The sequence below is a fragment of the Homo sapiens genome, chromosome 11 (assembly GCF_000001405.40).
Source record: "Homo sapiens chromosome 11, GRCh38.p14 Primary Assembly".
NCBI classification, from domain to species: domain Eukaryota; kingdom Metazoa; phylum Chordata; class Mammalia; order Primates; family Hominidae; genus Homo; species Homo sapiens.
In genome coordinates this window covers 10,315,763-10,883,412 of record NC_000011.10, presented here as the reverse complement: position 1 = coordinate 10,883,412, position 567,650 = coordinate 10,315,763, and the positions used below count along the sequence as shown (strand labels likewise).

The 567,650-nt window shown below is 43.3% G+C and overlaps 7 protein-coding genes, 4 long non-coding RNA genes, 2 other non-coding genes and 2 pseudogenes across 29 annotated transcripts in view, besides 66 other annotated features; 9 read left to right on the top strand and 6 right to left on the bottom strand.

Annotated features, from left to right (window-relative positions):
• Window positions 1–4,136: 4,136 nt before the first annotated feature.
• Window positions 4,137–25,196, bottom strand: ZBED5-AS1 (ZBED5 antisense RNA 1). The gene is made up of 3 exons (NR_034137.1): window positions 25,047–25,196; window positions 18,086–18,152; window positions 4,137–5,032 (listed from the first exon to the last, which is right to left on the bottom strand). It is a non-coding gene; the product is annotated as a ZBED5 antisense RNA 1 (long non-coding RNA).
• Window positions 23,888–24,523: an enhancer, noted in NCBI's record as "H3K27ac hESC enhancer chr11:10880437-10881072 (GRCh37/hg19 assembly coordinates)". NCBI's record gives its function as "activates a minimal SCP1, AML or CMV promoter by ChIP-STARR-seq in primed H9 embryonic stem cells {active_cell/tissue: H9 hESC(primed)}" and the evidence as "EXISTENCE:reporter gene assay evidence [ECO:0000049][PMID:30033119]".
• Window positions 24,524–25,161: an enhancer, noted in NCBI's record as "H3K27ac hESC enhancer chr11:10879799-10880436 (GRCh37/hg19 assembly coordinates)". NCBI's record gives its function as "activates a minimal SCP1, AML or CMV promoter by ChIP-STARR-seq in primed H9 embryonic stem cells {active_cell/tissue: H9 hESC(primed)}" and the evidence as "EXISTENCE:reporter gene assay evidence [ECO:0000049][PMID:30033119]".
• Window positions 24,925–25,014: an enhancer, noted in NCBI's record as "active region_4452". NCBI's record gives its function as "activates an Ori minimal core promoter by ATAC-STARR-seq in GM12878 lymphoblastoid cells {active_cell/tissue: GM12878}" and the evidence as "EXISTENCE:reporter gene assay evidence [ECO:0000049][PMID:35858748]".
• Window positions 25,315–25,694: an enhancer, noted in NCBI's record as "active region_4451". NCBI's record gives its function as "activates an Ori minimal core promoter by ATAC-STARR-seq in GM12878 lymphoblastoid cells {active_cell/tissue: GM12878}" and the evidence as "EXISTENCE:reporter gene assay evidence [ECO:0000049][PMID:35858748]".
• On the top strand, window positions 25,360–30,707 carry ZBED5 (zinc finger BED-type containing 5). 2 transcript variants are annotated; one of them, NM_001143667.2, is made up of 3 exons: window positions 25,360–25,551; window positions 27,156–27,269; window positions 28,327–30,707. In NM_001143667.2, the coding sequence occupies exon 3, from the start codon at window positions 28,468–28,470 to the stop codon at window positions 30,547–30,549; it is 2,082 nt and encodes a 693-aa protein (NP_001137139.1). In that variant the 5' UTR covers window positions 25,360–25,551; window positions 27,156–27,269; window positions 28,327–28,467; the 3' UTR covers window positions 30,550–30,707. The 2 variants fall into 2 exon arrangements, with proteins under 2 accessions (NP_001137139.1, NP_067034.2); NM_021211.4 differs by having other exon boundaries at window positions 28,295–30,707.
• Window positions 33,344–33,544: a silencer, noted in NCBI's record as "peak1197 fragment used in MPRA reporter construct". NCBI's record gives its function as "represses an SCP1 promoter by STARR-seq MPRAs in K562 erythroleukemia cells {active_cell/tissue: K562}" and the evidence as "EXISTENCE:reporter gene assay evidence [ECO:0000049][PMID:32103011]".
• Window positions 34,188–34,388: a silencer, noted in NCBI's record as "fragment chr11:10870572-10870772 (GRCh37/hg19 assembly coordinates)". NCBI's record gives its function as "represses an EF-1alpha promoter that drives an FKBP-Casp9 reporter gene in an ReSE screen in HepG2 liver carcinoma cells {active_cell/tissue: HepG2}" and the evidence as "EXISTENCE:reporter gene assay evidence [ECO:0000049][PMID:32094911]".
• Window positions 44,117–44,411: a silencer, noted in NCBI's record as "tiled region #5180; K562 Repressive DNase matched - State 8:EnhW". NCBI's record gives its function as "represses a minimal TATA promoter and a strong SV40 promoter by Sharpr-MPRA in K562 cells {active_cell/tissue: K562}" and the evidence as "EXISTENCE:reporter gene assay evidence [ECO:0000049][PMID:27701403]".
• Window positions 60,482–74,116, bottom strand: LOC101928053 (uncharacterized). Its single transcript, NR_120540.1, has 3 exons — window positions 74,047–74,116; window positions 73,492–73,556; window positions 60,482–62,681 (listed from the first exon to the last, which is right to left on the bottom strand). It is a non-coding gene; the product is annotated as an uncharacterized LOC101928053 (long non-coding RNA).
• Window positions 73,403–74,009: an enhancer, noted in NCBI's record as "NANOG-H3K27ac-H3K4me1 hESC enhancer chr11:10830951-10831557 (GRCh37/hg19 assembly coordinates)". NCBI's record gives its function as "activates a minimal SCP1, AML or CMV promoter by ChIP-STARR-seq in primed H9 embryonic stem cells {active_cell/tissue: H9 hESC(primed)}" and the evidence as "EXISTENCE:reporter gene assay evidence [ECO:0000049][PMID:30033119]".
• Window positions 74,085–74,134: an enhancer, noted in NCBI's record as "active region_4450". NCBI's record gives its function as "activates an Ori minimal core promoter by ATAC-STARR-seq in GM12878 lymphoblastoid cells {active_cell/tissue: GM12878}" and the evidence as "EXISTENCE:reporter gene assay evidence [ECO:0000049][PMID:35858748]".
• Window positions 74,315–74,364: a silencer, noted in NCBI's record as "silent region_3154". NCBI's record gives its function as "represses an Ori minimal core promoter by ATAC-STARR-seq in GM12878 lymphoblastoid cells {active_cell/tissue: GM12878}" and the evidence as "EXISTENCE:reporter gene assay evidence [ECO:0000049][PMID:35858748]".
• On the top strand, window positions 74,487–86,367 carry EIF4G2 (eukaryotic translation initiation factor 4 gamma 2). Of its 3 annotated transcripts, none has more exons than NM_001418.4 (22): window positions 74,487–74,708; window positions 76,032–76,158; window positions 76,528–76,593; window positions 77,366–77,506; window positions 78,398–78,500; window positions 78,995–79,126; window positions 79,210–79,276; window positions 79,363–79,514; window positions 79,823–79,933; window positions 80,119–80,202; window positions 80,285–80,383; window positions 80,978–81,119; window positions 81,204–81,364; window positions 81,639–81,752; window positions 82,326–82,451; window positions 82,578–82,682; window positions 82,766–82,981; window positions 83,065–83,323; window positions 83,657–83,861; window positions 83,989–84,200; window positions 84,300–84,421; window positions 85,532–86,359. In NM_001418.4, the coding sequence occupies exons 2-22, from the start codon at window positions 76,118–76,120 to the stop codon at window positions 85,595–85,597; spliced, it is 2,724 nt and encodes a 907-aa protein (NP_001409.3). In that variant the 5' UTR covers window positions 74,487–74,708; window positions 76,032–76,117; the 3' UTR covers window positions 85,598–86,359. The 3 variants fall into 3 exon arrangements, with proteins under 3 accessions (NP_001409.3, NP_001036024.3, NP_001166176.1); NM_001172705.1 differs by lacking the exon at window positions 74,487–74,708 and adding an exon at window positions 75,417–75,864 and having other exon boundaries at window positions 85,532–86,367; NM_001042559.3 differs by lacking the exon at window positions 81,639–81,752.
• Window positions 74,645–74,904: an enhancer, noted in NCBI's record as "active region_4449". NCBI's record gives its function as "activates an Ori minimal core promoter by ATAC-STARR-seq in GM12878 lymphoblastoid cells {active_cell/tissue: GM12878}" and the evidence as "EXISTENCE:reporter gene assay evidence [ECO:0000049][PMID:35858748]".
• Window positions 75,635–75,714: an enhancer, noted in NCBI's record as "active region_4448". NCBI's record gives its function as "activates an Ori minimal core promoter by ATAC-STARR-seq in GM12878 lymphoblastoid cells {active_cell/tissue: GM12878}" and the evidence as "EXISTENCE:reporter gene assay evidence [ECO:0000049][PMID:35858748]".
• On the top strand, window positions 81,805–81,946 carry SNORD97 (small nucleolar RNA, C/D box 97). The gene has a single exon (NR_004403.1). It is a non-coding gene; the product is annotated as a small nucleolar RNA, C/D box 97 (small nucleolar RNA).
• Window positions 90,456–91,005: an enhancer, noted in NCBI's record as "H3K4me1 hESC enhancer chr11:10813955-10814504 (GRCh37/hg19 assembly coordinates)". NCBI's record gives its function as "activates a minimal SCP1, AML or CMV promoter by ChIP-STARR-seq in naive H9 embryonic stem cells {active_cell/tissue: H9 hESC(naive)}" and the evidence as "EXISTENCE:reporter gene assay evidence [ECO:0000049][PMID:30033119]".
• Window positions 90,656–90,795: a silencer, noted in NCBI's record as "silent region_3153". NCBI's record gives its function as "represses an Ori minimal core promoter by ATAC-STARR-seq in GM12878 lymphoblastoid cells {active_cell/tissue: GM12878}" and the evidence as "EXISTENCE:reporter gene assay evidence [ECO:0000049][PMID:35858748]".
• Window positions 91,006–91,555: an enhancer, noted in NCBI's record as "H3K4me1 hESC enhancer chr11:10813405-10813954 (GRCh37/hg19 assembly coordinates)". NCBI's record gives its function as "activates a minimal SCP1, AML or CMV promoter by ChIP-STARR-seq in naive H9 embryonic stem cells {active_cell/tissue: H9 hESC(naive)}" and the evidence as "EXISTENCE:reporter gene assay evidence [ECO:0000049][PMID:30033119]".
• Window positions 103,667–132,167, bottom strand: CTR9 (CTR9 component of Paf1/RNA polymerase II complex). Of its 2 annotated transcripts, NM_014633.5 has the most exons (25): window positions 131,956–132,167; window positions 130,643–130,741; window positions 128,216–128,455; window positions 127,618–127,735; window positions 126,575–126,664; window positions 123,092–123,240; window positions 121,359–121,466; window positions 119,875–119,982; window positions 119,534–119,770; window positions 119,212–119,301; window positions 118,977–119,105; window positions 118,682–118,865; window positions 116,923–117,011; window positions 115,422–115,607; window positions 115,252–115,339; window positions 114,922–115,070; window positions 113,087–113,203; window positions 112,781–112,926; window positions 111,797–111,868; window positions 110,758–110,893; window positions 110,140–110,286; window positions 109,244–109,401; window positions 108,110–108,206; window positions 107,780–107,892; window positions 103,667–104,734 (listed from the first exon to the last, which is right to left on the bottom strand). In NM_014633.5, the coding sequence occupies exons 1-25, from the start codon at window positions 131,998–132,000 to the stop codon at window positions 104,308–104,310; spliced, it is 3,522 nt and encodes a 1,173-aa protein (NP_055448.1). In that variant the 5' UTR covers window positions 132,001–132,167; the 3' UTR covers window positions 103,667–104,307. The 2 variants fall into 2 exon arrangements, with proteins under 2 accessions (NP_055448.1, NP_001333208.1); NM_001346279.2 differs by lacking the exon at window positions 111,797–111,868.
• Window positions 118,428–119,627: an enhancer, noted in NCBI's record as "CDK7 strongly-dependent group 2 enhancer chr11:10785333-10786532 (GRCh37/hg19 assembly coordinates)". NCBI's record gives its function as "activates an origin of replication core promoter dependent on BRD2, BRD4, P300/CBP, MED14 and CDK7 cofactors, with strong dependence on CDK7, by STARR-seq in HCT116 cells {active_cell/tissue: HCT116}" and the evidence as "EXISTENCE:reporter gene assay evidence [ECO:0000049][PMID:35650434]".
• Window positions 121,023–121,072: an enhancer, noted in NCBI's record as "active region_4447". NCBI's record gives its function as "activates an Ori minimal core promoter by ATAC-STARR-seq in GM12878 lymphoblastoid cells {active_cell/tissue: GM12878}" and the evidence as "EXISTENCE:reporter gene assay evidence [ECO:0000049][PMID:35858748]".
• Window positions 132,280–132,329: an enhancer, noted in NCBI's record as "active region_4446". NCBI's record gives its function as "activates an Ori minimal core promoter by ATAC-STARR-seq in GM12878 lymphoblastoid cells {active_cell/tissue: GM12878}" and the evidence as "EXISTENCE:reporter gene assay evidence [ECO:0000049][PMID:35858748]".
• Window positions 132,280–132,798: a biological region, named in NCBI's record as "H3K27ac hESC enhancer GRCh37_chr11:10772162-10772662".
• Window positions 132,298–132,798: an enhancer, noted in NCBI's record as "H3K27ac hESC enhancer chr11:10772162-10772662 (GRCh37/hg19 assembly coordinates)". NCBI's record gives its function as "activates a minimal SCP1, AML or CMV promoter by ChIP-STARR-seq in naive H9 embryonic stem cells {active_cell/tissue: H9 hESC(naive)}" and the evidence as "EXISTENCE:reporter gene assay evidence [ECO:0000049][PMID:30033119]".
• Window positions 132,350–132,499: an enhancer, noted in NCBI's record as "active region_4445". NCBI's record gives its function as "activates an Ori minimal core promoter by ATAC-STARR-seq in GM12878 lymphoblastoid cells {active_cell/tissue: GM12878}" and the evidence as "EXISTENCE:reporter gene assay evidence [ECO:0000049][PMID:35858748]".
• Window positions 139,727–139,796: an enhancer, noted in NCBI's record as "active region_4444". NCBI's record gives its function as "activates an Ori minimal core promoter by ATAC-STARR-seq in GM12878 lymphoblastoid cells {active_cell/tissue: GM12878}" and the evidence as "EXISTENCE:reporter gene assay evidence [ECO:0000049][PMID:35858748]".
• Window positions 189,658–310,318, top strand: IRAG1 (inositol 1,4,5-triphosphate receptor associated 1). Of its 6 annotated transcripts, none has more exons than NM_130385.4 (21): window positions 189,658–189,877; window positions 231,231–231,388; window positions 249,342–249,445; window positions 251,352–251,422; window positions 253,702–253,875; window positions 254,585–254,662; window positions 255,388–255,440; window positions 255,653–255,697; window positions 256,830–257,447; window positions 259,557–259,635; window positions 273,562–273,685; window positions 276,641–276,671; window positions 278,868–279,008; window positions 280,162–280,293; window positions 282,354–282,495; window positions 289,218–289,267; window positions 289,814–289,921; window positions 291,801–291,865; window positions 301,427–301,546; window positions 302,824–302,958; window positions 306,838–310,318. In NM_130385.4, the coding sequence occupies exons 1-21, from the start codon at window positions 189,811–189,813 to the stop codon at window positions 307,079–307,081; spliced, it is 2,739 nt and encodes a 912-aa protein (NP_569056.4). In that variant the 5' UTR covers window positions 189,658–189,810; the 3' UTR covers window positions 307,082–310,318. The 6 variants fall into 6 exon arrangements, with proteins under 6 accessions (NP_569056.4, NP_001093633.1, NP_001193809.1 ...); NM_001100163.3 differs by lacking the exon at window positions 231,231–231,388 and adding an exon at window positions 193,044–193,148; NM_001100167.3 differs by lacking the exon at window positions 249,342–249,445 and adding an exon at window positions 193,044–193,148 and having other exon boundaries at window positions 189,870–189,951; window positions 255,650–255,697.
• Window positions 194,952–195,001: an enhancer, noted in NCBI's record as "active region_4443". NCBI's record gives its function as "activates an Ori minimal core promoter by ATAC-STARR-seq in GM12878 lymphoblastoid cells {active_cell/tissue: GM12878}" and the evidence as "EXISTENCE:reporter gene assay evidence [ECO:0000049][PMID:35858748]".
• Window positions 206,976–207,477: an enhancer, noted in NCBI's record as "H3K27ac hESC enhancer chr11:10697483-10697984 (GRCh37/hg19 assembly coordinates)". NCBI's record gives its function as "activates a minimal SCP1, AML or CMV promoter by ChIP-STARR-seq in naive H9 embryonic stem cells {active_cell/tissue: H9 hESC(naive)}" and the evidence as "EXISTENCE:reporter gene assay evidence [ECO:0000049][PMID:30033119]".
• Window positions 208,252–208,839: an enhancer, noted in NCBI's record as "H3K27ac-H3K4me1 hESC enhancer chr11:10696121-10696708 (GRCh37/hg19 assembly coordinates)". NCBI's record gives its function as "activates a minimal SCP1, AML or CMV promoter by ChIP-STARR-seq in primed H9 embryonic stem cells {active_cell/tissue: H9 hESC(primed)}" and the evidence as "EXISTENCE:reporter gene assay evidence [ECO:0000049][PMID:30033119]".
• Window positions 223,045–224,244: an enhancer, noted in NCBI's record as "P300/CBP strongly-dependent group 1 enhancer chr11:10680716-10681915 (GRCh37/hg19 assembly coordinates)". NCBI's record gives its function as "activates an origin of replication core promoter dependent on BRD2, BRD4, P300/CBP, MED14 and CDK7 cofactors, with strong dependence on P300/CBP, by STARR-seq in HCT116 cells {active_cell/tissue: HCT116}" and the evidence as "EXISTENCE:reporter gene assay evidence [ECO:0000049][PMID:35650434]".
• Window positions 223,697–223,991: a silencer, noted in NCBI's record as "tiled region #9334; HepG2 Repressive non-DNase unmatched - State 4:PromP, and K562 Repressive non-DNase unmatched - State 5:Enh". NCBI's record gives its function as "represses a minimal TATA promoter and a strong SV40 promoter by Sharpr-MPRA in HepG2 and K562 cells {active_cell/tissue: HepG2 | K562}" and the evidence as "EXISTENCE:reporter gene assay evidence [ECO:0000049][PMID:27701403]".
• Window positions 225,367–226,566: an enhancer, noted in NCBI's record as "CDK7 strongly-dependent group 2 enhancer chr11:10678394-10679593 (GRCh37/hg19 assembly coordinates)". NCBI's record gives its function as "activates an origin of replication core promoter dependent on BRD2, BRD4, P300/CBP, MED14 and CDK7 cofactors, with strong dependence on CDK7, by STARR-seq in HCT116 cells {active_cell/tissue: HCT116}" and the evidence as "EXISTENCE:reporter gene assay evidence [ECO:0000049][PMID:35650434]".
• Window positions 225,613–225,762: an enhancer, noted in NCBI's record as "active region_4442". NCBI's record gives its function as "activates an Ori minimal core promoter by ATAC-STARR-seq in GM12878 lymphoblastoid cells {active_cell/tissue: GM12878}" and the evidence as "EXISTENCE:reporter gene assay evidence [ECO:0000049][PMID:35858748]".
• Window positions 241,230–241,409: an enhancer, noted in NCBI's record as "active region_4441". NCBI's record gives its function as "activates an Ori minimal core promoter by ATAC-STARR-seq in GM12878 lymphoblastoid cells {active_cell/tissue: GM12878}" and the evidence as "EXISTENCE:reporter gene assay evidence [ECO:0000049][PMID:35858748]".
• Window positions 241,430–241,479: an enhancer, noted in NCBI's record as "active region_4440". NCBI's record gives its function as "activates an Ori minimal core promoter by ATAC-STARR-seq in GM12878 lymphoblastoid cells {active_cell/tissue: GM12878}" and the evidence as "EXISTENCE:reporter gene assay evidence [ECO:0000049][PMID:35858748]".
• Window positions 259,829–259,958: an enhancer, noted in NCBI's record as "active region_4439". NCBI's record gives its function as "activates an Ori minimal core promoter by ATAC-STARR-seq in GM12878 lymphoblastoid cells {active_cell/tissue: GM12878}" and the evidence as "EXISTENCE:reporter gene assay evidence [ECO:0000049][PMID:35858748]".
• Window positions 265,695–265,895: a silencer, noted in NCBI's record as "peak1195 fragment used in MPRA reporter construct". NCBI's record gives its function as "represses an SCP1 promoter by STARR-seq MPRAs in K562 erythroleukemia cells {active_cell/tissue: K562}" and the evidence as "EXISTENCE:reporter gene assay evidence [ECO:0000049][PMID:32103011]".
• Window positions 276,977–277,271: an enhancer, noted in NCBI's record as "tiled region #14430; HepG2 Activating non-DNase unmatched - State 4:PromP, and K562 Activating DNase unmatched - State 8:EnhW". NCBI's record gives its function as "activates a minimal TATA promoter and a strong SV40 promoter by Sharpr-MPRA in HepG2 and K562 cells {active_cell/tissue: HepG2 | K562}" and the evidence as "EXISTENCE:reporter gene assay evidence [ECO:0000049][PMID:27701403]".
• Window positions 276,977–277,291: a biological region, named in NCBI's record as "Sharpr-MPRA regulatory regions 8950 and 14430".
• Window positions 276,997–277,291: an enhancer, noted in NCBI's record as "tiled region #8950; HepG2 Activating non-DNase unmatched - State 4:PromP, and K562 Activating DNase unmatched - State 8:EnhW". NCBI's record gives its function as "activates a minimal TATA promoter and a strong SV40 promoter by Sharpr-MPRA in HepG2 and K562 cells {active_cell/tissue: HepG2 | K562}" and the evidence as "EXISTENCE:reporter gene assay evidence [ECO:0000049][PMID:27701403]".
• IRAG1-AS1 (IRAG1 antisense RNA 1) lies at window positions 283,481–342,177 on the bottom strand. 4 transcript variants are annotated; one of them, NR_046374.1, is made up of 5 exons: window positions 341,871–342,177; window positions 297,287–297,386; window positions 294,263–294,401; window positions 289,185–289,296; window positions 283,481–283,722 (listed from the first exon to the last, which is right to left on the bottom strand). It is a non-coding gene; the product is annotated as an IRAG1 antisense RNA 1 (long non-coding RNA). The 4 variants fall into 4 exon arrangements; NR_046375.1 differs by lacking the exon at window positions 297,287–297,386; NR_034093.2 differs by lacking the exons at window positions 294,263–294,401; window positions 297,287–297,386.
• Window positions 288,615–289,814: an enhancer, noted in NCBI's record as "MED14-independent group 3 enhancer chr11:10615146-10616345 (GRCh37/hg19 assembly coordinates)". NCBI's record gives its function as "activates an origin of replication core promoter dependent on BRD2, BRD4, P300/CBP and CDK7 cofactors, and independent of MED14, by STARR-seq in HCT116 cells {active_cell/tissue: HCT116}" and the evidence as "EXISTENCE:reporter gene assay evidence [ECO:0000049][PMID:35650434]".
• LYVE1 (lymphatic vessel endothelial hyaluronan receptor 1) lies at window positions 314,748–326,447 on the top strand. Its single transcript, NM_006691.4, has 6 exons — window positions 314,748–314,965; window positions 319,039–319,210; window positions 319,334–319,473; window positions 322,613–322,918; window positions 323,519–323,597; window positions 324,116–326,447. The coding sequence occupies exons 1-6, from the start codon at window positions 314,881–314,883 to the stop codon at window positions 324,300–324,302; spliced, it is 969 nt and encodes a 322-aa protein (NP_006682.2). The 5' UTR covers window positions 314,748–314,880; the 3' UTR covers window positions 324,303–326,447.
• Window positions 342,041–342,150: an enhancer, noted in NCBI's record as "active region_4438". NCBI's record gives its function as "activates an Ori minimal core promoter by ATAC-STARR-seq in GM12878 lymphoblastoid cells {active_cell/tissue: GM12878}" and the evidence as "EXISTENCE:reporter gene assay evidence [ECO:0000049][PMID:35858748]".
• RNF141 (ring finger protein 141) lies at window positions 342,226–371,740 on the top strand. Its single transcript, NM_016422.4, has 6 exons — window positions 342,226–342,291; window positions 349,208–349,397; window positions 352,662–352,770; window positions 358,040–358,221; window positions 364,272–364,379; window positions 368,347–371,740. The coding sequence occupies exons 2-6, from the start codon at window positions 349,255–349,257 to the stop codon at window positions 368,495–368,497; spliced, it is 693 nt and encodes a 230-aa protein (NP_057506.2). The 5' UTR covers window positions 342,226–342,291; window positions 349,208–349,254; the 3' UTR covers window positions 368,498–371,740.
• Window positions 356,059–356,118: an enhancer, noted in NCBI's record as "active region_4437". NCBI's record gives its function as "activates an Ori minimal core promoter by ATAC-STARR-seq in GM12878 lymphoblastoid cells {active_cell/tissue: GM12878}" and the evidence as "EXISTENCE:reporter gene assay evidence [ECO:0000049][PMID:35858748]".
• Window positions 371,524–372,434: an enhancer, noted in NCBI's record as "OCT4-NANOG hESC enhancer chr11:10532526-10533436 (GRCh37/hg19 assembly coordinates)". NCBI's record gives its function as "activates a minimal SCP1, AML or CMV promoter by ChIP-STARR-seq in naive and primed H9 embryonic stem cells {active_cell/tissue: H9 hESC(naive and primed)}" and the evidence as "EXISTENCE:reporter gene assay evidence [ECO:0000049][PMID:30033119]".
• Window positions 373,997–374,291: a silencer, noted in NCBI's record as "tiled region #11145; HepG2 Repressive DNase matched - State 9:DNaseU, and K562 Repressive DNase unmatched - State 11:FaireW". NCBI's record gives its function as "represses a minimal TATA promoter and a strong SV40 promoter by Sharpr-MPRA in HepG2 and K562 cells {active_cell/tissue: HepG2 | K562}" and the evidence as "EXISTENCE:reporter gene assay evidence [ECO:0000049][PMID:27701403]".
• Window positions 374,237–375,526, top strand: MTRNR2L8 (MT-RNR2 like 8 (pseudogene); annotated as a pseudogene).
• On the top strand, window positions 375,087–375,143 carry MIR4485 (microRNA 4485). Its single transcript, NR_039705.1, has one exon. It is a non-coding gene; the product is annotated as a microRNA 4485 (primary transcript).
• On the bottom strand, window positions 375,834–433,025 carry AMPD3 (adenosine monophosphate deaminase 3). 5 transcript variants are annotated; one of them, NM_000480.3, is made up of 15 exons: window positions 432,370–432,722; window positions 421,673–421,898; window positions 404,683–404,887; window positions 401,188–401,350; window positions 398,374–398,593; window positions 396,049–396,178; window positions 389,870–390,064; window positions 388,383–388,514; window positions 387,680–387,843; window positions 386,475–386,601; window positions 383,164–383,327; window positions 381,823–381,943; window positions 380,519–380,692; window positions 378,754–378,864; window positions 375,834–377,705 (listed from the first exon to the last, which is right to left on the bottom strand). In NM_000480.3, exons 1-15 carry the CDS (start codon window positions 432,389–432,391, stop codon window positions 377,529–377,531), a joined length of 2,331 nt encoding a protein of 776 aa, NP_000471.1. In that variant the 5' UTR covers window positions 432,392–432,722; the 3' UTR covers window positions 375,834–377,528. The 5 variants fall into 5 exon arrangements, with proteins under 5 accessions (NP_000471.1, NP_001020560.1, NP_001020561.1 ...); NM_001025389.2 differs by lacking the exon at window positions 432,370–432,722 and adding an exon at window positions 427,965–428,149; NM_001025390.2 differs by lacking the exon at window positions 432,370–432,722 and adding an exon at window positions 427,011–427,357.
• Window positions 382,751–383,344: an enhancer, noted in NCBI's record as "H3K27ac-H3K4me1 hESC enhancer chr11:10521616-10522209 (GRCh37/hg19 assembly coordinates)". NCBI's record gives its function as "activates a minimal SCP1, AML or CMV promoter by ChIP-STARR-seq in primed H9 embryonic stem cells {active_cell/tissue: H9 hESC(primed)}" and the evidence as "EXISTENCE:reporter gene assay evidence [ECO:0000049][PMID:30033119]".
• Window positions 394,470–395,374: an enhancer, noted in NCBI's record as "H3K27ac-H3K4me1 hESC enhancer chr11:10509586-10510490 (GRCh37/hg19 assembly coordinates)". NCBI's record gives its function as "activates a minimal SCP1, AML or CMV promoter by ChIP-STARR-seq in naive H9 embryonic stem cells {active_cell/tissue: H9 hESC(naive)}" and the evidence as "EXISTENCE:reporter gene assay evidence [ECO:0000049][PMID:30033119]".
• Window positions 404,168–404,667: an enhancer, noted in NCBI's record as "H3K4me1 hESC enhancer chr11:10500293-10500792 (GRCh37/hg19 assembly coordinates)". NCBI's record gives its function as "activates a minimal SCP1, AML or CMV promoter by ChIP-STARR-seq in naive H9 embryonic stem cells {active_cell/tissue: H9 hESC(naive)}" and the evidence as "EXISTENCE:reporter gene assay evidence [ECO:0000049][PMID:30033119]".
• Window positions 424,296–424,425: an enhancer, noted in NCBI's record as "active region_4436". NCBI's record gives its function as "activates an Ori minimal core promoter by ATAC-STARR-seq in GM12878 lymphoblastoid cells {active_cell/tissue: GM12878}" and the evidence as "EXISTENCE:reporter gene assay evidence [ECO:0000049][PMID:35858748]".
• Window positions 427,225–427,274: an enhancer, noted in NCBI's record as "active region_4435". NCBI's record gives its function as "activates an Ori minimal core promoter by ATAC-STARR-seq in GM12878 lymphoblastoid cells {active_cell/tissue: GM12878}" and the evidence as "EXISTENCE:reporter gene assay evidence [ECO:0000049][PMID:35858748]".
• Window positions 431,543–431,672: an enhancer, noted in NCBI's record as "active region_4434". NCBI's record gives its function as "activates an Ori minimal core promoter by ATAC-STARR-seq in GM12878 lymphoblastoid cells {active_cell/tissue: GM12878}" and the evidence as "EXISTENCE:reporter gene assay evidence [ECO:0000049][PMID:35858748]".
• Window positions 432,103–432,232: a silencer, noted in NCBI's record as "silent region_3152". NCBI's record gives its function as "represses an Ori minimal core promoter by ATAC-STARR-seq in GM12878 lymphoblastoid cells {active_cell/tissue: GM12878}" and the evidence as "EXISTENCE:reporter gene assay evidence [ECO:0000049][PMID:35858748]".
• Window positions 432,383–432,572: a silencer, noted in NCBI's record as "silent region_3151". NCBI's record gives its function as "represses an Ori minimal core promoter by ATAC-STARR-seq in GM12878 lymphoblastoid cells {active_cell/tissue: GM12878}" and the evidence as "EXISTENCE:reporter gene assay evidence [ECO:0000049][PMID:35858748]".
• Window positions 432,673–432,832: a silencer, noted in NCBI's record as "silent region_3150". NCBI's record gives its function as "represses an Ori minimal core promoter by ATAC-STARR-seq in GM12878 lymphoblastoid cells {active_cell/tissue: GM12878}" and the evidence as "EXISTENCE:reporter gene assay evidence [ECO:0000049][PMID:35858748]".
• Window positions 438,106–438,165: an enhancer, noted in NCBI's record as "active region_4433". NCBI's record gives its function as "activates an Ori minimal core promoter by ATAC-STARR-seq in GM12878 lymphoblastoid cells {active_cell/tissue: GM12878}" and the evidence as "EXISTENCE:reporter gene assay evidence [ECO:0000049][PMID:35858748]".
• Window positions 438,186–438,465: an enhancer, noted in NCBI's record as "active region_4432". NCBI's record gives its function as "activates an Ori minimal core promoter by ATAC-STARR-seq in GM12878 lymphoblastoid cells {active_cell/tissue: GM12878}" and the evidence as "EXISTENCE:reporter gene assay evidence [ECO:0000049][PMID:35858748]".
• The window catches only part of CAND1.11 (uncharacterized LOC100130460), a 122,361-nt gene continuing 7,450 nt past the window's right edge, over window positions 452,740–567,650 (bottom strand). Inside the window, exons 2-4 of the long non-coding RNA NR_103765.1 lie at window positions 552,704–552,843; window positions 472,437–472,656; window positions 452,740–453,037 (exon numbers count right to left, since the gene is read on the bottom strand). This is a non-coding gene — a long non-coding RNA (uncharacterized LOC100130460). The remainder of the gene's footprint in view (window positions 453,038–472,436; window positions 472,657–552,703; window positions 552,844–567,650) is intronic.
• Window positions 467,139–467,352: a silencer, noted in NCBI's record as "fragment chr11:10437608-10437821 (GRCh37/hg19 assembly coordinates)". NCBI's record gives its function as "represses an EF-1alpha promoter that drives an FKBP-Casp9 reporter gene in an ReSE screen in K562 erythroleukemia cells {active_cell/tissue: K562}" and the evidence as "EXISTENCE:reporter gene assay evidence [ECO:0000049][PMID:32094911]".
• Window positions 473,595–474,095: an enhancer, noted in NCBI's record as "H3K27ac hESC enhancer chr11:10430865-10431365 (GRCh37/hg19 assembly coordinates)". NCBI's record gives its function as "activates a minimal SCP1, AML or CMV promoter by ChIP-STARR-seq in naive H9 embryonic stem cells {active_cell/tissue: H9 hESC(naive)}" and the evidence as "EXISTENCE:reporter gene assay evidence [ECO:0000049][PMID:30033119]".
• Window positions 474,096–474,596: an enhancer, noted in NCBI's record as "H3K27ac hESC enhancer chr11:10430364-10430864 (GRCh37/hg19 assembly coordinates)". NCBI's record gives its function as "activates a minimal SCP1, AML or CMV promoter by ChIP-STARR-seq in naive H9 embryonic stem cells {active_cell/tissue: H9 hESC(naive)}" and the evidence as "EXISTENCE:reporter gene assay evidence [ECO:0000049][PMID:30033119]".
• Window positions 484,096–484,221, top strand: RNU6ATAC33P (RNA, U6atac small nuclear 33, pseudogene; annotated as a pseudogene).
• Window positions 490,220–491,099: an enhancer, noted in NCBI's record as "H3K27ac hESC enhancer chr11:10413861-10414740 (GRCh37/hg19 assembly coordinates)". NCBI's record gives its function as "activates a minimal SCP1, AML or CMV promoter by ChIP-STARR-seq in primed H9 embryonic stem cells {active_cell/tissue: H9 hESC(primed)}" and the evidence as "EXISTENCE:reporter gene assay evidence [ECO:0000049][PMID:30033119]".
• Window positions 495,697–495,991: a silencer, noted in NCBI's record as "tiled region #7754; HepG2 Repressive non-DNase unmatched - State 22:ReprW". NCBI's record gives its function as "represses a minimal TATA promoter and a strong SV40 promoter by Sharpr-MPRA in HepG2 cells {active_cell/tissue: HepG2}" and the evidence as "EXISTENCE:reporter gene assay evidence [ECO:0000049][PMID:27701403]".
• Window positions 516,352–516,851: an enhancer, noted in NCBI's record as "OCT4-NANOG-H3K27ac hESC enhancer chr11:10388109-10388608 (GRCh37/hg19 assembly coordinates)". NCBI's record gives its function as "activates a minimal SCP1, AML or CMV promoter by ChIP-STARR-seq in primed H9 embryonic stem cells {active_cell/tissue: H9 hESC(primed)}" and the evidence as "EXISTENCE:reporter gene assay evidence [ECO:0000049][PMID:30033119]".
• Window positions 528,893–529,423: an enhancer, noted in NCBI's record as "NANOG-H3K27ac-H3K4me1 hESC enhancer chr11:10375537-10376067 (GRCh37/hg19 assembly coordinates)". NCBI's record gives its function as "activates a minimal SCP1, AML or CMV promoter by ChIP-STARR-seq in primed H9 embryonic stem cells {active_cell/tissue: H9 hESC(primed)}" and the evidence as "EXISTENCE:reporter gene assay evidence [ECO:0000049][PMID:30033119]".
• Window positions 529,424–529,955: an enhancer, noted in NCBI's record as "NANOG-H3K27ac-H3K4me1 hESC enhancer chr11:10375005-10375536 (GRCh37/hg19 assembly coordinates)". NCBI's record gives its function as "activates a minimal SCP1, AML or CMV promoter by ChIP-STARR-seq in naive H9 embryonic stem cells {active_cell/tissue: H9 hESC(naive)}" and the evidence as "EXISTENCE:reporter gene assay evidence [ECO:0000049][PMID:30033119]".
• Window positions 530,260–532,216: an enhancer, noted in NCBI's record as "VISTA enhancer hs2289". NCBI's record gives its function as "enhancer in: forebrain[5/5]" and the evidence as "EXISTENCE:transgenic organism evidence [ECO:0001131][PMID:17130149]".
• Window positions 530,487–531,018: an enhancer, noted in NCBI's record as "OCT4-NANOG-H3K27ac hESC enhancer chr11:10373942-10374473 (GRCh37/hg19 assembly coordinates)". NCBI's record gives its function as "activates a minimal SCP1, AML or CMV promoter by ChIP-STARR-seq in naive and primed H9 embryonic stem cells {active_cell/tissue: H9 hESC(naive and primed)}" and the evidence as "EXISTENCE:reporter gene assay evidence [ECO:0000049][PMID:30033119]".
• Window positions 531,019–531,549: an enhancer, noted in NCBI's record as "OCT4-NANOG-H3K27ac-H3K4me1 hESC enhancer chr11:10373411-10373941 (GRCh37/hg19 assembly coordinates)". NCBI's record gives its function as "activates a minimal SCP1, AML or CMV promoter by ChIP-STARR-seq in naive and primed H9 embryonic stem cells {active_cell/tissue: H9 hESC(naive and primed)}" and the evidence as "EXISTENCE:reporter gene assay evidence [ECO:0000049][PMID:30033119]".
• Window positions 542,921–543,421: an enhancer, noted in NCBI's record as "H3K27ac hESC enhancer chr11:10361539-10362039 (GRCh37/hg19 assembly coordinates)". NCBI's record gives its function as "activates a minimal SCP1, AML or CMV promoter by ChIP-STARR-seq in naive H9 embryonic stem cells {active_cell/tissue: H9 hESC(naive)}" and the evidence as "EXISTENCE:reporter gene assay evidence [ECO:0000049][PMID:30033119]".
• Window positions 543,422–543,922: an enhancer, noted in NCBI's record as "H3K27ac hESC enhancer chr11:10361038-10361538 (GRCh37/hg19 assembly coordinates)". NCBI's record gives its function as "activates a minimal SCP1, AML or CMV promoter by ChIP-STARR-seq in naive H9 embryonic stem cells {active_cell/tissue: H9 hESC(naive)}" and the evidence as "EXISTENCE:reporter gene assay evidence [ECO:0000049][PMID:30033119]".
• Window positions 554,397–554,691: a silencer, noted in NCBI's record as "tiled region #6386; K562 Repressive non-DNase unmatched - State 22:ReprW". NCBI's record gives its function as "represses a minimal TATA promoter and a strong SV40 promoter by Sharpr-MPRA in K562 cells {active_cell/tissue: K562}" and the evidence as "EXISTENCE:reporter gene assay evidence [ECO:0000049][PMID:27701403]".

The following is a 567,650-nucleotide window of genomic DNA, read 5'->3' as shown; positions in this document are numbered from 1 at the left end:
ATTTTTTTCTTGAAAGAACAAGACATCAAACTACAGTAATTCAGACTTGGTTATCTGTCAGACATTTTCTCAAAAATGAATGAAGTGAGTCTGCAAGAAAAACAACTGGCAGTATTTGTATCCAATGATAACATTCTAGCTTTCAAGCAAAAATTGGAATTTTGGGAAACTTGTATATGCCACTATAAGCTTGACATCATCACAATACTATGACTTTTTTTAATGAAATCAGTGGTAATATTAATGAATGTGGTTTTTGATGCTGTACAAAGAAATGTGTCAACATTTGAAAGATATGCATAATTCAATGAACCAATATTTTCCAAATGGCCAGTGCATCATGGTACAAAATCATGCATGGGTAATAGAAATTTTCAAGGTACAAAATAGGGCACTAGATTTTAACATAATAGACTACATAACTTTCACTGCTGTGGTTTCAGATTCCACATTGGAACCATCCTTTAAGAAACTAGCTAGGACTTGTCCAGTTTTGGTGTAGTATCAAAGAAGATTATCCCCACTTATCTGAAAAAGTTATTATAATACTCCTCCTTTTTTCAAGTACATATCTGTGTAATGCTGGATTTTATTCATATACTTCAACCAAAGCCATATATTGCAATAGACCCATTGCAGAAGCAGATCTGAGAATCCAACTGTTTTCTGTTAAGCAGTCATTAGGGAAATTTGTAAAAATGTAAAACAGTGCTACTCTTTAATTTTCTTGTGTTGAAAAACAGTACTTTTTCATAAAATATGTTATTTATATTTACATGTAGTAGGTTTATTATTGTGTTTTAGGATGTATCAATTCTTAAAAATTTCTCTCATTTCAATTTCTAATACAGCAACTCACAAACAAAAGCCCTTTGAATCTTCAATTTTTAAGCGTGCAAAGTGGTCTTGAGATAAAAAATGTGGAGAATCGGTGCTGTATTTATTCCATGTTTGCCATGGCTAGGGGTAAAAAGGAGATGGGAGGGGTGGAAAAGTGAATATTGATAGTGTCCCAGCTGCAACCCTAGTGGGAGAGTTGCACATCATGGAAGTGACATCCCTTAACTTTATCTGCTACTTGGGTAAATCTCTTCATACCTTTTATGGGGCTAAATTTCTTAGGAAACATGAACATCCCTAAGATCCATCAGTAGATGCTAGAAAGTGATAATTTGAGAGCAGGTTTAGCAGAGAAAATGAAAGCATTCCCATACAACCCACTCAAATGCAGAGCTGCTGGCCCGGCCCCATACAAATTTGAGAAAAGTAGGGAGATCAAATGCATGACCTATAATAAAAAGAAAAGAAAATCGCCTGCTGCCAGTTTTATGGCTCCCTACCCTTAGGCAAACATACCATGAGTTTGTATACCCTGGCAGGTACTTTCTTCCCCTAGCGCCCTAGGATTTACAAGACCTGAGCTGTAAAGATGGTAAAGTACTAATATGTAGGATTTTAAGGCACAGGCAAAGCCTCAGGACAAGCATTTGGATTCTTACAGATGATGATGGTTAAGCATTTAATCACCAAGAGTTCTATGTATTAACCAAGGTTTGGTGCATTTATGGACAAGTTGGTATTGAATTTTTTAAATTTAGATATATATGAATCTGCTACAAGATACATTCTCCTTCAGACTATCACAAATTTTCTTTTCCTTTTAAAAGTGACTTCTTATTTTCAGTGAAGGAAACAAATTATTACTATGTCAGTGATAAGGCCCTTCAGTAAATCAATAATGTTTCAATAAAATTCTGAGAACATGCAAATCATTCTACTAAAATTATCAGTGAAATGGCTTGGCTCTCCAGAAAAATCCAATGTAGTTTCTTTGAAGAGTGATAAAATTACTTTCTCTATCTCAATTCTGGTGACTTAATTTGAAATTTTTAAAAGGGTGTCATTGGTAGAGTTACAGGTCCTAGGAGAATTGGAAAAATGGCAGTCCTAACTGATAACACATTATCTTAGTTTCTTGTATAACTGCCCTCATTTTTCATCTTCATTTTAGTAACTAAGAGTTAGGATTTGAGAACACTTGGGCCAGGTCTGCTATTATCTTCAGCAATCTTTGAAATTCCCACCTCTCCCTAGAGTAGCTAGACAAAATTTTTCAGCAGTCAATGGCAAAAATAAGAGAGATCTGAAATGCAAACACTTTTCACTTCCTCTAGCAATTCCTCTTGCTCCAGAAGAATAGGACTTCACGTGTGTTTATGAAAGAAAAGCGGGCAGAGAAATATTATTAAGGTGAATAAACGGTGGTATTATGTCCATTTCAATGCCAGTATCTTCCATGATCATTCCTGGGCTATAAAGAACACACACCACAGAGCTTGTCAAGGATCCTCGTATCTTCCTCACTAATGTTTTTCTTTTTGCTTTAGGGAAGGAAATCTCCTCTGAGACTTCTTGAAAGATGTAGGAGAGAGAAATGGGTACACTGGTCTCATATGAAAATCTATTCCAACATTCCTATCTCTTTAGCTTTTGGAGTCCTTTCAAATATTATGCAAGAGAAGTTATGGCACCAAACTTCATCGAATGTAGGCCATCAATGAGGCAAAAATTTAGTCATTCCAGAAAGCTATTAGAGCCATTTCTAGCTTTATCTAAAACATTAAATCTAGACTATCTGGTAAATGTTCTTATATCAATATGTTAATCCTGAGACAAAATTATATTCTGTTCCTTTTAGCCTAACACCCTTGTATACTATTCTCACACATATTTTCTTGGTTTTTTCTATATGAATTATCAAAATCCTGCTTTTTTTTTTTTTTTTTTTTTTTTTTTTAGGTATAGGCAATTTATCCCCAGGTCTGAATCTCCATTCTGTTTGAGTATGCTGAGATCTAACTCAAGTTTAGGTCTAGACTAAAAAATAATCAGCAATGGGGATGGGTCTTGAGGATAATAAGTATCCCTTGTAAGGCAGCTGCTTCAGATGAATTGATTATAGAGTTTTCAAGAAGGAAAGGTCAATCTTCTCTGTTGTTTTTGTTTTTGTTTTTTGAGACGGAGTTTCGCTCTTGTTGCCCAGGCTGGAGTGCAATGGCGCAATCTCGGCTCACCGCAACCCGCCTCGGCCTCCCAAAGTGCTGGGATTACAGGCGTGAGCCACCACACCCAGCCTTTTTTTTTTTTTTTTTTTTTCCCGAGACGGAGTTTCGCTCTTGTTGCCCAGCCTGGAGTACAATGGCGTGATCTCGGCTCACCGCAACCTCAGCCTCCCGGGTTCAAGCAATTCTCCTGCGTCAGCCTCCTGAGTAGCTGGGATTGCAGGCATGCACCACCACGTCTGGTTAATTTTGTATTTTTTTAGTAGAGACAAGGTTTCTCCGTGTTGGTCAGGCTGGTCTTGAACTCCCGACCTCAGGTGATCCGCCCTCCCCGGCCTCCCAAAGTGCTAGATGACAGGCGTGAGCCACCGCGCCTGGCAATCTTCTCTGTTATAAGAGGGACTGCTTCTGCTTATTCAGAGGGACCTGGGCATTTAGCTTCATCCAAGTCCAACGCAAGTCTTAGAATCCCGCTTGCTCCCAGTGCCCTGATTGTCACATAAATGACTTGATGAGTCTCTAAATTTAATTTCCATTTTAATTCTGCAACCCACCTAGTTATATTTTTAATAATGTTGATCTTATAGCTATAAGAAATCAGAAACTTTTTTCAAAGTTGCTATAGAAGTTCTCTGTCTCAATTTGACTTGAACTTAGACTTCAAAGTCTTCAATTTGTCACTTTCTGCCTGTAAGGTTTCCAGTGCATAGATGTCATCCCACTCACAGTCCTTGTTGTCATCTGTACTACCACAATGGTAAAATGCAGCAGCCACTTGATCCCTGAAGGCAACTACTTCAATAGGTATTTTTTCCCAAGAAACCATAGATGATACTTTAATTAATCATGATCCTACTTATGTTATAGATTACCAGAATCTTGTTTTCCATTGGCAAGGAACTAAGCATTTCATTCAAGGCCGGCGACATCTACAAATTAATCTCAGAATTTTTGGAGGAGTGGAGACAATGAATATACTATTTTCATAATTAAGTGGTTCTGAGCTGGCATATAATGAGCAGTCCTCTTTATGTCAGTCCAGTCAGAAAAACAAACAAAAAAAAAGCCATACTAGGTATTTCAATGGAGGAAATTTATTTATTACAGGGAAATTGGTTATACAGGCATTAGAGGGCTGAAAAGCAAAATACAAAGGCTGAAAAACCAAAAGTCATCTAGAAATAATAACTTCAGAAAGCAGCTACCACCTCTAGGGCTGGAGGAACAAAAGGAAAAATATGAAGTAACCAGAACTTAGAAGCCCAGAATTGCAACCACAATCTTTGTGGAAGGTAGAACCATCTGGCTGCTGTGGATAATCTCTGAGCGGGTACAGGGGGAATCACTGAGGCTGATTCCAGTAGTGCTGAAAGAAGCTGAAGTGGCACTGCCACTGCTGGGAGAAGTGTCTCTAGGTGAAGAAGCATTGCTGGTCCTGTAAGCAACATTAACAAGAACAGAAAAAACAGGAAGCATATTCTCTCCTTCTGCCTCCCAGTCTCTCTCTAGTGACCCCTATTGGCAGAACTGAACAGGAAGCAAGCTTAAAAAGAAGTCTGAGAAACAGTTTGAGGACAACTAGCCCCATCATTACAGGGAAGAAGAGTACAGAAGGTAGATTTAGAGGTGAGGGGCAATAAGTAAATGACTCGCACAGATGGTGTTCATGCTCAATGTTTCTCTTCTGAACAATTTTCAGATTTGGTGTTAAAGCACCTTCTGGCCAGGCGTGGTGGTTTATGCCTGTAATCCCATCACTTCGAGAGGCGGAGTCGGGTGGGGATTGCTTGAGGCCAGGAGTTCAAGACTACCCTAGGCAACATAGTGAGATGCTCGTCTCTATTAAAAAAAAAAAAAAGAAAAAAAAAGGGGACCCAAGGCCATATATCTGTTTCATTCCTAGAAACTCTCCACAGTGTCAGATGAAGACTGCAAATCCAGTGGTCCTACATTCACAGATAATTCCTAGCCTAGTAAAAACAGAGAGAAACAGAAATAAACAACAATATTAGTTTGAGTAGCTGGAGAGGATCACAGGAGTAATAATTCTTTGCCCTCCTCTCAACCCCAGAAATTAAAAGAATAATTGTAGTATTTTCATAAATAAGAAGTAGTTTGCTAGTCACTGACTTATATCATAAACGTTAGACACTATAATTCTCAATGTGCCTCAGTTACCACATCTGAAAAAAAATGATGATAATAATATCTACCTCACACCAATCTCTTCAGAAATCTTACAGGGAGACATTACTGTGGATTACATCAAGTTGGCAGGCTAAGTGTCTGTTAAAGATTAGCATAAACCTGATGTCAAAGCTGGAGGACAATAGACCATGAAAACAAAAGAAGAAATCTCTGGCAAGTCTCAATTACAAATATGAATTTTAAAATTATAAATATGTATTACCTAATTAAATCTAACATTATAATATTTTTAAAAATCAATTCATCATGACCCAGTAGGATTTATTCTAAGAACGTCAGGATGCCTCAACATTGGGAAATGTATAATGTAATTAATTACATAAACTCAGATTGAAGGAGAAAATCATGTGTTCATCTTGGTAAATGCTAAAAACAGCATTGTAAAGATTAAATACTTATTTCTAAATTTAAAAAGAGAAACTCCTTAACGAAGAATTATTAGAAGCCTACCTAAAATATCATGCTTTCATGATGAAACACTGGAAGTATTCTTACTAAAGTCAGGAACAAGACAAGGATACCTGCTGTGTCATCTCCAAGTTTAGACTATAAGTTGTAGACAATGAGATTTGATAAGAAAAGTAATTAAGAGGTACCAACATGAGAAAGGGAAATATTATTTACAGCTGAAATTTTAGAACTAATAAGATATTTAGTAAAGAATGGGCAAATACAAGATCAACACACAAATTTGTGGAAATATACAACCCTCCTAGATTCAATCAGGAAGAAATAGAAACCTGGAACAGACCAATAACAAGCAGTAACAATGAATCAGTAATTTTTAAAAATTGCAACAAAAATAAGTCCAGGACCAGATGGATTCACAATTGAATTCTATCAGACATTCAAAGAAGAATTGGTACCAATCCTACTGAAACTATTCCAAAAGTGGAGAAAAAGGGAATCCTCCCTAAGTCATTCTGTGAAGCCAGTATCATCCAAATACCAAAACCAGGAGACGACTTAACAAAAGAAAACTACAGACCAGTATCCCTGATAGACATAGATGCAAAAATCCTAAAAAACAAAAACAAAAAACTAGCTAACTAAATCCAATCACATATCAAAAGATAATACATCATGATCAAGTGGGTTTCATACCAGAGATGCAGGAATGATTTAATGTATACAAGTCAGTAAATGTGATATACTACAGAAACAGAATTAAAAACAAAAAAGCAGAAAAAGCATTTTAGAAAATCCAGTATCACTTTATGATAAAAACTCTCAACATAGAAGGGACATAACTCAAAGCAATAAAAGCCATAGACGACAAACTCACACTGAACATAATACTGAATGGGGAAAAGTTGAAAGCATTCCCCCGAGAACTGGAACAAGACAAAGATGCCATTTTCACTGCTTCTATTCAACATACTACTGGAAGGCCTGGCTAAAGAAATCAGACAAGAGAAAGAAATAAAGGGCATCCAAATAGAAATACAGGAAATCAAACTGTTGCTGTTCACTGACAGTATGATCATATAACTAGAAAACCCTAAAGACTCATCCAAAAATCTCCTAGATCTGATAAACGAATTCAGTACACTCTTTGGATACAAAATCAATGTACACAAATCAGTAGCACTGCTATACACCAACAACCAAGCTGAGAATCAAATCAAGAACTCAATCCCTGTTACAACAGCTGCAAAATACAATACAATACTCAGGAATATACTTAACCAAGGAGGTGAAAGATCTGTACAAGGAAAACTATAAAACATTGCTGAAGGAAGTCATAGATAACACAAACAAATGGAAACACATGCCATACTCATGAATGAGTAGAATCAATATTGTGAAAATGACCATACTGCCTAAGGCAATTTACAGATTCAATGCAATTCCCACCAAAATGCCATCATCATTCTTCACAAAACTAGAAAAAACAATTCTTAAATTCATATGGCACCAAAAAAGAGCCCATACAGGCAAAGCAATACTAAGCAAAAAGAACAAATCTGGAGGCATCACACTGCCTGACTTCAAATTATACTATGAGACTACAGTTACCAAAACAGCATGTTACTGGTATAAAAATAGGCATGTAGACCAATGGAACAGAACAGAGAATCCAAAAATAAGACCAAATGCTTACAGCCAACTGATCTTTGACAAAGCATACAAAAACACAAACTGGGGAAAGGATACTCTATTCAATAAATGGAGCTGGGGAAACTGGCAAGCCACCTATAGAGAATGAAACTGGATCCTCATCTCTCAGCTTACACAAAAATCAATTCAAGATGGATCAAAGACTTAAATCTAAGATCTGAATAAAAATTCTAGAGGATAACATCAGAAAAACCCTTCTAGACATTGGCTTAGGCAAGGAATTCATGACTAAGAACCCAAAAGCAAATGCAACAAAACAAGAATAAATAAATGGGACCTAATTAAACAAAGAGCTTCTGCATAGCAAAAGAAATAATCAACATAGTAAGCAGACAACTCACAGAGTGGGAGAAAATATTTGCAAACTATGCATCCAACAAAGGACTAATAACCAGAATCTATAAGGAACTCAAACAAAGAAAAAAAAATAAGCCTATTGAAAAATGGGCAAGGAACACGAATAGAAAATTCTCAAAAGAGGATATACAGGCTGGGCGTGGTAGCCTGTAATCCCAGCACTTTTGGAGGCTGAGGTAGGTGAGTCACTTTGAGCTCAGGAGTTCAAGACCAGCCTGGGCAACAAGGTGAAAACCTATCTGTACAAAAATTAGCCAGGTATGGTGGCTCATACGTGTAGTCCCAACTACTCAGGAGGCTGAGGCTAGAGGATCACTTGAGCCCAGAAAGCAGAGGTTGCACTGAGCTGAGATCACACCACTGCACTCCAGCTTGAGTAACAGAGCAAAACCCTGTCTCAAAAAAAAAAAAAAAGGAGGCAATAAACATATGAGAAAATGTTCAACATCACTAATTATCAGGAAAACACAAATTAAAACCACAATGAGATACCACTTTAATCCTGCAAGAATGGGCATAATTTAAAAGTTAAAAATCAATAGATGTTGGTGTGGGTATGGTCAAAAGGGAACACTTTTACACTGCTGGTGGTAATGTAAACTCGTACAACCATTAAGGAAAACAGTATGGAGATTCCTTAAAGAACTAAAAATAGAACTACCATTCAATCCAGCAATCCCACTACTGGGTATCTACCCAAAGGAAAACAAGTCATTATATGAAAAAGACACATGTACACACATTTATAGCAGCACAACTCGCAACTGCAAAAATGTGGAACCAACCTAAGTACCCATCAACCAACCAGTGGATAAAGAAATATGGTGTATATATACACCATGGAATACTACTCAACCATAAAAAAAAAATGAAATAATGTCTTTTGTAGCAACTCAGATGAAGCTGGAGGCCATTATTCTAAGGTAGGTAACTCAGGAATGGAAAACTAAATATCACATGTTCTCACTTATAAGTGGGGAGGAGCTAAGCTAGGAGGATACAAAGGCATAAGAATGAATTAACAGAATTTTGAGACTTGGGGTGGGGGAAGGGTGGGAGGGAGATAAAAGACTACATATTTGTTACAATGTACACTGCTCAGGTGGCAGATGCACCAAATCCCAGAAATCACCACTAAAGAACTTGTCCTGTACTCCAAAAACTATTTAAATGTTTTAAAATTAAAACTTTTAAAAAAAGATCAACACACAAAATTCAGTAACTAGGGACTTTCATCTGCCCATACTGGCAGAGTACCTTGGTTATACTAACCCTCATTTAGATAACAATAATAAAATCTGGAAAAAAAATTAAAATTACTTAAAGGCACTGGAGGCTGGGTGTGGTGGCTCACACCTGTAATCCCAGCACTTTGGGAGTCTGAGGGGGGCAGATCACCTGAGGTCAGGAGTTCAAGATCAACATGGTGAAACACTGTCTCTACTAAAAACACAAAAAATTAGCCGAGCATGGTGATGCATGCCTGTAATCCCAGCTACTCGGGAGACTGAGGCATGAGAATTGCTTGAACCCAGAAGGCAGGGTTACAGTGAGCCAAGATCATGCCACTATACTCCAAACTAGGCGACGGAGCGAGACTTCATCTCAAAAATTAATAATAAAATAAAATAAAGTGCCTGACAGATAAGTAAGTGCTTAATAAGGCAACAAGGGGAATTGCTTACGGCCAGGAGTTGGAGACCAGCCTGGGCAACATAGCAAGACCCTATCACTATGAAAAATAAAAACGTAGCCAGGCCTGGTAGTGTATGCCCATAGTCCTAGCTACTTGGGGGACTGAGGCAGATGGATCCCTTGAGCCCAAGACTTTGAGGCTGCAGCGAACTATGCACTCTAGCCTGGGTGATAAAGATAGACCCTGTCTCAAACCACACACACAAACACAAAACATGACACCTCCAAAGGAACACAATAATTCTCTGATAACAGATCTGAAAGAAAAGGAAATTTATGAAATGCTTGAAAAGAACAGAGAAACTCAGTGAGTTACAAAAGAACACAGGTAAAAAATAGAAATCAAAGAAACAATTTATGATCTGAATGAAAAATTCAACAATGCAATAGATATCATTTAATAAAAAACAAACAGGTGGCCGGGTGCGGTGGCTCACGCCAAAGTAATCCCAGCACTTTGGCAGGCCGAGGCGGACGGATCACGAGGTCAGGAGATCAAGACCACCCTGGCTAACATGGTGAAACCCCGTCTCTACTAAAAAATACAAAAAAATTAGCCAGGTGTGGTGGCGGGCGCCTGTAGTCCCAGCTACTCAGGAGGCTGAGGCAGGAGAATGGCATGAACCCGGGAGACGGAGCTTGCAGTGAGCCGAGATCGCGCCACTGCACTCCAGCCTGGGCGACAGAGCGAGACTCCGTCTCAAAAAAAAAGAAAAAAGAAAAAACAAACAGAAATCCTGGAACTGAAGAATTTGATGAATAAAATAAAAAATACTATAGACAACTTCAACAATAGACTAGATTAGGCGTAAGAAATAATTTCTGGCTGGGCACATTGGCTCATGCCTGTAGTCCTAACACTTTGGGAGACCGAGGTGAGCAGATCACTTGAGGTAAGGAATTCGAGACCAGCTGGGCCAACATGGTGAAACCATGTCTCTACTAAAAATACAAAAATTAGCTGGGCGTGGTGGCACACACCTGTAGTCCCAGCTACTCAGGAGGCTGAGGCAGGAGAATCACTTGAACCCAGGAGGCGGGGGTTGCAGTGAGCTGAGATTGCACCACTGCACTCTAGCCTGGGTGATAAAGTAAGACTCCATCTCAGAAAAAAAGAAAGGAAGGAAGGAAGGAAAGAGAGAAAGAGAGAGAAAGAAAGAAAGAACGAAAGAAAGAGGAAGGGGAGGGGTAAGGGGAAGGGGAAGGGGAGGGAATTTCTGAACTTGAAGACAACTCGGAAAAAAAAAATGAAGAAAGCCTACATAACATATAGAACACCACAAAGTGACCAAATGTTCAAATTCTGGGAGTTTCAGAAGGAAGAGAAACGAGCAAAGGCATAGGAAATCTATTTAACAAAATAATAGCTGACAACTTCCCAAGTCTGGCAAGAGATTTAGACATCCCAGATACAGCTCAGAGATCCTCAAATAGATTCAACCCAAAAAGGTCTTCTTCAAGACATATTATAGTCAAACTATCAAAAGTCAAAGACAAAGAGAATTCTAAAAAGAGCAAGATAAAAGCATCAAGTCATGTATACGGGAATCCCCATCAGACAAACAGCAGATTTCTCAGCAGAAACTTTACAGGCCAGAAGAGAATACAATGGTATGTTTAAAGTGCTGAGAGAAAAACACTACCAGCCAAAAATACTAAACCTAGCAAAGATATCCTTCGAAAATGAAGAGAAATAAAATGCCAGACAAGCAAAAACTGAGGGAATTCATCACCACTAGACTGGTCCTACAAGACAGGCTTAAGTCAGTCCTATATCTGAAAGCAAAAGGACAATATTTGCCAACAAGCAAACCCATGCAAATGTAAAACTGGTACAGTAGATATATAAATAAGAAAGAGAAAGAAGTCAAACATTACTGCTACAGAAATCCACTAAACCTCAATGGTAAACAGTAAAAGAGGAAGAAAGGGACCAAGGATATACAGACAAGCAGAAAACAACAAAATGACAGAAATAAGTTCTCACATATCAATAATAACTTTTGTTTTTTGTTTGTTTGTTTGTTTGTTTGTTTTTAGACAATCTCACTCTGTTGCCCAGGCTGGAGTGCAGCAGCCTGTTCTCGGCTCACTGCAACCTCTGCCTCCCAGGCTCAAGCAATCCTCCCGCCTCAGCCACCTGGGTAGCTGGGACTACAGGCACACACCACCATGCCTGGCTAATTTTTGTATTTTTTGTAGAGATGAGGTTTTGCTAAGACATCCAGGCTGGTCTCAAACTCGTGGACTCAAGCAATCTTCCCACCTCAGATAAAGAATAATGTTATCTCCATTATCTGGCAAAAGGCATTACTAAATTGGATGCCCAATTAAAAAAAGAAATGTTGATGAAAGTGAACAAATAAAATGGAATAGGGAGTTTCCTACCACTCATTGATTGTTATGGTACCAGTTGAATTAATATATTACATTAACAGTTGCATTACATCAAAAAAACTATATGATTATCTCAACAGATGTAGATAAGTATTTGATCCCCTCACAATAAAAACTCTCAACAAATTAGGCACAGGAGGAACATACCAAAACATACTAAAGGCCATATATGACAAACCCACAGCTAATCTACTCAATGAGAAAAGCTGAAAGCCTTTCCTCTAGGAACTAGAAGACAAAAATTCTCACTTTCACCACACTTATTCAACATAGTACCGGAAGTCCTACCCAAGCAATCATGCAAAAGAGAGAAATAAAAGGCATCCAAATTGAAAAAGAGGAAGTGTGGCCAGGACCATGGCTCACACCTATAATCCCAACACTTTGGGAGGCCAAGGTGGGCAGATCAGCCGAAGTCAGGAGTTCGAGACCAGCCTGGCCAACATGGCAAAACCCCGTCTCTACTAAAAATACAAAAATTAGCCAGGTGTGGTGGCATGTGCCTGTAATCCCAGCTACTCAGGAGGCTGAGGCAGTAGAATCACTTGAACCTGGGAGGCAGAGGTTGCAGTGAGCAGAGATCGCGCCATTGCACTCCAGGCTGGGCAACAAGAGTGAAACTCTCTCTCAGGAAAAAAAAAAAAAAAAGTAAAAGAGGAAGTCAAATTGTCCTTCTTTGTAGACAACATGATCTTATATATAGAAAAACCTAAAGATGCCACCAAAAAACTTTTAGGACCAATAAATGAAATCAGTAAAGTTGCAGAATACAAAATCAACATACAAACATCAGTAGCATTTTTATATACCAATAACAAACTAGCTGAAAAACAAATCAATAAAATAATCCCATTTACAATAGCTACAAACAAAATGCCTAGGCATAAATTTAGCCAAGGAAGTGAAAGACCTCTACAAGGGAATCTATAAATCACCAATGAAAGAAATTGAAAAGGACACAAAAAAATGGAAAGACATCTCATCCTTATGAATTGGAAGGATTAATATTGTTAAAATGGCCATACTACTCAAAGCAATTTACAGATTCAATGCAAGCCCTACAAAAATACCAATTACATTCTTTACAGAAATAGAAAAAAAAAATCCTGGGCTGGGCGCGGTGGCTCATGCCTATAATCCCAGCACTTTGAGAGGCTGAGGCAGGTGGATCACAAGGTCAAGAGATAGAGACCATCCTGGGCAACATGGTAAAACCCCATTTCTACTAAAAATACAAAAATTAGCCGGGCGTGATGGCAGGTGCCTGTAGTCCCAGCTACTCAGGAGGCTGAGGCAGGAAAATCACTTGAACCTAGGAGGCAGAGATTGCAGCGAGCCAAGATTGCACCACTGCACTCCAGCCTGGTGACAGAGCGAGACTCTGTCTCAAAAAAAAAAAAAAAAAAAAATCCTAAAATGCGTATGGAACCAAAAGAGATCCTGAATAGACAAAGCAATCCTAAGCAAGAAGAACAAAGCTGGAGGCATCATACATACAAAAATCAATTCAAAATGAATTAAAAACATAAACTTAAGACCCAAAATTATAAAAAATACTAGAAGATAATATAGAGGAAATGCTTCAGGAACATTAGTCCAGGCAAAGATTTATGGCTAAAACTTCAAAAACACAGGCAACAAAAACCAAAATAGACAAATAGAAAATATTAAACTTCAACAAAGGACTAGCATCTAGAATATGTAAAGAATTCTCACGCCTATAATCCCGGCACTTTAGGAGGCCAAAAAGGGAGGACTGCTTGAGACCAGAAGTTCGAGACCAGCCTGGGCAACATAGTGAGACTCTGTCTCTAAAAAAATACAAAATTAGCCAGGCATCCTAGCTACTTGGGAGGCCGAAGCCACAGGATCATTTGATCCCAGGAGTTTAAGGTTCCAGTAAGCTATTATTGCACCACTGTACACCGGCCTGGGTGGCAGAGCACGATCCTGTGCCCCCACCAAAACAAAAAAAAATCCTAAAACACAACAGTAAAAAAAAAAAAAAATCCAATCAGAAAATAAACAAAAAGACATGAAGAGACATTTTATCAATTAAGATATACAGATGGCAAATAACACATTAAGAGATGTTCAAACATATTAGCCATGGGAAAAACGCAAATTAATACTACAGTGAGATATCACTATGCACCTATTAGGATGGCTAAAACATAAATCGTAACAATGCCAAATATTGGCAAGAATGTGGAAACACCTGATCATTCATACATAGCTAATGGAAATGTAAAATGGTACAGCCAAACTGGAAAATAGTTTTTCAATTTTTTAAAAAGTTAGACATGCAATTACCATCCATTATACCATGCATATAATTGCACTCTTAGGCCTATATCCTGGAAAATGAAAACTCATGTTCACACAAAACCTGTACCCAAAAGTTTATAGCACCTTTATTCATAATAGCCAAAAATTGGAAATAACCAAGATGTCCTTCAACATGTAACGGGTTAAACAAATTGTGGTATACCCATACCATGGAATACTGATCAGCAATAAAAAGGAATGAACTATTGTTATACTATCTGGGTGAATCTCCAAAGAATTATGCTAAGTGAAAAAACTTCAATCTCATAAAGTTATCTAATAATGTATGATTCCATTTATATAACACTCTCTGTCGCCCAGGTTGCAATGCAATGGCATGATCTCAGCTCACTGCAACCTCTGCCTCCAGGGTTCAAGCAATTCTCCACCCTCAGCCTCCTGAGTAGCTGGGACTACAGGCGCTGGCTAATTTTTTATATTTTAGTAGAGATGGGGGTTTCACCATGTTGCCCAGGCTGGTCTCAAACTCCTGAGCTCACGCAATCCGCCTGCCTCGGCCTCCCAATGTACTGGGAATACAGGCATGAGCCACTGTACCTGGCCTATATAACATTCTTGAAATGGCAAAACTACAGAAACAGAGAACAGATTAGTGGTTGCCAGGGGTTAAGTGGGAGTGGCAGAGAAATGAGTGTAACTATAAATGGACAACACCAGAGATTCTTGAGGTGATGGAAATTCTCTTTATCTTGATTGTATCAATGTCAACATCCTTGTTGTGATATTGTACTGGAGTTGTGTAAGACTTTACTACTGGGGAAAAGTGAGTAAAGGGTACATGAGATCTCTCTGTATTATTTCTCCCAACTGCATGTGAATCCACAGTTATCTCAAAATAAACTTTAAATTTTTTTAATCTAAGAGGTAAAAAAGAACTGTAAAAAGTAAGAGCAATTTTGGGAGTGGAAAGTAGGAAGGGAGTCAAAACAAGAATGGCAGAATGTTGATCATTGTTGAAACTTTGGGGTGGGTACGTGGCAGTTCATAACTATTCTGTTTACTTTGTATATATTTGAAATCTTCCATAATAAAAGAAAAATTAAATTATCAGGTAGGATACAGAAAAAATATTAATAATAAATAACTTCTCTCATCAATAATTAAGTATTAGAAAATAGAATTTTACAACTGTATTCATGATAAAAACCATAACTATAAAATAACAGAGAATTAACTTTGTAATAAACTCAGATAAAGAAAATTACACAAATATACTGAAAATCCTAAAAAAAAAAAAAAGACAAAAGCAGACCTAAATGGTGGCCTAAATAAATGGAAAAACACATGATGATCCAGACTGAAAAGACTCACTACTATAAAAATGCCAACTCTCCTACATTTAATCTATAATTCCTAACCAAAATCCCAGTGTTATTATTTATAGAGTCTAAAAAGCTCATTCTAATGTTACTACTGAAGAAAAAATGCACAAGATTTTGCCCTGCAATTCTGGGGGGAAAAAAAGAATGAGGGAAAACATTGTATATCAGATATCAAGATAGATTATGCAGTTGCAGAAAATAGTAAAAATTAAATAATGCAATATTAATACTGAATTAGGCAAATGGCTCTGTCTAGAAACAGAATCAAGAATTACAAATGTTTGATATTTTTGAAAGATGGCATTTCAAATTACTGGGATTAAAATGAACTAATTAGCACATTTGAAGCAACTGGCTAAACATTTGGTAAAATAATAAAATAGGTTCCTTTCTCACAGCTATTCAGAATGCACCTCACAAGGATTAAAGAGCACCTGATGCTTTTAAAAATAGCAGAAATATAAGGACACTATTTTATAATCTTAGGGTAGGGGTAGTTGAAGAGTGTCCTTCTTAAGAAGACACAAATCCCAAAAGTCATAAATGTGTGAGGCAAAGTAGCAAACATCTGCCTCTGGCTAGCCACACCGTCTGCCCTTGCTGTGAAGAACCACGTTTGCTCATTCTGCTTGTCAGCATAAACCTCCCAAACCCCTGACTCAGTGACTGAGCTCAGCTCTCTGTAAAAATGCTTGAAGACCATAAGCAGGATAGAGCACAGTTTCCCATGTCTGAATCACTGCATTTTTGGAAAAGATAAGTTCAATGAGCCGTTGCCTTTTCCTATCCATAAGATAACATCTGACAGGATTAATGAATATACCTCTGTAATCTATAACCAGACGTACTCTCGCTCCTGGACTTTGATGAGATTTTGCTCTAATGTAACCTCTGAGCACCTTTAGGTAACTTCCGAGCACATGCAGAACCTCCACCGCCTGTATAGAAGCGAGGGCTGAAACGCTGCTTTGAAGCAGTCTAACAGAGACTCTCTGAAAGACTCTCCCGGGTTGCAGTGCTCAGTAAGACTCTGAATAAAACTAACATTGTAACTTCTGAGAATTAACTAACGTTAATTCTTTAAAAGCCTGACTTTTTAAAAATTATTTAAAAGCCTGACAAATGAAAAGACTGATTTCATAATTTTATTTATTTTTTTTGAGACAGGGTCTTGCTCTGTCACCCAAGCTGGAGTGCAGTGGTGCCATCATGGCTCACAGCAGTCTCAACTTCCTGGGCTCAAGCAACCCTCCCCCCTCAGCCTCCCAAGCAGCTGAGACTATGGGTGTGCACCACCACACCAGACTTGATTTCATAAATATTAAAAACTTTTTCTTCAGCAAGAAAAAAGATAACAATGTAACAGCAAGGTGGGAAACATACCTAACCCAGTATTCATAATCAAAATATTTTAAGAGATTTTACAATCAATAAGACACAGACCAGCCTGGGCAACTTAGTGAGACCTCGTTTCTACAGAAAAATGGAAGTAATAAATAAATAAAAATCAGCCAGACATGGTGGCATGCGCCTGTAATCCCAGCTACTTGGGAGGCTGAGGCAAGAGGATCACTGGAGCCCAGGAGATTGAGGTTGTAGTTAGTCATGACTGCACCACTGCACTCCAGCCTGGGTGACAGAGTGAGACCCTGTCAAGAAAGAAAGAAGGAAGGAAGGAAGGAAGGAAGGAAGGAAGGAAGGAAGGAAGGAAGGAAGGAAGGAAGTGGGGAGGGAAAGAAAGGAGAAGGAAAGGAAAGGAAAGGAAAGGAAAGGAAAGGAAAGGAAAGGAAAGGAAAGGAAAGCAAAGGAAAAGGAAAGGAAAGGAAAGGAAAAGGAAAGGAAAGGAAAGGAAAGAGAAAAAGAGAGAAGGAAAGAAACAAAAAAGAAGGAAAGAAAGAAAGAGAGAAAAGGGAGAGAAAGAAAGAATGAAAGAGAAACAGAAACAGAAACTCACCCCACAGGGAAAATGGGAAAGCCTCTGAACAGGCAGTTCACAGAAGAATAAATGTAAATGGTTGATAAACTTACAAAAAGATGCTCAACCTCATTAGTAGTTAAGAAAATTAAAATGAGTTTTTAATCTTCATGGCAAAATTTAGAAAGACTGATACTATACAAAGCAACGTTGACCATAGGAGAAAGATACTGTTGTGTACTATTTATGGAAGTGTACATTGGTAAGGCTTTCTGGGGTACAATTTAATACATATCCTTTCAGCCTGAAAGTTTAAGCCATGTTAGAAATCTAACCTACAGAAGTACACACATAGATGTGCAAAGATGATGTATATACAGGACATTCATTGTAGCATTGTTTCTAATGTTGAAAAATTAGAAACAACTCAAGAATCTTTTCATAAGGGAATGATTAAATAAATCAACTGGGAAACTATGCACCTATTAAAAAGAAAGATTTACATGCTGACATGAAAATTTCTTCAAGGCATATTGATAAGGCCAAAATATTATAAATATTTTATAAATTGTGGAATAATTTATAAAATATATCAGTCATATACACTAATATATATACATATACATCTGGATATATAAAAAACAATTAACTGTGGTTACCTTTGGTTAGTGAGGAGAATGGGATGGGAGGACACAAAATGAGAACTTTTTTGTGGTATGCTCAATTCTGCAAGTAATAAAAATATCACAATAAGAATGATTTCTTGTGAAATGTTTGTAATTACAGTTTTTTGTTATAGACTACATACTACATAGGAGGCACGCAAAGCCCCGAAGTAATGATACTGCATAAATCCAAGGCACTGATATTATCGTACTCATTATTATTGTCAGCGTTCTTATCCTCCACAGCTATCAACACTGATATGCCTTTCATCAGAGAAATTTAAACAAGATTTACAAATAGAAGTTCATTTAATCACAGAGCACACCTTTGAGGCAAGGCTATAATTCCAAAATACAGACATAATAAATGACTTGCTTAGAGTCTCAAACAAGTCAGGAAATGATCCAGAGCCAGGATTCCACTCTCGTACAAATAAATATATATACTGGCTCTCAGCACAGTGCTATAAATAACCCCATCTGCTGGCATTTCAGTTTCTCCCCAAGTAATTGAGTGTTTAAATGACCTGTAAACCTTCACTTTGGCTTTAAAAATTGTCTATATCTAGCATTCTTTTTAAAGGGATGGCTTTTAAAAGTTTAACATCAACCTTCCCGAGAAAGTTAAGGGAGTAAGATTAATTTTCACCTTCTGTAAGAGGGCAACTCTGGAAGAACATACTATTTTTCCAAATGACAGTTCTGACTATATTATTTAGCCCAAGATCAATAACTTAGCAGAAGTACTTTGTAACTGCATTATCCCAATCCTGAAAACTTTCTTAAGAAAAGGAAGTATAAAAGACACTGATCTGAATCAGGAAAACTGATCCAAGCACTGTCTATTCCAAAAACTGTATGTTGCATATAGTTTTGCATAAACCCATCAACTTCTCTAAACCTGAGATTCCTCATTCCTTGTAAATAGGGATAAGAATACCTCCCTGCTTAATTAAATAAGTTGTCTCAAGTTTCAAATGAGAGAGAGATTGTGAAGGTACTCTGTATGTTCCAGACAAATGATTATTAATGGACCAGGTGCAGTGGCTCACACCTGTAATCCCAGTACTTTGGGAGGCCAAGGTGAGCAGATCACTTGAGCTCAGGAGTTTGAGCCCAGCCTGGGCAACACGGTGAAACCCCATCTTTACCAAAAATACAAAAAAAAAGCTGGGAGTGGGGGTGGGCACCTGTAGTCCCAGCTACCAGGGAGGCTGAGGTGGGAGAATCACTGGAGCCCAGGAGGCGGAGGTGGCAGTGAGCCAAGATTGTGCCACTGCACTTCAGCCTGGGCGACAGAGTGAGACCCCATCTCAAAAAAATTATTTTAATTAAATTATTATTATTTGAAACTTGGGTTCTCAATACAAGTAAACCTGTCCTTCTCCCCGAAAATATGAGAAAGTGTCTGATTTGTAATATTCAAGCCTCTCAATTTGGGGCCCAATAATTAGTTTATTTTCTAGACCAATAGTTTCAACTACAGGGTTTAGAAAAGGAGTATATGACATTTATTTGTGAGGTGTGTCATGATTTCATGATTTAAAGTAACAAAGTAATTAGCCTTTTATAAATCAAAGAGAATTACACTAGAGATGTTGCAATATCTGCCACAGTTCTTTTCTGAGTGAACTGCCCTCCTTCACCTTCTGCTGTACCTGCTGTACACACCAATCCTGACTTTTTCTTTTTTTTGAGACGGAGTCTCACTCTGTTGCCCAGGCTGGAGTGCAATGGTTCAATCTCAGCTCACTGCAACCTCTGCCTCCTGGGTTCAAGTGATTCACCTGTCTCAGCCTCCTGAGTAGCTGGGACTACAGGCGTGCACCACCACACCCAGCTAATTTTTGTATTTTTAGTAGAGACGGGGTTTCACTATGTTGGCCAGGCTGGTGTCAAACTCCTGACCTCAGGTGATCTGCCTGCCTCGGCCTCCCATAGTGCTGGGATTACAGGCATGAACCACTGCGCCTGGCCTTTTTTTTTTTTTTTTGAGACAGTCTCGCTCTGTCACCCAGGCTGGAGTGCAACAGTGTGATCTCAGCTCATTGCAACCTCCACTTCCTGGGTTCAAGCAATTCTCCTGCTTCAGCTTCCGGAGCAGCTGGGATTATAGGCTTGCACCCCATCATGCCCAGTTAATTTTTGTATATTCCTGCTCTTTTTTTTAACCACAACCAGATCTGGATTAAAAGGTAAGCAGTTGGGGCGTTGCCCAAATCATTTATCTGAAAGGGGCACTGAAATATCACTGGAATAATCAGTAACTATAGAGCCAATTAACATTTGCATAGGCAAATTCTTACACAAGTAGAGGAATATAAATTTTTTCCTGCTTCAGGGAAGTGGAAACTAAAAACAGTAGTATTAATCTTTCAATCTAAATAACAGAGGGAGGCTCTCTAGAAGAAAACGATGTTTATTTGGGAATACAGCATTCCAGTGGGAATATGTGTGCCATAGTAAACTATGTGCACATTCAGGGAGGTAAGGGAAGACAAAGGTTTTTAAAGGAAAAAATGTGGAGGATTATAATAATTATTTTGAGATAATTATCTTTGGCTACAAAGATCAGTAACAAGGGTGACAGCAGCCCAAGACTGCACAGGGAGTTGCTGGGGAGATGTCCTTGAAGAACTATTTTTTGTCTAAGATTTTGACAGCGTTTGTGCAAGGTTGTGGTTTTGCAGTGTTTTGTGACAGTTTTTGTTAGCAGGCATCTGTGCATGAGAATCCTCTTAATGGCCTTCCTGGGTTCTATTTGTCTGGGTTTTTTTGTTTGTTTGTTTTTTTCCCCCACACTAGTGACTCTATCTTGATTCTGACAATTTTCACAAACCTAAGAGTTACTGGATTTGTTTTTGTTGTTGTTTGAGACAGGGTCTTGCTATGTTTCCCAGGCTGGTCTGGAACTCCTGAATGGCATAAAATGTTACAAGGGATTGCATCTGAAGAAGGAGCCAAGAAATGTTTTTTTGTTATTGTCTATAATATTTTTAGTTCTACTTGAATTTTTAAACTCTATGCTTGCATTGCTTGGATAAAAATTAAAATCAAAACAAAACAACAAAAAGAATACCTCAAACTTGGGCCTTTAAGCCAGAACAAGTAAACTACACATCACAAGATCACTAGCTAAGGAGAGGGAGCTCCAGACATTCCTGTCCATAGTTGCCTTACTTCCCACCTAGCACTGTCACTGTGTAACATTGAAAACAAATTTTAAAAGCAAAAACAGTTTTGGGTCAGTGTGGTGGCTGGCTCATGCCTGCCACCCCAGCACTTTGGGAGGCAGAGGCGGACAGATTGCCTGAGCCCATGAGTTTGAGAGCAGCCTGGGCAGCATAGCAAGACCCTGTCTCTGTAAAAAGTAAAAAAGAAAAGCAAAACCAGTTTAATGAAAACCTTAAATGCCCAGTTAAAGAGTTGATCATGCCAAAAAGGGGATAACTTTGAGTAAAAAAATGACTTTAGGCTGGGTACAGTAGCTCATACCTGTAATCCTAACACTTTGGGAGGCTGAGGCAGGAGGATCACTTGAGCCCAGGAGTTCAAGACTACCCTGGGCAACATGACGAGACCTCATCTCTACAAAAAATACAAAAATTAGCCTGGTGTGGTGGTGGTGGTGCGTGCCTGTAGTCCTAGCCACTCGGGAGGCTGAGGTGGGAGGATCACCTGAACCCAGGAGGTTGAGGCTGCAGTGAGCCATGATGGCATCACTGCACTCCAGCCTGAGCAACAGTGAAACCTCATCTCAAAAAAAAAAAAAAAAGACTTTAATGTCTGTATTTTAGATAAAGTGCTTTTCTGTGTGTAGGATAAATTTGATAGAGATTGTCTGGTAGCTAAGAGATTGGTTAAGGAAATTGATAGTAAGCCCAGAGTGATGGCAGAAGAATTGGAGAGAAAAGTTGGTCTTAGAGATTAGAACAATGGAGGACTTTTTCTTGTTATTATTATTTTATGTATTATTTATGCATTTATTATTTTTATAGAGATGGGGTCTTGCTATGGTGCCCTGGTGTCAAACTCCTGGGCTCAGGCAATCCTCCTGCCCTGTCCTCCCAAAGTGCTAGGATTACAGGCATTGGCCACCATGCCTGGCCAAGGACTTCTTGGTGGCTGATCAGGGTCCTTTTTAATGGTAAGGCTCAGCCTCCTTACCTAATACATTACTGTAATATTATTCACAATAGTTTTCTGCCTAATATAAATCAAGTATGCACATAAACACAGTTTGTAGTTCCCACAACCAGCATCACACCTAATCCAGGTTCTGCCACTAATTAGTTCTTGGAACTGGGGCAAGTTATTTACCTCTTTGTGCTTAATTTCCTTATCTGTAAAATAAGGTTAATCAACTGATAAAATTGTTGTGAACAGTAAAAGACTTAATAAATTTACAAGTGTATAGGCCAGGCCTGGTGGCTCATACCCGTAATCCCAGCACTTTGGGAGGCCAATGCGGGTGACTCGTTTGAGGCCAGGAGTTTGAGATCAGCCTAGCTAACATGGCAAAACCCCATCGCTATAAAAAAATACAAAAATTAGCCAGACACGGTGGCATGCACCTGTAGTCCCAGCTACTCAGGAGGCTGAGGTGGAAAGATCATTTGAGCCCGGGAGGTTGAGGTTGCACAGAGCTAAGATCGTGCCACTGCACTCCAGCCTAGGCAACAGAGTGAGACCCTGACTCAAAAAAACAAAAACAAAAACAAAAAAAGCGTATACAATAGCTCCCCGGCCTACATTATGTATTCAATAAATGCTAGCTATGTATTACTGGTCTGAGTTCTACATTGTCTGTATTTTTTCTTATCTGTCCCATCAACATTCTGTAATAATTTGACAAAACGATTACAAAAAAAGTTAAGTTTCATGAACTTTAATTATGAGACACTTCAGATTTGGGGCCCTATATTAATCCATTCTCACACTGCTATAAAGAAATACCGAGACTGGGTAATTTATAAAGGAAAGAGGTTTAATTGACTCAGCTGCACATGCCTGGGCGGCCTCACAAAATTTTCCAATCATGGAGGAAGGGGAAGCAGGCACGTCTTACAGGGCAGGTCTTACATGACGGCAGGTGAGAGAGAGCATGTGAGACCACAGGAAAAACTACCATTTATAAAACCATCAGATCGTGTGAGAATTCACTTAACTATCAGAACAGCATGGGAGAAAACGTCCTCATAATCCAATCACTTTAATCCTTCCATACGTGGGGATTAAAATTCGATATAAGATTTGGGTAGGGACACAGAGTCAAATCATATCAGGACCTAATTCCTAAACTTTAGATGTACTTATTTAAACACTATTCTGCCTAACAGTTTAATATTTTGGGTTTTCCCTCTTCATGAAGATGTAAACAAGATGTGTAAAGATTGGTTTGGGAGCCCATGGCAAGGACAGGAAAATCAAACACATGTTCTCACTCATAGGTGGGAATAGAACAATGAGAACACCTGGACACAGGGTGGGGAACATCACACACCAGGGCCTGTCGTGGGGTGGGGGGAGGGGGGAGGGATAGCCCTAGGAGATATACCTAATGTAAATGACGAGTTAACGAGTGCAGCACACCAACATGGCACATGTATACATATGTAACAAACCTGCAAGTTGTGCACCCTAGAACTTAAAGTATAATAATAAAAAAAATAAAAAATAAAAAAAGATTGGTTTGGGAGCACATATGTAAAAGGTTTTTCTAAAATATGAAACACGAAAATATATTATTCCAATATTATTCTGAAGCCAGACAACTCCCGCAATGACAAAATCCCTTGCTCTTCAAGCGCGACTGTACCCCCTTCCCAAAAACGATTTATGCATTTATGGTTAAAGTTCAAATGAAGCTGATTTAATAGAAATAATTTAAAAATAATAATGAGAATATATGGACAGCTTACTATAGGGTGAGATGATGTTGTAATTGACTTTAAAACATTTGGAACTAAATGTCAGTCCTAGGAAATTATGCACTCCTGTAAATTGTGCTATTAAGGGTTAGGTTTCTTTCAACACTTTAGATATTTGATCAGAAGCATATTTAAGAAAAACGAAAGCTGCCCTTGCTTTTGACCCCAAGTTGAGAATTTTCTATCATTGGTGCAGTGCCTGAAAATACGATCCAATCTTCATTTAGTCATTTGTACGGAGTCTGGAAAGGCTAAAACATTGCAAATAATAGGACCTACTCGTACTTTCCCCGCTTAAGAAGCGTATCTATTTCAAGGTGCCTATTTGGAAAAACAGACTCCAGGTCTCCACCACAGAACTTAACACAAAATGAAAGCACACAACCCGCAGCCTTTGGCTGTGGTGTTTTTGAAAACAAGGAAGGGCACAGAACCATGGCTTAAAATACCCGAAAGCTGCAGCCCACAAAAAGAGTATTTCAGGGCGGGTTGGCCGTTCCCTGCAGGCAAACGTTCGGTGCAGGCGGCCGGGCGTTCCTGCGGGGAGGGCGCCACTGTGATGCAAAGACATCAAGCGGACTTTCAGCTTGCCCGTGGACGCTGCGGTGCCGCTTTCCCTATCCAGTCCTGTTCCCGCGGCTCCCCAGCCTACCCCGGGCCGACCAAGAGGTCCGGCGGGGTCTGCGCCGCATCAGCGCCCGCTCGTCAGGCCTAGCCCTCCGCACAGCCAAGGCCGACCAGACCTCTAGACACTCCGTCGTCGGGTGTGGGGCGGAGAAGTAAAGGGCGAGTTTTCTTCCTAGATTCCAGTGGGAACCAAGAAAAGGAGTTGGCAGCTGTGTAAACTGGACCTGGGGTGCGGCCTCCGGGAACAAAAGAGGTGATAAATGCACAGCAGCCGAGGTTCTGCGTGCTCCTTTGGGGCCACTACGAATCCCCGTGAATCACCCCAGCCCGGGCAGAGGGCCAGAAATGATGAAAATGCAGATTCATGGCTTCCACTCCAGCCCTACAAGATCACCAACCGTATCTGGCAGTACCCAGGAATCTGCATTCTCGACAAGCGTCCGCGCCGACGGGGCTAGTGAAGTTTGAGAACAATTGCTTCCTACCCAGCCGCTCCGCTATCACCTAGGTAGCACGGCCGCTGCGGCTGAGGCTGTGACTGCGGCTGCGGCTGGGCCGCGCCTCAACCGAGCTTGGTCCTTTCCTTTGGTCCCGCCCCGCTGCTCAGCGCGGATTGGTGGCGGGACGCAAATCTGGCGCTGATTGGGCGGCGGCAGAGTCGCTCGTGAAGATTGTAGGGTTCGGGTGCTCTAGAGTGCTAAATTTATCTTCAGACCGGCGACCGCGCCAGCCGCGAATCGGATCTCTATGGAGATGGCCTAGGCGATATCCCTGAGCTGAGAGCATCACCCTGTCCCCGAATCCTTCTTTCCTCTCTGTTTTGTTTTTCATTCCCCTCCCTCTCTCCCCTCCCCCTCCAGTCCACGACGACTGGCTGTTGACCCTGTTCAGGCCTCGGTGAAGGTGAGAAGCAGAGCCGCCGCCGCGGCTAAGCGGTGCGCTCTGAAATGGCCGCTTCCTGGAACTGCCTAAGATGGCGGTCGCGGGCTCTGCTGTGGACCGCGGCGCTGCTGTGCAGCCCAGCCGCGGCAAAATCCGTTCTCTCCATCGCTGATGGAGATGAAATAGAGAGATGGTGTTGGGTGCTGAGACGTTTTCATGTGGTCGTTAGCGCAGGCGGCCGCCCGGGGACGCGAGAGAAGACCTGAGGCGAGGGTGGGCTGCGACTGGTAGGGAGCCCCCCAGTCGTGGCAATCTGTGGGCAGCGCGCACCTGTGACAGGGAGGAGCTGAGGGATAGTTGGCCCTGGCTGCACATCCAGGTGACCGTTTAAAAAAGCATTTAGGTGTTGGAAGGAGCATCTGTTCCCACCTTTTTGGCTGGCCTGCACTCAGATCCTGTCCTCCTGACCCTGAGGGTATTGTTCCCAGCCGGAACCGCCCGAAGATAGGGGAGAAAGGATTGTGATACTTGTCAGTTTAACCGGAAGGAGACTAAAGACGGAAGTTTTCCCCGCTCTTCAGGGAGTGGAAAGGAAACTTTACTCTCAAAGGAGTCCAGATTCTTTGTCCTCGAGAAATTCGGGGAAACACCTTCGAAGAGGTGGGGTTGAGGACCTTCTTTCTGAAAACAAAAGCTTCCTACTCTTCTGTGTCCTCTGGCAACGAGAGGGATCCTGATCTTTTACGTGAACCAGCAGCTCCACAGAGTTCTCCGTTGCAAAATCCAAAAGGAGACTGTGGAAGGAGAATCTGCTTTTTTGCTCCCAATAAGAAGCAGGGCTTTATGCTGTTGCTAGTATGAGACCCTCGACTTTCTGGCAGTTATAATCCATTGTTCATCCGTTTCGCTGCATAACCCAACTCCTAGTAACGAGATTTTTTAGTAGTTGGGGAATTAAAAGTATTCAGGAACACCCAAGTAATGGCTAGACACATGGGCTATGCAGTCAAACTTTTTGGGCTCTGAACTTGGTTTTTCACTTACAAGAGGTGTTAGCGAGATGTGTTAACCTGTGTCTGTTTATCTCTAAAGTGGGGTTATTAATAATCCTTGTGTCTTCATAGATGAGATAATCTATATGAGGGATTTAGCAGTAATTGGCATACAGTAAACAATCATCAGTCATTAGACATTGTTTACCTGAGGAGATTGGTCACTGGGGGGCTAAAAATGATTGTAGTGAAAGAACTGCTTCATGTAATAGTTCTATGTATAATTCCATTTTAGATTCAAGACCTAGTTTTAGAGACATTGATGAGGTTGTACTTTTAAAAATTAGGCTTAGTTTCAAGTTCTAGAAAGTGTGGTGGTGGTGTTGTTTTAACATGTTTCTATGAAGTCAGTAGGTGGGGGAACATCTCAAAGCATCTAAATTGCCAAGATATTGAACAGGATGAAAATGTTAGAATTTTTACTATGCTAGGCGTCTTCTCTTTCAGTCCAAGATCTGCATTGCAGTAAAGAATCATTTTCACTGCTTAGATCCAGAAAGAATAAACCCATCTTACGGGTTTATAGTTAGTTCTGCTTGTTACTGTATCTAATTTTAATTTTTCTCATTCTAGGCTTTTGGTTACTCCCCTTCCCACCCCATCCCTTAATTTTATTCTTTTGAAGAGTGCATTTCAAGCTGCCAAGGTGGAGAGAGGGATTACAGAAAGGAGAACACCTTATTTCAGGTATCTTATCCTCTACCCCTTAATAGGAGAACCATTTTGACTCAAGATCTAACATGAGAATACAAAACTTACTCTATAGCCAGGTTATAAAGTTTAAATCAAAAGTAGCTATATTTGGACAGACATAATTTGTATGCCTTGATTTATAGAGTTAATAGTATTCTTTAGCAATCCTTAGATTGCATTATCCTTTTAATTTTGATTTGTTTTATTATATGAGAAATAAACCTCTTAAATGAGAGTTTATTTTTTTTTTTTAGGTCCTGGTTAAGTCGTCACCTGTTGTATAAATAGAATGCAGAGTTATCTGTAAAAATATACATTACTTTCATTGAGTCTTAATTTGGATAATATAAACGTTTATATAATTTAAGTCCAGAGAAACAGTACCTAACTTTTGATATACAATTTATTCTTCATTGTTAACGCATAACATTTAGGATACAGTAGAATTATGTATCTCGCAAAACTTGGAACTGTGTGTGTGTTTAATTCACTTCTTCAGAATTGTTGCTAGCCCTGAAGGGACTTCAGATATATAATAGTATCAACAACTAATACATCTAATGACAGTAGGCATCAAAAGCTAAAAGAGATTTCACAATACTACATACCATGAGACAGGGCTGATAAATTATGGCCCATGCTGTCTGGTTTTGTACGTAAAGTTTTATTGGAACACACCTGTGTCCATTCTTTCATGTATTGTCTATGGCTGCTGTCATGTTACAACTACAGAGTTGAGTAGTTGCAACAGAGACTATATGGCCCTTGACCAAAAAAAGCCTGCCAACCCCTGCCATGGGACATATTCTTCAGGGTCCCTTTCTTAAAAATATGTATAACAACTCTTAATAATTTATTGGCTCAGTGATTCCCAAATTATGTTTTATAGAATATTAATATTCTCTAAGTTAATAAATGTTTTGAGAAAATGATTGATGCTAATATTGGTTTTTCTTTATGGTTGATTTTAATATGTTTATTTAAATATGAGATTAAGACTGCTAAACTCATTTCTATAGCTTTTATTTTTATGTGATAATCTACCTTTAAGAAAAGGTGTACCATACCTGAGAGCACCAGGAAGTCGCATGAGAGATCACCTGATACATGAACGTATGATGTTCCATCTGCGCATTGATGAATAGGCAGCATTTACAAATTAACTGATGTGTTGCTGTATATCATCTCTTTGATGATTGCTCCTCTTCTTTGTATCCTGTCTTATAATTTCAACACATTTGCGATACTCAATGTCTATTCTAAATTAACCATGTTTTGTACCACAAACTCATTGCCCATGGATCTGTTGCTGAAACAAGGAAGTCTTAAACAAGAAGTGGAATCTTTCTGTTATCAGATTGTGTCTGAATCAAATGATCAGAAGGTTGGAATATTACAAAGTGAAGATAAGCAGTTGCAACCTTCAGTTTCTAAAAAATCAGAAGGTGAGCTTTCCAGGGTCAAATTTATATCCAATTCCAACAAAATAACATTTAGTAAAAAACCAAAAAGAAGAAAATATGATGAAAGTTATTTGTCTTTTGGATTTACTTACTTCGGAAATAGAGATGCACCTCATGCTCAGTGTGTATTATGTAAGAAAATTTTATCAAATAGCTCTTTAGCCCCTAGTAAGCTTCGAAGACATTTGGAAACTAAACATGCTGCATATAAAGACAAAGACATAAGCTTTTTCAAGCAACATCTCGATTCACCTGAAAATAATAAACCCCCAACACCTAAAATTGTGAATACAGATAATGAAAGTGCTACAGAAGCATCATACAATGTAAGTTACCATATAGCGCTGAGTGGAGAGGCTCATACTATTGGAGAATTGCTTATCAAACCTTGTGCAAAAGATGTAGTGATGCGGATGTTTGATGAACAATATAGTAAAAAAATAGATGCAGTACAGCTATCAAACAGTACTGTTGCACGTCGAATTAAGGATCTAGCTGCTGACATTGAAGAAGAGCTTGTTTGTAGACTGAAAATTTGCGATGGGTTTTCACTGCAACTAGATGAATCAGCTGATGTTTCAGGACTTGCTGTGCTGCTTGTGTTTGTTCGTTATAGGTTTAATAAGTCTATTGAGGAAGACCTACTCCTGTGTGAATCTTTGCAAAGTAATGCTACCGGTGAAGAAATATTCAACTGTATCAACAGTTTTATGCAGAAACATGAAATTGAATGGGAAAAATGTGTTGATGTTTGTAGTGATGCTTCTAGGGCAGTGGATGGGAAAATTGCCGAAGCTGTCACCTTAATAAAATATGTGGCTCCCGAAAGCACCAGTAGTCACTGCCTATTATACAGACATGCACTGGCAGTTAAAATAATGCCTACATCTCTAAAAAATGTGCTAGACCAGGCAGTACAAATCATCAATTATATTAAAGCTCGACCACATCAATCCAGACTATTAAAAATTTTATGTGAGGAAATGGGTGCTCAGCACACAGCACTTCTTCTAAATACAGAGGTGAGGTGGCTTTCTCGAGGTAAAGTTCTTGTAAGACTTTTTGAACTTCGTCGTGAACTTTTGGTTTTCATGGATTCTGCTTTTCGACTATCTGATTGTTTAACAAATTCATCTTGGCTGCTAAGACTTGCATATCTTGCAGATATTTTTACTAAATTAAATGAAGTTAATTTGTCAATGCAAGGAAAAAATGTGACCGTTTTTACAGTATTTGATAAAATGTCGTCATTGTTAAGAAAATTGGAATTTTGGGCCTCATCTGTAGAAGAAGAAAACTTTGATTGTTTTCCTACACTCAGTGATTTTTTGACTGAAATTAATTCTACAGTTGATAAAGATATTTGCAGTGCCATTGTGCAGCACCTAAGGGGTTTGCGCGCTACTCTGTTAAAATACTTTCCTGTAACAAATGACAATAATGCTTGGGTTAGAAATCCATTTACAGTTACTGTTAAACCAGCTTCATTAGTAGCACGGGACTATGAGAGCCTGATTGATTTAACATCTGATTCTCAAGTGAAGCAAAATTTTAGTGAACTTTCACTAAATGATTTTTGGAGTAGCCTAATTCAGGAATACCCAAGCATTGCAAGGCGTGCAGTGCGTGTACTTCTTCCTTTTGCTACAATGCACCTGTGTGAAACGGGGTTTTCATATTACGCTGCAACAAAAACAAAATATAGGAAAAGACTTGATGCTGCACCTCATATGCGAATCCGACTTAGCAATATTACACCTAATATTAAGCGGATATGTGATAAAAAGACACAAAAACACTGTTCTCATTAAAATTGGAGGAGTTTGCATGTCTCATGATAACCAAATGTAAGATGAAAATAAAAGATGATTTACTTCATCTCTGGTATTTGGGGGATTTAAATAAAATGATTCCATTTTTTTATACTATTTAGATTTTAAGAAGGCTAAAGAATCAAACGTTTTAAACATATTGTGTTATTATTGGTATTTCTTTACATTGTAATTTTAAAGAGTTCCATGATCATAACTGGGAAATAATGATCCCCAAGATAAAGTCCCAGTCCCTTAACATATCTCTTCAGGATCTAATCCCTACCAATCTTTCCGTGTCTACTCTGCAGCTCTCCAATCCCATGGAACTTCTTGCCATTCCCTAAACATATCACACTGTTTTATCGTTTCAGGTCTCAAAAAGCGATTCTGTCCCCATCTTACTTTCTGGTAGGCTCCTATTTGCTTCAACACTTTGACTTGTAGGTACTTTCATTCTCTGTATCTTCCTATTTTGATGCTGTTTCACACTTGTATTTAATGTTTGTGTCTGTCTCAACTGTGAACTCCTTGATGGTCTCACGGTTCCCAATGTTTTCAGACTAAGCTCTTAGAGAGTCTTATTGAGTCTTATCCAAATCTGTGTCTCCATAATCTGGAAAAAGGCTTTACTAAATTAGATGCTCAGTAAAGGAAAAACATGTTGGTGAAAGTGAACCAACAAAAAATGGAATGGGGGATTTCCTACATTCATTGATTGGTATGGTAGCAGGTGTACACACTGCTACCCTTTGGGTTTTTTGGCTCACTTACTCTATTAACTAGAGTTCAGTGTGGCCATTATGCAGAGGTCATCGAGGAATGTCATAGTTTTATGATTCAGGCTGAACTATTGAGGGAGAGGGGATGAAGTGTGAAGAGTATTTTCAGATACTTTGTTTTTTTCTCAGTTCCTATATAGATTATTGTAAATTCCACATGCAGTATAAATTAATGAGACTTTACTGTAGTCAGAGATGCTTAGACCAGAAATCAGTTTGTTCTTATAATACTGTAAAAATTTCCTGACTGAATTTCCTGTCTCTGGGCTACTTTTCCTACATCACGTCATGCAACACAGTTCACCAACTCAGTGTTAAATATTTGTTACTCCTGTAGTCAAGAACTACTGTAGATAACCATTATTTAATCTCATTTATTGAAACTTCCATTTTAGGGAGTAAAGGTACCACCCCCCACCATTAAGGCAGAATGTGGTAAAATGACTAGGTTCAAGTACCTACTTTACTTTGTAATGTACGGTAATCTGAACTTGAACCTCAGTTGTTTCATCTATAAAATTACAATTACGCCTCCTTTGAAGGGTTGTTATCAAGATTAAATGTGAATGTATAAATATAAAGCTCCTAACAGTTGATGATCAGGAGTAGGTGTACAGCATATATTAGTTCTCTGCCATATCCAACTATGTTCCAGTTAAAGTTGAGTCTACACTTCACACTTCTAATCTGGATTTTTATTCTCTGGAGACTCAACAGTTTACTAGACCATGGGACATTTCCTGATCCAAGGCAACAAGATTACATACTTCTAGCCCAGGTTTTTCCTCCTTGTTGCCTTATTAAGCACTTATTTGTCTGTGAGGAACTTTATTTTATTTATTTATTTTTTGAGACAGAGTCTTGCTCTGTCACCCAGGCTGGATTACAGTGGCGCGATCTTGGCTCACTGCAACCTCTGCCTCCCAAGTTCAACCAATTCTCATGCCTCAGCCTCCGAAGTAGCTGGGATTACAAGTGTGCACCACCACCCCCAGCTAATTTTGTTTGTGCTGGAGTAAAGTGGCGTGATCTCACCTCACTGCAACTTCAGTCCCCACCCCCCGCCCGCCCCCCATCCCCCAGCGATTCTCCTGCCTCATCCTCCCGAGTAGCTGGAATTACAGGCACGTGCCACCACACCCAGCTAATTTTTGTATTTTTAGTAGAGACGGGGTTTCTGCATGTTGGCCAGGCTGGTCCCGAACTCTTGATCTCAGGTGATCCACCCGCCTCGGCCTCTCAAAGTGCTAAGATTGCAGGCATGAGCCACCACAGCTGGCCTAATTTTTGTATTTTTAGTAGAGACGGGGTTTCACCATGTTGGCCAGGCTGACCTTGAACTCCTGACCTCAGGTGATCCGCCCACCTAGGCCTCCCAAAGCACTGGGATTACCGATGTGAGCCACTGCGCCCAGCCTGTCAGGCACTTTAATAGTTGCTTTGTATTTATCTATAATCTTTACAACAATCTTATGGGATTCAGTCATTTTTGGACTTGACCTAGGTCATAGGTAATTAGCAGGATTTAGTTTAAAGTAAGTCTTTCCCAAATACAGAGCTTTTTCCCATCATTGCCTTCTGAACTTTTCTAAGACAAACAGTGACTTGGAAGTACAGCCTGAAACTGCCTACTAGAATCTGGACATTTCTTTGAAGTCTTGTGTTTACTTCTAAATTCACCGAAATTGGCTAATTTAAAATATGACTAATTTTCATGTAAAATATAGAGTAAATTGCTGTCAACTACTAATTCCTTAGAAGATGTATCATAATTTCTTATATATGCAATGCTTTTTATTTACTAGTCCCAGAATTATACCCTAGTTTGAGAAGGATGTGCAGTTCCTTAATATCTGTGTCCAGCATATACCTCAAGCCTGGTAACTAGACTCCTGCGATTGCTGAGTTCGAGCCCTTCATTAGATTATTTGTCCAAGATGTCAGCCTCTTAAAATATAAAACCATTCTTGTTTTCCAGTCCTTTTCCCCTAACCTCCTTGGAGACTAGATTCCTGCTCTTAAGTCCAAGTCCATTATCTGAGACCCTGCTGTCTGCTACTAGACCTTTTTAATGCTGACCGTACCCATTTTGGTTCTTGATGCCAGCTGTTCACCTCATCTGTAACGTATCAGGACTAAATTATGGATACCATGCACAGCTAGTGAGAATGGACTTTTAGTACGTGAAGGTGGGTCTGGTGGACAACAGACAAGTCGAGTTCCAGATAGCAACTAGTTCTAGATTACCCTAACCTAAATGTAGTTACCGTGACTGAATCCCAAAGAGAAGATTCTTTTCCTTTGTATTTAAACCCTACCTACCCTTCAGAATTGGCTTTTTTTTCTCTAAATAAAACCAAAGGAAACCAAGTAACAAGCACTGCCAGCCTCCCTTTCTTCCATACTTCCAAAGCCCTTTGGTTACCCTTCTGCCACTGTAATGTCCCTGAGACTGTAATAATGAAGCACTCTCTGGAGCTGGAGGGAAACCTCTGACAAACCCTTTCACATAAAAGAGAGAACAACTCTTAGAGGAAGAAATGAATGGCATTCCATTTAATAAATGGAAGAGCTATTTGGGGACTAAATTACATTCTCATGGCACCCTCAAATGATAGCTACTCTTCCAACTCATGCATAAAACAGTAAAATGCCCCTCTTGTGTCCAACGCAAAAGGACTTTCCCACTTTTAATCCCTATATTTACAATAATTGAAATTGCCTTGATTTCTTAATTATGATTATTTCATAAGTTAGACTTGCCCTACCACCCCACATACAAAAATACACCATAAGCTTTTTGTGGGTATGATGTGTCATTCATAAATCTTGGTAAATTTCTAATAATATAAAAAGTAAACAGTGAATTGAGTTTCCTAGCTTAAAAAGTGAAGTATTAAGGTAAAACACAATTCCTACTATATGTAACATTACGAAAATTAACTTTGGCCCAGTGCAGTGGCTCACGCCTCTAATCTCAGCATTTTGGGAAGCCAACATGGGCAGATCACTTGAGCTCACGGGTTCGAGACCAGCCTGCGCAACATGGCGAAGTCCTATCTCTACAAAAAAATACAAAAATTAGCTGTGTGTGGTGATGCATGCTGGTTGCCTTAACCTCACTTAAACAGATAAGGCAGTAACTAGTCTTTGCCCTTCAAACACTTCAAAAGCAATATTTCTTTTTTTAGAGACAGGATCTCTTATCCCAGCTGCAGTGCAGTGGCACAATCATAGCTCACTGTAACCTCACTCCTGGGCTCAAGGTGTCCTCCCACCTCAACCTCCTGAGCAGCTAGGACTGCAGGTATGGACCACCATGCCTAGCTTTTTTATTATTATTTTTGCAGAGACTGGGTCTTGGTATGTTACCTGGACTGGCCTGGAACTCCTAGCCTCAAGCCATTCTCCTGCCTCAGCCTTTCAAAGTGTTGGGATTACAGGCATGAGCCACCAGCCAGCAGCATTTCTTTAATAAATTCCCCTGTTGCCTTAAAAATGCAGCTTTGCTGCCCCAAATATAAGTCACCTACAATTCTTGAAAGAATTTGTTAGCTATGTAAACCTAGCTGCCTCTGGAACTTACATGTTTGTTTACCTTTATTTTTAAAAGTTGGCATAAGTATACTGTTAATTAGTACAATGGAAAGAATTCTTAAGTGGGTGTCAAGAGACGTGTTCTGCTACTAATTAACTGCCTTAGGTAAGTTCACTCCCCTTTCTAGGCCTTAGTTTCTTAAGTGAAAGATGTTGAACTAGAATGAGCTCTCGGCTTGGCGTGGTTGTTCACACCTGTAATCCCAACACTTTGAGAGGCCAAAGGAGGATTCTTTGAGGCCAAAAATAATTCAAGACCAGCCTGGGCAACATAGCAAGATCCCATCTCTACAAAAAAAATGATCATTAGTTGAGCATGGTGGCTTGCACCTGTAGTCCTAGCTATTCAGGAGGCTGAGGTGGGAGGATTCCTTGAGGCCAGAAATTCAAGACCAGCCTGGGCAACATAGCAAGACCCCATCTCTAAAAAAAAAATTGATAATTAGCTGAGCATGGTGGCTTGCACCTGTATTCCTAGCTATTCAGGTGGCTGAGGTAGGAAGATTGCTTGAGCCCAGGAGTTCAAGACCAGCCTGGGCAACATGGCGAGACCTTGTCTCTACAAAAATAAAAAAATTAGCCAGGAGTGGTGGTGCATGCCTGTGGTTCTAGCAACTCAGGAGTTGAGGCGGGAGAGTCACTTGAGCCCAAGAGATAGAGAATGCAGTGAGCTGTGATTGCATCACTGCACTCCAGCCTGGGTGACCGAATGAGACCCTGTCTCAAAAAAATAAATAAATAAATGGGCTGAGTTCTAAAGTTCCTATCACATAAGATCAAAATTTAAACATAAGTAAAGATTAGGGTGATAAGATGTACACTTTCCACCAACCAAATGATAAAATTTATGAGTTGCCCCATCATGGATACTTGTTGGATGGAAAGAATGAAGTGCTTTTTTGGAATGGATAAATACTTTGAAATTTAGAAGACATTGGAGGGGAAATGAAAATGTTTGGTTATGACTGTATTGGAATACAGTAACTAAAGTATCAAGCAGGCTGTAGCGGAAATTGTTAGCTATCTCCTCAGCATGTATTTTCCTCTTCTAAATCATACCCTGATTTTATTTCAGGTGTCCATTCTTTCCCTACATAATCTGAAGCTGACCCTACTCCAGCTTTAGGAGTCAACCTGTTTTGTCCAAGATGGTAGCTTTCAAGCTTTTTTTGACTCCAATCCACAAGTAGATTTTATATGGTGATCCAGGTGTGTTTGTGTGTATACACCAAAGTTTCATAAAACAGTATTAACTCGTCATATATGTTATGCAGTTTCAAATTTAATAGTCTAATTTTTTAAGTAATGGTTATAACCCAAGAGTTAATTTCCTAATTCATTCTCAGGTTATGGACCACTGTTTGAAAGACACTGATGAGTGTAATGCAATTTCCCTTAGAAAAATTGTTGAGAAACCTGGATAAAAGCCTACTGGAGGTATGGTATTACTCTGACCACAGAATTGGTCCAGGAATACTATGTGACTCAATACAAACCAGAGAAAAGCAAGGGCAATAGTATGGGGGCTTTAAAAAAAGATGCTTCCTCACTCTTAAGGAAGAGATAAGTGTCCTGTGTATGTGAGAGCAAGAATAATGCCACTCTAGCTACCCAGCTAGTGGTTAAAGCCACAACACAACAAAGAGGGCAGAGGCCTTATATGGTAACCTGAGTGCCTACATTTGTCTCTAACTTGCTAAAATTTCAGGCATGCTGAAAGAAATATCAAACTTAGACTAAATCTATAGCAACACCAAGAAGCAAAAAAGTTATGTTTGCTCTCAAAGAATTTACATTCTAGTGGGAGAGACAGACAATAATAAGTGCTACAAGGAAATTTTTTCAAAAGAGAGTAAATGAAGGAGGGTCCTTACTGCGAGTGATCTAAGAAGGTATTTCCAAGGAAATGACATTTGAGCTGAGACCTCAGTAATAAGAAGGAGCCAATCAAATGAAGATTGGGGAAAGAATATTCCAGAGGGAAAGAAAGCAAGTACAAATACCCTGATGCAGGAAAGAGTGAGGTGTGTCTGAGGAATGCATCATAGAAATTGTCAGTAGGTAGGAAGGAGGCAGGGCACTGAGGGTCTTACAGGCCAGTGTAAGGGGTTTGGATTTTATTTCAACTGTGTTGGGAAGCCACTGTGGTTCTTAAACACGGGGAAGGGGTGAGGGTTAGGTTACCTCCTTTAGGGAGTATTTAGAAATGTATAAGGGAATTGAGGGAAGAGCTATTGTAACGAGTATTGTAGACCTATTAGTATCATATACTCTTTCTTTTGAGAAACTCAAAGCTTGGATGATATTGGGACCCTCAAAAGACTTCTGAGGAGATCCAGCAGTTTAAGGACTCCACTTTAGAAAATATACATATTAATTGGAAGATTCTGTATCTTAATTTTAAGACAGGGATCATACTTTGAACCTCTTTTCATCCCACACAGCACCATGTTAGGCTCCTTGAGACTGTTAAATTGGACAACTATCCAAATTTGGGAATATGCAAAATCATTGTCGTTACCTTTTGTCATAAAGAAATGTAGTGCATTGATCAAACAAAAGCCTGTGATCTATAAAAAATGCCCAAATTTGACTTGTTTTGTTTTTGTTTTAGTTGAGTAAAGGCATGAATATTTGCTAAGCCATCTCCAGTAACTCTTCCAAGTTGGCTTGCTACACCATGTCCTTTTGGCTGTCACAAATCTTTCCCCACTCTTCTGTTCTTTTGGGAAGAGGAAGCCGGAATTCTTAGTGGGTAGAAGAGCAAAGACTCACCCTTAGGAATTTCACTGTTGGAATTATTTTTTTAATTTTTAAATTCCCTCCACCTTGAATCACCTTGAATCATATGATTTCAAGACTTCATATAGAGAAGTAGCCCCTATCATCCTGCCCAAAGTGTGTAAGGGGAACCCTGATCTGAATAATATAGCACTGAGTAAGCTTGGAATAACAGAATAAGATTTTATTTTTCAAGGCTTTTCTCAATGCTACTAAAATAATATTTTAAGGATCACTCTGGATGTCCATTTCCAGAGCACTTGCTAGTTGTTAGGCAATTAACAACCATTTTATAGCTATGGAAGAATCACCTAACCGTCCGGAAGCACTTTGGGACTTTATAGGAGGCCTTTAAAGTGCAAAGTGTTTTTGCTATTCTTAGATGTATAAATGCAAAGGTTAGACATCACTTCTTATACTCTAAGATGTAAAAAATGGTGTATTGTCAGTCTCAAAGTTTTTGGAATTCTTGACAGATTTTCCCAGGTTCATTCAGCAACATTTATGCATCTTTTTTTTTCCTCAACCAACTGCCTGTTTTGAAAGGCAGGAGTGAAGATGGCTGTAGAATACATGTACCTTAACAGAAACTCACTTTGCAAATACCCATCTCAGCTTTTTAAAATATTTATGGTCTATTAAAGCACCATAATTTGGCCACTCAGCTGTCATCAGGAACTAAGCCAACATTCCTTTTCAGAAAAAGACTTTGGAGAGGGGCAAACACTTCTGACAGTCATACTGTGTACTTATTTTAGAAAATAAGCTGCTCTCAGGCTTCAGTATCCAGTCAAATATAATATAGAACTCTAGTCTGTTTTGAGTCCTACTACAATAATATTTTCACAATAGACTACCAGTTATGAAGTTCTCACATTTTTCCTGCATGCATCAAGTAATTCCAGCAATTCCTAAATAGTGCAGCACCCTAAACTCTACCTATTCTATTTCTGCTTAATTTTGTACTCTAGGAAAAAAGGCAGAATTTCACCAACTAAACTTTATGCAAGAAGATGAGAGATGAATAGTGCTTATCAAACCTTTGTTAAGGCTTGAAGTTCAAGACACAAACTCTATTGTGAAAATCAATGAACAATTGTTTGGTGTATGTATGGAGCATTTACTTGGTATTTAGCCAGTCAAACACTGAAACATACAACCATGCCTCTGCCTTGTATTACATCACTGCTAGTGAAATGGACTTAGGAATCTGGACAAAGTTAGTGTAGCATTTCCAAGTCATAAAATATTTTAAAACATGCTAATTCAGACTAAAGAAATGTTTAATGAAAAGTTTAAATTGTTATTTCCAATTCTATAGAGTAGAACAGGGAATGTAAGATCTATGAGGGCAGGAACCTTGACTTTCTTATCTACCTCTGTATTCTCAGGGCCTAAAATAATGCCTGATGCCTAATAGTTCATTAAATGGGTGTTTAGTATCGATATGTTAGTGGTGGGAAAAGGACTAGGTTTGACTCTGAACTCTTTGACACTTTCTAGTCTGGACCATTGTTCAAGTCACTTAAGTTCTCTCACCCTCAGTTTCTTCCTCTCTTTTAAGAGGAATAATATTTTATTCTGTGTTTTACAGCCCTGCTCTGAGAATCAAATAATGTAATACATGTAAAATCCCTATGTAAAATGTTATAGCATTATCAAATATCATTATTTTAATACTAACAATGTTATAACACAATATTACCTGGTAGAGATTTTTAGTAGACTTGAGTTAATAATAGTTACCTTTTTTGTTTTGTTCTTTTTGATCACATATTGGATGCCAGATGCTTTATATATGTATTTCATTTAATCATGATAACAACTCTGTGAGGTAAGCTATCAATCCCATTTTAGAGATGAAGAAACAAAGGCTATGTGTTAGTTACCTATTGCTTAACAAATTGCTCCAAAACATAGTGGCTTAAAACATCAACATTTATTACCTCACAGTTGCTATACGTCAGGAATCAGGTGGAGCTTAGCTTCAGAGTCTCTCACTGGCTGCGATGAAGGTGTTAGCAAGAGCTGCAGTCATTTCAAGACTCCACTAGAGCCGCGCGCGGTGGCTCACGCCTGTAATCCCAGCACTTTGAGAGGCTGAGGTGGGAGGATCACGGGGTCAGTAGATCGAGACCATCCTGGCTAACACGGTGAAACCCCGTCTCTACTAAAAATACAAAAAATTAGCCGGGCATGGTGGCAGGTACCTGTAGTCCCAGCTACTTGGGAGGCTGAGGCAGGAGAATGGCATGAACCCAGGAGGCGGAGCTTGCAGTGAGCCGTGATTGCACCACTGCACTCTAGCCTGGGCGACAGAGCGAGACTCCGTCTCAAAAAAAAAAAAAAAAGACTCCACTAGTGAAGGATCCACTTCCAAGCTTACTCCTGTTGGCAGGATTCAGTTTTTTGCAGGCTGTTGGAAGTTCCTTGACACATGGACCTCTACAGGGCAGCTCACAACATTCCAGCAGGTTTCATCAAAGTGAACAAGTGAGAAAGCACCAGTAAGACCAAAATCATAATTTTTTGTAACCTAGTTTTGGAGGTGACATCCCATCATTTTTGTTATGTTCTATTCATTAAAAGCAAGTCACTAGGTCCAGCCCATATTCAAGGGGAAGGTATTATGCAAGAGTGTGAATACCAGGAGGCGGAAATCACAGTGAGCCACTTTAGAAGGCGTCTCCCTCAGGATCAGGGTGCTCAAGTTGTTTATCCAGTTTTACAAAGCTAATGAGTAACAAACCTGAGATTCCAGGTTACATCTGTCTGACTTCAAAGCACACAGTATTTCCATTTGTTGCTCTTCTCTCAGTGAATACATAGAATTGTATGTAATTTTTATATTATGTTTATGGTTAGCATAAACTTGACTAGAGATGAATTTTTCTAAAGCATTAAAAATGTTTGGCCAGGCACGGTGGCACATGCTTGTAATCCCAGCACTTTGGGAGGCCGAGACAGGCAGATTACGAGGTCAGGAGTTCAAGACCAGCCTGACCACCATGGTGAAACTCTGTCTCTACTAAAAATACAAAAATTAGCCAGGTGCAGTGCTGCGCACCTGTAATCCTAGCTACTCAGGAGGCTGAGGCAGGAGAATTGCTTGAACCCGGGAGGCAGAGGTTGCAGTGAGCAGAGATGACACCACTGCACTCCAGCCTGGGCAACAGAGCAAGACTCTCTCAAAAAAAAGTTTGTTTTGTGTCATAGAATAAGTTACCTTCATTCTAATGTTTTTTAGGATTGTTCATCCTAATCAATTTTCTTAATAGATAGGGACAGTTAAATCTTTTTCATTCTTGGTCTGTGATAATAAATTCCAAGTTTTAGTTCATATTTTTAAAAACACACAAAGTAGAAGTTACCTGTCAGCAAGACCATCTAAGGAAAATAATCTGGTGGATATGCTAGTATTACTAATAGACCTGTGGAGAGCATTTTTTTCATTTGTTAATTTATTCACAGTTTAATGGGGTACAGGGACAGACATTTATAAATAACAATAAAGATTTATACAAGGATCTATGTAAGTTCAGAGAAAAATATGATGAAGTATGAGTCAAAGACAAATTCATAGAGATAAATGCTGTATTTGAGTCTTGAACCATGAATCTGAATTTATCAGGTGGCCAAGGCACTGTGTTTTTTTTTTTTTAAAGCCCTCCCTTTTTTTTAAGAGACAGGATCTCACTCCAGGCTGGAGTGCAGTGATGCCTTCATAGCTCACTGCCACCTCAAACTCTTGGCCTCAAGTAATCCTCCCACCTCAGCCCCCTGAGTAACTAGGACTATAGGTGTGCATCACGATGCTCAGCTAATTATCAACTTTTTGTAGAGATAGGGTCTTGCTATTTTGCCCAGGCTAGTCTCAAATTCCTGGCCTCAAGGAATTCTGCCTCGGCCTCCTAGAATGCTGGGATTATAGACTTGAGCCACCACGCCCAGTCTGTTCAAGATTATTAAAGATTATCAGAGTCCAAATTACCAGCAGACTTGGAATTTTGAGAAGTCTCTGAAAGAAGGGAGATGGGATCAAATTGGCAGTGTAATAATTCAGGCTCAGAAGTGATAGATTAAAGAAAAGAGATAGATGGAGTAGGGGAGTAGAAGGCAGGGGTGGGGATGGCATAGCGTCCTAGAGCAACTATAAAGGATAACTTTTGGGGAATGGAATTTGAAACCTCTGGTTGGGTTGGCTCCTTCCCTCATTCATTCTTCAAAGCCAAGGGTACCTCAGAATGGTATTTGCCCCTAGCTAGCACAGTGACTTTGGAAACTTGGGGCCAATAAGCCAGGCAGTACCCCAGTGGCTACACTGTGTCCAGGAAAGGAAGCCTCATTTCACACTCAGAATGTTAGCTACTGGCATACCCTGTCCAGGATTACATTTTATCCCCTCACAATCACTAGAGCAAACTATGATAAACAGAAATGGCCTCATACACAGAGAACAGGAAATAACAAGATGAGAACAAAATTAGGAACAACCAAATGCCGGAGGAAGACCAGTACCATGAAAGCATGACAGCAGTCAACAAACAAAAAGCAAGTAGTTTTCAGAGTAAACAGAAGAGGATCTGTGAAATGATAATTATTAATAATTAGTGCATCCTGGTGTGGTGTCAGGCATTCTTCTAAGCACCTCACATGTTTTTTTTAAATTTAGTTTGTATACAGAATATCCCCAGAGGAATAGGAGAGAATATTGTAATGATGAAAAAGAACCAGTTAAATAGATTGTTACCATTTTAAAAAATTATGCGAGGTGTGGTGGCTCACACCTGTAATCCCAACAATTTGGGAGGCTGAGGTGGGTGGATTGCTTGAGCTCATGAGTTTGAGACCAGCCTGGGAAACATGACGAAACCTCGTCTCTACAAAAAATACAAAAATTAGCTGGGGGTAGTGGTGCATGCCTGTAGTCCCAGCTACTCAGGAGGCTGAGGTGGGAGGATGGCTTCAGCCCAGGAGGCAGATGTTGCAGTGAGCTGAGATGGTGCCACTGCACTCCAGCCTGGGCATAGACCCAGACCTTGTCTCCAAAAAATAAATAAATAAAATACAATATAATTTTTAAAAATTAAAAGGTGGACTAAACAGTGAATGGACTTCTTCAATGAAGAGCAAACTAGCAAAACTGGAACAGTAAGCTAAAGAGTTACTCCAAAAGAACAAAGATAATGGTGGAGGGTGATTTCAGAGACATGTAAAATAAATGCAGGGATTCCAGTAACTCATAGTTCCAAAGAGAGACACATGAAATAATTTTACGGAGGAAATATTAAAGAAGTGATAGAAGAAAAGTCCATGTCTGGGTGCAGCGGTTTACACCTGTAATCCCAGCACTTTGGGAAGCTGAGGCAGCAGGATCGCTTGAGCCCAGGAGTTTAAGACTAGCTTGGGCAACACAGTGAGACCCTGTCTCTATTTTTAAATATATATGTATTTTTAAAATGTTATAAAGAAAAATTCCTGGCATTACTTTAGTGTAATTTATAAGATTTATTTAATGTCATTTGCATCTAAAAAAGGAGCAAACATTATTTTAGTGCATCTTATTTTTTATTCCACATTGCATCAAAAATTTCATCACTTCATGTGTTTCTAAATCATATATTTATGTTTGCATAATTGTGCTCATTTTTAAACTTTATATATATATATATATATATATATTTAATAGAGATGGGGTCTCACTATGATGGGGTCTCACTGTGTTCAAGACTGGTCAGTCTTGAACTCCTGGCTTCAAGCAGCCCTCCCACCTTGGCCTCCCAAAGTGCCAGGATTATAGGTGTGAGCTACCATGCCCAGCGTAAACTTTTTATTTTGAAATAAAGTTAGACTGGCTGGGTGTGGTGACTCATGCCTGTAATCTTAGCACTTTGGGAGGCTGAGGCGGGCAGATCACCTGAGGTCAGGAGTTTGAGACCAATCTGGCCAACATGGCAAAACCCCATCTCTACTAAAAATACAAAAATTAGCCAGGTGTGGTGGCGGGCTACTCAAGAGGCTGAGGCAGGAGAATCACTTGAACCCGGGAGGCAGAGGTTGCAGTGAGCCGAGATCACACCATTGCACTCCAGCCTGGGAGACAGAGCAAAACTCCATCTCAAAAATAAATAAATAAAGTTACACTTACAGAAAAGTTGCAAAAATAGTACCAATACCTTCACATAGCTTCCCCTAATATCAACGTATTATATAATTATAGCATAATTATCAAAATTAATAAACATAAGTACAATACCATTAGCTAAATTACAAATACACCTTATATAAATGAGGAGAGAAAACAAGTCAATGGGAATGATTAACCTATATAGATACATACAAAATAGAATAAAGTAGATGGGTAGCTACTACATCTTTATTTCTACAACTGGTCTCGTAAACTAGAATATCCTTCCTTCATTATCTATTCCATCTTCATACTGCCAGCATCTGCAGCTGGTTAATAAACTTCCAGTTAAGAGGAACCATTCTTGGATTTTCTGGGTTAGAGCATGTCTCCCTTAGATAAAGAGTTCTACATAGGCAAAGCTCAAAGTTGTGAAAATAGAAAGCAAAACATTTTGAGTGCATCAGTGGGTATCGTAGTGGGAAGTGTTTATCTCAAGCCTGGGTTTCCCAGCAGATATAGATAAGGGAAAAACCGCGCTTTATGTTGGTTGCTGGTTCACAGCACATTGCTGTAGCACAGGAGTTGGCATGCTTTTTTCTGTAAAGGACCAGATAATAAATATTCCAAGCTTTAAAGACCACACATGATTGATATCTGTCATGTATTCTTTTTTGTTGTTACTGTTACAACCCTTAAAAAGTGTAAAAAAAAAATTCTTAAAATCTGTCCAAAAATAGGATTTAGGGCATATTTGCCCTCAGACTATAATTTGCTAATCTCTGCTATAGGGCGACATCCTAACTTTGCAAAGCATTCCTTCCCTGCTGGGAAACAAAAGACACATACACACAAATGTTCATTGCAGCACTGTTCACAATAGCAAAGACATGGAATCAACTTAAATGCCCATCAATGACAGACTGGGTAAAGAAAATGTGGTACATATACACCATGGAATACTAAATGGCCATAAAAAAGAACGAGATCATGTCTTTTGCAGGAACGTGGATGGAGCTGGTGGCCATTATTCTTAGTAAACTCATGCAGGAACAAAACCAGATACTGCATGTTCCCACTTACAGGTGAGAGCTAAATGTTGAGAACACATGGACACACAGAGAGGAACAACAGACACTGGTGCCTACTTGAGGATGGAAGGTGGAAGGAGGGAGATGAGCAGAAAAAATAACTGTTGGCTTAGTACCTGAGTCACAAAATGGAACAGCTGGAACTGAGTCTTCAAAAAGCTGTTCAAGAGTTCTGAAGACCAGCTGCTTCTGGATGATGGAATGTACAGTAAGACCAGTGAGTCTGTGAGCATAGTATTCTGGGTCACCAAGGATTAACACTTGTGTCTGATAATCCCTTAAAGGTCAAGATATTTCCTCCTGTGCACAATTTTACCCTAGCAAATAGCTATATGTCCTTTTGATTGAAGGCTGAGAGAAAGATACTTTTGATGTAATCACACAGTTCTTTCTCAAAGGTACATAGTATACTCTGTATTCTGAGTCTCTGAACTTCCCAGGAATAGAAATAGATGTGGGCTCTGACTTTTAGTGGTGTCTGTAGTCAGGCCTGTGTTTTCCTAATCTAGAGTTTGTTCATTTGCACAAATCTTTAAGTCCTTAGTGAGCTACACATCTGTTTCAGTATTAAAAACTATGATCAATTAGCAACCGTCAAAGATCTCTGTAGGTCAAACCTTTCAATTACCACTCTTGGTAATTGTGCATAATGTTACTATGGCAGTTATGTTCTCCTGTCTGGCCTCTACCACCTCAGGATCCCTCACCATCACTGAAAGTGGAAAGCCCATTTCAAAGAAAAGAAAAAAGAACAAGAAAGGGGGAGGGGGGAAGGCCATTTCAGTGCCAACATATGCAACCTTTATCCCCAGAGGACAGCCATTATAGTAATGTTCAGGGGCACTTGCACTATACTCACCAGTCTATTTATTTATGCTATGGTGTGAAGATAATGTGCTCTAGGTCCTTTGGGGGACACGGGGGTTGATGATCCAATGCAAATAACAACCCATTTCAGGCTGGGCACAGTGGCTCACACCTGTAATCCAAGAGCTTTGGGGAGGCCTAGGCAGGAGGATTGCTTGAGCCTAAGAGTTCAAGGTTGCAGTGAGCTATGATTGTGCCACTGCACTTCGGCCTGAGCAACAGAGCAAGGCTCTGTCGTAAAAAACAAAAAACCCACTTTGAGTTTGCTTTCTTCTTTCTTCCTAAGCCTTTGGAGCTTATCTTCAGCATTATATCAAGACATTTATTCAACCCAGCAATCCCATTACTGGGTAGATACCCAGAAGAATATAAATCATTCTACCATAAAGATACATACACACAAATGTTCACTGCAACACTGTTCACAATAGCAAAGACACGGAATCAACCTAAATGCCCATCAGTGACAGACTGGATAAAGAAAATGTGGTACATATACACCATGGAATACTATGTGGCCATGAAAAAGAACGAGATCATGTCTTTTGCAGGAACGTAGATGGAGCTGGTGGCCATTATTCTTAGTAAACTCATGCAGGAACAGAAAACCAAATACTGCACGTTCCCACTTACAGGTGAGAGCTAAATGATGAGAACACATGGACACACAGAGGAACAACAGACACTGGGGCCTACTTGAGGATGGAAGGTGGGAGGAGGGAGATGAGCAGAAAAAATAACTATTGGCTTAGTACCTGGGTGACAAAATAATCTGCACAACAAACCCGTGACATGAATGTACCTATATAACAAACCTCACATGTACCCCTGGATCTAAAATAAAAGTTAAGCAAAATTTTGGGGCATGCCAGGCGCAGTGGCTCATGCCTGTAATCCCAGCATTTTGGGAGGTCGAGGTGGGCAGATCACCTGAGGTTGGGAGTTTGAGACCAGTCTGGCCAACATGGAGAAACCCCATCTCTACTAAAAATACAGAAATTAGCTGAGTTTAGTGGTGCATGCCTATAATCCCAGCTGCTTGGGAGGCGAGGCAGGAGAATCACTCAAACCCAAGAGGCAGAGGTTGCAGTAAGCTGAGACCAGCCCCTGCACGCCAGCCTGGGTGACAAAGTGAGACTGTCTCAAGAAAAAAAAAAAAAAAATTATTGCCAACCCAATCCTATTTGGTTTCAGTCACCAGTTGAGTCTAGTTTTTAATTAATCAACCGAGCATAACTAGAACACTCAAAGCTACCTGAACTAGTACCAGAATCTTAGACAAATGTTCTCATATCAATACATTCAGCCCAATCCAAAATTATGTTCCTTTTTCCTTGATCTTGCATCTTCAAGAGTCTATTTCTACATATATTCTCCAGCTTTTTGCCAATGCAGTTTAGCAAAATCTTACCATTCTTCTGACATGTAATCTTTCTCTTCCCAAACTTACTTTATTGTTGGTCCTTTAGAGCAGCGGTCCCCAACATTTTCCAGGGACTGGTTTCATGGAAGACAGTTTTTCCATGGACCAGTATGGGGGATTGGTGGGGAGGGGTAGGGGTAGGATGATTCAAGCTCATTACATTTTTTGTACACTTTATATTATTATTACATTGTAATATGTAATGAAATAATTATGCAACTCACCATAATGTAGAATCAGTGGAAGCCCTGAGCTTGTTTTCTTGCAACTAGATGGTCTCATCTGGGAGTAATGGGAGACAGTGAAGATCATCAGGCATTAGATTCTCATAAGGAGCATGCAACCTAGATCCCTCACATGTGCAGTCCACAATAGGGTTTGTGCTCCTATGAGAATCTAATGCTGCTGCTGTTCTGACAGAAGGCAGAGTTCAGGCGGTCATGCAAGCAATGGGGAATGGCTATAAATACAGATGAAGCTTCACTCACTCACCTGCCCCTCACCTCCTGCTGTGCAGCCTGATCCTAACAGGCTGGGGACCTCTGCCTTACAGCATGTGAGGATCTGACTCAATATATGAATCTGGAGTTAGTTATAGGAGATAGGATAGAGAAGAGGAAAATTGCCATCCCTGTGCAAGATGAGACCTTTATTATCTGTATTGTGTGACACATTACCCAAAATTTAGCAACTGAAAATAACAAGCATTATCTCACACAGTTTCTTTAGGTCAGGAATCTAGAATTGGCTTAGGGGGGTGATTCTGGCTCAGGTTATCTCATAACGTTGGTGTCAAGATGTCATTTGGGGCTTGACTGGGGCTGGCGGATCTGCTTTCAATATGGTTCACTCACATACTTGGCAAGTTTGTGCTGGGTCTTTGTAGCAGGCCTCAGTTCCATGCCATTTGAACTTCTCTGTAGTGTCTTTACAATATGGCATCTGGCTTTCTCCAGATGTAAGGCAGAAATGACAATACCTATTATGATATCTATAGCCTCAGAAGTCACACACCATCATGTCTGCAATATTCTATAGGTTACACAGGTCAACCCTAATGAGTATGGGAGGAGGCTACATAAGGTCATTTAATACTAGAAAGTGGAGATCACTGGGGCCTTCTTGGAGACTGGTTACTGAAGGATCACAATATGGTTTTTGATATGGCTTTTCTGTGTCCCCACCCATATCTCATCTTGAATTGTAGGGACCAGGTGGAGATAATTGAATCATGGGGGCAGTTTCCTACATGCTGTTCTTGTGATGGTAAGTAAATTGTCACGAGATCATGATGGTTTTATAAGGGGCTTCCCCCTTCGCTTGGCTCTCATTCTTCTCTCTCCTGCTGCCTGTGAAGAAGGACATGTTTGCTTCCACTTCCACCATGATTGTAAGTTTCCTGAGGTGTCCCCAGCCCTGCAGAACTGTGAGTCAATTAAACCTCTTTTTTTTTTTAATAAATTACCTAGTCTCGGGTATGTCTTTATAGCAGCATGAGAATGGACTAATACAGTTTTCAGCAAAGGCAAGACCAGCCTCATCAGAGGAGTAAACAGGCTGCTTCTGTAGGCATGGGACATTCAGTAGATTTCGGGAGCACAGGATACCATTTTTATAGCCCTACTCTTTTTCAGTCGCTGCCCTAACTTCCACAATCAGAGATCAAGTAAAATCATTAATTCTACTTTGGTCATAATTCAGCATTCTACTGAATCAGATTCTGCTTCTAATTTTTGATGTGTTAGACTTGTGGCTTTACGGGATTTTTTAGGGCAATCATGGAAAATCCCTGGTTTTCTGAAGTGCTGAGTTAAAAATTTGAAATCTTGGGCCTATAATTTTCTTTAACGTTTCTAGCATAGTTAGAAGCAACCAGCACAACCCCTGCCCTTATATTCCTTGTACCTTCCATAATAGTCCCTCCCAGCAGCCAGCTGGTCCACCAAAACCTTGCCTTTTCCTTTTCAAATTAAAAAAAAATTTTTTTTTCTTTTTTTTTTTCAGATACAGTCTTGCTCTGTCACCCAGGCTGGAGAGCACTGGTGTGGTCATAGCTCACTGCAGCCTCCATCTCCTGTGCTTAAGCGATTCTCTTACCTCAGCCTCCTAAGTAGCTAAGACTACAGGCACATGCCACCACACCTGGCTAATTTTATTATTATTGTTTTGAGACAGAGTCTTGCTCTGTTGCCCAGACTGGAATACAGTGGCACAATCTCAGCTCACTGCAGCCTCCGCCTCCTGGGTTCAAGCAATTCTCTTGCCTTAGCTTCCCAAGTAGCTGGGATTACAGGTGCATGCCACCATGCCCAGCTAATTTTTGTATTTTCAGTAGAGACGGGGTTTCACCATGTTGGCCAGGCTGGTCTTGAACTCCTGGTTTCAAGCAGTCCACCTGTCTCGGCCTCCCAAAGTGCTGGGATTACAGGCATGAGCCACCACACCAGGCCTATTATTATTTTTTCATGCAGATGGGGGTCTCACTATGTTGCCCAAGATGGTCTCAAACGTCTGGCCTCAAGCACTTCTCCCACCTCAGCTTCCCAAAGCCCTGGACTACAGATATGAACCACTTCACCCAGCCCCAAAGCCTTGACTTTAATAGACACTTCATTCCAGATGACCAGAGATGATCCTTTCTTTAAAAAATATATATTTATTTATTTATTTATTTTGAGATGGAGTTTCGCTCTTGTCGCCCAGGCCGGAGTGCAATGGTGCAATCCCGGCTCACTGCAACCTCCATATCCCGGTTTCAAGCTATTCTCCTGCCTCAGCTGGGATTACAGGCGCATGCCACCATGCCCAGCTAATTTTTGTATTTTTAGTAGAGATGGGGTTTTGCCATGTTGGCCAGGCTGGTCTTAAACTCCTGACCTCATACAATCCATCTGCCTTGGCCTCCCAAAGTGCTGGGATTACAGGTGTGAGCCACCATACCCAGCCAAGTTTTCTCTAATAGTAACAAGCTCCTCACTGCCTTCAGATACAAGTGGAAAGTTTATTGCTTACAACTTTTCTTATTTCTGCATCAATCCGTGTTCAGTTGCATAACAGAGAATCTGGTCAAGTTTAAGCATAAAGGGATTTAAAGCAAGGAATTGAATGTGTACAAAACTACTGAAAGGACTAGAGGAGCAAAGCTGTAGGTCCAACTCCTTGGAACACCTTCCACCACTTACAACTACTCACAACTTCCACCACTCACAACTCTTTCTACCATGATTAGAAAAGCTCCCACTGGACTAGCACGGTGGCTTATACCTGTAATCCCAAAACTTTGGGAGGCTGAGGCAGGAGGACCGCTTGGGCCCAGGAGTTTGAGACCAGCCTGGGCAACATAGTGAAATCCCATCTCTAAAAAAAAAAAAAAAGCCAGGAGTGTTGGGGCACACCTGTTGTCCCAGCTACTCCAGTGGCTGAGGGGTAAGGACCACTTGAGCCTGGGTGGTTGAAGTTACAGTGCACTGTGATTGTGCTACTGCACTCCAGCCTGAGCCACAGAGTGAGACCCTGTCTTGAAAGAAAGAGAGAGAAAAGAATAGCTCATGCCACCATTGCTGTAGGAATCTGCTGCCATTTTTGCTCACCACACAACTTATTACCTCTTCTGCTGCTGCTATTATAGGAAACTACTTGCTCCAGAATCATACAAATCACCTCTGCCAATCCACATGGCAAATTAGAGTCCATGCATCTTTCCTCTCTCCTGACATGACTCGGTTCTGAATTCATTTCTCACAAGATGTACTGAACCAAATCATGGCAGGAATGCTCACTGAAAGGGATTCTGGTAAATGTCACTTGTTAGCTTTCCAGCTTTTGCAGATTAGAAATGGATTGAGCATCAGTCCATAGCTCTCAAAACATTTTGTTCAGATCAAATATTGTACTATAGAATTGGTTAGTAGAATTGATTCTATCAGATTGAGAGTTCTTTTAAAACAGAGATAAAATTTTATTCATATTTAGAATACCCAGCATTTACCAGTGCCTCCCTCAAATGCAATGCCACAAACAAAATACTATTTTTTTTTTTTTTTTTGAGACAGAATCTTGCTCTGTCACCCAGGCTGGAGTGCAGTGGCATGATCTTGGCTCACTGCAAGCTCTGCCTCCTGGGTTCACGCTATTCTCCTGCCTCAGCCTCCCGAGTAGCTGGGACCACAGGCGCCTGCCACCATGCCTGGCTAATTTTTTGTAGTTTTAGTAGAGACGGGGTTTCACCGTGTTAGCCAGGATGGTCTCGATCTCCTGACCTTGTGATCCGCCCGCCTCGGCCTCCCAAAGTGCTGGGATTACAGGCGTGAGCCACCGCGCCCGGCCAACACAATACTATTTTATGAATTTGTATTAATACTTACTAAGAACCTTTATGTATGTAAGTAAAGACTCATCCTTGCATGATTCCCTTTTTCTGCCAGATGCAACTCGTTGCCTTCACTCAACCCCTGGCTGAAACTGAAATTTCCTCCACATCATTTCTTATCACATCTTAGAAAATACCATGGTGATTGGAAAGATTAAGGATTTGGGTATCAGACAAATTTGTGTTTGAATTTTGGCTTATCTACTTGCTAGCTATATAATCATGAGTAAGTTATTAATGCCTCTAAACCTTAGCTATACTATTAGGATAGTAATAATTAACCTCACAAAGTTGTGAGGATAATGTGAGATAGTGTATGAAAGTACCTGGCACATAGTAGACACTTTATGCGATTATTAAAATGTCTTCCTCCACCTCATAAATATAATTTTGGAATTGTAAAGAACATAAGAGTTTATCTAGTCCAGCTGCATAATACTAATAAGCTGAAAGCCAAAGGAGGTGAAGCTTCACGTCTCCTGTTTCTACCTACTCCAGCTTATCTGGCTCATCTCCTATACATGTTGATACACTATGTCCTATATATTGACACAGTTGCACCTCAGATCCCTGATAGAAGCTTATTTGAGATTTTCTTATCTTCCCTTGCATGAGACTAAATGTGTATCTTTCCTGTTCCACTGGCCCAGAATAGCTTTCTTGTCTTGATCATTGTCTCAAGGACAAGTCATTCCTATATGCCTTCTGCTGAAAGGGAAGTTTTCATCCCAACATTCTGGAATCCAAGTGATATGGTTAGGCTTTGTGTTCCCACCTAAATCTCATCTTGAACTGTAATCTCCATAATCCCCACATGTCAAGGGAGGAACCCAATGGGAGGTGATTGGATCATGAGGGCAATTTTCCCCATGCTGTTCTTGTGATAGTGAGGAAGTTCTCAAGAGATCTGATGGTTTTGTAAACATCTGGCCTTTCCCCTGCTCACTCTTCTCTCTCCTGCTGCCATGCGAAGAAGGTCCTTGTTTTCTCTTCACCTTCCGCTGTGATTGTAAATCCTGAGGCCTCCCCAGCCATGTGGAACTGTGAGTCAATTAAACTTTTTCCTTTATAAATTACCCAGTCTTGGGTAATATCCTTTTTTTTTTTTTTTTTTTTTTTTTGAGACGGAGTCTGGCTCTGTCTCCCGGGCTGGAGTGCAGTGGCACAATCTCAGCTCACTGCAACCTCCGCCTCACAGGTTCACGCCATTCTCCTGCCTCAGCCTCCCCAGCAGCTGGGACTATAGGCGCAAGCTGCCACGCCCAGCTAATTTTTGTATTTTTAGTAGAGACGGGGTTTCATCGTGTTAGCCAGGATGGTCTCGATCTCCTGACCTTGTGATCCACCCACCTCGGCCTCCCAAAGTGCTGGGATTACAGGTGTGAGCCCCCGTGCCCGTCCGGGTAATATTCTTAATAGCAGTGTGAGAGAATGGACTAATACAGTAAATTGGCACCAAGAGTTTGGGGCACTGCTATAAAGATACTTGAAAATTTGGAAGCGACTTTGGGACTGGGTGACAGGCAGATGTTGGAACAGTTTGGAGGGCTCAGAAGAAGACAGGAAGATGTGGGAAAGTTTGAACCTTCCTAGAGACTTGTTGAATGGTTTTGACCAAAATGCTGATAATGATGTGGACAATGTAGTCCAGGCTGAGGTGGTCTCAAATGGAGATGAGGAACTTCTTGGGAACTGGAGCAAAGGGTCACTCTTGCTATGCTTTAGCAAAGAGACTGCTGGCATTTTGCCACTGCCCTAGAGATCTGTGAAACTTTGAACTTGAGAGAGATGATTTAAGGCATCTGGCAGAAGAAATTTCTAAGTAGCAAAGCATTCAAGAGGTGACCTGGTTGATTTTGAAAGTGTTCAGTCTTATACATTCACAAAGAGATAATTTGAAATTGGAACTTATTTTTAAAAGGGGGTCAGGCGCAGTGGCTCATGCCTGTAATCCCAGCCCTTTGGGAGGCCAATTGCAGGTGGGTCACTTGAGGTCAGGGGTTGGAGACCAGCCTGGCCTACATGGCAAAACCTTGTCTCTATGAAAAATACAAAAATTAGCCAGGCATGGTGGTGGGTGCCTGTAATCCCAGCTACTACTCTGGAGGCTGAGGTGCAAGAATCACTTGAACCTGGGAGGCGGAGGTTGCAGTGAGCTGAGATCACGCCACTGCACTCTAGCTTGGGTGACAGAGTGAGACTCCATCTCAAAAAAAAAAAAGGGGGGGGACAACAGAGTGTAAAAATGTGGAAAATTTGCAGCTGACCATGTAGTAGACAAGAAAAAACCATTTATGGGGAGGAATTTAAGCCAGCTGCAGAAATTTGCATGAGTAACCAGCAGCCAAACGTTAATAGCCAGGACGATGGGGCAAATGTCTCCAGGGCATGTCAGAGACCTTCATGGCAGCCCCTCCCATCACAGACCTGGAGGCCTAGTAGGAAAAAATGGTTTTGTGGGCCAGGCCCCGCTGCTGCTCTGTTTGTAGCCTTGGGACTTGGCACCCTTCATCCTAGCTGTGGCTGAAAGGGTCCAAGGTACAGCTTGGGTCATGGCTTCAGAGGATGCAAGCCCCAAGTCTTGGCAGCTTCCATGTGGTGTTGGGCCTGCGGGTGCACAGAAAAACAAGAAGTGAGGTTTGGGCACCTCTGCCTAGATTTCAGAGGATACATGGAAATGCCCAGGTGTCCAGGCAGAAGTCTTCTGCAGGGGCAGAGCTCTCACAGAGAACCTCTGCTAGTGCAGTGTGGAAGGGAAATGTGAAGTTGGATTTCTCATGCAGAGTCCCCACTGGGGCACTGCCTAATTGGAGCTATGAGAAGAGGGCCACCATCCTCCAAACAGGTTGCACCATTAGCCTGGAAAAGCCGCAGATACTCAATGCCAGCCATGAAAGCAGCCAGGGCGGGGGCTATACCCTGCAAAGCCACAGGGGCAGGGCTGCCCAAGGCCATGGGAGCCCACCTTTTTCATCAGCATGACCTGGATATGAGACATGGAGTCACAGGAGATCCTTTTGGAGCTTAAAGATTTAATGACTGCCCTGCTGGATTTCAGACTTGCGTGGGGCCTGTATCCCCTTTGTTTTGGCCAATTTCTTCCATTTGGAATGGGAGTATTTATCCAATGCCTATACCCCCATAGTATCTTGGAAGTAATTAACTTGCTTTTGATTTTATAGGCTACTAGACAGAAGTGGCATGCCTTGTCTCAGATGGGACTTTGAACTTGGACTTTTGGTTTAATGCTGGAATGAGTTAAGACTTTGAGGTACTGTTGGGAAGGCATGATTATGTTTTGAAATGAGAGAAAAAGACTTGGGAGGGGCCAGGGGCGGAATGATATGGAGGCTTTGTGTTCCCACCCAAATCTCATCTTGAATTGTAATCCCCATAATCCCCATGTGTCAAGGGAGGGACCTGGTGGGAGGTGAGTGGATCATAGGGGTCGTTCCCCCGATGCTGTTCTTGTGATAGTGAATGAGTTCTCACAAGATCTGATGGTTCTATAAGCATCTGGCATTTCCCCTGCTCACCCTTCTCTCTCTTATTGCCATGTGAAGAAGGTCCTTGTTTTTTCTTCACCTTCCACCATGATTGTAAGTCTCCTGAAGACTCGCCAGCCATGTAGAACTGTGAGTCAATTAACCTCTTTTCTTTATAAATTACTTAGTCTCAGGTAGTATCTTTATAGCAGTGTGAGAATGGATGAATACACGAAGATCCCCCTTCTAGACACCAGAATGTATAATCTTGGTGTAAACTGTTTATCTCATCATAGCTATAGATGAACCCATCTTTGGCTACTGAATCTCCCCTGTATTTCTGAACCTTCCTCTGCCATCAGCCAGGCCAAACAGGGAGGCAGTTTCTAATGCCTAATTTTAGACCTAAGTCTTGTACACTTAGGCCTATCTTAGAATGTCATAATTCACCAATAAGTTCTAAAATAGGACATCTCTAGCAAGACATCATTACTTATTATTTGTGCCCATAGAAACTTCTTCCTCTGCCTTCATTAAGGCTTTAATCATTTATAGTCTCCTAAGAGACCTCTTTTATTTTTTTCTATGTTTATATGTTGTCTCTCCAACAAGGCTATGACCTCTTTTGGGGACAGTTACCCCATCTCCTACATTCTGTAGTCCTGTTGTGCATAACAATATTAATCAATCCATAAAAATAATTTTTAAAACCTGGATTCAGACCAAATCTTTCAAACTTTTCCCACTCTCTGGACAAAGGCCGAGAAAGAAAAAGAATAGAGTCCTTACCTTACTGAAATATTCAACCTATTTGAAGTCAAGTAATTCAAATCTCTTTGGCTTTATGGATTTCAATCTATTCCCACCCATCCAGAGTGTTACTGGTTTTTATCTTAGCTTTTGATTTCTTTCCACTGAGAGCTGCTCCTCTGCTCACCTTTAACTGCTCTTTCCACTCATACTCATGGCACTTTATACTTCCTCTTTCATAACACATCGCATTTGGATTTATTTTTCACTATCTTTCTTCTCCCAAGGACTTTTAGTTACATGTAGGCAGAGACAATTTCTTCCTTCTTCATTACTAGGTATATCCCCAGCATCTTAGCATAATGCCTGGCACATAGTAGGCATTCAGTAAATATTTATTGAATAAATGAATAACTCTGTGCCTGGCCCCAAGTTACACTGTCTCACATTTCTCCCTGGCCCATATTTGTAAATAACAAAATGTATTTCCCTTGTTAGTGTATTTGAGATTTTTTTCAAAGTGAGTTTTATTAAAACATTATGGATTCCAAAAGGAAGTTAAACAAACTACAAAAAAGAAAATTCAAATTTCAAAAATACAGATTTATTTAATAAAATTTATTTTTTTCAGTATAGCTTTCTGTTCTGACACATACTGATTAATGCCCAGGCTCATGATGTCTGTTCCACATCCTGCTCGATGCTGCCACTCACCTAGTGTGCTCTTCCCTTGTCCCCTTTCTTCCCTGAGGTCTCAGGTATGTAAGTCCTGGGAGAAATTGCACAGGAATGGGATGATGGGCCTTTTTTTTTTTTTTTTTTTTTTTTTTTGGATGAACTGTTGTTCTTACTCTTCTCCTTGTGCCTATTAGCAGTTTATCTTTCTGTGCATCTATCTGTAGTAGTGGGACCAGTGAAAATGGCAAGCATCTTTAGTCAGTGAGGAAAAAATTGTGTACTACTTTTGTCTAATCAGTACCATTTCTTCCTAATAATCTCCCTTGGAGAGATTATTATGCCAAATTAAAAATTTTTAATTAAAGTCAAGCTAAATTTCATATATCAATATATCACTCCACCTGCTAGTCTAGTCTCTGTTATAAAGGATTGGTTTGAAAGTGCATTAGTCTGTGCAGGCTGCTATAACAAAATACCATAAAACAGGTAGCTTTTAAGCTGCAGTAATTTAGTTTTGGCAGTTTTGGAGGCTGGAAAATCCAAAATAAAAACACCAACAGGCTGGGCGTGTGGCTCACACCTATATCCCAGCACTTTGGGAAGCTGAGGTGGGTGGATCACTTGAGGTCAAGAGTTGAGACCAGCCTGGCCAACATGGTGAAACCCCATCTCTACAAAAAATACAAAACAAATTAGCTGGGCATGGTGGTGGGCGCCTGTAATGCCAGCTGCTCAGGAGACTGAAGCAGGAGAATCGCTTGAACCTGGGAGGTAGAGGTTGCAGTGAGCCAAGATCATGCCACTGCACTCCAGCCTGGGCTACAGAGTGAGACTCCATCTCAAAGAAAAAAAAAAAAAAACACCAACAGATTCAGTGTCTGATGAGGGCCCTTGTTCTGATACATAAATTGTGCCTTCTTGATGTACCCTCACATGGCAGAAGGAGCAAACAAGCACCTCGGGCCTCTTTCATGAGATAATTAATCCCATTGATGAGGGTTCTGTCCTCAGGATTTAATTACCTCCCACTAAGGGCCCCCATTTCTTAATACAGTCAGCTTGGGGGTTAGAATTTCAACGTATGAATTTAGGGGAGACACAAGCTTTCAGACCGTAACAGAGAGGTGTTTTTCTTGTTTTTTTTGGTTTTTTTTTTTGTTTTTTTTAAGGCATATTCTCAGTTTGGGTGTGGTGGCGTGTACCTGTGGCCCTGGCTACTCAGAAGGCTGAGGAAGGAGGATCCCTTGAGCCTGAGAGTTTGAAGGTATAGTGAACTATGAACATGCCATTGCACTCCAACCTGAGCAACAGAGAAAGATGCTGTCTCTAAAAAAAATGATAAATGAAAAATAAAAATAATAGGCCACGTTTATTGTTACTTGTCAGTATTTATATTATTCCTTTGATCAAAAGGAACAGGCTTTTTAGGAGCAGGATTTGATGGGTGGAGTTAGGGGGAAGTTTTAAAATTCTCTTGATTGAAGCATGGTGTGACCACAATTGATTTATCAATTTCTGAACTTGGCCTTCTGGATCCATCTGTTCCTCACCCCCATCTCCCTCCCATGCCTATTTTTGTCCTTGGCTTTTAATCTTTCTCTTCCTCCTTCTCTTCTTGGTCTCGCTCTTGCTTACACTCTCTGCAATTTTTGCATAGCATAAAGGCACCCAGTGAAGGGTTTAAGATCTTCTGAAATCTACTGTACCATATCCACTAAACAAGCTTTGGGTATTGGTGAGTGAGTTTGCCCCAGTCTACAGGCTAGCAGAGGCCCTACCTGATTCCTGGCTTACTATTAGCCCACTGCCAATTTATACGTGTATAGTGACTCTCCAGCCTAGTGTGACACTTCCTGTTTTTGGTTCTTGGGTCGGGCAGATATCTAGCTCTGGTTTAATGTATTGTGGAGTTATCCTGGGGCATTTTTCTGATTGACTTGAGATCGTATGAGTGCTAGTATAGCATATAGGCTCTATAACCCATACTGCCTAGTCTCAAATCCCAACTCTGTCATGTACTCATTTCTCTGTGCCTCAGCTTCCTTGTCTGTAAAGAGAGAATAGTAATATCAACCATCTCCTGTGGTGGTGTATACATGTAAAACACTTAGAAAAGTATAAAAGATGGTAAGCACTTAGTGTTTATTGATTATGAGTTCACCCATGATCTTGTTGGAGAGAGACCCACGTCACTTCTACCACCCTAATAATTTAACAAATGTTTATTGAATGACCATAATGTATCACACACTATGCTGGGAAGAACATAGAGATGAAGCAAAAACTAATGCTAACTTCAATGAGCAACATTTGGTTTATAGATAGTAATGATGGCAAAGGAGTAGCTTTTTATTTAAATAATCATTTATAGGCCAGATGAGGTGGCTCACGTCTGTAATCCCAGCACTTTGGGATGTTGAAGTGAGGGGATTGCTTGAGCCCTGGAGTTCAAGACCAGGCTGGGCAATATCGCCAGACCCCATCTCTTAAAAAAAGTAGTTCTTTACTGTTGCCTCTATTGACTCTTGAATGCAAGAAAGAACATTTGCCCTTTGACTTCTAATATTATCTTATATTCTCTCTTCTTCAAAAGATCAGAAGCACATGCTGTAAACATCAATCATGATCATCTTTGTCTCCCTTATCAGATTGTCAAAATTATATCTTTTCCTATTTTCCTGCATACCTTATCTTTTTCCTAAATTCTCAGTTCTCCAAGTTCTCAGAAATCATAACTTCAGACCTTGAAATGATGACTCTGTTCCACCCCCATCCGGCTTTTATATGAAATACATGTGTATATATAGGTAAAGACGGAGTCTTGCTATGTTACCCAGGCTGGCCTCAAATTCCTGGGCTCAAGCCTTCCTCCAATCTTGGTATCCCTTTGAGTACAGGCGTGAGCCCCTGCCCCCTGCCCCTACTCTGGTTTTGTTTTGGTGGTTTGTCAGTATATATGTGTTTGCCTTTGGGCTACACATAAATGTAGAAAGGTGAGCTGTAACCAGAAAGACATCACCGAATTTACCATTGAAATGTCTTCATTTAAGTCCGTTTCTCAACAGTTGTTAGCCAGATCCAGCTGGATTTTATATCTGACTTGTGATCACGGTGAAAGAATGCAAAAAGGAGACACAGACTTTTAAAATGTTCTGTCCAGAAAAGAATAAGAACACTATCTAAAAAAACATGAAGTTCTAGTAAAAATGATGCTTGAGACAGAAAAAAGAATTTAAAAAGATACAGTGAATTAACTAAAAATAAAAGACAGTTCTTTGTTTGGTTTACCATTCTCCCCCCAAAATGGAGGGATATTTGTATATTTGTATATTCTGACAGGCACTTTCTCTTCTAAGGGAGGGAAGTAGTTAGAGGCCCTAGGCTCCACTGTAGAAATGTGATAATGGAGATGTGCAGTGCTCTAGGGCCAAGATTAGTCTCCGAGACAGCATTGGGTGACATTGTTTTACCGTAGTATTTTTGCTTTCTGTTTTGAGTTCCTTGTTGGTTCACAAATGTTCTCTTTTTCTCCACCTTTTATCTAATCAGTCACAATAAAATGTAACTGTCAACCAGAACAGTGTGTTTTTATAGCCAAGTGTTTTGGAAAAACCCTCAAACTGATTTTTCTCTGCTCTCATGCCAGCACAAGAACCATCAATCAGCACAGAAGACTTCTGTGACCCCAAACTATGTGGGGATTTCTCCCTAGCAACAAGCAAGCAATCAGTTTGGCAACAAACACTGACTGGATGTCTTCCAATTCAATTCCAACACTATCTACCTGGAAATAGTGTCTGATCCCACAGGGTAAGGGCTCAGCCCCCCAAAGATTGTCCTCTTTCCCTCTCCCAACACTGCTAGACACCAGTCACAGGTCTGGGGCCTCTGGAACTTCTGACAACTGGCTTCAAGTTGGGGTTCCCACAATCCCTCTTGGGGTTCAATTAATTGGCTATAGTGACTCACAGAACTCAGGGAAACATGTTTACCAATTTATTTTATTACAAAGGATACAGATGAAGAGATGCTCAGGGTGAGGTATGGGGGAAGGGGCACAGAACTCCCATGCCCTCCCTGGGCGAGCTGCCCTCCAGGAACTTGCATGTGTTCAGCTATCCAGAAGCTCTCTAAATCCAGTCATCCTGGCTTTTTATAGAAGCTTCGTGACGTTAGCATTCCTTCCCCCAGGGTATGGGATGGGACCCTCTCTGGAATGGTGGTCTTATGACCCACAATCAGATTACAGACCTGCCTTGGGGCAGGTGAAAGGAACACTGGAGAAAGTCAGAGAGGCCTAACATACCAACATTGTAACAAAAGACTGTAACAAGGACTCTGGGAGTTATGAGCCAGGAATCATAGATGGAAACCTATACATATGTGTGTATTTATATCTATTACTACATCAAGGAAAGGTTTCACACACTGGTATGAAACTGGAAATAATTAACAGGAGAAAACTTGGAAAATTTGCAAGTATGTGGAATTAACACTCCTGAACAACCAATGGGTCAAAGAAGAAATCAGAAATATCTTAAGACAAATGAAAATGGAAACACAACATACCGAAATTTATGGGATGTGGCTAGGTGCAGTGGCTCATGCCTGTAATCTCAGCATTTTGGGAGGCCAAGGCTGGCACATCACTCGAGGTCAGGAGTTCAAGACTAGCCTGGCCAACATGGTGAAACCCCCATCTCTACTAAAAATACAAAAAGTAGCCGGGCGTGATGGCAGGCACCTGTAGTCCCAGCTACTTGGGAGGCTGAGGTGGGAGAATTGCTTGAACCTGGGAGGCGGAGGTTGCAGTGAGCCAAGATCACACCACTGCACTCAAGCCTGGGCAAAAGAGTGAGATCTATCACACACACACACACACACACACACACACACACACACACACACACACATTTATGAGATGCAGCAAAAGGAGTTCAAGAGGGAAAGTGACAGCAATAAATACCTAATTAAGAAAAAGAAAGATCTTAAATAAATAACTTTCCATCTGAAGGAACTAGATAAACAAGAACAAACTAAGTTTGCAGAGGTAAGGAAATAATACAGATTAGAGCACAAGTGAAATAGAGACTAGAAAAACAAAAGAAAAGATCAGTGAACTAAATTTTTTTTAAAAAACGAAAATTGACAAAGCATTATCTAGGCTAAGAAAGACAGGAGACTCAAATAACTATAAATGAAAGAGGAGACATTACAATGGGTACCACAGAAACACAAAGGATCTTAAGAGACTACTATGAACAATTACATGCCAGCAAACTGGATAACCTAGAAGAAATGGTTAAGTTCCTAGACACATACAACCTAGGAAGACTGAACCATGAAAAATAGAAAATCTGAATAGACCAATAATGAGTAAGCAGTTTGAATCACTAATCAAAAATATTCAAACAAGGAATATTCTCTAAATGTTTGGTAGCATTCACCAGTGCAACCATGTGGTCCTGGGCTTTTCTTTGATGAGAGACTTTTTACTACTGATTCAGTCTCCTACCTGTTATTGGTCAATTCAGATTTTCTTTCTCTCCATAATTCAATTTTGGTAGGTTTTATGTGTCAAGGAAATTATCCATTTCTTCTAGTTAATCCAATTTGTTGGTTATAATTGTTCAGAGTAGCCTCATGATCTTTTCTATTTCTGTTGTATCAATTGTAATGTCTCCTTTCTCATTTCTGATTTTATTCACGTCTTCTCTTTTTCTCTGCTAGTCTAGTTAAAGGTTTATTGATTTTTTTAGCTTTTATAAAAGCCACCACTTAGTTTCATTGATCTTTTCTGTGTTTTTCTAGTGTCTATTTTGTTTACTTCTGCTCACTCTGTGCTCTATTAAGAGAGAAAGTATAAAGTCAAGGAAAGATCACTGGAAAAAAAGTTTAAAAAACAGATATGGGGCTGGGTGTGGTGGGATTACACCTGTAATCCCAGCACTTTGGGAGGCTGAGGTGAGGAGTTCAAGACTAACCTGGGCAACATAGCTAGACCCTATCTCTTAGGAAAAAAAAAGTTTTAAAAGTAGTCAGGCATGGTAATATGTGCCTGTAGTCCTAGCTACTTGGGAGGCTGAGGCCGGAGGATTCTTTGAGCCCAGGAGTTCAAGGTTGTAGTGAGCTATGATCACACCACTGCACTCCAGCCTGTGTAACAGAGCAAGGCCTTGTCTCTAAAAAAAAAAAAAAAAAAAAAGGGAAAGAAAAAGATAGAGGTAAGTTAGTTTCTCCAAACCTCAGTCATAAAATGGAAATAAAGATATTTCCCCTGCATATGGAAGCATCCTTTAAAATGTAAACTTGATCATTCTATAAACAATTGTTAATGAATTAAACCTGTGCTCTGGACATGTGCTTTCTGCCCCTTGAAACAAGATGAAAAACTTGGTTTATTGCACTTACATTTCTCTATTCCAGGTAAATAATTTGCATTTTCTAGAACAGTGATTCTTTAACTGTGTTGTTTTAGCATTTTGATTACATTTGTTTATAAATTATTATTATTATTATTATTATTATTATTTTGAGACAGGGTCTCGCTCTGTTACCCAGGCTGGAGTGCAGTGGTGCGATCTCGGCTCACTGAAACCTCCACCTCCTGGGTTCAAGCAGTTCTTGTGCCTCAGCTTCCTGAGTAGCTGGACTACACATTTTTTATTTCTAGTAGAGACAGGGTTTCACCATGTTGGCCAGGCTGGTCTCAAACTCCTGACCTCAAGTGATCCAGCCGCCTCAGCCTCTGAAAGTGCTGGGATTACAGGTATGATGAGCCACCATGGGGTTATATTATAAATAAATATTGTCACTAATAAAAATTATGAATAAACAAAATTTGCAAATGATTTTATTAATAAATTAAAGTGGCCAGGCACAGTGGCTCACACCTTTAATCCCAGCTCTTTGGGAGGCTGAGGCGGGCAGATCACTTGAGCCCAGGAGTTCCAGATCAGCCTGGCCAACATAATGAAACCCCATCTGTACTAAAAATATAAAACAATTAGCTGGGCGTGGTGGCGTATGTCTGTAATCTCAGCTACTCAGGAGGCTGAGACAGGAGGATTGCTTGAAACCGGGAGGCAGAGGTTGCAGTGTGCCAAGATCGCGCCTCTCCACTCCAGGCTGGGCGACAAAGCAAGACGTCGTCTCAATCAATCAATCAATCAATGAGAGTGGATGCAATATTATCCCTATAATAATATTCTCAGTACCTTGCATTCATATATGCTTTTATTACTTTAGCAAGCAAGGAACACTGGGTATTGCACATAACTTGAAGCCTGTTTATCTCAGTTAAGTTGCTGCCAGTAATCTTGGTCACCTTTCAGGAGTGTTACAGATGAACATCACCCATTCTCTAACTTTAATTTTTCTAAATTAAATGAATTATGAAATATAGTTGGCCCTTGAACAATGTGGAGGTTAGGGGTCATCAACACATCCCTCACCGCACAGTCAAAAATCCACGTATAACTTTTGGCTTCCCAAACACTTAACTACTAATAGCCTACTGTTGACTTTACTGATAAACCATCTATTAACACATATTTTGTATGTTATATGTATTATATGCTGTATTTTTTAACAATAAAGCAAGAAAAAAGGAAATGGGCCGAGTGTGATGGCTCACACCTGTTACCCCAACACTTTGGGAGGCTAAGGCGGGAGGATTGCTTTAGGCCAGGAGTTCGAGAACAGCCTGGGCAAAATAGTAAGAGTCCGTCTCTTAAAAAAAAGGTAAAAAAAAAATTTTTGTTTTTTTTGAAACAAGGTCTCGCTCTGTCACCCAGGCTGGAGTACAGTGGCACGATCTCACCACATGGCTCACCACAGCCTCAACCTCCTGGACTCAAGTGATCCTCCCACCTCAGCCTCCCAAGTAGCTGGGACTACAGATGCACGCCACTACACCCAGCTAATTTTTATTTTATTTTATTTTTTTCGTAGAGACAGGGTCTCACTATGTTACTCAGGCTAGTCTTGAATTCCTGAGCTCAAGTGATCTTCCTGCCTTGGCTTTCCAAAGTGCTAGGATTATAGGTGTGAGTCACTGCTCCCAGCCAAAAAAAAATTTAAGAAAATGTTAACAAGAAAGTCATAAGAGAAATGTATTTACTGTTTGCTAAGTGGAAGTGGATCATCATAAAAATCTTTATCCTTGTAGTCATCACACTGAGTAGGCTACAGTGGAGAAAGAAGAGGAGGGGTTGGTTTTGCTGTCAAAGACCTCATTGGAGCTGTCTCAAGAGTAGCAGATGTGGAAGAAAATCCACTTATTAGTGTACTCATGCAGTTCAAACCCATGTTGTTCAAGAGTCAACTGTACAGTGAACTAAAAGCACCAGTTGTCCTCCCCTGCTTAAGGCTCAAGTGTGTCTCTAGCCTATCTAGTATAGAAAATTTTGCTCTGGAATGGGCCTTCTACTCCCAGGTTACAAGTCCAATATCCAAAGGTAAAACTGATCTACATATTGATGAAGTCCAGTAAAATCACTTCAATCATGCTACTATGCAGGCTATTCATTTAAAAACTTTAAAAACTAAACACTATGTTTGACTTAGAAAAGAAAAATGGCAAAGGGAGAAATACTAGCAGGCAAGGTCTTGGTCTAGTTCATTATCCTGGCCTAACAACATGCATCATAAGTAAGGTGGTCACAGGACCTGGTTTGCCTGGTATAGTCCTGGTTTATGTCAGCTATCCCAATGTAATTATTAGTAACACCCTCTTTCACCCCACACATAAAGTGCTTACTATTGTTTATCAATATATACCCTATTTCTAGCAGTGCACAGCATGTATTAGGTGCTCACTAAATATTTGTTAAATGAATGAATGAATGATGAGCCATATAAAGAGACTGGCCCATTAGACAGAGTTCTGAGAATTTAGTTCTGCAGTAAAACAGTAAAGAGACTGGCCCATTAGATAGAGTTCTGAGAATTTAGTACTGCAGTAAAATAGTATGAGCACTGTAGTGGGTTGAATTGATGAGTACCCCCGAAAAGATATGCCCATGTCATAATCCCTGTAATGTGGGAATACTACTTTATATGGCAAATAATGTAATTAAATTAAGGGTCTTAAGAGGAGATGCTTAGCTTGGATTATCTGGGTACAATCACATGTATCCTTAGAGAGGCAGAGGGGTTTTGGGGATGCACAACACACACACAGACACACACAGAGAAAGGCAATGTGAAGACAGCAGAGATGTGGCCACAGCCAAGGAATGTACACAACACACACACACACAGAAAGGCAATGTGAAGACAGAGCAGAGAGATGTGGCCACAAGCCAAGCATGCCAACAGCCACCAGAAGCTAGAAGAGGCAAGAGTTGGATTCTCCCCTAGCGCCTCCCTAGAAAGTGCACCCTTGCCAATGCCTTGATTTGACTTCTGACCTCCAGAACTGTGAGAAAATTAATTTGGGTTGTTTTAAGCCACCAAGTTTGTGGCAATTTGTTATGGCAGCCAAAGGAAACTAATGCAAGCACCTTATTCATGCAAAAGTGATAAGAAAGGAATATTCCCATTATGGCTATTCATGTTGCTGTGGGGTGGGGGAGCTTGATGTACCTGGGAAAGTATGAGATGCTGCCACATATTAACGAATTGCATTAGAAAAGTCACCAAACTTTCCATTTCCCAATATATATAGTGGGGGAAATAATACATCTCTACTTCCTCCAAATAGTTTGTAGTGAGCCTCAATTGAGATAATGTATATTCCTGTATTCAATAAATATTTAATGATGCCTAGTATATGCTAGGAACTATTCTAAGCTCTTTATCTCTTGCTGTCCAATACATTCCCTATCCAGAATCTAGTCATCTTTTTAATGTGAAGTTTTTTGTGTGTGTTTTTGTTTTGTTTTGTTTTTGAGACACAGCTTTGCTCTATTGCCCAGACTGGAGTGCAGCTGTGCAACCTTGGCTCACTGCAACCTCCACCTCCCGCACTCAAGCAATTCTCATGCCTCAGCCTCCCAAGTAGCTTGGATTACAGGTGTGTGCCACCACACCCAGCTAATTTTTGTATTTTTTAGTATAGATGGGGTTTTGCCATGTTGGCCAAGCTGGTCTCAAACTCCTGGTCTCAAGTGAGCCACCTGCCGCAGCCTCCCAAACTGCTGGGATTACAAGCATGAGCTACTGTGCCCTGCCAGAAGCCAGTCATCTTTTTAAAAAATCTGTGGAATACAACATGACAGATAAAGTTCCTGCTGCCATTCAGCTTAACATCCTAATGCAGTGAGCAGACAAGACACAAGAATGAATGCAAAAAATCATTTCAGATAGTAAGAAGGACTATGGAAAAGACAAAAACAAAAAAAAACTAAGAGGGGAAATGTAATAGAGTATCTAGAAGAGGAAACAACATTACATGGGATGATCAGGGAAGGCTTTTCTAGAGAGGTGGCCATTCAAGCTGAAATCTAAATTATACACACACAAAAAGCCATTCTGTAAAAAATTGGGATAAGAGCTTTTGGGCAGTGGAACTTAAAAAAAAGAAATAGCCATAGTTTTTGCATACTTGAGGAATAGAAAGCTTTGCATGAGCTTAACATATTTGTAGAAAGGGGCCAGTGTGACTGAATAGAGATCAAAGGGAACATAGTAGGAGTTGAAGTCAGAGTGATAGTCAAGGGCCAGATCATGTAAGGTCATATAGGCCACGCTAAGGAGTTTGGATTTTATTGTGGATATTATGTATATCCATGATTAGAGGGTTTTAGGCATGGAAGTGGCATTATCTGATTTACATTTTTTAAAGATTACTGGTTCTGGGTAGAGAATGTATTGGACAGCAAGAGATGAAGTTGAGGGATGAATTCTAGGAGGCTATTGCAGTAATCCAGGCTAGGGAGAATGGTGGTTAGATTAAAGTGATAGAAATGTAGATCAAGAGAAGTGGACCAGTTTAAGATATATTTTGGAGATAGAGCCAACAGAACTTCTGATGGATTGAATATAGAAGGGACAGAAGAATCAAAAACGATTCATAGGTTTTTGACCTTAGTAACTGACCGTGGTGAACAATGGAGAAAAACTATTCTGAACATGTTAAACTTGAAATGCCTATTAGATATTCAGGGGGAAATTTCAGTAGGCAATTCAATACAGATGATATACATCTATAGCTTGCATGGGGGGAAAGGTAGATAAGAGATAGAGACATGAATTTGGAAATTTTTATCATATAAATGGGATTTAAAGTCATAGGATTGATGAATTACCTCGGAGAAAAGTATTCAGAGGGAAGAAAAGACCCAGAATAAATCCTTGGTGGTACTTCAATATTTATAGGTCAAACAGAGTAGGAGAACCCAGCAAAGACTGAGCTGAATTGGTAAAGGCAGTAGGAAATTCTAGAGAAAAAATAAATAAAATGGCAGCAAGATAATATGCACAAATATTTTCTCAGCTCTTGTGTATGTAAATAATTCTATTGGTAATACAAGAGAAGTACTTGATATCAAGAACCTTATGATTTTGGAAGGGAGATAAAAATAAGCCCATAAAAATAATAAATTATTTAGCCTTCTAACTAATGATCTCCCTATCTCCAAGTTTGCCCTCCTTTTCTTTTCTTTTTTTTTTTTTTTTTTGAGACAGGGTGTAACTCTGTTGCCCAGACTGTAGTGTAGTGGCGTAATCACAGCTCACTGCAACTTCCTCCTCCTGGGCTCAAGCGATCCTCCCATCTCAGCCTTCTGAGTGGCTGGGACCACAGGTGCACCACCACACCCTGACTTATTTTTGTATTTTTTTATAGAAACGGGGTTTCACCATATTATCCAGGCTGGTCTTGAACTCCTGGGCTGAAGAAATCCACACACCTCGTCCTCCCAAAGTGTTGGGATTACAGGCGTGAACCACCACACCCCAGTTCAATCCATTCTACACAAACTGTAAGGATAGTTTTTCTAAAACAGTACATGGATCAATTAAAACTGATCAGCTTTACACTAAAACTGATCAGAGTTCTGATCAGTTCAAGAACTTTGTCTGTGTAGTCAAGTCCCAAATCATCATTCTGGCACTTAAGGAAGAATGGCCACAGCCTCATCTCCCTATTATTCCCTTTATGAAAGCTTATGGTATCTTTGGTTTAGCACTGATTCCACCCTTCCCTGCCTTTTATATAATTGGTGTATTTATCTTTTGTCTAGATTGTGAGATCCTTGGAAACAGGTATTATGCATATAAACTCAATAACTTTATTTCTTTTTCTGCCAAGTGAACAAAGACCTCCAAATTGTAGTCACATGTAATACAGAACACTGGTATTGGTCATATCTCCATCTCTGATCCACCCTTCCTCCCATGCAAGCTATAGATGCATATCATCTATTTTGAATTGCCTATTGAAATGTCCCTTTGAATATCTAATAGGCATTTCAAGTTTAATATATTCAGAATAGTTTTTCCTCCATTGTTTACTACCTGCCAGTTGCTTAAGGCCAAAATCTATGAATCATTCTTGATTCTTCTCTCATTTTCCATATTCAATCCATCAGAAGTTTTAATGGCTTTATCTCCAAAATATATCTTAACAATGGAGCAAAATTTGAGTACCATAGAACCAGATTAGGGATAACTGTAGGAATGAAGGAGTGATACACCTAGGAATAGGAAAGTAGTCTGAAGCCAGATGATAAAGGTCCTTTTATGCCAAACTAAGAAGTTCAGATATTATTGTTAGAGGAGAGCTATTGAGGTTTTTGAGTAGGGCACTTATATATTCATTTTGTACTTCAGGAATGAATCAGTAGAGGGGATAAATGAGGGTACCCTCAAAATTGCAAGCAATGAAGTATTAGAACTGAATTTTTAGGGACAGCAATACCAGCCTAACTGGCTGCATAAGAGAAGACTGGGTGTTTGGGAGAGGCAAAAAATAAGGCCAACAGAAAAGGTAGGGTAGGGACAGAATATAAAGGGCTTGAAAGCCAGGTAAAAGCATATAAACTGGGATGCCTGGGTTCTAATAACTGTTTCCCTACTTGGAGAAACTCCCCTTATCTTTTTTAAACCCCAGTTTCCTTTTCCTGGGATTTGCTTCAGCTATAAATGTTGTAATTTTCTATAATGCTCTGACCTGCTACAGTGGCTCTGAAACCTTGACTGCACACTGGAATCACCTAGAGAGCTTTAAAAGCTACTGATGGCTAGATCTCACTACCAAAGATTCAGATTTATCTGGTCTTAGGTGCAGCCTGGACACTGAGATATTTAAAAGTTCTCCAGGTGATTCTAATGTGCAGCCAAGGTTGAGATCAACTCATGTAGAAAATAGTGAAGCACTAAGATTCTTAAGCATGGTAATAATATGTTAAAATTTAGTTTAGTTTTTTTGTTTTTTTTGTTTTTTCCAAGACGGAGTCTTGCTCTGTCGCCCAGGCTGGAGTACAATGGCATGATTTCAACTCACTGCAACCTCCACCTCCTGGGTTCAAGCGATTCTCCTGCCTCAGCCTCCCGAGTAGCTAGGATTACAGGTGCGCACCACAACGTCTGGCCAATTTTTTGTATTTTTAGTAGAGACAGGGTTTCACCATGTTGGCCAGGGTGGTCTATAACTCCTGACCTTGTAATCTGCCTGCCTCAGCCTCCCAAAGTGCTGGGATTACAGGCATGAGCCACCGCGCCTGGCTGAAAAAAGGTATTTTAAGAAAGACTAACAGGAATATACAGACTAGTAGGGAAAGACTACAGAAGATCAACTAGAATTTTGCAATAATCCAGGAGAAAAGTTTAGTAAGGGCTGGATTAGCATACATGCAATGATGTTGTAGGGAGGAAGATGAATGCAAGAAACATTTGGAGAGAAGGAGCACCAGGATTCAGTAAGTGATTGAATGTTAAATCTGAGCAAAAGGAAAAAAAATATGGTCAAGTTTCTAGCATAGAAGAATAATAGACTCCTTAACAAAATTAAAGTAGTTGTGAAACAGCTGGTTAATCAATATTATTGAGAATATGGAAACTAACATTAAATTCTAAGTCGGGGTCTAACCTACGTGCCTTACATACATTATCTCATTTAATCTTTACAACCACCATATAAATACTACTATCATTCCGATTTTACAGTTTTAGAAACTGAGTAAGAGTAATTAAATTATTTGCCCAAAGTTACACAGTAAATGGTAGAGAAGACATTTGACCTCAACTGGTCTAACTACTTTTCCTCATAGGAAGATGACCAGTTTACATATGGAATCTGTTGAATTTGAGCAAACAACTCAAAAAAGCAAAATGGCTATAGAGGCCAGATGGGAACATAAATGAGTGAATCAAGTCAGATGCAACTGTGGAGAAATCAAAACATCGAGAGAAGGTAGTTCTACTTAGTTATGCTTGAATGTTGCCCTATGAGAATTTCAGGCCCAGTATTGCCATATTTTAAGATTTTTCATGAAAAGATGGAAATCTGGATTTGTATGCAAAAATTTGTGTGAATATCAAATTCAAGTGTTTAAAACTACTGTGGCTCAAACTATGGCTTCAAGTTTGCATCTCTGAGCAAAAGGCTGTTGGAAATTCAGAACTGGATGTAAAGTGAGAGATCTGGGCTGAAGGTAAATGATTAGGGAATTCATAAGCACAGAGAGGATGGTAGATGCTTCCAAAACAGTATGTGTTAGAATAGTAACCAGCACTTGACATGATTAGTTAAAATAAGGCAAAAATATATGAGTTAACAAGTTAGTCAGGACTTAGAGAAAACTGATAAAACTAGCAGTGGAAAACTAGCAGACTTAAGTGGGTATATTTAAAATTCAATTTTCAATGAACTAAAAGCTAAATTCCAGACAATGACTCTGTGTGTGTGTGTGTGTTTAAGATAGGATTTCGCTCTGTTACCCAGGCTGGAGTGCAGTGACATGATCATGGCTCACTTCAGCCTCGACCTCCAGGGCTCAAGCCATCCTACTGCCTCAGCCTCCCAAGTAGCTGGTACTACAGGCATGTGGGACACAGGCTAATTTTTGTATTTTTTGTAGAGACAGGTTTTCACCACGTTGCCCAGGCTAGTCTCAAACTCCTGAGCTCAAGCTACCCACCTGCTTCAGTCTCCAAAAGAGCTGGGATTGCAGGCATCAGCCACCATGCCTAGCATTTTATTTTTTTTGAGACAGGATCTCACTCTACTGCCCTGGCTGGAGTGCAGTGGCGTGACCATGGCTTAGTGCAGCCTCAAAGTCCTGGGCTTAAGGGATTCGCCCATGTCAGCCTCCCAAGTAGCTGGGACTACAGATGCATGTCACCACATCTGGATTAATTTTTAATTTTAGAGATGGGGGGGTCTCCCTATGTTGCCCAGATTGGTCTCCAACTCCTGGGCTCAAAGAATCCTCCCAGCTTGGCCTCCAAAAGTGCTGCTGAATTTTCATATATCCATGACGTGATGGAAACATTTAGAAAGTTTCAATGTTTATTTCCCTCACTTAAATATATTTCGATTTGAAAAAAAACTATTGTCTAGACTTCAAAGAGTATATTCATCTAGCCCTAAAAGCTAGATGTTCTTATAATTAAGACACTTAAAATTCAATAATTAAAAATTTTTTACACTGGGCACAGTGGCTCACACCTGTAATCCCAGTATTTTGGGAGGCCCAGACGGGTGGATCACTTGAGGTCAGGAGTTTGAGACCAGTCTGGGCAACATGGTGAAACCCCATCTCAAGTAGAAATACAAAAATTAGCTGGGCGTGGTGGCACATGCTTGTAATCCCAGCTACTCAGGAGGCTGAGGCACGAGAACTGCTTGAACCCAGGAGGTGGAGGCTGCAGTGTGCAGAGATCACACCACTACACTCCAGCCTGAGTGACAAAGTGAGACTCTGTCTCAAAAAAAAATTTTTTTTTCTAAAGGTTTTACTTAATGTTTTTATTTAATCTTTGCTAATTGTGAACCCTTCTGCAATGGGCTTTGCAGGTACGATTTCAACTTCAAATCTTTCTATTTAAGTGAGAGAAAGGTAATTGAAAGATTGTTTTATCAATATTTTTACTTTTTCTACCTTAGGTTATTCCCTTCCAGGTCAATTTCTCACATAAACTCATATCTGCAAAGCCCATACCAAAAGGGTTCCCAATTAGCAAAGATTAAATAAAATATTAAGTAAAACCTTTTTTAAATTTTTAATTACTGAATTTTAAGTGTCTTAATTATAAGAACATCCGACTTTTACGGCTAGGTGAATATTCTCTTTGAAGTCTAGACAATAGTTTTTGAATACTACTCTTCTTAGTAAACTAATGTATTCGTTCATTATCAGATAAATGGAATGTAAACCAGTTATGTAAAAATATCACATATACTAATGCATTTTTCCAAACCTTAAAGCCCTACAGAAATTATAAAGAAACATTATTCTCGTGTTATCATGAAGCTAGAAGGGTCCAAAGAAATACAAAGTGAAACCTCTTGTATTTAAAACAAAACTTGCACCACCACCACCACCCCAAAATAGTTTTTTTTTTTTTTTAGAATATCTCTTCCAAGTTTTAAAGTTCAAGTAAAATTGATGTAATAGCAATAAGTGTAGTAACAGTAAAGTAGGGAATGGTGACTATTCTATAGCAAAGATCTACAGATGTTGGAATTGTGTTAAAAACCTTCAGAGCCACACCACAGCCTTCTATTACATTTAAATGTCGTAGGAAAAACTGCAATTTTCCGGAAAATTGTATTAAGGACCAGGTGCTCTAATACCAAGAGCTGTTTTGACACATCAAAGGTTAAGTTTGGGTCTTTGAAAATCCTGCCTCTTACTGAACACTTTAAAAGTCATTCATGTTAAAACACACACATTCTTGCCTTTGACTATACACTGTAAAAGTACTACATGTTAAAATGGAGATGGGGACATTTTTGTTGTTTAAGTTTATGGAAGTATGACTCCATTTTAGTATAGCTACAATGTCGCAAACGATGGAATAAGGTACTCATCAATACATTACCTGGTAAGTATAAATAGTTCAACTTGCCGGCTTTGAAAAGCTTAATCCTATTTCTTATGGTGAACCTTAAATAAAATGAAAATACACAACTGACAATGTTTAACGTGCACTTAAACAAACAAAAAACAAAAAAAAACAGGAGCTAGCAATTCGAAATCCTCCAAACACCCGCGGAAGTCTGACACACAGGGTGTTTTCCTCGGTGACCGCCAGCCGGACATTCCTATGGGAAAAGCAGCTTCTTCTGTGCGGTTCGAAGAAAATCAACCCCTTCCTTTCATCACTTTCTCATTCACTCTGCAGGGGGTGGGCCAATAAGGAGCTGAATGAAGCTCCCCTTTGGCATCCGGGCGCACGTCTCGCCTCCTCCCCACTACTTTCTGGGTTCCCTAAGGCTGCCGAAGCCGAGGACCTGGAGCCGGGTAGTGTCCCGGCGCTGCGCCCGGGGGCTCCAGGCCTCAACCCGAAGGGCTCAGCCCCGGGAGAGGCCAGGCACGCGAGGGCAGCCACAGCTCCAAGGGGCGCCAAGAAAAGCAATGCTCACTCGCCACGCACAGGGTTCGGGGGAGGTAAGGGTGCGTTTTCTTCCCATATTCCCGGTGAGAAAACGAGGTCGAGGGAAAAGGGGATGATACAACTGGAGCATGGCATATGGACTCAGTGAACAAAGGGACTGGAGCAAGAAGCAGCAGCCACGCCAACGCAGACTCAAAAGGGCTCTCCGGCTTTACGCACGCAACCCTCATCTCGACAGCGCTCGGCGCCCCTTACGCCACTGGCTCAGCCTCAGAGACTTCGCGAATATGGCTTTGCGCACTGCGGCGGGGCTGCGCCGCAACCGAGCTCAGCCCTGTGGCTCCTCCTCGCTGCCCTGCGCGGATTGGTGGCAGACGGCAACCGGGCCGCTGATTGGGCGGCGAAGGAGCCATTCGGGGAGACTCTGGTGGGTTCGGCTGCCCCAAGAGTGATAAGTTCGGCTTCAGACACGCCTTAGCGCCAGCAGTGAGTCGGAGCTCTATGGAGGTGGCAGCGGGTACCGAGTGGCGGCTGCAGCAGCGACTCCTCTGAGCTGAGTTTGAGGCCGTCCCCGACTCCTTCCTCCCCCTTCCCTCCCCCTTTTTTTTGTTTTCCGTTCCCCTTTCCCCTCCCTTCCCTATCCCCGACGACCGGATCCTGAGGAGGCAGCTGCGGTGGCAGCTGCTGAGTTCTCGGTGAAGGTGAGTTGAGCCGCTGCCGCCGCCGAGTGGAGCGCTCTAAAATGGCCGCCGTCCCTGGTCGCTTCTTCTCGAGTGGTACAAAATGGCGGCCGCAGGCGGAGCCGGGTGGGGCGACCCTTTTTTAGCATTTCCTCTGCGCTTCAGATACCTGGAAAGTCTTGGCTTTTGTTCTCTCTTCCTGTTGCTGACGGAGTAGAAGGAAAACGTCAGTGTTGGCCAGGCCGCCGTGCGGTCATGGCCGGATGGCCGACGCCTGCAGGGACGAGGCCGTGGCGGACCGAGGCACGGCTGTGCTCGGACGGCGAGGGAGCGTGGCTCGGACCGCTAGCGCCGTGGCGGGAGGCACGCGGGCCGGCAGGGAAGGCCAGGCCGTTGGCGCGGGACCAGGGAACCGCAGGCGTCCCGGAGCCTGGCCTCCCGGCGGGGAGGTGTGTAGGACCTGGAGTCGGCAGGGGCTGCCCTTCGTCGGGGAGGAAAGAGAGAGTGATGATTTCTGCCCCTTTTGTCAGCAGAGGAGGCCGTGGCGAGGCGGTTGTCAGTCCCGGGGGGATTTATGGTGCAGGAGGGGGCCCGCTTGGAGGCGGCGGGTGGGCAGGAGGCCGCCTTCCTGCTTGGAGAACAAAGAGCTGGGCGCCGGGCTGGCGGGGGTGGCCTCAGCTGCTCCTCCCCGTCGAGCGACCCGGGCCTCGCGGGGAGGTTGTCGGAAGCACTTCCCTAACTTGCGCCTGGGTGGGAGGAATGCTCCGCTCTTTTGTTCCCAGGAAGGGAAAAACGGGGCGGAGGTTCCTGCTGCCATGTTGTGGCCCTGGTCTTCCGCCTGCAAGTGCTAGTCCTGTACACCCGGCCCCCTCTCGCGCGTCTTTCCACGAGCTCTCCACGGGGAGGAGGCGAAAGGGTGGACAGGGGAAAACTGCTGAAGAGCTTTCGGAGAGACCTCATCTAGTCGCTGGCCTCGTCAAGGCAGTAAAAATTCCTAGGGCAGACATTTTCCACGTGATGTTGCTCGTGTCTGTAGTTAGACTTTTCTATTGATCTCAGTGCTCAGTTTTAAAGATAGTAGAATGTGGCTTTTTCAAAAGATTCGTTCTGAGCCGTTTAAAATGCTCTTGTGTTCTACGAAGTCTCTTTGCATCCTTGAACACCGGGGAATTTCCAGGTGGCTAAACAAAATGTAATTGTCAGTGTTTTGAGTACATTTTAGGTTAGTCTTACAGATCTGCAATGCAGTGACAGTGCCAGGATCTGAAATACGTTGTAATTGAATGAAGGCTTATAGATCTGTATGTTAGCAGTGTCTAATTTTGGTGCTCTTTCTCGTTCCAGGTATTTCATTTCTCCTGTCCCCTCCCCTCCCCACCCCATCTATTAATATTATTCTTTTGAAGATTCTTCGTTGTCAAGCCGCCAAAGTGGAGAGTGCGATTGCAGAAGGGGGTGCTTCTCGTTTCAGGTACTTGTAGATTTATTTTGGGGAATCCTTTTGAAAAGGCCAGTCTCAAAAAGTAGTTAACACAGCAAATAAGTCCGACTTAATGGGCTGCAATTTTCATTTGAAAAGTTCTTAAGTTTTCATTGACAGCCTTCTAAGAACTGCCATCTGAAGAATAAATAAAATCAATTATTTGCCTTTCCTTTGGGTCCGAGTTCAGTCTTCATTTGTAGCATAATATACAAGCACTAAAATACAGGCCTGGCTCCAGTCTGGGCAAAATAGCGAGACCCCCATCTCTACAAGCAAAGCAAAACACAAAATAGATGCTTATTCTTTTTGAGTGAGACATAGTTGGGATACAGTAAACAATTTTTTTCTTTTAAATAGTGCTTCTTCGGGCGGAGGAGGAAGTAGGGGTGCACCTCAGCACTATCCCAAGACTGCTGGCAACAGGTGTGGTAAACATGTAAAAAAACAGTGAGCTTTATTTAACAGATTAAAAGTCTTTCCCATGTGACGGTATAATTAAGGCAATAGCCATCAAGACTCCTAATCTTAAGGGGCGTGGTTTCTGTTGGGTATCCTAAATACAGAATATCAGTTCCTGATTATTCCTTAGCCAAATTTTCTAAGTGAGTTGAGACTCTCAAGCTGTTATTTTTTTCCTTATTCTTTGGGTTATTTTTACTAATGTGTTTTTCTGAAATCAGTAGCTATTATTCCTACTGATTGTTATTAGTAAAGTAGTACGCACTCAACATGGTCAATAAAACATTAGAAAGTGTTTATTGGCAGCCGGTACAGTGGCTCACACCTGTAATCCCAACAACAACTTTGGGAGGCAAAGGTGGGAGGGTCGCTTGAACCCAAGAGTTTGAGATCAGCCTGGGCAAGACAGCAAGACCCCATCTCTTAAAAAAAATGTTAATTTTCAAAATGTGGTTCCACAGCGTTGATACTGGGAATATTTACTAGACATGCAAATTCTTAGGCCCCACCCCAAACCAGTGAAAGCAGAAACTGGGTGGGCCCAGCAATCTGTATTAACAAGCCCTTCAGGTGATTCTGATGCACACTACTGTTCCAGAAGCACTAATTTCCAGAGTTGGCTTTCTTGGAGGGGAAGTCGAGAAAGCCTAAATTACTTTTTTCTATGTAAGAGAATTTATGATGTTTAACATTTGGTGTGTGACAATAAGTGTTTTTGCTGATTTTTATTAATCAGCGAGTTCCTGGGGAAAACCCCAGGGCAAAACGCTCAGAAATGGATTCCTGCACGAAGCACTAGACGAGATGACAACTCCGCAGCAAACAACTCCGCAAACGAAAAAGAACGACATGATGCAATCTTCAGGAAAGTAAGAGGGTAAGTTTCAAGGTCTGTTTTACTAAAAGATGGGAAGTGTGGATTAGCTGTGTTTGGTGTGTGTGCTGTATTACTAAGAAGGCAAGGTTCATGCCCAGAGTATGTATGTTTTAATGAATCCTCATGGTAGCAATTTTTAAAAATATCTTGAACTGGCCAGGCACTGTGGCTCACGCCTGTAATCCCAGCACTTTGGGAGGCCGAGGTGGGCAGATCACTTGAGGTCAGGAGTTTGAGACCAGCCTGGCCAACATGTTGAAACCCCATCTCTACTAAAAATACAAAAATTAGCCGGACGTAGTGGCAGGCGCCTGTAGTCCCAGCTACTAGAGAGGCTGAGGCAGGAGAATCACTTGAATACCCCACAGGTGGAGGTTGCAGTGAGCCGAGATCACGCCACTGCACTCCAGCCTGGGTGCAGAGCAAGACTGTGTCTCAAAAAAAAAAAATGTATCTTGAACTGAAGAACAGCACGTCATATTTTGGGGCTTCCCGTTGCTTTCAGCCATTGGATTGCAATCCATAATCCTGTCATGCTAGCATTTCCCTTGACTAAGGGAAGTGCTATGTTATTTAAGCCAGTGAGGCAGGGAATATAATGGTCTTAGTTCATGGTCTAGCCTTGATAATGAGATCTTTGCGCTCTAACCTTGAGAAAGTGAGAAAGGATTCTTGTCAAACAGCTGGGGACCCCCCAGTCCAATTCAAATCATTGTAATTAAAATAACAGGTTTATTTCAGCATCCCTTTGGTTTTAGATGAGTAAGAAAACATGTCTTGATTTTTTAAAGGGAGCAAGTTAGAAGAAAAATCAGTATAATTTAAAAGCAGTTTTTCAATTCAAATTCTGTGTATTAGCTAACACTTAAAATGTAATTCCTTTTTCTCCAGCATACTAAATAAGCTTACTCCTGAAAAGTTTGACAAGCTATGCCTTGAGCTCCTCAATGTGGGTGTAGAGTCTAAACTCATCCTTAAAGGGGTCATACTGCTGGTAAGTTTTAAATATTGGCTTAACTCAAAAGGGAGAGGGAACTGTTTAACAAACTCAAGTTGTGTTTTTTTACACTTGGATTACTACTTAAAACCCTTAGGTGTGAGTTAGATAGGTATGTATTTTTGAATACTGATGGTGATTAAAAAGAACCACTGACTTTAGTAGCATTAGATTGAAGAGGTAAATGTTAAGTTCATGGTATGGTTGAAGAGGTAAATGGGAGTGCTTAGCAAGCTGTTCTTTTTCTTTTGTGGAAAACACCGTATTTAGGTCTTGGAAATGCATTGTATGACAGTTTATGTAGACTTGAAAGTTTTGATATCCATGGCATTTTCTGACTCCCAGGAGATGGATGTGACTAGATGAAATCTGTATAACTGGACATTTTTGGTAGACTGTAATAGCTAACATTTAGGTGGTTGTATTTTTCCTAAAGGAAGGGTTCTTGGAGAAGTTTTCATATTTAGTTTAAGCAATGACATTTTCTGTAGATTGTGGACAAAGCCCTAGAAGAGCCAAAGTATAGCTCACTGTATGCTCAGCTATGTCTGCGATTGGCAGAAGATGCACCAAACTTTGATGGCCCAGCAGCAGAGGGTCAACCAGGACAGAAGCAAAGCACCGTAAGTGGTAGTTTTTGTTTGCTTGTTTTAAAGTTGACTTGAAAAATTTCCTTAATAAAGCATGACAATGTCTTCTTTTCCAGACATTCAGACGCCTCCTAATTTCCAAATTACAAGATGAATTTGAAAACCGAACTAGAAATGTTGATGGTAAGACTTATAGCTGATAATAAGTACTACTGTATATTTTCAGCTTAATTCTGAATGTTGGCTTACTTCATTGGTATCTTTTTCAGTCTATGATAAGCGTGAAAATCCCCTCCTCCCCGAGGAGGAGGAACAGAGAGCCATTGCTAAGATCAAGATGTTGGGAAACATCAAATTCATTGGAGAGCTTGGCAAGCTTGATCTTATTCACGAATCTATCCTTCATAAGTGCATCAAAACAGTAAGTGTGACAGGGAAGTTAGGCGAATGTAGTCAGTCGTTTGGAGGAAATGAGTCAATTATTCATCTAAGAGGGAGGTTGACTAGTTAAATACAGATGTGCAACAAAATTTACTAAACAGAATAATTTGAAATACGTGGTGTGTTTGACAAAGTAGAGTTAGAACTGATCAACCAGACTGGTAGAAAGCCCTATACTAGATTCTGTAGGAACTGTGAATGAGTCAGTGCAAACATAAAGGGAAAGAAAGTACTACGCCTAAACCAGAGTAACTAAAACTTTGTCACCATGGCCTTTTATTCTTGTAGCTTTTGGAAAAGAAGAAGAGAGTCCAACTCAAAGATATGGGAGAGGATTTGGAGTGCCTCTGTCAGATAATGAGGACAGTGGGACCTAGATTAGACCATGAACGAGCCAAGGTACGTGTGTAGCTGATGAAAGTAGTACAAGTAGTTTGTCTTTAAATCAAGCTATTGATTTTTGTGACATCATAAGGGATTGCCATATTTAGCCATTAACTGGGTTATAATTTTAGAAGTCTTAAAGCTGTAAATTGAACACATTTGCTTTAGCTCTTCCAATGAATGTATTCTTCTCTTATCAGTCCTTAATGGATCAGTACTTTGCCCGAATGTGCTCCTTGATGTTAAGTAAGGAATTGCCAGCAAGGATTCGTTTCCTGCTGCAGGTAATACTGGTTTCTTTAAATTTGTTGGTAAGCTGAGTTTTTGGTTTAGGAATATTAAAATAAAATTATTTTTCAATTAAAGGATACCGTAGAGTTGCGAGAACACCATTGGGTTCCTCGCAAGGCTTTTCTTGACAATGGACCAAAGACGATCAATCAAATTCGTCAAGATGCAGTAAAAGTAAGATTGGGTTTTGTTTTGTTTGTCACATAGACTCTGTGTGTGTAGAATAGAATGGGTTTCCTCCTCACCCACCCCAAACGCTTGAGGGGTCTGTCTCATCTTAGTGGTGGAGCTTAATGTTTTTAGTGTCTCGTCTTCCACTTTTATTTTTTTATTTTTTGAGACGGAGTTTCGCACTGTCACCCAGGCTGGAGTGCAGTGGCGCATTCTCGATTCACTGCAGCCTCTGCCTCCCAGGTTCAAGTGATTCTCCTGCTTCAGCCTCCCCAGTAGCTGGGACTATAGGCGTGCGCCACCACACCCCGCTAATTTTTTGTATTTTTAGTAGAGACAGGGTTCCACCATGTTGGCCAGGCTTGTCTTGAACTCCTGACCTCATGCAAACCAAGGCTTGGGCCTCCCAAAGTCGGGGGATTACAGATGTGAGCCATCATGCCCAGCCTTGTCTGCCATTTTTGGAAGAAGTTATTTACAGAAATAACATAAATTATGGTTTAATATTCTAGGTTTCCCCCCCTAGTTGCAAGAATTTTAGTTTTAAGTGAAATAGTGTCCAGAGACAAAAAGTGCATATTCACTTCATTTCTAAAGGATCTAGGGGTGTTTATTCCTGCTCCTATGGCTCAAGGGATGAGAAGTGACTTCTTTCTGGAGGGACCGTTCATGCCACCCAGGATGAAAATGGATAGGGACCCACTTGGAGGACTTGCTGATATGTTTGGACAAATGCCAGGTAATTTTGAAAAAACAATGGTTGCGTTAAGCTGAAAAATCAGTTAACTTTAGTTTTGAGAGTTGTCCGTATATGTATTTTAAGGTAGCGGAATTGGTACTGGTCCAGGAGTTATCCAGGATAGATTTTCACCCACCATGGGACGTCATCGTTCAAATCAACTCTTCAATGGCCATGGGGGACACATCATGCCTCCCACACAATCGCAGTTTGGAGAGATGGGAGGCAAGTTTATGAAAAGCCAGGTAAGTAATATTTGAGTGTGCATGTTTTCTAAACCTTATCTGCAACATTTATTTCAAACTGAAATGTTTATCCTTAAGATTAGTAAAGTATTAGTAAAATCACATCACTTTATTTGATAGGTTAGATTTTTATTCTTCCCTGTTTCATCTTTTACTTTCTCTGGGCAAATTCAGTTAAACTAACTTTATGGCTTGGCTCATCCCTTTGGTACTTGATTACCATAATTTGTGGACCCCTTTTTATCTAGACTTTCTTTCTCCTTTTCTGAAATAGGGGCTAAGCCAGCTCTACCATAACCAGAGTCAGGGACTCTTATCCCAGCTGCAAGGACAGTCGAAGGATATGCCACCTCGGTTTTCTAAGAAAGGACAGCTTAATGCAGATGAGGTACATTTGCCTATGTTACTTATATACCATAGTTTGTCCATTCAGAAATTTATTGCCCGATGATTATAAAAAGACGCGTTATTAAGAGGACTTTATGCTGGAGTTCTTGACGTTTTTCTCTCTTTTCTATACTTCTTTTTCTTTCTTTGAATGTCCAGCGTCCTGTGAGCGAAGATTATGAGATATGAGGGCAAGTCTCCTAAAGTCTGTTAGAGCAAGAAAACTGGTTGTCAAAATATTGTGGTTTCTTTCTTTGTAAGGGTGATTTAACTAAGGATAAAACAGGGCATTTTCTAAACTGTAGTTAAATTTGCAGTTTTTTATTTGAATATTTTAGTCATGCTAATTCTAAGAGAATGTAAGATTTATAATAGTATCTTACTACTGTATGCATCAGATCTTTAAATTTTTTGCCAAAAATTAAACCTGTTAATGTGGAGTACCTTCTTTAGTTTTTCAAAAAGCTTAATGTTTCCCTAGATTCTGTCACTGTATAGGATTTTAGAATGTTGTATTTAATATGTTCGCCAACTGCATGTTGTTAATTTAGATATATTTTGTTTTCAATTCCAGATTAGCCTGAGGCCTGCTCAGTCGTTCCTAATGAATAAAAATCAAGTGCCAAAGCTTCAGCCCCAGATAACTATGATTCCTCCTAGTGCACAACCACCACGCACTCAAACACCACCTCTGGGACAGGTACAGACCATAGTAGGACAGCATTTTCTAAAGATATCTGAAGACTTTTTTCTAAATTTAGTGTGTTCTTCCCCCTAATTTCATAGTCCTCTTTTTAAAAAAAGTCTGTCATTGCTTGTTTTTTAGACACCTCAGCTTGGTCTCAAAACTAATCCACCGCTTATCCAGGAAAAGCCTGCCAAGACCAGCAAAAAGCCACCACCGTCAAAGGAAGAACTCCTTAAACTAACTGTAAGTTTCAAATATCCCATTTTAGTGTAATTAGCCTGTATTTGAGATAGAGAATACATTAAAGATACTTGTGTTCTTCACAGGAAACTGTTGTGACTGAATATCTAAATAGTGGAAATGCAAATGAGGCTGTCAATGGTGTAAGAGAAATGAGGGCTCCTAAACACTTTCTTCCTGAGATGTTAAGCAAAGTAATCATCCTGTCACTAGATAGAAGCGATGAAGATAAAGAAAAAGCAAGTTCTTTGATCAGTTTACTCAAACAGGAAGGGATAGCCACAAGTGACAACTTCATGCAGGTAGGACACTTTACTGATTGTGTGGTAAGAACTCTTACCACTCAAATTCGAAAACTGATAAACTGTTGTATATTTCTTTCAAGGCTTTCCTGAATGTATTGGACCAGTGTCCCAAACTGGAGGTTGACATCCCTTTGGTGAAATCCTATTTAGCACAGTTTGCAGCTCGTGCCATCATTTCAGAGCTGGTGAGCATTTCAGAACTAGCTCAACCACTAGAAAGTGGCACCCATTTTCCTCTCTTCCTACTTTGTCTTCAGCAGTTAGCTAAATTACAAGATCGAGAATGGTTAACAGAACTTTTTCAACAAAGCAAGGTCAATATGCAGAAAATGCTCCCAGGTAAGAGAATGCTGACTTGTTTGTTTTGTTTTTTTAATATTATATCTAGAGATTTCAGGTACCTTGAGTGGATTTATGTAGGTCAGACAGTCTGATTGTCCTGCTCAGATAATGATAAACATTACCACAGATCTCACCTATAAAGAGAGATTTATAATTTAACTACTTTCATTTGATCCGTATGTTGAGTTTTTTTCATTTGCTGGGTTGGTTCTCTATTCTGCTACATGGATCTTACATACTTGGGGACATCATTTGTGAAGCTCTGCTCTCTGGACAGGACAACTTGGTAAAATGAACTATTAGATGATGCAGGTGGCTTTGTCTCTTCAGAAATTGATCAGAATAAGGACCGCATGTTGGAGATTTTGGAAGGAAAGGGACTGAGTTTCTTATTCCCACTCCTCAAATTGGAGAAGGAACTGTTGAAGCAAATAAAGTTGGATCCATCCCCTCAAACCATATATAAATGGATTAAAGATAACATCTCTCCCAAACTTCATGTAGATAAAGGATTTGTGAACATCTTAATGACTAGGTAAGACGAATGGTTTTCTGCATATGGTAATGTTTCATGTACTGGAAAAGAAGCGTAGGAGACTAAGAGTTGTCTCTTGAGCAAGAAAACTCACTGTTGGGTTCTAACAAGACCTCTTTCTGTCCAGCTTCTTACAGTACATTTCTAGTGAAGTAAACCCCCCCAGCGATGAAACAGATTCATCCTCTGCTCCTTCCAAAGAACAGTTAGAGCAGGAAAAACAACTACTACTATCTTTCAAGCCAGTAATGCAGAAATTTCTTCATGATCACGTTGATCTACAAGTCAGTGCCCTGTATGCTCTCCAGGTGCACTGCTATAACAGCAACTTCCCAAAAGGTGAGAGGACTTGTATCAGAAGAACGGCGTGAGGAAGTTCTTAAACAGAACACTAAATAATGGGCTTATTACTTTTTTCTTTTTTTTTTTTTTTTTAAGGCATGTTACTTCGCTTTTTTGTGCACTTCTATGACATGGAAATTATTGAAGAAGAAGCTTTCTTGGCTTGGAAAGAAGATATAACCCAAGAGTTTCCGGGAAAAGGCAAGGCTTTGTTCCAGGTAAGTCTTTTGTTAAAAATTTGGTCTGCTTACTTCAGTTTGCTTGGTATTAACTTCAAGTTAAGAGCCTTTTTCAACTGAAATACAGGCAAGGTAGTCCTAGTTAGTAGTTTGTCTTCACCTGTACATTTCATTCTGCACTATTTGAAGCTATTATTAAGTAAAGCTACACAATGAATCAATTCTAGTGGTGTATAAGATGTTAGAGGTAGCTAACTTTTCAAGGAGTATAGCTACTTATATACATGGGAGTGACTGTACAAGTTTCGATTTAAGCTTTTTTAAAAACATCAGTAAAGAGGAAATTGTAGCTGGGCACGTGGCTCATGCCTGTAATCCTAGCACTTTAAGAGGCTGAGGTGGGAGGATCACTTGAGCTCAGGAGTTCAAGACCAGCCTGGGCAGCATAGTGAAACCCTGTCTCTAAAAAATACAAAAAATTAGCCAGACGTGGTGACATGTTCTGTGGTCCTGGTCCCAGCTACTCGGGAGGATGTCTTGAGCCCAGGAGGCAGAGGTTGCAGTGAGCTGAGATCACACCACTGCACTCTAGTCTGGGCAACAGAGTGAGACTGTGTCTCAAAAAAAGAAAAAAAGTTTAAATACTATATATTTTTCTAAAAAGAGGAGATGTTTCTGATTTCTCACAATTTGATTTTTTCTTATTGAATGAACTTGTAGCCCTAGGGGAAGAACATCAGGGCATTCTCTCAAATCACCTGAAGAGCAGTTTAAAAAGCAGGTTCCAGGCCTATTCCTAGAGATTCTGGTTTAGTAGGTCTGTGGTACAAAATCCAGGTGATTCTTTCTCATGCTACTAGTTTTCCAGGGGGCCCAGGCTTGAGAAACATTGGTCCTGCAGCATCTTCCTACCTTTTTATTGCTGATGATAAACAAGATTCACGAGGATCATCCTTGCAGGATTAAATCTTTAGCTCTGTGTTGTCCCAAATCTGGATAATATACCACTGTTCGTTAACTTAATATACAAATTGTTGGTAGGGATATCCTTGTTTCATATTCTAAAACTGTGTAGTACCACCTAAAACTTTTTGGATGGATTTCTGTTTATATCATGAACTATTTTAATTTACAAATCTTAATTTATAGGTGAATCAGTGGCTAACCTGGTTAGAAACTGCTGAAGAAGAAGAATCAGAGGAAGAAGCTGACTAAAGAACCAGCCAAAGCCTTAAATTGTGCAAAACATACTGTTGCTATGATGTAACTGCATTTGACCTAACCACTGCGAAAATTCATTCCGCTGTAATGTTTTCACAATATTTAAAGCAGAAGCACGTCAGTTAGGATTTCCTTCTGCATAAGGTTTTTTTGTAGTGTAATGTCTTAATCATAGTCTACCATCAAATATTTTAGGAGTATCTTTAATGTTTAGATAGTATATTAGCAGCATGCAATAATTACATCATAAGTTCTCAAGCAGAGGCAGTCTATTGCAAGGACCTTCTTTGCTGCCAGTTATCATAGGCTGTTTTAAGTTAGAAAACTGAATAGCAACACTGAATACTGTAGAAATGCACTTTGCTCAGTAATACTTGAGTTGTTGCAATATTTGATTATCCATTTGGTTGTTACAGAAAAATTCTTAACTGTAATTGATGGTTGTTGCCGTAATAGTATATTGCCTGTATTTCTACCTCTAGTAATGGGCTTTATGTGCTAGATTTTAATATCCTTGAGCCTGGGCAAGTGCACAAGTCTTTTTAAAAGAAACATGGTTTACTTGCACAAAACTGATCAGTTTTGAGAGATCGTTAATGCCCTTGAAGTGGTTTTTGTGGGTGTGAAACAAATGGTGAGAATTTGAATTGGTCCCTCCTATTATAGTATTGAAATTAAGTCTACTTAATTTATCAAGTCATGTTCATGCCCTGATTTTATATACTTGTATCTATCAATAAACATTGTGATACTTGATGTAGTGATGTGTGGCTGTAAATGGCATCCATAGTCTGGGAGAATTGTCAGCTTTGTTTTTGAGGTATAGGAGACCCACCTTAGTTTGACTTAAGGACTTCCCAATTTTTGTTTTTCTGCTGTACAAGCCTGGGTTCCAGAAGGAATTTTTAGACTCTTCAAGATGAGACACAAGATTTAAGGTGTTTATTTCCTTTGAGTTACTGAAACTAACCAATATAAACGATTTTTATGATCAAAGATCACAAGTCTTATGAATTTGGAGGAACATAGCTACACATAGCAACTAAAATTTGGTGACAATTTATCTTTTGTCAGACTGAAATACATGGTGATCTCTGGATAAGCTTAGCTGTCCTGCAAGCATCATTCCCAGTAGCTGCCCCAAATGTCCAGGAAGATCCCTGCTTCCTCTGGAAAAATTCCAGTGTCCCAGTAAAATTGACTTCATTCAACTAAACCTCTGCATGTTTTCCAAAAACACACACGAAGGATTTGTCTCCAGCCCTGGAACATTCTGACAATCCTAGGATTACTTCTAACATTGGCATGGATGGGGACTCTTGAAGTGTGCTACTGGAGTCCTGGTTGATGTCAACACCTAAGAACCTGTTCTTGGTGATTGGGGAGACCCTCAAGGCAGACTATCATACTGCCGAACCCATTAGAACCTTGAAGTCAGAAGAGGCTGCCTGCACATGCTCCAGTGGGTGGGAGGCAGAACCAATCAATGTTTTTGTGTCTGTCTTATTTGGGCCAGGGAAGCTAAATCTTGCATTATGGCACTCATCTTCCCCTGAAGTTTTAACAAGTCATAAGCTTTTGGGTACTTTGAGTACAGCAAAATTTAAAGCTAAACAGATTTGTATGAACCTACCTAAATTTTAAAGGGGCTGTAAATTGTTTCTCTGCCCAACCCTCCCCACGAAGGGGAGGAAACTAATTTTTAACCTAGCAAAAGGAGCAACTGGTTAGGTGGATCAGCTAGTCAATTCTTATTGCCAGAATTTGCCTAATTCAGCCAGGGTATCAGGCTAAAGGAAGTTTTAGAACTAAACCTGGGCCTGGGTGCAGTGGCTCACGCCTGTAATCCCAGCACTTTGGGAGGCCTAAGGCGGGCGGATCACCTGAGGTCGGAGTTCAAGACCAGGCTGACCAACATGGAGAAACCCTATTTTCTTCTAGAAAAATACAAAGCTGAGTGTGGTGGTGCATGTCTACAATCCCAGTGACTCGGGAGGCTGAGGCAGGAGAATGGCTTGAACCTGGGAGGCGGAGGTTGCAGTGAGCCGAGATGGCACCATTGCACTCCAGCCTAGGCAACAAGAGCGAAACTCCGTCTCAATAAAAAATGAACTAAACCCGGTACGCAGTGGTTTGTCATTGCTTACAGAATCATGCTTTAATCTTCCCACCCCAAACATGTCAAGAGCTACTCAAAATATTCAACCCATAGAGAATGTATAATACTGCTGCTACCTTGTTCTAAAGACACCTAACAGTGTACTTTATAATCTACCATACTGTGGAATGGCAGTATCTGGGTATAACTGGGATGTACCTTGCATGATTGCCAATTTCTTTAGTATCAGCATGTAGTGACTAATCTTCATTCACTTCATGGTGACTTCAAAATAAGATTGCATGTCTTTACTGCCCCCAATTTTTTTTTCCTTTACTGCAAAATTGAAAGAGTTGTCTAATTTTCCCCATTCTGAAGCCTCAGTAGGGCTTCACTCCCCTGGTTCCCCACACCAAAACTTTCTTAGGGTCACCAGTAACTCCAATGCTATATCCAGTAGGTTTTGATCCTCCTGTAGGCAGCATTTGACAAGTTACTCATTCCTTGAAAGTGTTAACTTGTTCCCAGGACATCTTTTTCTTCTCAGTTTCCAATGGGAGATGCCTGATCTCAACACTTTTTCAGTTGTTGTCATACTCTGCATCCATTCTAGCATCAAATCATGTTGATTGCATTCCAAACATTTTAGAAATTGAAGAACTCATTTCTTCAACCACCACCCTCATTTCTTACCTAGGTACCACAGTAGCCTTAACTGGCCTCCCTGCCTAGCCCTCATCTCCATTTTGTCGTCTCAACACAGCACCACTTGGCTCAAAACCCGCCAAATGGCTTCCCACCTAGTGGGATTTTTATGTCAAAATACTTAATTTGGTCTACATCACCCCACATCTGATTTTCTTAGCCCTCTCCCCATCCTTGCCCCACAACCTGTTTCTCTGATCTAATTTCCTACTGCTGGCACTTAATCCTTCTGCTCCCACCACACTGGATTTGCTGCTCCTGGGACATGCCAAGCATCTTCTTACTTTGGAGGTTTTATGTTCCTCCTTTCTTCTGGATAACTGGATGACTGGCTTTCTCCCCCTCCTCAGGTCTTGGCTCAAATGTCACTTTTTTTTTTTTTTTTTTTTTTTTTTTTGAGACGGAGTCTCGCTTTGTTGCCCAGGCTAGAGTGCAGTGGCGCGATCTTGGCTCACTGCAAGCTCCACCTACTGGGTTCACGCCATTCTCCTGCCTCAGCCTCCTGAGTAGCTGGGACTACAGGCGCCCGCCACCATGCCCGGCTAACTTTTTGTATTTTTAGTAGACACGGGGTTTCACCGTGTTAGCCAGGATGGTCTCGATCTCCTGACCTCGTGATCCGCCCTCCTCGGCCTCCCAAAGTGCTGGAATTACAGGCGTGAGCTACCGCGCCCAGCTTCAAATGTCACTTTTATTAGTAAAGTCCTCATTGTCAATTCTGATAACCTCCTGCAGATCTTAAGGGGCAGGAAAGAAATTCATATATATATTTAAAAACTCTAAACACATCCTCATCCCTCTTTCCTTTTTGTATCTCCATGTCTCATTACATGACATACTGCATGGTTATATCTGATTCCTGCTAGAATGTGAAGAGCATGAAGTATTTGACAGTTTTTTTCACTGCTGTATTCCCAGCATCTAGAACAGTGCCCAGTGCCCGGTAAACTCAAATATTTGTTCAACCAAATCATGAATTAATAAAATTACCCTACATGGCAGGATGTGGACATAGAGGAAGGAAGTAGTGGGAAGACCTCAGACTCGAGTTGTAGATCGATCTAGGGTTAATCTCTAACACAAGCAGGGTGATCTTAGGTAAGATATTTTTTATCTGAGTCTTGATTATTTTAGAAATTATTTTAGAAAATTTAGCTTGGGCAACGTGGGGAAACCCTGTGTCTACAAAAAAAAAAAAAAAAAAGTAGAAAAATTTGCTGAGTGTGATGATGCACACCTGTAGTCTCAGCTACTCAGGAGGCTGAGGTGGGAGGATCACCTGAGCCGAGGAGGTCGAGGCTGCAGTGAGCCATGATCACGTCACTGCACTCCAGCCTGGGCAACAGAGTGAGACCCTGTCTCGAATGAATGAATGAAAATGTGGCTAACGTGCAGCTGTAGTTCCAGCTACTCTGAAGGCTGAGGTGGGAGGATTGCTTGAGCCCAAGAGTTTGAGGCTGCAGTGAACTATGATCGTGCCACTGCACTCCGGCCTGGGAGACAGAGCAAGACCCTGTCTCAAAAATTTAAAAAAAAAAAAAAAAAGAAAGAAAGAAAACAGGGTTAATACTTAAGGATTGTCATGAGAGCTAAACAAGCTAATATGTAAAAGTCACTAGGGAAAGCATCCCACATAGCAGCCCAATAGATATGAATGTCACCCTCCTTTCTAAGATTCCTCCCCAGGAGAACTGCTTCCATCTTCTGAACTAACAAGATCATTGGCTAGATATAACTAAAGGGTATAGCTCAGTCTTATTTGATCAATCAAAAGCACTTGCCAGTTGACTTTCCTCTTTCCCACTTTGTTTTTCTCCCAGCTTCTCCTCAGTCTCCTTTAAAAGCCCTCTTTTTTCACCTGGCCCCTGAATGTTGCTGTTTTGCCTCCCTCCTTCAACACTGTCACTCACTTCTGTGGATCCGATTACCAGCTATCTGCTGATGACATCTGTATCTTGAGTCCAAACCCCTTTCCAGAATGTCTAACTCGCACATCCAACCAGCCCCTGGACATATTTCTGAATGTGCCACAGCACTTCAAACTCAATATTCATCCCTAAACTTTTTGCCGCAAACCAACACTCCCTCCCTTTCTAACTCTGCAACCATAGCCTCATGCAAACCAAAAACGAATCACTTTCTCACTAGACAATTTTCCAAGCAAAGTCCTACAAGAATATGCAAGAGCCCTGGACGAGGAGACACCTGAGCACAGGGCAGAGAGTAGCGGACACAGGACATTCAAGTCCCACAGCCTGCCCTGCCCCGCCCCGCAGCCCTGCCCTTGCCCGTCCTGACCCAGGGGGAGCGCAGGAGGCTGAGCTGGACCCAGGTCCCCGACCGATCAGCAACGCTGTCCCACAGCGCCCTCTGCCGGGATGCTGGGAGACCACCCCTGGCAGGTGGGTCGGGTTGCAAGGCTCTGGCCCTTGTCCTGTACGGCCCACGCGGAGGCAAGACCGAGACCCACTGGTCACGCTCATGGAGAGGGGGAAGTGAGAATGTTGCCCTGGGCTTGGTCTCCTGTCAACGGTGCATGACACGACGATGTGACTGGTAAATGAGCAGTGACTCCTCAAGAGCTGCTCAGGTCAGCTGCACAGCATGCCGAGCCACAGAGCAGAGCGCAGGCCCCAGCTTCCCGGGTCATCAGTCTCGGAGCCTAGGCCAATCGCTGCACCTCCCCAGGCTCTATCTGACTTACCTGTGAAATTATCCTTGGTCTGCCCAGCTCTCCAGTGCGTTTCGAGGGGCCGCATCGCTAGGTATGGAACATCAGTGATGGACAGCTGTGGAACTGTTCTACAAGTCCATGCGTCTCGCAAACATGTACTGAGTACATATTTGCCAGGGGCTACTCCAGGGCCAGAGATGTAACAGTAATGAGACAGTCTTCTTCTGGAAGCAACGTTCTGGGTGATAGCAGAGAGACAGTAAATCAACAAACGTACAGTGCCAGGCAGTAAAAAGTGCTGTATGCAGGGATGCGAGTAAGGGCTAGGGAGTGGAGTGAGTGCTGCTTGAAAGAGGGGGTTCTGGGATGGCCTCAGGAGGAGGTGGCCTTTGAGCAAAGATCTAAGAGATGCCAGGGGGTGAACTCCACAGCCATCTGGAGGAACAGCATTCCTGGCAGAGGGGAGGCCAAGCTGGAGGCCCTGAGATTGGGAACGCACCTGGCCTGTCTGAGGAACAATCTGGCCAAGCAGAGGGCAAGGGGGTTTGAGGCTGAGGAGAAGGGCGCCGGCCAGTGCAGAGAACTAGTCAGACCCAGTAAGGACTTTGGCTTTTATGCTGAGTGAGATGGGCTGCCTTTGGAGGATTGCTTTTTATCATTTGTTAATATCAATCCCTCATTAAGACCAGTGCAGTGCCTGCACTGCATCCTGAGCTCTGCTAGGACATATTATGATTATTGTAGCTAATGTTTGCCGAGGAGTTAGCATATGCCAGGCTGGACCAAATGCATCAAGGTAGTCATCCCTTGTAATCATCCCAACATCCTTGAGGCAGGTGCTTCACTATCCCCCTTCACTATCCCCATGTCTGAGCCCCAAACTGAGGCTCAGAGAAGCAAAGCACCTGCCCAAGATCTTTCATGTATTTGGCAAGTAGCTATGAACGCCTTTTCTGCATTGTATTAGGCTGTTTTCACACTGCTATAAAGAAATACCTGAGACTTGGTAATTTATTAAAAAAAAAAAAGAGGTTTAATTGACTTACAGTTCCACATGTTTGGGGAGAATTCAGGAAACTTGCAATCACGGGAGAAAGTGAAGGGCAAGTAGGCGCCTTCCTCACAAGGCAACGAGAGAGAGAGTGTGAAGGAGGAACTGTCAAGCACTTATAAAACCATCAGATCTCCTTGTGAGAACTCCCTCACTATCATGAGAACAGCATGGGGGAGACCGCCCCCAAGATCGAATCACCTCCCACCAGGTCCCTCCCTTGACACATGGGGATTATGGGGATTACAATTTGAGATGACATGAGATTTGGGTGAGGACACAGAGCCACATCATATCATGCATGCTCTTTTGAAGTACTGGGCCACACATCTATTAAGTCATGGGGTGGTGATTCAAGCCCTACACTGTAACTCAGGAGCCGGTGCTCATACCAGATACACCAAAATGCATGTTGGGGTAGGGGACAGAAACTGAAGAGAGAAAGTAAAGGACCCTTTGCAGAGGCAATGAGCTCCTCATGCTTGGAAGTGTAACCAGGGCGGAATGAGTGTAGGGAGGGGCAGGTGCTTCTGAGGGTTGGGGTGTAGGACCGGAGGTGAGGAAGAATCAGCCCCCTAATCCTTCTGTCATGGGTTGAATTATGTCCCCAGCCCCCAAAGATATATGCTGATGTCCTAACTCCAGGTACCAGTGAATGTGATCTTCCTATTTGGAAATAGGGTCTTTGCAGATGTAAGCAAGTCATTAGAGGAGGCCCTAATCTGATATAATGGTGTCCTTATAATAAGAGAAGTGGCACACAGACATGCAGGGTGAGTGCCATTTGATGACAGGGGCAGAGATTGGAGTGACGTCTCTACAAGCCAAGGACTGCGAAGGTTTGCCAGCAATGCTAGCAGCTAGGAGAGAGACATGGACAGATTATCTCTAGAGCCTTCCCATGCCCTGCTGACACCTTGATTTTGGACTTCTAGTCTCCAGAACAATGAGAGAATATGTTTTTGTTGTTCAAGACACCCTGTTTGTGCTACTTCATTACGGTAGTCCTAGAAACTAATACATTGCCCCCAACCCCAGTACCATCACTTCCATCCAGGGCCACCGTGCCCTCTAGCTCTGTCCCTTCCTCTCTCCTCCCCTGAACCCACCAGCTGCTTCACAACTCAGCTAGGTACAGAAAGGTGAGGGAAGAGCTTGGACGAACCAGTAAATAAAATGAGTGAATGAATGAGCAGTGGAGCTCTATTTTGTTCTGAGAAAAATTCTTTGAAGAAAATTAGTAATCTACTTTAGTACTAAAAAATTAGAAAATAAGCCAAAAGAAAAGATATAAAGCTAAGCCTATTAAAATTTTTCATAATTTGGGGTGAGGTGACTTTTCTTTTCTTTGCTTTGCTTCTTTTTTTTTTTTTTTTTTTTTTTTTTTTTTTTAGAGTCTCCCTCTTTCTTCTAGGCTGGAGTGCAATGGCATGATCTCGGCTCACTGCAACCTCCACCTCCCGGGTTCAAGCAATTCTCCCTGCCTCAGCCTCCCGAGTAGCTGGGATTACAGGCGCCTGCCACAACGCCCGGCCAATTTTTGTATTTTTTAGTAGAGACAGGGTTTTGCCATGTTGGTCAGGCTGGTCTTGAACTCCTGACCTCAGGTGATCTGCCCGCCTCAGCCTCCCAAAGTGCTGGGATTACAGGCGTGAGTCACCGTGCCCGGCCTAGGGTGACGTGACTTTTCTAAGCACGTTACTCGGGAAAGTTCCAGATTCTGTAGGGCCTGAAGTTTACATAATTTGGCAGGGGTGGTGGAGGTCTCTTTAGGAAAAAGAAAACAAAATCACAAATGAAAAATTAGGTGCAGCCTTGGAAGAGGCCCAGGCAAGTGAGGGACCCTGATGCCTAAGCTTTAACTTCATGGAACATCTATCTCTTTGTGAAAAAAATATACATATCCAGAAACGATGAAGGGAAATGTTGACAGATTTGCCTATTAATCTGTCCCAAAATGTTATAAAGGATAAATTAAAATATTTGCATGTGCACAATCAAGGGTTAACCACAAAAAGCTCTTTAAAAAATCAGTGGGAAAAAAAGACTAACCTTTTTGAACTCTGACTATATTATTCTCAGAATAGTCCTGGGATGTAGACATTGTTATCCCAATTTAAACAGTAGGAAATTGAAGCTGAGGGGGATGGAGCCATTGTTCAAAGTCACATCATTTGTCAGAGGAAGAGCTAGGATTTAGAGTTCGAATAACTCTAAAGTCCGCATGTTTTCTATTACACGGCAGTCAAAATTGGAGCTGATTTCCAAAGATGGGGAAAATAAAACAAAATGTGGCAAACTATAAATACCTGCAGGTTTTGTTTTGTTTTGCTTTTGTTTTGTTTGAAGACAGGGTCTCATTCTGTCGCTCAGGCTGGAGAGCAGTGGCACAATCTCAGCTTACTGAAGCCTCAACCTCTTGGGGTCAAATGATTCTCCTACCTCAGCCTCTCAAGTTGCTGGGACTACAGGTGGGCCACCATGCCCGGCTAATTTTTTGTAGAGACAGGGTTTCACCATGTTGCCTAGGGTGGTCTGGAACTCCTGGGCTCAAGTGATCCACCTCCCTCAGATTCCCAAAGTGCTGGGATTAGAGGCGTGTTTCACTGTGCCTAGCCAATACCTGCAGTTTTTATCCTCTTGAAAAAAAGCCTGACATTTTCGCTCTAACAATTTTTTCTTCTTCTTTTTTTTTTTTGTAGAGAAACATCTTCACTATGTTGAGTCTTCCAGTCCATGAACATGATATATCTCTTAATTTAAGACTTTCTTTTTTTTTTTTTTTTTTGAGACAGGGTCTCACTTTGTCACCCAGGCTGTAGTGCAGTGGTGCCATCTCAGCTCACCGCAACCTCTGCTTCCCAGGCTCAAGTGATCCTCCTGCCTCAGCCCCCAAGTAGCTGGGACTACAGGCACACGCCACCACATCTGGCTAACTTTTTGTATTCTTTGTAGAGATGGGATTTCGCCATGTTACCCAGGCTGGTCTTGAACTCCTGAGCTCAAGCGATCCTCCCACCTCGACCTCCCAAAATGCTGGGATTACAGGTGTGAGCCACTGTGCCCAGCCTGAGTCTTCTTTGATATTGTTTTCATCATTGTGTAATTTTTAGAATACATATCTTATACATGTGTTGTTAGTTTTGTTTATGTTTTTTACTTTTATTACTTTTAATTGACACACGATAATTGCCTGACAATTTCCAATTACATGAGGCCCTGTCAATTACATTTGTTTGGACAATAATCTACAGTTTGGGGATGACACATTAACCTGAAGTGATCCCAATCAATAGCTAGTTTTTGATGTTTATGGAGGCCTTCGAGAGGCTTGGTGTCAAAGAAATTGAATACAGACTTAATTGTTATTCCTGGGGACACGGTTGTAAAATCTCAAGAGTTTGCAAAAGTTATAAACAAGCATTTTAAAGATTGCTTTAAAAAGTGGTACATTAGCCTGGGCACAGTGGCTCAAGCCTGAAATCTCACTGCTTTGGGAGGCTGAGGCAGGAGATCACTTGAAGCCAGGGGTTTGAGACCAGCCTGGGCAACACGGTGAGACCCTGTCTCTCCAAAAATTTTAAAAATTAGCCAGGCACAATGCTGTATTCCTGTAGTCCTAGCTGGTAGGGAGGGGAGGCAGGAGGATTGCTTGAGCCCAGGAGGTCGAAGCTGCAGTAAGCAATGATCTGACTATTGCACCCCAGCCTGGCTGACAGAGCGAGAACCTCTCTCACACAAAAAAGAAAGAGCAGTACATCAAATGAAGATGGGAAAAGCCACCTACGGGACAAATGGGAAGGCCAGTTGTTGTTCTAATGCGATGCAGAGGAGTGCTGGCAGCTCAGGACAACACATTCAGCCACAGGGCCATGGACTCTCAAGCCTGGACCTCAAACAACACGATGGGTGGGAAGGCAACGTTCTCCTGAAAACTGTTAGATGATTCCGAAAGTGGCTCAAGTACAATGGACAAAGATTCTGTGATAAATTTGAGTGAAATTATTGTATGGAATATGAATGGAGGAAAGCACTTGTTCTCAACATTTTATGAATGTGTGATTTAAACACATTTTAAATTTAATAAGTATTATTAGTAGACATTGAACTATTTCATCTACATCCCCAAAGTTTGTAAGTTTAAGTTAGTGAAAAATCTTTTGGGCAGACAGAGAACCTTTACAGTGGGCATGGGGTCACGTTATATTCAGGACACCTTATACTCAGGCATCTATGATATTTGAAGCTCAAGACACAGCTATTGGCCAGGCGTGGTGGCTCACACCTGTAATCCCAGCACTTTGGGAGGCCGAGGCAGGTGGATCACCTGAGGTCAGGAGTCTGAGACTAGCCTGGCCAACATGGTGAAATCCCGTTTCTACTAAAAATACAAAAAATTAGCTGGGCATTGTGGCGTGTGCCTGTAATCCCAGCTACTCAGGAGGCTGAGGCAGGAGGATCGCTTGAACCCAGGAGGCAGAGGTTGAGTGAGCCAAGAGCATGCCATTGCACTCCAGCCTGGGCAACAGAGTGAGACTCTGTCTCAAAAAACAAACAAACAAAAAAACCCACAACTATTGCTTTATCTTTGGAAATGCTGAGCTGTAACCACCAAGTCACCAGTGCGTGGGGACAGCATTGTCTGACCACATTGCTCTAAAAAGGCAGCATCCATAACAACATGCCCTGGAGAGACAAGGTCGCGTGCATGGGGCTTCCACTCCATGGCTGAGACACCTGGGCCCTGGAGTGGGGCACCCCAGCTTCCTGTCCCAGGAGTGACGCCTCTCCTGAAGTTCTACTGCCCCTCCCTCATGCCTCCAAAAACAGGATCAGTGCATCACCCGAGTGCAGGAAAGAGCATCCCCAAAGGCCCTACTCTGTGCAGTTGGAACTGGTTACCTGTTTTCCCAGCCTGCTTCAGCCCTGCCTCGCCCACGGGAAGTCCAAGGGCCCCAGTATGGACCTGGACCTCACGCTGAACTTCTCCATACACCTGCTAATGTGCCCCCAATTCTCCCTCCCTCTCCTCCCCTCTCCCCGCTCCCCAACCCTTCCTCCACACCCTCTGGGCCTCACGGTCTATCAGCAGCAAATTTCCCACATCCTCAATATCTTCTCTGGACAGTTCTGTCATCTTCTTGCTCTAAAGGAAACCTGGCTGTCCTGTGACATCATCACTTCCCCTGCTGCCTTGCGTCTCATGCCCAGTGGCCTTGGCGTGGCCAGTGTCCACTCTGCTTTCTGTCCACCTCTTTCTTCTGAAGGCCCAGGTCCTTTAAAATTTGTGCCGTCGGACCTCACCACCTCCCCGGTGTGCTCACCTGCCCACTCTTCACAAGAGCTGTTTCACATCGTCTCCTCCCTGAGCCTCCTCTCACTCATTCCTCCTGCCCCTGGTAATATCCGCTTCTCCACACCCCACCCCTACCTGCTGAAATTGCTTTGTCAGGCTTTTAAGCCTCAAGGAAAGAAAAGTTGAGGGTGTTCTCCCAGAAAGGGCACATTTGTAATGCTATACAACCTCCCGGGCTCAAAGTGTAGTCTTTGGATTCGTTTCACCTGAAAGCCGGTTAGAACTGCAGAATGTCTGGTCTCACTCCTGACCCACTGAATCAGAATCTGTAGGTGATTAGCCCATTAAAATCTGATGAGCCCTGATATCCACCCTAATCCGCCCAGGCCCCATTGCTGACCACCAAGGACTGTACTGCCTTCCCAGCCACGGTGACTCTGGGCCTCAGCTTCTACCTCATTGAGAAGCAACTCCATCCCCTAAATCTTCCTACCATCTAAGCTACTGACTTGCTAATAATTGCACTGACACATGATTTCCTTTTTTGTGGATGAAGGGACTCAGCTCTTTGCAAAGGCCAACCCTTTCCTCATGCTCCAACCCCATTGCCTAGAGTCAAATAACTATAAGGCATTTGTCATCCCTGCCACAGGGACAAGGACCTACCAGCCACACCACAGCTGTCAAGGGGAGCACACCGTCAGCTCATGTGACTACTGAGAACTTCCGAGCTGCCTTGAATAGGGGTTTAGAACAAGATCAGCTGTTTGCAATGTGAGATTCCAGAAGGGAGGGTCCCGAGGCTTCCTGGAGGATCAAAAGGGTGGGAACCCGAGTTCTGAAATTTCTATAAACCATGAAAAAGAAGGAGGTGCATGGTTCCCATGCCAGAGTTCAGCTAGAACCAACAAGAAGGTTGCAGGCTGTGGAAGCAAGGTTTTAAATCCATGAAACTAGCCCCAGCGTTTGCCCCTCACAGTTGCTTCTGGCCAAGGAATATATTGATGCTCCCTTCTCCCACCTCCTTGGCCTAATTGCTTTAGCTGCCACTCCAAGCTGGAAGCAGCAGGAAGTGAGATAAGTAAGGAGCGTGTCTGCACCTAGGCACAGGCACACACACGCAGACCAGGACAATCCGCAGCGGGCTAAGGCAGGAATTGAAGTCGCCACTTCTTTTCAGTTAAGGAAATCGGAGCAGCAGCTCCCATGGGAGATCAAAACAGTATTGTTTCAAAGAACAAAGCAGTTCAGAAGAGAACAAAGGTTTTGGCATTGATCCCCCTCTGGAGAAGATAATATCACAGACATTCCACCCTGTCTGGGACTAAAGACAAACCTACATGTTCATTTATTGAGATTATGCTCAAGAGTAGTGATCTTTGAGTAGTTTGACGGACATTCAATGCCTTCACAATTGTCAATATGAGAAGAAAAGCTGGTGGGCATAAGGACAGTTTGTAAGAAACAGCAGCCTGACCATTTCCAGCCACGTGGAGAGTCTGGCAGTGCATCTGCTGTGGCTGCGTTTGTGAAGGGGACCTGGACTTATGCCACATGCTACCACTGAGTTCAAGTGGAAACCTGACTCCCACAAAATGCATTTGCTAAAACACATTCTAGAAGAGCAGGATGGAGCTGCAGAGGCCTCAGAGCAGAGTCCAATCCTTGCCACAACCTCCATGTTTAGTTAATTCAGTTTTAAATTTATATTCAAAATATAAATTAGCATCTACTTCTTGCCAGGCTTTATGATTGGCCCCTGGAAATAGATGGAAACACTATAAGCTCTGTCCTCAAGTTCATGGTCTGGTGGGGATAAATAGATCATTTCAATCAACACTAAGGGGTCACGCAGGGCAGAGGCAAGGAGCCTGACACCTCACTTTCTACGGTAAAGCACAATGATAGCAATGTTCAAATTATGACCTACATCCTCAGAAGGGGCTAAACTCCCAGACAGGTTTAAACACTTTGCTCGAACATAGCATATATGGGAAAGGAGAGGGGTGCAACTGGGAAAGGGCACACAAGAGGCACACAGGAAAGGGCTCTAGAAGGGATATAGAGGTATTAGTTTGTATTTATCACATCATATACTCTTCTATATGCATGATAAAAAGAATGAATAAAACTGAGTCTTTCATAATACTGAAACTTCTGATTGAACTGTAGCTTCCTTTCGGCAATCCCCCCAGATGTCCAGTTATAGGATACAATTATCTTTCCTTTTTTTTTTTTTTTTTGAGACAGAATCTCACTCTGTTGCCCAGGGTAGAGAACAGTGGTGCAATCTCGGCTCATTGCAACCTGTCCCCTGGGTTCAAGTGATTCTCATGCCTCAGCCTCCCGAGTAGCTGGGATTACAGGGGTGTGCCACCACGCCCTGCTAATTTTTGTATTTTTAGTAGAGATGGAGTTTCACCATGTTGGCCAGGCTGGTCTCGAACTCCTGAGATCAGGTGATCCACCTGCTTCAGCCTCCCAAAGTGCTGGGATTACAGGCGTGAGCCACTGTGCCCAGTCTTTCCTTCTTGCTAAATCAGTTTGAAACAGAGTTTTCTGTGAATTGTCACCAAAACTTCCTAATTGCTATAGCATTTTCATAACTTACTTGACTATCGAACTCTTTTTTAAGGAGTATCTTTTGGAACTAGCATGTCCTGGAAAACACTCTGGGGAACCCACTGGATCGAGGTCTGTTTAGGAGACAGAATTAAAAAGAAGGTAAATTCACAACTTGAGTGACTTCTGCAGAAGATACCTGAAAAGCCAGCCCCACATGCCTTGCTAATAAGTGTTCTCTTCACTATTTAGCTGTGGACTTCATGAACAAATATACTTGCCCTCAGAGTGTTAGAGTAGTGGCAATCCAGAATTGATCAGCTATATCAAGGCATATGCACAAAAATTGAGATATTTTCCAAAACTCACTGTTTTAAAAATGAAAAAATGTTATCAAAATACCTCTGCCATAAAGCAGAATAAAGAACAGCAAAAGGGGATGGGCATAGTGGCTCACGTCTGTAATCCCAGCACTATGGGAGGCCGAGACAGGTGGATTACATGAGGTCAGGAGTTCAAGACCAGCTTGGTCAACATGGTGAAATCCCGTCTCTACTAAAAACACAAAAATCAGCTGGGCATGGTGGCATGTGCCTGTAGTCCCAGCTACTCAGGAGGCTGCGGCAGGAGAATCACTTTAACCCGGGAGGTGGAGGTTGGTGAGCCAAGATCGTGCCACTGCACTCCAGCCTGGGCGACAGAGCGAGACTCTGTCTCAAAAAAACAAAAACAAAAACAAAAACAAAACAAAACAAAACAAAACAAAAAGCAGCAAAAGACAAGAGCCAAATAAATATACTTCCTTAAAACAAATTTTTTAAATTGTTTTTGCTGGGTGCGGTGGCTCACGCCTGTAATCCCAGCACTTTGGGAGGCCGAGGCAGGCGGATCACCTGAGGTCGGGAGTTCGAGACCAACCTGACCAACATGGAGAAACCCTGTCTCTACTAAAAATACAAAATTAGCCAGGAGTGGTGGCACATGCCTGTAATCCCAGCTATTTGGGAAGCTGAGGCAGGAGAATCACTTGAACCCGGGAGAGGGAGGTTGCGGTGAGCCGAGATAGCGCCATTGCACTCCAGCCTGGGCAACAAGAGTAAAACTAAGTCTCAAAAAAAAAAATTTTTTTTTTTTAATGAGACAGGGTCTCACTCTATTGCCCAGGCTGGTCTTGAACCCCTGGCCTCGAGTAATCCTCCTACCTCAGCCTCCCAAAGTGCTAGGATTACTGGCACGAGCCACCACACCTGGCCCAAATAAATATATTTCGTAAGCAAATATATCTGTATCTATAAGAAATTAGGCTTAAAATAGCAGACAAGATTTTCAATTACTAGAAACACCTCAAGTTAAAAATGCAGTTGAGGTAGAGACACTGTATTTAAAATCATTTTGGCTGGGCACGGTGGCTCACGTCTGCAATCCCGGCACTTTGTGAGGCCGAGCTGGGCGGATCGCCTGAGGTCAGGAGTTCAAAACCGGCCTGGCCTGCATGGAGAAACCCTGTCTCTACTAAAAATACAGAAATTAGCCAGGTATGGTGACCAGCGCCTGTAATCCCAGCTACTCGGGAGGCTGAGGCAGGAGAATGGCTTGAACCCAGTTAGGTGGAGGTTGCAGTGAGCCAAGCTCATACCACTCAACTCCAGCCTGGGCATCAGAGCAAGACTCCGTCTCAAAAATAAATACATAAATAAATAAATGAATAAAATAATCTAGAAAGCCCCCAGAATGTTAAAAGGATCATAAACAACCTTATTTTATAGATAGGGATACTGAGGCTGAAAAGTGAAGCATTTTGTCACATCGAGTGTCAGAGTCAAACTAGGAGCCAGGGCAGCCTTCCTATCATTAGAGGCTGATCCAAAGTGAGAATCTCTGACTCTAGCTGCAGTCTGATTTGCCCGGCCCCAAATCGGAGGATACACTGAGGTCTAGACGCATTTGATTTGCCTGTAGCATATACCCTTTCCTGGGCCCATAATGCCATTACAGGAAGCATTGCCACCAACCCATACTTCCTAGCATACCCAAAAGACCAGAGCATCAGAAACTACCCCTACGACAAAAGTTGCACTGATCATAGGCTCCAAATTCCAGTTCGAGATGATATTATTATCCTTTAAAAGGTCTTTCTTGCCTCTTTTGGCTAATGACACTCCCAGGGATGGAAATTGTTCATTAGTGGAACCAAAACAAGGGATACTTTAAAAGCTCCAGGAAAGTCACATTTCCTGGAGATTCAAAATATTTTTCTCAAAGGGAACTAGGAAGAATTTTTTAAAGGATGACCTGTGAAAGAGTAACTGACCTAGTCCCCACTTAGGTTAAACGAGCCAAGCTTGAAGAACAGTGCCAAACATTCAGAGCCAATTCAATCACATGCATAATTTTATTGGGAATTTACAATGCATTCATCACTTAACCTACCTTAACTCATCATCCTCACAACATTCCTGAGTTGGGTATATAGTCTTGCTATAACGGGATAGTCTGCTTAAAAAGACTGTTAAGTAATTTCAGTGGGGAAGGGGTTTAAAGCTTCAGATTCAGAATGGTTTTTCTTGTGTAAATTTCAACAAAATTTATTTTTTAATTAAATAGCTCTAATTTTATGGTTGTGGTGCTTGGTCTAGTTCCAAATGAACATCAAAGACAATGCAAGTCTTATTCTCTAATTGTGACATTGAATTGAGGCTTTCAAAGATTAACAGTGGAGAAATGGTTTGATTTAGATGAGGCACGTGGCCTATATAGGGGAAGTAACTTGCCCAAAGTCACATGGTTGGTTAGGGTCATGAAGTGAGATTCCAGTCCTGGACTCCTGGGTTCCAGTATCTCTGCTCTCAGCTCTGTTGCCCAGGCTGGAGTGCAGTGGTACAATCACGGCTCACTGTAACCTAGAGCTCCTTGGCTCAAGCAGTCCTCTTGCCTCAGCCTCCCAAGTAGCTGGGACTATAGGTGTGTACCACGGCGCCTGGCTAATTTTTAAATTTTTCTGTAGAGATGGGGCCTTGCTAGGTTGCTCAGGGAGGGTCTCAAACTCCTGGCCTCAAGCGATCCTCCTGCCTTAGCCTCCCAAAATGTTGGGATTACAGGCACGAGCCACTGCACTAGGCCCATTATCTATGCTGCCTGTTCCTGCTGACACCAACTCCACTAAGAAATGGGAGGCTGATCCTGAGGTATAGGCAGGAGCCCTGGCTCAGGCTGAGTCATCTCAGGACTCCTGTCCTTCAAGAAACCTTGTCTTCACTGCTTCTTCCAACCTCCTTTTTGCTCCCACAACCTGTGCAAACATCATCACCCTATTTCTCACACCACAGGAACAACAAATTTATCTTTACTCAATTTTTGAAGACAAGAAGGGAACTTTATCTCTGCATTCTCACCTCAATGGCTAATATAGCACATTTAATAATACTTGTTGACTACAATAATTAAAGCTCTTACAAACCACTACATAAAAATATTAGTGTTAATTACTGAATTACTGAAAATAAAAATACATGCTGGTACCTTAGTTTTCTTGCATCTTTAAAATAAACACTCCACGAATCTGTAAGAATTATAAAAGTCTTGAGGCTTAATGTAGGATTTTTCAAATATTTGCATAATTTATGCTACACTGCCATGCACAAATATATCGAACAAAAAAAGACACGAAGTTACCCATAAAAGTTGGTAAAAGAATTTTATTATTATGTGGCTTAGGTAGGTTTTTGCATTCTACTAACAGAAAAGCATTTTCCACACCTTATTCAACCTAACACATTATACATTTGTGATTTTATCTACATCGCTGCAGTATTACACTATTGAAAACCTTCCTTTCAAATGTACTTTGGTGCAATTATACAGTAGATATCTCTGCCTTCAGAAAATAAAAATATTCTCAATCTAAACTCAAAATGGAATAAAGACATCAATACCAAGTTTGTGCACCACTTGGTAAAAGATTGCAATAAAAATCAGAAGAGTATGCTGCTTAACATATAAAGAAGATGAGACATCTGCCACAGTTTCAGTCAAACCTTTGTAGGAATGATTTAGCATCTGGGTTTATTTTTACTGCAGTTTTCACATATGATAGGTGGAATTGTACCACAAAGAATAGTCTCATTTGCACGAGAGACTCAAATATTGGACTCTAGCACAGGAAATGTCTCTTGGGGCTTAGTAATATACAAACTGATAGAAAAGAAAATTGCCTTAAGAAAAATTTCACAATTGACTAAACATCTGAAACATTTTTATCACAGCTTTCATATATTAAAAAAGTTTCCTCCAGAGATGAAGCTTATTGATGAAATAAAACCTAGTCACTATCATCTGACCCATGTTCTGAGCCTCTATCTGAGGCCTCATTGTTGGATCCCTCTGGTTCCGATTCATTTCCAGAGCCTTGGCCAGAACCCTCATTATCAGATCCTCTCTCCGATTCGTGATCTGATTCGGCACTTGGAGAAGCTGGGCGAGAGTCGTTCTCAGAAACTCCTGAGTGGCTTCTCCCTGACTGCACAGATTCATTGTCAGACTGCTCAGAACCGGAGGGCCTTCTCTTTCTGGATGGCTGGTCACTGTCTGAGTCCTGATCTGACCGCTGTCTTCGTGGCCTCCGGGGACTGCCGGCCTCGCTGCCAGACTTGTTCTGGTTCTCATCGGAATCACTCTCTGATGAGGCACATTTCTTTCGTTGTTCGTCCTCGTCTGAGTCACTGTTGCTGTTGCTGTTCCTGGGATGTCTGGCAAAGATGATCATTGGTTAGAAGCTGAGGATTCTGGCTAACTGGGGCCTTGATGAGCAGACAATGTGCTTTTAAAACAGAAGGGCATTTAATATTCTATTTCTTGACCTAAATAGTGGTTACACAGGTATCATTCTGTGATACTTGTTTTGTGTACTATTCTGTAAATGTGATATATTTCACAACTCAAAAAGGTTTAAAAAGGAAAAAAAGATAAGGCACTTTAGCTATAAGTCAAAATATAAACAGGGATGGTGACTCACTGGACACTTTTCATCAGAATGAAGCATTTCCCAATTTCATATATAAAATTATGAAAAGGAAGGGATACATTTGTTTATCTCTGTACACAAATTAACAGCAACAAAGGTGAAATCCAGGATCTCAACTGGCTTGAAGACTTTGAAGAATTAACCCTTTTCCAAAGGCAGAAAAGGGTTTCAAAGGACATTTCCCTGTCCTATTGCCATCGGTGCTAACAGGTACCTGAAGAGTGAGGTCATTATTCCTGTCCTAAGATTTGCTACTGCACTAGGTCCCCTCCACCATGACCAGACTTGCTCAAGATAGGGAACTGGGGCTAAAGGGGCCCTTTGGTTTATTTCCCTTTGCTCCCAAGCTCTCCCCTCTACTTGTCAGTTGATAAGTGAAAGGAAAGGGGAAGTCATGCTTATGCTTAGAATGGTGGCAGCACCCTCAGAGTCTTGGCTTCCTGGAGGCTCTGAGGAAAGAACATTCCCTTAACCACGGTGACCGCTCCTTTGGAGCAGGCACACTTCTCTGGCACGTTCCTTAGTTCTGGTTTTCATGACAGATATTCCAATAAAGGAATACTGAATCCCACAGAGTTCGGTCTAGGAACGGTGAGGGAGGTGAAATATATTACTCTCTTTCTGTATACATATTAAAGACCTGTGGGTCTTCCCTGGGATCCAATTCACTCCATTCCATCTTGCCAAATAAGCAAACACACTTTATGATGGTCAGGACAAAGCTTAACTGATGCAAGTGGCTCAAACAAACTTGGCCTTGACCTCAGGTACAGATTTGGCAGCAGCTCAGCCTCTCACAATGGACCTTTCTGCCAACACATTTAATAGTGCTCAGTCTTTGAAAACCACGTATTTCATTACACTGATCATGCATGTCTCTAAACAGACCTGGGTAACACTATGGGGACAAGGGCTAAACAGTGCTTTACGGAAAAACAATCCAGATGTGTCAGCCGGTGCCTTCAGAGGAAAAGGGAACTGCAAATCTTTTTTTGTTTGTTTATTTTGCTTTTATAAAATTTCTGTCTCACTTGCTGCCCAGGCTAGTCTCACTGTGCTGCCCAGGCTAGTCTCAAACTTCTGGCCTCAAGTGATCCTCCTGCCTCAGCCTCCCAAAGTGCTGGGATTATAGGCGTGAGCCACCTCACCTGGCCAGAACTGCAAATCTGGTTCTTTATAGATTACCTCCCTATGAGTCCAATCCCCACCAGAAGCCTTAGCCTCCTCAACATGCTAACCTCTGCCTCAGGAATCCCAATTCTTCTAAGACTCAACTCAAACACCCTTTCTTTTAGAAAAAAACATCTCTTACAACTCCTACCACCACCCAAACTCAAGACTAGGTATGGTTCCTGGAGAACAATAATGCAAATTTACATGATACATTAATCCAACTATAATGTGAGCTTTTTTTTTTTTTTTTTTTTTTTTTCACAAGAGTCTCATTCTGTTGCCCAGACTGGAGTGCAGTGGTACCATCTCAGCTCACTTCAACCTCTGCCTCCTCGTTTCAAGTGATTCTTGTCCCTCAGCCTCCCTAGTAGCTGGGATTACAGGCACACGCCACCATGCCTGGTTAATTTTTGTATTTTTAGTAGGGATGGGGTTTTGCCATGTTAGCCAGGCTGGTCTCAAACTCCTGGCCTCAAGTGATCCGCCCACGTTGGCCTCTCAAAGTGCTGGGATTACAGGTGTGAGCCACTGCGCCCAGCCTACAACATGGTTTTGGTTTATCTGTTCTTTTCCACTGCCTCTGAAGCAGAAATTCCTTGGAGAATTTATGGGCCTATCTTTTCTCTCTGTATTCCCAGCACTTACACTGTCTCACACACTCGATGTTCAAATGTCTGTTGAATGAATAAATGAAAATGATGGCTACAGAAGAACACAGTGTAGTACAGTATTAAGAGACCTGGTTGAGAAATCCAAATGGGGGACAACTTGAGCTTGAGGAGCAAGTTTAGGACAAATAAAATCAAGTATTGCTTCACTGGGTGGGCCATGAACTAAAGGAGTCTTGTGGAAGGAGTCTAGGATAAGTCCTCCACGGAGCAGGTACTGTTGACTTACCACCGCACAACGGGGGAGAAAACAGTCAAGAAATAGCCTCTCTCAACACGGAGAAACCCCGTCTCTACTAAAAATACAAAATTAGCTGGGCATGGTGGCACATGCCTGTAATCCCAGCTACTTGGGAGACTGAGGCAGGAGAATCGCTTGAACCCGGAAGGTGGAGGTTGCGGTAAGCCAAGATTGCCATTGCACTCCAGCCTGGGCAACAAGAGCGAAACTCCGTCTCAAAAATAGATAAATAGATAAATAAATAAATAAATAATAAAAAGAAATAGCCTATCTCCATATGACCAGGACCTGGCTATCTGTAACACTTTTAGTGTGTCAACAGTAGGGCAGCAAAATGATACATTTCATTTAGAAGGATGTCATCTAGGAAATTTCAGCTAACATCCATGAAGAAATGAGACTTCAAAAAAGCTTTTCTTATTTGAGAGAAAAGATGTAGTAGGACAAAATGACAGGGTCAAGTTTCTTCCAGCTCTCAGATTCTAAGAAGCTGGGGAGAAGCCATTTCGGCACAGCAACACTCCCAGTTATCTATTTCCTCCAATTTTCAAGTCTGTCCCCACCCCTCTTATTATTTATAAAGAAAAAGAAAGAAAAGTATATTTTTCTTAGTACAGACAGGCTGATTAGTAATCACTTTTGATTTATCTACATCATGAGAAGAATTTACAAAGAGAAAATATCCTACCCTTCATCAGCAATTTTAAGTTTATCCTCATCCGAAGAGTCATCACTTGATGAAATTATGGCTTTGGATTTTATTTTTCCCTTCATTGATGGAGGCAGACGTTCTGGCTTGGGCTAAAGAATGTCAAACATAATAGATTAGTCAAGACTCTTACATTAGGCCATCTTGTTAAATTGGGTTTGCATTACAATGATACAATCAAACAGCCACTGATGAACTTTGAAAACAAGCATTTGTGCTTGAGAAAGCTGCAAGGAAAGAATGTATTCTAGTGTACTGCAATCTTTCACATCTACTAGGGGACAGAAAAACACAGTACTATAAACTTACAGCCTTTTTCTTCTCTGCTTTTGGTGGACGTCGTTTTTTTGGTTTGGGGCCATTTTCTGTTTCATCATCATCAGATCCTTCTTCTCCCTTTGGATGTCTTAAATAGTGAACACCAAGAGAGAGTTTGTCAAGAGCCTACCTATAAAGTTCCAGACTACTTTGCCATTAAATTATTATTCATTCTGAATCCTCTTCTATATGGGTGCTGTCCTCAATCATACTGTACACTCCTCAAGGGCAGGGGACATAACTTACTCTTGCTGCACGTGGCTCAGAAATGTAAAAACTATGTATTTATGCAATGTCTGCTGATTAGTCACTGCTGAGCTCTCATTAATTTGCATTTGAATCTTGCACTTGGTAGAGTGACAGAGAAGATGAGAAAAGACCCAGGCTCCAGACTTCAACGTCTTTCCCTTCCTCTTCCTTCTTTCCCAACTATTGATTCCAGGGCTGCTACTAATATCCTCACCACAGCTTCAATTCCACAAGTCTGTGTCTTAATGTAGTAGCAGGTTCTTTCCCAAATATAGTCGGCCAAGGGTTGGGAAGGGCAGTCTAGGTAAGATAACTGAATGGAGGTTCCTGGGGACAGGATAGCACAACAAGAGAGGGCCAAAGTAGCTTAGGAGGCACCTCCGCATGAGAAATGGGTAGGGCATCCTTGATCTTAACAGCAGAGAACACTGGGTGGTTTTAAAGGCACTTTTACACACATTCACATCTTATGCATTGAGCAAAAACCATGAGGTAGGCATTGCTGTTACCAACGACAGAGAGGAAACTGAGGCTTAGTGATTTTTCCAAGATTGCACATGCACAGTTAGTGTGGACACAATCCAGGTCTTATTCTAAATCACATGTTTTCCAATAAATATTTAGAGACACAAGAAAGGCAATTATGACTAACTTGCAGCGCTTAGAAGGAAAGCTGTGGAGACGTATGGAAATCCCAGGTACTCAGTGGATTTTGTACTGGGGTCTATCTTAGGATTAAAGTAGGAAGTGGGGGCACAAAAAGCTTCACTGTTTGGATCAAGTGTTCATCAATTCTAAACATCAAAAGATTCAGAAGGTAAAAGGTCTTTCACCACTTTTATGAGGTTACTTAAAGCACATTAATGATGACATTACCTTCTCCTCTTTTTCTTCTTTCTCTCACCACCCTCCTCATCTTCACCTTCTTGTTCACTGCCACTACCCTTTCTTCTCTTCTTCTTTTTGGATATAGGTAGGTCATCATCAGTGTCATCATTGACAAATTCATCAAACTCTCCTCCCTTCTTAGAACGCTAAAATCCAAACAACACTATAGTCAGTTATTTCCTGGTTGGTGGAATGTGGTTAGAATGCTAAGGTACAGAAAGGGGCCATATCCATTGTCATTTGACAATGAAGGATTTTTTTTTTTTTTTTTTTGAGATGAAGTCTCACTCTTTTGCCCAGGCGAGAGTGCAGTGGGGCAATCTCGGCTCACTGCAACCTCTGCCTCTTGGGTTCAAGTGATTCTCGTGCCTCAGCCTCCCAAGTAGCTGGGACTACAGGCATGCATCACTACACCTGGCTAATTTCTGTACTTTTTAGTAGAGACATGGACCATGTTGGCCAAACTGGTCTCAGACTCCTGACCTCAAGTGATCTGCCCACCTCGGCCTCCCAAAGTGCTAGGATTATAAGCATGAGCCACTGTGCCCGGCCCAAATGAAGGATCTTTTACTAAGCCACGTGGAAGAGGTTCTTGGCTAGGCCCAATTAGACTTCTAATTGAGACGAAAGTCTCAACTGGTTAAAACTGCAAAAATCAACTATTTAAAAGATAACTACAAGGTAAAATACACTTAGCAAACCTTGGAATGCATTGCTAAATACTGGATACCATTTAAATCATTCTCTGTGTTAGAAGACTGTCTCTTAACAAAAGAGGAAGTCAAAACTAGTAAGTACAGAAGGAATTTAACCAATTATCCTCATTTCTCAAAGCCAAAAGACAGAGAATGAGGTCACTTGTGCTAGCAGGAATTATATCTTACCCGTCCACCACCACCACCTCTTTTCTTCTCTTTTGTTGCTTCAGTCTCACCAGTAAACATAAGAATATTTTTGGTCTTCTCCACATACTGGGCCCGCTGTTCCAAAAGTTTCTTTTGCTCTTCCTTTTCTCTGAGACGTTTCTCTTCCTATGAGGAAAAATGGTAGAAAAGAAACCCCACTGCAAATTTTCTTATGATGAAAAATTAATGGCTACCATCCTAAGCAGAGGATTTTTTTTTTTCTTTTGAGATGGAGTCTCACTCTGTTGCCTAGACTGGAGTACAGTGGTGCAATCTCGGCTCACTACAACCTTGGCCTCCCAGGTTCAAGTGATTCTCCTGCCTCAGCTCCCCGAGTAGCTGGGATTACAGGTGCATGCCACCACTCCTGGCTAATTTTTGTATTTTTAGTAGAGACGGGGTTCCACCATGTTGGCCAGGCTGGTCTCGAACTCCTGACCTCAAGTGATCCGCCCTCCACCCACCTCATCCTCCCAAAGTGTTGGAATTAGAGGTGTCAGCCACCACGCCTGGCAGAGGACTTTTTTTTTTAAACATACAAAGTGTATGCATGCACACAATTCATTAATTCCAGTATAACTGGAAAATACAAGATACCTGTTCTTTAAGAAGTTTCTGCCTTAACAGCTCCTTTTCTTGCTCTTGCTTGGCCCGCAGCTCCCGCTCTTCTTCATCTTGTTTGCGTGCCCGGGCCACATGGTACTGGGCCTGGCTCAGTAAGTCAGAACACTGCCTAGAACATTTCAGGTTTAGAGAAACATGAATGTAACTACTATATTAAAAAACTCAGCACATCTATTTTCCTTATACAAATTAAAAAATCTGAAGCAGGACCATTAGCTGATCTATGTGAAGTCTTTTTTTAAAAAAATGTTTTTTTTCTTCCTTTTTTGTTTAAGAGACAGAGTTTTGCTCTTGTTGCCTAGGTTAGAGTGTAATGGTGCCATCTCGGCTCACCGCAACCTCCGCCTCCGGGTTTAAGTGATTATCCTGCCTCAGCCTCCCGAGTAGCTGGGATTACAGGTGTGCACCACCATACCTGGCTAATTTTGTATTTTTAGTAGAGACGGAGTTTCTCCATGTTGGTCAGGCTGCTCTTGAACTCCTGACCTCAGCTGATCCGCCCACCTAGGCCTCCAAAAGTGCCAGGATTACAGGTGTGAGCCACTGCGCCCAGCCAAAAAAAATTTTTTTTTTTGCATTACACTTGCCATACCATACCAATGTATGGAGTCTTAATTAGCAAAATTAACTTAGTTTATCATAAGCCAATACTGCCAACTATGTTAAGTTTCCAAACTATAAATGTCCTCTCAAAGCACAGCTAAAAAGATTTCCAACATTATCTTTACATATAACTCAGAGTCATGAATTTTATCTTGACTAGGCTGACATAGCTGACATAAGTAAAATAGAAAAGTATTTTCCCCCAGAACTCAAGTACTTGTACTAAGGCAATTTTGTCCAATTCCCTGAAAGGAAAAAGTCCTGGCAAAGATTAGAGAGTCCCCAAGAGAAGTGTGAAAGACTGACCTGTGGAAGGTCAGGAACCTCTGTTCCCTACTGTGGCACTTTCCCAGCCCATGTAAATATCACTGCCTCACCCAAAGTCACCTTCCATAAATAGTAACATTACCTGGCTTCTGTAGCAGCAAGGGCCAAATCAAATCTCATTTTATCTCCCACTTTACTCAAATAACTGAAGTATCTAAATGAAACGAGAAAATACTTCACTTTTAAAAAAAGAGATTCTAATGAAATAAAGCTCTTAAAAAATTTAATCTGTGCTACAAAGTCTGAGAAAAGGTTTGCATATTGACTGATTTACACAAATTTATGCCACTCATTACATTTAATAGACACGTTCATCAAGATGGTCTAAGTTATATTTAATATTATCAGTAAATTCACAAATAACCACAAAGCAATTCAAGCAACAAGTATTTACTAAACATGAAATTTACTAAATATGTCAGGATGGAGGTTACGGGGCTCAGGCCATGAAAGCACTTATAATTTACCAGGCAAGGCAAGAATTGTTAAACAAGAATAAAAATATTAAGTTGGACAAAACCTGAAGAGATGACAGGTTTTAATTTCACCACACACTGACTCACCATATAAATACTATATGGCTAAATAAATTTTGAGCTGAACTGAATAAAACTATTAAGCATTATTTAAGAAGTAAAACCTTAATCCTAGTTCAATGAAAATCAACATCCCATTAAAAGACACATTGGTGTAAAATGGAAGACCAACGTAAGTGTCCAAAAAATTTCACATGTGTAAAATGCTGGGTCACATTACTGTCAGATTAATAAAAAATCTATGGCAAGTTTGCAAAGCTAGCCAGCCAGTTCTAGAGGTCAAGCTACAAGATCCAAATCTGGCAGGATCCTGACTATAGTTTGGCACCACCTGGTGGCAGCTGCTATCTGCTTTGGCTTAACTATTGCTGGAATGATTCTAATAGACCACCTTTAGAAGGAAGTGATTTTCAGCAGCTTGAGACAAATAGCTTTAAACAAAGCATTTCAGACAAAATCGGGAGAGTTCAAGATGGTATGGTCATAGACCAAATAAAGCATTTCATAGGTTGTTTCTACAAAATCTTTACCTATGTGCAAGCTCCAGTTCTTTCACAGCATTAAGTACTTCCTTCAGATTACTTTTTTCATCTTTCAGGACAGAGGTAGCTAATCTTTGCAGGACCAAGGCCACATTAAACATAAGAACTGTATCACTGGGTGCCACATGTCTAGCCTGTGAATAAAAAATAAATATTTCATATGTTCAAATGACATGAAAAGGATCTTAGACAGCAGAGTATTATTAAGTAGTAGGTATGTGAACACGCATCACGAAGAATTAAAAAATACAATGTAGCACAGAAATGGATGGGAATAACATCTCTCCTTTTTACCTTCAGCAAAGTCTGTTTGCATTCCTGTAACTTGCCACACTTGAAGAGGGCCCGGGCCAAATAGAGTACAACTTCAGTGTTTTGGTGCTTATAGAACTTTCGGAGGCAGTTTTCATACTACAGTAAAAGAAAAAAGTTAATTAAAACACAACAAAGAATAAATGACATTTTCATTTTGTAGCAAAATGGCATTGCAATTTTAAAGCTCTGTAAAAAGGTGTTTTACCCTTTGAATGGTTAATTTCAGAGAATAATTTGGGGAATGATTTTTGACATTCATCAGGATACATTTTCACAACATAAAAAATCTGACCATTAGAAAAACTAGATGCTTGAAATGGTTTCTTTCCATTTGAAATTTGGACCAACATTGAAAGAAAGGGTAAACAGACTGGAAAGCCTTTTTCATACTTTTAGCAATACTATCTAGAATCAGCTTATTGACCACTGATGAGAAGTCATACACCGTTGTCCTTTGCGTTTTACCATCTACACCTTTCTTAACAATGGGCAGAACCTACTGGCAATGAGCATGAGGAGTCTTACAGTTCTGGTTGTTAACTTCTTGGTAAAACCAATACAATACTAGTGTTAATTGTGACATGAACATAGCACTTTTTGACCATGGAATACCTCTTGTCATAGGTAAGACCTTTTTCATGAAAAATGGTTAAGACCATTTTTTCCTGAATATCCCTAGTAGTTAATTTGCATTTATAAAAGACAACATTATCATTCAGCAGATCAGGAAGGCCAGCCTCACAAAACACAACCTCTGAAGCTCCATATGCAATCTAGGTTCTGTGAGTTTCTGTGATTATTGACTTTCCAGTACTCTGAATATTGGTAATAACCCACCCATTTTAGAAAAAGGTAAACCACTTCTCAGGAGCCTGGACTGCTCTTTTTGTCTACTTTTTGTAAGCTTTTCCTTTCTGACCATAATATATCCCACAGAGCCGAAGATCCTTTTTACTTTTTAATTTTATGGATGCTGAGTATGACTTTTATTTCGAGCTCAAGCACTCAACAAATGTAAGCATAAAAAAATTCTACAGTCATTAAATCTTATCGCTGTTTTGTTTTCTTTTTTCTTTTTTTTCCCGAGACAGAGTCTGGCTTTGTCGCCCAGGCTAGAGTGCAGTGGCAGGATCTTGGCTTACTGCAACCTCTGCCTCCCAGGTTCAAGCAATTCTCCTGTTTCAGCTTCCTGAGTAAGCTGGGATTACAGGCACGTGCTACCATGCCCAGCTAATTTTTGTATTTTTAGTAGAGACAGGGTTTCACCATGTTGGCCAGGCTGGTCTCGAACTCCTGACCTCGTGATCCATCCGCCTCAGCCGCCTCAGCCTCCCAAAGTGCTGGGATTACAGGAGTAAGCCACCATGCCTGGCCTGTTTTCTTTTAAATAAGTCATTTAACCTTTCTAAAACTCACAGTTCAGTTTCAGAAACTGAATACACAAATAAATATTCAATCCTACTACTTACTGGGTATTACTAATATGCTAGGCATGCTAGTGCCAAGTAGTTTTCATACGGGATCCTCACAAAATTCTATGAAGTTAAGGTACAATTATCTCCATTTTATAGATAGGAAAACTGGCTCAGAAAGGATGTCCTTTGCCTGAGGCATGTAATTAGTGGTGGAACCAGGACTCACATCTCTGTCTGGATACCAAAGCCTGGCCTTAGCATTATATAATTATAAATCTCTAAATAGACACAGTATCACAAGAGATAGCATGCAGCTCCATGACAGGGCCAGAATGGCTAAGAAAACATCTGCTTAACAATGAACAAGATATAAAAATATCTTGAAAGAGAAGCTATTACCATCTGAACGGCGCTGATGTACTGCTTTTGCTCCACATAGATGTGTGCTAAGTTCAGCCACACATCACTAATATCTGCTGTTGCTTCTCTTACTTGGGCAAATACATCACGAGCTTCACGAAAATATCCTTTGTGGGCCAAAACAGCTCCTAAAGATATAAAAAGGTTCACACTTAACAATTTTCTAATTGGAGTCAGAAAAACAACTAAAAATTCTATTTTAAAACAACTACATTGATCACATTTTAAGAAAAATTCTGATTTACAAACATTCCTCTGAAAGTATTCATTTGAAACAAATTGTTATGGGTACTCAAGTCTTATAATCACCTATGCCATTGGCAGCATACAGATTCTTTGCATCATTTCTGAGTACTTGTTTGTAGATGGCCAGAGCACGATCTTGATGACGCTTTTCCTATAGAAACAAGTGCTCTTAAAAAAGATTCAAACGAGAATGTAGAGTATCAGTTTTGTTTAAAAGGACAAAAAGAGATTACCTTTTCTCGATCTCGGGTGGGCTGATGTAAAGTTTGGAGCCACACGTTGCCAAGGGCTAGCATAGAATAGGTATCACTCTGTGTGGATGGCTGTTTTAATATCCTCTCAAACTTCTTCTGCCCAGGACCCCATTCTTGTTTTGCCAAATGAAGATTGCCAATCAAAGACCAAGCATCTGGATGATCCTGAAACATACATACATGAAGAAGGAAAATCTGCAGTTTAGTTTGACAGAGATCAATCATCTTCCCACAATAGCTGATTACTGAAGAGGTTTACAAACTATATTACAACAGTGGTTTTCTTTCTTTTCTTTCTTTCTTTTTTTTTTTGCATGGCAATCCAAATTTATCGAACTACTAATGCTAAAGCTAAGTTATACAAAATTGCACCACTTTAATTAATGCTTTCAGTTTACATTTGGCCACCTCAAAGTAGTTGTAACATTAGGTTGGTCAATTTAAATACTGTGGCTCCCTGTTGGATAGACACACAATCTTTACATCCAGACATAAATGCATACAAAGCAACAAGGCACTGTTAAATAAAACAGCAATAGTTACTGCAAATTAGGCCTTGTGACCAATTACATATGATTAAAATTAGTTCCCCACATTCACATCCACAGTACTTGTCCACCATTTAAAATCTCAACCAAAACGTTACAAACGTGGAACCATCACTAACAGGCAAAAATACTAAACTATATTTGGTATTGCAAATACCCTTAGGCATGAGCAAGCATGGGATTCACAGTGAGAATCTACAGCTGCAGAAGCCTGAAAATGATTTACAAAAATTGTTAAATCATTAAAAAATTGTTTGAAAATATACACTTCTTGTTGTAGACCCCCACATGAGTGGTTTTCAAACTGAGTTGATACCCATTAGTAAGTTGTAAAATCCATTTAGTTAGTCTTTAGTTATCTGCATAGTAAATGCAACAGAATGGAATAAAGTAAAAATATCAGTGTATCGCCCATTGGCAAAAGCAAATAATGATTTGTGAAACTTTCATTTCAGTTGTTTGTCTATATATACATTTGTGTGTACTAGGCTATGATGTGAAATCTATTTCTTTTTGTGGGCCCTCAAAACGTTTAGATGACCATAGCTATGGTTCCATACAAAATCCTAAGATACTATGCTATAAAGTTCTCTCATATGGTACTAACTAAACTGAAAGTGAAGTAAACTAGTGAGAGTAAAAAACACAGGAGTCAGGTCACATTTGTTGAAGTGGAGTGAAAGGATGGGATGGGGGAAGGGAAGAAGGAAAAAGGAAGACAATAGGAAAGATTTACATAAAAAAACATGGTCCCTATTTATAACATGATTAATAATGCAACCTAGTACATTTTTAGTATCTAACAAGTAAATGAAAACAAAACAAAAAATGACAAAACCAGGAAGATGTAGCCATTAAAAGGAAAAACTGATTTATGGGGAAGGAAAAGTGAAAATAATTATTTCTCAAACCTAAGAGTTAATATTACCAACCTGATTAATCTGAAGAGCTTCCTTAAACCAATCTGAAGCCTCATAAAAGTTTCCCTTATCTCTAGCCATGGCTCCTAGGCGCAAATAGCCTGAAAACATATTTAAAAGTTTTTATATCCCAAATATTAGCTATAAAGGATCATAATTTTAAAGTCATACTTTTGAAACAATTTTTTTTCATTAATACCGCCATAAAAGGAACAGAAAAGTCCCAAAGGTGAAAAAATATCAATCATCCATCCAACAAGTTAAAGAATAATTTTGTCACCATCTAGACTTACTGTTTGAAATCTAAGACTTACCTCTGCCACTCCACTCCCAATGCTAGTTCCCTGGTCCAAGTCCTTATCTCAAGCTAAGTTATTTTAAAAGCTTGGAACCGGCCTGTTTCTAATTTCTCTCCAATGCACACCATTGTCAGTTACCTTTTTTTAAAAAAAGCTGCTTGTAATACGGCAAAACAGTGAAAGTCTGATGAATAGGTATTACTACTTAGAAGATCTGGGCTCTAACTGGGGTTCTTCCATTAATTAATAGTGAAGTGCTACACAAATGTAAGTTGTTGTTTTCTCTAGGAAATGTCACTTCTCTCAGGAAACCAATAATGGTTCACTACTGCCTATCAAATCAATTCAAATTCAGTCTGGCATTCAACTGAAATCTTGCTTATTTTAAATCACTTTTGCATCCATAACAGCATGATAGGCACCAAGTTAATAGCTCCTGATATGCCGGGCACGGTGGCTCACGCCTATAATCCCAGCACTTTGGGAGGCCATGGTGGATGGATCACCTGAAGTCAGGAGTTCTAGACCAGTCTGACCAACGTAGCAAAACCCCACCTCTACTAAAAACACAAAAATTAGTCGGACGTAGTCGTGGGCCCCTGTAATCCCAATTACTCGGGAGGCTGAGGCAGGAGAATCACTCCAACCCGGGAGGCAGAGGTTGCAGTGAGCCGAGATTGTGCCACTGCACTCCAGCCTGGGTGACAGAGCAAGACTCCATCTTAAAAACAAAACAAAACAAAAAAACAAAAAACCTCCTGATTTACTAGAGTCAAAACATCATGCTTTAGGTTCTTTTTAAAGAAAGTACAAAAACAAACAAAAAAACCCTCATACACACAAATAAAATTAAGTACACTATGTATATTATTATTATTTAAAATATAAAGATGGGGTCTTGCTACTGGGGTTGTTTAGGTTGGTCTTGAACTCCTGGACTCAAGCGATCCCGCTGCAGTGGCCTCCCAAAGTACTGGGATTCCAGGCATGAGCCACCATGCCAGGCCTAAATTATTTTTTAATTAAAAACTTTCCTTATTTTATAACGTATAGGTTGCGAAACTCAAATTAGGACATTTTAGCAATAATTGTTTAAAGGAAAAGCACTTTTCTTCCTCACTATTATAAACATTGTAAGAATGTTCATATGAAATCAAAGAAGGATGTTTCAAAGGTAAATGCATTATCAGATATGCCAAGGAGTTGTTAAAAGCCTAACAAAGGTAGCTGACCCACTGAAGATAACCTAGTCATTGAAATACGGTCCAATTGGTTTTAGTTGCTTATTTCTAGCACAAATGTAAGTAAAGCTGCACCTTTGTTTTAAGGCCACAAATTTGCCCTGGAGAAATGGGGACATTAGAACCTTAAACAATTTTTACTATCAATTCTAAATTTTTTTCAGGCTAAATTTTTGCTGCTCTTGTGGGAATGAACGGATTTCATTACATAAAGAAGTTTAAAATCCTTACAGTCAACATAATTAGGATGTTCGCGTAAGATGTTTTTATACAGTTTTTCTGCTTCATGGAATTCACACATCGCCTCATATAGCCTGGCGAGATTATATGACGTGGTAACGGAAATGGCGTTATAGTAATGCTCATCGTGTTCCGCTTCTGCTTTTGCACGGTCCAATGACGCCAAAAAATATTTCTATGAGAAAGAAAAATCACACTGTTAAAAGATTTAGTTTATACACTTTTTAAAAAGGTGTGCATGCAACTTGATTCAGTATAAAAGAAGGAAATATTTCTATTTTCCTACCTTAGCCTCCCCTAGGTTTCCAAGTCTAAAATGGAGGGCACCCACATTATTGAGAATCTCTGGAGGAACATCGGCCTGCACTTTCTCCTGAAGGATTCGTGTTGCTGTTCCATAGGCTGAAAGGGCACCCTGTATTTTCATGATTGACAGAAAAAGGTGTAAGTGGAAGAGAGACACTACACCAGGCTTACAAAAAACACATCATATGAGAGATTAAAAAACATTACTAAAATACCTGTATATCAGTCTGTTCTAAGATTTGTGCCAATTCAATCCAAGCTTCAACATCATCGGGATACTGTTCTGTGACCTTCTTCAAATGGCCCTGGGATAAAAGAGATTGTTAAGCTGAAGTATTCCATCTATAGGTTGTCAAAATAAAAAGTGGGGGCTATGTAAGTCTGTTTAATAAATCCATTGTTTGTTATCTAAACTGGAACAAGCTCAGCTAACAAAACTGTTTCTATCATATTTCTACTAGCAATAACAGGAAATGAGAAATGGGAGTTTTGGGACAGCTAACAGAAAACAGCTAAGACTTTAAAAAAAAGATGTACCTTGGCAATATCTCGTTTTTCTTGATCTTCTGAGGCAGCATAGAGAGAGCCGAGAATTTTCATAGTTTCGTAATTATTAGGATAAGCTTTCAAAACCTTCTCAAAGCACTGAGATGCATTTTCTTTGTCACCTCGATAAATATACATTTGTCCCAAACCAAAAAATGGGAGCACAAAAGAGGATGAGGCAAACTGTGTGGCTTGATAATAGTACTGAAAAGCTTGGTCATAATCTTCCTAAAGAATGAAAATTAAAAAAGACCAATATGTACAAAAGTATTGGAAAGACTTAAAACACTATAAGTAAAAAGATTAGACATTTAGAGAAGTTATAAAATTACCTGAACATGGAATGATCTAGCTAGCTGATAGCAGCTCTCTGCTTGCATAGCTTCCACTTCTGTATTATGGAATGCATGGAGGGCCAGATGCTGGACTTTACTATAATCCTGAACAAAGATCAGAAAGTCAACTGAGTGAATTCATAAGACTAGCTTGCATAGCTGTTTTATCTTAGACTAACACTTCGTTTACCTGTAAGATACATTTCCATCTTCTTCATAAATAGTTGCCTTTCAGTGCTATAACAGTTATAACCTAATCAATAATTCACTATGAAAGGGGAGTATGTTTCTACAGCCAGAAAGAGTAAAGCACTGTGGTTAGTCTAAGGTCACATAACTATTAACCACAGTGCTTTACTCTCTCTGGCTGTAGAAACATACTCCCCTTTCATAGTGAATTACTGACTTTAGACTATTAACTCTTCCTCAACTTATCCACCCACAAAATGGGAATAAGATTACCTACATCATAGAATTATTGTGAAGATTACATAAGTAAATACATAAAGCGCACTTTTTTTTTTTTTTGAGACAGGGTCTCACTCTGTTGCATGGGCTGGAGTGCAGTGGCGCCATCATGGCTCACCACTGCAGCCTCGACCTCCCAGGCTCAAGTGATCCTCCCACCTCAGCCTTCTGAGTAACTGAGACTACAGGTATGTGCCACCATGTCCAGCTAATTTTTAAAAATTTCTGTAGAGATGAGGTCTCACTATGTTGCCAGTGTTGGTCCTGAACTCCTGGGCTCAAGCAATCCTCCCACCTAGGCCCCTCAAAATGCTGGGATTACAGGCATGAGCCACTACTCCCAGTAGATTTAGTATTTTAAGAAACCTAAAATACCACTGCTTCTACAGAATTAGTGGCAACTTAAAAAATACAACATGATTAACATGCAAAATAAAAATGTCAGTGACTCCTTGTTCCCTACATAGCATGTCCAAATTCTGGTATTACAAAAATGCTCCACTATCTGAATCCAAAGCATTGCCTACCATAAGTATATTATACACTATTTCATAGATTTGTGTGTCTTTCCCTTTTCAACTCTCTAGTGACCTCTTCCTAAAAACCTAGTTCAAAAGCTCTGCAGCCTTGGTGAAAATTCACCTAAGCCATCTGACCACTTCCTCATTTCTCTACCATAAATGAGTAGATACCTTTATTTTTACACTTACATTTGTTTACATGGCTGCTCTTTCTATGAAATTGAACTCCTTGAGTACAGACACCATGTTTTACTAATCTTCACATCACTACCACAGTGTTGGGTACAGTATATAGGGGTCAATAAATATTAAGCAAATAAATGAATAAACAAATGTAGGTACCCCCAGGTAACTAATACAACAAACTCTATAATTTGGAGGGGGGAAAAAATCTGACATTTTCAAATTTCTTTCCAAGTTTAAAAAAGAAATAAAATATCAATTGCAGTACAGAAAAACAAAAATCAGAATTTAAAAATAAATGACTTCTACCTTTTTGAAGAAAAAGTGATTTGCCAAATGGTTCAATACCATAGGGTTGCTAGGATCAATAGTATAGGCTCTGGAAAGAAGCTGGACACCATTTTTAATGGAATCAGCCTAAAAGAAAACATTGCAACAAGGTGGAGTGAAAACAATACTAAATTAGCACTTTTCAAGAAGTTTTCTTTAGTCACAAGAAATAAGTTATAAATCCTAAGATCAGACACTAAAACGGATTAGAAGCTTCTTATGATTTTAAATATCTATATTGCATTTGTAATTAAATCTCTCTTTTAATCCTTAATTTTTTTGTGTGTCACTTTTTTCCCCTTTTTATTTTCTTGTTCAGTTCTTGCTTGAGACTTATCTCATCTACTTTATTAGTCCCTGCCCCTACTTCTCCCACAAAGAGCCACCTTTGTTTTTATTTATTTATATTAATTTTTATTTTTTTCAGACAGGATCTCACTGTGTTGCCCAGGATGGAGTACACTGGCATGAACACAGCTCACTGCAGCCTTGACCTCCTGGGCTCAAACAATCCTCCCACTTTGATCTCCCAAAGTGTTGGGATTATAGGTGAGAGCCACCATGCCTGGCCTCTACCACCTTTGGTTTTATTGATCCGAGCTGTTTTCTTCGTGTGACTGATACTGGTGGATTACCCAACAGCCATTTGGGTTGGTAACATCCTGCTAACAGAATCCAGATTTTGTAGCCTGTGAAAATCTTTTGAGTTTAGGAAGGAAAGTTCCCTTCCCCCCTTCCCCAGGCCCGGGGGATGAATCATGATTGATCTACACCAGTCCAGATAATCTTTTCCTCTGGCCTAAGGTAGTGGTTCTCAACTGGGGATGAAGTCATGTTTGGTTATCACAATTGGAGGAACGCTATCGGCATTTAGTGGGTAGAGGCCCGGGATGCTGTTAAAACATTCTATAATGGAAGGGACAGTTCCCCACAACAAAGAATTATCCAGCCCAAAACATCAATAGTACTGAGGCTGAGAAACCCAGGTATCCCTGTTTTGGACAATTATACATAAGGGGAAGCATGATGGAGAGCTTCCTTCTCAATATAAGACAGGGCTTCTCTAAGAGAAAGCCTTTTTATCCTTTCTCTTTCCTCCCTCTTTATAAGACCGATGTAATAATGAGAAGCTGGAGATGCTGCAGCCATCTTGTGACTATAAGGTGACAGACATGATGAAGAAAGGCTGCACATTAAGGAAGGGAGGACGGAATTATATAAAATCATAGGTTTGACGACAAGGACCTATCAAATTTGAGACCTTTGACAACTGGTTTAGTAAACACTAAAAGCCCTTATGTTTAAGGCACTGGGATGTGTTTTTTGTTACGTGCAATGAAAGCATTCCAAACTGATATACAAGTCTACGACCCCTTATCTGAGATTCTGAAATCTAAATGCCTTAAAAAACAAGTTTTGTTTTCTGTTTTTTTTTTTTTGGTAATCTTGGAGCAAACTTATTTGGTGGCAATACTACCTGAATTGTAACCCTATCCTACTAGTGTAAACAGTCTATCATTTTGCCACAGAAATATAAGTTTGCTTTTGGGGTAGTGCCCCAATAACTAGGTGTTATACATTACAAAGTACAGGTACCCTTCTGTAATCTGTAATCTTAATTTCTAAGACACATCTGGCTCCAAGAGTTTTAGATAAGAGGCTGTGGGCCTGACAAAGCAGTTAGGAGCTAGATACTTTTTTCATTTACATACCTCTTTATTGTTGAGTTCTAGAACAGCCAGTCCAACCAATGCTCCCACGCATTTGGAATTGAGTTCCAGGGCTCTGCTGAATGCCAGACGAGCTTTTTCCAGTTTGTTAAGTTTCACAAAGCAATGACCCATTCCTAAACGAACTTCCGCTATAAAATGAAGTCATTCAATCTATCAAACTAGGGCATTTTTTAGAGTTCAATTACAAAAATGCTTAAACATTCTCTATTTATGAGTTGCAAAATCCCCAAAATTAACCTCAGTATAACTACACTACAGAATCTTTTGACCTATCACAAACTTGGTTTCCTTGGAGGCTACATCATACCATATTCCAACCCTCTCCTCTATCACTGACACATTTCTCACTATAGAACAGAACACCTATAATACTGGTATTCTTCTTGTCTTCTAACATCGCTGCTAACCATACCTTCAATTTCTCATTATTGAAGAACAATTTTTAAACAGAGAACAAAAGTTCCACTAAGACCTTAAATAATATGACTGATTATGGGCACATACCATTGTTCCTTTCAAAGCTATGCTCATATGTGCTACCTCATTTAAGGCCATGCCAAAACACAAACAAGTTCCCATCTAAAGCCAATCACCATACTGGTCACTAGATGCCCTCTTATCTATTTAAGAATACTGCTCCAGCAACCCTCCCCTATTTTTTCTCTCTACTGGATCATTCATTCTCATCTACACATAAACGTTCTGCCATCTTATACAAATCCTCTCTTGATTCTATATCCCTTTCCAGTTGTCGATCATGTCTGTTCTTCAATAGCAAAACTCCCAGAATGATCTAGCTACGCTTGCTATGTCTAATTCCCTTCCTTCCATTTTCTCTTGAATACACTCCAGTGAAGCTCTCACCCCACCATTCCAGTAAAACTGCTTTTATCAAGGTCACTATGGATTTGTATGGTGCTAAATCCAATGATCAATTCTGTGTCCCTATTTTACTTGACCTAACAACAGAATTTGACACTGTTGGTCATCATCTTCTTCTGGAAACATTTTACATTTGCCTTTAAAGACAATGCACTTACCCTATTTTCCTCCTATACCTCTGGCTATTATCTTCTCAGTCTCCTTTGCTGATTCTTCCTCATTTCCCTAATCTCTTAATATCAGAGTGCTCTAGGGCTCCACCTCTAGACCTCTTTTCTATTTGCACTCATTCACAGCTTTATACACTATCTATATGTTGATGACTTCAGCCCAGACCTCTTTCCTGAATTCCAGCCTTTCTGCTGTCTTCACTTTGTCAATTTTAAATAACGGGATTTGGAAAATATGATTAAGTATAGAGTGTATTGGAGTGCAAGGTGTAAGAATGGCCACCAGAAAAGTACTGACTCCAAATGAATGATATCAGCATTTTCCAAAGTGAAAAAGTTAAGGTTTTAATTATTTGGGGGAAATAGAGAAGTTCTAGTAGGATTGTAACATTCTAAAATATAACACCAGGTGCCTATGTCACAGCAATTTGATTGGTTACAAATTGCTATATTCTAAAAAGATTATTTTATTGCTCCATGTGAGGGGGATCTTATTTCTGGCACCATTTGATCTTAATTGTTTACAGAAAAAAAAAGGCAGAAATTGCAACTGCATGCCACGTGACTCAGGTTGTATAGCCACATTCTTCTCAAGGCTCAGGATAAAGCTCTAAAAGCTTTAAGGCTGAACTGCTTAATTTGACAACTTATATGTCTAAAAGGTATTTCAAACTTTTCAGGTCTAAAACTAGTTCCACTTAAACTATTTCCCAAATATAGTAAAATATAACTCTACTTTTCCAATTGCTTGTGCAAGGGAGTTATCTTTGACTCTTCCTCTCTGTCTTATACATCATAGGTACTCCATCAGCTCTCCTTTCAAAATACATGTAGAATCTGACCACTTGTACCAACTCCACTATTACCTCCCTAGTGTGAGCCACAATCACCTCTGACCTGCCTGTCTGCAGATGCCTTCTCCCTGCTCTCCCTACTTCTGTCCTTGACCCCCTCCCCTTGAGCCCCACTCTAGTCTCAACCCCAAAGCTCAAACGAACCTTTTAAATATAGGTCAGATCACGTCACTCTGCTGCCCAAGGCCCTCCAATGGCTTCCCATCTCTGTCGATGTAAAAACTAAAGTCCTTACAATAATCTGTGATGCCCTACGTGATTAGTCAGTCCCTGGTTATAGCTTTGACCCCATTTCTTACTACTTTCCCCCCAACTCTTTCTCTCTCTATTCCAGAAACAATGGCCTCCTTACTCTTCCTTAAACTTACCAGGCACTCTCTTTCCTCTGGACCTTTGTACCTTCTATGCTCTCTCTCTAGGAGTGGTCTTCTCCTATATATCTGCATGGCTGCTAGTTGTTTTTTAGGTCTTCACACAAATGTCACTATCTCTGATGAGTTTCCTTGGTCATCCTTTCTAAGCAATTCCTGATGCTTCTCATACCCTTTTTCTGCTTTATTCTTCTCCTTGGCTCTTACTGGTAGCTTACACATCATACATACTTTACTATTTATCTTGCCCACTGAAAACTGGACTCCATGAGGGCAGGAACTTTTGTCTCTTTGGTTAATTGCTACATTCTCAGGGTTTAGAACACTGCCTGCCACATAGTTGGTACTCAGTAAAAATTTGCTACATGAATGACATTTTGGAAAGAAAAATAGTATAGGGCAAAAAGATTATATTATAATCTACTATCCAGACTTTTTTTTTCTTGAGACAGGGTCTTGGCTCTGTTGCCCAGGCTGGAGTGCCGTGGCATGAACATGGCTCACTGCAGCCTCAAATGCCTAGGCTCAAGTGATCTTCCTGCCTAGCCTCTTGTGTAGGTGCGACCACAAGCACTACCATGTGCGGCTGATTTTCTGTAGAGATGGGGGTCTCCCTTTGTTGCAAAGGCTAGTCTCAAATTCCTGGGCTCAAGCAATCCTTCTACCTCACCCTCCCAAAGTGCTGAGATTACAGGTGTGAACCAGTGCAGCCAGACCCTATCTATTTTTTTTTCCCCTTGAGACAAGGTCTTGTTCTGTTGCCCAGGCTGGAATGCAATGGCACAATGATGGCTCACTGCAGCCTCAACCTCCCAGACTCAAGCGATCCTCCAGCCTGAGCCTCCTAAGGAGCTGGGACCACAGGTGTGTGCCACCATGCTCATGTAACTTTTTTATTTTTTGTAGAGACAGGGTCTTACTACGTTGCCCAGGCTGGTCTCAAACTCCTGGGCTCAAGTAGTCCTGCCTCTGCCTACCAAAGTGCTGGGATTATTGGCATGAGCCATTGCACCTGGCCTTACTATCCAGCTTTTGACTCAAACATAGCATCAAAAAAAAAACTTGATTCTGACATTTCTATAATCCAACAATATCTTTTCATAACTTCATAAGCAACTGACAAATCCTCAATGCTTTAAGCTGGGTAATACACAGTTTAGACATAAAATAAAATTTTTCTCTTACCTGGACATCCTGGGTTAGTACGCAATGCTTTCTTATAGTAAGCAAGAGCTCCTCTGTAATCCTTCTTGTTGAAGGAAATGCAAGCTTTACCTGTAATGATTTTTAAAAATAAACACAGTGTCTGATTAAAGGCTACAAGTCTATTATGTTTTACACTAACTTATCTAAGTTAAATACATCTCTGAGTGAGAAATACTTGAAAACACAGAACAAAATTTCATATTAAAAATTTGTTTTTCATAAAAGTATACTAATTTATGTCTAAAAATAAAACTTCCTATTTTTATGTTAAATGTTATAAAGTTAGCAAACTAACATAGGAACAGAAAACTGAATACTGCCTGTTCTCACTTATAAGTGGGAGCTAAATGATGAGAACACATGGACACAGAGGGGAACATCACATACTGGGGCCTTTTGGAGGGTGGAGGGTGGGAGGAGGAAGAGGATCAGGAAAAATAACTAATAGGTACTAGGCTTAATACCTAAGTGATGAAATAACCTGCACAACAAACCCCCATGACCAAGTTTACCTATGTAACAAACCTGCACTTGTACCACTGAACTTCAATAAAAGTTTAAAAAATGTTATAAAGTAATAATTGAAATAACTTTAAGTTGTCTAAGTAGAGATTGTTTATTGGCTCTTCAGAAGTGTATAACCAATTACTCTTTTTTGAAAAAATTATTTTTTGTAGAGATGGGGTCTTGCTATGTTGCCCCAGCTCGTCTTGAACTCCTGGCCTCAAGTGATCCTCCTGCCTCAGTCTCTCAAAGCGCTGGGATTACAGGTATAACGAGACAGGGTCTCAAAGTGCTGAGATTATACCATGCCTGGCCTAAATAATAAATTATTCTTAACTGGTATATATTTTATTTCTACAATTTCAACAATATTTGTTGTAGGTAATTTCATTTGTAACAACATAAAGCTCTTCTACTTTGCTGTCTAGCTGAGTTATTAAGGAGCTATTACCAAGAGATATATTCTAGGCATATGCTGAAAACAACTGTTTCCTAACATGTTGCCAAAGACCACTTACCAAGAAGGGCTGGAATATTATTTGGAGACTGATTGAGTACAAAATGAAACTGTGCATCAGCTTGATCCATTTTGTCACCCTCAAGTAGGCAGAAGCAGGCTCTTCCCAACAAATGGTTCTATGAAGTAATGTATTATCTTAGATTTTACCCCTATATACCATGAACATGTAACACTAAAGTGAAAACCAAATAGGAAGGAGGTGGAGCACAGTGCAAATTCCCCTATCAAATGTAACGTGCTTAAGCTACTAACAAGCAATTCTTAATTACAAAATAAGAAATTATCCTGAAATGTAAGTCTTCTGTGCCAATAACAACAACCAAAAGAAAAATTTAAATTCCTTAAAATATCCTTGAAATTCACCTGGAGATAATAAAATTACTGGAGCAAGTTTTATGTACTACATTTGTCCATATTACTTAAACAGTACAAAAACCAAAGCATTCCGATTTTAATGAGGAACCTTTCTTCTTTTTGACTCTATCAACCATGTTACTTGAAGAAAAACTCTTTCAAAAAATCTGCTATCACACACATTTTGCTTTCATGTGCTTTTCTCCCTTCATAAATGGAAAGAAATTTGACTTTATTTTTACCTGATCATACATAATAATTTTATCGGCCATTGTATACAACAAGGTGGCCTGTGTAATAAGATCCTTTTTATTGTCCTTATTCTTTTCTTTCCGAGCCTGTTGTACATAATACGCTGCCAATGTATCCAAGCAAGTCATCTGGTCTTTTTCATGGTCTCTATAGTCCAAATTGCCATCTATACGTGCTGCTTCCAACAATTTTACAAACTCTTCTGTTTTTCCTTGCTTGTAGTATTCCAGCTATAAGGTAATGAAACAAATTAGAATCACTAAAGCATATGTCCATATAAAAAGTTGTACACAAATGTTTACAGCAGCTTTATTTGTAATAACAAAAAACTGGAAACAATCAAAATGTTGATTAACAGGTGAATGGATAAACAAGCTGTGGTGTATCCATAAAATGGATACTATCCTACAATGAAAAGGAATGAACTACTGATACATGCTACAACATGGATAAATCTCAAAATAATTATGCTGAATGAAAGAAATCAGACCAAAAAAAGAGTACATATTGTGTGATTCCATTTATATAAAACTCTAGAAAATGTAAAACAATCTCTAGTGTCAAAAAGCAGACCAGTGGTTGTCTGGCACAGGGATTAGGGGTGGGGTGGGGGACTTGTGGGGAGTGGTACAGAGGACACTTTCAGAAGGTGATGAATGTATTCATTAATCTTGATTGTGGTGATGGTTTCACAGGTATATACAGATGATAAAACTTATCAAATGGTAAATGTCAAATATGTGCAGTTTATTATAAATCCATTAGACTTTAATAAAACTGTTTAAAAAACTGGAATCATTCACAATGTTCCCAATCTGCTGCTTATCTAGTTGATTTCTAACTAAAATTTTCAGATAAGTAGAGCCTAAGAGAGAAAACAATAGTGAAAGATATGAAGAATTCTAAATAGAAAACTTGGGTTCTGGTTCTAGATCTACCAAAAATTATCTGTGATTTGGGCCTGTTTAACAACTTCTCTAGGCATCTGTTTGACTTATAAATAATAAAAGAAATATCCACTAGGTGTGGTGGTATGTACCTGTAATCTACTACTTGGGATGCTGTAGTGGCAGGATGGCTTGAGCCCAGGAGTTTGAGTCTAGCCTGGGCAAAATAGAGAGACTCTGTCTCTATGTGGAATATCCACCACTTATTAACCACTGACTATTGGTCACATACCATGAAAGGAATTTCATACACATATTCTCTAATCTGTACAACCACTCTATGAGGTAGATGCTAACATCTCTATATTTTAAATGAGGACATATGCTCAGAAGTTAGATCATTTGTCTAAGGTCACATAGCTAGTTAGCAGCCATGCCGGGACTTGATCTAACCCCAAAGCCTACATTCTTTTCCCTGTAAAAATCTATATCCCACAATGTGTCATTAATTTATTCTACTACAGGTGCCATGCTAATCCTCCAATATTCTAATTTTTGTTTAAGTGCTGTTAAGGAGGGCATATGTACTTAAAAATATATATATATATAATATATATTATATATACATCTAAATTACCATCTGGTTTTAAAAAAAATGTGTGTGACAAGGAGGCTTGGTCTCCATGGAATAAGAAAAGTTGGCACTTCAAGTCAAGAAGGCACTGCTTGTCACTGAAAATACTTCTCTGTAAATCCACATCTAAAAGGAAGAAACTCTTAGAGCAGTCTTGAGCACTGGATATAAGCCCAATTCCAGACCTATTTCTCTGACTCTTCAAGACAATATTAGGAGCCTCTTCTGTATGTTTGTATGAAAGCAATGTGGCATATCTACTTAGGAATAATGACTGTAACATTTATATTACCTATTCCTATAAAAAGAAAACATCATTATGCAGCTGATGCTGGCAAGTAGAGGATATAGAATTTTAGGGTTTCTGATTGGATTTTCTTGAGAATCTCCAGTAAGATTCACATTGAAGGAGACTAAATAGGACAAAAAACATAAGTCTGAGATAAACTTCACCCAAAAGAACTTTTGTGATTTTGGGTGAAGTGATTTTCCCAGAACCTAATCACATTCTAGAATATTTTAAGGGAAGTGTTTTGTTGTTATAGGAAACAATGTTAAGCAGCAATGTTCACACAGAAGCACTTCGCTTCTTTTCAGCTTATCTATAAACCATAAGCCAGCCTTCACTGAACAAGCACTAAATAATAAAATATTCAATATAGAGTACTACTTAAATGAATTTTGCCTTTACCAACATATACTAATTCACCAGTAGAGCAGCATATCATTTAGGAAAACGGCCTTATTGTTCCATAAATTATTAACACAATTAACTTCCATACACATGGTATAACTAATCTACCATGCAGCCAAGCTGGCTATTACTATATCTGAAAACAGAAACTACATATTTTCCTAGTCAACAAATAAAAAATATTTGCTACATGAATACTGACCGCCAAAGCAATCCATATGTGCAGTTGTGTGTGTTCCTGTTTCAGAATACTGATAACTTCATCTCCCTCCGGTAACTGATCGAAGTCAAGTTCAATGACCTAAAATACAAAAGGTAGGTCTTAACTCTTATTCCACTTTAAAATTCACATTTCATCTTTGCTGCTTTTCGTGAATATAATCAACATGCATATACATAGAGTACGTGTTCACTTTCAATACGGTTGAGCTAATCCATGTTAATGTTTAAGGAGCACATGACGAATAGGTTATACTATAATAAAGTTAAAGCACAGAGAAGCAAACAAACCCTGCTACTTGTCCCCAGATCACTGGAACTATAAAATACTAGAAATGGTCTGCTTACTAAAAAATAACAAAACAAAATCCTACTTAACATAGAATCCAAGTAAAGTGCAGATAAGCACCCTAGAGACTATTATGCCATAGGTCTGACTCCTTGAGATGCATGACCCTACAAGCCATGCAAAGTTGAATGCCACTGCACACATTAATCATGGAGGTGGCACCTGCGTGTAACAGACAGTCCTGACTGTAAGCACAAAAATAATAATAGGAAAATGTCCTGGAATTAGAGGTAATGACTATACAACTTTGCGAATACACTAAAAACCACTGAATTTTATACCTCAATATTATATCTCAAACAAAAAAAATAAAAATAAAAGATATACAAGAAGACTGAACATCAAAGCTGAGAGCTTTACTCAGACAAGCCACAGGCCACCCATGAATGAGACATAGGTAAGCGAGAGGAGGTTAAATTTTATCAGCACACAGGGGCGGCTAAATCTTGGGATATCTCGTTGAAGGAGAGTTGGTGTAGAGAACACAGCGCACCATGACAGACTCGAGTTTCTAAGGGAGAAGAGGCGACCTCCTATATATTCCCAGGGAAAGATCTCGAGTTTGAGCAGCAAGCATATAAACCCCGGAAACATCAGCGCCCACCTCTGTAATCTGCGAGGTGTTTTACAGTTTATCGGGTACTCTCACACCTCTGCTCCCGTGGGTTGGTTAGGAAAAGAGTAGCGCACTGTCAAATTCGAACAGGCTGGAGAGGAACTTTCAAGAACTCCTTCTCCGAGTGGCCCTGAGGCTGCAGAGACGCGGTGCCCCCAGCCTGAGAGGGCACAGGGGCTGAAGAAGATGATGATCAGACCTTGGCCAGGTATTTCGATCAGGGCTCTTAGGGAAGGAGGATGCTCTCGCTTCAGAAACGAAGTCGAGCGAAGTCGGTGGGGGCGATCGTACAAGTTCATGGCCCCCACCCGCCTCCATACACGACACTTACCTCGTCAGTGTCCCGGAGGGGAATCTCGATGGAGCCCCGCGACATGATGGGGTCAAAAGGCGAGCAAGTGTCTCGCCCCGCCGCTCCGCAGCCGGTAGTCTCCGCTTCAGGCTAATCCAGAGGTGAGTGACGGCTCCGGCTCTGGTCTTGACTGCCGCCCCGCGGCGCCGCTGGAGCTCTGGCTTCTCCTTCCCGTCAGCCGCTTAAACAACGAGCAGCGGACGGCGGACGGCCACTTCCGGCGACCCCGCCCCCTGTCCCGGAAGCACTCCCGGGGGAGCGTGCCCTACGCGAGCTCAGCTTGTGGCTCCGGTGTTTCCGTTTTGGGGTTGGCGGCTCCGAAGCTTTTGTTGGCGTGTCGGCTGTAGGGTGCCCCGAGAGCCTGCAGGACCTTCGGAACCATCTGGCGTCTGACTCTCCTCAGCGCTGGCGCGGCCCCGAATGAAAACTTGGAAGGCGTAGCCGCTTGGTCCCGCGGTGGGCGGGGCCCCTGCCTGACGTGGACCTCTCGGGATGGGCCTGGCCAATCCTGTTTTCTTCCCAAGATTGTTAGGGATAATTCAGTCATTCGTTTCGCAACCCATCTTTTGGCCCCCGTTAGGTGTAAGTCATACCTGTGATACCTTTGTGACTAGTTTAAATAAAAAAATTTACAATTAATTCGGTAATCATTGTGATAATTCATGTCTTATTTTTTTTAGTTCTTCGAAGCATGTAAGAAGATCTAGTATATTTGTGATTTAAGTAAAATTGCAGATGAGGCCAGGCGCGGTGGCTCACGCCTGTAATCCCAGCACTTTGGGAGGCCAAGGCGGGCGGATCATCTGAGGTCAGGAGTTCGAGACCAGCCTGACCAACATGGTGAAAACCCGTCTATACTAAAAATACAAAAATTAGCCCGGCGCGGTGGTGGGCGCCTGTAATCCCAGCTACCAGGGAGACTGAAACAGGAGACTCGCTTGAACCCGGGAGACGGAGGTTGCGCTGAGCCGAGATCAGCCACTGCGCTCCAGACTGGGGATCGATCGAGACTCCACCTCAAAAAAAAAAAAAAGAGGAAATTAATTTTAGTAATATATTTTATTTAACGTAATATATCCAAAATCTCATTTCAACATGTAGTCAATATAAAAATTCAGATAATTTTTACATTTTTTTATACTGAGTCTTGAAAATTCGATATGTATTTCACATGCATACACTGATCTCAGTTGCCTGATTTTAATTGGAAATATTGGATCTGTGTTTAGATTTTATAAAGTTTGCAGTTGAAAAAATAGGTTCACACACTTTAGTTTTTCCAAAATTTAAATTAAAAAAATTCCTAATTAAATTCCTTAATTGGATTAGTCATATTTCAAGTGTTCAATAGCCACATGTGGTTAGTGAATACTGCATTGGATGGCATCAGACAGTATTTCCCAGAAATACTGTTTAATATATTTTAAAGTTTATAAAGTAAGCATTAAACAAAAGTACACATAGTGGTGATTGTTATTCTCCATGCCCAAAAGCCTCCCTGATATTAAAAACTCTATTGATAGGTTTGGTTTTTCAGTTATTCGCATCCAAAGGCATCATACCTGATAATGCAGAGTGCTATGATTGAATAGTTGGGGCACTCAGTTTAGAGTGGGATTTGGAGGAAGTGACATTTAAGTTGCATCTGGGAAAATGAGTAAGGTTTGGCAGGTAAAGTATGTAGGGGAATGTGTACCAGACAGAGGGGACGGCATGTTGGGGAAGAGCTTTGAGAACCTGCAAGAAGGTCATGTGACTAGAATGTAGAAAATGAGGGGGAGAGTGGCATGAGTTGAAGCTGATATAAGAAGTACCCAGACATGCTGGGGTTTATGCTTATAAAGCAAAACTGACATCTTGTCCTGTTTCCAAAATGAGTGAGTGTACATATTACTTCCCACAGGAAAAACAAAATACTTTGTGTTCTGAAATAAACCGTGAAACAACAGTATCACACTCTGTAGTCTCCAAAGTGAACAAAACTTTCAGCATTTCCCATATATTACTGACTCTCTTACAGTTTAATTGCTGACTTTTGTACTGCTACAGTCTGAAGATATGTGGGAGCTTGGGGTCATATGGCAATCATATGAGAAAATTGCTCTTTTCTCACCATGAAGCAACTAACTGTAAACCTTGGTGTGTGTTCATTTGATGTATCAGTCCTTCTAAAGCGTAAATTCACCTGTATACTTTTGCAAGTGTTTTTGTAAGTAAACTTTTTTTCTAAATGCTTTTGTCCTTCAGAATTTCTTTTGACTTAGTATATATTAATGATTTGGGGTTTTATCTTACATGCAAAGTGATTGAAATGCTTTAAGTGATGTGTATGTGTCAATGAGAGGGAGAAAGAATAAAAGAGAATTGGTTTTGGCCAGGCACGGTGGCTCATGCCTGTAATCCCAGTACTTTGGGTGGCCGAGGTGGCCTATCACATGAGTTTAAGAATTCAAGACCAGTCTGGGCAACATGGTGAAATTTGTCTCTACTAAAGATACAAAAATTAGCTGGGTGTGGTGGTGCACGCCTGTTATCCCAGCTACTCAGGAGGCTGAGGCATGAGAATCACTTGAGCCCCAGAGGCGGAGGTGAAGGTTGCAGTGAGCCAAGATCATGCCGGTGCACTCCAGCCTGGGCGACAGAGTGAGACTCTGTCTGAAAAAAAAAAAAAAGAATTGGTTTTAAAAGATTGTTCTGGCTATGTTGTGAAAGATGGATTGGAAAGTGTCTCGAGAGGATGTGGGCAGACCACTTAGGAAACTGCTGTCTAGGTCACAGATGATAAATAGGAATAGGTTTAAGACAGTGGAGGTGGAGAGAAGTGGATGGATTTAAGATTATCATCTATCTATCTGTCTATCAATCATCTGTTGATACCTTAGTCACTAGGACTTGCCAATGTATTGGATATAGGCCGGGGTCACTGAAAAAGTAGTGTCAAGAAGGACGTCCAGTTTCTGGCATGAACAACTGGGTGAATGATGTGTCATTTCCTAAAATAGGAAAGATTAGTGGAGGAGCACATTTGGGCAAGGGTAGACCACTAGTTGGATTTCACATGTGTTGTTTGTAGTTTGTACTGTCTCTGCGACAGCCAGATGCAGATTTCAGATAGTCTAAATTACAGATCTGTAATTTAGAAGACAGTTTCTAACCTGGAGAAATAGGTCTGAGAGCTATTGGCATAAAGATGAATTTTAAAACTATGGGATTAAATTAGATTAGATAACCTAGGGAGAGAATGGAGAGTGACAAGAGAAGGGCCTAGTTCCCAGCCTGAGGAATTCTAGCACACAGAGGGTGTGAAGAGGAAGGTGGCCTGCAAGGAATCAGCAAGGACAATGAAGAGAGAATCACCTATCAGGGGCCTGGCAACAATTGAGACTTAAACTACACTCTTGGTACCAGGTTGCTACAAGCAGCCTTTTGTTTTTCCCTAAATGTAGCAGGCACTGATGAAATTAGATGTTTTAAAGCTGTAGAACCAGTTTTGGAGCAATTTCAAAGATTTTATTTCAACTGGCATGATTGCATAATGTCCATTCACAAAACACCATGCCCCATGTTGGGCCTGAGTGCACCAGATCAAGGCAAAGCAGTTAGTGTATTTGGCCAGTGTGGGTTTTGTTGAGTACATGTTCTAAATAGATTGTTAAGATTCTTACTTTTATGTTGTTGGTATTGCAGTTGTCTGTAATGTTGGTAAATATATACATTTAGCCAATCTGAAGAGTAAGTTATTTTATATGTTGATAAAATATGCTAATAATTAATTTATTATTTTTGAGGCAGGGTCTCACTCTGTCATGCAGGATGGAGTACGGTGGCACCATCACAGCTCATTGCAGCCTCAAACTCCTGGGCTCAAGCAATTTCCTGCTTCAGCCTCCCAAGCAGCTGGGATTATAAGCAGACACTACCACATCTGGCGAAATATGCTAATTATTAAAAAGGAGTGAAGAAAGTTGATCTTAACAAATTAAATATACATATAATTTGTTATATATAATTATGTGTGTATATATTATATATATATTATATATAATATAAATATTATATTTTATATATAATATAAATATATTTTATATAATATATATTATATATAATATATAATATATATTATATAAATATATAAATATATTATATATAATATATAAAATATTATATATAATTATATAAATATATAATATATATTATATATAATTATATAAATATATAATATACTATATAAATATATAATTATATAAATATAATTAATTATATAAATATATAATATATTATATATATATATATTTTTTTTAGACAGGGTCTCACTCTGTCACCCAGGCTGGAGGGCAGTGATGTGGTCATGACTCATTGCAGGCTTGACCTCCCTGGGCTCAGGTGATCCTCCAGCCTCTGCCTCCCAAAGTGCTGGAATTACAGGCATGAGCCACCACGCTCAACCTAAATAATATTTTAGATCTTAAGTTAGATATCTTTTAAATAGCAGGACACAAATTGAAGTGTTTTAAGTGTTTTAAGTAGTTTGTATAAATTATTAAGAAACAATACGAAGCTATGTTAGTTTGCTGGGGCTAGGGCTCCCATAACAAAGTACACAGACTGGATGACTTAAACAATAGAAATGTATTTTCTGACAATTCTGTAGGCTGGAAGTGAGAGTCCAAGGCATTGGCAGGTTTGGTTTCTCCTGAGGCCTCTTTCCCTGGCTCGTATATGGCCGTCTTCTCTCTGTGGCTTCCCATGTTCTTCACTCTCTCTGAGTTTAAATCCTAATCTCCTCTTCCTATAAAAACTTCAGTCATTGAATTAGGGCTCACCCTAATGACTTTATTTTAATTTAATGACCTCTCTAAAGATCCTGTCTCTAAATATAGTCACATTCTGAGGTACTGGGAGTTAGGACTTCCATAAATGAATTTTGAGGGGAACACAGTACGGCCTGTAGCAGAGGCCTATCAGCAGGACACATCTCTGCAGCTGAATTATTTTTATTATTTTCCTTTTTAAAAAAAGTTCAATAGTTTTGGGGGAACAGGTGTTTTTTGTTATGTGGATAAATTTTTTAGTGTTGATTCTGGAGATTTTGGTGCAACTGTCACCCAAGCAGTGTACACTGTACCCAATGTGTAGTCTTTTGTCTCTCACCCCTCCACCCTACTCCCACCCCCGAGTCCCCAAAGCCCATCATATCATTCTTAGGCCTTTGTGTCCTCATAGCTTAGCTCCCACTTATAAGTGAGAACATATGACGTTTGGTTTTCCATTCCTGAGTTACTTCACTTAGAATAATGGTCTCTAACTCCATCCAGGTTGCTGTGAATGCCATTATTTCATTCCTTTTTATGGCTGAGTATCCCCTGTTGTTGCAGCTGAATTTTTAAATTATACTTTTCCCCATTAATTATTAAAATAAGGCTTGTTTATGAAATATTAGGATAAATCATCATTAGGCAAAAGTTTTAGGGTTATAATTTATCATTACAGTTGCCTGGGCAGTTGTCTTAGAATACTCTGTGTCATAGTTTCCTCTGGGGTTTCAATAAATATTCATCTCCAAAACATCACTATAGTTTCAGGAATTTAAAATTACATAAAATGCTCCTTTAGGTAAGAACTGGGAATAAAGGTCAACACACCTAATTTGACTGTCAGTAAAACACTCTGATAGAAATCTTAGTTCTGGCAGATTTGAATAACCAGAAAACCCTCCTGCTAAAAACACCTAGATTTGCAGGTCTGAAAACACACACACACACACACACACACACACACACACACAGTAAATGTCCTCATAAATGAATAGCTGAGCTATCTAATAATCTGAAGAACAGGCATTTAAGCCCATGCTAAGACTACCCAGGTAGTGGTGGCTGATATATTCCAGTGAATTGTGTCTTAATGTTCACACAGAAACAGGATTAGAGGCTTTGGGCCCACATTGGAACCCTTAAAAGATTACACCCTAAGTAAAAGTGGGGGAACTAAAAAAAAATCCCACCAACACAGATGTTCTGGGTGTAAAAGGTATAGATGGTGCAATGGGGGAATAGTCTCTCCTAAGCACTTATAACCACAGGTCTGTATCTCAGATGGGTTTGGTGTTTAACATTGTCTACTTGGTCTGTGAATCCCCAAGGCAAGATATTAGCATGGAAATTATCCCTAAGTATGTCATATCTTTGGGATGCCTGAGCAAATTACTTTTTTGATTGATTTTACTTCCCCTAGTAGTAATTAAACAGAAAGTTAACATCTACACTTAATACACCTAACAGGTATTGAATATTTACTTGTGTCAGAATTTTACATACAGAAACTCATTTAATCCTCAGAACAACCCTATAACAGGGGCACAGTAATCTGTCAATAGTGTAGACGACAAGGGTGGGAGTGAGGTTGGGGTGGGGTAGTCATATTTGTCTCTGAGGATTGGTGTAGAAAATAAGACGGGGTGTCAGGTGTTAGGTCAATGTGTATGTGTCATTGCTTTAGATGCAGTCACTGCTTTGGAAGCAGTCACTACTCTATCCCTTGGAGTTTTCTCACTTCAGGTGGAACACAGACTCTCCAACTCTTCTCGTCCTCTCTTTCTTGTCCCCAATGACAAGAAGCACATGATCTCTCCCTTCTTGTGTGTATATATATATATACATATTTGGTAGAGACAGGGTCTTACTATGTTGCCCTGGCTGGCCTCGAACTCCTGATTTCAAGAAAAACTCTTGCCTTGGCCTCCCAAAGTGCTGGGATTACAGGTGTGAGCCATTACACCCAGCCCCTCCCTCCTGAAGGACTTTATTATTGATCCTTATTGAAGGAAGGAAGGAAAGAAGATAGAACTTCAGGTAGGCCTTGAAAGATGGGTAGGATTTGAATAAGCAGAATTGTGGGAAGGATGTTTTATGCAGAAAGGGTATCATGAGCAAAATCTTGACAAGAACACTCTTTAAGGCTAGCAACAAGAGCACAAGTCATAACATTAAAATTTACTGATTATCTGACATCCGTTGTGTGTTCCATCTCCAGGAAGTCTTCCTTGTTATCATCCTTCCACAAGGGACTCTCGCCTTTATATTTTTCTTATCATCTCCAAAGATAGCTTGGCATTGAACTATATTCAGCTTCGGAGAACAGTATATCACAGGATATTTATCCTTTTCTCTTTAAAATACATTGTTCTGTATGTAGTCTTGTCTTCCCTCTGCCTCTGTCCTTCTTGAAGAGATACTTTCCAAACACCCCCTCTCCCAGGGTAAGGATGCTGGAAATGCTCATTACATAAATTTTGAGTTTTCTTGTGTATAAAAAAATGGAAACATAGTAAAGAACTTTGTTTCTAAAAGCAAATGTTGTGTGGAACCCCTATTAACCTCAATAGGGAAAGCACCAGGTTCAAGAGGCCAAAGAAGAGACCCAGAGCCAGCAAAGGAGACATGAGGTTTTATTAGGGGCTCACATACAGGGGAGAGAGTCTAGTGGCGGTGGGCTGGGCAGGAGACCCGCCTCACCTACAGAAGCGGTCCAGCGGCGGGATGGACCGCATAACCACATGACCTAGCGGAGGCAGCGGGCTGGGCAGGAAAACCACAACTGCTTGCAAACAGCATGCAGTTTATACAGCATTTTCACTTAACACTTTCCTGCTAACAACCTCCATCTGGCAACCTTCATTTAACACAGAACTCAGGGCCTCAATCTCCCGTGCAGCCTGTGTTCCACTGGTTGGGCCAGGGGCTCAGATGTTCCTCATTGACAAGGAAAGACTCTCCAGGTTGGTCACACACGGATTGCCTAGCTCGGAAACACACACATTTCAGGTGTATCTACCATACAAAGTCATTCTAAGGTATGCTTAAGTTATTGCTACAGGTGCATTTACCCTACAAATGTACACACAGACTTTGCACGTTACTGCTTTGTGTAGATGAAACTTTATGCCTCAGTGTTAAGTAAATATTTTGAAGATATTTTCAGGACCTTGAAGAGATTATTCTTCACATTCATTCCTAAAAGTTGTAAGAAATATTTCAAATTAAAAAATAGATGGGTCATTTTGACCGAATGATCTTGGATTTTGTATATTAAAAGATCTTTATAAAATGGGTTTAGAACTGTTTTAAAATATTATTTTCCTCTTTCTCTATCTTTATGTGTGTTATAAACATACTGTGTTCTGGGACCTGTCAGGGCAGAGAAAAAAATTAACCTGCACTCCAATGAGAATTCTTTTTACTTACCCCTGGGGTGCTTTTATGCCTAAAGAAGTATGCTAAACCATTTAAGAAATTCTTTCCCAAATGTCCTACCCACTTGCTCCCTCAGTTAGTGTGGAAAATAAATTTGACTGTGTAGTTTATGGTTGGCCACATTAGTGGCTAACACAGCGTAACCAAACTTAGTCAACTTATCAGTGCTGTTGATCTGAGGATGTGTCAAAGCCAGGTCATACTGACTTATCTACGCCAGAGTGCAGACAGCTGGCGCATGTGAGGCCTATTTACAAAGGCAATTTAAAAAAGGAAAAAAAGGCATTGGGATCAGCACTATTTTTAATTCCTTTTGTTTTATTTGAAAAAATTATGTTCCAGTGGTAATAGCATTTTAAAATAACTTTATTTTACAGTGGAATAAAGGGAGAGCTTTTCAAGTTTTGGAGAGACTTCCCATGTTTTTGATTTCAGCGATAGGACAGTCCCTTCAGGCAGTGCTTCTCAAATGTTTGGGTAACAAGGATCACCTGGAGAGCCGACTCAAACTGAGATTTCTGGGCCCCGCTCACAGTTTCTGATTCAGTAGGTATGGGGTGGAGTGGATAATTTGCACTTCTAATGAGTACCCAGGTGCTGCCCATGCTGCTGGTTTGAGAACCACGGCTTAGAGAACCTGGCGATTAGAATCCTAGAGTTGGACCTTGGAGGGAGAAGTTATAACTTCTTGGATGCTTACATTGCGCCAGGCACTGTGCAAGTCACCCCCCATACATTATGTCTAATCCATACAATAGCCTTACAAGTTGGGAATGATTATTCCTATTTTATGGATCAAGGAACTGAAGCTCAAAAAATTAAGTTATCCAAGATCACAAAGCTAGTAAGTGGCAGAGACAGAATTTGAAGTGGGGTTTTTTCTCTCTACAGATCCAAGTTGTTTCCATAAAAATGCGCTTTATCTGGATTAAATCTTATCCAGTCCCAGTTCCTTCCTCATGCAGGGAAAGCTGCTCTACCAACCCTGAACCACGATTCCTCAGCTTCTGCTCAGATCCATCAGCTACAGGTACTCTCTGCTTCATGAAGGACATCTTGCTGGGGGACAGCTAGAGTGACCAACCATCTGTTGGCCCCATCTGCCTGGGTCCTAGCAGTTTTCCGAGATGGCACTTTCAGTTTTAATACCGGGACAGTCCTGGGCACACTGGGAATGTTTGGTCACTCTAGGGCAGCTCAAACCATTTCCGATTCTTTATGAAGAGCCAAGCCTCCACTTCTGTTAGTTTTCTGTAAAAGGGTCTTGTACATGACAGTCCTTCAGATGTTTGAAAATGGTACTCATTCCACCAGACTCTGGACTGCTTTTTTTTTTTTTTTTTGAGACAGAGTCTCACTCCATCACCCAGGCTGGAGTGCAGTGGTGCAATCTCAGCTCACTGCAACCTCCGCCTCCTGGGTTCAAGTGATTCTTTTGCCTCACCCTCCCACGTAGCTGGGACTACAGGTGTGTGCCACCATGCCTAGCTAATTTTTATATTTTTAGTAGAGACAGGGTTTCACCTTATTGGCCAGGCTGATCTCAAACTCCTGACCTCAGGTGATCCACCTGCCTCAGCTGCCCAAAGTGCTGGGATTACAGGCATGAACTACAGCACCCAACCTCTAGACTGTTTTTATTCCCCTTGGCCTTTCCTCACACAACATCATTTATACAGTACTTATGATGTGTCAGGAACTCTTCTAAATGCTTTATATATATATTAACTAATTTAATCCTCACAAGAGTCCTGTGATGTGGGTACTGTTATAGTCCGCATTTTACAGATAAAGAAATGGAGGCACATGGTAGGTCAAACAGGGAAAGGTTTTTTTATTTTTTTGTTTTTTTAATTTTAACTTTTAGGTTCATGGGTACCTGTGCAGATTTGTTACATAGGTAAACTCGTGTTACAGGAGTTTGTTGTACACTTATTTCGTCACCTAGGTACTAAGCCTAGTACCCAATACTTTTCTGCTCCTCTCCCTCCTCCCACCCTCAACCCTCAAGTAGGCACCAGTGTGTGTTGGTCCCTTCTTTGTGCCCATGTGTTCTCATCATTTAGCTCCTACTTATAAGTGAGAACATGGGATATTTGTTTTTTTTATTCCTGTGCTAGTTGGCTAAGGATAATATAAGGAATTATTAACTGCGCTGAAAGGATTACTAAACTATGTAAAGAAACTCTGCTCGGTACCCTAGGGCTGAGGCAGGGCACCGAAAGAAGCCAACCTTGGGAGTAATTTGGATCTCACTGGAGAAGGTGTGCTTTAGCCACCAAGAGCAGTGTCTGGCTAGGTCAGGCTAGAGCTGGCTGGAGTTGCTGGACAAGCAGTTGGCCACCCCTAGAATGCAGGAAGATGTGCAGGCCATCAGCATGTGGTGGCCTGGGTGGTCAGGGCACTGGTTTGGGCAGGAGGCCTTCAGAGCATGTGAGCCACACAGGGGCTTCACAGGGGCTCTGGTTTTTGCCGAGAGGGCTCTGGAAAGGTTGTGGGTAGGTCGAGCTGCAGGGTTGCAGAGACATAGTGCTCTGAGTGCCTGACTGGGGCAAAGACACCATGCATCCTCATGCTCACCCCACCAACCCTCGACCTTGGCAAAATGGCAGGAAGGCCTTTTCCTCCTGCAACATCCCTCCAGCCTCCAACTGAGAAAGCATAACATCGTGCCCACTTTAAGGGAGAGACACTTAGAGGAAATCTGTTGCCTAGGGCAGAGCATACATTGAAAGGCTCATTCCATGAGCTGAGAGGCAATAAATTGATACTGAACAATTGAGCACCAGGTTTTTAAAAAATTCAAGCCAAAAAATAATATAAACCCAAGGTAAAAATTTTCAAATCCTTTAACTTTACTTTAGAAAGATAGAAAATGAAAACAGAGACTCAATTTTCTTCCCTCTCATCCAATTTTCTCTCCCTAAAAGCATACTTTCCTGTGATTCTTTCCAGAAAAAAAAATTGCATCTACCTACATTATGTGTCAGTGTTATAATTTATACAAAGGGGATAATTTGTCCTCTACACCATGCTTTTTTTTTTCACTTAACATATCTTAAAAATCTTTCCACATCACATATCCAGAACTACTTTTTTTTTTTTTTTTTGGACAGTGTCTCACTCTCATCCAGGCTGGAGTGCAGTGGTGCAATCATAACTCACTGCAGTCTTGAACTCCTGGGCTCAAGCAATCCTCCTGACTTGGCTTCTCAAGTAGCTGGGACTACAGGCATGTGCTACCATACCTGGCTAATTTTTTTGTGGAGAGGAAGGTGGGCAGAGTCTTGCTCTGTCATCCAGGCTGGAGTGCAGTGACGCAATCTCAGTTCCCTGCAACCTCCACCTCCCGGGTTCAAGATTCTTGTGTCTCAGCCTCCGGAGTAGCTGGGATAACAGGCGTGTGCCACCACACCTGGCTAATTTTTTGTATTTTTAGTAGAGATGGGGTTTCATCATGTTGGCCAGGCTGGTCTCAAACTTCTCGCTTCAAGTGGTCAACTCGCCTCGGCCTCCCAAAGTGCTGGGTTTACAGGTGTGAGCCACCATGCCCAGCCTGGCTAATTTTAAAAAATAATTTTTTGTAGGGATGGGAGTTTCACTATGTTGCCCAGGCTGGTCTTGAACTTCTGGCCTCAAGGAATCTTCCCACCTTGGCCTCTCAAAGTGCTGGGATTACAGATGTGAGCCACCATGCCTGGCCTAGTTTATTCTCTTTAATCACTGTATGGTATTGTGTCATGTGGATGATGGATGATGGATCATTTAGGTACTTTTGATGAACACTTTGGGTTTGGCTTTTATAAAAATTCTGCCATGAAGATTCCTGTACATATATATGGCTCAGTTTTGTAGCTATAATAAACTATTTCTAAATTCTTTGCTATGTGAAAGGATATGTGCCTTTTACATTTTGATAGATTTTGTCAAAGTAACGTGCAATAAGATCGCATCAGTTGTACTACCCTCTCATTAAAAGTGGGTGGCGGTATTCCTTCCCTCATATTCCTGCCAGCACTCGGGAAGACTTTCACCAGTTTAAGTGGAAAGAAAACGTTTTCTCACTATTTTGATTTGCATTTCTTCTACTATACCTCAAGTAGAGCATCTCTCCATATGTTTACAGTCTTTGGAATTTGTTTTTCTATAAACCATTTCTATCCTTTGCACAACTTTCTATTAGTTTGTTCTTTTTTGTTGTTGTTGCATTCATGTGTGTCAGTTCTATTTATGTTAAGAAAAAAAGCTCTTTTACAAATATGTTTTCAATATTTTCCCTGTTTTTGTTTTTGTAGAGATAGGGGGTCTCACTGTGTTGTACAGGCTGTTCTCAAACTCCTGGCTCAAGCAATCCACCTGCCTGGGCCTTCCAAGGTGCTGGGACTGTTTTCCTTATTTTTGAACTGAGTCTTTTGATTTAGTTGTTTTATTTTTCCTTCTTTTTTTGTACCAAAGTTAGATTGCTACTTAGACAAACTTATTAATTTTTTGCCTTATTGCTTCGAGTTTTGGGCTTTTCAAACAAAGTCCTCACCTTTCTTAGATTTGTAATAAATTGATCCACATTCTAAGATATTTTATGATTTTTTTTACAAGTATTTGATTCACTAACACTGTTAGGCTAAGGAGTCAGAGAGGAACTCGCCCTTGTCATCTTAACAGGTACTGACCAGCTGTACTATCACCATTTGTTTACTAATCTCTCTTTTCCCAGGTAATTAGAAATCTCACCTTTACTTTACACTAAATTCCCTGTACATTTGAGTCTACTTCTGATTTTTCTTTGGTTCCACTGATTTCTTCTCTTATATCAAATTGGTTTACTTAATGGAGTTTCAAAATATGTTTTGATATCAGGGTAGACCTGGAAGTGGACATACTTTGGATGGGGCAAATGGAGAAGATCTTGTTGACTAGGTGACAGGTAGGCTGACGTTTGAAGAGTAGGAAGTAACCAGCTTTACAGAGATGAGGCAGGAGCATTCCAGGTAGAGGAAGCTGCATGTACAAGAGCTGGAGGAAGAAAACAGCTTGGCATGCATACAGGAGGTTAAACGAAAAAAAGGCCAGTGGTGAGCACATTAAACGAGGGAGAGAAGGATGTGAAATGGGATGGGGAAGCTAGGCCAGATTTTGTAGGACTTCGTAGACCATGGTAAGGAGCTTGGTTTTGTCCTAAGCACAAAGGGAAGCAGTTAATGAATTTGAAGTAGGAAACTGACATACTCCAATTTCCCAGAGGATGACATCGTCACTCTGGCTGTTATGTGGAGGTGGAGGGGACAGATGTGGAACTTTAAAAAATATCATCGGCTGGATGCAGTGGGTCACACCCACAATCCTAGCACTCTGGGAGGCAGAGGCAGGAGGATGATCTGAGCTGAGGAGTTTGAGAACAGCCTGGACAACTTAGCAAGACCTTGTCTCCACAAAAAAACGTGTGTGTGTGCGTAAATGTGTAAATATTTGGGCTTATCTATATTATAAAGTCTCAGCAAGTGAGCAAGTGATACATTTGCTGAGATGGGGAAGGCAGGTTTGGGAGTGACAGAGCCAGGATTAAATCAGGGTTGAGACACTAAGTTTGACAGATCTGGGAAATCCAAAAGCTGAGAGTGGGCAGGTGGTTCTTTGATATGTGTGGATCTGGAGCCAGAAGGAGGGGTCTAGGTGGAGACACCAATCCAAATAGGAATGTTATTCAAAATCACAGGAATGCAGGAGATGATGGAGGAGAAGTAGAGTGTGGAGAGAGAAGAAAAGAGGGCCCAGGACCAGGCCCAGAGGAGCATCAGCATTTCGAGATGGGTGGAGGTGAAGAAGTCTGCAGGACACTGGTGAGCTGGTGTGGTACGGAGAGCTGGAGGGCATGATCTCCAAATCCCACTTCTTCTTTTTTTAAATTTTTATTTTTATTTTTTTGAGATTGAGTCTCACACTGTCACTCAGGCTGGAGTGCAATGGCATGATCTCTGCTCACTGCAACCTCCACCTCCCGGGTTCTAGCGATTCTCCTGCTTCAGCCTCCTGAGTAGCTGGAATTACAGGTGTCTGCCACCACGCCTGGCTAATTTTTTATATTTTTAGTAGAGTCGGGGTTTCACTATGTTGGCTAGGCTTATCTCAAACTCCTGACCTCATGATCTGCCTGACTTGGCCTCCCAAAGTGCTGGGATTACAGGTGTGAGTTACCATGCCGGGCCTTTTTTTTTTTTTTTTTTTTTTTGAGACGGAGTCTCCCTCTGTCACTCAGTGATGTGAAGTGATCTTGGCTTACTGCAACCTCCCCATCCTGGGTTCAAGCAATTCTCCTGCCTCAGCCTCCTGAGTAGCTGGGACTACAGGCACATGCCACCATGCCCAGCTAATTTTTTAATTTTTTTGGTGGAGACGGGGGTTTCACCATATTGGCCAGGCTGGTCTCGAACTCCTGACCTCAGGTGATCTGCCCACCTCGGCCTACCAAGCTGCTGGGATAACAGGTGTGAGCCAACGCCTCACAACCCCACTTCTCAACCCTTCCATGGCTCCCACAGCACTTAGAATAGAGTCCAAATCCCTTTCCATTCTCATCGAGGCCCTGCCCCCTCTGGCTAACCTCCAGCTATAGCTACTCCCTACCTCTATCACCTTTTCTGGGACCTTCACGACAGCCTTCTTGTGCCTCTCCCTGGAATACCCACCCCAAACCCCTTATCCCTTGGATGTGACTCGTGTTCATGCTTAAGTTGCCTCCTTATCTTCCCTGAAGCTTCCCCTTGTCTTAGTCTATCCCAGCATCTTACTGAGTTCCTTTATCATGATTCACAACTGTGTATTTGTGTATACAGAACAGTGAGCGCCATTTGGGCAAGGATAGTTTCTTTTTGTATCCTTAGTACCAACCCAGTGCCTAGCAAATAGTAGAGGTGCAATAAACATATGACTCATAAATGAATGAATAAGCCCTTTTAATCTTCACCCTGGTCCTGTGAGGTAGGGATTATAACCTCTGTTTTGCTTTAAAAAAAAATCGAGGACATGAGACTCTGAACGACTAGGAAACCGTTCACAGGTTCCAGCACACTGAGAAGTGATGGGTGGGTGAAAGTATTGGTGAACCTGTTCCAGCCTCCAGATCACAGAGGAACATGAAAAGGTTGGCCAAGAGCCCCCGGTGTTCTTGGTGGCTGGTGAGCCCCGGGGCTGTGTAGGCAAGGGCCCAGCAGAGGGCAGCAGAGGGCTGCACTGGACTGGGATCACCGGAGGGAGCAGGCCCTGGGCGGAGCAAGGGGTGGGCGGCCAGGCACTGGGCTGGGACTCGGGGAGATGACCTTGTTTTGTCTAATCCTTTGTAGGACTCTAGAGTGCGCTGATGGAGCGCTTGAGGCAACGTTCCTATTTGTGTTTACATGTGCTGATCCTCACCACAGAGTATAAGGAAGCCGTCTTTCTTACCGTGGGGCCCTTGTTGGAAATGTCACTAAGTTTCTCCAAGGAGGCGGGAGGAGAGGACAGAGGACGGGGGTGGGGGTGACGGAGGGCCCTGAGGTGGAATGGTGAGTACAAATGTGCAAATGAGATTTTTGGCCTTGGCTGCTAGGGGACAAACGTCCTAGGGTGGCCTCCAGCAGTTAGCGCCAGGCAGGGAGCTGGGAAGGCTCTGAGACAGCTGAGTGGGGGAAATAGGAGGTCATAATTGGTTCAGGGACATACATTGTCAGAAATGATTTTCTAGGTTTCTTATGCTCTCTGAATGGATTTCCTTTCTCTTCTCCTTTTTCGTTAGGAAAGTTGTTAAAATTTCCACCCTATCATCTATGCTTAGGGGAAAAGGGATTTTGCTCATAAACGGGGGCGAGGGTTGGGGGATGGGGGAGACCCTTGGGGGCCAGCAAGGTGGTAGCAGCAGAGTCAGAATGGAAGGCCCCAACAAGAATTATATAATGGACAATGGGGACTGGTGGGGGTGGAGGGAAGGTTGGGAGGGGAGTAGGGATAAAAGACTACATATTGGGTACAGTGTACATTGCTGGGGTGACGGGTGCAATACAATGTCAGAAATCACCACTGATGGACTTATCCATGTAACCAAAAACCGCCTATACCCCAAAAACTATTGAAATAAAATAAAATAAAATAAAATTTTAAAAAATAATGCAAGGCACACTTAGTCCAGCATATGGTCTTCTCAACTAATACAAACATACACACACACTTATATGCACAATCACAACATACATGCTTACACAGTCACATCATGTGTACAATACACTCTCATACCCACAAACACACACCTCACACACTGACACATCACACATACACACTGACACAACACAATACACCCACACCCACACCCACACTGAAGAAGGGTCTTTGGGGTGAATATCTGCAGTTGCCATTGCAGGTTCCCCCATCCTATTGTGGTTTAAGTCTAGGATCAAACCAACTCTTAGTTTCAGGGGTCAGTTCCAATTGGCCTAAACCCATCAACATAATCCCTGCCCCCTTGGCATTCCCTTGGCCACTGCGATTGTTTTAGGGGTGGGCATACAACCACACTGATCCCCCAGACATGAGTGAGGAAGCGCTGAGCCCTGGACGCTGTCAGCTGCCTTGTGCTACCTCAAGGAAAGGCTGGTTTAGAAAAAGCTGACTGGGAGGCAGAGGTGAGAAACTTTCAGACAAGCAGAGTTGCAGCCCCCAAAACACTGGGAGCTCTCAACAGCCCGTGCCAGAAGCCCACGTTACCTCTAAACTTTAGATTTTGTAAACCAATACATTGTTTTGGTTGTTTAAGGCATTCAAGTTGGATTTTCTTTCCCTTCCTCCCTTCCTTCCTTCCTTTCTTTCATCTCACTGTGTCACCCAGACTGGAGTGCAGTGGTATGATCATAGCTCACTATAGGCTCAAACTCATGGGCTCAAGCAATCCTCCCACCTCAGCCTCCTGAATAGCTAGGATTACAGGTGGGTGCCACTGCGCCCGGCCATTTTCTGTTTCTTATACCTGAAAATCTCAGAATGGATCTACTGCTCCCAGAACTTTTTTATGGGAAAGCCCAGGAGGGGTCCAGCCTCCTCTTTAAGGAGGACTGCTCCTTCCTCCCCCTCCTTTGTCCTCTTGGTCCTCAAAGTAACCGCATGCACCTGACACAGTTCTTGGAGCCTTATGCATATAACAGAGAAGAAGAAAATAGTATTTAAAACCATGGCCCACTGTAGCCGCTTTGCCTTAAAAAGGAAAGTGACACAATTGAAATCTGTAACAAATCTCTAAATAGATCTTGTTCCTTGCAGAGGCCAAGATGAGATTCCAGCCAATGTTTGGAAATTTCAAAGAGCAGGAAACCTAGGCTGACATGGTGGCTCTCAGGGCACAGGATTATTATTTATATATATAATATATTCAATTATATCAGTATATATTATATATATTTAAATGTATTCATTTAATGAGTGAATTAAGCACCCTAAAAAGTGAGCATTGCTTTCCCCATTTTACAGATTATGAATGAGGCTCAGAGACAGAATCACCCACTCAGCTACAAAGGGGTGGAACTGGGCTTCCAAGCCAGGGCTTCTTGGCTCTAAAGTTTGTGGTTGCCCTTCCAGAACAGAATGCCATTTGCCACCCCCATAGCGGCCTCCTGCCTGTGATTTGGTCTAGGTGGGCTTCTCGGGAAGGGACATGTTAAAGAGGTAGAAGGCAAGTTTTATTTGTATGTTTACTTAACTTCTCATGTTTAGTTAAACTTTCATGGGAGTGACAGAGGGGGGATGGGGAGAATAGAGAAACTCTTTTTTTTCTGAGACAGAGTCTCACTGTGTTGCCCAGGCTGGAGTGCAGTGGCACGATCTTGGCTCACTGCAACCTCCACCTCTGGGGTTCAGGTGATTCTTGTGCTTCAGCCTCCCGAGTAGCTGAGACTACAGGTGCAAGCCGCCACCCAGCTAATTTTGTATTTAGTAGAGATGGGGTTTTGCCATGTTGGCCAGGCTGGTCTGGAACTCCTGGGCTCAGGTCATCTGCCCACCTCTGCCTCCCAAAGTGCTGGGATTACAGGCGTGAGCCACTGCACCTGGCAGAGAAACTCTTATACCAGGATTCTGATCATGGTAGGAAGGAGAAGCCCAGTGGGCCTTGGAAAGTCAAACTCTGCTGGGGAGGCAGTGTGGCATAGTGCTGGGCACACAGGCTTAGAGCCCAGCTAGACTGAATTCAAGTCCCAGGGCCACGGTGTATTAACCGTGATCTCACACAAGTTAATAAACCTATTAAGACTTGAGTTTCTATTAACCTATTAACTTAATAGGTTAATAAACCTATTAAGACCTTAAAAATGAGACCTACCTCCTAAGGTCTTTGAGGAAATCAAACCAAAAACCACAAGTAAAGCACTTAGCATAGTGCCTAGCATCCCTCAAATGATAGCTGTCATCATACACATTAAAATACATAGTGCTTGGAAGATTCGGAGGCATTCTAAAATCCCCTCCTGGTAAACGTTGCCATGCTCATATACTACGCCATACTGAGAGGGCACGGGAAAGCAGCTCATGCACAGTGCTTTTTTCTGTTTTTGGCGCTTGGGAGCAAGCTGGTGGGAAGTGCGGTGGGCTTCGACTCGGACTACCTCTGTCATTGTCTATTGGTATGAAAGGAGAAGGACCTGCTGACTATACAAAAGACCAGTATCCATCATGGAGACATGAGGACAGAGGGATTGAAATATATTTGGTTTTTCGGTGCCAGGAAGCCTGGCACAGAAGAGCTGGTTCTCAGAGATCCGGGTGCCCCCTATCTCTGACATCTGGCCCAGAAATCAAGCTGGAGGAGGTAGGAAATCTGATCACCATGCTTGGCCAGGACCTGTTCAGAGATTGTCAAGGCTGGGATAGGGGTGCAGGTCAGGTCTGCCCTGGGAGCTGGCTAGAAGGAAGGTGAGGCAGGCAAGGCACTCGGGGCACAGCATTTGAAGAGACACTCACTCTCAGGTGCTGACCCTGCACTTGCATGGGCCAGAGAAGGAGTGTCTTCTTCAATTCTGTGTCCTGGGTACCCCCCCTTGACTCCCTAGCTAGCAGGGAGAGAGAGAGAGAGAAAGAGAGAGAGAGAGAGAAGATGCAAGGAAGATGAAAGTCATAGTCCTTTATAGCCTAATCTCAGAAGTGACACCCCATCACTTTAGTCCTATTATGTTAGAAGCAACTCACTCTGTACAGTACACACACACACACACACACACACACACACACACACATGAGGGGACACACCAAGATGTGACTGTAACTGCCTATTGGGTTCTCCTTGCCTGCTGCCTAGACAGAGCCAATTTATCAAGACAGGGAAATTGCAATAGAGAAAGAGTTTAATTCACACAGAGTCAGCTGTGTGGGAGACCAGAGTTTTATTATTACTCAAAGCTGTCTCCCTGAAAACTCGAGGATTGGGGTTCTTAATGATAATTTGCCGAGTAGGGTGTCGGGAAGTGGGGAGTGCTGATTGGTCAGGTGGGATATGAAGTCATAGGGAGTTGAAGCTGTCCTCTTGCACTGAGTCAGTTCCTGGGTAGGGGCCACATGACTGGATGAGCCAGTTTATCAATCTGGGTGGTACCAGCTCATCCTTTGAGGGCAGGGTCTGCAAAATATCTCAAACACTGATCTTAGGCTTTACAATAGTGATGTTAGCCCCAGGATGCAATTTGGGAAGGTTCAGAATCTTACAGCCTCCAGCTGCATGACTCCTAAACCACAATTTCTAATCTTGTGGCAAATTTGTTAGTCCTGCAAAGGCAGTCTAGTTCCCAGGCAGGAAGGGGGTTTGTTTTGGGAAAGGGCTGTTATCATCTTTATTTCAAAGTTAAACTATAAACTGACTTCCTCCCAAAGTTAGTTCGGCCTGTGCCCAGGAATGAACACGGACAGCTTGGAGGTTAGAAGCAAGATGGAGTCAGTTAGGTCAGATCTCTTTCACTGTCATAAATTTCTCAGTTAAAATTTTTGCAAAGGCGGTTTCATGACTATCCAGATCATCAAGACCATTTCAGAAGTGGCCTACCACAGGAAGGGAGTAGAGGCAAACAATTGGGATTTACTGAGGTCTAAACATGTATGAGGGCATCTCATAATTATCCCATTAGGTTCTTTTTTTTTTTCGAGGTGTTTTACTCTTGTTGCCCAGGCTGGAGTGCAGTGGGAAGATCTCAGCTCTCTGCATCCTCCACCTCCCCACCTCCTGGGTTGGGCTCAAGCGATTCTCCTGCCTCAGCCTCACAAGTAGCTGGGATTACAGGTGTCCGCCACCACACCTGGCTAATTTTTGTATTTTTAGTAGAGATGGGGTTTCACCATATTGGCCAGGTTGGTCTCGAACTCCTGACCTCAAATAATCTGCCCACCTTGGCTTCCCAAAGTGCTGGGATTACAGGCATGAGCCACCGCGCCTGGCCCCATTAGGTTCTCATGTTAGGCTTGTGAAGAGACCGGCCTCTGTTATTCTCTGCACAAAAGAACATCGAGGAAGGTTCTGAGGAATTGAAGCCCACTTGGGAGGCCCATATACGTCTGAGGAAGACAAGTCTGACTTCTCTGAGAAACTACAAGTGGGGGCCCTGAGGTTGGAGCTCAGAGATTAGTCAAGTTTGTAGCATGGTTGGCAACTGACAGACAAGCCGACTTCAAACCCAAAGCCACTGCTTGAGTGGGGAAGGTGGAGACTACTCTCTTGTGATGAAATGTGTGGGGGACAAAAATGAGGCTGCAGGACAGCTCTGCAGAGGCTGAGGTTGGGATTGGAGTTATGAAGCCACTGCACACCCATGTTCCTGAATCATCCATGATGTTGTAAGAAACAGCCACAAGCTCCTACCAGAAGAAGTCCTCTGAGAAGCTGCCTCTATGCTTCTGGAAGGGTGTCAGTGGGCATGCCAGCCCAGCAGAGTGTCACCCTGATGGCTGCCTCAGACAGAAGCTGGAAGACGAGGTGGGTCCTGAGACGATCAGGATGGTCAGAATAGGAGGAACTTGTGCACAGAGGACAGCAAAGTGGGGACCGTGTGGAACTTTTGGAATTCCTAATAGATGGATCTATAAGCTAAGCTACCTTTCCTTAGCTTGTACGATTTTTGGAGTTTCCCCTACTGTCCTGGGATGCAGCTGTATTGATGTGACTGGAGGAAAGGTGACATCCTCTGTATGGGCTGGGTGTGGTGGCTCATGTTTGTAATCCCAGTGCTTTAGGGGGGCCAAGGTGGGAGGATCACTTAAGCCCAGGAGTTTCAGACCAGCCTGAGCAACATTATGAGACCCTATCTTTACAAGTAATTTAAAAATTAGCTGGGCATGATGGTGTGCACCTGTGGTCCCAGCTTCTCAGGATGCTAAGGTGGGAGGATCGCTTGAGCCTGAGAAATTGAGGCTGCAGTGAGCTGTGATCGTGCTGCTGCACTCCAGCCTGGGTAACAGAGCAAGACCCTGTCTCAAAAAAATAAAAAACAAAAAAAAAACAAAACCCGCAAAAAAACCTTATTCTCTGTAAGCCTTAGTTCCCATATCTTTAATGTGGTGATAAGGCCTACTCATCGTGTTATAGGAATTGAGGGATATAAGTTACGTCGTTTACAGTAGGTGCCTAATAAAAGCGAATTCTCTTCTCCCCCCCACCTTCTTCCTCTCTCCCCCCATTCAAAATGATATGGTGTGGTTTATCTGTACACAGTAGATTGACACTCAACCTTTATTACGTCTGCCTTCTAGTGAACTCTCCGGTAGTGCGAAGGCTGGAAAGCTAAAAACTACGTTTCCCAGATTCCCATGCGGTCAGGGGTCCGAGGGCGTTAAGGCTCAGCGAATCAGACGCACTGTGTGAGATTTGGGCGGAAGCCAACGAAGACCCTTGCCTGCTGCTCCCGCTGTTTCTGCGGGCACTGCCGTGAGGGGACTGGCACTGCAGCCCTGTCACCGTCCTCATGACGTTGGGAGGCGAGGGGCATCCATTCTGCTGGGGGCCGGTCCTGGTCAGAGGCGACCTAGCAGCCCCCTTATTGGCACGTGACCCAGGTTTCATTTGGGTAAGCCTTGCTGAAATCTCAACTTAAAGTCTCTTCTAAATCCCTCCTAGTAGTTTTGTAAGACACTTAATACTCTGTCATAAATCCTCTCTTGCTTAATCTGGCCAGAGTGGATTTTGTCTTTTCAGCTAACCAATATAAGTGGCATGGAGAGATTTTTATTGCCAAATTCCTCTTGGAGCAATCAGTCTGTGTGTTTTGGAAAGATGCCTTGATAAGGGCTTGCAAGGAGGGTAGTTCCCCCCACTCACACACCCCCCACCTCACTCCCACCCCAGCCCTCAGTGTCCTCTCACACTAAAGCTTTAGGAACTTTTTGAGTTGCTCCTGAAAAAGAGGAGAAAAGAGACAAAAGTATGGAGAGAAGGCAGAAGGACTCAGCAGATGGCAAAAGCGAGGTGTGGTATTATATGGCCCTTTTCCAGGAACCCCACCTCCACCCCATTTTTCTGCAAAGCCTGTGTAAATGCTTGCGGTGGTCAACTTTTTGTTGTGGAAATGAACGAAGTGACTGAATTTTATGTTGGGGAGAACGTACTATGGGGACAGAAGGGATGTGAGAGGAGGCCAGAGTTTTGAGAGGTAAAAAGACCAGGAGACTACGAGTCCTCCCAGGGGACCAGCAGATGTACTGGGGAGGGTGTTGAATCTCCAGTCCATGGGATTCAGAAGTCTAAGGCCATCTCACTTAGGTACTGAGGAGCAGAGGCCCTCTGCAGACAGCTGGAGTACACCTGAATAGCAATTAGGGCTGAGTCCTTTGCCCTCTGCTGGGCTCTTTACCTCACAACCTGATCTCCGTCTCCCTGAACTCAAAATACATAAGCTCCACAGCCCTTCAAAGTGTGAGTCACTTTCTCATCTATATTGACACGCATTTTGCTTATTGTTGTTTACCTTTTCTGCAAGACTGTCAGCTCCTGGAAGGCAGAGGCTTGGATCTAATTCATCTTTCAATCTTTAAAGTTATTACATGCAAGTGCTGTGTGTATGTGCCTTCGTGCATTTTTTTTCTGGGTAGAGTACCTACAACTTTAATCATATTCTCAAATGAGTCCAGGACCTAGAAAATGTTGAGAATCTGCATGAGGAAGTCCTTTGGGGGATGTCTGGATATTGTTTCTTGACTTACATGCAAAGGAGAGTCATCTTTCAAAAGTAAAATCCATCTTATCCTCAAGCTTGTCTTCCATTGAGGGTGTGCACCCACCGAGATCTAAAGCTCATGGGCTATGCAGGAAACCTAGACTCAGTCTCTGGTTTCAAGATTCTGTCAATTAGGGGTTCAGCCAAGCAATGCTTGTTTATAGCTTCTTCCCCAGGACGCCTTGCCCTGCATTCAGAGAGGTTTACAAGCCAAGCCGACACCAAGTGAGTCCCACTGTGGGTGGGATCCATGGCTGCCATGTGCTTTCCAGCCTGCTGTCTCTTAAGCTGTAAATATTTATCAAGTGAATGTGGGGATGTCAGGCTCCAAAGAGTGTCTAGGGCAGTGTGTGGGTGTGTGCGGGGGTGGTGCTGGAGAGTGAGAGCCCCATGAAAGCTGGTATGTGATGGTGATGCCTTAAGACAAGAATGATAATAAAAACCCCATCATGAGTCTGTATCTCAGCAGCTCAGGGCTGGTGGGAGATGAGCTCTGTTCTAACCTGCACATCTCAGGCCAGAAACCATGGGCAAATGTCGGCAAAGCAAAGCTGGGTTCCTGACAACTGCTGAGCTTGTAAACTTTCTAAAGTTCCCATATTTATCTCTGAAATTAATCCAGTGACACTTCTATTTGGCTGACAGCATGGTGTGTGGGTGTGTGGATGAGTTCAGTAAGGGAGACAATAAAAGACTGGAGGGGGCCAGATTAATTTTTGGTTGGCATTTTATGAGTTTTAACTTGGAGTAATTGGTTGTTAAAATGGAACTGTGTAACTCTCAGTTGCAGCTGAGGCTCCAAAATCCCTGAACTTTCCAAGGTAAGATCACCTATGCCCCTCACACACTTAAGGATATAAAAGAGTTGAAGTAAAGGTGGCCAGGAGAAGCAGGCATTGGAGGAAGAATTTGATGAAAGGTATCTGTGTGCTTTGAGTACCCCCACAACCCTCCAACTCTAGAAGGGGTTGTGGAAGGTCTGAGAATTTTTTTTTTTTTTTTTTTTTTTTTGAGACAGTCTTCCTCTGTCACCCAGGCTGGAGTGCAGTGGCGTGATCTCAGCTCACTGCAACCTCCACCTCTCAGGTTCAAGTGGTTCCTGCCTCAGCCTCCTGAGTAGCTGAGATTATAGGTGCATGCCACCACAATCAGCTAATTTTTGTATTTTTAGTAGAGATGGTGTTTCACCATGTTCGCCAGGCTGGTCTTGAATCCCTGACCTCAAGTGATACACCTGCCTTGGCCTCCCGAAGTACTGGGACTGCACCCCACCAGGTCTGAGCATTTTCTACTCTCAGGAAGCCACCCGACTACTCTGTACAAGTGCCACCCCACAGCCATGCCATACTAGCCACAATCTCATAGTGAAAGGATGTCCCACTCTTTCTCTGGACACCCTTGAGTCGGGATCTGAACAATGGGGTTGCTGCCACGTATGATGCCAAGAAAGCACACACCTCCACGTCAGAGCTTGTCAGAAGAAATAGCAAAAGGCATGGGAGCTCAGCCCACGCCTGACTTCTGCCCTCCATGTCTTGCTTTAGCACATCTCATTGGCAGGACCTAAATCCTCTCGGAAGGGTTGCCTGCAAGGCGTCTGGGGGATGTAGTTTTCTTTCATGAGCCTCTGCAGTGCAGGAAGGCTCACCAGGAGGAGGTAGGCATGGGTGCCGAGCATCAGTTCACCTTGGTTAACACACTCCTACTCATGCTCCAAGGCCCACATCAAGGTCCCCACTGAGACTCCTATCTCACTGTCACCTGCCCCCACCCCAGTAGAAAACTTCCTCCCTGTGATCCCTGGTTTATTGTAATCCAGGTAACATATCAGTCTCCTGTGTTAAGCTGAGAGTTTCTTGAGGGCAGGGATTTTGATTCATTTCTATGTCTCTAGCACCTAGTACAAAGCCAGATAAGTCATATCTGTAGTGGTTTTAAAACATGCCCACAAATGTTTTGATACTTCTCTCTTCATTTTTTTTAAGGCTAGTCAAATGAAACAGTGGGAGGAGAGAAGAAAAAAAGAAATCTGTAACTAGTTGTGATCAATCAGTTGTAAACACCACTGCATTCAGACCTGCCTATGTCTCTCTTCAAAAAGTAGAACCTAATTCCTCTCCCTTTGAGTATAGGCTAGACTTACTGACTCGCTTCTAATGAATAGAATGTGGTGGAAGTGATGCGTGACCCTGAGACTGGTCATAAAAGATACGACTTGGTCTCTCTTGGATCACCAGCCCTGGGGGAAGCCGGCTGCCATGTTGTGAGGACACTCAAGCAGCCCTCTGGAGGGATCTACATGTCAAGGAACTGAGGCCTCTTTTCCCCAACCAGCGCTAACTTAAGAGGCATTTTCCTCTCCCGAGAGGGAACCTCTTTCTCATCTAATGTGGGAGGGCATTCAAGTCTCTTGTCTTCTCTGATCCATTAATGTGGTTAAAAACCACAGCCTGTTGACTCATCCATCCTCTTTGTTTCCTATGAGTTGAGGCATGGTGCACAAAAGGAGAAGGAATCAAGGGTGGACAAAATAGAACTAAGGCTGGGAGTTCCCTGTTCTCATCAGCGTTACTGGTTTTGGTTTGGCCAAGTCCGACTAATCTCACTGAGGAAGGTGAGGAAGGACACCTGCAGTTCAGAGCCCCCTTACCTCTCCTCATCAAAGAGAAGCTTGTGGTCCTGGTGAACCCCAGAGTCTCTGGCACGGGTCACACCTGAGGAAGAAGAGCTCATCAAAGAGTAGCTTTGACTGGGCATGGTGGCTCATGTCTGTAATCCTAGCACTTTGGGAGGCCAAGGCAGGAGGATTCCTTGAGCCCAGGAGTTTGAGATCAGCCTGGGCAACATAGCTAGACCCTGCCTCTACAAATGATTAAAAAATTAGCTGGGCATGATGGCATGTGCCTGTGATCCCAGCTACTCAGCTTCAGTGAGCCATGTTTGCACCACTGCACTCCAGCGTGGGTAACAGACCAAGACCCTGTCTCAAAAACAAACAAACAAACAAACAAACAAAAAGCAGTCTTCCAGGCCTGGACCACCCTAGTTGGCCTGCATGCAAGCAAGTGATCTGGAAAGGCTGCACCCCACAGCCGAGAGAGAGAAGGGTTGTTACCCAGCAGTAATGCAAGAGCATTTAATGCAGGCGCATTAAGCCCAGCTCTCCAAGCAACATCTCCAACAGGAAGGCCCTCCTTTTCTCTGTTTCTTGAGGCAGTTGGGGATAAATGAGCAGCTGCCCTCAAGCAAACCAGCTGAGTGTAGAAATTTACTTCTTCAAGAAGGCAGGGCCTTGGCATTCCTTGACCTGCTTTTCCCATGCTGAAATCCTGTCTTTTTTGTTTCTAATTACACAACTAATACATTTTCATTACTAAAAAAAGTTTAAACAGTACAATTATATGGAGTAAAAACACAATGTTCTTGACAGCCTACCCCCCAGTCTCATTTCCTCCCTGCAGGTAACTATGGCTAACAGTTTGACATGTAGCCTGCCAGACCGCATGGATATAGAAGTATCACACTTTATATGTTGCCCTGCAACCTGGCTGTTTTTTTCTTCTGTTCATCTTTTTTCATGTATGTACGGAAAGAACTCACTCATTTTTCTAAGAGCTGTGAAATATATCATAGTATATGCAAGAGGAAGAAACTTCTGTAGAGTGAAGAGTATGGGTGTTGAATGGGGAGTTCCGCTGAGCACCTAGAAGGGTTTGGATGGTGAGGGTTGGGGACAGAGTAATGGAGAGCTGAATTACTCTTTCCAATAGAGGGGAGGGAATCTGGAGCTTCTGAGGCTCCCTGGGGTGGAGGGAGAATGGGGGAAGGAAGAGGTTGCTGACAAGATGGAATATGAGTGCCCTCCCCACAGTGGTCCTCCCCACAGCCCTCACATCTTCAACAAGTTTACTAAATCCATGAATGAACATATTCCCCACCTAATATCTCAAGGATGCACTATAGCTCTTGGGACGTTGTTTGTTAAATTGTTATTTCCAGGTCTGTAAGAATTATGCTGCTACTTATGTTTCTCTGTGTGGGGAGGTAGAAAGAAACCATAGTTTAGGATATGCGTTTCTGAAATCTGAGAATGGAGATGATCTTCACAACGTCTGGCAGAACAGCACATGAATATGGCGGCCTGCTGTGTGCCAGCCCTTGTGCTGCACTGAAATGCCAAGGAGGCTGAGCTGACTCAGGCATCAACCTCAGCGCCCAGCCCCACAGGGCCGACAAGCTTAGGGGTCAGGCATGCATACAGAGAGCGGCCACACTGGGCGCGGTGGCTCACGCCTGTAATCCCAGCACGTTGGGAGGCCGAGGCAGGTGGATCACCTGAAGTTGGGGGTTCGAGACCAGCCTGACCAACACGGAGAAACCCCATCTCTACTAAAAATACAAAATTAGCTGGGTGTGGTGGCTCATCCCTGTAATCCCAGTTACTTGGGAAGGCTGAGGCAGGACAATCGCTTGAACCCGGGAGGCAGAGGTTGCTGTAAGCTGAGATCGTGCCATTGCACTCCAGCCTGGGCAACAAGAGTGAAACTCCATCTCAAAAACAAAAAACAAAAAACAAAAACAAGAACAAAAACAGAGAGTGGCCACAAATACTAGGAGAGCCACAGACAGGGAATTACAAGCATGTGATGCCTCTGCCCCACTCCCCACATTCACTCTTTTGGCAAATGTCCCTGATTGATCACGGAAGTATTTCTTGCTGAGCCCAGAAGCTGATTCGGAATCTTCTTAACACAGTGCTACAGGCAGCTGTCACCAATCAGTCAGAATTGGATGGTTGATGGGATTTATTTGCCACCCTGCTATAGGTTCAACTTAAAATGGGATTCTGAAATGTTGCCTTTTACAGAAATTTTATTTTTCTTTCTTTCTTTATTGTTATTATTATTTTTTGAGACCTAGTCTCACTCTGTTGCCCAGGCTGGAGTGCAGTGGCATGATCTTGGCTCGCTGCAACCTCTGTCTCCTGGGTTCAAGTGATTCCCGTGCCTCAGCCTCTGGAGTAGCTGGGATTCCAGGTGTGTGCCACCACGCCCAGGTAATTTTTGTATTTTTAGTAGAGACAAAGTTTTGCTGTGTTGGCCAGGCTGGTCTCAAACTCCTGGCCTCAAGTAATTTACCTGCCTCAGCCTCCTAAAGTGCTGGGATTGCAGGTATGAGCCACCATGCCTGGCCAAAAAATTTCTTCCCACTGGCATGGTGGGAAGATGGGTGAGTGGAGCTCAGAGGGGAAGCAAGTCCCCTGCACCCACTTCCTGAGGCTGGCCTGGGTCGCATCTGGTGAGCCTGGAAGCCCATATTGGAAGCCCTAGGCACTTGAGGAAGCAATGGTGGCTGGCTGATAGTGGCAGGGGAACCTCAGGAAGGGGCTGGAGCACATCTGCTGGGCCAGTTGGTATGCTATCTGCCAGGAAGTCAGGGCCTGGAATCAGAAGAGAAATGAGGGGAGTGTTCTGCCCAGCAGCCGTTAAAGGCCTTTCATGATCCTTGGACTTGAACCAGACATCACAGGGCCAGAAGATGTGAAAGCCCACACGAAAGCCACATGAAAGCCCACAGCAGCTCTATGCCTGCCGTTGAGTGAACTGCCTTGCACAGGGTTGGTCCCCTTTGCTTCATTTGTCCAACAGTAGTTACTTCTCTGGAAGTTAGGCAAGAAGCGCCTGCTCTTCTCTATCTCATTCCCACCAAAGACCCAAGGAATCATCCTCAGAGACCAGTTTCCTCTGACTTTAGGGCAGCGTCTTCCCTGAGGGGCTCCTGTGGCCTCCCACACATCCCACCTTCTGGTCAGCCCTGGGTCACTCTGACCTTGAATTGCAGCTTCCCTGGTCTCTGTGGGTCCCAGATCCTGCCTTTTTGCCCCTTGTCTTGCGCTTGTATCTCCTCAGGCCCCATCCCACATAACTGCTCACCTGTCTCCTGCCTACCCAGGATCCTCACAGGCTTCTCTTAGTGCCCAGGCCACTCCCTCTACAGAACAGTGACCCAACCTGCCAGATCCTTGAATACTGGCCTCACCTTCAAGCATCCTTCTACCAGCTGGGCCACAATTGTCATCCCTCACTGGGCTGTCGGCCCCAGCTCCTGTGTGGCCATCTGGGAACTGCCGGTGGTCGTCTGTCCAGAGTGGTCTGGGCAGGAAGCCCGTTTGTGTTTACAATACAATGAATTGGGCACATCTACACGGGAAGTACAACCACCAGGCATGGCTCACTGGAGCCCAGGATGCATGGTAGCATCACTCATAAGGACATCCCTTCTGTCTAAGGCAGCAATGGCTGGTGTAGAGAAAAGAACAGGGACTTCAGAGTCAAGCAGACTTCACAGTCAAGCAGCGAAGTTCAAATAATGGCTCATCCACTTAATACCCTGGATGAATCTCTTAACTCTTCAGAGCCTCGCAGTTCTTATTTGGAAAATGAGGCTAAATAAAAATATCTCGCTCACTGAGTTGTCATAAGGATGACTGAAATAAGTGAGCATGATTTACAGCGAGGATTTTTAAAGTGTGTTAGTTTCCTGTGGCTGCCATAACAAAGCACTGCAAATTGGGCGTTTAAACAACCAGAAATTTATCATCTCACAGCTCTGGAGGCTGGAAGTTCAAAATCAAGGTGTCCCCAGGGTTGGTTCCATCTGAGGGCTGTTAGTTAAGCATCTGTTCCAGGCCTCTCTCCGTGGTTTGGAGATGGCCGTCTTCTCCCTGTATGTGTGTCTCTGTGTCCACATTTCCTTTTTTTTTTTTTTTTTAAGTTAGGACATCCATCAGTCATATTGGATTAGATCCTCTCTTAATGACCTCATCTTAATTAATTACATCTGCAACAACCCTATTTCCAAATAAGGTCACATTCTGAGGTGCTGATGGATAGGATTCACCATATGAATTTGGGGGTGGCACAATTCAACCCATAATAATAAGCTGTCACTATTTGTCATCAGTTTTACTAAAGCCCTGGTTATTGATGGGATTTTAGTGGAACTAAATGGTAACCATTCAGCCTTTTCCAGTAAGCTGCATTCTCCTTGAGATATCTGTTGTATCAGTCACACACTGGTAGTAACAGGTCAGTTGGTGGCCCCACCAGCCTCCAAGTCCATGTGTAGAAGCCAAATGCTAAAAAAGTCCCCCACCCCTTTTTCTCTAAACTGTGGTGGCAGTGATGGGCTCCCAAGTGTCATGCAGGCTACACCTGAGCCAGGTGCCCATGTTGGATCCTTAGGGTCTGGGGCCTCCTTCGGACCCTACCTCCAACCCAAGCCACTATGAAGATGCTTCATGCCTCACTGCAAATTCCAGTCTGACTGGGAATTCTTTCCCTAAGAAGTGGAGGGGATGGCAGCCCTAGGGAAGCCTCCATCTCCCTCCCTGTTCTGTAGGAGAGCTGGATTCCCACAGAAGCAGCGCCCAGCAGCTGATAAGCAGCCTTTCTTATGCCACATGGAAGGCAATGGGGAAGTGGAAAGCCCAAGGGACACTGGGTGTGATGCAGGTGGAACAGAAGAGCTTCCGTGACCAATAAGTCTTCTGCACACCCAGTCCATCTTGGCAGGGTTAGCTGAAGCCTAATGTCTTGGCTGATTCTCCCTTCCCCCACCTCCAAGGGGAGCCATATTCAGGAAAACCGCTCTGAAAGTAAGGCCCAAGAGTGGGGAGCTTGAGTGTCTGTGGGACATGCACTTCTTTTTTTTTTTTTTTTTTTGAGACAGAGTCTTACTCTGTCACCCAGGCTGGAGTGCTGTGGCACTGTCTCGGCTCACTGCAACCTCTGTCTCCTGAGTTCAAATGATTCTTATGCCTCAGCCTCCCAAATACCTGGAGTTACAGGCACGCGCCACCATGCCCAGTTAATTTTTGTATTTTTAATAGATAGGGGGTTTCATCATGTTAGCCAGGTTGGTCTTGAACTCCTGACCTCAAGCGATCCACCCACCTTGGCTTCCTAAAGTGCTGGGATTATAGGCATAAGCCACTGCACCCAGCCTAGGACATGCACTTTTGGTGTCAATGTCTCAGCAGCTCAGCACCCAGATGACCTGTAGTTTGGAAAGGTGTCGTGTCTACTTCTCACCAGGTCAAGGATCTGTCTCTGAATGTTGCAGCAGGATTTGTGAGGCTGGAGACAGCTGGGGATTCCTAGTGAGCCCCTGGGGAATGGCCAAGCCCGAGGCTGCTGTTACTTTGCTCTCAGCTTCATCTATGAGGCTGTGCTAGTTTTGTGGAGGACACAGGGCCTCTCTCTTCTCTCTCTTCTATTAAGGGAAATTGGAATTTTCTTTCTAATTTCATCTTCTAGCTCAGCTCTGATTCAGCAGATATTTATTGAGTATCCACATCATGCTAGCAATTACAGCTGAATAATAATATATGATCCAGACTTCAAGGAGTTTACATTCAAGTGAGGGTTAAAAAAAGACGTGGAAAAGCATTCACTGAAGCATAGGCAGAGAGCAACAAGGGCAGCTATTTAGGTGATGGGAAGTACCAAGAGGCAGAGAGAAAAGAGCGGTTACTTCCAATTAAGGCACCTGGAAGCCCCATGGAGGAGGTGGTATTTGTTTTGAATTGTGAGGAATGGATGGGATTTCAATGAGTGAAGAGGGAGGAGTGGAAAGAATGAAAGAGCAAAGTTGGGAAGGTTGAAACATGCAGGGCGTTATAGAAGGGTAGGTATTCAGGTGTGGCTTGAGCATAGGATGGTGCTAGGGATAGGGTGAAAGATGAAATTCGAAAGGAAAGTTGGGCCTGGATCATGTAGGATCTTGGGTGTCCCATGGAATGATTTAGATTTCATTCTATAAGCAACGAAGACAACATCTAGAGATCTGGACCAAGTTAACAATCTGATCAGAATGCTTTCAGAAGATTCACCAGGCATCTTTCTGTGCCATGGATTTATATAGTAGAGCTGGAGGCAGGAAAACCACATTACGGGCTGCGGCAACAGTCCAGGAGAGAGACGAGGCGAACATTAAGATGGCTGGGGTGGGTTTCACAGATGAGGAATAAGAGCAGACGAATGGTTACTTAGAGCAGGACAAGCAGAAGGGTCTTCCCCCTCCTACCCCGTAGCTGAGCAGGAGCTATTGGATGTGACCCAGTGGCAGGTCACACCAAGGATTCTGGCTGGTATATGCAGTGATGTACTGGTAAGCAACAATTATTTCATGTCCCTCACCTGCATGAACTAAGTTGGTAGAGCATCTTAAGTGGTGAGCATGAGGCAGGGAAGCCCAGTCGGCAATAGCTGGAACTCCAGGCAGGTATCCTGGAGCCAGGTGCTCTGTTATTGGCCCTGCCTAGCTGTGCAGCTTTGACCAGGCATTTTCTCCATTCAGCTGCATACTCAGGTCTCTTGGTCAGATCAGCCAGTGTCTAGGCTAGCTTGTGGCTTCCAGGTTTGCCCTTATTCAGGTGGTATGGTGCAAGAATCGCAAATTCCATCCTCCAGCCTGATCTCTGTAGCCACTGCTTCTTCACCAAAGTCATCCACATTTTCCAAGGCCCAGGATTCCGTTGTGAGAAAGATATGGAAGTGCCAGCCGGTCTTGGGCCCTTTGGGATCCTCTGTCATCCTTAGAGACATGTCTTGGGTCTTCTAATGATTTCATTGCTCTTCCCATGAAATAGGAATGGGGACTGGCGGGCAGCCACTCAGCTTCATCTATGAGGCTGTGCTAGTTTTGGATAGCCTCAGCAGATGCCTTGTTACATGCAGATGCAGGGGCCAGGCAGATGGTGCACTTCCATCTGGCCAGGTCTGGCAAAAAGACGAGGACCCACCTCTTCTCCTGAAGCCAGTGGCAGCTAGGCCCACACTTTTCCAACTGCACTAGCTTCTTCATTGCTGGCTCTGTAGGAATGGCTCTAATTTGTTTAGTATCTCCAGCTACTCCACCTCTCAGAGATACTCCATTCTTCAAATGCTGGACATTGAAATTGGGTTTTGGTTTATTTGTTTTTTTCTTTTTTTTTTTTGTTCATATTCTCTAGGATTTTTGTACCTCTACTGATGAGCTACAATCCAGAGAGGCTTTGATGAAGCCATTGGCCTTCTTTTCAAATGGAGTGAAAAACTTGCCCTTGTAACCTAATTGTCAGGTCCCCCCTTAGTATTTGAGCTTTGGGAAAGATTGCTCCCAATCCCAAATTCCACAGTCTAGGTAAGTCCAAAGCATTCCCCAAGTCTACTGTGACTCCTCATGGTGCTTATCCTTCTGGGCTCTTGCAACTGTGCAAGCCATCTCTGATCCAAATGCTCATGTTTCCTGTATGCACAATTCATCCCTTCACTAGGACTACAAGGAATCCACTCACAGGGAGTATTTATGAACTTAGCAGAGGGAGGGGGTCACCTCACAAACCCCAAAGCCTTCTCGTTGGTGTCTCTTTCTTATTTCTGTCATGTCTTCCTCCAGAGTGTTGTCTCCCTTCCTCCTTTACAACACAGAGCTGTCCCCCACCTGACACCTCTTTCCCAGCTGACACTCAGATCTTTGAAGCTCCTCTTCTTGCCCTAATAGTTCTCAAGGTGTTTTCCTCAACAAAACCATTTTCTTCCTAGAAAAAATTCTAAAGCATCAACTCTTACAATAATAAAAATTTCTCTCTCTGATTTCACATTTCTCATACGCAGGGTTGGGGGTTTTAAGAAATTCCGTTTAGCCATTAGGATGTGATTTAACAGGAACCCAATTCAAAGTGGCCTAAATGATAAAGATTATTGTTATCTCACATAATTGGAAGGCCAGAGACAGGTTGGCTGCAAGCTTCAGGGCCTCAGCTCTATCTCTTTTTTCCGTTCCAGGCTTAGTCTTGGACGATAGCAAGATGACTGCTGCAGTTCTAGGCTTCGTAGCAGACTCCACAATGTGCCAGACAAGAAGGGATAGTCTCTTCCCATAGCTCTTCTTTATAGGGAGGAGTCATTTCCCAGAAGTCCCTGAGCAGACACTGCCTTCCCATCTCATTGGCCAGGTTTGGGCACATGTCTAAACCCGTGGCTGGAAACCGGGGTGGGATCTGTGACTCGCTTAAATTAAGCAGGAACAATTTTCTGCCGCTGATGGGGTGTGGAAGGCATGCAGTGAAGCATGAGGCTGTATGGAGGAGGATGGACATCCCAACAAAGATGGGGCACCTCAGCATTCCTGCTGTTCTGCCTCCTGGCCCTGCCTGATGGCAGTTTGTCCTCCCCCAGTATCCCTGTCTGTTCCTATACCCGCAACCAGAGGGGAACCTGCCAGACCTGAATGTCTCTGTCTTTACAGGTCTCATCCCACCTCTGCACCAAGGGCAACCCATCACCTTCCTGGAGTAAATTATTCTTATGATTTGAGGAGTTCGTATTCTCATCTGTTTTTCTGTTTACAACATGCTAGCAGCCTTCTGCAAGTAATTGCATGAAATATTTTTTGAGAGAAGTTACAGGCATTTGGGGGATTCCAAAACTTCCAGTTCATATAAGCTCATAAGAGTCTTTATTTTTTATCTGTATGTATATATTTTTTTGCCTTTCACTGGTTAGGACAGTGGTTCTCAAATTTCCATGGGAATTTCTTAGAAAGCCTGTTAGAAACGACTGTGCCCTCCCCCACTCCCTGTCTGCAATCTGGAGTAGAATCTAGGAATGTATATTTAAAGTATGTATCAGAGGTGACCACATGTTGAGAAACACTATTTTAGGAGAAGGCATACCAATCGAACCCTGCTTTGATAGATTACTTGAAGAGGGGGAGCAATTCTAATTTCATATAATTTCATTTTTGTTTAAACGAGGGACTTGAGGAATGCAAAAGCAAAGGTAATATGAATTTTAGATCATCAGGACTTTTTTTCCTTTAAGTACATTTACAACTCAGAAAACAAATCTCTCACCAGGCTGTCTTCCTAACTAGACTTCAGGATGTCATTTGTTCGGATGAAATGGTAATTGCTTGTTTTCCAAATGCCAAGTGTTGGGCTGCTTAAGACCTTGAACAGTCTGGGCCTGGAGAGAAAAGACTCTGGTACTTGGAGTATTTTCAGGGTGTTGAAGTCCCCGAGTTGGTCTTCCCTGAATAGGTTTGTTTCTTTATAAATGGGGACCTCTCCTTGTGAATTAGGTCAAGTTAACATGGACTGCAAACTGGCTGCAGAGTCTGCTTCTGGGGTTCTGCCCCTCTTGCTCCATTTCCCGGCAGAGTTGGAAGCTCCCAGTGTGGAGGAGGGGGATACGGTAGAGAGGCAGTGAGTCACAGAAGGTGGCCACTCTCAGCAGGTCAGGGAGCAGATGGAATCAAGGATACTCCAGGGTAGCCTCCATCTTTTGAGTTGGAACTGGGCAGCTTTAAGTTTCGACTTTCAGGGTGTGGAGATGGAGACTGGAGATCCTCTTCCCCTTTGGAGAAGGTTCCCAGCACTGCAGCAGCAGAGGGAGCATCTGAGAAAACAGGCAGAGACATGAAGAAAGACATGCAAGGGGCCGAGGCCTTTCAGTCCCTGATGCCTGGTCCCCCTCTGCCAGAGAACATAAGCAACAGAGTCCATTTTAGAAGTCTCTCCATGGCTGTTATGGGGGGACTGGATTGGACAGAAGCAAGAAACAAGGAGACTAGTTGGGAGGAAGTAGAAAAAAGTATATGCTTATTGAAGGAATGAATTTTGTGCTGTGATATTAAGCTGTGGCTTTGGGTCCCTGCTTTGGGCAAAGGCCACTTGCACCATGTTCCTTGGGGACTGCGGTAGGCCATCAGACTTCTGGAAGAGTAAAACCCTTCTCTTCCTGCTCTCCTCCACTGACCCTGTAGATCTCCACTCTTCCTCTTCCTGGGAAGTCCCTGTGGCTGTAGCCCCTGAGATCCCATCCTGCTTTTCTCTGTGCTCTCTGGTGTGTTTGGAGCTCACTCTCAAGCTGGTATTAAGCCTGGTTCTGCTTTGGTGAACCCCACTTCGTTGCCTTTTGTAGTCTGAGCGTGTCTTGCTTAATAGCAAACACTATTTTTTTTCATAGCCTGTTTGGCTCACACCACATTTTTAGCCCACCAGAATTCCCACCCCACCCCTCTACATCCACATTTGAAACACAGGCAGGTAATCTCTGGGCCATGGGGTGACAGCTTACGTGCAGAGCCAAAGTGGCTGCCAAAGTCTATACACCTTTGAGGGGGTTACCCACTCTCCTCAGGCCCTTGCTGCTCTCAAGGAACCCACCACCTAGGTGCTGTGTCCCCAGAGTTCTGCCCTGCAGTTTTCCAATCCCAGGATGCTTAAACATTCAGAAAAAAAAACAGGCATTATTCCTGTCCGTGAAAGCTGAGGGAGGTCTCTAGCACCCTCAAAGCTAGCTTTTGGGCCAGGCATGGCGGCTCACGCCAGCACTCTGGAAGGCCAAGGCAGAAAGATCACTTGACACCAGGAGTTTGAGACCAGCCTAGGTGGCCGGGCGCAGTGGCTCACGCCTGTAATCCCAGCACTTTGGGAGGCCCAGGCGGGCGGATCACGAGGTCAGGAGATTGAGACCACGGTGAAACTCCGTCTCTACTAAAAATACAAAAAATTAGCTGGGCGCAGTGGCGGGCGCCTATAGTCCCAGGTACTCGTGAGGCTGAGGCAGGAGAACGGCGTGAACCCGAGAGGCGGAGCCTGCAATGAGCCGAGATCGCGCCACTGCACTCCAGCCTGGGCGACAGGGTGAGACTCCATCTCAAAAAAAAAAAAAAAAGAAAAAGAAAAGAGATCAGTCTAGGCAACATAGCGAGATCCTATCTCTATTAAAAAAAAAAAGATTTTTTTTTTTAAAAACTAACTTTTGGAGAATCTAAAGCAGGCTTAGATGCTTTGCGAAGATATCTTTTTCTTCTACTCTAGAAGAAGGAAGGAAGATCACAAAGGAAGGCTCAGATCCAAAGTGAATTCTTTGTCTAGTGCATGGTTTATTTTAAATGGGAAAGTTCAAGGTTACAAAAACAAATGATTTGTATGGGGCATTTGTGAATTCTGAAGCATAGATATTTCTTCATGTTTGAAAGATGTGCTCAGATATTTGTGCGATTTTTGTCATTGTTGAAATAAAAGAGGTAGTGAGGCTGTGGAACATTGCACTTAGCATGATGTAAAAAATAAATAAACAACAGTACAGGCCCCAGTGTCCCAAGGAAAGGGAGAAAATGTGGTCCTGTTTGGTCTTCCTCTCACATGGTCCCGGAACACCTCAATGAAAAGTCTCTTCCTGACATACCAAACCGTGAGTTGGATGGCTTTACTGATTGAATGGAATAAATTGGCCAGGTAAGCTGTTGTCAAGAAGACTGACCTGCAGAAGTGGAATGCTTACTTTTTCTTTGTCCTTAACTATTGATTTTGTTAAAATCTCTTTATATGACCTTGGCGTTAGATTGCATTGACTTGATTAGATAGCTTTTGGAAATGAATTTCTTGGGGAAAGAATTGAATTCAGTGTCAGTAACTGGATTAAAGGAAAGAGATGGGCCTTGGGGTGTTGAGGCCTAGCCCTACCATACAGCACCCGTATGATCTTGGATAAGGCATTTCAATTCTCTAAGTTTCATTATCTTAACAGGAAAATGCAGACCAAACTCTTTTTGTGAATATGCTTTGAGAGTAGATGATGTATATAAATTGCCCTCTATGGTATCTGGTATTATACAAAGTAAGTCTTTGATATTTGCTTGTTTTCCTTTTCTCCTCTGTTCCTCTTCCTATCTCCCTCTTCAACTTCTGCTTGTGTCCAAGATGTTCATCTTTAGCACCAAAGGAGAGATGTTTTTCGAGGGCATGTCTCAGAAGCTGAAAGACTGGCTGACTGGTTTCCTTCAATGTTTATGACTTTCCCATTGGACTCTGAAATGTGGCTCTGAAAATCTTTGTGTCTGTAGCTGCATGTCAGCATAAATACTCACACTTGATTTTTGGAATTAAGGTAGAGTGGAAGAGAATATGAGCTCTGGAGCTAAACTATCTGTGTTCAAATTCTAACTTTGCCACTTACATGACCTTGCATAAGTCACTACCCTCTAGGTGTCAGTTTCCTCATCTGTAAAATGAAGATAAGAATAGCATTTAACTTACAGAATTAACATGTGGTGAAACAGCTTAATATATATAAATACTCAGAACAGTACCCAGCACTAGAAGTAGCATTTGAATGTTGGCTACAGTGATGATGATGGGATGGTGATGATGATGGTGGTCTCCCCTGTTAGACTATAAACCTGAGGCAGGGAGTATGTCTAATTTGTGCCCCATGCCTAGCACCCAGCACAAGGGCTTAGTCCATGAAGGAGACCCTCAGAAAATGCTTGTGGGATGAATAAATGCCTGCATGAATTAATAATATGAAAATAATAAGGGATCAGTGTGCCAATAAGGCAGACGCATGTGGGTGCTTCATATGTGTGTATTTTCCTTCTGGGTGAGAGTTCTTCAAATATTCTAGTTTCATTGTGAAATTTTTGGAGGAATTAAACCCAAAGAGCTTAAAAATGTATAAGATTTGCATTCAGATTCCATGGCAGGGACTAAATGCCAAGGGTTGAGCACCTTTGTAGGGCAGGGGCACTCCTGCATAAGGCAGGTCACAGCCTGGGATCAGACAGGGATTAATGTGGGTCAGGTGGGATGGATCCTGGAGAGGTGGTCTTCATGCCATCCAACCAGGACCTGGAGCATCCTGGAATCATAGGAGTCTGACCTGAGGCTAAGCAGGACCCTGGGAATGCTCTCACTCGCGTGGCCCCTGAAGAAACCATGATCCCAAAAGCCACGAGCCATGCAGGACCTCAAGAGCTTGTCTGTCAAGTAGAAGGAGAGTGCCATCTGTCATGGTAGGCTGGCTTTGAGAGGGACAATCTTCAGGCCATGTGAGTGGGATAGGGTCTCAGGTATACCCAAGCCCGAGAACAGACACAGCATCTCAGATTCTGATGGGGTAGGGGGGCGGTCATATGATCCTATCCAGATCCAACACTGTTATCATCCTTAGATACGGGTTCAAATCTTGGCTTTCACCATCTATGAGATCTTTGAACCTCAGTTGACTAATTTATAAAATGTGACTCATAATGACACTTAGTAGGTACTCAATAAATTCATTAATTCATTCAGTCAGTCAGTCAAGAAACATTTACTGAGTGTTTACCTATGTGCTGTTGTGGGCACCAGGAATACAACAGCTGACAAAACAAAGTTCCTGCTTTCACATTCTTGAGGCAGAATATAGACAACAGACAAACAAATATGTAACATATTAGATAGCAATAAGTGCTATAAAGGAATAAAAGAGGGGATGGAGTGACAGGGTAGAAAGTGATACTTTAGATTGGATGGTCATGGAAGGTGACCCTGCATAAGGTGACATTTGAACAGAGACTCAAGAACATGGAGGGAGTGAGCCCAGCAGATAATAACTGGGGAAGAGTATTCCAGGCAGGGGAACAGTAAGTGCAAATGTCCTGGGAGTGGAAGATCACTTGGAAGAGCAGTGAGGAGTGAGACTGGAGATAAAGTCCAGGAAACCAGGATTAGATCATGTAGGGCCTCTTAAGCCATGGAAAAGATGCTGGCTTTTCATACTGAGTGATGTGGGAAGCTATTAGAAGGTTATGAGCAGGGGCCGGATGCGGTGGCTGACGTCTGTAATCCCAGCTCTTTGGGAGGCCGAGACAGGCAGATCACTTGTGGTCAGGAGTTCGAGACCAGCCTGGCCAACGTGGTAAAATCCCATCTCTACTAAAAAATACAAAATATAGCCAGGTATGATGGTGGGTGCCTGTAATTCCACTTACTCGGGAGGCTGAGGCAGGAGAATTGCTTGAACCTAGGAGGCAGAGGTTGCAGTAAGCTGAGCTTGCGCCACTGCACTCCAGCCTGTGACAGAGTGAGACTCCATCTCAAAAAAAAAAAAAAAAAAGAAGTTTAGGAGCAGGGAGTGACATGATCTAACTCATAATGGAAAAGAATCAGGCCAGGCACATAATCCCAGCACTTTGTGAAGCTGAAGCAGGAGGAAACAACCATCTCTACTAAAAATATAAAAATTGGCCGGCCATGGTGGCACATGCCTATAGTCCCAGCTACTTGGGAGGCTGAGGTGGGAGGATCACTTGAGCCCAGGGAGGTTGAGGCTGCAGTGAACGTCACCATTGCACTCCAGCCTGGGCAACAGAGTGAGATCCTGTCTCAAAATAAATAAACAAATAAAAGAATCACTCTGCCTGCTCTGTGGGGGCAGGGGAGCACTTAGGAAGCAATTGTGTTGATTACGTGGCAAGAAATTGTGGTTGCTTACACTAGTAAAGATGGTAAGAAATGGTCAGATTCTGGATATATTTCTAAGGTAGAGCAAAAGGACTTTTTGATGAGTTCCCTGTGGGTTGCGTGGGGAACTGGAGGAAAATCACAAATGACTCATGTTTTGTGCCTGAGCTACTTGAAGGATGGACTTGCCATTGACTGAAATGGAGAAGACTGAGGGAAAAGCAGGTATTAGGGGTTGGACACGTGTTAGAAATGTCTATAAGATGCCCCGAAAATGTATTGAGTAAAATAGCACCTGGGCGTATGACTTTGGAGTTAAGGGAGAGGTCCAAGCTGGACATAAACGTTGGAGAGTTTTCGGAATACAGATGGTATTGAAAATCATGAGCTTGAATAACATCATCTTGAGAGTGAGGATAGAAAAGAATCTGGGTCTGGGGCCCAAGCCCTGGAGCTGCCAAGTGTTGCACATGAGAGAGATGAGGAACAGATACATCCTTCCTTCCCCCACTCCTCCTCCTCCTTCTTTTTCTTTCTTTAATTCGGTTAGCCTTCACTTGAACAAATCTGCTTACAAAGCTTCTTTTGGGTTTGCTCTTTAAAAGTAATATGTGCACTTTTTAACTTCAAAGACTTTTAAAAAGAAAAAAACACCCAACTCTGGGCTGTGGAAGAAGGCCTCGTGGTGCAGGCATTGAACCAGCAAGGCCAGTGCATCTGGAGATCAAGTTCCTTTTAGGATTAGTGAAATCGAGCTTTTGTTAGCATTCATCTAATGGTGGAATGTCAACGTGAAAACCTCAGAAATCCTTTTCTGCTCCACATCTCTTTCTTTTTTCCATTTAACAGAAAAACTATGTGAAGCCAGAAGGGAGAATCTGAGAAAGATTTGACTCTTCCTTAGTGAGATAAACAATCTGTTGTGTCATGGCACCAGCATAAAAATCCTGTGTTTGAAGAACAGGCTGAAACACAGTGTTTCTCAGGATAGTTTAGGAAAGGGCAAAGTAGGGATAGCTCAACTCCTGTGATAAAGATCTTAGGGTCTCAGTGGACCATAGATTTCCCATGAGCCAAGTAATGACATGGCTGATACAAGAGCAAACACAATCAAAGTAGTCTAGTGTACTGGCCATAGGAAATCAGAATCCCCTGAATAAAGAGGATGCTGGTTGGATGACACAAGCAGTCCACGATGCTATTCCAGGCATTGCATTATGAGAGGGACTTTGGCAAAGTGTGTGGTGTTCAGTGGAAGAGACCCGCATGGGACAGGTTTTAAACAAACAACAGGAGTTTGGCTTCAGCTGGAGCCTTGGGCATGCTGTAGTCACTGTCTTTAGATATTTGCCAGGGAATGAGGGAGATTGGTTCTGTATTACTCCTTAGAGAGAACTAAAGGAGAGAAAGTGACATAGAAGTTTTTATGGTTGGAATGGGCTTAACATAAAGGAATGAGCTCTCTCGCCCTTTCTCTCAAATGGAGGATAAGTTAATCAATAGTCAGGGATGCTGTAGAGCAAAGACTTTTAGGTGCGGGCCAGTGGATGAGCCTCAGGAGGTCTGTAAATCCCATGAAAGCACAGGCCAAATGGTATAGGCATGTGTGTATTTTTCTGGGGAGGAGATTCATAGCTTTTTGTCAGATTCTCAGAGTTATGGGACCCTAAAAATGTTAAGAAGGTCTGCCACAGCAAATACCTGTAAGCTGCAAGGTTTGAACCCTGTGGTCTCCTTAGACTAAGTTCAATGGTTTTAACTAGCTTGAATAACCCCCATTCCCTGGCTGAGTGGTTCTGTGGAAAGAACATTGACTTTGCAGTTGGACAGATTTCAATTTGAATTCTAGCTCAGCTACCTTCTACTTTTGTGACTGGGCAAATTGCTTAACTTCTCTTCAGTGTCTTCATTTGTAAAATAGGAATAATAAAATCAATCTCACTGGGCCATTAAATCACATAATGCAGGTCACCTGGCACAGTTCTTAGCTCATACCAGGAGCTTAGTAAATGCGAGGTCCTTTCCTCGCTCCTTTTCTCTAACATATTTTATTGCCTATCCCACCTACGGCCACCCTGTTTATCACGTGGTCCAAGATATGGCTATCTGGTCAGAGAGGGATATCTGCCTTAAAGGTAGCTAGTAACTTTGGAGACTTGGCTTAAACAGACAAACCAGGTCTTTTTTTTAATCTGAAACAGGAGATAGCTGTCAGAGGGTCGGGGCAGGAGAAGGCTAGAGCTGAGAGGCCATGATGGGCCATAGCAATGTGAGTGTGCAGAAAAAGCCGGAGAAGAGGTAGGAAGAGGAGGAGGAAGAGGAGGAGGAGGAGGAGGAGAAAATGGATTCTCAGAGAGAAGGGGGAGAGAGAGAGAGATTACATGGCCTGTGAGATCACATGGTGTGTGGGAGACAGGGACGCAGACATTCACACAGATTAACAGAGTAAGGGCTTCAGTTCCTGACAGCCCTCTGCTCCCTCAAGGTCTGGGTGTACTTAATTACCAGTCCTGGGTTCTGTGGGGGTTCAGTTATCATTGGCACAGGCCCCTTTAACACTTGAGCCAGCCAGAGTTGATTTCTGTTCTTTGCAACTCAAAGAATCCTGCACTCTCCCCATCAATTCTGCTATTGGGTCCAGCAGAGTCCGCTCACCCAGCTGGCCCAATCTGGAATCCCTTCCTCCTCCCTTGATTTTCCCTATTCAACTCAACACTCAAGGCCCCACTGAAGCTTCTCCCTCTGTCATGAAGCCATTCCTGACCACTCCGGGAGCCAGAGACCTCTTTTTCCCAGAAGCTCCGCTTCTACAGCTTCTGAGCTTCTACAGCTTTTGTAGCATTCCCAGCCCTGCCCCATCTTCGTATGGGCAGGCTGGGTAGAGGTTTCCTTGTGGGCAGAGTCCATACCTCATTTCATCCTTGCCTGGCCTGGTCTGTGCCTAGAACCAAGCAGAGCCCAGCAGGCAAGTAGCCATTGGCTCTATTCACTCAGACCCCAAACTGGCTGCACCTGGGCCTCTCCTCTTACTTAGCAAGGATGTGATTTCAATTCCTGTGTTCCCATGCTGTTTCTGGTGTTCTTGAGGTGTTCCCTCTGGTGTTCCCTATTGACTCATTTTCTCCATGCACAATTCAGCTCAGATCTCCCTTCAAAGACCTGGAACCTATCTCTCCATGCCCAGTAACTAGATTTTTTATTCTTCCCAGTTTAATTCAGCCAACATTTTCACTTAACATGTATTAGATGTTAAACTAGGCACTGGGGCTATTGCATCAGGAGGCAGTGTGAGCCACTGGTTTTGGGTGCTGGTTCTAGAATTTGACTAACTGAATTAAAATCTAAGCTTGCATTCTGACAGCTGTAACCTTGGTCAAATTACTTATCATCCCCAACCCTTAGTTTCCTCACCTTTAGAATGGGTTGATATTCATAACAACAACATGCCTGCCTTGTAGGGCTTTAGTGAGGATCGGATGAGATTATCCATATGAGGGGCTTAGCCCAGTGCCTGGCTCATAATAAATAATCAATACATCACTGTTGTCATTGCTGTTACTATTATTATTATAAAGATGCATTGCCTGGGTCCTTATCTTTGAGGACCTCACAACCAGGTAGAGGAGGCAGAAAAGCCCCAATATTAGGCCACTGACCATTGTCCATGTAAAATAATAATAATAATAATAATAATGAAAGAAAAAAAAATAAAGTTCTAACATCAGACGATAGGTGTGCAATACTGAGTTTCTCTTTGGTGTGCTCCAGCATTCTCATGGGCTACGAATGGGGTAAAGACAGGCTGAGATACTGATTCCTATCTGTTCTTTGAATGTATTGGTAGGGTGTGGGGCTACCACAATCCCCAGCTGACCACCTGCAGCCATGAACAGTCTTGTTCACTCACCCTTGTGAGCAGGTAGACAGCCATGGAAAGCTCTGCTGTAATGATGTGTGTGAGCACAGGGTGCAGGGGAGCTCAGAGGAGGGAACAAACTCATCTACCACACTTCTCCAAAGAGCAGTGCTGCCTGCTCTGAAATCCTCACCTGGCTTCCACCTCATTTCGGGACTTCTAGGTCTCCCTGGTATCACAGTTCATCTTACATATATGACAGTCCATGGTTGCTCAGCGAATGATGAAGTGACCCTCACAGCCTTCACCTCCATGACCTCACGAAACCCACCGGTCTACTGACAAGGCTTTCTAAGGTCTGATAGCTTGTTTGCAATCCTCATCTCCTGGGCTCCCTGCAGTACTCTACAGGCCACCTCCTCCTCTTTTCCATGTACTGACAGCAACTTCCTGTCTCTTGCCAGTTTTTTACTGGCTCCTCATTTTTTGGTCCTCTGTGTTGATTTTCCCCTTTCTCTCTTTCCAAGCCTTTATTATGTCCTCTCTCTCTCTCTTTCTCTGTCTTTCTGACTTTCTTCCCTTAGCTCTCTTTTCTCTTACACCCACCCTAATCAGTTTACAAAGGCCTGTGACTGAAAGCTCTCCTAGAAGTCCATACTTCTGAATTCGATGTCACCAGTCTGCACCTCTCTTAAGCCACAATCCTTGTCACTCTGCATTTCTAACCATTTGCTGGGCCTCTCCATCTGGGCCTCCCACCAGCATTTCAAACTGAACTCATATCATCCTTAACCAATGCACTCCTGCTCCTGGCTTCCTCAGGGCATTAACTTCTCTCTACCTGTCCAGAGATCAAAACTTTGGAGTCACTCACTCTGTTCTTCCCATTTCCCACAAGCAGTTAGGGCACAAGTTTCTTGAGTCTCTCTCTCATCTGCCCACCTCATCACTGTTGTTCCCACTTCTCTGTGGAGCTTCACATGTTCAACTGTCCAAGTGTCATCTCTACTTGGATGTTTCACAGTCAACCAAACTTAACATGTCCAAAATAATACTCTGAGTCCATTACTCCTGTGTCCCCGGCTCGCTCCTCCCAGGCTTTCTCATCTCAATAAATGATTTTACTTTACATCAGTTGCTCAACTGGTCATCCTGGATATCCTTTTATTTCCTGAGGGCCACATCTTTATGGGGTATTTCAGGAGCGCCCAGGCTAATGTTCAGCCCATCCACCCCACCATGGCTATGAATTGTTCAAATATTAAGGTACTTCCCTGCCAGTTGCATATTGCTGCTGCCCTGAGACCTCTCCCTATCACCCCAGTCACCCTGGCCCCTTCCCTAGGATTACCTGGACCTTGTCATAGTTTGGCAACTGAAGGATTGATGCCTGGTACTGCTGGGGACTTCCAGGACCCAGCTCTAGCAGGACAGTCACTGTTACCCATACTTAGTGGCTAGTACCCCGGCCATAACAGTTGCCAACTTTCTTGAAGGCAATCCCCAGTGTTACTGATTTTGAAGATGAGGAAACTGACCTTGGAGAGGTTAATTAATTTTTCCATAGTTCCCTGGAGTCTGTCTGGCTCCAAAGTCCACTTTCTTTCCATGGCATTTTACAATAATCCCTTGACTTGTCCCCTGCCCTAGAGCAATCTTCTCAAAGCCCAGCTCATATCAGACACTTTCTCGGCTTAGAAACTTCCTGGGGCTCCCAGCCCACATAAAAGTAAGTTCAAACTCCCAAGCCTGGGGTTTAAGGCTCCTTCATTATCTGACCTACTCAGCCAGCCCCAAAACAGAACCCCTACTACTGCATTCCTGAACACTTCGCCATACCTAGGCATGTACTACTTCTTTACCTGGGAAGAAGACCCTCCCTGACCCACTCTCCATCCTTTGAAACCTTGACCTGTTTGGACTTAATAACTGCCTCAAATGTCAACTAGAAAGCAAATCTTCCCAATGCTCCACTTCTTCCTCGGAGCTCCTGCAGCACTTGGTTCAAGCTCAGTGATCCCTAACTACTGCCCATCCATGGTACTGACTGTGTTCTTCCTTATAGAATAGTTCTACTAACAACACCTCATGTAAGCACAACAACAGAGCTTGCACACCACTTTCACATAGCTTGTATTATGGATGTTACTGACTTGTTGAAGTCTTATACTATCACCTCCTGGAGGGCAGGAGCCATATCTTGCCCACCTCTGAGCCTCCCTGCCTAGCAGAGGCCTAGGCACAAGGTATGTACATAGTGCATATCTGTGGAATGAATGGGTAAGTCATGCTCTTGGGGCAGAATGCAGAAAGTAGATGACAATGTTTCCAGTAGCTGTTCCCTCCAGTCAGGATGCCAAGACCCTTTTGCTCCCTCTTTCTCCCCACCAGCCTACCTCAGGGCCTCCTTCTAATGGAAAGAACACCTAGGCACTTATTTTAATTTTTTTTATTTTTAAAATAATTTTTAAATAAAAGCAATACCTCCACATTGCTTTTTAAAAGAATCAGAAGAGAAAGCCTTGTAACAAAAAGTCCTGGTTTCCTACCCCAAGTTCTGCTGCTAGAGGGAACCCCTTTAACAGTGTCTTTTTTTACTCTTTTTCTTTTTTTGAGATGGAGTCTCTCTCTGTTTTCCAGACGGGAGTGCAGTGCCATGATCTTAACTCACTGCCACCTCTGCCTCCTGGGTTCAAGCCATTCTCCCACTTCAGCCTCCTGAGTAGCTGGGATTATAGGTGCTCGCCACCATGCCTGGCTAATTTTTGTATTTTCAGTAGAGATGGGGTTTTGCCATGTTGGCCAGGCTGGTCTCGAACTCCTGGCTTCAAGTATTCCTCCCTCCTTGGCCTTCTAAAGTGCTGAGATTACAGGCGTGAGCCACCACGCCCAGCCTAACTATGTCTTTAGATGGATACTACTGTAATGATGAATAATATAAATAATGTATGAATTACAGACATATCCCAAGGGGACCTCTTTAATTGTCTCTTTGGATAGTTACTGCCATAACTCTAAATTATAGAAGTGATTTATGAGATTTAGACTTTATCCTTTGACTTTATACTATGATAGATGTTGCAGGAGCTCACTCACACTACTTTGATTTTCATTCCTTGGCAGGTGGCCTGTTCCCCCTCCCCCCACCCCTACCTCCTCCCTGGAAGTTTTTGGTTTCTTCTCTGTTTCCTTGTTGGTCTAAATTCCACAGCGTTATGTCCAAGTGTACGCCTTTTCTCATTTTTGCGTGTGAGGCACCGTGTGAGTTCTTTCAGTCTGTAGACTCGTGTCCTTTGCCCCAGGGGAAATTTCTATTATTTCTTCGATAATGTCCTTCCTTCTACTTTATCTTTTTTTTTTTTTTCTTTTCCTGGAATTTCTATTCATTGGGATCCCTTGGTTTGGTTCTCTATGCCTCTTATTTTTTCTCTTTCCTATCCCTTTTTCTGTCTGTTCTGCTTTATGGCAGTGGAATTCTTCCACCTCACCTTTGGAAATTTAATTTTGGCATTATCTTGATATCCAAGAGTTCTCTTTTGTTCTCATTTTTAAAATTAGATTGCAATTTTTAAAAAATCTTTCTGTGGATACTAGTTAGAATTATTTTAACAATTATCTTCTGTTTCCTGGATTATCTTTGTTTTCTCCATGGCCATATTTTTCTGCTCATTCATTTCTTCAGTCTAAATTTATTGTAGGCCTACTATGTCCATACACTATTCTAGTTACCAGGAAAAGAGAGATTAACAAAATAGACAAAAACCCAGTCCTTATGGAACTCATATCGGGAAGGCTGTGGGAGAGAGAGAGAGAGACAAATAAATAAATTAATTAGAATATAAAGTTTGTCAGATGGTAACAGGTGCTGTGAAGTAAAACAGAAAATAAGGATAGGACTGCCTCGGCAGGGGTGGGGCTCCGTATCATGAATAAGGTGATCAGACAACACCTCTTTGGGAATCAATGTTTGAGTAGAGACCTGAAGAAGGTGAGCGTGTGAGCCATGTGGAGACCTAGAGGAAGAGCATTCCAGACAGAGGGAAGAGCAAATGCAAAGACCTTGAGGCATGACTGTGTTTGGTTTTATGTTTTCCTTTCAGGTGGGCTTTCCTAAATACCTGGTTGTCCTTTGCTGCCCAGGTAAGACTGAAGCAATAGAGGAGCTGTTAGCTCTGAGTGCACAGGTGGCCTGCTTTGCCGGCTCGCTTTGCTCAAGGGTGGGGATTGTTCCACTTTAATGTAATTCTCTGTTAGGGAGTGGCTTTCCAAAATCACAAATCTTGCCAATTTAATCAGAGCTTTTTTGGGATGGGGGGATAGGACCCAGGCGTCAGTGGTTTTATTGATTGATTGATTGATTGATTGATTGAGACAGAGTCTCGCTCTGTCGCCCGGGCTAGAGTGCAGTGGCGCGATTTCGGCTCACTGCAACCTCCGCCTCCCACATTTAATCGATTCTCCTGCTTCAGCTCCTGAGTAGCTGGGATTACAGGCTTCTGCCACACGCCTGGCTAATTTTTGTATTTTTAGTAGAAACTGGGTTTCACCATGTTGGCCAGGCTGGTCTTGAACTCCTGACCTCAAATGATTCGCCTGCCTCCCAAAGTGCTGAGATTACAGGTGTGAGTCACAGAGCCCAGCTGATCACTGGTTTTAAACAATCCCTAGGGGAAGCATTGTGCAGCCAATTTGAGAACTGGTGCATCAGGGCTGTGGCCAGTACTGGAATCACCTGAAGAACTTTAGCAAATTACCAATGCCTGGGGCCACATCTCTGAAAACAGTTAAAGCAGTGATCCTAACATATAGCCAAGGTTAAGGACCTCTGCTTTAGAGGATGGGGCTGCGCTTTCAGCCCACTCTGTTTTGCCATCCCACCTCCAAATGCTGGACTGCAGAGGGCTTTCTTTACTTAGGGGCAGCAGCAGCTCCCATAGGAGCTGGTCTAATTTATCCCAAGTTATTCAATTTCCTTAGAGAAGAGCCCTCTGCTGCTATTGTTCTTGTTGTTGGGGGTTGTGAAATCAAATATCTCATTGCCAAACTTGCTTTCTGCTTACAGAGGTAGGGGAGGGGGTGAGAGTAAAGGGGAGACTGATGTTTGTCTATACATCTTGTCTATATTGAGATTTGTCTTATAGACTCCAACTCCCTCTTTTTTTGCCATAATTTCAGACTTACAGAAACATTGCAAGAATAGTACAAATAGGCCAGGCGCGGTGGCTTACGCCTGTAATCCTAGCACTTTGGGAGGCCGAGGTGGGTGGGTTGCCTGAGCTCAGGAGTTCAAGACCAGCCTGGGCAACACGGTGAAACCCCGTCTCTACTAAAATACAAAAAAAAATTAGCTAGGCATGGCGGTGTGTGCCTGTAGTCCCAGCTACTCCAGAGGCTGAGGCAGGAGAATTGCTTGAACTCAGGTGGCAGAGGTTGCAGTGAGCTGAGATTGCACCACTACACTCCAGCCTGGGTGACAGAGTGAGACTCCATCTCAAAAAAAAAAAAAAAGAATAGTACAAATAATTACTGTAGATCCTTCACCCACATTACCCAAATATTGATATTTTATATATACTTTGTTTTATCCTTCTATCTATTTAGCTATCTCCTGCCTACCCCGGACCCTGAACTGTCTACAGACCTTATTCAGAAGTTGCCAATTGTCTCAGTGATGTCCTTTAGAGCAAAAGAAAATCCCAGATCATTTGTTGCATTCAATTGTTATGTCTCTTTAGTCTCCTTTTTTTTTTCAAATAACTGCTCTGTCTATTTGTGTCTCCTGTGATATTGACATTTTTGAAGAGTACAGGCTAGTTTTGTTGGATTTGGATTTTTCCTCACGATTACAGTCAGGTTATGCATCTTTGGCAGGAATATTGTATTAGTCTGTTATCATGCTGCTAATAAAGACATACCCGAGACTGGGTAATTTATAAAGGAAACAGGTCTAATTGACTCACAGTTCCACATGGCTGGAGAGGCCTCACAATCATGGTGGAAGGCCAAGGAAGAGCAAAGGGACATCTTATGTAGCAGTAGGCAAACAGAGAATGAGAACCAAGTAAAAGGGGCTTCCGCTTATAAAACCATCACATCTTTTTTTTTTTTTTTTTTTGAGACGGAGTCTCGCTCTGTCGCCCAGGCGGGACTGCGGACTGCAGTGGCGCAATCTCGGCTCACTGCAAGCTCCGCTTCCCGGGTTCACGCCATTCTCCTGCCTCAGCCTCCCGAGTAGCTGGGACTACAGGCGCCCGCCACCGCGCCTGGCTAATTTTTTTTGTATTTTTAGTAGAGACGGGGTTTTACCTTGTTAGCCAGGATGGTCTCGATCTCCTGACCTCATGATCCACCCGCCTCGGCCTCCCAAAGTGCTGGGATTACAGGCATGAGCCACCGCGCCCGGCCAAAACCATCACATCTTATGAGACTTAGTCACTACCACAAGAACAGTATAGGGGAAACTGCCCCCATGATTCACTTATCTCCCACTGGGCCCCTCCCACAACATGTGGGAATTATGGGAGCTATAATTCAAGATGAGATTTGGGTGGGGACACAGCCAAACCATATCATTCTGCCACTGGCCCCTCCCCAATTCTCATGTGCTCACATTTCAAAACCAATCATACCTTCCCAACAGTCCCCCAAAGTCTTAACTCATTTCAGCATTAACTCAAAAGTCCACAGTCCGAAGTCTCATCTGAGACAAGGCAAGTCCCTTCCACCTATGAGCCTGTAAAATCAGAAACAAGTTAGTTACTTCCTAGATACAATGGGGGTGCAGGCATTGGATAAATACACCCATTCCAAATGGGAGAAATTGGCCAAAATGAAAGGGCTACATGCCCCATGCAAGTCTGAAATCCAGTGGGGCAGTTAAATCTTAAAGCTCCAAAATGGTCTCCTTTGACCCCATGTCTCACATCCAGGTCCCGCTGATGCAAGAGGTGGATTCCCATGCTCTTGGGCAGCTCCACCTCTGTGGCTTCGCAGGGTACAGCCCTGCTCCCAGTTGCTTTCATGGGCTGGTGTTGAGTGTCTGCAGCTTTTCCAGGTGCACAGTGCAAGCTATTGGTGGATTTACCATTCTGGGGTCTGAAGGATGGAGGCCCTCTTCTCATGGCTTCACTAGGCAATGCCCCAGTAGGGATTCTGTGTGGGAGCTTCAACCCCACATTTCCCTTCTGTGCTGCCCTAGCAGAGGTACTCCATGAGGGCCCTGCCCTTGCAACAAACTTCTGTAGGCGTTTCCGTACATTTCCTTTACCTAAAATGTAGGTGGAGGTTCCCAAACCTCAATTCTTGACTTCTGTGCACCCAAAGGCTCAATACCATGTGGAAGCTGCCAAGGCTTGGGGCTTGCACCCTCTGAAGCCACAGCCCAAGCTGCACCTTGGTCCCCTTTTAGCCATGGCTAAAGCGGCTGAGACGCAGGACACCAAGTCCCTAGGCTGTACATAGCAGCAGGGCCCTGGGCCCATGAAACCATTTTTTCCTCCTACGCCTCTGGACCTGTGATGGGAGGAGCTGCTACAAAGGTCTCTGACATGTCCTAGAGACATTTTCCCCATTGTCTTGGTGACTAACATTTGGCTCTTGGTTGCTTATGCCAATTTCTGCAGCTGGCTTGAATTTCTCCTCAGAAAATGGATTTTTCTTTTCTATTGCATCATCAGGCTGTGAATTTTCTGAACTTCTATGCTCTGTTTCCCTTTTAAAACTGAATGGTTTTAACAGCACCCAAGTCCCCTCTTGAATGCTTTGCTGCTTAGAAATTTCTTTTGCCAGATACCCTAAATCATCTCCCTCAAGTTCAAAGTTCCACAAATCTCCAGTGCAGGGGCAAAATGCCACTGCTAGAATCACCTTTACTGAAGTTCCCAACAAGTTCCTCATCTCCATCTGAGACCACCTCCACCTGGATTTCATTGTCCATATCATTATCAGCATTTTGGTCAAAGCCATTCAACAAGTCTCTAGGAAGTTCCAAACTTTCCCACATTTTCCTGTCTTCTTCTGACCCCTCCAAACTGTTCCAACCTCTGCCTGTTACCCAGTTCCAAAGTTGCTTCCACATTGTCAGGTATCTTTACAGCAGCACCCCCTCTACTGGTACCCATTTGCATTATTAGTCTGTTCTCAGGCTGCTAATAAAGACATACCTGAGGCTGGGTAATTTATAAAGGAAATAAACAAGTTTAATGGACTCACAGTTCTACATGGCTGGGGAGGCCTCACAATCATGGTGGAAGATGAAGGACGGGCGAAGTCATGTCTTACATGGCAGCAGGCATATACACATACACATCTATATCTATCTATCTATCTATCTATCTATCTATCTATCTATCTATCTATCTATCTATCTATCTCTCCATCTATCTGCCTATCTAGCAATCTTGTTTACTCCAGTTCCTATAATTCTAACACAATACTGCATAGTTTATTCTATTTTCCCTACTTTTTCATATTTGTAACTCCTTCCTTTGACAGTGAGAAACTTTGCTCTCATTATCCAATATTTACTAATTTGTTCAACCCTAGAATACAAAGAAAGTATTTTCAGAATTGCTAATACACATGTCTATGAAAAAGAAGTCTATTCAATATTTGTTTATAGTTCTTTTTGACTTTAGCCTGATGGCATCTAGTCCAAATCTAGTACAAAAGCTTCTTGATTTAATTCCCTTTCTGTCCCTTCTGCCCATAAACTTTAATTCATCCCCTCTCTGTTTGGCTCCATAACTCATTCCTGTCCTTGTCACACCTGGCTTTTCAAGTCCAGAGCCTCTCAGGGGTTTCAAAGCTGGTGACCTCCCTCTCTAGATGTCGTCTAGGGCTAGGCCGAAGCTTCCTTCTCCCTGCCTCATTAGGCACCTCTCTTCTATGCCCTTCCCAGCTTCCAGAAATATGTCCACTCATGCCTGCCCTCTCCCTCCATTCCTCTGTGGCTAAGAATTTATTCCTTTTTAAGGAGTTCTTTGCTATCATTTTAATGGGGTTGTGGGACAGGGAGCGACACCTGTGTTCCCAGTTTGTAGTCTCAAACCTGACACCCGGGAATTCTAAAGTCAGAGAGATCTGGGTTTATGCCCTGCAAGACATCGGCAGGCATCTTGACTGCCCTGCATCTGTTTCCCCATCTAGGATGTGAGGGTGAGAAGCTCCACACCACATGGATTTGGTGAGGATGAACTCTACCGTATATGTAAAGTGGCTGACAGTGCTGGGCACCATGTTCAGTATGTAAAGTGGGTGACAGTGCCTGACACCATGTTCAGTAAATGATACCTGTCATTGTTGCCTGGGTGCAGTTCCTAGAGATGTGGTCTCTTATTTGCTCACTCACTCATCCAGGGCTGAGTGCTGAGCATATCACAGAGTTCCTAAGTCTAAAAGGGGTAGGGAAGTCAAAACACCCAGTGAAGTCAACCGAGCAAGTGATCGCAGAGCTGGCAGCATTCTTGGCAAGAAGCTGTTTTTCCTTGCTTGGCTCCCCTTGGTGCAAGGATATGTCTTTTGCCTGAGACTCTAAAACTTCTTCCCTGGCCTTGGATTAAATGGCCTGTTGGGAGAGCCTCCCCGAGCTATGTGCCAGTCTGCCTCTGCTGGGCCCCTGCTTTTAGGCGGAGGACACATGACTGTCTCTGATGGGAATGAGTGAGAAGCTGAAGATTTTGGGAGAGCGAGGCCAAATCCCTGTGTGGCTCCAGGAACAAGGATAAATATAGCCAGAGTAATTGCTCATGCTCTTTTAAGGATTAAAAGTCAGCTTTTGGGCAAGCTGTGAAGCTCCATGATAGCAAGGGACACAGTTCCTTTTTTAGAACTGTGGTCAGCACTCCTTGTGCGTTGCTGGATCCCAGGCCTCCATGACGCTATTCCCAGTGGAGTAAAGGGATCGCCTTCACTGGTCTACCTGACACAAGGGAGGGATGGGTCTGAAGTGTTCCTGCCACATCCCATTGTCCCACATGATGTCTGGCACACTAAAGGTGCCCAATGAGCATTTTTAAATGGATGAGTGAGCTGTGAGAAATTTATGCTTTTAAAAATAACCTTTAGGATAAGATGTGTAGTCTAGTTAACAGTAGCATCCCAGTGCCAATTTCCTGGCTTTGAAATATACTGTACAACACCGATGTAAGATGTCTCCGTTGGGGAAGCTGGGTAAACGGTATGTAGGAGTCTTTGTACTATTTTAGTAACTTCCTGTGTATCTATAATTATTCCAAAGTAAGAAGTAAAAAAAAATAATAACCTTTAGTCAGGATCATGACAATACCCTTTGACACTTGGGGGAAGCAGTGCTGGAAGATGAATTGAGTAAATCCCTGTTTACAGCAATGCTTTTGTTTTGTTATTATTTATTAATGTAAACACATGTTTTGCTCATATGATTCAAAACTTTAAATGTATCAATAAGGTGTAACCATGGTCAGTCTTTACCCCAGCCACTTAGTTTTATTCCCCATTGGCCACTAATCTAAATGTTATTCATTTCTTGTGCTAATTTTAGAGATGATATGCATACTCACATATGAACTTGTGTGTATACATGAATGCAAGTATATATATGTATTTGCGTGTATATATGTACATATTACAATATGTACACACACACACACACACTCTTTTTCACTCAAATAGTAGCATTTGATAGACACTGTTATTTTAGTTTTTCTACTTAATGTATCTTGGAATCTTTTCAGATCAGTACACCAAGAGCTTCCTCACCCTTTGTTGTGGCTGCACTCCATCTTCTGTTATGGCCCCAGTTGCTAGACATTTATGTTGTTTCCAATCCTTTTGCTTTTGTAAATAATGCTGCAATGAATAATCTTGTTCGTTTGTCGTTTCCCAAGTGTGGGAGTGTGTTTATAGAATAAATTCCTAGAAGTGGAATCGGGTCAAAGGGTATAATCTTGATAGTGCTAAGTTGTCCTCTATAGAACTTGTTCCATTTTTACACACTGACAAGTCATGTGTTTTATAAAATGGTATTGCTAATGCAATGATTAAAAAGTTATTTGGTGATGCCTTTGTGTGGTGAAAGCTGTGGGTCTTTACCCAAGAGAAACATAAACCACGTAGTGGCTTACATGCAATTTCAGTTGGCTCAGAGACCCCTGAAGGTTATCCGTGAACCCTGGGTTCAGAAACCCTGGCTGAAACGGAGGCAGCATGATAAAGAGGACAGAGCTTTAGGGACAGACCACCTGAATTCACATCTCAGTGCTGTCACTTATTTACTGGCTGTGGAACATCAAGCAAGTTGTTTTACTTCTTCCAGCCTCAGTTTCCTTTTGAAGGAAAGGCGTAGACACTTGTGAGGATAGAGTGCTTTTATGTAAATCATCTAATCTAATGCTAGGAATATAGTAGGTACTCAATATGATATATGATTTTGAACTCTCTCTCTCTCTCTCTCACACACACACACACACACACACACACACACACACAGCCAGCCCTAAGTTCCATTTCAACTTCTGATTTTGATTGTCCCTGTAGTGCCTGCTGCTGGACTCACAAGATCAACCTTTGAAGCGACATTCCCTAATGTGGGATCCTTGGACCAAGTACATGAGAATCACCCAAGGGCCTTCACTAAAATGCAGATTTCTGGGTCTATGTCAGATCCATAGAATTAGAATTTCTGAAAGAGGAACCCAAGGAGCTTCACACTTGGGGGTTCTAATGCACATTGAAGTTGGAGAAACAGCACTGAAGAGTTTGGTCAGTTCCTTCTAGACCATATACTTGCAATTCTAGTAGTTACCACCATGTGGCTTTGTGGGGGACGGGGGTTGTGGGGGGAGCCTGTACCTCCATGTGGACAGGTGTGGACACTTGAGAGAAAGCATGGCTAGTACCCAAGACAGCCTCCTCTGGTTTCATTTACAAAAAACAATTATTGATGAGGGTAGCGGACTTCATGCGCTGCACCCCTGTTAGTGATCTCTCTTACAACAACCACACAGAAGAGACAGGACTTCCTGAGAACCACATGCCTGAGGAAGGTGCTGGGATGGAGGCTCAGTGGGCCAGGCTCAGTGGAGAGCATCTGCCACTGCTGCACAACTGATCTGTGGCCAGGAGCTGAGCATAAGGACTGTGTTTGCCAGGAGAGCTTGAGGCCATAGGCCTGGGAGCTCCAATCCCTAGTGCTCTCTACCATGACTACTGAATGTTTTCTGGGTGGCTAATGATGGCCAAAAGCTAGGGTTCCCGGATTTATCAAACAAAAATAGAGGATGACTAATTAAATTTGAATTTCAGATAAATAACAGTCTTTAATACAAGTATGTCCTGTGTTTATCTGAAATCCAAATTTAAATGGGTGTCCTGTAATTTATCTAGCAACTTTACCTAGGGTTTCTCTGTGCTGCTCTAACCACAGAAGGGGCTGAAGTCCCCATGTGGCTTGCCCCCAGCTTGGAGCTCCATGATCCTGGCCTTGGGTAGGCCCTATACCCAAGGCAGGTGAAGAGTGTGTATGGACAGGGTATGGATTTCCTGGGCAGGGGCAGGAAGCTCATTCATACTGATCTAGCTCTTATGAGATGCTGGCAGTGTGTTAAACACTTGACTAACATCTCATTTAATCCCCTGACTACCTAGTGAGTCGGGCATTATCATTATTATTTCCACTTTAGAGATGAGGAGACTGAGGCTCCACGATGTTAAGACCACAGGCTGTTTAATGGAGGAGCAAGGTTGACATCCCTGGGGCTGGTGCCAAGTCTGGGAGTAGCTGAATCTCCCAGGCCATTCTCTCTGGCAATCCCAAGAGTTTAACGCAGTGGGAGCAGCCCCTGCCCCCGAATCCCCAGGACAGGAACCATTCCCAGTTTCTCTTGGCGCTGGCCCAGGGTCTTCTCCAGGCTCACATGCTTGCTGGAGGCTCCAGGCGGGTGGGGAGATCTGCAGGGTCCCTTTGTTCCCGTCCGGCCAGGACAGTGTCCAGTGGCACGAGTTGCCATGGGGACTGCCATCTGCTGTGTGGATACCCATCGGAGGGGCCCAGGGTGAGCGACTGCCCCAAAGGCCCAGCCTGCCCTGAGCCCTGAGGCCAGCTGGTCGGCTTTCCCTGCCATTATCCCCCGAGCCAGGCCGGAGTGGGGCTCCCAGAGGAGCTCTCGGCTCTAAGTCCCAGCCCCTCTCAGAGGAGGCGTGCGGCCGAGGTTCTGCAGCCAGAGGCTTCTCGGCTCTGAGCTCCGGAGCCAGATGTAACATTGACCTTAAATGGTAAAAGCTCCCCAGAGTGAAGAGAGGCTGGCCAGAGGAGGAAAGGAGAATAACTCAGTTTTAGGTAAGCCTCCCCTATATCCTAGAATAACCTGCCTCTTCGGCTGGGAAGCGGAGGGAACCTTCTCTTCCTTAAAGGTACAGGGTGCTGGGATGGGGGTGCTAAACTTTAACTTTCCAGGGGAGCTGGCTTTGTTGGGTGGCATTTCAGCTGAGTATCTTTATTGTTGCTGTCTTAAGTTTTAAATCAGAAGTGAATCTTGCCAGTCCTAACTTAACTAGATTGTGCTCCTTTTGCTTGCCGTTGGAAAGTGTGCACAGCTCAGGGTGAAAATGTGGGTCCTGACAGGCGATTGCAACCCCTAGCTTTCCTGTGGGCCCCTTTGTGGCAACAGTGGGGTCTTCAGCTTTGGCAAGTCTGCTAAGCAGAGCTTTCTCCCCTCTGTGCTTCCTGTGTCTCTCTCTCTGTCCCCCTACGCCCCTCTGCCTTGAACCTGGGCTGGCATGACCTGTCTAGATCCTTAAGCCTGCCTCTATTTCTGTCTCTGCCCTTCCCATCCTGTGTTCTTGTCACAGTCCCTGTTTTTATCTCTGTCCCTGTCTCCTCTTTTGTCTCCAGCTTCCCCTGGCCTGTGCCCTTCCCTGCTCCCTAGAGGGGGTGTATGTGCCCGGCCCGTGCCCGGCCCTGCTCACCTCCAGGGCTCCGAGTTGAAGCGATTCCTAGAGTGAGCACCATTTGAACTGGCTTTTTCCAAAGGAAAAGCCAGTGGAAGCCAGAGGCCAGAGAGAGGCCCAGCTGTCTTGCTCCCTCCTGCCCAGGAAACAGTTGTAAAGGCTATAGAGGCTCTGCAGTTTGAGTAAACAGCAGCCCGGGGTCTGGGACCCCTGGCCAGCACTCCAGCCTCCCAGAGCTCGGCAGCTGCTGAACACTCTTCAGGCTGCTCACTGGGGTGGCACAGGGAAGTAAATCTGGTCTGAGCAGAGTCTTTTGCAGGGAAAAGGAGGAAGCTTCCTGGGACTGTGAGGCTGGGGGTCCAAAGGAGTCAGGACCTGCCAAGGATTGTATTGCCCCCACCGAGGGACGATGACATGCTAGTGAGGCAGGTGGAGTTGCCCATCCCCCTGCACTCCCCTACCCCAACAGTTCTATGGGGGAGGGAACTCAGGTTAAGTGACTTGCCTAAGGTCGTTCCACCAAGATGGAGCGGAGCTAGGACTCAAACCCTGTATGAGTTTGTATGACTCTAACTCCAGTGCCCATGCCTCTCAACACAGACGTGAATGCCAGGGTATGATGCTGCCTCCAATTGTGTCTTGCGATTTTTGACCTAATGGACAAAACAGTTGTCATTATCATGTTTGTACTGTCCATGATTCCATAGTGCGTGTATGTGTGTGTGTGTGCATGCATATTTGGTGGGTGGCTGTTTATATTCACAGCGGATGCACCTATCTTTATGCTTGGAGGTAAGGGAGGCATTCCTGTATCCTTTATCATCTTGGAGGGATAACCATGTGCTAGCTGCTACTACATGATTGGTTATCCCCATAAATATATTTCTGAAAGAAAATAAACAGCAAACACATGGTTCTTACTATGTATTGAACACTGTTCCCCTTCCCATACAGTAACTCATGACTCCCACAGCTCTACAAAGCAGGGGTCATTCTTTCCACCCTGGTCTTGTAGAGGAGGACACTTTAGCACAGAGAGACTGCACAGCTGATGCTCAGCCCCAGGCCATGGTCTCTGGAGGCTCTGCTCTTGACCTCCATGGTCAGCTCCCGTCTGCTTGGGACCCCATGTCAGAGTGCAGCGGGGGAATCACCGGCCCCCTTGCAACATGGTGCATCTGAGGCTTTCCACGAGGGATTTCACATGCCCCCTCACAGAATGCCATGGGGGATGTATCTTTACCTTACTGCTCCAGGTGAGGACAGTGGGGCTAGGGGATGTTAAATGACTCGTCCAAGCTCACCCAGCCACCAAGTGACAAAGCAGGGAATTTAAATAGTATCTTGGGTGAGGAAGTTAGGGCCATGTGAAACCTACTTGAAACTGAATCCCTGGGAGGCTGAGGAGGCTCATGGTTTGGGGATGAGGAGTTCTGTGGGTCTGTGTGAGGAAGCTAGGTTCCTTGACTGATGGGCTGAACTATACGTGATGGGTCCTCAGCTTTCTAAAAAGCCCTGCCTTTCTCCTCTAAGTCTTTGTAACAGAGGTGGACAGAAGCACCCCACACCTCCTGGAGGAGCAGACTGAGCCCTGCAAGGGCGGAGACCTTATCCCGTTCCTCACCCGTTGTGTGTCTAGCACCCAGAATGCCGGGAGCACACGAAGTGCTCAGGTTCAATCATGTTTCTGTGAATAAATGGACACAATGCTTATAAAGTGGGTTCTGGTTACACAGGGCCCTGGGTTGATTTTGTACATGTGCCTGATGATCAGATTCATCTAGTTTGACCCTAAAGAACACAAGGTGGGGGCCTGAAGTTACCCACCTCTCTCACCCTGCCTCCTCTCCTGGGTCACCTCACAGAGCCTGGACTGCCCCTCAGCCGCTCTCTCTGGGGCTTATTGGTCAGCAGAGGGATTGTTTGCTGACTGAATAGAAGCAGAGGCCTGGGTAGATAGGGAGAAGAGAGCTTGGGGCCCCCAGACTCTGGCCCTGCCCCTGCCCCTTGGGGAGCTGAGTCAGAGGAGGGAGATGGAGAGCTGAGTTCTCAGGTAGTGAATGTAAAAGGAAACGGGAGAAAATTGGTATTAATTGAGCTTCTACTTTGTGCCAGGATCTGTGCTAGATCTGTTATTTAATTTAAGCCTCATGTTAGAGATGAGGAGAGAGGCATACAGCTGGTAGGTGGTGGACTCCAGCTCAAGCCACCTTGGTCCAAAGCGGGCGCTTCCTGCATTAGATGTCACCCTGCCGCTAGTTAGTAACTTAGGTCCTGGGGCAGTTACTGAGTGTCACAGTCCAAATCACAGGAAAATCACGAATAGAGGGAAAGGGGATATCATGTTAGTCCTGTGGACCTTGGAGGCTAGACTCTGAGTTCAGGCGACAGTCCAGGGCAGCCTCACAAATGGGCCTTCAAATTCAGAGTCTTAGCAGAGGTAACTCACGCCCATGACCCTGGACAAGCCCTGCCTTCTCTGCAAGGGCTTTCTCCAAGGGAGGTGGAAAGCAGAGGACAGTTGGTCGGACAGGAAACATTTTTTTTTTTTTTAGACAGGGTCTCGCACTGTCACCCAGGCTGGAGTGCAGTGGTGCAACCCCACCTCCCGGGTTCAAGCAATTCTCATGCCTCAGCCTCCCAAGTAGCTGGGATTACAGGTGAGTACCACCATGCCTGGCTAATTTTTACATTTTTAGTAAAGATGGAGTTTTGTCATGTTGCCCAGGCTGGTCTCGAACTCCTGACCTCAAGTGATCAGCCCACCTCAGCCTCCCAAAGTCTGGGATTATAGGCGTGAGCCATCGCACCCGGCCAGACTGAAAACTTTTCCTAGCGGAGAAGACATGTAAAAAAAGTCTGCTAAGGCTGGGCTTAATCAGCTCTGGTTACTTTCTTCCTATTACTTTTTTATTTGTAATTTGTAATTTCTATTCAGTTTTTTCTAGAAAAAAAAGTAATGCATGTTCTTTGCTAGACTTTCTTGGAAAATATAGAAGTGGATATAAATAAGAAATTCAGAAATAAATATAAAGAAATAAAAAACCCTCTAGAATACCATTCCTCAGTGATAAGTATTGTTTATATTATGGTGTGTTTCTTCCTTTACATTTCTCTATATTTTGTAAAACTAGGATCTTAGTGTATATGCTATTTTTTAGTCTGCTTTTTAAAACTGAGCATTCTAATATAATCCTTTTTCCATATCATTAAAGATTCTCCAAAACATGATTTTTCAATGGTTTTATAACATAGAGTCATTTTAGCCGTGCAACAATTTAATCACTGTTCCTCTTCTTGGCATTTACAAATGTGATTTTTCTTTGGGGACTTTCTCAGTGGCACATGTGACATGATGGCTCTTCCATAGGTTTATAGCATTTGGAGACTCAGCTCTCAGAGGTGGGTTTGTGTGGTGTGGCCCAAGGTGTGAGCTTGTTCTGCAAGATGATCGTATGTGGGATACTGACCCAGCCTTAAACACACAACATCACATTGTAAGAACATTATTCCTTCTTAAGTTCTTTTTATTCCTTTGAATGAAGGAGAGAAAGCCTCTATTTGAGGTAGGTTGACCGACTGTCCAGGGTCAGCCGGGAATGAGAATTGCTGCAGGACTTCCAGTGCTAAAATTGGGACAGGTCCTGGACAAATTCAAAAGGTTGGTCACCCTCATTTAAGCCTCATATGCCTTCACCATCTTTCTGTTTGTTTCCCTTCTTAAAAAAATGAGAGCAGGCCTTAGCTAAGGTTTAATAACCGTTTTCATTTTATTTATTTTTATAACTCTATTTGTGGTAAGTGGTATTGCTTTTTCCATTTAAGGTAGGAATATAAAGTTTCCCTTTTAAATAAAAGTAATGACAATGGTAGCTAACACTTGGTGAGTGTGTACCGTGTGCTAGGCACTGTCCTAATGCTTTACCTGCAGTCGCTCATTCAGTCCTCACAGCAACCCTCTGAAGTAGTTACTGTCATTGTCCTCCTTATACAGATCAGGAAACTGGGGCACAGAGAGGGCAAGAAACTTGCCTAACAACACAAAGTTAGTAAATGGCCAACCGGGGTTTCAGTCTTGATTTTCTGGCCCATTGCTACTCAAATGAAAGAATATTAAGTAAATAAAGGCATAGGTAAAACACAGGCATGGGAAAAATTGTGAGCATAGTGTATAAATGAGTCAGGTCATTCCACCACGGCTTGGTGGAAATCGGGTTGTATGAACTTGGTGGAATCCAGGTATTGGTGAGTGCAGGGTGTTGGGGAAGTTGAGTCATCCCAGCAAAACCAACAGGAATTTAGGAACCAATGGGCTCAATGAGAGAGGCTGAGAGGGATGAGACTATACACTGCACACAGCCTGGCTCTAGGGGTGGGATGTGGTTCCCAGAGTGGCCACCAGGGAAGGGACACAGAGAGGCCACAGAGAGTTCTGTGGCTGATAAGCAAATCAAGAGGGTGTTTCCAGAGAGCCCAAGCTTCCTGGCTCATCAGGAGGAGAAGAAAGCCTGAAGACATTCTTGACTTTGCTCATACAGGTGTGGTGAAAATAACCCCGGGCTCTGAGTCAGGAGGTGGGCTCAGTGTTGGCCAGCTCTTCCCTTATTATCACAGTGGGGAGATGACATCTTGTAATGGAGGCAGCACAGTGTCCCTATGGAAAGTGTGGACCCTGGAGTGACCGTGTGGCTCCACCACTGACCAGCTGTATCCCTTGAGCTGCACCTAATCTGTTGGCGCTTCAGTTTCTTCTCCTGTAATATGGGTTCAGTATCCCTTACCAAAATGCTTGGGACCACAGGTGTTTCAGATTTCACTTTTTTTTTTTTTGGCCTTTGGAATATTTGCATCATATTTACCCAGTTCAGCATCCCAAATCCAAAAATCCAAAATCTGAAATGCTCCAGTGAGCATTTCCTTTGAGTGTCTTGCCAGTGGCCAGAAATTCTTGCATTTTGGAGCATTTTAGATTTCAGATTTTTCAGATTTGGAATGCTCGACCTGTAATGATAGTGTCCATTTTACAAAGTTAAATACCACCCCCCCCCAAAAAAAAGCAAAGCTAAATCCCTTAGCCCACTGTCTATTCTTAGCACTCGGTATACATTAGGTCTTATTATTTCTAGCCCCTGTCTGTTCCCCTCCAGAGATTCCATCAAGAAGACTTCTGCACTGGGTTTGAGGCTCTGACCATCCACAGTCCTGGGTCCTATTCTCAACTCCAAAAACACCGCAAGGAGAGTGGTGGACTTCCTCTCAAGAGGATTGGGCATCTGTGTCTGGTGAAGTCTTTAAGGAGGCCCAATAAATAACACCTCTTTCCTTCACTGAAGCTTTAAGGCTTGTTGGGAATTCAGAGACTAATATCACCCGTATGACTGATGAAGCTGGTGTTGGAAAGTGTTTGGATCAACAGGCAAGTAGGTTTTCTAATATTGCATTGAGCAGATTTATCCCCCAGCCCTAGGGGGTGCCCACTGGGGAAAGTAGGGCTCTTTAAATATTAAAGCTTGGAGAAACAGAGCAGAATGTGTGTCCCCTGAAAGCAGCTAATTCCCTAGAGAAACAGAAGAGGGAGGGCTGAGCTATTCATGCAGGTACTTCTCAGAACTCACCATCAGATAGCCATTCTCTTGGTGTGGAAGAGCGTGGCACTCTGGGGTACCACTATGAGGGCCTGGCTAAAGCCCACTTGCAAGGCTGGTCTCCCATGGGCACCTGGCAAGACTTGTGTCCTGCCCTAGTGAGAGACAGGCAGGGCCGAGGCTGCAGGGGTTGCCACATGGTCCCATGGGCACCCCCTCTCCTCCCTTTTCCAGTTAATCAATCCTCATCTTTTCTCCAGAGATGCCTGGTGGGGAACTTGTTTAATGCAGAGTCCTTCCTTAGACAAGGCAAGCATCTGACTAGAAGTTTCTGCGGCGATGAATTTTCCTTTTTTCACAGAAGTTTCATTTAGGCAACTCCAGACAGGGAGCAAGTGATCTCTTAACTCCTTTCTTCTGGGTTACTTCTTACAGATAGATGAGAAAATATATGGGAAAGGAACTACCATTGTTTGAGCAAGTTTGTATGTGCCAGGCACATTTTATACAATATCTCATCAAATCTGTACTTTAGCCATGCAAGGGAGGTATTTGTGAACAAACTGATTCAAGGAGGATAGTAACTAGTATGAGAAGAATGAGAGTCAAACCAAAACCATCAGACCACCAAGCCCCATCTCTTTCCATCTCTCTGTGGCCTATAGACCTGGCTGCAGGACAGAGTGATAATGCCTGACCCTTTGTTCCTGCCCCTATAAGAACAAAGCCCTGGAGGTCCCAGTGCTGCTGCTCAGAGCTGAGGTCCTGAGCTCTCGGGGCAGGGCACTGGAGCAGCTTCCCCACTAGGCTTGCTCTACTTTGCACTTCTCTTGGTTTCTTTCAGTATGTAATGATCTTTATCAGGTCTCCTAGTCTTGTTTATGAACAAGTTCCTTCCTCTATTTAGAAGGAAAAATACAAATTTAGAATCACAAGCTTTTTACTGGCAAGAAATGCCATGTCCTACATTGTGTGTCTTGAGTCACTTTCTATGGCTCTCCAAAGTTTGTGCCCTAAAAGTCTGTAAATGTTGCCGAGGTCACCCAGTCTGTTCAAATCCCAGCCCCACAACTTACTGTTTGACGTGGGCGAATGATCTAACCTCTGAGTCCCCTTACCTATGAAATGGATTGCTAGATCTAAAGTACTTATACCTGAATAAGTACCCAATAAGTAATTATTATTATTGAAGCCCAGATTAATATTGAGCACATGGGAGTCCTCTATTTTGGATGCCCCCAAATGGTCAGGTTTCCCCAAGGACTCTCTTGTCATATTTTTGACTTGTATGGGTATGGTAGAAAGAATGTAATGTCTTCCTGGGCTTCTTACCTAAGACATCTTTCTTGTTTCCCACCTGAGATCTAACTGGTCCCCGTTGTAGTTTGGAAGGCAATGATGATAAGGCTAGGTGTTGTCAAGATAAACCTGGCTAGTTGGCTTCTAAGAGACTTCCCCAAGGAGCATCACCTTGGGGATGTTCTAGAGTCCTGGACCTATCCCTAAGCCTGGTTAGTGACCTGGAATTGATTAGTTGATTGCTTATGTAGAGACTGACTCACAATAATCAAACTCACAAGAGACTGAAGTATACAATTTTTTTTTTTTTTTTTCAAGAGAGGCAGGGTCTCACTCTGACCCCTGGGCTGGAGTGCAGTGGTATAGTCACAGCTGACTTGCAGGCTTGACCTCCCTGGCTCAAGTGATCCTCCCACCTCAGCCTCCCAAGTAGCTAGGACTACAGGCATATACTACCTCACCTGGCTAATGTTTTAAACGTTTTTTTGTTTTAGAGACAGGGTCTTGCTATGTTGCCCATGCTGGTCTCAAACTCCTGGACTCAAGTGATACTCTTGCCTCAGCCTGCTAAAGCACTGAGATTACTAAAGTATACAATTCTTTTAATTCTTTTTTTTTTTTTTTGGGAACGGAATCTTGCTGCATCACCCACGCTGAAGTACAGTGGTGCGATCTCGGCTCACTGCAACCTCTGCCTCCCAAGTAGCTGGGATTACAGGCATGCGCCACCATGCCCAGATAATTTTTTGCATTTTTAGTAGAGACAGGGTTTCACCATGTTGGCCATTCTGGTCTCGAACTCCTAACCTCAAGTGATCCACCTGCCTCAGCCTCCTTTCAAAGTGCTGGGATTACAGGTGTAAGCCACTGCACCCAGCCAAGTATGCAATTCTGAATGTCTATGTGCCAGTATATGATAGGAGACAAACCCTTTCCAATGACCAAAATGCTTGATAGATAGAGATTTAGGTAAGAAGGCAGAAAGTTCTGAGGGGTGGGTCACCTAAGCTATGATGTGGCCTGATGAGCCACCTCTGCCTACAGCAGAGAGACTCTTCCAGAGCTCAGGAAGGGCCTCTTTCCTCTGGGAAGTTTGGACAAGCCTTTCTCTTTGCTGTAGAAAAATGCTCTATAAAATGGTAGTTATTATGTGATATTCACATAGTCTGTCCCAGCACACAAGAAATTGCAGATCCCACCTATATATTGGTTAAAGTTCTTTGATTGCCAGATCTCAGAAGGCTATGTTGGCTAACTTAAGAGAAAGTAGGATTTATTATAAGGTATTTGAGAAAATCAAAGGAAAAGGTAGGTAGCCAGCAATGCCTCAGGAAGGCAGGACCCAGGGCAGCTTTCAGATCCCAGCAGCAGGAACTTGCCAGCCTTTTCTCTTTATTATTATTATTATTATTATTATTATTATTATTATTATTATTATACTTTAAGTTTTAGGGTACATGTGTACAATATGCAGGTTAGTTACATATGTATACATGTGCCATGCTGGTGTGCTGCACCCATTAACTCGTCATTTAGCATTAGGTATATCTCCTAATGCTCTCCCTCCCCGCTCTCCCCACCCCACAACAGTCCCCAGAGTGTGATGTTCCCCTTCCTGTGTCCATGTGTTCTCATTGTTCAATTCCCATCTATGAGTGAGAAGATGCAGTGTTTGGTTTTTTGTCCTTGCAATAGTTTACTGAGAATGATGATTTCCAGTTTCATCCATGTCCCTACAAAGGACATGAACTCATCATTTTTTAAGGCTGCATAGTATTCCATGGTGTATATGTGCCACATTTTCTTAATCCAGTCTATCATTGTTGGACATTTGGGTTGATTCCAAGTCTTTGCTATTGTGAATAGTGCCGCAATAAACATACGTATGCATGTGTCTTTATAGCAGCATGATTTATAGTTTGCCAGCCTTTTCTCTACAGGAGAGGTCTTCAAGTTTTTTGGATGTTGCATCTTATTAGTTTAGAGAAAATTTTTTTAGCATGCACCTCCAATTTATGTATATTTCTTTATTATAAATCATATTCATGAGCTATTGTACTAATGCGTTACTTTATAAAACATAAAAATAGAAATTTTTAAAGAACAAGAAAGATGAAATAATATTTTGAAAATCATGCTTTTTTTTTTTTTTTTAAAGTGTCAACAATTTTCCTGCTTTCCCTAAATAAGTATTCTTTGGTCATGATTCTATGTGCTTCTTCAAGGGGAAAGAGAAGAAAATCGTATTACCAGAAGCTAGTGAGCTCTGGAGCCAGGGAAGAGGTTCCATCCAGAATGAGCTGTAGCTAAGGAGAGTCACAGTCACTGCCAGAGATGTGGTGCTGGAGCAAGGGAGGAAAGGCCCAGGCCTCTCTCTCCTCCCATCCCCTACTGGTCCCTTGGCCAAACTCAGCCTGCAAGCAAAGGAGCCCAAGTTATACATTCCATAGGTGTCATCCTGAAGCACACAGCAGAGAACCAGGGGGCAGGGCAGGGAGAAAGGGAAGGAGGGCAGAGGAAAACCAGCTCAGATACCTCATGTGGAAGAGGGACATCCTTACTTCCTGAATTATTATATTAAATTTTCAGTTTTATCCACTACTTTGTAAAATTTTTTTTTGAGAATTACTGTTAGCTTTATTAGTAGAAGTATTTTCATTGTACTTTTTTTTTTTTTTTGGCACAAACCTTTTAAGCCGCATACACATTTTATGATAGTAGGTTTGGTTAAAACTAGATAAATATGTTTTATTAACCTACTTACTTGGGCACACACAAACTGTGTCACCCTTCAGGAAAAACAAATGGATACATGAGGGTGCTACATCAGTTCCGTAACACTGTAGAATTCCCCATACAACAGCTCACAAACTGGATATAACTGGCCTTTCAATACATGAACCAGCACCACTGCCAATCTGTTTATTAAATATTAAGGAAGTGTACTTTGTTACTATTTTTAATTAAAAATTGAAGGTTTTTATTTTAAATTTCCTTCCTATACTCCACCAAGTCATCCTGCATTCCCTGGATGACATACTCTACTCTGAAGATCACTGCCCAGGCCACAGGCCCAGTATGACTAGGTTCCAGAAGCTCCTGGTCTCTAAGTTCTTGAAAGAAATAATCTGATAAGTCCAGCTTGGATCAGGGTCAATCAGTCATGGCCAGGGGACAGGATTGTGGGGTATAAATGTGGTCATGGGGAAGCCATCCCTCATATATAGGGGTTCTTACTAAAGAAGGGAAAATTGCTTAAAGTAAAAGTGTCTTCAAAGAATGTCATCACCCACTTATTTATAGTTGTCTTTCTGTCCTGCCTTCTAGAGATGTCTGTTAAGCCTCTCAACTCTGCAACCCCATATACAGAGAATTTCTTGGGTTACTTCCATAGATAACTAACCATGTCCATTGTTTATGGGTTTTTTTAAACCTTGTTAATACATTGGAGGGCAGCCCCATTTCCTTGCAGTTATCTCCATGTATAGCCAACATTCCTAACAGGTCTGGGGTTCACAGACCTTATCAGACTTAGAGGAAGACTATTTCTCAGGCCAGCTGGTCCCAGAAAGGAAAAAAAGATACGGTTGGTTATAGACATCAAGGATCTGTTGCATTAGACCTGAAAACATTTGGCAAGTTGTCCCTATATCACGATTCCTATAGTTTATAAAGCACAAAAGTTGCTTAGGCACATGAACAAAGAGAGCCTGACTTTTTAGAGTCCCAGAGGGGAAGATTCCATTTGCTGAATCTCCAGAGACTTGTTTCACATGACAAGAGTAATAATAATGTGCTTATTACTGTAACTTTCTGTCATTTCTGTCTGTAAATTACTGTCATTTATTGAGCACCAGCTAAATACTATGTTAAGTTCTTTACATACATTATCTCATATTTTTGCAGCATCCTGTGATACAGGTTATAATATTATCTCTATGTTACTGATGAGAAAATGGAGACTTTGTGAGGCTGAGTAGTTCACTCAGGATTACACAGCTAGAAAGTGGCAGAGCCAAGGCCATATTGCCCTTGGTGCAAAGTGCATGCAGCCCATCAACAGATAGAAACTCATACTTGGAGTTTTTCAGGCCGGGAGAGAGTAGAGCTGGGACAATAAGATTTCAAAAAGGGTTAGATCATTATGGTTTTATAGAAAGGTATTAAGGGAAGCTAGCACCATGGCAGTTTGTAGCAGGTATTTGGTAGATACATTAAATGAATGAACAAATGCATGCATGAATGAAACCTCTCAGGTTTAAGGGCAGTCAAGGTCTTCCAGCATCCGTCCCTGGTGCCACTTCCTAAGCTGAAATGAAGAGACCGTATAAGCAGTGGTCCTGAGTTGTAGGCCTGGTTCTGCCTTCAACTCATGTTGTGCTCTTGAGCAAATCAAATCTTCTTTCCAAGTCCTCATTTTCCTCATCTGTGAACCATTCACCCTACAGGGCCCAGTGATTCATCCCAATAGTTGCATGATAGAGCCCATCTCAGAGCAATAATTGACAGCTGGGCACTGTCAGTGACAAGGAGGAGGACTGCAGGTGTGTTTGAAGAGTCAGCTGTTATTGTTTATTTTCTACAATCCCATTCAAGTCCTTTGGTGACAGTTAGAATGGGCATCAGGTCCAAAGTTAATGGAAGGTTGTATTTTTAAAAAAAACATTTACTGCTAAAGGGAATGCCTATTTATTCTCTTTTTTATTAACAAGGCACTTGACTCATGCGTTAGACATTTACTGCTCAGATTGGAAATGATGGTCCAGGCAGCCGCTAGAGCCTGGCCACTCTGCCCTCACACTACAGGGCCAGCTTCTCCCAGCACTCCAGCTCTGGGGGCAGATGAGTATGCCCTACAGGAGTAGTGGGTGGTGACAAAAGGACAAGATTTCTGTTCCTTGGAAGTGGTGAAACTCATAGGCACCAGAATTTGAGGGGCCTCCAGGAGGTGTCGGGCACTCCCTAAGTAGAGGAGACCTGGTGAACTTGAAAAGACCCAGGAAGATGGATCAAGCAGCTAACTACCATCTGCATAGCACTTTCTCCTCCCACTGGAACTCACTGACCCTCCCTGAGGACAATGAAACCATGCTATCTGTGTAATCTTTCATGAATTATCTGGAGTTTTACAGTTTTATGCATTATAGGTAACATAATCCCTCTCACTGCCCCCTCTAACCCGCCCGGCCCCAAGGACCTTATTAGAATGTTTGTGAGCCCTATGTCACAAAAGGCATTGTTCTAAGAAGTTTATATTACATAATTCACAAGATTGTTATTATCCATGTTTTACAAGTGAGGAAACTGAGGCATAGAAAGATGAAACAGCTTGCCCAAGGTCACATGGCAGGGCTGGGATATGAACCCGGGCAGCCCAGCTCCAGGGCCAATGGACATAATTACTGTCCTCTCTCACCTCTGGACACCCTCTAACCTAAGAGGGTTTAGGGCATTTCTGAATGGAGATTTCCCTTCCCCTTCCCCTTCCCCTTCCCCTTCCCCTTCCTTCCTTCCTTTCTTCCTTTCTTTTTCCCTTTCTCTCTCTTTCTCCCTCCCTTCCTCTCCTTCCTTCCTTCCTTCTTTCTCTTTCCCTTTCTTTCCTTCCTTCCCTCTCTTTCTTTCTTTCCCTTTCTTTCCTTCCTTCCTTCCTTCCTTCCTTCCTTCCTTCCTTCTTTCTTTCTTTCTTTCTTTCTTTCCTTCCTTCCTTCCTTCCTTCCCCCCTCCCTCCCTCCCTCCCTCTCTCTCTCTCTCTCTTTTTCTTTCTTTCTTTCCTCAGTTTCATTCTTGTTGCCCAGACTGGAGTGTAGTGGTGTAATCTCTGCTCACTGCAACCTCCACCTCCTGGGTTCAAGCGATTCTCCTACTTCAGCCTCCCAAGTAGCTGGGATTACAGGCATGCGCCACCATGCCTGGCCAATTTTTGTATTTTTAGTAGAGACAGGTTTCACCATGTTGGCCAGGCCAGTCTCAAACCCCTGACCTCAGGTGATCTACCTGCCTGAGCCTCCCAAAGTGTTGGGATTAGAGGTGCGAGCCACTGTGCCTGGCCCAGAGTGGAGTTTTAAAGAGGACACTTTGAGATACTCCTTGGAAAAACGTTTCATGGTCAAATAAATTTGGGAAACATTATATCCTTTCACCCCTTCTTGCAGATTTATACTGCACATTTACTTTTAAAGGCTCTGAGATGTCCTGCAAGACAGAAACCTATCTCCCGCTGATATTCCCAAATAGAGTGAAACACATAAGCTTTCTTTTCAGAGCTCCTGACAACATCACCCAGATCTGGAGTTGTACAGAACTCTATACAACTTTGGGATAAGTGGTTAGTGGTATTCCTACTTGGGTGGACACAGGATGGATCACGTGGCATCTAGAGAGTCCTTGCTGCTTGCAGAACTGCTAAGGAAAGCTCTCAGTGAGCAAGGTCAGCTCACAAACCTTCTGCCTGAGAGGCAGACAGTGGGCTGGAATGGGGAAGCCATGGGCTCTGACGGCTTCAATCCCTGTTTGGCCACCCATTAGCTCTGTGACTCTGGAGGTCACAGCATCACATTGAACTTCAGTTTCCTTATCTGCAAAGTGGCATCCACCTCATAGGGCAGTTGGGGGATTGAGTGAGTAAATATGCCTAAAGCACCAGGCACCAGATCTGTGGTTGCCAGGGCCTGGGGGGAAGGGGAACAGGGAGTGACTGCTTCATTGGTACAGAGTTTCCATTTGGGATGATGAAAGTGTTCTGGAACTAGATAAGGGTGGTAGGTGCACAACATTGCGAATGTACCTAATGCCACTGAATCGTATGCTTTTAAAAAGCTCTATGCTTCTGATGGATAGAGAATGTTGTTATTGTTATCATTGCCTGTTTTGCTTATTTCTACAGTCTCCTGGTCTCATGTAGAACTAGGACACTAAGATTGGAAGCTTCCAAGGAGCAGTATAGACACAACTTCACCATGTCAGGCTGAAGGGCATTGTGCCTCTTTTCTACTCCAAAGAGGTCAGGGGACCCCTTGGTCCAAGGGATAGTTTCTTCCTGAGAAAGGGAAGGGGAAGCTCTTGGGTTGACCTTGGGTTGAACAAAAGAACAGGGAGGAAATTTAGAGAGCTGAGGTTGAGCTTGTGGGACACACTCAGATTTAGACTCATAGCAGCATCAAAAGGGAACATTAACCCAGGATTGCAGAAGGTGACAGAAGACCCAGAAAAGGTAAACATTGGTCTGTTTGGTACAGGCAGAATCTGCCCCAGGAAAAAGCTTCGATTACAAATGAGGTGCCAACTGGTAGAGTGTTTGCAGAGGTCCATGCCAGCATCAACCAGTTGCCTACCAAGAGGGCATTTCTAAACAATGGTGGGTCTGAGAATACATTTCAGATGGTGGCTATTTTACAAAGACTTTGAAAAGAGAGGCAAATTGAGAGAGGGCCGCTGTGGTGGCGTGGAAAGGGCACTGGGCTGGGGTCAGTCTCAGCTGGGCTCCTAATGGCTGTGTGACCTTGCCGCATCACTTCATCCTCTGAATCTGTCAGCCTCCACATCAAAAAGCAGACGTAATCGTTTCCTCCTTACAGTATTTCTGTGAGGAATAAATTAAATAATATGTCTGAAATAGCTTAGACAAAGGAAAGCTCTAAACAGCAAGAGGGCAGTATTAAAAACTAGGAACATCCTTTAGGGATTGCCATCAGGAGACGACAAGATGAAATCGCTCCCTTCTAAGAACCTTGGGCTCTCTCAGCGTGAAAGCAGTTAAATAGACCCAGCATGTTGTTGAGGCTTGGAGAAAGCAAGGATAAGCAGCTTCCCAGTAAATGTAAAATTTCCATATGACCCATTAATTCCAGTCCTAGGTCTATATGCAAAAGAATTGAAAACAGGTGTTCAAACAGAAGTTGTATCACAGTGTAACAGCACTATTCACAATAGCCAAAAGGAGGAAACAACACGAATGTCTATCACCTGATGAATGAATAAACAAAATGTGGGATGGATAGACAGATAGATGATAGATAGATAGATAGATAGACAGATAGAGAGATAGATAATGATGGAATATTATTCAGCCATAAAAAGGAATGAAGTATGGATACATGCTACCATGTGGATAAACCTCAAAAACATTATCTAAGTGAAAGAAGCTAGACCGAAAATGTCACATATTGTATGGTTGCATTCATATAACTATCCAGAACCGGTTAAAGCCACAGGGACAGAAAGCAGATTCGTGGTTGGCAGGGCCTGCCAGAAAGGAGGAACAGGGAGTGACTGCTTACTGGGTACAGAGTTTCCATTTGGGATGATGAAAAAGTTCTGGAACTAGGTAGGGGTGATAGGTGCACAGCATTGTGAATGTGCTTAATGCCACTGAATTGTACACTTCAAAATGGTTAAAATGATACATCATATGTCACACATATTTTATCATAATTTTTTAAAAAAGAAGTTTACTGGTGAAGAGGAAATGTGACCCAAAGTTTAGGCACCCCTCTCCTAGAGTATGGTTGAGGGGAGGGGACGGGGTAGTCAGAGTTTGTCAGCTGGAAGCCAAGGTCTTGTGTCAGCAAATTCAGGGAGGGTCTAGAGTGAGCAAATCTTGTGTAAGGATCCCAGGGGATCCTGAAAGGAGTAAGACATGCTCCCTGCTCTCAAAAAAAATGTATAAATTACTCTCAAGTCATAAACACCAAGAGGTACTACAGTATGTACAAGGGAGACATTGATTCAGGAGAAGGAGACATTGACTCAGTCTGGGGCCATCCATGAAGACTTCTCAGAAGAGAAGGTAGTTGTGGATCTGGCAGGTAGGTAAGAAAGAAGTGAGGAACTTCCCAGGAAAAGTACAGGGTTGGGAGAGTGGAGGGAGCGTTTCAGAGTGGGGAAGAGGTTAATATGGGTGGGGCACAGAGTATGCATGGACCCAGAGGGGAAGGTCATGGGAGAGACGCACAAAGGAAATTAGAGTCAGATGTAGAGCTTTGCAGGTGGATCTGAGGAAGTTGGGACATGATCTCCAGGCAGTGGGGAGTCAAGGCATCTTCTAAGCCTGTGTTTGAGAACAGTCAGTGCAGTAAAAGACTGAAGAACGAGAGACTGAGGACAGGGAGATGAGCTGTGGCATCGTCTCTGCAGAGGCCAAGGAACACCGCTCGCCCCAGAGCAATGGCCGTGGGAAGGGTGAACCTCCAAACATATTGAGCTTGGCATTTGCCAGGATTCTGGTTTGCCTAGAATAGAAACGGATTCAAATTAGATTAGCAAATTAGCAGAATGTTCTGGATCATATCATTGAGAGTTCTAGGGCAATCTCGGACATGGCTGGATCCACGGTCTCATCCCCTTGTCTCTCAGCTGTCCTTGGCATTAGATGTATTCTCAGGTGACCTCTCCTGTGTGGTGGCACTGTGGCACCTGCAGTTCCCAGCCTCTCCTTTCAGCAACGCTTGCAGCAGGAACTCCCCCAACAGTTCCAACAGAAGTCACCGAACTGAATGTATTGGCCTGGTCTGAGTCACGTGCTCATTCCTCAATTACAACCCAGAGCTGGGAGCATGGGATATTCTGTGGGGCCAGTCCAGTGTCATAGCTCCAATCCCACAGTGGGGTCAACCACCCCCATCCCAAGCACAAGTATGATGGATGTGCTGCTGTCGCCAGAAGAAGGGGGACTGGGGACCGCATGGGCGAAAATGCAGCTGCCCCCCAAAGCACTGACTGTGCTGAGTCATGTACGCATCTCATGCCATCCTCTCAACCATTCTGACGGAGAAACCGTTAGCTCCCACCGCACAGGGAGAAACCAAGGTGTAGACTAACTCATTCTCCCTCCTCACTCCTCCATCACTTTCTGTGTCCTGCGCTTCTGGAATCTCTTAGGGAGGCAAAGCGAAGCCACTAAGAGGCAGTACGAGCATCACAGCTAAGAACCTGAGAACTAAAGGACATGATCACAAAGATCAAATCACGATTCTCTAGGCAGAGAGATTCCCAAACTGCATTTAAATCAGGAACCCCATGCAGTGGTTACAGACTCTGGCCATTTAATTGTTAGATGGGAGGCCAGCCTCCATGAGGCAGGGGAGAGGCTTGTTCCTTGCCTCACTCCTGTCCATGAATAAGGCAGCTGAGAGTCGTGGTCGATCAGTGGGTAGGAGAATGCAGGGTGTGAATCTCTAGGCATGGGAGTGTAACCTGGGCAAAGGTGGCCATTCCAGAGCATTCATTGCAGACAAACTTAGTAAAGACCGCAGCACTCTTAGGAAGGCGCTGAATAAGAGGATGAAGGGGCATTTGTCAGTCAGGGAAGAGGGCGTAAATGGTGTTTCCTGCGTAGAGTACAGGATGTGCAAAAGCACTGAGGTAGGCCTAGAGTGACAAGTCTTCATGATGATGAAATTCCCTGAGATCCCCAAATAATTTTGTCAGAGAAAGACAAGCCACTGTGGAAATGACTCCCTTTGGCATCAGCAGCAGACCAGAGGCTCAGGGTTCCTCAGGTGACCTGCTTCCCCAGTCGTCATTGTTAGGAATTAAATCCCAACTCAGTGATAGAGAGCCACCCAGGCCACTTCTGCAAGGGACCATTTCTGCCCTTCCAAGCCATTTGCAGGGTTAAAGTTCTTGGACCTGGTAACAGCAAGTGGCAGGCATGAATTAGCATTTCCTGTTTGGGAGGCAGTGCACGTGACACACAGGAGAGGGGAACCGGGCAGGAGCCAACGGAACCAGGAGAGCTTAACGGTGGCCCAGATTCTACTTGGGGTCTGACAAAGGCACTCTGGGTGAATGGGGACATTTTAGAAATGCTGACATTCCCAGGGGACTGGCCCAGTCCAGGGTGGAAAGCAATTTTAGATGCTCTGGCTACTATTTTTGGAGCCTGAATCACATTAATTCACTGCTGCTCCAAATGGTGCACAGCCAGGGAGATCTTCAGGGAGCCCAGGGGCTGTTTCCCAGCCCAGCACTGGTGCAGCCTGCCCAGAATCTGCAGGGCGGTGCCCATTCCTTCCTGCTCCGGGTCACTCTGCGTTTCCTATTCGTGTGCCAGTGCACGGCGTCCAAAGCCCCCAACATCTTCTCCAAAGAGAATCCTTCATATGAGGGGATGAACCCCCATCTTAGGATGTGACTTGGGGCTATTTCAGGAATATTGTGTAGCTTGGACTCTCGCTAAATCTGGAGTTAGGAGAAGAGGGACCCGGGCAAGAGATATCCAGAAACGTCCCTTGCCTTCCCTCCTCAGAGTTGGCTGAATCTGAGTCAGGCAGGGAGCCGACACCGTGCAGGAAGCAGTCACTTTTCTGTTGAGCTTCAATTCCCTTTCATGTGCCTGTCAGCAGCAGAGAAGCCACAAGACAGGGGAAGGGGCAACATGTGATGCCTTCATTGGGCCAGGTCGCCAGGTCTGGATGGGATGGAAGGAGGGTGGAACAAAATGTGTTCTGGGAAGTTTCCAGCTGAAAGCCCAGAGGAGTGGTGCTGGTGTGGCTGTAATAGGTCACATTCCTCTCTGTTTCCAAAGCCAGTCCCTCCCGATGAGGGGGAAAGAGTACTGGGAAGCTCTGGAGTGAGGGATGAATCCTGTCCTTCAGCCTCATTTTATAGAGACTTCAGGGTGAGAACTGAAAGGTGTCACCCCCATTTGTGCCCATACTTGTAAAAACCCGTTTATTTGAATGTCTTTGCTAGCAGAACTCTAAATGCCTCAGATGAGGAATGGCGCTCCCTACAAAAATGAGTCTACCTTTGGGACATTTGTGCATGTGGAGTGTGGTGTGGGGTGTATGTTGCATCTGTGCACTTCTGGAGCATCTTGAATTACTGCATCCCAGCTCTCGCTCTCTGTGCTTGCTTGCAAATTGCCTGCTTACTGCTATGTCTCTTACCTCTGAGCTCAGTGCCCTGGTCTACCTGGTTTACTACTGCACAGAGCTTGGCACTTGGTAGGCGCTCTGTAAATATTTGTTAAATGGAAGAACAGATGAGTAATCTGCACATTCATCCCAGTGAGTCTGTCTTTCTTTTGGGGTGTAGTCTTGTCTCCATGTCTCTGTCTGTCTCTCTGAGCCCGTGTCCCTGTCCCTTCATCTCTATTTCTCTTAGTCTTCTTATTGTTGCCTCCTCCTTCATTTCTCCTCACACGAGCCCATCCTAGACACATAATCTATCTCTTTCCCTCAACCTGTTTTCTTACATTATGTATCCTCAGCAATTTCAGAGATGGAAGGCACGTTATAAATCATCGAGCTTAATTTCTAATGTTTATGTTTGAGGAAGCTATGCCCAGAGAGGTCACAAGGCACTAAGGACCAAAGCTAGCTTCCTTCTCTTTTTTTTTTAATGGAAGTTAGAAAAAATTTTAAACAGCTTTGTTAAAATATAATCCACACGCCATATGACTCACCTACTTAAAGTGTACAATTCAGTGGATTTTAGTATATTCAGAGAGTTGTGCAGCCATCATGGCTAACTAATTCCAGAATATTTTTATCATCCAAAAAGAAACCCCACACTTATTAACAGCCACGTCCCATTTCCCCATCCTCTCAGCCCTAAGCAACCATTAATTTACCTTCCATCTCTATAGCTTTCTCTATTATGGGCATTTTATATAAATAAAATAATACGTATGGTTTTTTGTGACTGGCTTCTTTCACTTACCATAATATTTTCAAGTTCATCCTTTCATTCATTTTAAGTTTCATACTTTAGCATGAAACTTAAAACTTATATCATTACTTCATTCCTTTTTTTTGAGACAAAGTTTCACTCCGTCACCCAGGCTGGAGTGCAAGTGGCATGATCTCAGCTCACTGCAACCTTCGCCTCCTGGGTTAAAGCAATTCTCATGCCTCAGCCTCCTGAGTAGCTGGAATTACAGGCGCACGGCACCAAGCCCAGCTAATTTTTGTATTTTTAGTAGAGACGGGATTTTACCATGTTGGCCAGGCTTGTCTCAAACTCCTGACCTCAAGTGATTCGCCCGTCTCAGCCTCCCAAAGTGCTGGGATTACAAGTGTGAGCCACCGCGCCTGGCTCTTCATTCCTTTTTATGACCGAATAGATTCTATTGTATGAATATACCACATTTTATTCATCCATTAATTACCTTATGGACATTTAGTTTATTTCCATGTTTTGGCTATTATAAATAGTGCTGCTATGAACATTGTGTACATGTTTTTATGTGGATATACATTTTCATTTCTCTTGGGTACATATCTAGAAGAATTGGTAGATCATGCAGTAATCCTATGTTCAACCTTTTGAGGAACTGCTAAGCTGTTTTCCAAAGCGGTTACGCCATTTTACATTTCTACCAGCAATATATAAGGGTTCTAGTTTCTTCACATCCTAGTCGACACTTGCTGTTGTCTTTTTTATTTTAACCACCCTCATGGGTGTAAAGTGGTACCTTATTGCTGTTTTAATTTGTATTTCCCTGATAGTTGATGACGTTGAACATCTGTTCATGTGCTTATTGGTCATTGGCATATATTCTTTGGAGACATGTGTATTCAAATATTTTGCCCATTTAAAAATTGTATTACTTGTCTTTTTATCATTATAAGAGTTCTTTATTCAAGTCCTTTATTAGATATGCTATTTGCAAATTTTTTTCTATTCTGTGGGTTGTCATTTTACTTCCTTGATAGCATCACTTTCAATACAGAATTTTTTGTATCGCGATGAAGTCCAATTTATTTACTTTTTCTTTTGTTGCCTGCATTTATGGTGTTGTATCTAAGAAGGCATTGTCTAAACCAAGGACACCAAGATTTACTCACATGCTTTCACCTAAGAATTCTATAGTTATAGCTCTCCCATTTAGATGTTTTGAGTTAATTTTTGTGTATGGTATAGGAAGAGGTCCAACTTTATTCTTTTACATGTGGTTATCCCGTTGTTCCAGAACCATTTGTTGAAAAGACTTCTTTCCCCATCGAATTGTCTTGGCATCCTTGTTGAAATCAATTAACTATAAATGTAAGGGCTTATGTATGAACTCTCAAGTCTGTTGCATTGATGTGTATGTCTCTTCTTGTATAGTGTATAGTATCATACTATATTACGATAGTTTTATAGTAAGTTTTGCAATTGGGATGTGTAGATAATTTTTTTCTTCTTTTTAGTTTGTTTTGATTATTGTTGCTTCCTTGTGTTTCCATATGAAATTGGAATGAGATGGCATTCCAACAATTTAGGGCTTTAATTTCTTTCAAATATATTTCATATCTCTCAGAGTAAAAGTTTTACATTTATTTTGTTAAGTATATTTCTGGTTTTTGTTGTTGTTGTTGTTGTTGTGTTTGTTGTTGTTGTTTTTAAGACAGAGTCTCACCCTGTCACCCAGGCTGGAGTGCAGTGGTGTGATCTTGGCTCACTGAAACCTCCACCTCCTGGGTTCAAGCGATTCTCATGCCTCAGCCTCCTGAGTAGCTGGGACTACAGGTGCGCGCCACCATGCCCTGCTAATTTTTGTATTTTTAGTTTAGATGAGGTTTTGCCATCATGGCCAAGCTGGTCTCAAACTCCTGGCCTCAGGTGATCCACCCACCTCAGCCTCCCAAAGTTGTGGTATTACAGGTGTGAGCTACCACACCCGGCCAGCCGTTGGGTGTATTCCTAAGTATTTATGCTTTTGATGCTATTGTGAATAGAATTGCTTTATTAATTTCATTTTTTGATTGTTCATTGCTAATGTATAGAAATATAATTGATTGTACTATATCAATCATATATCCTGCAGCCTTGCTGAGCTCATTTATTAGTCCTAATAGTTTTTTAGTGGATTCCTCAGGATTTTGCATATATAAGATCATATCACCTGCAAATAGAGATAATTTTACTTCTTCAAAGGTAGAATTCTTGGGACCTAGTCTAGAGAATTTTTATTTCATTAGAAAGGTTCTGAAAGGAGTTTTGTGGTTAGCCTGGAAAAATACTAAAGCAATTATTCTCCAAAATGTATTGATCCCTATTTCAAAGATTAAATGTTTGAAACAGACTTGAATTTAAATCTGATATGGCTGAGAGATTCTATCAATAGCTATATTAGATTGTCAGAGCTACTGTATTAAAATATCACAAGCCAGGTGGCTTAAACAATGGAAATTTATTTTCTAACAGTTCTAAGGAAGTCCCAGATCAAGGTATCAGCAGGTCTGGTTTCTTCTGCGGCCTCTCTCCTTGCTTATAGATGGCCACCTTCTCTCTGTGTCCTCATATGGTCTTTCTTCTGTATAGGCACATCCTTGGTGCCTCTACATCCAAATTTCCTCTTCTTATAAGGACACCAGTCAGATTGGATTAGGGTCTATTCTAATGGCCTCATTTAAACTTAATCACCTCTTTAAAGGCCCTGTCTCCAAATACAGTCACATTATTATGTACTGGGGGTTAGGATTTTGACATAAGAACTAGGAGGAGTATTGGGGGGCACAATTAAGCCCATAGCAATAGCCTTCTTGGTTTTCCTTTGAGAGATCTGATTTCTGGTTAGTTGCAACTAGTGAAAACAGAATTTGTTAAATAACCAATTCACCGTGACCACCAAATGACAGTGACCTATGGCCAGAATTAGAAAGCACTGCCTATTTTCACTAAGCTAAAGGATCCTTGTGCATGGTTTTGCATGACCCTAGAACTCGTTTTAGTTAAGGACTACTCTAAAGCCAAGTCAAGGAGGGTGGATGACCAGCCATTAGACTCAGACATGTACATAACACCTAGAATTTGATTTACACTGCCGGCTTTAAAGTACTTCCAGATCCTGTTGTGTAAACAGTACGGTGACATAGTTGTATGAGGAGTCCCTCTGTGAAGTGAGCTTTATAAAGTTCTAAAATGCAAAATCTCACTCAATTTTGTTCTCTGTTGGACTAAGGGTTAGTTTTGGAAGCTCAAGATGTAGCTACTCCTTGCTCTGCAATTCTTGCAAAAGCCAAAAACAAGGTGCTGCTGATCTCAATTGGTTATGTCAGTAGGAACTGAAAAGCAAGATTCCCATCCCTGTGATCCAGACTGAGCAGTCATCCCACCTCGGTTAGTGCAGCTGTCTATCTCCCTCTTTCCTCTGCTCTCTTTTTCAGCATTTATTTTTAACTCTCTTGGCCTCTGAGTGTTTTTATTGCCATCTGGCCACAAGCCCTTTTAGGAAGCAGGCAGTTATAAATCACCTGCTGGGAAATCAATAAAAGTCAGTTCAATCCACAGTTACACCGATTTGCCCCCAGATAACCAGGATCCTGCAGGCTCAGTATTTTATCCCATGGGGGTGTCTGCAAGGAGGGTGAAGGGTAAGGGGGGGAACTACTTTCTGAAAGAGAGGGTGGACTGCTGCTCCCAAAGGCTCAAGGAAGGGATGGACTTTGGCTTTCATCCATGTGCTTTTCATCTGGCCTCGGGGGAGAGCTGAGTGTTTCCACTTCATCCAGCACAGAGTTTTCCACACCATGGCATTTTCTTATCTTCTGAAGATCTACTTTAGGGCTAAAGTATCTTCCTTAAGCCTCAAGAAAAGGCAGTAGAAATGAGTCGCTGTATTTGCTGGGGAGGACAGGGAATGTGCTACTGCAGCATGGAAGAGGGAAGACACTCTGTCAAGCTGCCTGTTGCCAGGCCACTGTTTTCACTCACCATGAGTTGGTTCATCCCTCTGGCTAGAACTCCAGGGAGTCAAGTCTGGAAGTTGTTATACAGAAACTGAAAGCTAGGCCCAGAGAGGCGGGTGACTGGCCCAAGGTCACAGAGTAGTTTCATAAACAGCTCACAAAGAAATGGTCTCACTGCTTGGAAATCCTAGTTCTCTTCTCAAAAGGAGCTTTTGTCAGGAATGCAAATTCATGGGTAGTTGAAACTAAACAAAATATAGATCTCCAGAGAAAAAATACCAATCCATTAGTTTATTTATTAAAAATGGGTCCACCAAATTGCCCCCTGTAAGGACCATGGGGACCATTAGACCATCCATTTGTACACTCTTGGATAATGGGAATATACTAACCTTTGAAGGACTTCTTCCTCCCCTCTCTATCAGGGGAAATATTACAGCTGCAAAGCACAGAGTGCTGGGTTTTGGGTGGTGGGAGGCAGTGAGACTGTGGGATGCTGAAGCCAGGAGGGAGGCAGCCTCAGAGCCAGGTCTGCTGGCACTTACCCCATCTTCCCATCAGGGCTTTCAGGAGATGTGTGCATTTAAACTGGGTTAAAGAATTATTCACTTCAATTTAACATATACCAAGCCCTAATTATATACCAAATGTTAGAGATACAAAGATGAGAAAGACTTAGTTTAAAAGGATGAACAGGAGTCTGCCATGAAGATCCTTGAGTGTCTCTCAGCCAAATAGGGGAGACGAAACTATAAAAAAATAATTGCAATTATGTTAGAGCAGGGTTGGCTAACTTTTCTGAAAAAAGGCAGCTAGTACATATTTCGGCTTTATAAGTCAGAGTGTCTGCCTCAACTACTCAATTGCCCTCATAGCATGAAAACAGCCATAGACAATATACAAATGAATGGTTGTGCTGTATTTTGATAAAAATTTATTTACAAAAACCATTAGTTGGTCAGATTTGGCCCAAAGGCCATAGTTTGTTGAACTCTGTGTTAGAGGAATGCCATCATAATATAGGAATAATAATAATAAAAGTTACCATTCTGTTAGTTATTTTGTGCTAGACACTGTATATCTAATTTACATACATTTACATACTTTTCAAATTTGAATATTTTTCATAATAATTTGTGAGGACATTGAAAGTCAACAGCCAAAGTCATAGAGCTAGAAAGTGGCAAATAGAAGGTTAAAGTCTATGTTTCCAACTAAACAATTTAAAATGCTAAAAGGAAATGGGGCAGAGGGTTTAATCTGGTGAGAATCATGTGGTGGCTCCTGAAGGATGAGTAGGGTCTTTCATGGAGACAGATGGGGGGATGGCCTTCTAGGCAGAGGGAGTGACACTGAGGTTTGATAGCACGTGGAATATTCTGGAAAGTGAGCATTAGGTGAGGCTGGGGTGCAGGATACCTTGGTGTTAGTGGCTGGAGAAAAAACAGAGAGGTTTGGCAGTCTCAGAGCAGAAAGTTTTGCATGAGTGCCCAGGAAACTGGACTTCATCTGTGGACGAGGGCTTCTCCAGCTCTGGTCTTTGGATCAGATTCCCCTTTAGGGGCTTTTAGCCATACAGATTCCCAGGCCCTATTCCCAGATATTCTGAGTCAGTCTATCTGAGAAGGGTGTAGGAATCTTCATTTTATCAAGCACCTCAGGTGCTTTTAGTAAGCAGCCAGACTTGGGAGTCAGCACACAGAAAGCCATTGAAATGTTTGACTTGAGGGAGGCCTGCGACCACACCTATGTTTTAGAATTCCAGCTGTGTGGAAGATGGATTACTTCATAGGAGAACCACCCTCCACCTACCCCAGGAGTCGATTTTCTGGTTATCAGCTTTTCTCATCTGGACATGTAGAATGAATAGGGCTGCAGGATGGCTAGATTTTTATGAGTAGGGAATTGGGAGGTAACTGAGGCAGTAAGAGGATATCAGGAAAGCATTGAGTAGCGGCTCCCTCCCTCCTGTCCTGGGGCCCCTGCCCAACTTGGGCCTTCCAGTGCTGACCTGCAGGCTGAGCAGAGCAGAGCTGCTGCTCCCAACCAGTCCCAACCACAAAGCCTGCCAGCCATACCCCAGCCAGCATTCCAGCCCAGGGCCCTAGAAGGCCTTTGCTTTTCCCAAACTCTGCCAACCCTAGAGGAAGGGCCCTGTGTAGGGGATCCAGAAGATCAGAGGAAAAGAGATGAAAGGCCACGAGAACAATGTCCCAGGACTTTGGGGCTTCTGGGATCCAGGGTGACTCCAAATTAGGTGCTTTAAAAACAAAAACAAAAAAACGAAAAAAAAAACTTCTGTTCTATAAACATATGTTGTCATATTAAAAATATCTACATTCCTCTACATTCTATCATAGCATTAATGAAAAAATCATTTTATAACTAGGAAATACCAACTGTGGGCACAGGAAAGAGGGGTGTCTGAGCCGACCTAAGGAGCCTGGGGGCTACCCTGGGAAAATGTTCCCCAGGGTGCAGGAGCTCCACTCAGGCCTTGGTAATGTTGCTAGTGTGATCCAAGAAAACCCTGCCAAAACCCAGTGATTTCCCAGTGCCTATGCTCCTTGTGGAACCTGGGCCAGGAAGGGGGTCTGCTCACCTGCCTGCCCACTCACAGCCCAGAACAGCTCCAGCAAAACTGCTGAGGCATCTCCAGGCAGTCCCTGGCCTTAACCTGCCCTCAGAGCTCTCTTTACTCAGTCTTTTCTAAAAACAAGAAAATACTTCACGAGAATGACTCAGCTTAACCCGTTGGATAAACTCTATGCTATTTACCAGTTAACTTAAGCAGAGCTATTGCATGTATAACAAACTGCAGGTTAACAAAGAACATAGGTAAATCTGATTGTTAGGGATGATACCTTCTCCACGATGACAAACTGGTGAAGCCTTAGCCAGAAAAACCTCTTCTGGTCCTGTGTTAGCATTTCATTTTTGGTTGAAGTTGTTGCTGCTGCTGTCGCCTGGCTCTGTATTGACCTAGAAGCCTTCATTATGGTATACTGAGCAGAACCCTGGGCTTGGAGTCAGGCTCCCCTGAGCTCAAACCCTGTTAACATTACTTAGTAATTGTGATGTCTGAAACAAATTACTTCACCTTTCTGAGCTTCAATTTTCTCACCTGTAAGATGGGAATAATCGTACCATGCAGGGCTGTTGTAAGGACTGGATAAGATAAAGGATGTAAAGAGTCAGGTAGAGCACCTGGTACAATAAATGTCAGTTTCTCTCCTGCTAATGCCTCAGAATTACTCCCAGACCATCCCCACCTCTCCATGGTGGAAAAATGACTCCCCTGCGGAGAAATTCTCTATGGTTACTTCCAATCTCATATCATTAGGCAGTCACAGTTGCACATGCCCATTTAAGCAGTAGGACCTTGAAATACATGGGCCTCTAATCACCAAAGCTTGCTGTTGGGAGAGCCATTCCCAGGCTCTACCCTCCCGGCTTCCACCCACCCCTGCCATTGCATATCACTGTTCACCATAACCTGTTCTCAACTTGGGTCTAAAGACTCAGCTAATGCAGCTGTTTGCATACATCTGGATAACCAAGGGACTGCTCACTTTTACTTTATCACGTGTCTTCTTGTGTACACACCCACCATCCTGCAGTTCAGCTCAGAGTCTATTGGTGAAAAAAAGACCCTGGCCAAGATCCACAGCTGCTCCCACCCTGCTGCTGGCCTCAGTCGGCAAGGTGTGAGCTTCCTTCCTGTCCTGCACATGGGAGTCTCCACCCTAAACTCTGGTGCTGGGGTTCCAAGCACAGGGCTGCGAGCCTGTTCACACAGCCAATCATTGTCCCGGTCTTGGGGTCTGCTCTTCTGGGGAGGGTTGAGAGTGAGAGCCTATCCAGCTCTGAGCTGAGGGATAGGTAGGTGGAGTGGTCGCCCCCAGGAAGTAATGATGTTTGAAAATCATTTGAAGGTTGAAATTTGACTCAACAAACATATCTTGGTGTGTACCAGTCTATCGTCTAGGCAGGAACATGGAGGTTGGTCAAACCGAGTCACTCCTCTGGAGCCCTAACAGTTTAGATGTGTGTATTAGTAAAAAGAAGTGGGGACAGGCATCCTGGAGAGGTGGGAGAAGGTTCTGTGTTTGGGCTGGGGTTTCTGGCCAGATGCTGGGCCCACCAATGGTAGCAGGGAATGCAGAAAGAGGAACAGGTTCTGAGGAAAAGGGCATGGTGATATTCTAAGTTAGGGAATAACTTAGGGTAAGCTCATCAACTCTAGATCTGAGTTCCCAGCTTAAACTCTCAGGGTTAGGGTTAGGGTTAGGGTTAGGTAAGCAGCACAGTAGAGAGGTGAGAGAAGACTTGGTGCCAAGAAAGTCCCCACAGGCAGCATTATAAAGGATAGGCTGTTTGCACCAGTTGGAACTCTTTATTGCAAGTGCCAAAAAAGCTCGTACAAGCCAGCTTAAGAAAAAAGGGGTATTCATTGGTTCTCAAAACAGAAAAGGCTGGGGATATCAGGCATGGCTTGATCAGGATCTGAGAAGATAGCCTCAGGACCTAGTTTCTTTCTGGCTCTTAGCTGTGCTCTGTCTCACATTGATTCCATCCTTAGACAAGTTCTTCTTCATCATCTTAAGAGGGATTCTGCTTTCACCCTCTGGAACTCAAGGCTGCAGTTAAGGATGGCTTTCCCAGGATGCCCAGTAATGTCTTCTTGCATCTCATTGGTTCTTGTCAGCTCACATGCTCACCCTCCAGCCAATCACTGTGATCAGGGGGATGTGATGGCTGCTTCCAGCCCTGGGATGCCAGGAAGGCCCCTAACTTCCTACTGTGTGACTGCTTTCAATAGGCAACGTGAACTTGAACTCATGGGGCAGAAAGCAGGGCTCAGGCTGGCAAGTTAGCCCAGCCTTTACTATTGAGATGGAGAGACTGAGGCCTGAATGGTGAAGGAACTCATTCCTACACAGGCAGTTAGCATGGCAGTCTGCTCTTCACTCCCCACAAGGCCCTGTCCCTGAACCCCTATCTCAATCCTGCTGTAGCTTTCTGTAGCATGCTTTACACCAGACTTTGCCCAGCAGCCCAGCCCAAGGTTATTGGGCCTATTTCCATGGCTTTGGAGAACTGGGATTCCCAGAGTGGAGATGAACAGGAGGCGGGGACCTGAGCTGGGGTGCTCCATCCCAGCAGGGAAGAACACTCTCTCCTGCTGGTCTTAGATGATCACAGTCGCAGCTGCTTCCTGTCTACCCCAGGGGATGCCGTGAGAAGGACTTCCAGTTCCTCGGAGAGGGGCTGCGTCTCGGCTGCTGTTGTTCTTGTTGGCTGTGCTGGCCCTGAGGAAGAGCTGGGATCTAGAATGATCAAGAGCACTGCCCTATCAAAAAACATCTCCTAATACCCTTGTTCTGTCTTTGCTAAGATTAGAGAAGCATAGGAATAAGCTCTCTCTAAGGAAGAGCCAAACATCCCATTTTGGGCAGAGGAGACCCAGTGTTTAATCCTGACTCTGCCTTCTGACTGTGTGACCTAGAGCGAGTCACTTTGCTTGTCTAAGGCTCCATTTCCTCATCTGTAAAATGGACAAGTAATTCCTTTCTCACAGACCTGAGATGGTTCAAGAGCTAGCGTATCTACATTGTGCTGGGTGTGTAGTAGGCCATGTGAAAAGTGAGGCTTGATTCCTAGAGTCCTTGCTTTCAAAAGAAGAGATCCACCAGGTATTGAGAACTTTCTCTGTACCTGTGTTACAAAAGAAAGCTATCTGCCCTCAGGCTTTGCAAATGAGAAACAGAAACCACTGCTTGGCAGATTGGGATAGCCACACAGTGCTGTCATAGACCAGAGGAGAATATAGCTTCCAGGAGAGGTCAGGGAAGCCTTCCTGGAGGAGGTGGCCTTGGAGGACACACCCCAGAGCCCCAGTGCCCAGCACAGTACCTAACACATAGGAAGCACTCAACAAGCTTTTCTAGAATGGGTGAATGATTTAGGCAGGCACCATGGAGGCCATCTTTTCCTTCTGACTTTCCCAAACCAGTTCCTACATATATTCCTATATTCCTATATGTATTCCTACAGGTTCCTAATAGACCCTGATGACCTCTTCCTAGAAGAAAACTAGGAAGGGAAGGGGAGATGATGGAGAAGTAGGAGGAACTGAATGAGAGAGGCACACTGGGAACTGGGTGTTAATTTTCTTTTCTTTTTTTGCTTATTTATTTATTTATTGGGCTGTGGTGTTGCCAAGTCAAGGAAGCTTTATTTTTATTTGGAACAAAGTTTCTAAAGAATCCAAGGCAATAGGGTGCCTCTTCTGGTTCCTGGTGGTCTAGATGGCCCTTGACAGATCTCTGGGCCTGGACAAAACACCAGCTTGCCTTTATCCATCCTTGCTCCCATCCTAAGAAAAGGGCATCTTCAGGTTCAGAGGCCGGGAGATCCAAGGAAGAGGCCGTTGGCTCAGATTCAGCCCACATGTTGGCTTCTGAAAGAACCAAGGCCATCAAGGCCTAGTGCGATCCCATCAAGTGGGTACAGTGCCTCCTGCCTTCTACCTGAAATAAGGTACATTTCCCAGAGGCCTGCTTCATGGGAATGGGCAATCCCAGGTGCTGGATTGCCAGGACCCCTAATACCAGAGTCTGTGCCTTTGCTGGAGCAGGAATCAAGCCATGAGTCCAGGTCTGGGTTTAAAGGCAATGACCACCTTGCAAAGCCTCCCGGCTCTGCTCTGTCAGGAAGGAGGTGGTTCCAGAGTACCACAGCAGCAGACACGAGGGTGCTGCCGCATTTGAACACACATAACCAACTGTTTGAGGAAATGCTTTGGTCAGCATTCCAAGCGGAGCCAGAGGGGCTGGTGGGGCTGCTCTGTGGTCTTCTGTTAGGCTTAGGTTAAAGCTAGAAGAGCCATTGATAAGTTAATCTGAAAATTCACTTTGCAAATTACTCCTGGATGGCAGAACAGAAGCATGAAGGTGTCAGAGAAGGAGGCCCTGGCCTTTTGTGAGGTTTTAGTTGTAGAATACTATGGGAGAAATTTGCACATCTGTGTGGCAGAGAAGACATGAAACCCGGGTACATCATCGAGAGAGAGAAAAACTTGGCCATTAACCTGGGGAAGCTCAATGAGAATGAGGGCAGGCAAGGCCACCCACTTGCTTATATAGCAACCCAGATGATGGCTAAGTTTTGTATTTTTAGTAGAGATGGGGTTTCACCATGTTGGCCAGGCTGGTCTTGAACTCCTGACTTCAAGTGATCCACCCGCCTTGATCTCCCAAAGCCCTGGGATTACAGGCATGGGCAACTGCACCCAGCCTATGTAAAACCTTCTTCTCTGCTTTTTAGAAATACGGTGTCATTCATTTATTAACTCAATAAACATTTAGTGAATGCCTATTCTGTGTTTGACCCTGTACTGGAGGCAGGTCATAAAAATATGAATATTATAAGAATATTCATAAAGCTATGAATAAGGCAGAGTCTCTGCTCTTGAGATGTTCAAATTCTAGTTGGGTTGAGTTCTGGGCAAAGTACCCTGGGAGGATAGGGCAGTAGGCTGAATACTCCCCCCTCCCCAAGATGTCTACATCCTAACCCAGGAACCTATGAAGATGTTACCTTAAATGGCAAAAGGGCCTTTGCAGATATGATTAAATTGGGAATACTTAGATGGAGATTACCCTGGATTAACTGAGCGGGTTCAATGTAATCATGAGTTCTTATAAGGAGGCAGGACGGTGAAAGTCAGAGGAGAAGGAAATGTGAAGGGGGAAGCAGAGATCAGAGGGGAGAAAAGATGCCAGCGACTCTGCTGGCTTTGAGGATGGAGAAAAAAGGGTCACCAGCCAACGAATGTAGGCAGCCTCTAAAGCTGGAAATGGCAGGAAATGGATTCTCCCCTAGAGCCTCCTGAAGAAGCACAGCCCTGCTGATGCTTAGACTTTAGCCTGCTGAGATGGATTTTGAACTTCTGACCTCAAGAATTGTAAGATAATGAATTTGTGCAGTTTTAAGCCACCAAATATGTGGAAATTTGGTACAGACGCAGTAGGAAACTACTACAGGAAGGGAGTAACTTTTCCTGAGGTGAAGAGGAGGAATGGGTTTATGAAGGAGGAGATATGTGAACTGGGTCTTGGAGGACAAGTAGGAACCCATAAAGTATAGAAGGAGGACAGAAGGCAGCCCAAGTATAAGGAGGAGGATGTATGCAAAGGGTGTAAAAAAGCAGGGCATGTTTGGAGGTTGGCTTTTGGTCCACTGTGGTTGGGGCATAAGGTGTACAAAGGTTGAAAGAGGGGATCAGCCTCGAGAGAGGGGCTAGGAGCTTGACTCAGAACTGGCCCCCCCATGGTAAAAGGGAATCAATCCTCAAGGAGTTTATGAAGGGGAAGGATGATCCAATTTGTGTTTCAGACAGACTGCTCTGGTATCATTATGGAGGGTCATTGGAAGGGACCAGGCCAGAGGTAAGGAGACAAATGAGGCTGTTGCAGTGACTCAGGTCACACAGAGCCATGGGCAGGGGTGCCAGGGATGGGAGGAAGGGCATTTCTGAACTAGGATTGATGGGACTCAGAGTCATCTAATTGAATGTGGAGGGTGACAGAAATGAAGGAGTCACGGTGACTTCTAGGTTTGTAGCTTGAGTGCCATTCTCTGGGGCACAGGAGGAGTGGGCTGGGGAGGGAAAGAAACAATGAGCTCTGTCAGGGATGTGTTGAGGATAAGGGATTCATAGTCCACTTGGGAAAAGTTGTCCAAAGACAATTGGCAATGAAGTCTCCATAACTGTGCTATCTTGGGGTGATACTAAAGTCATCTGTGTTCCTTCTGCACCCTGGTAGGAGCAAGAATCAGGGAGCCTGGGGCTGAGTAGCTCAGTGGTGTGCTGGCAATGTTCCACGGCCAGCTCTCTGGGGGGAAAAGGCCCTGATATGTACATAGTGTTTGCCAATTTCCATGGTATAGATACTCCCACTATGACCAATGGCAAGCTACTAACTCACCCTCACTGATCATGGAACTGAGAAGAGATGGGCAGTAGCAAATCATTATATAGTTTCCGCTATGCAGAGACAATAGAAATAAATCTTCAGAAGAGCATAGATAATAGTAAAATGTAGTAAAATAATTAAAAAGCAGTTATTTTGAGTATTTATCTCCTTTTTGTTTAATGTGAGTTCATGTAATTTATTTTTTAATAATGTCTGTGTTTAACCACCAGTTCACAGAATTCTTGAAAATTACATTAGACTCTTATGAGCTGGAACAAGCAGGCTCCTGTGCACCACTAAAGAGATTCCTCCAAAGTACAAGTTAGAAGGGCCCAGAAATCCACCTACTTCTCAGGCTTAGTGACTCTCTAAAGTCACCCATGTGGGGAGGCAGAGCCAAGCCTAGGGCCTAGGAGACAGTTCCTGATCCTCCATGTCTTCCTGGAGACCCCTCGGTGCCCTGCCCTTTATGGGATCTCACAGACCCAGAATGCCGTGTGGTCCTTGACCCCAGGATGATGACTCATGTCACTCTTGAGTGAGTGACTCAGGGAAGAGGCTGCTGAGCAGCCTGGAACAAACAGAACTGGGCAAGATTTATATCTGCTAGGCGCTAAATGGGAGGCTCAGATACTTTGCTGCTATTCTCGGTGCCTTTGAACTGCCTCCGATTGAGCAATTGTACATATTTTGAAGAAGAAAAAATTTTTTCAAGTGGACCTATTTTTAAAAAAAGAATTCCTGAAGTGAACAAGCTGGAAAGGAAACCTGGGGAGATGTTTAGGCTTATTTCCTGTCATTGGTCTGAGCAGGTGCTGGCTCCTTCCCAGGGCACCCCCAGCCAACAAAGCCTATACGAGCTCCACAGGAGCGGAGAGCAGGGCTGGAGAAAATCGGGCCCTAAGAAGGTTTCCCACAGAGGTGCAAACCCCAGGATTGTCGGGGTTCTCAGGGCCAGCCTCCCGAAACGTGACTTTGTTTAGGGGACACAGTCTTGGGGGAAGTGACTTCCACTTCCTCATCCTCCCTTTTCTGTTGCCACCGAGGCTTTCTCCCTGCATCTCCGCCCTTCACCATTCCTGCTCCTGCACAATTCCCTTCAATCTAGATCCACTTTCAGGAGAGAATCCTGGGGCTTCCACCACACACTGGGGGGTGGCTGTACCCCCTTCAGTCACTCACTTACCCACTTGTTCAGCACAGCACAAATACCTACTTGGCCAGACACTGTGGCTGGCTCTCTTCCAGGAGGGATTCCACACTAGGCCTCATGTCTCACCTGTGGAACAAAAACCTCTGTTTTGGGGGAGTCATCATGAGTACAGGGATAGTGGAAAGAACTGGGGCTTTGAAACCAGACCAACCTGGGACTGAGCACAGCCCAGACCTGGGACTAAGCACAGCACAGATCTGGGGCAAGCACAGCACAGACCTGGGACTGAGCACAGCACAGACGTTGGGCAGCCACAGCACAGACCTTGGGCAGCCATAGCACAGACCTGGGACTGAGCACAGCACAGACATGGGGTGAGCACAGCACAGACATGGGGTAACCACAGCACAGACCTAGGACTGAGCACGGCACAGACATGGGGTGAGCACAGCACAGACATGGGGTAACCACAGCACAGACCTAGGACTGAGCACAGCACAGACACGGGGCAAGCACAGCACGGACCTGGGACTGACCACAGCACGGACCTGGGACTGACCACAGCACTGACCTGGGACTGACCACAGCACAGACCTGGGACTGACCACAGCACGGACCTGGGACTGAGCACAGCACAGACATGGGGCAAGCCCAGCACAGACCTGGGACTGTCCACAGCAAAGACCAGGACTGAGTCTCTTTTACTTGCAGGAGACAAATCTGGGAGCTCTGAGCCACTAGGATGAACACCAGAGTCTCTCTGAGCCTTGGCTTGGTTTTGTTGATGCTGTGCATGCTTAGAGAACTCAGCTGCCCTGTTTGGAGAATGGCGAGGGCACTGAGTGGACTCTATGTACCAGCACCTTGCATGTATTTCCTGATTTAATCGTTACAACAACGCTAAAAGGTGGGTGCTATTACCTCCATTTTCAAATGAGGGAACTGAGGCCAGGGGAGATTTATCCAGCAAGGGAGAGGCAGAGGAAGGATTAGAACGGAATCTGCCAAGCAACAAAGCCCCGTGAGCAGGCCAAGGTTAGGAAGCAGGATGGGGCTTTCCCAAGGCAGGCTTCCCATCCGGCTCACTTGTGGAGTCGCGGAACCCAGCTCTGCAGTTGGCCAGGCCCAGGGGACCCCCAGAGGCACCTCCCAGCACTTTCAGCAGATCTCCTGTGGGGAGCATCCTCTCTCCTGCGAGAGTGACCATGAGAGCATGAGAGCAAGAACAATGACGAGTCACTGCCGAAGGACGCCTGCTTTCACAGCACAGACACAATGGCTTACCCTTTACTATGAGCAAAACCGTCAAAATGAAAAGTCAGAAAGCTGCCACATGCAGCCGGGCTCGGGGCATGGGTGCTCTGGGGACTTTTCTGACTCTGCCCCTCACTCATAGATGTGGCCTTGGTCACATGCCTGCCCCTCTGGGCCTCGGTTCCCCATTGGTAAAAATGGGTGCAGGGGTAAGACTGGTGAGTTCTCAGTGTCCCTCCATCACCCTCTGGATTTGCAGAAGGGCTAAGAGAGCTCCACGTGCAGTCACCCCCAACAATTCCCCCCATCAGTTGTCCATCTAGAGATAGACCCGTGGTATTAATAGCAACCTAATCTCTTTCACATTCTTTGTGCTGCTAAAATGAAAGCAAAAATTCAAAGCTGGAAGAACAAAAAAACTCCCTTCTGAGAATACTGAGTCACTCCAGAAAGGTCAGTGGAGGCTAGGTTAACCCATGGTTTCCCGAAAGGGCTTCTTGGCTCTTCCCTCAATGCTCAAAGATTCACAGAGAGAATCTGAGAGCCGCTTAGCTTACGGGCTGTGCTCCTGGGATACTGTGGTTTCAGAGAGGAGTTTGGTCTCTCCTAGGCAGGTTGCAAGGCTCTGGGAGAGGCATCTTTGGCGCCATGATGAGAGGCTGCTGCTGCCTGCCGAGAACAGGCTTGGCCCTGCAAGGAAGGGGAGCATCAGACCCAGATTCGGTGAATTCCCAGCACTGCCATTCATGAGCGATGACATTGGGCAAGTCTCTGGGCCTCTGTTTCCTCATCTGTAACATGGGTCTAACTTTAATGTTAATAATAATAGTACTTACTCTCCCCATCTCACAGGGCTGCTGACAGCACTGAAAGAGATAGTCTCTGTAAATTCTGTTCCTGAACCGTGCGTCCCGATGATGGCTCTATACTTTCTGGGATACAGTAAGGCCTTTGAAGCCTACAAGGCAGGGCCGGCCTCCGCGTCCTCCACCTGCTGCTACCACCTACCAGAGGACATGCAGGCTCAACTGTAGGCCACTCTTTAGCCCTCATAAGACCCCGGCCCGACAACCGAAGTGTAGGTCCTGTTTCCTCCCCTCTGCCTCCCACCATCCTTAGCCTCACTGGGAGTACTCACTCCAGCCCTCCCCTGGGAGGCAGGGCCCCCGTGCTAGTCTTTTCTGCCACACTCAAGCAGAACTCCTGGTGAAGAAGCCAGAGTGGAAGAGAGGAAAGATGGCGGGCCTAGGAGTCAGACTAGCCTGGATTATAGCCCTTCACCAGCTACTTACTAGCTGTGTGATCTTGAGCAGGTTGCGGAACCTCTCTGAGCCCTAGATCCTTAATATATTAAATGGAAATAATAAAACCTATCTCATGGGGGTTAAAGAAAATAGCACTTGAAATACATTTAGCATAGTGTCCGATGCTCAGTAGGCGACTTAGAAGTAGCTGAAGAATGAAAGCATGAACAAAAGCATATTAGTTTGTTTTCTTTCATGAGCAGGGGCAGATAAAATATTTAAATATGGTTTAGGAACTTCTAGCCTCTTCAGTTGCACAAATTACTGGATAGTTATCCCAGCAGAGTCTCTTGGAAGATTTGCACCAGATACAAGGGTAGCTGAACCAGTCAAGTTGTTTCCGTTTCTGCACCTCAGTTTCCCGGCCTGTAAAATGGGCCAGGTTCTAGTTAGGCACTAGCTGGAGGCAGAATGAGTAGAGTCATAAAAGCTGATTAGCTCTTGGCACTGGCCTACCTAACCCTTTCCGAACCAGACTGGAGAGGCAGCAAGAAGGGCCCTGAAAATGGGTTAAAGAAGGAACAGCTTGGAGACCAAACATTACTAAATATTTTTTCCTTTTATGGGTTGGTGCTCTAGATCAGCACTTCCTGGAGATTATATTCTAAACTTTGCAGTGATGGATGTGAGGTCCGTGTGCCCACAAGCTCCAGCAGAACCCAGATGTCACCCTGGGGCAGGGACTCTCCTTTTACCTTGCTATTTTAAGCAGCGAGTTTATAATAATGGATGGGAGAGACAGCAAACAGGGCAGGAGCAGCGTGGGAATGGCCCCTGCAGGCAGGGCTGCTGGGGCTCCCCTGAGGAGCCTGGGGTTCCATCTTGTCAAGAGTGGGGCCTCAGCAAGCATCCACTCTACTTTTATGTTGTGGCAGCTGACATCTGACTTAACTCATTTGTTCTATTCTGCTTTCTGTCACAGGGACTGACTTAAGCTCTTTTTGGAAGAGAGGGAGGTGGAGGAAGAAAGTAGAGGGTTAAAAAATGAGGTATTTCTCATGAGACTTCAGACCATAATCCCAGAGTCCTGGGATGGAATCGTCAGGTCTTTCAGTTTGTTGTAGCTAAAAAGAGTCCAGGATTTCAGGGACTCCCAGGGTTAGAAAAGGCCCCTGAAGTGGTTAGGAATCCTGTGACCCTTGTCCCAGGCTTTACGAGAACGCTCCAAGGAATGGGGACTCACTACCTTAAAGAACAGCCTGTTTCATCTTCAGGTGGTTCCAACCACTAGAAGGTCGTCCCTTGCCTTCATCTGACCTTTCAGTCATTAGTTATGACATCTATTCTTTGGGAACAGTAAAACCACATGAATGCTTTCCAAACATCTGAGAAGAGATTTTTATTTCTCCCTGCACTTCCTCTTCTCCGGGCTAAAGTTCTCTAGTTCTTTAAACACAAATTTTTGTTCTCCTTGCTTCCTGCTTCCCAGGTTCAAAACATGTCCCAATTTGTCTAAATCCTTCTTAACAGGCAGAGCACAATATACTTTGTGTAGATTAAGACAAAAGAAAAGTGGAATAGTCACCTCCCATGTTTTAGAAACCATGCCCCTGTTAAGACAGCCTGGACCTGTACATACGTCACACATAATTTTAAAAGGTTTCCTATGAGATGTAGCCAACTTCCTTTAGTAGAATCAGGGTTTGTGGCTAGTCTTTTGCTACCCTCAACCCCTGTTACCAAATACTTTACCCAGCACCACTGATGCCACTGCTGCTGAAATCCAAGTAAAGATGATAGAAATTAATCACAGAGCTCACCTTTGGGTGAACCTGATGCTCAGTTTATTCATACAGTAAGAATTTGGCATGGAAGACACAGACAGCATGCCCTGGCCCCGTAGTTCTCATTCCCAAGAGCCAGGTGAAGTCTGTCCAATGTGGCTTCTCCCCATCCTGTCTTATCTTCCCCACTAGACACCCAGCTAATCTGTTCCAAGAAATTCCACTCAGCATTTGTGTTCACGGCTCAGCTCAAACATTTGTAATGTGAAATATTTGCTAAAATCATGTCCCACCATCCCAGTTCCCACAGGTAACCCTTTTCTGGGGTCCTGCAACTTCTCACTTTCAAAATATTTACCCCATTATACTGTTCTCCAGCGTCTCCTACCACTGGGCTCTATGTTCCTTGAAGGCCAAGATTATCTTTATGTCACCAGCCCCTTGCACAGGCCTGGTAGAGTAGGTGTAAAATTTTGGCAGTGAAAGAATGAATGACTCTATGGATGGTCTACTTGAGATTTCTTGAGGTGACCAGTAGGGGTCACCCTAACTGTTCCAGAGCTGTGTGGGCTAACTTGTTCATTGCAGAGAAAGACAGCAATCAAGATGGTGGTCACCTTGACCAATCCTGGGGCTAAAAGTCCCTAGTTCTTTAAACATAAATCAACAATCATTCTTTGCTGAATCTTTTGGGTACCTAGGATGAATCTGACACCTTGCCTAGCTCAAGGAGCTCAGTCCAGGAGTCTAGAGGTATGTGTGTTGGCTGGGGGGTCTGTCAGAGCTGGGCTGATGGCAGCTCAGGCCTTTTCTCCAGTGCCCTGACTCTAGGGGCTTTCCGAGCCCTTTCTGAAGGACAGGAAGAACACCAAGTATTATGGGAGGTGGCAGGGCTTTCCGGTTCTTCCTCCTACAGCCTCCAGCAGTCAGCAGTACCTTCCAGAGGACCTGGAACACAGTTGGTGCTCAGTAAATGACAGTGTCCTTCATCTCCACCCCCACCCACCATGTCCCATCAGCCAAAGGTCACCTCACTATGTTATCTGCATGGTGGTCTTAATCTACTGTGCAGTGGAGCAGCTCCTTCAGGGAATCTCTAAAAGTTGCAGAACCAGGCCAGTTGTTAGTTCTATAGATTCCTGAAGGTATTGCCCACCCCACTAATAAAAGAAGGAGGGAGTTTAAGGATGGGGAGAGGCCAGGCAGAGCCCTTGGAGCTTCGGCCAAGCTTCCTGGGCTGCAGACCCCCGTGCAGGTGGCCTCTGTGGGAACTACTGTGAACTGAGTGTGTTTCATCCTTGGAGCATCCTGCTTGGGAGGCATTCTTATCTGTTTTGACAAGAAAACTGGGACTCAGAGATGAAGCCTACTTTCCAAGGCCACATAGCCAGTGAGTGGCAAAGTGAGGACTCACACCGAGATATCTGGTTCCAAAGCCTGTGTTCTTTCTACATTGCTATCCTGCCTTTCCCTATGGAAACCTGGCATTGCTAGTCTCCTCTTCTAAGAGGAAGCAGAGGAGCTAGACCCATTGGCTCAGGTCTGTTGGCAGGATCATACTCCTAGGCATCTTGACAGACAAGAAGCACGAAAGAGTAGTGGAGCATGTTTTCAGTTACAAGGAACAAAAACCCAACACAAAGTGATTTCAACACCAAGAGGCTTAATTGTTCATGTAACCAGCTAGTCCAGAAAGTGTTCAGGCTTCAGGCACACTTTAATCAGGGCTCCAGTTCTGTTTCTCTGCAGGTCCCTTCGCTCTGCCCTCCTCTGTGTGTATCATTTAGATTCTGTCTGGCTTTCCTCATGGAAGCAAAATAGTGTCCGTAGCACCAGGTCTCATATCTTCACACTCCACCACTCAGAGCAGGAGAAAGCATCTGGTCCTAGAACACCACTTTAAGCTCATCGATGTAGGCTGGGTCCATTGTCTATCCCTGAGCCAGTCACTGTGGGAGGTGGATGAGATTATGCTGATTGCAGTCCCAATCAGCACTGGGACCCCAGTGCCCCCAGGCTGCTGCACCATGGGGAAGGGATAGCCTGGCTTCTGGGAGTCAATCTAAGGTTGCCAGGGGTGGGCACAGGGCACATGGAATTCACCCTGCCTGAGCCCCCAGGTTTTAGTAGGGCTGGTGTAGTCCCCATAAGGGCTGAACTCAAATGAGAGAGCCTGTGCTGAGGGTCAGAAGAGCATGAGGGGAGGTGTCAGGGAGGAAGTCAGGAAACAGCACCTCTTACTCCCCATCCACATGGCTGAGGAACACTGTGTAGTATAGCAGAAAAAGCCCCAGCCTCAAAATCAGGAAGATCTGGGTTCAAATTATTGGTTCTCTGTATGATTTGGGGCAAGTGACTTTCACTCTCTGGGGCGGTTCTCTCATCTGTAAAATGGGAATATTAATGCCTACATCAGAGGTCATCTTGAGGATTCAATCAGATGATGGTGATGCTCCTAGGACAGGGCCTGGCACCCAGTAGGTGCTCAGTAAGTGGTAAACAACTGCCAATGTGATCTCAATGGAGTATCTTCCATTAGCTACAGCTTTGAGGAGTTCGAAGCACATTTCTCCCTTCTGGGATAGCTGTGTTTACTGTAAAGACCAAATTAGATGCAAAATCTCTAAGGTCACCTCTGACTTTGTAAACAAAGCCAGAGAGCCGGAGGAAATGAAATTCCAAATGCCCTCTCCTAGCCTGGTTTGACCTCCGGTGTTGATGCAAACTCAAGCCGGCTCTCACTGTGGCTTGTGGCTCCGGGAAATGGAACCCAGCTTGGGACAGGGATGGGAATGGATTTGACTTGTCCTTTTGGCATCTCCCCAGCCTGTGGAGCCCAGGCCTCTTGGAGCATCTTTGGGGCTGACGCAGCGGAGGTTCCGGGCACACGTGGCCACTCCCAGCAGGAGGCTGCCATGCCCCACATTCCCGAGGACGAGGAGCCCCCCGGAGAGCCACAGGCAGCCCAGAGCCCTGCCGGCCAAGTAAGTGCCCCCTCCCTGCCCTCAGCTAGCCTGGCTGGGGGCCAAGCCAAGCACCCTGGGCTGAGGCCACAGCTTTTAGGCTGGCCAGAGGGTTTGCTGACAGCTCATGTAGGTTGCAGTGGGTACCTGGAGAAGGTGTGTGGCTTCCATACTGAGGAATCAATTACTCTGAGTTGGTTTGAATTGACCGAGGCCCCAAATATTCTGGGTATAGAACCAACCATCTAGGCTGTGTCTGACTGAGGCCTCAGAAGTCAAACCACAAACCATGCAGGCTCCCTCTGAAACCGGAGAAGGACTTATATGAGAACCATTAGCACTGAGAACCTCTTATGTCAGGTGAGTGGGCACGAGAAAAGGCCACTTAAAGTGAATCCACTTAAAATGGAGATCAAAATTGTATAGTAAATAGCAAAAAAGGTTTTCAGTGAAATTTTATTATAGAAAGGAAATGATGAAAGCAGATTAATTTAAAGAGACATCAAGATTTTTATTGTACAAATGAGGCATTCAAAACAAGCTATTTTTAGCTATACAGATTACAAAATATAGGTTATGTGCTAATTTTCAGATTGAAGAAAGAATAAAATGTTGATTTTGGTGTGGGTATATTTATTTATTATACCAGCAAAGTGATCTGTTCACATAGTAACTCGCTCTTCACATTTTACTTTACAGCACCTAATTAAGAGTCTACGTCTGTTTAATACTTAAGGGCTTCATCCATTTCCCCAAGGATCTCTTTCAGTCCCTCGATATTCAAATTATTCCCTTTTGAAGAACCTATTTGAGCATCATCCTCGTCGTATTTTCTTCACTTAATTGATAAGCTCTATCTGATCTCCTTGGTCAAAGACCTTGCATGTAAAATTCTCCATCACTGTTTTCTTTGACTTCATGAACTTTGCAGTTGATTTGCATTGAAATGGTATTGTCCTGTTATATCGGACAGTCATCCAAACTGACCTGAGCCAGGTGGGATAGACGCTTTTTAAGTGAGGGAAGAATCTATAAGTGGAGCATTATTTTTACAAAAGGGCAGATTCTTAGTGAGTATTTTCATGTTATGATGGCATTTGTTTTCTGACACATTACGACTCTGGGAACTTAGATAGTAAACACTTAGAAAAGAATGGCCCTTTGTATCTGCATATCCCAAGCTCATCGGATTAAGATGTTGCAGAACTTGGCAGCCTTAGGGGTGAGGGGGTTGTCCTTCCCTTGAATGTCTAAGTGACAGTGGGCCAACCCCCTAGCCCTTCAGCCTCAGGCAGCCCAGCCCAGGGTTTTATCAAGTCCAGGCCCCCATTCTGGGAAATAGTGGGTCCTGCTGCTGAGGGTGCCAAGTTCCAAAAGCTTGGGGATTAAGGAAAGGAGAGACAAAACACTCACAACTGCATTCAAATGCGACTGCTTCCAGACCCTCAGGCCATGACTTTCTTGGCCTCTGTCTCCTTAGCATCCCTATTTCCTCGCCCTGGACTCCTCTGAAAATGGCCATCCCTGGCCCCTTCTACTTTACTAACAATGGTAGTACCCTTGAATCAGATTCTCAGGCAAAATGTAGCTCTTAAATCCTGGGCAACTCCCCCAAACAGCTGCCCCAAGACTAAAAGCATTCCTAAAATATAAGATAATAAAAGATCAGCAAAGATGCACCCCTGCTGTCAGTGAAGACAGGCTTTTATATTAAATTCTTCCTGCTTACAATGCTTTATAATTAAAAGTTCTTTCAGAGTATATCCTCAGGAAACATAAAACAAGACAACATAGACACCTGTCACTTAGACATTCAAGGGAAGGGCATCTCCCCACCCACAAGACTGCCAAGTTCTACAACATCTTGATCCCATGGGTTTGGGATATGGAGATCCAAAGGGCCATTCTTTTTAAAGTGTTTGTTACTTAAGTTCCCAGAGTTGTAATGTGTAAGAAAACAAATGTAATCATAACATGAGAATATTCACTAAGAATCTACCCATTTGTAAAAATAATGTTCACTCATGCATTCTTCCCTCATGGGTCCTTCTGCTGGGCCCCAATAATGCAGAAGCTATCAGTACCTGCAAACATTCTCTCTATAGTCTTGATTTCCCATGGGCACAGAGAGAATCATGGCACTTGAAGGGCCTTCAGAGACCATCCGTTATTTAATAAGAGTCTGGTTCTGGCTCAGGGTCACAGGGAGACTGAACTTGTGGGGAACTGGAATTTGGAGCTCCCACTAGCCAATCAGGGATCGCTTACTCTCAACTTTGTGGCAGGCAAGCTCATGGAACCCTCCCCCCATTGTGGCAACCTCTAGAAATTCATCATGCCAACCTAATGGCACTGTACCTATATGCATTTTGAAGCTGTGATGGTTAGGAAGGCCAGCAGGAATTCAGGGGAGCCGGGAGCCGAGAAGCCCAGGTCCTATCAGGGAGGATACCTAGCACAGGATTTAAGAATGTAAACTGTGCAGTCATACCAAGCTGGGCTTCAATCCCAGCTCCTCTACATTCTGGTCAAGAGACCTTGTCTTGGCCAAGAAACTTTGAGACCAAGTCTGTTAACTTTGCTGTGCTGCTGGTTTCTTATGTGTTACCCAGTACAAGGGTTAGTTGCTGCCTCCTAGACTCTGCCTGTTCAGCCCAGCCCTCAAGTGCCTTCTATAGCCTGAGGGACCATGAAGCTGGGGCAGTTCAGACCCCCCCAACCAAAGGCCACATCAAACTCAACTTTCTTTTACCCTCTTCCCTTACTGCCACGCCCTGGACATTTCAAAGCTTTTCAGAAGGCAACCAGGCATGGTGAGTAAAGTGCTTCTCCCACTATTGCACCCACCAGACCACCCACATTGGGTTTCTCAGGTAGTCACGGCCTCGGGAGGGTCAGGCCTCAGGAGCTGGCCTGGAGCCTTCAGGGGGCTGGAACCTGAGTCCCTGGGAGCATCCGAGGCCAGGCAGCCAAGGAAGCGGGGTTGGCCAGGATGACTCGGCTGGAAGTCCCAATCCTGCCTGAATTCCCAGTCTGTGAAGCAGGCAAAGAACAGAGCATCCTTCTAAGTTTACAGCTCCCCGGGGTCCAGCCCTAGTTGTGATTCCTCAGGTCCCAGCCCCTATTTCCCATCACTGGCATGAGCACTAGCCGAGGCCTTCTCACACACAAACACAAAATCTGTAGGACTAGATCCTGTTTCTCTTTCTGCACGTACACACGCATACACACACACAGACACACACGCAGATACACAGGCATGCACAGACAGACGTACTCTTCAGGTCCTTAATCAGAAGCTGCAATCAAATACCACAAAAAGCCCCCCAACAATGCACTTTGTAAGGCTATGTCCTGAGTGGGGTTTTCTGCATTGGCCCTTGAACAGGGAGAGACTCAAAGGGAAGAGTTTGTAGCCAAGGGGTTCTAGCAGGAATAGAAGCTGTCAGAACACAAGCCTGGGACCTGAGGGGACCACAGAATGACAGACTGCCAGTGCTAGAAGAATCCCAGGTCACATCTAAGCTCCGCCCAGGCAGGCAAAGCTCTCTATAACGTGAGCCCCACTCAGTCACCCTGGGAATTTTTTGAACACCAGATTCCTCAGCCATCCAAGACCTACTGAATTGGAATCTCTTGAGGTAGGTCTTAGGAATCTGTAGGAATATATCTTTGTATTTTTGAGACAGAGTCTTGCTTTGTCACCCAGGCTGGAGTGCATTGGTGTGATCTCAGCTCACTGCAACCTCTGTCTCCCAGGTTCAAATGATTCTTGTGCCTCAGCCTCCCGAATAGCCGGGACTACAGGCCTGCACCACCACGCCTGGCTAATTTTTGTATTTTTAGTAGATATGGGGTTTCGCCGTGTTGGCCAGGCTGGTCTCAAACTCCTGGCCTCAAGTGATCTGCCCACCTCGGCCTCCCAAAGTGCTGGGATTACAGGCGTGAGCCACCGGGCCCAGGGTAGGAATCTGTAGGAATATTTCTATAATGAAAAGCTCACCGCCTCCCAAGGAAGCCTGTGCACTGGTTGGCCAGCTCTGTCCTGGTCAGGCTGGAATCTGCCTCCCCCAAGACTCTCCCTCGGTTCTGCCCTCCATACAACCTATAGTGGGGTGAAATCCTACAGATGCAGAAAGGCAGTTCTGAGTCTTCTCAGAGTCTCTTTTTCTCTAGTTTCTTCAGTCTTTGCTCCCATGACAGTGTTCAGAGCCTTCCTAACCTCCGCTCAGGACACATACCAGCCCATCTCCGCCTTACTGTAGGGCCCCAGACCTGGCCCCAGGCTCCAGATGCAATCTTACCTAGGCCTAGATGAGTTCCTGGACTGTGACCAGCAGCCACAGTAGGAAGCTGACTCACCCAGACAGTGCAGCATCCTCTGAAGTGCCTTGTAAACCTGAGGGTACAAAGAGGCTCATGTTAGCTGTAAGAGCCCAATTTTCACCGGCTCTAGCTTCCACCTGAACAACTCCCATCCTCCTCCAAAGGGTTTTAGAAGCCCCCAGGGGCAGGTCAGTGTGAACTCATAAGCAGACTTCACCTCTTCATATCACCCATTCCAGCACCCAGCTACCACCTCCCCTGTTCCCCTACCTCCGCTGCACACAAAGCCACTTAATAATAATAGCTAACCCTGTGCCAGATACTCGTCTACCATATTAACTCATTTAACATATAATTAGCCTTACGGTAGGTATTATCATTCCCATTTCATAGCTGAGGAAACTGAGGCACAAAGAAATTAACTACCTTCCTCCAAGGTCATACAGCTCATAAGTGGCAGGCCCAGGATCTGGGCCCAGGCAGCCTGACCCCAAAGCCCATGCTTAGTCCATACCCGCACTGAGCACTGTTACTGCCCCTGGGTCCTCAGTGAGAGCTCTGGGACCTGGGCCAACAGTACGTTGTCCTGTGTTCCCAAAGCCACTCACCTCAGAAGGGCCAACTTCAGAGCTCGCTGTCAGGGGAATGCCAAAGCACCACCAAACCCCTTCTGCCTGCCAGCCCCTCAGGAGCACAAGCTCGTGGGGCCAGCAACCAAAGCTGCATGTCACATGCCTGTCTATGCCCCTTCCTCATTCTCCTTCAGTCAGGTAATCAAACAGCCCAACTTTAACTTGAGTGGGCTGTCTGATTGCTTAGCTGAAGGAGAATGAGGAAGGGACATGGACACATTGAGGAAGGGGAAGGGCACATTAACTCCTAGAAACACAGGCCACCATGCTATTGCCTGGTTTAGGCCACATGCATGAGGCACTCTGGGTCTCTCCGAGCATCCACTTTGTGTTTCATTCGTTGATGCTCTAGGCAGACATGGATGCTCAGCCCTGTTACGCAGTAGCTCTTGTGACTTAAGGTCACTGCAGCACTCCACTGATGAGTGGCATCTGCACCCCTCCCCTCCCGTAACTTTTAAGTAACTGAGATGTGGTTGGAGTGTGCTCTGGAGAAGCAGTCTTGTTTGTGTGGCCCTTATAGGAAGGGATCTGCTTGTGGAGCACCTAGAACCTCTGGCTATGGAGGTGCTGGCCTTCCTCCTGTTTTGGCTCAGAAATAGGGACTGATGTAAGTGCCACCATAACAAATCTGGGGTTGGGTAGATAATTGGCTGGCTAGATGATTAAATGACTGCACTAAAGGGCAGAAGAAATGGAGGGAGGGCTAATGTTAGGAAGGGAGGAAGGAAGGGAGGATAGTAGATATGATGGATGAATGACTAGCTGAGTTACTCTCCTTGGAATAAAGCTAACACATACTGTGTTTTTCCACACTCCCAAAGTCTGTTGGCATGAGAGTAAAAACAGTGGACAAGGGTTGTAGGAGGCCTATCCTGGCTTACACCCTCAGTCAGTGGGCTGGGCTCAGAGCCAACCTGTCTGTCCTTTAAGAAGAGGAGGATGACCAAGCAGCCAGGGAGTTCCAGAAGGTACAGGAAAGGCTCATAGAAATGTAAGGTATAAGCAGCATGGCAGAGCAGGAAGAACTTGGGCTTCACATCCTTGACTGCTACCTTGGATAAGTGATTCCTCATTATTCCTTGCCCCAGTTTCCTCATCTAGAAACTAAGAGTTATAGGAATAGCCACTAACAACAGCTAACCTTTATGGAGAACTTACTATGTGCCAGGTACCATATTAGGCTTGTTTTATATGTTACATTATCTCATTTAATTCTCGCAATACTCCTGGGAAAACTATTAGTATTTCCAGTAACAGATAAAGAATTTAAGCACAGAAAAGTAATGTGCAGTGGGTGACATAGCTAAGGAAGTGGTTGAGGCTAAATTCAAACCCAGGCAGCTTGACTTTAATTACTGGAATAATATATATAAAGTGATGAGCAAAGTACTTAGCTCACAATAGGCGCTCAGTCCCTATAGCACAAAACGGTTTGCAAAAAGTTTCCACATGTGTCACTGCAAGTGCAATGACATTGCAAGTGCAAAACCACTGTGAGGTAGACAGAGCAGAGAGAGTCACCCCCATGAAAGTGCGAATTTAGAGCAGTTAGGTATCTTATCCAGATGAAGGGAAAGAAACTAACACACAGGTTCCTAGTGTTTTCTAGCATTTAACCTTCAGAACGCAGTCGTACATGGTAGTGATGACTATGCACATTTCACAGATCAGGATACTGAGGCTTGGAAAGGTTAAGCCAGTTGCTGAAAATCACATAATAGGGAAATAGCAAGGCCCGGATTCCACTGTCTCATGGTTGTAAGCTGAGGAAATGGGCTATAATTAATTGTTTTCCTATTTCTATTCCAAAAATACCCCATTATATGCAATAGAGTTTGAGCACAGAGGCAAGGGATGATTATTCACATACACATGGTAGGCACTCAATAAATATGGAATCGAGGAATTGAAGTACATTTACTCAGTCAATGTTTATTGAATTTGCTCAATAAATGTTTATTGAGCATTAACTAACTAAGGTCCTGCTCTCAGGAAGCTCACTTCCTGGTAGATTTACTACCAAATGCCAGTTCTGTCAGATCCAATTTGCTCTTGTGTTCTCCCACGGCCTTCTCCCATCAGGACCTGGAGGAGACTTGTTCTGCGCTGTCTATGGGAATATCTCGAGTTTAGCCATATACTTTACTGCTGAAGGCAGATTGCCAGCTTCTCTATCCATTTGACTCCTTTTGGCTGTTCAAGCCCTGTCCTCACTGGCCAACAGAGAGGTTCTGCCTGTACCTCCCTGGAAACTCCTTGGGAACCGTGTGCTGCCCGACTAGAGAAAAGGTGTGTGACCCAAAGGATCAATTATCTGTCAGGAATGAGATGAAGAGGAACCAGATAAAGCATGTAAAACACTTGGAACCTGGTAAGGACTGTGTAGAGTAGGGATCCCCCTGCCCCCCAGCTTCCCCAGTGAGAACCCTCATACGGTACCTCCCATGTGCCAGGCACTGCTCTAGGCACTTTACACATAGCAACCTCACGACAACTCCAAGACACAGGCATGATGGCTATCCCACTTTATAGATGAGAAAACAGGCAGGTAAGGGCACTATACTCACCAGAAACCAGGAAGTACTTGGATGCTCCCATCGAGGATTTTGAATTCATCTTCTCTGAGTTCATTTCTACTTATCTCATCACATCCTTTGCAAGAACAGCCTCAATTAAGGCCTTCAATAAAATAATTTAAAATAAATTATCAATAAAATATTAGTATCTGGTATACAAGATAATGGTAGCAACTACTGGGCACCTGGTATGTGGTCTAATCCCTCCAAGGTAGATATTATTATCTCTATTTTTTAGATGAAGAAATGGAGTCTCTGAGAGTTTATGTAATTGTCAAAGATCACCTAGCTGTGCTGTGGTCAAATAGAGATTCAAACTCAAGTTTCCCACTGATGTCATCCTGCCAGGTTTTCCTTCCTTTCCTGGCCCTAGCTAGGACACCAGAGGCCCCATGCATGGGAAACAGGTGCTTGATGCTCCATCATTATAAAAAAGAGCTCAAGAGGACAGTTCCACCAGGCTGGCCTCTAGTGGTTCTGGTCACAGGGTAAGAGCTGTGAGAATTTAGCGTGGAAGTGCCTAAAACAAGGCAGAAAGTGTTTTAGAAATGTTGACGGTTACAGACAGTCGGAAATGCATATAAAAATTGTTTTCCCTTAGTTCCTATTGTGAGCAATGAAACAGATTGCTGTTCTTTGTTTTTCTGTCTCCACACATCAGGCTATGTGTGAGCTACTTGCGGGCCACAGACTGTGCCTTTCACATGTGTATCTCCACCCATAAGCATAGGCTCCAGCATGCGGTCGGAGCTTAGGGAGGGAGGGAGGGATGGATGGATGGAAAGGTGGATGGATGCTTGATTGTGTTGTGATAGGTTGGGTAGATAATTGGCTGGCTAGATGACTAAATGACTGCATTAAAAGGCAGAAGAAATGGAGGGTGGAGTAGTGTTAGGAAGGGAGGAAGGAAGGGAGGATAGTAGATATGACGGATGAACGACTAGCTGAGTTACTCTCCTTGGAATAAAGCTAACATATATTGTGTGCTTTTCCACACTCCCAGAGTCTGTTGGCATGAGAGTAAAAACAGTGATGAACAAGGCAGTTGTTCTTTATATCTGACTTCTAGAAATAAATGGACAATGGCAGGAAAGAGGATCCACCAGAGGCAGAGCAGGCCCTTGGTGCAAGGGAGGGCCTATAGGGAAGACACCGGGGAGCCTTTGGGGAGCCAGGGAACTGGCCCTCTATGCTTGGCAGGGAGGAGCCCCATGTCCAGCAGAACTCAGCAGAGGCACTTCTGCTCTCTCCTGTGCCCCTAGGACTTGCCGCTGGGATAATCATTTTCTTTCAAGTCCCCAGAGAGTCCTTTTTTTTTTTTTTTTTTTTTTTGAGACGGAGTCTCACTCTGTCGCCCAGGCTGGAGGAGTGCAGTGGCACGATCAGGCTCACTGTAAGCTCCGCCTCCTGGGTTCACGCCATTCTCCCGCCTCAGCTTCCCGAGTAGCTGGGACTACAGGTGCCCGCCACCATGCCCGGCTAATTTTGCTTTTGTATTTTTAGTAGAGACGGGGTTTCACTGTGTTAGCCAAGATGGTCTCGATCTCCTGACCTTGTGATCCACCGAGGCCATGCCTCGGCCTCCCAAAGTGCTGGGATTACAGGCGTGAGCCACCGTGCCCGGCCCAGAGAGTCCTTTTATCCTGTTGTAAGAGCACTGGCTGCTTTTGCTGCTGGATCTCCTCTCTACCAAGGCAGTCCCTGTTTGCCCTCCAGGCTACAAGACAGGGATCTGGGGATACAGTCTCACAGCACGCACCCACCACCACCACTTTCACCGTCATTATTATTGCTTTCTCTCATTTAATACTTAAAACAAGCCTAGAGAATAGTGATTATTAGCTCTATGTAATGTTTTAGACCATGAAAGAGAAGTTTAGTAACTAGTAACTTGCCCAAGGTCACCCAGGTGGGATTCTGGTCTAGGCCTACCCGACTTCTTCACTAGCCCACATTGCCTTCCAGCAGGGTCCTCCTCTCCTGGGCTGTCTGCCAGCGCCCATCTACAGGATCTAAACCCCCCATGCCTGCCTGAGCTGGAGTGGGCTGGAGCTGGGGCTGGGGGTGTTCCTTACAGTTTCCTAGCCTGGGCCTAGCCATGTGACTCTGGGGAAAGGAAGCTAATATTCCCATCTATGACACTGGCCTATATTTATCCCTGTGCCCAGGCGGTTAGGAAAACTATTGTGCATTCCTGAGAATCTATGAGTGAAATAAACATTTAAATGTTTCTATAAGATTTATTTAAGGAGAACAAAATGTGGCCTGCTGGCTTATTAGAGGGTGAGCTTGCTGGGAGATGACCCAGCCCTCAGTGCTTGGCTGATTCCAGGGAAGGGAAATGGACCCCCAGGGAGGCTGGGCCCATGGAGGAGTGAGAAGGGCAGTGAGCCAAGGGCATCCTCTGCCCATGCTGTCCTTTTCTCCAGCTGTGTGTTCAGCCTTGTGCTGGTTTGAGGGCTTCCTGGAGGAAGAGGTACCTTCTGTGAAGGAGAGTGCAGCTTGGAAGAATAAGAGTGTCAGAGGCCAGCAGGGCACCAGGAACCAGGGGAGGTGAGACCAAAAACTGGGGATGCAGCTTTAAGAGTAGCGTGGTGTCGTGGGAAGGACACAGCCTGTGTTCAGTCACTTCCCCTATTTACAAGCGGCACAGCCCTGGACAAGTCAGTTTTTGCATTGATAAAGTGGAGATCAAAATAGAAAAGCAGAAGAGAAAAAAGAAAGATATCAATCTTCTACCCCATGCTCATGGCCTTCACTTTCATCTTCTCGTTTCCTCTTCACAATTCTATGAGTTTGGGAGGCATTATCACCCCCAATTTGTAGGTGGTGTCCTCAGGTTTACCCACTGAGTTTCTGGGAGGATTCGGTGAGAAAACACGAGGGGGGTCTGGGACAGGGCCCACCACACAGTGGGCCTGAGTAACTGCCAATTCCCTCTAGCCATGTTTGTTTCTGTGCTTCCATGTCTGTAACCCACAAAGGGCATTGATTGGTTTGAGAGGCAGAGGGTGAGAGGGAGTGGAGCCGGGTGAAGGTGGCCTTGGTGGTGGGTCCTTGATCACTTGGGCTTATGTGGTCAGATGCCCCAGGAGAGATGCTCCATTGCGCCGTGACCACAGTGGCTGGGCTCTCCCAATTTAACTCCAGATGGTTGAGGAGACCCAGAACTAAGAGCAACCATCTTTTCAAAACCAAATGCCAAAGTCATTAATTCAATCCCGAAGGGAATAATAAGGGAACATAACATCTAATGCTTAGTGAGCATTTGCTCAGTGCTAGGTGCACTTCCACAGGCTTGCCATCTAGGGCTGCCAGATTTGGAAAATGAAAATATGATTATATGCTGTACATGGTGGCTCACACCTGCAGTCCCAGCTACTCAGGTGAGAGGATCACCTGAGCCCAGAAATTTGAGACCAGCCTGGGCACATAGCAAGATTCAGTCGAGAGAGAGAGAGAGAATACAGTTATGTCCATGGAATATTTGAGACACACATACTAAAAATTATCTGTTGTACATTTGAAATTCAAATATAACTGGGGCATCCTGTGCTTTATCCAGAAATCCTATTTCTATATCAACTTGTTTAATTCTTATAACTACCCTGTGAGATAGTTCCATTATAGATTAGGTAACTGAGGCACAGAGAGGCAAGGTAACTTGCCCAAGGTTATCCAGCTAAAAAGTATACCATAAGGTAGTGTGGCTTCTGAGCCTGAGGCCCTGAAGCCCCTAAGCCAGTAGGTTGTCTGGCCAACGCTATTTGGTCTTACTGCTCTCCCAAGCTTTCTTGAAGGCCTGCCTTGTGTTTGACAGCTCAGAATGGGAGCAGGGATGCGTGTGTGCACTGCATGAAAATCTGGCAGAATTCACCCCAGAGGGCCCCTAGAATCTTCCCACACACTCTCTCCTGGATTACTGTCTCCCCAGTCCCTGATAGAGTGAAAAACAGCCCCCACAAGACCTGAATGTTCCCACCAAAACAGTTTTGCAGAAAAGGAGAAGTTGCCCAGAGCTTGCTCAACGATTCTGTCAGCTGATGAGGGAAAGAACACTATGATTTTATGAGTTGTGTATTTTGCACACATTAGAAGGCAAGTGTGAAGAACCTTCCAGGATGTTCCATCAAGGGATTAGAGGATTTCCTCCTAATCGCTTTATGCTTCCTGCTTTGTAAGCCACTTGGAATTGTGAGTGTCTGCGGTTACCTGCTTGGCACTTGCCACCCATGGCTTGTTTCTGCCTTTTTGTATGGGCACCTCTGCCATGGTCCTCCTCCCCAGTGAGATGCCTACAGTCAGGAGAGCTTTGCTTCAGGTAACCATTAGCCAGCAAGCAGAGAAAGCTCCTATCAGAAGGCAGCTCACTCCCGTGCCTTGTACCCATTTACCTGGTAGGTATCAACACCGAGGGCACTATTAGTAATAGCAGTGGAGGTTACTTCCCCTTCTCTCCCCATTCCTTCATGCTAATGAATGGGAAGCATTGCAGAGGCCCGCTCAGTTCACCTTTGTCTTCCCAGACCTTAGCATAGACCCTGGCCACAATAGGCATTCAATAAATGTTTGCCGGATGATTGGACAGAATAAGGTCCAATAATGTGGGAGTGTTCACAGACCACATCCCTTTCTTGGACGCCAAACAGAATCTGATCATTGCCAGCCCAGTGCCCCTCTCTTCTCCAAGAAGGTCTTTGCTCTGTAAGACTCTTCAGTAAATGTTTGTGAGTCAATCATACAAACAAATGAAGACAATCTGCACAAAAAATAACTGGATGGAGCTGGGGGAGTAAAGGCTGGAGCAGGAGAAAAAGAGAAAGAAGGTAGACAGAGGATCTGGGCAGGGAGGCAAGCAGGGGAAGAGTCATCAGAGAGGGGGCGTGAGAATCGTTAAGGAAAGAGAAAAGGGCAGAGGAGAGGTCAGGATGGGAGTGAAGATTTGTTCCCCTTTCATGTTCTTTGAGAGGTGAGAGTAAAGAATGAAGTTCCTTCTATGCTGGTTTTCTTTCTGTTGAACAGTTCCGTAAGGCGAGCCTTCTCAGAGTCTGCGCCACGTGGATCACGGCTTCATTAGGTTTCAGGGCAAATAGTTTAACCACAACTCCCAACCATAGACTGTTAGGAGCATGAGGTTCTCCTTGTCTGCTAGGGATATTTATGTTTGTCAAATCATCCATCATTCCCCCATTTATATAGTCTCATGTTTTTATATCTTATATTTTATTGTTGGTTACTTCAAGTTGCTTTGAGAAGTAGATAGTGTCAATAAGATTAAAAATAAACAAAGGCCAGGCATGGTGGCTCACGCCTGTAATCCCAGCACTTTGGGAGGCCAAGGCAGGCAGATTACTTTAGGCCAGGAGTTGGAGACCAGCCTGACCAATGTGGTGAAACCCCATCTCTACTAAAAATACAAAAATTAGCTGGGCATGGTGGTGCATGCCTGTAGTCCCAGCTACTCGGGAGGCTGAGGCATGAGAATTGCTTGACCGGGAGGCGGAGGTTGCAGTGAGCCAAGATCATATCACTGCACTCCAGCCTGGGAGACAGAGTGAGCCTCCATCTCAAAACAATACATAAAAATAAAATAAAATATGTATTTTACTTATTTAGCAGCCTGAATATATGAAACTGTTAGAAATGGATATATGCTATAACTCTCCTAATACCACCACAATTATTTTTTCAGAATACAACATGGAATTAGCTCATGTTTGGCCCATCCTGCCCCTTTAAATAGACACAGCTTATCCTCATCAATGCATGCCAGGAATTTGTAAAGCCCCACCACAAGGGGTGGTGGAAACCATATGATAGAATGCATGTAAAAAATGATATTTTAGACAAAATGCATTTCTTCTTGTTCATCAGAGGACTCATACAAGAAAGAAATTCTCTAAATATGACAGACATGAAAAAGGCAACTTTCAGAGCTCAAATTTTCACAGTCAGAATAAAATCCAGGGAAAGAAGCCCGCGCATGCTATAAGCACAGTCAGAGTTTCCATTGGCGTTCCCATGGTGATAGGCATGAGGCTGCCCAGATGATGTGGGTGGGAGAGATTTTAAGCACAAACCTCCTGTGCTCTGGAAAACCAGGCCAGGATGAAAACTACATGACACAGGGCAGTAACTCAGATGCATTTGGGGCCAGGGAGCACAAATCACTGAAGAAAGCCAATTTAGGATAGCTCAAACCTGGTTACTCTGCAGAAATATGGGCCTAAGATTGTTTGATCTTTCAGTTTAAGGAAAAGCAGGCTATCCAGACCTTTATGTGAATTCTTACAATTATGGAATGTTGATAACTAATTTAAAAACTTGTAAACACTACTAGCAAACAGGCACATGGGTCTCTAATTTGCACCTCTGAGCTCAGAATATGCATCAGAGGATGCTGATTGCTTAATTGACATCCAAGAGATCACACCTGCCAGAAACACTGACAAATCCCTGATTCCCAGTAATGCCTTTTGCTAATGCTACTCCTTTTTAATGATGTGAAGAGATTCCTCTGGAAAGACTTCAGCTCTTCCTACTCACCAGAAAACCCACACAGTAGAAAACTCCCTATTCCTTCTTCTTCCCTGGCTCTCCCATTTAGCTTGGCACCTGCCCCTGGCCCTGCCTGCTGCCCCCTCTATCTGGCTACCTGCCATTTGACACACTGCTTCCCCTTCTTAACCTCCCCAGCCCTTGTGAATACTGTTCCACTGCATGTCCTCGGGGCCCCAGATCATTGTTCCACTTCTCTTCTGGTCCCCTGGAAACCCCAGCCTCTGCTGCTTGCTGGCCTCCCACCAGGGGAGCCCACTGAACAAAAGATGGGAAAAACTGGCTCACCTTGAATAGAGCCATCATTCATTTTAATAATAATCATGACTCAAGGGTACTTGTAGACCATATGACACTTATCAAAGTGCATACACATTCGTCATTTCTTTTTACTTGCATAATCTTCCTGTGAGAGAGAGCAGGCCTTTGGCCATTGTGCCATTATAGGAACGGAGGGATAAAGCCACAGGAGGACAAGCTTATCACCAGCCCATCAAGGCATACTATCCAGAGAATGAGTTGTTGCTTTTCAGAAAACTCCCTGGGTGTCTCTTCTAGGGGGAGTCCTTGACAGAAGGATGGGTATCTGTGTCCTCAGAGGGACTGGAGCTCTGGGATCATGAGGACAGGTCAGCCAGTCTTGGTTTCAGCCACAAGCACGTGCTGACTTCTTGTCACTCCCTCTTGGCCAGCTCTAGGTTTCCAAATGGAGACACAGCTCCTATTTACCAGGGAGCTCCTCAGAATTCCTATAGGGGATGATAGATGTTCTAATAACTGGGCCTCTTCTGTCATCTCAACCAGTGTGAATAGAGGGATGCATGGATGATCTGCTGTCAACATTTCTGTATTTCCCTTTGGGTAGTTAAGTTATTCTCAAGCCTAACCTTCAGGGCTTCCCATCTCCAAAACCATAAAGACCAAACTCATTAGAGTAGCTTCGAGGTCCTTCAGAAGCTGGCTCAATCTCTTATTGTACTTTCACAATTCCCCCAGCCCTGACCTCTCCTATCTCACATGTCATAGTCCATGCACCTGCACCAGCTACACTGACAAATCCCTGATTCCCAGTAATGCCTTTTGCTAATGCGATTCCCTTTGGCCAAATCCTGTCCTCTAACATCTTTGTCGTGCAAGCTCCTATTCATCCTTCAAGACCTAGCTCAAATGTCCACTCCTCTATAGAGTCTTCTTTAACTCCCCTCACTAAAGAGTTTTCTTTTCCTTCCTCTGAGCTTTCACAGAATGTGGTCCATCCCTTGTTTCCTTATATTTATTATGAGTTACTTCCCTGTATCCCTTGCTTGACTGCGAGCCCTTTAGGGTCTTCTCTTCATATCTCAAGTTGCTTTTGGCACATGGTGGATAACCATAAAGTGTTTGTTGAAAGAGAAAGAAATCTAAAGTAATGTACACATTTATTTAAAACATTAATCATATGCTAGATGCTTAGCACATTTAGAATATCAATCATGGCCTGGCATCGTGGCTCACACCTTTAATCCCAGCACCTTCAGAGGCAGACGTGGGAAGATCGCTTGATTCTGGAAGTTCAAGACCAGCCTGGCCAACATAGTAAGACCCTGTCTCTAAAAAAAAAATTTTTAAGTCAGCCAGGCGTGGTGGTGCACACCTGTAGTCCCAACTACTCAGGAGGCTGAACCAGGGCAATCACTTGAGCCCAGGAGGCAGAGGCTACAACGAGCTATGATTGTGCCACTGCACTGAAGAAACTAAATAAATTAAATAAATAAAAATGTCAATCATGCATAGGTACCTTATCAATGTTATTTTTAATCTTCACACTAACCTTGTGAGTTAGACTTTATAATCATGGATCATAGAGAGGTTAAATAACTTGTCCACGACACATAGCTAGTAGTTGAAATTTGAGCCCAGGTTTGTCTGACCCTTCCAATAGGCAATGCTGCTTCCTTCTGCTTCTACACAGCCCACGTCCCTGCCCAAGCTTCCCTTCCATGTCCCGGGAGATTCTGAGTGCCTCCTCTTCCTTCAGCCACTGTAGCTTTCTGCACTGAATCGCTCCCGGATAAGAACACAGAGCCCAATGAACATCTCCTCAAGGATCTGGCTCTGGGTTTCCACATAAAAGCATCCTTTCCACAAGAGAAGCAGCATGGTGCTCCCCAGCTGGACTCTCACCCAGAGACTTCTCCAGCTCATGTGGCCTTATGCTTGGGGCCAAAGAAGGGAAGAGATGAAAATGAAAATGGGAAAAGCTGGGTTCACTAAAAATTGTGGGACGTAAGAAGTCCAGATAGCACTGTATGAGACCCATTTCACAACAAGGCATAATGTCAAAAGGAGAGCAGGCCTCCTCCCTACCTTGCAGGGAACCAACACCTGCACACTGAAGGCTCAAGAACACAGCCTGGCTCTGCCAGAGGCTCCAGCCCATTGGCAGCTCCCACCGCCAGTGGGGCTAGTGGAGGTGAAAACATTTCATATGCAGGGGCTCTAGAAGGATTTGGCCCACCAGGGAAAGTGGCAATAGAGACAGTGGGCACCCACTGCTTTGAAGCTGCGGGAGGCAGCACCAATAGTGGAGGTGGCAGCAACATGCTCTGGGACGCTAGGAGGCAGGCCTTTGGCAAAGGCAGTCAGGTGCTCACAGAGGGAGCAGTGGCAGCACATGCCAGTCAAGGGGGTGGGAAGGAGGAGAAGGAAAATGACAGGCACCCTCTTAAGTTGATGGAAGGACCTAAGAGAAAACCCCAGGAGAGTCTTCTAACAAATTACGATCACTGAAATGTCAAAGTTACCCAAAGGTAGGACTGTCGTGGAACCTCAGGGGTGTGTGGGTGCCACTACCTTTTCCCCAGGCCATCATTCTTCCCCAGCCAGGCTGGCCTCAATCTGAGGACTCTGTACCATTCTTTTCCTGCATTGCTAGTGAGAACTAACCAGGGATAGCTTGTAGTGTCCCTAATCTTAGTGCATGAATAGTGGACCGTGTTAAGCTCAGGTGAGGGCCTGCTGGGGAATAAAGGAGAAACTGCCTTTTTTGTTTTCTGAGTAATCCAAATAACCTATATGTGTGCACTATTCACAATAGACAAGGTATGGAAACAATCTAAATGTCTGTCAATGGATGAATTAAAAAATGTGAAAAATATATACACAATAAAATATTGTGTCTGTATACACACACACACACACACACACACACACACACAAGAATATTATTCATCCTTAAAAAAAGAAGGAAATCTCACCTTTTGCAACAATGTGGGTGAGCCTGCAGGACACTATGCTAAGTGAAATAAGCCAGGCACAGAAAGACAATACTGCATGATCTCACTTATATGTAGAATCTTAAAAGGTCAAACTTGCAGAAACAGAGAGTAGAATGGTGGTTGCCAGTGACTGGGGGTGGGAGAAATGGGGAGATGTTGGTCAAAGAATTCAACTTACTATTTTGGTTATGAGGTGAATACGTTCTGGGGATCTAACGTACAGCACGGTGACTGTAGTTAATAATGTATTGTATACTTGGAATTTGCTAAGTATTGTCCACCACACAAAAAGGTAACTATGTGAGTTGGTGGATATATTAGTTAGCCTGACTGTGGTAATCATTTCACATCAAAACATCACACTGTATGCCGTGAATATGTCACATTGTATCAAAACATTGTATCAAGGTAATGAAAACATCGCATTGTGTGCCTTGAATATATACAATGTTTATTTGTCAACTATACCTCAATAAAGCTGGGGGAATAAAGAGTAAACTGCATTTGTCCCCTTATCAAGATGGCTCTGAGCATCATGATGTGAGAATAAATGCTCTGGCTCCTGTCCCTGGAAGTCCCACCAGCCCAAGCCTAACTCTGTGTTTTTGTTCTAAACCGGCAGGGTCCTCCTGCCGCAGGAGTATCTTGCAGTCCAACTCCCACGATTGTCCTGACTGGGGATGCCACTTCACCAGAAGGAGAAACCGACAAAAACCTGGCCAACAGGTACAGGTGCCTGATCCTTGCATTGTGACAAACAATATTTCCTAGAACATGAGGATCAGACAGCTATATTTTTAAATAAATCTTTTCTTTTTTCTTGTATCATTTTATTGACTAAACTATAATCAAGCAGTTTTTCAAAATACAAGATAGAAATAGGAATTTTTCCATTATCTTCCTCCTAAAATGATTTTTCCTCTCCTGGATGTGGTCCTTTTGGCTCTGCGACGGCTCCAGCCCATTTGCAGCCTCCTCCCCCAGCAGGGCTAGTGGAGGTTAAAACATTTAATGCCCAGGGGCCCCAGAAGGACTTGTTCCCCCATGGAAAGGGCTAGCCTTTAAGAAAAGCATAAATCACCGCAGGAGAGTTTCCCATAATAACTGTCCAGCTATTTGCAGCCAAACATGAAAGGTGCAGGTGTTTGAATGTAGAATCCTGCCCCTGGCCAAAACGTGTGAAATATGATCTCTTGGCAGGGACATGGGCTCACAGGTAGAGGAATGTCTCCGCCTTGGTTTCACAGAGCACTAGCCCACGAACTGGGCTCGCTGAAATGAGACTGTCTAATTTTCAAAAAGTTAAAAAGATAATTCTCGGCCGGGCGCAGTGGCTCATGCCTGTAATCCTAGCACTTTGGGAGGCCAAGGCGGGTGAATCATGAGGTCAGGAGATCGAGACCATCCTGGCTAACACAGTGAAACCACGTCTCTACTACAAATACAGAAAAATTAGCCGGGTGTGGTGGCGGGCGCCTGTAGTCCCAGCTACTCGGGAGGCTGAGGCAGGAGAATGGCGTGAACCCGGGAGGCGGAGCTTGCAGTGAGCCCAGATCGCGCCACTGCACTCCAGCCTGGGCGACAGTGCGAGACTCCGTCTCAAAAAAAAAAAAAAAAAGAAAGAAAGAAAAAGAAAAGGAAAAAGATAATTCTCATATAAATATACTGAGCATATGTCAAAGATTTACTTACCTCATTAATACAAGAAGCATCTGGATAACAAAGCCGGTTCAAAGGAGGATACAAGCAATGGATATACATATATCATCAGTGGGGAGGAAAGTGCTGGAATAAAACTGCTAAGTTAGATATAAAATAGGTGAATGTTCTACAGGGCAATGAAACCATATTTTTGTCTTTTTTCCCAAACAGAAATCATCTGCGTCTTTGTCAGACAACAATGATTTACATTTTATGAGGCTTCTACAAGTTAGATGTTAGCTCAGAGTCTGGGACCTAATGAGTAGGAAATAGTAAGTCAAAGTCACATCCTCTTAGGGCAGTGGTTGGAAAACTTTAGCACGCGTCAGAATCACCTGGAGAGCTGTAAAATCATAGCTGGCTGGGCCCACCTCCAGAATTTCTGATCTGAGTTGGGGCCTGAGAATTTGCATTTCTAAGACGTTCCCAAGTTGAGAGTCAGAGAAACCCTCGAGAAGCTTGTAAGATGATGTTCTAGGATGACTTTGAAAGAATATACAGGCATCTGGCTGGGCACAGTGGCTCATACCTGTAATCCCAGCACTTTGGGAGGCCAAGGCGGGCAGATCACCTGAGGTCAGGAGTTCAAGACCAGCCTGGCTGACATGGTGAAACCCCATCTCCACTAAAAATACAAAAATTAGCTGGGTGTGGTGGCACATGCCTGTAGTCTCAGATACTTGGGAGGCTGAGGCAGGAGAATTGCTTGAACCTGGGAGGCAGAGGCTGCAGTGAGCTGAGATTGCGCCACTGCACTCCAGCCTGGGTGACAGAGTAAAACTGAGTCAAAAAAAAAAAAAAAGAAAGAAAGAAGGAAAGAAGGAAACAAAGAAAGAAAGAAAGAAAAAGAAAAAGAATATACAGGCATCTTTTCACCTATTTTCAAGTTGTGGATTGATTTTCTGAACAAGATGACTGTTCTGTCTTTCAGAGTTCACAGTCCCCACAAGAGGCTTTCTCACCGACACTTGAAGGTGTCCACTGCCTCCCTGACATCTGTGGGTAAGGACCAGGGCAATCTAAGGCATGTTGAGTAGAAAGACAGGTCTGGCAGCGTGGCTGGGCTTGACTCCTTCCTCTCTCCTGCTCTTTAAGGCGCTCCCTCCCGATAAGTCCAACAGGACAGGGTAGATCAGCCCCTCCGTGTCTGGGTCTAGGAGAAGCATATTTAATTCAGTTTTCATTGCTCAAAAGACAAGACCAGGGCATGAAGAGGAAGATGCAGAAGTCAAAGAAAGAAAGAACAGCTGAGTGAAACTCATTTCTGGGGTTTAGGGGGCAGAGTCCTCCAGCCTCTGCTAAAGAGGCCCACATCCAGGTTGGAGTAGGTGCCTGAGTGTAAGGCCGGCTGCCCTGGTCATCTGCTCATCCCCAGATGGTGGCTCACGATCTGCCCTGGGCTGTTGGAACATAGATCTCATATAGAGTTGGTCCCTGCCTTCATGCTGCTCATAGACTATGAAGAGACTGAGAAATGAACAGATAATTGGGACACTGTATGATAAGAGACTGCACAGAAGAGCTAGGCCAGCCAAGGCAAGAAGGGGACCGAGTCTCTCTGAGGAGAGGAAGTTTTAGGAAGGTATTCCAGAGGAGGTGGCATTTGAGTTGTGCCTTAGAGAGCTGGACAGATAGGCGAGGGAGGAAAGGCATTCCAGGGGGAATAGGAAACACACTGAAAGAGCAGGAACCTCCCTGGAGCATGTTGCTGGCAACTGAAACTCTGCCATGTGTACCAATTGGGACTTTTTCAAATGATAGAAACCCAACTCAAACTACCTCACACCAAAAAAAAATTTACAAAAGCCAGGGCTTGTGATTTCAGGTAGTGCTGGATCCAGGTGCTCAAAGTGGGTTATTAGCAATTGTCCCATTCCATCTCTTGAACCTTTTTTCTTGTGTGTTAGCTTTCTTCTTGGCAGACTCTTCAACACATGGTAGCCAATAGCTACCAGCAACTCCAAGCTTACGCCCCATCAGTGGAGAGTTCTTCTTCCCCATATACTCCACACCAGGATTGCCCCTCAATGGCTTCACATGGCCATCCCCGAGCCAATCCCTGTGGCCAAGGGGATTCTGTTCATTGATTGGCCAAGACTAGTCCACATTCCCACTCTTGGCACAGGGGAGGGGGGTTAGCTAATGGGGAATCAGAGAGGTTTTTACCAAGTGAAAACCAAGGATCTGCTGCCCAAAGACGAATGGAACCCGATGGAGGTGAAATGGGAGCTGTTCACTGCAGACACAGCTGAAGTGGAGGGACTTGGGAGGAGTATGTGGGGGCCAGCAAGACTGGCTGAGCCCAGTTTAGGGTTTGGATACCACACTGAGGAGCATGAGAAATCCCCATGAGATGAGGTGGAGAATGGCATGGCCAGATGTGGCTCTGATAGCCACTCTGATAGGCAGTGGGGGATGGGATGGAGGAGCTCGCCTGAGGGCAGGGACCTCTTAGGTAGAAGACATAATTGTCCAGGAAAGAGCTAACAAGTACGAGCGAGGCTGAGGCAGGAGAATCACTTGAACCCAGGAGGCAGAGGTTGCAGTGAGCCGAGATTGTGCCACTGCACTCCAGCCTGGGCCACAGAGTGAGACTCTGTCTCAAAAAAAGAAAAAAAAAAAAAAGAGCTAATGAGCAAGAATGGAGATGAGGAACAGGCTCCAGAGATGTTTATAGGTAAATGCAGGGAGGACTTGATCAACTGATTGGATGTTGGGGGAGGGAGGAAGAGGGAGAAGTGGGGAGTGACTCCTGTGATCCTGAGCAGCCAGGTGAGAGGTGGTGCCGTTCACCCACCTCATCCAGAGGGGCAGTTTTGGAGAAAAATGGGGTGAACAATGTGACTGGAGGGAAGGTGGCCACGGGGTTGTGGCCGTGGCCAATGATCTTTGGTCTCCTTCTTTTATTCACAAACCTTAAGCGCATTAGCTTGTGAAAGAAACAGGCCAGAAGCAAGAATGCACTGGGGGCGCAGATGGTGCCGGAGGTAAGGCTCCTGGGTGGCCTTCCCTTCCTGACAGAGTTTAGGAAAATTCTGGGAACCTGAGATGGCTCCAGGACCATTTGTGACGGAGGACCACAGGCCATAAGCCATAGGGGCCAGGCCTGCAGAGGAAGCCACTGTCTGTCCCCATGCAACCCTCTTGATGGCACTGGGCTGAGGTTTGGCTGGCTGGGTCAGCTGTGGGCAGAGTCCCTGGGATGAGGCATGGTATGGCATGACCTCAGCCTGGGGCCACGGATGCAGTGGCTCTCACCCCAGCTCATCCTCCTTCTGCAGACCCCGCGGGGCACATCATTGACCTGGTGAATGACCAGCTGCCAGACATCAGCATCTCAGAGGAGGACAAGAAGAAAAACCTGGCGCTGCTGGAAGAAGCCAAGTTGGTGAGTGAGCGATTCCTGACCCGCCGTGGGAGGAAGTCCAGGAGCAGCCCCGGAGACTCCCCATCAGGTAGGGTGGCAGGATGTACAGGTGGCTGCCCTGAGCCCCTCTAGGGTCGGGAGGGAAGGGCCTGGCACCAGCTGCAGTGGGCGCCTCACCTCCGAGGAGGTCGCCTTGGACTCACCTGCTCTCCTCAGCAGAGGTCAGGATTCTGTCCTGGGCTCCCTTCCCTTGATCTCTGTGGGTGCTGGGAAGGATCCTAGGCCCTCTGGGGAAGAGGAGATGGTCTTTGGGGAATTTCTGGGTTAGAGGGAAGGTTTTCCTGGGCCCAGAAATCCTCCTGCTTCCTCTATGCTAGAGTCACTTTTCTTCCTGAGCAAAAAGTTGGGCAAGTGTGTAAGTGTACTTAGGAGGACAAGGGGAGCTTTTGAAGTCAGGGCCACCCTGGGAAGTCGAGAAGGAGCAGCCTCTGGAGCTGTACCTGCCAACCAACGCCAGGCCTCAGTTTCTGGACAGTGCCTTGAGGTCAGGCCAGGCAGGCTGAGAAGTGTGACTCTATCCTCGAACCCCCAAATGGCCTGAGGGCACCCATCTCTTGAGCAGCAGCAGGGAGGGGTTGGGCTGTAACAGGAGCATCATATTGCAGTCCAGCATCAGCCCCTGAGCCCAGCAAGGCAGACCCAGTTCCCAGGGCCTGGGAATACCTAAAAGGATGCCTTTGCCAGGTTGAAGTCCTAAACCTTCATGAATGCCAGCCAATTTGTGTCTGTCTTCACAGCTGTTTCCCCGAACCTCAGCCCCAGCGCTTCTCCTACATCCTCTCGGAGCAACTCACTTACAGTCCCCACCCCGCCAGGTGAGGCCCAGCTGCCCGGGGACTTCCTGCCCTGCCTCTCGCTCTGGGTGGCAGCTCAGCCTGGACAGATCAGCATGCCTCCCAGCCTGCAGGCTTCCCCTTCAAGAACTCTGATGGCCCCTTCACACCCAGAGCAAGACCCCTCTCCAGGGGGGGCATTTGCTGGGCCACCCAGAGGAGGCAGATAGACTTTCTGTTAGCATCTTGGGCTTGTGTCGGGAGGCAGGTGTACCCCAGGGTCAGGAAGGCTGGGTGGGAAAGGGGACTAGGACAGCCTCTCTGGCTCAGGGAGGCTCAGAGAAGCCCTCAAGAGCTTATACAGAAAGGCCTCTTTGGGGTCTGACTTCTTCCCTTTCATTAGGCTGTACCCAGAGTCACACCCTCCAGCCAACAAGGAAAGGGGGAGGGTGCCAGGAAGGGCAACCGGCCCTCATCAGTGCGGCAGGGCACGCTCAGGTCGGGGCCAGGCAGCCTGGGCCCAAATCTCAGTGCTGACATTTCCTGGCCATGAGACTTTGATTTCCCTGTGCCTCAGTTTCCTCCTGTGGTCTCTGTGAACATTCTGTGAGGGCCCACCTGAGAACCTGGCACACGGGAGGTAGTCAGCAAATCTTCCAGGCCTGAGATTGCAAAGGGAGGATAGCCCGGGGAGGGAGATGTGGCTGAAAGCACAGCTGAGGGCCTGGGCTGCTGGGCCTCACTCACTAGTGTCTGGACCCTTCCAGGTTTGGATGTGTGCAGTGGCCCGCCATCCCCTCTGCCTGGAGCACCACCACAGGTGACAGGACCCCCCACCTGCTGTGCTGTTTCTATGCCAATGGGTCTCTCCCCTTACCCCGAACACCAGGAGGCCCTTCGTGACCCACTGGAGATGAGGGTGCTGGGTGGAGGGCATGAACACCACTGCTAGGGGGCCTCCTTGGGGATATTTCAAGAGGAAACACGGTCTCTTCCCATTGCTGACTGACTCCTGTTCACCTTCTCCAGCAGAAGGGGGATGAGGCCGACGTCTCTTCACCTCACCCTGGCGAGCCTGTGAGTTTGAGCTTTGCTCCCTTTGGATGATTTGAGTGTGGGGGGCACAGTCTCCTAGAAGCCTAGGCTGGCTCCTGGGCAGCCTTCAAGTGTGTGTGCATGCACACGTATGAGTGGAGGGTCAGGGCTGGGGAAACAGCAGATTCCCCTGCCTTATAGTGACTAGAAGTCTAAGGTGGAGGGGTGGGGAGGCAGGATTCAGGGGGGTGAACTCCGTGGAGGCAATACTCACAGCGCTGACCCCCAGTCAGGCTGCTGGTTGGAGACAAGGGGGACCTCCAGGCCAGGTGAGACTGTGGCTCCTGTCAGCTCCAGTGAAAAGGGCAGGAAAGCGCCAGCCCCTGCCTGGGATTCTGTCTGGGGAAGCCGGGAAAACCTCATCTTTGTTGATGAGCAACAGAAGCGCCCCACCCTGCTCACATCGAGGGGCCCACGTGCTCAGTGTTTCAAGGGCAGCAGTAGAATTTAGTGTCACCTGGAACTGGGTCTGGGATACAGTCCTCTGGAAGAGTCTCAGCACACACGAGGCAGCCACACAGACCCCCAGACCCACGTGCTGCTCACGGCCCAGGTTTCCCTTGGGGAATGAACAAAGTAAACTAACACTGCAGAATCTTAGAGCTTCTGAGCAGGAAGACATCACCTTTGCAAGAATCACCCCATCCAATGATCCCTAACCTCTTTGGATCATGGAACTCTGAGAAATTGTTGAAAGCTGTGGATGTTTTTCCTAGAAAAACACCCCTCCACACACAGACATACACATACATAATTTCAGAGGGTTCACAAACCTGGGTCCCTAAGAGTTAAGGGCCTTGCTAAGCAGCACCAAGGCTAGATCTGGGGCAACTGAGTTAGGGCCAAAGCTGCCTTCTATTCAGTTTTCCTCAGCTCCTATCCCTTGGGAAATTCTTGGCTGGTTTTGGATTGCAGGTTCCATTTTCCTGTCTGTTTGACAAACCTCGGGCAGAAGCCCTCTCCTTCCACATCGTCCACTCATACCCCATACACACTTATACAAATGGGCCCCTTGGCAAGGTGTGTGGGGGCAGAGACTCCACAGCAGAAGTGGCCTCACCTGTTTCCCCTCAACCTGCCCCCGAGGGTTCCAGCTCTACCTTGTCTTTTTCAGAACGTCCCCAAAGGGCTAGCTGACAGGAAGCAGAATGACCAGAGGAAAGTGTCTCAGGGCAGGCTGGCTCCTCGTCCTCCTCCAGTTGAGAAGTCCAAAGAGATTGCAATAGAACAAAAGGAAAACTTCGATCCCCTCCAGTACCCCGAGACCACACCCAAAGGCCTAGCTCCTGTTACAAACAGCAGTGGGAAAATGGCCCTGAACAGCCCTCAGCCTGGCCCCGTGGAGAGCGAGCTGGGGAAGCAGCTCTTGAAAACGGGCTGGGAGGGCAGCCCTCTGCCGAGAAGTCCAACCCAGGATGCGGCAGGAGTGGGTCCCCCAGCCTCCCAGGGGAGAGGCCCAGCTGGAGAGCCGATGGGGCCCGAGGCTGGCTCCAAAGCTGAGCTTCCACCCACTGTGTCCCGGCCCCCGCTGCTGCGAGGGCTCTCCTGGGACAGTGGCCCTGAAGAACCTGGCCCCCGGCTGCAGAAAGTGCTTGCCAAGCTGCCACTGGCAGAGGAAGAAAAGCGTTTTGCAGGCAAGGCCGGCGGCAAGCTGGCCAAGGCCCCTGGTCTCAAAGACTTTCAGATACAAGTGCAGCCCGTGCGGATGCAGAAACTGACCAAGCTCCGAGAGGTGGGTTCCTGGGGGCCAGTTGGGCAGAGTGTGTACTCCAGGTACTCCCTGGGCTGAAGACCTCAGGGCTGAGTCTGGGCCCCTGGCCAGGGCAGCTCTGGCCTGGACTTGGGCCTTGTGAGGGCGTAAATTTTCCCACTCTGAGAAGTCAGGCCTATTTATGTGGCATCTCTTTCCTAAATACCAGTTTTAGGTGCTTTTTTATGCCAGTTACCAGGCAGAGCTCAGTCTAAAATCTAGTTGCCACACAAAGCCACATCTCAGGGGAAGGCAGACGTGTGGAGGGACATGTGGGCCCCTCAGTCCTGGGCTGCTTTCCTCCTCCAACCGGAGTCAGTGGCTCATAAACAGGAATCCCTTGATGGAGTGCCCAGTCATGCCTAGGATTAGCTAGCAAGGGTGAAATAGTGATTTCCTTTGTGATGCCCCCAAGCCTTCCTTCCTGATGCCTGTTAACAAAAGCTTTAAGTCCATCTGCAAGTGTGAAGGCTGCTCCGCCCATGGTGAGTTTCTTCCAGTGCCCATGGTGTCCCCTCAGCTTCTGTTGGCCATCAAACCAGGCACAGCGGTCTCCTGTGGGGTTGCCACCCTATGCAGGGTATGATTGGGGGCATCCAGAGATAGAGACCAGATAACAGGACAAAGCAATTCTGACCAGTCCTGTCTCCTCCAGAAGGCCCACTTGGAATATAAACCAAGGCACCTGGATTCCACAGAGTGAGGCCCAGCACCCTCAGAGCAGGAGGCTTCTCCTGGCTCCTCTACAGAGGGAAATGTGGGGCAGGGAAGAAAAGAAGGTGCCCGATAGCACTCAAGCACAATTGAGGGGATTTGTGTGCTGGCAGGGACACATTCCAATGCTGGCCACTATCCTATTCAGATACCTTCATGATGCTCTGAACTGGAGGCACAGGGGAGCTGGGGCGTGGCTGCTGATGTTAACATTTTACACACAAAACTCCTCCTAGTCAGAAAGACCCAACTAACTAGCGGATCAAACAGCACAGGGCCCAGAGGAGTTGCCACAGTCCCGGATCTCTAGCGGAAGTTGGAGCCAAGGGGCCGATAGCCAGGGATTTGCCTTCATGGGCCTCTGGTTATCAGAGCCTCCTCACTCCCTACACTCCTGCAGATTTCGCCCACCCAGAGAAGTTACAGGGAACCTGGAGGCCCCATGTCACTAACCACTACCCTGGCACCTGAGTGCCCAGCCCCTACCCGACTCCAGTGTGCTGAAGCTGATGGGCTGTGGGCCTCTGGCTTGCTAACCAAATGGGTAAAGGGTCCTTGACCATGACTTCCACTTGGATCATGAGCACCCTCTGCTGGCCCCTTCCTTTCCTCCCTTCTCGGGGGACAAACCATTCCCAAGTGCCCTCTGCCACACAGCAGACTGAAGATCCATAAGTCACAGGGGCAAGGAGCTCTGCCAGGTGCCTCCACTCAGGTCCTTGGTCTGGTGCTAATTGGCTTAGAGCAGGTGTGAGCCCACTTGGGCCACATCCCATCTCTCCCCGGGCTCTGCCAGCTGAGGCCCTAAGCCAGCAATTCTCAGGCCTCACTTTTCTGGAGAGTTTAAAAACTCAAGAGGTGCCATAAAAGGCCATTGATGACCTGAGTGTGTGGGGCAATCGCAGCTCCTGGAAGTGAGCAGTCACTGCCCGGAATGACAGGGCAGGAAGATCCAGCCAGCCATGAGATCGCCAAAGCTGTTTCCAGGAGCAGCGCCATACACACCCAGGGGACCCTCCTGTCCCAGAGCCCTTAGTTCTGCCCCTGTGTGTCCTTTGCAAACCTCAGCCACAGTGAGGCCAAGCAGTTCATTTACCCTGAAGCCCACAGACTTGTTTAAAAAGACCATGCCAAGGGTAGTCCCTGACCCATGGAAAGTGGTGCTGACAGTGGCGTTTCAGGCACCTTCACGGACTGGGAGAGGAACTATTTCCTGGTGCTTCTCAGGCCTCACCATGCCATGCCTGCCCACCCACCTCTCAGGCTGCCCCGCTTTCCCACCTAAGATAGTGGTCGCAGAACCATAGACAGAGCCAAGAGAACAGCCCAGCCCAGTGTCATCATCTGAAATTGTTATCTCTTTCTTTTACCACAAAGGAGCACATCCTGATGAGAAATCAGAACTTAGTGGGGCTCAAGCTTCCAGACCTTAGTGAAGCAGCTGAGCAGGAAAAAGGTAGGTGGGGTTGGGGCAGATGCTGTCTCAGCGAGTGCTGATTTGTCTGTGCCAGATCAAGGAAGGTGAATGTGTAAACACAAGACTTCCTGTGTCTTCCTCAGGAAACATTTGCTGGTGAATGAATGAATCCGATTGTGTCTTCTGCCCGCTCAGCACCTCCAAACCTGCCTCCTTCCAACCAGCCCCCAGGCCTCGCTGTCAGCCCTCCCTAAGCCATGCTGGCATCTAGTGGGCCTGGAAGGGTGCCTCAGGCCTGAACTTTTGACACTTCCTTTTCCTCGTACACCCAGGAAGCTGCCCAAACTGAAGAGTTCCTCTTTTCAAGGCATCACGGCCATCTCTTGCTTACTAATCTGCTGTCACCACAAAGTCCATACCCCAGCCCTGCCCTGCTGGGTAGCTGCAGGCCCCTTCCTCCAAGCCTCTGGTTCCCTGTCCACCTTCTGCCAGAACCATGGCGGGGAAAATGGTTCTGAAAATGAGGCTTCAGCCCCCGCACTGCCTCCCTCTCTGCACTCACCTCTGCCGATGTTCTCAGTAGGGTTCTGACCCCTCTAGATCTAGCTGGGCAAGTCCAGCCCTGCTCCCAGTGCCCCCAACACCCTTCCTCGGCCCCATTCTCCTGCATGAGTATGTCGAGCCCCACCACGAGTTGGAACTGTAAGCCCTGCTACCACTCAGGTGACCTGGGCAAGCTATTCAACCTCCCTGGGCATGTAAAACCAGGCTAAGAACAGTACCTGCCTTCTTAGGTGATTATGGAGATTAAAGCAGCTAATATCTATAAAGTACCTAAAACAATACCTGGTACATGACAGGTGTTATCTAGGTGTCAGCTATTATCCCTAGAGAAGAAGCCCCCAAGGGCAGGAGTGTGTGTGTGTGTGTGTGTGTGTGTCCACTGCTTACAACAATGCCTGGCACTACTAGGGCCTGCATAGGTATTTGTTGAATGAACGAATGAAATTGTATGAGATGTGGCAGGGGGCTAGGTGAACCTGTAATCCCAGCACTTTGGGAGGGAGGTGGCTTGCTTGAGCTGAGGACTTTGAGACCAGTCTGGGCAGCATGACGAAGCCCCATCTCTACAAAAAATACAAAAATTACCTGGGCATGGTGACACACACCTGTAGTCCCAGCTACCCGGGAGGCTGAGGTGGGAGGATCGCTTGAGCCTGGGAGGTCAAGGCTGCAGTGAACTGTGATCGTGCCACTGTACTCTAGGGTCTCGCTCTGGGGTACAGAGTGAGATCCTGTCTCAAAAGAAACATTTTTAAAAAGATGTGGCAGGAGCATTGAGATAGGTACATGAAAATAATTTGTAACTGTAACCATAGTGCCATGAGGTGGGCAAAGAGGCATGGGTGAGTGGAGAGAGATGAGTGTTTCCAACAGGCCAGGCTCCTGGCTCTTCCCTCTTCCCAGAGCCTCTTCTCTGTGGCCACTCACCCTCTAGCCTCTGTGCCTCTGTCCCCGCGGCATCTCCCTCCTGCTGGGCTATCTCCCTCCTCTCTGAGTCATATGGTACCTGTTCCTTAAAGCAGTGGGTTAGTCCCACCAGCTCTGCAATCTTCTACTTTCTTGACTTTCTTTTGTATTTTACTCTATATAGTACTCCCTTTTTCAGAGGGGGTGGGGGACTATTTTTTATTGTAAATATATATAACATTCAACTTGCCATTTTAGCCATTTTTAAGTATACAGTTCAGTGGCAGTAAGTACATTCATATTATGAAGCCATCACCACTATCCATTTCTAGAACGTTTTCATCATTGCAAACTGAAATGCCATACTCATTAAAACAATAACTCTTTATTCCCTCCCTCCCCAGCCCCTGGTGATCACCTTCTACTTTCTGTCTCTATGTATTTGACTCTTCTAGATCCCTCCTAGAAATGGAATCATACAGTATCTGTCCTTTTGTGTCGAGCTCATTTCAATTAGTAAAACATCTTCAAGGTTCATCCGTGTCACCTAGTCCTTTTAATTCAATCTTAATTAATAAACTTCCCATAGCATTTTCCACAGTATAAACCATTTTGTTACCTCTGATTTTATGTAATCTTCCCAGTCAGCTAAGAGGGGCAGGGATTCTTGCTCTTATAGTTGAGGAAACTGAGGCCCGAGGATCTCCTGACTCCAAATCTCATGGTTTGGCCATCTCATGAACAGTTTTAAAACTTTTTTTAAGCTGCACAACATTTCAGACAAGCTGATCTGTAGGAGGCCAGCGTGTTGGGGAGATGCAAATGGGGCTGCTCTGGTTGAAGGGGATAGAAGGGCTTGGATCCTTCATCTTCTGAGACTGTGGGCCCAAGGTACCTCCAGGGACCCAGGCTTCACAGAGCACCATTTGAAAATCCTTGCCCCGCTTCAAGCTGCTGGGGGCCAGTCTCAGCATAAGAGCCCTATGGATTCTTGGGTGAATGTGTCCAGGATGTCACTAACAATGGTGGAAGCCCCTGGTCTGAACTGTAGTAACTTACACCTACCTATTTATTCAGCATTAATAAGAAGGTTCCCAGAAGTAAAATTTCAAACAGTGTTTTTTCCCAAGGGCAAAATATTTTAAATAACCATCTTTAAAGAGATCTTTTGAAAATGCAGCATATACTTCTCTAATTATAATTTTAAATTTACTAAAGCATATTTAAAACACTGGAAAAAACACTTTAAAATTTCACCCACAACCCCATCAATTCTGAAAAACTAACAATTTTTCTTCTTTGCAATATTTGCCCATATTTATAATGTTTTCAGTTGATTTGATGAATAGATACAGCTTCTTTTTTTTACTTGTTATTTTATACTCAGCAATTTCTCCTCAGTTATGATTTAATGGGTGCATAGTTCCTCTTGTATTGACCTATCTATTGTTCTTTGAACTAGGATTAACAATGCTAGTATAAACAATTATGGACCGTTAGTTGTTCTTTTTTCTTCCTTTAAATCATTCCCTTGAGATAAGTGTTCAGACTTGAGAATCACAAGGTTAAAGAGTAGAAACATTTGCATTTCCCAAATTACTTACAATGAATAACGCTACTGACAAAGACTGAATGGACATCTTTCTCTTACGCATTACCCGTGCTGGTGTTTGCTTCTGCTCCTTATTATTCAGAATATAGTAAGAATAATCAATAATTGTCATTGTTTTAAGTTTATTATTATTAGTGTGAAATTTCATTATTATTTCAATTAATTTGCTAGGAAGCTCAAACTTAAAATGTTAAAATAGTCACTTTGTTTTCTTACTGGGTGACTTAACTTCTTACATCTTTGCCCGTGTACCCATTTAGGTCTGGGGTTTTTCGTTGATTTGTTTGGTTTTTGTTGGTAATATATGTAAACTTGATACATTATAGATATTAGCCCTTAATTGGCTTTCTTTCTTTTGGGGGGGGCTGTATTTTAATATATTTTCATTCAATCTTTTTTTTGCTTTTTAATACGTTTTGTGTTATTTTAGAGGAATTGTAAAGATTTTACATAATCATGTTTGCCTATCTTTCCCTTTGAGAAGTCTTCTATTATTTCAATCATTATAAAAATACTACTTCTCCCCAGTTGTAATAATATTTCCACTTTTTTTCTCTATTAAAAACACTGTTATAATGAATACTATCTTACATAGATCTTTATAGAAATCTGTTTTTTCCATGGGCTACTATTCTAGACTTGCAATTGATTGGTTAAAAGTATTTACTTTTAAATGTATATGTGCACACTGCCAGATTAGCTTACAAAATTATACCAATTTAGACATCCACTACCTACAGCAAAACTTTATTATCCAATATTAATAGGGCATAAGATGGATCTTAGAAGTAAAATTATCAGGCAAATGAATGTGACTCCTATAAGCACCAAATTTTAAAAATAAAATTAACCATGGTCAGTGTCCAACAATATACACTCCCTCTCATTTTCTCTCAGTTCTAGGGTCTGGATGCTTAAGAGCTCAGACTTCATCACTTACCAGCTGCATAGCCTTGGTCAAGGTTCTAATTCTCTCCACGCTTCAGTTTGTTCATCTTTTAAAGGAGGTTAATAACAGTACCTACTTCACTAAGCTGCTGTAATGTTTGCATGTGATACTGGTCTTTATTCCAGCAGGAACCTGGCATACATTTTCATTTCTGTCATTTAGGTTGTAGAACTCTATCTTGCCAACCAAATGGGATATTCTTGTACACTGTGCTCCACAGTGCTAGAGATGTGGTGGGCAACCCTCCGTGTTTAATGAATACTTGCAGACTTGTGACTTTCTTTTCTTATATTCTGAAAGCCCCATCAAAGAGCCCCGTCCCCTCCCATACCCAGGATAAAAGGCTTTGGGAGCATTTTATGAGAGCTGGCTCAGATTGTATTTATAGGCACTAAATACAGCCCTGCATATGAACTCATGGGGAAAAATCCAGTCTCTTATGATGGTTGTTGGCTGTTCCTTTGAGAAATGGGAAAAGATACTTATCAGAACATTCTGGAGTCTGAAGAATTTTGGCTCTCCTTCAGTTTGTGAGGACTGGGAGGCTCATTTCTGTGCTGCATCTAGTCTTTCCAACAACCCAATCAGTTCCCTTCTCAGGAACTATATTGTATGCTGTTTTGATCTTTGATCAGTTGCAGGTTATTTCAAGCCAAATATGTGAGACTGACTGTGGGCCAGTTCTTAGGCTGTGTGCTGGGGATGCATTAAGTGAAAAGGGTTCAGGCCCCACCATCAGGGAGAAGGCCTTGTCCCAGCTACCATTATCAGTCCCCTTGGCTAACTCAACAGCCTGCAACCTGGTCCCCTCTCCCTGCACTCCCAACCCCCAACCCAGCTCACACCATGGCCAACACAGCAGCCGCAGGGATCTCTAGAAGGCAAATCTGTTTCAGCATCTTCAGAGGCTTCATTCTGCTCTTAGGAAGAGCACTTGAATCCTCAGTAGAACCTACAAGGCCCTGAATAGTTAACCCCACCCACTTCCCCAGCATATTCTAGGGCCACACTCACTCTCACTCACAATATTTTGGCCTGCCTTCGGCAGCTCATTCTTTCCTCTTCTTACGCATGGCACATTCTGTCTTCTGCATGGAATGTTCTTCCTCTCTCCCTCTTTGCCTAATGAACTCCCAACTCAATCTTTAGATATCTGCTCATGTCACTTTTCTTGGGAAGGGTTTGCTGGTACCTTCGGATCCCTTCTCCTTTGTAAAATCTCTCAGTGTGAAATTGTTTGGATGTTTCTCTGATTAATCTCTGTTCCCCTGAATAATGAGCTCCAGAGGATGTGGCATGTCAGTTTTGCTTAGCATTGTATCCTTAGCTCCCAGCTCATTGCCAGGGACATAGTAAACACTCAATAAACATTAAACAAATGTATGAACGAATAAGCTCACTGTCTAGGAGAGGAAACATAAGAATAGACAAAGTCACTACGATAAATTGTGATAAAACTTTAACAGGCCATAAAGTACCTGGGAACAAAGAGGAAGAAGCAGCTAGCTCAGTGGGGTTGAGTCAGGGAAGGTTTTCAGGAGGAGCCACCTTGAGCTGGGGAAGAGAAAGTCATCCCAAGCAGGGGGACAGCAGAAGCAAAAGCATGTAGGCATCTTCTAGTGCTTGGCATACTTCAGGAACAGAAGGAATGTCATGTGAACTAAGTGTGAGCTACACGTCCCAGAGAGATGGGCAACAAGGTGGGAACAGTGGGCTGAGACCAAGGAAATTGAAGGCTTTGAAGGCCAATTAATGAGTTTGAATTTCATTTAGGACACTTTGGAAAGAGAAGCCTGCAGGTAAGGAAGCATCAGGATCAAATCTATATTTTAGAATAATTCTTCTGGACAGATTGTGAGAGCTGGCCTGAAACAGCAGAGGCTAGAGACAGGGAGACACCAGGTAAAAGGATAGGGAAATAGCCTGGTGAGAGGTAATGAGGTGGTAGTAAATGTGGACAGGATAGTTTGACAGCTATTGGAGATCAGCTTGTCAGGACTTGATGAGGAGATGGAGTTGAGAGGCAGACCAGGAATACCACCAGGCACCTGTCTGCATGGTTGTGAGGGTGATGAATTGTGAGACAGGAGGAGGAGTTTGCTTGAGAAGGAAGACAGTGAATTTGAGTTTGGACATGTCAAATGCCCACGGAAAGCAGCTTGAATGCAACAGACAAACCTGGTTTTGCATTCTGGCTGTACTGCTGATAAGCTGGACCCTAGTAAATCACTTTAACTCAGCTGAGCTTCAGTTTCTCCAGAAAATGCATTTCATAATACATTCTTTGTACTTTCAGAAACCAATTTCTCTTCTTTGGAGGAAGCAATTACCAAAATTCAGCAGGTCCTACAGTTTCACTTCACTTCAAGTTCAATTAAACTCTAATACTTTTAATTTCAAAAAAGTATATCTAGTATAATCTCCCTCTTTTTCCCTTGCTCCTTCTGTATTTGTGGGGAAGGAGGTGTTTAAGCTATTTTTTATTTGCAGTACTATTGTAAGAAATGACAAAGTGTATCTACTGCATAGTTGATGTTCAGTAAATGGTGGCTCTTGAAATGATTTTTATTCTCCTTAACCAGGTGGCAACGTCTAGAAGGTAGTTGGCTATCTGGACCTGGATTTTGAGGGACACGTAGGCTGAGGCAGAGAAGTACATCGAATGGACAGTCCTTCCAAAACCCCCAGTCTAGACTCAGAGCCTCAGGTCTTGGGCAGGAAAGAGGCCTCCCTGAGAAGAAAGAGGTAAAAAAAAGTTTATCCCCAACTAGCAGCTTTGACTTTTAGGAACCATCCTGGGACTCAGAGCATCTTTCAGAGCTCCAAAAGTAATTTTTCCAAGTCCCTGACATGGTCAGAAACAAATATTTTCATTGGAATGAGCTAGTCCTGGGAGATATATTTGAAAATAAATTTATTACTTTTTGTTGAAAGTGGCTTATGTTCATATCTAAAAATTCAACCAATAGTGAAAAATACAAGGAAGAAAGTAAAAATAGCTTACACTAAACACCTCCTTCCCCACTAATACAGAAGGAGGAAGGGAAAAAGAGGGAGATTATACTAGATATACTTGTTTGAAATTAAAACTATTAGAATTTAATTGAACTTGAAGTGAAACTATAAGACTTGCTGAATTTTGGTAACTGCTTCCTCCAAAGAAGAGAAATTGGTTTCTAAAAGTATAAAAAATGTATTATGAAATGCATAAAGGGTTTGGAGTTACTGAGGTAGTTTTTTGTTTTTTGTTTTTTGTTTTTTGTTTTTGCTTTGGTATGAGTTTTAATTCAATTTTTATAAATAATCATGTCCATAGTACAAAATTCAAAAAGTACAAAATGAGACATAGGAAAAAGTAAGTCTCATTACATCTCTGTCCCCCAGTAGCAGAGGCAACCACTGTCACTATGTTTTAGTGTAACTTCTAGATATATTCCAAGCATTTCTAAATATAGACATATATGTAAAAGTGGATTTTTCTTTTTTTTTTTTTTTGAGATGGAGTCTCACTGTCACCCAGGCTGGAGTGCAGTGGTGCCATCTCAGCTCACTGCAAGCTCCACCTCCCGGATTCACGCCGCTCTCCTTCCTCGGCCGGGACTACAGGCGCTCGCCACCACGCCGGGCTAATTTTTTGTATTTTTAGTAGAGCTAGGGTTTCACCACGTTAGCCAGGATGGTCTCGATGTCCTGACCTCGTGATCCGCCCGCCTCGGCCTCCCAAAGGGCTGAGATTACAGGCGAGAGCCACCGCGCCCAGCCAAAAGTGGATTTTTTAAACATAAATCGTAGTATATTATACAAGGTGTTCCAAACCTTGCTTTTTTCACTTAGTAATATACTTTTTTTTATTATTATACTTTAAGTTCTAAGGTACATGTGCACAACGTGCAAGTTTGTTACATATGTATACATGTGCCATGTTGGTGTGCTGCACCCATTAACTCGTCATTTACATTAGGTATATCTGCTAATGCTATCCCTCCCCCATCCCCCGGACCCCACCACAGGCCCCGGTGTGTGATGTTCCCCTTCCTGTGTCCAAGTGTTCTCATTGTTCAATTCCCGCCTATGAGTGAGAACATGCGGTGTTTGGTTTTTTGTCCCTGCGATAGTTTGCTGAGAATGATGGTTTCCAGCTTCATCCATGTCCCTACAAAGGACATGAACTCATCCTTTTTTATGGGTGCATAGTATTCCATGGTGTATATGTGCCACATTTTCTTAATCCAGTCTATCATTGATGGACATTTGGGTTGGTTCCAAGTCTTTGCTATTGTGAATAGTGCTGCAATAAACATACGTGTGCATGTGTCTTTATAACAGCATGATTTATAATCCTTTGGGTATATATCCAGTAATGGGATGGCTGGGTCAAATGGTATTTCTACTTCTAGATCCTTGAGGAATCGCCACACTGTCTTCCACAATGGTTGAACCAGTTCATAGTCCCACCAACAGTGTAAAAGTGTTCCTATTTCTCCATATCCTCTCCAGCACCTGTTGTTTCCTGACTTTTTAATGATCGCCATTCTAACTGGGGTGAGATGGTATCTCATTGTGGTTTTGATTTGCATTTCTCTGATGGCCAGTGATAATGAGCATTTTTCCATGTGTCTGTTGGCTGCATAAATGTCTTCTTTTGAGAAGTGTCTGTTCATATCCTTTGCCCACTTTTTGATGGGGTTGTTTTTTTCCTGTAAATTTGTTTGAGTTCTTTGTAGATTCTGGATATTAGCCCTTTGTCAGATGAGTAGATTGCAAAAATTTTCTCCTGTTCTGTAGGTTGCCTGTTCACTCTGATGGTAGTTTCTTTTGCTGTGCAGAAGCTCTTTAATTAGATCCCATTTGTCAATTTTGGCTTTTGTTGCCATTGCTTTTGGTGTTTTAGACATGAAGTCCTTGCCCATGCCTATGTCCTGAATGGTATTGCCTAGGTTTTCTTCTAGGGTTTTTAGGTTTTAGGTCTAACATTGAAGTCCTTAATTGATCTTGAATTAATTTTTGTATAAGGTGTAAGGAAGGAATCCAGTTTCAGCTTTCTACATATGGCTAGCCAGTTTTCCCAGCACCATTTATTAAATAGGACTCCTTTCCCCATTTCTTGTTTTTGTCAGGTTTGTCAAAGATCAGATGGTTGTAGATGTGTGGTATTATTTCTGAGGGCTTTGTTCTGTTCCATTGGTCTATATCTCTGTTTTGGTACCAGTACCATGCTGTTTTGGTTACTGTAGCCTTGTAGTATAGTTTGAAGTCAGACAGCATGATGCCTCCAGCTTTGTTCTTTTGGCTTAGGATTGTCTTGGCAATGCAGGCTCTTTTTCGGTTCCACATGAACTTTAAAGTATTTTTTCCAATTCTGTGAAGAAAGTCATTGGTAGCTTGATGGGGATGGCATGAAATCTATAAATTATGAGGTAGTTTTTTTGCATTATAGGTTTTAAATTTAATCTAAACTTTGGACCTGGCATTTGTTTTAATCAGGTATGGTATGACACAGAGACCCACAAATGATTCTCATGAAGGAATAGGTTTATACTCACAGATCCCTAATAGCAGGATGTGTGGCACATCATACAGAGCCCCTTGGGGAAGGGCTAGGGTGGGTCAGAAGGCAGAAGTGGTGAGGGGAGAGATGGCCCCAAGCCTTTACTGGGGTTTTCTTGGAAAGGAAAGGTAGAGGCAGGGTAGGTATCCTCAGTATGTTTAGGGTTGGCTAGTTTGAATAATTTTGGCAGGACCTAGGCTATAGGGTGGCCCGTAGTTGTCAGGTACTGGCCCTGGGGTGATTTAGGGGGAGTATTGGCTTGGTGCGTGAGAATTTGATAAAGGTGATGTTTACAGGTGTGGGTTCTGGATTGGCTGGTTTGTATTTCAAAGACACACTTGAAGGAGAGTTGTTTCTAGGAATTAGCTAGCCTTGAGAGGGGCTGTCACTCCAGGATTAAGGCACCAAGTGACAGAACATCAAGAATACGGAAGATAAGAACATGTAGTCACTACAATGGTACCTACTGACTTCCTGCAGGAAAAGATGAGAATGGCCGAATATCTTCCCACCTTCACATTTCTTCCTACATTTCCATTTCTACCTCTACACATCTTGAATTCTTCTTTGTACATCATTAAGGTTATAACATTTACATTCCATATTCTGTAACCATGGTTTCCACAGTTATTTAGCCTTAGACTTAAATGTAAAAAGATTTCATGTTCACCACTGGTCCCTTTCCCAAATTTATTCGATTTATGTCTTGTTTAGCTGGATTTTGTTTTCCAACAATTTTCCTGAAAGAGTTCAGAGGTGCTGTGTTCCCTGAGTTCTATCACATTTGAAAATTTTGTCTTTTCTTGAAGGACAGCTTGTGTGGTTACAAAATTCTTGGTTGACTGTTTTCCTTGGAACTGCGTAGATGTTGCTCCCCTGTATTTAAAGTTATGGAGAAAGCTGGGACCAGCTGATTTCCAGCACCTCTTAATCTTCACTTTCCCATGTAGATGTCTGGGTTTTTTTTTTTTTTTTTGTATGAAGCATTTAAATATATTTTTTAACATGATGCGGTCTGTCAACCTGAAGGGTTCAACTTTCCCCTCAAGTGAGGAACATTTTTCTTCTGTTATATCTTTGAATATGTCCTTTGTTCCATTTGTTTTGTTCACTGCTTCGGAGACAACATAATGCATAGATGGGTCATCAGAGTCTCAACTCCAGGTCCATTATTTTATCTCCATATACTTCAATCTTTCTTTCCTTCTTTGCATTCGTTATGATTACTCAATCTCTACCACCCTCCTCTAATTCAGCTTGAAGCTATATCTGCTTTATTCCTTCATTTTTCCAATAAATTGGTTGGTTGTATATTTCCCAATTTCTTGATTAGTCCTTTTATTTTGGTCTTTAATTTGTTTCCTTAAATAGCAATCATCTTCCATCTTTGCATGATCTTCTCATCCCAACTCTAATTTCTTAATTTTTTTTCAGGTTATTTTTTCTAGAGTCAAAGTATTTATGGTATATATTTTGCACAGAAGCATACTTTTGCATTTTTTGATGTGTTTCTTGCAACTATGTTTCCATCCTGACATCTGTCTCTTGCACATTTCCCTTTTCCTTCCTTTCTACCTTCCTTCCTCTTTTGTCTATAGTATTTTTGTATAGTTGCCATGCCATCTGTTTTCCTTTTATTTTTTTCTGATTTGTATATTTCTACCTTGATTCCCTTTCCCTAGATATATTGTATTGTAGGTTAGTTTTTGTTGACTCCTTCCTACCTTAGCTGGGATCTCTTAGCCTTCCCTTTAGTGCTTTAGTTGAGGATTGTATATTTTGTGTTTGTTTTGTTACTGCTTAGGTGGTGGGGAAAAGGGGAAGTTAAGATAGAGCTGTTTGTAGAATTGGTTTCTTCTCTTTTTCCGTAACTCTGTTCATAGTCCAAAACGTGAGTTTGTTATACCAAATCGGGGGCATATCTTATTCCTTTGGAGGTGGTTAGTAGTGGGTTTCAGATTGTTTCACCAATTTAGGTTGGAATTGTAGAGACAAGCTGTCCGTAGGTTTATTTTCCAGACTTGACCCAATGCTTCCCAACGGCTACTCCTCTGCTAAGAAAGGAAGGAAAAAACGGCAAATCCAAGGAGTTTAGCCACTGTTTTTCAGGAGTCGGGGGAGAACATGGTGGTTGGGGCTTTCCATGTGTCTCCTGCCATTCACTCCTTCAGAGGGACGTGTTTTATTTACTTTACCGTTAGTCTTCCTTCCTTGTAAATCCCTTCATATCATTCAAGAAAATCCACTCTGTGTTCTGTGCGATCATTCTGCCTTTCCTCTCTTCTTCTCATCAGTAAGAAAAGCAAAATGGCAGGCAGCCCAGGCAGTTTTTTCTCTCTTCGAAATGCTGGTAAGATGGAATGGAGAACCTTCTATTCTAGGGAAACTTTCTGAATCTCCTCTGACAACTGCCTACTTGCCCCCTCCATCCCTTTCCCTCTCTATTCTGTGGTATTGAACTCTTTGTAAGAATTTTTTCTCTCCCATCTTCCTTTCAGTACTGATTCTTTGGAGAAGAAGAAAGGGTTATCATGGGTGGAAGCTCTACATTTATTCCTAGTAATTTTTATTCTTTCTCTAGTCACTATTTTTAAAGACTATTGCCTTTTCTTGTATCTTAGAGTTTCTTGTGTATTTTTTATTTGTTCTGAAATTTTTTGTTGTTAATTTGGTTGAATTCAGGAGGAAGGTGGTTGGTTCCTAGAATCCACCAATTCTGGCATTACTCTTCAAGCACCATTTTGGGAAACTTTTCTAGGCAAAAACCCTGATATGCATTTCACTTGATTATTAGACCTCATATGTTTCGATCATCCTATAGATATCTCAGGAGCTTGCTACTCAGTTGACTCTCTGTTGAGTGTGGTAGGGATACATACATAAAGGTAGAATGATGCCAGGGGTGACACAAGGTTTACCACAGAAACCTTGTCAGAGAGCTATAAATACCAGGACAGAACCAGAGAGGTAACAGGTAGCTAAGAGAACTTCTAGTTGAATCTCATATCCAAAGAAGAATTGCTGACTGACCCATCTCTGACAGATGATCCTCCAGCTTACTTGGCTACCTTGAGTACCAAGGAATCCATGCCTACCATTCTCTTACTGGCAAGCTCAAAGTATTTAAACATATTTTACCTTGAGCCAAACTAGATAGCCTCTTGTCTCTTCATGGTCTCCTTTGGTGAGACTTCTTTCTATTCACATGATTCCCAGTCTTAACTCTTCAGGTGGCTACAACTATGCCTATAGTCCTGGTCTCTAGCCTAGCCTAGGATCCTGGAAAATGATTGAGCAGATTGGAAAGCTACCAGGTTAAAATCCAGGAGAAAGAGTAAAACATGGATAAATATGAAGTTCTACATGCAAATGGAAAGTAACCATTATACAGGATGAGGATAACTGATTTGGGTCAACTAAAGAGGTTGAGAGTTTTGCTTAATGCTAAGTGTACTGTAAGCCCGTAGTCAGGCACACAAAATCTATGCTGCATGAATAACAAACATCAATGCCAGGGACATTTACCAAAGTCTTCCTGTGCTAAGATCTTGTTAGAGAACATCTGGGCCTCTGTAACAGCAACAAACCAGAATGTGTGCAGGAATGGGATGGTATCTAGAGACCATGGGCCACAGTGGAGCACAGTGAGCTTGTTGGAAAAATGGAGCTAGAGTCTGGAGAAGAGAAGCTTTAGAGAGGCACAGGAGCTGTTTTCAAACAGGAGAAAGATTTATGGAAAAGAGAATACTTGGTTTGTTCATTCTGTCTTCAAAGCACAGACCCAAGATAGTTTTAGAAGTTTAAAAAACAAAAAGCTGTTCATTGTCTCTGTTGACTAGGAGGCATTTATGTTTCTGAGATCTGTAAAAGATCTAGCAACCTTAGGTTTACTCTGGAAAATCTCTTATCTATGGGGTATGGAATCAGATGTTAATTTCTAAGTAGGATACATAATATAGAACATTTTAATTTATCCGAGGAGGAATAATTGAACAACAGGTCTCCTGAGAAGCCTGCCAAGGAGCAGGTTTTTTTCCCAAACATTATAGCCAAAGAGCCAACCAGCTTCCAATTGCCAGCTTAATACTGTGGGAAGCAAAGGGAAGAACATAACATTTGAAGCAGGTAGACCTTGAGGTCTGGCCATGTCATTTGCTAGTTCTGTAATCTTGAGCAAGTGACTTAACCTTGCTGAGCCTTGGCTTATCTACATGTGAAATGGGATGACTAAGTTCTAGCTCATTGTGAGAATAATGTAAGATAACAATTAAAAAGCCCTTAACATAGAACTAGATACTTATAAATGTCAAAGCTCCTGAAGCTAGCTGCCAACAGTACTACTGTGATTTCAAAGAGACATTTTATAAGTAAGCACTTTTTTTTCAGGGCTTCCTTCTGAACTCTCCCCAGCTATTGAGGAAGAAGAGTCAAAGAGTGGCTTAGATGTCATGCCTAATATTTCTGATGTGCTGCTGCGCAAACTGCGGGTCCACAGGAGTCTCCCTGGAAGGTAAAATCAGGATGTGGGTTACAGAAGGCCCTGTACCGAGTGGCCCCTGTGTTGGATTCTAGGTGGGACACAGAGGAACACCAGTCTTAATTCTTGAACCCAGAAGGGCCAAAGTCCAATTGTCTAGATAGGGATAATGCATTCGAAACAAAAAGAATAATGAAAGGCCAGGCTGGGTGTTTTCAACTCAAAGGCCAGGTGGGGTTCTTAGGTGAGCACAGTTCATGAAGGCATAAGGGTCACCAGAAGCTCATGGCAGCAGAGAATGGGCTTTGAGCCAGGAGACATGGGTTTCAATCCCAGATACACCATTTACCCATGACTAGTTAAGTTTTCAAATATTTTTTTGTAGAGATAGGGTCTTGCTATGTTGCCCAAGATAATCTTGAACTCCTGGCCTCAAGTGATCCTTCTACCTCGGCCTCCCAAAGCACAAATAACATTTAAGTAACCAAATGAATGATTTGAAAGAGTAAAGTTGGTAGAAAGACCATAAAATAGGGCACATCTAGAGAATGACATGAGAGTGGGGCATTGGGTAGGAGGTCAAGGAAAGGCCTCTGTGATAAAGTAATAATTTGAGATGTGCAAATAACAAATGACAAAAAGCCACTCATGCAAGGGTTTTGGTAAGATTTACAGAGGAAAAAAATTGTAATTTTAACAAACGGTGCTGGGACAACTGGATAGCCACATACAAAAGAGTGAAGTTGGACCCCTACCTCACACAAAACACACAAATTAACTCATAATGGATCATAGACCTAAATGTCAGAGAGAACACTATAAGACTCTTCAAAGAAAAAATATAAGTAAATCTTCATGTCTTTGGGTTTTTTAGATATGGCACCAAAAACACAAGAGACAAGATTTTAAAAATAAATAGTACTTCCTCAAAATAAAAACTTCTGTGCTGCAAACAGTGTCAAGAAAGTGAAAGGCAACCCACAGAATGAAATATTTGCAAATCACTTATCTGAAAAGGAACTTGTTTCTAGAGCATATAAAGAAGGCTTACACTCAATAAAAAGATAAATAACCAATTTTTCAAAATGGGGAAAGGATTTAAATAGACATTTCTTCAGAGAAGATATACAAATAGTCACTTAAAAAAGATGCTGTGTCCTTTTAGAGGCTCACAGCTCTGCCCCCGGGTACCTATGCCCATTTGTAAGGCACAGTTATCTGCATCAGACACCAGACATACCATGTGGCTTCTCTGCCTAAATCATACTTCTCTGAGTCCTCAGAGTTTCCCCCCAGACCCCCACTTTTTTTTTAAGGTGGGTATGTTCTAACTGGGTGTGGTGGCTCATACACCTGTAATCCTAGCACTTTGTAGGCTCAAGGCAAGAGGATCACTTGAGGCCAAGAGTTTAAGACCAGCCTGGACAACAGAGTGAAACTCTGTTTCTACAAAAAATAAAAATAAAAAATTAGCCAGGTATAGTGGCATGCACCCATAGTCCCAGCTACTCTGGTGGCTGAGGCAGGAGGATTGCTTGAACCCAGGAGTTCAAGGCTGTAGTAAGCCACCTCTGCAGTGATCCTGCCACTGCACTCCAGCCTGGGCAGCAGAGCGAGACCCTGTCCCCAAAAATAAATAAATAAAATAAAAATAAGGTGGGTGTGTTCTACAGCAAAAAAGCAGAATGTGAGTCATTGAAATAGAAAAATGTTTGGTTTATAATTTATGAAAATATGTGCATTTCACATAATATCCCAACAAACCCAGGAGTCAGAAACAAACTTGGCAAGTTTTGCCAAATCATTTAAATCATATGTGTATGCTGTAGATGACAGTTAAGGCAAGGGCCTGATGGGTGGGGTTGTGACAAGGACTGTAAGTGTCAAACATCCCTGCAGCTGTTTGTCCCGTGTTCTGGACTCCGCTGACTTCATGGCCATGGGGTCTTCTCATCCTGACAGGAAGGCACTCATATCATTCCCTAGGGGTGAGAACCAGCCCCCTGCAGAGATGGCTGACCCCTACCTTTGCTCTTGGGGTCCCTTCACACCCGTTCAAGAGAGGAAGCTGTGTTTCCTGAGAAGCTTATTGATGGCATGCTCTGTTGCCAAGTTCTGTGACGCTGGTAGGACCCCTCCCAGGCCTCCCCGCCCCAGCACAGGAAAGGGCCTGTGCATTATTTACATTGTGTGGACTTCAGATGGGGCCAGCTTTAGTTACCAGCAAGAGCAGCAGCCACAGCAGCATCGAGTGGACATGCAGATGCAGGGACTGCCTATAGCTGGAGAGCCCTGGCTGTGGGAACGCCACAGACGAGGAGCTGCTCAAAAGGATGCCTCTGTGTCGGCTGGGGCTTTCTTGCCACTCTGTGATTCTAGCCATCAGAAGTTCTTGCTGTGGAGAAGAACCCTGGTCACTCTCTCCTACCATTTATTCTCTGGCCCGCATGCACCTTTGTCACAGCCCTCAGAGACAGAGGAGGGTGAGGCTTTGCAGACCTGGGTGGATATCCCCAGAACAATTATAATGGCAACTTAGATGTGTATGAGTTATAAAGTCCTTATCACATGCATTTTCTTATTTCTCACAGCAAGGCTATGAGTTCAAGGTCACATTTCCCGAGAGCCCACTGAGTGTGGATGCCATATATTTATGCATACAAACACATACACATACATACATGAGTACATATAGTGCTTATAATACCTCTGCAAGGTAGGTGATATGATTCCCATTTTGCAGATGAGCACGCTGGGGCTTAGAGAGATTAAATAACTTGTCCAAAGTCACAGAGATAGTCATGGTGCCGTAAGAGTCAGTATCTCACAGGTGACAGAGCACAGGCAAGGGGACATTGCATCTTTTCCTTCTCACCAACACAGCTTACTCCACCCCTGGAAACACATGGTCTGCTGGTCATTCAGAGTCACCTTTGGGTCTATTGACTAGGTTGCACACAGTTCAATTGTGTGTTTTCTTTTTCACAGTGCCCCTCCACTCACTGAAAAGGAAGTTGAGGTAAGTGACTCAAGTGTGTTATGAAATTTAGTGCCCGTGCTTGACTGGGCTTATTCAAAACATTTCTTCCTCCAGACTCTAGCTCTGACATTTTTAGACAAAAATGAGAAAGAGTGACTGTGGGGTAATGTGAACATTCATGACCAGCCCTCTTGAACCATGAGATCCCCATTCCCACGTCCGTTCATGGAAGATTTTGACAAATTTGGGCAAAAGGGAGAAGGTAGTTGGAAATTTTACATTCCTGTAAGGATTGTTTATATTCTTTAAATGTACGACTTAGATACACAAAACCAGCTGGGAGGCTGCAGAATTGAATCAAATTTATTTCAAAATTACTGAAAAATGGTCAGATTTCAAGTTCTAAGCTTTAGTTTAGTGGGAAAGGGGGCTGGCCTCCTCAGGGTTTCAGCTACAAGAATGCCAGCTCAGCGGAGCCGGGAAGCTGTGCTGTCAGCAATCCAGCCTTCCGGTTTCCTCACTGGGGCCTCCTTGTCCCAGCGGGGTTGTGAGTGAGCTGAGGGGAATCTGCATTTCATTCTGTAGCGGACAAAGAGAACTTATCAGAGGTGAGACAATGAGAACTGCTGATGTGGACCAGATAAGCAGAGGAAGACAGACAGTATGAAGTATCTACCACAGGTAGTATCTATAACTTGCACACAGGCATTGCACTTGCAGTCTATAACACACGCATAGCCATCCTTTCAGCTGATCCTAACCAGCAGCTCTGAAAAGCAGGTGGAGCAGGAATCAGCACAAAGGAGAAAACTGAGTGAGTAAATAACCACACCAAGTTTCTAGATACTGTAGTTGGCAAAACCAAGACCTAGATCCAAGTGTTCTCACTGAATTCAGAACTCATTGTGTCACACTGCTGTTAAGGGGATAATCAAGGTATAGAAAATTAAGCATTGAGCATTATTCATAGACTTGACCAAGGCCGGGTAAGGCAGAAAATTTCTATCACTGGGCTATGAGCTCTAAGCCTACCCACTGACATTTGTGAAGATGGGCCATGGGCGGTTTGTTTAATGTCCAAATGCTGACCGCAGATGTATATGGACACAGCTCTCGGCATGGTGGAAATAAAACAGGCTTTCAAATCAGACAGTCTGAGGTTAAATCCTGGCTCCGTTACTCCGTGTCACCTTGAACAAGTTAATGACCGTTCTGGTCTTGGCCTCTTTACCCATAAACAGGTATAACAGTTCCCACCCCAGAGGGTTATTGTGAGATTACATGAATTTGTAGAATGAAAAGCAGTGCTGGCATATAGTAGATGCTCAATAAGGAGTAGTTTTCAATATTGCCTTCATCATCATCATTGGGTCAATTCTGTACCTTCAATTCTTCTGGAGATGACTGCCTTCCATGGGCCATGTTACATGAACTTCAGAAGCCCCTGTGGTTACTAACCCTGCAGGGTATAAATCTGCTACCACTCAGGGCAGATGATGGCTGTAAAATTGAAGACCATTGCTTCCTTCCTGAGTGAGGTCCATCTGTCTATTTCTTCTCCCTAGTAGTTTCCTACTGTTCTGGGAATTCCATGTATGACCAATATTATCTTTTCAAAGTCTGTTCATGCAGGCTGCAATTTTAGCATGAAACATTTATTTATTCCAGAAAGCTTAACCGAACAGAATCATACCTGGCCTTATTTAATCTCCTGGCAGCTACTTAAAGCTTCTATCAATACAGGATTTGGAATACTCGGGCTAGATGCTGATTGAAGTTTGCTTTACGTCAACAATGCTTAAATCTCACATGGAGTTTCTTTCAATACAGTATTTTCCTGCAAAATCTCCAAAACCCCTCATGCAATAAATCCCAGCATAAATCCAGATGCTTACACAATTAGCTGTACTGGCCTGAGTTTATCTAAACCCAGATACAGGATGTTATTTTCTTAAAATTCAGGAAAAAGCAAAGTGTTATTCTCTTCTTATTTTTTGGTAGAATACATTTGGACCTCCGGTTCTGGGAAGGGCCTAGCGTGGACCTTGGTCCCTGCTTTACCATCTTTTTTGTGGTTTCCTGTGAAGTGAGCGTTTCCCTTGCACATGGCTGCTTTGGTGCTTTGGCGGCTGTTCCAGGGGCCGTTGCAAAACGCTCGTGCAAGGAGCACAGCTGCAGCCTTGTCCTCTGCAGTAACTCCTCCCAGCACCTCTCTCACACCCTTGTTCCCAACAGAACGTGTTTGTGCAACTGTCCTTGGCCTTTAGAAATGACAGCTACACTCTGGAATCTAGAATTAACCAGGCTGAAAGGGAACGCAACCTGACAGAGGAGAACACTGAGAAAGAACTGGAAAACTTCAAAGCTTCCATTACGGTAATTGTGGAGCCTGATGTGAGGAATCCCTGGAGCAGAGACTGTCCCCAAGGGCCATACAGGGTGTCATGCTTCTCTCAGGTACCAAGTATAGTCTCCTGAAGTGAAAAATTGAGCCAAGACTCTGACAGTGTTCCTCAGAGAGTTGGGGGGAACTGAGGCAGAGATCCCAAAGGCCTGGTTCCCTCAGGGCTGTGGACAGGTCCTCCAAAGCCTTGGGAGCTTCTCAGAAGGGGGCAGGGTGGCCTGGGTGTGACTCCTACTTTCAGGCGCCAGGGATAGCGTGTTCACATTGGGCTTCTCCAAGCACCAGAAGAAACTGTGGCCCAGGCCCTGCAGAGGCCACTTCTCTCAGCCTGGATGGGGCCCAGAGCTGCTTTCATGAGAGCTGAGTCTAGGCTTGGTGTGTGTCTTAGTCAGTTTGAATTGCTGTAACAAAGGGCCTTAGACTGGGTGGCTTAAATGGCAAACATTTATTTCTCATAGTTCTGGAGGCTGGAAGGCCAAGATCAGGGCACCAGCATGGTCGGGTTCTGGTGAGGGCCATCTCTGGCTTGCAGACTACCACCTTTCCATTATATCTTACATGGTGGAAAGAGAACAGAACTCTCTGGGGTCCCTTTTATAAGAGCACTAATTCCATTCGTGGGGCTCCACTCTCCTCACCTAATCACCTCGCCCAGGCCCCACTTCACTATCACATTGAGGAGTTAGGATATGTCCCCCCAAAAGTCAGCAGATGACTTTGTGGGGGGCACAGACATTTAGCCCAGTGGTCCGCATCCCCTGGGCCAGGCCGCAAACCGGTACCAAACCATGGCCTGTTAGGAACCAGGCTGCACAGTAGGAGGTGAGCTGCCTGAGAGCATGACCTCCTGAGCTCCGCCGCCTGTCAGATCAGCAGCAGCATTCGATTCCCATAGGGTCACGAACCCTATTGTAAACTGTGCATGCGAAGGATCTAGGTTGTACCCTCCTTATAAGAATCTAATGATCAGAGGTGGAAGAGTTTCATCCCCAAACCATCGCCCCCACCAGGTTTGTGGAAAAATTGTCTTCCAAACCAGTCCCTGAGGCCGAAAAGGTTGGGGACTGCTGATTTAGTCCATAACATTATTTGAGGACCCCAGGTGATGCTCCTACTCCTGTTCAGTCCTCAGCTTCACTCTGGCACCACTGTGAGCACCGGGAAACCTACCAGAAGTTGCTGGAGGACATCGCTGTCCTGCACCGCCTGGCTGCCCGCCTCTCCAGCCGAGCTGAGGTGGTAGGCGCCGTCCGCCAGGTGAGTCTCTCCAGCCCCCGGTCTTGCCAACTCTGTTCCACCTACGTAAAGTAGAGCAATCACCCAAGCAGCGGCAACTACAGATACCACTTAGAGGTGGCTTCCTCTGGGCCAGGCATCCTATGCACATCATTGCAGTATTATTCAGAGTATTTTTGGCAGATCACTGAACCCTCAAGGTGCTTTGTGGAAAAAGGTTTCTGTGGACGCACAAGTTTGGGGACTACTGCATACTATCTTTCTTTCTTGGAAATTTCTAACACATTGGCCTAATCAAGGCTTTGGTAACTCCTGTGGTGGAGAAGGCTGGTTCACTTTACCTACATAGTTCCCAAACGTATTTAACTGAAGAATTCCCCCCACAGCTCTCCATTTTATTTTTCTCAAAAAATACCTGTTCAACTCCCATGGAGCTAGTATTTGACAAAACATACTTTAGGAAAACCTGCTTTGTCTCATTAAATCCACCCAGCAACCCTATAAATATCCTGTCTCCCAGATGAAGATGCAGAGTCTCAGAAAGTAAAAGCGTTAGTGGCGGAGCGGGGCACAGGCCCAGGTCTGGCTCTCTCTTGGCCACTTTGAAGTCCTGAAGCATACAGAGCCCCGCCCCGGCCCCCCATGTTGTAGCAGGAGCACATTGCCCGAGTTCTAATCCTGGCTCCAACCTTCATTCGCTGTGTGACCTTGGGCCCCTTACTGAGGTTTCTCTGCTTCAGTCTTTTCAAGTATAAAATGAGGATGGTCACAGTATCTGCCATAGAGGGTTGCTGCCGTACTTGTAAAGCATTTGGATGTTGTTATTATGTTGCTATGACATGAATCTATGTCCTGCTGCTCTGGTTACATGAGAGGAGGTTCCTGGGGTGGTGCAGCCCTGAGCAGTTCCTATTAAATAAAAGAAAGACCTGTCGCTGGGCCATCCCACCCTGTGTCCTTCAGGACAAGGACATCTGACTCAGCAGTGGTGCCCAGGAAGTCACTCCAGCTGGGAGCAGCAACACGGGAGGACTCTAGGGAAGTAGCTGGTCTCAGCCACGCATGACTGTGGGACCTGTTCCTGCGAAGCCACTGGGTGTGTCCCTCTGTGGCCAGGCAGGGCCTGAGCTAGATCCTCTGAGGGATCTAACTGGGGTATGAGCAGAGAGAAATTGTTCTCATTGTGTGCAGGCTTCCCAAACTTGTGCCTCAGCCCACCTGTCACTCACGCCATCTGCTCCCTTCTCCAAATGGCTCCCTCGTCTTGGCTGCTATGTCTCAGTCTTTGCCTTCCTCTCTGGCTCCACTGGGCCAGGTCAGGCTTCATCCTGTTTTTACCTGCTGCCCTCACTGCCACCAGTCTCACTCCCTTGAGTCCCATCTCTACCTATGACCTGATTATATTACTCTCTTACTTTAAGGGAGATATTCAATGGCTTCCCTTTTCCTTCAGAATAAGTTCAAATTCCTTTGTCTAGCATTCGAGGTCCTTCACAACCCAGACTTACAAATAGACCCAACTGCTTGCTGATCCCTACATAGGTAGGAGGACCTGCAGTGTCTGGGCTTTCTGGACAGCCCTGGTTTATTATGTCGATTGTCCCAGCATAATTTGTCGTCGTGCCTTTCTTCACTCTCCAGAGGACTCTTATTCAGAGGATAAAACCTCATCTACATATAAGCCCTGTGCTTCCCTGCCTCTAGACTCCTCTTGGAGTTCCCTGGCCTGAACGCTGTGTCCCTCCTGCCCTTGTCTATGGGCCCAGATGCTGCTCACATCCTACATCCACTGCATTCCCTCTCCATGAAGCCTCCCCTGACCCGTTCTCTGCAAGCAGAAACAACTCTCCTCTGCCTGTCATCTCCTGCAGTGTGGTGGCTGTGCTTTTCTCATTCTCCCTAAGCGCAGGTGCTGAGTCCACCTCTCAGCTCACATGGCAGACAGCAAACTCTTCAGAGGGCAGAGTCTTGTCCCTGTATCCTTTTGATTCTCCTAGCCCAGACCCTAGGTCAGAGCAAATAAGTGCCAACGGAGCCTTTCCTCCAATGGCCTCATGCACTCATGCGCTCCTTCCCCGCAGGAAAAGCGCATGTCGAAAGCAACGGAAGTGATGATGCAGTATGTGGAGAATCTAAAGAGGACGTATGAGAAGGACCATGCGGAGCTCATGGAGTTTAAAAAGCTTGCAAATCAGAATTCAAGCCGCAGCTGTGGCCCCTCTGGTAAGGACCTAGGCTCCTGCCCCATCTTGGCCCTACAAGGTGGACTTCCAAGAGCTCTTGGCTAGGATTAGAGCTGTCAGAACAGCCCCAGGACTTATTTCCAGTTGAGCAGCACTCCTGTCTAGTGCTGCCCACAGGGGCCTCCCAGCAGCTGCTTCAGTGGGCCTGGCAGGGCAGTCTGGAACCAGGAAACATGAGCCTTTCCAAAGTGACTTCCTAACTCCCAAAGCAATAAATCACAGTGGCTGACCATGGATACAAAGCCCATGGGCTACAAGAGCTCTTGGACTTACAGGGTCTGAGAGTGACCCTAGACCCTGTCAGTCCGTGTGCTTTGGGATCCCCTTTTAGGCAGCACATGCTAAGGAATTTGGGCTTTATTCTGGAAAGCATTAGGGATCCAGCCAATGATTTTAATCAAGAAAATGACTTGATCATATATGTAGTTTAAGAAGATTCCCTTTAACTGTGGTGTGGCAGTTACATTACTGGGACAAAGCAGGGATAGAAAACCCCATGAAGATGTTCTTGCAACAGTCCAGGTGAGGGGTGAAACCTGGGCAGTTAGGGTGGAGTGAGAGTCTGGCTGAAGGAGATGTTACGGAGAAAAACAGCAGACTCATGGGTAAGACAGAAGTTTCAAAGAAATACTCTTGTTTAGAAGTTCTATACGAATTGCTATAGGAGCACGGGGGAGGGCCCACCTGATTCTGCTTGAAGGGAGACAAAGAAGCCTTCAAAGAGGGATGGTATCTTGTTGGTGTTTTAAAGTAAAAATAGGAGTTCTCCAGTCAATAGAGGAAGACACATCCCAAGTGGAGAAACCAGCATGGACAAAGGTGTGGAGGTTGGGGGTGAAAACAAGATGAAACAAACAGTTTGTCATAGTGGCAGTGTCAGGGTGTGGAAGTGAGACTTGGTTGACCAGGGCCACACGCCAGGCCATGCTAGCAATTTGAGCCTCTAGGCAACGGGGAGTCATTGGTAAGTTTATACCACATGAGGTAATCAGCCTTTATTTTTAGATTATTCTGACTTCAGTGGACAATATATTGGAGGTGTGCAAAAGCTGAGGTAAAGAGAGACACAGTAGGAGGCTCTTTCTCAGTCCAGCAGGAAGAGGTTGGTGCCTTGGACCAGATCTCTCCATGGGCACTGTCAGGGTTTGAACTCTGGCTGATGAGGGTGGCTAGCAGGAGAAAACAGACCTTTTAGCAACAGGAATCCCTGTGGAATGCAAACATCCGTGTTACCAAGAGCTGCAGAAGGGAAAGTACAGAAAGTATAACAGATGGAGAAACCTTTATAAACAGGAGGTTTCACAAGTTTCCTGGAGAATATCAGTGACATGTCCCAGAGTCCAAAGGCAGCATGCACACATGCTCCAGACTGTCAGCTTTGGATCTGTCAGCAAGGCTCCTGACCCACATGCACCTAGGCCTCTAACCATTTTCCGTCAGTGTTGGAAGCTGAGGAAGTTGCCGCCAAAGGAATCCTAATGCGTGGACTCCTGCATTTATTGCTGCACAAGGCCTCCTGCAAACCACCTTACCTAAGATTTATAGGATGAGCAGTTACCCATGAGTCTCATTCGTTCATTCTACAGACATTTATTGAGTACCTTTGGTTTGCCCTATATAATACTGGAATATAGAGGTAAAGGGCACACAGTCACAGACCCAAAGGAGCTCCCAACCTTTGGGAAGTCAAGGCAGTGTAGCCAGTGCTATGACAGAAGAAAGCAGACTTCCGAGGAGAATACACCACAGAGTCCCACATTCACTCTAGGAGGATGAGAAAACGCTTACCGTAGGAAAGGTCAACGATAGCTGTACGTGTTTTTCTGATATTTGTTTCCACTCCAGTTGTTCTTCCAAGCTATACCTCAGCTTGGGCTAGGCAGAGTGGCCGTAACCACTCAGCAGGTGTTTCCATAAGATACTCTATGACTGTTCCCTAATAGTGTTTGTGTCTTAAGCCTTTATACAACCTCTGCAATCTTTGTCTATGCCTGGGGTTTTGAAGACTGCAGTAAATAAAATATCCCTGATTTCAAGGAAGGTGATATACATTTTTTAAAAATAACATGTTTCTTTCTGAATATGAAATTTACCAATTATCTGCATTTTAGATTATTTCCTTAGTGTAGATTTCTAGAAGTATGAATACTAGCTCAGGGGAAATAAATTTTTTAAGGCTCTTAAAGCAAATTATTTTCAAATAACCCATTTATGTTTTCACTGAATGGGTTACAATACTCAATTCACCGTGCCATTGACACAATTCTTGTTCTTTCTTTTTGTAAATATCCATGACTTTGATAGGCCACAATTGTGTCTTGTCTTATTGTTTTAATTGTATTTCTTGGCCTTTCCAAATGTTTATGGAACATTTGTATTTCTGCTTTTAAAAATTCTGTATTTATGACCTTTGCCACTTGTAAGCTTGGTAGTTTACTAATTTATATGAACTCTTCACATGTAAAGAATATTTTCTGGTTCTGCTATTTTGGCTGACTGGAAAACTTGAAAATCTTTTGACCACAAGCACTTAGAAATTGCTGCTGGACAAAATAAAGCAAACCTTTGTCTAAATAGCTGAATCCACAAGAAAATAAATTGAAATACCCAGATACAAGAAAAGAAAAGAGAACTGAAACCAAGCTGACCCTGCAGCTTCCTTAGGGACAAGTGTCAGCCTTGGTTATCTGGGAGCTGAGCTTTTGCACTTGCCTGTGGTCTGAGACAAGGCCTGGAACACCTATGGTAGAGAGTTGACACAGATTCCCACAGAAAGTTAAGGGCGTCCAAGGACTATATCCTCAGATGGAATTTGGATAAGGAAAAATAATAATCACCAACCAGCAGAGAAACAAGGAAATTTGTTTCACCCTGGACTGTAGTAGGAAAAAACACTTTCTCCTTCCTCATAGGGAAAGTACGTGCTCACAAAGTGACAGCAGTGATGATGCAATATGCAGAGGATTTGAAAAGAACAGCAAGATGGTGCTTCTAAGATATGTTAGAAATAAGCAGAAAAGTACTCTGGAGAGACAGACCCTGCATCTGGACACACAGGATTCCTCTAATAAAGCCTCACTGAAGATGACTTCACAACTTAAAATTATAAAATACACAAGAAAACAATTCATCATGAACAAAAGTCATCAGTTACACAAAACAATAGGATTATATCCTAAGAACCTCGGAAAATAAAATGATCTGACAATTTTTTTAAGATAAGCTTAAAATTGTTACAGGTAGCTGGGTACAGTGGCTCACGTCTGTAATCCTAACACTTTGGGAGGCCAAGGTGAAAGGATCGCTTGAGGCCAGGAGGTTGAGACCAGCCTGGGCAACAAAGTGAGACCAGCCTGGGCAACAAAGTGAGACCCTATCTCCACAAAAAATAAAAATAAAAAGCAATTAGTCAGATGTGGTGGTGGGCACCTGTAGTTCTAGCTTATCAGGAGGCTAAGGTGGGAGGATCGCTTGAGCCCAGGAAGTCAAGGCTTCAGTGAGCTGTGATCATGCCACTGCACTTCATTCTGGATGACAGAGTGAGACCGTCTCTAACTTAAACAAAAATTATTGGAGACATAAAATAATGGATCAAAAACAGAGTAAAAGAATACAGTTATCAAAGAAGAATAAAATAGAACTCCTCAAAATGAGGAATAAAGTCACAGAAATCAAAAACTCAAGAGTTTAGATGTGGTAGTTACTATATTTGAGGCTATTCTTCATTATTCCAGATCTCCTTCTTCTGGGCACATTTACCCATCCCCTTGAAGTCACAAGGCAAGGCCATGGGATTTGCTTTGGTGAATGAAATATGAGTAGAAGGACATGTCACATCTGAACCTAGGCCTCTAAGAACTAGAATGCAGTTTGCCCTGTTTCTTCCTCCTAACATGATAACCATCATTGCTCCAGAATAGTAGAAGGCCAGTATTAGGCTGAGTCCAGAGTGAGGAAACAGAGAACCAAGCTTGCTGCAGACTTGGAAGTAAATGAGCATGTAGCATAAGCAAATCACATCTTCCTTGTTATCAGCCACTAATACTTTGGAGTTGCTTATTATTACTATGCTATTAAACTAGTATAACCTAGCTTATCCTGATTGATTATAACATTTAAATCAAATTGGGCACAGTTGAAGAAAAATTAGTTAACTTGAAGATAGGTTTGAGGAAGTTACCCAATGTATAGTTCAGAGAAATAAATTGATTAAAATTATGAAAGAAGCATTGAGATATGGGATATAGAATGCAGAATGAGAAAGTCCCAAATACATTTATTAGGCCATCCTTAAGGGGAAAACCAAGGAGAGAAAATATGCCAAGAAAGAATGGCTAAGGATTTTCTAGAACTAAGGAAAGTCATCAATCATTGGATTCAGAAAATACGTGAATTCCAAGCAGGAAAAATAAAAACACACCAAAGAGAAACTGCAGAACAGTAAAGACAAAGGGAAGATCTTAAAAGTCATCAAAGAGAAGATTACTTACAAAGGAATGACAATTCTCAATGGCAATAATAGAAGAAGCCAATGGAATAATTTCTTAAAAGAACTAAGAGAAAATAACTGTCAATCTAGAGATAACACAGATGGCTAAGATACCATGCAAGATTGAGGGCTTGGTAAAGACTATTTGGAGACAATTGAGAAAGTTTACCTCTCATAGACCCTCGCTGAAAGAACAACTAGAGGATGTACCTAAGGAAGATTGAAATTGAACTCAAACACATGCTCACAAATGTTCATTGCAGCACTTTTCACAATAGCAAAGACATGGAATCAACCTAAATGCTCATCAATGACATATTGGATAAAGAAAAATGTGGTACATATACACCATGGAATACTATGCAGCCATAAAAAAGAATGAGATCACCTCTTTTGCAGGAACATGCGTGGGGCTGGAGGTCCTTATCCTTAGCAAACTAACACAGGAAGAGAAAACCAAATACTGCATGTTCTCACTAAGAAGTGGGAGCTAGACATTGAGTACATATGGCCATAAACAAGGGAACAACAGGTACCAAGGCCTACTTGAGGGTGGAAAGTAGGAGGAGGGAGAGGAGCAGAAAAAATCAATGCTGTCTACTAGGCTTAATACCTGGGTGACGAAATAATCTGTACAACAAATCTTCATGACAAGTTTATGTAATGCACCTGCACATGTACCCTGAACCTAAAATAAAAGTTAAAAAAAATTGAGCTCAAAAGAAACAAGTAGGATACAAGAAAGAATAGTCAACAAAGACATTTGTAAACGTGGGTAAATCTAAATAAGCACTCTCTGTAGAAATCAACAAACATAATGAATAATTTAAGAATACAAACACAAGGTGAAATAAAAATCCTGGAAAGCAATATAATTAAGAGGGAGGGTTATTATTTTAAGATTTATTCAAGAAAAGAATAGAGAGCTTGTTTAATTTTAAATTTAAAGTCAGTATGTTCAAAAGTTAAGAGGACATGCTAAAGGTTAAAAATAGAATGTATAATTTCCAAACAAAAGTGTCAGGTGGGAGGAGGGGTAGAAAAAGTCAATGAATAAAACAAAATAAATAGAAAATATAAAATTACATGGTAGAAATAAATACAAATATATTAATCACAAGAACTATAACTAGTATAAATCTATTGGTTAATAGAGAATCTCAGATTAGATTATGAAAAAAACAGGCCAGGTGTGGTGGTTCATGCCTGTAATTCTAGCACCTTGGGCGGCCGAGGCGGGTAGATACTTTAAGCTCAGGAGTTGGAGACCAGCCTGGCCAACATGGCGAAACCCTGTTTCTACTAAAAATAAAAAAATTAACCAGGTGTGGTGGCACACATCTGTAATCCCAGCTACTTGGGAGGCTGAGGCACGAGAATCACATGAACCCAGGAGCCGGAGGTTGCAGTGAACCAAGATCGTGCCACTGCACTCCAGCCTACGTGACAGAGTGAGACTGTCTCAAAAGAAAAAAAAATTTTTTTTTGAAAAAACACATACGGCTATGTGCTTTTCAAGAGACTCACCAAAAATATATGGATATGAAAGAGAGAGATATGCAGGCTAAATGATATTGGTTAAACTGAATCAAATTGAATTGAACTAGCAAATACCTTTCTCTGCACATACTCAGGTGTTTCCTGGTGGTAGGATTATCCAGGTATGAAGCTAAACATATTACGTGAGTTATATCACTTAATGTATGTAGTAAGGAGAAGAAAATCCTGGGGTGGTAGCTTCCTTTGCTCTGAGTCATTTGGTAGGTAACATATTGAAACTACTTCTGTTAGCAAGTTTTCATTATTTACTGGCACCACACCTTCCTTGCTCATAGTTTCTCTGACTGTACATCCTTGAACGAGCATGAAATAACCCAATAAGTCTTCGTGTTGCTGAGTAGTTTTCATACACTATCTAGGGTGTTATGCAGAGCGTGTTTAGTGGGGTCAGATAAAGATCAGAGGTCCAAGACTGGGGCTTCCTATAGTGAGAAGGGGAGTTAGGATAAAGGTTTTGTCCAAAAAAAGCCCCCACTCTGCAGCCCCATCTCAAAGGATGAAGTGCCAAACTCAGTGTCCCCAACACCCAGACCCTTGGGCTATCCCTTGAGGGCCAGTTCTGGCCCATGGATACGATAGCCTAGTTTCTGTTTCCTGCTGGTGCCTAGCCTGAAACTTACCTGTGTTCTCTTCTCTGCTCCCTCCTGCTGCAGAAGATGGGGTCCCTCGCACGGCACGGTCCATGTCCCTCACGCTGGGAAAGGTATGCATGTTCAAGGAATACCAGGGCTCCTGGAAGGAGTATGACAGAAGTTTCCATGGTCACCCAAACAATCATTCATTCTGGGATCCATGGATGCCAGAGAATCTCTGAACAGAGTTTCTATTCGGCTTTCCACACTCTCAAGTTTAGCCTCTGACATCTTACCTTTCTTGCTCATGGTTTCCTTAACTATGTATACATCCCTTAAATGAACATGAAGTGATCATAAGCCTTCATATTGCTACAGGCAGCTTGAATACAGTCTCCAGGGTGTTACCCAGAGACTGTGGGGTCATTTCCATTCTGTATCTCCAAGATCTCATAAGCTAAAATAGAACAGATTGAGCGTTCACTCACCAACAACAGAAAATTTGGGTCAACTTTGGCCACTCTCTCCACACCAATTCTATCATTGCTACTGCAAAACCAAAATATCCAGTGAATGCCATTACAGCATTAGAAATGAGGAGGCTTTTTCCCAGCCCTTCTGAACTATGGCTATTGCTACCTCCAAGACAGTGAGCCTGGTCACTTCTCTTCCTGCAGAATATGCCTCGCCGGAGGGTCAGCGTTGCTGTGGTTCCTAAGTTTAATGCCCTGAATCTGCCTGGCCAAACTCCCAGCTCATCATCCATTCCCTCCTTACCAGCCTTGGTAAGTATGACGATGTCTGCCTCCCAGCACAGAATAGTAGAATAACCTTTCCTTCGTACTCAGTCCTAGGGCAGGGAGGGTGACCAAATGGGGGCAGGGTCAACAAGGAGAGGAAATTTCCAGAATAGAATCTGAGTGATAGGCTCAAAAACTCAATATACACCAGGCTGCATGTATTCTACTACTCTGGGAAGTCCCACTGCCCTCAGCATGGTGTTGGCAGCTCAGCGTTCTTTGCAAATGATAACTCTTTTTGTGCTTACACCACAATCTGCCAAGGTGGTTACAATTTTTTTCTACTCTGCAGTGGGCTTAAGTAGCTGAAGTTTGTAATGTGTGATAGGTGGTAGAACAGCTTTGAACCCTAGGTTCTCTGATTCCACAGCCTGAGTTCTTCAACCCATTGTTCTCCTGCCTCAGTTCATTGTAGCATTGTTCATAATAATGAAAAGTGGGAAACAACTCCATGTTCACTAATAAGAGATTGGTTAAGCAAATGGATATTCCTATAAGGGGTTTCTGTAGAATTATCCATAATTTATTATGAATCAAAAGCAAGTAAAATAGAATATACAAAACCTAGTGTATAAACAGTATAATTCTGTTTTGTACTTTTTAAAAGAGTGTGTTTCTGTGTGTAGACATAGAAATTTCTGGTAGAAGATATGTGAAACAGCTAATAATGGTTATCTCTAGGCAATGGTAAAATAGTTCATTTTTATTTTCTTCCTGATGCCTTTTTATATTTCTATAATAAGAATGTATTGGTAATAATCAGGAAAAATACATTTCCATTTCTTTTAGACAAAGACGTTTGGATATAACAAAATATTTTCTGTATCCCAGGCCTTTGTGCATCTGGCTAATTCTCTCTAATTCTTTCTTCAGTGGTTTCTCTATCCCCTGCCTATGACTAGCACTACCCTATAAGGAAACAATCTGATTGTGTAAGCAACTGGAAATTCAAGCTCTATGTAATACCAATGAGTGGTATTCACTGCTTCCTGCCTCAAGCATTTCAGTCGTCTATGAAATCAACCTAAATTCCCAAATTACCCACTAAAATAAAACAACCTGAAAAAAATGTTTAAGAATGTTGGAGAGGACTGGTTAGTGTATTTTAACAGATCTATTTCCCATACTTTGCCTAAAAGCATAAATTTATTTTCCAAATATATATTCCTTTAGACTAGGGGTTGGCAATCAGGGCCATAGATTAAAAACCACACAGGGTACTTTTAAACCATTATTCCCCCAGGCCCCACACCAAGATTCTGGAGTGGATCGATACTTTTTTAAAACCTCCCCCAGGTGATTCTAATGTGCAGCCAACATTGAGAACCATTACTTAAACCAAATCCATTGCAACAACACAACCTGGAAATCCTGGGGAACGTATTGTAAAGAAATTTCTGATGGTTTGAGCTTTCAGTAGTGATTTGCATCTCCTGAGAATTGTACCTGGAGCTATGTCTCTAGGGACAGTGATGGGCTTGTGTGAATCTATTGTAAGGAGCCTGAGACCTGCATTTGTAGGAGGCCCACTGGTGTTCAGTCACAGTTGCTAAACGGGACAGAGAAAAACTGATGGCTCCTCTCCAGAATGGAGCCTCAAGATGTAAACTTTCCTCTTCACTTAAGGAAACTTAGCAGAGGTGAAGGAAAAGGAGGAAGCTGCATGTGCCCTAGAGGAAAGGAGGACAGGGAAGGCCTGAGGGAAAGGGCCAAGTCCTGGGCTCAGATGAAGATTGGAAAGTGGGGGCATGGAGGAAAGAGGAGAAGCAGCAGCCCCGCTCCCAGCATCATCAGAAATCCAGCAGCTCTGGCTTCTTCCTTCCATAGCGCATCCTCAATTCTCTGTCTTCTGTTTTTCACTCAGTCGGAATCACCCAATGGGAAAGGCAGCCTACCTGTCACTTCAGCACTGCCTGCACTTTTGGAAAAGTAAGTTTGTCGATTTTCCTCTTGGCTTCAGGGATCTCTCAGGAAATTTTCCCCATTTTACTTTCCTTCCTCCCATTTTTATCCCCAAAATGCAGTGGAAAGCAAATTAAGTTTTAAGGGAAATGAATGGGAGTCTGAAACCCACAAAGATTTCAGAACCTGTTTGCAAAATTCTTGAACCAGGAAGATGCCCTGAGTGAGGCCAAGTGTACCCAATCTTAGAGAGCCCAGAGAAGGCTGGAGCCTTCTCTGCCAATTGGGATTCCTTGGGCTACAGACAAAATAAAGCCCCAACTCAATGGGACTTAATTAAGTCCAGAGGTAGAGCTGCTCCTGGTATGGCACAGCAGGGCTCTAGCTCAGCGAGTCTACAACTTCCTTGCCTCTGGCCACATTGTATGTTAACTTCATCATCAGGATTGTGGCAAATGGCTGGTAGTTCCTGGGATCCCCTCCAGACAGGACAATACCTAGAGGAAGAAAGGGACTGTTTCTTGCCATGTTCCTTTCTTAGGAATAAACCCAGAAGCCTTTCACCAGTCTTCTCTATTATCTCATTGACAAATCTGGAAGGAAGTCCCTTTCTAAAAGAATCACTTTGGGAAAGGGATTGTCATTATGGGATTAAACTATTCCCTGGGGTTGGTGAGAGGGTCAGCTTCCCATAAAGCAAAATGACTCCATGAAGAAGAGTAAATTCCTGAACAGAATCATGTTGCTGTTAGGAAGTAGGAAGGAAAATGCATATTGGATTAGCAGCCAGCAGTTTCTGTGATTTTCTAGGCATCTATGCAATTTGCAGATCTTTTCATCCTCAGCCAGAGTAAGGCAGGCTGTTTCTATGCACTCAGAGGATTTTATAGCTTACTTTTCAAATTCTTTCATTTGCTTGCTGAAAAACATCTGGATCACACCTGCTGCCTCTCAGAATTTTCCCCTTGTGTCTTTTCTCACTTGGTAAAACATATACCTTATTCTTCCTTCTTCCTTGCCTCAAGACAGCTTTAGTCCTTTGTTTTTCTTTGCTGTTAGAAAAGTTTTGCTATCTGGCAGGGAACCTGTATGTTGGGACCCTTTTCAGTACAGACAAGCTCCCATCTCCAGACTCAGCCTGCCTCCTACATCTGTCATTCTGTATAGCCACCAGCTTATCACCCAGTGATTTGTTAGTCTTGAAGTTTGCCCAGCATTTCGTCTCTTTGCCACCTCACCCCCATAAGCTCACAGGTCCTTCGTGTTATAGAGGGTCTCTTGGGGTCTCTCTCTCTGTCTTTTCTTGATCACTACAGGGAAATTGTCAAGAGGCAACACAACCACCACCACATGGAAGTAACCGAGTTTACAGAAACTTACCAAGTCCCTAGAGTCATAGTACCTCATCCAGGGTCTCTGAATCTCTCCAGAAATGGTCACCTCATGCTCTGACTGAGAAACCCACTAAAATTCTCCCTGCCAACCTTCCCTTTGGGTGCACAGATCCCTACTTCAGAGAACCCTCAACTCTAGCCCCTTTCCCAACTCTAGGCCTGCAGAGCCACTCAAGGCAGAAGATCTCTTCAACAGACTCTTAATCATGACAGAGAGGGCCTGAACTCTGTAGAACTTATGCCAGGCCAGTTGAGCACTTCTGTCCAAGGCAGTGGGGATCATGAAAACATGAATTATCCTTGGTAAGGGAAACTGAGGTACAAAATTGGAGACAATAAGCAGCAGCCCCAAATTAGGAGTGTCAATGGGTGACGATCAATAGTGGCATCACCTTTCCAGTGCTTTATAGAACCTGGAGAGATATGGACAGAGTGGGGATTAAGGCAAGTCAAGCACACTGGGGCTGACTCGCCAGTTGGGAATATACCCATGTAAGAATGGTTGCAAAGAGGTGAGGGCATCTTTAGAGGAAGAGGGGTTCAGGATGAACAACAGCTTCCCCTTCTGGATTTCTCAAAGATGTTAAGTGATTTCCATTTAAAACTGGAAACATGGCCAGGCACGGTGGCTCACACCTGTGATCCCAGCAGTTTGGGAGGCTGAGGCGGGTGGTTCATGAGGTCAGGAGTTCAAGACCGCCTGGCCAAGATGGTGAAACCCTGTCTCTACTAAAAATACAAATAAATAAATAAATAAATATAAAGTGGAAAATTTACTTGATTCCCAACAGACTAACAATGAGACAATATATGAGTAAAAGTGAATTCGTATCTTCTGTCCTATACACAAATACAGTCAATTCTAACTGCCCTATCCATATCGTGAAAGAGAAATAATGTGTTATAGTTTAATATACATTGCTTTGGAGACTGTTGTATTCAGCTTTGTGTTAAAATGATTTCACCTTTCCTAAGCATACAGTGACAAAGCAGGAAGGGCACTGGCTAAGCAAAGGATAAGATCAAATACCCTGTGGCTAGTTCACAGGAAGATACTTGAGAGCTGGTTACACTGCTTCATGAGATTTCAGAGAATGCTGAGCCTTGTTCTTGGAGGTCATTTCGTAATGAACTGCTCTTCACTCACCAAGGGCCTAGAAACCTGTAGACTTAAACATATGGGTGGAGAGTGATATTTAAAGTTAGTCCTGAAGATGAAGAGAAAACAAAGCTCAAGAGCAGTTCCACAAGTAGAAATGGCTATGTAATTGTAGTCTTTTGTTCTTTCATTCCTTCAGCAATTAATCACCAAGGGCCAGGCACATAGAATGTACTCAAGGAGCTTGCAGTCTAGCGGGAAAGACAGATGGGAAGCAGCCTATTATAATACAACATGATGGGTGGGATCGTAAGGAAGTGTAGGTTGCTAAGGGAATGATGCACAGAAAATGAGCACCTAACCTGATTTTGGTGTAAGGTTGGGGGAACTGGGGAAGTGGGGGGAAGAGAGAGCTTAGAAAATGATTCCCCTTGGCTGGGCAGTGGCTCACGCCTGTAACCCCAGCACTTTGGGAGGCCAAGGCAAGTGGATGACTTGAGCTCAAGAGTTGAAGACCAGCCTGGGCAATATAACGAAAGCCCCATCTCTACAAAAAATATAAAAATTAGCCAGGCGTGGTGGCGTCCACCTGTAGTCCCAGCTACTCAGGAGGCTGAGGTGGGAGGATGGCTTGACCCCAGCCGGGAGAAGTTTCAGTGAGCTGAGATTGCACCACTGCACTGCAGCCTGGAGCCTGAGCGACAGAACCAGACCCTGTCTCAAAAAACAAAAAAAAAAAAGTTTCCCTCTAGGAACTTACTTTTAAAGTAAAAATCTAAAGGGTACATAATCAACTAGGTGAACAGGAGGTTAACAACATTCCAGGCTTTGTCCATGTGACAAAGTATGGAGTATTCAAGGAATGATGATAATGATAACGATGACAATGGTAATTACTGTTGACTATTTACAGCACTGATGACAATGGTAATTACTGTTAACTATTTACTGCACTGATGACAATGGTAATTACTGTTAACTACTGCACTGATGACAATGGTAATTACTGTTAACTATTTGCTGCACCTCGCTGTATGCCAAGTGCTTTGCTAATTGCTTTGTATTAATAATCTCAGTTAATCCTCACAGTAATTCCATGAGGTAGGTGTACTATTAATATCTCTGTTTTATAGATGAGGAAACTGAAGCTCAGAGAAATCGTCACTTGCCTGAGGTTACACAGCTGGTAGATAGCAGAGCACATGCCCTTACCCTTTTAATAGACCGCCCAACTGGAAGAACAAAACGAAGTTCAGTGTGACCATAGAGAAGAGGATGAATTTAAGAGCTATTTTTGAAAGAGCATGGTGACCGGTTGGGCATGGAGTGGAGAACAGAGTCGGGGTGAGAGACAGGGTGTGTGTGGAACCGTTCACAGAGCGATCAGCAAAACCAGGATGTAGATGATGCACAGGGTTAGTGTCAAAAAGGGGTTATTATGTTAATGTATCACAGAGCAATTTTAACTCTGAATCTCTAAAAATAACCATGTTTCTATACTCTTGAAGCACCCAGGGTAAATTCCTTAAAGATTTCACAGGACACTAAATTTGTACAGTAAGCAACTCCCCTTTGCTGATGGTATCTTGGAGTGAATTCCTCCCTCCCGCCACCCACCCCAATAAACTTGTGGCGGACCCCAGGTATCTAGAACTGAGTAACACGGAGTAAGGAAGCTTGGGTTCCCTGGGCTGGGCTTGTCAGAGGGAACCATGGCAGTGGGGGTGACTTGGAAATATTGCTGAGCCCAAGAAGATATGCCGATCACAAAGGATAGTAGCCACTTTCAAATATTGTTTACCATGTGGGAAAAGTTGAATCTAATATACCTGCCTGTCCAAAAATATATTTTGACTAAATAGTTCTTCACATTACTGAGAGCTGAGCACAATGACAAACATTTTTGACCTGGTGCACGTGTGAGAATAATGAGCCTCATTTTCATGAATCATCCCAGAAAGAAAGCACATAGGATTTCAGGCAGGGGACAGATGCCAAGATCCATGAGCCTTCGGGCCAGAAATCCCTAGGGTGGGCACAGGCTGTGCTCAGCTCCAGTTTATAGCCATGATTACAGATTCGTTTAGTCCAACCCAAACACTGGGTTCTCAGGAAATAACCATTTACAGAGAGGACTTGTGCCTTTTACAACATTCCTAGTAGGGACTGGATAAGTCATAGTGAAACCGATGCAACTTGACAGGCACTTAAAGGCACCTACTGTATGCCAGGCACTATTCTGACCCAAACACAGTCCTTCTTCCTGTGATGACAGTCATATGCAGGTATCTAAAACATACATCAATGCCTCCCTGTGAGTCATGCTGTCACAGAGGTGCGGTGGCAGCATAAAGGGAGAGAGAGGGCCAGGTGCGGTGGCTCATGCCTGTAACCCCAGCACTTTGGGAGGCCGAGGCAGGTGGATCACTTGAGGCCAGGAGTTCGAGACCAGCCTGGCCAACATGGTGAAACCCCATTTCTACTAAAAATGCAAATATTAGCCAGGCGTGATGGTGCACGCCTGTAATCTCAGCTACTTGGGAGGCTGAGGCAGGAGAATCGCTTGAACCTGGGAGGTGGAGGTTGCAGTGTGCCCAGATCATGCCACTGCACTCCAGCCTGAGTGACAGAGCGGGACCCTGTCTCAAGGAAAAAAAAAAAAAAAGGAGAGATCAACTTTAACCAGAGGGTGTGGGGGAGGGGAGAACACCAGCAAAGGTTTCACAGAGGAGAAGGCATTTGAGCTTAGTCTTAAAGATGCTTAGAGAGAAACTTCCAGATAGTTAGAGAAGATATTTAGGAAACTACAAGCTCAGTTTAGAGGTCAGGAGAGAACAGCAAACATTTTACATGTTGTGTTTCCCCCACTTGCCACCCTACCCACAACCCCTCCACTCCCCCCTACCCACCCTCCACACACACACACAGTAAACAAAGGCCCTCCCAGCCACTTACACTGTAGACAAGCAGCCTTGAAAAGAGGGGCAGCATGGAAGCCATGGTCCAGCCTGAGGGCAGGAAGGGCTTCACTCAGCAGAGTGAAAGGAAGAGACTTCTGTTGAAAGAAAGGCAGGGGGATTCATGGAGGGCTTCTATTGAAAGAAAGGTGGGGGTTCATGGAGGGCTTCTATTGAAAGAAAGGTGGGGGTTCATGGAAGGCTTCTATTGAAAGAAAAGCGGGGGTTCATGGAGGGCTGGAAAGTCCATCTTGACACACAGGTAGAAGACCAAGGTGAGAGTCCCAGCACCAATAACGTGAATTTAGGCAAGTCACTTAATCAACCTGAGCTTGGGTTTCTTATCTGTGAAATGGGATAATACCCCACCTAGGTGGCAGATAGTGCAGTCAGAAGAATGGGCACATATCAGACTGCACAGGGTAAAATTTGAGCTCTACCACACACTGGTTGTATGATCTTGGGCTGGTCCCGAGATCATACACATTCTCTCACTTGATCTTTCCAATGATAAGAAGAGCTAAAAGTTAACTTACTTATCAGGCTCTGTTCTAACATCTCATTTAAGGCTCACAAATGACCCAAGAAGGTATTACTGTTCTCTGTTTGACAGATATGAAATCACTTGAAATGCGATTCTCATGCCTCAGCCTACTTTTTGAGCCTTGGTTTCCTCATCTGTCAAACAGAGAACACTAATACCTTCTTGGGTCATTTGTGAGCCTTAAATGAGATGTTAGACCACAGCCTGATACATATAAGTTAATGTTTAGCTCTTCTTATCATTGGAAAGATCAAGTGAGAGAATGTATATGAGAGCCCTATAGGGGAGCTGAAATGAACAGAAGATCTGCATGTAAAAGAGTCGATGAAATGGGCTTCCTGGCCCTGCTAGGGAAAAGTTTTCCTCTCTAGAGATCAGTGACCCAAGGACAATGAGAGCTTTGTTTACAGTCACTTATCTGCAAAATTCTAAGGTGCATAATGTGTGATGACACACAATAGACATGCACCTGAGAAAGTTCCTAAAGCCATTTTATGAAAATGTAATGTTAATTTACCATACCTTAAATTAGTTCACATTTAGGGTTCCTCTGACTCTGAAGTGTCTCAGTAATATATAACAAGCTCTCCCTTGATGATATAAATAATTGCCTGGATTTTTTATGAGTCATATTTGGAGGTAGCTCAGATTGCTCCCAAAATGTACCAATACATTTACTATATAACAATAATAATAGCAGATATAATTTGTTGAGTGCCATATTCCAGAAAGTTTATTGACATTTCTTCATTAATTCTTACACCTCCACCATCAGGTATGTATTACTATCCCCATTGTACAGTTGAGGAATCTGAAGTTCAGGAAGATTAAATAATTTGCATGTTTTGGAGCTGGTATTTGAATCCAAGTTTGCCTCAGGCGAGTTCTTTTCCTTTATACTACACTGTCCTCCTTCACGCATGCTTAACATTAAGGAACCTCTAAGGCTGACAGTTGTATATAAATCAAAAGTCTGATACCAATATCTCATTTCATATATATATATATATATATATATATATATATATATATTTCATGAAAGAATTACTTTCCCTGCCCTTGGCTGTAGCTATGTTTTTCTCCTCTTGCTCCAGTCGTTTGGATAAATAGGAAACTGCACATTAGGCCAAGGTCACATGGAAGGGAGTGGATAATGTAATTTGCAAAAGGAGAAATGTTATGAACAGCTGGTATTTTTAGAGCGTTATCTTTCTTGTTCACAATGGGTTGTGGTTTCCAGCCTGACTAAATGTAAATTTTAAAAGGTCTGAGGAAAACTAAGAGATGGGAAACTGATGCCAAGAATGAGGAGAAGATACAAGGCTCACTCATAAACCCTGTCTGAGAGTTCAGGGAGGGTGGCAGCTGTGATCTTTCAGAGTCCTGGCTGGAAAGCTCTGCTCACAGTGTTGCCTTGTTGGAGGACTCCTCCATGACGACATTGCTCCCATTGGGAATCAGGACATGAAGGTGGGCTGCAGGATTTCTAGGGAAAGCATAGCCATCTGGATACTTCCTTTAAACTTGTGATCCCATACCTGCAATGATCTCCCAGCACCTCCCAGCCATCTTACCAAGATGTTCTAGTATGTCTGTTTTCCTTCTTTCTCATATAACTCTTTTACACCCCTCCTCTCTCCACAGACCTTCCTAGACCCCTCTACCTCTCACTCTCAGCAGATGACCTTGCCTTCCACTTTATAGAGAATACCTAAGCTACATTCCCATAGGAGCCCTCTCACTTTCCTTCACCAGATCTCCAGCCCAACAACTTCATCATCATCTTACCTTTGTTACAAACAAGGAGAGATTCTCTAGTTTTCCAAGGTCTGTCCCTATTTCCTTTTGCAAAGACTGAGTTCCTTCGGGCATCCCTTTCTCTCATCCTCTACTGGATCATTTCTACCTACATTCAAATGTGCATCCTCCCTTGACCTACTTCAGCTGCACACTCCCTCCAACACACCCCTCTACTCTCCTTCCTACTCGAATTGCTGTGTCTGTGGCTTCCCCTTTCCAACCTCCCCTTCTTTACTTTAAACCTGTGCTTGGCTCCCAACATTACACAGAGGCTCCTGTTGACCTCTGTATTATCAAATCTAATAGTCACCTTGTCTGCACGCTTCAAACTCAGAAGTGTGTGGCACTGTTTACTCTTCCGCCTTGATGAGCTCTTGTCTCCTGGCTCCCAAGACTCCACCTGCTCCTAGGTTTCCTCTTACCTCTCTGGCTGCTACTTCTCAGCCTTCTCTGAAGATGCCTTCTTTTCCACCTGAGACAAGTGTGGAGTTCCTCATGACTTGGTCCTGGGTCCTCCTCTTGTCTTTCTTCATATTATCTCCCTAAGCAATCTTGTCTATCCCCGTGGCTTTAAATAACATTTATGTTCTGATGACACCAAATGAATATCTCCAGCTAAAACTTCCCTGACTCACTTTGGTGAATTCAACTGTCTACTTGACATCTCCCTTTGGATACCTCACAGGCATTGCAAATGTCTCTTGTCCAAAAGTTAACTCCTGCCACACTGCCTCTTTTTAAGTTCTCAAACAACTCAGCACCTTTTGTGTCTCAGAGTCTTTACATAACCCGCATTCTCTTCCTGGAATGATCTCTCCTCTGCTTTTTTACTGAGTTTTGCTTTGTCATCCAGGCTGGAGTGCAGTGGTGCGATCTCAGCTCACTGCAACCTCTGCCTCCAGGCTCAAGCGATTCTCTTGCCTCAGCCTCCTGAGTACCTGGGATTACAGGTGTGTGCCACCACACCTGGCTAATTTTTGTATTTTTAGTAGAGATGGGGTTTCACCATGTTGGCCAGGCTGGTCTCGAACTCCTGATCTCAGGTGATCCGCCCGCCTTGGCCTCCCAAAGTGCTGGGATTACAAGCATGAGCCACCACACCCAACCCTCTCCTCTGCTATTAATACATCTGACTTCTCATCCTTCAGGCCTGTGCTTCAACTTCAGCACCTCAGAGAGGCCTTTTCTAACTATTCACTCTAAACACATTCTCTCCTTGTTATTTTCTGTCACTGTACAGAATTTCTTTCATAAAAGTTATTATTTGTAATTAATCACATATTTTTTCTTTCCTTTTTTGGGGCTTTTCCTTCTGCTAAGTTCCATGTTGGTAAAAACCATTTCTTTATTTTCTAATGTGCCCCCAGCACATTACAATGTGCCTGTGGCTTAGTCATGCTGAGTGGATATTTGAAAAGATGAGTGGGGGTCTTCAGGTGAAAGATAGACAACAGGAATGGAATGACCTTAAACGTGCTGGTCTGCCCCCATTTTCCTCATCTCAGCGCTGTAGATCACCCATTACAGCATCTCCTGGAATAAGAATAAACGCCAGTTTGGGAGCATGAGGAGAAGGGGAGCTGGTGAGGTATTTAATGGGCTGGGGAAAATTCATGGACTAGGACCTTTATAAAATCTTGTCTCAGGGTAGAAGGATTGGGAAAAAATCTGAAAGTTACTGAAAAAGCCTGAGTTTCCTCACTCCTAATCAGGAATCGGGCCAAAAACATGGTTTTGTTTTTAGGCCTCCACCTTTTTCTGAAATGATGCCCTGTACTTCCCTCTTCTCACTAGTGGAAAGACAAATGGGGACCCAGATTGTGAAGCCTCTGCTCCTGCGCTGACCCTGAGCTGCCTGGAGGAGCTTAGTCAGGAGACCAAGGCCAGGATGGAGGAAGAAGCCTACAGCAAGGGGTGAGTCAGACCTCAGCCACCCCAAGGGCACCTGGCAGTTCTCAGAAGATGCCTTCCCATGGGTCTTTCTTGTTTCTTAGAGGCTTTAGGGAAGTAACCAGTGGCCGCAGGACCTCCTTGCCACAGGAAGGAACTACATAGGAAAGAGCAAGACTGTTCCACAGGAAGGACAGGAGGAAGCAGGGTCAGAGGGTGTGGTTAGACAATAACAAGACTGCCCTCTTTTTAGGCAGAGAGCCACCAGAATGCCACCGCTCAGAATAGTCTGGAAATCAGGGGTCCTGGATGGGTTCCTCTTGGTGGTGCCTGAGGCTTCCTGACACGTGCTCAAAGCAGTCATGTTGCTGCCAGCAGTGCCCAGGAGCAGCTGCAGCTCTGCTCCCTAGAACTGCTTTGGTCACTCCTTCCTCCTATAAATGGAGTCTCTTCAACTTCGAACTGCCTCCTCCTCCATTTGAGCTTCAATAGCACCCATGGCCAGTTGTCAGCACTGGAGAGACCAAGTCCTGAGCAGGTACCAAGCCTCAAGGTAGAGAATCACCTCCAACCATGTATGGTGCCCTATGCGTCTCCTGTCTCCATAGCTCATGAGGAAGACATAGCTTCCCACTGGCACAGAACCCATGGGCTTCAGTGGTGGGTTTGCCCAGCCAAACTGCTAGTGTTAGACACTCAGCATAGGACAAGTGAACAGAGTATGTTTGGGGTAATATTGACCCTGGGGGAGAAAAACCACAAGGGTTTCTCTTTGAAAGCGTGCCTTTCTCACCCACCACTGTGCTCTATCCTTGGAATTTATGGGCATGAACTCCTTCATTGGTTTCGTAAACATTTACTGAGTACCTCTCTAGATCAAGCCATGTGCCTGGCACTTGCAAAAATCATTCCAACGCCCTGTGAAATGAGTGTCACCCTCTCTCTTTTACAGATGAGAGGCTGAAGCTCCACGGTCACATGGAGAACAAATACAATCTTAGCCCTACGGAATGTTTTGTGGGTTAAGAACCCAGTCAGGAGACCCTGCACCACATTTTTTCCCTGTCAGTTTTGTCACACTTTCACATAAACAGGAAGGATGACTGAGGAGTGAGGGGAAATGGTACTGGCGTGAGCTGCCTTAGGATTCAGTGGAGCTTCCCAGCTTTTTCCTGTTTTGTGGAACCATAGGAAGCACATAATTATTGGAGGTGCTGCTCAAGTCCCCTCCCCTAGGAACTCAGGAAAGGATGCACTGCATCTGCCCTTTCCAGACTCAACTGTTCCTTTTTGCCCCCCAGATTCCAAGAAGGTCTAAAGAAGACCAAAGAACTTCAAGACCTGAAGGAGGAGGAGGAAGAACAGAAGAGTGAGAGTCCTGAGGAACCTGAAGAGGTAGAAGAAACTGAGGAAGAGGAAAAGGGCCCAAGAAGCAGGTGGGAAGCCTGTGTTTGGAGTCCTTGCCGTTGCTGAAATGGGGGTTACAATTCATCTAATTTAAATGCACAAAATCCCTGGAAATGCCAGTCCAGGGCAGCAGTGAATCTGGGGCCCCAGTGAGTAGCCCAAGAAACCAAGAGGGCACACATGTTGGGAAGGAGGTAGAGGAAATCCCAAAGAGCCAAGATAGCTAGCAATGAGAAGTTTGCAAGAGCTTGAGAGGTCAGGGGCAGTCATGGGAAGGGAGGATGGCAATCAAGAGCTCCAGGAGCTAAGGAAGGGCGAAGGGCCCTGAATGGAGTCCCTCCCAGCCCAGCCATGGTTAGCTCATTTCCCAGATGAAATTATGGGTAGCCATCCCCATGAAGAGGCCCAAGACAAAGAGAGTTGACTCGAAGCCCTGGAGTGAGTTTCTTACAAGAACAGGGACAGGGAGGACACACGGAATAGAGGGCAAACTCAGCTCAGTGGCAAAGGTGAGTCTCCAGCAGGTGCCTACCATGCTGACCAATCAAGCTTGGTCTTCACTTTAGGTTGGAAATACTTGGGGTTTTCTTTTAAAATACTTCCTATTTCAAAGGTACTTTCCCCTAAGTTGGGGAAGGAGAATATAACATGTAGATAAAGAGAATATAGACCTGTATCTTGTCCCACTTGTGGTTCCTGCCTGGCCTTTAGGATGCAGAATCGTAGAAATGACCTAATTTAGTTCCAGGGCACTCCATGCAATGAAGTATTATAGGAATGAGGTCTCAGCCCCACCTGGCCTGAATTATCCCCTAGAAGTTCACGCTTAGGGATAGGATAAACTAGCACCCATAGATGAGGTGTTACTCTACCCCACAGATATAATAACCATGCCAACATTCTGGATTTTCAGGACAGCCCAATTTCATATATTCAGCTATGTTGTCTCTATTAGTATAGTTAAACCACAAGTCTTGAATTTTGATTTTTTAAAATGTAGTAATAGCCACCTTGGAAAACCTTCACCAAAATCTATTTTTAGACCCCTGGGATATCTTGGGGTCCAGGGCAGCTCCAGACAAAATATCTAATCAGCTGCTGAAATATTATCTAATCTGGGTATGTATCTGTGCCTCATTGCTGGAAAACTCTGGAAACCACATGCATGCAACAAATAGGTAATGAAGTGAAGATTAGAAGCAAAATGGATAGGCACACAGGAGCTATCAATAGAGCCCAGTTGGTGGAGAATTCAACTAAAGTCAGAGGTCTCAGCCCATGCTGGTCGACCCCATTGTTCAGGGGAAGAGCCGTTAGGAGAACTGGAGAAATGCTTCTCCACTGAAAACAAATCACACACTGTCTCCCCAGTGAAAGAACCTCCAAGTTTAACAATTAAAGTGCAATCCCTACTCCAAGCAACCAGATCCTGTTCTCCTTAGGCCTCATCTCCCTCCTGAGGGTTCTCTGCTGATATTTCTCAGTCCACCACATTGCCTTCCTCCCCTTTAATGCAGTCAAGCAAAGCCCTAGACAAAAAGCCTTTCCTCTGGCACCCGTGAATACAGCAGAGACAGACTGGAACTTCTAACACTTCCAAACACTGAGAAAGAACAAAAGAGAAATAAACAGAGAGAGAGTACATGGAATATAAACAGTCTGGTTTGCAAAGCAAGGGGCTCAATGTCTTATCTAGCTAATTCAATCTCAGGCAATTGTCAGCTCCCTCCCATTTCATGAAACCCCAGGGGAAGTAAGGCTTAGCTTGGTTCCTTTCTGTCCAGCTCCTGGTCATCAGTGAGTGGCAATGGTGCCTGTAACATTTATCATGCACCTGCTCTCAAACATGATTTCTTCCCTGAAATGTTGGTGCCTCACTAACAAGCAAGGTTTGAGGTTATTAAGAGTTCCATGTCCTACTTATTGCATTTTTAAAACACTGGGTTCAGCCCAGCTGCTGATCGCTTAAGAGATTCAACATCACACATTAAAGTATTTTTGTCTGAGTCACGTATCTGTTATATATAACAATTATGTTACAAATATTGCTCTCTTGAGGATCAGTTTAAATAAACTTTGGGTAAACCCCAATATTTTAACCATATTAAAACAGAAAGCACAGTCTTCTGACATTGAACAAGTGAGACTCATAAGGGACAAGATAAAACTTTTGTCTTTTCTCCTAACGGCTGTTCAAACCAGTTCTATGGGGTTAAGAGGACATTTAGGTTCCTTTACTTTTCCAATAACTCTCAGGAAACAGAAGTTTACTTATTATAACCAAAAATTGACTTCTAAAGAAATTCTATTTCTAATCTATTTCTAAACTCTTTTATAGGCCAGGCATGGGTGACCAGCTAAGGTCACACAGACAGATCTTGGTCTCTTCCTCCAGAGCCACACTTAAGAGTGGGGTTAGAGTAGGGAGAAGCCACTCTGGCACCTTGTTTTGGAGGATGGAAATACAGCCCCAAAGGCTCCATTTTAGCATCCAACTCTGTCTAAATAGAATCTAGAGAATCTACAAAGGGCTGAGAGAAAATAACCTTCTACTTCTAAACCCTGCCTTCCCAACAGTTGTGAAAATAGTCAATGATTTTCAAATCAGCGAATGTGTTCACTTTCGTGCTTTCCTTAATTGTGACTGAAATGATCTGATGGGGTTCCCGCATGGAACGGAAACCTGTCAATGTTCTCTGTGGCCCTAGCATCCAAGGCAGGCATTCTGAGCATCTGGTCCCTTTCTAAGGAGGGCATTTATTGAGTCTGTCAATCCTTTGTTAGTCATGCATTTTCTGCTACCTCAAAATTTGAGCTCTCCGCTTCTCAGCCAATGGCTTGGTCATTGCTGTGTGTGTATGAGCCTCAGGATCTTCAGAAAGCACTTCTATCACTTTCCCCACCTCCTTGGTTCAGGAATCCTCAGTATTCTCATTTTTCATATTATTTTTTAAATTGGGTTAGAGGTTAAAAACATCAGGAAATCCTGGCTTAATGAAGGGGCTCAGGGCTTCTTCAGAGAGCTCTAGAATGAACTTGTCAAAGCAGGCCATCTGCCCGGTGTCTTTTTACCACACCACAGAGAGAGAGAGAGGACAAAATGAAAGACAGTTGGGAAGGAATCAAGAGGGAAAAGGGGCAAAAATGGAGAGGAAGAGAGAGATGAAAGGGATAGAGAAAGAAGTGTGGAGAGAGTGAAGGAAGAAGAGGAGGAAGAGGGAGAAATTAGAGAATAAATATTAATGAGGTTGAGATAACATCATGAACAAACCACCCAGACATTGCTAGAGGCTTCTAATCTTCTGCCTGCTCTTGGATGGTTTGAAGTGAACTCTTGAGGTTGATCTAGTCCCTTGTCATTTATCACTGGATATCAAGCTGCTTAGAGTTTAGCACAGTCCTTCTACTCTGGACACAGTTAGATGTGGAACTGAGAACAATGAATTACGCATCTGAGGCAAGGCACAGGTTAGAGCTTGGAACTGATCATTAATGCAGCTAGGTGCTAAAAAGATGCATGGCCAACCAATCCTGTACCCCCGGGCTTGGGAGAGTGCAGATATCAGTAATCACCCCGTGAATAGATGAGGGCATGTATGGATGGATGATCAAACAATTAAGTAGAATGATCTAGATAAGTAGCTCTCAACTTCAAGGCTGTGGACTGGTGGAATCAAAATCACCTGGGAAAATTTAGCCAATGATTCCTGGACCATAACTTTGGATATTCTCATTTAGTATGCTTGGGGTATTTTGAACAATTGCTGCCAACCCAATCTAGGCACAGCTAAGTTTGAGAACTATTGCTCAAGACAGCATGGAAGCTATCCGCAGAGAGAACTGTGGGTCTGTGTATCATATGTGTGCCCAGTATACTAAAGCCTCTGCATATTTTTTTTCATTGACAGCAAACTTGAAGAATTGGTCCATTTCTTACAAGTCATGTATCCCAAACTGTGTCAGCACTGGCAAGTGATCTGGATGATGGCTGCAGTGATGCTGGTCTTGACTGTTGTGCTGGGGCTCTACAATTCCTATAACTCTTGTGCAGAGCAGGCTGATGGGCCCCTTGGAAGATCCACTTGCTCGGCAGCCCAGAGGGACTCCTGGTGGAGCTCAGGACTCCAGCATGAGCAGCCTACAGAGCAGTAGGAAACCTCACACCTAGCCAGTGCCCTGCTCTGAGACACTCAGACTACCACCCTTTCCCCAAGTATAACGTCAGGCCCAAGTGTGGACACACTGCCGCCCATCCCATCAGGTCATGAGGAAGGGTTCTTTTAACACTCGGCACTTCTGTGGGAGCTATTCATACACAGTGACTTGATGTTCTTGGAGGATCAACAAAACTGCCCTGGGAAAGCATCCAGTGGATGAAGAAGTCACCTTCACCAAGGAACTCTATTGGAAGGGAAGGTCTCCTGCCCCTAGCTCAGGTGGCTGGGGAGAACTAAAACACCTTCACTGGTGGTTGGGGGTAAGGAGCGGGGCACGGGGGAGGAGGAGGTAGGGGGCAGTAAAAAACTTACTCTCTTTTTTCCTCTCTGTAATTGGTTATCAGGAAGAATTTGCTTAATGACTAACACCCTAAGCATCAGACCTGGAATTTGGAGTTGCAAAGTGACTATCTTCCCATTTCCCATCTCATTTTCAATAACTTCAGCCTCCCATTCTTTCCTTTGGAATGAGAGTTTCTTTTTACAGAAGTAGGAAAGGCTTCTCAGAAAAAAAAAAAAAAGTATAGGCTGAATTTAGCTCAGTGCTTGAAATGGGAAGATATGAATTATTATATACGCATCTGTCCACACATACACACATACTGTTGTGTACACACACACAACATGCCTGTGCACAGAGCCAACAACCCTTCAAAAGTGTGCTCTGGGTGTGTACCTCTGGATAAATAAGATGCATGCCAAGCCAACCCACAGATTTTCACCAGTGTGGGGCAGTCACCAGGCACCTGTTCAATGAGCTGTCCACATGGATTGAAGATGTTTTAAAAACACAGAAAACTCATGGCTTCAATGGCAGACTTACTAGTCTCCATTTCAAATGCCAACTCTGAGCTGCTGTACAGCACAATCTATTCCCTATTCTCTCTTTGAAAACAGTTAACCCACCTCACAGGTGAATGAGGAGAGAAGATGTGCTTTCTGCTTCAGTCTCTTACTCTGTGTGTGACCACATGCAAGAGTAAACTTGCACCTCAGTGCTTCAGTTCAAATGGGGTTTCCAACCCCAGTATAATTAGGGGTGTTTCAGAGCATCCCCAGTTATTTAGCACAACACTGAAGGAGCACATCCCCTCTCCATTTTGACTTCTCTCCCCACTTTTACAGCCACTGCCTTCATCAGTTTTGTAGAGGTTTGATTTCCATGTGGGTTTTGTTGTCATTGTTTTGCATTTTTGTTTTGTTATTGATATTGTTTGCTTTCATTGCTAAAACTCATATACGACTTACTATGAGCCAAGCACTGTTCTCAGTATTACATAGGTATGAATTCATTTAAGTCCTGAAGAAAAAGAAAAAAAAATACGAAGTGGATATTACCCTTCCCATTTTCAAATAAGGAAACTGAAGCACAAAAAGAACAAGTAACTTGACAAGGACACCCCGGTAGTAAATCATGGGGCTGGAGCTCAACCCCAGGGTAGGCTGGCTCCAGAGCTGTGCTCTCCTTGACTCTTCTGATGGTCTCCTAGCTGGAAGCCTCACATTTCAGTCTCATTCCCCCAAGTGGCCCATCAGCTACTCCATCTCTGGCTCCCCAACTAAACAGTTTCTCTCATAGTGCTGGACCTCCACTCACTAGTTTTTTTTCCAGCTGTTCTTCTCTTTTCTTCAGGTCACTCTTCTCGACCGAGTGCAAAAATTATCCCCTCCATACCAGCTTTGATGACCTTCCTTCCATACTCCTCACCAGACACAACATAATAGGTCACACACTCCTCTGTGCTTTCTGGCACGTTTTAAACATTATTATTATTGACCTTTACCTATAGTATACCATGGCCTATTTATGTATCCATCTCCCCTAGCATTTTTCCTCAAAGACAAGAACCATGTCTTACCCATCTCTTGGGTAAGTGCCTAGCATGGTGGCTGACGCTTGGGAGGGTGTCATTAAATGTTGCTCAAAAGAACAAGCAAACATTTAAGGTGGTGGAGAGCAGCCTGGGGACAGCTGACATGCTGCATGCTTCTCAGTACCAGCACCATCACAATGCAAAAAGCAACATCTTTCTTAACCTCAGCTTATTCTGTTTTTCAGTCTACTCTGTGAGAGAGCAGGAATGAGACCAGACTAGCAACACCATTGCCAAGCTCAAGGACTGGGCTCAATGCAGTCACTCCTTCAGAGAGACCCCCCACCCCAAGCATGCCCCACTTTAAAATAGCATGTTTATTGAAGGGGGCATCCTTTACAGTAGCTAGAAAATGACTGAGGCCCAAGCCAGGGTTGATCAAGGATGTGCCATTAAGGTAAAGAGTTACAGAGCAGGGCAGAGGGACTCTGGGGGCAGAAGTGGATGATTTGCCCGGCCTCTTCCAGGGGGTCTGGATACAACTGAAGGAGCTTTAGCTACATGAGGCCCTCAGAGCCAAAGACAGGATGCAAATAGAGTTCTAGAGAGTGGCCGTGGAAGCAGAACTCCAGGTGGGGAATGTTCAATCTCTGCCTCCCTTAAAGCAGGGCCAGGCTCAGCTGGCCCCATTGTTCACTTGGTCACAAGTTTCCTACCTTTGTTTCTGGATGAGTCAAAGGCCAGGAAGGCAGTTATGGAGAGCTCCTGCACCTCCAGCTGCCCCACAGAAAAGCCTGCAAGAGTACTTCCAGGCACAGGCCCTCTCCCACCCTATTCCATTTGTAAGCAAGGGAGGTCGAGGAAAAGGACATCTCCAAAAGGGAGCATAAGAATAGCCATATATACAGGGGCTGAAAAAGTGCTCATGAGTCCATCTTTTCTGGAAAGCAAAGACCAGCCTGAAGCAGTGGGAGCTGCTGCCCAAGCGGTAGTGAACTGGAGAGAAACAGGCCCTGGATTTTCAGTGAGGATGTGGATCTGAAGAGTCCCCCAAATGCCTCTGAAGTCTGACATCTCTGCTTAGCCCTAGGAGTCTGGTTCCCTGCCTTCAGTTGCAGAGTGATGTGTTTGTGTCATTGTTGATGTCACCTCCTAAAAAGACCTTCACTTTCTGGCTGCCACAAAGCCATATGTGTTGCTCCCCATATACAGCCTGACAGAGTAAATGGAGAGGAAGTGCTGGATTTGTGTATCACTGGCTATCAGTTCCTCATGTTGTTAAGCCTCACACAGGTGTGCTAGCATTGAACTGTAGAGTGTCACATACCTGAGTTTGAAAATAAAAGCACATTTCCAAACCTCTGGCAGCAGCCAAATGCCTCCTCATTTTATGGAGTTGAATTACAGTCTTACCCCAACCCAGAATTAGATGCCTTTGGATATATTAGTGCATTCCAGAACCAAGTCAGAGGTCCCCAACCCTTGGTCGTTATACTATGGGCTACCTCACAGGGGCTGGATCAGTTCCTCCTCTTCCCTTCCCCATTCCTGATCCTGGTTTCCTGTATCTTCCTGGTCTATGATTTTTTTAATTAACACAGTTTGCTGTGATTGAGTCTGCTGAGTTTTTAACCAACCTGATTTCCACAGCTGAACTATTTTTGTCTTTCTTACAGCTAGCTGCAGGGGAATGTGGACTTTCCAAATCTAGTTCCCTAAAAATAAACTCTCCTGCCCAATACTTCACACCTTTTTTTACTCCCTTCTCTGCCTACCAAAGCCAGAGGATTCAGATGAGAACACTGAGACCCGAGAAAATGGCAGAACCACTAGACGGAAGCTGGGTCTTTGAATGAGCACTCCCAGTATTGAACTGTGACATGAATAAGAAATAAGATTTTAGTATATTAAGCCACAGAGATTCCAGGATGTTTATAGCAGTTAGCCTACCCTAATGCATACATTTGAACCAGAAATTGTGTACTTTAATAGCAAAATTCCAAAATATGAGGTTCTAGCTTACCAGTTACATGGCAAGAAACAAAACTGCTAGAAAGATGGTAAGATAGTAAAGTCTTACCTGTGATAACTTGGAAAGCATCTCATGGTTAGCCTATTTATAAGTGGTGGAAAGAATCAGCGTTGGGGTATGGAAACTTCTCTTGGCTGCCTTTGGCAAGGTATGGCAGGAGAAATAATTGGCTATGTGGGAGCAAAAATGAAAAAGAATATAGAGTATTCAGAAATGTGAAAGATTGAAGGGTGAGAAAACCTGACCACTTCTAAATCCCAGACAGACTAAAAAGAGCTTTGAGTGGGAGCCAATAAAATTTCTCAGTTGAACAGATCGACTCAGCCTTATGGCAAAGGCTAGATTAAGGATGTGGCCCTTTGTGAGTTCAAATGAACTTAGTGTATTCACCACTAAATTTGAGGGGTATGGTGCTGAGAAACAGGAAATACTTCTTGAGAATTATGACTGGGAAAGGATTTGGGGTATGATTATTGGCACATGGAAGCAGAAATCTAACTTTGTGAGGGAATTTACAAAGAAACACAAGCCAGGACTAAAAACCCCTTTCATTGTTCAGGTGAGGAAACAGCTTTGAGGAGGAAAGAAAATATATCAGAGAGATACCTGCACCCTCATGTTTATTGCAGCAGTATTCACAATCGCCAAGATATGGTATTAAAATGTGTCCAGCAACAGATGAGTGGATAAAGAAAACATGGTGTACATACACAACGGAATAGTATTCAGCCGTAAAAAATGAAATCCTGGCATTCACAGCAACATAGATGGAAATGGAGGTCATTATGTGAAGTAAAATAAGCCATGAACAGAAAGTTAACACCACATGTTCTAATTCATGGAAGCTAACAAAAGATCTCATGGAAGTAAAAAACAGAATAGAGGATACTAGTGGCTGGAAAGGGAAGAGAGGAGGAAAAGACAGATTTGTTAAAGGACATAAAATTAGGAGGAACAAGTTATAGTGTTTTATGGCACTATAGGATGACTATAGATAACAATAACATATTTTCAAATAGCTGGAAGAGAAGATATTGAACACCCCCAACACAAAGGATAAATGTTTCAGATGATGGATATGCTAATTAGCCTGATCTGATCACTACATCTTGTTTGTATGGAAACATCAAAATGTACATGTGTATAATTATGTATTGATTAAAAATAAAATTTTTTTAAAATTAAGAAAACTTTTGGGATCTTAGCTTATGCCGGCAGGAAGCAGACTGCAAAAGCTGTGCTATTCCCAAGGAAGGCATACTCCCTAATATCCACTTCAAATGTGGACAAGCAAGATTATATGCAAATGAATCTCCCAGAGGGATGCAAAGGGCCGCAGAAAACAGTGGATGTGGAAGTTTCTCTCAGAAAGCAGATCAGAATCAAATCAAGGTTAAGTGACTGTGGAAGGCAGAATTTCTAGAATAGCCCTCCAAAGATGTCCCACCCTAATCCCTGGAGCCTTTGAATAGGAGCTCCAGGGGTATGGAGCTTTGTTGTGTTACATTAGATGGTACAGTTGACCTTAAGATAGGGAGGTTATCCAGGTGGGCCCATGAGCCCTTAAAAGCAGACAGCTCGCCGGGCGCGGTGGCTCACGCCTGTAATCCCAGCATTTGGGAGGCTGAGGCGGGCGGATCATGAGGTCAGGAGATCGAGACCATCCTGGCTAACACAGTGAAACCCTGCCTCTACCAAAAATACAAAAAATTAGCTGGGTGTGGTGGCGGGCGCCTGTAGTCCCAGATACTCGGGAGGCTGAGGCAAGGAATGGCATGAACCCAGGAGGCAGAGCTTGCAGTGAGCTGAGATCACGCCACTGCACTCCAGCCTGGGCAACAGAGTGAGACTCTGTCTCAAAAAAAAAAAAAAAAAAAAAAAAAGTAGAGAGCTCTGCTTGAGCCCAGGAGGTAGATGCTGCAGTGAGTCACGATGGCGCCACTGCGCTCCAGCCAACAGAGCAAGACCGTGTCTCTTAAAAGAGCAGAGAACTTTCTCTGGCTAACTGTAGAAGTGAAAGAGAGACTAGAAGTATGAGAAGGACTCAGTGTGTCATTGCTGCTTTGAAAATGGAAGGGCTCTAGGAGAAGAGAATGGTCCCTGGCTGACACCCTGCAAGGAAACAGGGACCTCATTCCCACAACCTCAAAGAAATGAATTCTGCCAACAACCCAAATGTGCTTCGAAGTGGATTCTTCCCCAGAGCCTCTGGGTAAGAGCCCAGCCCAGCCAGCACCTTAATGTCAGTTTCGTGAGACCCAGGGCAGAGGACCCAACTGAGCCCACTCAGACCTCTGACATATAGAAGCTGTTAAATGATAAATGAGTACTGTTTAAGCCGCTAAGTCTATGGTAATTTGTTGGACAGCAATAGAAAGCTGGCACAGCGACCTTTCTAAGGCCTCTTCATTGGTATTCCAGAAATTCTATGGCTGGTGATCACTGTGACTCTCATTCTCCTCCTTGACACAAAGCCTTGCCTTCCCTGATTCATTCTTCCCCTTCCTGTCTTCCTTCGTTCTTTTTGCAATAAGTGAACAAATGCTAGAAAGCTAGCTCTCTTTCGGGCATGGTGTTAGGCTTTAAGAATAATCATGAAGAGGCCAGGACTCTGCCTGTCTGCCTCCCTGGTGCTGTGATGATAGAGTCATGCATGTTTCTGAGAAACTGGGGCTTGTGCTCACCCAGATCATGAGGTCGGTATTGGAGATGTGTAAGGGCTGTTACCCTGGTCTTTTAGAAGTTCCCTGCATTTGTTTAGAGCAGATTCTCTTTTTGTTATTGATATTTTTCACACAAATATCTAACTTTATGACCAGTACCACTTATATAAAAAAGAATTCGTTATCCATATACTTTTCCTATAAAAGACATTCATTTTGGAAAAATCTCATAAACCTTTGCCCAAGACATTGCTTACAAGCCAGAACTCCATAATTACCATGAAGCAAAAACCACTGAAAATCCGGCTGGAAAAACATAGAATACACTCTGCTGGTACACAGCACAGATAAACCTCATGTTCATCGAACAACAAAGGTGGAGTCTGACTTGAATTCTGGCCTACCAGAATATGAAAGGAGTTATTAAGAGAAAGTTATTTCATAAAAGACCCCTGTGGTGATTACTATTGTAAAGTTAAAAATCCTTGGGGAAAGTGTAAAATGTTTAATTTTGTAAATTGCCCTCCTACTTGTGTTATGTAAATGTGAATGTTTATATGTGCCTGGTTTCTTTGAAAAAGGAATCACCTGTAGTGGTGTAGAGATTTCAAATGTGTAAAAGGAGACTCAAAGGAAGGCAGAAGGTTCTAGACTCAGTATTTAAGTGGACATTTACTTTCATGAGCTTCAGCATCATACCCTGCAGATCACAAGGCCGAACAGCTGGGTGGAAAAATCACTGATTGCGGGAGGAAAAGAGGCACAACCTATGCTCAGTCTCCTTTAGGGACAGAGATGTTTCTAGGAGTACATAAACGATGGACTCCACAGGCAGTAACAGTGAATGGTGTGAGAACTGAGCTGCTGGGGGAGGAGGAACAGCAGGGAATATGGGAATTGGGAGAACCTTTAGCAGTTCACACTGTGCTATCTGCCTTCCTCATTTGTGTGTTTTCTGAGTCAGCATTAGCTAAATTTTCCAGAAGGCCATCCACAAAGTACAGCCTGGGCGTTCAAGGGACGTCATTCATTTCCCCCAGTGACCTTGACAAGTCAGAAGCTTGAAAGCAGGGAAATCCGGATGTCTCGGTTATGAAGTGGAGCAGTGAGTGTGAGCCTCAACATAGTTCCAGAACTCTCCATCCGGACTAGTTATTGAGCATCTGCCTCTCATATCACCAGTGGCCATCTGAGGTGTTTCCCTGGCTCTGAAGGGGTAGGCACGATGGCCAGGTGCTTCAGCCTGGTGTTGCTTCTCACTTCCATCTGGACCACGAGGCTCCTGGTCCAAGGCTCTTTGCGTGCAGAAGGTAGGTTTCTCACCAGATTTCCAAACTGAAGCAAGGCTTCAGTCCTAAGCCTCCTAAGCTGTTGACTATGGATTTCTGGGAATGAGGGTGACCCTCAGTGTCAACAGCAGGTCTAATTGGTGGTACTGCTCTGCCAAAAATGTACCACCATATTGTCAACTTCACCAAAATGATTGACATTTACGTTTGTATCATCTGGACTTTTACTTTTGGTTATGGAATATTTTTAATGAGGACATTTTGAAATAAAACACTGAAGAGAAACCATTTGATTTTTACTCTTTTTTGTATGGGTGGTATTTAAATTTTTTGTAGCAATGGGATCTCGCTTTGTTGCCCAGCCTGGTCTTGAACTCCTGGCTTCAAGTGATCGTCCTGCCTCAGCCTACCAAAGTACTGGGATTGCAGGCATGAGCCACTGCATCCAGAAGTAATAATTTTTTTTTAAGTATTTCATTGAAGACGCAAACCATGATTGTAAAAAATTTAAAGCAATCACTAAGCTTGGGAATAATGGGTAACTTTCACTAAAATTGGCCTGTTTTTATGTTTTTTGGGAGTGTTAGCATAATTATTTTAATTTTGATTTTATCATACCATGAATGAGGTGCAATGTTTTAAAAAAATATTCAGTAAATAGCAAATTAGCTGAAAAAAATCTGTAAAAATATAAGTTTGAAAATTAAGCCATCGGCTGTCTACTAAAGGAATGACTTAAAGTGATCGCTGGGCTTTTGAGATGCCTAAATGGAAACCTCATTTTGCACTGTAGGCAAAAAAATTGTAACCACAAATCACTCATTGCAGCTCTGGGCAAATGAAAATCTGAGCACTTTAATAGGAAAATGTGTGTTCCTATGCTGGAAGATGACCTGAGATATAAAATATGCTAGAAACAGACATTCAGAGTTGATTTATATGTTGTTGCATTACATTTTATAAGAAAGGTCAGAGTTATATGATTAGTTTTTTAAAATACTGTTACTTTCAAATAAGTTTGGTCCTCTTTGAAATCCTCTGGGGAGACTATTTTTCCCCACAATGCTGCCATTATTCAAACTATTGGACACTGTTTTTTGAAAATGACTCCATCACACTCTGGACTATCCTCAGCAAGGGAAAAAGATTTTCTAGGGAAATTACATTTTTGGAAACAACCAAAAGTCAGCATAACCATGACTGCAGAATAAAGTAGTTGATGAAGGTAAGTGAATAGGGGTGGGAACTATATTTGAGGGCCAAGTATATAGTGATCCAGAGCTAGGTGTGTATATACAATTTCATTTAATCCTCTCAAAAAGACAGTTTATAGGTGAAGTGACTTGCCCAATGTCATGCAGGCAGTACATAATAAATATTGGGTTTGAATTCAGCCCTATCTGATTCCTAAGCATATGCTATTATCTGATTCCACATCCTTATATCTAACTCCTAAGCATACACTATTTCTACTATGTTTGCTGTTTCCTGAGAAATCTTAAGGAAGGAGTTACTGGAGTACTCCCTTAAATTCCAGCTCCCTCTTTTGATCCCTAAATGAAATAGGAAAGCATAAAATGACTAATGTTGTTGACTTCCTACTGGGCCCCGCCTCTGCTAGGTACAAGTTATCTAATTTAATTCTGATAAAAATCATGTGAAGAAGATATATCCATCCCCATTTTCAGATGAGAATGCTGACTTGCCTGATGTCGCAACAGCCAGTTAACAATAGAAAAAATATTCAAAGCTAAGTCTATCCACCTAGAATAAGTCTATCACTCCTCTAAATAATAGTATTTAGAGTACAAATGACATATGATGAGAGGGTAGTAAGACCAATTGATAATGTGACAAATAAACCTCTGCAATCCATTCCCAAAGAAGTAGCTATAAGAGACCTGAGCAATAGCAAGCTCATGAGCTAAAAGAGCCAAATTTCAGAGCAAACGGTGTGTTCAGGGAGTTCAGCCTAGGGGTGTGTGTGTGTCTGTGTGTGTTCATTTCCTTATAGCACTGTGAAAGGTAAAACAGTGTCATTGTTAAGAACTGGGGGCCGGGTTGGGCACGGTGGTTCATGACTGTAATCTCAGCACTTTAGGAGGCCGAGGTGGGTGGATCACCTGAGGTCAGGAGTTTGAGACCAGCCTGGCCAACATGGTGAAACCCCATCTCTACAAAAAATACAAAAATTAGCTGGGCATGGTGTCTCGCGTCTGTAGTCCCAGCTAGTCAGGAGGCTGAAGCACAAGAGTTGCTTGGACCCGGGAGGCAGAGGTTGCAGTGAGCATGGATCACGCCACTGCACTGCAGCCTGGGTGACAGAACGAGACTCTGTCTCAAAAAAGAAAAAAAAAAGGGCCAGGCACAGTGGCTCACGCCTGTAATCCCAGCACTTTGGGAAGCCAAGGTGGGTGGATCACCTGAGGTCGGCAGTTCAAGACCAACCTGACCAACATGGAGAAACCCTGTCTCTACTAAAAGTACAAAATTAGCCAGGTTTGGTGGCACATGCCTGTAATCCCAGCTACTTGGGAGAATGAGGCAGGAGAATCGCTTGAACCCAGGAGGTGGAGGTTACAGTGAGCCGAGATCACGCTATTGCACTCCAGCCTGGGCAACAAGAGTGAAACTCCGTCTCAAAAAAAAAAAAAGAACTGGGGTTCTTGCTTGGCCATACTGGTGCACACCTGTAGTTCCAGCTACTCAGGGAGGCTGAGGTGGGAGGATTGCTTGAGCCCAGGAATTTACGACCAGCCTGGGCAACATAGCAAGATCCATCTCTTGGGAAAGAAGAAGGAAAAAAGAGGAACTGGGGTTTTAGAATCAGGCATAATTGAGTGTGTGCTCCTAATCTGCCACCACAGCAAGGTTCATATGGAGGACTTAGAAATGCTCCTTCCATGTTTTCAAAAAGAAACTTCCATTAGATATCAACCTAGGAAGTGGTCAAAGCATTTGACTGAGCATCCAATACACAGAGCTGCGTACAAGCAATTACTTGAGAGATTTAAATGCCCTTTTATGGATGTTTGTGGATGAAGCCCAGTAGGAATAATGTATTTGAATACAATACAACTTGGCAATTTTATACAGGTCTGTACATCCCAGAACCCAGAGAAAAGGGTTCAAAAGAATTCCCAAATCCATTAGATTTTGAGTAGAAATATTATTCATATCTTACCTATTCAACAGCCTCAGCTTCTGTGGGGTAATCAATCATTAGCAGACCAAAACCAAAATGCTTTAACGATAATGATAATGTTATGTGGATTTATTAAGCACCTACCATGTGGCAGGCACTATGCTAAACATTTGTATTAGAATTTACTCACTTAACTTTCACTACCCTATTCAGTAGACACTGTTACTCCCTTGAATTTATAAACAAGGAGGCTCAAAGAGCTGAAGATTAAAGAGATGAAGTATCTAGGCTAAGGTCACAGAGCTAGCAAATGACATATGCTAGATCTAAGCCCAAGTCTGACTCTAAAATTCTGCTTTCTTCATTTAGTTTTTCTGCCATTCAAAGTTTACTGCCAGCTCCTCCAGGAACTTCTGAGTAAGCCTGTCCCCCAGTGGCCAAAAGACCTGGAACTGAGAGCACTCACATTCTTTTATAACAAGTGTGACATTTTCAGCCCATCTCACAAATAGTAGTGTCCCCAAACCACATTGGTTTGGGGTATTGCTAACTATTCTATGAACTAGAGCCCTGAATTCTATCTTTCTCAAAGTCTCAGATGCTTCATTTTACAGACTCCAGAAAGGTTTGCAGTAACTGCATCCCTTAGACTGCACCCCAACAACAGGTAGCCAAAGCCCCTATATGGTGAGCAAGGCATCTTAATGCAGTGGGATGGGATAGATTTTGATTGGGCGACATTTACAGCTTGGACAAGAACAAGCATCCATCTAGCCCAGCAGATGGTCCTTGTGGAAAATGCCTGGTCTGTGTCCTGTTATTCTAAACCCCAGTCCCAGCCAGATAGACCTCCCTGCGCATCAGGACGATATACTCTGCTGGGAAGGAGAGTCTAAGGGCTGGAAACAAGGACAGCAGCAAACTGAGGACCTATGTGATTCCTTTGCAGAGCTTTCCATCCAGGTGTCATGCAGAATTATGGGGATCACCCTTGTGAGCAAAAAGGCGAACCAGCAGCTGAATTTCACAGAAGCTAAGGAGGCCTGTAGGCTGCTGGGACTAAGTTTGGCCGGCAAGGACCAAGTTGAAACAGCCTTGAAAGCTAGCTTTGAAACTTGCAGGTGAGAAAAAGCTGGTTTCACTGTCACTGCTGGAGTTCTTTTTTAGCTCTGTGTTCTTGTTCAGCAATAGAGATGAAGCCTTCTAATCATTTTTCTGTTCAACTAGTGTGTATTCTTTTACAGCTATGGCTGGGTTGGAGATGGATTCGTGGTCATCTCTAGGATTAGCCCAAACCCCAAGTGTGGGAAAAATGGGGTGGGTGTCCTGATTTGGAAGGTTCCAGTGAGCCGACAGTTTGCAGCCTATTGTTACAACTCATCTGGTGAGTCTGATCTGCAACCTTTCCACGTGGCATTCTCTGGGTATCTCTCACTCTGAGACCTGTCTGGGAAGAGTAACCCTGAGCAGCAGCAGAAGCAATCACAGCCACGGCCATCTAATTCTCCCGACACTGTCTCTCTGGCCAGGCTAGGGGTGGCAATATGCCCCTCAAAGGAAAAAGTTAGGAGAGATATAACTGAATGGCAACACACGAGAAGACATTCAGGAGGCTCAATTACCACTGCCACCATCCCTGCATCCTATAAGATAAGCAGGCAGAAGGGAAGGAACAAAGGTACAGATGTATGTAATGCATCCATTATGGACAAAGTGATGCACAGTCGTCCCTCAGTGTCAGTGGGAGATTGGTTCCGGCACCCCATCATATACAAAAATCTACAGATGCCCAAGTCCCTGATATAAAATGGGGTCATATTTGCATATAACCTACACACATCCTCCTGTACACTTTAAATCATCTCTAAACTACTTATAATACCTAATACAATGTAGATGCTATGTAAACAGTCATTGTACTGTATTATTTGCTTTTTTATTGTTGTATTGTTATTTTTCTTTTTTTCCCAAATATTTTCAATCCAAGGTTGGTTGCTTCCACCTATATGGAATCTACAGATCCCTATGAGATATGCTTTATCATCCCCACTTTGCAAATAAAGAAACCGAGTTCAGGCCGGGCACAGTGGCTCATGCCTGTAATCCCAGCACTTTGGGAGGCCGAGGCGGGCAGATCACAAGGTCAGGAGATTGAGACCATCCTAACACGGTGAAACCCCGTCTCTACTAAAAATACAAAAAATTAGCCAGGCGTGGTGGCAGGCACCTGTAGTCCCAGCTACTCGGGAGGCTGAGGCAGGAGAATGGCATGAACCCAGGAGGCGGAGCTTGCAGTGAGCCAAGATCATGCCATTGCACTCCAGCCTGGGCGACAGAGTGAGACTCCGTCTCAAAAAAAAAAAAAAAAAAAAAAAAAGAAACCGAGTTCAAAGGATGTAAACACATTTGTCTAACGTCTCATTACTGTAAAGGTTCAGACTCAGGTCTAACTCTGAAACCGCACTCTTTCCACTGTTCCACATTCCTTTATAATTTTAAGAACCAGACCCAGTCTCCACTTTATGAAGGAAAAGATTGACACCTGGAGGGCAGCACTGATTTGTTCGTGGTCATGAAGTCACCCACTAACCTTGCTTGAAGACCTTGGCTGCCTTAGCCCAAGTGCTTCACCTAAGTACTTCTCCTAAAGTTTTTCTTTTACTAAATACTCACTTGCTCTCAGTTTGTCATAAGGACCCCTGTCTGATTATTACTTTTCACACATACTCATCTATCTGACCTTCTGAAGGTTAGGTGGCTGAGAGGTCATACACAGGATAGATTTCAAGATCATTCTCGAAGATCCGAGAGATAAATGTGCACCAGCCAATATTAGCAAAAACTGTCCCAGAAAGGCAATATAGGATCCAAGTAGTTCCCTGATCCAGAGGGCTTTGGCACAGAAAAGGCCCATGGAGAAACTTTGACCAGTTCCCTCACTTCATGGATGAAACAACTACAGTTCAGAACACGGGCTTAGCTTGTTCAAGGTCCTACGGTCAGTTAGTGGCAGAATCAAGACTGAAACATAGGGCTTCTCCTAACAGTGTATTTCCCATCTTCCTTCCCTTCTCTGCCTCTTTGGTCTATCATCACTGGCTGGGGAATTGGTGAGCTACATATGCCTGCATACCTCATAGCCAGCCCATGCCTGTCAAATGGCTTTGCTTTTTAACTGCCTTCCTGCCAGCTGGCAATGTGATGATACCCAGCCCTCTGACTAAACAGAGAAGAGCCAGAGGAAGAGGACTTGGATTTGTCTATTTCCTCATGGTTTCATTTAACTTGTACTCCCATCCCATGTATTTCTTTTCTTTTTTTCCAGAGATAATTTTATTTTATTATTTTATTTTTATTATACTTTAAGTTCTGGGATACACGTGCAAAATGTGCAGGTTTGTTACATAGGTATACATGTGCCATGGTGGTTTGCTGCACCCATCAACCCGTCACCTACGTTAGGTATTTCTTCTAATGCTATCCCTCTGCTAGCCCACCCCCCAACCCCAGCTGATGCTACCCACTGCCACAAATAATTAGGGACTTAAAATAGATGCAAATTTATATTATAATATATTGCATGGCTCTGCCATTTACTAGCTCTGTGACTTTGGGCGAGTTATTCAATTTCTCTAAACTTCAGTTTCCTCCTGTGTAAACAAGGGTTTAGTAATATTGTTCAATGAGATACCTATTTAAACACTTACTGCCATGGTCAACTCAGATTAAGATGCTTTAACAAGTGTTTCCTCTCTAGCACATGCAACAGATTGGAAAGCAAACCCTTATCCCTCTCCTGGTCCCTTTTTGTTCACTTCTTTTTTTAATGAGCCCAGAAATATCAGGTCTTAGCATATCTTTGTCCTGAAGTGACACCACATGTGTATATTTGGTCTTCCAATCTATACTTTCCTTCCTTTCCCTTTTCCTTCCTTCCCTATTCATCAAATAGTTATTGAGCATGTGCTATGTACCACACACAGTGCTCATACCATGCTGACCAAGACAGACGGGGTTTCTGCTGCCAGAGAGCTTGCAGTCCAGTGGGGAACAGTGTAATGAGAACTGTGACAAGGAAGTACAAGAACATATGCCAATCAAGTCAACAAGTCTGCCTGAGAAAGACAGGGTCAATCTGAGACCTGAGGGATGAGTCAGAGTAAGCTAAATAAAGAGAGGCAAAGAGTCATAAAGGTGAATAAAGCATCGTGGTGCAAGGCTTGGATGTAAGATAAAGTGTATCAAGGAATTTCAAGTAATTTCAGTATGGCAGGGGCAATGAGAGAAAAAGAGCAGATGAGGCTGGCATGTTAGCAGGGGCCAAATCACAGAAGGCCTTGTAGGCCATACAACAAAGATAGCCACTGAAGGCTTCTAAGGAAGAAAGTGATATGGTTAGATTTGCTTTTTAAAGACCATTCCAGCTGCGGTATAAGGGGTTTGGAGGTAGTAAGACTAGAGGCAAGAAGAACAGTTAGGAGGCTGTTGCAATACTTTTATTCCATGTTTCCCTATCCCAACAGATACTTGGACTAACTCGTGCATTCCAGAAATTATCACCACCAAAGATCCCATATTCAACACTCAAACTGCAACACAAACAACAGAATTTATTGTCAGTGACAGTACCTACTCGGTGGCATCCCCTTACTCTACAATACCTGCCCCTACTACTACTCCTCCTGCTCCAGCTTCCACTTCTATTCCACGGAGAAAAAAATTGATTTGTGTCACAGAAGTTTTTATGGAAACTAGCACCATGTCTACAGAAACTGAACCATTTGTTGAAAATAAAGCAGCATTCAAGAATGAAGCTGCTGGGTTTGGAGGTAAATGGTTTCTGTGTCTATGTTACGTGTGTATGTATGTTCATGTATAACAGATAATTCATAGAATCCTGCCTGTCTTTAGATGAGGCGCTCAGGACCTGTCAAATACTAATAAAAGCTTAACACAAACTCAACTTTCATGAAGTCATAGAATCTGAGAGCTGTAAAGAACCTTAGTGATTAAGCTAAAAAGTGTAAGTATAAAAGAATTTCACTGTTGAAAACTCAAGACTTTTAAAAATAAATCACTATCTGTTCCTATGCATAAGTTCTTTTTAAAATATATACCCTAAAGGCCTATGACTTTATTCTAGTCATCTCTTTCTCAGGCAGGCTTGTTGACTAGAGTAGGTCTCAAGGCCATGGAGGAGAAATGAACTCTGTCATATTGCAACTGATAGAATTGAGAGTGTGAGAAGCAAGGCCAATGATTCTACAAGCATGAAGCAAAGAAGCTGGTGTGGGCCCAATATCATAAAGGGCTACAGAGAAGGTTTTTCTCCTGTACTGTCTACTGTCTCAATCACCTGGATCATGCAATGAGCATTACACACAATGTTTAAGTGAAGGACCAACAGGCCTTGTCTCTGTTCCTTGCAGGTGTCCCCACGGCTCTGCTAGTGCTTGCTCTCCTCTTCTTTGGTGCTGCAGCTGGTCTTGGATTTTGCTATGTCAAAAGGTAGGGTTGTTGGTGCACTGCTAGTCTTGTAATCTTTGTCATGTTTCTATCCTGTGCTTTTTCAGGGTCACTGTTGGCATTTTGCTGATCAAAATGGAGATAGCAGTCCTCTGATATAAATTTCTCCCTCATCTCATCTCTTTCCCTTCAGCCCAATCTTTTCTATTTCAGGACATGCATGTCGTCCAGCCATCAGTCAATGACTGTCCTTTGAAAATCAAGAAATTAAAAAAAATTGACATCTGGGGAAAATTTATATGCTTTATTTGATTTTTGGTTCTTTGTTTTTGTTGGAAGAGTTATGTGGTCAGCCTAAAGTCTGGCCTGCAAACATATTGTCCAATTTAAATGAATCCATTAAGGTGGTGATGTCTTAATGTATTAGAGCATGCATGTGCTGGCATCACTCTGAAATAAAGGTATCCAGTGTACTGTGCCAATATGTACCATGGCCAAAAAGTGTTATCTATCGTTATGTGTGAGAGTCTCTCACTTTAATTTCATGTTTCTGCCTAAAGGTATGTGAAGGCCTTCCCTTTTACAAACAAGAATCAGCAGAAGGAAATGATCGAAACCAAAGTAGTAAAGGAGGAGAAGGCCAATGATAGCAACCCTAATGAGGAATCAAAGAAAACTGATAAAAACCCAGAAGAGTCCAAGAGTCCAAGCAAAACTACCGTGCGATGCCTGGAAGCTGAAGTTTAGATGAGACAGAAATGAGGAGACACACCTGAGGCTGGTTTCTTTCATGCTCCTTACCCTGCCCCAGCTGGGGAAATCAAAAGGGCCAAAGAACCAAAGAAGAAAGTCCACCCTTGGTTCCTAACTGGAATCAGCTCAGGACTGCCATTGGACTATGGAGTGCACCAAAGAGAATGCCCTTCTCCTTATTGTAACCCTGTCTGGATCCTATCCTCCTACCTCCAAAGCTTCCCACGGCCTTTCTAGCCTGGCTATGTCCTAATAATATCCCACTGGGAGAAAGGAGTTTTGCAAAGTGCAAGGACCTAAAACATCTCATCAGTATCCAGTGGTAAAAAGGCCTCCTGGCTGTCTGAGGCTAGGTGGGTTGAAAGCCAAGGAGTCACTGAGACCAAGGCTTTCTCTACTGATTCCGCAGCTCAGACCCTTTCTTCAGCTCTGAAAGAGAAACACGTATCCCACCTGACATGTCCTTCTGAGCCCGGTAAGAGCAAAAGAATGGCAGAAAAGTTTAGCCCCTGAAAGCCATGGAGATTCTCATAACTTGAGACCTAATCTCTGTAAAGCTAAAATAAAGAAATAGAACAAGGCTGAGGATACGACAGTACACTGTCAGCAGGGACTGTAAACACAGACAGGGTCAAAGTGTTTTCTCTGAACACATTGAGTTGGAATCACTGTTTAGAACACACACACTTACTTTTTCTGGTCTCTACCACTGCTGATATTTTCTCTAGGAAATATACTTTTACAAGTAACAAAAATAAAAACTCTTATAAATTTCTATTTTTATCTGAGTTACAGAAATGATTACTAAGGAAGATTACTCAGTAATTTGTTTAAAAAGTAATAAAATTCAACAAACATTTGCTGAATAGCTACTATATGTCAAGTGCTGTGCAAGGTATTACACTCTGTAATTGAATATTATTCCTCAAAAAATTGCACATAGTAGAACGCTATCTGGGAAGCTATTTTTTTCAGTTTTGATATTTCTAGCTTATCTACTTCCAAACTAATTTTTATTTTTGCTGAGACTAATCTTATTCATTTTCTCTAATATGGCAACCATTATAACCTTAATTTATTATTAACATACCTAAGAAGTACATTGTTACCTCTATATACCAAAGCACATTTTAAAAGTGCCATTAACAAATGTATCACTAGCCCTCCTTTTTCCAACAAGAAGGGACTGAGAGATGCAGAAATATTTGTGACAAAAAATTAAAGCATTTAGAAAACTTCTTTGCTTTCTTATTTACGTAGATGCATTATACCTTTCATGTAAAATTAAAGTGAGGACCAGATCATATCATATTGTTTGCAAAAATAAAAGGGACAATGTTGGTTGTTAAAATACAAGCATATGTCAACCAAACAGCATATATCATATGGGGCTATTCATGCTCCAAACATTTTATTTTGAGTTGGCCAAGTACATACACATTAAACAGTCCTTTACTAGAGATGCTGGCCCTCCATTTCCATCCATTTCAGAATTCACCAGGGAGCCAGAGATCCAGGATGGCTCATTCGTCTCACTTTTGACCGCCCTGCTTCTCTAGTTTTCTCTTTCCCTCCCGCTTAGACTGCTAATTGTCTTCTTCCCCTCACCAGTGACCCCACAGCTCCGTGGTTCCTTCGGCCCAGATGCCACAACCTGCTGGCATAATCTTTTCCGGTTGGCCCACGGAGTATAATCTTAAAATTTGATTTCATTTCCAGGCATTAAAAATCAAGAGATTTCACATGGTTACATTTCTGGGTTCCCTCTAAAAATGGAAAGATCTGGAAGTAAAGAACCCATGTTCCCTCATAGCAATCATTATCTGATACTGAGTAGCAGCTGTCCCCTTTCAATGGGGTCTGCTCTTTTTGTTTCACCACAGTCCTCATGACTCTCTGTTGCACACTCATGCCAAAGTAAAGGTGCCCTTTCCTATGAACTTTGTAACACTGTGGCCTTTTCTTCACACCCAGCCCACGTCCCTCATATATATCACCTGCCTGCCCCAGTAGGTCTATGAGTTTGAAACTGGTTTGTCAGTCCTTAAGCTTTATCAGCTTCATCCATTTCTCAGGGAGTAAAGAAGAAAAGAGGGAAAGCGCCTAAGTAGTGATCTTCCCTCTGTGTGTTAGCTGAAAAAAAAAAAACAGATCTCCCACACCACATCTCCCATCTTGTGGGCATCTACTACATATTAGAATGCTACCACCTTCTCCTGTTAAACAGGTTTGTGCCGTATCCAGGAGGAGGAAGTGGGGAGGAGAAAACCCTGCCCAGCCACATAAAATCACTCAATAGCCCAAATATCATGTGCAAACATACTGATAAGAATGTAACTTCCATGATTATGGAAGGAAGGAAGGAAGGAAGGAAGGAAGGAAGGAAGGAAGGAAGGAAGGAAGGGTGGGCTGGCTGATTTATGGAGCATCTACTAAGTGACAGTCATTTTACATGTTGCCTCATTTAATCTCTACACTTTCCCTGAGAGGTGAGGATAATTACTGCCATTTTTATTAATTAGAAAACTGGATGTTTAGAGAAGTTAAATCACTTTCTGAGGTCACAGGTCTAGTTAAATGGTAAAGGTCAGAGTGACTGCAAAGCCCATGCTCCTTTCCCTACTCCACAGTGCTTCTCTTGCAAATGACAATATAGAAATGTAAACTATTCCAATATGCAAGCTTGAGATTGGACACTTAACACAAACAACAGGGGTGAAGTAAGGAAAACAACTTAGGACTCCTGTGTCAACTTCACAGAATCTATCTTAAATCCGTTGGCAATGACAAGGAGAAAAAGAGAACCACTAAAGAACTTTGAGAACTGCCTCCTCATTGATGTAGACACCAGCCTCAACAAAGACCTACCTGAGCCAGTTCATAGGGTCAGAAAATATAAGGCTCAGAAGGATCCAGAATAATTTCCTCTAAACCCTTCATTCACAGAGTAAATAAAATGAAGCTACCAATGTCACAGGTAGCTAAAGTTAGGGCTTGGTCTAGAAATCTCCTCCTTATTTAAATTTTCTTTATTCTCCACTGAACAAAGAGAAATTGGAAGAATGCAAGAGATCTCCCCACTTCAGACCTACAGTCCACCTCGCCACAGCCAGTCTTCAAAAGAGGCAGGTGGAGAGCCACGTGATGGCATTTTCAGCTGGTGCAAAGGATCTTCCCTGCCCTTTCAGAATGCCCCTTCTTCATGCCTGCCTCCCTGGCTCACACAGAATAAATCCACTCCTTTGAGCAAAGACACTCTATCCTGAGAAGGAGTCATCTGCAAAATTGTATGCTTTTATAAAGGCCAGGCCACCATCAAACATTAACATGCCAATATAGGTCCAATCAAGCAAAGCTGATTTCCAAGAATAGGAAGCTGGACTAACGCAGATGACTTGAGGCTCCACACAGGGCTTGCACACAACTGGAGTCTACAGATATCATTTGGCTTGAAAAGAATTGAATCATATTGATTTCTAGACAAGGATCCTAAATTGTATTGCCTCTAGACCTTCAGCTAGTACCTAAAGCAAAATCAATTGCTCTAGGGAAAAACAAGTTTGTAAGGACAATAATAACATGCAAGTAAATACGTTTTTACTAAGGAATGGGAGGGTCTCTCACACCAAAAAGAAAATGTTTTACTATTATGAATGGTGCCACAATAAACATACGTGTGCATGTGTCTTTATAGCAGCATGATTTATAATCTTTTGGGTATATACCCAGTAATGGGATGGCTGGGTCAAATGGTATTTCTAGTTGTAGATAGCAAAGAGTTGGAACCAACCCAAATGTCCGTCAATATAGACTGGATTAAGAAAATGTGGCACACAGGTACCATGGAATACTATGCAGCCATAAAAAAGGATGAGTTCATGTCCTTTGTAGGGACATGGATGAAGCTGGAAACCATCATTCTGAGCAAACTATCACAAGGACAGAAAACCAAACACCACATGTTCTCAGTCATAGGTGGGAATTGAACAATGAGAACACTTGGACACAGGGTAGGGAACATCACACACCGGGCCTGTCGTGGGGTGGGGGGAGGGGGGAGGGATAGCATTAGGACATATACCTAATGTAAATGACAAGTTAATGGGTGCAGCACACCAACATGGCACATGTATACATATGTAACAAACCTGCACATTGTGCACATGTACCCTAGAACTTAAAGTATAATAATAAAAAAAGACAAAAAATAAATATCATGCTTGAAAAAAAAAAAATTAAGCCTCTGTTTCAGAAAAACTCCCGAGCCTTGTTTTACCTCTGCTCTCACACCACCACAACAGTCATCAACTCAATAACAAAAGAACTCAATGACAAAAGGTAAGGGGGTTTTCCCCACACAACAAGCCGCAGACACCAGCTGGGTGTCCTCTAATTAAATTCTGACACTATCTACCTGGAGGTAGCGTCAGATCCCACAGGGTGAGGGCTCAGTCCCCAAAACTGCCTCCCACTCCACAGACACCAGTCACAAGACTGGGCCTCCAGAACTCCCGACAACCCGCTTTAAGTAGGGGTTCTCATGACCCCCTCTTTGGGTTCAATTAATTTGCTGGAGCTGCTCACAGAACTCAGAGTAACACATTTACAGGTTTGTTATAAATGTTGTTACGAAGGATACAGATGAAGAGATGCATAGGGCCAGGTAGGGAGGAAGGGGTGCAGAGATTCCATACCCGCGCCATCTTCCAGGAACCTCCATGTGTTCAGCCATCCGGAAGCTCTCCAAACCCTGTCCTTTTTGTTTTTTACATAGGCATGATTGACAACTGTGTAGAAATGTGATTGGACAAAAAGGGTATGACCTCATACTAATAGACTGAGTTGGGAAGCCCAGCAAGGCCTGCCTGTTCAGGTTCTCCTTGGCCTCTCTGTGCAGCTTTTCATCCTCCAGATTATGGGGCAGGACTCTGTCTGCAATGAGGGTCTTTTGACCCACAATCAGATTAGAGTCCTGCCTTGGAGCAGGTAAAAGGAGGACAGGAGAAGGTCAGAGAAAGAGATTCTGTTGGCCGGGCACGGTAGCTCATGCCTATAATCCTAGCACTTTGGGAGGCCGAGGCAGGCAGATTGCCTGAGCTCAGGAGTTCGAGACAAGCCTGGGCAACACGGTGAAACCCCGTCTCTACTAAAATACAAAAAAATTAGCCAGGCACGGTGGTGTGCACCTATAGTCCCAACTACTCGGGAGGCTGAGGCAGGAGAATTGCTTGAACCCAGGAGGCGGAGGTTGCAGTGAGCCAAGATCGTGCCACTGCACTCTAGCCTAGGTAACAGAGTGAGACTCCGTCTCCAAAAAAAAAAAAAAAAAGAGAGATTCTGTTTCCTGAGACCTGCTCCTGAGCCCTAAAGCACCTCAACATTGTAACAAAAGACTGTAACAAGGACTCTGGGAGTTATGAGCCAGGAACTGTGGATGAAAACCAATATATTAATATTTATATAATCGTAATATCATAGCCTCTAAACAGGAGGGAAAGCACTTCTTTGTTAGTTGGATTTTCTAGTTAAAATAAGTAAAATTTAGTGGGTTACTCCTGTAATAGTCTATATATAAGGTCAAGTTTGATCTAAGAGCATTTTTCGTAATACTAAAATCAAATAGGAATTCTCTCCTCTCTCTATGTTCCTCAGGAAATGCCCACATTTCCAAACGGTGCTGATGTGATTTAAGATTTCCTCCTTTAGCATCTAGAAGACTATTTGCTTTTTTAAAAAAAAAAACTTATTTCAGAATAAATTTACCAAAAAAATGTGAAAATAGTGCAAAGATTTCCCATACATCCACACCAGTTTCCCGTTATTAATATCTGATATTAGTATGGTGCATTTGTAACTTAATGAAACAATGCTGATATGCTATTATTAACTGAAGTCCATACTTTATTCTGATTTCCTTAGTTTTTACCTAATGTCCTTTTACTGTTCTAATAGCCTACCCAGCACACCACGTTACATTTAGTCATCACGTGTCCTCTTGGCTATGACAGCTTCTCTGACTTCTCTTGTTCTTGATAATTTTGTCAGTTCTGAGGAGTACTATTTGGGTATTATATAGGATAGCTCTCAGCTGGGATTTCTCTGATGTTTTCTTATGACTACACCGGAGCTGTATGTTTTGGGAAGGAAGACCACAGAAATACAGTGCCATTTTCATCATGTTATATCAACATGATCTATCACTGCTGATGTTCACCTTAAGCACCTGGCTGAGGTAGTGTTTGTCAGGTTTCTCCACTGTAAAGTTATTCTTCTCTATACCATATTCTTTGAAAAGATGTCACTATGCACAACCCACACCTAATTAGAAAGGAGTTATGCTCTGCTTCCTCAAAAGTGGAATATCTACATAAATTATTTGGGCTTTTCCTGTACAGGAGATTCATCTATTCCCCCTCATTAATTTATTTTTTAAATAATTTATTCATATCAGTATGGACTCAAGAATATTTTCTACTTTAGGTAATAATACAATACTATTTTATTTATGTTGTTGCTCAATTTTTTCGAAGACTGACTATTGGGACTATTGGGAGCTCTTTCCATTTGCTCCTGTATCCCTTTGACATATTCCCTTCTTCGTGTTTTTATTGGGCACTTCCCTACTTTCTGGCACTATAAGATGCTCCAGTGTCCTCTTATTTTGTATCTTTTTTTGTATCTTATTTTGCCCTGGTTCTAGAATCAACCATTTCTTCAATGAGCTCTTGCCCCCTCCTTTTCTTTAGAGAGAGAGAATATCATTTCTTTACCTTCCTGTCACATGACTTCCCCTGCACTCTTTGACCAGTCAATGACCTCCATACTCTGGCCCACTCCGAAACCCTTAAAAACCTTAGCCTCAAATTTTCTGAGGAGACAGATTTGAAGTTTCCTTCTGTCTCCTTGTTCAGCAGCCCTATCTATGATTAAACCTCTTTCTCTGCTGCAACCCCTGCGTCTTGGCATATTGACTTCCCATGCACATTGAGCAACAGACCTATTACAGTTGCATCTCCTGCTTCCCCACTTTTCTTATTATAGAGGAGACGGAAGCTTCCCTAGTGGACCCATTCAGAGATAATTGCTCTGGGAGGCATTCCTGGGGCTGAGACCAGAAATTATTTCTCCAGCCCTTCCAATAATTTTATAAGTACCTAATTTCCTGTCTTAAACTTTTTTTTGTTGTTTAAAATAGTTGGCAAGTTTTCTGTAAGGGAACAGTGAAATAAATGACACTGAGTGCATTTTACAATTTGACCTTGAATCCTCTTCTCAAATCTTATTCATTCCTGCAAGGATACTTCATGCTATGGCTACACAAATTCATTTACCATTCTAGAATTTAATCTGTACGATGCCCTCTCATTTTGCAACTGCCATTCCTTCTATTTTAATCACCTTCCTTTTCTTCCTAATTGTATGAGTTATCAATTGTTGAAAAGCAAATTATCTAAAAACTTCATGACTTTTACAGCATTTATTATCTAACATTGTTGTGGATCAGGAAACCAGGCATGGGTAACTGGGTCCCCTGCTTCGGGGTCTCTCACAAAGCTGCAATTCAACTGTCTTCCAGGGCTTAGTCATCTCAGGATTTGACTGGAATAGAATTAACTTTCAAGCTCACTCGCATGGTTGTTGACAGGATTAATTCCTTGTTTGCAGTTGGCCAAAGGCTACCCTCAGTTCTTTCCTAGCAAACCTCCCCTTTGGGACAGCTCACAAAATAGCGGTTTGCTTCATCAGAGCAATAAGCAAGAAGAGCCAGAGAGGAAGCGTGCTGGCAAGATGAAAGTTATAATCTTTTAGATCTAATCTTCGAAGTGACATCCGATTATTTTTGCCATATTTTATTCATTGGAAGCAAGTCACTATGTCCAGCCCATGCTTAAGTGGAAGGGATTATACAAGGGCATGAATACCAAGATGAGGAGATCATTGGGAGCCATTTTAGAAGGCTGCCTCCTATCACATTAATGAATTTTTCTCATTCTTTCTTTTTAAAATTTGTTTACACATCTGTGTTATATGCCACATTGTATTATGTTAATTGTGTACATATTTTATTTTTCCTTGCATTCTTAGCACTTGGGTAGTATATGTAAATCTAGCACATTTACTGAGTAGGCTGTGAGTAAATGTTGAATGAATACATGTATATACATTCATCATGTATACATTTATTCACTGAGATTTCATGAGCTGCAAGTTATACCTTTATCCAGTTATCTGCATTAAGTGCTAAGGTCACTCAGTACAGGGCTAACTGTTTCTGTCCACTTAAATTTTGTTCTTCTTGAATACTTTATTTTGGTGTAGAATGCAACTATGAACAAGCCAGAAGAATGCATAAAGGCTACTATACTTGAACTTTACTCTCTGAGTTGGCCATTGACTCACTTCTGTAAGTCAAACTGATATTTATCTTAATAGAGAAACTAAACTGCAGTGTGTTTTGGACTGTGGGTAATTAAAAACAAATTGAGTTCCCTCAGTAACAACAAAGCTAATAAGTATTGGCAAAAATTTGATTCCTTGGTCTCTATATTTCTATTTTAGTCTTTGAAGCCTAGGACGCTTTCTTAGCATTTAGTGCAGAATTTTAGATTGCCATCATTTTCTGAAAATTAGAATCCTTTTTGATAACTTCCAGACTCATTTTACCACTCCACTGTTATTTTGTTTGAATTTTGCCTTCAGTGAAGTTGAAAATATTTTTGTGATAGAAAAAAAGACAAAATCAATTAAGAATACCAAAAGACTGGCCAGGCACGCTGGCTCACACCTGTAATCCCAGCACTTTGGGAAGCCAAGGCAGGCGGATCATGAGGTCGGGAGATCAAGATCATCCTGGCTAACACGGTGAAACCCCGTCTCTACTAAAAATACAAAAAATTAGCCGGGCGTGGTGGCGGGCGCCTGTAGTCCCAGCTACTCAGGAGGCTGAGGCAGGAGAATGGCGTGAACCCAGGAGGTGGAGCTTGCAGTGAGCCGAGATCGCACCACTGCACTCCAGCCTGGGCGACAGAGCAAGACTCCATCTCAAAAAAAAAAAAAAAAGAATACCAAAAGACCTAATTCAGTACTCCACTGTGCATATTCTTTTACCTATGAAGATCAACATTTCAGCAAAGTCAACATCATAAATGATAACAGTAATAACAAAGACTTCAATGTTATAAAACATTGATGTTATATAACATCGATACGATGTTATAGTATCATAACCAAATATCTTAAAATCATATTATGTTTTCTCCATTAGTAAAGATTAGTAAAATAATGTATCAAAGATATACCGTCAAGTTAAAGAACATAACAGAAATTTCTATGTAGTAAAAATATGGGGAGAGGATGTTTAAATATGAAGATCCAGCATGGAAAATATGTCTGGGTGGTCAATCCAGAAAGGAGGGTGGGATGAGGCACATACCATTAGTAGGCATCAGAAATGATGTCATCTCACCCTTGGTATTGACTGGTATCTGGGCAGAGGCAAGAGGCAAATTTGATCCTGATTTGGACAGAAGCAAGGCTTTGCCTGCAAGAGATCTTGCCCCAAGCCTGAAACCCCGAGGCAGGTAGATCAAAGCACTAATATACTCAAACAAAATGACATAATAATCATTCAGTAGTCAGTGGGAAAGCTGAGGAATCTGCATCTGCATGAAGGAAAAAAGTCATGTGGTGACAATCAGAGCTGGGGAACAGTTCGGACTGTAACATAAGCAAGAGAATATTCCCATCCTTGCTCCCACTTCTTCATGTCCCCTTTCCAATTCCCCACTCATAGGAAGAGGAGTCGCTAAACCTACTGACAAAGACCAAGACTTTCAATGGTAGGCACACACATTTTATTGATTGATGAGGTTATCCTTAAACTTCAAGGTAGCTGAGCTACCTTAAAGCTCAGCACCCATTCATGGCACTCACTTCTCTGCTTCCTGTCTCAGCCTCTGGCAGGACTTGCGCCCTAGACGCAGGTTAGCCACTTTCTACCATTACTTCTATTCCACATATGGAGTTAGATAGCTGGACTCAGCCCCTGTTGCATCTTTCTCTTCGTGGATCCTACTTAGGCCTCCAGGCTTAAGCCATATGCTTAAAAGAGTTTTCTCAGAGAACTCTGCACTGAGGGTTATTACCTGATATAAATGAAGTATGGATGGGGGCAAAGATAATTATTTTTGTTGTAATATCCAAACTTCTTTTATTCTCCTTTCCCAGAATGATGGCTTGGGATGCACCAATGTAACTTTTCTCTGAATCGATTAAAGCAGAATCCTGCTCCCCGCAGAACAACAAACTTCTAGGTTTATCTGGAAGCAGGTGACTCAAATATGCTCACAAGCAAGTGTGATCACCTTCCACATAGCATTAAGTGTTTTCCCACTGGTCTACTCCACTAATTCCACTAATTCTACTCCAGTGAATACTATCATATCTCCCGCTAGGCACACTGACCACTTCCCCTTGTTTTGTCCATCTTCCTCCATAACTATTTCCTCTAGGTATCACCACATCTAGCTGGTACTGCTGCCCCTACTAGGCACTGCTTCTATATCTTCTGGGCACTGCCACACCCACAAGGAACTGCTGACTCTGCCAGACTCTACTGCTGATTCCCTGGTAATATCCTAGGTGGCATCTACCAAGTAACAGTGCTACTTCTCTACATGATGTCTTGTCCACTGGAGACTGCTGCCTTTTCCTCCAGCAACCACAGAATTCTCTAGGCTCTGCCATCTCTGCCAAGAACTATTGCGGTTGCTATTGACTGACACCAGCACAGATACGCTGGAATTCTGAAGCCACTTTAGTATGGAAATCAAGGCACCCTTGCTGTGGTACATTCATTCCTATGAGAGATATTATGTGTAAATATGGAAATACCGGATTAGAACACCAATGAAAGATAACAATTGGCAATGTAGATTTGGAAACCATCTCAACACTGGTGAAAATTAAAGCTGTGAGTGCATGAGCACCACCGCCCCCCGGCCCCAAACATTTAAAAAATAAGAGCAGAAGGCTGAGAACAAAGTTTGAGTAGAAGCAGCCAGAAAGAAGAAATCAATGAGATAGAAAAGCCTCAAAGTCCTAGAAAATGATGAAGCTTTCGTCTTAATTTTAGGTGACTAGGTGTTCCTCTTATTCTACACTGACAGAATTAAAAGCAGTAGTGTATTGTTAGGAAAAGCACTGGACTAGTGGCCAGGAAATCTGGATTCTAACCCAGTTTAATTAACTTGCTCTGTACCCCTTAGATGAATCACTTTCCATCTTTGGGTCTCAGCTTCCTCACCTCTAAAAGAAGAATATTGGACCAGGCGATTGTTAGGCAGTCTTTTTTCAACTTTATGATTTTATGAATTACATACGGAAAGTTAAAAATGTTTACAATCCATAGCCACTCAGGGTCTTCCTCATATATTCCCACAGTCCTAACACAGATGCTTAGTGACCTTACAAAAAAGCAGGAGACATTGGACATACTTTCCTAGAAAAAAATATACCAGGCTGGGCTCAGTGGATCACACCTGTAATCCCAGCACTTTGGGAGGCCGAGGCGGGCAGATCACGAGGTCAGGAGATCGAGATCATCCTGGCCAACATAGTGAAACCCCATCTCTACTAAAAATACAAAAATTAGCTGGGCATGGTGGCGCACACCTGTATTCCCAGATACTCGAGAGGCTGAGGCACGAGAATCTCTTGAACCTGGGAGGCGGAGGTTGCAGTGAGCCGAGATTGTGCCACTGCACTCTAGCCTGGCAACAGAGCAAGACTCCACCTCATAAATAAATAAATAAATAAATAAATAAATGGAAGAAAAAATATACCATTCCAAAAGTCTCCAATTTTCCTGATCTTGACTACAGGACCATGTTTACTAGAATTTATCAAAGCCTCTGTGTTTTCTTTAACTGGAAAATACTTATTTAAAAAACTATGAAAATCTGAACATACATTACAAATTACAAGACTCATGGCAAAATGATCCTTCTTCTTATAAAAAACTTAGAGGTTTCTTCTTCCATAACTTTTACTATTTATATATGTGGTTTCCTACAAATATTTTTCTTATACTTTTTTATATGTAAGAAAAATAAAGTTTTCCTTATTCTGCTGCAAAGTAGCTTCAAAATTCCTATTCCACAGAGGATTTCTAATCTCTTCTATTTTGTTTTTTAAGATAATCTTTATTACTGTCTTGTTCTGTTTTACATTCTAATTAATTCATTATGCTCATGCAAAGGTAAGAAGAAGAAAGCTGTTGTGATGAGAAGGTATCTAGAGATGTCATTAATAATATTAATTTAATACTGATTTTAAATATTTTAGTCTTTTAGTCTTTTCCTTGTCAATCCTCACTATACTCCCCATGAGATATAAGAAGGAGTAATGGCTCTATTTTACAAAGTTGAAGGCAATTTGTGCAGAGCACTTTTCATGACTGTTTAGGCCACAATACAAAACCCTTTAAAATTCAACTAGCTATGTCTTTTTTAAACAAGTTTATTGAGGTATAATTGGCATACAATAAACTGTGCATGATTAAAATGTACGAGTTGAGAAGTTTCAACATATGCATCTGTGAAACCATCATTTAAAATCAAGAAGATGAACATATCCATCACTCCAAAAAGTTTCCTCCCACTCCTTTGTGGTACTACCCTCCCACCCATCTCCACAACACTGCTCCCGCATTCCCAGGCAACCACTGATCTGCATTTTGTCACTATACATTAGTTTGGATTGCCTAGAATTGTATATGAATGGCGTCACACCACAGGTACTCTTTTATTGCGGGGGAGGATCTGGCTTCTTTCACTCAAAATAGTTATTTTGAGACTCATCCATGTTGTTGAGGTATACCAATCAACCATTCCTTCTTATTGCTTAGTAATATTCCATTTTGTGGATATGCCACAATTTATTTTCCATTCACCTACTCATGGACATTTGGTTGTTTCCAGTTTGGGCCTATTACAGTTAAAGCTATGTATATTCATGTATAAGCCTCTGTGTAGGCATATGCCTTCATTGCTCTTGGGTAAATACCTAGGAGTAAAATGGTTAGATCATGTGGTAGGTGTATATTTAGCTTTTTAAGAAATAGCCAAACTCTTTTCCAAATTGTTGTATTATTTTACATTTCCAACATGCAGTATACAAGAATTTCTGTTGTTCCACATCCTTGTCAACATGTGATATGATCTGTCTTTCAAATTTTAGCCATTCTAGTAGCTACAGTGCACAGTGAAACCTTATTATTTTCCTGATTTGCATTTCCCTAATGATTAATGGTATTAATTCATGCACTTATTTTGTCATTTATAAATCTTTGGTGAAATGTCTGTTCAAATATTTTGCCCATTTTAAAAAGTTGGGTTGTCTTCTTATTGGGTTGTAAGAGTTATTTATGTATTCTAGTTAGAAGTCTTTTGCCAAATATATGTTTCGCAAATACTTTCTCCAAGTTTGTGGCTTACCTTTTTATTTTCTTAACAGAGTCTTTTAAAAAGCAGAAGTATTTAATTTTGATGAAGTACAATTCATCCTTTTTTTTTTTTTTCATTTATAGTTTGTGCTTTTTGTGCCATCTTTAAGAAGTCTTTGAGAAATCCAAGGTCACTAAGATATCTTCTAGAAGTTTTGTGATTTTAGCTCTTACATTTAGATGTATGATCCATTTTTAGTTAATTTTTACATATAGTATTGATGGCAGTGGCAGCCCGTCTGGAGCAGCTGCTGCAAAGATGCAAGCTGCAGTGAGGGAGGCCTGGCCAGGGCTGCACACTCCACAGAACCATGAAAACAGGAACAGGCTGGAGCCCCACCTGCTTCTGAGTTGGTGGGGTGGGAGCCCCACCCTCCTGGGCACAGCTGCAGCTGCCCAACCACAGCTGTGGACCTGGGCATCCTTGTGCTCTCAGGGGCCCAGGAAGCCCCTTGCCCCCACAGGCTTGAAAGTGCCTGCTCCTGCTGTCTGGCCTCTCCCTGCTTCTGGGGCAGAGCAAAGTTGTGGCCAAGCCCAGACGCTGTCACAATCTGGCAGGTGTGTGCATGCTTGGGGCAACACTGACATGCCAGCCCCCTGCCACCTCAGCCCCCTCTGGACTTTGGACACTGATGAGCATGGGAGGGGAAGCTGAGGGGGCGCTGAGGGCAGCTCAGTGTGGGCCTGCAGGCTCCCGCTGGCACAAACAGCCTTGGTGCCATGGACAGTGGCATGAGGCAGACTGGCTCCTGGGCAAAAAGGGGTGGGTCCTCAGTGAAACCCTACCTTTAGGCAACTGAGAGTCTGAAGCCTGGGGGCTGGGCTGCCAGGTCCTCAGACTGGAGTGAGAACTTATGGCACTTTTTCTACTGCCCATGGACCAATCAGCATGCACTTCCTCCCTCTTGAGCCCATAAATATCCTAGGCTCAGCCAGACTCAAGAAACATGGGGACAACCTGCCTGCGTGTAGGAGCTACCCACTCCAGATCTCCTCTCTGCTGAGGGCTCAGCAGACATCCTGACGACCTGCCTGCAGAAAGGAGCCACCCACTGTGGGTCTCCTCTCAGCTGAGAGCTGGGCAGACAACCGGACAACCTGCCTGCAGAAAGGAGCTACCCACTTAGAGTCTCCTGAGAGCTATACTGTCACTCAATAAAGCACCTCTTCACCCTACTCACCCTCCAATTGTCTGCATACCTCATTATTCCTGGATGTGGGACAACAACTTGGGACCTGCCAAATGGCAGGACTGAAAGAACTGTAACACAAACAGGGCTGAAACACCCCCTCACTCCCCATGTTGCAAGCGATGAGAAGGACAGAAGAGAGAAGGAGAGAAGAGCTTTGACACTTCGAGAAGCCCAGACCTAAGAGCTCCCTGAGCCAGGACTGTAACACCCTCTTGGGGGCTCTGCATTTCCTGGCATCTCAAAGCTTCCAGGTGCCACCACATTCCCTAGTGCCAGCAGTGGAAGCCGCTTGTGGTACTCCTGGTCCAGCCACAGCTTTGCAGGAGCCAGCGCCCATGCCAGCACCTGGAGCCACCCGCCCCGCCACAGCTGGCGTGCCTAGCTGTGCACAGCGGCCAGACCTCGCGCTCACTTGCTCACGCACCCCTCACCACTTTGCGCCTGGCTCGTCCTTGGCAGGCATGGGATCTGGGCCAGTGGCATGAGCCGAGTGCAGCCTGCAAGGCCAAATGGGCAGAATGAGCCCAGTGGGCCTGAGCAAAACTCGGGCAAAGGAGCCACCGGCCACAGAGGTTTCTGGCTGGCAGAGCAACACTCCAAGGATCCTGTGACAGTATGAGGAAAGGAGCAAGATATTAAGAGTTTTTTGGCATATGCTATTCAATTTTTTCAGGTTTATTTGTTGAAAAGATTATCTTTTCCCCCACTGAATTGCCTTGGCATATTTGTCGAAAATCAATTGATGACATATGTATAGATACATCTCTGGGTTCTATATACTGTTCCATTACTCTATCTATTTTCATACCTATACTATACTGTGTTGAGTAGCTCTTATTATAATGTCTTGAGATCAGGTAGTGTAAGTCCCAAAACTTTGTTTTTTTTGATGAAAGTCTTGACTATCCTAGGTCCTTTGCATCTCCATATAAATTTTAGAATTAGTTTGGTCATTTCCATCAAAAAGAAATCTGCTAGAATTTTTATTGGAATTTCCTTAAATCTGTAGGTCAATTTAGGCAGAAGTGATATCTTAAAAATGCTCAGTCTTCTGATTCATGAACATAATGTATCTCTATTTATTTAGGTCTTCTTTAATTTCTCTTAACAATGTTTTTTATTTTATTTTAGATTCAGGGGGTACACGTGTAGTTTTGTTACATGGGTATATCGAACAATGCTGAGGTTTAGGCTTCTAATGATCCAGGTCACCCAAGTGGTGAACATAGTACCCAATAGTAGTTTTTTCTACCCTTTTGGAATCCCCAGTGTTTATTGTTCCCAACTTTGTGTCTGTGTACTCAACGTTTAGCTCCTACTTATAAGTGAGAACATGCGGTATTTGGTTTCCTGTTTCTGCATTATTTTGCTTAGGACAATGGCCTCCAGCTGTATTCATGTTGCTGCAAAAGATATGATCTAGTCCTTTTTGTGGTTGTATAGTATTCCATGGCGTATATGTACCACACTTTCTTTATCCAATCCACTATTGATAAGCACCTGGGTTGATTCCATGTCTTTGCTATTCCATAATATTTTATAGTTTTCAGTATACATGTCTTTCTCATCTTTGGTCAAATTTGTCCCAAATTTGCTGCTTTTTTTTTTTTTTTTTTTTTTGCTGATAAGAGATATTTAAAAATTTTCCATTTCTAATTGTTCATTGCTAGTATATAGAAATACAACTGATTTTTGTATATTTGATTTTGTATCTTGCAACTTTTGTAAACTCACTTATGAGTTCTAGCAGCTTTTTTGTAGTATTCCACAATTTTCTTATGCAAATAAATGCAGTGCTACAACTTCCTTTCCAACTTGGATGCCTTTTATATATTTGTCTTTTTTTATTTCATTGACCAGAACTTCCAATACAATGTTTAATTGAAGGCAATTTTTACAGAGTAATATTTCTAACTCCCAGGCCCGGATTAGGCTGAACTATGGAATCTTGTTGAATTTGATATCTTTTGGAATTTATTAAATCATTATTTATACTTCATTTTTAAGCTTTTTCCTTTTCCAGTGTTCAAATATTCATCAAATGTTCAAATATTGAACAAGTACCATGCTGGCTGTCAGGGAAATAATGGTGCACAAACAGGCATGGACCTAGCGCTAATGAAGTCTTACCGTACTACCGAGGCAGTTTAAAACAGGAATTAAAAACACAGGTTCAGGGTTCTGTCTGCTTGGGTTTGAATCTGGCTCTGCTCCTTAATGGTTGTTTGACCTTGGAAAAGTTAATCGACTTTTCTAAGCCTGTGTCTTAGTGAAGGTATTAATAATACCTACTCACAGGATTGCTGTGAAGATTAAACGAATTAATACCTTTAAAGTCCTTAAAATACGGTTTGACATATAGTAAATGGTCAAAGAGTATTATTATTAGAGGGAAGAATTAGCTCTTCACAAGGTGAATCTACAAGTGACTGGTGAAGGAGGGGTGTACAAACAAGAAACATAAAAACCAGTTTAACTGCTAAGCATAGAGGCAGCAGTGTCAGCTGTACCTGGGTTAAAATCCTTGCTCTGCTGTTTATTGTCTAGGCAACTTTGACCAGACGACTTAAACAAGAGCAATGCCCGTAAAGTGCCTAGTGCAGTATTTGGCACACAACAGATGCTTAAAAGACAGCAATTACTGATTCAGACGTCCCGCAGAGCAGTAATATCACTAACATGTGCTCATCATCATATCTATCATTTATCAAAGCTCAGGATTTTGAACCTTGTAATTACTTTTCATACATTCTCTTATGCTTAACAACTCGGCTAGGTGAACACAATCCATTGCCTCATAAAGAAACAAGATGACCTTTGTGTATCTATCATCAGTGGGGAGGCTGGAGGTCTGGGAAGTGGTACCTTGGAGCCCAACTGTTGACCAAACCAGGGCTCTCAGTGCGGCCTTGGTCGCCAGCGGGGCGCTCCACTTTCCGCTCCGGAGATGGCACCAGGAGAGATGGGAGTCTGCCAGGCTGTTTCCATGGCCACCTCATGAAGCCCCTGCTCCGGGAGCGTGACAGGCGAGACTCTCCTTCGCCGCCACCTCTCGTCTCAGATGACCATCTGGGCTCGAAAGCCCTCAGGAGCTGCGGAGCGCGGGTCGGTAGGGGCGCTGCAGAGGAAGGTTGGGCGCCGTCTCCCGGCAACGCGCGGGGGGCGGGGCTTTGCGTCACAGAGGTGCGACCGGGTCCCGGCCTGAGTCGCGGCCACCCGCAGGTCTGAGCTGTGGGCTGAGGCAGCGCAGCCGCTGCCGCAGGGTGCGCGATGCCTTGAACCTGGGGTGAGCTCCGCGGCGCTGTCCTTTCGTGTTTCCCTTGCTAGCTGCTCCAGGACTCTGGGTCTGGGAAGAGAAACCCCAGAGGGCCCTCCGCTGCCGAGCCAGGCTTCCGCGGGGAGACAGGCCTAGCCCCGCCGCCCTCCCCGGGCCTCGGATTGGGGCGTGGGGACGGCTGGGGAGGCCATTCTATTGACGCCCGTCTTCTGCCCGGCGGGTTCCAGTTGCCCGGGGTGGCGGTGGCTTGTCCCGCCTCGGGGTGGTTCTGAGGGACCCGGAGAGAGTTTTTCCTTCTCTATCCCAAAACGGTTGTTTGAATATTGCCGCCGGCTCAGTCATTCGGCCGCCGGACTTAGCTGTTGGTTAAATGTCCAGGTGCGCTTGAGGAGGGGCTGAGGCGGCGTAGCCAGAGCGAGCGCTAGGGTGGCCCGCGGGCTCGGTCTCCGCCGGGCTGGACACCCAAATAAGAAACCTTTTGCCTGGGACGATAGCTCAGAAATAGCCACGTCGATCTACTTAGCCAGCCCCACACTTATGAATTGGCTTAGGCTGCTACCCTTCCCAAAGGTCTTTCCTTGTCAAACTAGCTGCTACCTTGAGACCCGGCTAAGAAAAGAACGTTTTCTTGCTAATAATAAGAAGGTAGTGATTACACAGCAGGAGCAGAAGGCTTCTGTGTTAGCTTTTGAAATTATTCCTTCAGTTATTTGTCTCGGCGTTACAAAATGTGGATTTACGATTGTTATTGAAATCGATCCCTATGCCCCTTATTAAAGGTAGTGTACCTTTTATATTCTGACACTGTCCTATTTAGCGGTGCCAGCTAATTCAGTTCTTGCCTCTGGCATATATATAAAGCTGCTGGAACACTTTCAATTGTTTATAATTCTTACATCTTCAGCACGAATTTATTCGTTTTCACTCCCTTCTGCCCATTCTTCTTGCTATAAAATGACCTCTACCCATTCAGAATTTTGTCTGGGGGCATGAGCTGCCACCGGCCGACGATCCTAAATTAGTCACCTCCATGTCGAAGTCACCCGTCTGAGAAGTGATGCTTTCTGAATTCAGAGCTCAAAAATAGTATGGATTTTTATCCTTTTCTTTCACATTGCCTGACTTCAGTTTCTAGAACTTTTTCTCAAGAATATGACTATATGTTTCAAAAATTAATATTTGTCATTTGGTGTAAATGAACTTTATATTCGATGTGTGTAGCCTGATCCTTCTTGGTTCCCATCTAAATACAAACACGCTTTCCTTCCCAAAAAGGCAAGGGAGGTCCAGAGAGAATTCTTACAAGTCTAATATGCTTTTTCCAATATGAAATGCATTTAGTAAACACACTGTTACTGTGAGAAATCCATATTCTTAATCTCCTAGTACGGCACTCTATCCTTTTGTAGTTTCTCTCTCCTTCTCTCTCTAATATATATGTATGTATCTTTTTCTGATCAAGATCTTTGATTCTGGAACAGGCATTCTGGACTCTATAGTGACTCTGGCCTAATTATTTCACTATGTATCTATATTAACTTGTCTTGAAAAAAAAAAGTTGATATCTGTTTACAGATCTACAGTTTGAGTAAACAATGAGTAATAAAGTAAATAATATCCTTAGGGACCCAGTCAGTAGTACTTGGTATTTATTACTGATGTTAAAGTTGACTTGACAGTGAAAATCATTGATGTTTATTTCAATTAAATCCTTTTAGGTGAGGTTGATACAAAATTTGATGGAGAACTGGTTTCAGAGAGGTTTTTAAAATACTACAGTGCAGTACTTGTCATTTAGTCATTTTGGTGCATTTTCAGCCTTTTCCATTTTGCTTTAGTTATTTTATGAATGAATTATGGTTTAAATTTTTAGGAGTTTTTGAGCAGTTTTTTCGTTTTTGCTTTGCCAGTTACCCATGATGTAATTTTAATATTTTTATAAGGAATATTTGAACTTCCACAATTCATTTGTTAGAAAAATAAGTGATTCACTATGTACCACCCACTAGAGAATGTGGCATTTTTGGAATCCTTGATCTTGTGCATTTCAAAATAACAGTTCTTTATTTAGAAAATCCTTCAAATGCTTTTTGAAAGCATATTTTTATCTTGCAAAAAATGACTGTGTTATAGGTGGCACAATAATATGAGAGCTGCTAGTTCTTTGAGAAATCTTGACCAGAAATTCATCTTTTGTTGAATTCTGTGCCAGTGGTTTGCAAATTATGTTTCTATGCAATACCACTGTTGCATGGCCTAGGGGGGAGTATCTTGTTAAAATCAAATAGTAAATGTTTCCCAGTTTACATAAGCATTAATTTAATGACAGATTTTCACAGTTTTACATTTTCTTTCATACATATTTTTAACTTCTGCTTCTCTCCAACCTAGTACTAATAGATGACTGACCAAATTAACAAAAGTCAAAAGAATACTAAGTGAATAATAATAAAACAAAAACTGCCAATGGTATTTACTGCATTTATTCAGTAAACATCTATTGAGTGCTTGTGTATCTGCCAGAAGACAGACCATAGCTGCTGTCCTCAAGAAGCTCACTAGAGGGAAATGGCCAAGTGACTTAACGAATGTCATAGTATGATAGAAATATGTGCAGTCACCAAAGAGGGACACTGAAAAGCTGTGGTGGTTGACTAGAGGATGGCCTCAACAGATTGTTTTCGTGAACATGCACTCTGTGTTGTGGTTTTATATTGTATGCAGATCACAGAGTCATATCTTATTTTCACACCCATATAGTGATAGATGTTAATATTTATCAATATTTTATGGTTTTCAAAATAAACTAAATGTCAAGCCCTCTTTCTGGAACCAGGTTGAAAACCACTTCTGCAGGCTCTCTCAGGTAGTCTCTAGATACTGTTGCATTTTAATGCAAGGAGTTAGTGATGAAGTTTCCCAGATACCAAGTACAGTTACAAGATAACAAGTTAATATGCTGCCTCAAATTATAAACTTTACTCAAAGTTAGGGCAGCAGATGAAAACAATGCTGAAACAAAGGGGATCATTTTCTATTAATAACTCAATAAATAAGCAACTAACTCTTCTTTTGAAATATGGTTTTGGTGGGTAATGTAGGGTAGCAAAATACGCCACTTTGGCATAAGGATTATTTTGAGTTAAAAGCACATTGAAAAGCAGCAGATGTAAGAAGTGCCCACTGACCCTCCTAATTCTTCCTGAAGGCTGGAGATAAAACAGCCATGTGAAAGATGTCCTCTCTATGCCAGGAGGAAGACATTATCATTACTAGAAGTGGGCAATCAAAGCTGAGAGAAATGTGTTCAAAGAAGCCTTCTTAAAGTAACCCTTATCTTCCTAGTCACTTTTCTGTGATTAACTGGCCCAGCCCAAACCCTTGTGTCTTGTCATGTTTTCACAGTTTACTTCTCCTTTGTCCAATCTACTATGTAAGCTTTTGGCCTTAATTACTTTTTTTAGTCCTTATTTTTCTTGAGGGCTCCTGTGTATGTATAAAAATTACTAAATAAAATTTGTGTGTTTTTCTCCTGTTAATCTGTCTTAGGTTAGTTTAATTCTTGGGCCCAGCTGGAGACCTCAGAGAGCAGAGGGAGAGAAATTCTATCTCCCCTATACCACGTTGGTTAAATTATCATAGGTATTTATATTAAATATTGAGACTATATATTTCAAAAGTTCAGTTTTTTTCTTTGTTAAGTAATGTAGATATTATTCAAAGTTTTCAGCCTGGTTGACTAGAATCTTAATTACATTTTCATTAAATTGGTACAGGAATGTTAGAGGAAGGTTCAGTTTCATTTTGGGAATAAAATGTTAGGTTAAAGGTCACCTACTCCACTTCCCACCCAGGTAAAAATCCCTGTAACACTTATTAGATGTACTTCTAATCTTTACCTAAACACTTCCATACTTCCAATGAGAGGGAGCTCACATGTAGCAGCCATTTCCACTTCTGGATGGTGCGACATGCTTATCATCAACTGAAATCTGCCTTTCTAATTTATACTTACTATACTTAGTGGCCATCCCATTCTCTGTAAATGAATCTTGTTTTTCCACATGACAGCTCCTCAGATATTTAAACAAACTTATATTGCTTCATTGTTACCAAACTATGACTATCTAGAATAAACCTCTTTTTTTTTCTATGCCCATGAATATGTTCTAATTTATTAGTATCCTTTAAAGCCAACTGCTTAGAGCTGAATACAGACTTTTCAGTGTGGCCTAACCATTGCAAAGCATAATGGACTAGTAGGCTGCTTGCTCAAGATACCTGCTTCTAGCAAGAGTTTAGGATTATTTTAGCATACTTGTTGCCCCCGTTATACTGTTGACTTATTTTGATTAAAAACCCCAGACTTGGCCGGGTGCGGCAGCTCATGCCTGTAATCCTCGGCCTGGGAGGCCGAGGCGGGAGGATTGCTTGAGCCCAGGAGTTTGTTACCAGACTGGGCAACAAACTCTGTTTGTTTAAAGAGACTCCATCTCTTTAAAAAACACAAAAACAAAAACCCAGACCTTCTGTATTTTAACTGCTTTTGAGCACATCTTACATATGTGTTTTTGTGCAGTTGGCTCTTCAGGATATAACTTTTAGTCATATTAAATAGCATGTAAGTGTCTGTTTTAGTCTTGATCCTATTATTCACTAGATAATATTCATTTATTCCAGTTTTGGTCATCCGCAGATTGGGCAGGCATACAGTCTTCAGGTCATCAACAAAAATGTTAAACAGCCCAACTCTTGGTGCCAGTTTCCCTCTCCCTTTGCCTCTCTGCTTTAGTCCTTGTGGCCTTTTTAAAAATTACCTCAAAGTCACCGTGCTGCTTCCTGTCTCAGGCACTTTTCATAACCTCTGCCTGGAGTGTCCTCCTTTTGCCATTTCCCTACTTTTTTTTTAATCCCTAACTCTGACCATTCTGACCTCAAGTAAAATGTTGTTTGCCCAGGGACTTCTTCCCTGATACAAAACTAGGTCAAGTCCCCCTTTTATAGGCTTTCACAGCACCTGTACTTGTTCACCTAGCACTTCTCATTTTGTAATTATACATTTATTTGTGTGGTTACTGTCTCTTCTCCACTGTATTGGATGCTCCACAGTGGCAAGAACCATGTTTCTTTTGTTCACTGTTTTATCTCCAGAACATAAGCACCAGGCACGTGCTACTTGTTGAATTTAATTTTAAAAAAGTCCTGTAACACAGTGGCTCCCTAATACCAGTCTGCAACCCTTGGCTTCTGATGATGTTTTCATAAGTTTGGATTCGATCAAGAAAAATAAGGACAATGTGTAGTATACCTGGTAAATATGTGGTATACCTCATTGTGAAGTTACTGCCCTTCTTGGGAAAGACTTTTTTTCTAATATTATATCCTACTTTTCAGGTTATAAGTTCTTTTTGAGATTTTTGTTAAGTTTTGGGGAATTTTTGTTTATTTTTGGAAACTGTCCTTGCTTAGAATTAAAAGAAGTATCCAACACCATGGTGCTTTGAGATTTTACTAGTCTTTGAAATTCAGCAATCACTGTTGTTGACTGCCCTAGAGACCTCTTCTAAGCTAAGATCTTTAATTGTTTCTTCTTGGATACAGTTGCTGTAAATCCACTTGGCTATATTTACATATAATTTGACTTCAGGGATTTTTTTTTTTTTTTTTGGCCTGGATCTTCCTCAACAACTTCCTTTCATTTATCTCTATAATGTGATATTTATTATTACCAAGTAGGCTCAGATTCAAAACTGTTGTTTTTTGTTTTTTTTTTAAATTACAATTGTCCTTTTCCTATTTTAGGTAACTAAAGGAATTAACTTCAAATACAGTACATTAAATTTTAATACCTAAAGGAAATTTTACATATTTTGGGGTTACTAACTTCATAAAGTTATATATATTTTAAATTTATAGCTTTATTTTTTGATTAATGATAAAGCAATCTTCCTACCAAAACTTTTTCTATAAGAGTATTACTGTTTCACCTGCTTTATGTGATATGGTTGTTAATTTGGATGAAATAAAATGATAGTCTTTGATGGATAAATAAAATAGAATTTCTTGGGGGGGCATCTGATTTTGGGGGCATTTAAAAACTTGATAATTAGATATATATTTTGGGGGTACCTAAAAGAGTTAATGAACAAAAGAGCTATCTTTTTCCAGGCAGAAAATGTGAGGTGGTTAAAATATCTAACATTTTAATTTTCTTAGGTTTTTCAAGCCACAAGTCTTTTTATATATTTTTAAAAATTAAAACTAAGGTACACATCTATAAATAAAGTAATTCAACAAAAAATTATTTAGCTGATGTAAATATATTGTGAGCCAGTATGTCATAGTGGATAAGAATGTAAGTACTAGAATCTGAAAAACAAATTCAGAGTTCACTTTCACCACTTACAGCTGTGTAACTTTAGATAAATCACCTAGCTCAGTTTCCCTGTCTATGGGAAATAGGTAGGGGTGTAATATTGTCTACCTCTTAGGATTGTTGTAAGAAGTAATTGACATAATATACGGAAAACAGTTTGGAGCCTGACATGTGGTAAGCAGTCAGGAAATGTTCTTAGGAAAATTATAGAAGGTAGACAAACTTCCTCTTAAATACAATTACTTGAATGCGTGTGTGTGTGTGTGTGTGTGTGTGTACACATGCACATGTGCTTTAGTGGTTTTTGACTTGGTAAAATTATAAGAATTAGAGGTTCATCACCCTCCCAATAATATATAAGTGAATCCTGTTTTCTCATTTAGCTATGTGAATCTGAAAACAGAGTCATTTAAATTCTACCTTAGACTCATGTAGGTCTACTCAACTCTCACTTAAAGGTATCCCTAGTTTTTCTTTATGTTTTTGAAGAATGAGTATATTGCCGTTTTTGTATAATATGTAAAAGTAACTTTTCTGTATATTTGACAGAAACTATGTGAAGCAACACTCTGGATTTTGAAAGACATCTTTTCATCATGGGACAGCAAATTTCGGATCAGACACAGTTGGTTATTAACAAGTTACCAGAAAAAGTAGCAAAACATGTTACGTTGGTTCGAGAGAGTGGCTCCTTAACTTATGAAGAATTTCTTGGGAGAGTAGCTGAGCTTAATGATGTGTAAGGCTTGCTCTTTTTGTTTTTCGTTTTTCCCCTTGTTGTATGTATGCCCCATATGTCATGGCTGTGTAAGATATAACCAGAGGTGTTGATTGGTAAGACTTAATGTTTTCAGTTAGCATTAACAAATACTTATTGAGTATCTATTATAAGTTGACTTTCTATGTAGCTTTTTAAAAGTATGTAATGGGGACAGAAGATATGGAAAGAACTTAAAATGGAACTTGGAACACAGCACAGGCATATTGAAGCAATTCTAGGATACAGTAGTACATCCCAGCATCTCAATTTTATACCAATAGACTCTTGTTTGAAAGCACTAAAGGGGTGCATAACAAAATGGAATATGAGAATTAGCCACTCTAGAGAAAGACTCCTAGGATAGTCAAAGGTAACACTGAGAAGGTTTCTGTACATGAAGCAATTCATTCATGTGTGTGTGTATATAGACACACACATGCATATATATATATACTTTTTTTTACTGTGTCATCATTTTGCTAGAGGAATACATATGTAGTAATAGCTTATTTTCATCACTGAGAAATAATATATTTCATTTATTCATATTTTCTAATTAATTAACACCTTTAAATTTCTACTTAACTCTTTGACTAAATTTCTAAAATGAAATATAAATTTCTCTGCCTTCTTAAAGAGTACACCTAATACAACTTAGTCTTCTATTTGTTAATTTATTTATCAATTTTGGTATTGATCTATGTAGAAGCTATGAAAATATATAGGGCTCTTTGTTCCTGAATGCCCCCAGACCACTGTGCTTTTAAAATATGACTTTTTTGCTATTTATTTTCTCCCTTGGTGACAATTGGGCAGATGTCATATCTTTCTTTTAAATCTGCCTCTAGCAACATCCACATCTACCTTTATTTATGTATATCTTCTAACCCCTGGGAGTATAATTAGAACCTGTGGAGTCACCTCTTAAATGAGATCTTAAAGGTTCTCTGTTTAGTCTCTTCAACTTAGCTAACATTCACTAAGCACATAGTATGTGCAAGGCCCTCTGCTAAGGATTGGACCTTTTAACTGAGGGCCAAGTTGATTACGCAGGTATTAATGGCATGTCCACCTCTCTGAATCTCAGTTTTCCTGTTATCCCATATTACCTCTCCTTAAACCCTAAAAAGGCTGAATGAAATCGACTAGCAGTTCAGGACCACTTAGTATATAAACTTACAGTACTGTAGTCACTATTAATAGTTTAAGGTAAGATATATGAACCCACTCCGTAGGCATTACAACCATGGTGTTAGGTGATAAGAGACATGCTTAGCAATCTGTAACATATTAGATAAGCTTGATATACTGTCTTTATGTGAAGACATACTGTCTTTATTGGGAAGAATAAAGACTGTCTTAAAAGTTATCTTAGAAGATGGTTTCTTTTAAGAAGATTGGATTTCATTCATTAAAACAAAACAATATAAAACAAAAAGCTGTATATAGTTGTGGGGTGTGTGTGTGTGTGTGTGTGTGTGTGTGTGTGTGTGTGTGTAGAAAATGAACTAAACTATTCCCAGTGCTTGTCTCTCGGTTGGGAGATGGTGGGAAAAGGGGGCAGAGAGGGAGATTTTACATTTTACTGTGTGTATTTATGTATTTTTATGATAAAAATATAGTCATTGGTTTTAAAAACTCTAGCATTTTACTTATTTTTAAAAATTATCCAAAGGGTAGTGTGCAAAGCATTAATTCTGGGATTATATTCTTAAAGAATTTTAAAAATAGGATTCTGAATTTAGTAACATAAGAGTGGAATGCTTTGTTATGTTTATATTTTCAACTCTTATGAGCAGTAATCAATGACATTTACCATTCCTTTAGAGTCTTGGAATTTATATTCATAAACCCTGTCTATTGTATGAAGTTTTGCCCTTTAGCATAAAGATACAGGTATTAGATAAAATGTACCCTATAAAACCATCCACAAACTAAGCTTACTGTGTGATACAGAGGTCTTCCTTTTATTTATTTAGCACAGGATATTTCTGACTGGATTTGATTCTTAAAACCAATTTCCATGGGTCAGAATTGGCATTTCAGACGTGCAGTGATCTCCGAGAACTGTAGAATTAAACCTATACAGGACGAAGCTTGGCAGCTAGAAAACAGAGCTGGAAACTGGCACGGCTGAATTATTTTCACCGAAGACTTTGTTTCCTAAGGCTAGTTGCTTAACTTTCGATGGCCTCATTTTATTTAGCTGTTAGTTGAGTGTGATATCCCCACTGGTGCTCAGAGAGAGTTGTTAGTAATGATAAAAGGGAACTGCAATACTTAAGCATGTCTTCGAACTGATTTAAATTAATGTTGATAGCATGATATTGAATTATCTTCTAGAAGTGATACATTTTTATGTTTAAATCCTTTAGCTCTCTAAATTAAAATTACTCTGCTAGGGGAGGACAGTAGAGCTATATATAAAGTGTCTCAAATCATTTGTTTTACTTGATGTAGCCCCAAATTATCTGAACAAAAATTTTCAAGAGGTTTGTTAGTATCATTGTTTGAACAAGGACTGAACCAAGAGCAAGATGTTTTTCATGCTTTATATACGTCTGAGGCAACAGTCAAAAAATTTTGATAAATGACACTAGCTAACCTTTTTTTTTTTTTTGAGACTGAGTCTCACTCTGTCGCCCAGGCTGGAGTGCAATGGCGTGATCTTGGCTCACTACAACCTTCACCTCCCGTGTTCAAGCAATGCTCCTGCCTCAGCCTCCTGAGTAGCTGGGATTACAGGTGTACGCCACCACGCCCGGCTAATTTTTGTATTTTTAGTAGAGACGGGGTTTCACCATGTTGGTCAGGCTGGACTCGAACTCCTGACCTCGTGATCTGCCTGCCTTGGCCTCCCAAAGTGCTGGGATTACAGGTGTGAGCCACTGCCCTGGCCAACCTTTTTTTTAAGTCCCTGATTTCTAAGACTTGTTTTTCCTAAATGTCTTTGTTAGAAATTTAAAGACCATTGAGATATAGGTGTGACAAAGAGAGATTTATAAATATCATGCCACCAAGCTGTTGACTTTAAAAACCTTAGAAATTAAGTTGCATGTTTATGTTCAAAATATTCTCTATCCCTGTTTTAAGAATCCAGTTATTATAATCATTATTATTTGTCTTTTTGTGTTTCTTCATATTTCCTTCTCTGAAATTGTTTCTTGAATCTAGTTTCATGGCTGTATTATTTTATTAATATATGATTTTTCATAAAATTAACATGTTCTTGTCTCTTTTCAGAACGGCTAAAGTGGCTTCTGGCCAGGAAAAACATCTTCTCTTTGAGGTACAACCTGGGTCTGATTCCTCTGCTTTTTGGAAAGTGGTTGTACGGGTGGTCTGTACCAAGGTGAGACTGATGGAGACTTCTACCTCTGAGCTTAAGCTATTTTGGTGGCTAGAACTATATTTAATACTGTAAGATAATATAATGCATATACATTTTAATAACTCGGTGGTTTTGTAAAACATAGTTTTGTTACTGTTATTGCCTTCTAACTAGCTGTTTGAATCTTACAGTTGTCTAATTGCTATACAGCAGGGGTTTTTATAATCAAATTCTTTTTTGCCTCAATATCTCTAACCATTACATCATACTAATCTTCTATCTCTGTTTTTGGGTTTTTAGCTGGCTGTGGAATGCTAAGGTGACATCCTATTTAGCTCTAAGATGATACCTTAAAAATTAATGTTATCTTGAGATCATTTCTTTTAAGAATACATTCATTCATTAAAAAGAAAAAAGATCCATTGAAAGAGTTTTTTTGTTTTTTAGTAATTTTTAGTTATGGGATAGATTTTTTGCCAGCTGTCATTGAGTATTAGAAAGCCTCAACCACCACTGAGTAGATTCAGATAGAAAGTTCTTAACTTTTTGAGGCTACAAACCTTTTGATTAAATGAAGGCATGAATTTTATTAGGCCACCTCCTATCCCCACCCCGGCTCTAAAACAAAGAACAAAATCATCCATATGCATATAAACCATAAATTGGGCATTCATGAGCGCTCTGAAGTTCATTCCCGACTGACCCATAAAGATTCCCTGGGTTAGGAGATTTTTCCTTTGAGTCACGGACCCTGGAGGTTACCCAAATAATATGCCTTATTTCCTCAGTAGATTGTCAGTTTTACCCATACTGTGTTTTGCTTCCAGTTTATTCAGATAAACATTTGAGCACAAGTGTGAGAGGCATTAGGAATATATGATAAATAAGACAGATTTCATGCTCTCAAGCAGACTGATCTCTCTCTTCTGATCCAGATTATCACAGATTTTGTATTAATCTCTATACTTCTAGACTCTTCTCCAAATTCTAATTTATGCTGCTGTGAGATTAACCTTTCTAAAGCACAACTCGCATCAGATTACTGCCTTGCTTAAAATTCCTCAGTAATTCCTTCTTGCCTACCAAATAGTCCCAACTCCTACAATATGACTCCAAACTATCTTTTCTGCATTAGTCACAATGACCTTCTTTTGCTCTGCATTCTTATCAGGCTTAACTAACTTAAGACTGTATCATTGTTACTTTTCTTTTCCAGTTCAGTGCTTCTGCTTATTGTGTTTTCTCAACTAGGATGTCCATTCCTTCCATTAGGAAGTCACGGAAAATTCCTGTTAAACCAGTTTAAACAAAAACAATACTTATTTTCTCACTTATCAAGAAATCCTAACTCTATAGACTAACTGCAGGATTGGTTAAATTAAAGACCCAGCAGATGTCACTTCTGAACTCACTGGTCAGTATTGGGTCATATCCCCTTCATACACCTACACTGACAGAGGGAATATGATTAGCATGATTGGTTTAGATTAGACTAACCAGGATTGACTCCTGCATCATTTCAGGGAATGGTGGACACAAAAACAAAATAAGGTTCTGCTGGCAATGAAAAGAAGGAATGGTATTTGGATAATCAGCCAGTAGTTTCTGCCACACCTTTTATTTCTGCATCTCTAAACCTGATGTCTCTTTAAAGGTCCACCTCAAATACCATCTCATCCATTAAGTCTTCCTGAATAGGAGTTCTCTTGTCTCTTCCAGATTCCAACAGCACATTATTTATACTTTATAATACTGCATTACGAAAAAAGTTGTTTAGGTTCTTAGCTCCCCTTTAGAGAGTAAGCTCCTGAGGGCAGGAACTATGTCTAGATTCATTATTGTATCTCTTACAGGCTGTAATACGGTGCTTTACACATAGTAGGAACTCAGTATATATTAAGTGAACAAAAAAAATCTGTTGAAATAATACTCTCTTTTTAAATGACTGGGATAGGTTGAAGCTTTCCTTGTTTATTGACACAGTATATTATCTAAATTACACTTAATGTTCATTTTTATTTCATAAAGTACTCAGCTCACATTGAAGAGGCCAATATAAATTGTAGAAAGCTAAGGGAATACGAATATATCAGGCTTTTCATCCCTTCGTTTTTTGTTGCTCTTTGACAAATACAGACTTAAGGTTTAATTTTATTAGTAGTCAAATTCCTTTTTGCCTCAATATGTCTAACATCTGTATGTGATTAAACATCTTCCTTAAAATAAGATTCTAAGTAGAGAAACAAAAGTACTAAAGGCACAGGCAATTAGATATTTTTTCATGTGATTTTTCTTGATTTTAGAGCTACTCTAAAGAAATTTTTTTATTTGCATTCCTTAGGTTCTTTCTGAAAGAATCTGAGAGGTCAGTGTTTATGTTAGAAAGAGGTCAAGTCCACCATGAAAAACTGATAGGAGATTGAGAGTTTCACATTTCTTAATGTTAAACAACTTTAAAAAAATTGTACTTTAACCCTCTGTATTTACATTAAGTCTTTTTCTTGACTCTCTGCCATCTGCTATGATTATCCTTAAATAATATTTAATCCACTATAAAAAATGATCTAAATTATGTTTAAATGGAATATTTTATGGAAATAATATTAGAAAAATAAGAGATTAATTAAAAACTAGGTACTAAGGTGGCTGTTAAGAACTACATGAATTATATTATTTCATCCTTCTTTTTTCTTAGACCAACTTCTTAGAGTCATTCTTGGCTTTTCTTTGTCTCTCACACCTGACAATCTGTAAGTGAGTCCTGTCACATCAAAATGTATTCAGAATCTGGCTAGCTCTCACCATCTACGCTACTACCACCCTATTCCTAGTGACCATCCTCTATCACCAGGATTATTCCAGTAGCCTCCTAACTGATCTCCCTGCTTCTCTTGCCCTGCTTCTGTCTATTCTCAGCACAACAAGCAGTCTATTCCAAGCACAACAACCAGCCTATTCCACATCACAATTTGAAATGTAAATTAGATCATATTACTCCTTGGCTCAAAACCCCCCCCCGTGACTTCTCATGCACTTGGAATCAAAGCTACAGTTATTACTGAAATCAGCAAAGTCCTATATATTCTATTCCCACCTCACCGTCTATCTACCACTCCTTCCTCTGTCCGTCTGTCACTCTGTTCCAAACACTCTGGGCTTCTTGTGAGACTCTCTGTGCTCCTTGCCAGGTACACCTCTATTAAACAGCCTTTGTATTTCCTGTTGTCTCAGCCTGGAATGATCTTCCCCCTAGACATCTATATGACTCATTTCTGCACCTTTCAGTTCTTAAATGTCAACTTCTCTGTAAGGCCTTCCCTGTAACCCCTCAGCGTTCCTTCTCCCCTGTTTCATCTTCTCCATTACACTTATTTTCATCTAACCTAATCTGTATCTGTATTTTATTTGCCTGTCTCTCCTACCTATCATGTAACTTGCTTGAGGGCAGGGATTTTGTTTTATACACACTGTGGCTAGTGCCTAGAGCAGTGCACATAGTACCAATAACATCCACATAATGGTACTCAATAAATACTTGTTTCAGGAATCCTATGATGAGAATAGTTACAGTGTGATACACTTTGCTATTTCTGTACTGACCTTATATGGATTATTCCATAATTTCTTCTGTACTATGCAGTTCCAAAGGACTACCCGTTTCCTCAGCTCTGAAGATCTATTTTGTAAGCCTGTTAAATTCCTGTTACTTTTTAATTCTGTTTATTCTCTACCTCATGTACAGTCTTTTAGTACAAAGAACCTTGTATATTTGCATCTCCAGATAGATTTTACCTTCCCAAAATTTAATCAACTTTCTGATTATTAGAGATGGTTCTAAAATTTCTTAGTATGGTATATGACTCATTCTTTTTTTTTTTTTTTGAGACGTAGTCTTGCTCTGTCGCCCAGGCTGGAGTGCAGTGGCGCCATCTCGGCTCACTGCAACCTCCGCCTCCTGGTTCAAGTGATTCTCCTGCCTCAGCTTCCCAAGTAGCTGGGACTATAGGCGTGTGCCACCATGCTCAGCTAATTTTTTGTACTTTTAGTAGAGATGGGGTTTCACCGTGTTAGCCAGGATGGTCTCAATCTCCTGACCTCATGATCTGCCCACCTCGGCCTCCCAAAGTGCTGGGATTACAAGCATGAGCCACCGTGCCTGGCCGCATGACTCATTCTTGAGTCTCAGTATTTTTTTCCCTGCCTTTTCAAATAGTAAGCAATTAATAAACGTGTTACAACTATTATTTTCATTTACAATATTCAAATGTATAATAATATTTTAAAATATGTAATCTACCTCATTTTCTGATACCCCTAGTTCCATCAATACATTCCAGAACCTAAAGTCACAATTTTATGGCCCTGTGTCTTTGTCTCTCTCCCTATATTCTTCATTTCTTTCTAAATATTTTCTGATTTTGCTTGTTCTTACTCTGATATGCACTTAATAGATTTCATGGCTTACTTCTTCCCCAGTCTTCCATCCTATGTCTTGTGCTGAAAGGAAGTCTTTCATGTCTCTAATCTTTCTCTGATTTCAAGTTCTTCATCCAAGAACATTATACCTTCACCTTACTGGCCTCGGTCATTTCATTATGCCTCACTCCATGGCTCCCCAAAGCTTGTGAAAGCAATCTCCTCTGCTTGCCCCAAGTATCTTCTACATTAGATTGTAAACTGGATGGGGGAGAGGTACAACCTGTAAAGGTACAACCTTTGGGCCACTGGTTTCACCTCATATTAAACGAGTTTTTTGATAAAGCTCAAAATGGCCTTCTGGGAAAAGTCCAACCACCTTTTGTTAGGATTTATTTTAAAGTAATTTTCTTGCTTTAGTTTAGAAGTTTTGGTACAAAATAGAACTTAAAGATATTTAAGAAAGTACTTGTTTGAGTTGTAGAATCTCATGCGGTTGTTGGAGTCAAATGAATCCTGTGGTTAAGAAATTCTTTAAGAAATTAAAGTGAAAGAATTGTTAATACTGATCTCTAAAATTTATTTCTTAACTCTGAGAAAGTCACCTTACCCATCAACAGCATAATGCCTAATTAATCTTACAGGGTGATTTTGTGTGTTAAATGAGGTAAATTTGTATAAGAAGTTTGAACCCCACAAGTGTAGGGGACATGGTATTACTCATTTATTCAGACTCTTGCTTTCTTATGTAATTTGCAAATCCTGAAAACTCCTATTTCCTAGGATGTTTGACTAAATATTTGTTCCCCCTTTTTGGGAAAAATTGGTCAGAGAAATGATCAACTTTTCTTTTTCATGTTCTTTGTATTTTTAGATTAACAAAAGCAGTGGCATTGTGGAGGCATCACGGATCATGAATTTATACCAGTTTATTCAACTTTATAAAGATATCACAAGTCAAGCAGCAGGAGTATTGGCACAGAGCTCCACCTCTGAAGAACCTGATGAAAACTCATCCTCTGTAACATCTTGTCAGGCTAGTCTTTGGATGGGAAGGTATATAATGCATAAGTATTGTATTTCACTTATTTTCTAATATGAAAACAACTGAAATCTATTAATATTTTTGCTGTTGCTCATTGTAGCATCTTAAATCTTTTTTTTTTCTCAGTTGGTATTGTATCTGAGATCAGTTTTGGGGTTATTCTGTGCTTCGGATGTTGTTACAGTGCTAAATTAAAGTGGCTTGGCAGGGCCACTTTAATATTAATGTTTCTGTCACACTGGTCTCCAGGAATCCGCTCTATATGCATGCATTTATTGACAAAGGAGATAGTTAACACCTTCCTTATAATAGGTATTTAGGTTCTTAGACAGTCAAAGCTTTTTAGGGAATTAGGTCAAAGAATTTGGCAAAATCATCCCACTTTTTTTAAAAAATGTCTAATTGAAGCATTAAAATTTTATATATTGGCTTCAGGACTTGGCAGTCCATTCAGGAAGGAACCGAATGCATATACTTAGTTACCAGAAGGAAATGAAGTCAGCCAGAGTTTTCTCTGATGATGTTTGTTTACCCAGGCCTAATACATTATTGTTCTATCTAAACTTTCTTTTCCTTCTCTGTTATGCTTTTGGCACATGAAAGTTCCCACTTCTTGACATTTGACAATCATGATCATAATTTAAATTTGTAAATATCTCATTGGAAAAAGATTTACATGGGTCCAAACATGTTGACATCCTGTCTTACTGTCATACTGGGTAGATAGCAGAAATCTATATTCACCGTGTCCTTTACCTTAAAGTTAAGAATGTACTTAACAGTGATTTTTTTTTTTTTAATTGAGGCGGAGTCTTGCTCTGTCGCCCAGGCGCGATCTCGGCTCACTGCAAGCTCTGCCTCCCGGGTTCACGCCATTCTCCTGCCTCAGCCTCCCAAGTAGCTGGGACTACAGGCGCCCGCCACCACGCCCGGCTAATTTTTTGTATTTTTAGTAGAGACGGGGTTTCACCGTGTTAGCCAGGACGGTCTCCATTTCCCAACCTCATGATCCTGCCCTCCTCGGCCTCCCAGAGTGCTGGGATTACAGGCATGAGCCACCATGCCCGGCCAGTGGTTTCTTTTTTTTTACTGCTCTATTTACAGTTGCATTTTCTGGTTCATTCTTAACCAACTGGTTTTCAAGCACTATGTTACAGTTAAACTGTATTTTCCATTTATTATTTCCCAATTATCTTTAATAGAATTACTTGGTTTTCTAGGTTTGGTCTATACAAGTGTTACTGATAGGCCAAGTGACTTTTAGAACATGGTAGGCAGTGTTTAGGCTTGTCTTTCCTGTATTCTGTAATCTTTCAAAGATGGATCTGATTTTTCTGCTTTTCTTCTCTCCAGAATAGTGGTTGTTGTTTTGTTTAATTGTTTTAAAAGCTGAGGATGGTGTTTGCCAATGTATTTAAGCTGTATGGTAGCACATGAAAAGAAAGTATTGTTTTTTTCTTGTTACAGTCTTCTTAATGAAGAAGGTAAAGGTGTTATCCCTTTTCATGTGCCCTCAAAACTGGAAATTCAGTTCCTGATTAGCTTGTTAGGGGTGCTTCTTGTTTTTGTGTGTTTTTTCAGTTTATAATAATACCCTTATACACTAGTTCACAGAAAGAGACTTTCTAAATTGAAGGAGGTCTTAAGGGATATTTATGTAGTTGAACTTTACATCTGATGCATAATTCCATTGATGTTTTACATTTATTGATTACTTACAGGGTATAGAATTGTGATGAGTGTTGTACATGTATAAACTCATTAAATTCTCACAACCCCATATGGGAGTACAATTATCGGCCCATTTCAGCCAAAGAATCTGAGATTTAGCTAAGTAAGTGTCATGATTAGAAATTGTTCTAGCCAAGACTCACATTCAGGCCTGTCTGGCAGTACAGCTGTGCTCTAACCTATTACTTTATGGTGCATAAAGATCTTGCACACAGAGCTTCTGAAAATTTATTACTCAGTGGTTTTGAGGAGGAGCCTGAGAGTCTGTCAAGCTCCCAGGTGGGGCCAATGCTGCTGATCCTCAGATAACACTTTGAATAGCAAGACTCTGCTTACCCACATTTTGCCAAGTCCGACTTGCAAGTACAAGTAACACCTGCAGTTATGTGAGACTCACTGCCTGAAAAAAGCAAGCCTTTTCATACTCAGATGGCTCTAATCACTATGAAGTTTTTCCTATTGCTTCATTTTCCTCAGAGTAGCCAAAATCTTTCTTGAGGCAGCACGGCACAGACTCTAGCAGCAAGTTGCCTGTGTTCAAATCCTGGCTCCACTCCTGTGTGATTTTTTTGACAAATCAAACTGTTTCCTCAGTTTCCTCATCTTCTAACAGAGGTTGATAACTGTAGTATATGCTTTATAGGATTTTTGAGAGAATTAAAAGACATAAGATGCTCAGAACAGTGCTTGACACATAATAATTTGTCTATAAGAGTTAACTGTCATTATTATTGTTACTATATTCTATTTATTGTTTTCAATGGCTGTGCCCTCTGGAATTCCTCCAAACAAATCTGTTCTCTTTTCCAGCCTTTCAAATATTTGAAAACAGTCATCAAATTCTCACTGAACCTTCTGTTCTCAAGGATAAACACCCCCAGTTCCTTTGGCCTTTGTTTATGTGGGTCTCGTCTACATACTGGAGGCTTTCCCAGATGGTCTTTTCTCTGTCAGTATGTGTGCCTTTCAGAGTATGAGGCATAGAACCAAATATTCCAATCTACAGGTGATCTAACAGGAACAAACAGCACAAGACTCTCCTTCCTTCTGGTCACTGTGCTGCTAAGAAGGTAGCAAAAAGTTAAGAGAACTTTGTACTGGTTCCACTGGCTATTTCTGTATCTCCCATTCTTTTATCTCTCTCCACAATGCTCTTCTTTGTAGTCCTCTGCTTCTCACTTTTAAAGTCCAGCCTTCAGAATATTCTTTCACTCTGTACAGATTCAGTTATATTCTCTGCTACTGAGAAACTCAGATACATTAGACCCATATCCATCTAGGTTTTTATTCAGTTTTCCCATTCCAATTCAGTGACTTCCCTCTTTTCCCTGTTACTAACGTATAACACTTAATCTATTACCACATAAAAGATTTGTCTTTTATAATGCTTCTTAGACCTAATTATCTCTCAGATGAATTGCTGAAATAAGATCCTAACCAGTTTTCCTCTTTCTAGACTGTCCCTCATACTGCACTCCCAATTTATCTTCCTGAAGTACCATATCAGTTGGAGTTCACTTCCCCTTGATTATACACTGATTGTAGTTTGCTTGTCAGGACACGTTCAAACTTAATATTTTGACATTTAAGGATGAGATTATCTCCACTTTATCTAATCAATCTTTTTCCTCAGTTTTCCATACCCAAGTATCATGCCAGCTTCCTGGTTACATATACACAGACATAAACACACATGATTTTGCTTTTTACCTCTACAACTTTGTTTATGCACCTAGAATGTCTTCTATTAAAATCCTATTGTTTTTCTATCTCATCATTTCAACAAGTTTGAGATATATTCATCTCTTCCTTCTTTACTTAGCACTTACTATATTTAATATACATTTGACATTTATTTTTACATTCAAATCAAAATTTTAAGTACTATCTAAATATCTTACATACAGTGCTATAAGCACAACAGGGAATGGAAAACATATTAGTGATAGCTCCTATCCTTAAGAAGTTTATAGTCTAGTGGCTGTACTTTGGAACAGTCAGTTTTTATATTATTACAAAAGTAATACATGTCTGATGAAGAAAACCTTAAAAATTACAAAAAAGCACAAAGGTTAAAAGAAATTAAAATCACTTCAAGAAGCATTTATTGAGAATCTAAGACAAACACCCTATATTCAAAGAGCTTACAGTTTATGGAAAGGCCAGCCAATCAATATGCAATATTTAAGTCTTTTCATTGAGGCAAGTGTTGATTTTGAGAGCAGAGAGATGATGATGTTTTGAGCTGAGTTACCAAGGTTGGAGCTTACTAAACTCACAAGGGCAGTTTCAGGAAAGGAAAATACCATCTGCAAAGGTATATGGCTCATTCAGGGGCTCTCTGAATTGTGGCTGGAGCAAAAGGTTTGAAATCTTTTTTCTTCCCAAGAAGATGAAAGAGCTCCTGGAGGACAGAAACTGCTTTTTATTCCCTTTGTATCTCTCACAGCACCTGATACTTAAGACTAAACTATTCTTTCACTCATATGCCCATTATCAATGTCAGCATTGTAAGGCCCTGATGGCAGGATCCATATTTTAGGGAGCTTTGTGTTACACATAGTGAATAAATTATATGGTCATGTATCACCTAACAATGTTTTGGTTAATCACAGACTGCATATGTGATGGTGGTCTCAAGATTATAATGGAGCTAAAAAATTCCTATTGCCTGTGGACGTCGTAGCCATCCTAATATTGTGATGCAATGCATTACTCAAATGTTCTTGGTGATGCTGGTGTAAACAAACCTACTGTGCTGCTCATAGTATAAAAGTATAGCACTTACAATTATGTACAGTAATACTTGATAATTATGTTACTGGTTTATGCATTTATTATACTATACTATACTTTTTAATCATTTTAGAGTATACTCCTTCTACTTATTAAAAAAAGTTAGCTGTAAAACAGCCTCAGGCAGGCCCTTCAGCAGGTATTCCAGAAGGCATTGTTATCAAAGGAGATGACAGCTCCGTGCATGTTACTGCCCCTGAAGACCTTCCAGTGGGACAAGAGGTGGAGGCGGAAGACAGTGATGGTGGTGATCCTGACGCTGTTTAGGCCTAGGCTAATGTGTGTGTTATGTCTTAGTTTTTAAGAAAAAAGTTTAGAAAGTAAAAAAGTAAATAAATCTTAAAAATAGAAAAAAGCTTATAAAATATTTCTGTACAGCTGTATAATGTGTGTTTTAAGGTAAGTGTTGTTACAAAAAGAGTCAAAAAGTTAAAAGTAAAAAGTTTATAAAGTTAAAAATCTATAGTAAAGATTAATTTATCATTGAAGAAATATATTTTTTATAAATTTCGTATAGCCTAAATGTACAGTGTTCATAAAGTCTGTACACTACTGTACAAGTGCTATACAGTAATGTCCTAGGCCAAGCTTGTTCAACTCACGGCCCACGGGCTGCATGCAGCCCAGGATTGCTTTAATGTGGCCCAACACAAATTCATAAACCTTCTTAAAACATGAGATTTTTTTGCAATTTTTTTAGCTCATCAGATATTGTTAGTGTTAGTGTTAGTATATATGTGGCCCAAGAAAGACAGTTCTTCCAGTGTGGCCCAGGGAAGCCAAAAGATTGTACACTCCTGTCCTAGGCCTTCATATCCACTCACCACTACTCACTCACTGACTCACCTAGAGCAACTTCCAGGCCCGCATGCTCCATTTATGGTAAGTGCCCTATACAGGTGTACCATTTTTAATCTTGTATACCGTATTTACACAGTACCTTCTCTGTGTTCAGATACATTTAGATACACAGATACCTACCATTGTGTTACAGTAGCCTACAGTGTTCCATACAGTAACATGCTATATATGTTTGTAGCCTAGAAGCAATAGACTATGCCATATAGCCTAGGTATGTAGTAGTAGGCTAAACCATCTAGGTTTGTATAAGTACACTATGATATTTACACAGCAATGAAATCACCTAACAATGAGTTTCTCAGACCGTATCTCTGTCTTTAATGCAATAACTATATCGGTTAAATTTGTTTATTTAAGTCCAATATGATTAAAATGGGCTAAATTGTTTCCAGAAAGATTTGACTATTTCCACTTTTGCCTATGTTTTCTTTATCACAAAATGTATCTTTTATCTAGTCTTTCTTTATGAAATGTAGCCCTCTTAATACTTTTTCCCTAATATATTTGCTATCCCTAAAAGATAATATTAATTTTAGTCTGATTTTGCACATGAGTCATATTGTGCTTTATACTGTGGGCATATAGATGTTTAATAATGCTTTTTAAAGCAACAAAAAGTATAAAGCATAATGACAGAGAATATAATTGTTTCAGCTCAGTTTTCACATTGCAGGGTGAAGCAGCTGACCGATGAGGAGGAGTGTTGTATCTGTATGGATGGGCGGGCTGACCTCATCCTGCCTTGTGCTCACAGCTTTTGTCAGAAGTGTATTGATAAATGGTAAGTTACCTACTGCATTCATGGGCTGGGCCAAGGTCAGTGGGATAGTGTACATGAATAAACTTTGAAAAGTGCAAAAATACTGTAGTTAAGTATGAGAGAGATTTTATTCTTTAGTACTTTGAATTTTATGGCATGCCTTCTACTGGTTAAAACTATTTTTGTTTTTACACCTAACATTTATTAAATATGGGGGTGTACCTTAGTTTTGACACTTTTCTTTTGCTGTATGAAAATTTGTGCCTGACTTAAGTCTAAAATCAAACATTTCCCTTTTTCCTCCTTTTTTTCTCCTCATTTCTACATTTATTCTGTGTATGTGTTTAGAAGGAATAAATTCTTGAATACTGGACCTCAGGGAACTTTAGAGATCAGCTAGTCAAGTTCATTATTTTACAAAATAAGACTTGAGCGTTTAGGATAATTTATAAAATACATACAATAAACTACATGTATTTAATGTACAGTTTAATATGTTTTGGCATATATACACACCCATAAAAGTTATGAATTTTTATAAATGGAATCATATAATATGTGCTTTTTTTGTCTGGCTTCTTTCATTCAGTCTAATTACCTTGGTATTTATTCATGTTGTAGCATGTATCAATAGTTCATGCCTTTTTATTGCTGAGTAATGTCTGTTATGTGGATACCATAGCTTGTTTATTCACCTATTGAGGGAAATTAGATTATTTTCCATATTTATCTATTACAAAATAAAGGTACTAGATACATTCATGGACAAGTCATTTTATGGATGTATTTTGGTTTTTTTCTTGGGTGAATACCTAGACATGGAATGGCTAGATCATATGGTATGTGTGTGTTTAACTTTTTAAAAAGCTGCCAGCTATTTTCCAAAGCAGTCTTGTGCCATTTTACACCCCCACTAGCAGCATATGAGATTGCATTGAATAAATATATCAATTTAGGGAGAGTGAATTTCTTACTAGTGCATCTTCCTATCCACATACGCTGTATATTTCTCCACTTATTTAGGTCTTCTTTAATTTCTGTCACCAATTTTTTTAGTTTTCAGTGTTGCATATCTTTGACATCTATCCCCAAGTATTTCATAGTTTTATGCTATTTTAAATGGTATTTAAAATTTCAATTTATGATTGATACTAGTATATGGAAATACAATAGATATTTGTATATCAACCTTGTATCCTGCGCCCTTATTAAACTCATGTATCAGTTCTGGTAGTATTTTTGTAGATTCCATAGGCTCTTCTTGAATGTCCGAATATCATTTTTCAAAGACTTTTTTTCTGATTCAGAATTCTAGACTTGAGAGTATTTTTTCTTTCAGTATGTTAATAATGTTGCTTCACACTCATCTTGTTTGCATTGTTTCTAATGAGAACTCTGTCATCCTTTTTTCCTCTGTAGGTAATGTGCCATTTTTTCCCTCTGTTTTTAAGGTTGTTTTCTTTTCACTGGTTTTGAGCACTTTGATTATGATGTGCCTTAGAGTAGTTTTTTCATGTTTCTTGTGCTTGGGGTTTATTGAGCTTCTTGGATTTGTTGATTTACGGTGTCATCAAATTTGGAAATTTTTCAGCCATTATTTTTTCAGATTTTTTTCTATCTTCTCTCCCCTCTCCTGTGATTCCAATTACCATGTATTAGCCCACTTGAAGTTGTCTCACAGCTCACTGGTGCTATTTTTTTCTTTCTTTTTTGAGTCTTTCTCTGGGTTTCATCCTGGATAGTTACTATTGCTATCTCTTTTCATATTCACCATTTTTCTTCAATGTCTAACTTGCCATTAATTCTATCCAGTGTATTTTTTTAACCTCAGATAATTTTCATTTCTAGAAGTTTGATTTGGGTTTTTATTATCTTTCATGTCTCTTCTTACTATCTTTGAGCTTTCCTCTAGTTTTTTAACTATATAGAATATAGCTATAATAACTTTCCATTTTATCTGCTAATTCTAATATCTGTGTTAGTTCTGGGTGGTTATGATTGATTTTTCTCTTTATTATAGATTATATTTTTCTGCTGCTTTTTTGTATGTCTGGTAGTTCTCAACTGGATGCCAGACTTTGTGGCAGACTTTGTGAATTTTACCTTTTTGGGTATTGGATATTTTTGTATTCCTATGAATATTCTTGAGCTTTTTTTCTGGACTATAGTTAAGTGACTTGGAAACAGTTTGATTCTTTTGGATCTTGCTTTTGTGATTTGTTAGGCAGGACCAGAGCAGTATTTAGTTTAGAACTAATTATGTCCCACTAATAGCAAGACCCTTTAGAGAACTCTACTGATACCCCAAGAGTTATGAGGTTTTCCAGTCTGGCTGGTGAAACAGGCAGTATCCCAGGCCCAGTGAGCTTTAGGGGACTATCCCCTCAAAGCCCTTTGATTGATTGTTCAGCCTCGGTAGTGTCTTCACATGCACACACTGATCAGCACTCTGCTGAGTATTCTGGCGGGGACACTTCCGTAGACCTCTGGAATTTTCCCTCTGTGCAGCTTTCCATTACCCTGCCCTGTAAACCCTAGCTGTTTGGCCCCCCAAGATTCTCAGCTCTGTGTGTTCAGCTCAGGGAGTTTGCCATGTTCCATCAAGCTTCCCGCTTCTTGATCAGGGGCTAGAAACTCTCGAGGCTGTAAGCTGAGGCAAGTATAGGTCTCACCTTCTTTGACTCCCATGTCCCAGGGATCACTGTCCTTTGTTGTCTGATGGCCAGTGCTTTATTTGAAAGATTGTATGAAACCATTGTTTTAGTAATTTTAGGTGGGAAGATAAATCTAGCCTCTGTTGGTTGGAAACAGAAGTTGACTATTTTTAAATTGTGATGTTTTGTGCACAGAAGAGCATACATATAATTATCTTGTAAAATACCTCTGAAGAACTAGAAATCAACCTAAATAATATATGCCAGCTGTAGCTTTCACATTTAGTTTTTGGAACAGAGTTCTAAATTTTTGCATAAAAGCCAAAGAGCAGTTGATACAAATAATTACTTTGGTCCCAGATTTCACTGAGAGATGAAAAGAAAAACATTTTTCTCTGCATAATATGTCTCTGGCTCAAATACGGTATTTTTTAAATTACCAAAATAATGTTTGACCAGAAAAAAATCCTTTTCGAAAACATAATCTTATTTAAGTGATCATATATGAGTTCTTCCCCTGCCAGAAAAATTACTGTGCATGTAAAGTTTATCTTTTAACTTTGTATGCTCCATTTTTATATAAGTCTTCCTGTTGCTTATGAGCCATAGGAATTTTTTCAGACCTTTAAGCAAGCAACAGGTAGATATATTGTTGAAAGTCATGTAGATATTTCTTAGAAAAATAATTAATAATATCCTTTCTTCTTGTCATATTCCCCTGCCACTGCCAAGAAGTTATTCCTAGAGTAATGGCTTCCATTTAAATAATCACGAATAAGCATTTATACTTGACACTTTGACCAAATCTTCCATTGATGCGAGGGAATTTCCTCTTGGGACTCAGAAGGAATTTTTATTATAAAGGAATACTTTACCTGTTTAGGTATGGGGATGCGAATTGCTGCATTGTTGGTAGCAACAAAAGATGGGAAAAAAAACTAAATGTCCTTCTGCAGGAGACTAGTTAAACAAATTATGGCATAGCGATACAGTGTATGTTAAAAAGAATAAACAGCTCTAACAGGTGCTGATACATACTAGTCTGTAAGATATATTGACAAGTGGAGAAATGTGTGTGTGCACGTGCGTGCATGTGTGTACACATAAGCTTAATCCAGCTTAGTCTATCTCTGGAGGAATATATAAGAAACTGGTAACTGTGGTTGCCCCTGGGAAAGAGAATTGAAGATTGAGATAGGAGGGAGGGATTTATTTTTCACTATATATTTCTATGCTATTTCCTTTTTAAAAGCCATGTGCATGTATTACTTTAAATAAAATCCTGTTTTTAAAAAAGAAGAAAGCAAACTGTTTTGTTTTGACTTCTCTAATAGGAGTGATCGACACAGGAATTGCCCTATTTGTCGCCTACAGATGACTGGAGCAAATGAATCTTGGGTGGTATCAGATGCACCCACTGAAGATGATATGGCTAACTATATTCTTAACATGGCTGATGAGGCAGGCCAGCCCCACAGGCCATGACCTTGAAGTGAAAGTCTTCTGTTGCTATTGTGGGCTCAAATATTTGGTCATGGGGGAAGAATGTAGGGTTGTGGCACTGGCACAGACACAGGAAAATCCATTTTCCCCACTCTTTTATTTTTGCTATTCTGATCATTTGTCCCCCTTTTAAAAATAAACTTCCCATGTCTTCCATTTGTGGTACTAAAATTTGCTACTGTTTTAGACCATATTTTCCTATTATTTATCTGTTCAAATTTGTATTATTACAACTAATAGCTCTTGAATTCTTTGCTAAAGGTAACAGCAACACTTCCAGAGGCTTCTAAAACACTACTGTTTTGCAGGGCAGGAGTATTCTGGAATCTTTTTACTTAGATATAAAATAAACCTCGAATATTAAAAAGTTGTAGCCATCTGAGAGAGGAAAGTTTAAGTGACTGAAAATGTAGAATACTTCAACGTGCATGTTACTACTTAAAACTAGTCTTTCTGCTGGAATCTAAGGAGTATATATATATATGCCCCCTTGTGGTTAATTATTGCTCCTTTAATAATTTTTACTTGAAATGATCCACAATTATTTCATAACTTTAGCAGTGTGTTTTGGAACTACTGTACTTAAAGGTTTGTTTGTTTGTTTTTGCCATACTGTATAATTTGGGTGAGGTCTACAAAATTGGGTGTGACTTTCCTTTGCAAATGGATTTCTCCTGGGGAATTTTCTTGGCTGTTCTGGAAATGCTTTCCCACAGCTGGGTAACTGTTCTAAATGGCTTTGATAATGCTCACACATCTTGGAGTTTCAGAAGGAAATTATTCTGCATCACAAATACTAAATTTTATATTTCTAAATTACTATAGGTCATTTAATATTGGTTTATGGTGCTTTTATTTCCTTAACTTGAAAACATCTTTCTGAGATTTCAGAGTCCTCAAATTTCTTAGATTAAGAGACAAGAGGCCAGTGCAGTGGTTCACACCTGTAATCCCAGCACTTTGGGAGGCCGAGGTGGGTGGATCATTTGAGGTTAGGAGTTTGAGACCAGCCTGGCCAACATGGCGAAATCCTCTCTCTACTAAAATACAAAAATTAGCTGGGCATGGTGGCAGGTGCCTGTAATCTCAGCTACTCGGGAGGCTGAGGCAGAATTGCTTGAACCCAGGAGGTGGAGGTTGCAGTGAGCCGAGATCACACCACTGCACTCCAGCCTGGGAGACAGAACGAGACTCCTAATCAAAAAAAAAACACAAGAAAATAGAGTGAGGCTTTTTTACCGTATATACATAAAATACTTATGAAAATTAGAAGATAATTTGGCATTCCTACTGTTTCACTGTACTTCCATTGAAATACTCTTTCCATTAAAATATTCTGAAACAATATAGTAATAATGGAATTGTGATCTTCAGTTGCACCTCAACCATTTTTTTTGCTTATGAACTAAAATTTCTAACATTAACATTTCGGCATGTAATAAAACAAGGGCCTATCTCCTTTAAAATTTAACATTCCATGTAACTTTTCTGACTTATCATTCATAAGTTGCAAATATTACTATTTTCCTAAACCAGGGTACACAATTTAAGTTGCCACTTATTGATGACAGAATTTCTGGATAGTAGGATTTTAATAGGCGAGCAAATAAAATTCAAATCAATTTCAAGGAAAAACATCTGGCCAGGGGTAGCTTGATTTCGCCCCCAAAAATACTGAAGACTAATCCATTGACATTCATAATGGGACAGCTAAGTACCAAATAGCTAACTACTCCCTATGGAGGTTTATGCAAGCAGAGTACCAGGGGTTCCATCATATCAACCTGGCAATGCACTTGGTGGTTGTGTGACCTTGAGAAAGTCTCTTACTCTTGTTTATGTGTTCTTACTTTAGAAACTGAGACTTTATTTGTGGTTTTCACACTATTTCAGCAGCAAAAACTTTTTCAAGGAAAATCTTACAGAACCTTTAAACACGTGTGCATACACACATACCCTATACCCCACTATATAAAAGTCATATTATTATAAATTTCCTTATTATATAAACTTTATATACTATAAATGTGATTAAGTCAATGAATAAAAACATTAATGCATTGGTGATATCCAGCATGTTTGAATTTGGTGAGTAACACACATATAGTGGGAGTCGTTTTTTTTAAAAAAATTTTTTAATTAAATTCAAGTCAAATTTGCAGAACCCTGTATCTCCTCCATAGATTCTTAGTATTCCATGGAACATATTTTGAAAACCTTGGGATAGATGATCCACTGAAATCTTTTCCAGCTCTAAGATTTTAAATTGTCCTTTTAGATTAGACTTGCTGAGTTTAATTCAGATTACCTAATTTTAAAATGTTTCTGAAAAGTGAACAGAGTTACCTTACAGAGTTTTGGATCTTTCCAGGGATAGCCAATGATTTTATCCCCCAGAATCCTTCACCTTTCAAGGAGTTATTTAACAATGAGCCCAGTGACTCAATAGGGCCCAAACCTTTTTATTTTACAATATGAGCTCCAAGACACTTACTGATCTACTGTGAATATAAAATGTTATTAGCCTTATCAAATAAATAAATGAGCACAGCTCTTTGTTCGCTCTATTGAACTGGGTGATAATTATTTAGATGTGAATGTTAGGTCAGTTCTACTGTAATAACTAATCGTAAAAGTTGTAAATTTGTTTAATGGATGAAATGTACACTTTTTGTATTCTGTACAGCTTTGTCTTTTTTAAATATGAAGTACTTAAATGTACTTACTATGATAGGAAATATAATGTGTGCCTTCTAGGATTTGTGAAGTGGTTTCATGAACTCTAAGGAATTTGTTTTCCCTATCCTAACTCAGTAACAGAGGGTTTACTCCGATTATGTATAGAACCTTAGTTTGAGAAAATGAATTTTACTATGTACTGAATTTAGAGGTTGAGAATAATAGGATCTGTGTTATTCTTAGTACCCACTGATAAATTGTGCAATAAATAATCTTTCGCAAGTGATTTTAGCTAATTGAAGAGATTATTTTCCTATGTAATTTCACATTCTAATATACTAAATGTTTATATTCCTTAGAGAACTATTTTATATTGTGCGCTGGGGGCTTGTGATGTTTGTGTGCTGTTTTAAAATTCATTTCAAATTGGACTCGATTTCCTTATATCTAATATATATCTGGGAGAAAAGGCTGCTTGAAAATATCTTTTGATTCAGTGATTTTTAACATTGGGAAGTTGAGTTTATTAAAAGGTAGTCTGAAGAATTTGCATTTTTAACTGCTATTGTCTGAAGTCAAGCTTAGTCTATCCGGGAATAAGAAAACTACTTGCAGATGAGGGAAGTTAACAGGTCACTCACATTCATGCTGGGCCACACAATGACGATACAATACAAACCTAAGCAGCTGACAACAGACTCATTTGTTCGTATGTCTATTCACCCTGCTGTAGCAGTCCTCAACCTTTTTGGCACCAGGGACTGCATTCATGGAAGACCATTTTTCCACAGACCAGGGTTGGGGTGGGAATAGTTTCGGGATGAAATTTTTCCACCTCAGATCATCAGGCATTAGTTAGATTCTCATAAGGTGCATGCAACCTAGATCCCTCGTATGCGCAGTTCACAGTAGAGTTCATGCTCCTTGAGAATCTAATACCGCTGCTGATCTGACAGGAGGTGGAGCTCAGGCAATAATACTCACTCGCCCGCGGCTCAACTCCTGCTGTGCGGCCTGGTTCCTAACAGGCAGCAGACCAGTACTGTCCACAGCCCAGGGGTTGTGGACCCCTACCCCAACAGACAGCAAAAATAAAATGCTCAACCCTATTGTAGTTTGTTTACCTTGTAAAATCATTTCCAAAATATAAGAATGTAATTAGAGAAACATCGTAGAATCTTAGTGCTGAAAAGTGCAAGGACATAAGAATGAGTGGCAGTTGGTAGTTAAATTGACTGTATCATCATACTGTGGAGAAATGCACATTTTACTGTCAAAATACATAAAAGCCTTTGCAGAGATAGGTTTTGACACGCTTGCAGCTGTTTATAGTCTTACTCTCTGTCATCTTCTATCTTACTAATTGCAAAAATTTCCAAGGAACTGTTTATCTGGTTAGTATTCCCCTAGTTACACTTGTTCTTTATAATGATCATAGTTCAGGCAGAGTATTTGGGTATATCACCTTCAGTCATGTCTCAAACGCAGGAAATGAAGAATATTGTTTCACCAACACTCAGAAGTAAAGAGAAAGCAAGAGAAAAGTGCTTTCGGCTCTTGTTTAATCCAAGAGGCCGTGAAAAATCACAACCCAGGAGCTGTGATTTGTTTTCACGAGGCAAAGAGCAATGATGTCGATCGGTTTCAGCGGTACAATTTGAAGTAACACATAAAGTGAACTTGAGCCCTTAAGGATAAAGAAGGGATAACTGCCTCAAAAACTGTTGCTTTAGAAACCTAAGCCAGTATACAATTAATTGCCTCTTATTCCAGTTGCAAACACAAAGGAAAGTAGGGATTTGTCCCCCAAAAGGCCAATTAAGTATAGCAATGTAATAAAAGCACAAAGTGCTATAGAAAAGATGTCAGAAAAGCTTGCAGGACACCGCTGCTAGCCCCATACCCCGAGCCAACCAAACCCCAAAGACACCCCATACAGTTTATGTAGCTTACTTCCCCAAAGCAATACACTGAAAATGTTTCGACGGGCTCATATCACCCCATAAACAAATAGGTTTGGTCCTAGCCTTTCTATTAGCTCTTAGTAGGATTACACATGCAAGCATCCCCGCCCCAGTGAGTCACCCTCTAAATCACCACGATCAAAAGGAACAGGTATCAAGCACGCAGCAACGCAGCTCAAAACGCTTAGCCTAGCCACACCTCCACGGGAGACAGCAGTGATAAACCTTTAGCAATAAACCAAAGTTTAACTAAGCCATACTAACCCCAGGGTTGGTCAATTTCGTGCCAGCCACCGCGGTCACACGATTAACCCAAGTCAATAGAAACCGGCATAAAGAGTGTTTTAGATCAATTCCCCTCAATAAAGCTAAAATTCATGTGAGTTGTAAAAAACTCCAGTTGATACAAAATAAACTACGAAAGTGGCTTTAATGCATCTGAACACAGAATAACTAAGACCCAAACTGGGATTAGATACCCCACTATGCTTAGCCCTAAACTTCAACAGTTAAATTAACAAAACTGCTCGCCAGAACACTACGAGCCACAGCTTAAAACTCAAAGGACCTGGCGGTGCTTCATATCCCTCTAGAGGAGCCTGTTCTGTAATCGATAAACCCCGATCAACCTCACCACCTCTTGCTCAGCCTATATACCGCCACCTTCAGCAAACCCTGACGAAGGCCGCAAAGTAAGCGCAAGTACCCACGTAAAGACGTTAGGTCAAGGTGTAGCCCATGAGGTGGCAAGAAATGGGCTACATTTTCTACTTCAGAAAACTACGATAACCCTGATGAAATTTAAGGGTCGAAGGTGGATTTAGCAGTAAACTAAGAGTAGAGTGCTTAGTTGAACAGGGCCCTGAAGCGCGTACACACCGCCCGTCACCCTCCTCAAGTATACTTCAAAGGACACTTAACTAAAACCCCTACGCATTTATATAGAGGAGATAAGTCGTAACATGGTAAGTGTACTGGAAAGTGCACTTGGACGAACCAGAGTGTAGCTTAACACAAAGCACCCAACTTACACTTAGGAGATTTCAACTCAACTTGACCGCTCTGAGCCAAACCTAGCCCCAAACCCATTCCACCTTACTACCGAACAGCTTTAACCAAATCATTTACCCAAATAAAGTATAGGCGATAGAAATTGTAAATCGGCGCAATAGATATAGTACCGCAAGGGAAAGATGAAAAATTGCAACCAAGCATAATACAGCAAGGACTAATCCCTGTACCTTCTGCATAATGAATTAACTAGAAATAACTTTGCAAAGAGAACCAAAGCTAAGACCCCCGAAACCAGACGAGCTACCTAAGAACAGCTAAAAGAGCACACCCGTCTATGTAGCAAAATAGTGGGAAGATTCGTAGGTAGAGGCGACAAACCTACCGAGTCTGGTGATAGCTGGTTGTCCAAGACAGAATCTTAGTTCAACTTTAAATTTACCCACAGAACCCTCCAAATCCCCCTGTAAATTTAACTGTTAGTCCAAAGAGGAACAGCTCTTTGGACACTAGGAAAAAACCTTGTAAAGAGAGTAAAAAATTTAATACCCACAGTAGGCCTAAAAGCAGCCACCAATTAAGAAAGCGTTCAAGCTCGACACCTGTCATCTAAAAAATCCCAAACACATAACTGAACTCCTTGCACCCAATTGGACCAATCTATTACCCTATAGAAGAGCTAATGTTAGTATAAGTAACATGAAAACATTCTCCTCCGCATAAGCCTACATCAGACCAAAATATTAAACTGACAATTAACAGCCCAATATCTATAACCAACCAACAAGCCATTATTACCCCCACTGTTAACCCAACACAGGCATGCCCACAAGGAAAGGTTAAAAAAAGTAAAAGGAACTCGGCAAATCTTACCCCGCCTGTTTACCAAAAACATCACCTCTAGCATTCTCAGTATTAGAGGCACCGCCTGCCCAGTGACATGCGTTTAACGGCCGCGGTACCCTAACTGTGCAAAGGTAGCATAATCACTTGTTCCTTAAATAGGGACTTGTATGAATGGCTCCACGAGGGTTCAGCTGTCTCTTACTTTCAACCAGTGAAATTGACCTGCCCGTGAAGAGGCGGGCATAGTATAACAAGACGAGAAGACCCTATGGAGCTTTAATTCATTAACGCAAACAACACTTAACAAGTCCACAGGCCCTAAACTATCAAACCTGCGTGAAAAATTTCGGTTGGGGCGACCTCGGAGCACAATCCGACCTCCGAGCAACACATGCCGAGACTTCACCAGTCAAAGCGAATTACCACGTTTAATTGATCCAATAACTTGACCAACGGAACAAGTTACCCTAGGGATAACAGCGCAATCCTATTCTAGAGTCCATATCAACAAGGTGTTAGCTGGACAGACTAAAATAATACCCCGGGAAAAGGAAAGGAACATGTATAGCTTTGCTCATGAACTATAACAGGGTAGAAGTTAGAGAAAATAACAAAGGAAGATTTATCTTCTGGGTCTGGTGAGCTTCAGTTTGAAAATTTTGAGTTTTCCTAGTGAATGTCATTCATGTCGGAGTCTTAGTAAAAGATAAATTAGCTATTATTATTGATAGCTTTTCATGGTGCCCAATCTTAAGAGTAAAAATCTTTAACATTTGCTTTAAATATGATTATCTTTAAATAGTTTTAAACTATTGAGCCACAGTCCTAGCTGACTTTATTTAACAATTTAAAAAAAGATACTTGATACAGATAAAATGACAATGAGAAACTACACAATACTTCCTATGTTAGGGCAAATGTATATAAACGGGGGCTTTTCAAAACTAATCCCTAAGATAACAATGGATTTTCATTCAATTTCATAATTAGCTGTAAGATAGCATATATATCTGCCTAGTAAAAAGACTGCATTTATACTTCCATATGCTGAATTGACCAGTGGAGGGGACAGGCATTATAAAGTCACAAGATGAGACAATCTAAAGTCAAATAAGTTCACAGGCAGAAACTGGATTCTTCTTCTAACTATAATGATTCAAAAAGACCTCCTGTAGTCTGAATTTGACCACAGAAATAGATAGGAAGGTCCTTGAGCAGCCTCTTAAGTACTAAGAGCACATGTCCTTAAAAAGTTGCCAAAAGAAATTCACTTAGTTATTCAATATGCATTTATTGAGCACCTACTACATACCAGGCACTAGTAACACAGATAAAGAGTACACTGATAAAGCTTAATTCAGATTAATCTTTAAAAATGCTTTCTACTTGGCCCCTGGGACCATTGTATCTTCTGAAGTCATCATAGTAGATAAGGGAGAAATTTTGCCTTAAAAAAATGCATCCGGTTACAGTGATTAAAAACACACACACACACACACACAACTAACATTTGTGGGGTCTAATGGAATAGTGGGGAAAAGACAGGATTTGGAATAAGGAAATCCAGTTTAGGCCTATTACTTATTAGCTGTGTGCCCTTAAGTTAAATTTCACTTATCTGGCCTAACTCTTAATTGGTAAAGTGATAATTGGCCTACAGTTGTAGCATATTAGAGCCAAAAGGAACAGAGATCATCTAGTCCTGTGCTTTTTGAAGTTCTTCGTTCAAATGAAAATATTATGTAGCAGCCCCAGTGTAAAACTGATGAACGCAGTCACTTTGACAGCCCCTGAGCATCACTCACTCCCTTCCCTCCCCTACCCTAAAGTATTCATGAGGAGATTCACAGAACACCCTGAAAGCCACTCATCTAGTCCAAACCCTCACTTTCTAGGTGAAGAAACCAAGACTCAGAATAGGAGTGGCTGTTTTCATGAGTACATTTGGCTTCCAACTAGAAAGAGGGAAGGAGGGCTAAATAAAACGGTTTAAGAAATTCACTAAAAACACAATTTGTCAAGAAGGAAGTCTTCCATCTTAACTCCTTCAAAGTAGCCCCTTTATGAAATGGAGCTTTGAAATTGATTGTGTTTAAGGCAGCCAGCCATCCAGAGGCTGAAATGAACAACTACCAATTAGCCTACCTGGGCCAATGGAGAAAAGTATGGCAGAAAACCACATGTTACTTGGCATCTGACCAGGGAAAATCCTGGCCCCAACAGTTCAGGCACTGGCAGTTTCAAGAGAAATACTTGGAAAATTAGGAACAAGTATAGACAAGTGCTCAGCTCCCAGATCCCCAAGGAGAAGTCACCATCTTGTTACTCAGAAATACTAACAAGTGAGCATGTTAACTCTTAAAGTGAGCAGTGCAACCAAAATCACCAGTTTAAAATTTCTTCAGAGGCATCCTCTTCACAGAGGAAAGTCCTAGTTCGGAATCTTGACCACTATTAGCCACAGCAGACTTGAAATTGAACCAAAAAGTTAAAATGCATGTCAAATGCTGGACCTAGTTGGTCAAGGCGGTGATCTCTTCTGATTTCATAGCATCAGACAGGAAGCTGAGCTCATTGCATAAGGTCTCATATCGGAATGCCATCCGGATCTGAGCCACATTTGTCTTTCGAATATCATTTCCTTCAGGTCCTTCTTTATAATAATTTTGTCCCAGAAACTTTTGCTTTTCCTGTGGACCAAGAGAAATACAAATGAAACTATATACTTTTGATTCACTTTCTATAGCCATGTGGGCAGCTTTGACATCAGTCACAGCAAGTCAGACTAGTCCCCCTGAAGCAGATCTTTGGTCAGGACATCTTATCCCCACAGAACTCTTAAAATTCCTGCTGGCCTCTGTGTCCTCAAGGATGTCACCCTGACAACCTCAGTCATCCTCAGACAGCCCTTCATTCCTGGCTGTGCTTTCCTTGATCAGAGAGGAAAGATAAGGTCTGCAGCAGCTGCTGGGGATGGGAAAGGCAAAGGGGAAGGAGGTAAGACTCTAATTAAGAAGCCCCTGAGAGCTGACAAGGACAATGTTCCTGGGGAGGGCCAATCCAAGGCACCACACTGCGCATGAAAAGAATCTTAAGCCTTTAACTCTGCTGCATCATCATCCGACGAGCACAGCCCCTAATGCAACCTCTTCCCAACCAGTGACATCACCCAGGGAGGTGTCGGGGGACCTAACGTACATCAGAACATGGGTCTCAGTGCCAGCTCCTCATCAGGCTTTTTAAAAAATGACAGATGTCTGAGTCCCATAGTCTAGATTTTTATTCAGTCTAGATACTGTTCATCTATTCAAGAAATATTGAGCGCCTGCTATGTGCCAGGGACTATCTAGGGCCCGGGGATATAATTCTGAACAAACCTCTGCCCTCACAGAGCTTACATGCTAGAGGGAAAGACAGAAAAACACATAACTAAACATCAGCAGGAATAAATGGTATGGAGAAAAACTGATTAAGGGGATAGAGAATAATAGCAAGTGTGTGGCTATTTTAGAATGGGCGATCAGGGAAGGCCTCTCCAAGGAGGCGTAGAGGTCTGAGAAGGGTGAGGAAGCAGCCATGAAAACACAGGAGGCTGCCGCGTCTTCTCTCCCTGTGCCTGAGTGTCTCAGAGGCCCTGCCTGCTATGTTCATCACAGATCCCCAGTGCCTGGAAGGCTCCTGGCACACAGCAGGCAGCCTTCCCAGGAGGGACACAGGCAGCACCGTCACACTCCATACCTGATGCGAGAGGCCGCTCTGCAGCACGCTGTTCCTGGCGATCTCACACAGGTCGCAGGTGCTCAGCTTCCACACTTGAGCTGCAATGGCATATTCTTCCATAAGTGCTTCCTAGATCCTCCCCCAAAGCATGTGGATTAGAAGGGGGGATATCCATGTCAATCGTTCACACATGTCCAAAGCTAACAACATCAGACACTGCGGGTTTAACTTTTCCTCACTAAATGGCACCTGGATCATCAAACATCACACCTTCAAAGCCTAAGATCTTTTCTTCTGTAAAATCATGGGTTATCAAAGAGAGATCTAAAATCACGCCTCTACATTTATTCATTGACCAGCACTGAGACCTCATGTTGAAACCCTGTGCCAGTCATCAGGGATGGCAGTCTCTGCTCTCCTGTGACAAGCCCTCTAGTCATGCCACATTTAGCACTTGCCCTCTAGCTTTTCTTTTTAACACACTATTTTCTTAAGTTTGCAATAGATAGATAGATGATAGATAGATAAATAGATAGATAGATAGATAGATAGATAGATAGATGAGTAAAGTACTAAAAGCAGAGATGGAACATCAAAAAAAAAATGAGAAGTGATCATAGGATAAGTGGTAAAATGGTGTAATCCCAGAATGATCTGGGTTTGAGCTGTGGTTTTGCTTCCCTTCTGGGATGTGAAGTGTCTATTCATCACAAGCCGTCTGTGACCTCTTCCCCACCCCACTGCCGCTGTAGCCTAGAGCAATAGTTCTCGAAGTACAGGTCAAGGACCCCTGAGGGTCCTAAGACCTTTTGAAAGGTCTTGTCTTTTCCAATTATGTATTTTCATGAGGCAAGATTTCTATTTTTACATATTTTGATTAAAAACAAATTGAATGCAGAAGTGGCTAGAAGAGTCCTGCTGACTTCCATTAAGACATTAAAGAGGCTTAAAAATGCAAAACAAAGGCAGGGGAAACTGTTACTTTTCAGAAAAAAAATCATTATTATGTAACATTTCATTGGTTTATTGATGTGGTTTTTAAATGAGATAATAAATATTTTAAAATTTCTTATTCATTTCTAACATGGTAAATATCAGTAGATATAACCCACATAAACAACAGGTCTTTGAAAGCTTCAATTCTTAAGAGTATAAAGGGGTCCAGAGACCAAGAGGTTGGAGAACCTCTGTCCTAAAAGACTCTGGTGCTTCTGTTTTTGTTAAGCAATGGCTGGTCTTGTCGACACCATCAAAACATGCTGGGTATACTTGCGGCTAGTCCCCATGCATGACACCACTGTTAGCTTCCTCTTTTATTTTCCCAGAGACCCAAAGTGTAGAAATTATAATAGCATTGATTTAAAAAGTAGCAACCATTTTGAATATATGCAGACACTATGTTAGAACCTTTGATTCATTATCTTCATGAATCCTTACAGGGTAGGGACAGAGAAAATTTTATCTCCATTTTACAGATGAAGAAGAACTTGATCCAGAAATCTAATAACTTTACCAAGGTCACAGAGCTCATAAATGTCAAAGAAAGAGAAAATAGAGGAAGGCAAAGATACTAAATTGTGCCTTTGAGGGTTCAAGAACCCCAAAGAAAGGGCTCCTGGATGGCACAATTTTCCCCCAACAGTGGCTTCCTTCCTGCCTTCACTGGGCCACCAACCCCACCCCAAAAGCAGAACTAAGCCATGGGCTCAGGTTCCTGAAATGGGAGGACAGGCTAGGACTGGTGCCTACTGAAGCACTACTGTCCTCACCCCAAAGTCCTTACCTTCGTGTAGTGGAACTGCATGGGGTCATCGGTGGAAAGAGAAACATGCAGTCCCTTGTGTAGGAATTCCCTCAGAGGGTTCTTGGAATATTCGAGGAACAAACTGTTGTTGCTAAGAGGAGACATGGCAATGGGGATCTGAGCAAGGTAGTAGAGATACTGCAATACCGGACTCTGCAAAAGAACCACCGAACTCATGTGACAAGTGCCAGAGAGGGGAGAAGGGAAAAGGGAAGGGAGAAAGGAAGGGAAGAAGCATTCACCAGTGGAAACCAGGGGTCTGAACCATGTCTGCCCAAGTCCTCAACCCGAGTTCCTCGAAGCCAGGACACTCAGACCCACTCTCCCCTTCCCCACTGTTCATCTCATTCCTACATTGCATGCCAGCCCTCCCTGGTGCCTCTACCCACTGTTGGAAGTGCTCATTCTTGCTCCAAACTGGAGGCAAGGCTCAGGGCAGGAAGGGCAGCCCACTCCAGCCTACACCTTCAGCTCCTTTCTCCTAGGCACGGACCCAGTCTAGAAGATGCCCCCCTCTAGCTGTTTTATTGCTTTGACTGCAAACAGCCAGGTTGAGACTATAAACACTCCAGCTCCTGGGAGATGATCCCTGAAGGGATGGGAGGGGTGGACCTGCCCAGGATAGAGTGGTTTTCTACTGTAGCACCCACCCCACCCAAAAATGTGACCCATGGTTACACCTCACCGGGATCAGGGAAAGGGAGCATTTTGATCAAACATCGTGCCAATGGAAAGTGATCCAAAATACGGAGAAGACTGTATGCACAGAGCTCAAGGGTACACCAGTGAAAAGGTGGATGGACTCTGTGCCCAACTAGTGTGGACTGGTTGAGTCAATTACAGACAAAGTGGCAGACCCTTCATCCAACAACAGCCTTTGGAAAAAGGAGCATAGATATTACGTTGCAGCATCAAAAAATGCTTGTCATACAACAGTAAGGGACGAGGCAGGAACCAAATTCTGTGTTCATTATGATAATAAACACATTAAAAATATGCTGTGGATAAAAGATGGAAATTAGATATACTAAAAAGCTAATAATGGCTATTTCTATTAATGTAATAGCATAAGGGCTGGCTTTTTTCCATTTCTCCAGTTTTTGGAAAATCAAAATTGTGATGAGTTTGATTATATTACTTTCATAATTAAAAATAAAACCAAGATAAGGACAGACATCCCAGCCCAGAAGAGGGCCCAGCCTTCTGGCCTCACTGGTTGAGCCTCCCAGGAGCCCAGGGCAGGGCAGTCACTCAGGACGGGCTCCCGAGAGTGACCTGGTTACCTTCTTGAGGAGCAGCCCGTGGGAAATGTTGTCAGCAGTGAGGAAGGCAGACACCAGGTGGGTGATGGAGCCGGCTTCCCCACAGTGCGGCCGGAACAGGAACGTGCTCAGGCCGCGCTCCCTGTAAGAGAAGGGGTTTCCGAATCAGGAAGGCCCCCCCCAGTTGGCTCTGCCTGGGGCCTGCAGCCACAGCTCAGGGCCAGCTCCGGGGGGAATGACCACCCATGGTCAGCTGTGCTGACCCAGTGCACCCTGGAAACTACCCCTCCTAAAATGCAGAGGTCCAGGCCCTGGGGCCCCTTAGAACCAAGAAGCATCACCTCTACGGGCAGAGAGTGGGCCTCGCAGTAGAAAGAGACCCTGCTGTGCCCTCCAGCCACTCTCCTGAATTCCTCTCCTGGCCTTGTGTCCCGCATTCGTAGAACTCCAGAGCAGGGAAGGCCATGAGAAACCACAGAGTCTGACCTCTGTGTTATGGAAATGGGCAAACCAAGGCCCGGAGAGTGAAGTCTATGTTCCATGCCACTGAACAGGTCAGTAGCAAAGCCAGAACCAGAGCCCCCATCTCCAAAAGCTCAGCCCAGGACTGCCTCCACCCTGCCAGGCCATTTCTTTCAATCAGGACCCCATTCGAAACCTCCACACCCACCAACTAGCACCAGTTTAGGCTGAGCTAGAGAGACCCCAGGGCCCAGCAGGGGAAAGTGGGATGCAAGACTTGTAGGGAAGGGAATGGCTCAGTGTCCTGCTGCCCTGGGCAGCTAACTCCTGGCCACGTGTGCCTCGTCTGTGTGCGTATTGGTAGGAGCCTCTGCCTGTAAGGGCATGCATGGATTTAGTCTGTTTTGTTCCCCGTTATTTGTCCAGTGCCCAGGGCAATGCCTATCGCATGCCAGATGCAGTGATTTGCTGAACGAAAATATGCACGTGTGGACATTGTTGGTGTGGCAGTAAGTGACCGTGCATGTGTGATAGCATGTCCTATGCTTCCATTATCTCAGGGATGTACAGGTACACGTGGAGTGTGCCCTGGTGTGTGTACATATAAATGTGTGGACACGTGTGGACTGTGGCTGCATTGCATACTGTACATGACATATGTCTGTACTGGCATGTGTGTTATGGTGGGCATGTTTGCATGTGTGTGATCATGTGGAGACATGCCTCATATAGCAGGCTGGAAAGTGCTGTGTGTTTTGAGGTGTGTGGGCACATGGACATGCATGTTGGTTCAGGTGCACACGGACACAAGGATCACATGCATGTGTGTGTGCATGTGTGTGCATGCGTGCATGTACTAACACATGAACCCAAGCATGTGCGAGGGCAGGCCTCACGCACCTGCGGAGGTTGTTGAGCACCATGATGTTGGCATACATGTAGTACAGGTAGTAGCTGTAGGGTGGGTTCTGCTCACTGGTCCAGACGTCCGGGTTTGGGCTCTTGTCGGAAAACATGTGGTCGCTGTGCTTGGACTCATCATCCACGCTGTCAAACCCCGTCACCTGGGCAGGAGAGGTCCTGAGCACCAGGCCAAGGCAGGACCAGGACTCAGCCTCGGTTCAGCCTCCCAGAGCTCATAGCTGCCAGAGGCCTGTGGGTCTGGGCCCCTCAGGTTCACACCTCAGCTGGGGACCCCTTGGCCTGCCTGAGGCCATATTCCTCCCAGGGATGAAAAGTGGGTACAACACCAAGGTCTGCCCCTTCGGAGCTTCCATAGGTACTCTGGAGGTGAGACAGGAGAGTGCCAAGCCCCTGTGTGGTGGTGGTGACAGTGGAGGAAACTGCCAAGCCAGGTGAAGGGCAAAGCAGCCATGGCCACCACCTGCCCCTCTGCTATGCCGAGGCCAGCCTGCAGGGAGGAGTGGCCATTGCCATCAGCAGCAGCGACAAGCGATGAGGGAAAAGGGTCCTAGTACACATCACTCATCAAGCCCTGCTCAAAGCACTTTACTCACGTCAGTTAATTCATATTCAGAGCAACCCAGGAGGGAGGGGTTGGCTGCCAGCCCCATTTTACAATTGAGCAAACCAGGGCCAAAGCAATTAAGAAAGTTGCTCAAGAAACCAGGTTTGGCCAGACATGATGGCTCATGCCTGTAATCCTAGCACTTTGGGAGGAGGAGACGGGCAGATCACGAGGTCAGGAGTTCGAGGCCAGCCTGCCCAACATGGTGAAACTCCGTCTCTAGTAAAAAAAAATACAAAAATTAGCTGGGCATGGTGGCGTGCACCTGTAATCTCAGCTACTCAGGAGGCTAAGGCAGAAGAATCACTTGAACCCCGGAGGTGGAGGTTGCAGTGAGCCGAGATCGCACCAGCCTGGGTGACAGAGCAAGACTCCATCTAAAAAAAACAAAAAACAAACAAACAAAAAAAACAGGTTCTGGGCTCTGGGTCTGCACTCTTTGGGGCGGTAGGTAGAGAATACTCTAGGGCATGTCCAGGTGTGGCCAGGAGAAACCCGCCAGCTGCCTCACAGACAGATAAGAGGGTCCTTGCTGGGCTAAGCCATGGCTCCTGGGAGGCAGCTCTGCTCTCCAATCCCCACTGGGAGCTGCCCTCTGAGATGGGCCTGAGTAGCCTCAGGAAACCCCCACCCTTCCACTGCAGTTCTACCTTGGCTGGGACCCCTGGGGGGCTGCTCCTGAGTCACTGGAGCCTTCTGGCTGATCCCAGGGGTCATCCCCAACCAAGAACACATGCATGGAGGGTACGGGCTCTCAGCGCACAGGGGAGGCTTGCTACCAGGCCACGGCAGTGCTTTGCAAAGGGGCCTCTGAATAGCAGATGGGAGAAAGAGACTGTCCCCCTTAATCCACAACTGGCCCAAACTGGAGGGCTCCCAGCCCACGCCCCAGACCCCAGCCAGGTCTGCTGGCCTCTCCTGTTCCTATGGGGGCAGCAAAGGCCCAGAGGAGCAAGGCAGCTTGGCCAGAATCTTCCGTGTCACAGAGCCCTGTGTGTCAAAGGAAATGACAGGGTCCCTGCTATGACCCTAAGCACTCCCTAGACGGGTTTGGGGGGCCAGGGAGGACCTTGAGCTCTGCTCTGTGCTCACTAGCTCCATACTTCACCCGAACTTTCTGGGGCCTGGCATGCGGATAATTTCAGCCCCTCTTCAGAGCTCTATCCAGCTGAAGCAGGGCCTCACCACTGCATCTCCCACAGCCTCGGGTGCAAAATGCGTTGTCTCCTCCTCCTGCTCTTCCTCCTCCTCCCCATACCTGCTCTTCCTCCATTGCTGGCAGCAACCTTCGGACAGCACATCATCCATGCTCCTGCAAAGCCAGGCACCTGGGAGGCATCCTAGACTCCCCCCAGTGCCTCCTTCAGTCTCTGTCCAGGTCCTGCCAGGTGTACGCCCACCGCTTCTCACCAAGCCCCACACTTTGTGCAGAGTCCCTGCGCTGCCACACCTCAGAGACGCAAGCTGGTAGCTGCTGTGCACCTTACTATTCTCACTTGGGAGGCAACATAGAATAGGGGTTCAGGGTACATCGCTGGAGTCAGCCTGCCTGGAAACGCATTCCAGCTCTGCCACTTTTAGCTTTATGATCTGTTTTAATTTCCTTGTGTGTCAATTGAAGCTAGCAGCTTCACAGGGCTTTGGTGAGGATTAAATGAGATAATCCAGGGAGAGCACTCAACACCGTGTCCAACACGCACCAAGCACATAATAATTCCGCTTACTGTTAACAACAAAATGGTGATAGTAACGGGGTAATTGTGAGGCTTAGGTGAGATCACGTTGTGGCGTCTGACCAGGCCAGGCAGAAGCACGCACGAGTGTGAGCTATTTCCGCTGGGTCAAGCTCCCCTCCTGTCTCCAGGCAGGCCCCTGACTCTCACCCCTGCCCCCACCTCCAGCTACCTTCTCTTCTGGGCCAACTCCACACAACAGCCAGAATATGTTTGTCTAAAACATAAATTTGATGATGTCCCTCAGCTTGTCCAGTCACTTTCTGGGCACACAGACTCAATTCTTTCCCCGTGCCCCAGCCCTCGGGCTCCCCGCTGTGCCTCTCCCTGTAGAAAGTCATCCATCACCAGGCACTGGCCTGTATCACCATCTGATACCCCCTCGATCCCAGGCATCCGGAGGGTGGGACCGGCTCCCGCCCCCTCCGCCTCCCTCCCTGGTTAAGCCTCTCCCAGACTGCTCCTCTCCTTCTCCTACAACTGGATCCGGAAGGGAAATACACTTTAGGGGCTTGTACTTAATCACACATGGTGTGAGGGCCTCTGTTGCGAGGTAAAGCAGGTGAATTGAAGTGTTTGCATTTCCGAAAAAAAAACCTGAGGCTGCTGCTTGGTGCTGCCGGGGGCTAGATCCAGCCTTTCCAGCCCCACCTGGCAGGAACCGAGTTCCCAGTCTTTGCCCACTGTTGCCTTCCCTGCTGGGGGAAAGGCCTACCCCAAGACCACCACCCCCATCCCCCCACACCCACTGACTCCCAGAGCTGCCCCTGAGGAGAAGGGGACTTTTTAGAAATCTAGCTTCTTGGGGCTGGTGACCCCACGCCTGGAACACAGGTGGCAGGACCTAAGATACCATCGTGAAGGGCAGGAGCAAGCCTGACCCAGCTCACAGCGAATCCATTCCTGCCTCTGCCGCTATGAGCCCTGCCTAGGGCACCACCCACACTTACATATTTAAGGAAGAGGTGAAGCTCTCGATGATCTTGGGGGTTGATAGTGGCCTTGAAAAGGGGCAGGAAGATGTTCTCCAGCATCTTCCCAAAGTTTGGCAGCAGCTTCTTTGACCTAAATATGTCACTGGGGGACAGCAAAGACTCGCTTGTCAGGTGGATCCAACAGCCTGCTGCCCTGTCAGAGACCAGCCCCAGTCACTTCCTCAGGCACCCTGTGTCCCCATCAAACACCCAGAATCAAGTCAGATGGGACCAGAAAACAGATCCCTCCTCTGTCCTCCTCTCCCAGCAATGTCTGCAATATTCTGCCTTGGTTTGCAAGCTCCACACCTACCCATGCCCATCAGAGCACTTTCTCAAGCCAGAAGCCACTAGGAATGGGATGGTGGCATTCTGGCTGACCAAGAGACTGAGATATGAATCCTCAAATTCCCAGTGACCCAAACATTCTGTTACTCAGCTCTGTTTCCCTAAACCACATACCCCAGCCCATCCTGGAGCCATGGGCTCCACCCTGGCCAGCCGCCTGGAGAGGACAGCAGCCGTCTGAGTGACATCCAGGGAGAGGCCAGCAATGTAGACCACTACAGCTCTCCCCATACCCTGGGGCTCACCAAAAGGACAATCCATCCTCAACCCACAATGAGAAGAAGGCGGGGGTAGTAGTTCCCCCAAGGCCTTTGCACATCTATATTTTTCAAAGATCAAGAGTTCTAGTGTCAGCTGGATGCAGTGGCTCACACCTGTAATCCCAGCATTTTGGGAGGCTGAGGCAGGTGGATCACGAGGTCAGGAGTTCAAGACCAGCCTGGCCAAGATGGTGAAACCCCATCTCTACTAAAAATATAAAAATTGGCCAGACGTGGTGGCGGGTGCCTGTAATCCCAGCTACTCGGGAGGCTGAGGCAAAGAATTGCTTGAATCAGGGAGGTGGAGGTTGCAGTGAGCCAAGATCATGCCACTGCACTCAGAGCCTGGGTGACAGAGTGAGACTCTGTCTCAAAAAAAAAAAAAAAAAAGAGCTCTAGTGTCATGCAGACATCTTTTTCATCACTCCTTCTATGGAAAAATCCCTGGAAAGGACAAGCGTAAGCTGGCACCAGAACAGGCCCTACCCCTCAGGAGTGCAGACTCAGCAGCCCATGAGGGACAGATTGTCACCTCTGTAGGGCACAGGGTAGACAGCGGGCCACCTCACTTACTAAATCCGGGGCACCTGGATGATCCAGCGCATGTTGGGAGAGTAGACCTTGTGCTGGATGAACCAGTAGGCCAGGTTGGGCCACTCCTCAGGACTGCGGCCGTAGATGGAGAGCCGTGGCTCTGAGTACTGGTACTTGCTCTCCTCCAGCTCCCGGGCAACCTCCTGGCACAAGAAGAGCTTGGGTCAGCCCCAGTGCATCCCAGCTACATGGGAGACTCTCACTCTCCGTCACCAGCAGGGTCCTGTTGCTCCCCCAGCCACCTTGCTCCCAGGCTGGAAGCACTCATCTAAATCCCCAGGGCTGCCTGCTCCTGTAAGCTCTTGTTCCACTTTAGGAGAGGCCCCCTCTGGTGAGGAAGGCCTTGGGTCTGCAGAACCAGGCCACAGCAGAAGCATCTCCACACGGAGCTCATCTGCACCCAGCTAGGTTCAGGCTGCAGAGACACGAAAGCCAGGCCAGGTGCTGTGAGCTTGGCCAAGGTGGATACCCTTCCCTCCTCTTTCCTGCAGTTGGCACATGCAGCACTGCCTGGAGCAGGCAGCCAGACCACAGCACTGGGCACCTGGGCACCTCACCCTTCCCTGAGCTGATGGTACACAGAGGGAGGGGAAGGGGCCAGGGGCACACAGGGCCCCCACTCTCTGAAGGCAGATGTTGGGAGGCACCTGAGAGGCCTCAGAGAGACTGAGGGTTCACTCACCTTGACCATCCGAGCAAAGTACTCTCCTCCCAGATAGTTTTCAGTTTTCAAATACAGGTCACGCAGCTCACTGGCCCCCACAGGGTTGTATTTGGAGTTGAACTTGTCAAAGCGGTGGAATGTCTGCCGGCCCTGAGGGGGGAGACCACACCAATCAACGCATCGTTCTGCAGCCACCATGCACGTTCCCCTCTCTAGACCTTTACGAGGCGGCCTTCTGTATGGCCACACCGAAAGACATCTTCTATGTCAATTCTTGCATGAAACCTTAGAAACTCCTGAGCACCAGGACCATGGATCCTCACTCGGTCAGCTTGGGATCCTTTGGCAAGGCCCCCTGTGAAGGAACAGCAGAGGCCCCACCTGCAAGTTACCACAGCTCGGCTCAGGACATGGCTGACTTAGTGAGCAGAGAGGCTGCACCACTGAATAATAGAACATTCCCTATCACTACTCACATTTTGTAAAGCACTTTCTCCACATTATATCATTCAATGTTTTGTTTAACAAAAGTTTTTTTTGTTCTAATAAAGCATGTACAACACAACGTTTACCATTTCAACCATTTTTAACCATACAGTTCCAGTGGCTTTAAGTACATTGACATTGTTGTGCAACCATCACCACTAACCATTTCCAGAACTTTTTTATCATCCCAAACAAACTCTATACCCACTAAACACTAACTTCCCATACCTTCCTCTCCCCAGCCCCTGGTAGCTTCTACTCTCCTTTCTGTTTCTATGAATTTGCCTATTCTAGGGACCTTATATCAGTGGAATCATATGATATTTGTCCTTTTGTGTCTGGCTTCGATTTAGTATAATCTTTTGAAAAATCCATTCATGGTTGTTGCATGTACAGTACTTGACTCCCTTTTATGGCTGAATGATATTCCGTTGTATGGATATACCACATTTTGTTTACCCATTCATCTGTTGATGAACACCGGCTGTTTCTATCTGTTGGCTGCTATGAATAATACTGCTATGAACATTGGTATGTGAGTATCTGTTCAAGTTCCTGCTTTCAGTTCTTTTGGGTATATACCTAGAAATGAATTGCTGAGGCATAGGTAATTCTATACTTAACTTTTTTAGGAACTACCATACTGTTTTCCATAGCAGTTACACCATCATTTAGTGTTTTAATATTTTTTTAAGTTAATAAGGCACATGGCTGTCACCATTTTATAGGCAAGGAAATAAAGGCTTCTGTGAGTTGCCTAAGGGCACAAAACTCCTAAGTGGCAGGAGTGGGATTAGTGCTTAGACCTGTCAGGCCCCAAGCCACACACCCTCTTTCCCTGTCCCATGGCTGCCCCAGACCTGTTATTCTCTGAGGCCGCATGACCTCTCAGTCAGATAGAAGAGAAAGCTGCTTCCGTAGCACCTCCCGGCAAGCACAATCATGGTGGCTTTCCAGGGGGCTGAGTCCCCAGCCAGGGCTGCTGTCTGCTGGCGGCACTGGAGCAGAAGCTCACTCACCGCGTGGACATCCAGTGAGTCCACAGTGAGGTCGTAGGGGTCCATGTGCAGGCCGTCAAACACCTGCCGCAGGGTGATCTTCCGGCCCCGCTTCTCTGCCACAGTCCTGTCAGGCTCCGTCTGGTATGTGTGCTTGATGAAGCGCAGCAGATGCTTTTGGTTCATGCAGGCGGCCGCATGGATGTGTGTGTCCACCTGGAACACAGCGCCCACCAGGCCCTGAGTCAGGCCACCTCCCCTAGCAACAAGAGTTAAGACATCCAACCCTCAATGTGCACAGAACCCCAGCACCTCATGGGCCATCCGGGCAGCCCCACCAGTGTCTGGATCCCACCCCCCATTTCTCCTCCAGACTTCGGAACTGGTATCCCTCCCTTTCAGCCTTGCTGCGCATTCCACCTCCTTACAGCACCAGGAAATCTTTTTAAAATGCAGATTGGATCAGGCCATTCCCCAGTTAACAAATGACCTATGGGCCCATCAGTCTCAAGATAAAGCCCAAGCACCTTGGCCTGAGATTCAAGGCTTATTTCAAGCCTTAACTCTCGCCTTGCCACTGCCCCATTCTGTGCTGCAGCCGTGACAAACCACTTACGGGTACACCACACACCAAGGTACAGTACACTGCATCCCTTTGCCCACGTGTTTCTTCAGTCTGGAATGCCCTCCTTTCTCTCCACCATCTCATCCACCTAGAAATTTCCCACAACCTCCTCCATTTGGGAGCCAACCTTGTTCCTCCAAGCACAACTGAATGCTCTTTCCCTTGCCCAACCTCAAAACCTGGCACAGGCATCCCATTGTTGTGCAGACCGTCCCGATCACTCTAACGTTTGTGTGTCTACGCTTTCACTAGACTGGGAGCTCCTCAAGGACAAGGGCCATGTTTGATGCCTCTAAGTCTTCAGCACCTACCCCAGAGCCTAGTACAAAGTCGAACCAATGGATGAATGAATGAACAAATTAACAGGTACGACAGGTTCTCACAGTTTTAGTGATAACCCTGAGGGCCCATCAAATCCCACTCTTCCCATTGATCCCTCTCAGAACCCTCAGAGCATTCCCAAAGCAAACCTCCAAGTGGGAATGAATGAAAAGAACAGACACTAAAGGCCAAGCCTCCAAACACACCCTTCCTTGACTAGTTACACCTCACCCAAACTCCAGGGCATCCAAGTCCCAAGAAGAAGCCACTCTACTGGAAGCCGCTCTACTGACCCTAAGCCAACATATGGACTCAAGCTGTGGGGCCCAAGGCCAAAGATCTTAGAGCAAATCCTAAGAAGCAGAAATGAACAGTCAGCTTAGACTTCTCCCCACATTCCAGGGAAAGGCAGTTTTTTGCAGAAGGCACCTTTGCAGAAGGAGCCCAGCAAGGTCTCAAAACACCTCATGGGATTTCTCATGCCCTCTATATCATGCTAAGTCCTGTGATACCAGACCGACCCCTTGCATCTCTGTCCTCTCCTTTTCAGCCTCCTTAGTCAGCTCATCCTCACTACCAGACCTCTTAATAATGGAATTTCTTGATGCCTGGTCCTGGGCCCTCTTGTCCTCTCACTATAAATTCTCTCCAAAGGTGATCTGTTCCATTTCTGTGCATTTAATTATTTTCCTTATACCAATTCCCAAATTTATGCCACCAGCCAAAAGCTCCAGAACTGTACATACTATTGCCTTCTTGATATCTCTATCTGGATAACCCAAAGGCAGTTCAAATTTAATATATCCAAAAGTGGACTCTCCATCTCTGACCCCAGCCCAAACCTGATTTTCTCCCAGATTCTGGAATCCCAGGAAATGGTGTGTCCTGAATCCAGCTGGTCATGCTGAAAAACTGGGAGTCATCCTTGGCCTTCCTACTACTCCCTTCCCTCAGTGAGTCTCATCAGTTCTACCTTCCAAATGGATGTCAAATCCATACAATATTCTCCAACCTCACTGCCACCACGGGAGTTCAAGCCTGCATGTTCTCAGGCCTGAATTCACAGTGACCTCCTAACTGGTCTTGTTCCTTTTTCTTGTGCTCTGGTTCAATTCATTCTCCATACACAGAAGCTAGAAGGGATTCTTTAAATGTAATTTGATTCTGTTACTGAACCCTCTTCATTAATCTTAGGATGAGGGCTCTGCTAATATTGCCTGGATCCTACCCATCTCCCCAACCCCTCATCCCCAGTCTGCCTTTTCACTGTGCTTCACTCATAGGACAACCACAAGCCCTAAGGAAATGAAGCCCCAGCTAAGCTGAGGGATGGCCTCAAGTCACTATGGGTAAACTGACTCCCCCTCCCTGAGCACAAGGGACCTATGGGAGCTCCGGGGGAGGACGACAGCAGCCTCAAGGCCAGGCTGCTGACAGCCATTAGACCACACTCTGGAGCTACTGCTGCGGCCGACTGGGCGCTCAGCCCGGGCTGGGGTGAGGAGGCGGCTGACCTCAGGGCAGGGAATGCTGTCCACGGCTGGCTGAGCATCTCCAAGTAATGCCAAACCAGATATTTGATCCACTGGACCTCTGTGAGCATTATGCCAGCCAGCCCATGTCGTTAGCCACAGCACTCACTCATCAGCATCCTTCCTGCCATTAATCTTGCCATTCTTACCAGAAAGACAGACCACTGGACACTGGGGAAACAAAGCAAAGCAGAAAACTAAAACATCCCCAAAGCCCAGGCTCCTCAGAGATGAGGCTGGGCTCACGTGGGATGCACAAAAGAAGGTCAGCCTGGCTCAGCTCAGCTGGACACAGCTTGGTACAATGACCTCAGCATGACTCAGCGGATTCTGGGCTTTCTGGTCCTGTCCTCTGGCTTACCAATGACACACCACAGGGGGGTCAGCCTGTCCTTACCCCCATGAGTCACAAGATAAATGAGGAAAACAACTGGACAATCCAGGAAGCACCCCATCCAAACTTCAGAACTCAAGGGTGATTATTTTAGGAACAAAATAATTGAAGGTCATTGGAGGTCAGTGTTTTCAGTTCACCAGAGGATCCAAGTGCATTCCCCGTGTTCACCTAAGACCTCAGATGTAAAGAAAGAGCAGAGTTTCCAGACCTGGGACCTAAGCCAACATTGACCATTTCCATACCCATGGCAGGCATCAATAATCGAACACAGCACTCTTTTCACTAAGCTTTAGGGGTGGCCCCTAATTGGTCAGGTTTGGCACAGAAGGTAAAACCTATTTGCTATTCTTAATATGACACTTAAACCACAGTGGATGTCACCTACTTCTACCCAATTCCCAAGCAGCAAACACACTCAGCTCTTCTGTCTTGCTTCTGCATAGAAAACAAGTGTCTCAGTCACACAGTCCTGCTGGCTGGGCCTCGGGGTGTCTCAGCCCTTCACCTGCTGTAGTGTGACAGGTGCCTTCACAGATACCACCCACACAGATCCACGGCCACGTCGCAGCTCCTGCCTCAGACCACAGCCCTTGTCTGCCCCAGGGACACCAATAGCCACTTTAGACATACGGAGGCCATCATCCAGCCCATTCTGGATTTTAGAAAGCAGCTCTCCTCCCCATAGTAGAGGCTATGAGAGTGCTATCAAGGCCAGGTGTGGTGACCCACGCCTGTAATCTCAGCACTTTGGGAGGCCAAGGCAGGCAGATCACCTGAGGCTGAGAGTTCGGGGCCAGCCTGGGCAATATGGCAAAACCCCATCTCTACTAAAAATACAAAAATTAGCCAGGAGTGGTGCCAGGCACCTATAATCCCAGCTACTCGGGAGGCTGAGGCAGGAGAATCACTTGAACCCAGGAGGCTGAGGTTGCAGTGAGCTGAGATTGTACCACTGCACTCCAGCCTGGGCAACAAGAGCAAAACTTCATCTCAAAAAAAAAAAAGAGAGACAGAGTGCTATCAAGTAGGCAGCACCCAGGGGCGGGCACAGACCTGACTCATAGCAGACCTGCGCCCATGTTTATGGACTGACTGTGGTGCCTAAGAACAGGCCACTGGGTCATAGATATCAAGGTCATCTCTGTCCAGAGAAAACATTAACCCCAAGACTGCAGGAGAACCCTGGGGATAGGCTCTGATTTGTTACCCTAGCCCCACGCCAGGACTGTTTCTCATGTTGTGGCCAGAGGGCAGCTGGTAGACCCAGGAACACCCACTGGGGCCCCACCTTAGAAGAAAACAGTGTCAGTGCCAGCACAGCCAGTGAGGACACCTTGGCCCCAGGCAGCAGGAAGCAGGTAAGCCCAGAGCATTCACGTATGCTCAGGGCAGGGCTGCATCGGGCTGGGCAAGGCGTTTCTTTGAACACGGGCCTGGGCATGTGCTAGGCGTGTGAAGTTCTTTGGGCAGGGCTGAGAGGAGTTCACACAGTGATGGAGGCATCCACCTGTCTGAACGCCTAAGCCTCACAGAGAAGGAACAAATGGTGCTTGAAGGTGAAAATGCCAGGGTGCCCACGTAAGTGGTGTCTAAAACACCTTTCACTTCTGCCTGGAAATCCCCAAAACACTTCTGTAAGCCTCTCAGGGCACATGAGCTGAAGCCAAACTCTCACTTCTTAAAGCTCTTGATCCCATCCAAGTGGGAGTCTGTGTTGGACCCCTGGCGTGTAACAGAAGTGGTCTTAGGGCCTCCAGGTAGGGTCTTCCATCTGCATTGCTGATATGCTCCCAGCCAGGGGGTCAGGGAGGCTGGAGCTGGGCTTTCCCAGAGGAGCCACATCCTCCCCTGGCCTACCCTCCCTTATCAAAGCTGACCCCAAAAAGAAGAAGTCCCCAAGAGGTTCCCAGCTGGGACAGAGCTCCTGTGGAGATGGCAACCCCACTGTGACTCCACCCAGCTTTAGCCATCCCTCCTCCAAGCAAAGCCTGATCCCGACTCTTCCCCCAGGAGCTTCTCTCCCAGCTCGCCACCACACCCCGGCCCACCTCCCTGCCTTCTGTGGGAAACCCACAGCCCCTGCATGATCCAGGACCTCCCCACATCTCTGCAGCCTTACTCTCCCCACAACCCGCTGCTCCCCGCTCCCAATGCCTGAGCTCCAACCACACCACACTGCTTGCAGTTATGTCAACACACTGTTCTGACTCTCTCGACTCTCTCATACCATCCCTCCCTCCTGACATTTGCACATCACGTGCCTCTACCTGGAATGCCACCACTTCCATTCCCCTACCACACCCTCTGCCTGGCAAGCTCCTACTCACTCTAAGTCAGCTCAGTTCTGGCCTCTCCCTCAAAGCCACCTGGTTGACAGGAAGTGACTCTTGCTCACCATCAAACACCCCCTGCCTAGCACTGACCCTGTGCCTCACTGCACAGCGCTTCAGCAAAAGAGAATGGAAAGGCTAGGGCCATGATCATTTAACCTTCGCTCCTACCGCAGTTGCGGCCCCTGCAGGCGGAGACTGCCAGGAGCCCCGGACAAGGCTGCCATCCCCTTGGTGGGAGAAGAGAGGCAGAGATCTGAGCATATCAGAGGCTTTTCTTTAAATCCACATGATCCCGAAGGATGCAAAACCACAAACTCCCATCTCCAGAGAGATCTTTTTTTTTTTTCAGGGAATTTAAATTTTATTTTATTCACTTATTTATTTTGCTTTAAGTTCCAGGATACATGTGCAGGATGTGCAGGTTTGTTACATAGGTAAACGTGTGCCATGGTGGTTTGCTGCACCTATCAACCCGTCACCTAGGTATTAAGCCCAGCTGGAAGCCATCATCCTCAGCAAACTAACACAGGAAGAGAAAACCAAACACCGCATGTTCTCACTTATAAGGGAGCTGAACAATGAGAACACATGGACACAAGGAGGGGACCAAAGAGATCTTAACAGCTGTGTCTTTCTTTGATGACTCTAATACATCCCCTACCTTAAAAGTAGGCTGTGCTCAACTTTTATGACCAATTAATAGGCTGTGCCCTATTTTCCAAGGAAGAGGGCACATCCCAACAGATATACAATGCGGACAAATGTTTCCACCTAGAGTGATTCAAGTGCTGTCTGAGGCCCAGCCTGACACAAATGCAGCTCACCCATCTTCCTTCTGCACATATGCTTCATACCCCTCTGGCCACGAAGGCCGCCCTTAGCAAGGAGCCCTGAAGTTCTCACAGGGGACAAGCCTCAGACTGGCTCAGGGCATCCCATGGGCTGGGAGGGGGACCGGGTGAGGCAGCTGTGAACACTCGCCCCTAACGCACCTTTCTCACGTTATAGAAGTCCCGGTGGGGGTTACTCTTCAACTCTTTGAACTCGGACATTTCGTTTAACATCTCATGAAGGCTGAACTTGGATTCCAGAAAGTTCAGTCGCCGGTGACAATAGGTTTTCCTGCAAGTTGGAGATGGGGAGAGACCATAGTTGAGTCGCATCGAGCTCTCCAGTTTGGAGGCCTCCAGCATCTGCAGGGGCCAACCCTGGCTGGAAGGGTCAGGACGGAGCAGGGCGGAATGAGGAGGTTCTGGCTTTCTACAGACCCTGCTGAACTGTTGAGTCATATCCACAGACTCTATAAAGTCAGTGGAGAGTCAGGAGATGGGGCAGTAGCAGGCCAGCTCTGGGACCTCATACAGGTGTTTTGACTTCTTGTTTATGTGTTTAGGGAATTAACCGCAAGCCTCCATTTCCCATGAGTAAATATCAGGTGGTAACACCCAAGGCTGAAGTAAGGGTTAAACTGGTTTATGCCTGGGAAAGGGCCTGAGTCCAAGCAGAGTGGATGCTCAGTGGAAGTCTCCCTCCTTCATCTCCTCCTTTCCTTCCTCTTTTCTATCCTCAGCCACTTGTCATTCCTTGAAGAAGGAGTTTGTTGCCCAGAGGATTGATAACACAGTCAAACTATAAGGCATGACCTGCCCACCTTGGGTTGCAGAGGAACCAGCCCCCTGACCTAATGGCCACGGCCCAAGGATCTCTCAACTCTGAGGCTTCACGACAAGAGGAGGATATTTTGCATCATGGGTGGATTGGGACTGTAGGGATATTTGTTACCGAGACAGAAATCTCTGTAAGGACTGATGCCCCCAGATTCCCACCAACTCAGAGAAGGGGCCCATGATTTATCAGCCAGCAAAGGCCTTTGGGGATGGGGGTGCTCACTGCTGTGGCCAACTGCCAGCCCACACACAGCCTAGGTGCCTAGCCACACACCTGCATCCACAGCCGCATGGAACCTTCGACCACAATTCACGCTACCCTGCTTCCTCAGGCCCCCAAAACAAACAGCAGCTTCCTTGGCATCTAATCACGTAGACTTCCATAAGAGCATCTGCCGGCACTGCAACAGCACAGTCATCCATCTGCCCAGACAAGCCCCAGAGTGGACGGAGCACAGGACAGCCTCAGAGTCGGAAGGGAGTTTAAAGGCCATCTCACTCAGTCTCTCTCCCTAGGCAGGATCCTCACAGCCTCCCAGATGGGACAGCCACTACTTGCACACCTGGCTGAGGACAGCCTCTGAGGAACCGCCCCTGCCCTTCCCATGCCTTAGTTCTGCCCTCAGATCAGGGAGGACTAAGAATCATGCTGCCCATCCACATTGGGCTCACTATGCTACTTTCGAGACTGGCATCACAAGATTCCCAGAAAACAAGAGAGAAGGTCCTCAGGAGTGACTAGCACCTCCTCTCACCCAGACTCCCACTCCCAGCACAGCCACTCTGAGGCTCACAGAGTCCAGGTATTACTGATCAGCCTAAGTGCCCACCAAGAAGTGAGGGGCCAAATTCAGAAAGATGGCTGCCCACCAGGTTAGCTGGAGCCAAGCCCACGAGCATCATGGTGCACCATGCCCATGAGCAAAGTTCCCCAGGCTCCCTGCATGCTCCCCTCCAGAAACCCAGAAAACTCAAGGCCTGAAGCAATGTCTTCATCACTCCTCACCAAATAGTTATGCTCTGGGCTGGTAACTCTCTGCAAGGCTGCTGTCCTGCCTGGGGAGAGGGATGACAGCCATTCAGAGGCACCCAGGTAGCTACCAGCAAGCAGAGGCTCCACACTATGCACGCAGAAGGGACAGGGAGGCCGGTCACAGTGGCTTACACTTGTAATCTCAGCACTTTGGGAGGCTGAGTTGGGTGCACTACCTGAGCTCTGGAGTTTGAGACCAGCCTAGGCAACATGGCAAAACCCCTGTCTCTACTAAAAATATAAAAAATTAGCCATGGTGGCACGTGCCTGTAGTCCCAGCTACTCAGGACGCTGAGGCAAGAGAATCACTTCAACCCAGGAGGCAGAGGTTGCAGTGAACCAAGATCGCACCACTGCACCCCAGCCTGGGCAACAGAGCAAGATGGTGCCTCAAAAACAAAAGAGGGGACAGGGAGTACCAAGTCAAAGGCTATGCCAGCTTATGAAGGAAAACTGTTGCAGAAACCCGCAAAGCACTGAGGAAAGGAGAAACCGCGCTCTTTCTGGGATGCTTTAAGTACAGGGGACCCCAGGGCAGAGGGGTGAGGCCTTTCTCATCTCCTTCCTACAGAACAGCACCTGTGCAAAGACAGGCAGCCGCGGAGAAGCTAGCTTACGTGGGGCCATCGGTGATGAGAGCCAGGATGTGGCTCATGTCCACCGTGTAGGTCTCCAGGTCGGGGTAGGGTAGGCTGTGCGGCTCCTGGTGCTCCAGCATCTTCTTGTTATCATACACAAAGAGGATGCCCCCCTGCATGTGGACCAAGTAATCCAGGTTGGGGGGTGCATCATCCAGGCAGTAGGGGTCTTCCTGGGGCAGTGGAGGAGGGTGGAAGTCTGCAAAACAGGATTGAGGGATGGCAAAGTGCCCCTGACCTTGTGAGCACACATGGGCTCAAAAGACACGGAGGCCTGCGCTGGCCTTCCTGCCCAAAATCCAACCCTGCGCCGGCCCCGCATCTCATATGCTCTTCCCTGCTTCCTTTTGTCTCGTCAGCACTTACCACCATGTCAAACCATGTCACTTCTTTATCTCAGATATGATGTCTTCTCCACTCCAATAGAAACTCCATGCAGGCAGAGACTTTAATTTGTGCTGTTCACTGCTGAGTGTCTAGAACAGTCCCTGGCACATGGCTAGCACTTCAACAATTTTTTAAAATTTAACTGAAATGGGCTTCATTTTCCTCGGCACTTCAGAGATTCCAGGAATATTAAAAAGAGCAGCGGTGTCTTCTCCCAGGAAAAAAACAGATTGCACCTGGACTGCCCAGTGGGAATAACTGTCCCGAGCCCAGGCCAGGTGAGGGGCTAGATAAAGAAGCCACTCCCTCCCCAAAGGAGCAAAGGATAGGGAACTTGTCTCCCCCAGAGCAGAGAATGCCAATGATAAAGCCATCTGCCCCCAACCACTATAGGTTAAGGTTAGAATTAGCCAACAGGAGGTAGAAAACTCCTCTATGCAATTTCCCTGCTGTGAGACTTTCAGCAAACTCCTTTACCTCTCTGAGCCTATCTCCTCTGAAGATAACACCCCCTGCCTTAACACGCTGCTGTGAGGGTTGCAATAGTGTGTATAGGAAAATTCTTCATAAACAGTAATGCACTACAAATAATGAATTATAGGATATTATTCTTATTATTCTCATAATTAGTTTTCCTGACTCTTGATAAACTCTGTCCCTGGCCAAGGAGTGTATTGATGCTAAATATCAGTAGAGCTGGAGGCTTCAACTCCATGCAGCTCAGCCAGCACCATCCAGGATCAGCTGTCCAGCTGCCAGCATAGGCAGGAGCAAACCTCAAGATCTGCATCAAAGGAAGCTGCCAAGGCAGAGTGACCTGCCTGGGCATCCTCCATCTGTGCTTGGAAGGAACAGACCATCCCTAGAGCACATGTGAGGAGCCACAGAGGGGCTGATGCAGGCAGAGCTGGAGAGGGGAATGCCCCATCAGGCACGGCCACAGGCCAGCTCAGGAGGCCCTAATGCAATGCAGTGGTCTGTGAGATGCAGGCAGTTCAAGGCCCGGGTGAAGCTACAGCCTGCATGTTCGGAAGTTGCTCCTCTTCCCCATACTCATGCCCAGAACCCAGGGGTCCTCTGTCCATGTAAAGTACACATTTGACAGTCATTTCTGTCTGTCTTTGCCAAAACTGGGGTGGTAGGACCCACTTCCCTCAGATAGGGAAATAGGCCCAAAGGGCTGAGATTTACCTAGGGCCCCAGATGCTCAAAGTACAGGACTTGAAATTCAAGGAAGCCAGAGACTGGGGCAACTTGGCACCACCAGCTACCCCCAGAGGCAGCCAGGGTCCCAGGCATTGATGGAGACCACCAGGCCCTTATGTGTCCCCCACCACCAACTTTCAGGAGTGGGGTTTCCTACTGTCCTCATCACTGCCTCTACTGCTCCTAGGTTCTTCATGGCAAGGCTTCATGAGGAAACCACCTAGCCCTCTCCGACCTCCCCTTCCCTGAACTCGGCAGCATAAATGTAGCTACCATTTATTGAACACTCACTAGATGCCAGAACTGAACTAAGTACTTCACATGCATTCTCCTGTTTAATCCTCACGACAGCCCTGGGAGATAGGTATTATTTGCATTTCCATTTACAGATTACATTTTACAAAGTGAGGCTTAGAGAAATATCTTTCCCAAAATCCCAAGAAATTGACAGAGCCCAGATACAAATGCAGGTGTGTTTGACACCAGAGCCTACATGTCTTCCCAGGGAACATGCCCTCTGTTCCTACTCCCACCCCGATCCACCCTACCACCAATTTGGCATTTACTGTGTGATTGTGTTCTTTTAAATATGCCACATGAGGCCAGGCGCAGTGACTCACATCTATAATCCCAGCACTTTGGGAGGCCAAGGCAGGAGGATCACTTGAGCCCAGGAGTTTAAGACCAGCCTGGGCAACATGGTAAGACCCCCATCTCTACAAAACATAATAATATATATTTTTTTAATTAGCTGGGTGTGGCGGTGTGTGCCTTTGATCCCAGCTACTTGAGAGGCTGAGGTGGTAGGATTGCTTGAGCCCAGGAGATTGAGGCTGCAGTGAGCCATGATTGCACCACTGCATGCCAGCCTGAGCAACAGAGCAAGACCCATCTCAAAAAAAAAGAAAAAAAAAATTCCCACATGAGACTCCCTGTCTCCCTGGTGGACTCCCAAGAACAAGGACTGTCTTTCACATCTCTGTCTTGACTTCAACAGTTCAGCTCTGCACAGGCTAGGCATACAGTACACATAGAATCAATCCTTGGGGGAACCATCAAACATCAGTGTGGGAGAAGCCAATGAAAGAACATTGTCATTTTAAAATACTATCAGGGGAAATAGACCGAGCCAGAAAAAAGCCCTGACTAGCTCTCGGTCTGCCCACACTTGGGACCCAACCTCCAGCCAGAGCTCCATACCTGGAAGGCCCTCTTCCGGAGGTGCAGTATCCGCCCGCGGATGACCCAGGTACTGGGATGTGATCCGCGGGAAGCGGTGGTAGGCGAGCCGCGCATACTTCTCCCGGATCATTAGGGCCTTGGCCAGACTCTTGGCTGCCTGCTCATAGTCCTCCAAAGTGATCTGCAGAAGGGAGGCAGGCAGGAAAGGGTTCATGCAGCAGGCCTGAGACTGCCATCCTTGGAAAGATGTGCTTGCAAGATTGGCCCTTGCCTGGTATCTGGGAACCTAGATTTCAGGAGGGTTCTCACCACTCCTTGACCAATAAGAGTGGTTCATTGCACCTAAACTACTTGTACAAACAATATGGTTTATGTTGGACACCTGCTTTCCTTCTGGAGCCTGGAATTTGAGATGTGCTATGCAGACATGTGACCAGCCCCAGTGAAAACCCTGGGCACCGAATCTCTAATGAGCTTCCCTGGTAAACAACACTTCCCACATGTGCTGTCACAATGTGATGCTGGAGGTATTTGGTATGTTCTGATGACTCTGCTGGGAGAGGACCTTGGAAGCTTGCACCTCGTATCCTCCATGTATCGCTCCCTTTGCTGATTTGCTCTGTATCCTTTCACTGTAATAAATCAAAGCTGTAAGTACAGCTATATGCTGAGTCCTGTGAGTCCTCCTGGTGAATCATCCAACCTGGAGTGGTCTTGGAGACCCCCAACACAGGAGACACAGGAGGAGTTAGGGTCGTTGGAAGACAGACAAGTGCTCCAGCCTGCACACCCAGAAGCCGGCCTCACATGCAGCTAATTAAGCCAAAAGTCTGTTTTTGTACCAGGCCCATGGAGGGACAAAGCCTGAGTCCTATCCCTGAAGGCGATGAGCACCGTCATTTTCAGTTGAGAAAATTCATGTGTCCTTCAGATGGCGAAACAAAACAAGAAGCAAAAGCAAATTCTGCATGCTCAGCCTGCTTCTTTGCCAACCCCACACTTCTGATTAACTCTGTTAATCACCCAACTCATCCAGGCAACAAGCCCCATTGTCATGTGTTATGTGCCAGACCTTTCCATAGATTTCATTTTGCTCCTTACAGCAACCCATTTTGCAAATGGGAAAACTGAGGCCCAGAGAGGATAAATCACTTGCCAGGAAGCTACAGAGTCAAATTTCAGACTCTAACCTGATTGAGTCCCAAAGTCTAAGGATGTTCTGCTTTACCAGAGCAGCCTCATATTCAAAGATGAATGAGATAAATTCCCGCCTTCCAACAGGCTCATTAATCTTAGTCTGTTTGGGAAGGATGGGAATCGCAGAAATATGCTTGGGGAGACAAGTGGCCAGACAGACACAATGCAGGGTAAGGGGAACAGCAGAGGGAGGCACCATATGCTGGCATAGCCCAGAGTGGGGAGGGCTGGGGCCTGAAAGTGATCTCCTCTGCTTTAATAAAATCATCATTTTTAATTTTGTAATATTTTAAACATACAGACAGGCACCAAAGATAATATAACCTACCTTCTAGAGCTGACAATAATATTTAGCATAATTCTTTCAAATTTCTCACAGGTTTAAAGAAATAAATCATCACAGATACAGCTAAAACTCTACTCTCCTCCCTACCCCATCCTCAGAGGGAAGAAGTCTGAATATATTTTTCCTATGCATGTTTTTATACTTTTACTAAATACTACTAAGAAGTAGTATTTAGTAAATACTAAATACAAAAAGCAAGACTTTTTGTTACGATGGTAGATTCTCCTTTCCTGCCTCCAAATGTCCCCATAAGGTATGTTAATTCCTTTTACATCTTCCAGTGGATGGCTTCTGAGAGCGGCAGGAATAGGTGAGCAGACACCGACATCCTAGACAAAAATATGTCCCTGCCAACAACGAAGCCAAATTCTTTCTCTGGGGAACCAATGGACTCAGCATGACAAGGGGCTCATGCCATGGCTAAGGACATCAGAGAGGATGCTCAGGACCCCTGTGGACCCGTGGCCACCGGCCAAGCTTACAGGCATCACAGGCCCCATGGCTGACAGCAGACCTACTGCGTGCCAAGGAGATCTGCAAGATCAGCCTGCCTCTCACAGACACTTAGCTTTCTGAGGACCAGTTGCCCAGTTCAGGTGCTCCATGCACTACTCTGTGCCAGCCAGGAGACTGGGAGAAAGAAGCTATTATATGCTACAGGCTGACATCCTCCCATTCAGCTGGTGGCCGACCCACCTCGACTCTTGCTTTCCAATGCCCTGCCCACCTGCCTCAGGTTGGGTGAACACCAAAGACTCATGGTCAGGATGCTGATCTCCAGACAAGGCCTGCATTGTTTCCAACCCAACCTAAACTCCCATCCATGGGAACTTAATTAAAATAAGCTATGATATATCCTCATAAAGGAATACTATGTACATATTTTTTAAAAGGACAAAGAAGTTCTTTATATATTGATATGGCATTATCTTTAAGATGTATTGTTAAGTGGAAAATGCAAGATGCAGTATAATGTATATTGTAAACTACCATTTTTGTAAAAATAAGTAAATAAACTATGTATGCATAAATAATTGTAGGTACATAGACCATATATGTGAGAATACATAAGAAACTAAAACCAGTGGTTGCCTCTGAGGAGGAGAATGGGTGGCTGAATAATTGATACCATTTTTGTATCTTTTAAATTTTGTACCATCTGCAAGTGTTCTCCATTACACATAACCAAAAAAATTTTTGAAAGCTAGGGGAAATTTTATAGGAAGAGCAATAAGCTGCATTGCTTTCTCAGATTCACCATATTTTCTACAGCTACTGTTAAAAAGAGACTAATGAAGCCAACTGAGGCGTTAAGTAGTGAGTTGGGGCCAGGGAGATGGAGCCAAACTTAACCCTGGCACTAACTCAGTGATATTTCTCTCCAAGAAGCAGACATGCATAAAAAATGCATCATCCAATCAGGTGAAATTAGCACATTTTCAGTGACTGCGTTAATTGACTTAGTGTAAACCAATTTGCTCAATTTCTAAACAAGATTCTCTCTTCCTGGTTGAAGGGATCTAGCCTATATTTAAGGGTATTGAACCTACATATAAGAAGAGATGATTTAGCAACAACTAATTTCACACAAACCACTCAGTACCATGGCTTTGAATCTACTAAACATTTGGCAACACTGAAAGGCCCAAGCTGGCACCTTTCTCAACAGGCTACAGGGACCAATTCCAGCTTTCTGGACTTAGAGAACATGTGGAACTTACGAGTCACAGACACAGTGTGCCAGCCTGCACCCCGGGACCCTCCTCACGGGGAACAGGCAGCCACCGAGACACCACACCCACACCCCACAACCTCTGCTAGGGCCCTCCTTGTCTCCTGTGCCTCCTCTTCACCTTCTCCCAGACATCCACGGACAGGGCCAGGCTCCAGAGGGAGGCACGACCCTGTGGCCCATGGGGCCCCTGGCCTTTGCATGCAAGGCACATTCAACACTCTCACAGACGCCTTACCCCGGCACAGTAATCTCCGCTGATGGTGACCCGCTGGAACTCAGGCATGGCATAGGGTGCTGGCGTGGGCAGGGAAGTGGCTCCAGTGACCACAGGGGTTGTGGGAGACATGGCCGGACTGGCTGCCGGGGGGCCCTTCCAATCTTGCTGTGGCGGCATTTGCAGAGACAGGGACTGGGACCGAATCATCTTGAAACTTTTCTTTCTAAGAGCCAAGGACAAGGAAAAGTGGGAGACATCAGAAGCTAATTGGGGTGAGTGATAAAGACTCTTTGCTGTGTGCGTGGCAGGAGAATTTTGCTATGATTAATCACTGGTGCTGGCCCTACCATTAAGAAGTTTCTAATTATTCATGCCTTCCTCTTACACATGTCTGCCTGAGATAGAACACGGCCCTCCAGACACCCCTACCTGTGGTCACCATGCACTGCTCAGGGCTGTTTGCACAGCCCACAGAAGATTAAAGCAGGCAAATGCCCTAGGAGACAGAGAGACAAATGGCAGACCACATGGCAGGGGCTCTAAAACCACAGGGCACTAGAGGGGAGGACAATAGCAAATCATGCAGGCTTTCCCCACAGTGTGGACAGCATGCTGGCTTCAGATAACACAAACTCTCAGTCCCAACATATGAACGGTCTCAGAAAGGACCAGGAATAGGGTCACAGAGAGACAATCACACTGCATTTCACACAGTTAGACATTTGGGGCATTGGAGCCAGAAGAGAGAGGGATGCTCAATGAATCCAATCTCCTTGTTTTACAAAGGAGTCGAGACAGTGCTCAGGACCGTGGACTAGCGACCGCCATCCAAGCTTACAGGCATCATAGGCCCCATGGCTGGCAGCAGACCTACTGGGTGCCAAGGAGATCTGCAAGATCAGCCTACTTCTCACAGACACTTTCCCAGAGATGGGAAAGGGCTGGCACAAAGTCACACGGCCCATGGCACAGTGGCTGCTCCACCCAGCCTCCAGCCCTGCTGCTCCCTCCTCTAGCCCGCCGTGTACCATCCTGACTGCCGCTGCTAGAGCAGGCACAGATATGTACCTCTGTTTGGGGAGAGGGATTGATCGGCACCAAATTCAGGTCCCTCTGGACCTGTTGCCTTGGCACCAAAAGATGATTACACTGGCTCTTGGGCCCAAGGTTGGTTTAAAATGCCACAAGCCCATGCTTATTTGCAAGGCTGATTTGTGATGACTCTACCTTCCTCATTCATGAAACAGACATCAGATTATGTCACTGCAAGTCTCTTCTGCAGAAAAATTACCCAGCATTAAGGTGAGGCCATCAGCACTCTTCTCCTACCTCATGTTTCTGTCTGCCCCCAGTGGAACCCGGCCTCCCCACGGTGCCATCCCACAGTGTCAAATGCCAGAAACCAACTGACCACCTGCCCTACCTTGTGCCATGGGCCCAGTAGCTTCCTGAGTATTTATTCTACCACAACCACAGCCACCAGCAAGGACTCAGTGACAACTGTGACCCACTAGAGCCCTCCTCCTCTCCAGGTACTAGTGTGATACCTACAGGCCTGAAGAAATCAGTTGATCCCCAAATAAGTTTCAGGGCTTACCCAGAAGCAGCTCTCTTCCTCTTGGCCTGTGGCCAGGTATCCTCACTGCCGAGTTTTCAAGAACCACAGTTCTCCTCCCGTGTTTACACACCCAGTGCTTGCCATGGCCCTCTGGTTCTCACCTGCCTACCCTGTGTTATCACATCTTTGGGACAAGGCTATTTTAACCTGCAAGACAGAGGTGGCTCCTTTTCAGGAATTTACCTTCCCCTTGCCCCTGGTCCTGCTAAGTGATGCACTGGACTGCTTCGGGAAACTCAACCTGAGCCCTGGGAGCCCCCAGCCTCAGCTTTCTCTGGTCTGTCCTCCATCAAATGGAGCTCAGCCAAGCATCCTGCCCCAGGGATGCCACCTTGTCAGTCACTCCTCAGAGGCGGATTCACCTTGAGGATGAGGTTCTCCCTTTGGCATCTTTTGAATGCCCACACCCAGAGGAAGAGCCATTACTTTGGGCTCCCCAACACATTCTGACCTCAGCTGGGACGCATGAGATTCTGGTTTCTGTGTCACTCACACATGCCTTCCAGCTCACTGTTTTTATTTCCATGCAACCTCACCTCCAAATGCCTCAGCCAAGGCTGCCTGAGGTCTGGTCCTACCAACAAGAAGCAACAGGTGACATCTAAGGTGAGCAACAGCTAAGAAAGTTTAAAAAAAAACCACACACACACACACAAAAAAAAAAACACTACAGCCCAAATGCTGGGAGGCTGCCTAAGCCAACAGCCTACCAGGCTTGTCCTAGGAATGTTCTTCTGCCCCAGTGAGGAAGCTAGTACCCACAAACTGGTGCCCAAAGAATTCTCCTTCCTGGGGATATCCATTATGGCGACAACCTTGGTCTTCAGTTGAGCTCCAGATTGTCACATATGAGCATCTGCGGGCCAGGAGCTCAGACTCTGTAGGCACAAGGGATAGGTTTAACCACAGATAGGCTAACTCCTCAGGGCTCACTCCCCTTGAGCTTGGAAGAACTGGAAGTTAACCACAGCTTGTATCTCAGGAAATTGGAAAAGCTATATGGAGCCCAAGGATGACCCTGGATTTGTTTTCTATTGCTGCAGAACAAATTGCCACAAACTTGATGGCTTAAAACAACAGCTATTTATTAGCTCACAGTTCTATAGGTGAGAAGTCTGGGTGGGCTTGGCTGGGCTCTATGCTCAGGGTATCAAGAGGCCAAAATCAAGATGTTAGCCACACTGTACTCTTGTCTGGAGTTTCTGGGAAGGAATTCACTTCCAAGTTCATTCCGGTTGTTGGCAGAATTCAGGTCTAGTGCCCACAAGGCTGGAGTCCCAGGCTGCTTGCTGGCTTTGACCAGGGGTCACTCTCAACTCCTATTGACCTCACTCCAATCCCTGCACATAGCCCCCTTCATCTCCAAAACCAGGAGTGGTCATTGTGCTGTTGCTTTGAATCTCTCTGCCCTCCCCTCCTACACTCAGAAAGCTCTCTATTTTTACGGGCTCATGGGATTAAATCAGGCCTACCAATAACCCCCCTATCTTAAGGTCAACTGTGCCATATTCCATAACATCATCACAGGAGTGATAACTCATCTTATTCACTGCATCTGGAGATTAAGGAGGGACATCTGCAGGGGCCGTTTTAGAAATTCTACCTCCCCTAGGCCCATATCTAGCATCCATTCTATACAACCGAGGCCCAGCCAGTAAAGGTAGAGGGTTGGAGCTGAGTGAGTGGGCGTGTGGGCGTAAGTGTCAGAGGGTGTGCGACATGGTTTGCATCCATGTCTCTGCCCAAATCTCATGTCAAATGTTAATCCCCGGTGTTGGAGGTAGGGGCTGGTGGGAGGTGATTGGATCATGGGGGTGGATCCTTCATGAATGGTCTAGCACCATCTCCTTGGTGCTGTTCTAGTGAGAGTTTTCATGGAGATCTGGGCATTTAAAAGTGTGTAGCACCTTCCCCTACCCACTCTCGCTGCCTCTTGCTCCTGCTCCCACCATGTAAGACGCCTGCTCCTGCTTTGCCTTCACCATGAGTCAAAGTTCCCTGAGGCTTCCTCAGAAGCAGATGCTGCCATGCTTCCTGTACAGCCTGCAGAACTATGAGCCAATTATACCTCATTATTTTATAAATTACCAGTCTCAGGTATTTCTTTATAGCAGTGCAAACTAATACAGTGAGTGAGTGTGTCTATGAGTGTGTGTATGAACAAAACTGATCTGGTGCCCCTGTTAGAAAGCACTTCCTTCTGATGGGCCAAGGTCTGTCTGTCCACTATCTCACCTGCTGCACCTTGCACTAGCCCCTGGGGCGCCAGCATTTGCTGGGCTACAGCTGGCACACCCCCTCCTTCCCCCACCCACACTTGCACCTGGCAGAAGCACACTCCTGCCAAGGAGCCAGCAGAGTGTGGGGCTGTGAGGACACCAGCTCCAGGCCAAGCCTGAGGGCTCAAAGGGCCAGGAGCAGTTTTGTCATCCCTGAAATAGATTTATCCTCTTGACGCACAAGGACATTCTTGCTAACCAGGCCCACAAGACAAAGAGTTGATCAGGTCACCTGGGCTGTTGTTACAGCATCTTACCTCCCAGCACCTGTCTGGTGCTCCACCTGCTCTATGGCCCTTGGTTGCCCCTGACAGTCACTAAGTCCCCTCCCTTACTCTGCTCCACTCCCCAGCCCTCCTCCGCTCTGGGGAATCAGGCTCCCAGGGCCTTCCCTATATAGCACTCAAATGCTAAAGTGAGGAGCCCTTCAGGCCCACCTTGCTCTCCTAGAGAATAGCCAGCATCTTACCAGGGGCCATCTGAAGCCCACTGCCCTGTGTGGTCTGTCCAGATGACTACTAGGCAGGGAGGGGCACTGGAGCCAACCTTTCACCAGGCTCTCATATGTGTACTATGAGCTGGGGGCCACACGTGGACCCCACTTCATTCAATAAACTACTGTGTGCCAGGCCCTGGGTGTAGAGGAGTAGATAAGATATAACTCCCGCCTCCAGGGGCCGACTGTGATGGCTGAGATGAACCCAGACAGTTCCACAGATTATCATACAGTGTGGTTGGTGTAATGAGATGCCCTGGATATTTTGGGACCCCAGAGGAGACACTTAATCCAGACTAGGGGTGGGAGCAGTGGAGCAATGGGGTCAGAGGGGGGACATTTCAGAACATGGAGGCTGGTTTGAACTCCTCCCCCACGCACACTCAGCTCATTCTGGCAGCCCCTCCACATGAGAATTGTTACGCTAAAATAAAGGTTGGAATCAGAAGTCACAAACCAGCACAGAGTTTTGCAAACACTGGGAATCTGAATGCCATCAGGCGGGACAGGCATCCTCCACTTCCATAGGCTCACACTGCTGCTGCTCACGCTGCCCCTGCATTGGCTCACCTGGAATTGGGACCCCCATCTAAGGAGGGAACTAAGAGGGGCTGACACCTTCCCTGTACTTGAGACCAGAGGTCCCAGCCTATCTGGAGAAATATGCTGCACGATGGGCACTATAACAGGGGTCCCTACAGAGAGAGCAGGGGCGCACAGAGATCACTCACTCCGCATATGCAGCCAGATGACCAGCATCCTGGCCAGGTGGGTGTAACTTTGATTCTAACACTTTGCAGCCAATCAGGTGTGAAAACTCACAGCCCCACCCTCTGTCTCTCCCTGAGCTCCTCTGGAAACCTGCCCCTTCTTTCTCCATCCTCCCTTCCCCACAACCCCTCCTGGCCTACTGTAATCTCCACTCATCTCCTGCCACTCACCTTCGCTTCTCCCTTCCTCAATCCTTCCCAGCTGCCCTTCCTCCCTAAAGACCTGGAGATGAAAATGAAGTGCAATCTGTACTATCTGTTAACTTAAGTGTTACAATCTCTCTCCCTAACTTTATTTTTATTTTTACTTTTTTTTGACACAGGGTCTTGCTCTGCCGCCCAAGCTGGAATGGAGGGGTACGATCTCAGCTCACTGCAACCTCCAGCTCCTGGGTTCAAGCAATTCTCGTGCCTCAGCCTACCAAAAAGCTGGAACCATAGGCGCACACCACCATGCCCAGCTAATTTTTGTATTTTTTGTACAGACAGGGTTTTGCCATGTTGGCCAGGCTGGTCTCAAACTCCTGGCCTCAAGTGATCCACCCACCTCGGCTTCCCAATCTCCCTAACTTTTTCTTTTTCAAGACAGAGTCTCCCTCCCTCAGCCAGGCTGGAGAGCAGTGGGGTGATCTTGGCTTTCTGAAACCTTTGACTCTCAGGTTCAAGCAATTCTCCTGCCTCAGCCTCCGGAGTTGCTGGGATTACAGACATGTGCCACCACACCCAGCTAACCTTTATATTTTTAGTAAAGACAGGGTTTCTACATGTTGGCCAGGCTGGTCTCCAACTCCTGACTTCAGGTGATCCACCCGCCTCAGCCTCCCAAAGTGCTGGGATTACAGGTGTGAGCCACCGCGCCCAGCCCAATCTCTCCCTAACTTTAAAAGGGGATAGATTGACTATTTCAAATGAAGCTCCTTTGTCAATGATCCTGAATGTTTAAAAAGTTCCCCATTCTTATTTTCACAAGTTTCATAAAATGAAGTGACTTAGCAACACTTTAGCTGTGCTATGCTCAATTCATAAAGCACATATGTTTCTCAATTTCACTCAAAACATTCTAGGGAAGCGGCTGTCCTAGATAGCCAAATTTTTCAACTAATAAAATTTTTCCCTCTATATCCTAATTTTTTTCTTTTTTTAATTATACTTTAAGTTCTGGGGTACATGTAAAGAATGTGCAGGTTTGTTACATAGGTATACACATGCCATGGTGGTTTGCTGCACCCATCAACCTGACACCTACATTAGGTATTTCTCCGAATGCTATCCCTCCCCTAGCCCCTCACCCCCCAACAGGCCCCAGTGTGTGATGTTCTCCTCCCTGTGTCCATGTGTTCTCATTGTTCAACTCCTACTTATGAGTGAGAACATGCGATGTTTGGTTTTCTCTTCTTGTGTTAGTTTGCTGAGAATGATGGTTTCTAGCTTCATCCATGTCCCTGCAAAGGACATGAACCCATCTTTTTTATGGCTGCATAGTATTCCATGGTGTATATGTGCCATATTTTCTTTATCCAGTCTATCATTGATGGACATTTGGGTGGGTTCCAAGTCTTTGCTATTGTGGATAGTGCTGCAATAAACATACGTGTGCATGTGTCTTTATAGAATGATTTATAATCCTTTGGGTATATACCCAGTAATGGGATTGCTGGGTCAAATGGTATTTCTAGTTCTAGATTCTTGAGGAATAGCCACACTGTCTTCCACAATGGTTGAACTAATTTACACTCCCACCAACAGTGTAAAAGCATTCCTATTTCTCCACATCCTCTCCAGCATCTGTTGTTTCCTGACTTTTTAATGATCGCCATTCTAACTGGCGTGAGATGGTATCTCATTGTGGTTTTCATTTGCATTTCTCTAATGACCAGTGATGATGAGCATTTTTTCATATGTTTGTTGGCTGCATAAATGTCTTCTTTTGAGAAGTGTCTGTTCATATCCTTTGCCCACTTTTTGATGGGGTTGTTTTCTTGTAAATTTGTTTAAGTTCTTTGTAGATTCTGGACATTAGCCCTTTGTCAGATGGATAGATTGAAAAAATTTTCTCCTGTTCTGAAGGTTGCCTATTCACTCTGATGGTAGTTTCTTTTGCTGTGCAGAAGCTCTTTAGTTTAATTAGATCCCATTTCTCAATTTTGGCTTTTGTTGCCATGGCTTTTGATGTTTTATACATGAAGTCTTTGCCCATGCCTATGTCCTGAATGTCCTAGGTTTTCTTCTAGGGTTTTTATGGTTTAGGTCTTACATTTAAGTCTTTAATCCATCTTGAGTTAATTTTTGTATAAGGTGTAAGGAGTCCAGTTTCAGTTTTTTGCATATGGCTAGCCAGTTTTCCCAACACCATTTATTAAATAGGGAATCCTTTCCCCATTGCTTGTTTGTGCCAGGTTTGTCAAAGATCAGATGATTGTAGATGTGTGGTGTTATTTCTGAGGCCTCTGTTCTGTTCCATTGGTCTATATATCTGTTTTGGTACCAGTACCAGGCTGTTTTGTTTACTGTAGCCTTGTAGTATAGTTTGAAGTCAGGTAGCGTGATGCCTCCAGCTTTGTTCTTCTTGCTTAGAATTGTCTTGGCTATACAGGCTCTTTTTTGGTTCCATATGAAATTTAAAGTAGTTTTTTTCTAATTCTGTGAAGAAAGTCAATGGTAGCTTGATGGGGATAGCACTGAACCTATAAATTACTTTGGGCAGTATGGCCATTTTCATGATATTGATTCTTCCTATCCATGAGCATGGAATGTTTTTCCATTTGTTTTTGTCCTTTCTTATTTCCTTGAGCAGTGGTTTGTAATTCTCCTTGAAGAGGTCCTTCACATCCCTTGTAAGTTGGATTCCTAGCTATTTTATTCTCCTAGTGGCAATTGTGAATGGGAGTTCACTCATGATTTGGCTGTTTGTCTGTTATTAGTATACAGGAATGCTTGTGATTTTTGCACATTGATTTTTTATCCTGAGACTTTGCTGAAGTTGCTTATCAGCTTAAGGAGATTTGGGGCTGAGATGGTGGGGTTTTCTAAATATACAATCATGTCATCCACAAACAGAGACAATTTGACTTCCTCTTTTCCTGTTTGAATAGTCTTTATTTCTTTCTCTTGCCTGATTGCCCCTGCCAGAACTTCCAATACTATGTTGAATAGGAGTGGTGAGAGAGGGCATACTTGTCTTGCGCCAGTTTTCAAAGGGAATGCTTCCAGTTTTTGCCCATTCAGTATGATATTGCCTGTGGGTTTTTCATAAATAGCTCTTTTTATTTTGAGATACGTTCCATCAATACCTAATTTATTGAGAGTTTTTAGCATGAAGGGGTGTTGAATTATATTGAAGGACTTTTCTGCATCTATTCAGATAATCATGTGGTTTTCGTCATTGGTTCTGTTTATGCGATGGATTACGCTGATTGATTTGCATATGTTGAACCAGCCTTGCATCCCAGGTATGAAGCCAACTTGATCGTGGTGGATAAGCTTTTTGATGTGCTGCTGGATTTGGTTTGCCAGTATATTATTGAGGACTTTTTTTTTTTTTTTTTTGAGACGGAGTCTCGCTCTGTCGCCCAGGCTGGAGTGCAGTGGCGGGATCTCGGCTCACTGCAAGCTCCGCCTCCCGGGTTCACGCCATTCTCCTGCCTCAGCCTCCCAAGTAGCTGGGACTACAGGCGCCCGCCACTACGCCCGGCTAATTTTTTGTATTTTTAGTAGAGACGGGGTTTCACCGTTTTTAGCCGGGATGGTCTCGATCTCCTGACCTCGTGATCTGCCCGCCTCGGCCTCCCAAAGTGCTGGGATTACAGGCGTGAGCCACCGCGCCCGGCCGAAGACTTTTACATCGATGTTCATCAGGGATATTGGCCTGAAATTTTCTCTGTTGTGTCTCTGCCATGTTTTGGCATCAGGATGATGCTGGCCTCATAAAATGAGTTTGGAATAGTTTCAGAAGGAATGGTACCAGCTCCAAACTATTGTTGGGAATAGTTTCAGAAGGAATGGTACCAGCTCCTCTTTGTACCTCTGGTAGAATTTGGCTGTGAATCTGTCTGGTTCTGGGCTTTTTTTGGTTGGTAGGCTATTCATTACTGCCTCAATTTCATAACTTGTTATTGGTCTATTCAGGGATTCAACTTCTTCCTGGTTTAGACTTGGGAGAGTGTATGCATCCAGGAATTTATCCAATTCTTCTAGATTTTCTAATTTATTTGCATAGAGGTGTTTATAGTATTCTCCGATGGTAGTCTGTATTTCTGTGGGATCAGTGGTGATACCCCGTTTATTATTTTTTATTGTGTCTATTTGATTCTTCTCTCTTTTTCTCTTTGTTAGTCTTGCTAGCAGTCTATTTATTTCATTGATCTTTTCAAAAAAAAAACAGCTCCTGGATTCATTGAGTTTTTGAAGAGTTTTTCATGTCTCTATCTCCTTCGGTTCTGCTCTGATCTTAGTTATTTCTTGTCTTCTGCTAGCTTTTGAATTTGTTTGCTCTTGCTTCTCTAGCTCTTTTAATTGTGATGTTAGGGTGTTGATTTTAGATCTTTCCTGCTTTCTCTTGTGGACATTTAGTGCTATAAATTTCCCACTACACACTGCTTTAAATGTGTCCCAGAGATTCTGGTACGTTGTGTCTTTGTTCTCACTGGTTTCAAAGAACATCTTTATTTCTGCCTTCATTTCCTTATTTACCCAGTAGTCATTCAGGAGCAGATTTTTCAGTTTCCATGTAGTTGTGTGGTTTTGAGTGAGTTTCTTAATCCTGAGTTCTAATTTGATTGCACTGTGGTCTGAGAGACTGTTTGTTATGATTTCCATTCTTTTGCGTTTGCTGAGGAGTGTTTTACTTCCAATTATGTGGTCAATTTTAAAGTAAGTGTGATGAGGTGCTGAGAAGAATGTATATTCTGTTGATTTGGGTTGGAGCTTGTTCCAGAGCTGAGTTCAAGTCCTGAATATCCTTGTTAATTTTGTCTCGTTGATCTGTCTAATATTCACAATGGGGTGTTAAAGTCTCCCATTATTATTGTGTGGGAGTCTAAGTCTCTTTGTAGGTCTCTAAGACTTGCTTTATGAATCTGGGTGCTCCTGTGTTGGGTGCATATATATTTAGGACAGTTAGCTCTTCTTGTTGCATTGATCCCTTTACCATTATGTAATGCCCTTCCTTGTCTCTTTTGATCTTTGTTGGTTTAAAGTCTGTTTTATCAGAGGTTAAACTTGCAACTTCTGCTTTTTTTTTTTTCTTTCCATTTGCTTGGTAAATATTCCTCCATCCCTTTATTTTGAGCCTATGTCTGTCTTTGCACTTGAGATGAGTCTCCTGAATACAGCACACTGTTGGGTCTTGACTCTTCATCCAATTTGCCAGTCTGTGTGTTTTAATTGGGGCATTTAGCCCGTTTACATTTAAGGCTAATATTGTTACGTGTGAATTTGATCCTGTCATCATGATGCTAGCTGGTTGTTTTGCCCATTAGTTGATGCAGTTTCTTCGAAGTGTTGATAGTCTTTACAATTTGGTATGTTTTTGCAGTGGCTGGTACCGGTTGCTCCCTTCCAGGTTTAGTGCTTCCTTCAGGAGCTCTTGTAAGGCAGGCCTGGTGGTGACAAAATCTCTCAGCATTTGCTTGTCTGTAAAGGATTTTATTTCTCCTTTGCTTATGAAGCTTTGTTTGGCTGCATATGAAATTCTGGGTTGAAAATTCTTTTCTTCAAGAATGTTGAATATTGGCCCCCACTCTCTTCTGGCTTGTAGGGTTTCTGCAGAGAGATCTGCTGTTAGTCTGATGGGCTTCTCTTTGTGGGTAGCCTGACCTTTCTCTCTGGCTGCCCTTAACATTTTTTCCTTCATTTCAACCTTGGGGCATCTGACGATTATGTGTCTTGGGGTTGCTCTTCTCGAGGAATATCTTTGTGGTGTTCTCTGTATTTCCTGAATTTGAATGTTGGCTTGTCTTGCTAGGTTGGGGAAGTTTTCCTGGATAATATCCTGAAGAGTGTTTTCCACTTGTTTCGATTCTCCCCGTCACTTTCAGGTACATCCATCAAACGTAGGTTTGGTCTTTGCACATAGTCCCATATTTCTTGGAGGCTTTGTTCATTCCTTTTCATTTTTTTTCCTCTTATCTTGTCTTCTTATTTTATTTCATTAAGTTGGTCTTCAATCTCTGATATCCTTTCTTCCGTTTGATTGATTCAGCTATTCATACTTGTGAATGCTTCACAATGTTCTCGTGCTGTGTTTTTCTGCTCCATCAGGTCATTTATGTTCTTCTCTAAACTGGTTTTTCTAGTTAGCAATTCATCTATCCTTTTTTCAAGGTTCTTATCTTCCTTGCATTGGGTTAGAACATGTTCCTTTAGCTCAGAGGCGTTTGTTATTACCCACCTTCTGAAGCCTACTTCTGTCAATTGGTCAAACTCATTCTCTGTCCAGTTTTTTTCCCTTGCTGGCAAGGAGTTGTGATCATTTGGAGGAGAAGAGGCATTCTGGTTTTTGGAATTTTCAGCCTTTTTGCACTGGTTTACATCCCCATCTTCGTGGATTTATCTATCTTTGGTCTTTGATGCTGGTGATTTTCGGATGTGGTCTCTGATTAGATGTGCTATTCCTTTCTGTTTGTTAGATTTCCTCCTAACAATCAGACCCCTCTGCTAGAGTTTGCTGGAGGTCCACTCCAGACCCTGTTTGGCTGGGTGTCACTAGTGGAGGCTGCAGAACAGCAAAGACTGCTGCCTGTTCTTTCCTCTGGAAGCTTCATCCCAGAGGGGCACTTGCCTGATGCCAGCCAGAGCTCTCCTGTATGAGATGCCTGTCGGCCCCTACTGGGAGGTGTCTCCCAGTCAGGATACACGGGGGTTAGGGACCCACTTGAGGAGGCAGTCTCACCCTTAGCAGAGCTTGAACGCTGTGCTGGGAGGACTGCTGGTCTCTTCAGAGCTGTCAGGCAGGGACATTTATGTCTGCTGAAGCTGTGCCCACAGCTGCCCCTTCCCCCAGGTGCTCTGTCCCAGGGAGATGGGGGTTTTATCTATAAGTCCCTGATTGGGGCTGCTGCCTTTTTTTCAGAGATGCCCTGCCCAGAGAGAAGAAATCTAGAGAGGCAGTCTGGCCACAGCAGCTTTGCTGAGCTGCGGTGGGTTCCACCTAGTTTGAACTTCCTGGTGGCTTTGTTTACACTGTGAGGGTAAAACCTCCTACTCAAGCCTCAGCAATGGCCAACGACCCTCCCCCTACGAAGCTTGAGTGTCCCAGATTGATCTCAGACTGCTGCTGTGCTGGCAGTGAGAATTTTGAGCCAGTGGATCTTTTTTTTTTTTCTTTGAGACGGAGTTTTGCTCTTGTCACCCAAGCTCAGTGCAATGGTGCGATCTCAGATCACTGCAACCTCCTTCTCCTGGGTTCAAGCGATTCTCCTGCCTCAACCTCCCAAGTAACTGGGATTACAGGTGCCCCCCACCACGCCCGGCTAATCTTTGTATTTTTAGTAGAGATGAGGTTTCACCATGTTGGCCAGGCTGGTCTTGAACTCCTGACGTCAGGTGATCCACTCGCCTTGGCCTCCCTAAGTGCTGGGATTACAGGCATGAGCCACTGCGCCTGGCCACCAGTGGATCTTAGTTTGCTGGGCTCCATGGGGCTGGGACCTGCCAAGCCAGACCACTTGGCTCCCTGGCTTTAGCCCCCTTTCCAGGGGAGTGAATGATTCTGTCTTGCTGGCGCTCCAGGCGCCACTGGGGTACAGAAAAAAAAAAAAAAAAAAAAACTCCTGCAGCTAGTTCAGTGTCTGCCTGAATGGCCGCCCTGTTTTGTGCTTGAAACCCAGGGCCCTGGTGGTGTAGGCACCAGAGGCAGTCTCCTGGTCTGCAGGTTGCAAGGACCATGGGAAAAGCACAGTATCTGGGCCAGAGTGCACAGTTCCTCAGGCTCAGTCCCTCAAGGCTTCCCTTGGGTAAGGAAGATAATTCCCCCATCCCTTGTGCTTCTCAGGTGAGGCAACGCCTCACCTTGCTTTGGCTCACCCTCCTTGGGCTGCACCCGCTGTCCAACTAGCCCCAGTGAGATGAACCAGTACCTCAGTTGGAAATGCAGAAATCACCCCCTTCTGCATCGATCTCACTGGGAGCTGCAGACCGGAGATGTTCCTAATTGGCCATCTTGCCAGCCTTAACTATATCCTAATTTTTTAAAAATCAATTTTTATCTGGCTTCTTAAAAAAATACATAATTCCTGCATTCTTCCTCAAAGCATGCTGAACATAATTTAAAGTTTTCTCAATGACCCAGGATCATCACTGTATTATCCAGTTATGATCTCAGAGGTGTGTTATCCCTAAACTACTGTGCTTCAAATTCTTGTGCCTGCTTTTCATAATTATTTTGTTTCCTCTCTCACTGTTGACTGTCTAATAACAACAATAACAAAACAGGAACATTAATGGTGCTCCAAGCACTGCGCTAAGGATTTTTTGTGTATTCGCTCATTTAATTCTCACAAGGTATGTCCTTTTATTATTCTCATTTTGCAGTTTAGGAAACCAGCTCAGGCAGTCAAGAGCTTTGACCAAGGCCATTCAGTAGTAAGTGACAGGGCTGCCACTTGAACCCAATAGGTCTGACCCCAAAGCCCAGGCTTATAATCACCACACATCACCTCTGTGACCCTGCCTGTAGAAGTCTCTCTCCCTGCTTCTAATTTGCTTCTTTAAATCTGCCACGGGATAAGAAACAATATAGCCAGATTATAGAATTCTGTGTAAAGTAAGAATAAATAGGAGATGGGATGGGAGGTGCCACAGACAAAGAGGGAGCTGGGGAGAGGGTGTCCTCCATGAAAATGTTAACTTTCGAACATTTACATATAAAGGCACCTCTAGTGAGAAGAGAAACTAAAAGACAAAATTGGGTATGGGCAGACCCCAGAGGAGGATGCTGGGGCATCTGACAGTCCAGGGACCAAGCTTTTTTTCAGGAAAGAAGCCGATGGACAGAGCGGGAGCTTTGACCAGTTTCCCTCCATTTCATTTAGAAGCAACAATTACATTCTAGGGAGCAGCACCTAGTGTCATTCCAGGGTCTACAGACCAGGGAACCGAAGACTCCACCCCTACCTGAAGAGGGGATAGCCTTATGGTTGAAGTGTGGGGTCTAGATTCAAAAGATATGGGCTCTAGTTCTTGCTCTGTCATTTACTCACTATGTGTCTTTGTGAAAGTAAATTCAACTTCTCTGAGCCTTCGTTCCCTAATCTGCAAAATCAGAATACTAAGAATATCCATTTGATAAGCTCGATGTGAGAATTAAAGAATGAATCCAACCTACACAGGCTAGTACTTAGCCCATAGTAAGTATTCAATGGCAGGAGCTGCTATTGTTCCCTGTCTCAGCAGCAGGAAGTCAGAGAAATCACTTATATTTACTCGGGATGCACTATAACCAGACACTGTCCGAAGCCTTTTACCTGTGGATTCCCTCATTCCTCACAACACCCCATGAAGGTAGCTGTTAGCATCTCCACTTTATAGATGAGGACGAGGCTGAGGCCCAGAGAGGTTTCCTAATTTCCCCAAAGTCACAGAGCATGACAGTGAGTGGCAGAACACAGAGGTCCAAGAAGTTGCAGCCACCCTGATGTAGTGTCCATGGTGGCAATGGGGAGGCAGGATGTCTTCCTCTGCCAGACATCCACTGCCCACCAACTAAGTTCCACAATGGATCCAGTCCTCAAGGAGCGTCTAGTCAAATGGCGCAGACAGATGCAAACTAAGACACCATAACCTAGGCAAGGACAGAACAAAGTTTTTGGAGAGAAGTTTGCAGGGGAATTTCTGGAAACCACAGAGCACCATTAAGACTTAGAGTAAGAAAGCTTCCATTTTGCCCTGAGTCTGGGCATTGAGAAGAGCACAGTCGCTTCAGCAGATGTCAGGCCCAGTGTCACTCTGTAGTGGAAACTGGTTCCAGAAACTTATTGTTCCTAGTAATAAAAAATGCCAGGATTTCTTTTCCTCTCATTGTTAAGGGTCTCAAATGCTCAATTCATAACACACAGAAGGCCCTGCAGACCATTCACTTGATGAAGTCAGCCCTTCTGTTCCACCCACGGAGTGTGAATGAGGGTCTCTACAGTCATACTCTTCTTGACCCTCCAGGGATGAGCACACTGCTGGGGCTGGGGCCACCCCACCTTATCCAACACAAGGCTGGCACTCAGAGGTTAACCAATGGCACCAGTGACTCCTGCCTTTATGGGCTCACCATCCTTTCAAGGAAGGAAAGCACTGGTCTTATGAGTGGTGAAGCTCTGTTCTTGCCTTTACACCAGTAGTCAACTTTTTACTTCTTTCCAAACGAGTTAAGAAAATGCGAGCTTCTACACAACCAAGAAAGGAAAAGACTTGCCTTTAAAACTGAGGCAGTATCTAGTGTGATCACAGACTAGGTCGGAGAGGGCTCAAAGGTCTACCATGTCAACTATTGATGTTTGCAGGGTACCGGGCAGGCAGAAAATCTGATAAAGCCCAGGGTGAGATAAACTGTGAAAGGATGAGGGCTTCTCATTTCACTTAGACTCCAATCCAAACTTCTTATCAGGGAGCACAAGGCCAGTCTGATCTGGGCCCCACAAGTCCTCCAGCCCTGGTCACAGCACTTCTTCCTTTAACAGACCTCTAACCACATGGGCCTTCTGGAAGAAACTGGGGGGCCTTTGCCCTAGCTGATTCTTCTATCTGGAAGGCCACATAGCTAGCTTCTTTATACCCTGAAGCATCCGCTAAGATGTCATCTCCTTGGAGAGGCCTTCCCTGACTTCCCAGTCTAAAAAAGGATTTTTTCTCTCTCTTTCCCGGCCTTTCTCTCCCCTAACCCCATCTCATCCTTATTCATCTCTTTCATAGCACTTGCGCTGCTCCTGGGCCTGTTTGCCCTCAGATCCATTCCTCATCCTCTCCTGTGTTTCCCAAGTGTGCCAGCAGGATTCTGGCTAGGTTTGGCCCATGGCAGCCACTGGGAGAACCTGGAAGGTGCAGAAAGGGTCAAACGAGGTATTGCCTGCCTCCATCTCTGCCTTGGGAGGCATCTCTGCAGCTGCCACCTCTTCCCCTTGGCTCCAGTTTCCACTGGAAAGTCCACCACAGTTCCACCTTCCCCAGGGCGACTCCACCTTGGCTCCAGAAACACTACTGCTTTCCTTGTCACTCCTGTCCTGGGTAGTAGCTGCTCCTTACTGTGTCTAATCTCTGAGCCGCCTCTCTCTCCCCTGTTTGGTTTCTCAGCTCTCTACCACCTGTGTAACCAATTCCCTGCATTAAAATTCTAATACTTCATTGGTTTCTGATCTTCTAGTTGGACCCTGACTGATACAGCACTTATTATAACTTGTAATTTTTAAGTTAATTTGTCCAGTTACTTAATTATTGTCTAGACCCAGGGACTCTATCTATCTTGTTCATTATAACATCTCCAGTCCCAGCACAGCACCCGGCAAATAGTAAGCTGTGTTCATTAGTAATGCAAAATGCTTGTCAAGTGATGAGAAGAAATACAATTGCTGTCTCCTAAGAAATCCTCAAATTTCCAAAAAGAAAAGAGAAATGCCATTTGGAAATGGTGTGTATTTTTTCACATCAGCAGCAAAGTGGGTTTTGATCTTTTCAGTGCAACAGAGGCACCGAGACATCCCTCAATAAATAAGAGGTGAGTTAAGTGGTCTTGGTTAAGGAACCAACACAGCTCTAGGGACATACCAGTCCCCATGAGGTGCCTCATATCAGGACACACACCCACAGCCTGCCTGGGTCTGCATGACTCTATGTACACGAAAACCATGCCTTGGGAACAAACCTTTTTGCGGTCTCCACAGACTTCTGCTCTGCCAGCTCCTTCTGCAGCTCCCTCTCCTTGGCTTCCTTTTGCCCGATGGGGCAGTCCTCTGGGACAGTGAACAGGGACAGGGCATCTTTGCTGTCCTCTTCTCGGAGCACTTTAGCAAACACCTTCTCCGCCAGGAGCCGGACTTGCTCATCCACTTCAGAGATGTTCAGCTTGGGAAACTGCCGCGGCATCTCAGCTAGCAAAGAAAGAACAAGCATGAATTGCAGGATGCCCTGAGTCACCAGCACCGGGGAAGAGAAGGCACTGAAGTGAGGGCCAGGCCCACCTGGTACTTGGGGTCAGCTGTCTACTTAGGAATGCCCCAGACCAAACCCAGCATGCCAATTTCAAAATTAGCTCAATAAGTAACTGGATGTGAAGCATGTAGGGCCACTTAGGTGTCAGGAGAAAGCAAGTGTTCAAAATTCAAAGAATGAACTGTTCAACTAGGTGGGCTTCCATTTTCCCAAACTCAGGGAATCTGCAGCACCTGGCAGCCCTGCCCTCCTGACTTTGTTCCCATGTTTGAGAAGGGACAAGAGAGAGTTCAGCTCTCCCTCCTCCAGACTATGAGGATACTGTTATAGCTGCAACAATAATCAAACCTCACTCCCCCACTTCACAGAGGCTTTAACAGCTAAGGTCGCACAAGATTACAGCAGAGCCCTGGGAAATCCAAAGCTGCATTCTTCATTACATAAATCAAGGCCTTTTGCTGAAGAGAAAGAATCTGCTATTGCAGTTCCAAACCCTCTGGAACCTCCTAACAAGACACAGCAAATAAAATAAAGGTTTTAGAACACTCTTTACCCAGCTGAAAACTCACTCCCTCAAAGAAGCTTTCTCTATCCACCTCCTCGCATACTGATTCCTTACTAACAGTCACTGGCCTCAACCACCTGCTTGGTTGGTTGGGTTTCATTCTTGCTTGCTTGCTTTCTTCATTTCCTTATTTCTTTCCTTTTTTGCAATTACTTGTATAGCACTTAATATGTACACTCTGGCCAGGCGCATTGGCTCACGCCTGTAATCCTAGCATTTTGGGAGGCTGAGGCGGGCAGATCACCTGAGGTCAGGAGTTTGAGACCATCCTGGCCAACATGGCAAAACCACGTCTCTACTAAAAATACAAAAAAATTAGCCAGGCGTGGTGGCAGGCACCTGTAATCCCAGCTGCTCAGGAGGCTGAGGCAAGAGAATTGCTTAAACCTAGGAGGTGAAGGTTGCAATGAGCCAAGATTGAGCCACTTCACTCCAACCTGGGTAACAGAGTGGGACTCTGCCTCAAAAAAAAAAAAAAAGTATACTCTGGGGCCGGGTGTGGTGGCTCACGCCTGTAATACCAGCACTTTGGGAGGTCAAGGCAAGAGGACTGCTTGAGCCCAGAAGTTTGAGACCAGCCTGGACAACATGGCAAAACCTCATCCCTAAAAAAGATTTAAAGAATTAGCCAGGTATGGTGATGCATGCCTGTAATCCCAGCTGCTAGGGAGGCTGAGGCAGGAGGATCTCTTGAGCCAGGGAGGTTGAGGCTGCAGTGAGTTATGATCGTACTACTGCACTCCAGCCTGGGAGACAGGGTGAGACCTCGTCTCAATTTTAAAAATAAAATATATATATATATATAAAATATATATTATATATAATATATATTATATATAATATATATTTTATATATGTATACATACATATATATACTCTGCAAAGAACTTCATACTTATTAACTCAGTTAATCTTATTATTCCCACTTGACAGATGAGAAAATGAAGGCATAGAGAGCTAACATGCCCAGGGTCACACTTTTAATAAGTCAGCAGAGATTTGTGCTGTTCTCAGCCTTTCTCTCTCATCCCTTTCCTCTCTGATCCTCAGCTCAGGGATCTGAACCCAGGCACCTGGTTCCTGCCTCTGTCCCCTCACCCACCATGCTGTGCTGCTTCTCTTTGTCCACGTATGTGTCCGGGCAGGGGCTCCTCACAGTCCCCAGCATAACACTTGTGGAATGGATTAATACTGCACCCTTTTCGACAAGCCACCCTCGTTGGGAGCAGCTCTGGAAGAGGAGTTTCCCATCTACCTATGACCACAGTTTCTTTAAAGTTGGTTTAAAGAGAGAAGTGGTTTTGTGGACCAGACAGACAAGAATGGAGATGAGACAGAGCCCTGCTGCTGTCCAGCAGGGAGAAGTGCAGCTACAGGGGAGGGGAACACACTAGGCCATCTTGGGACAGTCATTCTCCGGCCTCACAATGTTCTCATCTGTGAGATAAAGGGATTGAACTAAGTGGTCTCTAAGGCCCTCTCAGCTCTAAGTGGCATAATTCTAGGTACCAGAGAGATTTCCGGTGCCTGAGGAGGGCTTGCTGCTCTGAGTCTGAGTGGCATGTGGGACTAAGTCATGACACAGACAGGAAGGAAGAAAGCAGGCTAGCAACAGGCAATCAGAGTGAGGTCTGTGGCTCCCTTAACTCTGAGACCCAAGGACCTGCCACTCCCTGATGAGAGGAGTGGGAGGGAGCTGGTGGGGAACAGCCTGTCAACACACAACTGTCTGGGGAGCAGACATCAAGACAGCGAGGCCTGGCCTCTGCAAAAAGGAAGAGGAACAGAGCTGCCTGTGGGGATTTCCATGTCTTGATAGCAGAGAGGGGGGAAGCTGGAGGCCATCAAAGGAGGTGACAGGGGAGAGAAAGTCTGGAACAGCACAAAGAACCAGACCCAGGAGGCTCCATCAGGCTGAAACGAAACTGGATCCTCACCTCCCCCCTTATTCCAAGGCCACCAATCAAGGGCACCATCCCAAAACCTCACATCGCATCTCAGAAGAAGATATGCAACCCAACAGCCCAGGCAAAAGGCCGCAAATGCCATAAAGCACCATACCATTTGACTAAGCAACTTTACTTCTACAAATTTCTTTCAAAAAAAGAATCCTAAGAATGAAAAGCACAAGGATATTTACCTGCATTATTTACATAAATAGCTTTAAAATGCCTAAATTAGAGCATACTCACTTGAAAAAGATGTTAAGTAATCAGAATTATGATTATGAGGATGGTGCAATCACATAAAAAAATAAAAATACAGTAAATGAAAAAATTAATACATAGAACCATACCCATGCTTTATTTACAGTGAAAGGAAAATGCATCCCTTTATGGGCAAGACCTGCAAGAGATTCACGCAGTCAAAATGACCAGGTGGCAGGGCTGCCTGTGTGTGAGAGGATATTTTATTTTGATGATGAATGCTATTATAATGCCATTTTTAACAAATACAAAGAGAATAGAAAGAAAATGAGTAGACTTAAGACTCTATGAAAAGAGAGAAAAATAGGAAAACAAACTTCTTTTTCTGGCAGGTTTTGGCAATTAGGGCTCCCTCCTTAATTGCCGAAGGGAGGGAGGGAGGGAGCATCACCATACCTGGCTAATTTTTTTTTTTTTTTTTTTTTTTAGAGATGAGGTTTTGCCATGTTGTCCAGGCAATTTGGGAGGCTGAGGAGGAAGGATCACTTGAGGCTAAGAGTTCAAGATCAGCCTAACCCACACTATTGAGAGGCCAGGCCAAAGGGAGTTTCACCATTCAGACCTATCTCTGTGTTAGCTCCTACCCTGGACAGAAGCCATCCACCACCAGCAGCACCTTCCTACCTCCTTCATGCCCTCAGACACACACAGGCCTGACCCAGACACCCCCAACCAGGCTCCCTTGGCAATGGGTATTTGGGTGGGAGGGAAGTCCTTGATGTCTGAGGGCTCTTATGCCAGATCCTGCCATGTTTGCTCATGAAGCATGCATTTATTCATTGATTGATTGAGAGACAGGGTCTCAGTTGCCCAGGCTGGAGTGCAGTGGCACAATCACAGCTTACTGCAGCCTCGACCTCACAGGCTCCGGTGATTCTCCCACCTCAGCCTCCCGAGTAGCTGGGACCACAGGCACACACCACTATGCCTGGCTAATTTTTGTATTTTTAGTAGAGATGGGGTTTCACCATGTTGGCCAGGCTGGTCTTGAACTCCTGGTCTCAAGTGATCCGCCTGCCTTGGCCTCCCAGGGTCTAGGATTATAGGTGTGAGCCATCATACCAGCGCACAAAGCATTTTTAGCTTGCTCTAATCAACTAAAAATACTTTTCAGGACACAGCTTTCTATAACATATCTTCCTTTCTCTTTAGCTTAAATCAACCTTTCCCAAACTGGATGCCATAAGAAATTGATACCTGTTGCTGGTAAAACAGGTCCTGTGGTCAGTTATTGGGAGATGTTGCATTCCACAGCCCCTCAACTCACATTCATAAGGCTCATTAAAATCAAGGATCATAGAGTAACATTAACATACAGAACCCTTTTTGTTTTACAGAACCCATAAAAATCTTCCGCAGAACTACTACCAGTGTCTTAAATAGTTGGTAGATAATTCATTCCAAGACCGGGTGCAGTGGCTCATGCCTATAATCCAAGCAATTTGGGAGGCTGAAGAGGATCGCTTGAGGCCAGGAGTTCGAGATCAGCCTGGTGCAATATGTCAGAACCTCATCTCTACAAAAAATAGAAAAAAAAACAGCCAGGTGTGGTGGCATGCACCTGTGGTCTCAGCTATTTGGAAGGCTGAGTTGGGAGAATTGCTCGAGTCCTGGAGGTGCAGGCTGCAGTGAGCCATGATGGCACCACCGTACTCCAGCCTGGGTGACAGAGCAAGACCTTCTCTCAAAAAAAAAAAAAAAAAAGCAAGAAACAACAGCAACCACAACAAAATAATTAATTCCATATCTTAGTATGGACCAAGTAACCCACTTGGGGTGCTGCAGGCCTTAGCAGCTGCCCCCACATCTGCTGCCTTCTGGATGTCCTTGGCAGACAGCTCCCACCTGCCAACCCGTCCCTCCAGAGTGTCTCTCCTCTCAGACCCTCCAGACACCTGCCAGGCCAGGCCTGACAAGGAAAGCTCACTCTGCAGATGCCAAGCAGAGCTTCAGCTCCAGCTGCATGTTCACGCCTGGCTTCCAACCCTTTGTCAGCTGAAGCCAGCAGGCTTGGGAGGCTTAGCTGTGAATTCACCAGCATCAGTCAGCCAATGATACAGCTTATCTCACTGTTACATGCAACACGCTCTGATGAACTTGAAGAAGTGTCCCAAAGTTAGAAAGTTCTAAAACACTGCCAGTTTCAACAAACAGTAACTTTTCATGGTGCCACAGTCCCTCCAGAAAGGAAGCCCAGTGCCACTGAAATCCCCTCGTTATACGAAGGAAGCTGGTTCCTACTCTTGCCAGACTCCCCTTGCAGAAGCCCCGACACAGACCTGAGCCTGGCTCCATGACTGGTCCTGAAGATGCCACTCAAGTGATGCACCCGGGTGAGGTGCTGCCTGCCACCCAGGAGGCTCAGCTGAGTCAGTGCGTGCGTGCAGCTGGCTGGGTCCTGTCTGCCGGCTGGAGTAGGAGGTCTCTGTTTTGCATATCTGTGAGCAGCAGTGAGCCAGAGCAGGAAAAGCCTGGGCTGGAAATTCTCTCGTGAATATGAAATATGAGTGGAAAATTTCCAAGAGCCCTGAAGTCCCCAGGTAATCCCAGTTATCCAAAACAAAATGGCTGTGGTATCCTGAATGCAGTGTCCTGGCCCTCTTCACAGCCCTCACAAGAGGAAACTAAAGCGGCGGCTTCCTCTTTACAACAGTAAACTCAGCCGTCCTGCCCAGCTGCAGGAGATAAGCCACAGCCTCCCTCTAACGCCCAGCCTCCTCCTGAAAGCTGAGTAGCAACGAGCGATATCATCACCTTTGCTGCTTCCGTTCTGAACGTGCTTCAGGCCTGGCTGCATTTTATCAAGGGGATTGGTCTCAGGTACAGCCCGACCTGCCTCTTCTCAGAAAGCCCCCCTAAAGCAGCCCTCCCAAGGGCACCCCATAACTGCCAGGGGGAGCTTCAATCCCAGTTGCTAATACAATCCCCTCCATCCCCTCCTCCTCTGAAAGGGAAAGACCATGAACTGCTTCCACCTTTCCCAGGAAAGGACAGAGACTCAGGGAGCAGGAACTGCCTCAGCACAGAGGCGGACAGAGGACAGGGGCAGGCTAGGATGAAAAGCTGACAGCCCCATCCCACTCCTTCCTTTCTTCCCAGAAGGAAGCCCACATCACAGGTGACTGCGAAGCCTGATAAGCTTTACCAGAACCCCCACCCCCATCCACACACACAGAAAAGGAGTACACCCCAACTGACCCACCGGAGCCCACCCCAAACCCTCCCCTGCTTACAGCCGCTCACTGCTCCCACGTGGGCCTCCAGCTCCGAGCGCTGGCTGGACTCTGCCACTCCTCCTGGGGAAGGTGGAGCCTGCCTCAAGTGACCCACAGGAGCAATCCTCTAAAACCAAGCAGGGTTGATTAAAATGGCATCACAGGGTGCAAAGCTCTGATCTTCATCTGCCCTTTAGGAGAGTGGGAAGGCTCAGAACAGACACATAGCCTCCCAGTGACTTAGGCAAATCCTGTGGTCCTGGGAAATAACCATGAGCAAAATGGCTATTTCTGTGGTGCTGTTGAAATCCTGGGGAGAAGAGCTCAGGAAGGATGGGTCAGTTGTTTACCGGGAGGCTAGCTGTAACCCTGACTTGGGCCTGAGTCACCTCCGCATGTCCAATCGTGAGGTTGTGTCTTACTGAGCTCACATCATAATTCCTGTGTGCACAGAGCAGTATTACAGGGTTGACACATGATCCTCGGGCTGCTGCTGGGCTTTAGCTACCCAGAGATTACGGCCCACCTGTCCTCACAGCTGTTTCATAAACAGTGCAACCAGCAGGCTACAAGCAACCTAGAGGGAGGGTAATATTTATTCATTAAACAATTAAATGAACTTACAGTATGAGAAAAAAATCCAAGCCCTTAGTACTATTCTGCCAGAAGGAGGAGGGGCAGATGACTTTTTCTGCTAGTGTTTTGGGGAAAGGGGAGGTAGAGTGGGGACTGCAGTGGGAGGATTCCAGCCCAAGGATTTAAGTCCGACACGTTCAGGGAATTTTATTCTGCACCTTTAACCGGATCCCAGCTAGCCTTAGTCTAAACAAGCATTTTTCAAAGTGCAGTCTGCAGAACATGAAAGGTCAGAAGGCTTGGAAAACACTGCATCCTGTAGTCCCTTATGGGTATTCATGCACAGTTTCTACTAGCAAATTCAACACCTGAGAAGTCCTGCAGTAAAGAAAGCTGCTTAACTTTGTTTAACCCGACGCACTTATTTGACCATCCTAGAACTGCTGTCATAGGAAAAAAACACCTATTAATATCTTGTGGTATCGGCTTTGGGAAACACCCTCCACCTTGAGTCTTCATTTTCCAACTTAGAGAAAGCTGCCTTCCTGGAGCCCAGTTTACAGGTATGAGACCCATTGCATCGGGTTCAGACAGAAACCAGCAGCAGCTCCACTAAGATGACACAGGTTGTAACAATGACCAAGGGTCCTGCTGAAGCCAAAAGGCGGGAAGACTCCCCAGAACATGGGCAGTTTAGAAGAAAAATACAGTTCTGTCCCAGAAGAGCAAGCTCTTCTCAGGACCTCACAATTCCACCTTGAGCCTAACTTGTTGCTGCTTCTTGCAGCCAAGATGTCTCTGTGGACTGAAGAGCACTGATCCCAAGCTCAAAGCCTTATTTCCCTTTCGAACAAACATCAAGACAATTTATGATAACCAGATACAGGGCCCGCTTCTCCTGCCCGAGACTAGACTGCATCCCCTTTTATCACTTAAGCACCCCTTACAAACTCTAAAAGACAGGAGAGGACGGAATCAAATTATGTCTCATCAAGAAAGATATCGGCCGGGCATGGTGGCTCATGCCTGTAATCCCAGCACTTTGGGAGCCCGAGGCAGGTGGATCACAAGGTCAGGAGATTGAGACCATCCTAGCCAACGTGGTGAAACCCCATCTCTACTAAAACACAAAAAATTAGCTGGGCATGGTGGTGCGCACCTGTAGTCCCACCTACTTGAGAGGCTGAGGCAGGGGAATCACTTGAACCCAGGAGGCAGAAGTTGCAGTGAGCTGACATTGCACCACTGCACTGCACTCCAGCCTGGCGACAGAGCAAGACTTTATCTCAAGAAAAAAAAAAAGAAAAAGAAAAAGAAAGATATCACTCTCCTCCCCAAAAGCCAGGCATGAGCTTGCATAGAGGGGTTCATTTTTCTTCTCATTTGTGAGGTGTGTGTGACTCACACAAGGAGTTGGACAAAGGGGATTCACTTGCTAAATACCAGCTCCATGACAAATCTCGCCTGTCTCATTCACAGTTGTATCCCCATACCTGAAATATGGTCGACATTCAGCAAGTATTTGTTGAATGAATGAATGCATAAAACAATGAACAAGTGAACTAGCTATTTATAATAGATCAATCCACCTATGGCAATCTCAGGAATGAGTAGAGTGTATGGCTAAAAACGTAGACTCAGGCTGAGTGTGGTGGCTCACGCCTGTAATCCCAGCGCTTTGGGAGGCCGAGGCGGCCAGACCACTTGAGGTCAGGAGTTTTGAGACCAGCCTGGCCAACATGGGGAAACCCCATCTCTACTAAAAACACAAAAATTAGCCTGGCATGGTAGCGGGCGCCTGTAATCCCAGCTACTTGGGAAGCTGAGGCAGGAGAATCGCTTGAACCCGGGAGGTGGAGGTTGCAGTGAGCTGAGATTGTGCCACTGCACTCCAGCCTGGGTGACAGAGTGAGACTCCATTTCAAACAAACAAACAACAACAAAAAAAACTCCAGCTAGACTCCCTGCATTTGAATCCTGTTCCACCACTTAGTTGTATGACCTTGGGCAAGTTAAATAACTTTTCTGTGGCTCGGTTTTATTCCCTATGAAGTGTGGATAATAAAAAGCCAATCTCATAGGTTGCCATGACAATGAGCATAAGTGAAGTGTTTAGACTGGTACCTGGCATAGAGTATGTGTTTTATAAGCATTATCTGCCAACATCATTGTCATCATCATTATGATATCAGATACGAGAGAGAAGAACTAGGAAAATGAACATGAAGTTTTATCTAGACACTGAATCCTTTTATTCAACCTTATTTATTGAGCACCACCATGTGCCTGGCACTCTCCCAAGTTTCTATTACCTGGGTGCAGGAAGAAGGAAAACATATTTAAATGTGAAGCCAGATCAGGAGGAGGAACATCCTTCTCCCCTATGAATGGTACTTCTCGGTGACTGTACACAGCCAGGACTCCAGCCATGAGCTCATCCTCCCATGCCCCAGTCAGTTCCTTACAAATCAAAAGCCCAAAGCAATTGTCTGTTGTCCTAGATATGCAACCAGCATACAGAAGAACTAAGAGATTATTATACTTGGTGGAAGAATCATGGAGGCCAATGGGCAGCTTTAGGGGAGAAAGGGTATCTCCCTGTTAACCCGAAGGCTACATGTTATCTGCCCATGACATTTTCAAGACCTGAGACAGATTTTGAGGCCATTTGAAGAGTGATCCAGTCAGTGTAGAGGCAAAAAAAAACAACTACAAAAAACCTCATCTCTCAAAGAGCTTCTTGACCTAGCTGAGAGCTAGGAGAACCTTAGAAGACAGAGGCTGAGCTAAGGATGGGACTGAGAGGTCAAAGAGTCTCCCAGCCACCACCTATGCAGGTGTCATTATTCCTAGAGAGGGCAGCCCCATACCATCATCCTCAGAGCAAGCCAGGCCCCATGAAGCTGCAGCCAGGCCAGGCCAACTACCCCAGACCTGCTGTCAACACTCCTAGAGGTGTGAAGTGACAGAGGCTCTGTCTGTCTGGCTCAATGGCTCCACTAACACTCGGCCTTAGTGCTGCACAGCCAGGGAAAGAATTTCTCCTCTGCAGGTTCCAGCTGCAGGCAGCTTTTCCATGAAGATGGCCAAATGTTGGTCACTGCATCCTGAGGGAAAGCCAACAGGGGCTCAAGACCATGCTAAAATCCCTCCTTGTGCTGCCTGCTTTCACCCAGCTCCTTTGCTGATGTGTCGCCATCAAGCTTTCAGCCACATACAGTTTGGGGAAATGATACCCTAGTTAGCAAGCCTCTCCTACTCCAAGGCCTCTCAAAACTCTCCCCAGGGACCTCTGCCAGCCTACAACAGCCATTAGCAGCTCTGCTGGCAAAGCAGCTACCAGAAGATCAAGGGCAGAAAGCAGACTGCCAGAGCCCAAGGCTGTACACCTCCCTTGCCGGGAGAGAGCCAAAGAGGTAAGGATGAAGGCCTCAAACGACCTCATCACCCTATCATCCAGTGCATCCCTCGCCTCCAGGTAGAAGTCCACCTCAGCTGTCCACATCCAGCCAGTCCTCAAGCACCTAGGAACTTTGCCCAGGGTGGCAAGTCCCAGGTCCCTTAATTTCTCTAAACCTTGCGATTCCATTCTAGGCCGCCAGGGAATCGGGATGCTGCCCGCTCACCTGAGGCCGCTGGGGCTCGGGCCACCGCAGAGGCAGGGGTAGGGACAGGGACAGGAACAGGGGACAGGGCAAGGGATCGGACCGGAGTCAGCGCCACCGCCTCTGCGAGCAGGGAAGGCGGAAGCCGCGGTTCAGACCCCAGGGCGCTGCTGATTCCCGCCTGGGCCGCAGGGTCCGCGGGGCTGGCCCAAGGTCAGCAGCGCAGCCTCGCGCGCACTCACCGGGTTCGGACGACAGGGCCATGCCGCCGGCCGAAAGGGACGGCCGCAGGGCTGGAGCAAAGGGGACGCGCTGGGCAGAGCGGAGCGGGGCTGCTGGGCACTGAGGCCAGCCGGGGCCAGGGCCCGGCCAGGCCGCGCCCCGCAGCAGGCGCGGGGGCCGGGCGTTCAGAGGGCGCAGCGCTGCGGATCCCCGGCCAGGAGGGCCCCGCGGGAGGAGGGAGGGCCGCCTCAGCAGGGAGGAAGCCGGCCAGCCGCGTGCAGCCCCCGTCGGTGCCCTACCTGGGCGCGGAGCGGAGCAGAGAGAGCCGAGAGGCTACCTGAAGCGCCCGGGCCGCGCCGCCAACGGGAAACTTGAGAGCAGCAGGGGCGCGGCGGCCGCCAGGGCCCTTGGCCGGAAGCACCCGCCGCCTCCTGGGCTCCGCGGGGCCCGCGCCGCAGCCCGGAGCAGATGCCAGCCGGGCTCCCCAGACCTCAACTGCGCTGGCCCCGCCGGGCTTCCACACCGCTCCCCGTGCCGCCCGGGCTTGCCCGACGTCCTCCCCTCCCCGCACAACTTTTCCCAGCGCGAGACTCTGGGGGTCTCGGCCCCGCACAGGTGACTTGCTCCCTGTAGTTGCAGCAACCCGCAAGCATTGGTTTCTTCCAGGCGTCCTTCTGGTCACTTGGATACACACACACACACACACACACACACACACACACACTCCCTCGCCAACCGTCCACTCTTCCAGGCGTCCTTCTGGTCACTTGGATCACCTACACACACACACACACACACACACACACACACACACACACACACACACCACGTGCACACGCTCCCTCTCCAACCCTCCTCGCTCTGCCTTCACCTGCCCCTCAAAGTCCTGAATGACCTCCTAGTTGCCAAAGCCACTGGGTGCCGTGCAGCCTCCCTCGCTCACCTCTTCCTGGCATCTGAGCCTGCTGACCACGTCTTCCTTCCTGAAACGCTTGGAGTGCAGTTTCCAGAGTTGGCACCCGCGGCCCCCACCTCCAGATTTTTCACATACCTGGGTACCTACAGCTTCTCGGCCTCCGCGGCCTGGCTTTTCTCTGTGGTCCCACCCCAGGGTCCCACCGTGCCAGCCCGCTCTCCCACTCCAAGGCCCACTCTGGGCATCTCAGCCACTCCCATGGTTTTAACAACCTCCTGCCGGATGATGGCTCTTGAATTTCATCTCCAGCCCAGAATGCCCCCGAGCTGCTGAAGATGGTGAATCTAACTGCCTAGGGAACATCTCCTCTAGATCTTCCTAGGCCGGCGGAAGCGGTCCAGACCCAAACTACCTAGTTGCTTCCCAGGAAAACGCCAGAACCTGCTTCTGTGTTTCCAGTCTCAGTGAATGATACCGGGGTCGGCACCACCACGGGGCCACAGTTGGGAGCCATTCTTGACTCGGTCTCCCTTTCCTCTCTCAACGAGTAAGTCACCAAGCTCGGAGAGGAAACTTCATTAGTGAGCACCCACTGTGTGTCCTCACTGTGTCAACCACTTTCACAGAGTTGTCTCATGTAAGCACCAAGTTGTATTCCTTCTACCCCATAGTCTGATTGGTCTGATACTCGCAATTCGTGTATTCATAAACGTTTTGCACATGAGACTGCGTTAATGAGTTACATATTATAAAGAACACTAAAAAAATTAAAGGATGTGGTAAAGATGAAACAATAATTTTAAATTGTTTCATTTTTATGAGTGGTACAATATACCTTTTTCTTTTCATTTTAAAGTTATTAGCAATAATCTGTTTAGTGATTCCACTAATCTGTTAGTGATTTAGTGATTAAATCATTAAAAATGATTTAAATAAATCTTAGTTTAATACTTTATGAGACCAGAAAGTGTACTTGTAAGTTCAGTTAATGTCCATACTTGGTCTTAATGGCTATTCTTTAAAAAAAAAAAAAAAAGATATCTCACAAAGATTAAATAGACCTGAATAGAAGAACTGTATCTTTGCACTTATTAAATCATAGTTCTTACTGTTTAAATTTGATCTATCAATTTTGCAAATGTGAAAACTCTTCTTTGTCTATGAAATCAACATTTTCAATGATGTTTTCCTCAGCTGTTCTTGCAAATCATTTTAACAAATGGGACTTTTAAAACACTTGAAATTCTGCATTTGCAATATTGTAAAATGGATTTAGAAGTATGCTTCTACATTTTGCAGATTGTGGCTATGAGAGTATAGGTGACACTAGCACGCTTCGTTTTGGCATGAAAATCACATGATAATGGAAACAGTTCCAAACGTCAATTTTCAAAGTGCCTTCCCTATAACACAATTCTTCTAAAGCACATTTGTTACGTCAGTTCATTGCTGAAATATCACCTTTACCCAAAAGGATACTGTGTGTGTGTGTGTGTGTGTGTGTGTGTGTGTATGTGTGTGTATATGTGTGTTTCTTTCTGCTATGTATCACACTTGTGACAATCTCAGGCCAGCACATCGGAGGTCAGCAAATTTGGAGCACTTGTTCTTTGTTAAGGAAACTCATCTTTAAATTCACAGCGTTCAAGTTGTTTGCCTTGAGATAATCAGTAAACCTTGGAATCATAAGAAAGATTTTTAGTCTCATTCCACATCTCAATACAAAGTGCTATAAAGATTCTGCTATATTTTAATTTTTTAATTAACCATATTATTGACATCCCATAGTATTTCATGATCTTCTTGCTTCAACTTCTTGTTGTACTTTGTAAATGAATAATGTGATTGCTGAATTTCACATGTAGTCCTCATGGACCAGAACACGAACCACCCCCCAGTTTTGGAGGAGAGATTGGTGGTGCTGCTACTGCTTGGGGTTGGGTGAGGGTGACAGTGGCAGTGAGAGGTGGAGGGGGTGAGGGGTAGCGGAAGTGGTTGCATTGGCAGAAGACTAGTGAGGTGGTGTTCATGTTGAACTGAGGCAATGGAAGGGTAACATTAAATCAGTAGTCTTCAAAGTAGAATGTGTAGAATGATCCATTGAAATGTAAAAGAAAAATTAAAACATTTATTTCTACATATTTTTTAGTCTAAAAATAAAAAAAATTAACATTCACCAATGTTAACTACATGGAACCCTTACTCAACTCATGCATCAGGTGTCCATGCCATGTGTCATATCAGAGGCATAGTCAGGGATGAGAGGAGGTTGTGCAACACGGGGGACAGAGAATGGGACCATGACACCCTTGCCTTCAAAGTATATTACTAGGCCTTATGAACTATTTGTATCCTGGGCAGTAGATAGACAGATTACGTTTTCTGGTTTTCACTAAACTCTTCTCACAAAAGAGACAAGTGGTAGAACGAGACATTTACATGTCTTGCTGAGTTTATAGCATTTACATGTCTTGCTGGTCATACAAAACACCAACCACCCTTCATTTTGTATTCCAGAGAGGGCAGCCACTCCCTCAGTGGTTTACTTTCACCCATAAAAACCACAGCATGTTTTACTAAGTTGTTCACTGTTGTGAACATATCTATCTTTCCTTTAGTAGATCACAAAAAATATTTCTTTATGAATGTCATTATCAAAAAGCATAGCAAATACTCAAGGTGAAACATGTTAGCAACTTGCATCCAACCATATAGCCAACTTCCACAACACACCATGTGTTTTAAAACTTATTCTTCAAACTTAAAGTCTGTGTGTCTTCCAACAGAATACATTTTTATGTACTACCATCTTCTCTCTGTATTAACTCAGTCACTTTAACCATGGCAAATACAACAGCTGTTTTTTCCAGTGATGTTGACTGATATTTTGTCTTTTACTATTAAATAAGAAGCCTCAAAAGAGATTTCTGAGCACTATTTTTTTTTTTTTTTTTGAGACAGAATCTCACTGAGTCGCCCAGGCGCTGGAGTGCAGTGGTATGATCTCAGCTCACTGCAACCTCTGCTTCCCGGGTTCAAGTGATTCTCCTGCCTCAGCCTCCCAAGTAGCTGGGATTACAGGCATGCGCCACTATGCCCGGCTAATTTTTTTTGTATTTTTAGTAGGGACAGGGTTTTACCATGTTGGCCAGGCTGGTCTGCAACTCCTGACCTCAGGTGATCCGCCCACCTCAGCCTCCAAAGGTGCTGGGATTACAGGCATGAGCCACCGCGCCCGGCCAAAAAATAATTTTTAAAAAGTACACAACTAAGTATTGCATGACTTGGAAAATCCCTGAAAAAAAAATCGTAGAGGTTTGTCTTCTTGCCCTGAGTTTATAGCATTTACATGTCTTGCTGATCATGATTTCATGTTTATATTATTATTAGCTAATACCTCAAGGGCCAACATATGGTGGTGTAAATCCCTGTTTCAAGTAGTCTTTTTTATAAATTTGAACTTAGTTGTCAGAGCTGACTACTACTGAGCTGACTAATCATCATAATGGATATCATATTAGTAGTAAGAAATCGTCAACTTTGCCATTTTCTGAGTTTGCTTTTGCTTACATTGTTCATATTATTTTCAGTCTATGGGTTCCTTTGAGGAATGTCTTCAAACCACTTGTCTCTTTTGTGAGAAGAGTTTAGTGAAAACTGATAATATGTCTATCCACTGCCAGGACACAAATAGTTCTTAAGACCTAGCAATAGATTTTGAAAGCAGGTGGGCCAGGGAGGGTGCTGTGGTCCCCTTCTCCATCCCCCATGTTGTAGAACCTCCTCTCTTCCCTGACTTGCCTCTGATATGATGCATGACATGGACACCCAATGCATGAGTTGAGTGAGGGTAAAATGTATAATAGTAAACATTGGTGAAGGTTAGCTTTTTAGTTTTAGACTAAAAAAAAAGTAAAAATAAAAGTTTTAATTTTTCTTTTACATTTCAATGGAACATTCTACACCTCCTGTGAAGACCACTGATTTAATCTAACCCTTCCATTGCCTCAGTTCAACAAGAATACCACCTAACTAGTCTTCTGCCAATACAACCACCCCCCCGACCCCTCACCCCCTCTAGCTCTCACCCCCACTGTCACCCTCACCCCACCCCAAGGAATACCACCAGTCTCTCCTCCAGCTTCACACCAGGGACAGACATCCTGTGCTGTCAGCTCCTCTCCTCCAATCGGCCTGATGCTCCACTCATTCAGACCTTTGAACACCTAGGAAAGCACTTGGACCAGAGCTTCAGGTTACCTCCAACAATACTCTGACTCCTAATGCACTGGGGGATGGGGTTATTTGAGCGTTTTTGGAAGCCAATATCTGTTTGGGGTCTCTGTTCCCATGCCCTGACTTATGCTCCCTTCTGAATAATGGTTGCACAATGCATACATGTATACAAGATGGGCATGGCAGCCTCCGAAAACCCAGTTTCTCTACGACCTTTACAGTCTTCTCTGCTACAGAGGTCCAAATCTCCCCACAGGAGGCAATAAGAGAAGGACTCTGCTTCTGAGAGCACATTAGCAAAGCCTCATCAGATATAGCCAGTTTTCAAACCAAAGTGCCCTGGGGCCTTCTGCTAATTGAGTGGACAGAAATCATGGCATATGGCCTGACACTAGGATAGAAATAGGTACCTCAGAAGTACATGATGGCTGAAAGAAGAATAACCAGGGACATTTTCAGGGCACCACGTGTGGAAGGGCATTGCAGCCTACCCTGATGCTGTGGCATAATGAGAGTATAAGCCTTTCCCCCACCACCCCTCCACTCCAGTTTGAGCCTAATTCCTTCCCAGGATTTTAATCTGTGTAGTCAATCAGACCTAAGCAAACTGGAGTCTGACAATTGGCACAGCAGTCTCCTTACTGTTAAGATCTGGTTCCTTTTTTCTGAAATGGGTTTCTAGAAAGAAGAGAACCAAATCTGAGCACTTTGAAAATTAGTGCATGTGACAGCTAGGCCTCATCACAGAGTGCGTGCACTCAGGATTATGGCAGGAAGTGGGGAGGGGGGGTGTCCTGGGCACCAGGTCAGGAGACAACAAGAAGAGGGCTCAGGAGTAGGACTGGGCTGAGTCTGTTTCGGGGAACCTTGGGTCCTTGAGCTTAGAGTCCCTAACTCGTCACCAGACTGGAGTGAAAGAGAGTCATGAGTGGGAATCTGAAGCTTGGGGCCTACCACATGTGACCACAAAACCCTCCCTCCATTATCTAAGTGCATGGCAGGGGGCTGGTGCTCCCCAGGCATGGCTGTCTGCTGATAGGGACACAGTTTCTGAATCAAACTGAAGTCTGAAAATTAGCAGTCCTTTACTCCATCTAAGAATGACCTGTCGTCTCTACCTTCTTGCCAGGACTCTGTACAAGATCATCCTCAGCTACACAAGTAGAGTTTATTGCTCCAGGTCACCACTATCTTGTTTCCATGTTTGTGTATCTTTCATAGTCTCCAAAATGCCACCAGCAGCCTCAACATTACATTATTCTGGTGAGACTCTGCAGCTGAACATCCATAGATGAGAGTCACAGCTTCAAATAGAATTTCCCAAATTCTCTGCCCTCAATCTGCTTCAACTCTTCTGCCTTATCATCTGAAATTCAGACTTCAAATTCTAGGCTGACCATAGCCGTCTAAAATTTTTGGAAGCAGGGAGAGGGAGGTGAGTAGAGTGGAACTCAGGTGAGGCTATGACCTCTGTCTCCCAGAGATGCAGTCTCCCCCATTGCTGCCCACCTGCCCACCACACACACATTCCCCTTAGGCCATACTCTTTCCCAGGAGTCCTCCCTGGCTGTAGCTTCTAGTTTTCCTAGTCTCAAGCTACCTTCGTCCTGGTGCCTTGTTCAGAACTGCTCACCCAACCATTCAATGGGCAATAGGGTCAAAAGCTGAATCTGGAGTGAGGGTCTGTAGCCTTCCTGTCCCACGGTGTTTGCTTCCCAGTTGAATGTCAGACTCCAGGGGCTGGCCACCATCAGCCTTCGACAGTACCATCAACACTCAATACATCCACAGATCTGTGCATTCTACCAGGGACATCTGGAGGAAGGGGTGGCTAAAATTATACCAGAGAAAAGCATGGGGATTTTTCAAGTTCCTGAATTCCTGTTATTTAAAAAGAAGCCGAACTATGACCTCACTGGGGCTATAACATCTCTGGGTCAGGAAAGAGGGCTCTATTTAAGAATTTAATTTGGTAGAAGCCTAAACCTCAGCATTACGCAATATGCCTATGTAACACACCTGCACATGTACCCCCTGAATCTAAAACAAAAATAACAAAAATTTTTAAAAAATTTTTAAACATTTTTTAAAGAATTTAATTTGGGAAATCAAAAAATTGTGATGATTGTATGACATTGTGAATGCAATTAATGCTGCTGAATTGCACATGCAAAATGGTTAAAATGGCAACTTATATATATATTTTTACCACAGTAAAAAATTATCAAAAGAACAACAAAATTAAAGATTGAATTTTTTTAGAAACTGTTATTGCAGAACTTTACTATTTCTTTGGAACATTAAGTATGAACAGGGCAGAGCATGTGGGTCTCTATCCACCATCCAGTATCCCCAAGGCTTCAGGCAAAGCGGTTTAGCCGTGTTCTGGGGGAACACAGAAGACAGTCATGTTCCACACTGGCAAGGCTCAGAAGAGGAAAGGAGGGCAGCAGCCAGAGAAAGAGCATAAACACCAAAAAAGGACTGAGGCCCCATAGTCAGAATGAGGACTCTGACACAGAAGCTCGAGCCAGGTCCTCAGAAATCTTGAGAAGAACACAAGCCCCAAACAGCTCAGGGTGAGCAATCGTTTCCATAGCTCACGATTCATCCAAAGGATGACTCTTTAAGAGGAATAAATCAGCTAGAAGTCATCGGTATCTATCACCTGTCAACTGCTCCCAAAAGGTAAGCCCTCGTCACTGGCCCATCTGCACATTTCATGTCTTGATCACATTCCAGACAATTCCCACTGGATCCAGATCACTACCAGTCACCTATGGCAAAGTTCAGATCCCTATCTAAATGAACATGATGAAAGCTTATGATGCACCAATAATTTAGTGTTCACAAATATATTCACGGGAATTAAGTTCGGCTGATGGTAACAGAGACCCACAATAATAGTGGCCTAAACAAGAGAAAAATTTCTGTCTCATTTCCTTTCCCTAAATAGTCCAGAGTTGGACATTACAGGCTGTTCCACAAAAGCCCCACACTTCTTCCAGCCATCACTCTACCATCCCTCCAGTGTGGCCCTCATACTTTGTGGTGGGAGGGGGGGCGTGGGAAATTAGCTCTTCCTTTGTTAAGGAAGAGGCGGAGGCGGCCGGGCGCGGTGGCTCACGCCTGTAATCCCAGCACTTTGGGAGGCCGAGGCGGGTGGATCATGAGGTCAGGAGATCGAGACCATCCTGGCTAACAAGGTGAAACCCCGTCTCTACTAAAAAAAATACAAAAAAAATTAGCCGGGCGCGGTGGCGGGCGCCTGTAGTCCCAGCTACTCGGGAGGCTGAGGCAGGAGAATGGCGTGAACCCGGGAAGCGGAGCTTGCAGTGAGCCGAGATTGCGCCACTGCAGTCCGCAGTCCGGCCTGGGCGACAGAGCGAGACTCCGTCTCAAAAAAAAAAAAAAAAGAGGCGGAGGCTAGAGCTTCAGCCATTACACTCATGTTTCATGGAGCAGAAAGGAGGAAGTGACGAAGAATAAAAGGCAGAGGGCACAGGCCAGAGGCCTTTTAATTAAGCCACCATATCACACCTCCCACTGGCCTTACTGAGCTGCTCTCTAACATCACTGACCAGTGACCTCAGTATTTTTTGTGTCTCACGTATAATTTCACCAGGGCATAGCCTTCCTTTCCAAATATAACCGCCATTGGTTTTCGTGGTTAACTTGAGTATACCAGGCCTAGAAGCTTGCATCAAAGAGAGCAGATAAAAATATCAACACAGCACAGTTTAGATATCCTCACAACCTCAGAACTTCTCCAGCTTGGTCTTGGTGCACCACGATATTTGCATAGTTGTAGCACCCACTGAAAGGTCCAAAGACCTATGAGTTCGGCAAAAACCTTTTGGCAGTTTCAGGGAGATCAAAGAGAAAGTATGTCTCTCCTGCTCTAAAGGTAAGATTTGATCTGATTAAAGTTTTCACCCCCCTTCCTCATGAATTCCTGACATCAGCAGGACTCCCTCCTGGTAATGTGTCAGAAATGTGTCAGAGAAATGGAGGCAACATAGGCCTGAGGTTACCAGGATTATATTAATATATTATGTGTCACCTTCTCTAATTTGGGAAGCTAGTCTCAACTTGACATGCTTTAAAAGTCCTTCATGTTGTCATCCATGAAAGATCTATTGAGCATCTAGGTGTCAGCCACTGGGTCCTAGAGCAACAGTGGTGAGCAGAGCACCATTCTTGTCTTCATGGAGGTCATCAGCTAGTGGGTGACACAGGACGTTAATCAAATGACTTCAAACTATGATAGAGCTGTGAAGAAAAAATACAAGAACCATACCAGAGCATAACAAGAAAACTCAACCTTCGTCAGGATATGAGGGAGGAGACATGGGGAATGGCATGTGCAAAGGTCCTGGGAGAATTGAGGGGAATAATACCTGAGTCATTTCTTCCCCTACTTTACTTCTATCACATACTTGTGATTGGACATTCTGTTAAGTTTACGCATTAAAGCTTGGTTTTCAATGTGTATAAATTCCTTACTTTACCAAAGGGAAGTACCAGATGGCCCGGGTAAATAAAACCAGATTTAGTGCTCCAGGGTGGTGCTGTTTTTACATTAACTTTTCCAAATCCTGTCACTTTTCCAGCATTTATTAAATATATAACAAACCTATTTTAAGATTCCTCAGGCCCAGGCTCTTGTGTTTTCTCAACATTTCCAGCTGTGTGTCTCACGCATTCCTTCCACGTGAGCATATTCTGAAGGTCAGAGGGGAAGAAAGTTCTTCTCCCCACAGCTACTCTGTAAGCACCTTGCTTCCTTCCATCAAAGTTGTAGAGGTGCCCACTCATGCCACTCCCTGTGCAGACACTCTAGTGCCAGGTACCACCCATTCCACCCTCCTCCTTCTTCAGGGGAGTCTTCAACTTTAATTCTTTTCCTCTTCCAGGGTCTGGCCTTCTGTTCAGCTCCTCTCCATAGAGCAAGAGGAATAGGTCTGAGTGATGATCATGGCCCTGGGCTGAGGTCTGACTGTAGCCTTCTTGTCCCCTAATACCACCACCCCATTCCTGCCTCAAATCAGATCTCTTTAATCTCTACTCATCCTGATGAGTTAGGCTGCCATGTATTACCAAATTTCTACCAGGGATCTCTGAAGTATGTCAGTGAAGTCACAATCTATATCTTTAGTTTTATGTGATATAAAGGGTCCACCATTTAAATCTCAGTCCCTGTCTTTTATCTCCAGAGCTGGTTACTGAGAGCCAGAGTTCCAGAGGGTCCCCCTGGAGCCATCAACAGAATGGCTTCTGCATCAGTAGTCCCAGCAGCAGGCAGATGGTGCATTCATATTAGGCAAATTGATTTAACAGGTCATTTCATAGAAGGACTATTTTCAAAGGTGTGGCAAGTGTGTAGGGAAACAGTGAGGGTCTGTGCAAGACTCAAGAGCTAATAATATCAGGGCTGTTACTTTCTGGGCCTAAAGGGCCAAGATGAGAGAGCAGCTACAGTGATTATGCAGCAAGCTTCCAATGAAGCCAGATTCCAAGTTATTTATTTGTCTCATGTTCCCTGGCTAACTCCTGTTAGCCTGGTCCTGATAGGCCTTTTTAATCACTGCCCTATCCTATTTCTCCAGATCCCTCGCAAGATCTCACAAGGCCCCTCTCCAAGTTTTACTCTTCAGCACAGGATCTTCCTGCCTCTGACCTGACCTCAAGGCCTCCTGTGAACCTGATGGCTACAAGTACCTGGCCAAGCCCACCTGTCCCTGTAGCTTTTCTTTCCTCCTCAGTGAGGATCTGTAAACAGTGCTAAGGGTCACCACCTTTGCCCCCTGACCTTCCTTGCCTTTCTTTGTAGCTGGTGACTTGTACTCAATCAGGCCTTATGGCTTATGGCCTTAAGGCTCAGCAGTTGTGTCCCAGGGTTTTTACTATGAAGGGGAGAGATCCCTCCCACTATCCCCTCCCTGTCCCCGTGCGTCACTATTACTGAGAACACGAAACACGGTCGCCCTGTACTCTCACAGCAATTTCAGTGAACTGCCCTGTTTTTATTCATTTTCTACTACAGCCCTTCCCTCTGAGGCTGGGCCAGAGTGAACAACATTCACAGGCTAGACCCCTTCCCAAGAGGTTTCTAGATCCTTCTGCAAACAGACTTCTGCCACCACAATTGCTCTGGACCATCCAAATACATGTGAATCTGACAGTCCCGGTGCTCAGAACACTAGGCTGTCCCACTAAGACCATGCCTCTGGTATAGTCTTGCAAGGGACAGCTCTGTCCAAGCAGTCTCTCCACAGACATATTTAGAAATATTCTTCTTTCTGTCTAGCTGTCAGCAGCTGAAATCATGCAGCCTAATTTGTTAAACATTTTCTGCCCGGGAGTAGGATTTTGGGGAGTTGCATGTTCTTCTCATATCCTTCAGGACTGAAAATTATGTTTTTAAATAGGAAAAAATGTGAATATAAAACAGATGTTTCCCAATATTATACAGTAATATGGTAAATGCTTCTGATAGAACATTAAGTTAGAAAAGCAGTCCACAAGAACATGATTTCAACTATGTAGAAATAAAGCAAATGAAATAAAATCAATAAAAACCTGAGCATAGAAGTAAGTAAGTTGCAGTACAATAAAGAAAAATACCACTCTAGATTCTGGGGGAAAACCCTTTCAGCTCAGGAGGGCCTGTCCTGTTTCTCCAACAGGCTTCCCACTGCTCCATTTCTGCCTAACAGACATCTGAGTATGCATTGGTCAGTAGAAAAGAGACCTTGAGTAAGAATCTGATTTGATCCAAGGTAAAGAAAAGCTACAACAGCAAAGCTGGAGAGCTTCGGGTTGCTTTGGAATAGGATGGATGGGAAGAAGCAAGAATATGGAAAGTGAGGAAAGAGGTTTAAATAGAAAAGGGGACCTTAAAACTTGACAATAGGTCAGGGCCGAATCTGAAAGACAGGCAATGAAAAATTCCCTGGGGGAAGGAGGGGACTGTATATTAAATTAAAATTGTTTTGTGTTGTGTGCTATGCTGTAATACCCCTCCGTTAACCCCACATCTTCAGGAAAAACACTTGGGGGAATCAATGGGAAGTCTTTGCAAACTGCAATATGGACAGATATAAGAGCTATTGTAAAACAAGCCCTCTTGTAACAGCTAGGATAGGATAGGCCATAGCCAGCCTCTTAAGAAAGAAACAAAGCAGTTCAACACATCAAAGGTATGTTTCTTGCATATATCACTAGCCAATGCATGTGAGGCAGCTCTCTTGCATCCCAGACAGTGACTCAGAGATTCATGCAGATTCATTCTGCATTTCCAGCATCAGAAGTCTTTCACTGCTGGATATGTGGAGAGAAGAGTGGTAATGTGGTCAGTAACACTGCTAAAGCAGAATCTAGAAGGAAACATATACCATTAAGTCCATATATTAAAAAATAAGGAAGGTTAAAAACCAATGATCTGGCTGGGCACGGTGGCTCACGCCCGTAATCCCAGCACTTTGGGAGGCTGAGTCGGGCAGATGATCTGCCATAGGGAGTTTGAGACCAGCCTGGCTGAAATGGTGAAATCCCGTCTCTACTAAAAATACAAAAATTAGCTGGGAGTGGTAGTGGGTGCCTGTAATCCCAGCTACTCGGGAGGCTGAGGCAGGAGAACTGCTTGAACCCAGGAGGTGGAGGTTGCAGTGAGCCGAGATCGCACCAGTGCACTCCAGCCTGAGCAACAGAGCAAAACTCCATCTCAAAAAAAACAAAAACAAAAACCAACCAATGATCTAAGTTCTCAACTCAAAAAACTAGAAAAATGGCCAGGCATGGTGGCTCACACTTGTAATCCCGGCACTTTGGGAGGCCAAACCTGGAGGATTGCTTAAGCCAAGGAGTTTGAGACAAGCCTAGGCAACATAGTGAGACCCTGTCTCTATGTAAGAAAAATCTTTCTTTAAAATATATGTTTAAATAATAGGAAAAAAGCTAAAACAAAAACAAAAACAAAAAACAGAAAATTAACCCCCTCAAAAAATAGAAGAGAGGAATACAGAGCAGGATCAATGGAATAGAAAACAGACATTTAATAGAGAAAATCAACAAAGTCAAAAGTTTATTCTTTGAATAGATTAATACACTTAATAAACTCCTAGCAAGACAATTCAAGAAAAGAGAGAGCAAGAGAGAGAAAAAAACATAAATACAAAAACCAGCCTTGAAAAAGAGAATATCACTACCTGCCTTACAGACATTAAAAAGATAATGAGAGGATGTTAGAAAAAACTTTATGCCAATAGATTGGCATTCTATACACCAATATTTATGCCAGTAAATTAGAAAATCTAAGTGAAACATGTTTCTTAAAATACAATTTGCCAAAATTGCCACAAGAAGAAATTTTAAAATACCAATAGCCCTATATCTATCAAAGAAATCAAATCTGAAATTAAAACTGTTTCCAAAAAGAAAACTATATGCCCAGATTGCTTCACAAAAATTTAAGAGATAATTAATACTGGCCTGCAGAGGTGTGTCCAGAAAATAGAAGAAGGGAAACATTCAAACTCATTTTATAAGGCCCACAAAACATTGATTCCAAAAGCTCAGAAAGATATTACAAGAAAGGAAAATTACTGGACAACACCTTAGGCTGGGAAATTTAGAGAAGCACATGTGAGCCAACTTGGTGAGCAACAACAGTCTCCACTGCAGTTCACTCTTCTGGCCATTAAATATCCCTTTGTTCCCTTCGTCCTGAAGGTAGAGCATCTTCCACCACTCCTCACGAAAGACAATCCAAAGTCCAATCTATTATAGCTTTGCATTTCTTAGTCCTCTCTATCAGGAAAAGACATGGCTTCTCTTACACCTGTGAACTGAAAAGTCAAGATGTCTGCCTCATATCCATGTGATATGGGTTGGCTGTGTCCCCAGCCAAATCTCATCTGGAATTGTAGCTCCCATAATTCCCACATGTCATGGGAGGGGCTTGGTGAGAGCTAATTGAATCATGGGGTTGGGTATTTTCTCAGGCTGTTCTCATAATAGTGAATAAGTCTCACAAGATCTGATGGTTTTATAAAGAGGAATTCCCCTGCACAAGCTCTCTTGCCTGCTGACATGTAAGATGTCCCTTTGCTTTTCCTCTGTCTTCCACCATGATTGTAAGGCCTCCCCAGCCATGTGGAACTGTAAGTTCATTAAACCTCTTTTCTTGTAAATTACCCAGTCTCTGGTACGTCTTTATTAGCAGCATAAGAACAGACTAACACACCATGACAGCATACAAATATGCGATAATAGAACAAGAATAGGATAACTACAATAACAGGAACAGGATAACTCCCATTCAGAAAGGGGAAGACTAAGAGACCCACAGTAGTCACTGCCTGTGACAGTGCTGAAATACCAGTGGGCAGATGTTATAAAGGCTGCCTAGCCTAGAGCAGGAACTCCCTCCTCCACTATTCTTTGTGATCCTTGGCACCACACTCTGAGGGGCTTCCTCCTGGACCCTGATACTGCTTGACCACATGTAAAGAGGGAGTTAGGGAGAATACTCTCTTTAGGGGATGTGCAACTTCCTACCAGAGGTTGCTTTAAGGCTTAGCTAATGGACTAACGCTTTTTATACAGCCTTGTGGTTTCTTTGACAATACTGTTTCCTCAAAAATTTGGTAAGCATCTGATCTATTTGCCAATATCCACACTCAAGGTTGCTTTTGTAAGATACAGTTTTCCAACTTGCTTTACCTTTCGCCTTCTTGTCCCCCTGCTCCCTCTGTCTTTCAATATGATAGTGTCTACCTTGAAGCTAGCTAGAACAAAGGAATGCACCTTTAATCAGATATTTTCCTTTTTTTTTTTTTTCCTTTTTTTCTGAGACAGGATCTCACTCTGTCATCCAGGGTGGAGTGCAGTGGCACGATCATGGTTTGCTGTAACTTCAACTTCCCGGGCTCAAACAATCCTCCCACCTAAGCCTCCCAACTAGCTGAGACTACAGGTGTGCACCACTTTGCCCAGCTAGTTTTTTAATTTTTTTGTAGGGACGGGGTTTCACTATATTGCCCAGGCTGGTCTTGAACTCCTGGACTCAAACAATCCTCCCACTTCAGCCTCTGAAAGTTCTGGGATTATAGGCATGAGCTGGGATTTTAATCAACTGAGACATTTTCTTGGGCCTTATTATGCAACGCCTTTTAAATTTCCATCTCTTACTATCCGGAAACTAGAAACAGTCAATTTTTTCAATTCTACAGGCCTCAGTATTCTGAATTTTCTCTATTTTAGTTAATTTCTACTGGCAAACAGGCAACTCTTTTTTAAATTTTTTAAAATTTAGACCTAATTCGCATACCATGATATTCACTGTTTTTAAAGTGTACAACTCAGTGGTATTTACTATACTTACAAAGTTGTGCAACCATCACCACTATCTAATTTCAGAATATTATCACCAGCCCCAAAAGAAACCTTGGAACCATTAACAGTCACTCTCCATTTACCACTTCTCCTCTCTCCTAGAAACCATTAATCTACTATCTGTAGATATGGATATGGATTTGCATATTCTAGACATTTCAGATAAATGAAATAATATAATACACGGCCTTTTGTGTCCAATTTCTTTCAGTTAATGTTTTCGAGGTTCAGCCATGTTGTAATGAGAATCAGTACTTTATTTCTTTATATGGATGAATCATATTCCATTGTATAGACACACTATTTTTTTTAATCCGTTCATCGGTGGATGGACATGAGGGTTGTTTCCACTTTTGAGCTATTATAAATAATTGTGCCACGAAAAATTATATACAGATTTTTATGGGAATGTGTGTGTTTTATAGCTCTTAGATAGGTACCTAAGAGTGGAATTGATGGGTCATACAGGAATTGTATGTTTAACATTTTGACGAACTTTCAAACTATTTTCCAAACTAGTAACACCATATGACTTCCCACCAGCAGTGTATAAGGGTTCCAATTTCTCCACATCCTCACCAGCGCTTGTCATTGTCTCTATTTAATCACAGTCATGTTAGTGAGTAGGAAGTGGTATCCCATTTTAGGTTTAATTTGCATTTCCCTAATGACTAATGATTTTGAGCATCTTTTCATGTGCTTCTTGTCCATTTGTGTATCTTATTTGGAAAAAACATCTATCAAATCCTTTGTGCATTTAAAAATTAGGTTATTTCTTTTTGTTATTGAGTTATAATAGTTCTTTATATATTCTGGATACTAGATGTTTATCAGATACACATGACTTGCAAATATTTTCTCAAGTTCTGAGTTGTCTTTTCACTCTCTTTATAGTGTTCTTTGAAACACTTAATAGTGTCCTTTAATTTTGATGAAGACTGTTTTTTCTTTTGTTGCTTGTGCTTTTGGTATCATATGTAAGAAATCATTGCATAATCCAAGGCCATGTATACCTATGTTTTCTTCTAAGAGTATTATAGTTTTAGCTCTTAAGTTTAGATCTTTGATAATTTTGAATTAATTTTTGTGTACAGTGTGAGTAGTAGTCCAACTTCATTCTTTTGCATGGATATCCAGTTTTCTCAGCTCCATTTGTTGAAGAGACTATTCATTCCTTATTGAATGGTCTTGGCACCTTTATTGAAAATCAATTGGCTATAAATACGTGGGCTAATTTCTGGACTCTCTGTTGATTGATTTATATATCTATCCTTATGCTAGTACCACACTATCTTTATTATTACACTTTGTAGTAAGTTTTGAACCTGAAAATGTGAATGCCCCAACTTTGTTCTTCTTTCTCAAGATTATTTTGGCTATTCTGGATCCCTTGTATTTCCACATGAATTTTATTATCAGCTTGTCAATTTCTGCAAAAACCTGGCTGGGATTTTCTAATTTCATTCCGTTGTGGTTAGGGAACATACTGTATATTATTCAAAAGCATACATCAGTTTGGGGAGTACTGCCATCTTACAATATTGAGTCTTCCAATTTGTGAATATGCGATGTCTTCATTTATTTAGGTCTTCTTTAATTTCCTTTAGCAGTGTTTCATCTTTTTTTAGTGTGCAAATATTGCAATTCTTTTGTTAAGTTTGTCTCTACATATATTATTCTTTTTGATGCTACTGTAAATGGAATTATTTTCTTAATTTCATTTTTGGATTGTTCATTATTAGTGTACAGAAATACAAGCAATTTCTGTATATTAACCTTATATCCTGCAGCCTTGCTGAACTCATTGTTAGCTCTAAGATTTTTTTTGTGGATTCCCTTGATATTCTATATTCAGTAAGATGTTATCTGCAAGTAAAGATCATTCTACTTCTTTCTTTCAAATATAGATGCCAATTTTTTTCTTGATCAAGTTCCCTAACTACAACCTCCAGTACAATGTTGAATAGAAGTAACAAGAGTGGACATCCTTGTTTCATTCCTATCTTAGGGGAAAGCTTTTATTCTTTCACCTTTAGGTATGATGTTAGCTGTGGGGTTTTCATATATGCTTTTTAGAAGATTGAGAAAGTTTCTTTCTAATTCCTACTTTGTTGTGTGTTTTGACCATGAAAAGGTGCTGGTTTTTGTCAAATGCTTTTTCTTCATCTATTAAGATGATAATGTGGTTTTTGTCCTTTATACTATTAATATGGCATATTACATTTATTGATTTTTGCATGTTGAATCAATCTTGCATTCCTGCCATAAGTCCTGCTTTGTCATGGTATAAAATACTTTTTATATGTTGCTGATTCAGTTTCCCGGTATTTTTATGAGGATTTTGCATCTATATTTATAAGGAATATTGGTTTCTGCTTGTGATATTTTGTTCTGCCTTTGGTATCAAAGTAATACTGCCTCATAGAATGACTTGGAAAATGTTCTCTCCTCTTATAATTTTTGGAAGTATTTGTGAAGTATTGGGCTTAACTCTTTAATACTAGGTATTATAAAATTCACCAGTGAGGCCATTTGTCATCTACTTTTCTTTGTGGCAAGTACTTTTAATCACTAATTCAATCTCTTTACTTGTTACAGGTCTGTTTCAATTTTCTATTTCTTCTTGAGTCAATTTCAGTAATTTGTGTCTTTCTAGGAATCTGTTCATTTTATCTAGATTATCTAACACATTAGCACACAAGTGTTCATAATATTACCTTATATTCCTTTCTATTTTTGCAAGGTCGGTAGCAACATCCCCTCTTTCATTCTTGATTTTAGTAATTTGATTCTGTCTCTCTCTCTCTGTCTCTCTCTCTCTCTCTCTCTATGCTCTCCCTCTCTCTCTCTCTCTCTGTCAGTCAAGGTAAAGGTCTGTTAATTTTGTTGACCTTTTCAAAGAACCAACTTTTGGGTTTGTTTTTTTTTCTCTATTCTTTTCTATTTACATTTCATTCCTTTCTGCTCTAATCTTTATTGGTTTCCTCCTTCTGCTTGTTCTGGGTTTAGTTTGCTCTTGTTTTTCTAGTTCCTTAAGGTAGAAGTTTAGGTTACTAATATGAGTTCTTTGTCCTTTTTTCAATTTGGGTGTTTATAGCTATAATATTCTCTAAGCACTGCTTTGGTTTCATCCCATAAGTTTTGGTATGTCATGTTTTTATTTTCATTCATCTCAAAGTATTTTCTAGTTTTGTCTGTGATTTCTTCTTTGACTCATTGATTATTCAGAAATGTTCTTTAATTTCCATATATTTGTGAATTTCCCTCTGTTATTGATTTCTAATCTCATTCTGTGTGGTTAGGAAACATACTTTATATTATTTCAGAACTTTGAAATTTACTGAAACTTGTTTAATGACCTGACATATGGTCTAAACTGGAGAATTCTCCATGTGCACTTAAGAAGAATGTATAGTCAGTTGTTTCTGAGTGAAGGGTTATATTGCTATTAGATCTAGTATGTTTATATTGGTATTTAGTCTCTATTCCCATATTGATTTTCTGTCTAGTTGCTCTATCCATGATTGAAAGTGGTGTATTGAAGTCTTCAACCATTATTGTATCAATTCTGTCAGTTTTTGTTTCATGTATTTTGGGTCTCTGTTGTTAGGTGCATATATGTTTATAATTTTTATATCTTCTTGACAAATTGATTTATTTATAATTATAAAACTGTTCTTTGTCTCTGATAACAATTTTTGTCTTAAAGTCTATTTTGTCTGATATTAGTATAGCCACTCCAGCTTTCTTTTGGTTACTGTTTGCCTGATATATGTTTTTCCATTCTTTTACCTTGAACCTATTTCTGTTTTTGAATCAAACATGTGTCTCTTATATGCAGCATATAGTTGGATCATGTATTGTCCATTCTGCAAGTCTCTGGCCAGTCCTATTCTGAAGTTTTCTTGTAATACTTGCCAAATGCAGAAATAGTAGCCAACACATCTACTAATGTTCTGTTTTTCAGTCTCTTTTCCTAGAGATGCCATATAAGTAAATATGAAGCTTGCCTCCCAAGTTAGATTGGTTAGTAATATTTTGGCACAACATAACATGCATTGACATATTTCTGGTCTCCAACACCAGGCTTCCTCTCAGCACACCATCAGCTATTATAGCAGTGCCCTATTTCAATGTACCTATATCTGTCTTAGTATGATATTTATATTAGTCATAGTATGATAAACTATACCCTAGTAATAAATTAACTCAAAAATCTTAGTGTCTATTCACAATAGCCAAGATTTGGAAACAACCTAAGTGTCCATCAATAGACAAAGGGATAAAGAAAATGTAATACATATACACAATGGAGTACTATTCAGTCATTAAATAAATGAGATCCTGTCATTTGCAAAAATATGGATAGAACTGGAGGTCATTATGTTAAGTGAAATAAGCCAGACACAGTTAGACAAATTTCACATGTTCTCACTTATTTGTGAGAGCTAAAAACTAAAACAATTGAATCATGGAGATAGAGAGCAGAATGATGGTTACTGAGGGCTGGAAGGGTAGTTGGTGGGGTGAGGGGGAAGAGAGATTCATCAGTGGGTACAAAAAATAGAAAGAAATAAGATCTAGAATTTGACAGTACAACAGGGTGGCTATCATTAACGATAATTTAATTATATATTTTAAATTACTAAAACTGTGTAATGGGATTGTTTGTAACACAAAGAAAGAATAAATGTTTGAGGTGATGATACTCCATTTACCCTGATGTGACTATTATACATTGTATGCACATATCAAAAGATCCTATATACCCCATAAACATATACACCTACTATGTAGCCACAAAAACTAAACATTAAAAAAACACTTTTAAGTTTAAATCTTAGCAGTCTAACCCAACAAAGGTTTATTTCTCACTCATGTCACCATCCAAGGCAGGTCAGGTAACTCCTGTGTGGCTTTCTCCAAGCAGTAAAGATGTTCCCATCTGGCAATTTAGGCATTTCAGAGCTCTTCACTTCTGGAGCCATAGAAAGGAGTGAAGAGGAGTGGCTGATAATGCAGCGGGGCCAGGGGGCGGGGGTGTTATTTCCAGGATAGAAAACGGCACAAAGTTTTCTGCTTACTTCTGATGGGCTACACATCACATAACTCCAAATCAACTGCAACAGAAATAGGGACTTTATAGGAACACATTGGTATTTGGTGATCACTAGTAGTCTCCACCACACCCCATTCCATAAACAAATCAAAATTTCACTTTGAAAGGGGAGAAGAGTGTCTAGAGTCAACTATTTTATGAATACAGGCCATGTAGGGTTCTAAGAAGCATCATGATTAAGTGGTTTTAGCTCTGGAGCCAGTCCATCTGGGTTCAAATCTTGGATCTGCTGTCTATTAATTATGTCACCTTAGGCATACTTAAGCCCTATAAGCTTCGGTTTCTTCATCTGTAAAGTGGGGATTAAATATTACCTACCTCCTAGGTTTATTGTCAACATGAAATGAGACATTTCAGTGCAGTACCTAGCATACATTAAATGTATAACAGATATAACCTATTATTAGCTAAAGAGCTAGAAAATAATGGGACATGAAATAAAACCATACAGATAATATTATAACTGTTAATGATATTTCCCTCTGCATACCTGATTGGAAGTGCTCTTGTCTGGGGGCTCTAAGCAGTGGCAGGAAACAGGAGGCAAGACAGATGAGGCGCTAATAGGCCTACTTATATGAGATGAACAGGCATCTGATAATGGTATTAGCTCTCAGAAGTGCATTAGTCCAGGCATGAGAATGCCCCCCTGAGGACTAAGAGAGGAGAGACTTAATTGAAGTTCAATTTAAATCTCAATCATATCCCTACTCACAGGAGAGTAGAGCTGCCTGCCTGGTGGCAAGAAGCTTGGACTCTACTTGGGCTGCCTCTGATATTTCAAACCACTCTGTAGATCTGCGAATCCCAGTGGGAGAGTCTAGAGGGAAAATGGCAAGTGTGAATCTTCCAGCACCATTCTGGGAAGCAGGACTAGGAGCTCTTGTTGTTGCCGCAGCTAAGAGGTGATACTACAAGGGGATCAGTGAGATAACGTAATTCATCTGAGCTGTGCACAGTCAATCTGCTGTCTGAATTCAGGGTCTTCATCCGAGAGATGATAGAGCCTAGTGGTTAAGAGCACAGGTTCCAGAGTCAGACTTGCTGAGTTCAAGTCCTAGCTCCTCCCTTGAGTTGATTGTGTGAATCTAAAGAAGTCACTAAGTCCTTCAAGCCTTAGATTATTCATCTGTAAACTGGGATTTGTATTATTGTCTTGGATGTCTTCTATTTGCCCTTCCATATGTGCTCTCATTCCTCTCTACCCTGACCTGTGTCCCAGGAGGATGGCCTATATGAACCACATCCAGGGACTCCTTTGCCCTCTGGCTTCTAGTTGCACCCATGAAATGGGAAGGTGGGAGGAGAGTGACATCTTGGTGCTTATTCCCCTGGTACCCACACCACTGGGTTGCTAAGGGTTGGTTATGACCCTCTCCCAGAGACTGAAACTACTTTCAGGCAGCCTTTTGACAGCTCTTTCCATAGGTTCCAGAAGCCACTACCTCCTCTTTCCCCTTCAGGCCTGGGATGGTAACAGCTCCCATACTCACTAGCCCCAAGATACTGCAACATCCTTTGTTGCTTTCCCTAAACTCTTCTCACTTAATCCCCTCATTAAATGCTCTTCAATTACCCACTTTTCAATGTGCCAAAGCCCTGAGTGATAGAATTGTGTGCTTGCAGTTATCTCCCTTTGAGTGACCAATCAGCTCACAGGGATTCCATTTCTCTGAGCACAGCTCCTATATAAACCTGAGAGAGCCTGGTGGCCATGCCTATGTTACAGGGTCCTTCAACCTGATTGGTCCAGGGATATACACCTGACCCAAGATAGGCCAATCAGATTCTCCCACCCTGAAACGTGGTATTTGGAACAGAGTGATAATAGGGGCTAGGAGCTAGCAGTGCTGCACCAGGTTTAACCCCAAATTCACCTCCTAAGGGGACAAGATCAGGCAAGAATGGGTTCTTGTCCTTCCAAGTTTTGATTGTTCAATCCTTCCTCTGACAGGGTATCCATTAGATACTCTATCATCCTTTCAATTCATTTGTTCTTTTCCTGACTAGCTAGATTTGGTTTCTGTTGCTTACAATCTAAAGAACCTCAACAGACTCAGCACCTCATGGAATTTTTATTAGATATATGTAGGGTTTTTAGCAAAGTGCTTAGTTTATGGCAAGCTCTCAATAATTTTTTACATTTATTATCTGTAGAAGTAGAGCTAATAATTGCCTCACAGGTTTTGTGACAATTAAATGAGTCTGTGCAGTATCTACTAAACCCTGATGGTCACACACAGAACTCACATCTGGAAAATTAAGTAGAGGTTCTGAATGAATCTCAATTGGTTCTAACGTCCTGCAAGAGGGATAATTTTAACAATGCCTCAGACTGATCAGCCCTGGAATGGACATGTTATTTGGTCTGCTTGTGTTTCTTCACTTAGAAATGGTTCTGCCCTTGCTTCCAAGGGAGACTTGTGGGACTGCCACTCAAGTAATAGGGAGGAAGAGGGGCAAATATGACAAGCTGGCCAGACAGAAGACCCATCCCCTGGACACAGGGATGTCCAAGATGCCCAAGCAATGAGCAGTTGGAGTCCTCTGAGGAACAGGGGGGGCTCTAGGAGGAGTCTCTTCTTCTGAGGTCACAAGCTTAAGGATTCTGAAAACCTGGAGTCTTTGAGATTCTTTCAACATGTGGGAAAAGTGTGCTAGGAAAGAAATTCATCATAGAGAGAAGCAGGCCCACAAGAGAGGAAAAGAGAGAAACAGATTCCTGGCAAAATTTTTGGGTTTCCTGAGCCAGCTACACTTAAAGCTGAAACCTAGAGTTTTCAGTTATGATCACCAATATATTTCCTTTCTTTCTATGTTGATTTGAGATGGATACCTGTTATGTGCAATTGAAATAGTCCTATTATATAAACCAATCTTCTGAAAAGTTTAGACACTGTCAGAGTTATTACCTTTGTCTTAACAAAAGCCCTGGGAAATAAGCGGGTACAGAAATTTTTCTTCCCATTTTTCTGGCAGAAAAAAAAAACCCTTATATTAAGAAACATATCCAAATTTACACAGCAAGTCAATGCACCAAAATGGCCAATGAGTCAGGGTCCTATCAGGGCCAATATCAGGGCCAAATTATTTATGGCTTTTGTGAGTCCCCAATACGTTTGTCTTTCTGAGCTCCTTCCTCCATAAAATAATACTTAAAATTATATTTTATGAATTCATGAGTATAAAGACAAATATAATCCAGTTTGGGTTCGTTGTTATATATTTTATATTCATTTTTTTCTATTTTTAAAAGAAATTAAAATTAATACTTTTTTATAGGGCTGGTCCCTAATGTGCCTACTAGATAAGCTGGCTTTCAGTCTTCTTTGCAAAAGAAATTAGAAGAGAGTATGGGGACGTGGTGTTTCAGAGGGAATCGGGGGCAAGGCCAATGGCAGCTCCACTGGAGAGATGTGAGGCTTGTGGTCCTGGGCCTAGCCGGGTCGCAGCAGCTGAGCTGGAGGTCAAGGATGCACTCCAGGAGAGTTCCATAAAAATATATCATCAGCTCCAACCTGATATTTGACCTAGCCATGGAAAACCTCATTGGCTCCTCACTAGATCAGAGCATAGCTGGCACTCTTAAAAACGCTTCCCATGAAAAAGTATCAGGAATGAAAATTTAAGATACATTCCTACCACTTCAAGATATTCTTATACGAGTCAACAGTCTAGCAGATCAGCTAGTCTCTTTCATCATCAAGCTGACATACTCGAGGCACCAACACAGCAAAGGGCACAACATGTCTCTCTATGAGTATTTTTTATACTATGTGTGTGACCCATTAGTGAGGCATGAAATTAATTCTGTGAGTCACAATAAACTTAAAAAAAAAAATAAATGTAGGTGGCTGGCAAGATGGTGGAATAGGAACAGCTCCAGTCTGCAGCTCCCAGTGAGATCAACACAGAAGGCAGGTGATTTCTGCATTTCCAAATGAAGTATCCAGCTCATCTCACTGGGACTGGTTAGACAGCGGGTGCAGCCCACAGAGGACAAGCTGAAGCAGGGTGGGGTGTCACCTCATCCAGGAAGTACAAGGAGTTGGGGAACTCCTTCCCCTAGTGAAGGGAAACCGTGAGGGACTGTGCCATGAGGAACGGTGCACTCCAGCCCAGATACTACACTTTTCCCACAGTCTTCGCAACCCAGGTGAGATTCCCTCGGGTGCCTACACCCCCAGGGCCCTGGGATTCAAGCACAAAACTGGGCAGCCATTTGGGAAGACACCAAGCTAGCTGCAGGAGTTTTTTCATACCCCAGCAGCACCTGGAACACCAGTGAGACAGAACCATTCACGCCCCTGGAAAGGGGGCTGAAGCCTAGGAGCCAAGTGGTCTAGCTCAGCGGATCCTACCTCCTCAGAGCCCAGCAAGCTAAGATCCACTGACTTGAAATTCTTGCTGCCAGCACAGCAGTCTGAAGTCTACCTGGGATGCTTGAGCTTGGTTGGGGGAGGGGCATCCACCATTACTGAGGCTTGAGTAGGCAGTTTTCCCCTCATAGTGTAAACAAAGCCACAGGGAAGTTTGAACTGGATGGAGCCCACCACAGCTCGGCAAAGCTGCTGTAGCCAGACTGCCTCTCTAGATTCCTCCTCTCTGGGCAGGGCATCTCTGAAAGAAAGGCAGCAGCCCTAGTCAGAGGCTTATAGTTAAAGCTCGCATCTCCCTGGGACAGAGCATCTGGGGGAAGCGGCGGCTGTGGGCGCAGCTTCAGCAGACTTAAACGTTCCTGCCTGCCAGCTCTGAAGAGAGCAGCAGATCTCCCAGCACAGCGTTTGAGCTCTGCTAAGGGACAGAGTGCCTCCTCACGTGGGTCCCTGACCCCTGTGCCTCCTGACTGGGAGACACCTCCCAGCAGGGATGGACAGACACTTCCTACAGGAGAGCTCCAGCTGACCTCTGGTGGGTGCCCCTCTGGGACGAAGCTTCCAGAGGAAGAAACAGGCAGCAATCTTTGTTGTGCTGCAGCCTCCATTGGTGATAACCAGGAAAACAGGGTCTGGAGTGGACCTCCAGCAAATTCCAGCAGATCTGCAGCAAAGGGGCCTGACTGTTACAAGGAAAACTAACAAACAGAAAGGAATACCATCAACATAAACAAAAAGGACGTCCACGCCAAAACCCCATCTGAAGATCACCAACATCAAAGACTGAAGGTAGATAAATCCACAAAGATGAGGAAAAATCAGTGCAAAAAGGCTGAAAATTCCAAAAACCAGAATGCCTCTTCTCCTTCAAAGGATCACAACTCCTCGCCCAGCAAGGGAATAAAACTGGATGGAGAATGAGTTTGACCAATTGACAGAAGTAGGCTTCAGAAGGTATGTAATAACAAACTCCTCCAAGCTAAAGCAGCATGTTTTAACCCAATGCAAGGAAGCTAAGAACTTTGAAAAAAGGTTAGACAAATTGCTAACTAGAATAATCAGTTTAGAGAAGAACATAAATGAGCTGAAAAACACAGCACAAGAACTTCGTGAAGCACACACAAGTAACAATACCCGAATCAATCAAGCGGAAGAAAAGATATCAGAGATTGAAGACCAACTTAATGAAATAAAGTGTGAAGATAAGATGAGAGAAAAAAGAATGAAAAGGAATAAACAAAGCCTCCAAGAAATATGGACCTATGTGAAAAGACAAAACCTACATTTGATTGATGTACCTAAAAGTGACAGGGAGAATGGAACCAAGTAGGAAAATACTCTTCAGGATATCATCCAGGAGAACGTCCCCACCCTAGCAAGACAGGTCAACATTCAAATTCAGGAAATACAGAGAACACCACAAAGATATTCCTCAAGAAGAGCAACCCCAAGACACATAATCCTCAGATTCACCAAGGTTGAAATGAAGGAAAAAATGTTAAGGGCAGCCAGAGAGAAAGGTTGGGTTACCCGCAAAGGGAAGCCCATCAGACTAACAGCAGATCTCTCTGCAGAAACCCTACAAGCCAGAAGAGAGTGGGGGCCAATAGTCAGCATTCTTGAAGAAAAGAATTTTCAACCCAGAATTTCATATCAGCCAAACTAAGCTTCATAAGCGAAAGAGAAATAAAATCCTTTACAGACAAGCAAATGCTGAGAGATTTTGTCACCACCAGGCCTGCCTTACAAGAGCTCCTGAAGGAAGCACTAAACATGGAAAGGAACAACCAGTACCAGCCACTGCAAACATACCAAATTGTAAAGACCATCGACACTATGAAGAAACTGTATCAACTGACGGGCAAAATAACCAGCTAGCATCATAATAACAGAATCAAATTCACACATAACAATACTAACCTTAAATGTAAACAGGCTAAATGCTCCAATTAAAAGACACAAACTGGCAAATTGGATGAAGAGTCAAGACGCATCAGTATTCAGGAGACTCATCTCACTTGCAAAGACATACATAGGTTCAAAATAAAGGGATGGAGGAATATTTACCAAGCAAATGGAAAGAAAAAAAAAAAAAGCAGGGGTTGCAATCCTAGTCTCTGATGAAACAGACTTTAAACCAACAAAGATCAAAAGCGACAAAGAAGGGCATTACATAATGTTAAAGGGATCAACGCAACAAGAAGAGCTAACTAGCCTAAATATATACGCACCCAATACAGGAGCACCCAGATTCATAAAGTTCTTAGAGACCTACAAAGAGACTTAGACTCCCACACAATAATAGGGGGAGACTTTAACACCCCACTGGCAGATCAACGAGACAGAAAATTAACAAAGATATTCAGGACTCAAACTCAGCTCTGGACCAAGCAGACCTAATAGACATCTACAGAACTCTCCACCCCAAATCAATAGAATATACATTCTTCTCAGTACCACATCACACTTATTCTAAAATAGACCACATAATTGGAAATAAAACACTCCTCAGGAAATGCAAAAGAATGGAAATCATAGCAAACAGTCTCTCAGACCACAGTGAAATCAAATTAGAACTCAGGATTAAGAAACTCACTCAAAGCTGCACAACTACATAGAAACTGAACAACCTGCTCCTGAATGCCTACTGGGTAAATAACAAAATTAAGGCAGAAATAAATAAGTTCTTTGAAACCAATGAGAACAGACACACAACATACCAGAATCTCTGGGACACAGCTAAGGCAGTGTTTAGAGGGAAATTTATAGCACTTAATGGCCACAGGAGAAAGCAGGAAAGATCTAAACTCGACACCCTAACATCACAATTAAAAGAACTAGTGAAGCAAGAGCAAACAAATTCAAAACCTAGCAGAAGACAAGAAATAACTGAGATCAGAGCAGCAATGAGATAGAGACACAAAAAACCCTTCAAAAAAATCAATGAATCTAGGAGCCAGTTTTTTGAAAAGATCAACAAAATAGATAGACCACTAGCCAGACTAATAAAGAAGAATAGACAGAAGAATCAAATAGAAGCAATAAAAAATGATAAAGGGGATATCACCATTAATCCCACAGAAATATAAACTACCAACAGAGAATACTATAAACACCTCTACGCAAATACACTAAACAATCTAGAAGAAATGGATAAATTCCTGGACACATACACCCTCTCAAGACTAAACCAGGAAGAAGTGAAATCCCTGAATAGACCAATAACAAGTTCTGAAATTGAGGCAGTAATGAATAGCCTACCAACCAAAAAAAGCTCAGAACCAGACAGATTCACAGCCAAATTCTACCAGAGGGACAAAGAGGAGCTGGTACCATTCCTTCTGAAACTATTCCAAACAATAGAAGATGAGGGACTCCTCCCTAACTCATTTTATGAGGCCAGCATCATCCTGATACCAAAACCTGGCAGAGGCACAACAGAAAAAGAAAATTTCAGGCCAATATCCCTGATGAACATTGATAGGAAAATCCTCAATAAAATACCAGCAAACCAAATCTAGCAGCACATCCAAAAGCTTATCCACCACGATCAAGTTGGCTCCATAGCTGGGATGCAAGGCTGGTTCAACATATGCAAATCAATAAATGTAATCCATCACATAAGCAGAACCAATGACAAAAAACACATGATTATCTGAATAGATGCAGAAAAGGCCTTTGATATAATTCAGCACCCCTTCATGCTAAAAACTCTCAATAAACTAGGTATTGATGGAACGTATCTCAAAATAATAAGAGCTATTTATGACAAACCCACAGGCAATATCATACTGAATGGGCAAAAACTGGAAGCATTCCCTTTGAAAACCGGCACAAGACAAGGATGCCCTCTCTCACCACTCCTACTCAACATAGTATTGGAAGTTCTGGCCAGGGCAATCAGGCAAGAGAAAGAAATAAAGGGTATTCAAATAACAAGAGAGGAAGTCAAATTGTCTCTCTTCGCAGATGACATGATTGTACATTTAGAAAACCCCATCATCTCAGCGCAAAATCTCCTTAGCTGATAAGAAACTTTAGCAAAGTCTCAAGACACAAAATCAGTGTACAAAAATCACAGGCATTCCTATACACCAATAATAGACAAACAGAGCCAAATCATGAGTGAACTCCCATTCTCAATTGCTACTAAGAGAATAAAATACCTAGGAATAGAACTTACGAGGGATGTGAAGGACCTTTTCAAGGAGAACTACAAACCAATGCTCAAGGAAATAAGAGACGACACAAACAAATAGAAAAACATTCCATGCTCATGGATAGCAAGAATCAATACCGTGAAAATGGCCATGCTGCCCAAGGTAATTTATAGGTTCAATGCTATCCCCAACAAGCTACCATTGACTTTCTTCACAGAATTAGAAAAAACTACTTTAAATTTCATTTGGAACCAAAAAAGAGCCCATATAGTGAAGACAGTCCTAAGCAGAAAGAACAAAGCTGGAAGCATCACACTACCTGACTTCAAACTATACTACAAGGCTACAGTAACCAAAACAGCATGGTACTGGTACTACAACAGACATATAGACCAACGGAACAGAACAGAGGCCTCAGAAATAAATGCCACACATCTACAGCCATCTGCTCTTTGACAAACTTGACAGAAACAAGCAATGGGGAAAGGATTCCCTATTTAATAAATGGTGTTGGGAAAACAGGCTAGCCATATGCAGTAAACTGAAAATGGACCCCTTCCTTACACCTAATACAAAAATTAACTCAAGATGGATTAAAGACTTAGATGTAGGACCTAAAACCATAAAAACCCTAGAAGAAAACCTAGGCAATACCATTCAGGACATAGGCATGGGCAACGACTTCATGTCTAAAACACCAAAAGCAATGGCAACAAAAGTCAAAATTGACAAATGGGATCTAATTAAACTAAAGAGCTTCTGCACAGCAAAAGAAACTATCATCAGAGTAAACAGGCAACCCTCAGAAAAAACAACCCCATCAAAAAGTCAGCGAAGGATATGAATAGGACACGTCTCAATAGAAAACATTTATGTGGCCAATAAACATATGAAAAAATGCTCATCATCACTGGTCATTAGAGAAATGCAAATCAAAACCACAATGAGATACCATCTCACACCAGTTAGAATGGTGATCATTAAAAAGTCAGGAAACAACAGATGTTGGAGAGGATGTGGAGAAATAGGAATGCTTTTACACTGTTAGTGGGAGTGTAAATTAGTTCAACCATTGTGGAAGACAGTGTGGCGATTCTTTAAGGATCTAGAACCAGAAATACCATTTGACCCAGTGATCCCATTACTGGGTATATACCCAAAGGATTATAAATCATTCTACTGTAAAGACACATGCACACGTATGTTTATTGCAGCACTGTTCACAATAGCAAAGACTTGGAACCAACCCAAATGCCCATCAATGATAGGCTGGATAAAGAAAATGTGGCACATATACACCATGGAATACTATGCAGCCATAAAAAAGGATGAGTTTATGTCCTTTGCAGGAACATGGATGAAGCTGGAAACCATCATTCTCAGCAAACTAACACAGGAGCAGAAAACCAAACACCACATATTCTCACTCATAAGTGGGAGTTGAACAATGAGAACACATGGACACAGGGAGGAGAACATCACACACTGGGGCCTGTTGGGGTGGGGGGATGGGGGAGGGATAGCATTAGGAGAAATATCTAATGTAGATGACGGGTTGATGGGTGCAGCAAATCAACATGGCATGTGTATACGTATGTAACAAACCTGCACATTTTGCACATGTATCCCAGAACTTAAAGTATAACTTAAAAAGTGTAAAATATCAAAGTGCTTTGCATGGATCCTTTGCCTGAATTGTGCATGTTGCAAGGAATAGTGAGGTCAATTTCAATATGTGAGAAAGGTATTTGATGGAGGGGATATGATGAATACAATGTATGTTGGCTAAGAAGTGGTTTTCAGTCATTTGCTCTTGGGTGTCTCGCTTGGTTTTCATATTAGCAAAGTGAATGTTGTGCAGTCAAGTTTTATATTACAATGACTTGAAACTGGAGATAGTCAACTGAGATTCAATTGCAAACTTTGAGTGTAGTTTTTGAAAAGATGTCATTTAAACTATATATATGTGTATTTTTTTCTTCTTTTTTGAGTTAGTACCAATTATACCATTTTAATCAAACTGGAAAAAATTGCTATTAAATGCATAATTTCTTTATTAAAAGAAAGAGGAATCATGAAATGAAATATACAGAAGCATGCTGAAGTTCATCTGTTGAATTTGGAAGTGTGAATAGTGACAATACTGAGAAAAATACAGACTCTAATCTGCAAACTGAAACTTCATTTGAGCCTCATTTCAAAAAGAAAAACTTAAGTGCAAGACGCTATTATGATTACTTAAAATATGGCTTTATCAAATGTGAAAAGCCCACTGAAAATGACAGACCTCAGTGTGTTATTTGTAATAATATTCTTGCAAATGAAAGCTTAAAACCTAAATTAAAAAGGCACTTAGAAATTCAGCATGCTGAACTTATTGATAAGCCTCTTGAATATTTTCGAAGAAAGAAAGAAGACATAAAATGATCAACACAATTTCTTAGTTGTTCTACTACTGTTAGTGAGAGAGCCGTATCATCATATTTAGTTGCATATCATGTGGCAAAAAGAACATAGCTAACACAGCTGCTGAAAAAATTATTCTTCCAGCATGTTTGGATACAATGCATATGATTTTTGATGAGAAATTAGCTGATAAATTAAAAACTATATCTAATGATAACACAATTATCTCTTTGGATTTGTAGTATTGCAGAACGTTTAGAAACAATGCTTATTACTCCATAACAGTCTGGTATAGATTTTGCAAAGCAGTGTGATGAAAGCACTGATGATATTGGCAGCTGCACAAGACATTCAGTTTATGTCCGATATGCGTGGAAAGATGATTTTATGGAGGGTCTTTTGTGTTTTTTAAGTTTAACCTCATACCCAAGTAGATTAGATATGTTTACAGGATTAGAAAGGCACAGAGTTGGTCAATATAAATTAAACTGGAAAAACTGTAAAGGAATTGCAGGTGACGTCACAGCAAAAGTAACTGGAAAACACAGCAGAGTCATTAAAAAATTACTAGAAGTGACTAATAGTTGTACTGTGTGGAATCATTGTTTTATACATCATGAAGGTTTAGCATCCAGAGAAATTCCACAGTATCTCATGGAAGTACTGAAAAATGCAGTGAAGTTGTCAGTTTTATTAAAGGAAACTCACTGAATAACCAGCTTCTTGAAACGTTTTGTTCAGAGATTGGAACTAACCATACCCACTTTCTGTGTCATACCAAAGTTCGTTGGTTGTCTCAAGGGAAAATACTAAGCAGGGTTTATGAGCTCAGGAATCAGATTGACTTTTTTTCTCATTGAAAAAAATCTCATTTGGCAAATATTTTTGAAGATGACATTTGGATAAAAAAATTGGCATATTTAACTGGTATTTTTGGTATTCTTAATAAACTGAATTTAAAACCACGGGGGAAAAACAGTGATGTATTCCAACATGTCAGACATATCCAGGGATTTCGAAAGACATTATTGTTATGGCAAGCAAGACTTACAAGTAACTGTCCTAGCTACTACGTTTCCAAGATTTTTGCAACATATTGAAGAGAATATTATTAATGGAAACATTTTGAAAGAAATAAAATTAGAGACATTGTTGAATCTCACTTCTCTATCTCAAATTTTTAACCATTTCTTTCCAGAAGAAAAATTTGAAACATTCAGGGAAAATAGTTGGGTAAAAGATCCGCTTGCGGCAAGGTGCCCTGGCTCACGCCTGTAATCCCAGCACTGTGGGAGGCTGAGGCGGGCAGATCACGAGCTCAGGAGATCAAGACCATCCTGGCCAACATGGTGAAACCCCGTCTCTACTAAAAATACAAAAATTAGCTGGGTGTAGTGGTGTGCGCCTCTAGTCCCAGCTACTTGGAAGGCTGAGGCAGGTGAATCACTTGAACCTAGGAGGCAGAGGTTGCAGTGAGCCGAGATCGTGCCACTGCAGTCCAGCCTGGCGACCGTCTCAAAAAAAAAAAAAAACAATCAGTTTGCTTTTTGAAACCCAGAATCAATAACTGGGCTTAGTTAATAACTGGTGCCTGAAGAAGAGAATGAATTATCTTAGTTTAGTTCTTCATATACATTGAAGAATGATTATGAGACCTTAAATTTATCAGCATTTTGAATTAAGGTAAAGGAAGACTTTCCTTTGTTAAGTAGAAAGAGTGTCCTACTATTACTACCATTCACAACAACTAGTTTGTGTGAACTAGGGTTTTCTATCTTAACTCAGTTAAAAGCAACAGAAAGGAATGGATCAAATGGTGCAGCAGCTATGTGGGTAGCATTATCTTCCTGTGTTCCAGACTGGAATGAACTTATGAACAGGCAAGCACACCCATCATAATAAATAAAATCTTATCTAGGTTTTGGTTTTGTATTTCTTATTTTGTAGTATTTTTCTATGTTATATTTAAATGGGAATATAACATTATATGTGATACTTTTGTTATGTTTTAATTTTTGTTGTATCTGATAAAATTATTTTATGTTTGCTTAAAAAAAGAAAGTATGGAAATGAGATAATACATGTGAATATACTAAAGTGCTCTGTTGACTGTAAATCATTGAACAAATGTAGTAACTATTACATTTATTTCTAAAAGGGTGCTCTCTGGAGGGTAATGGAGGTATGTGGTCAAGAAATAGTTAAAAGTCAAAACCCTAAGTGGCTACAGATGTTTAATGGTAGACCAGAAGGATGGGGAATCAATGACTTTTGGCAGTAAGGAGCCCTTTGTAGGTCAGCATCCACCCCTGCTGACCAGCCTGCTCCCATGATGTGGCCCAGCATGAGGCACAGCTGAGGAGAAGCCAATCCTGGGCACAGCTGGAGGCAGGCAGAGACCCTCACAGGTGTCTAGGCCATGCTCCTCAACTGGACAAGGCTGGTAGAAGCCACCTAGGGGGATCTGGGCCAAGGAAGAGCTTTAGAAACAAGGCTGGAAAGAGAGTTTTTATTCAGGTTGCCATAGGTGGAATAGAGCCAGCAGCACGGACCAAATGTCAGGTGCAAAAGACAAGGTGAAGCCAAACATGGAACAATGGCAGGTCAGGAACTGGCAGGATTAGGAACAAGCCAGAACACAGTGTGTGGAGCTGTCAGGTGATGTTCAGGTCCAAAGCTATCAAGCAAAGGATATTGAGACCCATGTTAGTGTCATGCTGGCTTTGTGACCCAAAGACAGTCCCTAGTATCTTAAGGAACCCATGCAGAGCCAAACATACTGGATAAAAATAAACTTCCTCAAAAACATGACTACTGGGCCGGGAGCAGTGGCTCACGCCTATAATCCCAGCAACTCAGGAGGCTAAGATGGCGGGATTGCTTGAGTCCAGGAGTTTGAGACCAGCCTGAGCAACATAGCAAGATGTCTATAAAATATTAAAAATCACCTGGGTCTGGTGGCACACACCTGTAGTCCTAGCTACTTGGGAGGCTGACGCGGGAAGATCACTTGACCCAGGGAGGTTGAAGCTGCAGTGAGCCATGATCACCACACTACTGCATCTGGCCTGGGTAACAGAACAAGACCCCATCTCTTAAAAAAAAAAACAGCTATTGAAAATTTTCTCCTTTATTGTGAGCTTTCAGCACCTGCTGATGGAGAGACTGAGAATTCCCCACTATTGATATTAAGACCCATTTTTTTTTTGAGACAGAGTCTCCCTCTGTCTTGCCCAGGCTGAAGTGCAGTGGCACCTCGGCTCACGGCAGCCTCTGCCTCCCGGGTTCAAGCGATTCTCCTGTCTCAGCTGGGATTACAGGTATGTGCCACCACACTTGGCTAATTTTGTATTTTTAGTAGAGATGAGGTTTCACCATGTTGGCCAGGCTTCTCTCGAACTCTTGACCTCAGGAGTCCTTGGCCTCCGAAGTGCTGGGATTACAGGCGTGAGCCACTGCACCTGGCCAAGACTCATTTTAAGCAAGCAAATCATTTCAATGCAGACAGTATGGCATGCAGACAGCTTGAGATGCAGAAGAAGACTTAGAAGCAAAACCAGACAATAAATGAAGAGGATGCTGACAGAATCAGGACAGAGATAATCTCCTGGACACATCTGGCTACAGCTGTCACAGTCCCCTAGAGAAGAGGGACTGGCATCAATAACTGAACAGCACTTCACCCTTTTTGTGATGATTTTGTGTCTATACATTTGCTTAATTCCACTTGTATAGTTCTCATCTCCTAGTGCCAGTATAGTCATTCTAGACTGACCTCTGTGTTGCCATTGTCTTTACAGAGTTCAGGAGAAAACAAAACACCATAAGAAATGCTTGTTGTTATTTAAACAAACAAACAAAAGATACCTAGGCCAGGTGGATTCCAACAGGTAGTCACTGTTTAGGTTCTGCTGCCCAAATGGAGCCAATCAGGTAACTGCTGTCCTTGCCCACTTGGCAAATGTAGAACAAGCCAGAACATTAAAAAACACAGCCTGAACATGCCTCATGGCTATGTGGGTGTGCCACATATTACACAAGGACATAAATTAATTAAGAAGCAAGGAAGGGACTTAGGACTGGGTGAGACATGAAGGAGTCCAAGAAACAGCAAGAACTCCAATCACTGAGAACATGACCTGGGAACCTGCCAGCCAACTGTGCCATCAAGTTAATAAGAATGTGTCGGCCGGGCGTGGTGGCTCACGCCTGTAATCCCAACACTTTGGGAGGCCGAGGCGGGTGGATTACAAGGTCAAGAGATCGAGGCCATCCTGGCCAACATGGTGAAACCCCGTCTCTACCAAAAATACAAAACTTAGCTAGGCATGGTGGTGTGCGCCTGTAGTCCCAGCTACTCCGGAGGCTGAGGCAGGAGAATCGCTTGAACCCAGGAGGCAGAGGTTGCCGTGAGCCGAGATCACACCACTGCACTCCAGCCTGGCGGCAGAACGAGACCCCATCTCAAAGGAAAAAAGAAAAGAGAGAAAGAGAGAACGTGTTGCTGAGAGATGCCAAGTCTCTGCAAGATGACTGAGCGTTTTTCTTGTGCCGCCTCTTTTCTAAGAAGCTAAAGAAGAGGCGATCACAGCTCCAGGACTGCAGGCACATCAGGAAGGAAGTGGGAGGTCCTGGGGAAGCCGCCACCAGGGCTTGGCCGGCTCATGCTCTTCTCAGGGCAGCAAGAGTTGAGGTTTAGGATGCTGAGGTTTCAAAAGTTTGGCTGACTCCAGCCTTCCTTAGTTCTGTAAAAATTCCACAGGAGTGCTGTGATCCCCCTGAAGCCTCCAGTCACTCCTAAAGGAAATTATTTTCAGGCACCTTACTCCCCTCTTTCCTCTCTTCCAGATGTTAAGTTTTAGCTCTCTTCTTTGTTCATAAATATGTTGCTATTTTTGTTTTTGTTGTTTTTCCCCAAACCAAAAACTTCAATAACCACAGAGAAACACAAAGAAAAGGAAACGGTGATAAATAGCCATTGCCCACACTCCAGCCCACACTCTTAGAGAGAATGTGCTCTTAACATCTGCTCCGAGCTAGACCACAGATTTTAGTTTTAACATGGAGGAAAAATAGGCTTCCTTAAAAAGAGCCACACAGGAACATCCTGTATGTCACAGTCCAGGAGCCTCCTACGCAAAAGGGAGCTGGAAGTCAGTGCCGGGTGCAAACGACATGCATCTTCCCTGTCTGATGGTCTCGGGGCCTCCCAGCCATTCTGAGTCCCACTCCTCACCATTGCACTTGACGGAGCTGGCTGACCACGTGGAAAATTACCCAAGGGCCATAAAAAAAAAATTTCCAGAAAGTTACAGAATGTCACAATGGAAAAGCTGTGCGGCTTGGGACAAAAGAATGGAGCAAAATCTTTGCAGAGCAACACGTACTGCACCTTTCCTGAGCTGTCCCACGCTCCCCACATCCACTGCCCCTGCCCTCACCTTTCCCTTCAATTTGTGCTTACTGACCCTTTATAAAATTAGGAGACTTTGTGTCATACTCTGGCCTAGAATGAAGCAAAAGTTCAAGAGACACGCTGTGGAATGCCTGTTCTACCCACATCCCCCTCTCCAGGGACTGTCTCTACTCCTAGTCCCTTTAGCTTAACTGGTCATTCATTCATTTATTGTACATGTATGTATTGAGCACCTATTGTATTCCAAGCACTGTGGTAGATAAAGATATGAAAAATGAGCAATGCAGACAAGGACCCTTTCTCATAGAGTCCATTTTTTAATGGGGAGAGTTAGCTGGTATGCAAGTAAACAAATAAAATAATTTTGGATAATGATACCTACTATGAATTTTTTAAGACAAGCAAAACAAAGTGATGTTCTAGAGCACGGGTCCCCAGGGCCATGAACCAGTACCTGTCCATGGCCTGTTAGGAACTGGGTGGCACAGCAGGAGGTGAGCTGTGGGCCAGCAAGCAAGTGAAGCTTCCTCTGTATTTACAGCCTCTCCTCATCGCTCACATTAGCACCAGAGCTCCACCTCCTGTCAGATCAGTGGTGGCATTAGATACTCATAGGAGCGCGAACCCTATTGTGAACTGCACATGGAAGAATCTAGGTTGTACGCTCCTTATGAGAATCTAATCCCTGATGATCTGAGGTGGAACAGTTTCATCCCAAAACCATTCCTGGAAAAATTGTCTTCCATGAAACCAGTCCCTGGTGCCGAAAAGGTGGGGGACCACTGTTCTAGCAAATGATTTGGGAGAAGGGGTTCCTACTTTAGATAAAATAGACTAAGAGAGCCTCTCTGAGAATGTATGAGCTTGCACCTGAATGATGAGGAGTTGTGGCTGCAGTAAGCATCAAGATTGTGGCTGCAGTCTTCCTTCTTGGGCAGAAGGAAGAACAAGTATAAAGGTCCTGGGGTAGGAATGGGAGATGACCAGAAAGGCCATAGTGGATTAAGCCTGTGTAAAAAAAAAAAAAAAAGGAGTTTAGGCTGGGCACAGTGGCTCACACCCATAATCCCAGCACTTTGGGAGGCCAGGAGTTCAAGACCAGCCTGGGCAACATAGTAAGACCAAATCTCTTTTTTAAAAAAAATTAGCCAGGTGAGGTGGGGTATGCCTGTTGACTTAGTTACTTGGGAGGCTGAGACAGGGCCTGGGAGTTTGAGGCTGCAGTGAAACATGATGAAGCTGCTGCACCCCACCCTGGGCAATAGTAAGACCTCATCTCTAAAAAGAAGAGAAAGAGTTTGCAGAGGAGCAGAGGCCTTGGTAAGAAGTGTGAAATTTATTTTAAGGCAACAGGAAATCACTGGAAAATTTTAAACAAAGGAGTGGCATAACCTGATAGACATGTTTAATGGAATCATTTGGCTACTATGCGGAAGGTGGATCCTTGGAGGGCCATAGTGGAAGCCAGGAAACCACTCAGGAGTCAACTGGAATAGCCCAGGCAACACATGATGGTGGCCTTGACAGGAGCAGTCAGTCAGCAGTGGCAATGGAGAAGCAGACTCACTAATCATATATCATGGAGGCACCGACAGGGCTTGCTGACATAGTAAATGGGAAAGGAGAAAGGAAGAGCAGAGTGAAGCATGATCCTGAGTTTTGGCCTTCAGCCACTCAGTGTATGAGCATGACTTTGATGGGAAATACTAAGAAGGAACTGGTTTGGCGGTGAAAATCAAGAGTTCAGGTTTGCCCAGTTAAGTTTAAGATGCTATTAGGCATCCAAATGGAGATGTCTGGGAGAAGTAGATAGTTGAGATTCAGGGAAGCTATCAAGGCTGCAGATAAATATGTGAGAGTCATTGGTATATAGAAAGTATTTAAAGCCCTAGGACTAGATGAGATCAGCTAGGGAAAGTGTATAGATAGAGAAAAGAAGAGGACCAAAGAAAGAGTCCATGGGAATTCCCAGAAGAGGAAGATATAGCAAGAGAGGGTGAAGCATGCTCAGTGGATGTAGCAGACAAATCAGAAGCATGTGTTATCATGAAGGTCAAAAGAAGCAAGTTTTTCAAGAGTGGTCAAGTGTGTGGAATGCTGCTGAGAGACTGAGTATTATGAAGACAGACAGCAAAGTGACCAAGAGATTTGGCAACATGGAAATGGTGGTGTCCTTGACAAGAACAGCTTCAAAGGACTGATGGAGCTGAGAGAATGTGTTGAACAGTGACTAGGATTTCTAATGAAACATGGGGGTGTAAACACATGTGGTATGTCCATTCCATCCTGACACCCACTAAAGTAAAAGTAATGAAATTTTGTTAAAAAAGAAAAAGAGTGAGCCCACAAGAGCAAAGAGAATGGCATGAACATGACAGAGGACAAGAGAAGTCAATAATTATTGGAAGAGGTAAGAAGCTGGATGATAACCAGCTTAGCAAAGCAGAGAGAGCTGAAACCAAAGTGAATGCAAAGAGAAATGTTAGCAAGAAGCAAGCAAATTCCGACCACCGACCCCACAAAGCCTCATGCATTGGAGCCAGGGTGAAAAATGGGGCTGAAAACAGGTGGATAGGGCAGAAGTCTTTATAAGAAAGTGTTTCTACCCCAGTCCTCCTCCCAACTCTGCACTGCCTGGAAACTATCCTGGTAGGCCATAGATAATTTCATCTCCAGAGAAACTGATCCAGAGACACTCAAGGATAAGCGATACCTGGCAAAGAGGAAGTTAAAGGTGAAGCACTGTCCTGAAAGCAGGGAAATTAAGTGAAATCTACATATGGGATGGTGAGACCCTCCCACCTTCCCCAGCTCAGCAGCCAGCCCTGTTGACAGCCCTCTCTGGAGGGGACTTAGGGGCTGTGGGTTACTCCCACTCTGGCTGGTAGCAAAGTTAGCCATGTACAGGCAGAGGAAGCCAATCAAGATGAGAGGAGAGAGAATGTAGTAAAGAAGAAAGATGCTGCTGTCCCTGGGAGATGTGGACAGCTTTGGGTGCTGGCCTCAGGCCAGGAGCAGATAGCCCTTCCAATCACATGACCTGGTGCATGCTCACAATACCTTTTCCTTGAGCCGCTTGAGTAACTTCCAACCTCCTAGGCAGATGATAGCAAAGGCTGGAGGCATCCAGAAGAAGGCTGATTTTCCAGACCTTGTCCAAGCTCCACTTGCAGTGCTCTCGGTATTTGTTATGCAGAGGTGGCCAACTGAGCTTCAGACTTCCCTTTCCCCCAGGGACTCCAGAATGTCCAAGAAGAGCCCATCTACAGGTCTGAAGGTTCTAGAAAGGCAAGCAGTGGTCCCACATCATAGAAGGCCAGGCTGTTAGGCAATATCTTGTGTAGCTACCACATGTTACAGATAGGGAAGGTAAACCCGGAGGCGTTAAGCCATTTGCCTAAAGTCACGGAGCTTTATTATCTAAAGAACTGGTTAAAGGTAAACTCCAGTCTCTTGACTTTCAGCCCCTAACTCCACTACCCCACATTGCCTCCCACTAGACTTGATTGATTTGAAACATGGGGCTGTGCCCAAAGACGACTTGGACAGGTGAGATTTGGTTATTTCCATGGCACTACTGAAATCAAAATACTAAAGCATGAAACTCTAGATTCACTATTGTGTAGCAGGTAACATGCTGAATGCAGAGCCCAGCAATGTGGGTTCCAGTCCTACCCTTACCTCCTTGTTCTGTGTTATCACATAGGCAAGTTGCTGACGCACCCCTCCAGACCTTGTTTTTCTCATTCGTAAAATAGAGACAAAGTGACAGTGCTAAGGGCAGAAGAAAGAACACGAATTCCAAGGGTCTGAGAGCATCGCCTAAATATGCCTCTAAAACTGGAAATTTCTCTCCAGGCTCCCTATTTCCTTAAATATATATCTATGCAAATTCAGTATTTTACTCCTATATGTATATTTGTTTTAATATAAACATAGGTGGGGGTGCTATTCCCCACCAATGTTCACGTCAAATTGATGCTCCAGGAAGATGACCCATATTTGTCCTAACTTTGTTTGTCCTTCATATAACCTGATGCTAAAAGGTCTCCTTTTAATGTCCTTTGTGAAGAAAAGAATACATGCATTAAAGACTCAAGCAGCAGTGTCAGCTTAGGCCAGGGCCTCGCTGTTGTTGTCCAGCCCACCATTTCTCCAAGACCTTGCAGGTGCCTCACACAATCCACAAAACACTGGGGCCCAGGGAGATCCCCTTCCTTCCACCCAAAATTGCCCTTTCCCAAAGCAATTATCCTTTGCCACCCACAGCAGACAAAATCTGAGAGTTGAAATTCCTTCTTATAAGAACCCAGGAGAGTTGTGAGTTTGAGTCTCCGGTGCTCTGTGATCAGTCCCCAGGGATGCCAAGGGAGCTCTCACATGCCTGTTGGGCATAGCTCTCCCTGGGAGGCATGGGAGGCATCTAGCTTCTCTCCATCCTGCCCAGGAAGGGAGGGCCCCACAGGAAACCCACATCTCACTCCCCCTGCCCTCTGCTTCCTGCTGTCTCTGCCCCTGCCCCATGTCAATGCTCCTGCCAAAGTCCATTTCTGTAACCTGACCTTGTCCCTGAGTCCATCTCCATCCCTCTCTGCCCTGTGGTGTTACAGAACACCCTCCTTGGTCCCCATCCCACTCCACCCCTCGGATTCCTTGTTAGTAAACATGACAAAATGTTCTCCAGCGTAGCAACAGGCAGGCATCCTCGGTGGCTGAGGGCCCCTGAGGACAGGGCAGGAGGGACTGGCTACAGCTCCCAGTTTCTAGCCAGGCCTGGGCAGATTCCACTAGTGAGCTGCTGATTTAATTCCAGACAACAAATGTTATCAAGGCCCACTCTGGGCCCAGCCCTGCACTAGGTCCAGGAGGGGCAGCTATGAAGCACACACAGCATGGCACAGCCCCTGGGTTGGGGTGCAGGCCTGAGAACCCATAATTACAATCTGTGGGTTACACAGATAAGATGCCTGGTGAATGGAGAAGGGCAGAGGGAGTGAGGGAAGGGAGCAGCTATGCTGACACTCAGAATTCCAAGAGCCACACCTTTCCCTAAGTCCTCCACCCTCAGGACCCCCCACACTAAATACATGAGTTGGCAAGCGATGCCCCAACAGCCGAATTAGGCCCACCACCCACTTTATGAGGAAGATGAGCTAAGAATTGTCTACATTTTTTAGGCCGGGCGCAGTGGCTCCCAGCCTAAAAACCCCGTCTCTACTAAAAATACAAAAATTAGCCAGGTGTGGTGGTGTGTGCCTGTAATCCCAACTACTCAGGAGGCTGAGGCAGGAGAATTGCTTGAACCTGGGAGGCAGAGGTTGCAGTGAGCTGAAATCATGTCACTGTGCTCCAGCCTGGGCAACAGAGCAAAACTCTGTCTCAAAAAAAAAAAAAAATTGTCTTTACATTTTTAATGGTTGAGAAAAAAATCTAAAGAAGAATATTTTGTGACACATGAAAATTACATGAATTCCAATTTTGCCACCCATAAATTAAGTTTTCTTGGAACATGACCACATTTATTCATTTACCCATTGTCCTTGGCTGCTTTTCCACTGCAATGGCAGAGTCGAGTAGTTGTGACAGACACCATATGATCCTACGAACCTCAGACATTTACTATCTAGCCCTTTACAGAATAGTTCGCCAACACTTGCTCTAGACCAAAGCCCAGAAAGGGAATTTAAGACCCATCTGGCTGACCACTCTCAACTTCTCTTCCCATCCCGCTCCATTTCTCCTTGCACTGCCCCCGCCACTGCCCTCCACTCTCCACCATCTCCTGTCCTCCCTCCTTCTTCCTCCCACAATTCCCTGGGACCAAGAAATGGGTGCTTATTTGCTTCCTTTATGTCAGATCCTCCCCCTTTCTACTCTAGCCTCATGAGAAAGCCTTAGGGACAGGCACAGGTACCTTCCCTAGGCCAGAGCTTCCCCGTGGAAGTGCTTCAGATGGGCCACAGGCATGCAGCACAATGGTGATGCCCTCGGTCCTCAGGTGAGAGGGCAGCCAAAGTGCACAGGCTGGGTACCTCTAAGGAGAACCTCACCTACAGCTCCTTGGAGGGCAGCCAAGAGTGGGCCCCATCAAACAGCAAGGACAGTGATCTCATCCCAAGCGGCGAGGACACGTCCTTTGGCAGCTTGCTGCATAGTGTGCCACTCCCACATGGACAGAGCCAGAAACCCACTGGAGGAGTGTGTGTCCCTTGCGTCGGGTGAGCACAGAGCACAGACCAAGAGGGATGGGGCCGGGGGCAAGGAGAGCAGGAGGGAGCTTCTGGCAGCCACAGTAGAAATGGCAGCCCTGAATCTGTCTTCACGCCTATGTACAGAAACCATAAAATTCATTGTCCAAAATAGTATACTTTCTTTTTTTAAATCGACTTTAATGAGGTATAATTTACATATAATGAAATGCATCTATTTTAACTATATAGTACTATGAGTTTCTGCAAATGTATACATGGGTGATCCACCAGTGTCACCACTACCATGATCAAGATACACAATGTTGTCATTACCCCCCAAATGCCCCATATGCCCCACTGCAGTCACTCACCCCCACCACTGCCTGAGACAACTACTCATCTGTCTTCCATCACTACAAATTAGTTTTGCCTATTCTAGAATTTCAAATAAATGGAATCATACAGCATGTACTTTTTTGTGTCTGGCTTCTTTCATTCTGGGCAATGTTTCGAGATTCATCCACACTGTGTATGAACACCAAACTGGCACGCTTCTTGTTTGTTTTTTAGCAAAGGGAAGTGCTCTGGATAGTCATGTCATGTCAGAAGAATGAATCAGAGCCCTTCAGGACAAATCAGGACAACAGTCACTCGATGTATATGGGCTGTTCCTGTCTTTCTCAGTAGATGAGCCTCTTTAGTCACCTCCACACTGCCTGCAGGATATCTGATGTAAAATTGCATGTGTATTCTGCAGATTAGGGCTTCACCATTACCTAAGTGCACTAGAATCCAAAAGGTTTGAAGGGTGCTAAATCCAATGCTCATCCCAAAAAATTTCAATACCACATTTGTTGTTTGAAAAAAGAAAATGCCGTTATAGTCTCTATATGATTTCAACTGGTATATATTTTTTAACAGGTGCAAAATTGTTTTTAACTTTTTATCACCAATCTGTACAAACAAATTTCCTGTTAATGATGATTATGGGTACAATGTACACTATTCAAGTGATAGTTACAGGAAAAGCCCAGACTTCACCACTTTGCAATATATCCATGTAACAAAATGGCACTTGTACCCACTAAATCTATAAACATTTAAAAATTAGAAACAAATGAAATTTGAAAAAAGAATGAAGAAACCCTTAAAAATCTTGATCAGAAATTCCATGTAGCCATTTCAAGCCTAAAACTACATAAAAAAGACATGTTAATTTGAAGCAAGCTCATGTTTAACAATAAAATATTTAAATGATTTTCTTTAGAATATTATATAAATTCAACATTTAATATTTTGTTTTGTATATTATTGTAATAATATAACATGAAGAAAATGTGAATTTTTTTCACTAGCTCCCATGTAGGCATTCCCAAATCCCCTTTAGCTGACCCCAGTGTGCCACACGCATATTCTCACTTTCTAAGCGTGTTGTGAACAGGGAAGCATTAGTCAGCACTGCCCCCACACTATGGGAGAAGCCAGTACCCTGGGCTAGGACGCATGTTTCTTGCTAAAGAGACCTCTCCTGCCCTCTAGTGATAATTTTTGTAGCTGGATCTCAGAGGGAAAACAGTGATGTAATGAGTAATTAAATATATCTGTTTTATATTTGCAAAATTGCCATCCCTGTCACATGCATTATAGCTATCTTGGGTCCTGACAGATAAAAACTTTCACAAGCATCCCTCTGTTGCTCCCTGGTGCCTGGGAGGTCGAGCCTGTGGCTTCTCTTCCATGATTCCACCTCTCCTCTCTGCCCTCATCTTCTCCACCCCTGTGGCACGGCAAAGTCTCCACCATCCCCAGCCAGTGACACCACCCTTGCCATCACCTAGGACCAGTGGCCACTGAACCCCCTTCCCACCCTTACCAGATGCAAGGACTGTAGTGGTGGAGAGGGGAGCATGGGCCTGGGAAGCAAACACCTAATTGTTCATTGTACAACAATTTGTTATCAACCGACAAACTCCAGGCATTCAGAAAATTTGGGATTCCCTTGGCACACAGAGGGAAAGGGGGGCAGCTGTACCATAAACGCTTCCCATACCCCTTGTCTCTGTAGAAACCCAGCCTTTTATCCCCAAGCAGCAGCACTTAGCAAGTGGTCACACAAGAGGGAAGGTAAAATCACCACCCATCAACTAAAGGATGAAGTATCTGTTTGAGTTATCAGTATACAGTCACAGAAGTGAAAGATACATGCATGAAAATTAGAACATATCAAAGTTGAGGATCACCTATGCAAACAACAAAAAAGTCGTTGAGAACAGCTGAATTTTCATCTGAAATGAGAACTATAGAATATTTACTATTGAGGTAATTTCTGTTCTATTGAGTAGAAATCCAGCAAACAACAATCTATTTTTTTTTTTTTTTTTTTTTTTTTGAGATGGAGTTTCACTCTTTTCACCCTGGCTAGAATGCAATGGTGAGATCTTGGCTCACTGCAACCTCCACCTTCCAGGTTCAAGCGATTCTCCTGCCTCAGCCTCCCAAGTAGCTGGGATTACAGGTGCCCACCACCATGCCCAATTAATTTTTGTATTTTTTGTAGAGACAAGGTTTCACCATTTTGGTCAGGCTGGTCTCGAACTCCTGACCTCAAGTGATCCACCCGCCTTGGCCTCCCAAAGTGCTGAGATTACAGGCATGAGCCACCAAGCCCGGCCACTAACTACAATTCTATATATAGTTGGCCCTCCATCTCCAAGAGTTCCATAGCCATGGATGCAACCAAGTGTGGATGGAAAATATTCGAAAAAAAAAGTGGCATCCATCCTAAACATATAAAGACTTTTATTCTCTTCATTACTGCCAAGAAATAGAGTATAACAACTATTTACATAGTATTTACATTTTATTAGGTATTATCAGTACAGTTAAGCATCCATTAACAATGGGGATATGGTCTGAGAGATGTGTCTTTAGGTGATTTGGTTGTGCAAACACCACAGAGTGTACTCACATAAACCTAGATTGTATAGCCTACCACATACCTAGGCTATATGGGATAGCCTGTCGCTCCTGGGCTACAAACCTCTACAGCATGTTCTATACTGAATATTGTAGGCAACTGTAACACAATAGTAAGGATTTGTGTATTTAAACATATGTAAACAAAGAAAAGATACAGTAAAAATACAGTATAAAAGACTAAAAAATGAACAAATGGAGCTTGCAGGACTGGAAGTTGCTCTGGGTGAGTCAGTGAGTGATCAGTAAGTGAATGTGAAGGCCTAGGACATCACTGCGCACTATCGTAGACTTCATAAATACTGTACAATGAGGCCACACTACATTTGTTTTAAACGTTTTTTCTTTCTTCAATAATAGATTAACCTTAACTTACTGTAACTTTTTTACTTTGTAAACTTGTTAATTTTTGCAAATTGTGACTCTTTTGTAATAACATTTAGCTTGAAACACATAGTATAGCTGTACAAAAATTCTTTATATCCTATTCTATGAGCTTTCATCTATTTTTTATAAACTTTTTTTTTACTCTTTAAAATTTTAAAACTTTAAACTTTTTTGTTAAAAACGAAGACACAAACACACACATTAGCCTAGGCCTGCACAGGGTCAGGATCATCCATATCACTGTCTTCCACCTCCACATCTTGTCCCACTGGAAGATCTTCAGGGGCAGTAACATGCATGGAGCTGTCATCTCCTATCCTAACAGTGTCCTCTTCTGGAATACCTCCTGGAGGACCTCCTGAGGCTATTTTACAGTTAACAATTTTTTATAAGTAGAAGGAGTACACTCTAATGATAAAAAGTATAGTATAATATAGTAAACACACAAACCAGTAACATAGTCATTTATTATCTTGTCAAGTATTATGCACTGCACATAATTGTATGTGCTATACTTTTGTGCAACTGGCAGTGCAGTAGGTTTGTTTACACCAGAAACAATGTGAATGGTTGTTTATCATCACAACATGTAAATGATGCATTGCACTATGATTTTATGAGGGCTACGATGTCACTAGGCAATAGTAATTTTTCAGCTCCATTTTAATCTCAGGGGACCCCATTGTATATGTAGCCCATCATCGACTTAATCATCATTGTGTGGCACATGACTGTAATTGAGAGATGATTAAAGTATACAGAGGATGTGCATAGGTTATATGCAAATACTGTGCCATTTTATACCAGGGACTTGAGCATCCTCAGATTTGGGTATCTGTGGGAGGTCCTGGAACCAATCCCCCACGGAAATCAAGGGACAATTGTACTACGTTCCAGTGTTCAGTTCCGTTTAATCTTCATTCTGCTCTGCTACATTTTCAACCTCTGCAGGCCAAAAGCCCTGAATTCTCTGCCTAGCCCTCTTTTGTCCAAGTAGAGACCCAGAAGTCCATTTGGGGAAGAGCTGTCAAAAGGTTAAGTCATATCCAGGAGTGGCAGCTTGTACGGCTATGATGGACATCAGAGGGACACAGGATTTCTCTCGCCTTTATTTCTAAGTAGACCCCTTTCAGAAGCACCCTCCACCCCAGATGGGTTTTCCAAGTCCCAGTCCTGATGTCTAACTAATCCCTTTTCCCTGGACTATGTGAGCTGACTGGGCTACAGAGCTAGGCAGTAACCAGCCAAATCTCCTCTTAGTCACAGATACATGTGGCACAACAAGGCAGGTGCCTCGGTGTCCAGGTGGACAGGTTCTGTTCATACCTCATTTGGAATCAAAGAGCAGCTGTCTTGGGCCCCCAGGCTGTTGGTCTCTAGATCAGTGGGGCCCCCATTAGATCCCACACAAGATGGCAGTCATCAACAATTGAGCTCCACCGAGTTCCTGTGGGACTGAGGTCTGATGATTTCTTGAGGGCTCTTCCCCTATCACATTGATCTTTCTGAAGACGAATTTTATCATCGGTTATGTGTCAGGTAGGACTCTTCTGGTTGCAAGTGATTTTTTAAAAATTCTAACTGGCTTAAGCAAAAAAGGGCACATGAAACTAAAAAAGACCAGGGACAGCCAGCTTCAGGCAAAGCTTTACACTAGGCTCAAAGAATGACATTGCCCAGTCTAGCTGTACCTCTGCTCTGCTCTGTCTCTGTTGGCTTCAATCTCAGACTTTACATCTATGGAAAAATGGCTACCAGCAATTCCAAGCTTCATCTTCCCACATACATGTCCAATGGGAAAAGAACAAGTCTCTTCCCCAATGCTCAGGATCAATTCCTGGAATTCACTCAGAAAGACCACTCTTGGGCCATGTACCCATCCCTGAACTAATCACCACAATCATAGTGATGGAACAGGATACATTCCCAACACATCCAAGCTGTGCTCTCCTCTAAAGTCTGGCCACCAAGGCAGCAGCAACCTCAAGTCCCAATTTCTGAGTCAAACCAACCTGCCCATGTCCACTTCCAGGTCTCAGCTTCTACAGAACCCTTTGTCCTCCCATCTTTTTTTTTCCCTGGGCTGTCCACCCAGAGGCTACCTCTCTGAGCCTGTTGGCCAGCTGGCCCTCCCTGGTTCTTGAAATAACCTACTCCTCGGTGCCCTCTCTTCCACCTCCAAGTTTAGGCCTGAACTCAGGAACTGGAAAATCGTCTTTCAAAACCCTGTCTGTTAGCACCAGGCAGCCAGAATTCCTAGAGAAAGACAGAGCTTCCCTGTGCTCAGATGCCCAGAGTGTGCCCCTGCCAGGGTGCCTGGCACAGGAGACCAGCTGGGGTTCCAGATGAGGCATGTGAAGAACTGGTAAGACAGAGGGCAGAACAAGAGCCATTCAGGAAACAAAACCTCTCATCCAGCTTCCTCCTAGATGGTACAGACTGTGAAGGGCCTTAGATACTGTGTCAAGGAGCTGAGACTTGACCCAACAGGAGGTGAAGAGTAGTCAAAAGGCTTGCTGGATGCGTGAATGGATGAATGAACACACAAACAAGTAACCTCAGCTCGGAGATGGAAAGTGACTTGCCCCATATCACATAGGAAGCAAGTGGCAGAAACAGGACCAAACTCCAGGCCTACCTGTGCCCATCCTAGGGCTCTAGTATCAGCCCAGGCTGCCTCCATCTCAACAGGGCAGCCTGGGAACCCTGGAGATTGTCAGCCACTTCTCAGAGGCTCCAGACCTGGGCTTCTGAGCTTGGAGCAAAAGCAGAGTCCTGGGCATTAGAAATGTGGACACTGGGAAATTTTAGGAAGGCTCGAGCTAGTGCCTAAAGTTGAGGCTGGGGATTTCGAGTAAGACTGAATTCTCTGTGAGGTAGAAGAGTGGCAGAGGGAGCCTGCCTGAAGCTCAGCTGCTCTGGGAGAGTCCAGCCAGACCCCCAGAGGGCAGCCCATCCCTGACAAAGCCCAGAACTCAGCAGAAGGGGACCACGACTCCTGGGGAAGAGTTGCGGGGAGATGAGGGGTGTTATCTTTGGCTTCCAAAGGCCTTGCCAGTGTTCCTGCTGAGCCTGGCACTTTGCCCCAGGAAACAGAGCTGTAATTTAGAGACAGCAGGGACTGGGATCCAGGGTGGAGGGGAAGAAGCCTTCTGGCCCTTGGTTTGGGGAGGCTGAAACTACTTTAGGGCAGGATAAGTCAGGATATCAGAGGTGAAGAAAGATCCAGAATTTTCATGAGAGCAAGAACTTTGCTGTCTGGCTCACCATTGTATCTCCAGTGCCTGGAACAAACCCTGACACATAATAGGTCCTCAATAAATATTTGTTGAATTAATAATGAACCCTTGCTGAGGGTGAGGGAGCAATTTTTCACTTCCTTTTGCTGCCCACAATTTCCTCTCTACTGGATCTCCAGCATATAGTAAAAAGTCTGTGTGGAGTCAAGTCAGCACATTTACAGTGGTTGGCTGAGGACTTTCTGTGCCCAGAGTGGCTGCACATCCCAGCTAGAACAGTTCACCCTTAGCTCCATCAAACATATTTGATGGATACAAAAAGTATGAGGCTGGAAATCAAGAAATTTAGGTCCTAGGTACGGCCCACTGTTTATCAGTGACAGATGTGAAAAAACTTTCAGAACACCTTCACAATTAATTCTCCTCTTGTTATGCCCATTTCGTAGATGTGAAAACTAAGTTGAGGCTAGCACTAGATCACACAGCCTCGGAGTGGCAGAGCAAGCCTGACATCCCAGGAACTTGCAACTATCAGCAGCTTCTTTCCCCTCTCTGTGCCTATTTTCTCACCTGCATTATTGAGGTTTCCAAAGACAGTCCCAGATCTCCTATGGTAGAGGCAGGGGGCGACTGTCCAAGCACCCCACCACGCCCACTAAAGGCTGGTCCAGCTTAAACGTACTGCGGAGAGGGGTCCACAGGGCAAGATCAGGCCACAGTGGGTGTCTGGGGCTGCTTGGGCCCAGCACGTCTGAGGCCATCATTTGTTTGGATCTTTCTATTACCCTTTCCTGGAACAGAGTAGAAGACTGGAAAGGACTTTTCAGGAGAAGTGAGAGGTGAGGTTAAAAAGGCAGGAAAGAAAGAAGAGGGAAAACAAAGGTAGAGAAAGATACACTAGTGGCAAACAGGTACAATAAAAGATAAATCAAAACCACAATGCAAATCAAAACCACAATGAGTGATCACCTCATACCTGTTAGGCTGGCTATTCTCAAAAAGACAAGAGATAACAAGGATTGGCAAGGCTGTAGATAAAAGGGAACCCTTGTATAATGTTGGTGAGAATGTAAATTGGTACAACCATTATGGAAAACAGTATGGGGGTTCCTCAAAAAGTTACAAATAGAACTACTGTATGATCTGGCAATCCTACTATTGGGTATATACCTAAAGGAAATGAAATCACCACCTTGTAAAGATAGCTGCACTCCCATGTTCATCGCAGCATTATTCAAAACTGCCAAGATATGAAAACAACCGAAGTGTCCATCAAGAGATAAATGGATAAAGAAATCATGATGTATATGTATAAATATATGTGTGTATATATATTTCTTTGTGTATACATAAACATATATATGTGTGTTACATATATTTATATATAAATGTAAACACACACAAAGAAATATTATTCAGCCTTGAAAAGAAAGCAATCCTGCCATTTGTAACAACATAGATGAACCTGAAGGACATTATGCTGAGTAAAATAAACCAGACACAGAAAGAAAGAAAAACACTGCATGATTTCACTTACACATGAATCTTAAAAAAATTGAATACATAAAAACAGAAGAATGATGATTGATGGGAGGGACTGGACAGATGTAGGTCAAAGGGTTGAAAGATGTAGTTGTATAGGATGAATAAGACTAGAGATTCAACGGACAGCATGAGGACTATAGTTAATATTGTATTGCATACTGGAAATTTGCTAAGAGCGTAGATTTTAGGTACTCTCACCAAAAAAAGAAAGAAAGGTAACTATGTGAGATAATGGATATGTCAGTTTCCTCGGCCATAGTAACTGCTTCGGCTACGGATAGAAAGAAACTACTGATAGTTGCACAGCAAGTTCCTGCCTATGTACATTATGCATACATATGTACATTATGCATACATATGTACATTAAAACATCATGTTGCATGTTTTAAGAAAGGAGGGAAAGTTAGCACTCCCCTTGACAATGACGGAAGAGACCCTGCAACCTGACAGCATGCATGCAGTTAAGGCATCGCCACCTACTTCAAGGCAACTAACCATCCTTTTTAAAAACACAAAAGGTTTGGTTTGAGGGAGCTTCCTGGTAGCTGAACACCTGAAGGCTCCTGGAGGGTGGTGCATCCAGAGAGGGCATGGAGCCCCTCGCCTCTTCCCACATCTCTTGCCTTAGGTATCTATTCCATCCATCTGGCTGTTGTTCATCTGTATTCTTTGTAATATCCTTTATAATAAATTGGCAAACACTTTTTTAAATTATGTCCTACACTGGCTCCTTTGTAAACCCACTGGCAGGAGTGTCCCACTCAGGACCTAACAGTTCAATATCCATAGCAGGGCTGCAATCAGCTGTACCAGACTCAGGGGACCCATGGATGACAGACAAGCCTGTCCCCCAGGAAGTCCAGTCTCCTGGTTGGGGGTGGGGGTAGCAAGCACACACAGTCACCAGCAATCCAGCCTGCAAAGTGCTTTGAGGAGGCAAGCCCAGGGGCTGTGAGAGCAGGGAGGAGGAAGTGACTGGCTCTGCTCTCGAGGTCACAGAAGGACGAGAGCCTGGGGCGTGACACCAAGCACGTGTGGGAAGGAGGATGGAGTGTTCTAGCCCCAGGGAAGAGCATATACAGAGGCACTGGGCATGGTCACCCTGAGGAAGCAACTGTTCCTGTGGAATGCCCCTTAGTGATCTCAGCCTCCATCCTTCCCCTGATTTCCCTGCTTTTGCTTAGCCTACCTTTGAGACTCTGCACGCCCTCAGCCTCTGACCTCTCCCAGTTCTCCTCCTGCAGGGGCCTACAGTCCGCCATGCACCCTCTGGCCTCCCTGACTTTCAGTCCTCTCTTCCCTGATCCCAAATCATTTGCCCACAAGGACTTCAGGAGAGTGTCTTCCAAGAGAAGCCTGGCCACACTGCAGAGTCAGGCTGTCCATCTTCCAGGGAGCCTTCCTGTAGACCCTCATTCAACCCAGGTGTCTCCCCACTTCTCTGGCCAACAAGCTACCCCTCTTTTCTCCCCTGAGCCCCCAAAGCCTCTTCTGCCAAGCTCAGCATTTCCAGAATAGCCTCTCTCTGTAGCAACAGGCAGTGGTCATTTAGCTTCCACTCCCTCCATTCCTCTTCCTTCCACTCCAAATCCACACTGTCTCATCTCCCATTCTTTCCTCCTGACTCTCCCTCTCCAGCCTTACCCATCTCCTGTCCACGCTCCACCCAACTATGAGAGAGGACTATCTGATACACAAAGTTGTCCATGTCACCCATGCTTAAGATGCTTTCTAACTCCCTATCATTCGCAGGGGTAAATCCAGACTCCTCAGATGGCATTTGAAGCCCCCCACACTCTCTCCAGGGGCATTCTGTACCTGTCCCTCACACACCCTAAGATCCAGCCCCTTCCTGCTTCTTGGCCTATCCCGACCTGCCCTGCATTTTATCACATCTGTCACATCCTGAAGCAGCTGCAAGGTTGAGAAAGGCTGGATGCTGGTGATGACTCAAGACTGGAGGGAGAGGGATTAAGCATTGGGCGCTTCACCCGCAGAATAGCAGTCTTGGCATTTTGGGGGTCACCTACCTTTTTTTAGTGTCTGTTAGAAGCCATAGGTCCCCTTCCTAGAAAAATGAATACCATAATGTACCTAAGCACAAATTTTATACCACATTAATGTACCTAAACACAAATTTTATACCACATGTCTGGGAAGTTACAGATCTTTCCCTTGCAATCTGATATGGTTTGGCTGTGTTCCCCCCATCAAATCTCATCTTGAATTATGGTTTCTGTAATCCCCCCGTGTCATGAGAGGGACCAGGTGGAGATAATTGAATCATGGGGGCAGTTCCCCCATGCTGTTCTTGTGATAATGAGTGAGCTCTCATGAGAGCTGATGGTTTTATAGGGAGCTTTTCTCCCTTTTGCTCGGCCCTTCTCCTTGTTACTGCCACGTGAAGAGAAGGATGTGTTTGCTTCCCTTTCTGCCACAACTGTAAGTTTCCTGAGGCCTCCCCAGCCCTGCAGAACTATGAGTCAATTAAACCTCTTTCCTTTATAAATGACCCAGTCTCGGGTATGCCCTTATAGTGGCATGAGAACGGACTAATACACAGTCCATCCATGAACCCAGGTTTTAAAAGTCCTGCTCCAGAGAGCAAGCAGGAACTGTGGAAGCTGGCCTAGCCATGCCTTGCTGGTCCTTGTGCTACCAACATCCAGCATGGATCTGAAACTGAGTTGGTGTCCATAAGAACTTGTGGAACTGAGCTGAATTCAACAGAAGGCAGGAACTGCCTCAGAGAGAGAGGAGCCATGGGCTCAAGATACAAGGAGAGCTGAGAAGCTCAGGTAGAACTCCCCGCAGGTATAGCTCATGGGGTTACCATCCAACGGTGAGCTTGATGATAAAGGAAAGCAAGTGAATTCCAGGCAGCCACTGGGAAAAAGTCGCCCTGTCCAGGTTTCAGCTCAGGTCTGCCACTTTGAAGCTGGCAGCAGTAGGTGACCAGGCCTGACCACATCCCTGCATACCTAAGAGGCATTACAAACCCGATTGCCCACCTTCACCCTCCACCAGCTGTTGCTTCTCCCATCTCAGTTAACCAAAGCACCATTCAACACATTGCTTAGATAAAAACCCAGGAATCTTCCTTCATTCCTCTTTCCTTCATCTGCCACATCCAATTCATCAAAAAGGCCTGTCATTTTAGCCTCCAAAAATGCACCAAATGTATATTTTCTTCATCTGCGCTGTTGTCACACCGCTCCAAGCCACCATCATCTCTGGCTTGGGTGACATCTCCAACAAGGCATCCTGCTTCCACTCTTTCCCTGTGTGGTCCATTCACTACATGGCAGCCAGAGTGACCTTTTATAAAATGTGAGATTATAGCATTCTACCACTACAGACTTTCCAACAGCTTCCTTGAAATTAGAATCAAGTCCCAGGATCCTAACCATGACCTGCAAGACCCCCACGACCTGGCCCCTCTCTTTCTCTCTGACCTCACCTCGTGTGACTCTCCCTCTTTCACTGTGCGCCTAGCAAACGGCCTTCTTTCTGGCTCCCAAGAAGTTGCATGCTCAGGGCCTTTGCGCTTGCTGACCCCCCTGCTCCCCAGATCTGTGCATGACTGATTCCCACGCATCCCTCATTCTCAGTTCAAATGGCACCTCCTCAGAAAGGTGAGACCCCATCATTACCAATCCCATTGTCCTGTCTTATTTTCTTCATAGTATTTATCACGGGCTGAAATATTTTTGTTTATTTGTTCATATGATTGACTGACTTCCAACTGGAATGTAAGCTCCATGTGAAAAGGGACTGATTTCTCTCTTTTTAGTCCTGGAGCTCAGAATAAATGAAGTGACAAAAGGGAAAAACTAGGTATGACTCAGGGCCCCGGGGATATGGGTTTGGGGTAAGGATCAGGCCAGGGCAGGGCCAGAACAAGGCAGAATAAGGGGCTTGGGCACCCCCGCCCAGTCCTTCCTGATGGGGCCCCACTGCTCACTGGTGTGACTTGCCACAGGAGGACTCCACCAGAGGCATGAATGAGATAAGGCACCTTGGCAGCTCCTCCTAATTCTAAGAGACTGCAGCTACTGGACTGTTCACCAGCATGTATATTGCTGCCAGGGTGAGTCCCCGGGATAGTTATTTCTATGCACTAGGCTATGGTGGCCAGTTGTTCAATCAAACACCAGTCTAGACATTGCTGTGAAGGTGATTTTGGCATGTAATTAACATTTGAATCAGTAGACTTTGAGTAAAGCAGATTACACTCCATACTGCCGTGGGCCTTAGCTCATCAGTTTAAGGCCTTAAGAGCAAAGACTGAGAGTTCTTGAAACAGAAGGAATTCAGCCTTAAGACTGCAATATAGGAATTTCCTGAGTTTCCAGCCTGCCAGCTTTCCCTACAAATTTCAGACTAGCCAACCCCACAATCATGTGAGCCAGTTCCCTAAAACAAATTCTCTTTCTCTCTCCTTCCCTCTCTCTCCCTCGCTTCCCCCCTCCCCCTCTCTTCCTCCTGTATGTATGTGTGTATCTATATACTCGATAGGATATATATCCAATAGGGTGGATGGGTAGATATCTTACTGGTTCTGTTTCTCTAGAGAGCCCTGACTAATAATACACTCCTTTCCTCTACTTCATCCTCAGAGAAGGAAGTAGCCTGAGGTGTCTTCCAGGGAAAATCAAATAAGAGTGAGGTCACTGTGAACATCCCAGAAGTGCCATGGCTCTCTTCTCAAACATGAAGAGCCCCAGGGTACCAGCCTGTGCATCATCCTGCAAGCCTGTCCTGCAATCCTTCCAGGAATAGCCTGGCTTGTGGCCTAATGCTCAGGCGGTCCCCTGACTGATGAGATAATACTATCAGAAAATGAATCTAGTTTTAAAAGAATGTTGATAAATGCAGCAAACACGCACTCAACAGATTACATATCAATGCTAAAGAGTGACCAAAGCCTCTCTTCTCGTCAGATGTAGTCATTCATTCACCCACTCAACAAATATTTATTGAAAGCCTGCATGTGCCAGACATTCTTCTAGGCATCGGGAATGCAGCAGCAAACAAAACAGTGACATTCAGGCAGAGAGAGATAGACAGTAAAGAGATTGATACAGAATATGTTATGTGGTGATGATAAAGAGCTACGAAGAAAAATTAATCATGGTAAGGCGAGTGGGAGTGTGAGTGAAGAAAGTGTCTAATTGATGTGGGGTGTGTAGAGAAAGCCTCTTTGTTAAGGGAGCCTCTGAACGGAGGCCTAGAAGGAGTGAGGGAGTGAGCCAGGCGGCACTGTGCAAGAAGAGCGTCCCAACAGAGGGCCCAGCAGATGTGAAGCCGCGTGGCATGGCACGCTGGCATCTTCCAGGAACAAGGAGGCCAGTGCAGCCAAAATAGAGTACACAAAAGAGAGTCCAGGAGAAGGGGTGGGAGGCCAAGTCATAGAGGGTCTTAAGTCCATGAGAAGAACTTTGGATCTTACTGAGGAAGTCGGAAGGCCTTTGGAGTTTTTGTCCAGGGGAGGAATACTAACTCCATAAAACTCATAAGAGGTAGAGAGAAAAGAAAGGGGCAGGGGTGGTTTTACTTCCAGCACTTCTGTGCCAGCCACTCCTAGGCCACATATGCCCCAAAGAGGCCTCCGCGATTGAATTTTCAACAGCTGCTGCCTTGCCTCCCATTTATGTTGCCTCATCCATACAGGACCAGTTTTAGCTTCAGGGTGACACACCTAGGGGTGGGAGAAGGGTGATGGAGGGAGGAGGACCATCGGGGCCACACTGACCCCCATCTCCACAAGTTTATGCTGCTGCTTTCAATGCTGCTTCCTCTAATCTTTTTTCATCATTATCTTAATAACTGTCGTGCCACTATACCACCTCGAAAACTGTCTTCCAGAAATGTCCCATGGAGACAGTGGCTCCCCCTTTCCTGGCCCTCTGGAGTGTTGATCCTCACCCCAGCCCTCCTCTTTCATGCTCAGGACCACAGCCCTGTGGCTCCAAAAAGGACCTTCTGGGTCAGTGCACAGAGCACTTAGAAGCACCCTTGCCCCTTCCTCACTTACTTCCTGTTCCTCCATCAGCATTCTACAGCTCTGGCCAACACCAACAGCCTCTACTCAATACGGTGCTTCATTCCACTGTGGGAGGGAAAGTGAGGAAATAAAAATATGACAAAGGAAGAGAGAGCTGAGAGAGAAAGCCAGAGGAGAGGAGAGGCACGATTCAGGAAGGAACTGCTGAGACACTTCACCCCTGAAGGAGCTCAGGAATCACTACATCTGGTAAGCAGGGACAAGGAGCTCATCAGAAAAGACTCTGCTTCCTCAAGTGTGTCCTCTAAAGCCAAGAAGAGTGGCAGCAGGAATCTCCATGGTAGGGGGAAGGAGGTCCCTGAGGTCAAGTTGGGAACTTTTTTATTTTATTTTATTTTATTTTTTTGACATGCAGAAGGGTTCAGCAGGTAAAGGGAAAACTGTACCTATCGAAGTCCTATCCTTTTCACAAGTACCAGCCCAGATGCCCCAAGAAAACAGCCCACATCTCCAAATGGGAATGAACATCTCCCTCCTTCTCTATCCCAGAGAGCTCAGCCATAGAGAATCCAGAGCCCTAGGCAGGAAATATTCTTCCTGGCAGCCAGAGAAGCATGTCGTGTTCTCCTGCCACACCAAAATGACATTTTCTCCTCCCTTTCCAATTCTACCTTTCCTGCCTTGAATATTAGACTGACTCAGTGCCCCTGTTCCTCCACATCACGTGATGCTCTGCGTGGGTTTCTCAGGGGTGAAGGGTTGACTCAGCCTGGCTGCCTGAACCCACTTTCCAGCTCTCTGGCCCGCGGCACATCCTCAGCATGGCCTCCACACCACAAAGCAAGATGCGCCCTCTCTGCCTTCACTGCATTCAAATCCAAAAGAATTTTTCCATGATTTGTCACTTTCAGAGAGGGCTTACATAAAGAGTAGTTGTTTCCAGAGCAAAGCAAAGAATAATCAATGGAATTTAAAACAATCCTAAGAAAGGCCAGCCCCAGTGGAGCCAAGAAAGTTCTCCTGCCCCAGTTGAATCACTATTATGCACAGTCCTGGCCCTGCAGGAACCCAAGAGCCCTCATATTGGAAGGGTATTCCAGGTCCCCCACCCCTGATGCCTTTACTCAAGTCTGTTTGAAAGACCTTAGCTTTAGTGCAAGGCTCCCAGGGAAACAGATAAGAGGGTGTCCCTCCTACCTTACCTATTCTCCATATGCTGACAATTCAGCTTTCGCTCCAGCCCAAGCCTCTTCTGAGTTCCAGTCTCATTTATTCAAGTGCCTACCTGACCTTCGTGGATGTCTAACGGAGATCTCAAACTTAACATGCTCAAATCCGAACTCTGGATTTCCTCCCTGAACTCGGAAGCTTCTCTGCTTGTGATCTTCATATCTCAGTTAAAGACACCACTATTTGTGGGGAAAAGCAAGAGAGATCAGATTGTTACTGTGTCTGTGTAGAAAGAAGTAGACATAGGAGACTCCATTTTGTTATGTACTAAGAAAAATTCTTCTGCCTTGAGATTCTGTTAATCTATAACCTTACCCCCAACCCTGTGCTCTCTGAAACATGTGCTGTGTCAACTCAGAGTTAAATGGATTAAGGGCGGTGCAAGATGTGCTTTGTTAAACAGATGCTTGAAGGCAGCATGCTCCTTAAGAGTCATCACCACTCCCTAATCTCAAGTACCCAGGGACACAAAAACTGCGGAAGGCCGCAGGGACCTCTGCCTAGGAAAGCCAGGTATTGTCCAAGGTTTCTCCCCATGTGATAGTCTGAAATATGGCCTCGTGGGAAGGGAAAGACCTGACCGTCCCCCAGCCCGACACCCGTAAAGGGTCTGTGCTGAGGAGGATTAGTATAAGAGGAAGGCATGCCTCTTGCAGTTGAGACAAGAGGAAGGCATCTGTCTCCTGCCCGTCCCTGGGCAATGGAATGTCTCGGTATAAAACCCGATTGTATGCTCCATCTACTGAGATAGGGAAAAACCGCCTTAGGGCTGGAGGTGGGACCTGCGGGCAGCAATACTGCTTTGTAAAGCATTGAGATGTTTATGTGTATGCATATCTAAAAGCACAGCACTTAATCCTTTACATAGTCTATGATGCAAAGACCTTTGTTCACGTGTTTGTCTGCTGACCCTCTCCCCACAATTGTCTTGTGACCCTGACACATCCCCCTCTTCGAGAAACACCCACAAATGATGAATAAATACTAAGGGAACTCAGAGGCTGGCGGGATCCTCCATATGCTGAACGCTGGTTCCCCGGGTCCCCTTATTTCTTTCTCTATACTTTGTCTCTGTGTCTTTTTCTTTTCCAAATCTCTCGTCCCACCTTACGAGAAACACCCACAGGTGTGGAGGGGCAACCCACCCCTACACTATTCACTCAGTTTCTCAAGCAGAAATGTGGCAAAAGTACATGAAGTCTCCCTTGCCCACCACATCCTACTCTATACCCCAAACTTGTCTCCAGTGCTGTCCCATCAAATTAAGCCACCCATCATCCCTTGGCTAAAAGACCAGCAGTTCCTTGCTTCCATGTGACCCCCTCTCCAATCTATTTTCCACGTAGCAGCTAGAGCAATCTTTTAAATCAGATCACATCAATTTCTGCTTTAGCTCTTTCCTTTTATAACTTCCTCACCAAGGCCAAAAAGCTGTGCATGAATATGTCTCCTGCCTTCTTCCCTGGTCTCATTTTATGCCACTTTCTCATTTGCTGTACTTCAGCCACATCAAGCTTCTTTCCAGTTCTGGAACATGTTTCCTTCTCCACCTCAGGGCCTTAGCACTTTTTGTTTTCTGTTCTCTGCACATTTTTTTCCCCTATGACATCCTTCAGATCTTAGCTTAAAGGTCACTTCCTCAGAAAGCCTACTCCTAATACCCTTCCTAAGTAGGTGCCCTCATAATTTGTTGTCATTTTCTTTTGCAGTCTTATTCTTTATATAACATTAAGCCAATTAGCAGTTGACAATTAATTATATGTTTACATGTTTATTGCCAGTCTCCCTGCCATTGTCTGCTATCCCCATAAGAATGAGCCTAGACTGGAGACATATTAGCAAGTCCAGCTGGAGACAGTCCAGGTCCTGCCAGACAGAGGCAGGGCTTGAGGCAGACACAAGGCTCCTTGCAGGAAGAAACCATGCCTGAGTTGTTTACACAGGACTTGGCAGATACATTTATTAGATGACTGGATGGGTGGATGGATGGGTGGATGGATAGATGGATGGATGGATGGGGGAATTTCAGCTGTGGGCAAAAGGCAATAGAAACCATGTCTGAGGAATGGGTGGTGACTGAACAGAACAGACCCTGCACTAGCAAGAATTCTATAGTCCCAAGTTCAGAGAAAATGTCATTTTAGCACCTAGATGAGAAAGAGATTAGGATAAGTCAGGCTTGCATGTGCTCAGGTAATACCTGCCTGCATCATGACAGGGAGAATTAAAACCAAAAAATAAAGAATATATATAGTCTGACTTTCTCCTTCTTCACTTTGGCCAGAGTTGCCTTGACTCAGGTTAATCACATGGGTTGATGAGCTGATGCGGGATGACCCATAATACTCTGGGAGATGTCTACATGAGGAATGTGATCTTGCAGTCAGTAACCCTTACCAGTACATGAGGAGATCTACTCACTGGGGGATGGGCTGCTGTCAATGGACTCCTAATGACCTTTGCAACCAACAGAAGGGAGACAAATGGAAAGGAGAGAAGACTCCTGGGCATGGCTCAGTGGGACAGGAAGCATAGCCCATGCCAAGTGTCATTAGAATGGGCTCATGGAGAAAGAATGTAGGGCCAAGGAGAAGAACAAAGAAAATGGAGAAAGCCTCCTCACTAACCCTGAGCCACAGGTTCCAGCCCAGCTGCAAAATGGGCTGGTAAACTGTTCAGAGGTCATCCCTAGTTGACATCACTATTAAAGATAGCCAGGCCAGTTGGCAGAGATGATAGAGATGGGAGGTAACATGAAGCCAGGTGAAGGTTCATCACCATGCCCAGGGTTCCCTTCATCAGTGGCTGGAGGAATGGGCCAAAGTTTATAAGCAGGTATAGAGCCCCAGGAAGGCTTAAAACGTGGGTAGAGACCCACAGGAAGGGTTCAAGGAAATATAACCAAGTGAACTAGGAAGAAAGACCAAGGCGAGACCCCAGTCCTATGGATATACCAACACAGCAAAGCAGGAAGCCCAGCCTGGTGCTACCAGCAGGAAGATGACTCCAAGCCCCATGGAATGGGATTGGGGCTGTTTTCAGTATTGGCTCAGGCTCCCGGATGGGCTCAGGCCTGGAAGTGGGAACATCAGTGACTCCAGGCATGAGGTGCTGGAGAGACAGCTGCAGGGACAGCAAGGTGCACACAAAACTGACAGCATCTTGAAAAACATAAGTATCCCTTCCCACACCAAGATGGTGGAATGAGGGAAAGCGTCATTGTTCAGCAGGATTACGGATGACCAAGGAGACACCAAATGTCCTACCCCTTATAGTCCTTTAGGAACTGGCTCTCTGGCCTGCCTTGGGGACCCTCCTCTCCAGCTTCAGAGAAAGGCCTCTTCCCCTAACACCATTTTATGACTCAGTGTGATTCCTTAGTGTGAGGTGAGACTCAGGAGAGAGAGGCTCTTCCTCCCTGCCCTGCCTGGGCCTTCCCTACATTCTGTCTAGGAAGCAACCTTGGGGTAAGGAAGACCATCCTTGGTAAGGGCCCATCCTTCCCCCAGGATCCTGACACCCTGTGAGAGGTCACCCTGTCCAGGATCTATGACACACGCCTTCTGATAACCTCCCCAAGGGTTGCAGCTAGCCACACCACTGGTGTTTGGCTCCCCACTCGTTCCAAGGCCTGCCAACAAAATCCTATTTAATCAACACTGCTCGTTCTGCAGCTGCTCCCGAGGGGAAACCACATAGGCACAGTCCATTTCAAAACTGTTGGCTCCACATCAGGACCAGCGGAACAGAGTGTGGAAAGAGCACTGGGCTGGGAGTCAGGAGCCCTGGGTCCAGCCTTACTCTCACACTAATGGCTGGCCCCCATTTCCCTGTCCTGTCTCCCTCACAAGGGTGGAGTCACATCAAAGAAGCAGCTGTCTGTGACTTGCAGTTCACTACTAAACACTTTCTATAAACAAGAACCCCCAGGCATGGGACCTCAGGGTGGGCTCCTCTTAGCCATATTCATACATGTGACTCTGACCCCCTAGCCACCTCTGATTTTACCAATAGTGAGCCTGTCACCTGCCAGAGCTAACTAGCACCTTTACCCCAAGGAACTTGGAGTGGGGGAAGAAAGAGAGAGAGATAAAGAGGCTCATGTGGACTCAGGAGCTGTAGGGCAATTGCGTTTTCTGCCACACTGTCTGAAGATCAGAGAAACCTGTTCTGCAAGGAGAGAGAAACATGAAACAAATACTCAAGACTTGCAGACGGAGATGCAAAGAGAGCCAGTGGACTTTTAGTTCTGGTTTCCAGGTCTCCCTGAAACCTGGCTACGCCTTTTTTTAAGCTGGCTTTTAAAAACGAGTCTCTCTCGGATCCCAGGTCTCCAGACAGCTTCAAAGTGGTGAGCCCTGACAAGCTATCAGGGTCCCACTCAGCAGTCCACCTGTGTGATGCCTGTGTGTTCGGGCATCTCTCCTTGGCTGCACTGTGCTCGAGCAAGCTGGGCTCAGGCACTGGTCCACACCTGTGCTTCACCCCTGCCCCACAACGCAGCCCAGTGTTTCAGCCAAAGTAGGTGCTCCGTCAACTGGTGTCAGGTTAAGACAGAGAAAATCCAAAGACATCATTCCTCTGTGAGGCGTGTTCCTCAGAGCCAGGCCAGGCAGCAACTCCCTCCCCATGCAAGGTTGTCCACAATAAATCCATGACCTGCCCAAGCCCTTCCGGCTCTGCAATCCATGGCCCTGCATGAGCCCAGAATTCAGCCCCTGATGCAGCCAGCCCACAACTTCCCAAGTTTTATTTTCATTAACCCAACTGGAAAATTGGACTTCACTCAGGATTGTGCTGAAAACCAGATGCTGGAGCTGGGCTCTGGTTTCCTAGATAAACACATTGCAATAATACGCATCTACCCGTGAGATGCTCTGTGTGGCGGCACATGGCAGCACTCCAGAAGAAAGAAAAACAATGTCAAAGCTTCATTTGAGGCTTCTCACTCCCCTTCCTGGCCAGCGGCTGGCCACATTTTTTGTTGGCCCCACTGCAGGCCAGCTCTCTCTCTCTGCTGGCTCCCCTCGCCCTGTCCCTACCTCTGGCCCGGAACTTTACAGCTTCTAGAAAGAACTTCAAGCTTTTCCCAATTGCCGTGTCTGGATCCAGCCCTTTTCCTCTGCGTCCCCACCGTGCCCTGTGTCGACCCCATCCTAGCAGCGGAAGACAGTGTTGCAACTGTTGGGGTTGTCTGGCCCCTCCAGAGGGCTCCAGCACAGTCAGTGAACATAGTTCTTAATGTTGGTAAATGGATGAATGAAAGTGAGTCACACCAGAGGCAGTGGGTGGGGGACAAAGTGGGTTGCACATATGAAGGAGGCACGGGCTTCAGGGATGTCGTTGAGGGCTGATTTCCTACAGCCCGAGTATTTTCATTCACTCATCCAAGGTTCACTGAGCTTTCCCCTTGCAACAGACCCTGTGCTTAGTGTGGGGACAGGCGGGATTCTGACACATCCCTGCCCTCAAGGGGTCCGCCACCTGGGAGAGGAGCGGTGGTAGCATAATGAGGTTTCCTGTTCCCCTTGCCCACTTCTTCCCAACATATAACCCCACCATTCTTGTAGTGAAGGTTTGTCTCTAGATAGTCACCATAGAGTGGCAGAAACTCTGTTAGCATAAAAACCACAAGCTATGGAAGGCAATCAATATTAGAAAGAGAATGACTTGGGTTTTGGGGCGTGAGAATTTGAGACAGTCTCGCTCTGTCACCCATGCTGGACTGCAGTGGTGCTGTCACAACTCACTGCAGCCTCAACCTCTTGGACTCAAGCCATCCTCCTACCTCAGCCTCCTGAATAGCTAGGACCACAGGCACATGCCACCACACCCAGATAATTTTTTACATTTTTTTAAGAGACGAGATCTCCTTGTGTTGCCCAGACTAGGCTTGAACTCCTGGGCTCAAGCGATCCTCCCTCCTTAGCCTCCCAAAGTGCTGGGATTGAGAAAGACTTGTTTTATGATGCTCCTCTGACTATTTTGAAAGACGTTAATTCCTGAAGACCTCAGGATGTGATGCTATCACTCTATAACAGAGTAGGAATCCAAGGGGAGGCCAGGGAGTGCAAAGAAACGGGGTCATAAGGGAGGCAAAGAGGGCAAAGGGAACACCGATTTGCCTATCTAAGGCTGCTGCTATATGGACCAGTGGATGATTTGCTGAGAAAATTAACTGCTTTGCTGCACCCTTTAGACTCCACAGGTATACATGAATCCCTGACAATCAGAGGTGTTAGAGCTGTGTACAAGAATAGTTAAAGAATTCCAAGATACTTCCAACGGGGCATAATTGGGAATGGCACAGGAGCCTGTGGAGCATAAAGGAAGGGAGGGCTTCTTAGGGAACCCATGCCCTCATTCAGGCATGTACGCTATGTGGCATTTGGCTTTGAATCCTGCTGTTGTCCTTCTCGCTTATTTCCTTGGCCTCTCTGGACCTCAACTGCTCCAGGTGGATAGTAAAAACCCCATTGCATTGTGCAAGGGGGAGAGGCTCATGTCAGGAAAGATGAGCACATGGATTCACAGAGCTGCCAGGGAAATCACAATCACAAACCCAGCTGTTGTTGTCAGGGACATCTCTCTGACGAACTCACAGCTCACAGAACTGTGGCTCTGCTCCAGTCCGTGTGGTGTTTCTCTCTGCTGAGGACAGTCAGATCCCAGAGAGGAATTCAGTTGCTGCCCGCTTTCCTGGCCCTTGGCCCCCTCGGTTACTGAAGGGTGGTGGATCCTTAGGGTAATCCAGGGAACAGGTCACATCTCCTTCGAGGAGAGTAGGGAGGGCAGAGCAAATTTCTTAGCAACTTCAAAGCCTGACGTAAAAGCAAACAAATACCAAAAAAGGTTTGGTTTAGACAATAACATGTCATCTACATAAATGCAAATTGGTTTTTTTTCAAATTTTATTATTATTATAGTTTAAGTTTTAGAGTACATGTGCACGACCTGCAGGTTTGTTACATATGTATACATGTGCCATGCTGGTATGCTGCACCCATTAACTCGTCATTTAGCATTAGGTATATCTCCTAATGCTATCCCTCTCCCATCCCCCGGACCCCACCACAGGCCCCGGTGTGTGATGTTCCCCTTCCTGTGTCCATGTGTTCTCATTGTTCAATTCCCACCTATGAGTGAGAACATGTGGTGTTTGGTTTTTTGTCCTTGTAATAGTTTGCTGAGAATGATGGTTTCCAGCTTCATCCATGTCCCTACAAAGGACATGAACTCATCCTTTTTTATGGCTGCATAGTATTCCATGGTGTATATGTGACACATTTTCTTAATCCAGTCTATCATTGATGGACATTTGGGTAGGCTCCAAGCCTTTGCTATTGTGAATAGTGCCGCTATAAACATATGTGTGCATGTGTCTTTATAGGAGCATGATTTATAATCCTTTGGGTATATACCCAGTAATGGGATGGCTGGGTCAAATGGTATTTCTAGTTCTAGATCCCTGAGGAATCGCCACACTGATTTCCACAATGCTTGAACTAGTTTACAGTCCCACCAACAGTGTAAAAGTGTTCCTATTTCTCCACATCCTCCCCAGCACCTGTTGTTTCCTGACTTTTTAATGATCACCATTCTAACTGGTGTGAGATGGTATCTCATTGTGGTTTTGACTTGCATTTCTCTGATGGCCAGTGATGATGAGCATTTTTCATGCGTTTTTTGGCTGCATAAATGTCTTCTTTTGAGAAGTGTCTGTTCATGTCCTTCGCCCACTTTTTGATGGGATTGTTTGTTTTTTTCTTGTAAATTTGTTGGAGTTCATTGTAGATTCTGGATATTAGCCCTTTGTCAGATGAGTAGGTTGCAAATATTTTCTCCCATTCTGTAGGTTGCCTGTTCACTCTGATGGTAGTTTCTTTTGCTGTGCAGAAGCTCTTTAGTTTAATTAGATCCCATTTGTCTATTTTGGCTTTTGTTGCCATTGCTTTTGGTGTTTTAGACATGAAGTCCTTGAAATTGGGCCACTTTTTTATGTGGAAGAGAATTAAGTCCTTAAATTTTAAAAACTAAAGGAAATTCAAGGTTTTAATTTAAATTAAATTTTAAAAACTTAGGAAATTGACATGATTATTATAATGAAACTGTGAAGACTATTTTCAATTATAATTATAAAAATGTGTTGGGAGGCTGAGGCAGGCAGATAACCTGAGGTCAGGAGTTCGAAACCAGCCTGACTAACATGGAGAAACCCCGTCTCTACTAAAAATACAAAACTAGCTGGGCATGGTGGCGCATGCCTGTAATCCCAGCTACTCAGGAGGCTGAGGCAGGAGAATCACTTGAACCCGGGAGACAGAGGTGGCGATGAGCCGAGATCGTGTCATTGCACTCCAGCCTGGGCAATAAGAGCAAAATTCTGTGTATTTAAAAAAAAAAAAAAAGTGAAGACCACTTAATTATAAAGACTTTTTTGTGTATTTCAGACTTCTCTGTGACTTCTCTCATAGGAATGGCAGGATATCCTTTCTTTTTTTTTTTTTTTTTTTGAGACAGAGTCTCTCTCTGTTGCCGAGGCTGGAGTGCAGTGGCGCAATCTTGGCTCACTGCAACTACACCTCCCAGGTTCATGTGATTCTCCTGCCTCAGCCTCCCAAGTAGCTGGGACTACAGGCATGCGCCACCATGCTCAGCTAATTTTTGTATTTTTAGTAGAGACGGGGTTTCACCGTGTTGGCCAGGCTGGTCTTGAACTCCTGACCTCAAGTGATCCGCCCGCCTCAGCCTCCCCAAAGTGTGGGATTACAGGCGTGAGCCACCACGCCCAGCTAGGATATACTTTTGTTCTGAATAAATGACGACTCCTAGAGAGAGACTCACGGAGTAACCACAGGCTACTGAGACTCCCAGCATTGGAGAAGGAGTACCCGGCTCTGAAGGAGGGAGCCGGGTGCATCACAGCACTTACTAAGCTGCACACATTTCAGTGTCTTTGAATTGCCTGTGAATATCCTTTAACCAATTTTCTCATGGTAGTTGCGCCTTTTTTTTTGTTTTTGTTTTTGAGACGGAGTCTCACTCTGTCACCCAGGCTGAAGTGAAGTGGTGTGATCTTGGCTTACTGCAACCTCTGCCTCCCAGGTTCAAGTGATGCTCCTGCCTCAGCCTCCTGAATAGCTGGGATCACAGGCGTGTACCACCACGCCCGGCTAATTTTTGTATTTTTAGTAGAGATGGGGTTTCACCATGTTGGCCAGGCTGGTTTGGAACTCCTGACCTCAAGTTGATCCATCCACCTCGGCCCCCCAAAGTACTGGAATTACAGGTGTGAGCCACCGCGCCTGGCCAGTTGTACCTTTTTGATGGATTTATACTTACTATATATTCCTTATGAATCTTGATATTTTGTTCTATATACACTGCAAATCTTTCCCATGCTGTTTTCTTTTTTTTTTTCCTTTTTCCTTATTGCTTCCTCAGTCTATGAATGAAACTCATCATTTGTCTGTCCAGGACTCGTCTACTTTTCTTGAGGAAACAGATTGTGAGACAACCTGAGTGAAAAGGTAGGAGACAAGACTGGGGAGAAAACCAAAGAGGGAGGATCAGAGACTCAGAGCTAGGAGCTGAAACTCAGGAAGGAAGGAGCCAAGACAGGGAAAGAGGAAGAGTCTCTGAGAGAGAGGAGCTGAGACTCAGAGAAGGAGGAGCCGAGACTCAAAGGGGGAGGAGCTGAGACCCAGAGAGGGAGGAGCCAAGACTCAGAGTGGGAGGAGCCGAGACTCAGAGAGTGGGAGGTGCCAAGACTCAGAGTGGGAGAGGCCGAGACTCACCGGGAGGAGCCGAGACTCAGACAAGCTGACAGGGACTCGAGAGAGGCCAGACTTAGAAAGATAGACACCAGAGAGAGGGGGCAGAGATGCAGAAAAACTTTCTTTTGTGTTCTTAATGTTTTTATGGTGTCTTAACTTGCAAAAAAGTTTTCGAGTTTATGTAGTCAAATCTACCAGCCCCTTCTTATTAAGACTTCTCAATTTTAGAATCTCAGAATGGTCTTTCCCACTCCAAGATTGAAAAACTGCTCTCAAATGTTTTGTTCTAAAACATTTTAGTGTTGTTCTTTAGTATTCCTTCCGTAATCCATTTGAAAATTTATTTTCATTTGTATATGTGTGAGATAGGAATTCTAATCCAATCATTTCCCAGATAGATAACTAAGAACATCATCTATTATAATATTCACCCTTATTCCCCTCTTTGTGCCCTGTCATTTCAAATACCGTATTCATTACTTCTCAGGCTTTTGGCTAAGATCAAGTGTGAAATACCATATTCATCATATACTAAACTTCTACATGTAGATGAATCTGTTTCTGGAGTCTCTGTTCAGTTCCACTGAATTATTTGTCTATGCTTGTGCCAATCCCACAATGTTTTAACCACTATAGCTTTATGGTATATTTTGATATCTAATAGGGAAAATTCTTCACTATTGTTCTTTTTCAAAATGTTCTTGGCTAGACTTCTGCATTTTTTCTTCCAGATGAACTTAAGAATTTGTGGTCAAGTTGCATAAAAAGTTCAGAACCCATCAAATACTTTGTTTCTAAATGTTTCTCCTTTTCTAGTTACTGATCTATTTCTCCTTCTCCCCATCCCACCTCCTTTAAGCAGTACATGTGGTCATCAGCAAGGCACTCCCAAAATTCTAAGAAGTAAAAATTTTAAACCCCCACATTATAAATAAAACTAGAACATGTAGAAAGCAATAATCATAGACTATTCTGGGGTAAGAAGTAGGAAGCACAGAACCTAATTGATTCAGTTTAACAAACTTATTTTAAAGAATAAAGAGGCTGGGTACAGTGGCTCACACCTGTAATCCCAGCACTTTGGGAGGCTGAGGTAGGATGATCACTTGAACCCAGTAGTTAAAGACCAGCCTGGGCAACATAGTGAGACCCATCTCTACAAAAAATAAAAATAAAAAAATTACCCTGGCATGGTGGCACACAACTATAGTCCCAGCTACTTGGGAGACTGAGGTAGGGAGATCGCTTGAGCCCAGGAGGTTGAGACTGCAGTGAGCCATGATCACACCACTATGCTCCAGCCTGGGTGACAGAGTGAGACCTGGTCTCAAAAAAAATAAATAAAGAGAATTGACTAATCATAAAGGGTCAATGATACAAGCACAGAAAAAAAAGGGATGAGCTTTTTTAAGCAAAGTCAATTCATGACTGCCCACAATACAGGGATGGGCAAATATGCGACTTGTGCCCTTCTTATGTCCCCTCAGCACTATCCATTTCAGACCCACCAGCCCAACTTCTAACCACCACATCTGTTGCTCTTGACTGAAGCTCTGGCCACCAGAGCTCGTTCTTCCCATGTACGCAGTAGGAAGGATGTGTTGGCAAATTAGCCACCCAATCCACTCCCTGGTCAGGAGTATCACTCAGCCAATGACTTATGAGAGTTGGTGCATAAAGACCCAGATCTCCAGCCGAGCACAGTGGCTCATGCCTGTAATCCCAGCACATTGGGAGGCCAAGGTGGGCAGATTATCTGAGGTCCAGAGTTCAAGACCAGCCTGGCCAACATGGTGAAACCCCATCTCTATTAAAAATACAAAAATTAGCTGGGTGTGGTGGTGCATGCCTGTAATCCCAGCTACTCGGGAGGCTGAGGCAGGAGAATCGCTTGAACCCAGGAGGCAGAGGTTGCAGTGAGCTGAGATCACACCACTGGACTCCAGCCTGGGCAACAGAGTGAGACTCTGTTTCAAAGAAAAAAAAAAAGACCCAGATCTCTGGACCCTAGGTTGGATTAACATGGGGATGCATATTGTACACTGTCTCCCAGAGTCTTCAGTGAGGCTAAGCTTCAGTTACCCACAGTGGTATCTTGTTTGATAACACATCTGTATTGGCTTCCTTCCTTTCCCTGTTTCATTTCACTCTGCTACCACTGTTTCCTGGAACCACTTTCCAATTAAACCATTTGCACTCAAATCCTTGTTTCAGGGCCTGCTTCTGGAGGAACCCAAACAAAGAGGGGCAGTCTCCTGACCCAAGGCCTTAACCTACCCAGCTTCAAAGGAAGTCCTTCCCCCATCCCAGGCATGGGGGTAACAGCTGATTAGAACCTGTTGCCATCAACAGGTTGCACCATCATGAAACGATCACCCCTAAATCTGATTCCAAGCTCACCAAGCAATCTTCTGAGGATGACCTGGTTTCCCAGATGGCTTTCCATTAAAAAAGAGGGGATGCTGACAAGAGGCAGCAAATGCCCAGTCCCCAAGTGGTTTTGCTTCTCATCGCCAACAAATGTTTAGCAAGTAGTTTACACAGTAAGCACTTGCAAGCTCAGACAATGAAACCCTATTCTGAGTGAGATAGAGCCACTCTCAGTGTTGATAAACATGTGTTTCCAAGCCTACCAAGATGAGAACCAGGCTCTGGGCCAAGGAGACTTTCCACCCTAAAAGCTGATTCATAAAGAGCCTAATGGAAGTCAACCAGCCTCACCTGCCAGCACCTGACCTGGCCACATACCTTCTTACAGGCTCTGGTGGCAGTGTTCCACTTCTGTTAAGGGAAGCAATAACAGATGGCTTCACAATTTTTCAAACCTTTATGCTCCCTTTTTTATGCTTCCTCCTTTTACTAGAGGAAAATCTGTGCACCCTCTAGTACTTTAGTTCCCAGGGCATTCACAATGCCAGGATCTCCATTTCCTGTTAGACTTCTCTCTTCTACCTGAGTCATTCTAGACTGCTGGTTATGAGCAAGAGAAGCATAACTCTGGATTTTCTGGGACAATTCAGATTCCAAATATGCTGAACTTTAGCCTTAAACTATTAAAATATCCATGGAATTCTAAGATTTCTCTGTCCAACTAACCTCTCCCATATTGCATTAATACTGGGAAATAGCCCAAAACAATTTTTGTAAGACGATGTGTTCTTGATGTTGGTTTGGTTCTGAAAATCTTGTTATAAAAGATTCCTGAGCTGTGATACACACCCATCCTTGAGCTGTTTCTAATTCAATTACTCAGGCTCTTATATTTAGCCAAAGGTCCTTTATTTGGACCAACTCATTCCTTTATATACATTGGGTATCTTAAATAATGAAATCTCTTAAATTGGAGCTCCTTAAACCAAAGTGAATTTTTTAAGAAAGAAAGAAGAACAAGAGAAAGACAAGCCAGTGTTCCCAGAACACCAGTGGCCCAGGGGCCCCATTGAGATGGGGAGATTCTGGTGGCTGATGGGGAGCTGTCCACTAGGGAGGTGCTGACAATTTCCTGGAATTTATATGGGGACCGTCCTCAAGAGTTGTGAAAGAGTCCACTCCACACTCCTACCACCACCACATTCCCCAGAAAAAAAAAAAAAAAAAAGTAAAATATTGGAGGGTTTATGGAAACATAGGCCATGCCCCCAAGTTGGAGTGGGAAAGACAAGAATTGGCCCCCAGAGCTTTCTGAATCTTCTCCACTTCGCTGAAATCCAGACACAATATCTGTCAGGACTCCTTTACTCTGATTCTAAACATTCTGTGTGATGGATGCTATAGATGCCTCCAGGGAGGTCTTGAAGTCCCTACAGATGCTAATTCTGGCAGATCCAATAGGAAAAACAAGACTAGCTGCTGAAGAGGGGGAGGTTGCAGTCCCAATCCCCCTCCTATGCCCTAACATTGCCTTCCTTCCCCCTTTCTGTACTGAGAATAAGGGCCTGAAGCCCTACCACCTTTCCTTAATCACAGGGCTTGGGGAAAAATACTGAATGCCTTTGAGGGGACAACTGATTGCCTTTGCTGTGTGTGGCAGGCTGCTGACTCTAAACAAGCCACTCTTCCGCCCTAGGCTTGCTCTCCTCCTACGTAAGATGAGAAATGCCTGGACTCGCAACCCTTTTGCTGTCTCACTGTCCTCTGGCCATCTTTCCTCCTCTCCTCAGTTGTATGTTTCCATGCCAGGGTATCCACAGCCTCCTTGCAAAGAATTTCCACCACTCAAGTTCCCCAGCACTAAGGACCCCCGAGCTCTGGAAGCAAAATCCTCTGGAACAATCATGGGTATTAGGGTATCAGAAGAACCTGAAAGCCTTGGTCCTGGAGTATATAGGGTGAGGGAGAGTGGGAAAAGCAAGGAAATCCCCAATTGTTGGGGGGAAATCCAGGAGCACTGTCTCCCTCTGTTTTTTTAAGATAATAATTTATTTTTATAAACATGATACATACTTATTATAAAAAATTCAAACAATATTGTAGAACACAAAGAAAATATTTAAAAATCTTCAATATCCCACCACCACCAAATAACCATGGCTGACACAAGTGAACATTGTTGCAGATGTCACTCTCCTTATGTGTACAGAGAGAAGGATGGATAGGTAACTAAGAAGGGAGAGTGAATGGATGTATGGATAGTTGACTACAAAAAGTGGTTTAGAAAGAGATCACACTTTACATGCTATTTAATAAAAGGTATAAAATTTAATTTTCCTTGAATTTAAGAGAAGACAAAGATGTTAATAAAGCTAATGGAATTGCTTAACTTGGTGTATTCTCCACAAAAGATATTTTTATTTTTATTTTTTGGGACAGGATCTCATTCTGCCACCCAGCCTGGTGTGCTGTGGTGCAATTGCAGCTCACTGCAGCCTTGACTTCCCCGGCTCCAACAATCCTCCCACCTCAGCCTCCCAAGTAGCGGGGACCACAGACACGTGCCACCACACCTGGCTAATTTTTGTATTTTTGGTAGAGACTGGGTTTTGCCATGTTGTCCAGGCTGGTCTCAAACTAGTGAGCTCAAGCAATCTGCCTGCCTTGGCATCCCAAAGAGCTGGGATTACAGACGTGAGCCATTGCACCTGGCCCAAAGGAGACAGTATTTCTCAAGGATGTTGTACCTCTAAGGTTAAGAAAATATGTTATGAAAAATATTCAGAGACTGGAATAAACTTTTTTACATGCTTCAATTTTAGGCAATATCAATTGACTGGCTGCTATAAAAGATAAGGAAATTACCATTCTTACACTTCCCCTTCCTCCCTTCCCCCACTTCCCAAATATTATGAGTAGTACTGTTCTTTTTTTTCTATTTTTACCTCTTAATATGAGTCATTGTCAGTGCATGTGATCAAGATGAAATGGTGCATGTTATGGAGAAATGTGATAACATGGATGTCTATATTTATAGATTCCAAATAATATCAAAAATAGAAATATTAAAAATTGTATTTGGCTACATAATTATAATAATAATGTCAATGATTTATGTGGACCACTGACCTTATGCACCTAATGACTATGCATCTAATAATTGTGTGATTATCTTCAAAGGTCAGATCAGAAAAATAATAATAAAATCAAATAAGCGGACAAACTAGATGATCACTGAGGCTTTTGTAATGCTATGAGTTTTGAAATCTATCTTCTTAGAGATCCCCTGGAGGGATCTTTATATGAGCTCTGGGGAAGCTTTTCCTGTCACACAACAGAGACAGACTTGATAATAATAGCAACAATTGGCTGGGCCTTGTGGCTCAGGCCTGTAATCCCAGCACTTTGGAAGGCCGAGGTCAGGAATTCGAGACAAGCCTGGCCGACATAGTGAAACCCTGTCTCTACTAAAAATACAAAAATTAGCCGGGTGTGGCGGCATGCGCCTGTAGTCCCAGCTACTCGGGAGGCTGAAGCAAGAGAGTTGCTTGAACCCGGGAGGCGGAGGTTGCAGTGAGCCCAGATCGCGACACTGCACTCTGGCCTGGGCGAAAAAGTGAGACTTCTTCGCCAAAAATAATAACAATAATAATAGCAACAATTTCTAATATTGCCACTCACTGCCTGCCAGGCACAGGCTTAACTGCTTTACATATATTGGCTTATTTAATCTCCCAACATCTCAATGAAGGATGTACTATATTCTTAATTTAAAAGTGAGGAAACTGAGGCAGAGTGATTAAGTAACATTCAAGGTCCCATACTAGTGAGTTATAAACCTCAAATAGTCACAGTAAGTAGCAGAGGTGGAATTTGAAGACTGTTTCCTTGACCTCAATAACTCACCAAGCCATGTGCCCTTGGGTTAATCACTCATTCTCTCTGGGCCGTCGTGTTTTCCATAAGCTAGGGACTAATAAGGACTTCCCTGCCTGTCACCCAGGGCTTCACTGAGGATCAAGTAAGCAGTGCTTGGGAAAGGGCTTTGAAAAGCTGCATTATTATCTTCTTCTCCAGTTCTCACTACGGCATGTGGCCAGTGGCCTTGGTCAGGGCTCAGGCAGGAGTCAGCCTCCGCTGATGAGAAAAACATTACCACAAGGCCACACAAAAAAAAAAAAAAACAGTCCTCCTGCCAGAAGACAATTAGATGGAGTGGGCAGGGAATTCCGATGGCCACGAACACTTAACCAAGTTCGTGTTCAGGGTGAGTTACAGCGAGACGCTATTCATTTACAAGGTTTGTTGTCAAACGACAATTTCACAGTAGAAGTCATTGCATGGAGAGAATATCAAGAGGGCCATTGGCTGTTGTCTCCACTCCTTTGGACCAGGTCTCTTTTCTCAGGTTCTCAACACTTGATCTCCCCTGGAGCAGACACCCTTTGGCTGGCTGAGCTACCAACCTGCCTCTCTGGATGCGATACTTGAAAAGTGAGGGCCAGAAAAAATGCCTTTTTAGAACTCAGCCAGTGTAAAGAAGAAGACCAGGCCAGCGTTAGGAGCCCTGGGGGCTCTGGGAGACAGAAAAGCTGATTTCTGGCCCTGACTCAAAACCATAACCTCAGGCAAATCCCTTCTCTTCTCAGGGGTTTTGCTTTCCCATCTGTAATACAAGGGCTTCCTGGATGCTCTCTCAAGGCCCTTCTACCTCTGCCCTCATGCTGACTATCCTGGGGAGAGGTGCAGTGCGGATATGACTGGCTGTGATCTATCTGGGAGATTTCCAGAAAGAGAGCAATCAAGCAAGAATCCAGAGACCACAGATTAAGACAAACTGCAGTTTCAGAACCCTTGGCCAACAATGCAAAGTTTTAAAGCCACAGCAGTTGGTTTATAGGGCAAAAAGGAGAAGATAGTACTGTCTAGAGGAGCATCCGGGGATGGGTTTTTTAACAAATGTTGCTGGGATCCTCTATTGTATGCAAGGCACGTGGAGAAGGGGAGGGAAAGAGAAGCTATGCAAGCTCCCAGGATGAACAAGACATAGTGTCAGCCCTCACAGATTATAAACTAGGGGAAAAGACTGTTGTATACCAAGCTAAGAGGAATGAAAAGGGTATAGGATAGGGCTGTCTGCACTCGCCATGGGATGCAACAGGAGCCACTTTTAAGTCCTGTGCTAGGTATGGCAGGGTCAAAGGTCAGAGAGAGGGTCCTCTCCGGTCTAGAGATAGGAAAGCTGGCTAGGCAGAAGGGATACACTTACATACCATCCCAGAACCTTGAAAAAGAGGAGAGAGCTCTAAAGTTCTGGGAATCAGTTGCCACTCCAGTTTTATACCTCTAAGTCAATACCTGTTTCTCTAAAGGCCTTCCATTTCTCCATGAGCAAAAAACAAGAGCCACAGCTTCCCTCCCCACTGCCCCACTCCCAGCATCCAAGGCCTCATTCATTTCAAAAGAAGCCAAGATTTCCAAACTTGTTCCCAGACTTGTCGCTTACCTTGTCACTGGCAGGGCTTCTCTCTGAGAGATGTGTCAGGGTCCTATCTCCCAGGGAGCCTGCAGCTAAGTCTGGTCAAGAGAAGAGAGGCTGGATCTTCCCATTAGACAATCAGAATCATGGTGCTGTTTCTGCCTTGCTGGCTTTCTGTGTGCTGCTTCTGGTCTAACATGTAGCCCAAACAGATAGGCACAGGAGACAGCTCATCTGGGACATACACTCAGCCCAGGAATGATGACTACAATGCCAGCAGGTCCATTCATTCAGACCTCCCTCCTGAACAAAAGCTTCTGTGATTCAGGACTTTGTAAAGATGACAAAAGGATCGTTTGAAAGACCTAAATCCCCCTATGACATTAACCATGTAATATGGTTTGTGAATTATACATACATATAGATAAACATGCATGCATGCATAAACATACATATACATACACATGCATGCATATATGTGTATATACATGTATATGCATTTGTATGCATGTACATATAGGTCTATGTATATACATGTACATACACATATATACAGATATGTGTGTATATATAGGCATATATACACATATGTGTGTGTGTGTGTATACATGTATACACATATACAGTGACTTTGAATAAAGTACAGTCATGGCCTAGGGGCCTGAGGTTAACTGCCAATCCTCCTCACCAGAATGAAACTGGCTACAGGTAGAGTTTCTGTGACGGCCTTTTATGGTCTACCTCTGCCTGATCTGACTGTGCATCTGCTCCCCCACTTCTCTATCTTGATGATCTATATCCCACACAGACCCACACTTCCTTTACAGGTCCCATTTACCAACTGATAAATATGGAGAATTATCAGTAATAGATCTGATCTATATCTGTGCAGGCTATAGATCATCACTTTTGCCACAATTAAAAATAAAAATAAAAAAGGAGACCATCTCCTTTTTTATTTTTATTTTTAATTGTGGCAAAAAAACACACGCACAATGGAAAATTTACTATCTTAACCATTCTTAAGTGTACAGTTCAGTAGTGTTAAGTATGTTCACACTGTTGTTCTCCATCTCCCCTTTAGCACTTACCTAAAAGCCTTGAAGCAACACAGTCTTCATTTGTTATGGTTAGATTGCTTCCAGAAATTTGACTCCTCTTTGCTCCTGCACAGATCTGTGTAGAGCTGAAGTGCAGGAGGTTCATACTTGACCTCAAATGCACTCTGCTAATGGCTATTATAAATTATCTTCACATTTTGCTGACTCCATGGATAAAAGCAGGTCAGCTTCCTGCAGCCAAGAGTCTTGGGCCAGGCAGTGGCATGGGCTCCCTTCCAGGGAATCGGTCTCAAAAAGGAGTGGATCTACTTGTGTTCACAACACAAGAGTTGGACTGTTTGCGTCAGATGGGGACACCAGACGACTGTGCCTTTAAGGGTGGTAGGCACCCACCTGTGTGGCCCCAGCTTTGCCCTTTGGAGGAGGCACTTGAAAGAAGCAAGTTATGTAATGTCAGGTTCCTCATCTGAAAAATGGGAATAATATCCACCTTATAGATTATTTCAAAGCTTGAAAAAGATGATGTTCATGAACTGTTTGTTTTCAAGTAGTAAATAGTTTAAAATAGTCACATGGTAAGTGCTTTTTCCCCCAAGTTTAATTTTTCAAATTCATTTCTATCTTGCAGTATACTATACTTCATAATATGTCCACTCTTTGAACTTCTATTTAATTGACAAATGAAAGTGTATATATTTGTGCAACATGCACAACATGATGTTTGATAATGACTACATTGTGGAATGACTAAAAATTAACATAACCATTATCTCACATACAAAGAGACTTCACAAAGTTTATGAAAAATGTGTCTTATGAGAAAACTATGCATGGATTTAAAATTTTTTCTGCACCAACATAAACTCATACTAACTTGTTATAATATGTTGAACAGAATCTAGTTTGAGGCACTAAGGAGGATAAGACATGAGTTTGAAAAGAGCCTCTATCAGACCAACATGAATTCTACTAAAATTGAAGAACAAACATCAGATTTATGGTGAAGCTTGGGTGGAAGAATGATAAAATCACTGATGCTTTACAAAAGTTTATAGGGACAAAGCCCCAAAGAAATCAGCAGTTTGCAAACAGATACCTCATTTTAAGAAAGGATGAGACAATGTTGAAGATGAAGCCTGCAGTGACCGACCATCCACATCAACTTGTGAGGAAAAAAATCATCCCATTTGTGCCCTAATTGAAGAGGACTGACAATTACCAGCACAAAAAAATAACTAACACCATAGACATCTCAATTGGTTCTGCTTACACAATTCTGGCTGAAAAATTAAAGTTGAGCAAACTTTCCGCTCAATAGATGCCAAAACCATTGCACCCAGATCAGCTACAGACAAGAGCAGAGCTTTCCATTGAAAGTTTAAATAAGTAGGATCAAGGCCCTGAAGCATTTCTTTGAAGAATCGTAACGGGAGATGAGGGGGTGGCTTTACCAGTATGATCCTAAAGACAAAGCACAATCAAAGCAATGGCTACCAAGGGGTGGCAGTGGTCTACTCACAGCAAAAGTGGACAGGTCAAAAGCAAAGGTCGTGGCAACAATTTTTTGGGCTGCTCAGGGCATTTTGCTTGTTGACATTCTGGAGGGCCAAAGAATGATAACATCTGCTAAGTATGAAAGTGTTTTGAGAAAGTTAGTCAAAACTTTAGTAGAAAAATGTCCGGGAAATCTTCACCATAGAGTCCTTCTCCACCACGACAATGCTCCTACTCATTCCTCTCATCAAACAAGGGCAATTTTGACAGTGTTTTGGTGGGAAATCATTAAGCATCCTGATTTGGCTCTTTCTGACTTCTTGTTTGTTTCCTACTCTTAAAAAGTCTTTAAAAGGCACCCATTTTCTTCAGCTAATAATGTAAAAAAGACTGAATTGACATGGCTAAGTTCCCAGGACCCCTCGGTTCTTCAGAAATGGACTAAATCGTGCTGTCATCAATTACAACAGGGTCTTGATCTTGATGGAGCTTATAGTGAGAAATCAAGTTTATATTTTGTATTTTAATTTTTTAGTTCCATTTTTCCATGAACTTTTTGAAGTCTCATACTTATCATTTTTTTCTCGTGAGAACATTTAAAATCTACTCTTAGCAATTTTCAAGTATATGATACATCATCATTAACTACAGTCACATGGTTGTTCAATAGATCTATTGAATTTGTTCTCTCTGTCTAATCTTATTCCTTTGAGCAACATCTCCCAATCTCCCTACCCCCATGGTAAGTGCTTAATAAGTAGATAAATAATATTTCTTGTTATTATTGGACCCCAAATTTTCCCAATCCCTGCAAGCCTGCAAGCATGAGTGAAGATTCTTTAACAATAAGAGATCTAATTTCACCAACTAATGTTCTCCTTTAATAACTTAGGCTTTCACTTTTGTGGAATGTGTCTCACAGGAGTTCTCTTTGCCCATGAGCAAATCTCTCTCTGGGGCATCTACTGCCCCACAGGGTCCTAGTTTCAGATACTGCTCTTTGCACTCAGCACCACCAGAGATGTGTGGAACCTTCTCGGTGTCATGTAGGCTCTCTCCCTGTGTGTCACACCCAGAAAAAGTATCCTAAAGAACTGTGGATGGTACATCGATGTTTTGCATTATTTGTAAAATGGCTTGAGTTTTTACTTAGAACTCCCTGTTTAGCACAAGACAGGCTTGAGTGAGTCTTTTGAGACTGGATCAAGAGAGATTTCTAAGGGATAGAAAACAATCTGTATTAGTATTTCCTACCCCCTACTCCCCTGGGTTGAGTGCCCTCAGCAACCATACACAAAGACTTATGGGAAACCTGACCCTTCAGGTCACCAGCCATGGTGGCCAAATCTGTCCCAGATCAAGGGACACAACCTATACTAAGCAGAGATCTGGAATTGTTATTCTACTGGGCTTTGACATTCCAAACACAATCTCCCAAATACCTGCCCCGTATTAGTTATTTATTGCTGCTTAATTAATGATTCCACACTTTGTAGCTTTTGTTATGAGGTCAGGAACCTGGGAGTGGCTTAGCAGGATGTTTCTAGTTCAGGGCCTCTCCCAGGGTTGCCAGGGCTGCAGGCATCTGAAGCTCAATTGGCAGGAGGCTTTAGTTCTTTGCCACATGGGCCTCTCCATAGCTTATGACATGGCTTCTCCAGAGCAAATTATCCAAGACAGGGTGACTGAGACAGAAACTACAATCATTTATAACCTAACTTTGGAAGTCACATACCATCACTTTGCCATAGTCTACTGATCACACAGACTTACACTAGTACCAGGTGGGAGGGGACTACCCAAAAGTGTGAATACCAGGAGGTGGAGATCACTGGGAGCTGCATTGGTAGCTGCCACCACATGCCCTCTGCCCTCTCCAGCTCCAGCCTCTACAATCTTGCCTGAAAGGAGCCCATCTTTCTTCACAGTCAAAGAGGGGAGTTTAGAGGCCCTGAGGATAGAACTAAGCAATGGCAAAGTAGCACTGGCACCCAAGGATATGTGTGTAAAAGACAAGAACCTGGAAAAGAAAGAGCAGAAAATAAGAGGACGGAAGTAAATCAAAGGGCACAGAGCTTTGAAGGAAAAAAAAAAAGAGAAAAAAGCAATACTGTAGGACAGTAAAACTGAAAATAGACAGAAGACCTCGATCCTCAGGGGGGTAGACTGACAGAGGTCAGTACTTTATAACAGCAGAGGTGCATTTCCCTCTTGTGCTACCTGTCCATGGTTGGGAGTTCACTCCGCATCTCACCTGGGAGCCCAGGCTGATAAAGCAGCCATCATTTGAATATCACCTGCATGTGGGTGGAAAGAGCACTCTGGAGGGTCTTGTACTGGCAATGAAATGCTCTGGCCCAGAAATGATTCACACCTCTTCCATTCACAACCCTTTGGCCACAAAGGGTCACCAAGGAGCCAAAAAGTGCAATCCTATCATGTTCCTGGAAGAGGGGAAAACGAAATATTTGGCAAAAGCACTCATGACTCCTCCAGGTCTAAGAGAAGAATAAACTTCTCAGAGAGAAAGGTAGGGAAGGGACTAGGGCTGGGTACTGGGGACTAGACTGGAGTCTCGCAAACGAGGCTTTTCCAGAGCTGTGCTCTAGAAGGTCCTCTGCCTGTGACCCTGCCCCCACCTTGGGCTCAGCTCATCCTTTGCTGCCTCACACAACAGGCCAAAGGAGCAAGCATCTCTTGGGGACTCTGTTTCAGGCCTGGGTCATTCCCTGACCCTCACCTTACACTGTTTTCCTCCCTCACCCAGCCCATTGATCCAGCGGGAGGATGCCCAGACACCAGGTCACAGGTTTCAAAGTAAGGCCCAAGTCATGGGATCCGTGGGGGCAGCCCTCAACTCACTTCCCAGAGATGGGTATACCTCTAGCCCTAATCTGACCACCTGACCGTGGTTCTTGGTAGATAGAGCTGGGCCAAGCTCCCATCAACCTGAGAGGTCCCTGGAGAAGTAAAGCCCTTTCTTGCCTAAACCCATTCTCTCTCTTTTGACCAGAAGCTCAACTCCTAAGAATCTCAAGTTTTCACCCATACTAGCTGGCCCAGCCTACCCAACCAGGCCAAATATCTCATCTCCCTAGCAGGCTTTTCAGAGAAAGATCTGGAGGTGGCTATAAGGCAACGCATGGTAGCGGCCTGGCTTGTCTCTCTGCAGACTCCATGTGACCTCACACTTTTGTTCATAGTCTCACATCCAACAACTGCTTAGGTTAGAGCTGATTTAGTTATCGGCCATTCTTAAGGACTCCATTGGCTCACTCACAGATTAGGAATATCCATGGTTCATCAGCAGGGCCAATGCCACCTGACCCCAACCTCTTACCCCCATCCCCTAAGCCATCCCTAAAAAGTATACAATGTAAGTGAAATCAGTGTGTTTTCCATACAAGACTTCTAGCTTCCCCTTCCACTGCAATGCCTCCTAACCCCTCCAACATAGAAATGCTGGAGCTGGCAGGGCGTGCTGGCTCACACCTATAATCCCAACATTTTCAGAGGCCAAGGCGGGTGAATCACCTGAGGTCAGGAGTTCGAGACCAGCCTGGCCAACATGGTGAAACCCCATCTCTACTAAAAATACAAAAATTAGCTGGGCATGGTGGCATGTGCCTGTAATCCCAGCTACTCAGGAGGCTGAAACAGGAGAATCACTTGAACCCAGGAAGCAGAGGTTGCAGTGAGCAGAGATCATGCCACTGCACTCCAGCCTGGGCAACAGAGCAAGACTCAGTCTCAAGAAAATAAAATAAAAATAAAAGAAATGCTGGAGCCAATAGCACCTCTCAGGTTCAGGCACTCAGAAATCAACTATTGGGGTGAGGTTGGGGGGATGTCCACAAAAACTTAGGACAAACTTTGACATTAAATTCATTCTCAGGGGACAATCTCATCCAGTTCTTGACTGAAAATAGTTACAATGGCTGTGCTGCTACAGGAGGCAGAGAAAAACCTCTCAAGGGGCAGCCAGGAACTCTTCATGGGGTAGGTCATATTTTAACTTGGGCCTCGACAGTTGGGAAGATTCTCAGTCAAGGATGCTGAGGAGGTTACTCTGAGTGCAGAGAGAACAGCATATACAAAGGCAAAGAGATGAAAATTTAGCTGACTAATATAGTATGTGTAACAGAGTAGTGGAGATAAGACTGGAAAGACAGCTCATAAACTGACCCCAACCTCAAGAGAGCCTTGAATATCAGTGAAGAGGTTACACTGATTCTCAAGAGAGATACAGAACAATCAGGATAAAGAATAATCTTAACCAATTAGTCCATTTTCATACTGCTATGAAGAAGTACCTGAGACTGGGTAATTTAAAAGAAAAAGAGATTTAATGGACTCACAGTTCCACATGGCAGGGAAGGCCCCTCACAATCACGGCAGAAGGTGAAGGAGGAACAAAGTCACATCTTACATGGCGGCAGGCAAGAGAGCGTGTGCAGGGGAACTGCTCTTCATAAAACCATCAGATCTCATGAGACTTATTCACTATCACGAGAATAGCACAGAAAAAACCTGCCCCCATGATTCAAGTACCTCCCACCAGGTTCCTCCCACGACACGTGGGGATTATGGAAACTACAATTCAAGATGAGATTTGGGTGGGGACACAGCAAAACCATATCAACTAACATCTATAGAATATTTACTAGGTTGAGCATTAGGCCAAGTGCTTTATATGCATTGTTATCTCACACCAGCTTAACAAGTATATCTATTATTTTTCTGTTTTAAAGACGAGAAAACTTGGCTCAGAGATGCTGAGTTACTTGCCTAAAATCACAGAGCTAGTAAGTGGCATGCACAGAATTCAAACCCAAATCTGCCTGATTCTAGAACCACTAGATGATATTAAATGGTGATGAACAGCATACTTACAAAAGTCCCTCTCCATGGCCGTGGCCTTAGATGGCATCAGGGGGATGGCAAGGAAGGTGTCAGCCTAAAGCCAGACAATTCCAAGCATAGCTCAAGAGTCACTATCGGGTGTCATTCACAGTTGACAGCTGAACAGAAAGGCTGGACATACATGTTGTCTCAGTTAGCAGGGAAGGACAGGAAAGAAGCATGCTGAGCAAAGGTCCATACTGAATATGATCCCTTCCCTACTCCGGACTTTGCAGAGCTGCCCTGCCCAGCGGCACCAGGCCTTCTCAGAGTTGTCCTTTGGCAGCAATGTAATTCATGTTCCCCACTGAGGGCAGAGTCCAGGCTTTGGGTCTATTCTGGCACCCCTTTTCTTCAGAGGCAGCCAAAACAACCCATTGCCTCATTGCAGCACCCCCTTCAAACCAGTCACTTTGGAGAACTTCCAAGGGCTTCGAGACATCTGTTGAACAGAGTTCAACTGGATCTGTTGAACAGAGTTCCATTCTCAATGCCTCTGCCTGCGGAAAGCCACGACAAGGACAGATGTTGTGGCTAGAGGGCAGCAGAGAGCTAGAGGCAGAAGCGCAAGGAGGAGCTAAAGATCACAGCTGGGAGAGCTCTTGGAGGAAGTGGGGGGATGGGGGGCACATGGAGAACCTCCATCTGCCAAGGAAATCCCCTCCCTTGAGTTCACACAGAGGCCAGTTCAGGTTGAGCCATAGATGTTAGGGGATCACATTGGGAAGCCAGACCGGAGGAGAAGCAGAGAGATGCCAGAGACAACACCACTAAGAGTCAAGAAGAGAGCTGGGAACATGCTGGAGGTCACCAGAGGTCCTGGAGCAGGTCTGAACACAGGCCAGCCTTGTTCTCCCCAGGCCAGGAGAGCAGAGAAGAATTTGGGCAAAAAAGCAAAGAAGAAAAGCTGCCCAGTTCATTTTATGAGGTTATCATAACCCTGATAACAAAACCTGTCAAGAACAGCACATACACACACACACACACACACACACACACACACACACACACACACACACACACACACAAAGACCAGTCTCACTTTTGAATGGGGACAGAAAAACATCTGGAAAAAAATTAGCAAATTTAATTAAAGCACATCAAAAAATCATCCATGATAGTCAAGGAGGGTTTAACAACGTAAGGATGGTTTGACATTAGGAAATGTATTAAAATTATACAGTTCATCCTTAAGAAAATAAATCACCCAAACCTATATTCTGAAAAGCACTTGATAAAGTTCCACATCCATTTCTGGTGGGTTTTTTTTAACTTTCAAATTTTTAGGGAGAGCAGAAAAATCCCTTAACATAATGAATGGTGGCAATATCTTACTTAAAATTGAAATACTACAGATTGTTTCATTAAAATCAGTAACCAAACAAAAAGATCAATGTTATTATTATTACTTAATATTGTTCTAGAAGTTAAGGTCAATGCAATAAATGAAGGAATAAAACAAAAACTAGATGTGGCAAGAAGACAAAATTATCATTTCTTATCAGTGCTATACCTTAGTTATAAAAGCTATATTTTAAAATTCCAAGACAACTTCCAGAAATAAAATAATAGTAAACAAGAACTTAAAAATCAATAATAAAAGTAATGTGAATAAAACAATAGGCAATATAAGCTGTTTACCACCTAGAATGTTATGGTCAAAAAGTTTGAAAACAATGTTGATAAGAGTTTGGGTAAACAGGCACCCTCAAACGTTGCTGATGGTATTTTGCATAGGGGGAAAAAAACGTTTCTTCTCTATACTCTCATAATGTTTCTGGCCACTAAATGTGTATGAGCTTTTCCCATACCAACCAATTCTCCAATTCTCTGTAGGCACCAACTGGGTATCCTATAATTTAACTCAATTCTGACACTAACTTTCCTGAGTTACGGCAGACCCCACAGGTTAAGGGCTCAGTGCCACAGGACTGCCCCCAACTTCAGACACCAAGTACAAGGAGTAGATCCCCAGGTTACCAAATTGAGGGCTGTCACAACCCCCTCCCCAAGTTTGATAATTTGCTACGATGACTCATAGAACTCATGGAAACACTTACGTTTACCAGTTTATTATATAATAAAGGATATGATAAGGATACAGATGGACAGCCAGAGGAAGAGGTACATAGGGCAAGGTCCGAAAGCAGAACAGGCATAGGAACTTCTGTCCCTGTGGAGTTGGGGTGCACCACCCTCCCATCACGCGGATGTGTTCACCCACCCAGAAGTTCTCCAAACCCTGTACTTCAGGGACTTTTATGGAGGCTTCATCATGTAGGCATGATTCATTATTAACTCAATCTCCAGAAGTTCCAAGCTTCTAATCATGGCTTGGTCTTCCTCGAGAACAGCCCCCATCTAAGAGCCCACCGAGAGTCATTTTATTAGAACAAAGATGCTCCTAGTACCCTTTCACTTCAGAAATTACAAGGGTTTTAGGAGCTCCATGTCAGGAACCAGGGTCAGAGACCAGTATATACATATATGTATTTCTTATTGTTTCACAGTATTATATATTGGTACAGCCTCTATGGAGAGCAATTTGGCAATATTTAAAAATTATAAATGCACTTGCCTTTTAGACTAGCAGTTCCTGTTTAGGAATTAATCTGACAGATATTCCTGTATCTATGTTAAAAATATATGTACAAAATTATTTTTTATTTATTGTTATGACGTAAGAAAATGGAAATGACCTAAATAAACATCAACAGAAAACTGTTCAATAAATTGCGGTATTCATTCATTGGTATACTATGCAGTTGTAAAAAAGAACGAGGAAGCTTTTTATATATTAAAATGGAATGAGCTCTAAGATATAAAGTTAAGTGAAAAAGCAACATACATAAGACCATGCATAGTTTGCTACCATTTGTATATATACATTTTAAAAACAGGAAAAATCATATTTACTAGTTTATGTATAAAATATCTATGGATGGATATACAAGAAACTAGTAACATTTATTAAATATGTATACCGTATTCTATAATTTGAGTTTAAAACTAAGTATATATATTACCTGTTATTAAATATATTTAATTTTAAGAAAGAACTGGGGAAAATGTTCACAAAAGTATGGGACATCCTTTGCTTTGCCAGATAAAAAATATATTTTAAAACTACTATTATTAAACACTATACAACTATAATACTGGCAGAAGTACTGACACAACATGTAAATTAGTTACTTAAAAGACAAAGGAAACATGAGAAATTAATGGAGAAATATCAAGTTATTCACTCACCAAATGATATTGTAAAAAATAACACTTTGGCAATAATTTATATTCTTACCCTAGCCCCATATACCAAAATTAATTTCAGATTATTTAAAATTTTAAATGTACAAAATAGAACTATATAAAAACTAGGTGAAATATATGTAAGTAGTTAACTGATCTTTAGATGTTGATGATTTTCTGTTTCAAATGTTAAGTCTACCTTCCATTCCTGGGATAAACCCCACTAGGTCATGATATATTTTCTTTTTCAAATATTATTGGTTTTAATTTGCCAAAGTATTACCATTGGTTTTAATCTGTTACCTCTATTCATGAGACATGTTGGTCTTCAGTTTTGTTTGTGGTACCAAGATAATGCTAATCTCCTAAAACAAGTTGGGCGATGTTTCTCCTCTATTTTTTAAGTGAGTTTGTATAGAATTGGTATTATTCCATTCTAATGTATACTAGAATTCACCCGTTAAACATAAAGTTGTTCATAATATTCCTTTGTTTTTTAAATATCTATAGGATCTATAATAATGTCCCCTCTTTCATTCTTTCATTCGTAATGCTGGCAATTTCTCTCTCTTCTCTTCTCTCTCTTTCTCTGTTAGCCTGGTGAGAGGTTTATTATTGCCTTTTTTTTTTTTTTTTTTCAAAGAACAGCTTTTGGTTTTATTTACTTTCTCTATTATTTTTCTGTGTTCTATTTCATTTATTTTCACTCTCATTTCCTTACATTCTTAATTGTTTCTACATCTACTTATTTTGTGTTCAATTGCTTTTTTTCTAGTTTTTGTTTTAAGGTGGAAGATTAGATCATTGATTTTTTTTTAGACCTTTTTTTCTCTAATAAAAACATTTAATGCTAAAATTTATTTGGAAGTACTGCTTTAGCTTCATACAACCAATTCTGTGGGGGGAGGGGGGCGGTTGTTGTTTTTTTACATTTTGTTTTGTTTTGTTTTGTTTTAGACAGAGTCTCTCTCTGTCGTCCAGGCTGGAGTCCAGTGGCATGATCTTGGCTCACTGCAACCTCCACCTCCTGGGTTCAAACAATTCTCATGCCTCAGCCTCCCTAGTAGCTGGGATTACAGGCACGGGCCACCACACCCAGCTAATTTTTGTATTTTTAGTAGAGACATGGTTTACTGTGTTGGGTGGTCTGGTCTCGAACTCCTGGCCTCAAGTGATCCACCCACCTTGGCCTCCCAAAGTGCTGAGATTACAGGCATGAGCCACTGCGCTCAGCCCATACCACCAATTCTAATTTGTTTTGTTTTCATTTTCCTTCACTCCAAAATATAATTTCCCTTCTTTGACCTATGAGTTGTTTAGAACAATGTCATTTCATTTCCAAATATTTGTGAATTTTCCAGTTATGTTTTTGTCGTTGATTTCTAATTTAATTTTATTTTTAAACAGAGAACCTACTCAGTGTAATTTCAGTTCTTTTCATTTTATTGAGATTTGTTTTATGGCCCAGAATGTGTTTTATCTTGTTCAATGTTCCACATGCACTTGAAAAGAATGTGTGTTCTGTTGTCACTGGGTGTTAACACTCTACCTATCAATTAGATCAGTGGGTAGATAATGTTCTAGCCTTCTTTATTCTTACTGATTATCTGTCTGTTTTACCAATTACTAAGAACGCAGTGTTCATATCTCCAACCATAATTGTGAATATTTCCATTTCTCCTTTCATTTTTGTTACTTTTTATTCATTTTTTTCTTTTTTCTTTATTTTTGTCTAATTGCAATTCATATATTTGGAAGCGCTGTTACTGGGTATATATATATATACTTAAAATCTTCTGATTAATTGATCTTTTCATCATTAGAAAATGTCCCTCATTATCCTTGGTAATATTTCTTGCCCTGAAGTCTACTTTGTTTAATATTAATATAGCCACTGCACTTTTTTGATAAGTGTTTGTGATGTCTTATCTTTTTCTATCCTTTTTTTTAATTATAAATAAATGAGACAGGGTCTCACTCTGTCACCCAGGCTGGAGTGCAGTGGTGTGATCATTGCTCACTGAAGCCTCAACCTCCTAGGCTCAGGTGATCCTCCCACCTCAGCCTCCTCACTCTCTGGGACTACAGGTGTGTGCCACCATGTCCAGCTAATTTTTTGTATTTTTTGTAGATATGTGGTTTTGCCATGTTGCCCAGGCTGGTCTCAAACTCCTGGGCTCAAGTGATCTTCTCACTTCAGCCTCCCAAAGTGCTAGGAATACAGGTGTGAATCACCATGCCCAGCTACTGTCCTTTTAATTTTAAACCGTCTGTGCCTCTATATTTAAAGTGGGCTTCCATAGATAGCACAAAGTTAATCTCTGTTTTTACCAGACTATCTGGACCATTTATACTTAATGTAATTATCTATATGGTTAGATTATGTTTATCGTCTTGCTGTTTGTTTTCTACGTGTCTCATTTTTTCTTTTTTTTTTTTGTTTGTTTGTTTTGCTTTTTTTTTTCCTTATTTTATTTTTTTGAGACGGAGTCTCACTCTGTTACCCACGCTGGAGTGCAGTGGCGTGATCTTGGCTCACTGCAACCTCCACCTCCAAGGTTCAAGTGATTCTTCTACCTCTGCCTCCTGAGTAGCTGGGACTACAGGCATACGTCACCACGCCTGGCTAAATTTTTTTTGCATTTTTAGTAAAGACGGGGTTTTGCCATATTGGTCAGGCTGGTCTTGAACTCCTGACCTCATGATCTGCCCACCTCAGCCTCCCAAAGTGCTGGGATTACAGGCGTGAGCCCCCACATCTGGCCTTTTTTCTTTTTTTTTTTTTTTTTTTGAGATGGGGTTTCACCATGTTGGCCAGACTGGTCTTGAACTCCTGACTTCAGGTGATCCACCCACCTCAGCCTCCCATAGTGCTGGGATTACAGGTGTGAGCCACTGGTGCCCAGCCTCCATTTTTTCTTTTTTTGTTGTTGTTCTTCATTGTTCCTTTTTTTCTTTTTCCTGACTTCTTTTGAATTATTTGATTGCTTTTTCAGTATTCCATTTTACCTCCTGTTATTTGAGGTTTTTTACTGCACTTATTTGGACATGTTTTGTTCTGTTGCTTCTTGTTTTGCATATGCATATTTACCCTACCACAGCCTACATTCAGACAATATTACACCACTTCATGTATAAGATCTTACAACAACATGCTTCTATTTACCCTTCCATCTTTTGTGCTATTGTGGTCATAATGTTATAAGCATCATGAAAAGTTGTTATCTTTAAATAGTGAATTATCTTTTAATAAAATGTTTAAATTTTTAAAAATTCCATAAATACATTTATCATTTCCTCCACTCTGCTTTCCTTTATGTAGCTCCAAGTTCCCACGTAGTATCATATTTCTTTAGTCTCAAGAATTTCATAGCCAGGTGTGATGGCTCATGCCTGTAATCCCAGAGCTTTGGGGGGTGCCAAGGTGGGAGGATCACTGGAAGCCAAGAGTTCAAGACCAGACTGGGCAACATAGAGAGACTCTGTCTCTACAAAATGTTTTTACAAAAATAAGCAAGAGCATATCTGGAAAAAAAAAAAAAGATTTCCTTTAACATTTTTGTAGTCCAGGTGATAGTCACAAATTCTCAGCTTCTATCTGTCTAAAAAAGTCTTTATTTTACCTTCATTTTTAAAGGATATTTTTCCTGGGCAGAGAACTCTAGGTTGGCAGATTTTTTTGTTTTAATATGTACTTTGAAGGTGTTGCTAGAAACAAGGGCTTATTTTTGCATTCATTTTTATCTGTGTGTCCCTATAAGTAAGGTATCTCTTTTTCTCTGGCTGAGTTTCAGATTTTTCTCTTTGTCATTGGCTTTCAGCAATTTGATTATGTTTTACCTTGGTATGACTTACTTTGTATTTATCTTGCTTGGGGTTTATTGAACTTCTTAGGTCTGTGGATTTATAGTTTTTATCAAATATGAGAACTTTTTCTGCCATTATTCCATCTTCCCCTTCCTTTTAGGACTCCAGTTACACATCTGTTATACCTCTTGTTATATTGTCCAATAAGTTACAGAGGCTCTGAACATCTTTTTCAGTCTTTTCCCCTGCTCTGCATTTTAGTTGGGATAGTCTATTGCTCTGTTTTCAAGTTCACTGATCTTTTCTGCAGTGTCCAATGCATTATTAGGCCCATGAGTGAATTTTTCATTTTATGTATTCCATTTGTCAGCTCTGGAATTTCCATTTCATTCTTTTTAATATCTATCATTTCCTTCCTTATTATGTTCATATTACTATTAAATACTTGAGCATATTTATAATAACTGTTTTAAAGTTATTTTCTGCTAGTTCCATGATTTCTTTTTTTTTTTTTTTTTTTTTTTTTTGAGATGGAGTCTTGCTCTGTCACCCAGGCTGGAGTGCAGATTTGAAGTAAATCTTATATTATTTTTGGGATTTAACTACAGTGATAGGAACTCAGAAAAATTAATTGCTTGAGATGAAGAAACACTCAACACATTTGCACTAATAACATATATAGCATTTGGTATACTTCTTTTGTCTAAATTATTTATTCTGTGTTTTCTGCATTTGGTACCTAATCTTCACAGTGATCGTTTTTATGGTTACAGAATATTCCATACCAAAATTTACTCAGCCTGTCCCTTATTGGTGGATTTGTGAGCTGTTTCCATTTTTCTGCTGCCTCAGATGATGCTGTCATAAATATCTTTATGCACTTGGCTTTTTGTTGTTGCTGAATTATTTTCTTATGATAAAATCCCAAGAGTAGGATTATTGGGTCAAGAGTAGAAACATCTCCCTGGTTCTGGCAATCTATAATCTGAAAATGTGTTTTGAGAATTATTTCTCTTATTATAGGGGAAAGGTTGAAGCTCAGTTGTTGGTGGTAAGGATCACATGAGGAAAACAGGCCTGTTTCCCTGAGCCCATTAGCCCAGGATCACTGCCAATCTATCTTTTCTCCAGCCATCAGCCTTTCCTATTTATTTTATTCAATTTTCATCATTCATTTAACCAACCTTTATTAGGAGCCTACTATGTATCAGGCACTATGATTTCTCTCTGCCACACTGCAATGAATCCCAGAAGTGAATCTAATACACAGAATTTAAAGAGACCCAATCCAGATGTGCCCTGGCCTATCCTCTCTGAGGACTATGAAAGGTATTGGAGCTTGTCCTCGCCAGAGTTCCTGCACCCCTTCCAACATGTCTGAGATTGTTCGTGGAACCCTGGAATCTCTTGCCTGGACAGATCTGGTATTAGCAATCTAGCCCATTCCATAGACAGGCTTGGTACCATGGTAGGGCAGGCCCGAGCAGGAAAGGGAGAGCCTAAGCAACCTCAACTGCACCAGCTGATCCAGTTGCCCCGATATCATCTTGATACTTCTGTCTCCAGAACTGGTAAGCTAGAAGTAACCCCAGGGTCTCCTAGCCACATCCTAACAGCTATATTGATTCAGTCCATATCCTTGACTTCCAGCCTCAGTTTCCCTCAGTCTGTCTTTTCAGTGCCCCCCCACCCCGAAAACTGAGACTTGTCCTGAACCCAGGTCCTCTTGGCTTGGGTTCTGGTTGTGGTTCTGAGTCCCTGCCTTCCCTGGCCAGCATCCTTTCACGTCGGGGCTGACCCTGCTCCACTGGTTGAGTCTGTGTGTTTGAAGTGGACAAACTCCCTCCAGTTTTAGCTGCTGCTCTCAAGCAGCAGACCAGTTGACTTGTGGGAATAGTCCATGGTGCTGAGAACCCTATACAACTTATGTCCAAGCCTGCTAAGTTATTAATAATAAGTACAGTGTTCTAAAGGTGAGGACCCCAAGGTCTACAGAATAAATATGACTTTGTGACAGTCAAATAGCAAGTTTGTATCATATTAGGCCTAGAACTCAAGGTTTTTGCAATCTAGTCCCCTCCATAGGCAGACTTAGCCCCATTCTAGGGTAAACTGCTTTCCTCCTAGTTTATGCCTAGAAATTTAGAAAATATTCCAAAGCAGAAGCCCAATTACAAGGCCTGAGACCCACAGGATGGAGGAGGAGAGAAGACCCCAGTGTTTGAGAATAAAATTAGTTCTACTTTTCAAAAGAGGGGCATGAATCAGGAAAGTCCTGAGCAGCAGGACTGATTTTATGTGGAGCCCTAGACCATCAGTCTGGATCTAGTCATCTTAAGATGCTTCTTACATCTCAAGAATGTACCAGGAACCTGGAGTAGGGCTGGGCTCATAGGTGAGAAGAGACAGGGTAGAAAATTGAGGAAGGATATGGGGGTGAGGAACCAGGCTGGACCTGACACAGAGATGTTCAAGTAGCCCACATGTCAGTTGAGACCTCTCTGCTTCATAAGTCTTGGGTAACAATTGACTTAAAATACACATCCCCATGGCCTATGGAAGTCTACAGCTTTCTCCGAAATTTCTGTAAATACCCAGGACACATACATTCTCCTGTCCTAGTCTCTCAGGGATAATGTTCTTTGAGTAGTCTTTGCTCTGTGCTACATCAATCAAAGCATAAATTTAGCTCTTTCACAGAAAAAAATCTTAATATACCATATATGAATTTAATAGACTTTGCTGAAAATGTTGGGAGGGGTTTCACAGAAAGTGAGTCTGCTCATTCACTGTACCCTGGACAACCTAAAAGTCTCATTCATCATTGCACATTCTTGCTCCCTGCAGTCCTTGTCAGCCACCCACTTAAGATGGTTTTCTCTATTGGCTTCAACACTACACCCACCCTCACCTCACTGCACCCATCCTCACATGCTCCTCTGGTTCTTCTGTCTTCCTTCTGTCTTCTCTTTCCTCTGTTCTTTCTTCTCCATCCAATCTCTCCAAAGTCAGACATAAATTCCTTTCCTTATCTCATGCAGAGAGGCTCTAGTGGGGGAAGGAGGAATTATACCTCGTTTGCTTCATTATTAAACTCTTTTTTTTTCCAAGCAAAAACACTTCCTTCCCATCAAGAATTCTAGTGCCAGATGTTTATTAAGGTAATTCAAAAAATTACTCAATACACATGTGTAAACAAAAAGTATGCAGAGTTATTCTGATGGATAGTTCATGCCAGACCAAGCACTATGATAGTCCTATTCAAAATGGACTAATGAGAATGTTTAGAGCATCCTGTCTGATTTAGGAGTATGCCCTTGACCATAAAAGCTCAGCTGAATCCCAGAACTGAGCCTGGGAAAACTTGATTTGTCTTGTGCCCTTTGAAAGAATTTTACAAACTGCTGCTACAGGCAAGATACCCAAAATGGGGTGCTGCTTTTATTAGATAAGACAAAAAGGTACCTATGGCAACCAGAAAGTTTCGAGGTTTTTCAGACCTGTGTGGACTCTTAAGGTATTTTCAGCTCGCAAAATTTTAGCTGAACTGTGATATCAATTCAGTTGCAAAAATTGGCATGAGCAAAAATGCAATGGTCATTTCATATGGTCAAATCAGGTGACTAGCTGAACAATGAAACTTCAAGATATGTGGCTTGTTCCACTTGCTACCTAATGGTGTAAAACAACAACCAGTTTATTATTCTCAAGGATTATATGGGTCAGGAGTTTGGGAAGGACATGACAAGGACAGCTTGTATTTGCTCTACAACATCTAGAACCTCAGCTGGAAAGTCTCAAGGCTGAGGATTACTGAATAGCTGGGAGCTGGAATTATCTGAAGGCTCTTTCACTCATGTGTCTTGGTGCTTGAGGTCAGAAAGTCTGCATATGACCTCCTCATCTGGGCTTCTTCATAGTTTGCTGGTTAAATTCTGTGGTAAGAAGCCTCTAAAATGGTCCCCAATGAGTTCCACCTGCTGGTATTCACAGCCTTGTGTAATCTCATCCCCTTGATTAAATTGCTTCTAACTCATAGAATATGGCAACATTGAAGGAATATTTCTGCTATGATTAGGTCACAAGATAATCTCTCTCTTTCTCTGGCTTTGATGAAGGAAACTGCCACAATGAAGAAGCTCACATGGTAAGGAATTGAGTGTTACCCTGGCCAATAGCTATACAAAACTAATGGTCTTCAGTCCAACAATCCCTAAAGAAGTGAATCCTGCCAAAAACCACGAATAAACCACGTAAGTGACTTTGGAAGTAGATTCTTCTCCATTCAAACATTCAGATGAGACCCCAGCCCTGACCAAAATCTTGATTATAGCCTTGTGAAAGATTCTGAAGCAGAAGACACAGTTAAACTGTGGTTGAGTTCCTAACTCAGAAACACTGTGGGATGGATAATAAATGTGTATTGTCTTAAACTACTAAGTTTTGGGGTTGTTACATAGCAATAGATATCTACTATAAGTTCCAAGAGCAAATATCTCACAAGAACCAGGCAGAAACCATAGCTTTTATGACCTAGGCTCAGAAATTACATAGCATAATTTCCCCCAAATTCACAAGCCTGTACAGATTCAAGCAGATGGAATATAGACCACATCTCTCACAAGGAGGGTTGTACAAGTGCCAACATGTCATCATAGGAAGAACATGTGGGAGGAGAGATGCTGCTGTGGCCATCTTTGGGGAACACAGTCTGCCTTGTGGCTCTTTGGCCTTGACCTGTAGCATGGCCTGATCTACTCATGTGAAAATTTCAAGGAAGATTTATGTTGTTTTGCTATTTTGAAATTGAGGTTTTGTTTATGTTCCTCCTGACATGTCTCCTCTGCTTTTAAGAAATTCTCAAGCAATTCATCAGCACGTCACAAGATTAATGGGAGTTTCCCCTCCTGCAACCAAGGAGACCTCAGAACCATAATTTCCAAGAATGTGAATGACTATCTGAAGAATAAGATCCTCTCCACTTAAGAGTGACTCCTAATAAATTACAACATGCCCTGGCTACACGTTCTGAAACATTCCTGTATTGCCCCACACTCCATGCCAGTTGAGGGGAAAGAAGACAGTGAATGAGGGGGATGTGGTTGGGGGATCTAATGGACACTCGGGCGGGGCTGACTCCAGTGGTATTTCCAGTACCCCATAAACTCACAGAACTTCTGAACACGAAGGAATCTCAAAGATCGATCAATTAAATTTATACTGGAAATGTAGCTACGATCATAGCTATGAATTGAATTTATTTATTTAGTGAGATCTGACTATAATAGTATGTCCTTTATAGCTGAATGAAGTAGACATTAGTGTCTAATAGAACTCAAGTATGTCAGACTTCACCAGTTTGTAAACTCATGCTTCTATTTAATGCACCATCATTGTAGCTTGAGCCTCATCCTACTTGACTTCGTGAAATCAGGATTTTATCCAATTCCGCTGGGGAACACTTACGTGGTCCACCCATTTCCTCTGTACTTTTCATCTCTGCCAGCTGCCTGGCCCCACATGGGGGACTCCTATGTCTGAACACCTGCTTCCTTCAGGGTACAACTTTCCTAACTCCACTGTTGTGCCCCAGCATGGGCTGTACAGACTCCTCCACCATTTCCCTGTTGTGATAAAGCAGACTAGGCTGAAACTTTTAACAAGACATTACCAAAGGCTTGGAGAGAAAAGAGAATTACAACAGAGAGAAACTTGAAACTCAGTACCTTTGCCCAGATTCCCCAGTCTCTGGGTTTGACTTCTACATTGCTCTCTACTGCTGCCATGGAGGAAGGGCCAGCCTGCCTCCCCACAGTGGGAAGATACTTCATTCTACAAATCCTTGAGGTTCAGATCAAGGAGGCAGTTATTTCCCTCACACTTCAACCTAAGCTCCATGTCCTTAGTCTTTATTTCCTGCCTTAGGATTGATCGTGTTCCAGGAGGCCTGAGAATTAATGTGTCTATTTCGTGGAAAACTCCAACTTCTAAACAATAACATAACAAGCATTCTAACCATAGAACACTGTGTGTGATAATAACAGCCCAGTCAATGCTGAGTCCCATAAAGCCCAGTTAAGTTCTTTTCCCCATTCTCTCCTCTAGCATGAGTCTATGATCATGGTTATACAGTTGTCTAGCCATCTTCAGTGTCTCAGCTCTTGAGTTTCTATGATTGTCTAGTTGGAAAATGGCTTATTCGGCCTGGCATAGTGGCTCACGCTTGTAATCCCAGCACTTTGGGAGGCTAAAGTGGGCCAATTGCTTGAGCCCAGGAGTTCAAGACCAGCCTGGGCAACATGGCAAAACCTCATCTCTACAAAAAATACAAAAATTAGCTAGTCATGGTGCCCCTATAGTCCCAGCTACTCAGGAAGCTGAGGTGAGAGGATCGCTTGAGCCCAGGAGATTGAGGCTGCGGTAAGCAGAGATCATGCCACTGCACTCCAGCCAGGGCAACAGAACAAGACTCTGTCTCAGAAAAAAAGAAAAATGGCTTATCCGTTAAAAAATTTTCAAGAGCAAGCAATAATAAAGTGACAAATGGCATTGTAAATACATAGGAAATTTTAGGCTGGGCATGGTGGCTCTCACCTATAAAGCCAGCATTTTGGGAGGCTGACGTGGGAGGATCATTTGAGCCCAGGAGTTTGAGACCAGCCTGGGCAACATAGTGAGACTCCATCTCTGCAAAAAAATAAAAATAAAAAAAATAGCCAGGCATGGTGGCACATAACTATACACCTAGCTACTCAGGAGACTGAGATGGGAGGACTGCTTGCGCCCAGGAGGTCAAGGCTGCAGTGAGCCATGATTGTGTCACTGCACTCCAGCTTGGGTGACAGAGCCGGACCCTATCTGAAAAGAAAAGAAAAGAAAAGAAAAGAAAAGAAAAGAAAAGAAAAGAAAAGAAAAGAAAAGAAAAGAAAAAGAAAAAGAAAAAGGAAAGAAAAAGAAAAGAAAAGGAAAGAAAAAGAAAAAAGAAAAGAAAAAGAAAAGAAAAGGAGGGAAGGCAGAGAAGGGAAGGAGACAGACAAAGAAAAAGAAAGAGAAAGAAAGATAAAATGCTCCAAATAAAACCTTTTGAAGAGATCAACTCTGCCTAATATGTTGACATTTTACACAATTTTGCCAAACATTTTAGTTATTGGAGTCATAGTAGCAGAACTTCCCCCATCCCAAGGTAAGATTTTTTTCTCTATATTTGCATACGGCCTATAAGAAGCATTTTCTGAGACGTTTCCTCTTTTTAGAAACACAAAAATGTGTACGGATTACAAATGACAGTTCTTTTTCAGTCTCTACTTACTTCTCAAGTGATCCAAAAATATTTGGGTCTAATCTCAGCCAAGTTCACCTTGTTATATCCACTTTATGGACAAAGGAAGCTGAGGTTCTATGAAATCCAATTTACTGAATTACACAATTAGAAAATGGGGCTGGGAATGGTGGCTCATGCCTTTGGGAGGCCAAGGAGGGAGAATCACTTGAGCCCAGGAGTTAGAGATCAGCCTGGGTAACACAGGGAGACCCCATCTCTATAAAATATAATAATAATAATTAAAAAAATAAAACAATAGAAAATGGGAAGGCTGAAATTCAGAACACCAGCTGCCCTGGACGCTCTGGCCCTTGCAACTATACCAGGCCACACTTGATCTAAAAGGAAATGTTACATATCACAAAAACATGCGTTGTGAAGACCAGCCAAGCATACAACAAATCAGTCCCATTCAGTTTGGGATTACAAGCCGGACGAACAATAGAGCAGGCTTCAAAATAAACTTCCGTTTCCAGGATGAGAAGGAAACATAGGGACATAAGCTCTTAGGAGACACCTGCAGTGAGCAGGGACCTGCGCCAGAGAAAGGGTATAAAGCGGAGCCTGAAAAGAGGGGACTCCGAGGAAGACACCGCATTCATTCTTCCATCCCACAAACTTTCGCCAAGTGAGTCCTTTGTGCCCGGCTTTGTGCTTGGCTTTGTGCTACGCAGCAGGCACAGGCTGATGAATCAGTTAGAGGCGCCTGCCCCCTTGGGCCTCACAATCTGATAGAAGGGACAAACAAGTAAATATAGAACCTGCATTCCTCTCATTCAAGTGAAAAGGACATCCTGATTAAAATATCTATGGCAGCTCTGAGAACATTCGTGCCCAATCACAGTAAGGGCCTGAACTGATTGTCATTTCCTTTGTTTAACCAATTCTCTTACACCTGGAGTAGAATCCCTGGGGCCAGCCCGGCTGGGTACCCAACGTGATCCCTCCAGATCTCTGGAGCAGCTCGCCTTCCTCATAATCATTTTACCCTGGGATGTTTCAGCCTTTGAGGTACAATGTGTGACTAAGGCCACTGTCAACAGGCAATGACACAAAGCATCTGTCGTCTGGCAAAGACCAGCTGAGCAAATGCTTAACTCAGAAGGCTGCTACAGTTTTTGTGAAAACAAATTACATCAGCGCCTAACCCGGGAGTCTCCCAACCAGGCTAAAGGGTGTTTTCTTTGGTGAGCGTGTGTGCTCCTACCTCACACAGCATGAAGGAACTCTGCCTAGAGTGAAGTGGCACAAAGTCTCCATATCTCAGAGCTTGGTGATACCATCAAGAAGACTCCTTGCAAAATCGGCTTAGCAAGGAGGCAGACATTCTGAGACTTCCCGGCATGCAAAGAGCCCCGTGCTGTGGGAAGGGACACACACGAGGTCAGCCAAGGTCATGGGCTCCCAAGGAAATATTTACTGATTAGCTTCCGTGGGCCAGGTGCTGGGTGGAGATTTAACTTACCTTATCTCATTTAATTATACCCCAAGTATGCTCAGCCCCATGGCCTTACTCTGGACCTGCCTTAAGGCCAGCACTTCACAAAGATACCTTTAAAGCAATAGTGAATAATGCAGATTCTACCACTGACTCCATGGGGACATAGAAGGGACATTTATATTGCAGACCACAGGTAAATATTAATCTTCAAGAGATCTATTGTACAACACGGTGACTATAGTTAATAACAATGTCTTGCATTCTTGAATATTGCTAAGAGAGTAGATTTCAAGTGTTCCCACCACAAAAAAAAAGTACATGAGGTAACGCATATGTTAATTAACTCAATTTAGCCACTCCACAATGTATACAAATTTCAAAAATCATGTTGTACACAATAAATACATACAATTTTATTTGTCAATTAAATACATAGATAAATTTGAAAAAAATACTTAGTTTAACACCTCCATTGTCTTCTCCCTTCTCTCCCTTTCCATTCTCTCTAACTTCCCTGTGACAGTTTCCTCTCTCTCTCTTTCTCTCTCTCCCTATTTCTCTCTCTGCCTCCCCATATACACAGCTTCTTCAAAATCCCCTCCACGTCTTCCCCTGTCACTTGCCTAACCCCGCACACAAAAGCCTAATCATAGCCAAAAGGCAAGAATATCCAATTACTCCTTAAGCAAAATCCTTGTGAGCCTCAGTTTGTCTCATTCATTCATTTAACAAATAGTTGTCAAGTGCCCAGCACTGTTTTGGGTGCAGGAGATTAGCAGTGAACATGATAGACAAAAATATCTGCCCTCATGTAGCTTCCATAATCCTTATAGCAATCCATTTTTACATATTAAAAAAACAGAGGTTTGGACTCAATTTATCCAACAGAGTCAGACACTTGGGGCCCAGGGGCAAATTCCAGCCCAGAGAAAGCATTTAGCAGGACCCAATGAGGGCTTCAGGGGCCCAGTCAGCACTCTGGAATCTGGTGGTGAGACTGGGTGCCTAGAGCCTGGAGAATGAGGGGAAGGGACTCAAGTGTCATGTTACAAGGACAGCCCTTGGAAACAAATACATTGGGTTCAAGTTCAAGCTTAGCTACTTACTTGGACTAGTTACTTAATTCTCTCCAAGTCTTAGTTTTCTCATCTATAAAATGGGGACAAAAATTAAACTTACCTTAAAGACTGTGATTACATGTATACACACTGTGTATATATATACACAGACACAATCATTAAATTCTCAGAACCCTATGTTGTGCTAAACATCATATATGTGTATGTGGTCTAACAGAGTAAATGCTGTAAATATTAGTTACCACTTATTTATTTATATTTGTAATTATTATTAGGTATAAAAATGGGTCTACTTAGTAATAGAGCCCCATAATTTGTCAGCCCAGCTCCCTTCTTTTTCTGGGAACAGACTTTCTCACAATCACCTCCCCACCCATCCCCAACCTCCTGATCAACCAACTCTATCCATGACGTCTCCATGGAAGCCACATGTTGGTACAATATGACCTCTCCCCCAGGCACTTGAAGCAAGCTTGACATATCAGAGTCCTTTCCCAGAAAGCTTGCCACTGGAATAGGAAAGAAATTAGTCTCCAGGTAGCTAAAGCTGTTACTACTAGCAGCCATGTTTTCAGCCACATGAACTGAGGAGCAGAAATCAGTCTGCAGTAAGAACAAAGAATGAAATTGGTGTGCAAATAGATAGAAGTGGAGACAGGATATGGGGAGCTGTACCAGCATTTGAGGGCTGGTTCCACTTCATTGAGTTCCAAGAGACAATTCTGTAAGTAAATACCTCATTTTTCTCAAGCTGGTTTGATTTAGGACATTATGCCTTGCCATTAATGAGTCTTAACTAACTACAGGTCTAATCCAGCAGACTTGGCCTTGATATATGGGTCATACCAGCCTCTAAGAGAACTTCTCTGAAGAGAAATTCAATTTCTCCTTAATAGTCAGGATCAGTTATCCCAAGCCAGTTTAGTAGCCCTCTCTTTTTCCTGTTGATTCACTGGCATGATGAGCCCATGTGGCCAGGTGGTCATCTTCACTTCCAGGTTAATGATACAGTTGCTGTGCTCCCTGGAGGAAATATTATTCCTCTGAAAACCAAGACTTCTAAACCAGCAGAGCCTAAAGTTCTAGAGATAGGAAGATAAAATTTCATAGTGGATGACTAAATTTAATAATAAGAAGAAACTCTCTCATTTCCACTCCTTCATTCCTGAACCCAGAAAAATTGGCTATAGGAGAAACAGCAACATATGTTGGTCACTAATTTAGGACATACGCTACATACTAGGGGACACTGCCCCAGCTCTACAAGGTGTTTCCACCCAGCTGGCCCTGTAACTATGCCTTCAAAAGGTCATTCTACCACTTTATCAGGACAGCTGCTTCGAGGTAATGGGGTATTTTGCAAGACTAGTGAATTCCATGAGCGTGAGCCCATTACCACACTTCATTTGCTGTGAGTTCCCTGGTCAAAAGCAATGCTCTGTGAAACACCATGTGAATAACACATTCTGTAAATCCCTGGATGGTGGTTTTGGAAGAAGCATTGTGAGCAGGAAAAACAAATCTTTATCCAGAGTAAGTGTCTATTCATTCCAGTGAGAACAAAGTTCTGTCCCTTCCATGATGAAAGTGATCCTTTATAATCAACTTTTCACCAGGTGGCTAAACTGGTACTCCCAGGGAATGGTGCCAAATAAATGCTGTGTTGATGTCTGCTGTTGGCAGGTTGGACACTCAGCAGCGGTGATTCAAAGTCCATGTTGCTGAGCCCCCAGATAGCCCTATGGACCATTTTATGTGGCTTCCATAGAACAAAAAAGGGGAACCTGGGGAAAGAGGGTAACAAATGTTCACAAAACCAGCAATCTCATCCACCTACTTATTAAGATCTTCTTCTGATAAGATTGCTGTTTGGTGAGCATTCACATGGGATATACTATCTTCCCATTCCGTGCAAATTCGTAACATTCTACCTACAAACCTCTTTCTCAGCTCTCCCTGCCACCAGGTTTTTAATCATGATCCTTTTAAGGTTTGACCATCCAGCCAAACCATTAGCCGCTACCCTAAGTCAATATAGATTCATACTGTCCACTGGGAAGATTTTCCTTCACCCTGTCTTTCAAGGCCATGCTGTGGTGGAACTGCAACGGTACAACCACCTACTTTTGGGTAGTGCCAGCATATTGGACAGAACCATCTTTAAACAAGGCCTGGAATTTTTCCTCTTCAACCAACTTGTTACAGGGAACTACCCAAAAAGACACAGATGCAGGTTGAGAGGGAAGAGAAATTAATTAACATAGATTTCAAATTGATACAGATAATAATAATAGATAACATTTACTTAATATGTAATGTGTACCAGACACAGTTCTAGATGCTTTACATGTATTATCTCCTTAATTCTCACAATAACATTCCCATTTTATAGATGACAAAGTGAGGCACAGAGATTTAGTAACCTGCTCCAAATCACATAGTCATTAGGTGGCAGAGTTGGGATTAGAACCCATACCTTCTCATTCTAAAACCTGTCATGCAATTCTGCCTCCCATGATAAAACAAATTTGCATATGTTTTTGCAAGTTACACTGTAAACTCCCAAAATTAATACTTTGATTGCCATAGGAATCCTAACCCTGGAGCTGTGTCTTTTCAACAGAGGGTTATTTTAATACACATTTTTAGATATGATAACAGGTGCAATAGGGCTGCTGGAAATGTTATGATGTGCCAATTTCAACGGCTCTTAGATCTCAATGTGATTTTCAACTTAAAATGAAACAACACAGGACAAAAAATATGATGCTTGTTATTCAAAGATAATGTCTCTTCAACAGAAACTACCTTCAAACAACTGAAACTTAAGGCAAGAACTCAAAGAAGAGAACTTCACTACAAAAAAATTGAGAGTTTCCACATGTTGAAGCCCAGAAACATCATTTTCAACATCCTCTGTCTCTCACAGTTAAATAATCATAGACAAAAAGTTGTATACACGGTTTAAAACACCTGAAGTGGAAAATTAAACTGTATCAATGAAATATTATTTTCCTGATATTTCAGACTACAAAAGGCAGGCTGGAAGTTATAGTTTGGATGCTAAAACATTGATATTTTCCAGGTGTTCTGGTGGCTTATGGAGATAGAAAACTTGAAGTCAGCACTGTCCTGGTTTTTCTAACTTATATGGCAATGTCACCTCTCTGGCCTCACTTGAATAGCCCCTGGAAGGATTTTTGTAATAGAAAACTAATATGCATTTGTAGATGCAGAGAAGAAATTTTGAAGAAAGAGGTACAGCAATCTGAGGATTATGATTCTGCTAGGGATGGGAGTAGAGATGAAGCTGGTTGGAAATGGGAGAACTTACGTGCTTCAATTTTTTGAATATAGCTTCAAAACATGTATTAATTACAAATGTATCCAGCTGGGAATAACAAAAAATATTAAAAACCAAAACAGGTGGTTTAAACCACTGGTTCTTAATCTGGGCTACACATTGGAATCTGCTGGAGAGTTTTTTAAATTATTGAAGCTAGGGCTGGGTGCAGTGGTTCACACCTGTAATCCCAGCACTTTGGGAGGCTAAGGCAGCAGAATCGTTTGAGACCAGGAGTTCAAGGCTGTAATGGGCTATGGTTGTGCCACTGCCCTCTGGCCTGGGAGACAGAATGAAATCCTGCTTCCAATTATTGAGGCTTAGATCCTACCACCAAAAATTCCTATTCATTTGGGGGTGTATAGGGAGATCTTAAAACTGGGAACTTTAAGACTCCACAGGTGATTTTAATGGGTAGCTAAGTTTGAGGGCCACTTTACTAACTAGTTCAAAAAAGTAAAGGCTTAGCCAGGTGTGGTGACATGCACCTGTAGCCCCAGCTACTCAGGAGGCTGAGGTGGGAGGATCACTTGAGCCCAGGAAGTTGAGGCTGCAATGAGCGGTGATTGCACTACTGCACTCCCACCTGGGTGACAGAGCAAGACCCTGAATCAAAAAACAAAACAAAAAGTAAAGGCTTTTTTTAAACATAACACAAAATCCAGAAGTGGGTGGACCAAAACCAGCATAGTTGCTAAAGGTTGTCATCAAGGAATCAGGATCTTTCCATCTTTCTGCTCCACCATACTTAGCTCTCAGCTTTCATTGTCTTGGTAAATAAATGGCTGCTGCTACCGCATTGGATCAAAGCTCCAGACAGGGAGAGGGAGAAGGGCAAAAACACTCCTCCTCACAAGTCTTTGCCTTTTTTTTTTTTTTTTTAACATTTTCATAATTTTCTTTTAATTTCAATCCTCTGAAGTAACTAATTCTTTTTGGTTGATACTATGTTCCTGATTTTATTTTTTTATTTTATTTTTTATTATACTTTAAGTTCTAGGGTACATGTGCACAACACACAGGTTTGTTACATAGGTATACATGTGCTATGTTGGTTTGCTGCACCCATCAACCCATCATCTACATTACGTATTTCTCCTAATGCTATCCCTCCTCTAGCCCCCGACCCCTGACAGGCCCGGGTGTGTGATGCTCCCCACCCTGTGTTCATGTGTTCTCATTGTTCAATTCCCACCTATGAATGAGAACATGCGGTATTTGGTTTTCTGTCCTTGTGATAATTTGCTGAGAATGGTTTCCAACTTCATCCATGTCCCTGCAAAGGACATGAACTCATCCTTTTTTATGGCTGCATAGTATTCCATGATGTATATGTGCCACATTTTCTTAATCCAGTCTATCATTGATGGACATTTGGGTTGGTTCCAAGTCTTTGCTATTGTGAATAGTGCTGCAATAAACCTACATGTGCATGTGTCATTATAGTAGCATGATTTATAATCCTTTGGGTATATACCCAGTAATGGGATGGCTGGGTCAAATGGTATTTCTAGTTCTGGATCCCTGAGGAATCACCACACTGTCTTCCACAATGGTTGAACTAATTTACCCTCCCACCAACAGTGTAAAAGTGTTTCTATTTCTCCACATCCTCTCCAGCATCTGTTGTTTCCTGACTTTTTAATGATCACCATTCTAACTGGCATGAGATGGTATCTCATTGTGGTTTTGATTTGGATTTCTCTGATGACCAGTAAGGATGAGCATTTTTTTCATGTCTTTTGGCTGCATAAATGTCTTCTTTTGAGAAGTTCATATCCTGTGCCCACTTTTTGATGGGGTTGTTTGTTTTTTTCTTGTAAATTTGTTTAAGTTCTTTGTAGATTCTGGATATTAGCCCTTTGTCAGATGGGTAGATTGCAAAATTTTTCTCCCATTCTATAGCTTGACTGTTTACTCTCATGGTAGTTTCTTTTGCTATGCAGAAGCTCTTTAGTTTAATTAGATCTCTTTTGTCTATTTTGGCTTTTGTTGCCATTGCTTTTGGTGTTTTAGTCATGAAGTCTTTGCCCATGCCTATGTCCTAAATGGTATTGCCTAGGTTTTCTTCTAGGGCTTGTATGGTTTTAGGTGTTACATTTAAGTATTTAATCCATCTGAGTTAATTTTTGTATAAGGTGTAAGGAAGGGATCCAGTTTCAGCTTTCTACATATGGCTAGCCAGTTTTCCCAGCACCATATATTAAATAGGGAATCCTTCCCTCATTTCTTGCTTTTGTCAGGTTTGTCAAACATCAGTTGGTTGTAGATGTGTGGTGTTATTTCTGAGGCCTCTGTTCTGTTCCATTGGTGTATACATACATATATACATACATACATACATACATATATATATATTCCCAGCACCATATATTAAATAGGGAATCCTTTCCCCATTTCTTGCTTTTGTCAGGTTTGTCAAACATCAGTTGGTTGTAGATGTGTGGTGTTATTTCTGAGGCCTCTGTTCTGTTCCACTGGTGTATACATGCATACATACATACATATATACACACATATATATATACATATATACACACATATATATACACACATATATATACACATATGTATATATACATATATACACATATGTATATATACATATATATACACATATGTATATATACATATATATACACATATGTATATATACGTATATATACACATATATATATAACAACACAGATATATATATATATATTTCTATGTGTTGGTACCAGTACCATGCTGTTTTGGTTACTGCAGCATGATAGTATAATTTGAAGTCAGGTAGCGTGATGCCTCCAGTTTTGTTCTTTTTCCTTAGGATTCTCTTGGCTATGTGGGCTCTTTTTTGGTTCCATATGAACTTTAAAGTAGTTTTTTTCCAATTCTGTGAAGAAAGTCATTGGTAGCTTGATGGGAATGGCATTGAATCTATAAATTACCTTGGGCAGCATGGCCATTTTCATGATATTGATTCTTCCTACCCATACGCATGGAATATTCTTCCATTTGTTTGTGTCTTCTTTTATTTCATTCAGCAGTGGTTTGTAGTTCTCCTTGAAGAAGTCCTTCACATCCCTTCTAAGTTGGATTCCTAGCTATTCTATTCTCTTTGTAGCAATTGCGAATGGGAGTTCACTCATGATTTGGCTCTCTGTTTGTCTGTTATTGGTGTAAAGAATGCTTGTGATTTTTGCACAATGGTTTTGTATCCTGAGACTGCTCCAGTTGTTTATCAGCTTAAGGAGATTTTGTGCTGAGATGATGGGGTTTTCTAAATAAACAATCATGTCATCTACAAACAGGGACAATTTGACTTCCTCTTTTCCTGATTGAATACCTTTTATTTCCTTCTATTGCCTGATTGCCCTGGCCAGAACTCCAACACTATGTTGAGTAGGAGTGGTGAGAGAGGGCATCCTTGTCTCGTGCCGGTTTTCAAAGGGAACGCTTCCAGTTTTTGCCCATTCAGTGTGATATTGCCTGTGGGTTTGTCATAAATAGCTCTTATTATTTTGAGATACGTTCCATCAATACCTAGTTTATTGAGAGTTTTTAGCATGAAGGGCTGTTGAATTTTGTCAAAGGCCTTTTCTGCATCTATTGAGATAATCATGTGGTTTTTGAGGTTGGTTCGTTTATGTGATGGATTATGTTTATTGATTTGCACATGTTGAACCAGCCTTGCATCCCAGGTGTGAAGCCGACTTGATCATGGTGGATAAGCTTTTTGACGTGCTGCTGGATTCAGTTTGCCAGTATTTTATTGAGGATTTTCACATTGACGTTCATCAGGGATGTTTGTCAAAAATTCTCTTTTTTTATTGTGTCTCTGCCAGGCTTTGGTAATCAGGATGATGCTGGCCTCATAAAATAAGTTAGGGAGGATTCCCTCTTTTTCTATTGATTGAAGTAGTTTCAGAAGGAATGGTACCAGCTTTTCTTTGTACGTCTGGTAGAATTTGGCTGTGAATCCTTCTGGTCCTGGACTTTTTCTGGTTGGTAAGCTATTAATTATTGCCTCAATTTCAGAGCCTGTTATTGGTCTATTCAGAGATTCAGCTTCTTCCTGGTTTAGTCTTGGGAGGGTGTACGTGTCGAGGAATTTATCCATTTCTTCTAGATTTTCTAGTTTATTTGCATAGAGGTGTTTATAGCATTCTCTGATGGTAGTTTGTATTTCTGTGGGATTGGTGGCGATATCCCCTTTGTCATTTTTTATTGTGTCTGTTTTATTCTTCTCTCTTTTCTTAACTAGTCTTGCTAGCAGTCTATTTTGTTGATCTTTTCAAAAAACCAGCTCCTGGATTCATTGATTTTTTGAAGGGATTTTGTGTCTCTATCTCCTTCAGTTCTGCTCTGATCTTAGTTATTTCTTGCCTTCTGCTAGCTTTTGAATTTGTTTGCCTTGCTTCTCTAGTTCATTTAATTGTGATGTTAGGGTGTCAATTTTAGATCTTTCCTGCCTTCTCTTGTGGGCATTTAGTGCTATAAGTTTCCCTCTACACACTGCTTTAAATGTGTCCCAGAGATTCTGGCACATTGTGTCTTTGTTCTCATTGGTTTCAAAGAACATCTTTATTTCTGCCTTCATTTCGTTATGTACCCAGTAGTCATTCAGGAGCAGGTTGCTCAGTTTCCATGTAGTCATGTGGTTTTGAGTGACTTTCTTAATCCTGAGTTCTAATTTGATTGCGCTGTGGTCTGAAAGACAGTTTGTTGTCATTTCTGTTCTTTTACATTTGGTGAGCAGTGCTTTACCTTCAACTATGTGGTCAATTTTAGAATAAGTGTGATGTAATGCTGAGAAGAATGTATATTCTGTTGATTTAGAGTGGAGAGTTCTGTGGATGTCTATTAGGTCCACTTGGTGCAGAGCTGAGTTCAAGTCCTGGATATCCTTGTTAACTTTCTGTCTTGTTGATCTGTCTAATGTTGACAGTTGGGTGTTAAAGTCTCCCATTATTATTGTGTGGGAGTCTAAGTCTCTTTGTAGGTCTCTAAGGACTTGCTTTATGAATCTGGGTGCTCCTGTATTGGGTGCATCTATATTTAGGACAGTTAACTCTTTTTGTTGAATTGATCCTTTTTCCATTATGTAATGGCCTTCTTTGTCTCTTTTGATCTTTGTTGGTTTGAAGTCTGTTTCATCAGAGACTAGGATTGCAACCCCTGCTTTTTTATTTTTTTATTTTTTTATTTTTTATTTTTTGCTTTTCATTTGCTTGGTAGATCTTCCTCCATCCCTTTATTTTGAGCCTATGTGTGTCTCTGCACGTGAGATAGGTCTCCTGAATAGAGCACACTGATGGGTCTTGACTCTTTATCCAATTTGCCTGTCTGTGTCTTTTAATTGGCACATTTACCCATTTACATTTAAAGTTAATATTGTTATGTGTGAATTTGATCCTGTCATTATGATGCTACCTGGTTATTTTGCGCATTAATTGATGCAGTTTCTTCATAGCATCGATGGTCTTTACAATTTGGCATGTTTTTGCAGTGGCTGGTACCGGTTGTTCCTTTCCATGTTTAGTGCTTCTTTCAGGACCTCTTGTAAGGCAGGCCTGGTGGTGACAAAATCTCTCAGCATTTGCTTGTCTGTAAAGGATTTTATTTCTCCTTCACTTAACGAAGCTTAGTTTGGCTGGATATGAAATTCTGGGTTGAAAATTCCTTTCTTAAGAAGGTTGAATATTGGCCCCCTCTCTCTTCTGGCTTGTAGTGTTTCTGCTGAGAGATCTGCTGTTAGTCTGATGGGCTTCGTTTTGTGGGTAACCCGACCTTTCTCTCTGGCTGCCCTTAACATTTTTTCCTTCATTTCAATCTTGATGAATCTGATGATTATGTGTCTTGGGGTTGCTCTTCTCATGGAGTATGTTTGTGGTGTTCTCTGTATTTCCTGAATTTGAATGATGGCCTGCCTTGCTAGGTTGGGGAAGTTCTCCTGGATAATAACCTGAAGAGTGTTTTCTAACTTGGTTCCATTCTCCCCGTCACTTTCAGGTACACCAGTCAAACATAGATTTGGTCTTTTCACCTAGTCCCATATTTCTTGGTGGCTTTGTTCGTTTCTTTTTACTCTTTTTTCTCTAATCTTGTCTTCTCGCTTTATTTCATTAATCTGATCTTCAATCACTGATATCCTTTCTTCCACTTGATTGAATCAGCTATTAAAGCTTGTGCATGCATCACGAAGTTCTCATGCTGTGGTTTTCAGCTCCATCAGATCATTTAAGGTCTTCTCTACACTGTTTATTCTAGTTAGCCATTCATCTAACCTTTCTTCAAGGTTTTTAGATTCCTTGCAATGGGTTAGAACAAGCTTCTTTAGCTCGGAGAGGTTTGTTATTACCGACCTTCCGAAGCCTACTTCTGTCACCTCATCAAGGTCATTCTCCATCCAGTTTTGTTATGTTGTTGGTGAGGAGCTGTGATCCTTTGGAAGAGTAGAGGCATTCTGGTTTTTGGAATTTTCAGCTTTTCTGCTCTGTTTCTCCCCATCTTTGTGGTTTTATCTACCTTTGGTCTTTGATGTTGGTGACCTACAGATGGGATTTTGGTGTGGATGTCCTTTTTGTTGATGTTGATGCTGTTTCTTTCTGTTTGTTAGTTTTTCTTCTAACAGTCAGGACCCTCAGCTGCAGGTATGTTCGAGTTTGCTGGAGGTCTACTCCAGACCCTGTTTTCCTGAGTATCACCAGTGGAGGCTACAGAACAGCAAATATTGCAGAACAGCAAATATTGCTGCCTGATCCTTCCTCTGGAAGCTTCATCCCAGAAGGGCACCCACCTGTATGAGGTGTCTGTCAGCCCTTACTGGGAGGTCAGGCTACATGGGGTCAGGGAGCCACTTGAGGAGGCAGTCTGTCTGTTCTCAGAGCTCGAACACCACGCTGGGAGAACCACTGCTCTCTTCAGAGCTGTCAGACAGGGATGTTTAAGTCTGCAGAAGTTGTCTGCTGCCTTTTGTTCAGCTATGCCCTGCCCACAGAGGTGGAGTTTATAGAGGCAGTAGGCCTTGCTGAGCTGCAGTGGGCTCCACCCAGTTCAAGCTTCCCAGCCACTTTGTTTACCTACTCAAGCCTCAGCGATGGTGGACACCCCTATCCCCACCAGGCTTCAGCCTTGCAGGTCGATCTCAGACTGCTGCACTAGCAGTGAGCAAGGCTCTGTGGGCATGGGACCTGCCAAGCCAGGAACAGGAGGGAATCTCCTGGTCTGTCAGTTGCTAAGACCGTGGGAAAAGCGCAGTATTTGGGCAGAGTGTACCAGTTTTCCAGGTACAGTCTGTCACGGCTTCCCTTGGCTAGGAAAAGGAAATCCCCCGACCCCTTGTGCTTCCTGGGTGAGGCAACGTCCCACCCTGGTTTGGCTCTCCCTCCATAGGCTGCACCCACTGTCTAACCAGTCCCAATGAAATTAACCAGCTACCTCAGTTGGAAATGCAGAAATCACCCGTCTTCTGCATCGATCTTGCTGGGAGCTGCACACTGGAGCTGTTCCTATTCAGCCATCTTGGAAGAAACCCCAAGTCTTTGCCTTTTTATTCAGAAATGGAAGCCCACCTCAGGGACATCTGCTTACTTACCACACTATATTACACAGCTGTCTTAGATTGTGATGAAGTCTGGGAATTTGTGTGTGTTGTTTACAGCCTCTATAATAGAAAAAGTCAACAGAGAAGGCAGTTGGGACGGTTATTGAGTGAGCCAGTCCACAGCATCTGCCATCCATGAATGTACTACTTTTGTAATTTTTTTTAATGTAAATATAGGCTGGACGCAGTGGCTCACACCTATAATCCCAGCACTTTTGGAGGACAAGGCAGGTGGATTGGTTGAGCCCAGGAGTTTGAAACCAGCCTGGGCAACATAGTAACACCCCATTTCCACAAAAAAATAAAAGAACTAGCTGGGTGCAGTGGTGCACACCTGTAGTTCTAGCTACACAGGAGGCTGAGGTGGGAGGATCACTTAAGCCTGGGAGGCGGAGGTTGTGGTGAGCTGAGATAGCACCAGAACCACTGCACTCCAGCCTGGGTGACAGACCTTGTCTCAAAAAAAACCAAAAAATGTAAATATAGTGGCATAAGGACTACAGCATAAGGAAACTGCCTAAGCATGGTGGCTCATGTCTGTAATCCCATCACTTTGGGAAGGTGGGGCAGGATTGCTTGAGCCCAGGAGTTTGAAGCTGCAGTGAGCTATGATTGTACAACTGCATTGAAGCCTGGGCAACAGAGTAAGACCCTGTCTTTAAAAAAGAAAAGAAAAGGCCTTACAGAAACAACATACCTGGGAATAATTTCATCATAACCTGGCCTATCTAATACTCTATTTTCTGTTTATGTCATTCTGCCCAAGCCCCAAATCTCTCTGTTACTTTTTCTGAGGCTATGTTAATTGTTTAATATAGCAGCCTTTTTAAGTCTCAGAGTTTCATTCTGGTAGAAAAGAAGCAGCATTTAGTTTTAAGCCTGGAGAGTAGAAAGACCACAAAATCCTCCCCAAAGTCCTGGCCTCCTCTTGCCTGATAGTCTCCAAAATAAATTTAATTTCTCTGCTGACCTGAAGTTCACATTCAACTGTTTACTGCCAAGGGTTTGAATTACTGCAAATATGGCCCTTGGGTTTATCCCAGTTGAATTAATAATCACAGCCCCTGCCACAATCTCTTGTTTGCCAATTACACTTATTCCAACATCCCTCCTGAACTTAAGACTCATGATTTCCAACTTCCTGCTGGACAAGAACACCTCAATACCCCATAGACAAATCAAACTCAGTATGTCATGGTGATCTCATTATGTTCCCCCTCCAAACTCCTGTATTCCCCATCTCAGTAAATGGCACAACTGTTGATCAAGTCATTTGAACTACAAATCTCAGAACTGTGCTCAAATTCTCTCTCTTTTTAATATCATAGATCCAATCAGCAAAATCCTGTCAATTCTACCACATATATATTTTCTAATCTGTTCCTCCTCCTCTAACCTAATCATCTTCTACCTGGACTATTAGCATCTTCAAGAAATAGAAACAGAGGGCTGGATGCCATGGCTCACTGTAATCCCAGCACTTTGGGAGGCCAAGGCAGGAGAATCTTTTGTTTTGTTTTGTTTCATTTTTGTTTTTGTGACAGGGTCTCACACCATCATTCAGGCTGGAGTGCAGTGACCAGATCACAGCTCACCGCAGCCTCAGCCTCCTGGGCTCAGGTGATTCTTCCATCTCAGCCCCTCAAGTAGCTGGAAATAAAGGCCACCACACCAGGCTAATTTAAAAATTTTTTTTATTATACTTTAAGTTTTAGGGTACATGTGCACAACGTGCAGGTTAGTTGCGCATGTATACATGTGCCATGTTGGTGTGCTGCACCCATTAACTCATCATTTAACATTAGGTATATCTCCTAATGCTATCCCTCCCACCTCTCCCCACCCCACAACAGGCCCCGGTGTGTGATGTTCCCCTTCCTGTGTCCATGTGTTCTCATTGTTCAATTCCCACCTATAAGTGAGAATATGCGGTGTTTGGCTTTTTGTCCTTGTGATAGTTTGCTGAGAATGATGGTTTCCAGCTTCATCCATGTCCCTACAAAGGACACGAACTCATCATTTTTTATGGCTGCATAGCATTCCATGGTGTATATGTGCCACATTTTCTTAATCCAGTCTATCAAACTATACTACAAGGCTACAGTAACCAAAACAGCATGGTACTGGTACCAAAACAGAGATATAGACCAATGGAACAGAACAGAGCCCTCAGAAATAATGCCGCATATCTACAACTACCTGATCTTTGACAAACCTGACAAAAACAAGAAATGGGGAAATGATTCCCTATTTAATAAATGGTGCTGGGAAAACTGGCTAGTCGTATGTAGAAAGCTGAAACTGGATCCCTTCCTTACACCTTATACAAAAATTAATTCAAGATGGATTAAAGACTTAAATGTTAGACCTAAAACCATAAAAACCCTAGAAGAAAACCTGGGCAATACCATTCAGGACATAGGCATGGGCAATGACTTCATGACTAAAACACCAAAAGCAATGGCAACAAAAGCCAAAATTGACAAATGGGATCTAACTAAACTAAAGAGCTTCTGCACAGCAAAAGAAACTACCATCAGAGTGAACAGGCAACCTACAGAATGGGAGAAAATTTTTGCAATCTACTCATCTGACAAAGGGCTAATATCCAGAATCTGCAATAAACTCAGACAAATTTGCAAGAAAAAAACAAACAGCCCCATCAAAAAGTGGGCACAGGATATGAACAGGCACGTCTCAAAAGAAGACATTTATGCAGCCAAAAGACATATGAAAAAATGCTCATCATCACTGGCCATCAGAGAAATGCAAATCAAAACCACAATGAGATACCATCTCACACCAGTTAGAATGGTGATCATTAAAAAGTCAGGAAACAACAGGTGCTGGAGAGGATGTGGAGAAATAGGAACACTTTTACACTGTTGGTGGGACTATAAACTAGTTCAAGCATTGTGGAAGTCAGTGTGGCGATTCCTCAGGGATCTAGAATTAGAATTACCATTTGACCCAGCAATCCCATTACTGGGTATATACCCAAAGGATTATAAATCATGTTCCTATAAAGACACATGCACACGTATGTTTATTGCGGCACTATTCACAATAGCAAAGACTTAGAACCAAGCCAAAAACTTTTTTTATAGGCAAGGTTTCACCATGTTGCTCAGGCTGGTCTCGAATCCTGAGCTCAAGTGATCCACCTGCCTCAGTCTCCCAAAGTGCTGAGATTACAGGCATGAGGCACCACACCTGGCCAGGAGAATTACTTGAGGCCAGAAGTTGAAGACAAGCCTGGGCAACATAGCAAGATTCCCTGTCTCAAAAAAAAAAAAGAATTTTTTTTTTTAATTAGCTGGGCATGGTGGCATGCATCTGTGGTCCCAGCTACCCAGCTACTCAGGAAGCTGGGGCAGGAGGATTGCTTGAACCCAGGAGTTAGAGGTTGCTGTGAGCTACAATCATGCCACTGCACTCCAGCCTGAACAACAGGGATGAGACTCCATCTCTTAACCAAAAAAAAAGAAGAGAAAGAAACAGAAGCTCATAAGTTTGGCGTAAAGAGCAGGGAAAAGAGTGTCAGCGGATGAAGTCAGAGAGGCAGACTGGGTCCAGATCCTGGAAAGCTGTGTGAGCCACATTAAGGAGTGAGTTATTTTGTTTTGTTTCTTTAATAATGGTGAAGGTAAGACATTGCAGGGCTTCAAAATGAAAGGGTACTGACTTAATAAATTTGAACTAGTTCACCTTCCACATTGGCCCCATATCGCTTTTGTAAAACACAGATCAAATGGTCTTTAAAACCCATAGTACCCACAACCCCAATCTTGTCACGTGAAAAACATCAGAAAAATTCCAATAAAGGGGCATCCTACAAAATGCCTGGCCAGTACTTCTCAAAACTTTCAAATTTATCAAAAAAAGAAAAGAAAGTCTGAGAAACTGTCACAGCCAAGAGAAGCCAAAGGAGACGTGAAAAATGTAGTATCCAGATAGGATTCTGGAACAGAAAAAGAACATTAGGCAAAAACTAAGGAAATATGAATAAATGATGGACTTTAGTTAATAATAGCATATCAATATAAGGCCAGGCACGGTGGCTCATGCCTATAATCCCAACACTTCGGGAGGCCAAGGCAGGAGAATCACTTAAGCCCAGGAGTTGAAGACCAGCCTGGGCAACATAGCAAGACCCAGTCTCTATAAAAAATTTGAAAATTAGCTGGGTTTGGTAGTGCATACCTGTGGTCCCAGCTACTCAGGAGGCTGAGGTGGGAGTATCGCTTGGGCCAGAGAGGTCAAGGCTGCAGTGAACCATGATCACGCCACTGTGCTCCAGCCTACATGACAGAGTGAGACTCTGTCTTAAACAACAACAACAAAAAGCGTATCAATATAGATTCATTAATTGTGACAAATGGACCATGCTAATGTAAGAGATTAATAATAGGGGAAAGTAGGAGGCTGTGTGGGAACTCTCTATACTATTTGCTTAGTTTTTCTATATTTCCAAAACTACTCTAAAAATAAAGTATATTAATTAAAAAAAAAACTCTACAGTAATTCCCTAGTTCCCAAAGGACAAAGGACAAACAGCATTTGCTTAGGACATTTTCCCAAGTGAATTTCTTATTCTTCTCATGCCTCCAAATTACACCCTAGTCACACTGAACATTTTACTTTTCCTTGGACATTCTAGACCCTTTTATGCCTCTGAGCCTTTTCATATGCTGGTCCCTCTACCTAGAATGCCATACTCTGCCCTTCTCACCTTAGCTAACATTTCAATTATTCAACTCAGTGCTTCCCCACCTCTCCCAGTTGACTTCTCCTGTGTCATCCTACAGCTCTTAAACATTCACACACTCTCTGCTCACAACAAACTCTAGAAGAGCAAGCTGCCCAGGTCAACCATCTTCCCTTTATTCCCAAGGTTCAAGCATCTAGTCAAACCATCTCCATCTTTTAAATTTTCCAGGCAGAAGCCAGACGAAAGTCCAATATGGACCCTCCCACCACACGATGGCAGGAGATACATAACAAGTTCTCAGGGTGGTCCTGTTTAATCCCTTCTCTCTTGACCTGAGATGCTAGGAAAAGCACTCAGCCTTATTCCTCAGGGTTGATGCAAATACAACTCACTGCACAACTTTTCCAAATAAATCCTCTTTACAAATCCTCTCCTTTTTAATGCATCTGATACCTTTGCTATAGGAGAGAAGTTTAATGAATCATGTCAGTTTCAGGTGTCTACTCTGAATACCTACAGATTGGGCACTTGCTTTCATCTGATATCTAGCATACTGTGCTGGATATGTCTGCGTGCTTCAGTGTCCTTTCCCGCTCCTTTCTTTGTACCTTCCTGTGCTACAGAGGCTGGAAGGTTAAAAACTTCAGATCCTTTGCAGCTAGGATACTAGATTCAGTTAAGTGCCCTCACATGAGATTTGGAAGGTATAACTGGGATGGAGGCCATCGCCCTGCTACCATTTCCTCCTGGCGGTTGAGATCATGGGCACCTGAGGTGGGCAGTTGACCTCAGCTTTTCGCTGACTCAATTGTGACGAGGCAGCTATGATGGCCATGGCAGAGCCAACAGAAGAGGCATCAGCTTCACAGTCCCCAGACCACAGGCAGTGCATTCTTAAATACATTAGTTCTAGTGGCAGCCCCAACTCCAGCTACTCCAGCTCTTCCAATGATTTTGAAAGCACCTAACTTTCTATATTCAATCTTTCTCTGCTTAAAATATCTACAGTAGTTTTTATACTTGTGTTAGTTTGCTAGAGATGCCATAACAAAATTCCACAGACTGGGTGGCTAAAACACCAGAAATTTATTTTGTCACAGTTCTGGAGGCCAGAAGTCCAAGAATAAGGTGTCAGCAGATTTGGTTCTCCTGAGACCTCTCTCCTTGGCTTGCAGATGGTTGCCTTTGTGCCGTCCTCATATGGCCTTTCCCTGTGTGGGTGCATTCTTGTTATCTTTCTGTATGTCCTAATCTCCTCTTCTTATAAGGACCCTAGTCAGATTGGATTAGGGCCTATCCTAATGACCTCATTTTAACTAAATTTCTTCTTTAAAGGCCCTATCAAGATTTTTGTTTTTGTTTGTTTGTTTAGAGATAGGATCTCATTCTGTCACCTCGGCTGGAGTGCAGTGGCATGATCATAGCTCACTGCAGCCTCCAGCTCATGGGCTCAAGTGATCCTCCCACCTCAGCCTCCGTATTAGTCCATTTTCACGCTGCTATAAAGAACTGCCTGGGCCAGGTGAGGAGGCTCATGGCTGTAATATCAGCACTTTGGGAGGCCAAGGCAGGCAGATCACGAGGTCAGGAGACCGAGACCATCCTGGCTACATGCTGAAACCCCATTTCTACTAAAAATACAAAAAAATTAGCCAGATGTGGTGGCACACACCTGTAGTCCCAGCTACTTGGGAGGCTGAGGCAGGAGAATCGCTTGAACCCAGGAGATGGAGGTTGCAGTGAGCTGAGACTGCGCCACTGTACTCCAGTCTGGGTGACAGAGACTCCATCTCCAAAAAAAAAAAAAACACAACTGCTTGAGACTCGGTAATTTATAAACAAAGGGGGTTTAATTGACTCACAATTCTACATGGCTGGGGAGGCTTCAGGAAACTTACAATCCTGGTGGGAGGAGAAGCAAGCACGTCTGACATGCCAGTAGGCGAGAGACAGCATGTGTCAGCACAGGAAAAGCTACCATTTATAAAACTATCAGATCTCATGAGAATTCACTCACTACCTTGAGACCAGCATGGAGGAAACTGTCCCTGTAATCCAATCACTTCCCACCAGGTCTCTCCCTAAACACCTGAGAATTACAATTCAAGATGAAATTTGAGTGGGGACACAAAGCCTAACCATATTAGCCTCCCAAGTAGCTGGGGTTTTAGGCATATGCCACCACAACCACTAAGGGCCCTATCACATTCTGAGGTGTTAGGAGTTAAGGTTTCAACGTATGAATTTGGGGACTGATATGGTTTGGCTCTGTATCCCTACCCAAATCTCATCTCGAATTGTAACCCCTACATGTTGCGGGAGGGACCTCGTAGGAGTGAATGGATCATGGGGGCAGTTTCACCCATGCTGTTCTTATGATAGTGAATTCTCATAAGATCTGGTGGTTTGAAAGTGTTTGGCAATTTCCCCCACCCTCCATCTCCTGCCACCATGTCAGATGTGACTGCTTCCCTTTCCACCATGACTGTAAGTTTCCTGAGGCCTCCCCAGCCATGCAGAACTGTGAGTCAATTAAACCTTCTTTTCTCTATAAATCACCTAGTCTCAGGTAGTTCTTTAAAGCAGCGTGAAAACGGACTAATACAGGGAGACACAATTCAGTCCATGCCAATAGCCTTTCTTGAAGGCTGATACACATATCTCTACTTCAACATCTTTAACAAACGAATGAATGAATGAATGAATGAATGAATGAACAAATGTGGTAGAGCTTCACAGCAAAAGTCCTTTCCCTAGTCAATTTCTTCTCTTCATAGAGGTTGCTGGAATTCCCTTCCAATCTCCCTTCCCTACGTCATTTTTTTCTCCTGCAGTTCTTATGGAAGGCAAAAGAGATTAACTGTTAGGATATTAATTAACTATTGCTGCTTAGCCATATTACCACAAGCTTAACTGCTTAAAAGAGCGCAAGTTTATTATCTCAGTTTCTGTGGTTCAGGAGTACAGGTTTGACTTAGCTGGATTTTCTGCTTAGGGTCTTACAAGGTTGTAATCAAGGTGTCAGCCAAGGCTGTGATCTCATCTGAGGCTGGTCTAGGGAAAGATCTGCTCCAAACACACTCAGAATTCATTTGGCAGAATTCTGTTTCCTGTGGTTGCATTAATAAGACTCAGGGATTCAGTCTCATGGTGGCTGTCAACCAGTGGCCACCCTCAACTCTTAGAGGCTGCCCACAGTTCTTTGGCACATGGGGCTCCCAACATAGCCATCTGCTTCCTCCAAGCCAAGAGAGCAGTTCAGTAAGACAGCACTAATATTCATATCATACGCAGCATAATCAATAATCACATACAATTCACCGTCTTTACTATATTCTGCTAGGTAGAAAAGGCACAGGCCACATCCACACTCAAGGAGAGGGGATTATACCAAGGTATGAATTCCAGAGGTGAGGTTTCATGAAGGTCACCTTAAGAGTCTTTCTGCTTCTTCATGGTTTCTGTTTTTTGGCCTTTTCCTCTTTCTCCCTCTGTCAGGGTCTCTGTGGTCAGACCACATGGCCTACCTGATGGCCATGGAAGAAAGGAAGGGGCAGTGGACCCTCACCCAAAGTAAGTTCCTCTTCTATCACACACTGCCCGAGCAGGAGCTGCCTGAAGGCAGAGAGCCCATCAATTTTCCTATCCTAGGTCCAAGAGTGGCAGAAGAACTTTGGTTGTGATGAGAGTCTCAGCTGCCTGAACATCTCTTGGCTGCTGCTCCAAGCTCCAGGGAGCCCCACAGGAGAGAAAATTATAGTCCTTTGTATTTAATCAAGGCCCCAGAGCACATGGCACACTCCCCTGTAGTAGACTCTAACACAGAGAACCTTGTTCCAACACCATAAATGTGCTTATTTTGTGACCTCTATCAGATTCCAAGTCTCTGGAGGGCCAGGCCCTTGCCCAGTTTTTCTTTTTAATTCCTCAATGTTCTGACGCAAGGTCTGGCATATGGTGGGTGTTTAATATACATTAGGAAGAATGGATTAGGCTGGGCATGATGGCTCATACCTATAATCCCAGCACTTTGGGAGGCCAAGGTGGGAGGATTGCTTGAGCTCAGGAGTTTGAGATCAGCCTGGGCAACATAGTAAGACACTATTTCTACAAAAAGTACAAAAACTTACTGGCTGTAGTGGCACCCACTTGGAGTCCCAGCTACTTGGGAGGCTGAGGTGGGAGGATCACTTGAGTCCAGGAGGTCAAGGGTGCAGTGAGTCATGTTAGCACCACTGCACTCCAGCCAGGCAACAGAGCAAGACCCCGTCTAGAAAAAAAAAAAAGAAGAATAGATTAACTCCATAATTTGAAAACAAATGATTCTTATGTCAGAATCTAATGAATTTAAACAGATAATGTGTTAAACACTTAGAAGAGACTAAGGTTCATGCAATGAAATTCTACTGAAAAATAGAAAGGTAGCCAAAATAGATTAAATTAAAAAATGAAGTTGCACATGATTATGTTTTTTGTAAAAGAAAAAAATATAATTTTGGGTATTGATAATGATGATAGTTGGCATAATGTATATTGTCAATCATAGTTGACATTTTATTTTCCTGTAATGTGTGACATTTTCACTTAAAACAACGAAAAGGAATATAAAGAGCACTGAGATCCCAAGTGGTTCATCAGTGAATCATGCCTCATTTCCTTCTTTTAAATTTTATTATGCTGATGATTCACAGAATTCAGTTTAATTCCACAAACATTTATTGAGAGCCTATTACGTGCAAGATACTGGGTAAGTGCCAGGCCACCAGGGTGGAAATGCTAGAGTCAGTGTAACTTGATTTCATAAAGAAAATACATAATGCATCTCATGATCCAGTGATGGATAAGGTGGAGAGGGAAAGTGGTATAAAAGTACCATGAGGCCAGGCATGGTAGCTCACATCTGTAATCCCAGCACTTTGGGAGGTCGAGGCAGGTGGTTCACTTGAACCCAGGAGTTCAAGACCAGCCTGGACAATATGGCAAAACCCCATCTCTACTAAAAGTACAGAAATTATACAGGCATGGTGGAGTGTGCCTGTAGTCCTAGCTACTTAGGAAGCTGAGGTGGGAGGATCACCTGAGCCCTGAAGGTTGAGGCTACAGTAATCCGAGATCATGCCACGGCACTCCAACCTGGGCAACAGAGTGAGATCCTGCCTAAAAAAAAAAAAAAAAAAAAAAAAAATATATATATATATATATATATATATATATGGTTTGGCCACTGACTGAATAGCTATACACACACTCACTCTGTCACCCAGGCTGGAACAAGGGCAGTAGAGTGATCACAGCTCACTGCAGCCCCAAGCTCCTGGGCTCAGGCAATCCTTCTACCTCAGCCTCCCAAGTAGCTGGGACTACAAGCACATATCACCAGACCCAACTGATTTTATTTCTAATTTTTTGTAGAGATGGGGGTCTCACTTTTTTTCCCAGGCTGGTCTTAAACTCCTGGCTTCAAGCAATCCTCCCACCTCAGCCTTCAGAACTGCTGGGATTACAGGCATGAACCACTGCACCTGGCCCTAGTCAATATTTTTATACGTGTCTTAAATGATGAAGAAGGTAAGCACAAAGTTTAGAGTAATAGCTAATAGACAAAATAAGCAAGATGCAAAATAATCTGACCAGCATGACTTTCAAGAAGAATCATTGTAAAGTTCTGTATTTGGTTCAAAGAAAATCAACAACACAAATTCACAGGGATTCCTGACTTGGCAGCAGTTCATGTAAAAAACAACTGGGCTTTTAATTGACCATGGATTCATTATGAGGCATTATTGGAATGTGACTGATAAAAACAAGATTAGGGCAATTCTTGACCACAGCCATAAATCTAGTGTCCCGATAAGAGGGTGGCAGCTCAATCCTGTTCTGGTCAGACCACACTGGAGTTCTATTTTCATTTCTAAGCATCCATTTCACAGTTGGAACATGGCACCCTTGACCCACTTTTGTGAAGTAATGTTTTCTCACACTCCTTTTCCATCCTGTGTTCTAGCATACTCTCAAGTGCAGTATGCTAACACTAGGACAAATGAGCTCTACCCTTGTAATACAGCACAACTGCAAAGCAGTAATGTCATGTGAATCAAGTTCCTTCAGATTTCAGTCATGTCAGCTTTTTGTTAATTTTTCTTTTATTGCAGTCTCCTCTCCCTGGTGACTTAGGCTAAATCTGGGGGTAATGAAATGACCGAAATCTGACTTACAGCCACTGTGTGTACTCCAAATGATTCCTCCTTCCTATTAGTCATAACATAACCCTTTGTCCTTGAACCAGGCTGCTCTGCCTAGTTTCCTGTTCTTCATGCAAAAACTCCAAGAAACCAGCCTTGCCAACCTCCGATAGGAGTCTAAAGCTACCATTTAGTCTGAAAACTGAGATCTGTGCTACACTTGAATGCAAAGTCATCAGAATTAGCTTACACAAGTTCCCCTTTCTCCCTCTGGCATATACTTCCACTCCTTTGCCATCCCAGCTTTGACTTCCCTTTCTTCTTCAGCCCTAATGAGAACTGGGAGTGCGAAAAAATGTAAGGAAGAAAGGAGGAAAAAGAAGAAAGACAGGAGAGATTAATCTCGATCCCAAAGATAGGTAGGACCTTTTGTTATTACACCAGCAAGTCATGGTTCTCTCCTTTCTTCCCTCTTTGTCTCCCAACCCTCTTCAACATGTATACTTGCCAAGGGCTAGGGAAACCCCAGCTTACAAGATCTACTCCCTCTAAAGGGACTGATCCTAAAATTAAAGCCAGTCCAGAGGGGCCACCTTTCTAGCCCAGGCAAGATATTCAAGCCTCAAACCAGGTTAAGGTCGTGTTGGAGTCCACACATGCCCTCTTCTTCCCTATCCAACAAAGGCCTGAGAAACTATGGTCTTTTCCATTAATGCCCTTGGACTGGAAGGGCAGGGGTCATATATAAATTCTGTGCTAAATACTATGAATTTTTTTTCTTTTTTCAGCATGAGACAGATACTGTGAATGCTATATCCCATTTAATGCCCATAGTAAATCCTGTGCTATAATGTATTAATTAAGATGGCTTCCATTAAAAGGAGCAGAAAGCTCAACTCACTATGGGTTACTAAGTGAAGGAGATGATTGGTTTATACAATAGAAGTATGACAGGATTGAGGATGGGTCCATTTAGGAGTTCAACAACTTTATCAGGGAGTTCTATTTTCCATCACTCCACTCTGCCATTCACAATGAGAGCTTCCATCTAGGGCTTGCCCCTGTTTTAGTCTCAGAGTGGCTTTCTATTGCTGCTGAGACTGCATATGTCTCCCACTTTTATCTAGCAGGAGAAAGGGAACTTGTTTTTCTGGAAATAAGCCAGTAAACTTATGCAAACTCATTGGCCTGAATTGCTAGTGAGACCACATATGTGTCCCATTCTTATCTAGCAGGAAAAAGGAAATTTGTTTTTCTGGAAATAAGCCAATAAACTTATGCAAGCTCACTGGCCTGAATTAGGCCAGCACCCATCACTGGGTCCTGTAATAGTGGCCTTAAAATGGAATTGCACTAGGCCTGAGTCTTCAGGAGTGGAGTGGTCTATTGGGGGAGATGTGGATACCCTAACAAAAGTCATGGTAGTTACCAAGAGAAGAACAAGGGCTGGGGAGGCAACTCCAAGGCTCTCTTAGCTACATATTATCCTATTTTTCAGAGGAGAAACTGAAGCTTGGAGATGCTGCTGTGTGTAATGATAGAGCCAGGACTCTCACCCTTCCCTACACCAGGTTATCTTGAAGAAACAAACCAAAGAAAAGCCGGAATGGTCATCCCTTCACTTTCAGCCTAAAACATGTAGATAGGAAAGAGAAGCAGGGATTTCATGAGACTGGGAAAATCTCAGCCACTGTGCACCCAGGAGCTACTGAATCTACCTACTCCACAAAGCTGAGGCAGCTTTGAACCTTCACATCACCTGGAACCATGCCTAGCTCAGCAACTATTTGTAAACTGAAGAGCAGAGACTACAAAGGTATTACCCATAATGATGAGTTCTAGAGCACTGTTTCCCCAGCCCATTCTGGGTTAAATCAGAGGTGTGGGCTAGCCTGGGAACCTTGCCACACTGCATAACATTGCTCCTCCTGGGGAATGTCTTCCGAGTTCTAAAGGACAGATTTGCAAATAGACTTCTGGAGTACAGCCCCATCCACTGCTGGGAACTGCCTTTGTTTGACTTGTTTATTCAGGAGAGCTTCTCTGGACTTTCACCCAGCCGCTGCCTGGCAGGAGGTGACCTGGCTTTAGCCAACAGTGGGTGGGGACAGCAGGAGAGCAGCTTCTGCTCAGTGCTAACTGGACACAAAGCTATACCATAGGAAGGGGGAAGGGCAGAGTATTCAAAGGCCATAAGACAGCTAGTCTTTGACAAGGGACCTCATTTAAGGAGCATGAGTCTCCCTGTCTCACTTCTACCTGGTGGAAGAGTGAGACAAAATTAACTTACATGACTTGAAAGGCTTTTGCAATTTTTGAGGGCCACTGAGTATAAATTTTCCAATAAGCAGCTGTTGGCTTTTGTTCCTGCTGAGGTCTCTCACAAGGCAGCATCAGGTTTGAGTGTCATGGCCTGCCATGGCCCCACTGGCCTTGAGGGTTTCTGTGGCCTATTTTAAGCAATTTTACTGTTCATGGTCCTGGCAAACATATCCATTTTTCTGACAATATTTATAGTCTGATGTAAGTGTGAACTAGATAATGACCTTTTCAAGTCATGGCACAATGTTCTGTTTAAAGTTTTCATTTTTTTGCTCAGAACATCTGCAAGATCCTTTGACCCTTCTGCATGGTCTCTTGGAGATTTTCCTAACTTTCTGACCACTTGTGGGGATAGAGGGGTGAATGATGGGCAGACCCTTCACGTGTCTTGGGTCATGTGAGCATCTGAGCCTACAGAGAACACTCCTTTTGCTTCTGAAGCTCTTGCAGCCCGTTCTGAGAAATGTAATGCTGACCAGTTCATCTCAGGCATTTCTTTCTCTCCGGACATTATAGGATCACCCTCAAAACACGTGTGAGGGCACATACATCATCAGCTTCCCATAGTGAGTAGTTCCTAGGACTTGGATAACATTTCAAGCTTGACATGGCTAAAACAATACCATATCTGCAGTTAACTTTAGGTGACTCACCAGAAGAGCTATTTTAAACAAATTTGTAGCGACTAAGATTACATTTGTTCTATGAAAAACAGACTGAAAGGACAAAAGGCTAATGCAATATTTTTGAAACGCTCTTTTTAAGCTCAATGAAGTCCTGCTGTATTTTCTTGACAGCATCCTAGTTACCAGGCATAACAGGAGGGGCAATAACTGGTATCTAAACCACTCAAGAAACAAGCATGTCTTGACACCATCCAGCAGGAGTATATGTTCATCAGAAGACAGGTTTGTAGAAATAGTGATGGCCATGTTCATCTAGTCACCAGGGATTCTAATGTATTCCCTTTCAAAATAATATTGGTCAGGCTAGAGCTCTGGTAGCCTTGTGAAGGGTATGGTTTACCAGTCACCTGGCCTGCCTTAAGGTCATCTTCAGTTCTCCTGGCAATTACTATACTCTCTTCTCTATCCCAGAGTGCAGACACATTTCTGTATTTAGTTCAAAGAAAATCAACAGCACAAATTCATAGGGATTCCTGACAAAGCCAGAAGGTCAGAGCTAGAAGCAGATTGGGGCTTCTAGCTCTGACCTTTCAGCTGAGACAAGATTTCTAAGGGGAGAAGAATGAACAGATGTGAGGAATGGGGTGCTCTCATGCTACTCAAATGAAGCACAAAGGTAAACACCAACCTCATTATTCTCCTGAGAAGTTGCTTATTTTCCTGGGGTGGGGAACCTGGGGGCAGGCAGAACCTTCAAGGCCTGAGAACTATCAAGAGACTCTTTAGGAGGCGAGGAGAAGCTGAAACCACTATCCCAACCCAGTTCTCCTGAGTTTTCCTTCCTGCTTCGGGTTTCCCACTTCATTTCCCATTGCCGTGGCATCATGTCAGCCCCTACCTGTGAGGAGATACTGACATTTCTTTAGTGTTATACAAACTCCTTCCCTGAACTCTTCTTCACATAGCTGAGATAGGCTGGAACTTTTCCAAAGCCTTTACAAAATACTGAGGGAGAACAACGGGGACATAAACAAGAAAATACATGAAGCATAAACATGGTCAAGCTTGTGCAATATGTTAACAATCATAATATTTAGGGAATGAGACACAGAAGGGAGAAATGTTGTACATAATAACCTTGTTTGATAATTTTTAGGAACTGTATATACTTTATAAGTAATACACATTTATTTTGACATATACAGTATTAATTTTGGTCCTACCATAGCATTCTAGCTCCCATGGTTCACTCCACTTACAGACTTTCCACCTGATTAACTCTGAGACTCTTCCTTCTGTTCCTTTCTATCCCCGTCCCTCCCCAACAGGTCTCACGAACCTTCTGGGAAGAACAACGGGTGATAAGTTTGACCATTCAGTCAATAAATGTGCCAGCTATAATGCCAGACACAGTGATAAGCCATCAGTTACCTTCAATGCTTATCGATACCACTCAAATGCCTTTTCTCTTTGATAGGAGAAAAGACCAAGGGTCATTTCCTTAACACTTCTTTCTGTGTCCATCTAAAAAGTCACTTAGAATTATATGAAAACACACTTAATAGACTCAGTAATCTCTGCCAAGAAAAAGATCTTGGTTGAAAGAATTCTCAGCTACAACAATGACTGCAATCAAAAAGAACTCATTTACATACAAATGGATCTTCCCAAAGAAGGCAAAAAGGAAAATCCCACTTTCTGATTTGGAGCAGCAACAAGCCACTAATATAGTCAAGGCAAGGCAGCCTCTGTCCTCTGGATGCCTCCAATAAGATGACTAAGGGCTTTATCAAGCCCATCTAAGCTTATGACTATATTAATGCTCCAGTGCTCTTTATTTGAGCTCCGAGGAGCCACTGTTTTCCTCATCCCTCTCATCATCTAACCTGAGCTCAAGTATTCTCACCTGGGTGTGATTCAAATGGAGCTAGCCTTTACTTTCCTGGACACTCGTCTTCCTTAATCTGCCTCAGTTTCCTCAAGGAAGACAAAGATAAAACATCTGGAGACACCACAAATGAACCTCATCACAAATGAACCTCAAGCTGAGAAGAGCACTTCTGAGAGGCACTTCCAATACCACCCACTGACACCCAGCAGAGAATAGTCTGTGCTTGGGGAATTTACCTACTGCTACAGTTTTCAGACATCATTGGCCCATAAAGAAAAGACACTTAAACCTATAAGCCTCCTGGGTTTTGCTCTGGAGCCTCACTGGTCAGAGCCTTGCGTGAACTCCCTTGGAAAGTTGTCTGGGATCAAGGAGTCTGCCCTTGAGTCTCAGCAAGGGATGAGGGAGGCAGGACTTAATGGACTGAAAGAGAGAAGCCACCCATGTGGTCCAACAGTTCATCCTAGGAAATGACAGTCCAGTTGGTACACAACTACATAAACTTATATTCCAAAATCCCCCAAATTCACCACCAAGGCACTTGGCTAAGATAACCAATATACAATCAACCTAGAACCGTTTCAAGAATTTATTCCTAAAGAAACAGCAGGTGGCAGCAGAGTTTTACATTTTTTTTTTTTTTTTTTGCCCTTTGGACTGGAATGAAAACAAAGTGTCACGGAATAATCTCCTCATCTCTGAGTCAGCCAATTGGCCCAGAAACGGGCATATTGCCGTCTTGTAACGTGAAGAGTATAGCATCTTCTCAGAGTGGGCTCTGTGCACTTTGACAAGAGAATACAACATCACCCGCCACCCCCAGGCCAGAGACCTGCCTGGTTCTGTAGGCCAAGTAGGAAAATGACTGCCCCAGAATGACCAGATCACAGAGGCTGTGGCCCTGAGTTTCATATTCATTTTCCCAGTATCAAGGTGTTGCTCATTTACAATGTGGAGGCCCTCAAAGAAAACTGAGTATGATTAAGTGGAAGAATGCCTAGGAATTGAGTATACACCTCACAGCATTTTCACCATCTATTATGATATAATCCATGGCAGAAATGTAGGGGCAAAAAAAAGTGGAAAAGGGGAGTTAATAAAATCTGGTTTCTGGTGTACTTAGAGATTTAGAGATCTCTGAAAGCTGCATCACCACCCCACAGCTGCTGCAGCTTGGGCTCAGGAGCAGGCAGTGCCAAGACCACTGTCTGCTTTGGCCTCAAATACCTTCCTTGACTTAGTATTGTGCTTGGCTCCCAACTTCCAAGTTGTAGCTGGAAAGTTTCCATTGTCACAGTGTAGCACCAGAGTTGGAACCCAAGTTTTTGCTGAATTGTTTTGCAGAGCAAATCCAGTTTTGCCTTTAAGAAGTGACTGGTCAGCCGGGAGCAGTGGCTCACGCCTGTAATCCCAGCACTTTGGGAGGCCGAGGCAGGCAGATCACGAGGTAAGGAGATCAAGACCATCCTGGCTAACATGGTGAAACCCTGTCTCTACTAAAAATACAAAAAATTAGCTGGGCGTGGTGGCAGGCGCCTGTAGTCCCAGCTACTCAGGAGGCTGAGGCAGGAGAATGGCGTGAACCCGGGAGGCGGAGCTTGCAGTGAGCCGAGATTGCGCCACTGCACTCCAGCCTGGGTGACAGAGCGAGATTCCGTCTCAAAAAAAAAAAAGAAGTGACTGGTCAGTTTGTTCCATCCCAAAATGGTGATTCAGAACTCTCTCAGACACACCTTAGACTGAGATACTTTTTTTTTTTTCCCCTTAGATTAGAGAAGGAGGATTTCCTTATGTTGCCCAGGCTGGTCTTGAACCCTTGACCTCAAGCAAGGCTCCTGCCTCAGCCTACCAAAATGCTGGGATTACAGGCCTGAGCTGCCTCACCCAGGCTGAGATGTTTAATTTCCATCCAAGAGGAAACTTTCTTATCATTTAAAGTAGAAATGGAAGGATGGAAGAAGGTGGGGGTAGGGCTGGAGGAATTTTAATTGTTATTATTTTTTTTAAGTATGAAACTTGTTCAGGAAAAAGATAAAGTTAAGGACCTTGTCTCCAGGATCCCAAACAGATTTTGCAAACATATATTTGTGGGTTTTCTTTTTGGAAGTAGAGTTGACAGAAAAGTGAGTAGCTTTAACTCTGTAGCAACACAACTCCTGGTGACCAAAGAGAACATTCCTGAAGATCCAGTGGAGGTAGAAGACGTTCATTTATTTACATGACATGCAGCCTCAGCCCCAAACATGTTTTTTGTTTTCTTTTTCTGCAGAAAATATGATTTTGTTCTGACAACTTAAGGACACACTTCACAGCTCTCAGCCCAGAAAGGGTCATTTAAGATTATCTAATAAGGAAAACATTGTATAATTCCTTTGAATGTAATAAACAATATCTTTTGGAGCAACCTGCAGCAAATGTTCCAAATTTCACATCAACATTTAATTCCCCCTCTGTGCGTATGTTCTACACTCCCCAAAAAATGATGTTAAAACATTTAATGCAGTGAATTGACAGCACCAGGAAAATATTTGGGCTGTCTGGAGTTGCCATTATTGGCTTTAATTATGACCTACTGGCTCTTGGGTCCTAAAGCAGCCAGAAAATGAGATATGTGTGCCAAAATATTCATTAGAATTCCCTTCTCAGTCATTGTATAGAAAGAACAAGTTTCCTTCTGGCTCCCATCTTCAGTATTTTAAGTGGAATTATTAATATGCCAGATTTTTTAAAGGATCAGTCAGTAAACAAGATTATGTGCATACCTTGTATTTTGCATTTTAAAAATCTTGAAAAGGTCAAATGTCCCCTTTGCTATCATTGTATTACTGTGAAGAAAGAATTGTTTTTGCAGCTATGGAGTTAACCGGTACTATCCACCCAGGCCTCCTCATCCAAACCCTGCTCTCTGGAACTGACTTGATCCTATACGCTTTGGAACTGAAAGTACTGATGAAGCACAGCTTGGGTCTCCCAAGGAACTAGTCAGAAAGGTGGTTTAATTTCTCCCGCTTTTCAATGTTCATTTCTCCCTGAATATAAGACCTCAGAAGGCTAGAGTCATAGAGGAAGAATCTTTGAGATCCTTGATGCCATGTCCTTATTTTAGAGATGATTAATCTAAAGAGAAATGGTATATTCACTGCTTTACCTTTGTGTTCTGGCATTGAGAAAGAGCAGGTGCTTTTTTTTTCTTTATTTTTTAAACCACAGCATCCTTAGTCGTTACTCTTAAACAGAATTGCCATTTAATGAGCTTATACTATACTGCCAGGCAGGGGTTGTTGCTTTCATCCATGTTATATCATTCATCCTTACAACAAGCCTATAAGGTAAATATTATTATCCCCATTTTATAGCTAATGAAACTAAGACTTGGGTTAAGAGATGTGCCCATAATTACAGGGCTAGGAGGAGGGAGAGTCTGTGTAAACTCAAGGTTGTCTAACTTCAAAGCCTATGTCCTCGACTATACCACTTCCCTGCCCCCATCCTGCCTGCCAAATGAAACAAGGCCAGACTAGAAATCAGTTGGCATATCTTGGGCTCTCACATTGCTTTAATTTTTCAAGTAGTGGGGTGAAGAAAGAGTCCTCCATAGTGATAAAGTGGAGAGAGATGCCTGTGCCCAAGCAGTCTTCACTTACCAGAATGTGCCAAGAGATAAACAGGGACCATATAGATGCAATTCTCCCCTATTAACTACTTGTCATGTTTAACATGACAGTTCACCCTGAAAGCTTTTGAAAGACTTCCCAGTTTTTAATAAAGTTGGCTGATTTGGTCCTGACAATTTGTCTTTCATTTAATAGAAAATTGGAAGGGCAATTTGGGTCAGATGCTTATTTTGGGAAAAAATAATTAGGAGTTTTGTTTTCTCTGTGCGTGTGTGTGTGTGTGTGTGTATGTGTGTGTGCGTGTGCGTGTGCGTGCATGCTCAAGGTCGTACAGGGCTGAAAGAGCAGATGTGGTATGAATTAAGGAAGTTTATCTGATGATTGTCTATAGTGGCACAGATGATGGGGTTATTGCCTGGAAATGCTTGTGTTTTCCATGGAAACATGGTTTGGGAAGAAACTGATGTTTTAGAAAAACTAACAAAGTTAAGATCAAGTTGGAATGTTATGTGTTAAATTTAACAGCATGAGATGAAGACATCTGGCAAACATCTTAAGTTTGCTAACCTAGGTGCCAGTGAAAACTGTAAACTGAAAATTTCTTTCCCTCAAAGAGAAAATTCATATACCTGGGTTAGTTATAAATAACCTGCCTGGTCTCTGCTCCCACAGTTCCCTCTCTGAAAATGAAGTTACTGGAACCCTCTGCAAATAGGTACTTGCCTGATCAGGAAGACTTAAAGGACATCATCTCCACATTGGGTTGTTTGAGTGTCAGATCACCCTAGCCACTGACATTCTCCTAATCTAAATGAACATAATTTTTTTATCTGGACTGCTGCAATGGCAGGCTACCCAGTGTCTAGAACAGGGCCCTGCGTGGAGTAGACTGTTGATCTAAAATATCATTGATTGAATGAGTAAATGAAATCCTGTTTGCCCTGACTCAGTTACCCTGTCCTGATTCCCTAACTCTTGTTGCGTGTCTGGTGCTGAAATCCAGCCACGATACCACGTTTCTAGGCCTGTCGCCTGGTCCTGTTCTCATCAATCCCTTTGACAGAAGTACATTCATTTGTGAGGACCGTCATAACAAAATACCACAGACTGTGGCTTAAACAGCAGACATTTATTTTCCCATACTTCTGGAAGCTGGAAATCCAAGGACAAGGAGTCAGCAGGTTTGGTTTCTTTGGGAACCTCTCTAGTTGTCTGGCACGTGGCTGCCTTCTCTCTGTGTCCTCCCATAGTCTTCTTATAAAGACGCAAGTCATATTAGATTGAGGACCACACATATGACCTTATTTTTCCTTGATTTCCTCTTTAAAGGCCCTATCTCCAAACACAGTCACATTCTGAGGTACTGAGGGTTAGGGGTTTAGCATATGAATTTGGTGTATGGGGATAGGGGACACAATCAGGCCCATCAGAAGGAATAATTCCAGTCCTGTCTGCTGCCTCCAGCTGGACCTCTCTTGGGCCTGCCTATAGTTTGCTCCTAGAATGCGCGCTGCTGTGCTCCCTGACATGCCTGATGCCCTGTCATTTCCTGCTGTTCCTCCTTGATGCCAACACCCTACAGCACAACCACCTGTTGTCTGTTACTCTGCCCTCGGCTGGGGCTGGCCTCCTTCCCATCACCTGCAGCTTGTCTTCTCTCCAAACACCTGCCCCACTGGCTGCAGTTAACCCTTCTATTTCTGGCTGTTTGACTGGAAACAACCCTCAATCTACAACAAATGAATAAATAAATAAACTGTTGGTCTCAGTCTGTTAGCACCACCAGGGTGCATTTTTGAAATAGCTGTATGGGGACAATGTGTAGGCCGAACAAAGTTAAGTGGCTTCACAAAGATAAAATGTTACTCACAATCACACAATGACATCAGGCCCCACCCACAGACAATCCAGTTCAATTGGTTAGGGATAAGGCTCGGTGTCAGTTTTTTTTTTTTTTTTGAAGCTTCCCCCACATGACTTTAATAGGCAGAAGAGGTTAAGGATCACTGCTCTATCTGGTGGAACAAACCTATTAAATTGAGACAAAAGGTTACCAACTAGCTGAACATAGGAGCAAAACAAGGCTGGGGGATTCCCCCGCATCTGTGACTTGTGAATGTAGTGGAGTACGCCTCCCCAGAGTCCAGTCCCTCCCAAACACAGGGGTGGGTGACTCTTCCTTCAGCTCTAGCACCCCTTTGGTGTTAATTGCTCTGCCCTTTGGTCTAAGAAGTTGGGGGTGGCTTATTAGTGTCCTCTGCCATGTAGGGCAATGTGGGTAGGGTAAGGTTCAGCAATGACTCCAGACTTAGGCAAGTATCACATCTGCTGGGCCATCTGAGCGTGACTTGCAGGCTGCTATTGATGAAAGATCTCCAGCAGTAGTAAAAAGAGCAACTAACATGGCTCTTTGGCTCAGGCAACAGTGGGACTCACTTGAATGGCAGGGGATGAGCTCCAGGCATTTAACTGGCCTCCACAGGTTTGCTGGGACTGATCTGCAGTCTCTCCATGCTGATGTCCTCCTCTCTGTGGGCTCTTTCCCAAGGCCTCCCTGCAACCTCATAGGTCCCTGCTCTCCCCCCGCCCAGGATGAAGGCGGCTTAGTCCAGCTCTCCCTCTAGTCTCTTTCCAGTGTGGGTAAAGCCCAATCCCTGATGCTTCCGGGCCTTCCCTTTTGATTCTCAAGAGCCTTTTCTTCTCTCAACAAAACCTGGTTCTCTGCAAACAAAAGGCTTTGGCTTTCAAAACTATTGTTTTTGATGTGGGCTTCAAGAGGCTATTTTAAAGTCAGAAAACTGAACATTTACTGTTTCATTCTGACTGTTTCTTTCTGTTAGCATTCCGGTTGTACCAATCCTAATTCTCCTCAAGGCAATGCCTCTGATTTACTAGGGAAAAGGTCAAGTGGAAAAAGTGTAGCAAAGAAAAGCATGAACAATAACATTTCAAGATACCCTTTCTCTATGTAAGAAATACTGCAACACTGGCCACTCCACACCTCCCCTCAGGCAAGCCCCCACAAGTGAGCAGGCCAGGATGTTCTGGCTGAGTCCACACAGGCAGAGTGAAGAGGAGAACCAAGATTTTTCTTGATAATAACAGTTCTAAATCACAATTATTAAATCATTGTTTTCTTTAACAAGCCAATGGCCAAAAACAAAAGGTGGGAGGAGCTTGCTCTAGATTAAAGAAACACTAGAGATAGAACAAATTTGTCTGGATTCTATTTTGAACAAACCATTGTCAAAAGACATTTTTTGAGGCAATCGGGCAAAGTTGATTATGGCCTGGCTATGAGATGATACTGCAGAATTATTTTTAATGTTAAGTGTGACAATAGCATTTTGGCTACATAAGAAAACATTATTTTCATTTTTTTAAAACAGATGCATACTGAAGTATGTGTGGGTGATATGATAGGATGACTGGACAAAAGAAAATTGAAGAAAAGGAAAAAGTTATTAAGAAAAGAAGAAAAGAAAGAGGAAGAAGAGAAAAGAGAAGGATAGGCAGGAAAGAAAAGAAAAAACATACTTTGGCAAAAAAATTTTTTAAAAACAAAAAAGAAAAAAGGATAGATGAATCAAATGTGGCAATATCATGATAATTATTGAATTTTAATGATGAGCATATGGGGGGTCATTATATTATTATTTCTCTGTTTTTGTGCGTTTGAAAGCTTTCATAATTTTTTAAGTTGTAAAACTGGTGCAGAAAAAGACAGACTGAGCAATGGAAGAGATTAAAAGGGCCAGAAACAAATTTAAATATTTACTATTTAAGAATTATTATATTACTGATTTGCAGGAAGATGAATTCTTTCTTCAAATAAAATCTTCAAATAAAATCTGACGAGGAGCACCAACAAAAAGGAATAAAACAAAAAAGGAATAGAGATGTTCCACTAGAAGCTGGAGAGAGAGACTAGCATTTTTTTCTTCCCCTTTTTCTCCCCAGAAAACTTCAGAAGTAACTCAGGAAAACTCTCTGTGGAACACAGTTTAAAAACCTCTGGTGCATATGATGAAGGAAGACCCTCAGGTCCTACAGAAAATATGCATTACTCAGTATAAATACTGGACAATTGGCTAACAATTTAGGGGAAAATAAAAGTTAAATCCCTACCTCATCAGATGCCAAAATAAATTCCATTTGCTTTAAAATGTTTAGCCTGGATAATATGGTGAAACCCCATCTCTACAAAAAATTTAAAAATTAGCCAGGCGTGGTGGTGTGCACCTGTAGTCCCAGCTACTAGGGAGGCTGAGGTGAGAGGATCACCTGAGCCCAGGAGGTCGAGGCTACAGTGAGCCACAATCACGCCACTGCACTCCAGCCTGGGCAACAGAGTGAGACCTTGTCTCAAAAAAATAAATAAAATAAAATGTTTAAAGTATAAAACAAAATCATAAAAATATTAGAAAAAAAGAGATGGCTAT

Coding starts and splice junctions, on each gene's coding strand:
- RNF141 (NM_016422.4), top strand. CDS start 349,255: ATGGGACAGCAAATTTCGGATCAGACACAGTTGGTTATTAACAAGTTA. Junction 349,398..352,661: donor GTAGCTGAGCTTAATGATGT/GTAAGGCTTGCT, acceptor GTCTCTTTTCAG/AACGGCTAAAGTGGCTTCTG. Junction 364,380..368,346: donor CAGAAGTGTATTGATAAATG/GTAAGTTACCTA, acceptor CTTCTCTAATAG/GAGTGATCGACACAGGAATT.
- IRAG1 (NM_130385.4), top strand. CDS start 189,811: ATGGTAAAAGCTCCCCAGAGTGAAGAGAGGCTGGCCAGAGGAGGAAAG. Junction 273,686..276,640: donor CACAGGAGTCTCCCTGGAAG/GTAAAATCAGGA, acceptor TCTTTTTCACAG/TGCCCCTCCACTCACTGAAA. Junction 289,922..291,800: donor TTCCCTCCTTACCAGCCTTG/GTAAGTATGACG, acceptor TTTTTCACTCAG/TCGGAATCACCCAATGGGAA.
- ZBED5 (NM_001143667.2), top strand. CDS start 28,468: ATGATTGCTCCTCTTCTTTGTATCCTGTCTTATAATTTCAACACATTT.
- CTR9 (NM_014633.5), bottom strand. CDS start 132,000: ATGTCGCGGGGCTCCATCGAGATTCCCCTCCGGGACACTGACGAG. Junction 123,241..126,574: donor TACTAACCCAGGATGTCCAG/GTAAGAGAAAAA, acceptor TTCATTTTATAG/CGGAAGTTCGTTTAGGAATG. Junction 104,735..107,779: donor CTTAAAATTGCTGATGAAGG/GTAGGATATTTT, acceptor CATCTTTGCCAG/ACATCCCAGGAACAGCAACA.
- LYVE1 (NM_006691.4), top strand. CDS start 314,881: ATGGCCAGGTGCTTCAGCCTGGTGTTGCTTCTCACTTCCATCTGGACC. Junction 319,211..319,333: donor GCTAGCTTTGAAACTTGCAG/GTGAGAAAAAGC, acceptor ATTCTTTTACAG/CTATGGCTGGGTTGGAGATG. Junction 323,598..324,115: donor GGATTTTGCTATGTCAAAAG/GTAGGGTTGTTG, acceptor TTCTGCCTAAAG/GTATGTGAAGGCCTTCCCTT.
- AMPD3 (NM_000480.3), bottom strand. CDS start 432,391: ATGGCCCTGTCGTCCGAACCCG. Junction 383,328..386,474: donor TTCACCTCTTCCTTAAATAT/GTAAGTGTGGGT, acceptor TCTCCTGCCCAG/GTGACGGGGTTTGACAGCGT. Junction 380,693..381,822: donor ACGGGCTGCTCCTCAAGAAG/GTAACCAGGTCA, acceptor GTTCTTTTGCAG/AGTCCGGTATTGCAGTATCT.